General features: G+C 38.7%; 1 protein-coding gene across 20 annotated transcripts; it reads right to left on the bottom strand.

Annotated features, from left to right (window-relative positions):
- Positions 1-90,559: 90,559 nt before the first annotated feature.
- PARD3 (par-3 family cell polarity regulator) lies at positions 90,560-542,031 on the bottom strand. Of its 20 annotated transcripts, none has more exons than XM_032100006.1 (26): positions 541,830-542,029; positions 492,967-493,068; positions 390,329-390,509; positions 379,678-379,767; positions 361,528-361,706; positions 346,473-346,604; positions 310,409-310,500; positions 307,417-307,500; positions 298,408-298,533; positions 296,666-297,048; positions 286,369-286,508; positions 284,747-284,875; positions 280,856-280,894; positions 267,910-268,098; positions 267,267-267,437; positions 257,107-257,257; positions 249,695-249,884; positions 244,721-244,872; positions 243,633-243,677; positions 237,097-237,324; positions 229,579-229,795; positions 207,567-207,677; positions 189,819-190,073; positions 105,492-105,612; positions 96,094-96,221; positions 90,560-92,657 (listed from the first exon to the last, which is right to left on the bottom strand). In XM_032100006.1, exons 1-26 carry the CDS (start codon positions 541,947-541,949, stop codon positions 92,264-92,266), a joined length of 4,149 nt encoding a protein of 1,382 aa, XP_031955897.1. In that variant the 5' UTR covers positions 541,950-542,029; the 3' UTR covers positions 90,560-92,263. The 20 variants fall into 20 exon arrangements, with proteins under 20 accessions (XP_031955897.1, XP_031955970.1, XP_031956049.1 ...); XM_032100015.1 differs by having other exon boundaries at positions 92,264-92,657; positions 244,724-244,872; positions 541,830-542,030; XM_032100079.1 differs by lacking the exon at positions 207,567-207,677 and having other exon boundaries at positions 541,830-542,030.
- Between the last annotated feature and the right edge of the window lie 34,685 nt (positions 542,032-576,716).

Raw genomic sequence — 576,716 nt, 5'->3', positions numbered from 1 at the left:
TATTTCCTATTGTGTTTTTCTTCTTTGTAGATCATCCTTGATGATATCGTTGTTACAACAGTTTTTAATGCCAAGAATAAGCCAAGAAAAGACAGAGAAATATGAACTGTGATTTAAAAAGGTTAGGTTGCTCTTCTCAGGAATGTAGTTTGCTAAGGGAGCATGCATCTTTTGAATAGTTCATACTGACCATAGGGTAGATCATCTAATTCCAAATATCAAAAAGTTAGCCATCAAGATCAGTGCCATTGACCTTGTGACATATTTACAGTACTGGACTAAAACAGCCACCATCAGACAACAATACATTGGACTTGGCTTTGGTGTCTAGGCTCTGAGATCTTTGGGGATCCATGAATTATAGGCATCTCCTTCTTGAGGTGCTTTGAAAGTCACCTATGATTAATGTAGCCATTTTTTATGCTTACATTAGGGAAAATAACCTAAAATCCCACCGGTAGCTACAGAGAAGAGCTCCATGAGTGCCTAGAGCTTCAAAGGTCATGGGGTTGCCCCCAAGGCCAGGGGTCTCTGACGCCACTGGAAGGTTACTGTGGAACTGGTTTCCAAGCCGGGCCTGAGAGCCCCGTGGAGAAATTCATGCTAGCTAAAAATCCCACCAACTTCATCTTGCAGTGAGGAACAACTTGTGTTCTAACTGATGCATTCAAATGAACAGATAAATTACTGGCAGTGCTTTTGAAGTAGTATCATCCTCACCAATCTTAAAAATTCTGTTACTGACAGAACAGGTTATATTTTTCATTAAATGCTGACAAATATATTTTCTAACTGAGATCAAAATGGCATTATTTTCCCTTGAGTGCTCTAATGTTTTATTTATATATATTTATTTTTTAAAAATCTCTCTGATATTTACGGAGTTTATGAGTTTTGCTTTGGGTTTGTTTTTTTCTTAGTAAAGGCTTCTTTTAATCAAATGTGAGTATTAACTATTCATTAGCTATGGTCAAAAATAAACTTTCAGATCTGGAGGGCAAACACATTGTAAAGCTCTCACAGTTTAATCCTGGATTATGCAAAAACTCCAATACTGGGAAGCTCATTTAAGCAAGAGGAGCAGTTGGCCTGGGAGGGCTTGGGGCAGTGTTCTCTCAGCTCCATTCCCAGGCACCTGCAAAGCTGGATCTGTGCTTAGGCGATCAGTGCCCAACCCTTTGCAGACCAAGAGCCAAGAAATAAAACACAGAAAGAGCCTTGGTTCCATCACTGGCACAAGTGCTGGGTTTTTGTGCCAGAACGAGAAAGCTCTGCCCCAAGTGTTTCCAGTGTTGTCCATCTTTGTCTTCCATTAGATGCATTCACTCCCCCAGCTCAGATTCCACCTCCTCCTCCCTCGGCACCCCACTGCCTTCTGCCTCACTCCATGCTGTGTATTTGCCAGCTAGAATGGCAGGTTTTGACACCATGCTCTTACCAAGTAGCCACAAAGATATCTGGGGACCCAAATTACTGCACTTCCAGATATAAGTGGTAGATTCCTGTGTTGAAAAACTTGCTGTGCTTCAGAAAAGGAGGTTTCATTAACCAGTCACACCTTCAGTCTTCACATCTTTAAAAACAACTGTAAAAAGGTATGATTATTCATGGCTATGGGGACCTTATATCGAATTAGATGTGTCACCAGCTTATTTTTAAAACAAGTTAGATCTTTTTCTTGCCATAACTTTTGAAGAATCTTAGAGGAACTGGTGGTAAAATGTTTACTTTCAAATGGACACAACTTTTGAAGAGTATGTTGTTTATAGTTGCCCAAAATAATACAGAAAAAGAAAGCACAGTGACATTCTCCTTAAATGCATGCTGAAGTGAAAAATAAACTTGCAGTGATCCAGACTGTAGAAATGCAAGACAAGAAACTGCCATTGAAAAAAGTGTTCTATTAAATTAAGATGCTACTAGATGTCATTTTGACTCTGTGGGTAGCATGTCTGTCTCACAGCCAACTACTTGTGGGTTCAAGTCCCATACTGGGACTTTGGCTCCCATCCAGTGTACTGCAGTAATAAGCAGCGTGTGGCACTTTTAGAGGTGTCATCCTTCAGAGGAAATGTTAAACCTACTGTCCTTCTGCCAGCTCTCCAGTTGGAAATTAAAGATCCCAAGTACCCTTTGAATACAGTGAGTAATAACCTTGGGGCCTTGGCCAAGATTCCCTCTCTCAATAAAAGAATTTGTAATTCACAGGGCATATTTCACAAAATTGCAGAAGTCATAGAAACCAATGGAAAAGCCTCATTAAAATTGTCATGGTTCCTTTATGTATTTTTTAACATAGCAAGTCGCCTAATTGATTAAGCTTCAGTGGCTTTTTTAAGCAGCTGCCATAAATTGCCCATACAAGGACATTCAAAAGAACAAAGAACAACTTCCACTACACATCTTTGAGAAACAGCTAACTCCCATAGACACCTTTGAAAAACTCAGCCCAGGTTCAGGAAAGGTCCTTGAAAAATGTTTAACAAGACTCCATTTCAGAACAAACCGTGCAGAGCACCACAGCAACATTCATGGCCTGTTAAGTGGGAAGATTCAGAGGAGTCTCTCAGCAGCTTGTGTGCCATACCACTCTGTAAGTGCCAAGAGCTGATACCCTCATGTTTCCAAAGGTATTCTTGCACTGGACACATAACCTGGCCAGCTGGTATTTGCATTCCATTAAATATGTTTTTGAGACATTTTCCACGTGGCAGGAATCATAACAAAGTTATTTAATGGCAATGGGCAAAGATCCTGCCAGTGACATATGTTTATAATTGTGGAAGAGATTTCTAGCTTCCCTTGTGTGGGTTGGGTGAATCAGGACACACATGCTCTGAGCTAAATCCTCTATCTCCCACTGGCCCTGGGCAGGTAATCTGAAATACTGCAGTTTACATGTCATGAAACTGTAAAATATTTGGGAAGAGCTGGAATTGCATCTCATATGCTGCCCATGCCTTTTGTGTCCAACCTGATTGCCCTCAGCAGCTCCACTTTGGGTACTTCTTCACTCTTGTGGTGTGTCACTTGCGTGAGCAGAGCAGCTAAGGGATGGAGGACACCATGAGTTCTTGTCACGAATCCTTAGAGTAGCCATGAGCTGATCACATTGAAGGGTAAGAGCTTTTATGTGCTTCCCTCTCCCCTATTTACTAAATGCAGTAGGCTCCAGGTCCACATAACAGCTTGGTGATGTCACTTCTGGTGAGTCATGTGCCCTGGCAAACTAAAATTTAGCAGTCTGTTTTTCAGGCACCCTAAGCTCACTGGCAGTGAACAGGGAGAAAGTACATCTAGATAACATTTCATCTCCTGGAGATCTCTCACGTAAGAGAGATCAGAGGAATTTTTTTCTCTTGACAGCTGAGGAAACAGGAGTGCCTTCTGCAGATGTGGACTTCAGACAAAGGAATTCAACCCTTCCGTACCTAAATCCTCCTTATTTCAGGCAAGGGTATCCTGTGTATGCCGCACAAGGAAGGCTGAGGCTGCCAGAACACAGCAGCCTGCAATGTTGCATAGAATCTCCTTTCTGGACTTCATCATTTATATTTTTTACTACTTTATAAACACAGAATGTACCATGAATCTCCAAAAATTTAGGTATGTTATAGAGAAATCTCTGTAGTGGCAGAATCCTCTGATTTTGTTTTAGTTTTTGTGGCACATATCCCTCATGCAGACAACAAAATGAGCTCCCCTGACAGTGTCCAGGTGCAGTAGCAGTCCCACAAGTACCGCTTAGACGTGTGCCAAAGATTTCCCATCACTGCCCACTCACTTCCATGACTACATTTTTAATGCAGCTTTATAGGATGGGTTGTTGTGGTTTCTTGCTCCTCAAAAAGTTTCCCCTCTCTCTGCCCACTAGCCTCTGAAGAAAATAAATGGTAAGAAAAGAAAATGGCTTCTGTCTCTCTTATCCCTTTCTCATTTCAGTTCTGCTGTTCATTTCTCATAGTTCCAATCTCAAGTGCTCTTCAGAACTCCTCACTTCAGTGACCGCCTTTCTTAATTTAATCTGGACAAAGCACTGAGTTCATTTCAAGTCATAAAGCTTGATTTGCTGTGTGCTCTTGGCAAATGTGAATAAGCTCCCTGGCTCCTTTTAATCAGCTATCATAATAATTTCTTTTTTTTTAAGGCTGTAGCAATTAGGTCACCAAAGCAAGTAGTCTCTTGTGTTCTATTGAGAAAAAATCCATCCTTCTCTGACTTGATGCATAATTTAATTATTAAAGCTTGATATCATTTTGGTTTCCATGTAAGGCAGCCCCATAAGAACAATTATATCCTTTCGAAGGCAAGGTTACTACTCCTAGAACCAGTGCTCAGAGGGCCTGGTACTGTGCTGTATATGGTAACATTACTACTTCCTACCACTCACATTGCAACATTTGTCTACCTACCCAGCCAACAATAGCACTCTGCTGGCTTCCTCCCTGTGAATCTGCTCTGAGCTAGCATGTGCAGGATCTGGTATCAATTAGTTAACAATTTAGCAATGGCTTGAAGATGTAAAACAGCTGCTAAAAGCTAAGCCTTATTATTATGCTAACTAATTTTTTTTTTCACCTTTTCATTTTTTTCTCCTTCAGAAAATATTATTGTATTATTAACTGTGTTTAGCACCTCCTAGTTCTGACATTTAAATATCTAAAATTTTTGGTGTAATTACATTGCTTCATATCACAACACCTAAGATGTTCATTTCTGCAGGAAAATTTGCATAGCTAAATTTTGTTTTAAGAATGTTAACTGTTTCTGTTCACTGCTTTCCAACAGACAAGAAAATAGTGTGGTATAACATTTTACTTGTCTGACTGGAGAAGCTTTCTGCATTAAAGTATTTATGAAGTTTGGAAAAAAGTTTTGGCCACTGGGTTGATTTTAATTTTCAAACTCTGTTTTTCCTGGTTCCCTCTCAGTTCCTTTCACCAGGAGTATCAGATACTTCTAGTGCATTTGGGAAAAATATCTCCTCAGTCACATGTTTTGAGGATCTGATTGGCACTCTAAGGAGGCTGCTGGGCACAATTAGAAATCCTGTATTTCAAGAAAGACTTGTAGTACCCACATGTAGCTGGAAATCTAAGAGACACAATAGCAGAGTCCAGTAAATGGTGCCAAGTGTTGTCGGTCAGAAGAACAAAGGATCTTCACACTCACCTTAATACACTGCAAATTGCTCAAACACAAACACATTTTTTCTTGCTCACGCAGATGGAACAAGATCCAACTGCAGCGTGCTGAGAATGGGGCCTTGCCACTGAGTAAGCTTGTGTGGGTGTTACACTGCACATGATAATCAACAGCAATTATTCTAAAATATTAATTAGAACAACTGTGCCATCATATTAAAGGTGTTGATTTCCACTTTTTTTGCAGGACTGAACGATACAACCAAAACAATTTGAACTTGGAGATACTGTCCTACTCCAACTATAAGAACTTGCTTAAAGGCTAAAAGGACATGCAACATGGCTTTCTCTTGAATTTATTTTAAATTCCAATAAACCTCACTAATGAAACTTAAAATTATCTGTCTCATAAACTTCACAGCCTTTCTAGACTGAATATATCACAATTCTTCTAGTGCTATAAATCATTAAATACCTTCAAGCTTGTCAGAAACACACCATTTATGTAACAACACTTCAGTTCCTTATGGAACAACTAATTAAATGTCCCTTTTACATACTTGCCTTGTCCTGCCTGCAGCTATTGGGACACATTATACATTTTCAGTCAGTGTGAGGGCACTGGAGTTAGCTTCCTGGAATTCCATCAGGATAAAAATAAAGTTGTTCTTAATATGTGACACATCATTCAGTATGGCTTGTTCCAGACACTCTGGGAGAGGAAAATAATGCATGCTTTGTCACTTGGGGCTGTGTTGTGCCATGTGGAACTATTTTAGTGCTCTGTGCTTTTGATGGGGACAGCAGCTAACCTCTTTCTCAGGTACCAACACTGAAGGAGCATGACTAATGTGCAAATCATACACAAAACCTGTGAGCTAGCTTGTGCAGAAAATGAGGATCTTCACAAGCCTTCCTGCCATAAACAGGTGAAACTGTTCTGCTCTGCCATACCTGGGGGCAGCTGAGCAGGCAGCGCACAGCTGAGCTCTCTGCCTTTGTTCACAATCCAGGAGGTCCAAACTGTTCCATTGGGAAGCACAGACTCAGCCTTGAGCTCAGATCCTGGCAAAGGCAGCACTTTCTGCCATGCCTGTCAGTGTGGCAGAGCTGGGCATGCTCTCCAGAAACACCTGGGGAACTTTCTGGGGAATAAAGCTTCTCCTGAGCAAGCAGGCAGCAGTGTTCTGGCTGGTGGCCAGTAAGAAGTCAGTGGTGAAATGGGTCTTTAGCACAATCCCCAACAAGACAGCAATGTGCTCTTGCAGCAAAGAAGGCTAATGGTATCCTGGGCTGCATTGGGAAGGTGATCCTTCCTATTTTTTCAATACAGGTGAGGTCACAGCTGGAGTATTGTGTCCAGTTCTGGGCTCCCCAGTATAAGAGAGACATAGGCATAATGGAGAGAAAGAAGAGTGACTCAGGAAGGAAAACGAAGCTGAGCTGCCTGCATTCCTTAAATTGCTAATATGAAACTGAGTAAAATCAACTAAGTTTGTGCATACCAGGGATGTTAATGAACAGATAGATAAAGCTGAATCACAGTGAGACTTATCTAGCACTATATAATATCCTGCATCCTTTATTGTCTTGTTTGTGTCTGTCTTGGTATTCCCTTTAGGACTTCTTCCTTTCCCCAGGGTTTCTTCAGGCTGCCAGGGGCTCTGCACAGCCTCCTCAGACTCTTTGCAGTCAGTGCCACCACATCCTGCCCTGAACCTGCCACTTTCCTTCAGTGTCAGCAGCAAGAGCTGCAGCCAGCAGGATTCAAGGATATTTGACCTCTCATCCAGTCCATGTATCAATTCAGCTTCAAGCTCATTCTCCAGCCTGTGCTGGGACTTCAAAGACACAGTCTGATGCACTGCATTGATTTTGCCTCCAGAGACTTTGAGAATATTTGCTTTCTCTGGGAATACTTTTTTTACTGTGGCAGAAAATCAGACATAGACATACATAAACAAAGAGCTTTGAAAGAACATCTGGGACAGCAAGCGTCCAACAGAGACATATCCTGGCCTATTTCCACTCTTTTGCCACTTGAGACTCATCCCTAAAGCCATAAACAAAGTAAAGAACAAGAGCATCAACGTTTTTCAAGGAACTCTCATCCTGCATCTCAAAGTAATTGCTACATGCCTTTGCCTGCAACCTTATTTTGTGCAGAACCTTCATTTGCCCTTAGACATCAAACACTCCCCAACTTTGAAGAAGTTTGAATACAGATCTGGTCTTTGCAGTCGAAGCACACCTCTAGCATAATGATGAAAAAAGAGGAATGTATTGAAGCAGAACACAGACAAACTTCTTCCAGAAGTCACTCTAATCAAGCAGCTGCTTCCAGCATGAGGTCATGTCAAAATGTTCCTCGACATGGTGAATACAGTTCTGACGTGATTTTTTGAAAAGACTAACAATATTAAGCTCATAACACTACTAGATCCCTACACTGGCCTCTTAAGGCAAGCACAAGTGTGTTAAGACACTGGTTTATTCCATAGACACAGTCAGAGGACAATACTCTTATTCAGTTACTTGTGCATCACCATGGGAAAGCAAATTGTAATGAGTTATATATAGAAGAGGCAGATCCAATTTTTTTCCTAGTACAGTAAATCAACTATACCCTTTGCATTCCAGCAGTTGCCCAAACCAGTTTTAATATACTGTATGGTAGATTTTAAAGGAATATATCTGGCATTTGAATTTCAAACATGTTGTAAAAATGGTATTCTGATGGCCTTAATCACAGATGAGAAATCCAGTGGTTTAGTAAATGCTATAAATATATAACAAAGATGATGGCACGACATAAACATTAATAGTATTTTACATGAAAATACATGATACAGAGGTGCATGATACACCAATATTCTTCTCCATTGTGATCTATCTGTTATAATCTACCTTAGCTGCTAAGGCTGAAACATTTGACTATATAAAAGGTCAGGGGTGTCCTTGAGGTATGGATCCGTAATACATGGGAGTAAAGCTCAGGAAGGAAAAAGGGGACCCTTCTGAGGTTGATTTGCATGAGTTCTCTTCTTACAACAGGAATCCTTAAAGAGCATCTGATTTTTATCGTGTCTGGGGCACAAGAGCAGAAGCAATGGGACTAATTATAATGGCAACAACTATGATAACAGTAAGATGAGAACAATGCAAGACGAAGATAAGCAATTTTTGTTCAGTAAATGGGTTCACTTTCATAGAAGCTTGTTTAAATTCTTGGGCAATGAGAGATGATTACTAGTGTACTTCAAATGTTTTCTGTCATCATATTTTTTCAACAATGCAAAGTTTCTAGCATTATAGGTGAAGAATTATTTAGTGACAAAATAAATTTTCTTTCATCTAATCTAAGCCTTTACACTTGTCAGGTCTTCTCTCAAGTTCTTGTTCCCCTTCAGCTGGAGAACCGGTTATGGGTATCCATCAAAGCTTGGAGTATTTTCCTCCGTGTGTCTGGTGTTGCTCAGATGTAATTTAACTAGTGGTCACTGAGAATTAGTCATGAATCTGTCTGAGCAGAGTATACAATTTTGTCCTTCCACCAGTCCCAAAGATATCTTTCTCCATAGCCAGGCGAGGCAGGTAGGTGCTGTAATTATGCTTTCAGAGGACAACACTATCATATTTACTCTCATCTTTTACTCACCCTTTGATAGCTTTTTATGATTGCTCTCTGGCTTTTGGCTTGCAGCCATTTCCCATCCCAAAGGCAATGACAATCAAAAATAGAAAGAAAAAAGGAAAAGATGACAGGAAGAAAACAGTCAAGTAAAACAGAAAGGAATTCTGGAGGGTAAGAGTGAAGGTTTAAAAGAAAAATTTAACACACAGAAGAACAAAATAAAATGCCTAAGACACATTGGTTTGAAGATAAATGCAAAACCTTTCCTTTAGACACTTAACAAGTACAGTGAGACAGTAACAGAGAAAGAAGAAAGGGGAAGGACAGCAGTGGAGAAATTGTGTTACATTATCACAGGCTTTTCTCACAGCACATTCTGAATCCACACTTTAAGGGTGGCTGGTTGCGATTCATAAAATAAATATCAAAAACCATACCAATTTCTGAGTGGAGAGAGTAAGAAAATCTCTCAGCCCAAAGTCTCTTAGGAGACATATCTCAACCACAGTCTGTTTGCTGAAAATATAAAGGGGTGTTTGACAGAAATTCTGAAACACATTTTTTTAATCAACGAAAACAAGTTAATTTAAAACATTTTTTTTTCCTTAAAATGCTTATACTAGTTATAAATTATGGAGTTTCTGTTGAAAATCAGAAAGTACCACATGCTCTAAGCCAAGCATCTCATAACCTGAAAGAGAACCTGGCCCTTCGCTTATGCCAAGCTGGGATGGGTGAGGAGCTTCTTTCATATCGCTTTTTAGTAGCCTCTACGTTCACCTGATTTCAAACAGGAACAGCTTTGAAATCATGAAAGCTTTTACAAGACATGAAAAATGTCTTCTGTCCAGCTCTAGCATGAAGATTCTTATATCACCAAATAAAATGATCTATAATGGCTAAAATAGCTTCGTTAGTTCAGTTTATTATTGTGTAAATTGCAGAAAAGGCATGGAATTCAAATATGCAAAGGTGGCAGTTCCATTACCTACTTTCCAGCACAACATATGTTTTCAATTTAAGCAAATTTTACCGTTTCCCAACTGCAAATTGGATGACATACAACAAAAACTGTGTTTTAACAGCTTTAGCATTTTATAGACATTACAGCCCAGCACCAAGCCTTTACCTCAGGAAAAATTAAGAATTACAAAGAGCTTGCTATAAAAACACCTAATCACCAGCACCCAGCTGGAAGCTGTATGTCCTACTGCATAGTAAGGTCTACTAAGACACAGAACACATGAACTCCTGGCCTTAAAAAAGATGCTTTTCCCTCTTTGTTTCCATGTCTATAAAATAGAGCAATACTACTTATCTGCTGTGTAATTGAGTACTTTAGAGACAAGAGCTTGGTGTTTTTAGCAAAGCAGAGCTCACTTGATATTGCTAACAGCATGATTAATAATAATGAAACATGGCAAATGCAGTAGAAAATATTTAAGCAAGCTTCAATGAATCAACTCAAAACTTCTAGTTTTGGGCATCTATTTCTATTAGATTTTTAGTTCAAATAAAGCATGACAATAGTCTTTGTTCATAGCAAAAAATTTCCATTTGATTGAGACTTTAGTTATAGAACCAGCTACATCTTCCTTAGCCAGAGTATGTTTTCCAAGCTCTGTTAACATAAGGCCTGACATTTTTATGTACCTTTGGAGCTCATCTCTAGAAAACTGTCAGAATACTAAGTATAATCACAGAATCACAGAATCACCCAGAATAGGCGAGGTTGGAAGGGACCACAGTGGGTCTTCTGGTCCAGCCTCCCTGCTCAAGGAGGGCTGTCCATCCCAGGGAACAGGACTGTGTCCAGATGGTTCTTGAACATATTCAGTGAGGCAGACTCCACAACTTCTCGGTCACTTGCACAGTAAAGAAATTCTTCCTCATATTCAGGGGTCTCATTTCCTGTTGTCTCCTGTCCTCTTGCTTGGCACTACCAAGAAGAGCCTGCCTCCATCTTCTGACACCCTTCCTCCAGATACTAATAGACAGTGAGGAGGTCCCCTCTCAGTCGTCTCTTCTTGAGGCTGAACAGACCCAACTCTTTCAGTCTGTCCTTGTAAGAGAGATGCTTCTCTTTAATAATTTTCATTGCCCTCCACTAGACATTGGCAAAATGCTACCAATAAAAGAACTCCAAGATCTTTAACTTTTTTGTAGTAGTACATAAATAAGCTTCATATTAAAATACTTATTGTGAAAGCCTGAAAAATCACTCCTTTATTCCAGATCATCTATAAAAACTGGGCTCCACTTCAGTCTGTTGGAGTTTTGCCATTGATTTGGCAGGGTACAGATTTCAGAATGGACTTTGAAAGAATTGGATTAGAAACAGCTACTTTCCTGATTTCCCATATTTCACAGTGGAAGCTGAGAAAGGACATTTTGAATATTGAAGTAATTTAAGCCAGCCAAGAAGGATGCAGTCGGTAAACTTGTTACTTTGCTAAAAGATTGACTGTCTGGAAAATGTTACAAAGCTGGACTTATTATTTTTGCATTAGTTCTCAGAGATCTGAGGCGCAATCTGTGAAATGAATCAAAGGTGTGTATGTGCACGACATAGTCAGTGTGGTACCAGATTTCTGTTTATCACATGCTCATGAACTCTTATAGCCACATGCTCCTATAAACTTTGATACAGCAGAGTTTCATAGAGCTTAAACTGATTGTAAGCTGACAACTGCACAGAAAAGAAAGAAACTCAAAAAATATATGGGAGTGGTTTCTATACACTGACTGGACAATATTTTTCAACATGAATATTCTTTCATTCATGCATCTATCATATATTTTCCTTAGTACTTTAGACCTCAGTAGCATTTTTGTTTTGGTAGCACCGATGAAACAAATCAACATTTTCACTTTTGTATAGTCTGCTTTTATGCTTTTATTTTTCCCAAGACCAATATAAATACTCTCTTGTCCAAAAGTTCAAATCTGGGTACTGCCAATTATGTGTCCAAAGGACCTTGTTTCTCTTTCTGCCTTCTCTCAAGACCACAGGACCAGTATCTTCCTCGTTTTGTTAGGCTGTTTACTGTTCATCTTCTCCTCCTGTACTCATATAATCGAAGCAATGTTTATTTCCCATTCAGGAAATCTCCTCTTCTTCTCCTTTAGTCAAGGCCTGCCCAAGGACAGTGATTTGGACAGTAGCATCTATTGTTTCAGCTGTCTTTTTCCAGGGAGGAGCTTAATTGCTTCTCCCACCTGCATGGCAGAGTTTGTGTATCCATCACTATGGCCCATGACTGTCCAGGGACCAAAACCACTGCTACACTTAACCATATTTTGCTACCCTCTACCATATTACTGTTTGACTCTGTGGGCTGAAGTCAGCCTCTATGCATGTATTCTTTTCTGACAATAGTCAGAAGCTATACTGTCCTATCAAGAGATTATTTTTGAGAGGCCAGCAACTGAAATATAGAATTGGTACTACTTGAATAAGCTCTATCCTGTCAATTGGAAAGACCTCAAAAGACCTATAAAATTTTATTTCACACACAGGCACATGTATACACGCTTGTATTCAAGAAAAAAAGATAATGAAAAATATTATAATGATCTTTGCAATCAATACTCTTACATAACTTCTCTACAACATCAGCCACTGTTATATAAGGACCCTGTTGCCTTAAACTTTTTTTTCCAAGTGCCCAAAACTATTTAGAATAATGGTCCACCTGTTCACCCAGTTGTCTTCTTCAGAAGGGCTGATTGGGATAATTGATTGTGGGGGCTGATGAAGGGGGCGGGAAGATGAGGTCAGTTAATTGCTGCCTGGGGAAGGGGATGTAGGAGGTCTCTTTTGTTCCAGGCTGAGGGCCCACTTGTAATAAATGACATACAGCAGAGATGCTCAGAAGACACTCTTTTAAGATCCTTCCCACAAGGGAATAACAGATGTTCTTTGTGATTTATGGGTCTGGGTTTTGGGGTCTAATACTGTAAAATGTCTGTGCAATCTGGATTAGGCATCACAAACAAGTGCAAACAAATATATCATGATATTTTATCTCCCTGTGCATTAACAGAATAAAATGGCAAGCACCAGAACTGGGTAAAATACCTTTCAGGTCTCCTTTTACACATCTGAAATGTGTGCAGACCTCACACACTTTGAGAATTTCAACAGCCAATGCTTTCTGGAAGGAAACAGCCCTCATCCTGAGCACTGCTGTCCCATGGGTTCCCTGCCTTTAGATTATGGGAGATCTCACATCTGTTCTCAGACTTGCCAACTCTAATAAAATGTATTTATTTCAAGCTTCGCTGATGGTTAGAGAAAAACCTTAATAACTATTGAAATGGAAATCAACAACTGTTCCAGGTCACAGTAAATGGATTTGAGGACTTAGTAACCTGGCACCCCTGAAAATGTCTTCTACATAATGCCAGACAAAATGAGCGTATTTGTGAGCATTTGGTCAGCTCTCATGGATGCAGACTCCATTGCTGAACAAACACAATGTATCTTTCTTACTTCTTCCTTTTTCTTGTCCTCTCTAGAGTAATAAAAATACAGGAGCCCTAATACAATCTTTTCTGTCTTCCCTTTTCCTCTTCCTCTATCAAGTGTCTTTGATGCAGCTGTGATTTATAGTGTTGAGGATGGCAAATCATCCATACTCCACACACTGTTGTTTCAAGTGAGGACAAGGAGTTTTAGAACAGCATAGTCCTAAAGCAAACAGTCCTGCTCGACAAAGCCATGAACAAAATAACCTGCTATACCTTCGGTATTGGAACATATGCGTTTTCTTCTCCAGCCCTTAATGAATGTTTGAAGAAAAAGAAAATCAAGACTGATTTGCTTTGAAATTTGGCTGGGAGAATATTTAACATGCTTTCACTTATGTTCAGATGCCAAGGCTAGAAAATGGTATTTGTGTTGGTATTCAGATGCCATACCTCTCACTTCCCTGCCAAATGTCTTTTATTGTAAAGGGGTTTATATGGGAAATATCTCAGTTTATCTAAAACACCAAGAAAAAAAATATTTTTAGATCTATTTTCCTCCCTCCCCCATCTCCATTCTCACATGCATAATTAGCCAGCAATCAGGTATAATAGCTAGACATGTAAATGCCTTTAGTTTCATGCAGGTGCAAAAACCCAAGGTTACACACAAAATCAAGCCCTAAGGATTAGTCTTTCAGTATAGGATACAAAGGCTGCCTTCCCCCTCTCCTCTCAACTGATTCCTCAAATACATATACTTTTTTCATGTATAAAATCTAATAATGTAATCACATCCTGACCCCTATAATGTATAATGCAAAAACAATGTTGAGTGAGCATCTATTATGAGTCAGTTTTGGCATCAGTTTTGGCAATCTGAAGATAGCAATACAGTGAAGAGAAAATTAACTCTGAAAGATGAAGCAATTACCAGGAGATCAGCTGAAAAATGGAGATTTACTTCAAGAAAAACTTGGGGAACACATTCTTTTCTGACTTAGAGGCACTAAGCTGTTTTTTCAGTTACAAGAAAAGGAAAAGATAGGGCCTTGGGAATAATGTCTGTGTATATGAGAACATACATAAAATGTGAATTGGGGAACAATCTGTAGGGATTTCTTGTTTTCCCGTAGTTAGTGTACAGGATACTTACCTTTATCTTCCACTAAAGCTGGATTAGCATTTTGAATTTTAGAGATTAAAAACTTCTCCTGGGCCTATATGGTTTTCTAAAAGTGGCAAATAATGGTTCAGAAACATCTTCCCTCCTAGATAATTTGTCAATATCCAAAACCAAAATCTTGAGTGAAATAAATGGTTCAAGGTACAAAATCAGACCTTCCCCAAGGGGTAATAATATGGCATTTGTGTAAACCCACCTAACTCTGCAGCTGACAGTGTGTAGGGCTGTGGTTTATGAAGAAGAAAAGAGGTTTTTGAGGTAGCTGAATAGCTGGGTTAAAAGGTTTGTCAGCATGAAAAACCAACACAAAATCATCCTTATTGCGGCCATAAAATAGATACAAAATACAGGCACTGTGAGTAGGTCTGGGTATATGGTCAGAGAGGTCACTGTATTTTTCTTCATAGTCACAGGTCATTAATTAGAACTAACTTTTCTGAGGAGCTGTGGAGTGTCCCCATAATCAAGGAGAAGGTCAGTTTTACAGAGGCAAGAAACAAATTAGTATCACACAACAAATAATCTTTTCTGTCAGTTTTCATACTCAAGCAGCTGGAAGTCTCCCCTCTGTGCAGATGCTTTTCTGTGGAGTGGAAGCAAGCTCTAACTTGTTCATCACTAAGTCAAACAAGTGCAGGAAGGCCAGATCCCCGTAAGATCTGGCATGCCCATATTTAATAATGTGTTTAGATAGCAGCCACTGCAGCCTGTCCTGTTGCTCTTTACTCCAGCCACAGAACCAGAGCAGCTCCAGAAGCAAAAGGGAGCACTGACTACCCGACAAGAAAGTAAACACTGAAAACATGCCTTTGCCTCCAGTCTAATCTAACCTGGCTGGTATTGAAACAGATGAAAAGCGTTTACACAATGTGTTCATCTGGTACTGCTGGGCTCCCCTTCACAGCAGCAGGGCAGGGCCCCACTCCCAGCCCAGGGAGGGGCCTTCAGTTCTCTGGGCATTGGAGAATTTGCATTGCAATCTTTAAACTCTCAGGCTGACTTCTTTTTGTCTACAAGAAAAGTCAAACTGTCTCAACATACAAGATTTAGCTCAGCATTAAGCCACAAATCCTAAGCCTAGAAGGGCTATTCTGTGGCAACCTGAAATTTCTGCCCTGCCATCCCATATTATGTCACCTTTTCATGTTGCAGCCCTTTCCCTCAGCATTCTTCTAACTTAATTTGTATTCTGCTTCTGGAGCAAAGTGCCCTAATGTCACATGCCAGAGATTACAACCCTCATATGGAGACCTAGGCACATCCTGAAAGATGTGCTTGTGAACTAAAAAGCTGTGCAAGAAGCCCCAGAAACCATACCCATGAAATGACAACACATACTGTCGCAGACATTTGGTGCCTCTCAGACTATTCTGTGCTCTAAATTGAAATACAGTGTTTGTCCTCCTAAGACTGGCAGCTTGGAGGCAGTGCCAGGCTCTTTGGAAGACCAGTCTGCAAACACCTCCGTAAGTTGCCTCTGCTCCCCCGTGCTCCTTGCCCTGCCTGGCTTGTGTACTTTCCTCTCTGCCACTGATGAGGCTCTCCCCTTTTGAGAGCCAAAAAGCCACCCACTGTGGCTTTCTCCATTAGGCCATAAATGCTCTTGAGCTGCTGGAATCTGTTTTGTAAATAGACAATTAAAATGAAGAAGGAAAAAAAATCTCTGCTCACTTTGCATAGTCAGAGCCCAAAGACAGCTGTCTTGAGGGGCTCAATCCTGCACATCATGAGAAGGTTCTGAAAAGTGTTGAGTACCCTTATCTCTAAAGAGCTTAATTGGAGACAGGGGTAGCAAAGTACCTTCAGCACCCCACTGGATGAAGCCACATGTTATTGGGACTCCCACTGATTTCTGTCATCAGAGCAATTGGTTTTAAGAATAAGCAAGGAAAAAATCTCCCACTGACACCAGTGGGAATCCTTGGCACATATGGGGAACAAAATGCTATGGTTGAGATCTCTGGATATGGGAGCAGCCTTTTATTCTGCTTATGCAAATTATTTATACAAATTATGCAAATAATTACTGAGTCATTCTAGTGACTGTATAATAATAACAATAATAATTATTGTAATTACTAATGTTGACGTTGTTTGTCACTATTGTTGTTATTCACATTTATTGTGATCATGTCTTGGGGCCAGCCAAGAACAGTGTCCATTAGGGCTCTACGCAAATGAGCAGTCACTGCCCCAAAGAGTTTACAAACTGAAGAAACCCCATGGGTGCAGAAGGGGAGGGAGGGACAGTGAGAGGGGATGATGCAGTCAGTAGACTTAGGAATAGGGACTGGGAAGGAGCAGAGCAGAGAGTCACAGCAGGACCAGTATGGGCAGACTGTGAGGAAGGGAGCCAGGGGCAGCATTTGTGGCTTTCCTTTGTGTTTTTCTCCCAAGGCCATACAGGTGTTAGCACTACTCCAGTGTATGAGACAGATACATCCACTCCTCAGATCTGAGTGTGTAAGAGGTCTGTGGGAAGTGTCTGACCCATAAAGTTACATTTTACCTACTCTTAAACAGTACAGAAATCCCTCAGCTGCCATCCTCCTTCTTGTACAGACTGGGATTTTGAGTGCTGTTTCTCTGCTCTGAGGTGCAGAATGTCTGTTTTAGCCTTCCAACCCATCCCCAAGGAAACTGCACTGATGGTGGGTTTTCTCTTAGTCTACTGTGTTCACACCTGAAAAGGTGGAGAAAAAACCCCAAACCAACAATTAATGAACATGAGACCTGGCCTAACCTAACCTTCTTCATCCCTCATCAGATGTTTTCCAGGTGCTTATTGACATGGAGAAAGAGTTTTTGTCAACCACTGCTCCCTTTCCGAAGTGGCTGTGCTTCATTCCTCTCCAACGACCTTGAGTTATTTCACAAACCACTCCTATATAAAACAAGTTGGGGCTGGTTCTTCAAGCTTTGTGCCAGGTGGCAGGAAGAAACTAAACCCTCACAGCTAAAACCCAGTCAAGCAGGGTGACCTTCACCCAGCTGTGTGCCAGGACCTGGACCTCACCCACGCCGTGCCTGGCAGAGCAGTGGGAAGGGGCAGTGCTGTCTCCAGCCAATGCCTGTGCCTATGCTCTGGCCTTGATCAGTTTATTAATAGAGCCACTTAATGTGTTGTTTTTGCCAGCTCCCTGCTGATGTTTCTCCTTCCTGCCATTTTCAGAGTGTTTGTTCATTGTTACTCGAAATAAATGAAAGAAAAACTCATACAAATTACTTGTTCCCTGAAAAATGCAAGGAGTAGTCTCATTACTCGGATTGTAGAGATAACCCATCAGCCCTCTTGCATTTTGGAACTAGTGTATGTAACATCTCATGGCTCTTCACCAACAAGACTTTCAATTACAAGAACATAAATCCAGTCAAATTTCACTGAAGTCAAGTCTTTTATTCTTGATTTACACCCTTATAATTTAAAGGACTGTAGCTGTATTGTGCTGGAAAAAATAGAGGAACTTTTCAAATCTCAGAAGTCTGAATTTCTCAAAATGATATATGTGGCTATGATTTCCTGTGTGAAGTACAAATTATCAGGAATGTTTCTGCAGAGCTGAGAGATGCCAGAAACCATTTTTTTTGGTCTACATTTCAACAGTTATTCTTATCCTGTTTTAACTTTTGTGTAAGTAATAAGGATGAATGAATGTCCTTCCCTTCATTTTTCAGTCTCTGTATTTTCACTCTTCATTAGGTTTTGTCTTCTCTGTTCTCTCCCCCTTTCCCACAATCTCTTATTAGTGGAATATGAGATCATTTATTATCATCCTGAATCAAACTTTCAAAACTACAATGTTCAAGTGGGTCCTAAATTAGGCATGAGCTAGGCCTATTCAAAATGTGTAACACGTCATCATTTTGGTGCCTAATAGTATCTTGCATGACAGAAATGTGTAACAGCATTCTTCTGACAAGGCTTCTTATAATCAGAGAACATCTAATCTATTTGTTTGCATTGGGTGCGATGTGGGGAGTTCACAGTTGCACACAGTAACCTGTCATTCGCAAAAGTCTCAGACTTCTTTTGGAGGACTCTCTGTCGTGGGAGGGATAAGACAGATGAATGTGAGGAAATAGTTGAAAGGCTCAGCTTCCACTAGAATAAATATGAATAGCCTTGAGCTGACAGATGTAAAAGGACAATTGTTTAACAACTTCCTTTCTACCAGGAGACAATATTCCAAGCCCCTGTAAAATACAATACTCTATACAATATAAACACAATGCAAGTGTGCTTAGCAAATTAAATAGTTGGGGTAAGAATATTTGGATAGCTGGACTTATTTTCTTGATTTCTAATTTTCCAAAAATGTTGGCTAGATCTCAGTTTGCAAATGTCTTAGTTAATTTAAATTTCCATTCCTATTACCCCTTTCTGAGCCTCCTGCTAAGCTATGTTTCATAGTTCCACAGAATAGTTTTGCTTAATGGAATGGTATTTATTTTGGCCATTATAAAATTCTCTGTGTCAAGCAGAACTTCTCAGATTAAAAAAATTCAAACTGTGAAAGAAAGACTGCAAAAAACCTTCCCTTGAATAAAATCAGCAGAAGCATTTCTGGATTATCAGATCCCCACAAAACAGGGAAACACCCACATTCTGTAAATGGGTAAAAGGAAATGCCCACATTCTGTAAATTTCAATGGCTAAAAGGTACCTTCTACCCATTGTCCCAGGTTTCCTCAATACCTGTTTGTACTCAGTGATAAGGGAAAGAGGCAGAGAAGGTCAATGGTGCTCAATAGTTGCATGATAAAGTTGATCCATCTCCAGCTCTCACTCTGATCAGGGAATGTCTTGGCTGCATGGCTTGGTGCCATTTTCATCTCCTTTACTACTCCCGGTAGTATTGTTGGGTTGAAACAAAATTATTTTTGGGACAGGATAGGAAGGAGCATCAGTGCAGGAAATCCATCATGATGTTACTTCTATTCTAGTCACACATGCAGAAGGCCAGAGGTAGAGGTCCAGCCCTTTCCTTTAGCCATTCCTTTAGATCCATGTTGCCTGAGTTTCTGCAGAGGATAATGTTATGACCATGCACATGAACAAGTGCCCCGGGTAAATCAGAGCAGTCAGTCTGCTACCACTCCCCAGACATTCACATCCGGTGCTGGCTGTCTCAGGCACTGTCTCTGCTATCACCCCACAGCCTATGGCAACAAATTTCTCTATCCTTGTCCCTTTTTGCACCTCACCAGAACCTGATGAGCCGGTGAAACAGTTATGTTTACTTCTGCCTCACTAACATCAAACAGTCTGTACAACAGAAATCAAAGAAGTCCCATTTGCCCCCTCGAACGGCTCTATTTCTATAAAACACAAAAAGGAACTTTTTCTATTTATTAAGGCATTGCTCTACCATTAGATGAGGAATGTCACAAGCTCCATGTAATTATTAGCCTGGAATAGAGCTAATTCTGAAATACAAAAGAAAAACTCAAAATACTGATGACTAAATTCTTTATTAGTGAAACTTTTGTGATGAGATGCTTTATTGATTTTACAGTCAGGCAGAAAAACTGAGAGTAGTACTCACAGGAACTGTGGCATGTAGATGGTAAGTTTTAAGGTCAATTACAAATCTCAGTGTATACATATGCATATTGTATAGTGGCTGAAAATGAATGTGCTATTATGAGCATCTATTCAAGATGCCCATGCTCCAACTGGTTCTGCCTGCTCCATTTCAGTATAGTGTCTGGTAACAGAATTATACTGTGAACAATATACATGCTGAAGAGTAATAGGTCGAAATTAATTCCCCCAGTGGTGTTTTCACTGCACCTTCACCTTCTTGGCAACTGTGAATATCTGTAGCTTATCTCAGACACTACACCAGGAGCAGACATTTAAATTAATTTTAAGCAGCTTGAATTTTTTTAAAAAAAGTCCTCTATTCTTTTTAAAGTTACCTCTATTCTACTGCTCTCAGCTGTTCTACTTTTTTCAAAAGTGCTCACATATACTTGAAACAATAATTCTTTACCCTAAAGCATTTTCTCAAGATTAATATCATAACCAAACATCATACCATTTTTCTTGGCAACGATCAGGACCTCATTTCATCCCTGAAGTTTATCAGGTCAGTTCAATTCAGCAGGACTTTATTTTTTACATTAAAAAATGTACAAAGATTCTCAAACTGTAAAAGAGACAGACACCCTCAGGTACCTGTCATACATAATCAGAAATCATACTCAGAATGTGTATTTCCCTTGTACGTCCATTTGTCAGGAAGTCCAGTCTTGGACACTGATCACTGCTTTGTAAATGGATGATCTATTGTCTAAAATACTGAAGTGGAAATAAATCTTATGACATATCCTGAGCCTTTCTTCTGTTGATTTTTTTTCCTAGACTGGAATAAACTGAGGGATTATATCTTGTATTTCATAGCTAGAGAGCTTAAAGAAAGGGACTTAGATATGTAATGAATAAAGATGTCTCCTGGGAAAGAAACAAAGAAAATAAAGAGTCAATGAAATATTTGCATAGATAAACAGCAAGATCTGCCTGAACCTACAAAGGGATGACAAAGAAATGAAACAAAGCTCACCAGTGGAAATAGTAGCAAAAAATTACCAGATTTTGCTAGATCAAATGCACTTCTGTTCAAACTGGATGAGGTCTAAAATAAATAACAGTAAGGAATAGCCATGATCCATTGATTTTTTGTTCCAGACAAACATTCTCTCAGCAAGCAACACGTTTTATCATAGCAGAGGTAAGCTTCAGTAGCCACTGTCATTATCTTCAGTAGTCTTCCTTCCATAGCCGATACACCTCAAATGCACATTTGAGTTCAGGTTTATGTACTGACTTTAGCAACACTTTCAGTTTTAAGTGTCTTCTATTCTTGTATTTTTCTGAGGGAGAAGAAATATTTTGTGTGGTCCCACTATGCAGCAAAAAATAAAATGTGACATTGACATGAAACACTAGAAAAGCCTGAATTTTAAGCATCACATAAACACCAGCTTAGTTCTTATCTTTCAGGACAGAGAACATCTTTCTAGACAGGTACATTTGACAACTCCTATTCACTAACCCTCCCATCCCCACTATGGGGAGGTTCAGTTAATGGTCCTGATAACTGCATGGGTGCAATGCCAGCTGCTTTATCAACATCTGAGTGTCTGTGATGAGGATACAACTGACCTTAATTCCACTTTCAGACTCTTACAGTGACTTGCTGTATGACCTTCAGCAAGGAACTTCTCTGCACACTGTTATTCCCAACGGGATAAAGAGATAATGATGTCTATCCACCTGGTAATGAGATTTGAGGGCTGCTGATAAAGTGCAGACCAAATTCTTGGTATTAACAGCACTTATGTGACTTCAGCAGCATCAGTCAGCCTTTGCAGGGAGCAGGAGCTGGGTTGGGAAGCAGTAATTGGAAGCAAAAGCAATTGATACAGAGGGCTGCTTAATGTGGCATTCTGGGCATTGACTGGTATCATGGTGGAGTTTATATGCACCTTGTGTACCTTATCTCTCAGAACAACAGAGAAAGCAAGCAGCTTACTGCAGAAAAAATGCCTTTTCTTCAAATTTTTGCTTTGCAAGTGAACTTCAGTCCCTGCTTTGATCGGGATGGTGGACCAGACAACTTCCAGAGCTCACTTTCAACCCCAAATCTTCTGTCATCCTAACTGGGTGGTGTTGTCTTAATTTCCTTCACCCCTTTATTGCTGTCTTTCATACAACACATTATTTTCCTTCAAAATCCATAGCTCTCTCTCTGATCTATTTCCTCAATACTTTCTACGTGACCCACCTAGGGGACAAGAGAAAGTTATAAGCATAGTTACTTTTACTACTAGGTCATCCTTGTCAGCAAAATGTACCCTATGCATAGCACCTAGGCAAAGGTGCTGGGTGTATCAGTTAAAGGTCAAAATAGTTCTGAAAGTGCAAATGCCAAGAAAGGAAAGTTCTTTTTCAAGTTTTTTTTTATTAATCCATTGCATATTATCAGTGGAAACTCAAGAGTATCCCACCTGCTTCCTCATTATTATCCATAATCACACCAACTGTTTTCTCTTCAAGCACAGATTTCTATCCAAGTCCATAAATTACTTTTTACAAGCTTTGACTTGCTCAGTATAAAAATGCAGAAACACTTTCATGCCAGAAAATGGGAAGCTCCACCCCACTGCATCTGATCCCAGCATTCAGCCGTCTTTGCAAAGATTTTGAAAGCTGGAACTAGATCAGAGTGGTGAAATACTGTTTTATTTTAAAAGGGTGTAAACAAGTGATTATAACAGGTGCAATCTTTACTTTTACATAAATATTGTGGTCATTCCAGCAGGAGAGGAGATCTTTCTCTAGAAGTTAGCCTCTCTTTTATTGCAAAAGTGAGTTGAAATGGTGTAATTTTTTTAAAATAAAATATCAGAGAGTTTGCCTATAGGTAAAATAATTCCAAGGAAAATTGATAGGGTGTTGCTACAGCAGTTTACATGGCAGGACTTGTACAGTTCCCAACTCTAAGGAAGTCTGTGAAATTTTGCATTTTATTCGGTTTTTGTCATTTGCAGAGTTCTCATGAATACAGATGTTCTCCTTTCAGATGGGAAAATGCATACGTTGATATGGATAAAAACCCAAAAGGTTTTGATACACTTTTATCTATCATTTTTATTGCATGTGATACAATTATTGAAATGTGAAACAGAAGCAGAAAGGAAGGTGTTTCCCAATAAAGAAATTAGCCATGCATTCAGGGAACACACTGAGATTTTTTCCCCCACCTCCTTTTTTCTAGCACACTTTTAATCCTGCCTAGGCAGAAAGAAGGAAAAGCGAAAAATGGGGACACAAACTTATACAAAGACAAGTTTTCCTGGCAATATCCCTCGTGTCCATGGGAGTATAAAGGATTTTGTGCACTGGTGTCTGGTTGTCACTGTGACAGCGTGGAGGGACAGGCTGCAGCTCATCGTGACGCAGGCAGAGCAGCTCCAGCCATACCCACTCCCCAGCAGGGATTCCATAAATGCAACTGGCATTTCAAAAGCAAACACATCCAACAATTGGAAAGGACATTTTTAATCTTTTTAGAACTTTAGTTAGACTCGAGTCAAATAAAGTCACTATACACCTAGAGATTTGGAAGCACAACCACCATACCTCTTGTAACTGTTTTAATGACTCAAAACTCTTTAGTAGGAGTGCAGTGGTCCATCAGACAGTGGACAACATACACATTTTATCAACTATAACTGGTAGCAATGCGCTCATTCCCAGGACATTTTGGCAACAGATACAAAAGGTAATGGCTTTACACTCTGTCTCAGCTCTAGCATTAAGACATGACTCGTTAGGCTTTTTGTTAAATATTGTCCAAGTCGAATGCTAACACGGGAAAGCACCAATGTAAAGCATTAATCACATTCTTCCTGTCAGAATCAGTGACAGCTTTGTGAGCATTTTATCTGAAGAAGGATTTAGCCAAGCTGGGAAGGAAAACTATGTTGAAGTTTTGCTAAATTTTGTCTTATTTTCTGTTTGAATTCTCAGATAGCCTAACACACAGAGCAAATTTTCTTTCCTGCAAACTGGTCTGAGTGCATGAGGCCCCACTCAACATCTAAAAAGGAAAGCCATGAAGCATAAAAGTGATCAGTGTCAGAGCAGTGGTGAGGGAAGCACTAGGGGCTAGTTATGCAGTGCAGAGTGCTGTGATACATGGGGAAGAGAGACAGACTAGTGGAAATCAGCTGGTGTTCTCATCCGAGCATTATGTTAGATGCATTGACAGGAGCAGACATGATGATTTATCTGGGAGAAAATAGCCTGGTAGTAGATACAGAACTCAACTTCATTAAGATAGAGATGCATATGATATCCTTGAGGCAGGCAGTGCAGAGTATAAAATGGATCTGGAAGAAGCACTGTCAAGTCATGTTTAAAGGCAGTAAAAAAAAAGATGCAATTGAAAATACTTTGATAGAGCAGAGATTTGATAATGTGACCCTTCAGGCTTAAGGGTATTAAAATATGGTCTAAGATGTATTAGTTCTTGTGTTAGCAAACCCAAAAGGCTTACACTTGTTCATTAGATATTCCAGCAGATATAGTGAATGCAAACTTACTGGGCCCTTTGAAGAAGTATCTGACATGATGGGTTTTCTTGCTTCCTAAGAAAATCACCCAGAGACAGAAAAACCAACACTGATGTCTTATCAACCATCAGATAACAGTGCCATTGTCCCTAAAGTGGTATCACAAAGGTGAGGCTAGGCAGGGAAGAAGGGAAGAGGAATGCAGTTGGATAAAAATTAACCCATTATGGAATGTATGGTGAGAGTCACGAGGTATTTTAGACCATGATCTATGCACACCAAGGGTTAACTTCTTTCTGCAGCTACTGATTGAAATGAGGAGAATAAAGTTGCTTCTAAAAAGACTGCGACTGATGAGCATTGACCTTTGGTGTTTGACTGATTTGATTGTTTCCTGATACTTATTATTTAGAATTTATTGACCAGAAGAGGAAAGAAAAAATGCCTGGTTGCTATCTCAAATTAGTGAACACTGCCAACTACAGAAGATATAAAAATTTTGTGGAAAATGATCAGGCTTTGGACAATATTAGTAGATTTTCATGACAAACTTTTTTTTTTTTTTTTTTTTAAAGAAACAGATTAATATGGAGCAGGCTTTATGCAGTTTAAAAATAAATTTCCTGTTATTAGAGTAGATCACCATTACAGGATGTTTGCTATGTAGAATAAACCTTTGGGGATAGCAATCATATTGGACAGAGAGCAGATTGTGACAGCAATAATAAAGTGAACAGCACAACAGTGTGGGAAAGGCAGAAGAAAGAAAAAACTACTGCACTGCATACTCTTAACAGAGATTCACATTGAGATACAGGCTTAAGTAATAATAAGAACTGAAAGTGTTTTCTCTTCTTTTCCATATATTTCCCTGGTCTGCTAGAATACAGAAAACACACTTTTATGGATTCAATTCATTGTACTTTATTTTTTTCGTGAGCTGTACAAGACTCAGAATCCATGTGCAGTAGTGACAAACACTACATGTCATGCTATTGATCAGTGCTAGCATATAAACCCACCAAGTCAACAAACTAAATGCCAAGCCCCTTCTGAGAAAGCCTGAGAGGAAAGCTGAATTGGATGCCAGACCCTGAAAACATCTTGTTTGCTCTTGTTGAACACAGAAGACAAGACCATGAGCGCGCCACACAGCCTGGCTGCCCCCAGCAACAAAATATGAGCACATATCTCAGCTGGCTTTTAATATCACTGCAAAATTTTTAGGCTGAGGCAGTCACAGCAGAGCAGGACTCCATCCATGCAGGACTTTAGAGAGCTATCTCAGCAGCTTGACTTGAAGCCAGATGCAAACAGGAAACCAGTACAGCTGTTTGTTTCTGCTGGTGTACTTATTTTCTTTATCTGGGCTTTTATTTTACATTCATCACCCCAGCATCAGGGCACTTCTATTCACAGCATCTAAAACAATCACGTGCACCAACTCAGGTTTCCAAAGGGCTCTCAGAGGTATCTTAGGAAAAGCACCATGCAGTAGTCAGGTCTGGGCTCTTGAAAAATCAAGACAAAGATTGCCCAGTGTCACAGTTTTTATGTGACAGTTGTAAATGAAAAGAGTCCAGCTGCAGTGTCAAAGCCATCTTCAACACACAACCCTTGGACCTGCCGTGGAATATCCAATACTCTTCCATAATTCAGTGACACACCCGTAAAGTTTAATCACCCACCACCTTCTAATACAGTATTGATACCATAAACACTTTGGGAAAGTAAATTTGGCCTTTTTTCATGAAGATGCAGGGGTTACTGCAGTGCAGGATACTCTGTCTGGATGAAAGTTTTGGGGTTCAGTAATAAAACTTAACCAGGAAGGATTGTGTTTGTATTCTCTGGTATGAGTTTCTGTCACCTCAGGCAATGCCTTAAGCAAATGGAGGAGGAAGGCATTGGTCATCACATAGGTTCAATAAAAAAATCATGCAGCTCTGCATCTCCTGATTGAGGACCACTTAATAATTCTACTGTCTCACTTGACATCTTCATTATGAAGTAGCACTGCTTAGGCAATTGGAACTCTACTTACCTAAGACTGGATTGTGACTGGTCCATGGACAGGTGTTTAAAGTGAACGAAGACATTTTAGACCAAACCTGAGCTCCCTGTCTTTGTCCAGCTATTCAGCTGCGTGGATACTGCTCAGTCCAGGGAGGAGACGGAGCAGCCATATCCTTCAGATGTTCCAGTGTCATGATTCCAGAGACTCTGAGCTGAGCAAGACAGCCTTAATGACACAGCCCCTCCAACATATTCCATGACAGTACATTGGTATTCCAAACCAAGAAAGAACCTTTGCACACACTTACTCTGTCATCCTAGGGTTGTCTTCTGTTATTGCCAAACACTTCATTGTGTTCTCTTGACACAGTTTAGTGTTTGCACTAATGAAACATAATCTCCCCTTTTCCCAGAAACATTCTCATAGCAGCAGAGCGAAACCAGTGTCACCAATTTTATACCAGGCCAGAAATACCGGTTTAAGAGATGAATCCCTTGCTGACTGTGACACATCGAAGTGCTGATGCAAGGGCAGGGGTCAGTGGGGTCAATTCTCCAGTCCATCCACGATACTCAGTTATTTTCTGGCGCTGCATAAAAGCTGTAATTTGTTACTTGGCTTTAGTTTCCTCTGTAGGGTCCAGATGCCAACTCCCTGGGGCAGGTTGTCCCTGGGGCATCACCAGGAGTGGGAGGGGTGGTCATGAACTCCATGTCTACCTTCTTCCCAGTTGCCTAAGCCAGCTGTGCTAGTAATTTCTCATCACTATAAAACAGTTTGAAGCGTCTTTTGCTTTATGCCATGGACTGGTGTAGGCAGTGCCCAGCTCAGACAAAAACAGAATAAAGCACTGACCTTTGCCATTCTGTTCTCATAACTTGCAAATGAGCACAGCTTAGCTGGTCCAGGAGCCTGGCCAGCATGTGACAAAAGAGAATGAGGAGTTAAGTGTTCCCTTCCTCTCCCAGCTATCTGAAATTCATTCGGCCACTCCATGGCTGGAAGCCACTGCACCTGTGAGTGTATCCCAGGGGGTCACTGTGGCCTGTCTGCCTCTAAATGTCAGAAAAATTCAGCAGATCCTACAGTGGGAAAACGAGGAATAACAGAGTCTGCACCACTGGATTTTCATTTTGGATAGTAAAACACTATTTATTTTCCTTTAATTATAGAGCAATCATACTTCTCTGAAATAGGGCTTGCAGATTTCACTGTAACTTCTCTCTTAATTGGATGTTTGTGAACGTAAAGGTTTCTACCATGACTTGTGAAATGAAACAAAAACATCATTTCTACATTAATTTAATTCTATTTCCAACCATTCTCTCACAATCAGGTTTCCTTGATATGCTTAATCTTTTGCAATGGTTTCCATGGCAACTTCTCTTCATTGTGGTGACACCAAGGACTCCAGTGATCATGAAGCCAAACTTTGCCAAGGGATTGGCTTTTGCCTTTTTCCCGCTGGCTCTGCCACGGCAGTCCCTGCCTGCTTCCTCCTGTGTGTCCCACCTTCCCCACAGGCACACTGAAAGGCAGGAGCAGGAAGCACACAATGGGATGTTATTAAATGTTTTATGATTAGTGCTACAGACAAGGCTCCCTTTTCAATTCCCATTATACATTGCTGTTTACTGTTGCATTCCCAGTAAATCCCAGTCAGAAAATGAGGTTCTCATAGCTGTTCATCCTCAGAAACACAAAATGTTATGCTATAGAGTCCAGCCCTACATAGCAGCACAGCCTTTCTCCAGAGCACAGCACTGCCTGCCTGGTGTTCAGTTACACAAAGCAGCCTGCTCTGTTCAGCACAGTGCCTCAGCCGTGGGGCACAGTGTGTGAGTTACCCTGTGCTGTACTGCACACATCCATCCCAGTGTTATACAGACACAGAGTTAACTCCTGCTGTACAGCACAAACCCATGGCTGCAGTTTACAGCTGTATGAAAATTGCTGACACCAGACTGAGGTGGCTCCCACAGAGTTTGGTTATACACTGCAAGAACTGTACTTTGCTGCTCTAATTTCCTTCCTACAGTTTACCTCCCCCTCCTCCAAACCAACCAGCTCTGAGGAATGGACTATGTGACTGGCAAATCAAACATTATTATTAATCACTGTGATTACTTTTCTTAGCCCAATTGCAGAGCCTGGGAAGCTAACCACAGTCTCTAGAGTGCAACCTTAACTACAACATGTTTCTGAGCCACCATTACCTCATTGTTAGTCATGTTTAACCAGAAAGAATTGTGAAACTTTTTTTCCCTGAAACCTCTCAAATCACGTATGCTGCACAGATCAGCGTGAGAATCTCTACATATATATCTCTGTGCTTCCATCAAACCACTGGCTTTGCCAAAACCTCAAGTGTCTGTTTCAGGCTGAGGGATAGAGAAATATTCTTTCTTCCCCTAGTCACAAGCAGTGTGAATGGTTTAACAACAGCAAGGATAATTTTCTATCTTTGAATGCACACATAAGGAAAAATGTCCTCTTCTGAAAAGCATTGGTTACAGGGTAATTAATTGATGACTGCGAGGTCACTGACCAGAAAATGTATTGAAAAATACTGTGCCTCTCAGTACAGTCCCAGCTCCTCATACTCAGCATGAGAGGCCAGGGCATGGTCCCAGCACTTGTTCCTTGTCCCAAGCATTCCTGCTTGACCCATGCATCATTCTGAACAAGCATATAACTATCCCAAAACCTAGTATTTTTGAAAATTGTCTCGACTCAGTGATTTGATCTCACCTACCACCATACACGTGCTAGTATCAGCAAGAGGTGAAGAGCAGGAGTAAATCCAGGTGAGAGTGAGGTGGAGGAGATGTTTTGTTTCAGGCCTCATTTGTGCATTGATTTGCTTACGTATTTACTACACTGTGTATTACTTAAAAGTAAACACACAGTAAAAAAGAAAACTTTTGTGACTGTACCTTTTACCCCTAGAACATCAGAATCTTTTCTTAGATCAGTCTCATTTCCTTTCTGCAGGGACTCACAAAACTGCTTTACAGGTAGAAATGCATCTACATTTTTCTACTGCACTGAGACAGATGAAGAAACACTCAAACCTGCCTTTGGCTTAAGCTACAATTGTACCTGAGGTTGTCCACATTATAACAGAAAAATTACAGACATGTGGTAACATCACAGCCTTTCTCAGCCACCCAATGAATGTGTTTGCCACATGGTTATGAAAGTGACTGGCACTTTTCAACCTCTGCTCTTCAGCAAAGTGCTACTTCACAGTCTGAGTGGAAAGGGCCAATGATTATAGAGCCAGCTGGGTGAGGGAGAGGGAGGGAATAGCTCAGACACATTTTAGCCAGCCTTTCTTAGCAATCATCATCAGCAAGCAGAAGGAATTGTATTTCTCATTGGCTTTGTACAGGCAGGGGTAGGCAGGTTAGTGGTAATTGCCAGCTACCTGTGAACACTCAAATCAAAACTCAGCAGCCACTTCAGGGTTTTTCAGGACTTGAGTGAAATGGCAGGAGAACGCTGCAGAGGCAGAGGACTGCTCACTGTCCATGGGTAAAACCATCTGACAGGAGGGCAGAAAAACATCTTGGCCAAAGCAGCAGGGCAAGAACAGCTTAGTCCTTCCTGTGGCACTGCCTTGCACCCATGGCCAGACACCCTGAGAGAGAAGCCTTGGGCTTTGCAATTGTTTGAATGGCAGAAGAGCTACACCTTCAGCTTTAGGGCTAACATGTAGGAGAAATACAGCCACCATCACCAAAGAGTTACGAGCAGAGAAAAGGCACACGGTTCTGTGCTTAGTATAGTGAACTCATTCATGCACTTGCTAAAGGTGCCTCTGTTGGGGACTCTCAACTCAGTGCAAAAGGTTGTTACTGTTTCCCCAGCTACAGAGAGCTCTGCTGAGCAATCAGCTATTCAAAACAGTTCTCACTGCCATGCTTGTGTACTGTGCTGCCAGGCACAACTGATGCCATGGTGGCATGGGATGTATGTAAAAGTGGTGGACAATCATCCCTCCATAAGAAAGATGTATCCATAGAGGAGACAGAGCAGTAGTTGTTCCTGTGTGCATAAGGGACTCTGAAAAGACTTGGATTAATCATTGCCAAAGAGCAGGTAAGTGACAATAGAATTTTCATGACTACTTAAATAGGACAAGAAAATGTGCTAGTTTGACCTTTTGGAAAAAAACAATGTAGAGCTGAAAGTCTGGTAATGGTCCTTCTGGCCTTGACCTTTGTTTCACAGCTGTAAATATTACTATTTAGTTTCTAAAACTTGAATTAAAACACTATGATTGCTTACAGGAAAAATGTGTTTGTAATTATTTACAGGCAGGAAATTTTATATGCAAGAAGAGAACTTAATGCTGAAAATCTGGCCCTAGAAAAATTCGTAATGAATGCTCCAGTCAATATTTCCCAAACATTCTCTGCTGCAATGTTGGCCAAGCTTTTCTGTTTTAACAGTTGCATTTTGGTGAGGCACCTGTAGAACTACATTTTGCACTAAAATGGAACTTTTGCTATAGCACAGCAGAAGAAACCAGCTCTGACATTTTTATGATCCCCAAACACAGACAGCCATTCAGACTACATATACAGGAGTTGTCATTCATATAGCCCTAGGTGCTGTTTTGGTTTGGTTTTCTGCCATGACTGTAAGGGGATCTTGCCTTTATCAAGTTCCCTGTCTAACAAGATTCCCAGCCAGGCCTTGACCATGGCTGGAAGAGCATTTTGTGTTCAGGCACCTCTGATTTGAAGAACCCTGTTGTAAATGCACAGCATCCAATTCTTGACTATTTTTTTTTGCTCTTCCCAATCCTGACAGATCCTCAGTGAGAGGCTATGTGCATACACCTGGTGCACGCCTTAAGGAAGATTTCTCTCAATTTCTCTTCCCATTTTCCTTGAAATTCCTACTAGGATAAGTCAGTGGGAAGACTAACATAAGAGCACACCACCAGAAAAGAGTATTCTTTGTTCTTCCCTCAGCCAGTCATGTTGGCTGCCCTCGGTGTCTCCAGTGAAAGCACAAGGGAAGCTGCAGGCACCTTATGCTGCAACTTCTCCTCTCCTCTAAGGACTGTCACTTTCAGCAGCCCTATGCAGGGAAGGAATCCAGCCCATTAACTAATTTATCAACATTTACATTGCAAATATTATCTAATTAAATAATACCACTTCTTTAGCCTTTACTGCATATCTCTAGCAAGAGTTTACTAGCTGGATAAAGTATCTCAAAGGAGCTTAGGAGTTCAGCTTTCCAGTCACTCATTCCATTTGGTGTTATCTGTGTTTATTTTTTCTCCTCCACCAACAGATACACAAAGCAATGAAAACAAGCTGTAAATCCACGTACTTGCCTTTGGAGTCTCTGATCCTTAAGACAAATGTACAGTTATTAAAACAGTTAACAGTGATGAGTTATCAGACACTTACAATATAAGTGTTGATAATGGATTTTTTTTCTCCTTCTCCTTTTCACTCTTAATAATTTATGTAAATTTGTTCACAGAAGTGCAGCTCTGGCTGATGCAGCAGCATAAAGAAACTGACTTACCTGAAGCAAAACAATAATGGATCTTTGGGGAAATCCCACCATGAAAGGAGCCAAGAGTAAGGAAAGCAGAAGTTTAGAAAACTGGGCTGAAATGAATCCAAGCAAAACATGCACACACCAGCTACTTCGTTTCAAAGGAGGCAGGTGGCAGGCTTACGTCCTGTTCTTCAGCTACCCATTTCCTTTTGTGGTCATTTTTCATATGAGTCTCTTCCTTTTCTTGCAAGGCAAAATCTGAATATATTCTTTCTGTACTGTGCTTGCAGTTTCCAACTCAGCTTACACATAAAATAATTCAACCGCAGCTTCCTACATTCCAAGTTTATCTTGCTTCTGCAATCTCTTTCCTCTCCTCTCTTTTGGATACTTCGGCATCAGGAGGATGTGGGCAAATCAAAGGGAACTGAGACAAAACAAGCTGAAGGAATTAAGAGACTGAATTGAAGGCACATTAAAATCTGGGTAATTTATGACACAGTGAAATGCAGTATCTGTCCTACATTCATTTACTTGGCATGAAACAATAATTGAAAGATTCTATCCTAGACTCTCTGTGTCTTAGCATGCTGTTACCAGTACAACTCAATCACAGATGCATTGAACAATCAGTTCAGGAGAGTTCAGTCAGTCAAGCACATACGAACACCTTCTTCTGCTTTTCCAGTGCTAGGAAATACATGCTTATCTCTATTTTTTTTTTTTTTAATTCTATCAAACTCTTCTTCTATGTGGCCAGAGGTGACCAAATTCCAATTATTTGAGACCACAGGAAAATGAAATGTACTGGCATTTAAATATTGCAAGAATTCAGGAGAGAGAACAAATACTGATGGTAGTAAGTGAAGGTATAGCTGGGGCTGGACTAAAGGAAAAGAGTGTCACATAAGAGTAACAGAAACTCAAATCTTAATGATGAGATAATCATCAAGAAAAGATGTGATTTGTCATGAAAATATTTTAAGCTTGAAAATTTTGAACTGGAAAAACTGAAATTCTAAATACAATGCAGGATTTGCTTTTACTTTACAATTATTTCTATTGTTTATAGCAGCACAAAGAAAGGTCAGGGTGGACAAACACTTAGGTCAGCATGATCATTCAAATGGCTGCTCCATATGCAATAAAAAATACGGTCCATAATTTGCCGAAGGATAAATTCAATGCCTTAAAAGTTGTTCTTAGTTCTAGGTCATTGGCTTTCCTATGACTGCATAATAGCAGGGGCAGAAATAGATGAGGCTCATGTCTTCAGACAGAGCACATATATTTTGGATATACATGTTCAGCTCCAAGGACAAGGAAGCTATAATGTTATTGTAATTATGGGTTGTGTAAGCCTTGTTCAGCTTTATGGTACAAAATATGCACTTTTGTAGTTGGATAATAAAAAGTTGTGTCCTATTTGTGAAAAACACCTTTTGCTTTAGCCTAGAGAGAGATACACAAGAACATCTTCTCAGGTGTTCTTGCAAGTAATCATGCTGCATCTCAGTGATAGCTCCTGCTGCATTATATCTTAAGGCAGTGCCACTGCAGCACAGAAATCTCAAGGAAGAAATGAGTCATATCTAAAAAAAGCAAACCGAACCCGACTGTTCCATGTGTTGCACATCTAGTGAAGGCTTGTTGCCATTGAATTTGTATCCTGTATTCTCCAGTATAACCAGTAACTCTACATTTCTTCTTAATCTCACATTGTCACATCCCTAAATCTTCCCCACAAGTGCAAGCCCAGACCATTAGTGTGTGGCATCACCCAGTACTTCTGTGCCATGTTCCTGCATTAGCTGCAGCTGCTTTCCATGTCCCTGCACCTACTGAGATCCCTGGTGCTTCCAGAAGCTTTCCTCATCCTCTCCCCTTGATGCTGCTCTGTCTCTCCACCCTTGCCTCACAAAGTGGGGCTTGCCCACTACAACAGCCTGAGATCACTAAGGAGCCTTTATCAGACCTTGTAAGTAGGCAGGGGATGGAGGAATTGATTGTGCAGGGCTTCATTCTCATTCACTGTCAGCACCTCTGTGGCCAAGAGCCCAGACAGGCAGGATGGCTCTCTCACTGCCACAGCACAGGTGGGAGCATGGTGGTCTGGACTGAACTCTCTCTTCTGAAGAGGATCTTTCTACACTGGCAAACATTAAATTTGAATACATTTGATATGTCTGAGACATTTAATCCTTTGTCAAATTTGCTAAACTTTCATCACAACTTCCAAAATTCCTGGGTGAAGACGAGTAGACAGACAGATGGACACAGACAAACTGCACTATTTGCACATCTCATCACATTTCATTAGACAACCAGGGTAAGAAACCAAGAAGTTGGAAAAGTAGCACTGCCTCTATCTCACCAAACCAGCTACTGAAACAATATAGGATTTGTCACCCCTGTTTCTCAGAAAAAAGGCTTACTTCCATAATTAGGTCTATGCTTGCTAGACCAAAGCATGAAATCATATTTTTCTGATCCAACTTATCTGAAAATCATTGTCTCCTAATTTTCTTTTTCTAATTTTCTCTACTGAGGGAACTCAGATACACACACACACACACCTAAAATGCCTATGTCTCGCTTGGTCAGTAATTTAGCATAGTTATTTAAGAACTAATTGGAGATTATTTTTTTTCCTCAGGAAAGCAAAACTATTTTCAACATCATAAAAATTTTAAATAATCCAGGTTGGCAATTTAAAGTTATTACTGGATTCATTAGAGCTTCAATATCCTACCTACTGCTGAGCTGCTGACAGGACGAGATTTAGCTGAAATCAGTGGATTCAATTAGAGCCAGGGGTTCACACATTGAGCACTTCCAGAGTACAAATTATTGGTGACATTTCTAAACAGTGATTGACACTGAAGCCAGCACAGGTTTCCTGTACTGCTATGGAATGACATTATGAAAAGGAGTGAACTTTGTAACCTTTCCATAGTACTGGCAAAAAAAAGCAACTTCCACTTATTTGTTATGCTTCATTTTTCAGCATGGACTTTATTTTTTTTTTTCCAGAACAATTGGACAGTCCCAACATAAATTAGGATTCTAAGTTGTATTAAAATTCATGAAGGCTGTGGTTGCAAAAGGGCCACCTTCAGACATGTGGATTGTTAGATTTACCTTTGTGCAAAAAAAATCAGCCTACTACACAGATACTAATAGTTGCTTAAGTCTCCATTATCAACCCACTATTGTGAAAAAGAATAGTTGAGATGGTGTGTGTTTATTCATTTTCATCTCTTATACGATGATTTCTTTGGAATGTTTTTCTAATCTAATTAAAATTCATTTTGGTATGTCATTTATTAGCCCAACTGATTCCGAATTACATCTCCCTACAAACGTTGTCTCTGTTAGAATATTATAAGCTCATTTCAAATATAAATAATTAATAAGACAAGCATGCCTTTCTTATCGTGGGTTGTGTGTTATCAACAGACTCACCATTCACGTTTGGTGCTGCAATCACTTTGCTTCCAGCAGCCACTCAAGTATCAGTCCTCCTGGTTGCTATTCCAAGGGAACAGATTTAACCATCTTGGATGTTCTACATGGTAAGATAAGAAGGCATGCATGTGTGAGAAACCAAGGTCAATTATCTCAGTGTGGTTTTTCTGTTATTGGTATAACAAATTGTTAAAAATTTAGGCCCTGATCTTGTAATTATTTTGTGTGCAAAAATCATACTGACATCAAAGTGAATTAGTTCAGCACAGAGAGGGAGTGCAAGATCAGGCATCCAGCAAAATGTTTAATATTTCAAGTGTATCATTCTTCACAATACTGCTCTGTCAAAGTAAATGAAGCAGAGTAATGTACATTGGGAAAAAAAAATCAACCAATTCCATTTCTGCCTTCCCCATATAAATAAATACTAAAGAGTCCAAGACATGAAAGAAAGCCCTGAGGAATAAGACCTGATTGGTAAAATTTTGCCTAAGGTCGTGTAATAGACACCACAAAATACATGCTCGGTCACTGAGTTTCCACTACATTCCTCATTATAGCTGCAACTGGCTGAATTATTCATTAGAGATAACACATCCCGTGAATTTATCATAATATTATTTATACAGTAGAAATGATCACCTAAGGCTGATGGCATTTGTTTATGTTTTCCACTATATGGCCAAAACTTTATATAGTAGAGACATATTTCTCATTTGCAAACTGGCCAACAACAACAATATTAATAACAATAATAATAATAATAATACTTTCTGCTTTTATCTGCAAATGAAGTCTCATTCTGTCTGAGTCCATGAAAATATCACTCTTTGTGAGTATAAGCAAAGCAAAAAGTGGTTCTAAGTTGCATCAATGGCTGGTGTATTGCAACAGAAACTCAAGGTAAGATGCCACTACCAAAGACATAATTGAAAACTGTGCAGAAAGGCTCAATAAACCTGAACATGCAATGCTGCTGTCAGTTGTTTACCCCAAGGGAAGTTGTGTCCTCCACCAACAACAGAGCTGAGGAACGTCTGTCAGTCACGCATAGGAGTCCCCATCTTCCCTGTCACTCACCTTCCCTATGTAGTCTGTAGTAATACACAAAAGGTTTCAGAAAACTCTGTTGGTCTGCTCCTAAAATACTTTGCTGTGTTAGTCCTAAAGTGTTTGCAGTGTGTCATCACAGTCTTTCTGGATCAGCCAGACCAATGATCCTGTCAGTGGAACAGCAATACTGATCAGGGTTCTAAGATGAGGTGGTTGGGTTCATACTTAGCTAAAGCCCAGGTTCAACAAATTCTTCCCCATTTTTGTAGCTCAGAGGCTTGGTCTCTCTGGCCTAGTGAGTCTCACAGAATTGTGTGTTCAATATCCCCTCCATAATGTTTTCTATTACAGCTTTCAAATATATCAGAGAAAATACCTTTGGTTTTGTCTTCAAGCTTTTTGCAAATTTGACTGATTTCCAGTTCTCTCCTTCAACACTGATGTATTTCCTTCCTTATTCCCTTAAAGACTCTTATGTCCACACATTCCTAGCTTACAGATCCTGGCTACAAAGATCTCTCACATGACAGTTGACTGTAATCTTCTACATACAAATATCCTGAGAGGAAACAGAGGGAGGGCCACCAGGATCCTATTGCTCAATATCCACCATTCCATCTGGGATGCATAAAATTCCTAAACACTGTGTTTTGTTGCCTAAAGATGCTTCCAGTCCTCCTAGCTGTAGCTGCATTACTGAACAAACAAGTCCTTTACTGCCAAAAAGCCCAGCCAAAAGTAACTGTCCCACAGCCTCTTGCTTGAACTTGGACCAAACAGTGGCCTGAGAACTTTAACAGAACTCTGCAACATCTGACCACTGCTGCAACTTTCAGAGGTTGTGTCTGTTAGATTATGTTTTCCTTCTCAGATCCCAGTAAGATGTGTATGTTTAAAAGATCTGTTGTTGTTACAAACTACCCTTAAGCTAGGTTATGTTACTCTACCACCTATTGCTGCTAAACAATTACTAACCCTAGAAGAAATACCCGCCAAGCTGCCAACAGGAAAAGAATATTTTTCTTAACCAGCTCTTTTCTCATATTCTGTCACATTAGAGTGGCTACACAACACAGTCTCACTGAAGAGCTGTGATGGAGGCAATTGGATTCCTGAAGTGACCATCAAAATTGGCTTCAGCAAACTCCTGAAATGTCTGCCCTTTCTTCTCCCAGGAACCACCTGTGTTCAGTTGGACAGGCAGAGGTTTCTCAGGTTTGCTCAGGCGTGCACCCAGAAGACAATAAGGAAAGGGAGAAAATACCCTTTGCTGGCTCACTTCCTTCCCCTAACACATTCCAGACCCCACCATTTTCATTTTACCACCACCTCCCTTCTCCTGATCCAGGCAACGGAAATAGATGCTGGACATTTCACATTCCTCTGGAGGCCTCTGCACCAAGGCTTCATGCACAGAAAGAAAATTCCACTCCAGGATAGAAGTAAAGTCCACAGGGCCAAAGAGATGTTCTGTTTGTCCAGTTTCTCTAAATTCTCAAAACACTTGGCCAATCTTCATCTCCTAGATTCTCTTTCTCCTTCCAACATGAGAGCTCATCTTTCCAGGTCACATACAGGAAAGCTCTGCTTACACCACAGAGACACTGTTACTGCTCCCATGGCAATGTTCTGCAGTCTTCTGAGAACAGATAGGCGCTCGCAGTGTACTCCAAGACAGCAGCTGCTTTTTTTATAGCAGAATGTATTTGCTTGGCTTTGGCACGGGACTAGCCACATCCTCAAAGCTCACAATCATTTTGGAGCAAAAGCAGAGTTTGTTCCCACAGACCTGCAGCAGATATTCTGGAAATATCCTTCTGATCTACTCATTCTCCCATGCTGTGTTTTCCTCAGTCTGTGTTTTTTCTCTGACAGTTTCATAATTCTTCTGTGGGAAACCTCCCAAGTCCTGAGACCTTGATTCCAGTTCCAGTATTTTTCCCAGATATAGTACAAACTAATGCCACAGTAAATAGGTTTGTGAAAGTCCAAAGACTTTCCTGCACTTCTTTGTTCTAGGCAATATATAACAAATAAAATCCATTTCTCCCTGGAGCTGCATCAGTCTTTAATGTTTTAGAGCATTTCAGTGACCAGAGCTTCAGTGTTGCACTTCTCTCCCTTTAAAGGAAAGCAGACAATTGACCTGAAAAAACTGTATTCCTTACTTAGAAGTCTGTCACATCCATAATTCCTACCCATCCCAAGAATCAGATATTACTACACCTTTAATTGTGTTTCTGGATAGCCCTCTCCTTTCCAGATCTGTTTCCCTTAGCTGTTAATCCAATAGCATCACACTCTGGTGTGCTTGATCCTCTCTCATCCTTATCCCCCCAGGCCACTTTCTGGACCTATGAAGGACAACATTCCCATGGCCCAGAGATTAGAAGATCCTTGCAGGGTACTTAGAGTCCTCTGGTTCAGGAAGAAAGAATTAAGGAATTAATTAGGAATTAAGTGTTTCTTCCTTGTACTCTCATTACAAGTACAGACACTTTTCCCTATGAATATTATTTCTAATCATACAATCATAGAATATCCTGAGTTGGAAGAGACCCACAAGGATCATCAAAGTCCAACTCCTATGCTTTCCTTCTCAGAAGTTACCACTTACATGGACAATCTTTCATTCAGTGATCTTCCTTGCTAGGTGTGTGATGGAAGAGTCTCTCTAGTCATTGCACACAAAAAAAAGTTCACTAGTCAGACCAGTATGTTAAGAGAACTTCCATATCCAGGAGCTCTGGCACTCAGCAGATTCTTCTAAGCACTGACATAGCTCAGTAATTAGGCAGAATATTGAGGTAGCCAAAGAAAACCAGCAGTTTTGTGGGGGCTTTGTGAGTTAAACAGTCTCAGTGAAGAGCCCAGGGGTGCCAAAGTTTCCAAACTGGGGAAGAAGAAGGGAAGGATGTGCAAGGCACATGAGCCAGAAGCAGGGACAGGGGAGAATGCAGGGAAGTAGCATGTCCCTCTTGTAGCAGCAGGAGACAAGTCAGCCAGCTCTGTTGTCCTCTTATCTTCCTCTCTAGATGCATTTTCAGTGTGTTCACTACCAAGCCTCACTGGCTGAGGCACTGGGAACGGGTAGCTGAGGAAGACTGTATTAGTCAAGACAAAAGAAGTGTGCTTATAACCTAGCCCTGAGGTGGTCATTCAGCTGCCAAGAAATACCACCTCAGATGTTGTGATTTCACTGTTCATTAAAGCACTTGAAGGAACGGCCTACTTCTGAAGTTGTGAGTTAAGTTTCCTCTTGGACAAAAGGTCTGACTTCACTTAATTTGGACATGTTGAGGTAGGTAACTTGGGAAATGCATTTACACCCCTGTTCAGTGAGCTGTATTTAGGCAGTAACTGTGCCTTGCGCTGCGGAGGTGACTGGCCCTGTATCACACAGAGTAGACAGATTGCACAGCAGGATATTTCATTATATTGGAAAAGACTTCTGAATAACAAATACATTAATGGGATCCAGAATCAGATCTTAACTTGCAAACAAGGCAAAAAAGCTACATTTGCTAGGTAGTTTATTTCCAATAAATAATTTAACCTCTTCCAATAAAAAATTCTGCATTCTGAAACAGAGAATTGGCTTTGCAGAAATTATTCCTGGTGCAGCATTTGTTCAAAGTCATCTCCACCAGATTCCGTAGGGCAGCATAAGTTTCAATAAAATAGTTTGGATGTCCTGTGAAATGTTAGCTGCAAAATCTCAGCTGCAAAATCTCCTCTGCTCTTTGAGCTCAAGCTGGTACATACAGTAATGAGAGCTTCATGCATCTCCTTCTCTCAAAGCTGTAATTTATGTCAATAGATAGGAGGGAATTAGCGCAAAGCATAAATTATCCCTTCACTACAATACTGCTTTCCAAAATTTGTATTTCAACAATCCCAGTACAATATGAAAGCAATATGAAAGACTTTTAAATTATATTGATCAACAAGTGATAAAAGAATCCTTAAAAAATAACAACATAAACCCAATGTTAAAAATATCCACAGGAAAGCACAAGACTTCTTGAATATATGCTTATCCTTTCCAACATTTATTTTTCTTTTGTCCTTAAAGAAATTCAAATTAATTATAAAAATGAGGACATTCCTAATGGGATTTTTACTGAAATGTTACAAGGCTTAATTTGTGTGAAAATACCAACAAGTTTATTCATTTTGTAGGAGTGTGGAATTTGCTTCACGTAATACTCAGGACTTAGCTACAGCTTTGATAGAAATGTTATTTGGTAATTATCTGCTCTTCCCTCGGGGACAAAGTAATTAATTCTGTTCTGCAGTTCACAGCATATTCTGGTTTTACACACATATGAAGGATGAATTTTGGAAGATTATGATCAATAGTTACTTTATTGACAACCAATAACTCATCATCCTGACAGCTCCATGACTTTTAAAGAAAATTCAGGAACACAGAAGTCAAACTCCACTTCTTAACCTTTTTATTTGTATATTGGGAGGGGGAGAGAATAAATCTAAAAGAAAATAAAAATTTAGAATTAGCTTTCATGAAAGAATTAGATGGCATTTTGTACATAAACAAAGAAAATACCCCCCAAAAATTTATCTTTTTAATAACTCACAGCCAAAGTAAAGCCCACATATTTTCCCCTATTTGTTGATTCTCTATTCCTTTCCTGTAGAGTAGAGAATAATTTAAAGTTCAGGTTAAATACAAGTTTGAACAATAAATTTTAGGCACAGGTGAGGAGCTGAACTTCCCCTAAGGTATAGTTAAAGGCACGTGACTTTTTGTCCATCACAGAGCAGCTCTCTGTGTTTGGAGTTAAGGTATTCATCTCAGCCTACCCTTAATCAGTGTGATGTGTTTCATACTTTGAAAGAATATGCACAGAAGAAGCACACACTAGCTGCTAAAAACCCAAATACAGAGATCCTGGAGATGCTGTCTTTGTGAAGAGCAAGACAAAAATGTTCCTATTGGTATTTTGGGCCCAAATATTACTTAGTGGAAGGCACTGCTTTCAAGAAAAAATGCTTTTAGTAATTGCTTTTGCAGATATTTTTTGCCTGAAATGAGGGAAGTCCCAGTTCAGCAGGGCTATGGGGGAAAGGGGTCACCTCTAGGGATTCTCAGATAAGATCTGACTCATTCTCCATCCCGGACACCACAGCCTGTGCAAGCCATTTTGGCTAGAGAGTTATGATTTCCTCCATGGATTTTCTATGAACAAAATCTTCTGGTAAAGATGCAAAAATACAACATGGAATTCCCCTTTTTCAGTCCAGCCTATCACTTGACAGATCCAATGAAAAGTTCATCACAAAAAGCACTCCTGTATAAACAACCGTCCCCTTCAGGAAAGGTCGCTTCTTCTCCTGCATGTATGTATTCTGTAATATAAACATGACTATAGTTTCTTGGGGTTCTGTTTTCCCAATTGAAAAATATTGATAAATGATTATGATAACAGCATTTCCTCCCCAACAGGAAAGTTGTGTCAACAAAAGTATTAAAATTGTCAAAGAATGGAGCTATAGGAACACAAATACCGATACTGTAGCAAGGAACTAGGAACTTAATGTTCTTAAGTTTTCATTGTCCAAAACCAGAGTCATCTCTGAAACAACTGAAATTCTCATTTATTCCATCAGCAACTAAGAGACTTGGCACCAGACATGTAATTGGTGCTGGCCTTAGTCAGTTTTTAAAAAGCTCGTGGATGCAATTTGCCAATAAGCCAACAATTAGATGTTTTACAGGAAACTATTCCATTGACAAAAATTAAGTTCAGGAAGAAGGAGCTGGAGGACTGAAACTGGATGCATTTCACAACAGCGCCGGTAGTAAATCTTGACAATAAAAGGGAATGAAATACTTAAGCCAGAAAAGTGAAATCACTAAAAATAAAACTAGAGACAAATTACATTCATCTCCCAGATCTCATTCGAATATCTGACTGGAAAACTTTCCTACCACAATAGCTGCAGTATCCGAAGAGATCCTCATCTGCCCTCACCCATGCAACTCTGCCAATCCAGAAGACAAATAATGAGTGATGTTCTTTTCCTCATTATGCGTGCTTCAGCTTGTGGCCAAGATAAAACACTCAATGTGGATAAGTAAACAGTAGTTATGTCCAACAAAGATGCCCCTCGAGGATGGTGTTCAGACTCAGAGCGACATTTGTGAAAGAAATAAAACCAACAATCAACAAATAAACCAGAACTACCATCAAGTATCTGAAAAAACCCTTCCAAGCCCAGACCACAGAACGCCTCCGTTTTTCCACACAAGGCACAGCCCAGCTCTGGCAGTGCAAACATCTACTCTTGCTTCAGACAGCCAGGGACTAGTCACAGGATGTGAGTACTCCTTGTACTCATCACAAGAGTATTAGCATCTTCTGGTAAAACAGGCCTGGTTCTTTCATCACAACCAGAAAATAAACATTGTGCCAATCAGCAGGAGAAACAGAGCATCAACCAGCCTCTATTTCTTTGCCCCTGTCTTCTGCCTGTCTTATCACATACCTCACCCAAGGCCAAAGCACATAACTTGCATTAAGATTGCAGCGTGAAGGTGGCCATGGTCTTCCTCTTCCTACTTTATCACTCCTTCTCCTGAACATGAGGTACCATGAAGTTTCTTCAAGCACAGCCCCTCCTGCAGCAGCCTGGCATGTACATTGCCCAGGATACACGTCCTGCTGTGTGCTGGACCTCACTGTGCTGAACACACCCAGTTAACACCCCAGGATCTGATCCTCACAGAGCAGCCCAGCACAAAGCCAGTGTCTTACTTAGCTCACAGAGTAGCTTCCTCAGGATTAGTTATTACTGCACTCAGCCTCATTAACATGCCACTGAGAAGCAGGGCTAATTACTGTGGGTGCAACACTGGCTGATAAAGTCATAGTGTCTTGCTGTTCTGGTGCAATTTTAGTTGATACCAGTCTGAGATTATCCACAGCACCCTATGCTGAGTACAGTGAATGAAATGAGGAATAATGAGGTGAAAAAACTTTCTTTGCCTTTTTTCATACTTCAGCAAAGGTTTGGGTCATACTCGATTTCAATACAGGTTGAAGGTTGGGGTCAAGTTTCACTGGGGACAACTCAGCTCTTCCTATCCTAATTACTCAAGCCTACTTTTCATGATTAATTCTCTCATCAGTGCTTCAAGGTCTTTAGGGATTTTGGCAAAGATGACTGTGTTATCAGCTGATCTTATGTGGCTTAGGTGTTCCCATTTATCATGATGCCCTTTCTCTCTCTATTCAAGGTTTTTATAAACTTTTCCAAGCACGAAGTGAAGTGTTCCGGTGTGACAGTATCTTCTTGTCTATTCTATTCTTTCATTTGATCTCTTCACTTTTCTTGTCAATGTTTAAATGTCACTGCAACACACTGTTCACATGCCCTGGGATTCTGCAAAATCCTTCTTCTTATTCTGTGTTTCTCATGCTGACTGTGTCCAGGTTTTTTGTGTGTACACCGCTTCCATTACACACCTCATTAGGGGCGTGCACCTGCTCCCATCAAAGCCAATGGCAAAATTCCCACTTACTTCAGTAAAAGCAGGTTTGGACCCAGTGGTATGCCAACTGATAAATTAACTTTCAGGCAAAACCCAAAGAGGTAGGAAATTTTCCAGGATTTTGATTTGCCATTCGAACAAAGGGAGATTTTTGTAATTGAAGCTGCCGATAATTTTCTGTATATAATAAATAGCTCTTTTGTCTAGCCACTGCTGAAGACCTGAATGAAAATACACTCTCTGACATTGTTAATAAACAAAATAGAGTCCAGTAGCTTTTTCATAAAGTGAACTACATTAATGTAGACACCATTAACACTGTACACTGCAACTGCTTAAGATGGAAAGGGATGCTTGCTTTTTGAAATGGATGGAAGCCCATTGGCAAATGACCAATATTCTCCAAGTAATGTTGTTGCAGTAAATTGCAACTAAATACAATAGAAAAACATAAGGAAAAACATAAAATATTACTTTGGTCTCTGTGACAAAGAAAGCATGGGGTTTTTATTTGGTTTTTTTTAAGAGTTTAGGGACATGGAATGAAAAATTGGGGTTGATATATCTTTAACATTATTCTACCATGATTACTATTCTGACATTGTGGAGATGCTTCTTCTATGAGAGATAGAGTGAGATTTTAGCATGCACTAGTTTAAAATAGAAGATAAGCTTAATATTCCTTTACAGTCAACATCAGTCTCTCATTTCTGTAGCTCAGCACTCAAGCACTCAAACAAATCAGGACATATTTGAAGTTGGTGTACAAAATTAAACATAAGACGATCTACAGTTCTTCTAAATCCAAGTTATTATATGAAGTCAGAATTTTCAGTAAATCAGTATCTGGTCAGAATTTTCTGAAAGTCAAAAAAATTTTGTACTAGTTCTTGTTTAACTCCTGACTGGCTATATCGTCAGGTTTTGATCCCAAACATGAGCTTCTACTTTCACTGGCTGCAGAACTGTAATATAGATTAATGTCCACTGAGCTATAGTTTGAGATGAAATTAATCTCTCTCATGATGTAAACCAAATTTAAGTCCTAGCCTCCAGAAATTGTTCCATTAATGAATTTCTTCACTAGTACTTCATCAGAAATAACGAACCCAGTCTGAAAATCTTTAATCAAATTCCCATGGAGCTCATTAAAGAAACTGGAAGTTTCTCTGAGTGAGCTATAGGATCAAATATATTCTCTGTATCACTGCTACTGCAGTGAGTTTTATCCATCAGCTTGCAGCTCCTTTGTGTTGATGATACCTGTGTTTTGCCCAGAGCATACCATGCACAGGCAAAAAAGGCAGCAGAGGTAGAACTGAAGGAAACTCTGCTTGGTGTTCAGAAAGTATCAGACAAAGCAGCATAATCTTATTCCTTGTCAGCATTGTACAAGCCCCAGGCTTCCCTCCACCAAGGAACTTTTCCCTCCAGACTGGCAGGTCAGTTGCCATGACTGCACACCATAGACCTTTTCTACTTGGTATCATGCTTCATAGTGTTTACTATGGAGTGATTCAGATATCAATTGCACCAGGTAAAAAAGTCTGAATCTTAGTCTTAATGATTTGAGATGAAACAAATCTTCAATCTCTGCTAGTCATACCTTTCATTAATGACATGATCAGTGCTCTGGGAGAGCAAAGGCTTTCAAAAGACTACAGCCCAGGTTCCTTAATTTGGTTTTCATAACAAAAGTCACTGAAGTCCCCTTCTCTTTACTAATAAATACTTGTGGGACATTAAAAAAATGGAAGTCCCATGAATCCCCTCTGTAACGTTCTCCACTGTAAGGTTATGTTCCATATGAGGTTATTCACTTTGGCTATCAGCTGCGCTGATCTTCCTGAGTAGCGCAGTCAATTTTACCATGCACTCGACACACAATACACTGATTCCTTGGCTCCTGAGAACAGACTAATTGAGAGGGTGTGCTGTATTACAGAACACGATTTGCTTAAAAAGATTACCATCTAGCTCATTAATTTTACATTACCGTACCATGCTTCTATTGACGTTATCACAATGCTTTCTACGACTACTAATAGTGATCAGAAAAATGCACAGAGATCTCATAGCCATTAAGGCAACGGAAAGATTTTTAGAGCTGTTATTATTTATTTATGTTATAGCAATGCCTCCTGGTCTTGGTCAAGATTGGGGCTCACTGTGCCAAGCCAGAAAATGTGTTCCCTTTCCTGAAAAACTTGGGAGTCTAATTACTCCTGGAAGCAACAAATATGACACTAACAAATTGAAAGCAGGAAAAAAAAGCAGTACTTACAACTTGCATTTAAACAAACCAAGTATTTACACATCTGGAGACCTTATGTGCAATTTATAAATATACAATATAGAGCAACAACACAGTGGAAGTGATTGGCAAGGGGACAACAAAGAGAAGACCGGGCTGGTGAGAGTTTTCATCTGGAAGAGACAGCCTGGGATGGTATTTGAAGGAAAAGAATTCAAATGGATCAGACAGAATCCGATCTCATCAGCGAAGCCAGTGCTGCAGTGTTAGCATAATTAGATATAATATTTCTGACTAGTAATTGCAATATTACAATAATTTGTGACGTCTCTTAGACAAGGAACGAGATTAAATGAGTATGAAACAGTGCACGCGTGTGGAGGTTTGCACCCAGTGTGCCAACAGAAAGGAGCCCGGAGGTCTAGGCTGCAACCTCTCTGGAAGGCAGCACACACAAAAAGGAAGGGAAGAGCTCCTCACCCGAGGGAGCAATCTTCTCTGAGGCAGCTGTGAGGGCACTCAGGCAGAAGCAAAAAAAAAGAAGAAGAGAGGGGACTCTCTGTTACACTGCAGATACTGTAACACGCATATATCAAACCAGGAGTCCCATGGAAAAGAAATATATACGGACCGATTCTTGCTAGCTGTTTCAGAGATGTTTATTTCTCCAGCCGCATGGCCGGGGCTGTGCCGAGGAACTGTTCCAGTCACGGGCCCAAGGGTCCTTCTGCCCGCGCAGGGAACACAAACCAACCAATGGGAACGAGGCTGAGCAGGGACAGGGAAGCCCCGTGTCTGTGCCCTCAGGGCCCCTCTCCCAGGGCTACACGGCTGGGGGGGGACCCCAACAACTCTCCATATGGATTCCATGCCGAGACCTAGCCAGGTGAAGGGACAGCAACAAAGAGCCAAATTTTTGGTAGGGTTCAGGGATTTTTATGGTGGGGATGGGAAAGGCGGTGAAAGGGATTACAGCCAATGAGATAAGGGCAAGTAGGCAGGGTTAGCAGTGAGGGAACCAATGGGAATAACACACAGGAGGGACTGGGGGAAGGAACCAGTGGGGTGTCAAGTACCACAGAACTTTCTAGAACTAATACATATTAACTAAGGGAAATGAATATACATGAACTTATACATAAAACTGGGTGGGGAAATCATGAACCAATCATAGGGAAACATGTAAATCATAGAACTGGGGGATTGTGGGTTCTCACCCTCACCGCAGTGAGCTCCTTTAGACCTTGGTGCCTGACCAGCGCAACTTGGTGTTGGTGGGCTCTTCAGTGGTCAGAGTGGGTGGCGTGACTTGCACCACCACATATGTGAGTGTCAGTATTCTAAGGGTTTTTTTGAGAGAAGCCAGGGAAATTCTATCAGCAGAGAATTGAAAGAGCCAGAAGAGTTCCAGGTCTCTTCTCTTCAAATGCCAATGCTTACCTCGTCTAAATTAACTCTTTCCATTTTACAAAGTATTCTGAAATTCCAAACAATACAGCCTTTCATTTCAGAATGAAATGTTAAGTAGAAGTTGCTGTTGAAAATTAATTGTGTTAAGATTCTTCTTGAAAGAATTAAAACATTCCATTGAAAGAAAATGACAGGAAATTCTGCAGCATAACCATATATGCCCGGTACCATCTGAGACACCCACAACAACATTTGGAAGAAGCACAAGCTGTGAGGTACCTGGCATGGCTCTTTTGACTGCAGGAAGTTATAGAAGTGCTGCAATTTACGGCTGAGTTTGGAAAACTGCTGCCTGCTCTTCCACAGCAATGGGTTTGAAGCCATGAGATCGCTGGTTCGGAGAGGAACCTACAAGGCTGCCAAACACAGTGTTGCAGGAGTGAATAACAGAGCTGAAGTCCTCAGGGTTTCCAGGCTGTGTACTGCAGAGGCAGGAGACTACAGCAGCAAGGTTTGCCTTTCCCCAGTTCATCACAGTAATCCTTCACAGGATTCTGTGCTAGAATCTCCTTGTTCTTCCCAGTTCATCTTTTCCCACTGGTTGTAACAATATCAAAAGGTCTGATGGGCAACACAATAGCTTTGAGCTTGGTTGTTGGCTGTCAGGGTAGCATGGGAGAGCAGCACTGATGCAGAGGCGGTGCTGCTGGGATCCCCAGTTCGTGTTAGGAACTACTGCATGCTTCATGAAGAGTCTCAGCTGAAAAAGAAAATGAGCCCAGACTTCAGATCTCACCTGGAAAGCTGATCTGTAGCTCCTGTGGTTCATGCATGTATGGCAGGGAGTCTGCAGACTCACAGGAAATCAAGCCCCAGGGCACCAGCATGACAGAGTTTGTCAAAATGGCAGATTCTGCACAACACGGTTGCTTTGAAGCCTCTGGAAGCCCATAAGATGAGCTGGCAAGAACTCAAGCATGTTCCTATCAGAAACCCACCTGTGTTTCTCTTGTAGTTCATCAGAAACTACTTATTTCCAGAACACAATCTGGATTTCATAATAGAAACTTAGTTGGAAATACCCAATACACCAAAACAGGAAGGTCAAGCAGTGAAGATAGGAGATAAGGAAAAATTAGACCACTTAATCAGCTTTCCCCTGTGGCTAGACATAAGCAATAAAAATACAGTGAAATAACCTGTAAAGGACCAACAGAAAGGAAATACATATATTTAAAACTACTATTCATCCTTACAGCTTTTTATACTTACAAAAAAACCCAATAGCTTTATAGTTCTACCATAAATTCTTCTTGCAGTACAATCTGGGGCATTACACAACACTAGCTTACCCACAGTACCTTATATTGGGTTTTATTTTCCCCTTGTTAATGTGGTTTCTATTCAGAAGTGATGCAGCTGTAGTGATGCTCCTAAAGACATCTGTGCCTCTGTCTCACAGACATGGTTTCAATTAAGTTTAATTACAGCCACTGCAGTTTCAGACCAAAGTCTACTTCACACCATGGGTAGCTTCTGTTGCAGGACAGCTCAAATCTGAAAGCTCTTCAAGAACAGAAAAACTGCTGCCACTCCAACAGTATTATTTGCAGTCACAATGGGTGAGTTTCCAAGTCTTTTTTTTTTTTAGTACTATTTGAGGCTTATTCGGGGCTTCACTGCTGCAACCTGTAAGCAAGAAAAAAGATGGAGAGAGTAAAAGATGAAAGCAGATCTCCTGAGGCAGACTTTTATCATGAATCTCACCATCTCTGATGCTTTTTTGGAAATCCCAGCTCCTGCTGTCAGTTGATTACAAATACCAGATTCCTTTTCTGTTTAAAAAAAAAAAAAAAGTTATTATCACTGACAATTACAGAGAAAAGTCATGAAAAACATGACTGAAGTGTTCCTGCAGGGCTCCAAGGAGGAGGCAAAGAGTTGAGAAGTTATTTCTCTGAAACCTTATTCTAAGCAAAACTCAGGGTTTTGGAAGAACTTTGGACGGTAAACAGGCATGTACAAAGAGTGAAGCAGAGTGTAAACCTCATGCCTAGAGGTTTAAGAGTAGGGAAAGTCAATCCTTTAGCACTGAAAACAGAGGGTTTGGCACAGATGCTGGTACAATCCTGGTTGATTTGTACATCTCTTAGTCTGCTCCAAGCTTAACTTCTGCGCAGTAACCAGCTTAAGGCAAGGCTTGGTACTCTGGGTACTACTAGGTTTTATTCTCACACCAGATCTTTTTGTTCAGAACCCAGAATCTTCTAGGATGGGTTATGTGGATGTTGTGCTCTAACTCTGTGCTCAAACACAGAAAATGGCGTGCAAAAATCTGTGAAGGGAATGCAAATCCACCTTCTGAATAGGCCAGACACATGGCACCCTATTAGGAGCTCTATTTCTCAGGCATCAGACAAGTAATTTTTTTAATTTGTTGATGCCATGCACAGGATCCATATAAAGCCAGGCAGAGAATCCAAGACCAAACTGAAAAGGAAAAACAAGCAGCATTTTCTCCCAGCAGCGATTGCAGCCACATGGCAATCTTGGCTATTATGCAGAAACCATTCATTAGCCTATTTAACCAAAATTAGCTATGAAAATGTACTCTTCATTTTCTTCCCTCATGTTGGTAAGGTGTCTTTTAACATAAGTGTTTTCTAACCAATTTAAAGCAATTTTTTCCTTGTAAATGGTATCATTATTATCATTATGTTGGAAAAGGTTAGGTCATGATTTTTTTGAGTTCTCGAATCATATTTTACTTGCTAAAATGCCAGAAAAAAACCTCATACTTTAGATTCGCTAAGGTGCAGTAAATTAACATCAAGAAATAAAGCAGAGAGCATCCTAATGGACAAAACAGAAGCAATAAACTGTAGTTAGAGATAAAAACTCCCACAAATGCCTTTCTTCTCAGTGAAATCAAATCAATATCCCTGATTCAAGAGCAAATATTTCCAATGATCTGACCTGACCATGTCTCACACCATGGCCCTGGCTTTCTCAAAAATAGAAACAAAGGTGTTGTAAGTTGCAATCCTGAGTTAAAGTCACTGACTCAAAGTCCCTTTATGCCAGTGTTTGCACGCTTCCTCTCCATCTCTAAAATGTGATCAATCAATTCATCTCTCTTTGGGAGACTTAAAATCTGTATGTAAAACTGTATGTACCACCCTATGTACACTTCAGTTGCAAATACATATATACTTGAACAATGCCTTTTTATAAAAAGAGCCTTTGAATGATGTTTGTTTCACAACCCTGCCAAAGAGAGCTGAGATTTCTTGTTTCAACAGAGTTGGGGCTTCATCCTTTCCACTTTGACAACCCCACCTATGTCACAAAAGAACATTAAAACAGTTGTGCTGGACCAGACTGATGGTCTATATAGCTCAGCATCTTTTATCTAGCAGTCTAACAAGGCAAGCACCAAGTGACACTTGCCCAAAATACAATCCAGCAATTTGGAACACACAGCTTCCTTAGCTGCTGATGTCTTTGAACTTACTAGCCCTCTCACTATATATTTTTGTAGTTGCTTTTTGAACTCCATAAACTTTTATCATCTGCAATATCCTGTGGCAAGAAATTCCATAGCTTACGTACATGCCATGGGGACCTTCTCCTCTTTTATGGTGAACTTTTCAACTACTAACTTGTAGGTATAGCTGTTCTCCTCTCCTAGTGCTTGTGCTGCAGGAGATCCATGCCCACTTTTTCTATGCCTCTCATGATTTTATAGATGTTTGTCATAGTCGATCTGAGGTGGCTTTATTGCCATTCAAAGTGTTACATGGATTGGATACTTAGTTTAAATTTGAATGGGGGAGCTGAGATTGTACATATTACTCAAAGAGCAGATAAAAAATGAATTTATACAGTAATCTTTTCTGGGTTTTTAAAAATCTTTTTCCTAGCATTTCTTAACACTTGATTTATTTTTGCTACTAATGAACACTAAGCTGATACCCCACAATTTCATTCCTGAAGTCCTCAGAGCTCATCGTTTTACAGGTGAAGTTAGATTTTTTTTCTTTTGTACATCACTTTACATTAACTATATTGAATTCTTGTGCCATTTTATTGTCTAATCAGTCAGTATCATAAGGTCCTCTATGACACTTCATCCATGTGAGCTGTCATTTCTACTACCCTGAATAACAGCCCCATCAACAAGCTTTATCACCCCACTCTACTTCCTCAGAAACTGCTTATTGTTTAATCTCTGCTGCTTGCAGTTTCAAGTGGTAAGTGGCATGGCTTGTGTATAATTACAGCACAGTACATCAGAAAGGAAAGATTTAGAAAAATTACTGCACAATATTTCTACTTCTTTTACCACCTTTTCCTCTTCCCCATCTGTCCTATATTCTCCCTGTTTGCAACACTGCAGAGAAAAAAATATGTGTTGTTCAAGGAAATTTCACTGGTAGCTGTTGTCTGAAAAGAACATTTGGATAATTAAAAGGCAAATTCTTTTTTCCTCAGCCTTTTCTAACTGAGCTAGAAGCAGGGGTAACTCTGAAAAAGAAGTTTGAATGTACATGTAGGGAGAATCATCACTTTCTTCATTTAGTGTGATGTTCTGACAGAATCAACTGCAGTTTTCTTCTTACTGTCTGGTGGGCTGACAAGAAGTCTCTCCAAGGCCAGAACAAAGAATGCTCCAGGGATCTGACAGCACACAGGATTTATGTAGCAGCAGACCATCATCCTATTCAGAAGCATTTAGCCAGAGTAGTTTGCCTTGCCTCTACATCCAATTTCCATCAGTCAGAAATGTCTAGGGACCAGAAGGATTTAAGAGCAGAGGGATAACCTTTGTTTGTGGGTTGGTTTATTCATTCACAACATGCAGGAAGTATGAGTATGTACTTAAGAAAGCAGAAGAAAATATAAAAAGTAGTGTTCAAATCTGACTGACAGCAGATTGTTGAAAGAACTCTCTTAATTAAAATCCTAAGAAATATGATCTTCAGGACTCCTGTGTTCCCTAGGACCAATGGCAATTAAAATGTTCCTCTTACATTTTGTCCTCCAGAGTCCTTTTTTTAAGTATGGGATTTTGACGAAACTTTAACCAGACAGAAAATCTGAGGATGCCACAACTAAGACAATTCATAGGACTCATTTTAGCACTCATCAGAATTTGAAGAAAATGGTGTCTGTCCTTATTTAACATGCAAAGATTTAGTTTCCTTTGGGTTTGGGGGGTTTTTTGCAAAGTCTTTGCTATCTCTTTAAGCTGTTTTCCTTCCAGTGAATCACATGTATTGAATGACTCCAAAGTTTTCTGAAGAAGAAACAATCATCCAATTATCCTACATGAATCAAGCCAGGATAAGGTCATTCCCTTCTTGTATAAGGGTTGTATAAGCTTCATGTAAATAAGGCTGTATATGTACATATTATAAAGCCAGTTTATATTTGGAATAGTTCAATGTTGATTTATGATCTACTTAATTACTTACATTTTCTAAGAACAAGCATCTTCATCTCAGTCACACTCACACATTCACCTAACTGGATAATGAATTTTTATATTATCAAAATTGAGAGAGACATCCCAGGAATTTCACTTGGCTGTGCAGTTTTGTCAGCAGTTACTCACAGATACTGAGAACCTTGTGCTTTCCTTGAGCATCCCTATGAGTACTTACTGTAGCCTACATATCTTCACTGGAAACTAAGGCTGCGGGTATTAGAATTGAAAGCCTGAATTTTTTATTCATAAGAAGTTTTTGCAGTCAATGTTGAGCCTGAAAATGATACTGTTTGCCTTGAGAGCAGAAAATAGCAATTTAAGCAAAATCACTGACTGTCATGCACAAAAAAAACAAGTCAGAAATATATTTGCATGAATAGTCAATGAACTGAAATGAAGATTTCTCTTTTCATGCAGTAGACTTCTCAAAGATTGCCTAATGAAGATTATAGTGATTCCTTTTTAAAATTATGAGTAGACACACTTCAAAAAATAGTTTTGCCATGTTTCTTTGCCAATAATGTTTGTTGACCACAGGATTCAGCAGCTACTTCTTTACCGTTTCAGCAGTCATCACATTTTAAATTTGTTTTCCATCCAAGAAAAGTCACTTGAGGAATGACTCTGTCAAAAATATTATTACATTCACAAAAAGATGTCTCAAAATATGCATATAGGACTATGTAGAATAAACCCTTAAACTCACCTTTATGTTACGAAATCTCAGTGTTTTTTGCAGGTGGACAGACTAGACTTTTCCTTCTCTCCTTTGAGGACAAAGAGAAAAAAAATGGCATCTGTACCTAGCACAAGGCATTGCCATCTGTATGCATTAGAGTAAGCCAATTTAATTCTTAGGATGATGGGACTTTCAAGCTTCCAAAGCTACAGGCAAAAAAGAATATATTCCACTTTGTTTTCTCAGATCCTAAACATGATTTTTGCCCAAACTGAAAGGATTGCCTTAATGGTAAGTATTGATATTTGCATATTTGTTTTGTGAGCACAAGTTTTGAAACAATATTTGAATAAAAAATTCTGTAAAGGAAATAATGAAAGACAGGTAAGGTCATGTGTCACTTTTGAGCTCTAGAAAAGCATACACTTCTCAGAAAGTCAGCTTCTGTATTAAAAATGGGCACAAGAAAATGAATGACAGAGGAAGAGAGAAAAATCGGGGAAGAGCTACTTTGTGCTTCATTTTGATAGGAAAAAAACTGTATCAACCAAATAAGGTTTTTTGCTGTAACATAATTCAGATGAGTCATAATGTTGATTCTTAAACCAAATGCATCAGAGTCTGTGAGATAGCAAGCTCAGACCCATAATTGAAAGAATTATTTATCAGTCTGAGTTGAATAAGACATCATTCATTTAACAGAAATTAGAAGTAGCTGCCATGGCAGAGTTTGCCTGTGAAATTACAAGAGGATGGGCAAGAATTCTTATAAAGCTGAAGAAGTCTGTTTACTGACTTGAGCAGACTTTGAAGGGAGTCTCTTTGCATTCTGCATGCAGTGCTCTGTGCACAGAGTTATCCTTATCTTTAAATGAACAAATGCTTAAAATCTTCTACCCTACTAGTCTGTCTCAGCAGAGCAGGATAAACGTGCTCAGCTGAATGCACAGTTAACTCTCTGCACTAGAGCTTTACATGTGGACCATTATTTTCATCTTTATTTTTAATGATTTGTTTCAGTTTAAAATTCTGGTTGCCTTTATAGGGAACTTAACTTTTTGTACTCTCCCTTTATCTTTTTTTAATCCAGATTAAACAACACATCCTTATTAAAAAGATAAATATGCTTTATTCTGTCCATTCCCATTTTAAATGGCTGCAATCATAAGTCACTTTTTAAAAATGTAAGACTGAATTTGCATTATGACTGTTGCTACTTTTATTCCCCATGAAAATGTTATTCAGAAAAAAGCTCTATATTCTGGGCAGATAAGCACATTGTTTCATTTTATGGTGTTCATGGCAGCAGAAATTATACTTAACACTTCAGTGAGGCCTCTAATACAGTTCATTGTTTTCCCTCATTCATATTTTTTTGGAAAAAGACCCTGAGGACTTGATAATCTTAGTGCCTCCATTAAAACTTTTCCTAAGAAACATCCTTTCTTCCATTTTAAACTATGCGTTTGCTGTTTTAACATAGCTTTAGCTGCTATTGGATAAGCAATAAAGTGATAACCACTGTACTAAACACTTCTAAATTTGACATATTAACAGTCATGAGAAGATTAGCTCTTTAAGTCCAAATTGCAGAAAAACATTTGAAGATAACGATGAATTTAAAAAATCAGATCTTGCATGAAGAGTGTCAGATAAGGATCAGCATGAAGACTGTTATCAATAACATTAGTTCTAGTACTTACAACACCTATTCATTCTACCAACATGCTTTGCACTCGGGTCAGGAGATGAGACAAGATCTTAGTGAGGATGCTTCACATCCATTAGGTGCTGGAGTCCATGTGTTTTTGCTGCTGTTGCAGTTAATCAGTATCTTTATTAAATTTTGCTGCATTTCAAGCCACTGATATGCCAACAATGGCAAAACCAATCCCATAGCCCACAATTTTATTGTTCCTCATTTGCCTTCTTCCTCTGGTGGCTCACTGTGCAAGTGAAAGAGATGTAAATTACCCATAAACACAGCTGTAGCTCCAAACAAACATCCCTCCTCTCCCTCTGTTGCCCCTTGGCCCCCCAGGACGGCTGGCAGTGCTGCCAGCAATGCCCACAGCCATGGGACAGAGAGGGGACCCCAGGGGCAGAAAATGACTTGGAGGTCAGCAAAGACAGAGGTGACAAGAGGTAGAAAAGTGAGGAAGTGAGAACAAAACAGAGTGGTAATTGCTCAGGACATAGAATGTCCTGCTAAAACGGAAGGGGGAATAAAGGAGATGCTGGGTTAACAGGAGTGGGCATGAGAGTTTCATCCTAATACGTACCGAGAGGAGTGGCTTTGTCAAAGCTCTTTATACTCTGCAAGGTATCCTCTCTTTAAGGGTGCTGAAACTCTGCTCAAGGCTCTGATTTTGAGTTTTAAAAAGTAATGTAGTAGGGAGAGAAGTGCAAGAGGACTAAGAGCAGAAGGAAATACCCATATTGTGTCAGTCCCAGCCATAATATTCCACTGTGCTGTTTTAATAGGGCTTGAGCTCAGCTTGCAATCTGCTACCACTTATTCAAACAAGGCAGCTATTTCATCAGTGAAGTCAGTAAAGAAGCAGCAAGCCAAAACCAAAAATGTCAGACTAAAAATCCTCTTCTCTCTCAGTCACTCAACGTTCCCTTCCCTGGTCCTGACAAGGTCAAAATTTCCCTAAGGTAGCTCCTGGACAGGCAAGCCAACAAAAAGATCACATTTTAGGCATTAAATGTAATTGTGAGGGGGAAAAAAATACCTCCATGAAGGCAGAACATGGTCCTTGGATTTATTTTAACATCAGACATCATCTCTTTGTATCTACCAGCCACCTCTTTACTTGTTAAAGAGATCTGATCTTAAGAACTTATCCCACTCTTATATCATCGCTCTATAATTTTCATTAATTTATTTTGACTAAATAATGGATAACCACATATTATGTTTTGTATGCAGTAACTTTCTCACCTGATTAATTTTGACTAAAATTGTGGGAACTAATGGAACATATGATTCTGAAATATTAAAATTACTTTCATATCCTTAAACCAGTTGAATTCTTGACTTCTTGCAAGGGGTCATCCAGTGTGATTCAAGGTAAATATGACATTTCTTTTTCTCTTTAATGTTTGCTGTATCCAGCACAAAAGAAAAATGTTACTTGGCTATAAGCATCTTTCAGAACAGCCTAAGAAAGAAGACAACTTAGATCTTTGTTTCCCATAGCTGAATTTTGGTGCAAAATTGCATATGTTACTAAATTTTTCCAATGACAGATTGCTGATATTCAGACTGTTCAGCATAATATGTAGAGACTTTAAATAAGTTAATGAACTTTCCTATCAAAAGCAACTTCATTTTTGCAGGCTAATCAAAAGGACATTGTCAAGGTTGTTGATTATTAAAAATTCCATAAATTGGTAGTTGTTCCATTTGAAAGTACTTACCTTAAAGAGATATTGTCAGCCCAAAAAGAGTCACATTTAAATTTGATCTAAATGCAGTGTGCTTTTAATCAGTGAGTTTAAAGAGCTTAGGGATAATGTTTTATTTTCCTTTAATTTTTGGGAGGAACTGGAAGGCTTGTTTTCTCTCCTGGCTTTTGTGATATATCATCCTGTAAAGTTTTCAAAAGTCTAACTGGCAAGAGTGTAATCCTTTCTAAAGCAACTTCAGACATGTTTTCTAAGGTAATTTTTCCCTTAAAGATGCAGATTTCTGTGTCAGTGGAATGGATGCTTTTTGAAATGGCAGGATTTGCTTATCCAAATTTTAGATTTCTAAATACTTCTGCAAATTGGGCCATTGAGTGTTTAAGAACCTGTGCCGCTGACAGACAGTGGGATTTGCATTCCTGAATTCTTTCACTGTCTTTGTAGTTTTGTTCTCCTGAAAAATTCTTTTCCTCGTCATACTGTTGCAGCAGTGACTAAGACTTGACTGTGTCTCTGAGCAGTTGCATGCCTTCACATCCTGAGTGGAGTCAGTGAGTTACAGTATCCCTCTCTTTCACTTACGCTGTTTTTTAAGACCTAGACCTTAGCTATTCAATTTTAACAAAGGACACACGCTAGGCACTGCTACAAACTAGCTCTATCATACACCAACATATGTCAAAATAAAAATTGCCCAAATAAAATATGCAAAAAATATGCCAAACTAAAATATAAGTCATGTTCCCAAATCCTTTTCCCATGAAAATTGTGGCAAATTGCATACTGGTTTAAAGGTAAAGTACACGCTACTCTAAGATAAATGGTCTACTCAAATGATTACTTGTGCCTCTATTACACCCCACTGTATAGGTTCTCAGAGAGGAATTTTAGTTTGTGTTGACATTATTTTAAAGGAAGCTGATGCACACTGATGACCATTGATGCCGGGCTTCTTTTATGCCAGGTCAACAATATGGCTGGATCTGTGACAATTTTTGACACCTATTAAAAAGCAAGAGATTCCAGTAGGTAATTTAGGAGCTGAATGCATCCACCAGCTATTCTTTGCTGTTAGGAGTGGCTGACGGTTGTCTGCCTCTGCCCTTTACCGAGTGATGTTGTAGTTCTGGGAGACATTCTGTGAAAGCCCTAAATTACTTAAGAGGGAGTTACTGCAGAGGAGATGAAATTCATGCAATATGAACTCCAGCTCTATGTTCATTTTTGATGCCAGCTCTCCCAACAACCATTTACAGTTTCCCTTTTAGTCCCTTTTGGTATATTCTGTTCCTTCATGCAACTTTGCATTGTTATCAGTGCCATTCCATTGCCTTTAGTGCCTGTGAACTGCTGTTGGTCAGCAAAGTCACTGAGCCTGTCCAGAGACGGCTGCCAGGCAAGCAGCTCTATTTTGCGATAGATCAAGTCTCCTGTTTGACATGAATACTAGACTCAGGCTAACTATCGTCAATTTTTTGGATATCTCCAGCTTACTTTGGAAAGAATCTGTGGTTTAGATGGCTACCAGCTCAGGACCTACTATGCTATTCCTAGTAGTACTGCTGAATTTAACCAGTTGGGCTGTTTATTATCCCATACATGTCTTGCAATGCTTAACATGACAACAAACACTGGGGAAACTGAATTAAAAATCACAGACTATCAGCTCATTGTGTTTCATAAAATTTCTGCTGTTTCTGACATTGGTTTTGATATTTTACTGAGCAGAGTCAGGCACCTGGTGTTTATCTACCCACTGCAGGAGAAATGTGGGCATATTTGACTATCTCATTTTCAGGGTAAATCTTTCTCAAATGACTGTCTAGTAACAATACATCAGGTTTTTAAGCTAGGCAGTTTTTCTGTCTCACATTCATGCTTTAAAATATGTTTTTCACATCAACAGTGTTACCACACTGTCCTTATTCCTGGTGATGTATTATCTCCACTTCTCTCAGAATGAGGGGCCTTATAAATGATCAGCATCATCTCATATCTTCTAATAGTAATGTATGTTTCATTTGCCACACTGGAACAGAATTACCTCAACCCACTTCATCAAATCTCTTTGGAGAATCTGATTTTAACCTGACATGTTGGGTCCATTAGAGACTGTAATTATTTAGGGTTAATTGTACAGGTGTGGAAGTAGGAAGGATATTTTGACTTGTGACAGATAGTATCAGGTCAGACTCGAGGTTAAGAGAAGGAGGGTGTGCGGCATTTCTTTTCCCCTTTAATAGAACAATTAACACTTAGCCCAATCAATCTTCCATTTTTGAATGTTCTGCTGATAGGTCATGCACCATTACATCAGCATGTGAGAGATGGCCAATGCAAATAGGTCACTGGGTATCATCTCAATGGCAGCTTGCTGTAAATCTAATATGGTTTAAATGCAACAGAAGAGCACCAAAATGAACAACAGAGGAAGAATCACAGATTCAGAAAACTTTATTAGATAAAAGGAATGTTTTCTTAAGCAGGATAAGCAGAACAGCACTGACCCTACCACTGATGTCTGGGTACTGATATAGCTGGAGGTCTCTAAATCTGATAATAACTGTAGAAATATCTTTAGACACCAAATCTCATTTTGCAGTTTGCTGTGCATGGGTTAACAGAGGTTTTTCCCCTTTATTAAAGAACAAAGAGGCAGCAAGCCCAGCTTTATTTGTTCAAGCATTACTGGGTGGTGAATTTAAATGATGAACTTTTTGCACAGACACAGGCTCTTTGCCTCTCCATTCTTTCTTATGAAACAATATGAAAAAAGGCCACCCTTGTGGTTAAGGTGTGACTGCAAAGAAAGTGATCTGTTCCCAGTCAGGGCACAGGCATCCTGGCACATGGCTGAAGCACTGCCATGTAAGGAAGGCTGTGGGTCTGCTCAGGACCTAAGAGAAACCCCCTGAGTGCACGATCTTATTTCACAGTGACTTGCTGTGAATGCAAAACCCTTTCTCATGTCCCTATCCCACTGTGAGTCCCTCAAGGGTGTCCCTGATACTGGTTTTAGTGTTGAGCCTCAATAAGTGTGTGCTTCCAGTCCCCAGCACCTGCAAGATTTTTTATCATATGAGTTTGAATGTGTTCACCATGTGCTTCTTCTATGATTAAATGGCTAATTGATGCATGCAATCAGTGGTTAAATTTTGCTGCAAAGTGGGGTTTCTCCACTGTTTCACTCTGCCTCAGGGCATGCTATTCCACAGTGGTCCCTCCTGTCGCCACCCATACAGTGCTCACCACGGCCCCCACTGCTCATGTCCCACCTCATGTGGCTGAGCAACTCAAGTGGTCTCAGCTGAAAAGCAGCGAGATCACACCTTACCCACTCTGCTGTTAGGTCCTCAACTAAGATCAAGAGGTACACCCTTATAATGGGTGTAGGGAAATAACAAATTCCCAAAAGCTGATAAACAGCATAATCAACTTAATTTGAAGTGTGCATTATTCTCAACTCTAGAGTTCAGCTTCAGAACGAGAACGCTCAGAACTGCATCTTGTGCTGTAATTTTAGTTTCCTTCACTGCCATCACATGGAGGGACACGTTTGTCAGCTGCATCATTCACAGGAGTATTGCAAAATGTTTTATAGCTGAAATGTTCAAAGCTTAAAATTCCCATTCCATATGATTTTTTTTTTTTTGTTAGCTAAAGCCAAATCCCCACATTTCATCCAGAATGAAATAACAATCTTTAAAATTTTCCAGGGGAATTAAAACCTTGTCTCCTGACTCTCACATCTCCTCAGCATGTTCCAGAAACCATGCAGGAGCATCAAACACTCAGGCTGCCTGGCTCTGAGATTGCTTGGAGGCTTCCAGCTCAGACTGTCTGTTCAGACAGGTCTCTTAAGTCTTGAGACTTTCACCTCTCCTCTGCTGAGGGAACATCAAGGTGTCTGATGCAAGGGCAGGCTGCAATGCAGGACCCAGGCCTCTGGATTGGGTTTGGGAAATCAGGGGTTCAAACAGCATCCCAGGAGTCTGACAGAGACTTCCATGTCATTCTGTTGTCAGGATTTTTCACAAAACTTTTTTGGTATTTCAGGTTATCCCTGTTCTTAAGCATTGGAAACTTTTTAGGGAAATATATTTTTTCCATCTGTGTCTGAAAAATAAAGGATGAGTTGCATGTGCAGCTTCCCTTCCTTTGATGTGTCAATCTTGAACTCCACTCAGAGGATGAATTGGTTCCTCTCTTTTCATTTATTATCATCTTCTGAAGAACACTTTTAATAACAACAGGCTATTTGCAGTGTCTCTGATTTAAGTAGCAACTATTGATTGACTAGTTAGAACTTCCGTGCTTTATGAATTGTTCTCTAGAGGTGACGAAATGGGGAAATCAATGCTTCAATTTGCTTTTATATTCCAACCCCTAGTGCAAGTTAAATTTTTTCTAAGCAAGCTTCAGAAGGTGAAGGAATATTTCAAAGTACAAGCAGATTTTGTGGGTGCAGAAGGGGCAAACGTATCATCAGACATTCAGTTTATCAAACATGGTAATTGCAACAAAAAAAAATTACAACTTAAGCCAGTGATAGGAAACTTACTCCAACTAGAGTTCCTTATTTAAGAAGTATACCATTTTATTGTATCTAAAATAACTTCTAAATCATTTTAGAAAGGCTCAAAACCAAATAGTTTGAATGGGTGGAGAAATACTCTCACTACTGTGACTGGCCTAAAGTACCAAGGCAAAATTTTCACTCCCTGATTGCTATTATTGCCATGGCAATAGTGGTTTACTCTATCAGCCCAAATTCATACAGGGGGAAAATAGTATAGATTTACGCAGATTTTCAGTAAAAATACAATGGAAAGTCATGATGTACAGGCAGAGAAGCTGCTATTATTTGAGTCACTATTACATTTTCTGGGAGCCAGAGTAGTACCACATGATAATTCACCTACATTATCACTGCAGAAAACCTCTTTACACCAAGAGTCAAGTCCAGGACAGGTTAATCTTAATGGCTTATATTGATAGATTAAGTGCACGTTTTGCCCATGCATCAGTTCTGAATTCAAAGAAATAGCTATATGCTATTAATTTTGTACATTTTGTTATAGAGTAGGTACTACATATGTTCACTACATTAAAAAAAAATATGTCATGCATAGTTTTGTCAGAAATGCAAACAATGCACTTTGAGGTTTCTACATATTGCCAAGAATGTTTGGAATAAATGGACCTTCAACCTTATGAAATACAGCTTTTGCTAAAATAAGAGGCATGCGTGAATAATAGCCATACCAGGTAGAAGAAAATTACTATTCTGGTTTCAGAATAGCCGTAAAGTAATGATAATTTCCATATTTCTGAAAACAAAATGTTGAGAACACAGGTAATATGTACATGGCCATTATTTCAGCAGATGGGGCATATTATATTCATGGGTCAGATCTTACACTAATGAAAAAACAGTGTCTCCATCAGCTTTAAATGCTTAGTTCCACAACTTTTTAAGGCATTGTTTATCCTGAAAGATCAATAATTTAATCAGCTGTTCATTATTGTAATGATTAATATGAAAACATTTCCAGGTCTTGCTTAAATGAACACACCTTCTATTTATATCTGTGCTTATTCCAAGGAGTGTAAATGTTTGATACACTAATGAAGTAATAGGACTCTAAAAATCTTCATCATAAATCAAAAACTTAATAAGCTACCAAAACAAGAATTAAAAATATAAAATTTAAATGGTACAAGCAAAGAGGGCGTTTTAAAAAGCAAAATGAAAAAAATGCTCACCATGAATTACCTGAGAAGCAATCATGGACAATAAATATTGTGGGTAATAAAAAACCCCAGCATTTCCTTCTCCCCTGCCCAGTTCAGTTCAGAACTAATAATTACAATTTCAGCTGCCATCATAAAAAAGCTGGAAAAAAAAAATGGAATGTTGTATTCATAGCCAAAGTTAAACAGCAAATCTGTGGGTTGCTGGATCCATAGGCCAGGACTCAAGCTCACCAGATGTAGCTTCAGTTCCTGCCATGTACTTCTGATACAACCTTGAGAGGATTAGGGCCATATGCATAACTCCCTCTCCAAGCACTGAATCCCATGACAGGTAGGGTAGTGAAATGGTCCTGTTTCACAAGGAATATAAAAATGGTGAGATAAATTCCACAAGTTAGAATAAGCCTAATTTTCTCCTGTGACCTCTCCAGAAATCAGATGGATATTCGAGTATTCAAAGAACCATCTGTCCCCACAAGCAACCAGGGAGACTTGTCCTGGCTGTAGGAGGGTGTCAAGTAGGAAACCTAAAGCCAAAAAGGGTTCCCAGCCATATCTATATCCTTGAGATTAAAAACACTGTGTTTGTATTGTGCTCAGATATTTTTTCAAGCTGCAGGAAGGCAAGGTATCAGCTTCTCTTCTTCTATGTGCCAAGAGTGTCTGGCCTATGGCTCACGGCTTGATTTTATTTTGCGTCATGGACATTGTGGAAACAAACTGTCCTCATGCTCAGGAGAGCAAACCACTCACATCATTCTGAGAAACAACATAATTATTCAAAAGAGTGCAATACAAGCTCAGCATGACTGTTTTTTAAGGTCATTCTTATCATATTGCATGGTTGCTTAGGCACAGTGCCTCACCTCTCCTGCCAAGGCTTCTGACCAGGTGCAGAAGCCTCTGCCATGGTGCCTGAGGAATCTTTTCTAGCTCTAAAGTGTGTAGCTTTAGTAGGCCAGGCACTTTCAGGCTTTATGCAGAATGTTAGACTGTAGTTTAAATTTTCCCTTGGTATTTCAGTGAAACTGCTCCCACAGATCTGTCTAGCACCTTTGGTGGGTGCCCACTCTCAGATGCTGCTCCAAAAGGTTATCAGATCTCTCACAGGTGCTGCATCTATAGCACTGTCTGATAACATACTGGATGCCTCTGCTTAGGCACTGAGCCAATGAAGTGTGATTAAATCTCAATTTAATTGGAATTTAGGCATGTGAATGAGAATAATAATTCCCAAACTGTAAGGAGGATTTGAGAATAAGCTTGCTAAGGTTTAGTTCATCCTCCAAAACTAGAGAGAGACAGTAACAGAAAACAGTTCTCTATTACTTTCACACATTATCTAACGAATCTTCACAGGGTCCTGGTGAAACCAGAATTATGATTAATCTATTTTTGTCCTCTTATGGTAACTAAGGCAGAAAAGATTAGCCAAACATATATAAATTGGCTGCCAAAAATGTCATCCATTTATTTATTCTTGCAAACACATGTTTTGCATGCATCTAATGATAACATTTTAGATATCTTTGTTAGAAAAGTTTGGAGTAAGAAACCTGTTTACACTCACATGGCTGACTGAAATGCTGGAATATGCTGACCATGTAGGCTGGGCTGATTACCAACCTGTGCACTTCTACACTGGTCATCATGATGGTATGTGGGGCAAATGCATAAGAATATCTTGCATCAGCTCCTGAAGCTAAGACAGTAGAAAGATAAAAAGCTAAACAACACAAAAATAGGGGGGCAAAAGATGCTGAAATTACACTAACTTTTCTTCTGTGATGTAGGAACATGCTCTTTCTCCTAGGAGCTTATTACCTATGTTTTGATCCCAGTGCTGTTATTACTGAGCCTGGGGAAAAAGGGGATTTGAGAGACTCGGGTAACTATCTCCATTAGAACTAAACATGTTCTAGGGTGCTTGTTTCTATTACAGAAACAAAAAGAGGGATTGTTTTGTCACATGGGAAGTGTTGAAAAGCAGGTCTGGTCTAACATGCCAAGTTGTGTTTATGCCTACAGCTGGTCTGATGCTCTGCTGAGGAAGGCACAGAGAGCTGCAGCAGAGGCGGTGGAGCTCAGCTGTCTGTACAGCTGAGAAAGGCTCCTGAGCGTGTCTCCTGCTTTATTATGATCCAAGCAAACAAGGAATTTTTTTAACCTCTCATAGAAGTACCAGTCAAGTGGGGCACTTTTTTTTTTCCCCTCATAGGCAGAGGCATGTATTAATGGAACAAGATTAATTTTCAGGCTGAAGTGTTGCAGAAGCATGAAGCCAGGCACCCCTTACGTTTGGTCCTACAAGGCTGACCCCCTCATCAAGGCCAGTCATGCCACTCTCAGGGTAGGTACGTCTCAGGGCTGGGGGGCCCACAGGTTTCTCTTGCTGAGGATCGCAGGTGAGGAGTCCAACATCTCGCAGAGTAAAATCAACTGTAGAGGGCTTTACAGCTCAGTTTTAGTGCTCCCTTTTTTCTGTGACCTCTGTTACCGTCAGTAGTTTAGTGGTTATGTTCAGTGATGCTCTAACAGCAAGAGATTAATTGCCCACTAAGATAGCTGAACAAGGAGCCACAGCCTTCAGTACAAGAATAACACCAGCAGTGAAAAGCAGATCCTCCCCATCTCTGTTCTCCCAGTCTCTTCCCTCCTTCCCACTCTCTGTTACTGTAAGATTTTTCACAGCCAGGTAATCTGCACAGCTACCTCAGCTTTAAAGTACTGAGGGTGGTATAGCAGAAGGAGGGCAGGCTATCTTTTAGCACATGACTATAGTCCAGCAGTGATAATAATTTCAAACTACCTATGAAAAAATAAGCAATATAATAATGTTAGTCAGGTAGCTTTTTCTACCTTATCAACACCTGCAGACACAAACCTGCACTGACAAATGCTACACCAGAGGGTAGGATAAGTGGAATTAGAAAATATTACCTTCAGGAGCTATTGGGCTCCCAAATGCGATATGCAACAGTAATGTAGATAGCATGGAAAAACAGACAATAAGTACAGCTTTGAATTCAAACATGACCTTCAAAGAGCTTTTTCTTAGAACACAGAGTAAAAGCCCTAAACCTTTGAAAGCACATGACCAAACAATAAGCCCCCAACTTCATGTACACCTCTGAGAATTCATTCTCAATAATGGACTCTCAGAAGTCCTTTATCACTATTTTAAAGACTTTATTTATCAAATTTGAAAGATATCTTCTCTTTGCCCCATTTTTATCACACTTTCAAGGTATCTTATCAATATTCACTCGGCAAGCACAAGCATATTTCTAAGTGACAGTGCAGAACAGTATGTGATAAACTGGAACATTTTTGCAGCTCAGACCAATGTGCAAGATAAAAGCATATAGGCTCCTGCAAGAGCAGCAGGGCTTTGGCTGGAATGTCAGAAGCAACTATTTTGTGGGGAATGATTCATTAAGCTGGCACTTCAAAAACTGGAGAAGCTGTTCTAGTGCTACAATCTAAGTTTGAAAAACCTAGACTCCCTTGAACTATAGGTTCAAAACTGGCAAGAGACTACTAACCCTACTCTTATTCTTCCAAGTAAGAAAAATTGTGCTCTAGGAAGCCTAGTACATGATGCTTCATAGGCAAGATCTTCTGTAAAATGGAATTGTGTGGACAACAAAGGCCATGATACTTTCTATTAGAGAAACAGATGTTTCCAGAAATTCTTGGTCAAAGCTGAACATTATTATTCTCTTTCAACACTGAATTTTGAGAGTGGGCAAAAAAATTTCCTTTCTTAATGTATGTGAGAATTCCTTAACATGAAATGTGCTTAGGAGAAAAGAACTAGTTGTCATCATTAAATGCATCCTTCATTAAGCAGATAATTCAAGTAAACATATGAAGCTTTTAAAATGAAATAAACTACTCAAAAGATTTTGCAAATATAACTTGAGCATAGAAATTGTATAGTTGGTTCACAAATTATTACATTTCTAGTGAATCTTCATTGCCTTGGGCACCTACTGTGTAAACGTATATGAGCCATATAAAACATTTGTAGACTACATGAGACAAATGAAAAAAAAACTTGGAAGATGACCAAAATAAAAAAAAAACCCCAAACCAACCTGTGAATAAGCTATCAAATAACCATGTTGAAAAGACGAATTAAACTATGTAAGGCCTTGTTAGTGACCAAATATTAAAATCAGCCTGATAATTAATCCCACAGCAAATAAGGTATAGAGGAATAATGCTCTGTTCCCTCTAACTTGCTTTACAATAATATTCCACAATGGCTAGACAAGCAGCCAATCCAAGAAATGCAATACCAACAGTGAATTCTACAAAGTGGATGAAGTTTTACCTTGTCTTAAAGCAGCAGACAGTTCTTTGATTTAAATATTCCTTTTGTTTATCTGTTACATAATAAAGGCAGACTATTACAAAATTGATCTAAGGCACATCATTATTAAGTAATATGATTATTTTTGAATGCACTGTTTATTACTCTTGCTAAATTACTGTGTGCTTCAAATGATAGAAATCATATGTGTACTGACCAAAAGAAAACAAGAATTATCCAAAGGCATATTATAGAACCAAAACTTGACTCTGAAATGCATTTAGTCTTTTACAATCAAGTGTTAGACAGCGTGCTTAAGTGTTTTGTCTATCATTAATGTGGTGGAAGTAGCAGTAGTGTAACTCCTCTTGGCCTCATCAAAGTTAAGGATTAGTCCTAGATCCAATTACATAGTGCTAAACAGCTCAAAGTCCCCTGCTGAGAGGATATACAATATTTTTTCCCTGGTAGCGTGTCTTTTCTAAAGATAATATAAACCATACAGTATTGATAGATCACAGAACTTGTAGGGCTTTCTTATTCTGAGAAAAAACTCCAGCAATCACCTGTGAGCAGAATAACTGGTTTACTGCAAGCCTGTTAAATGCATGGGTTAACTCCTGTTCTTGGGAAAACTGGGGGTGGGGAGGAGGTGGCTTGCTGGCTGACCAATCTCTAAAAATCAATTGGTGTCATCAGCTTTAGAAAGGTAATCAAGTGTTACATCTACATTCCCCTAACCAGTTCTAATCTACTGAAGGTTTAACTACAGTTGATTTAATGAGGCTGCTCTGAGAACTGGAAGGAAGTTTGGGGATTTTACTTAAGAAACAGTAGATGCAGGAGCAGACACTTGGGATTTGATAACTGAGGATGAGAAGCCCTTGTTAATCATGTCTTCCTAGAAGTCAATAATTAAAATCTCATTTTTTCCTAAAGGAATTCTTACTTCACTGTGTCTACAAACACAGTCCCTGGCAATTGTCATATGACTTTCAAGTTAAATGTTTTAGTCTCTAGGACAATTATTCAATAGGTCTTTTATTCTTTTCAAGTCTACCAAATTAATTGAGTTACGTGAAAAGGGGCATTTACTGCAGAATAAATCTGCTATAAACAGCTAGGACCTGTTACGTTGAATTTAACTCTCTGAGAGTGAAAAAGTGTTCTGTTCTTGCACACCAACATTTAGAAAGGGGCAGGAAGAACATCAGAATAGCCAGCAAGTTTTAGTTTGGGGAATACATTGACTTATGGGTTTTGGTGACTGTGTAAATGCCTCTTTCAGAGAGCAAAACCCAAAACACACAAGAAACAGTGGTATCATGTATAACTTGAGTTTAGTGAGAACAGTTCCTGTAGAAATGTTTCCCATGTAAATTTCATTGTTAACCTGTTAAATATGTAAACAAATTTGTCAGGGTTGAGAGAAAGGAATAAAGGTGACTGAACCATCCAAGCACAGCACATACGCGACAATGCTTCACACTGCTTACCAAGATATAACAAATAGTTTAAAGACATTTTTTCTTCTTGCTCTTATCTTAAAATATGTCAGCTGTAGGAAGAAACAATAGGGGATTGTTGAATCATCAGTTTACCCAGCACTCTCTTGAAACTGTCCTGGGTTCTCACTGTAATACAGCTCACTTCTGAGCTGATGTCCAGGAACCAGTATAATTACAACATAAAAAATAAAACAAATAAAATAATAAAACAAATAACAAATCAGTTTACCATGGGGAGCAATAAGCAAATATCTTTGTGCTATTTGAGATTCACTCATCATATCAGTCTGTGATATTGAAGACTACTTTTGAAAAGTTGCTAGTAATAAAGACAAGTCAAGCCATTTCTCATAAAGTCTGCTTTAAACTTCTTTTGGTTATCTGTGCAGGAAATAAAAATGCAATTTAAAAAAAAAAAAAGAAAAAAGGAAGGCCAGCCAAAGCAAACACATGCATTTTATCATTTTATTTTCCACTTCTCACTTGTCATTTATTTCCCTTTATGAAGGCCACCAAGGTTTTTAATTTATTTGAATCTCATACTCAGAGTCCTCCAAGGTCATTAACCATTGAGGATTCATCTACTTCTATTCTCATATTGAATATGATAATGCACATGTAGATTTCTGGTACTGTCATTTCAGCCAACTTTGCTTTCAGACACACACTTGAAAACTAACACATAAAACACCTATCACCCCCATTAGGACAAATACACTGATCCAATAAGTTTACTTCCCACCTGGAGAAACTCTGGAGCTGTCAGAGACTGAAAATAGTTCATGCCTCAAACATTGGTATAAAGTTTTGCTCATTATAAAGAAGCTACAACCGAAGAAGCCTCCCTGAAGAGTGGGACTTTGAACTGAAAGTCAAATTGTTGATTAGATAAAGGGAAATGCATTGTTCAATCATCTCAGGCTGAGGGGAAGGTTTGCATCCACAAAAGGCCAAAGCCACCAGCTACAACTATTCCCAGCTGAGTTTTGGGTGGGGGGGAGAGCACAGCTCACAGAAGCCAGGTTTACACAGACTCCCCCCAACTGAGGGGGAAGGAGGAGGTTTTGGGTGCATGGTGCAACCTCTGGTGAGAGGCAATAAACACCCATCCTCCGATTACACAAACCGGCCCAGCTGTGGAACCCCCAACCCCACAGGGCACATCCACAGGACATTTATGTGAGAGGCTTGGCCCCACAGGACTGCACGTGGTGCAACAGACCCAGAGTCTGCTGTGAGAGACTGACCCCCACCCCAGGGGACATGGCCAGACATGCCTACCTAGCCTGAGCAGATATATCCATCGGACTCTGTGCCTTCTGGGGGGGATCTTCACCACCAAGAGACCAGCTGGAGAGGATCAACAAACATCGTTGGGATCCACGGAGTGGTGATAGTTTCCTTATTCTGTTCCTGTCACTCTTTCTGCTCCCCCCAACTATCTTCTACTTCTTTCTCTCTCTCTCTCTTTCTCTCTCTCTCTTTCTCTCTCTCTCTTTCTCATATTTACCATCAAATAAAACCCTTACTATTGTCACTGGCATATGGTCTTGTTTGCACCTTAATTTGGGCAGAGGCATTTCTAAGAACCTTAAAACTGGATCATAACAGGAACACACTGCATTAGATTCTTAGACTCTCCACTTCCCAAACGCTTTCTTTTTATATACTTTTTTTTTTAAATATTTTTTTGTACCTCTGACTTGGTTTTAGCTGGGATAGAGTTAACTTGCTGGTACAGTGCTGCATTTTTTGGATTTAATATGAGAATTATGTTGATAACCACTGATGGTTTAGTTCTTGTTGAGGAGTGCTTGTGCTAAGTCAAGGACTTTTTAGTGTCTCATGCTCTGCTAGCAAAGAGGTGCACAAGAAGCTGGAAGCCCACGGCCAGGAAAGCTAACCCAGACTATCCAAAGGGATATTCCATATCCCAGAAGGTGAGGTACATAAACTGTGGGAAGTTGGTCAGGAGATGCCAATTGCTGCTCAGAAGCCATCTGGGCATCAATCAGCAAGCAGTGAAAAACTGTGCCTCAATTGTCTTCCTTGGATTTTATCTCTCTCTCCCTCTCTCCTTCTTCACCCCCCTCCCCTTCATTGAATCCCTTTTCATTACACTATGATTTTATCATCATTAATATTACATTTCAATTATTAAACTGTTCTTATCTCAACCCATGGCTTTTACCTTTTTTTCCAATTCTCCTCCCCATCCCTTGGGGGCAGGGGAACAGGGTACTTAGTTGCTGGCTGTGATTAAACCATGACAACTTCCATCAAGAAAATAGCTTATATTGTAAGGATTAATGTCTCCCAATAGTAGTTAATTTCCCAAAAGGATATTTAGTGTATTCACATCAGCACATACCAGTGGGAAGTGTGTGGCCAATAAACACATAGGGTTAATACACACTGGTTTAAATCTCAAAGCCAGATATTCAGCTCATGTTTGTTGGAATGCATCTCCATTCTATGAAGCAATACCAATCTGTATCAATGGAGAATTTGGCCTTTCATGTTCTTTCTTTTACAAAGCTAGAGCAGAAATATCTAGAATCAATTCTTGATAAAGTTTTAATCTCAATGATATTAAATTTGATCCCTTATTCACAGATGCTTTTTGAATTCCAGATACTTAATCTTTGCTAAATACTTTTTCATCACTAAATTCTAATGGCTTTCTGAAGCAAGTAAGAAGATGAAAAAAAATATGCTCTTGCAAGGAAAAAGATGTGTTTGAAACACCAAATAAAAGAATTCTATCTTTTAAAATTATTCCTAACTTTTGATTTAACAATTAAGACAGTTACACGTCTTCTGCTCAGTGTGGAGGGAGAGAAATGCCTTCTACTACACCTCAGAGCTATTCAAAGTGATAGCCAGAAAAGAGGTTTTTAAGTTAAGGTTTACTTTACAAAAATGGCATTTTGGGCTCTGTGAGTCACTCACAGCACACTTCAGTTTACTTCTGGAATATTTAGAGATTTTTTTTCTTCGGGCTTAGGGAATTTGATGTGTGTAAGGCAGAGTGAAAATTAGTCTTGACTATGAGGTCCTACTTAATTCTGTGGAACTTCAAGAATGCTACTGGAAGCAGCTGTTGCAGGCTCCAGTGCTTCACAATGTTGAAATACTTGCAGTCACGAGAAATGGAAACTGTGGTATATGGAAATGTGAAAGACAAAGTAAAAGTGTTATTGTGCTATTTTGTTAAAGCCCTGGCAGTTTTGAAGAGGATCTCATAGTTGTTGCTACAGCTCTGGAAAAAAAAAGCATGGGAAATGATGAAAGGAATAAATAGTGAGCAGTAACTGCTGGTCCGTGTTAGATACCACATAAGTACAGATGACATGGCAAGAGCCATGGGAGCCAATAAGAAAGTGGGAAGCCAACTAACCGTGCCATAAAGCTCAGGAATGACAAACTGAAAATAAACTCTCAGAGCAGAACCTCATGTCACTCTAAAAGATTGTTGAGAAAAAGGTGATTATGACCTTGGTCTGAATTCCCACAAAGAAAATATTATCCCATCAATTCTGTGTTAACCTGAATTCAAGGAACCAACTTGAATTCAACCAAGGTATGAGTTAGAAACCATTAGTTTGCTCTTGGATAGTGAGCTTGAAAGTAAAATATTTGCTTTTAATGTTGCAGTTGGAGGCAGGCTACAAACATAATGAGGGAAAGCAAAGAGAGAAGATCAAGATTTTCAAGAGAGATCTTGTTCAGATTAAAAGATTTCAGAAATACAAGCAGATTCTGTGTGAATAAGCACAGAAGCAGCACAGTGTTTGCAGCCACATCATAAAGGAGCTGGGTACTGTACACCAAATTGGAGTCTTCAACCCAAAAAATGTCTTCACCTCTGAAGTGCTCACTATTTACAAAGACTTAACTCATGGGCAAGGGTGTGTCGTTTACTCCTGCAGATAACTTGACTCATCAGCTACAAAACTGCCCTTTGGCTGTGTTTAGTCATCACTGTTGAAAGTACAGACATGGCAGGTGTCATGCATCTCAAGCAAGTACATTTAAGTAACAAGAAAGCAAACGAGTACTGAATATTGCTACTGAGTTATGCTGTAGAAGGAAAAACAATGATTCAAAAGATGAAAGAAATCAGAGAAGATAGTTGGGTGGGTGGATGGATGGATATAGTACACCAATAATTCCATCCTGCTACAGTAAAAAGATGGGAGTGACTAATAGAAGATGTAGATAGAAATTCAATTTCGTCTTCAAGGTGACAAAGGCCTTGGAGACCTTACATTTAGCCCCTTCACAGTATAAACATGTTAAAGATAATTTTCTTTAAACATGTTGAATGTTTAACATGTTCTATAAACATGCTGAAAAGATAATGCATCTTCTCTTTTCCTGAAGTTTTAATTCTTGAGGTGAATGTTCTCATTCTTGATATTTCAACTTGGAGAGAGAATGAGGTACCAGATATTATCCTTCTAAAGACAAAGACAGATGCAAATGAGAGAACATAAAACTATTTATTACTAATGTCTGATCAGTTTCCACAAGTATCATTTGGCTTTTGAGTATCTGTTTGATATGGCAGTTTTTCTATTTATTTGCATGAATAATAGTGTAAGCACGACAGTCTCCAACATCCAGAGATGGCAATAAACACATAGACATCCTGTTTTGAGCCGGATTACTTTTCAAAAGGTTGTTTCCTTGTGAAAAAAAAAAAAACAATTGCTTTTATGAAGTGCTCAAATGACTGATGAAATTCATTTAAAATAATGTTACAAAGGTTCAGGAGAATTTGCAAGATTAAATGTGCCTTTTGTTAAGTACTGAAAGCAGAGTAAAGCATGTAAAGATGGGAGAAGCTTATGCAGATCAGCTTTAAGGTATCTTAATAAAGCTTGAATTGCTGCAAATGATTAAGCTAAATTCATGCCAACGTACTAATGGTTCTGCATATTAGCAGTGTTACCTACGCACAAGATTGAGGAGGGATTATTACCTGACATTTTCATGTCCTTCCTGAACTCCGGAGTACGGCAGTTTGGCTTAAAATAAAGTTATCTCTGTCAGGAGAAGATGGAATTGAAGTGACAAATACTTAATCAAGCCAGAACCTGGGATGCTGAATTGGGGCTGAAGGTGATTATAGTCACTGGTGATGGAACATTATCCACCTATGTGCTATATCAGTGAAAAATAATAAGTTATTAGTTTGAAATTTGTGAAGTGATTCTTTCAAGAATTTTGCATTATGTTGACAGAGGAGACATTTACCGTATTTCTATTAGAAAAAGGCTGAACATCTCTGCTTGGACTCAGGAAAGCATCTTAACAAGAGATAAGAAAAGATAATGAGTTGAGAGGACATTCAAAAGCAGACCCTGGAGTTCAGGTTCAAGTAGAATCAGGACAAACACACAGATTGCAAAATTTTTGCAAGCTCTTTCAAACTGCCTTGGCGATAATCCTATCAGATGAACTGATTGTATGCTTTCTACATCTCTTAATTACCAGCAATCATCATATGAAACCAAGGAGTTTTGTGTTTTTATTAAAAAAAAAAAAAATCTCAAGAGAATGGCTATTCCATTATGTCTGAGCTAGAAAGTAGGTAACTCATGTTTCTGGATCCAGTTCTGAACATAAAAAAAAAAAAAAATCTGTGTTTTTTTCTGAAGTGCTGGATATTTGAAATAAACAAATGAGTACCTGTGTGGATGTCCTTTTTCCCCCCATATATTAGTAATTTCCTATTAATCTGCAGAATAAAAAATATCTGAGGCATCCTTCCCATGTATTAAAATTCTGTATCTCTATGCTTGGGTGATAAAGACTAGCTAATGGACGCTGAGGCTGGCACTAACAGCATTTGTTTCATGTCTTTTTTCCTCTTCAAATATGCCCATCAGGATTTTCTAACCTGACTTTTTTCTCTAATCCTGCCAAAAAATGCAACTCCTGTGGCTCACAGGAAATCCTGAGTGGTATATTCTGTTACAAAACTTCAGTCTTCGGCAGAGAGCTGTAGAAAGTGAGTGACCTCTCCCATGTAGCTGGAGTGCTGCTGACCAGATGACTCATGGAGGAAACACAGTGTTGACACAGACATGCAATGCTGTCGAAAAGATTTTGTTTAGCAATTGTTTATTTACTCAGGAACTTGGTACCACATTAGCACCTTTGTTCTGACTTGGGATTCACTGATTATTACCAGAAACCCTGACTGCTACCAGAGTAACAGCCGTAGCAATGCCTTAAAAACAAACATGCATTACAAAGTCCCATATACTGAGTACCCACATACAACCGGCTTGGCTGCTGGATAACTCTGCCATGCTGAGAATTTAGAGAGAATGAAGCTGGGAAAACGTCCTGGAGTTCAAAACATTTCAGCCACGAGTTTTTTATTGTCCTATCCACCAGTAAACACCTTCATCTAAACTTATCTACTGTGTCACTGTCAACTGGAATTTGGCACAACAGTGTAGGTGCAATAAAGTCCCTATTCACCAAGTGGTAATTTGTGAGTCAGTCATTGAAAGACTTTGTGTTTTAAGGCATTCAGTTTGTCTTTCTAGTGAGGTGTAGGTGTTCCATGTGTTCTCACAGCATTTGGTAATAAGCCATAAGACACAGATGAAGGAACCTAGTAAGCTAAAGAGGGAGTCTAGTAGGATATTGTAAATACTGTTCCTCCCACTCAAGGATGGTTGTATGTGTCACTATGGGAAGAAATATTTCATTGGTATTCTGCCAGCATTGCAGGAAAATGCTGCTATTACAAAAGCCTGGATCATAAATATGAAGGGGGAGGGAGAAAAGTGTTTAGATCTCATTCTAAGTCTAAAGGATGTTTCTAAACAAAACTAGGAAATAAGGAAATACTGGTCTGATTAAAGCCTATTGATGTGAACTGAAAGATTTTCATTTGTGTCAAACGATGTTGGCCCTGTTCTTTTGTGATTCTGTTCTGCTGTTTGTAACTTTTTTTCTGGAACACAGCAACAATATCATATTTCCATTTGAAAAGCATTTCTCTGTATCATATTTTAGAAAACATGGAGTTCAAGCCACAGGGGCACAGTATTTTGCTTTACGTAGAAGGTGCCCAGGGAAAAATGAAGGCAGAGTTGTCAAGACAAGCAGTAATACCCTCCTGTCATTGAAGTTTGACTTTCTAGCAAAGCATGAAAACTCAATTTTATTTATTAATATGAAGTTTTAACAAGAAAAAAAAGCCAGACGGAGCCTTTCTCAGGGGTTTGAAATTAACCTATGGAATGATCACATGGCCATTTATGTGCTTGTACAACTAAAATTAATGTGGCACAACATACTTTTTTCCCCTTCTGCTTGGCTGAACTTTATTTTCACAGCAAACATCAATTAAATATGAAAGATCAAGCTAATAAACTGTATCCGGCACACTCTGTGATTATTTGTAGAATTCAGTAATTTCCCTATAGCAAACTGTCACTTACTAAAAGACACAGCAGAACTCAAGGTTTCTCAAAATAAGAAAGTTGCCTACAGAAAAAAATTCTGTAATGTCATTACTTCTTTTTGTATATGTAACTTACCTAAGGGAAAGACCTCACATTTCATGCTACGTGGGCAAAATTTAAAGTAGTGATACTTACATTTTCTCAGATAGTCCAAGTAAAGAAGGTAACACTCCCTGGTTTTTTTCCCTCCCATCACTTTTTCAATGGCTACATTCTCTTGAGGCTGGGAATGCTATTCTCAGCTGGGGCTCTTTTTTTCTGCCAAGCCTGCAAGTTAGAGCAAAACTGCCTTGTGTCAGTGGCATACTCCAAGGTAAATAACTTGGAAGAGTCAGGTTGATAGCTTTTAAACACATTATGCTAATTATACCACTGAAAAGGAAAAGTATCAGGCAAAGTTAGACTTGTGTGCACTAAACTCATTGCCATTAGTGAGTGCATTCAAATCAAGGAATAAATCATCACTGAAGTAGAATAAAATGAGGATAAAACAGGTAGGAAATGTCCATGGATCATCTGGTTTCCTTGAGCATTTCTGCTGAGATAAGATTAAATACCAGTTCCCCAAGCATCTTGACAAACCCTGTTCAATTTGTCTACTGAAATCTAGAGATATAGGTTAAAAGACTACTAAATATCATAATTACCACTTAAAACTTAAGAGATTATTACAAATGTCTTCAAATGAGACTTGATGTTGTTATGTTGAATTGGATCTGTGTGTGCCAGAAGAAGCCACAGCATGGGCCATCTACTTATGTCAGTTTAAGATGTGCCTGTAAAGCCAAAAGCTCATGATAAATTGATTTGCTGAATGTTAAATATAAGCCCATCTAGAAGCTGCCCCCCTCTAACTGAATTGAATTAAGACGAATTAGTCTGACTTGTGTCTAGTCACAGGCTCTGAACACAAAGGCAAATGTGTATGCAGTGGAGGAATAGCCACCAGTGACCTGGCAGATTTCTTGGTCTGCTCCGATGTGGCAGCCAGGCTGTTGATTAACCTAGGTAGCCAAAGTTTTATTAGTGAGGGCTGGGGGAAGAGTCTAAAGACAATCAGTGTCTTGATCTGCGGTTATTTATTGGAATTTTGGGCTGGACCTTCCTTGAATTATTTTAACTGGTGAATGTCTTTTGTGAAGACTGGAAATGTCTGCAGGACACACTGCGATCTTCCTTAATAGCCCAGCCCATTGAATACTTTTTTTTTTAAATTATACACCTAAAATTAAACAGACAAGAGAAATAGATGCATTTTGTTTGTTTGTTTTTAAAAACAAGAATGAGCCTACACAATGCAGAATTAAAATGTTTCCCTGTCTTTAGTGATTGCCATGGTCCTATCTATAATTGCAAAGGAGATCAATACAGGCTCCCTCCGGCAGTACTCCTGAAGGAAGATATCCCTTGCCAAAGCATCTGGATCTAGTATATAGCTATAGAAATTACACAACTTGCCAATAGATATGAGATTTCTATTGGCATGCCTTGTTCTATTAGATGCAAATAGGTTTTCCATTTACAGGGCACAATGGGATGAGTCAAGGAGAGATTTTCAGATGCTAAATTTCCTCACTGTTTGGAGGTTAAAGCAGATGGTGGCATTTCAATATAACTTTTTGGAACAAAAGACTTTATTTAATATTTTTTAATTTTTCTTTTTTTAAGATGGCTTCCTGCTGGAATTGTGCAATTTCTGTGATTGGGGCTGCATGGTTTGTCAGGCTGGTAATGATTTATGTTGGTTTTCTATCTCCTCCATAATACAGCAGTAGCAAGTATGATTAGGAGTAAGCTTTCAATGCTCACTTTTTAGGTGTTTGTTGTTAACAAACAGGGAGTTTTTCATACCTTCCACATAGGAAGCATTTAATAAATATTAATTACATTTCCAAAGTACCAGAGTTGTGAGGTAGATAAAGATCAGGAACAAATGTACCAAAAAGCAAGGTGACTTGCTTTTTCTCCCATTTAACACTAACCAGTGCAGCCCTTGCTAGTGTAACATGGGACATGGTTACAGGGACACGGGGAAGGTATTCCTCTGGATCTAGGGTCTCAGGGACTTTAGTGTGCCTTCCTCTTGAAATATGAGAAAGAAATGCTCTTAAAGAGACATGTAAAGGACACACCCTCATCCCACTGAAATACAAAGGAATCTTGGTTTAAATTTAAATAGGACAAGATTTTGAGATTAAAAGGGTGAAATTCATCACACCTATCTTCAATACTCTAAAATTTAGCTGCCAATCCTGTTTTCCTTAAGGCTGGCCCAGTCTTAGCACCCAGTTTTGAACCCTTATTTAGGGCAGGCAGGAGTACTTTGTGTAGGCATTTCTCCCTCAGCTGATTTAGGATTACATTTATATGAGTAACTTATCCTACACACTTTTGACTAACTCAAGTTAGAGAATGTAAATCCCACCCTGAATGGAGTGCACATGACAGACACACCTCCTAGCGAGCAGCATGGCTGGGATAGGAATTTATGATTTCCTTTCTCTCAGTCGTACATTCAGTAAAATGTGTTATGAGGCACTAAATTCTTATACTAAAGATAATAGAAAAACTGCATTATTTTATTGCTTTCCATTCACTATGAAAAAAATCATACTGAACCACCAGAAATGTAAAAGAAAAAAAAAAAATCAATGTAATATAAGACTGCAGATTCAATGTTGTTTCTGTTGATGTGTTCTTGGTAGCAGCCACAGCTCTGGGAGACCCTGTCCCCCCCCGGCCTCTCTGACCCCGCTCTGTTTACCCCATTTGAGGCCAGCTGAGCTCACAGCAGAGCCAGCGCTGAGGGGCAGCAGCCTGTGGGAAGGGGCTGGAGGGAGGGAGGAGGGCAGGAAGGAACGGGCTCCGTCAGCTCCTTGCTGCAAAGCTCCTGTGTCGTAAAGCCATATCCAAGTGCTGCTGGTATTTCCTCAGCCACCAGCTGCTTTTACCTCATAAAGGGGCTTGATTGCTTTGTTCGTGTAGCCTGGCCGATTGCTTGGCACACCCATTATTTTTAACAAGGATTGTTATTTTCGTTGGAGCCAGAACATCCCTGTTGGCAGCCACTAACACCTTTCAGCCTGACTGTATCCTGCTAACGTGTAGCTTTAAGCACACTGTACATGTAACAGGCGCGCACAGTCCCTTCCTCAAAATGTCTGCGCCCTCACCCATAAAGGGTACGAAAATCTGCGTGCGGCTCACACCCCGACTCGTGACGGTGGGAATGAGCACAGAAAGTGTGAGCATATGCCCAGCTCCTCCAGTCTCACGGGTGCTACAGAAAGGCTGGAATTCATGTGTGCTCTGGGCCTCTCGTATAATGAACATTCAAAGAGACTTGCAGAGGTCAAGCTTCAGGGCAGGCGAGTTCACAAAGATCTCAGAGCTTACATGTGCTGTGTTAGAGAGTGCTTTCTTAACATTCAAACCTTTCTCACCCCTATACCAGGGCCAAACCAAAACCAGCCAGAGAGACTGAGGGACTGAATTTGCAGCCCAGAAGTTGGGTGTTTGTTGCAATACAATTTAAATGGAGGCCAGAGGAGAGAGCGCCTGGCCCAGTCTTGGCCAGCCAGCAGCTCCAGGGTTTGGGCATTTCTCCAGCTGGGAGCAGGGACTTGCGCTACCATGCTCTTGGGAGTGCTGTAAGTCCTGGGCTATTGATTATTCTGTAGGCTTTGTCCTCACTGCAAAGTTTTTCTTTTGACAGATGGGTTTTTTTCATGAAGATGAAAACCTCTCTGTCAAAAAACTTCCAACCAGTTCTTTCACTAAGACAATCAGTGACTCAAATCAAAAGAACTGCGATAACCCCAAACCTTAGGACTGAATTGCCTTAATTATATATTACACTTGATAGAGCAATCAGCGTTGCTTTGATTTGGGATATGAATAGATAAGATCTGTGTGAAAGATTTAAAAAGTCACTCTGTGCCTCTTTTTTCCCCTTTCTCTCTCTCTTTTTTTTTTTTTTTTAATTGACATTACCTTGACAAGTTCATGTAAAGTATCATATTCTCTTCCTAGCGTGACTGAACTCTGCTGCTCACAGTTTTATCACTGCAATGGCAAATATTCCTCTTAGTTTAGAGAAAAAATACTTGGCAGCAAAGAAAAGGGAAAAATGGTTTTGGAGTACTGGCTTTGGTTTAGGCATTTATCTTGACTTTAATCTTCAAGCTGAAGTTCCTGTTCTCCTTTTTGTCCTCAGTACAAAAAAATAAAAATTTATTAGAATACAAAATATTTATATTAGGTTTTCAAATCAAATTTAAATTTTCAGTTACCAGATATGTTTCTTTCTTTGAAAACAGCTTCAGTCAGATCCTACGATTTGACTACAAAGGGATATGAGAATGTTCAACAGGAAAAATAAGATTAAAGCCCTTTATGAGAGGATGGTAGGTTCAAGGTGACAACGCATTGTGATTTTATACCAAACAGAAATATCATTAAGAATTATCTCTAGGTCACAGTACTGACTAGAAGCCTGCAAACCATCTCTTTGTTACACAAGCCTGGTTTTAGTTACAGAAACATCAAAAAAACATTAAAAAGAAGATATTGAAGCATCAAGAGAATGCTAACCTGACAGCAGCCAATATCTTGAAAGTGTATTTCTTAGCTGTGGTATTTACAGGCCAGATTTTCAAAATTGGTCTCTATTTTTGACTGCGTCCAGTTTGCAGATGGAAGTTTAGCATGTAACATCATACTGGGCTTTGCTCTTCCTGTCTTCCTCCCTCCTCTTATACCACCTGGGTGCTCAGGTTTTCCATGTTCAGAACTTCTGAGACTCAAGGCTAATGTTTCTCATTTGGAACCGAGGTCTTATTGAGTCATATTTGGTGTGTAAAATTATGTCTATGTAATTTTGCCTTTAACTGAGCAAACAAAAAGGCACAGCAAGATCATTAAAGATGAAGTTAGCAGACTCCAGACTGACGATAATATAAATTTTTATCAGTACAAGCAATTAAAAACTAAGGACATTGCCAAGGGATGTGGTGAATTCTCTGCCCCTTACCATCTTAAATATAAACTGGATGTCTTTCTGAAAGATTTTCTTGATTTCAGCCACAAACTGATTTGATGTAGGAAGTATTGAACGAAATTCTACAGTCGCTGTTAAAAAGGAAGTTAGGTAATAAACTAGATTATTATAGCAGTCTCTTCTGACCTCAGAATCTCCCCAGAATCTATCTCTACCTTCAGGACTAATTTATTAAAAGCCTGGCTGGCAGTTGCGGGCAATGAAGTATTGCAATACTTCAAGGGTTCTGTGAAAAAGGACTGTTGCCAACATTGCTGACTGCAGTCAGCATTTTCTGAAGATCATAGGAAGTGAAAATACAAAATAAGCATCCTTCTGATTCATGTACATTTTCCCCAAAATGCTTGCTTCCAAGAATTTTTCATTATCCAGCAACTGCACACCTTAAAATTTGAAATAAAATATTAAAAATTAATAACTTCCACTAGCTTATGATGCTTCTTCTCTGTCACACAAAATAGATGTCTAGGAAATATTACTTCTGCACACTAAGTAGGGATGCAACTCTGGCTGTGAAGAACTTGTCTATAAAAGTCTACTTGCCAAGAAGCACAGCCTAATCTGAAAATAATAAAAGAATCAGCCAATTAGAAAGCTATCAGTACTAAAAATTTGGATAGTCATTCATTTCAAAAATAAAAAAAAAGTAACTAAAGTCTCCAGGCCATGATGCCAATACACAGTTGGTTAAGTTATTAGATCTAGGTCTAGTGCTAACACCATATATGGGACAGTCTGCTGCTTGCTGCTGTTTGGTACCATGCTCATAGGCTGACTTCTGTAATTCTCACATTTTGCTAATAAATGGGACAAATGGCATTTCTCAATTTTGGAGCCTCAGAATGTGTGTTTCTTAAGGTATCATTTTTTATACTCCTTGGGCAAAATGGTTGGGTAGGTAACCATCTTCACACCTTTATGAAAGAAGAGAAAAGGAAAAAAAAATATAAAAGGAATCCGAGATTTTTTTGTTGAGATGCTCTCTCTAAAAGAGCAGAAAATCTATAGTTAAAATAAGTCAGCTCAGTACTTACTACTTAGTATTAAAACCCAGAAATCTGGAATGACTGTGGAGGAGCTCTATACTGTAACCTTCTGAGAAAACCTTGAGGGGACTCCTCATAGAAATTTTTCTGCTTTCTATGCCCAGAGACAAATAACCATAGAGATATGTGGGGCTTGCCAGGGCACCTGCTCTGGGACCCCTTTTGGTAGCGCAGTTTTCCTGGAGGTGTGAAACTAGCCCTTCTGTTTTCCCTTTCCAATCCACCAAAAGAGCATTATGTCTGTGTTGAGCTATGCTACTTTTTTGACTCAGTTAAGAGGGGAAAAAGGGAAACATACTGTATGGAAAAACATTTTGTCCCAGCTTGAGACAAATCATACAGTATCATCCAGTCACCCCAGAACGTATTTAAAAATAATCACTCCCTCATTTTTTACAAAATCTAGAGTTGGCTCTAAGAAGCAGAGTTTAGGTTTAGCCTTAGCAACAGGAGAATGTGCCCTTTTGGCACCTCATATGACTTTCTCTGAACTTTGCCAAGCATTAATCCACTAAGTAATGTATTTGGAGGGGGAGAAGAAAAAAATTAAAGTTTTTTTCAATGGTGACAACATGGGACTATTTTTAAAGAAAATTCAGTGGTTCTTTCCATATATTGAATGACATTCAAGATCCAAATGAGCATTCATTTTTACCTTAGACATTCATCAGGAATGTGCTGGCAAATATCACAGGCAGAAAAATTTCTGCAAAAACTGGGCAGAAATTTCTATTATTCAAAATGCTTTCACTCTGCTGATGCTCTTTAAATTAAAGGCTATTTCTTTGGCATCAGGGTGCTTCAATTTTACTAGAAATCATGACACTAAATATACCATATATACTATAAGGGCACAATCTAAAACATATTAGCTCAACGGTTGTATTCTTAAATGTCTACAAGTTACAATGTGTCAGGAAATCTGGGTTAAAAGGGTGCCAGAACTGAAGCCTAGTCAAAGGGAAACAGCAAAAGAGTTTAATTTTACTGCCTGCTCTGACAGGTCACTGGATTTTGATTATGCAGTCAGATATGGTATTCATCCCCTTGATAATGAAAGTTGGGTGGCTGGCTGGAAAGAAAAGGCACGGAAAGATGGCTTTTGGTCATTGTCTGAGCTATTTCTGGTAATCCTCCTTACTGTCTAACTCATGTGTTCAGGAAGGATCTGGGCCCGTGGGGTAAATGGAATTGAAATCTCTCAAGAGGAAAAAATGATAAGGAAACAATGTGTACTTGCCAGCATTTTTAGGGGGAGATGTTTAACAAAAGAAGAAGCCTGTGTTCTGTATTAGGTTACTGCATTACCAGCTCTACTGCTTTCATTGCTGCCTCACAACATCAGCTCAAGACAATAGAAGGACTGTTGCTGTTCTGTCAGCTCTTTGCTGAAACTGTATCAGCTGGATGCAAATATCACCTATCACATGTCATAATATTGAAAATTATTTACCACTTAAGAAATATACATAGTATTTAGAGGGCGATTAACCCTTAACCACACTTCACTTATGGTTTAGTGTGGACTGGAAGAACATGCATGGTGACACTAGGTCACACTAGCTGCTCTGTAACTTTCTTTTTTCATTTTTTCAATTGTTTTAATATCTTCAGAGCTTTAAGTCAGGTTTCCATGTGCTCCTTCTCAGCCTGAGTCCTGCATCTTAAACTCTGTGCAGCAGAGGACACTACTGTGAAATTCACAGCACACCAGTTGATTCAAGAGAAATGTAAGAGCTAAGTAAATTAACATTACTGCAATGGTTTCTTCTGCAATAATGGCTCCCTCACGCACAGAGAGGGCAAGGTAGTTAGTTCTCTGCCCTGCTTTCCTCCATCCTGTTTGAAGGAAAGGTGTCCTGGCTACTATACACAGTGAGCTGCCAGCTTTTGAGTCAAAGCTTCTAAGAAGCAACTATGATGGTGCTGTTGGCACAGTGTGGTGGGGCAGAATTTTGTAGCCACCTGCACCAAATTAAGAAAAAACACACCCCAATTGCCCACCTCTGGACAAACAAACCTGGCTTGGGAAATAAAGTGGGCCAGCCAAGGTACAAATGGCTCCCTTGTACTCAGAAGGAGCAAATGTGTTTCAGGCTCATGCTTACCTTGGTCCTGTACCCTCCACTTTCTCTCACCACCTTTCCAAGGGTGTGGCACCAGGTTCACAAGGTTGCACTCGTTCTGCAATGCCAGAGGTGTAACATCAGGATATTCTTCCACCATGGCAGTGTGTGGAGTGCTGTGTGCCATTTGCATTTATCTGCCCAAACCTTCTCAATCAATTTTACAGTTTAGCTCCAATCACTGTAGACTGTGACATTTAATATCAAATACTCTTCCAATATTCCCACATTAATAAACACAAACAGTGAATCCTCTCTCTGTTGTAAGCATGATTTCTGGCAGCATTTAAAAGTGCATATTATTATGACAGTATTAAGAATTGGTACAGCTTCATGCAATGCTGGAATATATATCCAAAAACTAATTTACTTGAGTTGGAATGTTAGGATTATCCTTCTGTCTTTCATGACTGGTGCTTCATCTGGAGAATGCTTAATGTTTTCTTGTCAATGAGTGTTAACTCGAATTATTCCAATCTGTTTACTTTGTCCCTTTCTAACAAATGCAAATTATAATTAAAAAGGAAAAAAAAGGAAAATGCAAACAGCATTGAAAACCTGGCATGACAACACTGCGTAGATTTTTCTACTCTTAAGTCCACATCAATAAGCAATTTAACAATAGAACTCTTAATGGGAGACCAACAAATGAAATTGTTGTAGAGCAGATCCTTGGATGAAATTTTTTCTTTGCCCACGTAATTGCATGTAGCCATCCTTGTGTGAAATCCCCCATCAGATCACAGGGTTTGTTGTATGTAAATTGAAGACTAAATGCTTGGTAGCACCTTTCAGCGCTGCAATGCTGGAAATGAGTTTTTTAATAAGAAATTAGATTAGTAATATTCTAGTCAACAAAAATGCAGAAAATTTCTGCATAAAGATGAGAAAATTATTCATGCAAACTGACTTTAAAAAACAAGAATGAACAATTGTTAAATTCTGTATACTACTATTCATTAAAAAATCTGTGCATTATTTTGTAAACAAAGAATGAGATGTGCAAAGAAAAATTATTTCTACTTTGCTGGCTATAGTATTGACTTAGCTTTTGGCTAGCAACAGGTTGCATCATTTAGTGGTTTCAATTTTTAATATGATTTTACTCAGTTCTCAAAGTGAGGAAAAATATGTGGAAAATTACAATTAACTCAGTCAGATGATAAAATAGACTTTTGCAAACCATCAACCAGGCACCAAAACAAGACATAGCCATTTTCAGTCTTTGTTATGCTGCAATGGATTATATTAACCTTCAGTGAGTTACAGAAGCAAAAGTGAGAAAAGATTTCTCAGCCTTAAACTTCCTCTGCAAATGCAAAAGTGGTTCCTCTGGTGTAAATTTGCCTTTCTTTGTAGCTGATAGGCCAGAAAACTACAACTGATCATGTAGTAATAAATTATCATAAATATTATTTATAAACACTTATTAAAATAGTTCTTGCAGTTTAGGCTGGACCACAGAGCAGAGCCTGAATGTACCACACACTGAGAAAGCTGAGGAAGACGTGTGTCACCAGCAGGAAACAACAGATGGTTGGTAGAATGAAGCAAAACGTAAATCACCACCATTAGATGAAAAGTTTTAGGCAAAGACATTCCTGTTCCTAAGAACCTACTGGCTTTTAATAGCCTGGCTACAGCTGAACTATTACAAAGCTTTGGCCTTGTCCTAAAGAAGATATAAAATGTGATGGGTACCCAGAAGGGGGTCTCAGACTTCAGCATATTCTAAGTGGGAATAAGAATTACATTGGTGGAGCAGTGAAAAGTAATGTCTTCTCCAGCTTTCTGAACACAGGTGATAACTGCTCTGGGCTCCTGGCAGAAGGCTGCAGCTCCTGCAAATCTCTTAAAATTCCTCTTGATGGCTTGTAATCTTCAAACAGTGAGCATGGGAATGTGTATTTCCACAAGAAAGAGGTCTTTCACTCTCTCTAAAAGCTTTAAAGAAGTAGTGCCTTAGATAAATGAAGAGACCCGAGAAACTCATTTTAACTGTAGCAAAGACCCCAGCAGTATGGTCTGTACTTATAAATGAGAATATTACCAGGACTAGGAATATATCATACACCTGCTGCAAAAGTCCAAATAACCAAATTTTAAAAACTCCTTTCATATCAGCTCCCCCTCCACCCCCAAATATTCACCAGCTTTTATTGCCAACAATACTATTCTGTTCTATAGGCGATAAAAAATAAACACAGCTCCTCGTCCCAAGGACTGACAATCTAAACACACCCCAGGGAAATCCATAGAGGAAATAACAGAGGGACAGTAAAGTTGTTTCCTTTGTTGCCTTGTTAACTCACATCTTATGTGCTACACAATAGAGTGAATCTCTAGGAGAGTCATGAGTTTTGTGCTGAGGGTACTGCTACCTAGTTTATTCCTTTTATGCCTTTGGGGCATAAAGGAGAAGAAAAGGCAACCAAATCCCAGTGGCTGTAATAGTGACAAGACTGTAAGGGGAGAACCTTTTTACTCACATTTTACACTTCTCCCTCACTCTTCATGTCTTTCCTTATTTTTCTAAGACAAGGATTATTCCAACAAAGAAGCAGATTAAAATTGGATACCTGAAGCTATTATCACCCGTGGCTGTCATCTCTCCCTCCCTGACAGATGTCAGTGCAGCCACTGCACTGAGAGCCCAATTTATGAATGTAAGCCCATCCCATCCATTAAGATGCCATCTGAAAACAGAATTTTGGGAAGCTGTTTGCAGGGAAAGTGGGTCCTGGCATCATCTGGAAGGGTGCAAACAGATTCCTCTTCCATCCATCTGCCTTTAAACCAGTCTTCCAAACTTCTCTCAATTTTTTTTCTTCCAAAGCTCCTGGGCTTGATGTTTTTCTTCATCTCATTCAGAGAGTATTCTGTCCAGCCCTCAGAAGTGCCTAGAAAGTGTGCACTGCACACAGAACAGAAATTAAAGCAATGTCTTTAGTCTGATTTTGTGTAATCCCAACTCAAGCTTCCAGTCTCAATTTTTAAAATTGATTAAAGTGTAAATTACGAAAGATAATACTACACCCAAGGTCAGAAAAATATTAAAATTAGGTTTACAAATCTAAGAGAGAAAAATCAATCACTGGCAAGAAGCAGCCTAGGATATGAATGAATTGAATGCCATTTAGAGAAACAAATAAATGCAACAGAATTAATCAGCAGATGTAAAAGAGAAAGTGTGACGTTGATACAAAATAGAAGAGATTACAAGAAGGCATGAAAAAATGACTGTGCACCAAATGATAGCTGCTTTCTGCACACATAGAAAAAACACTTAAATGATGCAAGTTACTTTTTGAAAAGGGGCATGAATTAAAGGCAAATAAACCCAGTCTGTGCCTCTCTCATGTACCCGCACACACACAAACCCTACTTTCACAAAGTCAGTCCCATTGTGGATTTCTGACCCTCACCCTTCCTCTGCCAAGCTAAAGCTGAATTTTAAATTGTGTCTGGAAGGCCAGGGTGTGCTGGTACAACAGCAGCATAAGAAATAGATGAGGTTTTTTCTGTGTCTGCATTCCTCACAGATTCCTCACAACTCTTATTAACTAGACTGAGGACTTGGGAGAGAAAGATGTAGAAACAGTCAGGCACAGTAAATAGAATTAGGAAATATTTTGAAAACATTCCTGCAAGCCAGGACATGCAATAGCCAAATTCACTTTAAGTCTCAACAACCCAAGTTCAGAGGTTTGAATCACTCAAGAATATCCTATGTTTAGCAAACACTGCTAATCTGGCACATCTCTTCCTTGTCTGGCCAAACCCTTCCCTTCTCAAAATACCCAGAACAGATAAATGCAGTGTTACAGATACTCATTAGAGAGAACGTGACCAAAACATCAGTGCAGCTTTGAAAGGCAGGCCATATATCTACAGTCATGGCCACATATCTACAGTCATGATGGGCTTAAATTTTGTTTTGTTGTACTTCCAGCTGTTTGCCAGCAATAAATGGCAACTGTACTTTCCAGCTGTGTTCAGCTGGGCTCTACGCCATTTTTCGCTGTTTTTGATGGCAGAGTTCTCAAAGACATGCATTAAACTATCTGGCCCATGCAATAACTCACTAGGGTTGCACTCATGCTTCCAAGGAGGCTCAAAAGAAGAGGGAAAGTAGTCTTTTTTGAGAAAGGCAGCGGTCTTCTGCATTAGTAATATTAAACTTTCCCAAGGAATTTCAATAGCATTAACAAATTATTTTGATGAAATACAGGAGACTTTGCAGATAGTTTTCTCAGGGTTTCAACAGAGCAAAATGTGCAAGCTGTACACCCACTCCTTGATGTTGTAAGCTCCCTTACAGTCTGTCCTGTAACCATTCTCAAATATACTAATGTTACAGAGTTAATCTCATAATGGTAATGCGTTCACAAACAAATTACTGCGGTAATGCAGTTAGCTCAATTAACTTTTGAATCTATTCACTAGGCAGAAATAAAGGTCATTTCCTATTAAAATATCTCCCTCCCACTTCCTTATCACCCTTTGCAACTTATGGGAGTTAATATTAGAAATCCTGTCTACGCTATGTCAGGAAGAAGACAGGATGACGAAGCCAGAAAAAGACCTTATTCTTTACTAACATAACACAGACATGGCCCAAAGAGAACATCTGCCTTCTTTCATGAACACATCTAATTATGGCAAATTGTTAACACCTTGAAGAGGAGTTTCATAGAAGGGTAAACTTTAACATATGCCATTCTCACACATAAAGCATCCTGTACTTCATACTCTTCCAAACACATGCCCTTTTTCCTACAACAGTTTATCAAAGGCCTTGTTTTGAAAAGGACTTCAACCTGTTTTCCATTCCCGTGGATGCATTTTTTTAGTGCTTGAAATTATTTGCCAGTGCAAATAAATCCATAGAAATGTCAAACTATGTAATCTGGGAATGCAGTCAGGAGATGAGACAGCAAGGCCTGCAAAACTGCAAATGAAATTATTTCCCCATGCACAAATGTGAGACACTACAATTTAAATCTTTTGGAAAATTCTGTCTTTATTTGAGCACTGAAAACTGCCTGTCCACCCTACAGCGCTTGCTACTCTTCCCCTTGAAATCCCACACTCAAGTCACAGTGAATAATTTGACACTGTTATTGCCATGGCAACACCTTGATGTCATGCATACACAGAATCATGATTGACATTCCTGCAGTAACCAACAAAAGGAGAAATGAGGGGAAGAAGGAGAAAACCAGACTTGGCTCCAATACTAATGGGGGAAACAGAGTATCATTGGCACTGTAAATATTGCTTTATTCATAAATCTGCTTTCTCCCATTTTTCACCATGCCAATGTTCCTGTGAAGAGCTCCCATCAGACCCCAAAACACACACAAAGTGCAGGGGGGGATTCCTAACATACACCTGGATTTGGCCAGATTGCAGTGGGTGTCCTTCTGACAGTGCTCTCCTTGGGCTGAGGACTCCATGCTACAGCATGGAAGATTTTTGCCTCAGAGGTTAGTCTTAAAAATGTGCCTCTTAAATGTCATAGGTATGGCCTAAAATAACACAACACATTAAACAATGTGGGTTTTGCCTCTGAGGATAGTCTTCAGGTGTTCAGCTGGACTGTATATCTTTCTCCTTTTCTTTTATTTTTTCTTCCACTCTCCTCTCCTCTCCTCTCCTCTCCTCTCCTCTCCTCTCCTCTCCTCTCCTCTCCTCTCCTCTCCTCTCCTCTCCTCTCCTCTCCTCTCCTCTCCTCTCCTCTCCTCTCCTCTCCTCTCCTCTCCTCTCCTCTCCGATGTTTGTAAGTGTTCACAGGAAGACACACACAGACCACAAGGAATAGTATAAAATAACATGGTAAGTATTTTTTAAACAGTGTCTGCAGCAGTTCTCATACGGGTCTACAGGCAATACCAAGACAAGGATGGAAACAGCCTTTTATTCTAAATTTCATATGTACAAGGAAAGCCATTTTACACAGTTTTGTAAATTCTGCGTAAAAAAAGCTATTGTCATACAATGTCACTGTGCTTACACTAATAAGAACTTTTAAACACGGAGTACATTATTAACAACAAAAACTGTTAACAAACAGGCATAAAAGACACAGATATGTGTGCTGATATTTCACATATATTCTAGAAACGAGTTGGCGCAAAAATAAAATGTGCCAGTAAAAAAAAATAGGCTTTTTTTTTTTTTTTAAATCATGCAATACATGATTTTCTTTCTTGCTTTCTCTCCTTTTTGTACACAATATGCTGAGATCCATTCTCAAGCCTTTTCACATCAGGATTTGCAGGCACTTCAGAAACCAGCTATTTTTACAATACATGAAGTTCAGACCAACAAACACAAAAACAGCTGCTTGCAAAAGAAATTCTCATATCCCATATGCACATTCAAATATTACTCTCTGCTACAGCAATCTTTTTTGCTTTAGTAATTTTTGGATACTGACATGTTTTCAGGAAGATGTATAACAGTTTGTCTCTATTCATGTACTTAAAGGTTTCTTTTTAATGTAGCATCACGATGAAACAATATGGAAGCACAAAGGAAATTGTCCATAAAGCTCCACAATTTCTAAAAAGAAGGAGTTGTTCTCTTTACAGCTATTTGATCCAAAGAAAAATTTTGATTTCCTCTGCTCTTGCTTTGAGCTATTTCCAAAATTTGCCCAAAGTCTACTGTGTATCAGATGACCATGAGCTGACACCCTCCCTAGTTCTCTTCCTAGATACAAGTGTCATATGACCAATTTAATTTAGAAGCAAAGCAAAGCAGAACTGAATTGTATGTTTGTTCATAATTTCCCATCTTTAATAAATATACTTATCAAAGGTTTGGCTGTGTCTTTATAAATAATCTCTCTCCAGTTATTTCATTTGTAATGGACTGTGCATTAAGATTATAAGGCAATTGCAACAGAATTCTCAGGATAACTGAAAGCTTAATATTGTTTTCCTCGTGAGTCAGGATAAAGGCTTTTTTAATAAGCTCAGAGTGGGGAGAGAGAGAAAAAAAAGAGTGCACATGTGCATAATAGAAGAAGGATAGTTTTTCAGCATATAGACATTAAAATATTGATCAACAAAGACTGGTAATGACTCCACCATAAAACATAGCACAACTCCAACTGCAATCCAGAGCAGACCTCAGCCTTATCCACTCAGGAGTGATATCTACACCTCCATCTGACCCAAGAGAAATAATAATAAAGGACATGTCAATGCTTCCTTCAAACTCAAATTAATTAATTTTGTGCCACAAAGCTGCATGTTGGTGTAATAAGTCACTGCAAAGTAAAACACGTTACAACAAATCCTAGTGAAAAGCCATTGACAACTAGTGGGCTGGGCTACGGAACTTGGAATGCAGAGGCGGCGCTGCTCACTTCCACTATGATTGTCAAATGGTGGAACGCCCTTCCATGGACTCAACACTTGGGACACAATAGCAAAGACATAAGGCCCACCAATGCTTTGCCCATATTTTCAAAGGCACTGAAATAGAAAACAGGTATGCTCCTTAGTACCATCAGTTTAAAATGTTTTCAAAATATAAGTCTTTATATGAAAATGTTCCTTATTGCATGGTAAGTTGATCCTCATTTTCTTCACCTCAAGAATAAAATGGTCTTCCCTTTTCTGGTGTTTGCAATCTGTTTAGCCTCGCTACCTGAGATGGTGAAGGCGGTACATCTTGTCTGAAAGGACCTTTAGGAGGGGTATAGTTAGGGTCCTGAATTTTCTTATATGAGTCATAGTTGCTAGGTCCTTCAGAAGAAGTTTTTTTTTTCAGTTGTTGTTCTTTCCGCCTCTGCTCTTGACGGAGCAGTTCTTGTGTTTCTAGCATTACCCTGGCATTAAAGCCATGTCCCCCCATATAGCCATTCCTTGATCCCTGGTAGCTGGAATATCTGGGATTTTCCTTCGCAGTCTGGAACCCTTCTCCAGGGGAATAACTCTGCTCCCAGGAGTCTTGAGATACAGAACTGGCATTTTTCCGGCTTTGCCTGAAAAGAAAAGCGAAAGAGGTTTATAAGACAAATGTTCTGGTTTCCCTTCAATTGTTACTGACAATAATCACTGGAAAGAAGGAGGCTTCTGCCATACCATCAGCTTTTCCCCAGCTATGGCATTCTCCAGAAGTCACTTTCTAGAGTTAAAGCCCTCCTCTGCCCCAAAGTGATGTCTTGTCTCTTTTGTTAGGAGAACATTTCCTAGAGAGTTGAACTACATTTCTAGGCCTCTGCAAGAGGAATATTCCACGAAAACCCATTCAGTGCTACAATTACCCTCATGTTCTCAAGAAAAAAGTGTTACAATTCAGTTGCAGACTTTGAAAGACCATACATGTTGCTGTGCTTCCTACGAATGAAGGTAATAGCCAGCAATTGTAAAGTCACTCATGAAAGATTTGAATCTAGACTGACACTTGATTAAAAATGTAACAGGCAGATCCTTAAAACACTTGCCCTAACACTGCACAAGTCAGAAGATAAAGCTCGTTACTGATAGGTAGTTCCAGTTTCTTCCTCCCATTTCCTGAACTAAGAATTTCATGCTATAAGGACTATTTCCCAATCTGCTATAGCTTTCATAAAAGAAAAGGCAGAGATAACCTTTTTTGCTCATTTTTTGGCTCCAGGGAGTAGATAAATAGGCCAAATACATATAGGAATTACAAATTCTTATCTCTTTTCACAATAAATCACCACATTATTTTGAAGACAGATTATGGTTTTGAAATAACTTTAATTTACTATCAAACTGCTAGATGCTTGTATGAATTTAAAATAAGATCCGTGGTGATAAAGTAAAACAATTTTGTGCTGCAGCAAAAGAGATACCTACTTTAAGATTAAAATTAGAGTATGAGAATCAAGCAATAAAATAAAATATATTGTGGCATAAATCAATAAGAAAATAATTTAGTTGTTTATATATGGCTTGGTTTTTCATATCATCACATATGACAATGTGGCTCATCCAATGAATATACAGTGGAGATACAGGAGACCTGGAAAATTTTCCTACCATTACTAAAAGTAAAAAGTCACCTAATGTTTTTGCAATCTTCCTTCCACATGAATAATTTGAAAATTACCATATCCACCTTATTTCATAACTGATTCCGAGACCTCTGGATGAAAAATTTTACGCAGGATGAATGTAAATTATTGCAGCAAAAATTACAACATAATGTAAATTCTTACAAAAAATTTTATAGCTGTTATTGGTATTCTCATATCCAACTCTGCCAAAGGAACAATGCTTCTGAGTCATGTTTTATCACTCCCTGGAACAAGAGCAAATTGAACGAACCTCTGTAGGCTACGAAACTGTCAAGTTTCTGATCTAGAGCAAGATAAATTTTAAGTAGTAGAAAATTAACGTGGAGTTAAACCTTGCTCTTACAGTTTCACTTGGGACAAGAGGATGACTAGTTGAACCAATTTAATTTACTGACTGTTTTCTGGTACTTGTTCAAAATTACTTGGCACATTTTCCCTGTTTTTCTGGGAAGATCCTTTAAAATTGACTCAAGAGTTTATTTGCCTTCAGTACTAAAGATTTGAATATGCAAAGGAAAAAAAAAAGGAGGCTCGTAAAGAATACACAAGATGAAAGGCAGCAAAGCTCAAGAATGAAGCCAGGGCACAAACTTCAATCATTACAAAGTCATGGTTGCAACATTAAGCTTGGGACCTAGGTTTCAGACTAACAGAAAGATTTCTTTAAAGATCAGTCACAGCATTAGGAACAGTTTGTAAAGGTGGAGAACTGGATGCCCCAGGTTGTTGTAGGAATATTGTGGTATTTACAGCGCTGAACTTTAGCCCTGCAGTTCTGTCTGCTCTCAGCACAGCTGAAATACTCAGAGTGCTCAAACTAAGCCATTAAATTATCATTAATTACTCAGTAACATGCATTGCTAGATTGCTAGCAATTGCTAGATTTTTATTTCTCATGTTGAAAACCACCTTGAGTAAAGTTCTCAGTAACTCTTTTCAAAAAAAGCATTTCTATGAGCTGTTCTGTGATCTATTTTTCATATTTCTTGTAGATTAATTTTCTTGTAGATTAATTTTCACTTTAGAGTTATTAATTTCTGCCACTGGAACAGCCTTGCAACTGATTCCAACTTTTAAATGCTACCAGAGATTGTGAAGAGGGGAAGTGAGTTTTAAGAATCATAGTTTTAAAATATAAATAAGCGTGGTTGAGTGGGGCTAGCAGAAATGAAAGAGAATTTCTCAGGAGAAACAATATGACATTAATAGGTGTGGTCAATTACAAAGGAAGGCAGAGATAAAAAGAAGAGAGGATATAAAGATTTGCAAGATGAGAAACTAACGATCTCAGAAAACACAGGAACTTTACATTTCTCTTTCCCACCTTCCAAACTTAACAGAAAAATTCTACACTGAAAGGTGTAAAAGCATTTGAAAATCTGAAGCTGTTTTATTTTCAAAGATGTTGCTAAGATAAGAGTTCATGGTTAGATAACTTTGCTATGAGGCTTATATTTGTTTCCAAAAAAAGAGTTATAATATTCCCAGTAAAACATATCTTGTCACAACAAATTTTTTTTCCACACCATTTCCACACAAGTCATAAAAAGTAATACAGCCTTATTGGAAAGCAATTTGACACCAAGCTCCAGTGTAAATTATTCTCCATTCAACCATTGCTGCTGATATTTCAAAATGCAAAGACTATTTGCATAATGCTTAACTATGAGAGTTAATTTGAAACACGTTGGCAAAACTTCTATTAATTCTTAAAACTAAATATCATGTAAAAGACATTTTGCCCAAACAACTAATCTTTAAAAAACCTACCACTTAAAAAAATAGGTTTGTTTACACAAAAAAATGTATTAATTTTCAGTATTTTATATATATATATATATATTAAAAAAGGTATATATGTAAACTTGAAGAGCCCTTGAAGATTTCTTGGATAATTTTCTCAGTTCCATATTTTTCTGCTGGAGGTCTTGAAACTTTTTTCCCTTTTAATTTTTCTCCTGTATTAACATCGCAAAGATAGAATTTCTACCCAGTAAAGAATTAGGCAATAGAAAAAAAATCATCTGACATGTCAAAAAGGGACAACTCATGTCATGCTCAGGAGACTTTCATAATTGCAGAAAATTAAACTGGGTGTGTCCCACAAAGAATAGATTTGTTTTAATATTTCAATTCTGCTGGGTGCTGAATGTCATCAAATTCCCCTGAAATCAGCTCTGAAGCAATTCTCTGAAGCAATTCTCAGCTACCACATGCTCTCACTTAAGAAATTCTATGCTTCTTCCACAGTGAATACATTCTGCCTTATATCAATGCTGAACAAAAGTGTCTGCACTAAGTAGGACATTTTCCTCCACAAATGGAATTAGCTCCGGGCTCCTATGCATGGAACAGCTTCAGACAGTTCCCGTACCTGGGCAAGGAGCTGTACTGGCGCTGAGCTTGCTGGAAACTCTCTCGCTCTTCTTGCCGCTGCCGCTGCATTTGGACCTCTACTGAAACAGAGTGCCTGCCACTCTGTGAGTATGTCTTGGTGTTTGGCTACAAAACAAAATTGAAAATGTCTTAAACAAAGCAGAAAAATACCCACAAAAGAGCCATCATTTAAGTTGCTCTTGTACAAATACAGCAATATTTGTTTCAACATGCAGTTCAAGTAGCTCTTTCACAATAATTAGGTTAAATTCTGACCTGTAACAGTGGCTTGTGTGACAAATTCTGTTTATGACCCACCATTTCTGAGATGTATCAGGCAAACAATCATCCAGAATGGGTTATGCTTTTCTGGCAATGCTGTAATTTAAATTAAGTCAGTGGAACAGATTTTCAGACTCTCTAAGTTAGCCAAGCCATGGTAATGCTAAGTTCTACACTCCACTGAGGATTTGAGGGGGGAACGAGCACAGCAGCTCCTTTGAACATCACCAATACACTCAAGTGATGCTCTCCCTTAGTGGAACCATCCTATTTTGCTGTAGGCCCAGAGACAGGGAAAACATCTTCTGGTTCAATATGATCAAGTAGATAAATTCAGCAAGTCTCTTGTGGACAATGAGGACTCCTGTATCTCTGAGAAGGATCTTAACGAGGTGACAATTTGAAACGTTGAAGCCAATACTAAGAGCAAGTGAAAATGGATGGTCTTTCTGGGAATAGAGAGTATTACTAGTCAAGATCTGACAGAATGGATGGATCCAAACTTCGGAACAAGGAAAAGTTCACTTTTGTAGAGATACCACTTTTCATTTCACCGTACTACTTTCTTCAGATTTTGTGATTTCATTTTGCAAAATAGAGTGTCACAAAAATCAAAGAATGCTATGGGCTTTTCTTGTTGTTTTACTAATAAGGTTTTGCCTACAAAGAAACCGAGCATTATTTTTTTTCCTTCTTAAAATTACCAGTACTATTCAAAACATGTAAGTTTAATCATGGGGAAGTTAGGGAGCATAACCACTTGTCTGAGCTTGGAACTGAAAGAGCTTGTCTCAGACTTGCTTTTAAAAGCATGTTTTGCCTTTTTATCTCTGCTTTTCCTCAAAACAAACATCTCTTGTTTTTTTCCATTATAATTTCTGCAGCAGAAAGAGATCCTAATGGCTCACAAATATATGCAAGATAAAAGGCTTTTCAAAACCTTTGCACATTGAAGACAAGTTTTAGAAACTAGAAAGTTGTCATTTGTGACATAAATGTCTTACTGTAGTCATGTACCTGCAGGTAGCCAGAAACAAGTTTTAAACAGGTGTACAACTTTTAGAAACTTTGTTGTCAATGAGAATACACTTCAGACAGAGCATCAGCCTCAGCTCAGAATTTAACAGATCAATTTTCCCATTAGAAGATTACTGGGTGAAAGAATCAGAATGTGAAAGCACAGACTAGGAGTAACAGCGAACTTATTTAAGAGAATCCTGAATGCAACAGTAATGTCTATTTCAGAATAGGTTTACTCTGTAGAAACCGCAGTAAAACAGCATTTCTAATGAAAAATGCTTTAGGAATGGTGAGATGAAGCAACAAATTGAGAAAACAGAATCATGTGTCAGCCTTGTGGGAAATTTTCTTAGAGATGAGTAAGCTGTACATATGTATGTCCAAACCAACAACCCCCACAGAGATTTCCTACTATATTGAATAAGGGCAACACATACAGAGCAGCATTTCAGTTATTGCATATGTCAACATTTCTAACTTTCTTGACTTTATTGAGAGTCTTCTGACATTTGGTATTTTACTGAAGGGCTCAGCTTATGGAAGGGAGTGATTATCTGAAAATCACAAGGTTTATTTGTGAATTCTCTCCTGTGTGGTTATAAGCAGCTTATAGCAAACCAGAGGGAAACTCAAAAGTTCCCATATCAACTTCCCCATAAAGAATAAAAACATTTAAACTAAGATCTTACAGCCAATCTCCTCATTTCATGGGTTTCACTTCAACAACATTGGAAAGCTTGCAGCTACATTATGTCAGATGTGAGAAAGTAGTTATCACAGATAAGACATGAAATCAGAATTGCTTCTCTTTATTTGAAAACAGTTTCACTTTTTTCAGTTGGCTGTAAATATTAAGGAATGTGACAGTACAGAGAATGGTTAAATCACCAAACAGGTGGAGATAGGATTGAGCTGCTGCTCAGTTTAGGTTTATACAAGACAATAAAATGCATCATCTAGAAAGCACACACACATGTGGAGAGATGAAGTTACCACAAAAACCTGTAGTAAAGTGCCAGAGGCTCTGAAAGTCCTAATGGAGTATGAATGGACTAAGATCAAAATGTAACTTGAGAGATATTTCTTTTTAATGCACAGAGGAACCAATGGTTCAATAGAGGGAGGAGCTGTCACTCCTGTCTGCCTGCTGTAGTGCATGCCCAGAATGACAGGTTCTGAGGAGTCAGGTCTGGATTCTCTGGCAGTTCACAAAGAATTTCATCTAATGGACGGCATTTATAATTTGATGGGTCTAAAGGCAAACATCTCAAATCCACTATCTGATTTACTGAAGGTATGAGTACCTGTATGCCCTGTTAAACTAAGAGGATTTGCAATACTTAATTAATCTGGAAAGGACACATATTTAGTCTGAATGTTGTTCACATCTACCATAAGCTGTTCATATAATTGAATCTATTATCTTATTTCAAGTATCCAAAAATACATCAATGAGACATAAAAATACTCTCTTTGTATGTAATCACATATTCCATAACATAACATATATACACACAGACAGGTACATTCAACCATCTTATTAATGACAAGGCTGTTCTTTCCAACTTTTGCATTCAAAACCTCAGTGATACCATTGTGAATGCCCTTGATATATGGTTACAATGATAAAAAGACTTAATGTAGTCCATTTTGGACCCTTAACTTGCTCAGTAAAATGCAAATCTCCATACAGTGATGTAACTTTTCAATGTGCTGTTGACTGAAGTAACTAAGCAAAAAATATTTATATAATAAGTAATTTTAGTCTTCAAAAACTAATAGGTAATTTTGTCTCAGTTCTCATAGTATGCTTTTATACACATATATTTTTATAAAATATATTCCTAAACACACATCTATATAAATGCCTAGCCCATTTATGTTAGCATAAAATGGAGAAAATTAAGAAAAAAAATGTTGCATTATTTTCAGGTCTTTCAATGGCAACAAAAATACGTGTACAAGGAACACACGTAACACAGTAATTTTAATACTGATATCAACACAAGGCTAAGTACAATTATAACAACCTGAAATCATCCAACAAAGCTGGCAACAGCTCAGTCCTCACTGAACAGATTGATAAGAACTCTGGCCTCGCTTGCAATGAGATGTATGACAAGCACTGACCTTTTAAATTAGGATGTGGTCAAGGCCACAACAACAACCAAGTCTGAGTTATACAAATAAATGTATGTTCAAGTCTTCCACAATACATTTAAGTGGCAATGACAGTGCATTCAGCATTGTTAAACAATATTCAGCATGTAAAATTGTGCTTTAAGATAGATGAAATTACATGGCTCTCTACTCAAAGAGGCATTAATTTAAAACCAGGGCTGCAAAGTTAAAAGTTTCTACGTTCTCACTTTATGCGAACAACATTTTTTCATGTTACAGAGAATGTACCCCCATGGCTCACATTGCAGTGACTACTATCAGCAGTCCAGGCCAACATATTTTAGGGATAAAGGTCCATCCTCTCTTTTCCTACCTATCCCAGGGGCTGCCCACACAGCTTCTGTCCCCACAGAGTGGCATAGCTACCCACACAGGGTAGTTTTGTGTGGTGGCAGCATGGATGCCTCAGGAATGGCACAGACCAAAGCTGCTGCTGACTTACAGAGAGGAGATCATGGGGGCTATCCAGGGCACTGGTTTTTCAGGGAGATCCAACCAGTTCAGGTGATAGGAGATCTACCAACGTCAGTAACATACCTATCTGACAGCCTACAGCCACAGGGACAAGCTGGGAGAAGTGCTTACTCAGACTCAGAACATTTTGGGTTAATAAAGAAATAGTTAACAGGGAAATTACTAAAGGAGCAATTCCCTTAGTATTTTCCCAGTTATTAAAAAAGGCCATTATTTAATAATAAAATAAATGTGCTAATTTTTTTTTTCCAGATTAAGCTCTGTGTTTGACCAAGAAGTTTCAAGTTCACCTGGGAAGTTGGCAGGAACAAGGCCCCCCCAAAAGTCCATGGTTCTCATAGTGCAGCACTAATTAGAAATAGATAAGATTAAATGACCTTGCCTGCTTTATGTGTAAATGTACTTGGCACAGATGACAGACAATCCAGTAACTGTGTATATCAAAATTCAGAATGATAAAAAACGTTCAGTGTTTCTGGGAGATGTCCTTGAAAACTATTTTTACTTCCATCTTTGTGTTTATGTTGCTATGGTGAACAGAACATATAGCAATAAGTCTTTTAAAAATTGCCAACAGGTGTAGGTATTAACTCAAACAACATATAATAGGAAAAAACCCATCCCTTTCTGTACCTTTCTCTGGTGTAGGAACACTGAGCAGTATGGAACAAAGAGTTCTGTTTTGTCTTAGGAGCAGCAGAAAGAAAATCTTCAGTATGTCAGAAACAAACCACTAAGCCCTGAAATTCTGCTTGAGGTATTTATGTTCACCGTATGCCCGTGAACTATAAATATGTTTGTTTGCTAACTAAAATAACTTAATTTCTTTTTAAAATCTTATATCTTCATTTTTTAACTTCAAATATATTAGTAGATTAAAGCTAGTGGGTAAGAAAAGGTTAAAAATACAAAATATTAAAGTTTGAGCCTATATCTTCGCAAAAAATGCTGGTATTTTATTAAATCCTTTGCAAATTTGATAAAAGGGATATTAACTACACGGTTAAAGAGAAACTACCTGTGAAGACACTGCCCTGCATAACTTTGGTTTCCTCTCTGAAACAGATTGTGGGATAGGAGAAACTGCAATTTAGCTTCTAGGGTTTTTGTCTACTGCGATACTCCATTAGATATTGCCTAATATATTGTATAAAGTATCCTAAAATAGACGCTTGAAATGGATTAATAATAGAAAGAATTACTCCACTACTTCTCTTTCTCATTAATGTGTTGAGTAATTCTACATACTTTACAGCCTGATATAAACTTTACAATGTTTGTATTGAATAAAGTCTGTTACTGATTTTTTCAGGTAATATTAATATGCTATGGTTGAAGTTACACCAAACAAAATTAGACTTTTGTTTTTCCTAAAGAATTTTAGATTATTTAAAATTTAGTATGGCTTTGAGAAGGTCAAGGACTTGAGTACAGGGATAAGAAACAAGTATTTTAAACGGACAAAAAAGATTTTTTTTTTTCCTATAGAGACAAGACCTACACACCAACAAAAAGCAGAAAAAACTTAAGCATAGTCCCCAAATTTTCTGAGCCTTTATTTATCAGGCCATGTATAAATATATTATTAGGACTCCTAAAGTCTTTCCTTTATGAAAATCATGTAATTATTTACTTTTCACAAATCTGTGCACGTAACTAAAGCTACACTCAGACAAGTCAGGTAATGTATATATTATGACCCAGTTAGCTGTTATCTTTAGAAAATAAACGATCTTTTTATTTGACTCCTAAATATTTAAAGTACAGTTTGCTCAGCTGCTCTCTCAATGCCAGTTTTTTCCCCATCATTCAAATAGATCCAGGATGACTGGAGAGGAATGTATTTGTGAATGGAATTTGCCACTTCCCATTTTCAGCACCAACTATTGTATTGAATACGATGAAATAAAGCACCAACTTTTGTCCCTCAAGAATCTTTGTGGGCTTTTCTGGATCACTGGTGTGCTTCTACAAGCAGGACTGGCAAGCAGCTGTAATGTTTTCCATGGATTTAAAATGCTCTTTTTTTAAATTGGATTGTTCACTTCCATGGCATTTAGGGCTATAGAGCTGTGATTTTGTTGTTGAAGCAGAGGGGTGTGTCTGTTACTCAAGATGTGACTAGGCAAAAATACAAGATATGGAACAAATTACAGCGAAAGTCGCCCAAAGCCTGGGACTGGTACAAGGTAAACCTCAGCAGACCTAACACAACCCAGAAAAGCACAGAAAACAGAGGCTCAAGTTTGATACCAAACAGAAAAATCAGCCCCAGAAGAATCCTCATTGGTATAAAAATGTCATAGCAACAGCAAGGGCCTTAAATATTAGCAGACATACCATGCAATTCTACATGCCCAGATACATATTTCTGCAAACTTTGACTGGAATTAACACCAGCAGGATTAAAATGGATTAATCAAATTTTATGTTATTTTTATCTTTTTTTTCCATGCAACATCAGGCCTATAGTACTGCTCCTGAAAGCCTCTTGTACCTTGCTTTTTGAAATACGTACAATAAAAAGTGCTATATGAAAGAAAAAAAAAACCTGCTATGAAGCCTGAGAAAGTCATCTTAAAATAAACAAATGCAAAAATCTCTTCCATTAAGCTTCGAATCAGCTGCAGAACTAGTGAATTTTAGAGTGGGCTTGATGTTGCAACACTTAGGCAGTTATTTAAACCCTAACAGTATGTCATTGAAATGGCCTTGAGCAGAAATGTTATGCTGCTTAATAGACAGTGTCATCTCATTCCAGCGCTATCACATTTTGTGTCTGTTAAGCTGCTTGATGCTGTGTGAACACTCACAGGCACTCAAGTACTTTGTTTACTGGTAGGACAAATATAGTGGGTCAAAAAGTCCAGCGCTGTTGCATTGCTCATGGACAGAGAAACGACCTTCACCTGATGAGCACCAGCAGAAAGGGATGGACCAGGCACCCACGAGTACCCACAGAGCCAGCATGATGTAGTGCTCCATAGAATGAGATCTGCCCCCAACTCAGGGAGGAGACTGAATGTATCTGTCACAGGTAACCGGACTCCTGTGTCACAGGCCATTAATAATAGGGGAGGAATTGGAGTTGGTGAGGTTTACAGGACCATTTTGATAATATATTAGTGGGTTTCTGAGGCATTGAGCTCCTCTGGATATCCTCAGAGCTGCCAGATTTCCACCAGCATCCATACTTACACTGCAAACTTCATGTTCATTTATACTTCCTTAAAGTAACTGAGAGTCCCACATCACATCAGCACTTTGTTCCCTATCCTCAACCATCCCGTCAGCTTGTTAATGAGAAATGCAAACTACTTATCACCTCGTAGTACACACTTCTCTAAGGACGGGTTTTTCCTTTCTTTCTATTCAAACCAGGTCAGAGCTGGCTGCTGTCTTGTGGCTCAGAGGCTTCTCTGTATGCAAAGCTTTTTGTTTATATAGGCTGCACAACCCATCTCCCTCAGATGAAAACACTCTTTTCAACAATGGCCCACGTACAGGTGCACTTTGCACTGCTGTGGTTTGGAACCAACAGCTCACAGATGGAGAAGACTGAAAAGACACTGATGAATGTATCTAAGTATTTTCCTACATGTGTATTATAAACCAATTTTGCAAATTTTTTTTGTGACATTGGTATTTAATAATACATCTGGATCTGTTTTGAGAGGTTGTCTTAAGAAAGTCCATCATTTTAGACTAACATGTTAAAGTAGTACAACACACTCCTGAAGAGAGAGGGTTATGGCTCTTTAATACTGAAATGACTGTAAACTGCTGAAATGGATGAGATCATTGCTTTATCTTTTCCAAGCATTGTGATCTTGAAAGGTTGGAGTACACCATGGAAAAATAAAATTTTAAGTCAAATAGACTCTGGGTAACTTTTTTTTTAAAGTGCTTATCTAAAATAAAACATTTGGTCACCTATGTATTTAGCAACAGAGCAGCTCTCACAAAAGCAACAATAAGCTTCAGAATTAATATTAATACATTAAGCTGAATTAGTCACTTTGAGCTCATTTGCATGATCTGTAGAAGGGGAGTAAACAGAGAGATACCATTTGTTTGAATAAGAGAAAATAGGAAGGTCAGTGTTCTGACCTACAATTTAGGAAATTATTCCATTCCTAAGGTAATCAGTCTGTCATCCAAATAATTCCCTTCTCACACATTACAAGAAACTATAATAAAAGCCAAGCTGACTGTCTAAAGTTGCTATGGCATTTAGATATACAACAATTTGGCCCATGACCTTCAGTAGTTAAGTTCCCAAGTCTTCAAGAGTGAAAGCTCTTCCCATACACAGTTTTCCCAAGAATGTTGCTCAAATCTCTCATTTGGAAACTTAACAGTAGCTGATATGGATAACAGAAGGTATCAACTACACCCAGCCCCAAGCTACCCCAAATGGGTAAACTATCCCTGTGACGAGCTATCACATTATCTTCCGCACCTCAAATTGAAAGAGTCTGGTAATAAAATTATGTTTATATTACTTATTCAATTTCAGAGAAAGTTAGATGTTTTCTAGTACAGGAAAAGAGAAGCCTATATCCTGATACTGTTTTTCTCAGTAACTTCATACATAGACATGTGGCTCTTTGGCTATTCTCACCTTAGTCTCATGTGCATGGCAAGGCTGAGTAACAATAACTGATCACCCTCACCCACTTCAGAGGAAGCTGTGAGAGATTCTACTGTTGTCATCATACAGTTCCCACTTTTTTGGGAACACAAGCAAGTTGTTCAATGTCTTTATCATGGAATTTTCAACAAAGTTACAGGTTTTGTCCCGTATTTAAAGGATCCTAATTTAGGATATATAATTGATTAAAAAGCAGCACTAATTCATTCAATTATGTTAATCAAGATAAGCATAGGAATTTAAATAATTGTATCACATCGCTAGATCAGTTTGAACAGGATTTAAAAGATCAATTATGACATATATCTCAACACAGAACTGTCTCAGCTAATGTGTCAGAGTGATACTATTGTAAAGCAGGCTCTCTTTTACTGTGAAAAGACCTACCTCTACCTTTTAAGAAAATAACTAAACACAGTGATGCTTCAGAAAATACCATTTACAAGGTTGTATCTTCTATTATTTATTGCTAGTATGTATTTTATTCTGGTTTTCCTTGAAAATTTCAGATCAATAGATACTGCCTTTGAGACAAAAAATCCAACCAGTAACTCAAAAAGTCAAGGGTCTAAACAAAGAGCAAATAATGCTATCTGCACACATGACAGATGGCTGAAGAAATTTAGCTATGAAAGCAAACATCAATGAACCAAAAACGGGGATCACAGCAAGGGCAGAAGCGTGGAGGCAGAGGACCCTGCCTCTTTTTTGGTCTGCTCCCAACCGGCCCAGGAACAGCAGGAGTCAGCCAAGCTTCCCAGATTTGACAGGCCCTGCACACTTACCCACGGCTGCTCAAAACTGTACGTGCGTCTCCTGTCTTCCACGTCCTCGTCTTGCTTTGCTTGCTGGAACTCCTGTCTCAGGCGCTGTATCCGGTCGTGATTGTTGGGGGTTGATCTGTTGCTAAAAGAGGAAGGATGAAAATGATCAATATACTTGGGAACTGCCACCTTTGACTGGGACTGCAACTGCAGTGTGGGACTACAGACCCAAAAATAATTTACAAGCATTTAGTACAAAGAGCTTTTGGTTTCTTAAGATTATTAATGCTGTTTGTCTTATAAAGAAACTTCAGATGTTGCACGGACAAGACAAATAAGGGTATTTCTAATAAGTTATTGGCACCTTTTCAGTATACGTCACTCCTAGAGAATGAAGAGGAATAGATATACTAGTGTCAGACCTAACATAAAGGGGAATTAAAAGTCCTAATGATCTCTGCTACTAAATAAACAAGAAAGATACTTTCCCCCAATCAATAAACCGTAGTACTGTCCGATCTTTATTCACATCAAATTAATTACAATGTCTGAAGGCTCTACCTATATAAAATTTGGTTTTCCCCAATCAATAAGAACCTGTCATCCCTTACTTCTGTTTTTAACAAGTCTTTTAAATTGATCAGTCTGAAAGCATTAAAAGGCTTGGGGGCCAATAAAAAGCCATCCATTTGACAGGGCCATAGGCAGAATGGATCCAGGCAGCAGACAAGAGCTGGCTTCACTCGGCCCCACAGACACTGGTGGGCTGGGGAGGGCTCAGTCCCAGAGGCACTGATACAAACCAGCATACCCAAAACCTTCAATCCTTCAAACCCATCAATTTTTCCACAATGCCTGGTAATCCATGCTCCATGGTGCAGGTGTATATGAAACCATAATGAAATATGTGCAGGAATGGCTTTTTTCATGGGGCAGAGGGAAAGTGGGTATTTATCAATCTTGTTGACATTTTTCCAGCTGTGCAGCTCCTACCTGACCCTACAACCCCACTCTTTCAAAGATGTTAATGTGGGAATCACAGAAAGCCTGACAAACAAATACGTTATATCAAGACTAACCAGAAGCATTTTAATCTCTTCTTGTGGATTTCTTGTGCCCTGCATTTTGTTGCTTATTTCAAAAGAGCTGATGAGGAATGGCCAGCTATTACTTTGTTTCAAAAGAGAAATCTGCAGAGAGACAATGGAAAGCAATTCCACAGATTTCTTTTCTTGGACACAGGGTACAATAAAACACAGTGAATTTATATCCTGTATCTTTTCTTGTATGAAAAGAGACAATTCTACAGTCCATTTGTGACTGTTTTCCATGTCTTTAGGGACTGGTAGGTGCAGGGGATTGGATGTTGTAGATGTTTGAGACAGTACCTCCCACACTTTTCAGTGCCAATAAATAATGTTTATCAGTGCTTGGTTGGCCAGACAGAAAAATTAGTATGGTTCTGGCAAAGACTAATTTTTGAAGTGGTTTGGGTCGATTTTTTTAAAATTTATTTGAAACCAAAGGCAAAGAAAAGGAAGGCATTTAGAGAAGTGTTTTCTTTCATGTTTTTTTTTAACCCAAATGGGAGCTTTAGGAAATGCTTTATTTGTAGGGTAAGTCAACTTCTATGTGCAAATTACCCTTTTGAAAAGTACAATTAAAAGAAAGCTTAATTTAGAACAGGTGGAAACACTGGTATTTTCAAAATTTCCACTTCATTGTAGGTGTGTTGCTAATTTTATTTCCTTAAGTCGACTTCATTTTGTGAAACAGCTTATCTCCATTTGCAGTTTTATTTTATGTAAATTTATTCCTTATTGTCAAATTCTGCCCAGCTTTACTATATAACCACTTGTTTTTTTCCCATGCATTGCTATACACTTCACATTTTAAAGGGATTCATCACAATCCAATACAAGACATACAAAATATTTTTAAATGGTCTGTTGATTTTTTAAACTGGTATTGTTACTCCAACAAACAAGTAGTCCACTGCTTTCTACACAGACAAGTGTTTTCTGCATGATAAATTGCAAAAGTATAGTAAATATTAGTATTTCAGGTATAAGAATATACGTTGGAAAGACAAAAGTCATTTAACTTCTGTGCAAAAATTGCTAGAAAAGTGCCACCCATAGATACCTTGCAGTACTCAAGATGATGGGCAAATAATCAGTGTTCCATAATCAAGGTTGTTTCACGCTCTAAGGCATCACAGTGCAAAAGTGACACTGAAGCAGTTTATCCAATGGCAATCAGAAGGTAAACCACGAAAGTACTGCACTAAACCTTGTGCATTATACAGGATACACTATACCAGCCCCAAAAATGGGCTGCTGGAAGGGTTATTACAGATCTGAGGGCTTCTGCACATTTTGTGATAGTTATTCATTAAAACAATTACATTATCAGAGGAATACCAAGAAAATGCATAGTGCCCATGCCATAAAGCCAAAATGTGTCTTTTCCCAAATAGCAAATGCATGAACTTGACACTCTTTACACTGCAGAGAGGAATAACAAAGGACAAGGAGGATCCTGGGATTTATGGTCAACTTGTTTCCAGACCTAATTTTAATGCCAAAGAAAATCCCAAGAAAAAACACACACCAAAAAAAAAAAAAAAAAAAAAAAAAGAAGTCAAGCTGATTTAAGAAAAGTTATTCAAACTTACTAAAGGTTTGATAATGGCAGAGAAGATAAATCTTTTAACAATATTTCTATTTTGTCTGAAAAGCAAAGGACATGACCCAAATTTAGAAAACTGCAAAAGAAGTGAATTATAAAAAGGACTATTTCACAGAAAAGAAAGAGCAAAATTAGAGAAAGGCATTTCTGTATCTACTCAAATTTCTTTTGTGCTCAAAAAGTCTCTAAGAAACAGAAAGCAAGATCAAGACAGTGGGTTTATAATAATAACAAAAATTAAATATTTTTATTTAGAAGAGGAAAAGACAGACAGCAAAGGAGGCACTAAGACACATTTCTTAAAAGATCATTTGAGGGCTTAGACTATATCTTAGATTGGCCTCCTTTGGCTTCCATTTTCATTTCAACCTTGTTCTGATTCTCTAGGTTAAATTATAGCTGCCTTAACCTTCTCACCTGAGGGCTTGCACATCTCTGTCCTGTCCTGCCATGCTGTCACCTCTTTCTTTTCATGCCTCTCTTCATCCAGTTAATCTTATCATTGGTGCTTTTTTTGGTGGTTTTTATGTCTCCCACTGCACTCCCTCTGCACTCAGGGAACACTTGGTACACCCACTTAGTATCTCATTCAACTCCCAATTAGTACTTCCAGAAGGAGGGAAATGCAAAAATCATAATCACAAGAGAAAACTGTCACCAATAAAATTTTGGAGTCAACAGTGCAAACCTAATTTTATTCATATTTAGGTCCCAAGATGTTCTGTTTTATCTACAAATCTTTATGTAAGTCACATCTGTCCCTTGGGACAGAGCTAAACAGCTTATATCCAGTGTGAAGTGTCCTCAGCCAGTCTAAAGCAAAATGAATTTTGACTTATCCGATGAATTGACCCAAGAGAGGCAGGGTCATATCAACACACTACTAGGATGCAGGCTGCAGATGTTCTTGCTGCTTAAATTCCCATTTGTGGGTGTATGGTGCAAGTCCTCAAAAGTTCAATTAAATGTGCCGTGTTTTGTTTGAGTCCTTCATTCAAATGCACTGAAAACCTGAAGGCAGATCCACCTCAAAGAATTTAGGCCTATTAGCAGGAAGGAAGGAGTTTAACTTGAAATCCATTCAAAGTCTGTTGAAGATTTGACCTATGCTAGCTTTAAAATTTTTAGCAAAACTGGAATTACAACTCTCTACAGTAACCACAGCTTGCCCAGACAGCCTTCCCTTATGCCTAGTTAACAGGATGGCTGTGAATTTACAGAAGACAATTAGCACCTCCTAGCATCAGAAACCAGTGATGTTCTTTCTATCAAAGTGCTCTCAATATCAAATGTTCTTAAAATAAATAAAATTCAAGGAAAAGCTTTTAGGGCCAAAGTTTACTTGGGTTGCAAAGCATCTGTGCTTTCCTGTATCACAGCTCTACTTGGCACCCCATTGCCTTCCATCTGCAGATGGCACATTTCACAATCAGTTATTTTGTGAGTATTGCTTCAAAACACACCACCACCAGCACAGACTAAAAATGCAACGGTAAGCAAGGCTTAGATAGGCCAGGGCTGTCACATATTTCTAGAAACAAGCAGTTGCAGCAATGGCCATCTGAGTCTCAGATCATTAAACAATGTCTCAGCGTGATGTCATGCACTGATGTGCAGAGCTGTATTCCTTTCAAAAGTCAGATTTTCAGTGTGATAAAGTAGATACAATGTGCCACTGAACAGGGATGACTAAAGCTTTGAGAAAAAAATTTATTGGCCTGAAAAAGCATGGAAAAGGGTCTTAACACCACCACCAGGCAGTTGCAACTTGACTAGAGTAACCAAAAGGTTGGTAAACAAACAGTGTTCTTTACACCTTGAAATCTTCTATCACACAATTGAGCTGCTGGGGCCTCGCTGGCCTGACCGGCTGCTTAGATCTCTGGATAGCAGTAATAAAACACAGATGGGCTCTTATCTGCTTCAAGCTGGCAAGTAACTATCACCCACTTGTATGATATAAATTCCTTTTCATTTGAACAGATTATTTGTGTCATATTAAAAACCAAGGTCTGAATTTGTATCTATGTCTGTTTACACACAGAGAAGAGCAGGCAACGAGTTTATTTCCATCACACTGAGGATTGACAATGTCCGTGCTCTGGTGGCCATGCCATGGTTGGTGGCACACATCCTCACCAGAGTACAGGACTAATGGAACATCTACAAAATTGGCCCCTTTCTTCATCACTTGAGCAGGATCAAACAGCCCAACAGAAAGCAGAGTGATGATAATCTAATATAAAAGCTTCTGCTACATTTACTGGAACTTGGGCACCCTCTCACCACAGCGCCTAACCTCAAGCAGATGGATTTGTCTGTTTCGGATGGCCCTTGAGGGTGAATAAGAGGAAACTGTCAAGTTATTTCAAAAAGCCATGGACATAAAATAAAATGAAAGTGTGCCCTTTACCAGCCTTAAAGTTACCACCACATCCCAATGCACAGTCTGCTGGTTTGTTCACTTTAAGCAGATTTGCTAATCATCAGTGGCACAGATGACTGTGCCCACACAGCGCAGGGCGATGGGGGCTGAGGAGCAGCACAGTTTGTACAGTCTCCCTCCTGCCACCAGCTTGCCAGAGCAGGTTGGTCTTTTCCTCTCATTTTGTTCTGTGGTTTACTTTTTGACATCTAAATGCCACTCCTCAGGCTTAAGTTAGTGTAATCAATTTGGCTGCTCCTCTCCTTCCATTGTGCCCTACACATGGTCCTTTTCTGAGACACCAGGGAATAGGTTTTTCATGAACACAATGGATATTTACACATAGAGACATGGTACACAAACAGGAGCAACCATGGACGGTACCGTATCAAAGAGCTATTTACAGAATTGCTACAGTCTGGGAAAAAAATTAGCTGAGCAAGAGATCAAATTTGTTAGACTACAAATGTACTTATAGTGTGGTTGTAACATGGAAAGAGGTATAAAAAGCCTTATTCCACACTACTTTTGTTTTTCTCAAGTGTCAAAGAATTTATTGCAAATAAGGCATAAAAAGGTAGGGAAGAGGTGTTAAAAACCAAAAAATGTATGAATTACAAAACTGTAAATAAAAATAGTTTCTCTGCACAAGCTTCATTAAGTTTTATCAGCTAGTATCTTGGGTTTTTGCACTCAAACCACAGGTCATAAATTCACAGTAAATCCCCCATATGTTCACCAAACACCTGAATTCAATTTCTCTTCTAGTTGTAAGAAATGAAATGTGCAGCTCAAATTAATTATGCATGCAAAGTTAGTTTCTAACAAGGGCAGCTTCTTGCATGCTGAAGGGTATACATTCTATCCAAATATTTTTTCCCCCAGATCTCTTCCAATTTTGGCTTATTCTACTGTTCACAAGGTTATAAAAATCATCCTCTCTTGCCATTTCGTATTTGCTAAATGAACACAGAGTATTATATATCCTTTAAAGTCTGCAGATTTTGAAGGCAGTTAAATTCAGGGATTGGCTTAATGTGACAAGCAAGATATCTCATGTTACCTGTACACATACCTACACTGTGCTGTACACTTCAGCATAGTAATTCCATCAAAACAGGATTTAAACTTTAGGATTTATGTCAATATGTATGCATGTGAAATCAGCTCATTGGGAATTTTAATGTCATTCCAGTTTACCTTCACAGTGGAAGTTCATCAAGTGCAATACCATGTAGAAGTACATAAGTCTCCAAATGCACTCGTTTTCTTCAGTGAATAAAACTAATTTCCAAATTTTGACACTGTGTTTAGATGATAATTTTACAGAATTTCAACAGAGTAAATAACTAAAAATTAGTAATGTACACCTCTCTTCTCTGGATTAAAAAGGTAACCTCAAATGCTCTAAATTCAGCACTCGCTTCTGATGTGATGGCCATAAACAGTGTGGTGTAGCTCATGGGGAGGTCACTTCACCACAACAGCCTCTTCAAACTTTCCAGACTAGATTTCACTTTGAGTCCTTCTGTGGCCCTTCTGTAGCAGGGCCATCATTTTACAACCAGTGAAATACGAAGAATGCACCCAAGACCCTTTTTATTGCCACCATCACTCTTGCTTATTAGCCTGTCAGAGCCTGCACACCGGAGACTGAAATCCAGTCTTACTTTTCAGTGGAATTCTTCTACTAAAAGGAAAAGCAGAAATTTTAGGAGCTTGCTATAAACATCTGAAAACAGATACTCAGCTACCGGGTTATCACACAGTCTAAGCCTTACTTTAAAGCTGTTGGATTTTGCAGATATAAGCCAAGCCAATTTTCAGCCACACACAACTTGTTACAGCCGTTGTCATAGGGTAATGCATTTTCCGAGTTAGAAAAGGAAAAAAAGGAAAAGAAAAAAGAGAATACCACAAAACCTAAAAGAAAATACTAGGCATCTCACTGTGAATTTCTAATGAGAATGTTAGAGAAATAGCAGAAATACACAGGGAAAGATTTAATAGATCATTAAAAAAAGCAAATTAAAAAAATACTAGTGATCAAGCAAGGGAGAAATTTGCAGTTTTGATTCTAGATGAAATACAAAATTACTTCAGAGTCAGGTGGGGAGAAATAGGCTCTGACCTAAGAATATTCCTATCCTAACTGGAACAGACAGTGATGGCTCCAGTGCTGTTAGGTCTGATGAACATCCACAAGTAGGCATCTCAAGCTATTCTATGTCAATGTGAGATTTGCCTGGCACAGTAATACAAAAACATTTAACAAAGACCACAGAGAAGAAATCCCCTCCAACACCTAGCTGGCCATTCCTGTGCCAGCAGAAGGGATCATCCAGAAGATCCCTAGTAGGCTTCAGGCCATGTCAGCCGTTGTTTCCATTTCAGCAAATCCAGCTGCTTTGCTAGAAGCTGTTTAGGAAGAGCTCCCTCTGAGCTCTCTGAATGAGATGTGGGGGCAGAAACCTTCAGTAGAGGGGCAGCAGCAAGAAGCTAGGGACCAGTCATTTCTTAAAGCACAGCAGGATTTGCAAAAAGGAACATCTGTCTGTGGCCAGCACCACCTGTGAGGTGCGAATATTGTGACGTAGGTACAGAGCAGCTCCCTCCAGCACATCTTACACAACTCAGCTTCTGCTCTGTGCGGACACTGGGCTTTACACTATAAAATCTGACTCAGAGCCCAACTCTAGCCAACACTGGAGTGCAGAAAAAGCATGCGTCTTTTCATGGGAGGAGTCTAGCAGCATTAAAAAACAGAAAAAAAATCCTGATTGTAGCATTTGATTTAAAGGATGCACCAAGAGTGATATTCAAATTATTCAAATTATTCAAATTTTTCAAATTTACAAATTTGAAAAAAAGTTTGGAAAAAAAGAGATTATTTAAATAATGCACCACTTACAAATGTCGTGTAAATGGTGAAATTTAGCTGTTTCAATGCAGAACCTCACTTTAGAACTATTTAGATCTTGCTTAATGCATTGACATAAGTTATACTGCAAACCCAAAAAATATTTTATGTTGTTTATTTCCCTTTAATCACAGAAAACACTTAGTAAATAGGTACCAGGGTGTTGCAACTAACAAAACAAAACAGAATGGTTTTGACTGTTGTAAACACTTGCCCTTACTGAAAAAGACATCTTGTTTTAAAGTATTCATTAAACTACAGTATCAAGCAATGCATTGCTAGACAAACACTGATCTATGGACTAAGACATCTCTTTAAAATGCCTGAACATTAAAAAAGGTAATACATTACACCAAGTCCATGTGTCTTCCCCTGTCCTTACCAGCCTCTAACATAGTTATAGTATAATTATCTGTCTGTACTTTGACAGAGGAGCTATTACATTATAAATCTCCAAATAATATTTTGATTGATTTTACATTATATCTTACTCTAACTATAGGCTAATTTCAAACTGCAGAATGAGACATTTTCCATTGAAAACAAACAAACAAACGAAAATGACTTGGCCTAAGGATATCAAATCCAGGTGAAAGTTTGACACAGGCTCCAAAATCTGAAACTTGAGGAGACTCCCTTTGACAGGAGCAGATCATTATATAGAGAAATTCTATATAAAACACAGAAAAATGTGGGATGATTGTTTTATTTTTCAAATTAGATAACTTGCAATCTCGAAATTAAACTTCAAATCTGAACTTACTGTTAAGCATTTCATCATTCAGTGCCTGTGCACACATGATGACTCAACCAAGAAAAAAATAAAATCAAAGCTAGATTCATTACTTGAATTGATGCCTAAATTCACCCGACTGTTGCCTTCTTATGAAGTTTATCACTAAGATTTACACTGATTAGCATAAAAACTAATTAAGATTTTTAAATTAAATATTATATGCATATGGAGAGTAGAAACAAATCTCAGTATTATATTTTGCAAAATAAATTATTTCTGGATAAGTCCTTTCAGCATTGTACTTTAAAGATGAAGATTTTAGTAAATAGATGTTTTAATCATGGTTTGCCACCACACTGTCTTGATTAACTCTAAAACTAGAAATTGCTGTAAAATTGCAATTGTATTTAAAAAAAAAATCAATTTCAGATAAGGACAGACAAAAACAGCAGTTACCTATTATCCAGAAATTCACTTGGTTATTCAGTGAGTTAGGTGCAACTCAACTTTTACTACTTATGATATTTTCAAGTTATTTCACTTACTTTTCCTCTTGGAAATGCTAAAAAAGTCTTTTCCTCAGGAATTCTTTTTCAGGTGTATTGTGTAGGATGCCCAGTAATTGCTGAGGGTCTTGCTAGCTTTGAAACACTGGATTCGAAATCCTGAATTCTAATATTTCCTGCCATTGGGCTGTTTAGTCTCAATCCAAGTGCAGATCTCAGAAACCCCAAAGTGTGTATTTGCCTTACTGCAGAAAAAACATGACATTTACTTGTAACACCACTTCAATATTTTGCCAAGACAATTAGCCTGATAAAGGCTATAGAAAAGCGAATTAATTTACCAAAAGGCAAGGTGCGATTTTTTGCAACCAACTGTAATCATTTAAAAGGCAAGTATGTAGTTCAAACTACTTACCTAGACTAAGTGAAATACAGAGAAATAAGTTATTCCAGAGTGCAATCGCAGTATTTGTCTTTGGATGCAGTTATTACTCTCAAGAGCTCATAACTTTTTTTCATTGACAAGAGTAGAGGGGTGAGCTCAGGATAGTTTTAGACAGCTATATTATGGCAGATGAATCCACTCTAGATGGCTAAGCTGTGCTCAAGGTAGGTGGAAAACAAATCATCCTAAGAAATCTAGTACTAGGAATGCTTGGTAGAGGTGATGGTCAACTGGCATAGCAGTATAACCCAACATTTTAATCTTTTGGCAGAAAAACTCATTAGAATAAACTAAGTCGCTCAGCCTCTCTGTGTTTGTATTCATATAACCACCAATGGGCAAGAGCCTTTTTTAAAGCCCTATATAAAGTTCATACAATAAACAGATCTCATTTACTTCAGTATAATTTTAAGGGCTCTTTACAGAGTACACTATGCTACTGTTTGCAATTCTCTTTTATGAAAAAGAAAGCCCTAAATTTTAAGTTTGTTAAGCATATAGTGTATTGTCATGCCTGAGATACGCCAAGGACTGCAACACAACAGTTTTTGTGATCAAGGTCTCATCAGTATGGCTAATTTGTATCTCAACTTTTACACTACTTCAGCAAATGCTACGCAAATGCTGTAAGGTTTTCTTGGGCAACATAATTGCCATATGGTTTTCAGTTAACAGGAAGAAATGAAACATATATAATAAGTAATTCCACTTAGTACATCAAATTTATTTTGTGTGATATTGGCAGTACATTACAAAGCTACAGTAATATTATTTCTCCTTGTTATTCTTGTAGTCTTAGGTTGATAACGTTTCATTTTGACACCATAATGGTGTCTCTGGGGATTTTGATGACAATGTGTTTTGACATCATGTTAAAAAATACATCCAAACTGATATCACTTTATTTTGTCATCATTACCTAGTTGGATTTCTAAGATACTGCTTTTTCCTGACATCTTTAATCAGAAAGATTTCAGTCCAAGTGGCAAGTGCTAAAAAAAAAAGTTTTGCAAATGTTAAACATGACTGTGTAGCACACATTACTGCTGCTCAAACTTGCACTGGCCAGATATCCCAAAATATAACAGATTAGTCACACTGTACAGGGCCTCAGATCATAAAACATGAAAATGCCTTTTCTTCTACAGCATGATAATAAATGTAATAAATTGCACTGTAATTCTATTTCAGACACTTGAGGCAGGAGGCCCAGCAGCGAAAACACTGCTGTAAACCAGAACCTTCTGCTGCCGTTGGAGCGTCTGACGTGCACTCGCTTCATGGGTCCCTGTATAGAAACCAGAAAATATTTCCTGAACGCTATTAAAAAAGTGAGATTTCTAATTCGCAAGCTTCACTGAAATGGAAATTGCCACATATGTGATTCTAACTGAAGAACAGCAATGCCAGTTCCTGTACAGAGCTCTAAAACGCATATCTGGGCTTGAGCTTTAACTAGTGCAAATCTGTCTAAACCCATTGAATCCAACAGAGCTTTGAGAATTTATGGACATGTGAAGAGCTCACCAAGGTTTAGGGGGGAAGAAATAATGAATAATTTTCAGCTCTAAGCTTCTTGTTACCAGTATGAAATTCAGGGGTTGATTCTGAAACAATTTGCTATAGAAATGATCTGGTAAACTATCCCTGGCTGCCAGAAAGATACACATCATACCAATTGGAACATGTCCACTTACAGCTATATCACTCAGTTTCTTCTTTTTGTTATTTACTATTTCTTCATTCTTTCTCTACAATGAATTACAGAGCAACTCCAGGGAAATCAACCCATTACATGTACTAAGAAGTATATTTATTCAGTACAGCAGCTCAAGTTCTACTTACTAAAATGATTGCTGATAAAATCTCTAATTTTAAGCATTAATGCATAGATTTTTCTGCCATTCAAATCTGATCAAAGAGATTAAAGAATATTTTCTTTTCCTCGCACTCTCCTAAACCATAATGCTTAACAGAAATTGCCTGTATTATCTTATTTCAGAGAGCAGGCTAGAACTGAGACAATCCCTTGATCCCAGTTCATGAATAAAGCATTTAATGGACTGCACTTGTCAAAGGACACACTAAGCATTTGATCTATACAGTAAACAAATATCTATGAAGAACAAACCCCCAAAACAAAAAAAATTGCCATTGCAACTCATTATTTAAGATATTTTCCTTCCTTCCTCTCTTATTTCAGGATTAAGACTCTGAAGGCATTGATGGGATGCCAGACTCACATTGAGATAAAAACAGAATTTTTCAAATAACTGATTGCAACAATTAATATTACAGGGAAATGGCTAATCAGGCCACCTGTAGTTCATACACAGTCACTCTCCAATAGAAGGAATTAATTGTTACAACACCAGAAAATGTATAATTATTAAAGAAGTGACAGAAGGCTAAGTTGTACCCTGACATTCCAATGCTCTCTGCATCTTTTTTAGGAGTTTCCTTTGGGTATTTCCAGCAAAGGAGAACTTCTGCCAGCAGAAGAAAATTAAGCTACAGAAATGTGAGCCTACATAACTATGAACCCAGCTGACCTGAAGAATTTGATACATACCTACAAAACACTCTTTCATGCTCTCAGAAGACAAGATGAAATATTACAAGCAAGTAACTGCAGCTATTACCATAAGCAGTACTGCACAGCCAGTTCCATTTAATGCAAATAATAGACTTGTTTCTACTGGCATTGACCATTCTTCACTAGCCAAAATCCTAGCAGGCTGAAACGTCTGAGAGGCGCATATATAAGACTATGTTAATTTTAACAAATATATTTATTTTTTGAAGTTATTAAACTATTTTTTCTACCACATTTTTTCTACCTCGATTTTAAAGCTCAGTGCAACTTCTTATCTTAAAAATAAGAATTGCAATTAATTTTTAAAAAATATTTTTCAATACAATGAGCCTTATTAATGCAATGAGCTGTTAAGTGACAGACTAACGAAACATCAGCACAAAATTGCACTGGTATTTAAGATTAATCTCTGAAATAAGTTCATAGTGTAGTACTGACTTTGTAATTCAAGGGTTATATTGTAACAAGTCGCACTATTTTTTTTTGTCATGTGTGACTGCCATGATCCTGTAGAGGGAAGCAGTACCAGACATTGCACATCACTTGTGAGCACCAGCCTCCTTTACAAATTACTTCTACCATACAAATGATAGGAGAAACTCCATGATTATCTGTTGGAATTTTCAAAAAGAACTAAGGCAAGACATGGCTTCCAGAGAGCAGTTTACATTTCTATGCTGCTCAGATTAAGTTCAGTTCCCATGAATTTTGCCATTTGAGCTACACAGTAATTTGCTTTCCAGGGAAACCAAAACCAGGAATTAGAGGCTATGTAAGGAAAGAATGATAAATATCCTTAGTAAGTAGGACCCACAAAGATCTGATTTTGCTGCACTTTTGCTATTTACTTTTTTACTATTATTTTTGCCAGATTTCTGCATCATTAAGCACTACTCAAATAGCAGGACCCTATCTGCAGCAGACACCACACAGACTGCCTACAACCACTCCTTAGCCAAAGATTTTACAGTTTAAGAACAGATTTGGTCTTGCACAATGGAGGCACACACACATTTGTGAAATGTTCCTTTTCCCCAGAAAAAAGGCATGTGGTGAGGGCTCAGGTCAGTGACTGACTGACTGCAAAAGGAGCCAAGCTATACAGGACTACCCTGGAGACACGTAAAACCAGATGAATTAGATATTAGAGCAAGCTGCTAAAGTCAGAGTACCTGAATGAGAAGAATCACCTTAGTAATGATGCTTGAAAAAATTCTGTGGGATTTAGATATCATCCAAACGAATGGAGAGGGTCACATCGAAATTGCTCACTAGGTCAGGAGCTGCTAAGCACACAAGCTGGTGATGGTATCACCGTGACTATGAAAAGAGCTGGCAGAAAAAATTGTGAGTGAGGTAACTACAAACTCACTTTTCCTATATTGAGGCTGAGTAGATGCTTTTTACAATCCATCATGATCGTTAAAAAGGAGAATCCTTCATGAGACAGTTCAACCCCTCCCTCTATTCACAGTAGGCAATACTTACTCCAGCCACCCCTACACACGTGGGAAAGGAGGTCATGGAAGTCACAGCACCTGGGGAATTGACTTCATTTGCATCATTTTTACTGCCACTCTGATTAAGAGAAAATGTAGAAGTATAAGCAACTCCCAGAAACCATTCTGGGCATTTTTTTAATCAAATGATATTTCCCTTTGTTGAGTACAGCTAAATGCTTCTTTTGCAGGGCTGTAAAAGCTGGTATTGAGAGAACAATGCAACTCTTTAGCTCATGGTACTTATTTAAAACAAACCAAATGGCATGTTATATTGCAGTTATGCCTCTATTACTAGTGACCAGTTCAGGTTGCATTTTTCCAGTTTCATCACTCCTAGTAAATTACTTGTACTTGATGTAGACCAGGCATAAAATGAGCAGAAAACAAAACTTTGGCCATTTTAATTTAAATTCTCATAACGGCAGGTCAAATTTATGTGAACTCTTTGGTGAATTGGTTCCTTTATTAGTACCCAGTTTAATTCAAATCAGAGTCTTCTACAGAAGATTAATTAAATATTAATCAAAAGTCCAGGGCAGTCTAAGCTTCTGTTCCATTAACCTAAATGTGACTCCACACAGAGCCACAATGCCTTTTTTTCCCCCCTGCCCTATCTTAAAAAAGACTTTTCGTTTTTTTCCATTATGGTGCAACTCCTTGTAAATGCAGACATGCTATTTGCAGTGTATGTTTAAAGGTCATGATTCTTTTTCCTTTTCCAATTAAAGCTGCTCTTAGTCACAATTAAGCTTTCAAGAAACAATTAACAGAAGTCAAAACTTTTTTCCATCAATATGTTTAAAAGATGTACAGTGTATACCCTCTATTACCACTGGTGTCACTGAACTAATTATGTGATGTTAAGGTTCACCTTCTCGGGTGTAAATTTTGGTTTGAGTTGACACTAAAAAGAAACATCAATTTATTAGGAGATAAAACTTGTTCCACAGTAATGGAACAGCTGTGTATATAAATTTATTGCAGCTTAATGTTCTCACACATAAAGCAATTAGAGCTTTCTGACAGACAGACTTGCTAAGTATAGTGTGGAGCATATAGTAATATGCAGTTACAGGCACAACATACTTAAGAGTGATCATATATATTCTGTACAGTAATATCAATTTCTCAAGCCTTCCAACCCTAGAAGTGTCCTTAATTAACATAAATGTATGCTTATAATCATGTGAAATTTTCCTTTTCTGAGGAGGAACTTTTTCATGCCACGTCATTTTATTCATAGACACCTCTTGTGCTTAATGTGGCTTCTCCTGCAGGAATAGATACAGCCTAGGCCTGGTTCCTTTAGGTGGGCTTAATTTTTTTCCACACAAAGGATAAAGGAGGCAATAATGTTGCCATGAGATTGCTTAAAAAAAGATCCAAAAGTAAAACCATATACATGATGTTTGGGATAAGTATATTTATTTCTGGAACCATAAAGTATGAACTCATGGAACAAGCTGTGTTCATCTAGCATCATTTCCCCTCATCATCTGCTCCCAGCTAGCTGTAGCTGCCTTCCAAGAGCTTCCAGGATACTTTTCCTTCCTTTCTATCTTTCCTATAGGACAATTATATTTAACTTAAGCTAAGGATTGTGGTTTTAAGGATATTGATCAGCAATACTAGCAATGGGAACTGAGCATTATGGAGCAGTGTTCCCAACTAATGGTATTTGATACATTTTTGTAGTATATTGGAAGCTTGAGAAATATTAGATCTTGGACAAGGATACATGAGTAATTGAGATGATAATCTTCCAGCTGATGGACTAAGTGGTTAGACTAAATGGAGTTTTTCAAAAGACAGTCCTGAAGAAAAATCAGAGTTTCATTATGTGTGGGGGTACAGACATGTTGGTTTATTTTAAATTAAGGATTAAATTGACAGGGAGATTATTGCTATAAAATAACCATCACTTTTTTAGGCTAAGATTCTCAAAACTGTCTAAGACAACTGCAGTGTGTTTCACACTTTCTTTGAACTGATGCTGAAGTTCTGCTCTCCGAGCAGAGTATTTCTGTCCCAACCTTTGAGCCACAAAGAACTTGTGAAATTACAGTTATCCAAACCAAGGAGCTGAATGAAAAATCATTTTATTTCTTCTTTCTTTTCTATTCTTTTCTTAAACGGGATTTGCTTTCAGGAAGATCAGTGTCCAGATCCTTCTGTGAGCTCTACTACAGTCAGGGACACACGACGTGGGGCAGAGGAAAAGGCAGGAGTCTGTCTTTTTCAATGGAAATTGGTCCCTAGGGTCTCCTGCACTCGCTGTGTATCAACACAAGAAGCATTTAGATCCTCAGGCAGCCTTAAGGAAACCAAGGTAAGCTAGAAGACAAATCTAAAACAGTATCTGTATTGGTTTGGCACGGCCTGGTTTTAGGTAACGGGGGCCACAAAGACGGCTCCTGTGAGGAAGCTGCTGGAAGCTTCCCGCCATGTCCAGCAGAGCCAATGCTGATGGCTCTGAAGATGGGCATGCTGCTGGCCAAAACCAGGCCAATGAGAGAGGTTGGTAACGCCTCTGTGATGACATATTTAGGAAGAAAATCGAAACAAAGTCACAAGATTTTGGATTCTGGTCAGAGAAGAGGAGGAGGTGAGAACATGTGAGGGAAACAACATGGCAACAGCAATGTCAGTGAAGAAGAAGGGGGAGGAAGTGCTCCAGGTGCCAGAGCCAAGACTCCTCTGCAGGCCGTGGTGCAGACCATGGTGCAGCAGCTGTGCCCCTGCAGCCCATAGGGATCCACGAGGGATGCAGAGATCCACCCACAGCCTGTGGGGAAGGTGCCCATGCCAGAGTGAGTGGATGCCTGGAGGAGGCTGTGATCCAGTGGGACACCCGGTGGAGAGAGAGGGCCCTGCTTCCAGGCTGGAGCAGCCTGTCCTTGGAGCACTGCACCCCGTGGAAAGAGAGAGCCCCGGTGCAGCAGTTTGGGAGGGCTGTGTGCCCGTGGGAGGGGCTCAGGCTGCAGCAGGGGCGGTGGGGCTGCTGCTCCTGAGAGGGGACCCACGCCAGGGAAGTTCAGGAGAACTGTCTCCCATGGGAGGGACCCCACGGCCTCACAGGGGAAGAGTCCTCTCCCAGAGCAGCAGAAGGAAATCTCGGTGATGAGCTGACCACAAACGCCCATGCCCATGTCCCTGCACTGTCAGTGGGAAGAAGGGAGGGGCTGGGTAGGGGAAGGTGTTCTAAGGGCTTATTTTACTTCTCATTATCCTCCTCTGTTAGTAATAAATTCACTTCACAACTTAAGTTGAGCCTGTTTCACCCTTGAAGTGTTTCTCCCAGTCCTTATCTCAGTCATGAAGCCTTTGTTAACTTTTTTTTCCTTTTCCCTCCTCTGCCCAGCTGTGGCAGGGGAGGGTGAGCGAGTTGCTCTCGTGGGTGCCTGGTGCTGGGCACTCTGAAATATGAGTCTGGAAATCCACTTGGTCACATGAGGTAGACAAATCAGTGGTGAGATGTTTAGAGTCCTTCTCATATTGAAACATTAACAAATAAAGCAAAAATTTATCAACAAAGGAGATAGACAGGCACATGCTTTTTATCTGTTTTATAGTTTAAAGAGATGTGGTTATCATCTGCCAAACAGCAGCATGAAACCCCCTCTAAAAAGAGGGAAACTGCACAACAATACAGGTAACAACTTGAGCTTTGATGGTGCTGTTATCATTAGGCCATCAGAAATGCATAAGTGGTGCCAAGACACCCAGCATCTTCATTTCACTGTCTTTTCTGCTTTTGTCGTTGAGCTGTGACATGGGTCAGTGACACTGAGCACAGAGCAGAAGCCAGGAATTCTTAACTCTCACAACTTTGGAAAAGCTATTCTTAACCTGTCTCTGCTGCAGGTGCAGGAAACACTGAAGAATTCAACAATATTTAACTTCAGTGGAGGACTGATCTAAAGACTAGTGCTTCTGGAAGAACCCTGAAGATAAAAAATGTCAATAACTTAACCAAATAGTCTCCATTATGGTATCTTTGCAGCACACTAATTGAAAATAACTCTCAAATAAAGAAATGTTACTTTTAGTATTTTTGTTACAAACAAAATTTGAGCTACTACTGAAATTTAAATCCCTTATAAAAACACTCTTTCCAGTAATTAAACATTTCTGCAGTTCCAGACTATTCAGTTCAGGGAATAATTTATTCTTAACAAACTTAAAAAGAACACCCTATCTCCTATTTCTTTCATGATACACTTAAAAACCTAAATTATGGAGCAGTGGAGGGGCTTTTTGCTGTTTTTCTTTTTTTTGAAAACCGTCACCTATCCACCAGACTAAATAGATTCCTTTCCACTGTGCTGACAGCTGTTTCCCAGGTAACCAACCTAGCTAGAAGTTGACTTCAAGCAGTGTAGGGGAACCAGTACTCACATCCCTGCATTTGCATGTTTTGAGGAGCCCTTTTTAACACCTGCAGCGTCCCCAGTGCCCCCAGCAGTCAACAAGAGGTGGAAGTATCCAGAAAGTAATTGAATAAAGCTCATCAGCAGTCAAAAAATACCAGCTAAGGGCAATTTTATGTGCAGAATAATAAATGTCATTGGCAGTTGGAAATTAAAATTATCCTCAGTGGTAAACCAGCAGGATTAGACTTCACATGAGCTGTCACTTTTCACAGGTTCTGCCTGATTCTTCCATTTTCCATAAGGGAACTGGGAGAAAAGCGGCAGGCGTTTTGTTGCTTCTTTCTATAATCAGGAATCATTGTCCCCCCAACTTCTGAAAGCAACTGTTTAATACACCTTACTTCATAAATCAGATTTCATCTGCTGTGTCTGGATTTCATGGTGATTGAAGTACATGCAATTCTAGTCATTTTTTGTCCGTCTGTGCTTTACTGCTATGTATTAATTGAAGACTGAATTACTCTATAAGGCGTTGGCTACATTTGAAAGTATCTGTTACACTTCTCTGTTATTCTCGTTCAGGCACTTACTTTTTAGATCCATAGCATCCAATGCTGCAGTGTAGAGTGCTAACAGAAAAGATTATATATTGAACAATTGAACAGTGCACTAAAGGAGCAGGATTTACCCTATAAGCATACAGGGTTGGTTTTTCTTTCTCCCTAAGATAATGAAAAAGCTATATCTTTGGGAAATTCAATGCCAGATGTAAGTGGGTAGTACTGCTGATCAGTCAGTTCCTAATAATGCTTGTTAAGGAAACCCTACTGAGCTTAGGTAGGTTTATTTTTATGAAGAGAGGAATAAACTTCTTTCAGTTCCCCCACCCCCCTGAGACTCCCCTTTTATTATGCTGGAGTATGGGGTTACAGATCCAACAAATGGTATGATCTCAACAATTATGTAGGAAATGTACAATGCCATACATGAATGAGCATATGCACACCTGGCCTGTCACATGAAGACAGCTGAGTCTTGAACAATCATTGCACTCTGTTTTAAAATAAAATCAGGCTTTGGCTTGTGGAACACAAAGCTATTTGCTCACATTGTGCTCAACTGTTCAGATATTCAGTCATCCAAGAATTTCCTATTCACAATTTCATTTCAGACACTGTTTTTTTTCCAGTGTTAACAGAATGGTCCCCTACAGTTAGCTGCAATTTAATTTTCTTGTTCTCCTAGTAGTTTGGATCTGACTGCTGTCCAAATAGACCTGCTTTGAAAACTGACATTGTCTTCTCCCTTTAATATTCCATGAAAGACAGACTGACCACTTTGCACAGTGAAACAAATGTCATCACAACTATTCTAGTTTCATCTAGAAAGACTCAATGGTGCCTCTTATCTAAATAAGCATATCTAGCAAATAATCTACCACGCTCTGAAATTCCTGCTTTGCCACAAGCTCTGAGGTCAGACCTCCTCAGCCAGGGTCCAAGAAGCAAACAGTGATGAATGGAATCAGCCTGCTTTGTGGTTTCTTAGTGCCTGTGGTGGAAGATACACCAGGACATCCCAAATCTGGCCCATTTGCCTGTGGAACACAGTGAGTCTCTGTGAGACGGTCACTGCCACCCTAGAGCCGTAAAACAGGAGCAGCATGTGGAAGAGAGTAAGAGAAATTCTTTTTTCTTTATGTCCTCATATGGGCATGGAAGAGGGCAGAATACTATGTATTTCAGTACTGTACCACAGTTTCTTCATCCAACATCTATTATGTTGGTTTTAATAATTTACGGGAACTTCTTTTGCATAATCTAATCAAGTTTCTTAAAATGACATTGTATTAACAATAGATCATATTGAGGGCTACACATACCATTTTCCTAAAGATAGTGCTTTCAGTATATTTCCTGCCTCTGAAATATGCACTGGAGGTTACTGATTTCTAAGACCAGTTAAGAATTGGAATTTCCATGAAGTACAAAATTCAGACTCGGGTGAAAAGTCAGATACTAAATTCTTCCATGAAAGGAGCAGCTATGGAAAAAGCTAGGATGCAGAAATGGTGGAAAATATTGCTCTAAAATTATCTACCAAAATGAAATACTTCATTATTCCTTAAATCATAGCATTCTTTTTAATTCACCTGAACTGTACATGTTCCATTTGGGACCATGTCAAGAAACACCTGTGCTGTTCCCAAATTGCTACAGACTCTCATGGACTGCAATTAAAGTGGTTTATGCAGCTATTATCCAATACAGGATTTTTCAGCAAAACAAGGTATTTCATGAAGTACACCACAAAAATTCAAGCAGAAGTAAGAATATATTGCTTTATGAGAGACAACATTCAGTAATAAGTTGCCACAGAAGACCATACCCATGCTACGTGGTGATATTGACAAGAAAAAAAAATTGTTTAACACATTAAAATATTTTATTGTGGATTGAATTGCATGATCTGCAATTATAATATGTTACAATCACACCTTCATAACGAAATATTTTTAATGCAGAAAAATTAAAATCTATATTTTAGGAGGTTCCAATGGTTTACTAAACTTTTCTTATCAACAAATTTTATCATAAAATAATTAAGTTTAAAATTTAAAAAAAGTGAGAAATAGAAATATTTTATTTCTTATTTGTACAACTCTGTGGAAGCCATATAAAAATCTATTGGAAAAGCATCCACTTTCAGTACCACTGGTGAAAAAAACCCCAATCCTCTTCAGGAATAATGGGCAATTTATGCTTTCTGAAATTAGCTACAACAGCATAATTGCTGGGTGAGGCATACAACATTTTACAGGCTGAGTTTTTCCTCAGAATGAGATCCTGAGGCTGGTTTTTATGGTGTCATCTTCTGTAATCACTTCTGGTGCTCAAAGTAATTACTTTTCAATGGGAAAAGCAAGCAAGAGAACAATAGTATACAAGAACAGAGTTCAGTAGTTTGTAAACCTTGACCCTTCATATCATTCGTTTATTGACCAAATTGAAAGAAGAAGTGTGTTACAATTAAAGGACCACAGCCCTCATCTCAGATGGCACATAGAGCACCATGAAGCTGGTGAATTTAGAAAAGAAACTTGTTTCAGATCTGATGCCTTCACAAGGACCTTTCCTTCCTCTGTTCAATGTGAGAGTTTTGTACAAGTAAAATGCATGTAAGGGAGATGAGAAACGAGAAAGAAACACTTCACCTCCTGCTTCATTCTCCATTAGCAAGCAAAGGGTGTCTGAGACGGAGGGTGGATGAGGCAGAGAGATTAAGAGTGTTCATGGGAAGTCTGGGAGAGGCAGGTGCTGCTGCTGCAACAACGGCGTTTAAAGTCAGGAAAAGGAGCTGCCAAGTAAAAACATATGGTAATAGACCAAACTTGCTCAATGGAATGTATATTTTTCCCCTGCTTACTCCCTCCCAAAGAAAGACTTTGGTTTTATGTGTCAGAGACTTCAAACAATAATAGGCCATTGCAGGAAGCAAATGTTAATGACCAGAGTGTGAAAGAGCTGTTTCTGAATAAAGGGAAAGGATTTCTAGAGGTTTTAGGCTATTACTGCAGGTCAATACACACATCTGCTCTTCAAGACTTTAGCTCCATGGTTTTTCCTTTCAAGGCATCCAACCACCTGGCTTCTGCAGGAAGAAAGTCAATGGAACTGGGTCGTGAGGATGCTGGGGAGGGGAAAAAACAAGGGGAGCACAGCAGTGAAAATAGGCTGAGTACTCCTTGATCCTGTTTTAGCTGGCACAAAAGCAAGAAAGAAGACATCATCCAAGACACCTCTGCTTCTCAGCTCTTATTTTCTTCTGCAGATTAGCTAGTAAAGAAATGAAGTGAAAAGGATTGTGGAGAACTCATATGGGAGAAAACAATTTTTTGAGAAGCAAATTTAAAATAGAGGAGAGCTAAGGGAACTTCAAGGAGGGAGGAAGGGGAACAAACATATGTTTATGGAGATACCAGGAGATTTAAAGGTTGATGAAGTACTTATGCATAAATCTGAAGGGGAGAGAGAGAATAGCACAATAAAATGTGACAATATTACTGGAGAAGGTACTGGAAAAAGATGGAAAAAAGAACAGGGTTTAGAGACTCTATAAAGAAGCTATAAATAATAATGTGAGGATCATCTCACTTAAATTTCAGATGTCTAAAGATAAATGTCTGAGTGAAAGCTTGTCAGTTTTTACTCTAGGGAGAAAAATCAGTACACAGAGACTATGAATGATGGGTGTAAAACTTACCTTAGACACCTAAGGATCCCAGAGGACTTGAGCCCTAGAGGCTTACTTCTACTTGATATAAGAGGACTTTGGTAGAAGCCAAACTTTAGAAAAGACTCCCAACTCTATGAGAATGAGACTAAGAAGGTGAAGACAAATGGTTTAACTGACTGAGAACCAGACTCAGGCAAGTGAAGGCAGTAGAGAGAAGACAAATCACTGGACAAATCACACAAGTGCGCAGAGACGGAAAAGTTAATGGAGGAAAGAAACACTTGAGAAGCAGAAAGCTAACAGAAAGTTGCTTTCATTCAACCTTTGGGTATGCAGTGAAATAAAGAAAGTTTGACCTCTGAGATCACAGCCTTTATACTTGGAAGTACAGTGTTCCTTTGGTTTTAGTCTGAAAACAGTATGGGCATAAAAGTAATTTTCCTTTTCAGAAGATGAACATCTAACAGCATAGGACTGGAAGGTCAGCAAAATCCACCAATCCCTGCACCCTGTAGGCTCAGGCTTAGCAAGACTGTACTCCAGAAAAGTCTTTCTTTTCCACCTCCTAGCCAGGAACAGTGCAAAGCTACAAAATACTCTGAGAAAAAAATTAAAACTCCACATACAATAGACAATAAAGCATATGAAACTCATTGTGTCAGACAGAGAAAGACTAGAGGCAGACCTAGGCTACATAAAATGCCTACGTGGGTCCTTTGAGAACTACATTTCACCTTATAAAGTAAACAAACCTGTCCGTTTCATATAAAGGTTTCCAATAACAAGACATTAGGAAAACGTGTCCTGACTTCAAAAGGGGTGTCCAGCCCATCCTTGAGTTTTAGTGGAAGTACCCAAGCAGTGTTTGTCAGTGCAACAAGGAGCATCATCATTTCCCAAGACGTGATTAAGCTCTGAAATTTCAGACAAAAGCCCTGTCCCCCAGCCACCTGCCTTGCAAAATCATTCTGGCCTTTTCAGGTGACTAATGGATAACATGAGGCATGGGATTAATTAAATACAACATAAATTCAGAACAACAGATACAAACAACAAACTGTGATCTTGTCTGCTTTCAACTTCCTCTTGGCAATACCAACAAATCAAATATCCAAAGGTTAATATCACATACTTTATTTTCAAGACAACAGCATGGAAACAGCATGACTGGGCAGTCACAGGAAAGGTAAACTAGATATGATTAAAGAAATGTTACGACCTTTGTGAGACTTTGAGGACTGCTGAGCAGCCTGCGAGTTACTGTGACAGATGAGAGAGATTGGTGTTTGTTTACAGCATGTCTAAAGGCAATAAAAGAAACTACAGAGGAAGAAAGTAACAAAGAACAATTCTGCCCAGCTGAGTGCCCCTTCCCCGAGTCTGCTTCCCTGTTTTCAAGAGAGGAAATGCAATGCATCCATGCTCTGAGCCCCTGAGTCATGTATTTATAATTTTTTAAGAGGTCAAAAATGGCATTTGTGTTCAAAACTCCATGAATTGCTCTAAGAACCGAGACTCTGTGTTTAAATTCAATAACCAGAGTTTACTGAACACATCCATTATGACAGGAAGTTCACCTGCAGCAAAACTACAAATTCCTACCCAGTCTGTGCTGCACCTTGTTCAAGACCCAGGATCAGATTCTCTACAAGAAGCTTCAGCATTAGGTATTTCCTGTCAGTCATACCAGGAGACATGAGCTCAGAGAATGCCCTTTGATCCAGTTTTCTCTTTTTCCCTCCTTCCTTTTATCCATGTACAGTATTCTAAACAGGCTTTGCCAAAATATGAAGTACTTTGCATGTCTTTTGTGTTTGACTGGTCTTCTTAGATTAAAATAAAAGCTTAATGAAAGTCGACAAAGAACAGCCTGTAACATTTTAAAAGATATGTTCAAACATTAAGTGATTCATCCTCACTGGCTCATTAAGAAGAGGAAATTGCGGCAGAATTCAGTGTTAAAACCACTCAGAGAGTAGATGACAGATCCAAGATCAGTTCTTATAAATTACTGTCTCTCACCCTCACTCTCAGGCCCAGCCCTGCAATAAACCTCTGTGGGAAAGTTTCCTGGGCCAGCTCAGAGCCATCATGTACTCAGACTAGGCTGTCACAAGTTGAGAAATGTGCTCAATCCTTTCTTCTTAGCATTTCACCAAAGTCTCAGCCCTTTCAAACACCAGGCTTATGATTTCAATAATCCACCACAGTAAAAGTAATTTGTGGAATTAGATATATTGCTAGCTACTGAAGTATTTTCTATTATCTATTAGTGCACTGTGGAGCACATCAATACAGAGCCCAGATAATACAGCAAGGGACACTCTGGAAATGCCTAAGCAGACTGATCAATTTAATCTCTGTTGCAATACAGTGCATTAGCGGGATGGCTAATTTTTTATTCTTTTTCTTGGCACAGCTTAGGGAGCTCAGAATTAGGACAAATATTCTCTTTCCTCCTCAACAAATGCTTAACAAATGACAAAAGTGACAGCTTTGAAAGATTGATTTTTTAAAAGTGAGGTTCTGTATGGTAGCTTATGAAAGGACTTCAATTTAGAATGATTATTAATCAGCCATCCGTTCAGATAATTTTCTAATTTAGGGGAAAAAAAAAATCTATATTCTGTCTCTTACATCCCCATCAGGTACTAAAGTATGAATGTCTGCACTTATAAATAAATACAAATAAGAGAGCATTATCTGATGCAGAGAGACAGAGTTAATGCTGAGATGTAATACTTCTACCTGACAGAAGATGTTCTGAATTTTAGTACAGAAGAGTTACAATCTGAACTTTAAATATTTTATTATATTGCAGTCATAAATACCATACATATATAAAATGGCAAACCTATTCTGACAAACTGGAAAATAACTGCTTGTTCTGGATGCTCTCTCTGGTTAATTCTACACAGAACAGAGACTTAATTTCCTATTAAAAAACCATGAGATAATAAAACAGCAAGTGCAACTAAGGACAAAAAGATAAGAGTACAATACAAACAGCAGAATTGGCAAATAAAATTTCAAACCTGAAGAATTAAAAGATATTTTGACTGACACATTTATAAGCCTGTCCTTACACTGATTTATTGTTGTGTGGTCTATCTACTTTGTTTGCCCAGCATGAATACTATGAAAATTGGAAATATAATGTGAATATTTATCACCACAACATTATTCTGAAACAACCCAAAGCACTCAAGTAGCATGCAAATACCATAAATTAGTTTTCTAAACAAAGTGCATTTAAAACTCAATCCAGAGGAGTTATGTGCCTAAATCGGATGAGGACAGAAAAGTATCTACAAAGTAGGTATTCTGTTTCCTGGCCAACTTTTCTTACTGACTGACTGCCAAATCAAAGAGGAATGCTACCCTTTCTGCAGCCATGCTTAACAGAATAAAACCTGACTTGGAAACAATAGTTGCACGTCTGGGGTACTGTTCTCCCTTGAATTCCATAGGAAGTTTCAGAAGGAAAACCAAAATAAATGTATGACTCCAACAAAATATTCTTGGAGGCAGACACTATTGACTTGGAGGCTACATCACCTTTAGGTGTGACTCATAATCCTTTCTAAATGGACCTTGGAATCGTGTCTGGTTGAAAAATCCAAGTTTATTGTGACATATATATACATAGGCATAATTTATGAAGGAAGACATGGAAACACAATTGTAACACAAAATATGTGGCAAGGGAGTCATTTACTAGGCTTTCATACAAAATACAAATTTATTACTAAATGTCTATGCCTAAAACTCAGTATGTAGTACATCATATTTTAAATTATTAACATCTCTGCTGGAGAAGCTTCCTTCATAAAATATTTACACAGCACGTCTCAGGACTCTGTATTTTGCCAGCAGTTACTCAAAGTGTAAGATAAATATAGTTAGCAGGTCATTCTTTCCCTTGATAAGCTATTCTTTTCACTAAAAAAACCACCCAAATGTTTAAACTATGCTACTGCTATGGCCTTTGTTATGAAATACTGCACTCCAATATAATGATATATTTTGACCCCTGAGAGCAGTCAGGGTCAGAGGGCATCACTTTTGCTAATGACAGGGCATGGCTGTAAAACACAAGAGGCAGGCATGTTCCAATTACTTTTCCAATTAGTAGCAACAATCAATGCAGCTGCAAAAAGCCTTAAGGAAACTGGCAAAATGTTGCAAAGTATGGATATGATTCTCCTTTAAGGAACAAGCTCAAGAACAATAAAAGTATTAGTAGTCCCTTGATTATTTTTTCAATACTACAAGAGCTTTATTACCCTTTCTTTCAAACCAAGCAGTCTGGAAGTGTTGCCTTTTCAAAATCCAGCTCTTCAAAACAAACAAGAATTACACAACTTACGCTTTTCTAACCTAGGCAAGAAGAAAGCTTCATGGTCATTTTGCTAGAGAAAGAAAACAGAATTTATGATGCAAACTTCAAATGTGTTGGATTTTTATTTAAAACTAAACAATAATTATGCTCTAATTTTTCAGAGTGTGAAAATGTCTTGTTCGATGGAAAAAAAGAGTCTCCAGCACTTCAAACTCTTGGCAAACAGTTGCCTGGGCTACTAAAAATCTTCTCAACACAGTATGAGAATTCTCTTGGCATTTGTATATTCAGTTTGTCAATGTCAAAACAAAATTTTTAAGAAGATGTAAGAAACCAGAAAAGCAGAACTATAGACTCAAATGGATTTTACAGTAAAACAGACCCAACCATACCCAAGACACATACGTTTTGAAATACGTAAGATGCTACTGTTACCAAACATTCAGCAACATAATTTAAAGATGCATTTGAACCACTTTCTTCATGTTCACAGTTTTCTTTAGATATGAATTTACAACTATTTGGATCAATTTTGTATTAAGGTTAATTGAAATACAGAAAAATCATGCTGAAGTGGCATTAATTTTAAATTTCACAGTATACACACATCACTTTCTACTGTGGGCTAAGTATTCCACAGCAATAGCCTTCACATTCCAAACTAATGGAAGCACAGAAAAGAGAACTCTGTCATCCTTCCATTTCATTTTTATTTCAAATGATGTAAAAGGGACATCTTTTGAATGAAAAAAAATTACAGACCACATAAGAAATGAAAAATATCTTCATGTCCCTTACTACACAGAAATTATTAGCAATAATGCAAAGGAATTATTTTTTTATATTAGGGAGAAAGAATGCTGTCAACTGAATAGCAAATAAGGAGATTACTGAAGAGAAAACATCTGTGTGATTTTTTTGAAATTTGCAAGAGGAGATTATTTGTGGTTTATAATTTCTAACACACGGTCTGAGGGTTTTCTCTGGACAAGTATTTTGAATTGTAATATCTACTGTAATACAGTAGAAATTCTGAAATCTATAAAAAACACAATGTGTCAACATTTCAAAGAAATAAATGGGATCATCTCAACAGGACTTCATTGTAAGGAAAAATTGTGAAAATAGTGTTAAAGGAGGCAATCAGTTGGATTGAGTGGTAGCGTGATTAATACCAATCAACACTGTTTAATAGAAAACAGGTCTTCTTGGGAAATTTCATATCATTTTGTGATGATATTACAAATTCAGTAGATAAAGATAACTTTTGAAAATACTTGCTTTAATTTCTGTATAAACATCTCTCCCTATTATCTCTCTGATGAAAAAGTAGTATGGCACAAAATCAACATGGCTCATATATTAAACATGTTAAAGAACACTGAGAATCTGAAAAACAATTTGTAAATAAGAAAGCAACAGATGATGGGAATATCTTTGGTGACATTGCAAAGACATGCATTATGAAGAGACAACAGGACTGAACAGCAAACTCAACATCCATATGAAAACCTGCCTACTTCAGAACAAAATTCTGGGCACAAGTGATAACTAAAAATATCTTAGCAGTCCTAATAAACAACCAATAGAAAATGGATTCTTACACAGTGACTCTGAGAGCTTGTGTATTCAGTGGATTCCTGCACCTGGATGTGAAATGTAGGAACAGAAAAGTCACATACATCTGCATGTGACATCGATAACATTAAAAGAAAGTAATTTGCAGTTTCTGTCACCACACTTTCAACTGAATGTCTATTAGAAGAACAGAATATACTGTAAGAGTGACAAACCTTTGGAATAATTTACAATATATGCAGTTATTTTTTCTCTCACCTGAAACCCTAAATTAAAATTAGATGGATTAGAAATACCACACTGAACAAGAAGAGGAACTGATTAAGAAAATTCAGACCAGCAAACCTTTCTTTGCACAGGGAATATATTTTTGCACAGAGAAAAATATCCCTTCAGCATGGATAACGCTTTCATAGTTCACAGAGGAGGTGTGGAGCTAAAATAAATTTTATTGCTTTTTGTAAAATTATTTTGATGCAAAAAATAAAAGAATAAGCACATGTTCTTTCATGTTTTCTGATTCTATCTCCTGCATTTCAATATTATTCATAGTCCTATTGTGTTTTAAATGAGACTATGTTCAAACCATAGCTGACATTACCAGGGACCAACTCAGCCTGTAGCCTCAATGAGAGACTGAAACCTAAATTGCAAACAAGATTGTAACAATAGGTACCAGCCTGGATCAGCTCTGTGTAACAGTCAGTAAAGCAATGTGTACTCTGCACTTTTACCTTCAGAAAATCACCTGGTTTGGACCAGTCCCAGAGTTCCCAGCTACAATAGATAAAGGCCACCACAGAATTTCTGGAGCCAAAGAGACACTTGACTGTGCAAGTACCCAGTTTATTTACTTCACCTATGAATCAACCAAGAGCAGTAGTAAGGTAAGAGTTAATTCTTTTTGCTGAACGATTTGCTAATAGTTGTGGAATTTGCATGATAATACACACTCATTACAAAAAGAAATATATGGATTATTTGCGATGAACAAATGATACAGAAAGGAAGACTTAAAAAAAAATAAATGAAAATGTTTTGTTCACTATGCCTTGTAATTGCCTTCCTCAGCGTGTATGTGTTTGGCTGCGTATTTGTACACACACAATTAGGTCTGTGCAACTGCAGCAGCACTGCAGAGCTCCCTTTAGAATCAGAACTCTTCAGCTGACATGAGGCAGATCTCTAGCTCTATTCCATTTTGTAGTGGACATCAGTAAATTGAGATTATGTCTAGTGTGGCAGACTCCTCGGCAAGGCAAACTGCTTAGGCTGTCACTCCCCTTGAACCTCCCTCTTCAAGTGAGTATGCTGGGGAGAGGAAAGGAGGGAGGAAAGCATCCCATGGTCTTGGCTATCTCAGGGACACAGGATTACAGCTGGCCCCAAGCAAGTCTTATCTGTTTTTTACTGTCTGCAATCTTAGAAAAATTAAAAGGTGACCCACAGATAGATAGAAACAACTTCTTGAACTTCACCACACAACCTTCTCCATGACTTTGTTAAAAATTGTGTCTTGCACATGAAGGTGGCATCGTAATTGAAGAACACAACGAATGTGAAAAGGGTCCCTCAGATACTAAGCAAAGATACTTCAGCACATACAGCAGAGTATCCTTTCTTAAAATGATGCACTATACATTTCCACCTTTTGTGATATCAGTGATATGGTAGTCATATTATTTCCCCCTTTCCACCCACCTCTTTCTGCTCTCATTTGTCATATACAGACCATAACAGACCATGCTGGCAAAAGCAGAAAGGATGAAAGGTAAACTGAAATATGTTTCCATATGGCAACACACTGACCTCTGAGACACCACTCTGGATTCACACTTGCAAATAGGTCTAAAGAATTTCCTCTTTGAAGAGCAGATAGACCAGCCCCTCTCTGCAACTTACTGAGCTGGAAAGTCAAGCATTCAAGCACTGCAGTATTTCATGCTATATGATAGAGGAATTTCTCAAATTTTAAGACATTACTAACAAATATCAGTTTCACAATAGCAGAAAATTAAAGTTTAAATATTGCAAAAGAAAAACCCTAAACATTTTAAAAAATCATTTTCATGTGATGACTCAGAATCTTAAAGAGAAATTATATTCGTCACACATGCCCTAGGTCTGCATTGTGCTTGTGCTTTCCAAAGCTCTTAAATTACTAAACAGAAAACAGGTGTTTAAATTCTTATGGTACATCTGTCAAATTCATGCCACATTGTTTTTTCCCACTGAATTTAAGCACTAATGTAAATGTCATCTCTGTTAGTTCCGTGATAAAGAACACCCTTCATAAGATACTGGTACAGGTGCTTGCAATGGGTTAAGTAGTCAGTGTTTCTGGCTAACACTCAGTATATTATAAATAATTCATTACTGTAACAGATCCCTCTCTTTGTACCTTTTTTTAATAACTTCTCTTCACCAAAAGTTGAACCTTCCATGACATAAACTAAACATTATGATAAATAAGGAGACTTATACCATGTCATTTCACCTACTGCAGGAACAGCAAGTAATGAATGATGCTGTCTCATGGCTCTTGGATTGAGTGAAAGAAGGTGCAGTAGAGGCTGCTTTTAAAGTTTTTCATGGTTTTATACACTGATCTAGCTTTATTTTATTTTTAAGGTCAAGGGACGCTATTAAATCACTTGACAAATGGCATAACATATGTTCAGAGGAAAGAAGCAGAAAACCTAGGAAGATATTACAAAGTTGCACATTACTGTAGAATATACACCAAACAGTAGAAATACTATAAAGTTACCACACAATATACTTCAGTAAACCTATTAATTAGAACACTGCGGACATGATGATGAAGGGATAAAAAGATAAATTATGTTCTTGTTAGAAGAGCCCCCATGTTTATCCACTAGCATGTACAATTAGCATTTAAAATTGCTGATGCAGAAAGTGGTTCCATTTTTCATTGCTGCCAGTTCTGGGAAAGGGGCAGTTACGTATTTTCAGGCAAAATAATAGGCACAGAGGTGATGTGCTTTCTCTCGGGGCAAAGCTTGCCACCTGCACAACTGTTAAGCGCACCAGGCTTGCCAATCAACTGCAGCAGCACCAACGATGAGCTCAGAGGAGACTTTCACTTTGAACTCATCAAGAGGATAAAGGTGTTGTGCATGGCCTGGCCAAGTGGGAAGGAATTAAATTTTCTTTAAACCACCTGCAAAGGCTAATTCAGAGCAAAGCTTTGTTTCCTGACTGACTGGTGCCCCTGATCACGAATTTTAGACTTGGTAAAAGAAATAAAAGGTAACTTCCAGCAATTAAATTCACAGAGGTTTCTGTGGTTATAAAATCACCAATACAAAGTGAATAGCAATGCTGGGGGAGAGCAGAGGCTGTTACTCTCCTAATGAAAGTCTTCTGTCTGGGGTTTCCACCTCAACTTCGATTTAGTTGCTGCAGCTTTATCATGCCTATGTAATAGGCAGTTTTGCTTCCTCCTGCCAATAGTCTGCCATGGTAAATAGGAAAAATGTTCTCAAAACTGCACAGCCTGATCACACATTTTATATCTGAGAAATTAGATCAGTTTATGAGCAGAATATAACAGTTCTGTTATCCAAGTCTCACAATTTAATCCCTACTCTTATGACATTTATGTATTTTCCTAAAGCGCCAAGTGATGGAAGATACACATCCCTTGCATTTTTAATCTAGTTGCCTAAGAAAAGGAAGCTTTTATGATCATGCTGGTCTGTATTTCAAACCATGACTATCTTTCCAACTATAGCCTGATTTAAGTTACAATTAGGGACAAAAGTATCAAAAATAGTTAAGTTCCTAAGAATTTCCTACAAATCACTGTCTGGGTCAAGGACAGAAACTGAAATTGCTGGCCCCTCCATGGCCTGTGGTCATAACTCAGCCCTAAGACAGTGCTGTGGAGCTGCCAGTTGGTTCACATTCTTATCCTCAGCACACATGTAGCTTTAGACTTGCTGAACTTTGTACAACCGGTGCCTTTTTTTCAGGTGGGAGTATAATAGGAAGGTAGCTGGTATCTTTCTGGAAACAAAGATTTTGGAAAATACAGGACAAAAATCTGTCGGACAAAAGACTTTTGGTTCTGCTACTCAAAAAAATAATTTTTTCCTCCTTTAAATTAAGACCTACTCAAATGAGTGGTGCAGAAAAGCCTGCAAACACAAGCCACTAAATCTCTAAAGGCTCAATAATCAATAGCATGCATCTAAAGAACAGAAAAATTTTAATCTCAAGACTTCTTTAAGCATCCTAATGATCTTGAGATGGCAAGCATCCATAATACGATGTAAGAAGTTACATAGAAAAGATGACAGCACCAAATCCTTGTTTAAAAGTGGAACACATCTGAGATGCAATGCTCAGAGGAATACAGAAGGGGAATTTCCCCACAGAGAATATAAACAAGGAATTGAGAATGGGGTCTGAATTGCCCCCATTTACTATGCCTAGATTTACTGTGAAACACACTGGGAATCAGAAAGATACCTGCTTTACTGCTCAGAAAAGATGGGACATGGACTTGCATTGCTTACAGTCAACCTTTTGATGGAATTATTTTGTAATTTTCATGCATCTGTACCTGAGAACGTTACAGGACATCTACAGAAAGAATGAGCCTCCATAAACTCATATTCAACTGTTCCTTAAACAAGCCCACATCTGCGCAGAAGACCTGAAGCTAATGAGGATTAATAGAAAGAAGAGACTAAAACATTACTTTAAAATGTTTCATTCCACCTTGTTTTAAAGTTTGCATGCTGATATAATACTGCCATTACCATATTAGATCTAAAACCTCCACAGCTACTAATACATCATTATAAATAATTGAATACAAGCCTATTGGTCGCTGTAGCACAAAAATAAATCCATGATAGAAACTGACTCTTTTTTTGTCTAATGTATTTTAAAAAAATAAAAATACCAGATGGTTTTTAATTCAGGCAAATAATTAAAAGCTCCCAAAGTCACTTCTTCTCCTCCACTAATTCTGATCTTTCCTCTCCTGTTCATCCATTTTCTGCAAGCTTTAATCCGATGGGCAACTAAACTGACTGCTGCATTAACCTGCAATCCAGCTATTACCTACTTAATAGCATGCCATGAACAACAAGATCCCTCTAAAATTGCACGAAGTCAGTCTGCTCAATGGAACACCAGAGGTACTTTGGCTGTGTCACTGTGAGGCCAGAGAGTACCAGAGTATTTACACTACCATCCTGAGCTACACTAACCCTTTTTTTACTGCCTCAGGATAAGCAGAGCATGATGCAGATGCACAAACATGGCCATTCCGGTTCCTTGGCAGGCTGGTCTCAATGGAGGAGAAAGCAGGCTTTTAGGGAAGTAAAATTCTTTCTCTACTGAGTAAATAGCTGAGGAAAACTAACTCTGTGTCAGTATTCAATACTGAAAGTTAAGGATAAAAGAACTGCCTCAGATATTACAATGAAGCTCTGGTTACCTTTCTATTCTGCATGGTAAACACACACTTCTAGTCATAGCTCACATTTCTGCTGCATAAAAGCTCTCCTTTCAAAAATATAAAATGTCCTGTTTTGTAGCCTGGTTTGACTCCGTCAGAAACACAAGGTGTAAAAGTATAGATATGGGCGGCTTCAACCTTTGCAGTTTCTTATATCTTCTTTCACAGGAGCATCATTCAAGGCTTGAATAAGGTAACATGCAAAGCTCTAGTGAAGTGATTTGGGTTTTGTTACTTCCTCTTAAAACCGAGATATAACTGTGTCACTACATTAAAATTAGCAGCTGTGCTCTTTTACAAAATATTACCACTGAAACAGTCACAGGAAAACATTACTCAGTAATTTCAACTATGGACCAGGAAGATCTTCATACACACAAATCAAGTGAACAAAAGATAGGCATGGGAGAAGGACAAAAAGATAAATAACTCGAAATGCAAATATCTGGGGCTCTTAGGTAGCTGGTGGATAAACTTCAAAACAATAAAATGCACTGGTTTTCTTGGAAATCCATTATTAAGAGCTTACTATTAAGAACATGGCTAGGAAATGGTGAGGCTGTTTTCTGATACTGATTGTTGTCATTAAACATCTTAAAACATCCTTTGCTCAACAGAGACAGTTCCTAAATAGAACTTTGTCTTTGTTTTTAGCATGGCTTGGACTTGGACAAACCCCAGACTATACAAAGTTCCTGTTTTATTTGAAAAGAGTAAATATAATTAATTTCCTAAATCAGGTGTCAATTGTCAAGTGTCAACAAAACACTTGTCTAGCTCATCATTTTCAGAACAGGAGCCATTAAATGTAAAGAAATGGGTAGTTAAAGATACCATAAATCTTCTACTGTTCATATAGCTACCACATGATTTTGGCACAGTTTTCTATTCTGTTACTCTAGTTTTACAACAGTGTAAAACTGTCAACAGTACATAGAGTACATCAGTCTTTCTCTGTGCAGAAAGATCAGACCTATAAAGTCAACTGGCATCTGCAAGAACAGAGTTGTGCCCAAATTTATCAACAACATTGTTAATAACTCTGCTTAATTACAACCTGTTCCATCCAACACAGAATTTACATGAGTTTTCAAGGAGATTTAATTATTTAGAAAGTTGAAAGATGTAATAAGCTATTTTTGAGACAAAAAAAAAAAAAGCGACAAAAGTCAACATTTCAAACTGGTAATTTTTTAATGATCTGTACTCAAAAGCTGTCAGAAAATATTCTCTCTAATACAATGAAGTAAATCCATCCTTCAAGTCAAGGTGATAGTGGGAAAAATAGGCTTGGTAACAAAAGGAATTGTTTTACTGACAGCAAAGAGCTACCAGTCCATGGAACCATGGCCTAAGCAATAAGAACAAATAAATAATACTTTGGACACTGACCAGTACAGAAAAAGAAGATCTTAAATCAGAAACAAAAGTTAACTTTGAAAACAGGCTCTACAAAAAATAGGTTTGCAATGACCACAGACATGGAGCAGAGTTATTAAATTTTTCAAATAAATTATTAGTGCAAAGAAGCTTATGGTCTTCTTGAAAAAGGGACTTAATATCCTTGTAGAATATTATATTTAGAAATGTATTCATAGTTTCTCATGTGATTTTCACCCACATATCAGTATTTATATGGGAACATATACATACAACATATATAGAGAGTTTCAGATATGCCGCAGTGACACATTTTTACACCCCCATCTTTGTGCTTAGTCAAATGTCTTGAGAGTCCATCAAAACCTTTAGCTAAAATTTCATTTATTTTATCAGAAAGGAAGAGATTTTCTCAGCTTTTCCAAGGCTCACTGGATTCCTTTCCTTCCAAACAAACTGTGTTTCATGTTCTCAGTCCCAGAATACAGCAGAAATATGCCAGCTGGCTTAAATGCCACTTTTACAGGGGCTATGCTCAGCCAAGCTGACTAGTGTCTGTATGCTGTACAACCCTGGGAGAGACAAGCAAACTTTGGTTAACGAAGAATTTTGGTTAAGTGATGTTCTGTAAAACAGGGATAGAATGTGTACTGCATGTCTTGCTCAAACAGATGTTGTCTAAGCTGCTTGGATGCTGACATTTCAGCTGAATATTGCTTATTATTAACATATGCTAATTACATGTTATTATGAATAGCATACCATGCTAATCAGTTATGAAAGTTGTTCATCCTACATCCAGTTAATGAGGGACTTCTGAAACAAGCCATGAGCTCTGGTCCTGTCCTCCCAAACACAACATGAAGGAGTCATCTCTAGCTGCCCTTATACCATATGATCACCAGACATAGTGGGCTCTTTCCTCCTTTTTCAACACCAGCAGACATCTGAGATCTAAACAAAGATCTCAGCATGATCTACTTGAAGATGTCACGGCTCACTGCAAGGGGGGTGGGTTAGATAACCTTTAAAAGGTCTCTCCCAACACAAACAAATCTATGATTCTATGATTACAAAAATGGCTGTAAACAATAGAAACCTCCAAACTGTAGCAGAACAATACACTGCGAGTAAGCAGAAAATGAAAATAAAAATAAAATCCTCAAATGCTAAATAAGGCGCAAAAGGCAAAAAATGTTCCTGAGAATATATGCAATGATTGAGGATAATAACCATGCCTACAACTAAAGCTGTCAAATAAAACTGCTCTGTTTCTCCCAAAAAACCTATACTTTCTATATAAATTATATTCAACACCATCAACTCAGACAGATTTGTATTAAGTACAGATTTATCTTCTAGCTAGTTATCCAACACTAACAGACATAGCTCATAAATTAAGACAGTTCTATGTGAGTTCAAACTTGAAAGCTTAAGCCTGTGGTGAGTACCTATAAAGACATTATAGTTGTATTTGCATCATATAACCTGCAAACGTAAACTTTATAATTTTTCTCGAGACCTGGTTTTAATGGCCACTTTTTCATACGATGTTAAATGTATTTGCATTTTTAGTTCAGACTTATTTGTACCCAATGAGCCAAATTAATCAAATTGTTTGCAATATGAAAATTCCAGTGTTTTACATTAAGTCCATTATCCATGATTTAAAATTAATAAAATGTAGCTATTTCTAAATTTGTTTTAAAATAACACTATGGACTCTTTCCTTACAACAATACCAAGCCTGCCATTGTTTTCATGCATCTCAAAACCAGAATTCATACACATAAGAAAACACTCAATTGAGCGATACAAAATAATTTAGGTTCCTAATCCTGACTTAATTAAATAGATCTGAATTCCGTAACAATGGCTACAAATACTCTTTTAAAAAATAACAATAGGATCATTATATAGAAAACACTAGAAAATACCTGCCTAGCCTGTAGCCTTAAGAAGGATAAAAATTTGTAAAAACAAAGGCAGCCTAACATGCAGCTAAATTTTTAAAAACTAAATGGAGAGCTATCCTTCCATAGTACACTGGAGATGGAAAGACAGATGTTTTAAATCTGCAGAGTCTCAGTATCACTGTGCTCTGAAGACAGCAGGCAACAGAATGGAAGGAAGAAAGTATCTTGATAGAAAAAATCCCAGGAGTTAACCTGCTTGATCTTTCACACACAGCAACTTGATTTTACAGTGCTTCGACAGTTCCTCCACAGTCAGAGGTGCTCGCTATTGTACTTCTGCATGTGGCAGCCCTACCAGCACACTATCATGATCTCCTGTCCTTTGTTCTAGCCTTAGAACTCTTGAAAAATAGACTTTTCTAAATACACTTCCTGAATAGTTCACTTCTGTTGGAAATTGAACTAAATAACCTAAAAGAGATCACCTTTACTATACCCATTAGACAGACTATCTGGTGTTGGAGCTAATCACCTCCAAAAAAAAATATAGTTAAAACAGCCAAGTTAAAAAACTATTGATTGGCTACATGAACACATCTTCTTCATCTGTTCTCTCATAAGCCAGACAATATAGCACTGCTTCCAATCCCAGGTTTTTAAAAGCTGTTCTTCAAAAAGGCTATTGAGCAAGATATAGAAAGGCCATTAACTGAACTGAAAGGGAAAAAATCTTGTTGATTTGAACCAGGTCAGAATTCTCATTAATAAGTTTAGCCAGATATACTAATGCAAAAGTTCAGATTACAGCATTGTTACAGAGGAAAACAACAGAGCTGCTATTTCTGCAGAAGGGGACATAGCACACAGACTCTCAGACAGCAAACAGCAGCAAATACGTCTGAAGTCTGACCCCTCTCTTACTCCTACAGAAATCTTGATCTCAAATCAAGCCACTGACAACATGAATTATCCACTTGAAATGAGCGAAGATTTATTCTAATATTCACATTGTTATTGCTTCTGTCTCATCCAAAACAGAATTTAAAGTATGATCATCTGTCACAGGCTCTTAGCAGGAAAATACACACCACCGCAGAATTCCTTCTAGGACATCCTCTGGGAGGTCATTCAGAGCCAGTCATGTCATCAGCTGTAGGAATTAACATCAAGTAAAATATATTTTTACATCCTAAAGCAAACTCACTCCTTCCTTCTGATTGCCTGGATAACAGAGTTACCTGCTACAAGCTATCGAGCAGGCAGATCTCCCACTATATCAGACAGTAAATAAGGCACTCAGCACCTAACAGGATAAAATTCAAAGACCCTGCTTCTACAACACTTACATTTGAAGATCAAGGCTCAGAAATGAAGGACATGATGTTTTCCATATGCACAGTACTTAATGACTTAAAAGTAAACATATGTACAAGTGTTTCAGTAATTGGGTCCTCAGACTGTAGTGCTGTCTCTTTATTACTGGATTCTTAAAAAATCTTATATTACTAACATCCTCCAAGGAGTCTTCTTAAGGAATGTTTCCAGCAAAATACAACCCTAAGATCTAAACTTTCCTACTTTGAAGATATATAGCTTTTTTGGTATACCAAGAAAAAAAAAAATCCTGTACTATTCCAAAGGAACAAACAATTCATCTCTTGCAGCATTATGGAAAGCCATGAGAACTGAGAAACAATGACTATAATCACATTAAATAGCAAACTGGATGTCTATGATTATATGTTTATTGTCCAATTTGGGAGAAATACAAGAAATGCAATAAGGAATGGATATATAACCAAACACTAACTTCAGGCCATTTCAAGAACATCAACTCCTTTTATTAGACACAGAAACTCTTCCCCAGGAACTTTCAAGGGCAACTCCTGTCAGATCCCAAAGAGCCACCACAAGACTATATGCAGGCTGAAATCTTTGGTGTGAATCCACTGGTATTTGATCTATTAGTTCACAAGACTCTTTTCAAGTTTCCCTGTTAGGCCTATGAAGGGCATTTGAGAGAAGTGTTTGTAATGGTGTTGTTGAAATGCAACGTTATCATGAACATGAGTGGAATTGTACCACACTCTTTATTCTAATGATTTTTCATGATGACAGATGGCTCCATAACCTTATGCCTCAGCCCAAGTGCAAATTACTTTGAAAGGCTGTATTGACATGCTCATGGACATGGCACAAATGCTCCTTCAGACTCACAATAATATTTACAGGCATTTTTAAACACATAAATATAAATATAATGAGAGAGTTATGCATATTTCAGGAATTTAATATTCATTGCAAATGAATTAATGATTTCACCTTTTGTCCTATAATGTTTCAAACCTCTGTCTAAGTTCTGGCATCATGCTATCATTTCAAATTAACTGTAATTTTCCACTGCTATGCTTGCTATGAATGAGAAAACATCTAAAGAAATTACAAATGTGCTGACACATTCACAAAAACACCCAACCAAACCAACAAACCCAACCAACTGTTTTCTCCTGTGGAAAATGCTATATTTTTATTCCATTTTGCATATCATTTAATTTCCAATGTTAGTGTTTCATACTAGTGTGTTTGCTGTATTGAACTGAAAATTTCTAAGCAAAATAATCTGAAATAGAGAATTAGTGAATTTCTGAGGATAGTAAAGTACAGCCCAGCAGAAGGACTATATCAGAATGGGACAATGTATTAAAAAAAAAAAAAAAGAAAAAAAGAAAAAATAGGCCTAAACCGGAATACAGCTCTTCAGATAATTAAAGTGCTTTAGACCACTAGCCAATTGATTTTCTCCTTGTAAAGGTAGTTCAATTGAAATGTTCAGAATAAATCATGTGTTAAAATTATCTTCTAAAGTAAGAGCTGAGTGCATATTGATTAATAATTATTTGCACTAACGGACTGAACTAAAGAAATACCATCAATTACTTCAAAAAACTCTAAGATCAATCAGGATGGAATCAACCATTGAAAGATTCACTACACTTTTCCCAATATTTCGGAAGTGTTCATCGAATGACTTCCCAGAGATACCCTGGTTTCCTGTTTCTAGAGCTACGGAAATATGTTTTAAATGCCAATTATCACTAGGTGTTTCAGCTGCATAATACAGCCCTCACCCTTCAATTACAGGGGAGTTCTGCAAGAAGAGCAAGCATTTTCCACATCAAGTATGAGGCATGAGGGGGCACTTTCACCGGGAAGTTTAGTTAATATTTCATACTTATGCTCCCATAGCAAAGGAAATGCAAACAGCCTAAATTAATGACCAGAAAAGATGATTTACATAGAGCTCCCATCCAAAGATGGGGGATACTCAGTATAAATTAACTCTGTTTTACACACTGATGAGTCCTACTCACTGAATTTGGCTGGGCAGCACAATAAAACTACAATAATTCTCTAAAAATTGCAGTTTAGTTTGCCTGGTTATAAATAGCACAGAGATCGTTAATCCCTTACGGCACCACAGGCATTTCTCAAGCCTGGTATCTTATTGAAAATCAAGGAGAATTTTCCTTTCTCATGATGCATAGCACCATTAGAGTTGGGTGGGGAGTCTGCTGGCTGTAGTGCCAGGTTTTAAGCAGGTTTGAATGAAAAAGGAAATTTCTGTAGTTCTGGTTTTCAAGGTTTCTTTTCCACTAGGTTTCAGGTTTATCCATTGCAGAAGTGTTAACTAAAAAGACAGACAAAAACAGGTTATGAAAACTGGTAGAACTTAGTCCACACACTTGGGTGGAAAATGTTCAAAATTGCAGTGCTGACCTTTTAGTTCTTTCCTAGTTTCTTGTTTGATTGTTTTTTTGTTAGGTTGGCTGACAAAGGACTAATTCCCATATACACTAAGAGGTCTTCAGAAGATAATAGAGTTTTTGTGCACTTTCTCTGTAATGCACAAAAAAACATTTTATGACCTGAACAATAACACTTTTGCTGAAATATTTAAGTTTAAACATTCTTTACATAAATGAGATGCACAGCTCTGTCTGAACATCTTAATTTTCTGCACTTTTATGCTTCTAAGCAACTTAGTAGTGAGGACTGCTTATTTGCATTCATTTACATACAATTTGCACAAGAAGCTGAAAAAGGGTAGTAAGGAAATCCATCATTTTGACTTTAAATGAAAATATTATTTCTGTAAAAAACATGTTGACTGTTTACTTTATTTTACTTAAGAAATGACTTCTAATATCTTCATAAATATCAAATAGCATGTCTCAGAAATGGTGATTTTTTTTTTCACTTAGTAGGTTTAAAAAAATAATCCAGCAACATTTTTATGTATAGAGATGCAAAATGCAATTTTTTTTCCCCTAAGAGAATATAATTTCCTAGCAAGGTGAATCACCATTCTGATATGTTCTGGGTGCTCTTTGAATTTTTATTTTACTAATTTTCTAAGCCCCAATCTTTGCCAGGTTTGGCAAGGGAGCAGTACAGAGTCCCTAATGAAAAAATAGTGTAACATGCATGTACAAATTTAAGTGTTTTTAAGTCCTGTACTCTCTGCGGATTATCTCTTAGATGATGTTAAAATGTGTTCAAATAAATTCTCAGTAATTTCACACCTACATTCAGCATATTTTCTTAGTCTTGTAAAGATACAATTTTCATATGCAGTCACAGTCCTTTTGGCTGCCAGCTGTACTCCTAACGAGCTGGTAGTAAATCATACCTGCTCTCAGAATTAACATGGCCAATGGCTTCTTATTCCTTAGAGATTGCACACAGTTTAACTCTTTTAGTTTATTTCCTCATCACATTCAACCTGTGTCCCATTACAGCCTCATGCCTCTGCAACACACAAGTAAAATCAGGAAATGCAGAAAAGGCAAAGACAGATAAAACCATGGGGCAGATGCTATGCTACAGCTGAGCTTTCTAAGGCAGCACATTAGGAAATTCCGCAGTGTGAAAGTGGTCTCTGGAAACAATCATGGGTCGGTTTTGCTAAACATCCTCCTGTCTGCCACAGTGACACTTTTATCGGCTTTCACCATATCCCTGGTGTCAGTAACTCACAGCGCAGTATCACAGAGAACTCACCCCTGAAGGGCTTCAACTCAACTCAAGTGAAGGCAGCAGAAATGTGTGCTTGGCACATCCTCCAGTGACCCCATTCCTAGGGCAGCCAGGCGAGGGTGAGACCCCTGAGACAGCGCTCAAACCTCTGCAGAGGGCTCGGGGCACTCTGTCTCTACAGGGCATAGGCAATGCAGGCAAAACCCCAGGGCTACTGTGGACACGGCCCAGTGTCCTAGAAGCAGGGCTGCCTCAAGCTAACAGTAAAAGGGAAGACACGATACCTTCTGCTTCAGCTAAACCCAAACACATGAGTGCTAGGAAACAAAATGTGTGTTTTGAGGCTCTCATGATCATTATTCAGGCTTCCTCCCACTCTTTTTTTCTTAGATGAAAAGCATGTATGCTTTTCTATATTTCATCCAAATTATTTCAACTGCTAAATATTTTTTAAAATAATTTTGTCCTGATTTCCATCAGGTCAGTAACATATTGTTTCTTATTATATTGCCTCTATAACACAATGCACTGGAAGATTTAGACTTTGAAACTTACAAGTCTCTACTATATACTTCTAATCTGGTTGAAATTTTAAACAAAGGAGATTTTACTCGTACAAATTAAAAGATGATACAAGTACATTAATTTTCATGATCAGATTAAAGTGTTGTAATAAAACTTTCAGTGACTCAAGGGAAAAATTGCTTTAGACAGCAAAGAGTAATTAAGCAAAACTAGTGTATCTGTATCATTAAAGAAAATGTTAAAGGTAATTTGAGTCTAGGGATCAGTACTTCGAACCTTCCCTAACCCTATCCTTAACCCACAACCTAACTTTGTGGTGTAAGCACTTTTTGTCAACAGCAGCCCAGAGGCCTCATGAAATTAATTAAGTAACCTATCTCTTTACAATGGAAACAAACCCGTCCACATGCTGTTTGCATTTCTGGCATGATCGGCATTTGTTACCGAAGTCACCCGCATCAGCAGCTGGGAAGCACAAGACTGAGCTCTCTTTCACTTCTTTTGTCTTCTCTTACCACTTTTAGATTCACACATTAATTATGGCAGTCCACAGGTGTCGGTCTTATAAAGCAGGTATGTCCCCTACTGCAAAATGTATTATTCTGATGGTTTTTATCACAAGAAAGAAAAAGCCTCCCAAAGTGCTGAAAGAAATCCTTTGTCCTTAAAGTCTTTATATTCTCCCTTAAAAAAAACCATGTGAGTCTCAAGTGGGAGGACTGAAAGGAGGCAAGGATACATTTGCTTTGCCATCATGTAGCAGCTGTCAACTCTTCCATGCCAATGACAGACGTGAAACTGCATGAGAATTTGGAAATCCGATATGGCACAAAAAAAAGAAATGCCAGGAAAAGGTTGGTTCGTGCTTCCATGCTGATGCAGCCTCCACAAGCAACTGAGTGGACCCATGCGCTCAGTCACTATGTGGAAACTAATGGCAAGATGGCAAATAGGTCTGTGGCATTGCCAGAGCTGGGGTTCTCAGTTTCAGGGCAGATGCTCCAGGCAACCTCCCAGAGATCTGTGGTGGTTGTGCCAATTATCCCATGCATCCTCTAGCTCTACACATTTGTCAAACCACATCAGCAGCCCAACACAAAGAAAAGACACCAAGACCCCCACAGAAGCTTTATTATTCACCCAGCAGTCATACAAGCACTGGCCCTTATGGCCATCTATATAATCATCATTCTCACTCTAGAGAATGTGGTCCTGAGGCCCTAGTTTGGTTAATTTCCCCCTGCTTGACCATGAGACGTACATTTTAAAAGCAGCAGAAGACTCTAAAAGCCCCAGAAGAAAGTTATTCAGCATAGCTCAACCATTCACTGTCACGTTGTTTTACTCTCCTGTAAATAAACTGCATGTGTTCTTATGTTCCCTAAGTTAATATGAAATATATTACCAAAAGGTTGCAATGGTCTCTGATTTTACAAGGTTCACTCTTTTCTTAAGAAAAGTTGTTCAGCAGTTTTAAAGTGAGACTTGACAGTGGAATAACCAATGGCATTTAGCGTATGGATAAATTATTTTTGACAACTTGTTTACACTCCTGCAGAACCATAACAGAATCCCAGATCTCTGTAATCATCAATATGTTATTTATGTAGGACAATCGCATGATTGACAGTGCACACATCAGTGAGAATAGCTGCAGTGCCAAAACACACACATGTAAGGTTATTTCCTCTTAACAGACATGACCATCACACTGGTAAAAAAAATGCTGGCCAGAAGCCATCAACCTACACCTCTGAAATGCTGCTCTTGGATCTTTTCTTCAATCTGAGTATACTCTAGCCAAAACAGGAGGAGTTTCAATTTAGTATTTTACGTCCAGTGGTGAAGCAAGTACTCCAAATGTCATGCCAGCAATTAAAATGTGTCTAGATTTTTTGGCTACTTTGGTAGTTGAACTTAGGACCTTTGCAGTGAGTCACCACAGTCACACCATTACTGAGATAGTATATTCTGCAAGTACAAAGATGGGAAATTTTCCAGATTGTCTGCCAAGATTCACTGCACCTAGGATACAGCAAGTGTCATAAATAGAAATTTTTGCCACAGCCACAGCAAGCCTTGCAATAACTGCCAGAGAAACGCAACAGACCTCCTGTGGTCTGATTTAACATAAACAAGCCAAGACATGGAAAAAGTAAAAACACTGCCCTGCAGTCACTGGTTAATAGCTTTTCCAATTGAGCACGGAGAAGTCTGACGTATTGACAACGTCTGTCTATCCAGCGTACGACTGCTCCTCGTGCGCCGCAGCTTCTGCCACATCACAGGGAACCTTCCATTCCTACTTGGAAGATCGCAAATTTATGTTCAGAAAGAGCTGAATTTAGAGTCTGCTGTGCACGTATATGAGACTATTTGCTTTTACTGCTTTTCCGCCCTGAAACAGCAAAACAAACCCCATGCATGTTAAAACATATGGCTTGGGAGCAGAATCAGTAAATGCAAAGCGCCTTTATTTCCTCATTGAGTCTCACTTTATAGCTGCTTGTGCAATCCAGATCACACATCTTCCTGAGAATACTTTACAAAAATAAGTTTTCTTCATGAAAACATAAGAACCCCAAAGTTTTCTTATAGCCTATTACATTTTTATTCATAGAATGTTATTTAAATTTTATTCCTAAAATGAATTACTTAAAAATAAAAGATTTTTCCATTCTTTCATAATACATGGCTCAAAAAACTACTCCTCCTCCCATAAGATATCCTTTAAAGATTAAAATGTTAAAACACACTTAAGAGAACAAATTAGTAAACAATTACTTCAATTGTTATCACCATACTGTAACAAACATTAACAAGGGTATTACTTGCAAGCATAGTGACTGAATAATAGACTGAATATAACTCTACTTGTAATTTCTATATAATGAGCTTTAGACTGCAGTTATGGTATGTTCCAGAGTATTGGGGGAGTCAATAGAACAAAGGAATAAAGAAATTATATCTTTAACAACTGCATTAAAAAGGTAACACTACCTTTAAAAACAAAACATTGGTCAATTAGTTGGAAAGGGCAAACTCTTATTTTTCTTCCTCTTCATCTTGCTACAAAGAAACACCATCCTGGGAAAGGTCACGGTGCATTACGGAGAAATTAGGGAAATAGATTGCTGTGAACTTAGTGCTACTCTTCTGTGGCAAAGTGCAAAACCCTGCAGTTATAAAAACAGTCTACAGATAATGGCTTATCAATGAAGAAGTAAAATTGTAAATGACTCCATCATGAGAGCTTCAGGCACAAAGCTAGCATGAACAGCACTGTCATACGTGCAATTCTTCCATGTCCTTAGAACAGGACAAACTCTCCTCTTGAGAAATAATTCCATTTCAAATGGAAGAAAATTCACTAAAAATTATTTTGATAGAACTTAAAAGTTGTAGGATGTCCTGAATAAGGTTTAAAACCAAACTCATTAAATAAAATAATTTTTTATACTGTGAAAATGGCATTGGATTTGAAGTCTTACATATAATGAAGCAGAGATCTGAGGAGAAATAAAAGGGTTTTGTTTCAGTTTAAAGCTGTGGTCACATGAAACCAATAAGAAGAAAATGTAAATAATTTCAGAAGTGTTTCTTTTCATTATTTAGGGAACTATAACTTCATTTTTGAATGAATTTCATAAAATCCAGTGATTTACTAAAACACTGTTTATCTTTTTACTATACATTCCTTTGAATGCTGAGAGCCCTAATACCATTTGGCAGTTTGTCATCTGTAAAACCTCAGAAAGATTTAATTCCCTTCACACTTAGCTACGAAAACAATGTTAAATATTGGAAAGTAATAATTTCTTGTGCTTTTTTCCTTACTATTATATTGGAATTGATACCAGTGTATCACTAGTATGACAAAAAGAGAAAGTGCATCCACCCTGTGGCATATGTGAGGCATTTATCACACTATTACAGGTACCTCACATATAGCTGAAAACATCGTGGCTTCTGGATCTTACACTGACACAGGAGAACTTAAAGACTATGAAAAATATGTGACATAAAAACGTGGCCTGTAAGGCTGAGCTGGAAATGTTCTGCTGATATGCTATTGGGTGACAGCTCATCTGACAGCATCTGCAGAACCATTTCTATCCTTTTCTGATTTGTCTGAGTTTAACACTGCTTTTTGCTGGCTTCTAATGGCCTGATACGTCTTTACTCTGGAAGAGTTCATTTGGTAATATCAACACCATCAAAAAGACACAACTGCAGAACTATAGCAAGGTCTGTAGTCATCTAAGCATCTGCAAGTCAACAATCAAAATATTTATTTTGTCCAAATCTCCTTATTCTTAGCTTGCTTTTCAATCAAAGCAAGAAATGAACACAACTGTTCTTCATGTAACATCAGTTCACTTTCAGTGGGAATCCAGCATTTGTTTTTCTAAACTACAATCAATGGCCGTCTGTGATAAAGCTGTGTTGGACCTTAAAAAAACCATGGGTTTTTGATGTCTTCAGACACTGATTTGTGTCATTCCACATCACTTTCCTATAGCTCCTTGTTACAATACAGCTGTGCTAGACAATGTACAGATGTGCTAGAGAGTGCTCATAGTTAAATATATATGTGCTACAACCAATTCACTTTCAATACAATTTCAGCAGCCCAGAACAGTAGCTGCACTGGGTATTATTCATTTGTTCTTTATTTTAATTCCCAGGGTATGAGCTTATCTAGTTTTAATCTATTGCTTTCATGTCTTTCTAGGCTAAAAATGTTAGAACTCCTTCTTTACAACTAGAAGCAACTCTGGGGCAAGTCATCATGTTGTACACAGTAACTGCAAGCTGAGCCTCTCAAGCAATCAGCAGCACTGGCCGCCTGCACCAGGTGCTGATTTCCCCTGTAACAATAGGCACAATTAAGTCAAAGCCAACCCGATTAACTCTGCTCCAGGCTAACCCCTGCATGCTCACTGGCTCCCTTGATTAACTGTACAGGACTGAGGGACAAGAAGGTGTCAGGAAAACCCCTGAAGAATTAGCAAGCCTGCAAGGAGACTCTGCAGGAGGGAGAAGGTGCAAGAAAGAAAGAGCAGAAAGGTGGCAGTTTAAAACACTTATTAAAGGAGTTAACAAAATAAAAGGATGTAATTTAAATCACTAAATGACAGAAACCTATTGTGATGAGGCAGTGCAGTGTCTGAAAGTGGATACTCCCCATAAAGATCACACATGTACCTGCACAATAGCATTAGATGAGGACGGAATTATAAACCTCAGTGATGTTGGACTTTTTGGGTTCAGCCTCCTTGCAATAATTGGAATAGGTTTTGTATTGATAGTTCTAATCTTCAGCAATATAAAGTATTTATTAGTGCCCACATGCTGGTGGTACTTCAGTGCCCCTTATGCATTGCCAACAATAACATCAATCAGCAACTCATTAAAATAAAACTCAAAAATACGCCAGTGAAATGCTAAAAACATACTTGAAATACGTTCTGTTAGCTTTCCCATATTCCTATATTCATTTATAGCATCAAGGTATGAGCCAATATACAGAAGCTCAGATGTTGTTGTAATTTTAGCATAGGGCAATGTTAATTATAGCATGTCAAGATATTTAAAAATTAATAAAAGGAGACAATTCCATTTTTTGTCACATACCAGTTAGAACTACTTCAGTTCATCACAGCTGACTGCTGTAATGTTTTGGGCTTTTATAGCATTGTGCTCTGTGTGGAAGGAGTGCCCTCCCCCCTTTAATGGCAGTAGACTGCTGGGAGATTGTTCAAAGATAAAAATATGTACCACCAAGTCCCTAAAATGTCATGATAAATGAACTCAAATGTCACTATTAAAATATTTCCTTTCATCAGTTTCACAGCACAGATCTCCCATCACAATGCCAGAACTGACACAACTTTGCTCATACTTCTATGGGAATACTGAATTTCTTTTTGAAGGTTGATTTTAAGACAATGGAAATGCATGTTGCATAAAACTGAGATAGCCACCTGTAAAGTGGCTTAAAAGGTGCCCCCTGGAGAAAAATCTTCTGCATGACCCTCTTCCAGAGGAAAAAAAACCTAGGTTGAGTTAATCACAAGCAGACCCCTGAAACAATTCTCTACAGGCTTCTTTAAATGTGAAAAGCATCACTTTGCTTTTAACTGATTCTGTTAACAGTCTCTGAGAAAGAGAAAAAAGTCACACGGCATAAAAGAGAACTGCTTATGAAGAAAACAGAAGACTAAATGAGAAATTCAAGGGTACCAGATTTCTTTCCTTTTTGCCACTGTTATTCAATGCTGTGTTCCCAGATAGCAAGGAAAAAAAAAAAAAAAAGAAAGAATACCTTTAATGCAGTACCAGAATCAATATGACCATGAAAATTTTGTTAGTTTATTATGGGTATTTTTTATAATATTGCATGCTTTTCTCCCTCCTGTCTAACTATTTTCTATTCAAATATCCAGGTGATGCTTTGGAACTTTTAACAAAGGGCTGATAGGAAGTGAAGGCTAACGAACAATGTGTGTTTATAATGAGAACCAAACTGCTACCTGCAGAGAATAATACGGGATGATCTCTCTTTGGAGAGGGGGAAAAAAATCAACAACATAAATGGAACTCTGTCAAATTTATAAGCAGCAATTTAGACAGCAAATATGTTGCTTGGGTTTCAGCAGTCTTAAACACTGTGAGCGGCTTAACCTTATCTCCCAGTGCCACTGCCTTCCTGGAGTAATTGATGCTCGGAGTCCCCCAGTTTCACATAAACCAGGCCACTGTGTTATTGTATACAGCAATCTAACTGCTAGCAGAGACAGGAAACGGCACTGAACCCAGATCAATAGACATGTCAACAGTAAGCTGCTTAATCTAATTCTGCCTATCTCATCTTGGAGCACAGAGTTTGCAATTTTACTGCTAGGTCCCTCTGGCAGGAAATGGCTTGGAAAGTTTAGTCTTAAGAAGTTTAAGCAATATGCTTATCCTTCAGGCTCTTGAATGTTTATTCAGCAGAATAGCTGCTTTAAATGTTTGATAAATGGTAGCAATGTAAACAAGGCACTCCTGAATTCCTTCCCATATGAAAGCCATAACGGTGATTTCCTCACAGTGGACAGGGAGCTTAACACGACAGCCTGTTACACTTAAAGGTAAATTGCCTTTGTACAGATGTACCAAACTCAAATAAACTTTGATGATCAGAATAATTTTCCTAACAACCCCTCCTTCACTCTGATGATGTTCCCACATGGAAACACTTCTTTTTTAGCAACTATGTCGCTCCCTCCTCCTTCACAGCGTTATCAGTGATTTCCCTGCAAAAATATAGACATACATATAGATATAATTCACAGTTCACTGGTGCCTGTTCTGCGTCCCAAACACTCAGAGTTTTCAATTTCAGCTGAACTATGACAAAGTCATGGTGCATCCCCAGGGGTTTTGTGGTGCCCGCAATTCAAGGGGCCATGGCCATTGCCAGGAGAGGGGAAATTTAAGCTCCTGGTTAACTTTGGAATCATAGTTGCTGTTTTCAAGCCATGACAGATCTCTAAACTACTTTGACAGTCTATTTGTCATTGCAAAACAAGTGCAAACTTGTTTAGAGAGGAAAGATGGTATTTTGCTCAAGGTGCTGGAGAGGGAATTAGACAATACAGGTTCTTTCCTCAAGAACCTTTTCTCTTTCCTTTTCTGCTACGAAGTGCCAGTGTGCTTGTGCCGGCTAGTTTTTAAGTGCTTCAACTCCCCATCCATAAAATAAAACTTTCCCAACTGTACTGGAGTGCTGAGATGCTCAATGCATTAGTGTCCGTGAGGTGTTCAGACACCACACAGCTGAGCATTACAGAAAAGTCAATAAATGAACTCCATAAATAAAATGTTACAAAAGCCCACTTGAGTCTTTCAGCTTGAAATCATGGGTCTGCTCCCATGAGTTAGTGCCTTGGCAATAAATTTAGCAAAGACTCCAGGAACAATACAGCTGAGGCTAAGATTAAGAAATAGCAAAGAAACTATTATTATTTAGATACTTGTACATGACTTAACAAACAAGATATTTACTGCTGGAAGTCTTACAACACACTGCATACCTCAGATGAGGAAATGAAGGTCTCTTGAGTAAAATTTTTAAAAATCAACTCGATATCTGTGGGCTTGTTTGTGAACAAAATCTCTTGAACAAAGGCTTAAATGGAAAGAGTTTGTATAGCTGGCCTAAAATCTCTTCAAACCTGCCTTCTTTCTGTTTATAAAAGTTTTGCTCTTGTGCTCTAAAAGCTTAAACTACAGAATATTATTCCAAAGATCAACAGCATACCATGAATAATCAAAGGCAAAGTTGAAGAGAATCTTTTGTCAACAATTCATGGACTCAACTACAGCCATTTCTAATAAGGAGCAATTTAGTAAAAATAATAAAAGTCAGGAGACAGACTACCTATGAACACAAAACCCAGTAATTTAGTTCAATTAGTTCACTTCAAATTGAAACTTATGGCGTGCTAGTCTATTTTGGTTTCAGACTTATCCCACCCCCAGTCCACATTTTCAAAGCTATACTATTAGTCCAAATGCTAATTAACTACCATTCCTTTTAAACTCATGAATATCCCTACAAATCTGACAGTGTGGAAGTTTTACATGGAGGTAAGAATAAGAAATTACATTCTCATTAAAATGCAAACAAATCAGAAAGACCTTACTTTAATCCCTAATACACCATTACCTGCCTCAGCAGAGACCATCATACTCAGAGCAGCTAAGAACTGGAACACATTTCTTATCCTAATGACCCATTCATGAAGCTCTTCATTTGTGGATTTCTCAGTGCTTGTAATTTCAACTTTGTTCTAAGGACATCTTCTCTTTCTCTAGATTAACCTGTGGATTTTCATCCCCCACTTTTCATTCAACTTCTCATAAAAACAATGCCACTACAGTGGTAAACAGTAATTAGCCAATTAACAATGCCACAAGATGGAAATAATCCATTTTACCAGCTCATATATTTAAAAAAAGTAACCTGATTCTTTACAACCATCAGTTTAGGCAACAGTGAAAATGATACAATCATCACTGTTTTTTCCACATTTACACGATGCTTCTCAGTATAAATGAAGATGTAGTGTCTGAGGAGAGGGGACTCTGTTTTCACATGCATTTGTTTTATACCTACAAGTGAAGTCACTTATCATTTCTACAATGCAAATAAATGATTATTCCCTCTGATCTGTAAGAAAAAAGTATACAGGGAGCTCTAAACCTTTCCAACTCTAGCGTAAAGTTGCATAACAAAAGCATGTGCAGAATCTTGCTATCAAATGGCAACAAGTCTACTTGAAAAAAAAGAGCACATCTTGCAGTTTTGAGTGGAATAAATAATGCTAAAGGGTGTTAAAGGCTTGGCATTATGAAGAGAGAAAAATGGGTATTTAAGGCTTTCTGTATAAAAGTTATGGAGAACCTTGTAACTAAATAATAATTAAAATATTATTATTGTGGTGCCATATTTGGCACATGTGTACAAGAAATACTCTATAAGTCATTATATAGCCCAGGTATCTGGACATTTAAGTGTTGGACCATTCTTGTCAAAATTAGACTAGATCATAGAAGGTCCCAAAGTTTAGGTTCCCAAACTCAAATCTCAAGAATTTAAATTTTTTACTTAGAAACATTTTCAACAGTGTTGTACAAACTGCCTAATACCATGAAGACAGAGAGTTACAAAGATGGCTTCAAAGTATTGTGCCAAAAACTGAAATACATGTAGCACATTTGTGGCAAAATTTGAAATGTACATGTTCGAAAGATGGAAGCACAACTGTTCAGCTGAGAAGTTATGTATACAAACGCCACATGAATTTTTATGATGTCCTGATCCTTCGTAACAAAAACCAAAACTACACTTCTTTTTTAAAACTCCCACACAACCAGCATGAAGATGTCACTTTTATGTTACCATGGCTTTTATGAGACCAGACAGAGATTCAAACCCTGAAGGTCGGTAGGCAAAAACCTGAACATGGGTGCTTACCAGATTTTTGAAAGTATGTGAGGCTCTGAATTGGTATCTAATTCCCTCTGAGATCAGTAACGTTTAGGTGCCTAACCTGCCTAAGCACTTCTGAAAACCCTACTGCCTGCTTAAAATCTTGCTTTGCCTCATCTGAAATACTCGTAAGACTGCTACATTTCCACAGCCACAATCACCATTAGTTCATGACTTTACTGACCCTGGTGAAATGGCAGTCAGTCCTTCCAAAAGCACTAGGTCAAATTGATGGGTAGTTGTCTCGCTGGCCCTCTTGTTTAACAAATGTATTGGTTGCTTTCTATCCAGACTTAGATAAATGAGTAACAAATTAAAAGAAACGTTTTTATGATTCATTGCAGTAGCTTGCTTTTTGTGCTCTTCTCTTTTCTGATTCACTGCAGTAGCTTGCTTTTTGTGCACTTCTCTTTTCTGATACAAGGTTAAAAGTGACTGGTAAACCTTTTAAGGTTATTGAAACTAAATTATTAACGTTGTGTTTCACCTTCCTTTTGTCCTCTTCATGGCATTCTCCCTGATTGCTTACTGCTACTCCACTCCTACAAGTTGTAAATCAAATGAAAAACCTTTAAAGTACAAAACCATCTGATTAAAATTTTCATCCACAAGGGAACCACAGATATGACAGGAAGCCACATTATGCAGTTTTTACATTTAAAACATCTGACAGACTTTTTTTTTTCATGTGTGTGAAAATTGAGCCCTTTCATCTTTGTAAGCAACAAAAAGGATGATTCTCACTCGTAAAACCCATTTGCAACCTTCAAAACGTCTTTGATAATCTTCTCCATTGCATAACTGCATTTGGTGCAGTACATGCAGGCATTAAGTGCCGTGACACATGGCTAGTCTGGTCACATTTGAACTTCTCCCAGCTCTAATCTGTACACCTCACAGGACTGCTGAGATTACCCATCAAACTCAGCACCAGATCACTCACAGAGAGCCCACACTCCATGGGCAGTTGGAAACAGAATGGAAGACATGGTAAACTATGATCAAGGGTCTAATAAAAACCTATGGTGAATACTTCTGAGGGAAAAGACATACCTTTAAGGAATGAACTCTCTCTAGAAGGAAGTAAAATCTAATTTACATTTTAGTGAGGTTTTTAATGCAATTCCTATCTTAGATTAGATATGGGTTTATTTGACAACACACTTCTGAAAAGTTGGCAAACAACAACTTTCTTAATGCTGCTTCTCAGCAGCAGAGTATAGGATGATCCATCACCAAGTTTTCAAGATCTGAGCTCCTGATACTCCAAAAGAGAATAAACCAAGCAAATTTCTGCATTTCAGTTTTCATTGGATTTCATAGCTGCTGCACATTCATGGTCTGCTAGGCTGGCACACAGTTACTGCACATATGCCACAGCAGTAAGAGGTTTGTTTGTCCAGCAGTGGAATCCCTGCACTGGAGTTAAAACATTGTCCTGAACCATGAACAGACCTTGAAGAAAGCCTGTGGTGCTAACACTACACTATTTAATGTCTGAAAACATATCAATGTCTGATAACACATTCATTACAGAGATATGAAGTTTCAGGGAAGCACTGAGCTCTCATTAAATAGCAGCACCGTCTGCTGGGCCAGCTCCTCATTTATTTCATTGACACACTATTTAAATGCTACTGCATGAACAAGTTGTAAGCCAATTGTTACAGGTCCAACCGGAGTATTTAGTACACTGTATTGAGTCAAAAGCACAGAAATGCTCCTTCCTAATCCCACAGCATGTGATGTGTGAATTGCTTTTCTAGGCAACAAGGTCAGTGACAGGCCATTGAGAGCTCTGTCAGGAAATGATGCTGAGCAGGAAAACCTTCAGGAAAGTATCCCAAGAGCTGCAGGAGAATCACTGAAATGACTACCTGACCCGTATTTGGGTCAGTAATGCTAATCAAGAGAGATTTCTTCAGGAGGAGAGGGTCTCAAAGATGTTTGTTTTCCTTTGTTTAGGATGTAAGGTATGAGTTCTATTTAGTGTTTCATACAGAAGGAAAGCATCATCTCAGCAGGAATGGAAAGCACTGATGGCAAACCTTGCATGGGAAAGCATGAGGTGCTGAGATGGGCAGAGGGGACTAACCTGGGAGCAGTGGCTGAAGACAGTGACTGGGTCTCTGAGCCAGAAGACAGCAACATGTCGGCATTTGTGCTGTATTTGATCTGGCACTATTGCTTTTCCCTACAGAGTAAAATCTGTAGTGCCATTTCCTACTGGCAAGATTTTCTCATGGAAACCTGAGCAAGCTGCATACAGAATGAAGGAGCTCTTATGGCTTGTATTTATCAAACAATTTGTTTTCTCAGATGTCAGTTTTTCTTCCTTTCCCCCACCTTTTTCTTCCTGCCTTTGTTTTGGTGTTCAGACACCTAGACTCTCGCAATCAATCACAGCAAACTAGCTCCCATAAACCTGCTTAGACGAAAACAATTTCTTCCTCAGGCCTCCAACCCACTCCCTAGAAACCAGCTGTTTCTCTAAATATACAAAGCAACACACCTGAAAAACTGATATTACATGACAGGAGAAACCGTTTCAGCTCTGCCATCCCATTGCTTTGTAGAATTGGGACTCATGTGATAAAAGATATAGTTTAAACAATTTGGAGATCCATTTATACAATATACATTAAAAGAGTCACCAGCCAGAATAAAAAATAGGCAAGGGCATAAACAGCTGGGAATCCTCAGCAAGACCCCATACACTTCACGGAAAGATTTATAGTCTCTTCTTCTGTCCCAGGGAATTTTTTTGTTCTACAATGGCACAGTTGTGACAAAGGAAGAAATGAAACACAAAAAGGTGAAAAACAAATTCCCATCTTTCATTTGCTAAATGCTGCTGTACCCACTCTGGTGTCAGATGATGAGCTTGGCTCCCCTTTGTTTCAGCAGCCACCGCAACACATTGTGCAAGGCCTCCAGCTGAGTCAGTGCTCGCTCGCTGTGCTCCGCGCACACAGATGGGAGTAGGCAGAGAAATGTCAGGATACTTGGATTAGCTCGGCTTTGGTCACGCACAGAAGCGGAGCTCAGGACACCAAACAATCCCAAATTAAACATGAAGCTTCCTCCCCAGACCAGGCACCTCGTTTCTCAGGCATTAGTCACTAAGGAACTTCCAAGCTGGTAGGCCTTGCTGTGGGTTTAAGTGCTTGCTTTCATGGCTCTACATCCCAGCAGTAAGGGTACCTTCCCCTGGCAATAAAATAAAGCCATCACATAAAAAATGTGCTATGACGTTTTAAGTTTTTAAATCACTTGGAATGCATGCATGTAGTTAACTTTTACTGTTATTGTTGCCAACCCCCTTGAGGGAAAAGCAATCTTCCTATTCCCCTCATTCTATGTATGGCATCTTTTTTGTCTGACATATTTCAGTAATTGGGCATGTTTATTCCTCAGCTAGTTCTAACACAACCAGTAGAGGCTGCATTTTGAATCTATGAGAGCAAGCTGGCAAGTGCCATGGAAAAAAATTAACATTTCCAACAGTATGCAACACATGGATGAATGTTACTCAGCCTGATGGGATGCGCAATTTTTAAATCTCATGCAAATGTCTGTGTATTATTCCACCACTTCTCCCCATGAACACTCTAGTTTTGGTTGAAGGCTATTTCCCATTCAGACTCTTTTTCTTCAGCACTTTCTCCTGTCTTTTCTACCGGCTGTAACACCCATTACTGGCTCTCACTCTCTTCAGGGACTTGTTTCACTGCCTTCCTTTCCATTTTGTTTGTACTAATTCTGTCCCCTGGTCTTCTCTCTGACTTAAGGCAAAAAGCAGGTCCAGTTCTTCCTCTATACACAATCTAAAGGAATATGAAATTCAAATGGGTGAGAATTTGCCAATTTCACCTTTCAAACAGAGATAAAACAACACTCTTTTGCACTATACTTCTGTTTGTCAGTGCCAAACCACAGATAAACTACAAAAGCAGGCCTTCTCAACCAGGTATTAAAAAAGCACTTCCACCCCAAATTCTCCTTTTGCAAATTTCCAACTGATTATGAGGGTTGCATCATAGATTAAAGTGCTCCACTCATGCTTGGACTGCTCAAACATGAAAAATTGCAGAAAGGGCAGTACTACCACGGTGTCAGCATACTTTTTCTTCTTACCACTTTTAGTCCAAACCTTCAGGATCCTCCTTGCTCCCCACCCAACTGTCACAGGCAAAGGATACATAGGAAACTCCCAAATGTAGAACAAAATAACTTAAGAGAGCTGCAACCATATTGCTGAACAGCAGTTCATTGTTCCCTTGCCTTGGATAGTTTTAGGTCTTTATTTTACTCAAAGATCTCTTACTTACCAATGCCCTGACCTTGGCATCTGTGCTACTCTCTTAAAGCTAATGTGATCTGCTCACACAAAGCAGACTATTGCCAAGGAGCATAAGCAGTCCTAGTGATGTCACTGAACTCATTAAAGATATAGCTGACTTCTTGCCCCTAGAAAACCTAATTATTAAATGTAACCTTAGCTGAAAACAGTAGTGCTTGTTGATAAGCAAAGTAAAACAAAAGGTGTTTTGTTCAAACATAAATATAGTACTTGAGCAATAAATAGGAGTTCCTGCTTTATAACTGTGGCAAACTGTAGTTAACCATGAAATTCCTGAGATAATTGATATAAAAAAAGAATGGAGTACTCTGAAATACAATCATGTGCATAGTTTGAAAATCTAATTCCTAATGCAATTCATAACATTAACACCAGTTCTAGAAAACTTAGTGGTTCATTTTAATAAACAGCAAATGCTGCACATTCTCACTGAGGACCCATTAGGAAGCTAACCCTGATGTAAAACTGCTATAATCTATCTTCTGAGAATTATTTAAAAATACACCTTTTATAGCAAATGTAAAACATAATAACTGTGTTGTAAATGTGACTACTATATTTATTTGTTGCTATAGCTATGGATTGCAAATTTAGAAAGGAAAAATACACTTCAAATACTATCACAGACAATAAGAGCCTTATGCTTCTATACAATATTAAACATGCCACCACCCACTGGTGATATATAAACCACAGCACTGTTAAATCAGCTTCTTTCTTAGAGAAAACTTACTTCTTGAAGTTTCTTAGATTTTTCGTAAGATTTTATGTTCTTATTTTATCTATTTTTTTATTTATCAAAGCACCAAAAACTACTATGTGTCACTGCAATCCATCCATAAAATTTACACAAACAGCTAAATCAGAGAAACCAATATCCTTGAAACTCAAGTGACAAAAGGAACAGTTTAAAAATTGAGATTTTAAGTGAATATTCTCAGGGGTCAAGACACTGTCTTAAGACTGGCATATGCCTAGAATATTTACAGACATCTTCCCCTCTCCTCTGCCTTTATAAAATGACTGCAAAACAGTGCTCCCTAAACCGTAACAGGCTACACTGAACAGAATGTACAGGTCTATCCACTGAAGCCACAGTGCAGCTTTGCAGGTATTGTGCTGTCTTACAAAATAAGCCCGATACAGTTATCCTCAAAAAAAATCACGTGGTTCACATGCATCTTAGTATGGAAAAATTTTCCCAGGATGAGAATGGATATTCCATTATTTGAGGCATTCAATTTTAAGTTGGTTAAAGTTACCCTGGTAATAATGCTATGGAGAACAATGCTGCAGAGACAACATTCATCATCACAGAAACTAATAGAAGCCCCTCAAATTTCCTTGTATAGGTATTGCAGCCTAGTTTTGTACATTTTTCTCTCCTCCTTGCTGCACACTTCAGGATTTCATGAGAAATTTTTGCATGAGCTCTGTTCAACCTCCATGTAGAATCTACCAGTTAAAGCATCACTCTAGGTTTGAAGACTATCTGCTAAAGGCATTGAGGAATCAGCGTGAAAATACTACTTCTCAGACCAAAATTATTCAAAAAGAAAAGAATATTCATATACATCATATGTAAAATTTTAGCACACAGGAAAAAAAACACTAAAATATACGTAGATGGCTTTAAAAAACAGCAGTGAAAATACAAAGTAACCAGGGGGAGGTAGTTTTAAGGGAAGTGAAATCATATATGTGAGCTCCAAAATGCCCCTTCCCTCTTTTTTTTTCCTTTATTTTGTGGGGGTGTGTGTGAGAGAGGATATCTGACAGATGTCAAGGTCAAATCACACAGCCTTTAGAGCTAATACAAACTATTACAGCACTCTACATGTATGTGTCACAAAAAATGCATGTGATTTTAAACTCGTAATTACAGATTATAGGCTGGCTTCCTGGGGCTTTTTAAACATATGGTCAGAAGCGAGGATGGAAGAAAGCATTTTTGTGTGATCTGTCATTGATCTGAGAATGTAATCTTTGTTTTATTTAAGTGTCATGGCTTGCTACAGTAATGAGCTGAATAGAATATTTTAAAGGGTTAAGCTTTTGAAATGAGCAGATTCAGGGAAGGGCACAGTAACATCTTCATGCCTAGCAAGTCAGTAAACACTGCACATACCTGAAGGCCTTACTGTTTAAGGTCTTTCTTTAAAAAAAAAAAAAGGTATAAATCTCAAAGCACTAATTTTAATGTCAGATTTGGCATCATTGCTGTATAATTATCTAATGCCTAATATGTCCTTGAACGAACAAAATGCACCACATAATCACACCCCATAATTACAAAATACATATAATCCCTATTTATATACTCACATACTTGAGTATAAAATATGCTATTATAATCTTCTACTAAGAACTTTGCTAAAAATTGTAACTATCTGATATTTTTTCTTCTCTCTCATTCTGGCTTTACTCTTGCTTCTGTTTGTCTCACCCTAACTATAAGCAGCAAGGGGTGAAGATTAGTTATTTGCTATAGAGTTACACCCAACACATTGGGGCTTGAACTACATGAAGCTTCTTCATAACCATGTTAAATCAAACAGTAGCAAGGTCTAGGCAAAGGTATTTAAAAAACCACATTCAGGTCTCCCTGAGCATTCCATGAACACAGGGAATTTTGTGTACCAGGATGTGAGGACCCAATGTGGCAAATTTAATGCTCAATTTCTCCACATCTTTTCCTCTTAAAAAGCTCTTCTTACCTGGAGCCAGGTACCCTCACAGATGTAGCTGATTCACTATGTCTGACCTTCAAAATACACTGACATTGCATTCATTGCTGGGTTGCAGCATCCCACGTAACACTCTGTTCACTGCCATACAAGAAATGTATTTTATGTGTGCTTTTGCCAATGATACTGCAAGGCAGAGTGCAAATTAATTGAAATAGAAATACAATTTTATAAGAAAGTATTACAATTCTTGAAAAAACTGTGTTTTTATAAAGTGGATCATAACATCCTCACTACAAAACCAAAGGGTGCCATGAAAGAGACTAAGAGTTACTCAAACACTCTCTATAGGCAATGGTTTTTATGTTAATGCAAGGAATGTGCTTAATTTTTTCAACTACTAGAGATGAAAAAGAAATCTGTCTAATCCTGTAAAATAAATGATTTTAAATGTCAAGACTCTGACCACTGTATTCTTGCCAGGTAACTTAATCCCACTGCTTTCAAATTAAACATGGAATTTGAACTACTGCTGCTCTGCTCTAAACAATGTTGCTTCAAACAGAGGATTCAAGGAAATCAAGTAATTACAATAAAAGAATAAAAACATGTCAGCTACATTCACTTAGTATTGTTTTTGTGCATCTACACCATGGACACTGCCACTCCTGAGCAGAAGCCAGGTGTGGAATTAAAAACATCTGCTCTGCCTGAGCAACCGAGGTTCAGGCATCCAAAATCTTCCTCTTATATCTCCTGCCATTGGGGTCACTGACATTGCTCGGGCTGCCCTTCTTTGTCTGGAGTATCAATAACCTCTTTATCCTTCTCACAGCTTTCTTCTAGTCATTCTGTCAAAGCTGAGCCCCATATTTTCATTTTACTGCTATTGTGCTGTATCAGTTACTTCAAATATTGGAAGATTCATGATTAGTTACTACAGTATTTCTTCCCATGTCATTTCATTTTTTCTTTTCATGTCATCCACTTTCACAAATGCTAAAAACACCTTACGTTCACCTTGGATAAACACATGTCCATATGTATTAATCTTGGTCAAGCAATATTTGCCCACTATGCAGTCAACATTTTCCAAAGATGAGACCTCCTCTTAGGCACCAAAATCAAAATGCAGAAAACCCCAGATACGTGTTTCAAAATCACAGATAATCATTGAAAATAAGACAGTGGATTACAGAAAATGGATGTCAGTCCAAATTTAAGTACCTAATCTGGAAAATGCCTTAAACATGCATTTCTTAAACTGAAATGTTGAAACAAGCCTTAGAAGACGGCTATTTTTTTCAATTATAGTAATGACAGAGACTAAATCACAGACTCGCTGAATATTCTGAGTTGGAAAGGACCCACAAGGATCACTGAATCCAGCTTTTAAGTGAATGGCCTGTACAGGGATCAAACCCACAACCTTGGTGCTATTGGCATCCTGCTCTAACCAACTGAGCTAATCACCCCTATCAAAATCCTATCAAAAACCTGAAAACCTCTACAGATTTGAAGCAGCATTGCTCTGTATTTTACTTAAGGGTCAGATATTAACATAACAAAATAAGTACAGATATCATGGAACTATGACAGAAAGAAGCCAGGTCTGACTCCTGACTGTGAAGCTCTTTATATCATTCTAAGTTTGAAGTGGGAAAGGCACAGCATGACATGCAACCACCTTAAGCTGCCACTTCACAAAAAGGTGATGCCATCCAAGTGCACAGAATCAGCTGTTCATGCCCCTTCCATGGACACTTCTTCCCTCTCCCACATCCCTGCTCATAAACTAACACCATTTTCACCTAACTCCAGCTCTGGTAATCACCAGGCACTTCATGAGACCAATGACACCTCAGACTCAGCAGAAAATTATCCTGGGTAGAAAAGAGTTTTCTGTGCAGCCTGTGAGTGGATCTGGCTCAGCAAACAGTTCGGTGATTCCCAAACTGGCACTGGGAGGAGGTCAGACCATCAGAAATTGAAGCAACTAGAAAGGCAACAAAACATTCTTCTTTTTGCTGGCTGTGAGACACCACAGTAGCCCAGTTGTGTGCAGAAGCAGAGCACCAGGGCTCTGGGAAATGGAACTGGCTCTGTATGAAATGCCAAAATTGGTAATGACCTTCTCAGGTTCACTTTGTCAACAACACAATATTTCTGTATACAAAATCCTTTAGCAACTTGGAAAAGCTGCAAAATCACGAAAACCCCCAAAATTGCTGCAGTCAAGAAGTTTCATAGGTTAACAAGCTTTTCCAGCAAAGTATCTAAGATTCTGCATTAAAATTCTTGAAACTTTGTGTTGAGAAGAGAAAATCACCAGATAAATGGAATGATATTGACAAAACTACTCAGAAATGTAGCAACTAACCATGTATCTCTAAGCCAGTACAGAATTCCCCCTTTCCTTCTGTTAGGAAGACTTTAAACTAGCAAACTTGTGATCACTCAGCTAAACCCAAATGAATTCATGGGCACATTTTGCAAAATATGATATACTCAAAGTCTGCACATATGGATGCAACACAAATAATTAAAATTAAAGAAAAAAGCACCCTTGGGTCATAAAAGAGTCTTCAGAGAGAAAGACAGAGTGACACTAACAACAACAACAACCATGGCAAGCTAGAATATCTACATCCATAGCCATCTACATACTAAAAAGAATGCATATTCATATTCCCTAAGCGATGTCCCTCTGCTCTTCCAAAGTCAAAGGAACTCTTCTCTAAGCAGATAAAATCTTTCTCACTATGTTTTTCAGCAGCTGTCTTTGCTGGTTTCTAATCAAAGCTCAAGATAACTGGCTTTGGCAACAGACTGTAGTTTCCCAGATGAGTAAGCAAACAAAGAGTTTATTTTTCCCCCTCTTCCACAGAACTTTAGATGCATTTTCTGTCTCAAGAGGGAATTGATGACTTCCATAATCTGGTCAACACCTCAAATACATTTAATGAAGGAACGTCAGGGGTCTATGGTATTTGTATACTTCAAAATGTGGACAGCTACAAGACAAAGATAAATGCCAGCCTGGAAAACAAAAATCTGGACTGTAGCAATTTATAAGAGTAGAAAATGAGAAACCTTTAGACAATAATTGATTCATATTTGACTGAGAGACATAAGGAGAGCAAGTAAATTGACATATCATAAAAAATCTTCACTTGGGTTATTCTTAAGTATTCTTTAAATGGGGGAGGGGAGCTCATCACAACAACATTCACTGGAAGACGATATTGATTTAGAAGGCAGAGCCCGAAGGATGTCAAACCAGAAAATCACTATAATCAACGACAAAGGAAATTCATCACGACAAAAAAGGAAGTGGGTGGATAAGCAAAGCCTATGGAAGAAAAAGAAAAATAACATTGCCGACTGTTAGATACATCATTTAAAAAAAAAAAAGTGTATGTTAAAATGATTCCTATTCAGTTAATATGAGAAATCTAATAGATAGATACCAAGACATTAGGGTACAGGATATATTGTCTTGAAGAGACACTGAAGAGTTCCATAAGCAAATGTGTCTTGCCACTGTGTTGAAAGACAAATTTTAGGTTGAAGATTAAAAATCTGAATACCTAAAAACATAAAACTTATATTTCTTAGAAAGACTGCATAAAAAACCCCCATATTCTAAAGCTGCAATTCTAATTTACTTTTCTATAATGAAACAGAAGAGTATTGAATAAAGTCCAGCAGAAGTCAGCATGTTGATAATTGACAAAGCAGACAACTTCAAACATCCTAGGGCAAGAAAGATTAAGTTTAATATGTCTCAAATGTGTGGGTTTAAAATAATTTCATTCAACATTTGTTCTCAGTCTTGCATAGGAGAAGAGGAAGAGGGGAGATTAAATGGCAGGTGAATTGAATGTTTCTTTTGATGATAATAAAATCTAGAGCACTGATGGAATGTAATTTATTCTAAACCAGCGCAAACCACAAATGTGTGTGACATGGGCCTGATCCTTCAGTGCAATCTGGAAGCAGGAACAGCAACACATCCAGCTCAAAGCTACACTTTGCACGTGGGGTGTGTACAGCACCAGATTTCCAAAGCAGCCTTCACACAACAATCTGACAGCCAATTCAGGGAAGAAGATTCAGATGCGGTTTATGTTTTGGAATGCCCTGCTTTTCTCATGTTTGACTTGAGAATATTTCTCTTGACACAGACAAGTGGTGCAAGCAGTTGAAAATGAGGCTAGGCAAGTTTAATATGAAGCAGTCAGAAAACTGTAGTGAACAATATTTGGCCAGAAAAATTTTGTATACAAGTTGCATAATTCACATTCCCCTCCATAGCTCTAAACTGTGCTACGCTAAGCAGTAAGTCGGGTCCTAAAAAATAGTAGACATCTTGCAAGGGGTGGTAACTTTTACCACAGCTGCTGAAATTGGTAGCCCTCATAGTCAACCCTGAAGTCCACCTTCATCTTCTACCACCTATCTTCATTAGTGATTTAATAAAAACACCCCACCCACCATCCCCAAGAATAAAATTTGTGTACTTGGTACACAAATTGTGTACAAGGCAACTACATGCAGTTTTTGGGCACTGTTTTTTCACCACTGTCAGTCAAAAGCATATTGTGTCAGATTTAAATGGCAACTTCATGAATATCTGGACTCAGACAGAGAGTGGGATTCATCTAATAAAATGAAGACATCTATATCTGTGTCAGTCAATTAAGATACATAAGACTTTTAGGTTAACAGCTGGACTTGATAATTCATATTTGCTTCACTAAGTGCTTGCAAGTGAATTCAAGAAGTCAGTGAACTGCATATGCAAATAAGTTTACAAAACTATCGATTTCTTATTTATGCACTTTTTTCTTTTTTTTTAACCTAATTTTTTCTACCTAAAGAAACAAAAACAGTTGGACTGGATCACAGAAAAGGTCTATCTGCTCCATGTCTTGTAACTGCAAATATCTAGGGAAGAGTACAAATGTATATAGAAACCTCTCTGATACACACCTCCCATCAATGCAATTTGCATTACTGACCGCTTTAGCTGGGTTGATATTTTTTCTTGAGGCAGTGATAACAACACACAGGGATCCGATAGCATTTTTCTGTGCAATGCTTCAGAGCAGCAAAGCACTTTACAAGTTCTAAATATGACTATTCAATGTGTTCACTTTTATTAGAGATTTGATGATGAAATGCTCAGATTTAATATGCCTATTACTTGTATGAGCACAAAATAATTCATCCAAAGCTTGAAACCTATTAGCTGCCAACTAGTCTACCAATTTACATGATTTTCTGATTAAAAGCACCCTGAAGATCACTGCAGTAATAATGAGGTGTTTCTTAAAGAAGCCAAAGCAATATACTTATTTAAAAATATTTATTTTAACAGCAGTTTAAACATAGTAGTTATAGTTTTCTTTTTTAGACATGCAAAAAGTAAACATTTGCCTCTCTGGCAAAGCTACTTTTGTACAAATTTTCAAAGCATTAGCTGTGAACTTCCAACTTCCCATAACATATTGAGCTTATGTTAAGACAAAGTAATTTTCTATGATTTGAACTATTTAGCACAAAGTATCATGCTATCACCTCTAACAGCTCTCCTTTTCTTTTCCGCTCCTCTTAGTCCTAGCAAAACATTCTTCCAAACTTCTTATGTAAAAACTACTACTAAATAGCAATAATATTAATTTTATCAATAATAAAACTTAACACCATGACACAAAACTTATTTTACCAGGACAAATATTTCTAAAAAATCACATAATCTCACATGACTAGCAGAAAATTAATAATGACCTTACCAAAAAAAAGTCAATTCAATAAGTTTACACTGGGGCCTCTATACGGTGCCGTATAATAGACAACACAAAACTGCACAGTGAATTCAAATGCTTTTCCCTGGCTGAAAGGGACCTGAAAGTCCTGCTCTCATGAAAATGAGCTATAACTGGTTATGCCAATCTCTCGTGGCCATAAAAGATTTCTGATGCTGGAGAAATCCATAGCCTTGACTAGTAATCTACTTCCTGTGCTTCATCCTCTTTATCACTAGACAAAAATATCTTCTTAACTCCCCCTGTAAATCCAGTATTTTTGCCCCATGCACTGCTAGTAGAGAGAATAAACTATTCCCTTCTTTTGAGAAACTTATTACATCAGATCAGGGTGGTTCCCAGAGTTCGATAGCAGTAAAGACCAGCTCTTGAAAAGATGTGTATCCTTTTGAAAATCATTTATAAAACATCTTTCCATTAATAATTATTGCTATGAAGTTAAACAACGTCTATTTGCACACTCTCATGTTAAGTCCTTTGTTATGCTGGCACTGCCAACATAAAATTCATAAATGTGTTACTTATTGAGCCAATTATAATAATCAAGTGAGAAAAATTCCATTACAAATATTAAAATAATCTATTATTGCATTTTAAGGCATTGACTACATAATGCCATGACTTCTTAAGCAATATTACAGTTGCTGAGATATCAAAATTGCTATATGGTTTTTCAAATTATTCTTTGAACAATGTCTCCCCCAATCTATCATATAGTATATTATCTACATAAAGCAAAATATCTTATAGTCTTACAGATTCTTTTACGTTATAAAACTGGTTCTTGCCTTGCTTGAGTAAATGGTATTAATGGAACATGTAAAAGTAGATGACTGTATACAACTGCTGTTTTGTCCCTGAAAGGCAAATTCTTCTCTAGTAGCCATTCAAATTAGAGCTATCACATGCAACTGAAATTGCTGAGGAAATGTCTGTAAACAACATTTAGTTTTTAAATTCAACTTCAAGTATATAGAGATTGCACAGGAGAGTTTACTCAAAAGCCACAAATAGACATTATTTAACAATTCAGGCATTATTTTCACTGAAGCATATAATATTTTATAGTACAATATAGAAACAATACCTTTCTTAAAAACAAAAGAAACCCCACGTATTTATCAATTTGATAATCATATCTGTGGCTCTGTGATATTTAAATACCCATCAAAAAGAGACAGCTAGTTAGATATAACAAACATGTATGTATTTAAGTCACCTTACAAGAAAAAATAAGCTTTGAATTCAGTGAAATGGGCAGTGTTTAGTTAACAATATTTGAGTCTCCAGAAGAATACAAGCCCAGAAAAACCCTAAAACTGGCCAGATTCAGGGAGCTGAATCTACTTTTTTTTTTTTGTCTTGCATATATTCTTGCCCCAGAAAACATTTTATGATGAAAGGAGAGAAAGGCAAATGAAAGGTCCAAGAACTTGATTATTATAATCCTATAAATTAATTCCTTTACGTAGTATTTGTTCTACATACAGATGTTTATAATTTACATGTATTTAAATCCTGTAACATTTAAGCACATTGGAGTGCTTGAAAGGACACAGTAGTTGTCCAGACACTGTCAAATTCGACATAATACTTTGCCTTTTCATGCACAGGAATGAGGACAGAGACTGATCTAACCAAGAGGAAAGGGCAGGAAGGTGCAAAGGTTTCAAGCTTGATCTTGCATGTATATGAATCAGGTTTAGTTTTCCCCCCAACTACTGTAATTGTAGCCAAAAGTCACTTGGTGAGTTATCATCAATGCAGATGCCTGAACATGGAAATCTAAGTGTCATTTTAGCGACCCAAAGACCTATTTCCATTGAAATGGCAAATATGAAATGGACCTACAGCAGCTGCAGACCCTTCTTGACTGGAGCTATTAGGCCAGATTTGTGACCTTTAGGACATCCAAAGTTGCTCCAAACATTTACATTTAGGTATTACATTTGCCTTTTACAGGATATTCACATGCCTAATTCTCATTATGAAAATCAGATGTCCCAGACATTAGAGAAAGGCATGTTCCTAGAGTGCTTTGATTTTCCCTGTGGAGGTATCTCTATCTATGCACTACATATAGATTTCTCTCTCTTAATACCCATACTGTGTGTGAACATCCTCCTCAGTGCCTCCATTTAATGCGAATGTCAACCTTGCAAAGGCAGATGTGAAAGTGATGTTGATTCACCACAGCATCAGGATTACAGAACATCATCAGAGCAAACCAGACAATGCCCTGGAGAGCTACGGACGGCCAAGCCTTCATTGAATGGACTTCCATTTGAACCATGCCCAGAGAGAAAGCTTGGTTGACTTTGGACTTAAAGAGTTCATATCAACTTGGTAACTAAATGACCTCAGGGCAGGATTAATATGTATGGGTAGGGAGCATTTGCAGCTCTGCCTAAAGCTATCTCACTTGGATGCTCTGAATTGCCCTCCTGAGGATACTAGCTTTCTCCTTTGGCTATATAGATAGCTTGGCTTTCTAATTTAGGCATGAATAAGCTCCTTTTGAAAGCTTTGAATTATTTTCTGTGGAGCCTCTGTGGCTTTGGCTAGAACACATCCCAACAGATTTAGGCCCAATGGAACCACATTATATCAGAGTATTTCAGAGATATCAATTCATCCTCCAGGAGCCAAGACCAGAATTTAGAATGAAAAATTTTGGATCTAAACATAGTGGTATTTCTTTAGGTTCTCTACATTTCACAAACATTTTCTCTTTAACTCTGTGAAATTTTCTAATTTGACAGCTAGATCCATAAACCACCATGACTATCTAATCCTATCAACACTCTTAAGTGCAGTATGAAAGTTCAGTTCATTTAATCATCAAATAATATCACGTAAGACCTAGTCCTGTTAATCATCATATATATATATATATATATATATCCAGAGAGAGAAGCATATGTAATCGATAGTACATTCAGCCTGTCAAAATGTTTTAATTATTCAGTCAGAACAGTATGACTGCATTAATCATTTCGGTGTTCACCACAGACCAAGCTGGAAAAAGGTCTTGATTAAATAACTGCATAGGAATTTTTAAAACTATTACTCTCAAATAAAATTTGAGGTAAAAGTAAGGAAGGCATAAGCAGGTATAAGCAGGTATAAGTCAGGTCTAGGACTGCCCCCTCTGCTAAGCCCTTTCCAGTTCAGATAATGTTTCTATTCTGCTGCAGGCTTCTCTCAGGAAATAAATTCTTAGCTTGATGTCACCTGAGGACATCCAAATGAACTACCTCCCATCTCTGTAGCCTCCTTTCTTTCTAATGTTGTGTTACATCTTAACATTTCATGTAACAACTGTAAGACAGACAACCTGATCTTATTAAACTCCACAAAGTACTGCACCACACTCTACGGTATTGTAGAATTAAAAGTAAGATTATGTCACTCTTGAGGATTTTTTTGTGCTCTAAATGTACTCTTTCATAGGGCAATGCACTGAGCAAAACTGAAGGTTTTGGCCAACAGAAGACAAGACTGGAAGAAGACTGATCTCCTCTCCTTTTCATTCTTTTACAGGATATTCTTGATTTCATTCCCTTTGTACTATTTTTACCCCTAATGTTGCAGGAGGAAAGGGGACGGATGTTGTCTAGAGGGGATAATTGCAGGAAGTATTTTGCATAACAGGGTAAGATACTAAACTATGAGACAGGACTTTTTCTTATCTGGTGTGTTTGCAGAGGAATGTATTAAGCAGAAAACCTTTAAGGTACATTAAGCTTGACAGTCATCTTTCCTCCGTGGTAAGTTTGGCACATGTGACAAGGATCAGGGCTGCCACTCACTCTCATTTTAATGCCAGCTCAATCCGGACATTCTCCAACATCTAGTGAACTTGTAGTGAGATATTCTGAAGAAGTTTTCCTTTTCCCTCAGTTTTTTAAATGAACTTAATATAGTGTAACATGAGAGTTTATGATCCCAGAGAGAGATATACCATACAGACTAGCATAGCATAAAAAATATCAGGATAGGCTTTCCAGCATCCCCCAGTGTCTCAACTCCAAGCCAAAGGGACTATTTCCTAATCAAAAGCCCTCATATTTTTCATTCTTCACTCCTCTTTTGATAACAGAAGGCCCAGACAAACAGAAGCAAATAGAAACTATTCTGCTGTTCATGCAAGCCTGTTCACAAAATGCCTCCCATAGGCTGCTTTCCACCAGCCCTGCTCTTTCATTTAATCCATTCAGTCCTGAAGGATCAACTTAGGCAATTAGACAAGGGATGTGGACTCTGAGGGATAATTGGATGACTTGCAAGCAATAAACTTCTTGCACGGTTTCTTCACTTTTTTCTCTTGGTCTCTTTGCTCATCCCTTTGTTTCTCACCATTAATTTTTTTAATCAAGTTTGCAACACCCTTGCAGTTACAGCAAGATAGTAATGTGACCAAGCAGCAAGAACTTGAACACCTACATTGCAGCTCCTGCTGTTTTATTCCTCTTTAAATTGTTCTGATGTGATATCAAATGGGATGCAGCAGTCAAGGCTTCATTTTTGTATCTGCAGCACTGCTGAAGTTGCAGGGTGGGAATAAATGAGCTCAGATGTGTTTGCGTAATCTCAGGTGAATCCTGGAAGAGAGCTCGTATGGGGAAAAAAAGCAGAATTTAATTGGTCTTACTCTGGTGAATTGTGTGTGAATTATATCACAGCCAAGGATCTTACTGACATACATTAAGGATTGCTGAAATGTAGTTATTACCTTTCTTTACCCCCTGTAACCTTCATCCCACCTTCTTGTCATCTCAAAGTCCAAAGTCTGAGAGATCTTTTGCCTTGGGCACACAACCTCATTCTCATCCTTAGTCCTCAGTCTGATGCTTCTAACGTTCATTTCTTCCTATTTTGACATATTCCTCTCATATCAACCGCTGCCCTCATGTAATCCTTCTTAATATTGTATTTATTTACTGTATAAAATTGCTTTCCTCTGTTCACATGAGTTTAAACTTCTCTTAGTTCCTTTTATTTCCTATACACTAGCACAATTTGTCAGACTAGATACACAGCGTTTAAAATCACATACAAGTTTCAACATTTCCCTCTAACATTACAATATAATTCTCTTTTATAATAAATGTCAGTGAAATATTAATGATCACTACACTATCAACCATAAAAACCAATAACAACAAAAAATAAAAATCAAATCTTACACTGCCTAGCTTGAGTGCTAGAGACTGTGTACCCAGCTGCTGAATGTGCAGAAGTCCTTTTCAGCGCTCGTCTGTAAGGAATAAAATATTGCAGCCACAGCTACCGAGACTTGGCTCAATCGGTAGGAATGAGAGTTTTCCTTCCGGATGCGCACATCCAGCCCAGCCTCACATGACAAATAGACACAATGTCCTGTAAACCTCCTCTGAAGAGATGCTCAGGTAACACTGGCAGGCATAATACGAAATTAGGACAGACTGCGCAGAACCTTGTGAAATGTTGTAAGTTTCTTACAAATGAAAAACACCCATCAAAAACAAGGTCAGGAGCAGAACAAAACTTATTTCTTCTCCTACTAGAGAGATATGTATTCAAGAGATAGCTACCTTCAGATGAAAGTATGGAGGATTTTAAGATGGGATAAATACTTGACTGAGAAAGAAATGGAAAACCACTTTTCAGAGTTCTTGAATGACTTGAGGCAGTTCTGCTCTCAGTATGGCCTCAGTGAAGAGCAGGTTTGAGTAGCTCAGGCAGAATGATGAAGAATGTGACTGTTGAGTTGCTTGAAATGGCATTCCTGTGCTCTACCCAGGGAATATAAATTGACTGAAGATGGAGTAATGAAATAAGAGGATGAAATATGAAAAATACGATTAAACTAAGCTCACAAAATAAGTGATGTTGCATTTGTCAACAAACAAAGAAGGAAAGGAGATGGTAATGCTTTGTGTCTTTTCTGGTGAGATGTGGTGATAACTGAGCTGGTTCTGTCTTTGTAGCAGTCTAAAGACCACAATAGTTCTCACCAGCAGCTAATTTGCCCAATTTTGTGACTGAGAAACACACATCAAAATAATTTTTTCCTCGTTACTTAGGATCTCAAGGGACACTCTCAGACAGGTACCATGAATGCCAGATGGCTTATGTTTTTTTGTTGTAGACCCTAGTACATTCAAGAGAACATGGAGGCAATAAAACAAAAAGTTTAGATTAAATACCAGGCAGTTGTCTTCTCAAACAAGAGCTATAAGAGAAAGAGCCCACATAATGCTGTTGAACACACCCCATTTCAACATGCATTACGCAAGTGATAGAATACACCACAGTAAGAACCAATTTTGTGTACAGAGGGAATCAGACCAAATGACTAACAAGGTCTTCTCTGTAACTGTAGAAAATGGTTTCTGGAAGAGTATCAACAGGCACTTCTCACAAGCATACAGGTGTTAACCTTGGTGCCCTGGCCATGTTCCAGCCCAGGTAATTACCTTTTACACTTCTCCTTCCATACTGTCCTGGCTTGTCTCCACTCTCTGGCCCAGATTTATGTGCAACTGAAGAGCAGCAGCGTGTCACTGCACAGGTGTCAGTGCAGGGAGTGGTAGGGGATCAGCTGCAGGGTGAAGTGGTAGTTATATTCACTAAAGGTTATGTAGTCCTTCAGGCTCCTTGCAAATACACTGTCTAGATGAAAGATAGCCCTGCACAGACCAACTTATTCCTCACCGGTGCTTACCAGAAGGGCAGCTGATTTTTCTATTGCTTTTTTTCCTGCAGGTGAGAGGATAGCTGGCTCCCCTTTGTCACAGCAAGCTCAGCAGGTAGCTTCCTCTCCCTGATCTCCATCCTGCAGCGCTCCTGATCTCCACAGGAGAGTTGCTTCATTTCCCCCTCTTTCCTCTGGTGTGACCCTTCAGTTCCACAGGAGATCCCATGTCTTCTGAGCCTCCCTTCTGGCAATGCACTCAACATCTGCAAATTCTAGCTCAGAATGAACATAGCAAGCACAACTTTGAGAAATGCTCTGAAGCCTTGGTTTCATAATTCATTGCCAACACAGTATCACTTCTCTGGGAGTTATGATCTCTTTTCGTCCAGGAAATTGTGCAGATGAGCTGCAGAACCTCAGCATTAAAAGAGAAACACAGAAAATCCTTTAGCAGAAGAAAGGCTGTCAGAGTCACACATCCCACACAGCAGCAATCCTGCCCTAGCAGCACAGCAACACAACTCCCCACCAGAACGAGACTGACTGAAAAGCAAGAACTAAATATGTATAAGGAGCAATCCAACAATGCACACAGCTCTGAGTCATTTTTAAGGGTACTTTAAGATGCATCATTTTTGGTGGAACTGAATGTTGTAAGCACAATACAAAACCTGTGAATTAAAGGAGAAAAGGTAGCTTCCTACGCAGCTTCCTTTATTTAAAGAAGAATCAAGACTTATACTTTGTTTTCAGACTTATTATTCAAGTTTTGAGAGTATTGTAGAGAAAGAGACAATACATGTTTTCAAAATAATTTGGGAGAAACAAGCCATGTACTTAAGTGTATTCTGAAATATGAAAATACAATAGGTGAAAAAGCCAGGGTTGGCAATCATTCAAGTTAAAGTTCAATGATAAAAACTTTTTGTAAGGTAATCCTTATTATTTTAAAATTCTTTTTGATGCCTGAAAAATTTGAATCCTTTGTTTCATATTCCAAATATTACATGAAGTGATTCACTAATTTTGGTTGGGTATTTTTATTTTTTACACATACACGAGACTCCTCTCTGAGTTGCACAGCATTAGAATGAGAGAAAATGGACACAAACAGGAGCACAGGAAATTCTGATATAAAAAGCTTTTTCTTTTTGCCTTTGTTTTTCCAGCTAGCATGAAGCTGGTCAAACACTGGAACAGGCACCCAGGGAGCTGAATGAAATCTCCATTCTCAGAGATTTTCAGGACACAACTGCAGCCCTGAGCAACCTGACCTGATCAAACCCACTCTAAGCAGGGAGTTGGACTAGATGACTTCTGGAAGTCACTTCCTCTGGAGCAGAGGAATTTCTAGAGATTTTCTAAATACAAAAACATATAGACAGACATAAACATACACATAAAAATTCTGTCACAGCTAAACACATTCTTGTATCTGCATTTCATTCTGCACATGGGCGTGTGCTCTATTGAATGTGAACACACATCACAGAGTCACAGAATCACAGAATGAACTAGGCTGGAAAAGACCTTTAACATAATCTAGTCCAATCTATGACATGCTACATAAAAGATGGAGGCATCTGAGCCATAAGAAGGGATAATAAAAAACACAAGTGTGAGCTCCAATAAAGTAGGATTATTCCTGACACTGAATGTATGTTGGTTTTACCTATTTTCCTGCTAAATTCTGACATCCTGAGCTGCAGCACTTTTAACTACATCAGAACAGCGCAACTAATGAAAGCTAATGAAATTCAGTCTGCATGAACAGTTCAGTGTGGCTTCACAGGACAAACAACTTAGCTCTGACCATCTAAGCAAGACATAGAGGACGTTTCTGAAATTCTAATTAGACTGAATTGAGGAAAATGGCTATGTGGAAGAAAATAAAAAGATAGCCCTGCTCCAACTCCCTGTGCCTTCACAGAATGGACACCAGGTGCACCCACCCAGTGTGACACGTTTCACAAGTGAGAGATGAGCAAAGGAAAATGAAGATTGTGACAGTTTTCCAACCACCCACAGAAAAGGATCAGGGTACAGCCCACGACACTTGGGCTGCTCCAATCCACTATGCTGAGTAGCCAACCAGTTGTTTTAACAAGGTACCCAAATGGAAAGTTTTCTGGATATGACTCTACAGGGAAATCTTCCAAGAAGAAACAGGTTATGAAGCTCAACTTAAAATAGTAACAGAAATGCATTTGGGAACTAGAAATTACCAGAGTATGATAATGTAGACAAAACTTAGATGAACAGCCCTACTGAAGTGAAAGGAGCAATATCTTTTAATTGTACATCCTTTCACAAAATGCATTTGCATAAATTCTCAAAATTGCTCTTCTCCATGATCCCCCAAAGAGTTAGACAAAAACCCACTACTTACAGCACTGTTTAAAAACCAGGTTAGTTCCAGATGAACTATAAAGGCCTAATGTAGCAACTGCAGAATCTTAATAACTCTACCAAATCTTAATTTCCCTCTATCGTGTCTCTAATATTTTTGCTCACTTGCCATATATAAAACACCACATGTCCTCCATTTTCGATGTCTGTTTGAGAACTTATACCTTATCAGGTACAGATTGAAGAAAACATTAATAAAAGCAAATTCATGGAAAATTGCTTCCACAGAAAAGAAGCCTCTGTCTTAAGTACAGTTTTAAAAAAAGTTGGATCAATTAGCAATCTGTGAATGTTAGAAACATCTTAACAATGTCTCAAAGATGAAAGAGCATATCACAGAATGAGGAAAGGGGAAAAAATTAAATTATGTCTGCAGTCATAATGAATCAAAGCCCAGAAGGTGGTCTCCAAATCAGCAGGTTTTGATGAAATATAAAGAAAAATTATTATTGATGAAAAATGAATAAGCTCTTTTTGATTTTAGCAACCTTTAAATCACACTTTGCTAATTAAAATAGCTTCAGCACAACCCTCCATTCCTTGATGGGCATTTAGCAATCCTAAAAATGAGTGGGTTAATTTGACATTTTAGCCAATATGCATAGAGTTTATCTTAAGCTGGCAGACACAGCACAGTGTAAGATGATGTACAAAACAACACACAGCTAAACCTTCTTTTTCTCCTCTTTTCTTGTTTTTTCCACACTATATCTACTAACACAATTACAAAGTAATGACAGGCAACTTCTGCTTGTTTTCTCTGCAGCATATAATACCCAGTAACATATACCACAACTATTAATGAGCCATGAACTATGTCTTGGGAAATAAAGACCAATGCTAATATTTTCTGCCTTCTTTGTTTGCCAGGTCAGAGCTCTTTGCATCCCAAAGATAAGTGGAAATGAAAAGTCTGAGGGACATTAGTTCTCACATCCCTTGAAGTCTAATTGCTTTTTTTAAATGTTGGTAGTAGAAATTATGTGTTCTCTTTTCATCCCAGTTTGTACTGTGCTTCCTTTTAAATGGAAACCTAGGAATGAGGGAAGGCTGTAATCAACAATGAATTGTTGCACACAGAAGACATTTCATTACAGAAAGCAATGCAACTCAGGCATGCCATGCATTATTGTTACAAAACTATATACACAAATTAAAATGAAGCAAGATCTGCTGCTCTGCTTTGTCTTTCATAAATTAAGTCTTATATGTTATATCACTGTCTAAACTCCGGGTAGATGAAATTACCTATCCATTACAAATATGTCATCTATTTACCATAATAACATTTGATATATCCATCATGTAAGAAAGACTGCTATGAACACATCAAATTGAAAAGCTATTTAAATGCCACTAGTATTTTAAAGAATGAAAAAATTTCATGGCAAGTAAGTAAATCTGATTTTAGAAATAAGTCTGACGTTTTTCAGAAATACCTAATAATATAAAATAGGTCATGCAAGAAACCTTTCAATGTTTCACATCACAGTGTTTGAGCCTTAAGGAACAAGATTTCAAACACCTTATAAACCAATTCTTTAACAATATCATGAAGCACAAGGCTGTGGGAATACACACTGTTTTCTGAGTGATGAGTGGAAAAGCACTGTTTTTCAGCTTTCCAACCAAGAACAAACTGAAATGAGATCTTTCAGCAATTTCTCACTTTCCAGGACTGCCAGTGTGGTATGTTTCATACACATTCATTCAATGAGTTCACAATATGTTAAAAGGAATTAACCACTTCCCCCTGCAACCTATATGAAGTGATGCTATTTTCCTTCCTGCAGTTCACTGCAGAGGATTCCTCCCCACAATTAGACTCCACCACTTCCGCCAGTGACAAAATGCTTTGACCACAAGCAGGATGATTTGTAAGTCACATAAACAAACAAGACTGGCCATAAGGATAAACAGTGTAGTTAAATATAGTTTGTCTCATCTGTGAGGGAGATATCATTCATAAAAATAGAAAAGAAGGAAAGACCCTTCAAACCCTTCAACATTAGAAGAACATTTTACTGTTCATCCATTAAACTACACTAAAGATCTAACTTCAAACTGCATATTTAATTTCAGAAAGTAAAAAGCCCAGATTTGGTGAAAACACAGCACTCTCTCCAAGCTCCTCCTGTGCACCCCTCTCCCATAACCAGATAAATCTAAAATGAAAAACCCCTAGCTCTTCAAATGCTTGGAAAGGAGAAGCCTGAATCCTCCACCAAAGAGGAACAGATGGGTTGACTGGAGGGACATAAAAGACAGAAAAATCATAAATTTGTATTCTATTTAGGAAAGGCCACAGTCAACAGCAACAACAAATTAAACTGATTAAATTATGGTGTTCAAGTGAGGCACAACATCAGCTTGCAATCCAAAATTTGGTTAGTATGACTTGCAAAGAACAGATTTTAGCTCTTTACACCGGTAGGATCAAAGCACTTGATTTAATGAATGGGAAAGCCTTTGCTTTTTCAGCTTTGTGTACTCAAATATTCCCCATAATTTTCTCAGGAAGAAGAACTTCAAGTTGCATTGATGGCATTAGTGGGAAAGAAAGATGTGCACATTACACACACAGCTGGGTTTTTGGACTGCAATCTCAAGCCACACAATAACCATTTGATGCCCAAGACATTGCCTCTTCTAGCTTTTGCATCATGTTTTGTTTCATACTAGGATATATTATTATAGTTTTCCTTTTTCTTTTTTTATTTAATTAAATATTAACTTCTACCATCTGAAAAAAAAAGTAAAGGTTTTTCTCTTTTTTAATCTGAGCAACAAAACATTGATCTATATCTGTGTGCAAATGGCACTAATATACCAACAAAAAATACTATGCATAATTCAGTTACAATGTATTCAAATAATATAAAATAGGTCACGAACATATTAGTATTCAAAATACTAATATACTGTATTGAAGTGACAGGTTTTGATCCCCCTTTTATACATAGTATCTCATCTGGACTTAAAGGAATTGAAAATCACCCAGCTATGCAGATACTCCCAATTTCCAGCACAGGGAGCCCATCCACAGTCTCCAGAACAGGGGCACTAAGGGCACGTTTGGGTAGGCCTCTCTTCACCTCCTGGTCTCGTAACCCAGAGCGGGAAGTTCATCTCTCTTATCTCTCTGTGCATTTTCCCACTGCAACCATTTGTAGAGGTACTAAGTCCAGCTGCTTTTGTAAAAACAAACAAATAGCTGTCACACTTCAGATTGCACTGCAAGCCGGCTGGAGCAGAGGGGAAGAGAAACCACCGGGGTTTCAGGGAGGCTGTGGCTGTGGTAAATGGAGAAAGATGTGGTTCTCACAACAGTATCAGTGCTTGGTATCTATTCAGAGAGAGACCAGGACTTTCAAGTAATTAAAATGGGAGACCTGAATAGAGTTCACTGTAAGTCTGCCATTTATTCCACCAAAGTGGTAACCCAAACAGGGGAGTGCAATCGCATACTTTCACAATAGGGAGCCTACATAAATCCTCATGAATTTATATTAAAACTTGTCTTATATTCTATCAAGATGGAAGAACAAAAGAAAACAACCAACCTAAGATAATAAAATGCCAATGCTAATAGTGTCTATTGGGTTCTAAATATACGGGTCTATGAGAGACCAAGCTAATTTTTAGGCAGTCCTGGGGGCAAGGATTACTGGCTTATAGGATGAAGGGTAGAGAAACAAAAAAACCCAATGTGTTCGCGCTAAAGTGAGCTTAAACCCCATGAAGAGTCTCACAGAGGCTCTAACTAATCCTTCTCTGGGTTACAACAGACAGAGGAGGAAAAATACCACAATGACTTCCAAGTATTATTTTCAGTTTTACACATTAGAGAACTGCAAATAGTTCATTAACCCACTGCTCTCCGGGCAGGTTGCTTTGGAGAGTCTGATTATTCCATAATGGCATATGTGCCATTTCCTAGGCCAGAAAAGTCTTTCCAGAAGTCAGATCCTCACAGGAATGAACCTTCGTAATGCTACAAAAGAGTGACACTGACTGGAAGGTAAGGATTTAAAACCTGTAACTATTAATTTCTGAAACATTACAGATTATTTAGGCAGTTTGGAAAACAAGAAGGTCCCTGCTCTGAAATGCCTGCAATCTGAGTATTCACAACATACTTACCTGCATAAGTGGTACCCTCCCCTGTAGCATGGTATCTGCAAGGCTCTGATGGCAGAGGATGGCTGATTAACAGGCAGAAACAAGGGATCCAGGAGGTAGGAAAACACTTCCAGATCAGCAAAGAGAAGTAAACAGAGGTAGGAGGGAAGAGCTTACTCATAATCTTATTCAATATAGATTGTTAGCCTTCTGCACAGCTCTGCAAGTTTTAAATGTCACTGGATAGATGGTTTGCAGTGCCGTGGCCTTTCCCTTCATGAAAGTGCTCTTCAAGTCAACTTCCAGAACCATCAAAAAATCTCTTCATCTAAGAAACATCCTAGCATTTACAGGATGCATAACCCTGAGTAATAACTCCTCTCTCTATCTGTGGTGGGCCTGGCAGTAAGCTCAGATTCGTACGCATAAATGATCCCACAGACTTAAGAACACTCCTGTGACTGACACTACTAATAAAGAAGTTTAATATAGCTGCACAAATTCCCACTTTTTTAACAAATATTTATCCAAGCACCGCAATATAGTATTTCATAGCTTTCATGACCCATTCTGCTATTGCTAAGAGTTATTTTATACACACTAGGAAGACAGGGTCTGCTTATTTCACTTTTTACATATTTTATTATATTAGAGTGTTTCTATGCAGTTTCCAGGTTTCATTACTCTCATGCCAATTTAAGCACAAAGATATTACTGAGAAAATCAAAGTTAACAGCTTAATAAAATGTTCTCTCTTTCTTTTTGGAAAAGCAGCAAGCAAAGTATGTGACCCGACCTAAAAAACAGCATCTTGCCCCTTTGCACTGAGCAGATGACAGTTAAAGGAAGTGGGGTTATTTTCAGTTCCCAGATATTCCTTTGACATAACTTGATTCCATTTCTGATAGAAAATAAGCCAGTTCATAAAGGTCTCCCTTCTAAAATGAAGATTTTTTCTTTTAATGGCAAAATGCACGCAAAAAGCATATGATTATGGTATTTATGTTTCCATTAAAATGTCCTCAGCAAGCTGGAGGAGTCTAACCTACTATTTTCAAGCTATTTAGATTTACAGCAGCACAGTGCCTATTTTATTTCAATTTTATTTCAATTTTATTTCAGGACAATGCACTCTTGGTGGGAAATGATTACAGAGTGACAGCCATTAGGAGTTGTCCTTCTACATCCTGCTCAGCTATGGATGTCAGGTGATTGCCATAAAGCTCCACTGTATGGCATCATTGTCATCTACATGAAAAATGGTATTGATCAGTTGTGCAGCTTATCTCCTCTGTGATGCAAAACATACTAGAGACATTTTTCAGCTAAGCTGAAAGCCTTATTCTCAAGAACTATGTTCTTGAGACACCTCTTTCCTGAATGGTAAAATAAACATAGATTATACATTCCACCTCTACTTCACTCATTAATGCCTAACATAGAAGTGAAAAGCTTCTTAGCAGCCTGTCTCTGTTTACTATCGCTGCATTGGATGGAGCTGATGTCACAAGGGCAGCTCATGTATATGGAGCTATGCTCATCATCAATCTCTTCCAACATATTAGTTTGTTTATTTATTTATTGCTAGAGCTTCATTTCTTCTGAGCAATAAACTCCTCTGTTAAGAAAGACAATCTGCTTTGATTCTTTAGGGTAAACAACAGAAAACAACTTTTTTAGTGCTACATCTTTAACTGATACTATCACTGAAAAACCAAACCAACCAACAAAGAAATGCTTTCCTCTCTAAACCCCACCAGTATCCATCAATGATTGAACTCTGATACATTAAAGTAATTCTAAACCAGTTTCAAGTCCTGTATTTGAGTAATGTTTACTATTTACAGGCTGGGTTTTTTTAATAGCTATCATTGGTAAAATTCAGTAAAGCATTGTCCCTTACACATATCTAGCTGTGCATGTCTCCAATGAGTGAGTTAACACCTTTTTCTCCTCTGCTGTATTTTGACATTATACAATCTACTTTCTATTTAGAGAAATGGACAGACAAAGTTTAAGGAATAACCATGTTCTTCTTACCATTTTGTACTACCTGTCTACACTGATGAGCAGTTTACATTCTTGTCCTCCACTTTGCTATTCACTCTTTGTCATGATACAGTTAAACTTACAACAGTTGGTGGCATGTGTTGATGAAAGTAATAGAGAAGTTGAAGGAATATTAAAGAAAAACAAACCCTGACAAGGCCTCACACACAGACACAGTGATTCTCTTGCAAGTTACAGAAAAATTTGTCATAAGTGTTCAGCATTGGTATGCAAACTATTATAGGACATTTTGTTATAGGCTCCTTAGTAACAGACTTTTAAATAACCTTTTGGACATACTTAAATGTCAAATTTTGTTTGGCACTAAGCACCAAACTTTAATAGAAATAACATTTCCCATATAAACAATGCTGCTCTTAATATGAACGTGCTAAAGATTTGAGACAGCCTGGCCATTACCAGCTCCTGGCAGTTCAGCACAAGGGTAACACACTGTGATTTCCCTTCCCACCCACAAAAGCTGGAAGCAACTGTTTCTATTTGGGTAACCTCCGAAACATCCAGAGGAAAGGAAAGGATGGGAGGGCAAAGGAATAAAACACACTGAAAATAACACCCCCCATAAGTGAACACTCATGTACACAATATTTTAAAGATGCAGAACTGCAACCAACTATTTTTCATCAAATTTATTGTAGCATTATCAGAATAAATCAGTCTGCAGAGAAGAGAGCTCCATGGAGAAGAACCTTGAGCAGAGGCACTTGGATGCTTGGTGACAAAAGGGGCATCATAGGAGATGCCAAGTGAAAGAGGAAGATCTCACTGCTGGAAAGGGATAGCAAGAAACAAGTTGCAATGCACATGGGGTGAGGAGCCAGGTATCCGACAGACAAGGAGACAAAACAGTTAACAAGAACCTCAGGTCTACATGGTAACAACTGATTCTTAGAACAATGCTCAGATGATGCTTTCTTAGTATATCTAAGACAAAGCCTGTAAAAGACAGAGCAGCCTTTGGGAAGGTACCTCAGCCACAATCCAGGCTCTCCTGCTGAACATCACAAAGGTCAAGCTCCTAGATATCCTTCACATGCCTCAAGGAAGACTGAAAGCTGCTCCCTCACAGCTGTTACACCTCCTCCATGCCCAACCTCATGATCTTTAAGGTCCCTTGCAATCCAAACTATTTATTATATGATTCTATGACACCCTCTCAGCACTTCTTACTGCCTGAAGTAGAGACCCAGCTCCTGGGAGAGGTAACTTTGAGCCTGAGATTGTGCACATCACTGCAACATTCCCCAGAAGGTCTCCTGGAACCAGGTGGGATTCACCATCCCCACAGCTTGGTTGTTAACAAAAGTGTGAGGGGAGAGAGGAAAGAAAACCCCATACACCAGACCTTCATGCCTCAGACCCCTGAACATGTATTTCAGAGTACATTTATAGCAAATAATAATTATTTTTACATCTGAATTAAATTTTTCTTTCTGGGTGTTCCTTGTCAAATATGTCCCCCTATATCACAGGACTAGGGGTGGTTTTTCATGGCCCATTTCTAGTACTCTGCTTGCATTTTATCCCTCTGCTCAGGCCCGTTGTGTGTGCTGGGTCTTTCCTTTTGTCACAGCATGATCCAGCTGTGAGCGATGGGACCCTCCATGCTCCAGGAGCAGCCTGAATGTACAAAACTACTGCACTTCTCTTCAGTCCTACCCATCTGATTAACATCACACTCCGCCGGTACTCCGTTATCTTCCACTTTACTCACTCTCTCCTGGCTCTTTTATCAGCCACCACACAGAGTTAGCTGGGTCACGCAGGTCTCCTATTTTGCCGTGCCAGGTTTGTATCAAAGAACTTTTTTTTTGTTGATGTGACATTGATGCCATTCAGCTCCAGCATGAAACACTGCCTTTGGTCTAACAAAAACAGCCATGAGAGTCACCACGCGGCAGACATATCCAACCAAGCTATCTCGATTTCCAAAGGCACAAAAGTGCTGAAATGCCAGGCACCTGGGTATACCAGTGCCAGCCAATATAGGGCTAAAGAATATAAAATTTCAAGGACACAGATGAAGCTGTAATCTTTTAACATCATTTTGCTTCCTTCACTGAAATAATGTACATACATCCACAATATATAAATTATTTTCATTTACTATGAAAAGTACACCTTTTACACAGTGCAAGAGAACAGTGCAATTGAGACAATAAAAAGGCAGCTGTGCTACTGATTTTTAGCAAAAATTTATGCATTCCACAATGCAGCTGAGATTTTCTTATTTGTCATATTAGAGGATGTAATTTTATCAAATTACATAAAGAAACTTTGCAAAATAGATCTAGTGGAGGGTTAAATACAATACTCTCAGTCCTCAAAATTTTAGACATTTAGCTGAAACACAAATTACTCCATTACCACCTAGAACAGAATATGCAAGATGAATGCCACTGCTCATGTAGAAGTTATACAAATCTCAAATACTGCAGGCAAAGACACGGCTTTGCTGATTTAACTGAAAGTCCAGTCTTTTTCTGCTGGAAAGAGTGAGGTAGAAAAAAAATGAATGGCTTTACTATGAACTAAATAAATAACTTCCAAATGAGTGAACAATATGTCTTGCACTAGGATTTTAGTGTTATTGTAATGCTGAGAAAATGCAGAACTACAAGTTCATAATAGTAAGCCAAGAAAACAGATGTATTTTCATTGTTAAAGCACAAAAAACCCTGTGAATTTTGCCTTTAACTGTTTTTACTCTGTTAATTTACATGTCTGTTTTAGCTTCAGGTTTTCAAATGAACTCAGAACTCCATCAACAGAAACTGGAATTTTGCCTAGTTTCAGCACAAAAACAAGTAAGACACAGTTGAGATAATGTACCTGCAGGAAGAGTAAAATCATAAGCTACAAACCAAGAAGTAACTCATGAGTTAAGCTTCGAATTTGCTCACTTGGTCTATATCTAATCATAATTTAAGCTAAAATTATAAGCATAATTTGAGCTAAAAAGCTCAACCTGTTAGATTGAAGTTCAGGACTACAGGTAGGACTTACAGCTTACAATCCATGTAAGCTTTAACCCATTTTTGCTGTAAACACATTAACCTTTTAGAGATGTTTGTAATGGCTGTAAATAGATTGTAAATGTTGTATTCCACAAGCATATCTGCTGGAGCTTTGATAAATAAACCTGATTACATTAAAAATTTGAATTTAATTCCAATGATACCCAACAGCAATTCCAAAAATTCCAAACCATCTGAAGAAAGGGAAGAAATGTAGTTGCTCTGCAGAAAACAACTTTCCCATCCCATTCTGTAACAGGTTGATTTGAGTGAGTTCAATACTGTTCTACATAAAGGCTTTAAAAAGCCATTAAAAATATGCAGCTCTGTCTTTCCAATTGATGTACAACCATCTCCCATGACAAAAGCAGCACAAAGGCAGATTTTGAGAGGGTGTATTGATTGATGTGTGGTGCCTACCTGTCTACAGGTGAAGACTTTGAATTCCGTGGTTTCTTCACTTGGGCGTACAAGGCTTCCACTGTTTGCCCTTCCCTCGGGCTCTGCGGTCGGGCATTCAGCGTTATTGTGCCGCTGTTTGGAGAGTCATAGGCAGCGATCCCAGCATACATCGGATCCGCATCACAGCCAAACGTCCGGTTAAAATCCTGGATCTCTGCATAGTCACGTTCCCGAGCCTGTCTCTCTCGAAATTCTCGAGTTTTCGCTTGGATTCTGAAAAATTAAAAGAAGGCTGAAACTGATGGGTGGTCCCCCCTGAGGCATTTGAATGCAGCAGTCAGCAGAGACTTTAGGTAGCCTGTCTTAAATGGAAATCAGTGGAAGTTTCCAGTTCCAGTTTGCCATGAGGTCTCAAGTTTACCTCAGACATTGAAGTCTACATTGAAACAATGCTACGATCAACAGTGGTCTTTCAGAAGTACACCTGATTATCTTTTGTGTCTTTTGTTTCATTGTTAGCTAAATAATGACTAGCCATAGCTGCTGGTAAACAGAGTTAATCTATTGCTTCATGCATCTTAGGGTGCCTGTGCTACTATCTGACCTGTCTGAGAATGGCCTGACACCATTCATACTGTATTGTACTCCATCAAAACTTACCAGATTTACTGGTTCTAATGCATGTATTTAGAGAGGAATTTTAATGTACTTTCTTAGCTTAATACTACAAAAATCATACTTTTTTCAGAATTTAAAAGCTGTGTAGGGATAGGATACATGTATATATGTTTGCATGCATGCAGTAAACAGCAGAAGCAGATTCTTGTACGTTTCCTTTGAAATGTGCATGCTTTTTAAAAAATATAAACAAACTGAATCTGGCATCTCTCAAAAGCAAGCTGCATCTTCCCAGAAAGTAAAAACATGTGCCTTGTGTTAAAGTTACAAATGAAAGGTGATGCTGGACAGGGTTTATATCTATGTGCACTAATTTGGCTGTATGATAAAAAGTGAGAGATAGATGACATTTAGGAATCTGACAAGCACGAACCGAGCACAGATCATATTTCCAAAAGCACATAAAGCTATTGCAAAAATTTGATCTGGGCTTCAAAGTTTCTTTGATATTTTATAAAATTGGATGTATTGCACACACATATGCACAGCAAACTGACCACACCCCCCCTTTACACTGTCTCCCCAGACCAATTTAATGCTCTGTCATCATCACAAAATGAAGCACTCAGCTGTCTCTTCCCTTCCATTAGCAAAATGTGCCCCTTTTTCATCTAATACAGCCATGGCTACAGTGTGACAGCATCCATCCATGAGACTACAGCTCTGTGAATCTCTGCGTGCCATTTCCAAAGACACCTTGTTCACCAACTTTTAACAAGATCAGCCTATCCAAAGCCTCTGTCTCTTTTGAAAGCAAGCCTTGACTCTTCTGAAAATAGAAAAGCCTTAAAGGTAGGTAACTGACATTCTTGGAAATTTCAAAATGGCCTCTTCAAGATTAGTTTTGCAAAAACAAAAGGGGATACACAAAGGGTAGGATTCAGACTGCAGATAAAGACATGAGACCTTAGTGCCAGCAGCAGGTGACCTCAGAGCAGCCATGTGTGCAGGCTTGTTCCCCTTATGGTGGCCAGGAGCTGTCGGCAGCAGACTCCAGAGTTAGGAACCAGTCCATGTGCCAGAGAATGAAAGGAGTCACTCCAGAGACACTTTTGAGGCTCTTGCTTAGGTGTTCCTCAGGAGCTCGGATACTCAGCCTCGATTCAGCTGCTCAAACATAAGCAGCTCTGGCCACCTGACATGCCCAGGTAATCCTGATGGACTTGCAGCTGCTGGGCAAGGTCTCCCACAGTTCATGCTGAAGTCTCAGAGATTGTGGTTACCCAAATGACACAAGTCATCTGTGTTCAAGCATGAGAATCCAGCCCCGAGCTGCTATGTGAATATCATAAATGTGTCTTCCTCAGACTGAGTCCCAAGCAAATTGTTCCTCTACACTAACAAAGATCACCAAAAGGAAGGGAATACAAGGATGGCATGGATACACAGACATGTTTTTCCCCACAAATCCTGAAAGTATTGACCATGCATAGTGATTCTGGATACAACTGATTCACTGAATTACCTCCAACAGCCAGAGCCATCTACATTGATGGTTCACTGATTCATTTACATGCCCAAGTTATGTTCAGTCACAGTGAAAAGAAAAGAATTATTTTTAAAAGTTAATTTAAACTAACATAACTTTTTGATTTTTGCAAACACAAAATTATTTTCTTTACTGTTTGCTTTTTATTTTAATAAGGAAAAATGGAAGTGAAAACTGTAACACTAGTCAACTGAGAGAATTTTCCTCTACAATTTCAGCAACATCAGGCTGGAATTGTTTTTTGTTTAATTTAGAGTGGAGAAGGTCTCAAGTTTAAATCCAAAACTCATTTCAAACTTAAACAGGGTTTCAGCAGGCCTATTTTAAAATAAAAATAAAGATTTTGCATTCTCCTATACCCCGAAGCTGTAATTCAGAAGTGTTATAGCCTTAATCACTTGCAAGGTGTCTATGTAGGAGGAAAAACAGGTCTGAAAATCACCTCTGTATGTTGATTCTTCTCACTGTAGTTTAACTTCCAATTTGTAATCCTGTATTAATTACCCTGTGAAAAGATGTATTTATCTACTGATACTTGTCCTCTGAATGGGAGAAGCAAAGGAAATCAGAAATTTCCTAGACATCGGTAGCTTTAATTTTCCTTTAAATGAACGATTTATCATCACATACTGGAACACTGTCTGACACCAATTTGAAAGAAAAAATATCCATGTATTTTAGATAACCAAAATTTCAGTGCATGAAATCAGACAGTATAACAATAATGTGGCATAGAGTAATTCAATCAGAAGGAAACATTGTTACCTGAAGCGCTTACAAAACAGAATTACCTGGTGGTTACTGGTGATATCTGCCTTTGTCACACAAACTGCCACGGGAGAGGGCAGTGAACTTACATAACTTTTGACCACGGGGATCACATCGCTCCCCACAGGAGCAGACAGAAGTGTTCCCTGTTTCATGTGAACCACCTTTTCTCATGCATCTGCTTATTGGCTCTTTAATAGTTTGGATGCTGAGCCATTTGCAGCCAGAGCATTCAGGTTTTCCCATGCATGGCTCCATGAGGGACACCTATTCCCATCCAAGTGGGAAAGAACTGATTGTTGAAGTGTTATGCAAGTAATTATGTTCACATCCACCAGGAAAATTTTTAGAATATTTTCTTCAGTTGCTAATACTATGTATTAGTACATGTACATAGTACTAAAAATCAGAGTCTAAACACATTATTAATCTTCCTGTCAATTATAAACAAAGTACCCAGGAACCATTTGCAATAGCATTTAACAAAGGAAACACTAAAATTAAAGGTGTAACTGACTATACTGAAACCCAAAATGTTCAGAATTTTTTCCCTTGTTGTTTTTTTTTATGCTTTACATTTAAGCCAGTGTGAAAATGCTACCATTTTCACATGACAAAAGTATAGGTATTTCGATTGCTTAACATATTTTTGAATATTATTTAAAATATGTTTGGTTTTGCCTTTTCAAGGACGCACCACATTTAAACATTATGTCTCTCGATGGAACAAAACCACTAGAGAAAAATATGTAGGCATATTCTTGAAAAGAGTAAGAGCTCTCAGCTGAATACTGCACCATCCCTTTTGAATTATAATAGCTTTTAACTCTGAATATATTTTTATATAAGGACCTGATTTAATGTGATGCTATATTTTATGTTGGCCCCTCTGTGTGCTTGTGTGTGTATATGCACGATACGCCCTAAATCATTTGTTAGCACAGACCACATCAAATATCTATACAGGAAATGCCAGTGCAGACTTTGGTGGGGAAGATTAAAATGGTTATGTAAACACAGTGTGCAGCACAGATGAGAACCCAGAATGCACTCTGTACTTCAGCCCTAATCAGCAACACCCCTGCTATTGAAATCCAGTATCTGGAGAAGTGTTTGACCACAGTGCTTTGGTTTCATAATGTGGATAAGTGTATTAAGCTGTCTTCACTGAATCATATTCCTTCATGACATGGCAAAAATGCATATGTCTGAGATTTCAGATCAGCTAATTTTGAGGATTTATGGCCTTCCTAAGGATTTTGTGGGGGTTTGATAATAATAATAATGCTTAATATTCACATAACTCTTTTCATCGTCAAAGAATTTTTGCAAAAACTGCTGATCAATTTTTCAGCGTTTAAATGAAACTGAACTTTTAAAAATACAAAAGCTATCCCAAGAAGTTTCTAAACCCTTCCTGCTGAAGTGTTAATACTGAAAATGTCAACAACACACTGTCATGCTTTTGAGACTCAAATTATAACGTTCAGTAAAGTATAAACTATCCTCATGCATTTGTGTGCCATTCAATTCAAAAGCTAATGATAACTGCTTCAAATGACAATATTGTTAGCTGCAGAACTTCCTATAATTGTTAGAAGAGCTTTTCATTGCAAGCTAATCCAGTAATGATAGACATACCCATTGTACAGCAATTCCTACGCACGTGAAATGGTGGTCACAAAAGGAAGGCAAAAGCTTAAGTGCAGCTGTCCCCAGCAAACAGCAGCTCCCTCGTTCCCTTCTTCAAAACTGTGAGTGATATTCAGCTTTCAGATAAAGGTAACTCCCATTTTAGACACCTGAGTTTAGGAGTCAAGGTATGTTTTGAACTCCCAGGAAAGCTGGTCAAGATTCAGCCACATCAGGCAGCTGCTGTATGGTCCAGCACACAGTTCACTCAAACATCTGTAATGTGGCCATTTTAAGGTGAAATCAAACCCTTCTCCAGGCTCCACCAACTGTGTTGAGTAGCCCTTTCTCAACCACAAAGGGCATTTAGCCATGTAACCCATATGTGGGTATTAAATAATCGTATCAATTTGAGATTCAATTCCACCCTGAGCTAAATGTTTACAGCAGTTCTCTGAACTAAACTTTAACTGTTTTCAGCAACAAAAAAGTCAGATCTGTAGAGCTGGCTGAGCTGTTGTTGGTAAAAGTGAAAAAGCAAAGCTGTCAAAAGAAATCAATGCTAATTTCATCTAAAGTTAGTAGTAAACTATAAACATATCACAAATCCCTTGGGACCTTCAATCTCCTTTGTTTGGATTTTTTCATACTGGTGATTTAGGTCCTTGCAAAAAAATCACTACTTATCTTAATTGATGAACACAGCATGGGAAGGATATTCATGGCTAGTACATTACATTTGCCTTTGCAATGGCAGCAACATCCTCCCCTAAGAGCAGAAACAAAGTTGGCTGCTGTTTCTGGTGTGCAATTGCTTGGTCAATTCAATTAATCCTCCGGCTGCTGCCAGGATTCAGCTATTGCCCAAGTGATAATCCACACCCTCGTCCTTTCCACCGAGGCTCACTCATTTACAAAATCAGTATTGAATGCTTGCAGTTCCACATATGTGAGATGGCTGACAATGTTTATTAAGGATAGAAACAGCATTGTGTAAGGACAGAAGCTAAGTGACAAGCCATTCATGGCTGCCAGTTCTCAGTTCTTCTACCATCAGACTGCCATGCGCTGGGATGATGGATTGGAAACTGAGGAAAACAACGACACCTTTATAAAGCCAGGCAGCTTGTTCAAGTTAGTCCAGCGGGATGAACACATTCAGTCCAATTTTTGCCAGATATCGCTTCTAATAAAGAGGTCAAAAAGTGCATTGGCCAGCAGCCAGATTTTGTCAAATTTGTCCCCTCCTTCTTTGCTAGTGAAAAATACCTTGCAGGCACAGCACACCAGGTCTCGCTGTTCCTCCCCCAACCTCCTCAACTGCCTTCAGGGTTTTAATGGCCCTTTTTCTAATTTTTGGCAATCAAATCAATATGGGAGTTTGTCCTCTCCTTTATTTTTCTTTGACCTTTGTCCAGAGCCAAGCAGAATTTTTCTGACAACTACCCTTCTAACAAGGGTACCTTGATTATAGGCATTACTGTGATTTCACTCTGAACCGCATATGACACTTAGCTTTTCTTACCATGATTAGAGCTAGTCAGTTATCACAGTTATAACCACCTCTCAGCAAAGCCATCTGCTTTCCTGGGAAAATCATCCCGGAGGACCACTGTGCACTACGGATAATCATGGCCACCAACAGCAGTAGCTTGTAAATAAGAAAAACACCTCCCCTTCCTCATTTCCCCCCATTTCATTCAAAACTTAAACATATTAAAAAAAAGTCAGAAAATACTGCTATGTAAATATAAATTTTAAATTGAAAGGCTAGAGACCAATCTTTTTCAAGTCATTAAAAGAAAAATATTAACAGTTCTACCTTATCTGCTATAGACACACATGTGTGGCCAGTTGACTGAAATATGACCATCCTCTGACCTCAGACACATGAGGAAATACATGCAAAACGTGGTCAGTTTGCACAAGCAAACAGGGACAAAATCAGAAAGGCCAAGGCATAATGTAAAATAAAAGTAGCAGGGAGCTTTAAAGATGACAATAAATCATTGCATAATTGCATTAGCAGTAAAAGAAAGAGCAAAGAAAAGGTTGCTCCCCTGCGTGGCAGTGAGGGAAGGATATTGACAGATGATGCTGAGGAGATCTGAGGCTTAATGGTTTTTTTCTTTGCATCTGTCTTCACTGAAATGGTTGACTGCAAGCAGATGACCAGCATAATTGACTACTACCAATAACAAAAATATCTTCAATATACCAGCAAAAAAAGTAGCTAGAAACTGGTTAAGGTAGTTGAACTCCATCTGACACACACACAATTGTCTAAAGTAGCCTCACACTTTTTCAGCAACCAGAAGAACTTTTTGAGGACAGCTAAAACACTAAAGAAAACTAGGAAAAGTCAAATATACCTCAGAGTAGGAGGAGAATGAAATACTTGTGAGTTTAACTTCAATCCCTTCTTAAGTAAACTACTGGTACACACAGAGGAGATAATGGGACAAGCAGTAGCCACCAGAGAGTTATCAAGAACAGATGTGGTCAAGTCAGTCAGATTCCCCTCTAAAACATGGCAAACGGCCTTGTGAACAGAGCAGAAACAGTGTCAGGCTAAGAAAAACAGCTATGGGATGGTTGCAGTTGAACCAGGCTGCTTCTACAGAGTATCTAGAGAATAGGACTCAGCAATTCACAGTCACCAGAATGGACAGATTGAGATATTTTCTATGTGGATCATTCTCTGAATTTACTCAGGGTTTTTCATTATTAATTAGGCCACTATTGAATCTGCAGAAAACCCAAATGAAGGAACTTTGGAGCAAAGGATTAACATTTCAAATGTACTTGAAATACAGAGTAGACTTCAAAAATAGAATTAACTTAAGTAACAGCAACTAGAAGGTAATTTACATAGTTCAAATAACCAATCAATCAATTAAAAGTAGAGAAAAAATCTGTGAGTTGCTTTTTCAGGAATGGATCTGGAAGTTCTACTGGGTAACAGATATGAGTCAGTAACATCAAGCTGTTTGGGAAAGAAAGTAATAGAGTGGGGACATAACAGTAGTCTACAGACACCGGAGGAAAAGAATAATGTGTTAGGTATTTAACTAAAGCAAGACTAACTGAGATTAGATACTGTGAGCAGGGCAACTTCCTAAACAAAAGGTAGTGGAAAAGACGGCCATAGGAAGCTGTAGAGTTTATGTCATTGTAAACTAAAAAAAAAAAAAAAAAACCCAGGATGAAACCAACATCTTGCAGGCATGGCATACCCTGCAGATCCTACCTTGAAAAAGTGACATGATCTCTCTCAAAGATCTGTAATTCTCACCTACATAGAAATTTTACATACATATATTTCCTACATATTGGTTCTACAACAGCTGAGAAATACAACAGGGACTACATTTTTTTTTTAAAAAAGGCTGCCCATCATCTCTAAATTAAAGAAATGTATCTACATAATCAGACAGTCTTAATTTTCTTTCTCCTTCAACAATCACAGCCTATCTGCCAATTAGAATATGTGATAGTACTTACTGTCTCTCTGAAGATCCCCCCTCCTCAAATCAGAAGAGATGCATGAGAATTTCAAAAACGTTTAATGAGCTACAACCCAGGAGGGCTGCAGTTATAAAAAAAAAAAAAAAAGGTGAAGGATAAAGGTGATAAGGTGATTACTTTAAGTGCCTTAATATATTAAGACTAGAACATTATGCTCATTTTTATAAGCAGTTATATTAAAGAAGGCTATTAAAGAAGGCTGCAAAATACAAATGAAGACGTAAAGAAAAGAAAAAATGCAGGAGAGAAAGTAAATATTATGCATATGAGCAGGTGAAGTGCAAACACCAATTTGAAATCAAGTGACATTGATGAAACTAAAGGAGACATTAAAATTATTTCCTCTAACCTTGTGGAATCTCTCATATATTTCACCCCCACCCTTCCTTATCTCCTGACCTTCTTGATTCACCCTTTGTCTTCCCAAAGTGAAGACATGTCCCCCCAGCAGAGTATGTCAAACCTGCTTTCTTGGGCGCTGCAGTGAACAACAGAAAAATCCTTGCTTATTTTGAGTTTAAAAATCTGCAAATTATCTTACTTACACTTCAGTGGAGCTTTCAGCCTACTTTGCAGTTAATAGTCTGCCACATTTCAGGGTGGAGAGTTTGTCTGCTGTGCTTTTTTAAAATATGTTTCAACCAAAGGAGAATGTTTCAGGTACACAGGCACAGGCACTATAGGTGCTTCTGTCTCCAAACAAACACTACCATGGCTGAAATTTTCTGTCCTTATTTTCATGTCTGATCCAAGGATCAGTGACCTCAGCAGTGGAGGATCACGCAAATGAGCAACTGGAGTTACCCTGCTGGGAACCATGTTGCATCAAAGAACATTGCTGTCTGAAAGTAAAATGGAAATTAGTTTTCCTTTTGCGTAAGAAAATTGGCCAGAAAGGCTGATATTTACACCTACAACAACAGGTCCCTGATCATTAGATTACCTTAGCTCTATTCTCTTCTTTAGCTCTTCTGCTAGACTGAAGTAGAAAGGAAGAAGATCATTATATTCAACTACTGCTGAAACATGACTTATTGCTGAAATGCAAGCTCCTGCTTCCATTCCTCCTCACTTTAAGAGCTCTGGTTTCCTCCTCCATGCAGACTTGCTTGGACCATTTCTTCCTGTACATTTCTTTTTTTCACCAACTGGAGAACAATTTCAGAAAGCAGCACTGGTGGGTACTATCTGAATTCTGAAGTTAGATGTGTAAGGAGCAGCTGTTCCCATGTGTGCAAGAAACAAATGACACAGGCATACCACATATCAAATGGTACCATACATCATATGATGAATCAAATCAGTCATTCCCAGATGCTGCAAGCAGCAACTGGAGGTCGAGCTACAACACTGTTATCAGTTGTTTGAGCTGAGCCTATCTACCAGCCATGCTCCTCTAGCTGAAGTCTAGTAAAGTGAGTACAAAATTCTGCTGCTAGCTCTATTTCGGGTCCATTGTTCTGTGTTTCTAGAGTATTATGTATAAAATATCCTAATCCTGAAGTTGGAAAATGAAACAGTATGAAGTATGAAACAGTATGAAGAACAGTATGACAAAAAAATGCAATGAAAAACCTCACAACAAAGCAAGGATTATGTGAATCTCAAACACTGAAGATGAAAGAAAAGGAAAAGAAAAAAAAAAAAACAAAACAAAAAAAACCAAACCAATAAAGAATATAGCTTATAAGCAAATATCTTAGTGCAGGACCCACAAATTCACACCCACAACACCTCTGAGGATTCACTTCTTAAATCTTACTGGGTCACAGTACTGAAAGCACAAATCTATAGCACGGCCAGAAACAGAGCTGGGTGTCTCAAAACTCGTAAATGGCTTGTTCTAGTAACTGGTTACAAAACAAAGGTTGCAGACGGGGTGTGGAGGGAGAATCCATCTGCCCGGTACGAATCTATCATTAGGTGTCTTTCTGGCTAGTCAAATGCTGCTGTATTTAAGGATTAGATAAAGGAGCAGGATTAGTGCCTTGTTTTACTGTCAAACAGACTCCTGTAGTGCAGCCTGGAAAACCTGAGAGGTTTTGAGTTCAGTTCAATTCAGCAACAGTAAGTTCAGTCAGGTAGTAACTATGGTAATTCTCAAATAAGTCTTTGCTACAGTAACTCTGCCACTAAAGGAGAGTTCATATGACATCAGAGGACATGCTGCTGCCTTAGCCCAAAGTTCTTGGCACTCTAAAGTCAAACATTTTAGTCCAAAGTAAGAGCTGATATGTGTAAGAGAGCACTGAATTTATATGATCTGCAAGAGACCTTAAACTAATTTGTAACACAGAATATTATAAAGACCACCTAAATTATCTTTTTTCAATATATTGCAAGGGACTTGGCCAGACCTTGCCCAGTGCAATGTGTTAAATCACTAGAGAGAAATAATAGAGAAAATAAACTTTTAGCATGATGTCTTAAAATCTCTATACTTACAGTATGTAGCTAGAGAATATGTGGTGTTTTGTTTAAAAAACTACTCCAGTTATTATTATTCTACAAAGGCTTCAATTTACATATCTCCTGAAGTCAGTATTTTTATGAAGTGGAACTGGCCTGAAACGCTTTTCCAAAGTTCAGTATGCACATGCTTCATTTCTGTGTTCTCTTCCAAAAATTATTGCCATTGATTTTTTTTTCATATCCTGTACCCTCATCCATTATGTAAAAAACCATTGCCAAAAACAATGCTACAAATCTCAATGAAACTGAGACAAGCAGACCCCATCACAAAATAAGTCAGAATGAGAAACATATTGCTCTGATTTTCTGATCACCGAGAAATTTTTCCTCTCCTCTGTTACAGGATGGGAAGAAGGTGAAAGTTTTAACAGAAAAACTTTACAAATTACTTATATTCTGAATGCTTGCAGTAATAATCATTTTAGAGGTAACAGTTCTTCTGAAAGCTGTTAAGTGGCATCAAAATACAGCAGCAGCAAAAGTAAAGTTGAACCTTTGAGTTTCTTCAAAAACACAGATAACTCTTAGGCAACATAAGAAACAAAAATCCTTTCCTTATCACAATATGTTGTCTTTTTTCCTTAAAGTAAGATGAAACTGCTTGATAAGAATATTTTGCTTAAGGGGGAAAAAAGTTGGGGTTTTCCAATAAAAATATTATGGTCTCTCTGGGAAATCTGGAAAGACACCAAGAGTGTCCTGCTGTTCAGCCCCCTACTCCATCTGATACTTTAACAGTTCCAGATGGCCTTTACTACAGGATGACCTCCCCTCTATTCTTTTATTATGACCTTTGGGTCACAAATTATCTATAGGATGCTGCTGTCATTCTGTAAGACACTGCTGTACTCTTTCATCTAAAGAATAAAGATGCTTAACATTAAAACTCATCTTTGTTAGGCTGACCTTCCAATGATGATCAAACCAGACAGTTATTCCAATCAATGTCATTGCTGCAGAAAATATGTTTCATTTTTTGCAACACTGACATTAAGAAACTAAGACATGGTTTTAAATCAAATCACTTTTGCAATCCTGCTCGGCTAGAGAGCATAGCCTGTTATACTAATTTAAAATATCAAAAATATTGCTGCAAGAGTTTTGATGAGTTACATTGATTAGAAGGATCTGGTGGGTTTGTTTTTTGTAAATTATTGATGTGGTTTTCATCCAAATGTCATTGATAGGAGGTAATAAAACTTTATGTAGGTTTTATTAATTGTCTTTCTCTATCATCACTAACAGAACACATTGAACTTACATAGGAAAATATAATAAATAGTCCCAATGAACTAAATAAAGTAATAAGGTTAATTTCTTTCCTGCTGTCAGTAAATTCATGTTAGCAGTCTCTCGTCAGCTTGACATCAATTAATGATTTTAATTCCAGACTCTTGTCACAGTACTCACCACCCTTTCGTCTAATTAAAATGGATGATGCATGATGAAGGGAAAACACAAGACTTCTGTTCTTGTTGTAACATTTCTATTCATTAGTATACTTTTACAACAAAGGGCTTGTGGCTTTAATGGTACTAGAGAAGGATGAAGAGAAGTTTATTACATGTTAGAGATAAAGACCCACATACCCTTAGGAAAATATAATACAGGAAGCATTTTATGGAATAACCGAATCCTTCAGGGGGAAAAAAACCCCAAAACACCGTTATTTTAACTACTAATGAACAGGCAGAATGTTTCCCTCTAAATTTAGAGGGGAAAAAAAATGCGACGCCCACTCTACTCGCAGCCTTGTTTACATCCACACAAAAAAGTGCTGTCAGCGTATTTGATTGAGCTCCAAGAGTAACAGCAAACCCGCCGGTGCAGGACAGACGCTGCCCCGCCCTCCCCGCCGTGCGCCGGCAGCACCGGCTCCCCCGGCCGCCCCGCAAGGCTGTCCCCGGCTGACACCCGGCGCCGGGCGCGGCCGCACCGAGCGATCCCGGCCGAGCCGAGCCCGCAGCTCCCCCTCCCGGCCCCGCCGCTCCCCAGGCACCTCCCGGCCCGGGCGACTGGCGGCACCCGGGGGACAGCGACGGCGGAATTATGTAAATGTTGCTCCTTTTGTAACCCAGAGGAACAAAAGGTCATGTTTGCCGAAATAGAAAGGGGGGAAACCAGCACAGCAGGAGTTTTCTAGTCCAGACGGGAACTATGCACATGCACGTACGCAGGGCGGTATCGCTCTGCCTTGTTATCTGTCCTCCAGCAAGCACAACAGAGGCTGGGATTGTGCAGCTGCTATTACGGAGCAGAGAGAGCCCCCGGCTCCACAGGCCCCCATCTGACCGCTCTATCGCCCTCCCAGCACCTCCGGAGCCTCTGTCACAGCGCTTCCACCAGCACAACACTTTAATTCTCTCCCAAAAGGTTTCTCCTTATCTCTTCAAGACCGATCCTCCCAACACAGGTGTTTAAGCACTTGATTTCGCATCCATTTCAGTGGAAGTTGAAGAAGAATACAATACTAAGATTAAAACACTTTTATGGTAACACAGAGATTTATAGAACATTAGTAAAGCTCTTAAATCTGTGTATTAACCAAACAGAGAAAATATCCTCTAGACTTTGCTTCCAAGAGGAGGAAGTGCCTCTAGAGGTGGATTACAGCATAAACACTGTTTGCCAACAGATGGATCACGAACTCTGAATCATGAGATTACATGAGAATTGCAGCTTTCATCTTTTAAGCATTATCCAGCAGTGAACCATGATGGATGCAGATGAATTTCTTAAAAACTTCACAAAGAGGTACGTTTAGTTCAGTCCTCTGTTATCTACTACCCAGGTAAAAGAGTAAAGTTGTTCAGGTCAGGGAGAACTTTCTTTGCTAGAAGAAGTCGGTCCAAGGCTGAAGATGGCCAGCACACATGGCCTTGCCGTGTGCCAGGAACTGCATATGCCTGTGCTAGAGAAGGGAAGACCACAGGCAAAGGTTTTGGATTTGCTGATGGTTTATATTTGTAATGAACACAAAGTTGAAATGGAAAGAAAAAGAAAGGGGGGGGGGGGGGGGGAACAAGCCCAAAACAGAGCAGCAAAAAATGAAATTGAAGGAAAAATGCAAGGATGGAAGAGGGAGAAAGAAAGGTATCAGAACCTGCTGTTGGAGGGACATCTCTCTCCAGCAAGGGCCACCAGTAACAACCAGAAGACAAAAGCAGTAGGTTTTCTAAACAGTTCCATCTTCACATCTCCTAAGAGACTACACTAAAGGGCCTTGAAGAACTCAGAAAACATTTCTGCAATCAGGTTGCAGGGTATCAATGGGCACGCTGGCTAAATATTGAGCAAAGCTACTCTGGGAGGCCCTCAAAGACCAGATGTAGAGGGTTTCTAGATTAGAAAGGTCTGTGGGCTTCCAGAGGTTTTGATGCAGCAGCATAGCACAAGGTGACCACCCATATGAACTGATTCTCCTTGGTCACTGACAAAAGTTTCAAAATCTGCTTTTAAGTCTATCCAACACTGCAATGCTTGTGTAAAACTGTAAGCAGTTGGAAGCATCTCTGAAAGCTCAAGATATTCCACGCATCTTCAGTCTGTATAATCCAAGAGGTTTTAGGAAGATATATGCAAACCACAGGTGCATCAGGAGAGTCTGGATTTGATAAAAAACCTTCTACAACAAAACCACAAAGGACCCAGGGCTGCTTTCTCAGTTTGAGTGAATGTAGCATCTCAGTGGTACCCAGTTTGAGCAGTCCAGTGATAGATAGACAAGATGACCACACAGCAAAGAGAGGCCCCAAATTAACATATATGTAAAACAGCTGTGATCTGGCACAGGAGCAGAGCTAACTGAATTTGGTTCTTATTTAGCTTCCTGAAGACTGCAGTATAGACTCTTTCTTAGGAGACTGAAGGCCACATTCAGAAAACCTATTGCCTAATCTTGCCTCGAGTTTTTGACTGGTGCAACTGCTGGAGAGAACCCTTTCTAACAGCACAGCAGAGCCTAGCCAGATTTTCAGATCAGTGCTTGGCAGATACTCAAGGATAATGCAAGCAGACTTGTTTCTGTGCAGTAAACCAGTGTTAAAGCATAGTGACATGAGGCAATGTTCTATGGTCTTGGGTGAACTGTTACTCCAACATTTGGAGCATTTACAAATAGCAAGTATTTACAGAATTTTTCATAAGACTAGTAGGTGGTCTCATCAGGTGACACCCTTAATTGTTCCAGTATTCCTTGTCATTGAAAGCTAGCTGTATTTTCAACTAGATAACTTCATTTTGGGTTCAAATTTACTTTAAGATTGTCAGTAAACATGCACCATATACACATATATATCCAACATATATAGGATGTAGCTTAAGACAGACACAGCTTAAAAGATACACTCCTTAATCAAAGAATCACAGAATCAAGAAATTATTATTAATAATATATTTATAAAAGGCCATTTTATTAATTTAATCATGGTAAATTGAAGAGCATTAATTTTCTTATTTGTCTCATAATCCATATGAACGCTAGGTTTTAAAGAAAATACTACTGTAAGCACAATACTATTAAAATTATAAAGTAAAGGCATAATAATTCCATAAAATTGTGGGCATGATTGATTCTTTAATGGGCTGTTCACTTGTTCTCTGACCCCTCTAAGGATTTTTGCTCCTAGCCTCTCATACATAGTAAATTCATTAAATCCTACCTATTTCCCCAAAGCATTGCATCATTTTAGAGGTATATAGTATCAAATACCAAGTAAAATAGACCAAGTGAATTGCACTATTAAAAAAATTGAGGAGAAAAAAACCACAGAAAACAAAGTTAAAATAGCAGCCATTATGAGCCAACACTGACAGTAATATTTTACTCTGTCTCCTAGTAAGCATTTTGAGGGATTATTCAGTTAATTTGCAAGAGTACTCTTCATTAACAGCATGTATCTAACATCATTATTTTACAGGATCAAAAGGAAACTCTGCAATCTAACTGCAAAAATATTTCATCTCTGTGGACCAAATCAACATCTGAATTTTTCAGAAACATAAGGAAGCACCTCACACATTTGGTTGCTATTTTATTATCTTTTATTAGTTGTACATGCGACTACCCCAAAGAAGTTGCATTCTCTTATAACACAAAGGAAAGCAAATACACAGGGAAAGAGAGTAATGGGAGGAGAAGAACCCATGTTACTATAACATCAAGCTGTTATGAAGTTCTGGCACATGCATTTTCTGCAGCTTCAGTGAACACATAAAATTGTTTTTATGACACACAAGGAATGAGATTCCAGGAAAGATTCAAATTGGTTAGCATAACTTGATGGACAAGGATTAGGAATTTGCTCCATGCACTGGGGACTATACAAATAATTTCATAATTCTACCTTGGTACCCAGCGTGACTATTGCAACCTCTCTTACATCATCACATGGACAGTCTATACTCTCACCATTCTTACTGAGAGAGACAGAGAGACACAGAGAGACAGAGAGAGAGAGAGTGAAGAGAGAGAAAACGTTACTAACTCAGGCATCAAGTCTTTCTTCCTTTTATAAATGTATATGGCTGATTTTCTGGGGACCTAATGTTACTAAGAAACCCTAAGGGCCAGCTGAGGCCCAGCAGCAGCATGTGAAGCCAGGGCACAGCCCTGCCCTGAGCTGGCCAGAGCAACCGAAGCAGCTTTCCATGGCTCTGCACCCCTGGCATGAGCTCTGTGGCTGCTCCATCCATGTGAAGGGAAGTTGGCTGCACAAACACCCTCATCAGTTATTTCCTTCAATTCCAGTCTTCCTCTTTACCATTTAATCTGCAAACATTTTACTTTTAAAAACGGGAATAAATTCAATGACCCTGCCTCACTTTTGTTAAAAAAGAGAAAACAAAAACCAATCAGACTAGTAAAAAACCATCCAGGCACTGTAATCCAGCCACCTTCTGCAATCAGAACGGATGGACAAAGAAAAGAGTAAATTTTTACATCAGTTTATGATAGTATATCTGCTAAAGAGTAAAATATTCCCATGATGTAATCTAAACAGATGGTCACAAATGATAAAGTTTCTGGAGTTTAACAAGTTAAACTAATAAACACACACTCCCAGCCTGCCTTAACTGTACCATAAATCATTCAACGCTAAAAGAACTGAAAGCAAACCATTTTTAGGTTTAACTGAGGAGGCTACACAAGAGTTACTGTGGCTCTCTATTCCATTGAGCTGTTAATGATGAAGCCACCATTCACCAATTTTTGTTCTTATCTGCAGAAGACCAAGGTGCATAGAGATGATGGTTAAAGAGATCATTATGACTAATTAGTGATATCTCCTGTACAAGGACAAGAAAATTTCCCTGCAGAGTTCCTGCATCAATCCTAAATTTATGGCTGAGCATGATTTTTAGATAAATAATTCTAATGTATAGTTCACTTTCACTGCTAAATGTGTTAATCTATTTACTCTTCATAAAACTTTATAAAGTTTGTCTCTTTACTGAAGTGATGTCTACTCAAAGAGGTTGTTTCTCCACTCACATTCCCCAGTATTAGTTAATTGATAACCTAAGCTTCTCAAGATTTTGACTAAATTGATCTGAGAGACACCAGAGCCTAGGCCCCAGACATCTAGGACTACAAGAGACAGGATGAAAAGTAGACTGGAAATATTGAGAAGAGCATATGACATATATATTACATAGTGGTTTTTTTATGTTAAGGGAAGCTGACAAGGAAAAATAGAGGTACTCACCACTCATTTTTACAATTAGCAGTTTAATATACATATCATTCCATAAACAGACTGCATGGCACATAAATAGACTGAACTCCAGTGACAAATATACTGGTAAGTATAATTTTTAGGTTTCTCCTAAATTTATCATTGAAAAATCTAGATATGCAAAACTTTGAAGAAAAATACAAAACATATTTCATTCTATATAAATACTTGTTTTCTGAAAATGTCAATAAAATCAGTTATAGAATATATAGAGAAAGCATTTCATTTTATTACTTCAGTCTCCTCAATAAGAAAGGGAACTCTGGGTCTATAAAAGATGCTTAACACAGCCAAAGGAGCTGTTCATACTAATGTCAAAAATAAATCCAGCTTTGTCTTGTTATTTAAAGTATATAAACATACCAACATGTGGGAAAATTCATCAGAGAAAATTGAACTTCAGTTATTTAATTTAAAAAACAGACTCTCTCTATCAAGGTTTAAGCAAATACTGAAGTCTACCTCTCCTGTTCTTGCTTCATTCGTATTCTCTCCTCTTCTGAAGTAAGAGCTTCCTGCACTTTTATTTTACCCGTTTTCTCACTCTTGTCATCTTTGCGATGTTTGCCAAACCTGTTAATAACACACAAAAAAAGAATCTAACTTGTGAAATGAACAAAACTGTATTTTCCTTTTCCTATGACAAAGAGAGTTCTCCAAGAAGGGCTGCTGGGAAACCAGGAAGGGAAAGTGCAAAGACCTCAGAATCTCAATTTTCAGTATTTTCAGGCTGCTTCCAGGTTGGGTTTTTTACATGAGGTTTTTTTTTTTTTTATTTCACTCCCCTTAAAAGTTTATAGAATTCCTCACTGAAGAACAGAACAAACAAAAAACCAGTAATTGTACCACATTCCTCTTTTATGCCAGGATTTTGGGGTCACTATTCTTAAACAGACAGTCAAACAATGTTTTAGAACACCATCTCTGCCCAAGGACACAGCTCATGTTTGCATTAAGCGAAGGCTTCCCCACATGAACATGAGGGGAGAGGGACCTGCAGGTCTGACAGCTCCCGGGACAGCACTGCACCCCACCCCCTGCAAGGGCCGTTTCACCACACACAGAACGTCATTCAAAACTCAATTTATTCTTTTTCAGCACCAGGGGTTTTTTTTAACTCTCTTACTCATGGCTCTTTCCCCAAGGGTGTTCCAGTGTGGGAGGATGAGTGGAGGGATGGAGCTGTCTGGGCTGCCAACCCAGAGTTTGCCCTCTTCACATCTCCTCTTCCCCTCTAAAGGCTACATTTCAAATATATTAGGTTTCTTCCATATTTGCACTGTTTTCTTGAAACTTTCAGGGAGTGAAGAATTTGGCATTTGAGATATTCAGTTATTATTAGGACAAAATTATTCATATTTCTTAAGACATTTCTGACCTATTCTGGAAGTAATGACTTTCGAGTGGAGCGAACCAAACAAACACTTTAATATAACCTTTAAATAGACCTAAACTTCAGACGAAAATTTTCTATTTAAGGCAGAAGGGCTCACATGTATCTGTTAAACAGTATATATACCAATTAAATGTGGCATCATTTATCACACCAAAAGCAGCAAGAATTTTACTCTTTTTATACCAAGCACTCATCTGAGAGCCGACTGACACTGTGGCCCTTCACACTCAGGTTCACATCAAAAGTGAAATTAAAGCAGTGAGACTTGTAATCAAACATGTCTAGCAACAGTGCTGACAGGACACCACAAATGCTCACAAACAGTGAAATAAACCACAGACTTCTTAAAGCTTCCTTCTCACCTGTTAATGTAACATCTTTAAAATATTTACAGTTCACCAGGCATTTATAATACTTTCCCATTTGTTCCTTTTGATTCTAGGACAAAGTCATTGTGTGGGATGATAACATACCACACAGAAGCCCTGCAGAATGATTAATTTCTGGTGATTCAGTCAAGAAATATTATTTATATTGTGTAATCATGTTTATGGCTCTTAAGGCAGCTCTTTAAAACCAAAACGCAAAAATACAGCATAGGAGCACGTACATAAACTTTAAAGTGTGTGCCTGTTCTCCACACAGATTGCTCATTTCCACAGTAATTCAGGCATCTGAAAACTAAAACTGTTTATTATTACCCACCTGAAAAGGGCAGAGGACATGATAGTGTTAAGAAATGCAAAATAGGGTGTAAAGTTAAAGTTTCTGATTTTATAATGTTATACGTAAAACTGACATACTTCAATTCAGTCATTCAAAACACCAACATGTATCTCTTAAAACATCCACCTATTTATTACAGAGTAGTCAAAACCATTATACAAAGCATTTACATATATGACACAAGAGATTCAAATCAAGTTCTGGATGTTGCACACCAGACAAAAGAGATTGGTTAATTTAAAAGAGCCCTAAAACCTCTAGCCCAGAGAGTTTTGGCAGAAAAACAGTGGAATGGAGCCATTCTACCCTGATACACAGAGAGTGCCTGAGGTGGCAGCATGGGTCTGACTGATGGAACATGCAGAGCTGTAAGGAGACAAGCAACATATGTGGCACTCTACCACAGCCTCTCTGGGATGCTCACATTTGCTTCTGTCTCCTGTCCTTCCTCAACCCATTTAAAATGTCAGGCAAAGCAAAGGAGTTAAATTCTGGAGTGCCAGTTTATTTTTGAAAAGAAATTGTGGTTTTAAAAAAAATGGGGGGAAAAAAAGAAAAAAATTGAATTAGTTATTGCCCATTACATTTTGGCAGCAAAACAGAATTTCTGCCACCATAAATCAATTCATTGCAAGTATGAACAGATATATAGTGAAATCAATACCTTATTAAAAAAATAAAGTACACAGGAAATTTCTAATAATCCTTGTAAGCAATCTAGTAAATGTCTGGTCAGGCTGCATGATTGTGAGGAGAGCATTTCTAATGTTAACATGTAATGCAAACCTAGCAAAATTCAATGGTTTGAATTTCCAGATCCAACCACACAAGTCCAGAGCACATGGGGCTCATGTGCATTCCCACAGAGGCAGAGGTAGGCACCACACAGGGAGCACTTGGAGCAGCATCAGGGCTTAGTTTGCTTTGAGTCATGAGCAAGTTGTGGCAACAACTCTTCTTCTTTTTCAGGGTTTTCTTCCAATCATCTGGGAATTAACGTTCCTTCTGCCCCTGAGGACCATCCTGATAAAAGTCTCTGGAAGACAGCTCTGGTTCTTTCCCAGGCATTTCAGAGGGTGGCCATATTGTTCCCACTCTGATCGGAGACTTTCCAGTGCCCATCTCTGAAAAGCTCAGTGGTCATCCCAGCAGTGGACAGCCTGGCAGAGTATGAACCATGGTGGTCTTGCACAGGTGCCTTCTCTGGACTTTGTCACCCGCAGAATTGATATATCTGCCATAATCACCACTGCCTGTAACAAGTTCAGCAACATTAACTGCACTGTCCCTACCCTGGAACCCAGAATAACAAACACCATCCTCCCCCCTCCCTGATTGTGGCTTCATGTTTTTAGCACAATGCACAATTGTCTTAATTGTGGTTTAACAATCACAAAGTTTTGAGAAGATGCTAAGATAGCATCTCAAGATGCTGAGAGAGCCACCTAGCACTTGAGAAAGGTGCTGAAAAGAACTGACAGAGATACCTTTGTACACCCCCATACACCTCCTTTATTTCTGTAGGAGCAGTCAACACTCCCCACTCCAAACATCATTCAGAGTGCTTGGTAAGATTACTCTTGCTAGCAATAAATGTGTTTGTTATTTACTTCTATTAAAAGTGTTTGCTTCATGAAGTATGATTTATAGTCATAATGAAACCCACAGGCCAAATCAGCATCCTCTCCACCAAATTTATAACAGACATTTATAAGTTATTTATTTAACAGTCATATTCAAGCTAAATTTAACTACAGAAATGCAACATCCAGCAATGCTAGGGCACACCATTAAAGCCAGCTGTTAAAACTCTGTCAGCTGTACTGTGGTATGACTACACTGGTGTAAAGCTATTGAAAATCACCTGTCCTAATTTCTTCAGGTAGATGTTTCCTATTCATATCCATGATGTTTCCTATTCATGAATATTAACTGAAGCAGGACACTTAGAAATAGGACTATTCAGACTCGTGAAATTCAAGCAGTCTATGCAATATCCCTTCAAAACATCCCCCAGTTACTGTGCATTGTCTCCACAGCCAGAGGTAAAGCCCTGTCTGCTGCTCTTTGGTGGCCTTTGTTTAATGGTGTGAGTCAAAAGTCTGAGTCAGGTGCCCAGAATTACTCCCAGTATTTACAACAGCCTGAATTGAATGCATTGGCTCAAAGCAAAGATCTGGCGTACCTATGTCAAAGTTTCACCTCCTTACAAGTGCAACTGGTCTAGTCCCCAACTTGCCCCATGAACATTCATGTGTGTGACACCTTCCCTGCAAGCCACCAGGCTTTGCATCGTGAATCTTACCTCTTTACTGCTCAGGTACTCAAAAGGAAGGAGAGATGGAATTAGGATGTATGTCCCATGCATGACTCATGGCAAATTTGGAACCTTACTGCTTCCAATTCTATTTTTTTCATAATCCATATATTGAATGGCCTGACACACCCACATAATAAGTTCTCTGACTGAAGTGACTGCTCATTTACTGAGAACAGCCTAAGACTGAAACTCACGAAGTGCAATCAAAGATATCTCCCTTGTAAAACAGAAATCACCATCCATTTCTCCTGTGTCAGAGAGACTCTAGACTTTTGCAAGGCCTTGAGGATACAGCCAAGCACTGTGATCCTGGCCCTGGCTGCCCCCTCCCCAGACACAGGAGCAGTTCTCTGCTGCATGCAGCTGGTTAGAGTGCCTCAAGCCTAGAGTGCCTTGGTGATTTTCAGGTGCTTGTCTGAACCTGAGATGGTCTCATTCTCACTCCTGGGGGGCTGGCTGCTGGGATACTCATTGGAGTTCTTAAAAATGCAAATGAAATGACAACCTTCTGATACGTACATGAAAACTCCATCGCTCAGCATCTGTGCCAACAATGTTCCCTGCACTAGTGAAAAGGAGGACAGTGCTTAAAAACAAAGGTAGAAACTACTAATTTTGGAACTAAAAACCAAAACCATGCAGAAAAGGAGCATCTGTGGCACTGATGTTCAGACAGTCTGGAGAATCTAATTCCAAGCTCTTTTCTTTTGCTATGCTCAGTGCCAACAATTTGACTGCAAGCTATAAAAGCCCAGCCTAAATCACTGCACAAGATACCAATGCACAGACATGAGCTACTACATGATGTGCAACCAAATTATGCACACTACTGTCTCAACAAGTTACCATATTCATGAGGAAAACAGTTCTGTTGCTAAAGCTTGAGTTACACCAGCTCCCCTGAAGCACCTGCAGCCACCAAAGCACAACACTGACCTGTGGCCACCACTTCCCTCAATCTCAGTTCTTAGAAGCAGAGTACAGAATATTACTCAGGGTAGAAAATAAAGAGCAGAAAAGAAGTGCACATTTTCCTCCAAACCCCAATTAATAAAAAAATTACCATTCTGTTCATAAACATATCCTTTCATAGATATAGCTTAGTACTTCTTTGAGGACACAAACTGTATGGTTATAGAATAATCTCTTCATAATACTAACAATGTTTACTTCGTGTAACAGCTTGTTTATTCAGTAGGTCTCTCATTTAAACCCTTTTATAAAAAGTATAGCTAAAATGTAGTTTAATTTTATTCTGTAGCTGCACAAGCAAAGAAAAAACTTCTAAGACTAATTGAAATACAGGTTGTAAATTAAAAATACCCTGTCTGTCCAAGAGTGTGAGAAATTGATGAAAGAGAGCAGCTGAAATCTTGTTCACTCTAATTGCCAAGATACTCCAGAGTTCTACTTAATTTATATCTTCTTAATTCTCTTTTTACACTAAGGGTTGGAGAAAGTTTCAAGATAAGTGTAAATGCTCAAAGCCACATTCACAGATCCACAGACTTAATCCTCAAATTCAGCCAACAACAGGAATCACAGTAAGTGCAGAAACTAAAAACCGTAAGAGGACCATCTTTTAAATCTATGATCTCTAGTACATAACAGACAAGTCACATCAGAGGAAAGGACCACCCTCAGGCCTCATGATACTGGTTTGTCACATTGTTATTAATAAAAAGATGAGAACACAGACCTGTATGCCATAAGCTTGACCCTCAAATAGGAAATCTCATGAACTCTGGATAATCTAATCAAACTAAAATGAATACCCAAACCTCTCTGACAGTCCCTAGCTGGCTCACTTTCAAGCTTACTTGCTTGAATGACTGTCACCAACTAGGAGGTGACCTAATCCGAAGTCTATCACACTGAACAGAGAGGCATTGATAACAAGTGCCTTCAGTGGCTTTGGGCCAGTGCATCAAAGCAAATGAACAGTATGAGGCTCAACAGAGAAGACAGCATAGCAGAACATTTAAAGAACAAGCTCAAGCTACAGCGTGATACCATATATAAAAAAAAAGTGAAATGTACATAAAATACACATGTGACATAAAGAACATGTAAGTGATTTTGCATAAATAGACAAATACAGATAGAACAAGTGAAGCAAGAAGGACGCATGAGTGGTAACAACAGAAATTCCACATTTACAAGTTGTCTCAAAAAAATTCAGTTTAAAAGAACATGTATCAGCATTCTTGATATAACAAAAATAATATACACGTAATCTGCTAAATGGATTTTACTCTGATGCGTTACTGATGAGATCACTGTCGTCTGCCGAATCATCCACATATTTCATTAGAATAAAGAGCTACAGAAGAAACATGCATTAGTTGATTAATGAAAAAAAACAAAAATTGATTGAGACAGAAGTTCAGTCGCATTATGTTCCTTAATAGAAAAAAGCCCATCATTAAAAATTAACAATTGGTAGGTGTCTTGAGCTATTTTGTCAGTGTTTTCTATCTTCAAGGCATGCTCTTTTACCCATAGTAGCAAACAGTATTCACACACACACAGACACACATAATGTAAACATTTGAATGATTTTGCAATGATTTCTGTAATCTTTCTCACCCTACTGTATCAACAAAACCATAAGATTTATATTGCAACATAGTATTGTGACACACAAAACCATTCTGTTGCTAAAAAAACCCCCAAAAAACAAAAAACAAGGATTTAGCATAGCACACAAACAAAAGCCACCCTCTTTAGTGATGACTTGAAGGTTTAGAAGCCTTCCATTCCAAGCAAAATTGTGCATGTGTTATTTTTAAAAACATGTTAAGTGTAAACATTTGCATATTTGCAACGGATTTCTAGAAATAGCCTGTTATCACATGCTACTCATCAAATAGTAGATCGAATTCTAATTGTTGGAAGGGAGTCCAGTGAGTGCTGGAGTGACTCAGCAGCAGCACTGTCCTGAGATGACACAGAAGCACTGATGTGCAGGCACTTTGATGCCGGAGCTTGTGGCATAATTAAAACAGACATTGATAGCTTCGTTTTCCATGGATTTCCTTGCCTACGTTAAAATTGATAAAGCAGCAATCCTTCTGGTGCAACATTCAGCAGAAGACCCCTGCCAGGGGGGTTCCTGGAGAACTCTGCTGTCACAAACCAAGAAAAGTGCATTACAAAAGGTCATAGGTAACTCATGAAAATGAAGAATACCCTGTATCTCTTCAGGCCAGTGACGTTTGCCTTCAAGCAATAAAGAAACTCACATGCTGAGCCACAAACACAGAAATTTAAAGCATGAGAACCAAAGTGGCTGTTACTGCAAAATAGCAGCCCTCTGAAGTACCCACCTTGGGCCTGAATACTGTAAAGCATGTGAAGGTCTTCTGTGTTCTATTCACACTCAGCAGCCTCTGGATCACTTTTTTTGGAAACATTAAAAAAACATTTTTAAGCCCCATTCAAGGGGGTATGCTAGTACATCTCACCAAACTAAGTTTGCTCAAAGAGAACAGACAGGACGGCGCACATATCGCAACACTTCATGTACAACAGCACCGGTGATTCCCACAACAACTTCCTGGAAAGAAGTGGAAACAACATATGTGATCCATTACTGTTTCCAGCCAGTGAAATGTAATCTGCCTGTCTTTTGAGTCAGTATCCCAACTTCATTGAAAACGGGTATGATGCCAAACCAAGAGACATGTCATGAGGTTTCATTCAATTATTTTCATAAACAGTTTTGATAACATTTCCTGAAAGGCATGACACAACAGGCAGAATATTATTCACACCAAGGCGCTCTCTTTTCACAACTTGAGCATTTTTAATATTTACTTCCAGAATAAAATGGTGGAACTTTTAAAAACAGATTTCTTTTATGGAAAGACCATCTGTTTGCAAGTTTCTAAACAGAAGATAATCTTCTTGCATTGCTACTCATGATTGCCTGAAGCTAGCTGGAGCCATGGACAGCACTAATAAATAAATTTAAAAAGCACAAGAAATCAGAAAAAAACTCTAACAACTACTTCAAACTACTGTAGTTGAAAAGCAGTCTGAGAAGGTCAAAGGAAGTATGAAAAATTTTACAACGGTAGTACTGGAAAGACAACAGCAAGACAGCAAACAGAGATGTCCAAATCTACTCAGTAAGCAATACCACAGTGCAGTAAAAGTTCCCATAAATAATTCATATTCATGGTGGTCAGCCAAAACCTGTTAAACTGGGGATTGTGGCATCCCTGAAGAAGTCAGGAATATCAAAAAAAGCTTCTGCTTAGGTACAATTTGTTAACAGTCATCAATGATGGGAGCAACCACAGAAGTAGTAGATGACATTTTAATGGACATTTCATAACAGTCTAAGCATTTTAAAGTTTGTGACCTGAGCTCTTTAATGCTATGTATGTATTCAAAAAAGGGAGCATTTATTGACCACAGTTACTTGCCCCAAGCTTAGATTTGATACATTGTGTGCTACTTGTCATTGAAGAAAGTAGCTCTACCTCATACATGTGACCCAGCCAAGCTAATTCAGTCTTTTTACAATTTATATATATATATTCTCATACTTTTGTACTGTGATTTTTGTATTGTGTACTGTGATTTAATGTGCTTAAAAATTCTCCTGTCACCCCTCTCACACAGAACGTGCCCATCAAGACTGCAGTGCCCTGTTCTAAAGTGCAGTACTGGGCAGTAAGGGACTACACAGTAATTGAAAGACTGTAAATACAAACTCCAAAAAAAAAAACAAAGCCTCACTTATAGAGTAAAGAGCAGGCTCCTGAAAAAGCTTGAGTGACGGCCTGCAGTATGCTAACTCACAGACTGCACACATAAAAGCACACATACAACTCTCTACTTTGCAATACATAATGCCATACATAGGGATAACAAAAAATTCCCAAATTCTCAGCATCAACCGCAGCCACCATGAACAAGTTCCTGACAATCTGAAGCAGTCGTTCTTCTACAGCATAGGCAATTTTTCTGGGATGAAGTAAAATCCTACATCCCAGTGCCAGGTTCAGCCCTCCATCTCTGGCTCACACTGGGCCAAACAGGTGACACCACCTTACCCCGGTGCCCCCATCTGCCCACTGCTGCTCTGCAGCCACGCAGCAAGGTGGGCAACCTCTGCTGTTGCATTTGTCTCACTCAACAGAGTTTAAAAATCGTGGACCCATTTAGGTACAAACAATACTGCACTGTATGCCTCTAATTGCCAGTGTCCACTAAGGATCCTCAGAGACAGGTTTAAACCATGGCTACTCGTCAGCGTCTTCTCTCCACAAATACACTTCTAATTCCTGCTCTGTTCATTTTAATGCATTATTGTTTCCAAATACAATGCTTCAAATTGCAAATTATGTCTGGCTCAAGGGCTGATTATGAGAAACACCAGCACTTCTGCCTCTGTGTGAGTAACTCTGATAATAATGAGTGATTGATTGAGCTCCAAGAAGTCCAAATGATGAGAAGGGTCAATTTGAACATTTTTATTAGCTTCTTTTGTTAAATCTAACACTTTGCCAGGCCAGAGACAAATACTGCATCTGGTTACCGTGATTTTTTGCAACCCTAAAGAAGTACAATTTAGAAAATGGGTACTGCTCTAAAGGCAGACCTTATAAGAAATGCTAATGAAACATAAAAACCCACCCATTTTACTGGCACTCAAGAGATGGCCAAAGAAAAAGAGAATAAAAAGTTGCAAGAGAAATTTGCTTCAACACTTTCCTGCCAGAAAAGGAAAAAAATCCCTCAGTAATACTAAGAGTCATCATAGCTCCATTTTACAACCAAAACGCTTTGCTTGATAGGCCTGCCTTAGGTAAACATGAGCTACAACACGAAAATCACAAAAAATGCTCACTAAGCACATGCAACAGCAGAGAAATTAGGACAGAAATGTAAGACACAAGCTAGGACCAGGAAATTGCAGTAACATTATTCCAAGAACTTAAGTCTTGCAGTCATGAAATTACACTCTATAAAATCAGCAAAAGTTAATACAGACACACAAAAAGTTAATCAAACTAGTTGCAGTTCATCCAGAACCTTCCAAAGATTATATTTTCCCTACAGATCTCATTACCTAGAAATGCTAACACATCAGTCAGCACTTTTTCTGCCAGATACCAGAAAACTTTGTTGATACACACCTCCTAGAAAATAACCACTGTAGGATAAATTAAGCAATAGGTGATGTCTCCATATCTTTAGGCTCATTCACACATTTACACTTATAGGAGGTAGAGAAGCCACAGTCAATTTCCAGCAGAAGACCACAGTCAACACTGTGGATCTGTGGGCCAAGTCTAAACAAAATATTCCTAAAACCAGACAAGTGTGAAGCTGTCATTGTCTTCTCAGAGGATGCCTACAACACCAAAAAGCAATTCCCCTCACTGAGCTACAGCACCCTAGTGCTGATGGCTGTAGGTTACAGTTTAGGGTTTCACAGTGCCACTCAAGTCTCCTTGTGGCTAAAAAAGAAGGTTTAATTCTGTAATCAAATAAATAATGCCAACAGGACACCTTCACAACGTACCCTAAAACACAATTCATTTAAGTGCCCCAGGCTGGATGGAATTTTGAGCAACCTGGTCTAGTGGAAGATGTCCTTGCTCATGACAGAGGGGTTAGAGCTAGATGATCTTTAAATTTCACTAACCATTCTGTGATTCTATGAATCTATACTATCATAAAAAGCAGAGAGCGAAAAATAACAGGCACATTATTTTGGAAGTTTGCTACAAAGATAGGGCTGTGGCAAAGGGACTTAGCCTGAACCAAAGCTCTGGGTAGTAAATATTAATACGTCACTGCTGGCTTCACACACCTCTGTCTCTTCTATCAGCTGATATTCTGCCCTGCAGCACGAAAATTTAGTTTACACAGGCAGTTATCTTCTGGGTGGAAAATGAAGAGCGAGACTTTGCACTGCAGCAGCACCACTGGAACAAACCATCTCTGGAGTAGATGCAGTAAGACTCAGGTGGATCATTGCTGGGACAGCAGGCTGACAGCAAGTCTCTGTAGCAGCTGCTTGCAGGGCTTGCCCAGAGCTGCCTGGAGCCCTGGAGATGCCTGGTATCCTGTAGCTGCCAGCAGTCAGAGCTTGAGCTGTCTTCATGGTGACAGAAGTTGAAATAACTATATCAATTGTGATTTACACTGCTGATTATTTTAGAGCCAAGCTGGGAGCTGAGATTTTTTTCAGATTGAAGAGATGTACAAAGCAGGACTTGCTCAGGACTAATTACAGACAAGAGATGTAGGGTGGTGAGTTTTTTTTTTTTTTCCAGCCACCATAGAAATAAGCTCCTAGCACAGAATATCTCAGACCTGGACCAGTCCCATACACACTGACATTTTTGTTCTTATTTCTACATGCTCAGGCACTATAGAAAGCAAATGACTAGGCCTGTATTTATTTAGAAACCCAGACAGATGATGTTTAAAATAAACCCAGACTTGACTTCAAAGATATCTGGCTCTTGAGATGTTCTTCTTCAAATGATAACAGCTCTCCTCACGCTCAGTGCCGCACACGGTATACAACAATTAGCACTGCCATTTTACTACTTATTCTGAATATACAGCCTAAAATAAATCTTGAAAAAAAACCAACAATGAAAATGGCACTGATTCTTCATATTTCATTTATCTTACACAAGCAGTTTTCCTCCTTTGGGGTTATAAAAGGCAAACCAAACTAGCGAAGTATTTGGAGCTCTACAGATGACACCAGGACTCCGAGCAGTTACAGATTATAATATTGTTGGTATCATTACCTGCTCAGCAACATCAGAAAAAAGAAATACTTTAATTGTCACACTACATCTGAAACTCCTGCTTGTGCCAGCATGTTGTGCTCTGAATTTCAGGATTTTAGCACTATGTGTTAAAGACAACGATAGCATCTATAACAACATTGTGAAATATTTGAGATTTATTTGTGGTATACTGCTGTTGAAATGTGTAACAGCAGTTCAGCTTGCATACTAAACACACCCGGTGTTGAATATGCTAGAGGCACTTGCAACCGGTATAAAAATATGCTACTTTCATTATTGTGGTACTCAAAATTGCTGATAAAGATACAATTCTAGATACATTTTTGTTATCTAATCTTTTTCAGATCTTTTAGAGCTAATCCATAAACTTTGTTACTGATTAGACATTTATTTACAACTTATAACAGCATAGCATGAAAAAGGAAATTACATACATTTTCAGTGATTCATCTATCCAGCATCCATCCAGCATCCATCCACCTTCAAACTAAACTCAACACCAGTATCTGGAAGCTCTAGCATATGATTTTATCATACATATATTTCATATTTATACAATATGGGGAACACTACAGGACATCAAAACCCCTGGAGACATTAGCATGGACCAGGTACTATCCTATTTTTAAAATGAGAAAATAGTTCCTCTTGAAATTTTAACCAGCTTGCCAAACTCCAGGAGTTTTTTGAATTGCAAGCAGAAAAAAACATAAGGACTAATTACATAGACTTCATTGACAAAGCTAAGTCTATGAAGTAAATAGTCAGTTAACACAAGTTAACACTGACTGAACTAGTTATTTATAAGAGAATTTCTCTACCAATACAGCATTTCTAAAATACTTTCAACATAAAATACAAACTCTTTAAAACAACCATATCAGTAGTATGCTATTATATTTATTGAAATAAGTCAAGCTCACCAAGTAGTTTCATGAAACTATACTATGTTCTTTTTTCTTTTTGGACTAGGACCTACAAGACTGATAGCAACGAAGTCCTGAAAAAAGTGTTAACATTTGTAGAAACTAAGAATTTATCTTCTGCAAAAGCAAACATTTCAAAATTTACCATTAACCACATCATCAGCTAGACCAAACATACACTGTAAAACTAGTTCTTGAATTCAATCCAGCAGGATCTATTTTACAAACATCTACAGCCTTTTCTTGCACTTCTGCTTATTGTAAGTTTGCACAGAAGTGGTAAAATTTAATATGTGGTGGAACACCACATTATCTACTGAAATGTTATTGCACATCAAAAACATTTACTGCTGCTTTCTAAACACGCTTACCTGAGTGCCATAAAATGCTGACATAATGAGTCAGATCTACTGCGGCGCAGCGCAATCAGGTCTGGGCACTTGAAATGCAAAAGCAGCTCCTTGATACAAAAGTCATTCACACAATCACTAAAAGACATTTTTGTATATGGCACACTTCAAATTTTGTAGTATTGTAGAATTAGGTACATACACCTCAAATTATCAGTAACAGTACGAACTGCCCAGAACAGAATATGCACACACACTGTATTTTGTACTTGAGCACAAAGGCACTGTCTCAAGAAATCCCTGAGCTACAGATCACTGAAAGTCTGGAAGACAGACCTGGGAAGAGCTGTATACAGTCACCCAGTTCTGGTATTCCACCCCTGGGAGCTACTACTGATCACTGTCAGAGGCAAAGTACTGGGGTACAGGAATTTCCTGGGTATCATTTAACTCATGTGTGACCAAATTCTTATGCTCTTACATTAAATCCTAAGGAATCAACCAAACATGAGCAGAACTAAAAAGCAAAATTAACTTTCTTCTTTTACAACTGGCTGAACTACAAATGCCTAAGGTTTTACTTGATATATGTACTTTAGGATGAAAAGTATCAGCATTAATACCACACTAATTTTAGATATTTAATAAAAAATAGGTGACATTTGCTGGTGTAGCATGAAATAGCAGAAAGGAAGATTTCTGTCAACTGTTTCTTCCTCAGTTCCACAGAAAATAATCCTCCCGTCTAGTTCAGCGGATCATATAAGACAAGACATTATTACCATATCAGCCAATCATGCTCAGTATCCTAATGGTTGCCAGTCCAAGACAATTTAGAATAAGATGCTTGGAAGCACAACGAAAAGAAACCTCTTTATAGATAAGCTCTTCCTTAACACTTAGCATGTCATGAATGTCATGAGTGGCTCACAGCCTCAAATACAGGCTCAGGTGTGCTAGTTCCTATACTCTTGAGTCCTGTGAGGGCAGCAGTCCCCAAGAGTAATAGCTTATCACAAAGGTCCTTTAAAATTTAAATTTTTTGCATGAAAAACTTATTGTACATCTGCATGTTCTTGATTCATGAGAAGGATAAATACAGTTGATAGATTCACATTTTTTGTACCAGGGATTATTCAGTGTCTCTCATTCCTATCTTACCAAGGACTTTTCACCAGGAGAGTGGTTAAGCATTGGAAGAGGCTGCTGAGAGAGGCTGCTGACTCTCCATCCTTGGAGATACTTGAAACTAAACTGGGCATGACACTCAGCTCATGAAAAGTTGAAGCTGGGCTGCTGTAAGTAGGAGCTGAACCAAGCAGAAAACCTTTCTTGCCCAAATCACTCTAAGAGTGCAGTATTTTCAGTATCTCTTCAGTTCCTTCTATCTTTTTTTTTCTGTCCAGAAGTCATCAACAGATTCAAAATGGGGGAAATACTACTTCTATACCCCACTGTCACCATGTTTCTAATATTTCCTTCTCTCTTACTCTTTCTACAAAACCTGTGTTCCTCTTAGTTTTTCCAGAAATAACAATTTAAAAGCCTAAATAAGGCCTCTGAAAGCTTTATACCTACTGTTTTCCTACTGAATTCAGGGAAACACAGGTGCTTACCAACTATTTCTATGCCGGTGTATTCTATTCCAGAAATCATACACTGGTATATTCCCATTTTGCCATTTTCACTGAAGTGTTGCATAATTATGCCTTTAATAAGTACTTCTTTGCACAACAGTAGGACATGTTAACATCTTAACAGGAGGCATCAGCCTGCCAACACACCACAAATACAGATCATTGCTCCTGGGAAGTGAAATGCAGTAGTAAGTTCGAGCTTTGCCTTTTAGAAAAGGATCAGCTGTCCTCCAGCTGCCAACTTAAGTACCTTACAAAAATATGACTTAACCACCTATGTCATCCCAGATACAAAAATATATTAAGTTACATTCATTTTCTTCTAAGTCAACATTCCTATTCCTGTTTTTAAAAAGGATTTTCAAAGACGGCTCTGCTTTAAAAACATAATCTACAGCATCCACAATGTATACCAATGTACAGGTGCTATCAGTAGTGAATTAAGCCTCCAAAGAACATTTCCAAAAGATAACAAAACAAATGTCATTAACAGAGCTTTTCACCTAACAAATGCTTCATGTCTCAAGACAGTATTTATGATACTTCGTTATGGACTAGCGCATTGCCTGGTTAGTCTTCAATTATTACATGAGGTGGAGGAAAAAATCCTATTTCTATATGAGCTTAAACTGAAATTGACTTTGAATCTCTGAACTGTCAACAAATTCTTCCCTGAAAAGGCTGGCTTTGCAGAGATTACAAAGAAGGTGTCATCCTTGACACTTGCGTTCTATATTCATCCAGCAGGCCTGGAAGAGAAGTGCACAGAACGCCGGGCAGGATGGCGGAGGGCTCAGCTGTCACCCCGCCTGCCTTCCTCACTTGCTTTGCAGGCAAAGACAGTGCTGAAGGTGTCAAAGGTTCTCTATTTAAAGTCGCTGACAAGCAAAGGAAGAACACTGGGAGAATATGTTAGCAGCCACTATGAACTCGTCTCTAGTAACAAGTCATCCTGACACTTACTTCAGGATGTTGGAAACAAGAGCCCTGATTCTATTCAAATTTAAAAAAAAAACCAAAACAACCAAACCCCCATACATTATACCACCATCAGATTTACAAGTTCAAGATTTACTCTGGGAAAATCCAGTGTTAAGAACACATAGAGCAAAGCCCTGCTTTCTGTCAGAGTGACAAACCAGAAAGCCACATACAATTATGTTAATCTCCCACTTCAAATCTCCCTTGCACAATTGCATACCACTGCTTTCTGTGTTTCGTTTAAAAGTCATAGAGTTTACTAACCACTTAATGAAGCTGCATTCCTTAAATCCCTGACAGATTATGTGAACTTGTTTGGTTTAGAGATATAAATTTGCCATTCCACTACCCCCTGCCCCAAATGACATCTTAGTCAAAAGCCGGTGTGCTTGGGGCTGCAGGCAATGAAACACACCTCTCCTCAAAGCTACTGCCTCCATCGAGCAGCAGGAAACAAGAAGGCAAAAAAGTGAACAGAGAAAGGAAGGAGCATGGCTTTCCTTTCCGAAAAAGAAAAGCTATTTCCAGCCAAGCTTATCTCTTTCAGTCCCGTATTTAGTTTTAATTGGAAAAAAAGGAAGTGAAGAATATGAAAATGCTTTGAAAGACACTTGTAAGAGTCCTGGGTAATTGTCTGCATCAAAGATGAAAATTTGCTGCATGGCTGATTTCATTTGAAAGGCTTTTCTGATGCTGTGTGTCCCAGTGGCTGGCTGAAACTTTGAAAATGGATCAGGACAAAGTAGCCCAGAAGAGCACAGAAAAGGTGCATCAACAGTATCCAACTTGCAGGCAGGATGAGGACGGTGTTCCTCCTCTGAAGTGTGAAAGGATATCCTGCCTAGACCCTGCATCTAGGATTATAATTATAGCAGATCATGCATTTTCTAGCCGGTGGCAGAAGGGGAAAAGCAGATGTGGACTTAATGACAGTTGTGCCAGCTGGCTTATAATAGCAGCAGGCAAAAACCAGAGCACAAACGGCCCCAGATTCCATTTACCTGACCAACGACCCAGCTCAGCGTTTCTGATGAAAGTCTCAGCACAAGCACTGCAAGCTGTCGGCAAGCTTCTCATATGAGCATTAGCAAACCCAGGCACAATCCAGTGTGCACACAATGACCTTCCAAATTTGAAATGATGCAGCTGACGGGTGTTTAAGCACTAACCTCCTCCTCCTTTGTGTTCCAAGACTCAAGATTTATGGTGTTTTGTTCCATGAGCACTAAAGAAAAAAAAAATTCTAACTTTCGGAATTCATTCCCGTGTTTTCCTTTAAGTCCATATATCAGTAAATGTCATTCACCAATACAAAGCCCTATTAGTCATGCTTCCACAGAAAATGGCATTATTGCTGCTTCTTAAGCTACTGAATGATAGAAATCAGACCACAGATTTAGTTTTATCAAGTTTGAGGTATTTTCCAGTCCTGCTGATTAGGATATAATTCAACAGTATTTTGCACAACTCTGGCATGTTTTAGTTATTGTGCCTAGTTAAAAGTCTGAAGATTGCTATTAAATGAAAGAGAAAGAAGGCTATTACTAAATCAGTGGTGTAGCCTTTGTGAGTTGCTTTTCATCTCCTCACAGACATTACAATGAGAAAACTTAAATGAAAACCAGAATAGGCAATACAAGGAAGTCATGTAACAAGCAACAGTAATCCATGTAGGTTATTCTCCCAAATGCGTAGTCAGTGGTCTCAGATGGCTAATGTGGTTAAAATGTATAATTCAGAGCTACAAATAGTATGTTTATGAATCTGGACATGTCCAGTGCACCTTGGAAACAGCTGTGTGGGAGAAAAAAATAGCCAGCAGTATATCTGATTTCAGCTAAACAAGGTTGCAAACAGAATTATCTACTTCCTCTCACAGAACTGGAAGATACAACACCGCAAGGCTGCCAGTAATCATTTTAAACGTAATTAAATCTAATTAGGATTAGATTTTAATGGTAATCTGGGGATATTACATTTGCATTGGTTATTCAGTGCATTGATTTGCCCACCTATATGCTACAACACTTAAAATGGGAATTAAGGATCACCTACCATATGTTATGACTTTACATCTCCATCAACATTACAGGCCACATCTTAACATACACAATCTCCAATACAAAAGACATCTATGCACATGATTAATTTTGAGCATACTTTCTTGTTCTGTGAAGTTCAATACCCAATGCTTCTCCATTGAGAAGTCATGTTTATGTGGGACTCAGGTATTAATTCCTAGAGCAGAAAATGTATTTATTTCATATAACATGAAATCCACAGATGCTTCAAATTACATTACATCTACTCCATAAATAACCTCCAAAACCAAAGCAGATATTTCTTGCTTAAGCTCCAGGTTAAGATACAAGTCATATTCCCCATCTTTTGTTCTCATCAGCTGTTTCCTACATAAATCTAAACATACCATAAGAATTTTCAAAGCCATTTTTCTCTGATCATATCAAGGGTCACTTGTTTCAGTAGGCTTGGGTATTTTTATCAGGCAGTGAATGACTGTCCCTAGATATTTTCAACAAGACATGACTAGCTATCTTGGCCTCCCTACTATTCCCTTTCCTGCCCTTGGAAACCCAGAGCTGCTTCTTTCTCCTCATTATTCTCAGCATCTTGGAGGTTCATTTTCTCCTAAAGATGTTATTCCTCAGCATATCCTTTGCTGAGACTGACCACTTGCTGAACATATTTTACTTCACCAGTCCAGTCCCCCATCTAACAATTATATCCAAGCTTGTACACTGGGAAGAAGCATGAATTAAGTGCAGGGACTGTAAGTGATCAGCAGCACCAGAGCAGATGTGTCATTTCATCATCTTCCAAAACCTTCAAATATAACATCTCAAATCTTCCTCTCTCATATCCTGAGGGCATCCACTTTCATAAAAATACTCTGTACATGACAGGGGCAAAAGGAAGGGGAAAAAAGACACCATACACCATTTTTCTCTCTCAGGAGAGGAATGTCAAAGAATCGCACAACACCGAAAACCATTAAATTAATGTACATCTACCAGCACTAATTACAGGCACACTCTTTGAAACTGTGAAGACTCTTCCTTAAGGCAGCACTACAACGGCTTCTTCAACTACTGATTGTTTTTGTCAGGCTAATTTTTATGAAGAAACAAAATCTCTACTTACAAATAAACAAACTCAGACTCAAAATGAGTAAACATATTTCATATTGCATTTGGAGAAGCATACAGATTTTTATCAACTTCTGATGTCAAAACATATATGCACTGAAGGCTTCTCAGCAGTGAAACAAAAAGCTAGCAGAACTTCCTATCAGCTTCCCAAAACCTATTTGGTCAGGTGGCAGTGGCCATCCAGGCACCCTCTAACTGGAGAAGGAGGAACTGCATAGCATCTCACAGGCCACAGGATTTGGTACATGATCCTCTTGAAAGGCTAAAATGAGAATGATCCAACTACTCAGATAAAACAAACACATTCAGGTGTAAGCAAAGCACTGCAGCACCTGCCTCTCCTCCAACAGACCAATATTTCTGCTCAACACTTTTCTAGGCTAACTGCTGTCCTATTTTCATCTGTGAAGAGACTTCTCAGCCAAATTACATAATTAAATAATCTGTTGTGCCCTGAAATGTCAATTTGAAAAAAGAAATACACACATGCTCACACAGGTTTATTTCAGTTAGAAGGGTGAACTTCCAACCTGTCCACAGCCCAATGTCGGCAGAGGTCCTCAGGAAATAATGGGAGCTGTGTGGGTCAGAGTCACACAGTTTTGTAGTTTTCAGTTTGCAGTTCTCCTCCAAGGTTATGTCAATCCTCTTTACTATGCTTGATACAAGCAGTAAAACAATGGAGATGTTTAGAAGATTTACTTATGATTTTAACTTCTTTTCTGAATCATCCAGGGATTTCTTGGAAATGATGACTAGATACTGAAGGATAAAGGTAACACAGGGTTCTCTAGTGAGACTTTCCATCTCACAGCAGAGTTTAATGAAGATTCCAGTGACAAATCCTAAGATTTCAACTGAATGCAAGGAGACTTATTTTCATACATCACACAGACTCTACTTTATGAGCTGCCAGTTTGCATATAGGCAACTAAAAGCCCTTTGGCTAAATACAGACATTGGAATAAAGTGTCAGTTAATAGCAATTTCATCCCACAAGTGTTTTTGCCCATACAGCCTAATGAAGAAAGATTGTTTTAAGATTAAAGCACTGAAAAGGAAGAAAAAAGTGAAAAAGGGGAAAAGAAAAAGAATGACAAAGAAATCACAATGTTGCACGGAACTAAAACATCCAATTACGCTTTGATCCTGGTTTGAATTTTAAATGTTACTGTCATCATTATTTTCTATCACACAACTTCTTTCAGTGATTACTTGATATCTATGATATATGTCAAATGTACAGAAAAACAAAGTGTGTTATAGGTAGAAGTAGTAGCTTATCTTGCAGACATTACAAAGCCCATCTCTCAAACATTATTGAGAAGCCTGTCAACAAAGCAAATCAAGCACCAAATGGAAATGAGGCATAATGCTTAATTCTCTCAATCAGCATTTTCTTGCTTGCCAGGAACACCTCTCTTGTGTGGGCTGACAAGGTGCAAGCTTATTTACAGATTCAGGAGGAGTCAGCTATATCCAGATAGCACTGCTCTCACATTAATTAAGTGGAGACTGAAAAGTAAAGTTCACCCAGAAATGGTAGTGAGGGAAAAAAACCTCAAGAAAATGTTGACTGTTATGAAGAGCAAACAACAAAGCCTTGGATCACCCTATTAGTCAAATTAGTTTTGTTTCCAGATTAGAGATTTCAGAAGTGCTATATCAAGAATACAGAAAAGGTTACATTGTCTGGACAACGGAGCTGCCTAAGATTTCTAGATGCTGTAAACACTTTTTGACTGAACTCACAAGACAACACTCAAGGTATCCAATACACTACCACTTAGAGCCCATAGAATTTATCACGAATATTGTGCCTCAATTTTACCTGCCATTTCTGCTGTATAAAAAGGATGGAGTGTAGAAAAGAATCAGTCAGCATTTCACACCTCCTGCCTTCCACACTCTCCCAGAGTGGGGTGCAATGCTCTGCTCCAGGCTTGAATTGAGGCAGGCAAATGTCCAGAAGATGAGGGCATCCCCATGGGTCTCACAGGGTCCAGGCTGAAGGACTCTCTTCCTACCTGACATGTGGGACCATTTCCTATGACCCTCTGGTGTTCTATGGCACACACTGTCTAACAGGCTGGTATTATTTAATGTTTTCTTAAAGCAGCTTTCAAACTTTCAAAACAGTATTTTCTAACTAACTACTTTTTTTTTCCTTAATTAACCAGTTTTTCTACTTACTACTCTTGTAATATGATTCTTAGTCACAGAACAATTCTCAAGAACGTGTGCAGTTACAACACAAGTTCAACTAATATTTGATAGGATAAAGAAAGTAATGGGATGAAAGTTAAATGAAGCTCTCCTTACACGCTTTCAGAGCAGAATCATTAATAAATATTTAAAATAATACTGGTACCTCACTTTAAATAACAAAACAAACACTGCCTTAATATTGATTTTTCTTTGAAATATATTTATTTACTCTAGCTAGCTAAAAGAAGGACTGATTTTCTTGCTCTCTCACCTCTTCCCACAAGTGATCAAAGATGTTTGTCATGTTTCAACATTTACCCACAACAGCAGGGTGTACCTCAGCAGTCTGCTCCTTTCAGATCACTTATGTCTGCTGGAGAGATGACTGCTTTAAAAAGAACTCAGAGTTTGGTAAAAATCAAGTCTTTCACTGACCCATTCTCTATGGGTTCTCAGAGCACACAACCTTACTTAGATCCAGTTTTCCTTGAGAAAAGCATGCTGTTTTTCAATCTCAAACTGATTAATCTCTTTCACATCATGCCTCCATGATACCAATAGTCTTAATAGCAAAGCAAAGAAAACCATTCATTTACCAACACATAAGCTTTGGGTACAGTAATAAAGAAGAAAAATAAAACAAAATCCCAATTGTTTTGACTTGTCAAAGGATATGTGCATGACTTAGACATCACAAAAAACTGTTTCCAAAACCAAGCAGTCCGTGTCTTAAAACTACTTTCTCCTTTGCCTTTCCTTTCCTTTGGCCTGCCAGCCATCTCCTCGTCTTCCATTCTGAGCTGCTTCCCTTCCATGACACCACCCATGGGCTCAAAAATTGAGAGATCAGCCTATATACATCAGGTATGGATTTGCATAGTAAAATATAGCTTCAGCAAGAATTCACAATATAATGAATAATTAGAAAAAGTTCTTTTTATAATTCTACATTTGATTGCAAAGTACCTACCTGAACATGTCTCCTAAGCCTTTCAGCATTCCTTTCTTTGCCTTAATTTTATCCTTCTCTTTATCTCGATCTTTCTTCTTTTCCTTTCCAGTTTTTTTTCTGTCACCTTTATCTTGGCTTCCATTCATGTGTCTCTCTAATGAGTGGGATGGCTGGTCACTTGCTGTGGACACAGATTCTCTACCAGATCTTGAGCTCTCCTCTGTGTCTTCCTCCACTGAAAGCACATATTAAGAAACATCACTTACATAAGAACAAAGAACAAGGGCAGACTTTTTGGTATATTTCACAATGTATTTTGAAGCAGGATATATGCAAAACCACAAAAAACTCTTTTTCTTTTTTTTTTTTTTAATCAGTATCTGCTCACATAGGGTTTTCCAAGAGTGTTCATTAGAACTATTAAACTCATAAAAGCAAGGAATTCACCTTTGCAGACCATTCTGCAAAACACAATTCATACTTTATGGGTACTCTGGATAATGTATGGATTAATAAAGAGGATTAGCAAAGTGATGTTAATTGGCCCATTTTGTTTCAGTATCTAAATCAGTTGAGGAGAGATTTAGAAATAACTGCAAGAAGAAACAACAGCAGTGCAGCATGCCTTGTCCATAAATTCTTAGTAATATTCTCATAAAAACATGAAAGTCATTAGGGAGTGTTAACCCTCAACACAAGCCATAATAGACTTTTTCTTCTTCTGCAAGTAATGTAATAGTTTTGTTATGCTTCTTCATTTCCTGGAGCCATTTGGAATACATCATGCATTATGATTGTTATTTTTGGGGTTATTCTTGGTTGATATGGGGCAGCCTGGGAGGTTCAGGTGGGGAGATTTCATCCAGTGAAACAAGTAAAATCCTTTAAGGGCAGATAACATGTTCCTTCTCTGTTTCTAATCCAAGATCAGGAGTCCTAAAGTACACCCAAGGTTAGATTTAACAGACGACACGTATTTCAGAAAGTTTGAAAGAAAAACGACTAAAAGAAAAAAATCCACTGAAAACCTGAAAACTGCTTCAGTAGTTTAGTAAGAAAGAAATAAAACACTTCAAGCTGGTAGGTCAGAATCCTGCACTGCATGGCTAGTGAAGCTGTGACTTTTTATGAGCTCTAACATTTTATATCAACACATTTAAGTAAGGGCTCCAACCATCTCCCAGCTTTCCAACAGACTGCTCAAAGCAGCAATTAGGATCACAGATGCATACTTAGTATTGCCTCCTGTAGTTCCAATGAATACAAAGGCTCCAAACAACTTTTGGCAGTAGAATTTGAAAAATACAGTCTTGCTTTATATATACAGAGTCTATAGAAAAGAAAAAAAAAGCTTTTGTACTCAAGAAGATTTGGAAATCATCATGGCTTTTAGAAGGAAAAACAATGGGTTTTTAGTTTTACCTATGTTTACTACTTCTTAGTATTCTGCTAATATTGCTCAAGACCTCAGCAGCTCTTCTACAGCCAATAGAAGAGTATAATTCTTTAGAAATTTCTCATAGACTACTGTAGAATATAAACTTGCTTCTCTTAGTCATCATTCATCTTCACCTTACAAGTAAATCATTGAACCTGAAAAGTCTACAAATCACTGACTGAAAGCCATTCAATATCATCTCTTCTCTCTCTCAGACACTTGCTTGCAAAATACTCTTTATTCATTAACATTACAATCCATAAACCTGTCCAATAGACTTTGTACCTATTCACCAAGCATCAAGTTTTCTATAAATATTCTCCAGCCCTGGATGATGACATAAACATATTTCAAGAAAAATATATCATGTCAGATACATCTCAGTATTAATAACTATTTTTGAATCTTAACTAGTACTCTGAACTACAAACCACCAAGAAAATACTAAAAAAAAAAAAGAAAAAAAGAAGGAAAACAGAGGCCAGGCCTTGGCATTTAATTCACGACTGCTTTGAGTAAAGCAGATGATACACCTTCTCAACTGCAGACACAGTTTTAATATTCATGTAGTTGTATTTTAGGAAACTAATAGGTCCTACACGTGCCTCTGTACTAGCTGTTCTTGTATTTTTTTTGGTCACAGCATTTCTTAATCAGTGTCTGCAATGATATTTAGTTATTATTAAAAGAATTGTGGAAAAACACTTTGGAATAGAGATGTTAATTTTTTACATGTTAATTTATAGCTACAATCTGTTCCAACTAGACATTTAAAAGATTGTACTTGCAAACGAATATAATTAGTAAAAAAAAAAAGTGTATGAAATTTCTGACAAATTTTGAAGTCAACTACTGCTAGAATTTGGAAGATGAATCAGTTTTGACCTATGTTTGTTCATACTCATGCAACAATACATTAAATAAATCATAAGTATGTATTGTTTCCTGTGCTATGCTGCGTTGCAGAACAACTTGTCATAACAGTGCTGTGCTTCAGGAAGGGTACTCCCCAATTTGGTGCTCCTGCTGAGACTCTCCAAAACACATGCTGCTCGATCACTCCCCCTCCCTCCCCCTTCCCCCTGCAGCAGGATGGAGAGGACAGCTGGAGGCACAAAAGGTAAGGATCATGGGTTGAGATGAGAACAATTTACTGGAAACAGCAATGAGGTAAGCAAACCAACTCCCGTGGTGCCATCCAACTAGCACGCTGTCCCACACCGGGCAATCTTCTGCCTGCTCCGAACCGATCGCGGCGCAGGAGGGCAGGGAAGCACCCGCTGGGGTTTGCCTTGCCCACCGATGGCACAGGTGGGTGAAGGAGGTAGGAAAGAAGCGGAGGGACTTCTTCATGAGGGGAGGGGGTTCATTGGAGAGAAAAACCCACAGAGAAAGCCAAAGAAACGTGGCTTGCAGGGGGTCTTGTACCCCCACAATATGGGTGTGGAAAACATAGGGTAACCAATGGAACATCAGCCAGGGGGTGTTACCAAGGCGGGGAGAAGGAATCAGAGCAAATGGGAGAAGGGGTAGGCGAGGAGGAATAACGAGGACCAATTAACTACTGAGGAACATAGAACTCTCTGGAAAGACAACCCAATATGAGAAATGAGGGGAGGGGAGGGCTGCAGCCAATGGTAAGGCACGGATTTATATATTTTTCACAGCCTGTTGAATGCTCGAGGCCTTTGGGCTGTGAAAGCATCAAACCAATGGACCTTTTGGTCCACTTGATTTGGCTGATCATGGCTCACTGCAACAACCAACAGTAACAGCAACACTACTAATAAAAGAGCACACAAGGAAAGAATGATTGGCACGCAAGTTCTCACCCCCAACAACACCCAACCGCTACCTCCACCACCCTACAGGACCTGGCAGGGACCCCTGGAAAATGATGTGAAGTGGTATGGAATAGCCTCTGGGTCCTGGCCATGCCGCCTCCTGGCTACTGCAAAAGTCCAGAACCAGGACACAAAGCTTTCACTTATTACTTATTTTGCACATTCTATGAAGAACGTTGTCTCCTTTCTTCATTTGTGCTGCAATTAATATTGTCTATCGTACACAGTTTGCTTGCAATTAACTCAGTAGCTTAGACTGAGGCCTGTGAACTGGGATGCCTGTTCTCCTGCAGTCAACACTGAACTCTCTACTGGACTCAATAGATTTCCAGTTTTCTTAAAAGCACCCAACATGAAGAAGCTTGTTTCACTTTTATGCAGCACAGTCATCCTGCAATTAACATACACATAATTACTAGTGTTTAGAACAAATGCAAATGCTGCTCAATTAAAATTCAAACCCAGGCTACAAATGAAACTTCTAATTTTTGTTATGTTGCAGTAATGACATTAGGTTACTGCGAAACACAGGATGTATTTGTTTTGGTGCTGTTATTTCCTTTTTTTCCTGCAACCTCCTGCCTCCCCATTCAGGATGTTGAAGCCAAAAAATTAAATTGGAGTATACTTTAAACATCAATTAAACTGAACACTAGTGTCATTTCATGAACCACACTGTGCTACGGAGAACTACACAAACAGGTATTATGAAGCTATTCTCCTAATTAGCCTATAAAATGGAAAAGATGCACATGAGGAATCAAAGCTACTTAATGTGAAACTATTTTGCCACTAAGCTTCTAGGCCTCTTATTGTGATATTTAATACAGTCCTAGATTCCTGCAATTAAGATTCAGCAAAAGATTAGAAAGCTTTGTCGATCTCTCCCAATCAAAATGCCTTGTTCTTCTTCATGACACTAAAGATAAACATTTTGCTTCTAGTCAGCTATTTCGAGTATTAATGAAAAAACAAAAACAAAAAACAAACAAACAAAACAAACAAAAAAAAAAAAAAGAAAAAAAAAAAGAAATAAAAAGAAAAAATAAACCAGGAAAAATTATCTGTAAAAGCTGAACACCCACACCTCTTTCCACAAATGTTCCTTCTTTACAGCCATTAAAACTCACACACATCTTCTCAAATACTTAAAATGTTACCTCAGAACCAGTCAGTGCCATCTGAGTTTAATCCAACATTTAGTAATTTAATAGCACGTTGTTCCAAGGACATTTAGAAGAGTCAGCCCCTTTATCACATATGCTACCTATATTTTTTATGGCTTTTGTATATGGAATGATGACATGTTAGGAATTCCTCTATACAATATTTTGCAGTGCTATTATTTGTCTGGAAGACAAACACTTCTAGCACTGAAAAACTTGGAGAAAGGCAAAAAATTTCAAGGAAGACAAATGGATCCAACCTCAAGGGCATCAGCAAACTGACCACCAGCATGTTTGCCTGGGTTTTATAATGAGAGAAAGCCACATTCTAATTTCAAACAATTATGGAATAATTAAATACAATTTTTAAAACCTTAGGCAATGTCGTTATGGCAGCAGTGAGGCATTAGTTATGTTAGGACCAGATTGTTAAACTCCTACATATTCGTATGTGCCCAAACTTTGTCCAGCTGAAGACACCATTTGGTAAGTTCTCTGGAACCTAAGGCCATATAGAATTTACACAAAGTGGAGCAGACTGCAGTGCTTTGAGTTTTAATGTAGATTCAGACAGGTTTTCAGCAAGACAGGCAACACAGGGCTGGGACAGCTCTTAAGCTCCCACAGTCACCATGAGAAGCAAAAGTCCTCAAGGACTGAATTCTGTCCAATCAACTTATATTTGCTTTGCTACTCATCTGCTTCTGTGAACCTGGCACTTCAAATTTCTGGAATACTTGTTAGATGTTTCATCACTATGTGTGGAAGCTATTAGAACACAACTCAACAGAATGCATAGTTCTACACGTATAGCTTGGTCACACTTTGTTCAGCCCTTCTTTACCATGTGGGAACTGACAATAGCCTTGCTCTTGTTCTCTCATGGCATGAGATGGATCTTGGTTTACTGGTGCAAGACAACTTCATCCAAACAGAGATGAGGTCAAAGACTCACCCCATGACATTCTGATTTCAGCCAGAAGGCTTTGTCTGGTTCCTGCTTGTGCTGGTTTTGGCTGGCGTAGGGTTATTTTTCTTCACAGTGGCTGGCATGGGGCTGTGTTTTGGATTTGTGCTGAACACTGGGTTGACAACATAGAAATGGTTTTTGTTATTGCTGAGCAAGGCTTACACACAGACAAGGGATTTTCTGCCTTTTTTTGTACCAGCCACGGTGGTGAGGAAGTTGAGGATGTATGGGAGGTTGGGAGGAGACACAGCCAGGACAGGTGATCCCAACTGATCAAAGGGATATTCCAGACCACAGGCATCATGCTCAATATATTAAGTTGGGGGTGGAAGGAGGAAGTGGGGGACATTTGGAGTGATGGTGTTTGTCTTCCCAAGTAACAGTTACACATGATGGGCCCAGTTCTCCTGGGGATGGCTGAACACCTGCCCACCCATGGGTAGCAGTGAATTAATTCTTTGTTTTGCTTTGCTTGTGTGTATGCCTCTTGCTTTCCCTATGAAGCTGCCTATATCTCAATCCATGAGTTTTCCAGCAAAATTTTACCCTTCCAATTCTTTCCCCAGTCCCACTGGTGGGGGAGTGAGCAAGTGGCTGCCTGCTGCAGGGGTTAAGTCGCAACACCACTGCTCCAACATGAAGGATTCCGAAGGGCTCCAAATACTTCCTTGCTACTCTCTATGCATTGCATCAACAAGCTCAAAACCCCTTATCAGAATCTCATAAACCTATACTCACCTTGAAAGTGCTTCATGACAACAGTTTTGCTATATTTTTGATCAATTGAAGTTAAACCATCTGTAACTTCTGGATAAACCTTGGATATCTGAAGTCTCAAAACAGGATATTACTATCAGTGGGCTCACACCAAACAAGGCCTTCTGTAAAACCATGGTCTTATGTCCCAAAAAGACCACAGGCCTGCAGTTGGTAAGAATGAGCAGGATCATTACACATATTCTCATACCTATTTTTCTACTGGCCAGAAATAGATTGACAGACAGCAGCACCACACCAGAATTTAGCCTCACTGCTGTGTGAAATTGTTAGATGCTGGAAAAACAAAGCAGAAAAGTGAATGGCAAAATGACCTCCCTTTCAGCCTCAGAACACTTTTAGAAAGAGGCAGGTAATTTAAAAAAAAAAAAAAAGACAGGAGTTTTTAAAAAAAAAATAAAAGAGTGACTACAGAAGTAACTTATAAAAGAGTATTAGGGAATGATGTTTATGAAACAGAATTTCTGAAACTAAAAAACTTTAAGAAGAGAAGAGAGTGAAAAATTCCTTTTCAAGCCTTCATTATGCATTCAGGCTAAATACTTTACTACTTCAACCTTCCCATCATCTTCATTCATAAACTTCTAACTAGCTGCAGGTTGATTAAAAAAAAATTCTGCTGGTGTGTGACAAGTTGAAAGTAGTACAACATGAAGGTTAAAAATTCAATGATTTTAATACAACCCCTGACTGAGGTAATTTACCATTCATACTATTTTCATTCAATATGAGTTGTCATTTTACCAGCCCATTCTTACATAGTTCAATAATGATAAGGTTAGCTTTGAAGTGATTCTTTTATGTTAATGACATTCTCCACATGTTGGGTCATACTTCGGGTTAAAGAACTGAAAATGTAAATGAATGCCCATTAGGGTGGGTAATAGCCGATCATTAACTTTACATTTTATTAGATCTGCCAGCCTCACTCACTCTAATTAAAGGATAGTGATTTCTTTTTGTCCCCCCAACATTACAAATGTATTTTTTCAAAGTTAGATGCATATATTTTTGTAACATAAATTTAGTGGGTTTGTCTTTCTGCCTAAATTTTTTTCTCTAGTTTACATTAGTACATTAATTAGCCATCTTACAGAAAATTTTCACAGTAATTTAAGTAAACACATTCCCAATAATCTTATTCTCTTATTTTAGAAAGGAAAAAAGCTGCAGAGTGTGGCAATCTGTTAAAGCAAATGAAGTGAAAAAGCCTAAAAAATATTGAATAAGTTAGTTCTATTCTTTTAAAATTCTAAAATTACGTTCTACTACTTTAATCACTTTCTAATAGAATTAACCTATGCTATTAACATTCATTATGTAAAACAATAGTTTACTTACAAGTTTCCATGCCTTCATCATCATCATCTGCTACAGGTTTATCATATGATTTGTCTATGGCAGCTCTGAAGCTTTCGTTGCAGCCTCGTCCTCGGATAATTCGTGGGCGTGGGCGGTGGAAAGGAATGTCACCATTCAGAGTCACCTCAGCAACGGCTGTCTGCAGGCTTTCCAACGAGCTGGATTTCTTCAGACCTAATGAAGGCCCCACATCTCTGGTTGGGGAACCTTAGTGATTTAAGGGGGGGAAAAAAGTAATTAGAATTAGTATTGAGAACAGCATGCTTGATTATGCATATCCATCCTGAAAGTCTTTGGGGACACACTTAACATTATTCACATCATCTCTCAATAATCTGTAGGGAATTCTCCACAGATTTGTTGGTCTCAGAAGCAAATGAGTATGTCAAGTCACAGTCAACGAAACCGACAATGTTAGCAATGTCTGGCTTTTCAAATCAGTGAAGAGAGACCAACATCCATTACTATTATTTTACACTATTTAAATGATAAAGAAATCATGGGGCTTTAAAAACTTAGCTCATAAAACCAGCACAGATCCACATCTAATGGCATCTAACAAAACTATTAACTATTATTGGTTTGAGCAGAAAATTTCATCTGTACTAGCAACTGATGAACAGAGAGCAGATTTACAGGCATGAGTCCTACTGTGTTTAGAGTAACAGTCTTGCAAAGTAGTCTGACCTCTGGCTTCAAGGAACATGCTGTTTGTTTGAGTTTTAAAGACTTGCATCAAATTGCTAACAATTTCATAATTAAATGCTTCTGAGAAGTATCGGCTGACTTGCTCAGATTTTGTGAAATTGCTTAACAATAATCCGTGCAAAGGACCCAATAAAATGGGCAATACCAGTTACCCAGTTGGAAAATAAACACACTCCTGGCAGTCATGAGGAGTGACTGTTTGGGCACTACTACAGCTGGGGCTGAGGGCAGCTCTTGTCACTGCAGCATGTCCAGAGGTGTGCCAAGGAAGCCCCAGGCAGTGTTTCGCAAAAGCCTTTCTCCAACTGGACTTTCCTTCACAGGTTTGTGGACTAAATGTAGAGCCTTTGATCTTAGATACACATTCACATTGCAAGTCACCTCACAATTGCACAATTAGGTCTCATACTAAAGTTAAAACTGGGAAGAATCTTTCAGGGGGAAAAAAAATCACTACATTTATTTGAAGTGATCTTATTCAAAAGTGCAAGTACAGTCTTAGCTAGATTTTCCATGGGACTGGAAAGCAAGATGAGGTGGGACAATATCATCACGGCTACATTTCCTGAAATTATGAGACTAGAGCCCTCACCTATAATATGAAATTCTCACTTTTTCTCTACCCAAAGCGAACACAAAACAGAATTTTTGTGGCACCACAGCAGTCCCAGGTGGTGGGCCGTTACCCACTTTACATCAGTATCCTTATCTGACAAATAAATTTCACAGCCAGCTACCACTGAGAGCTAGAGCCAAGGCCTGAATCCCCAGGAATACCAAACCTATGAACAGTGCATTAGTAAGCACAGGTGTGAATAAAGGTGTAATAAAGGAAAATTACCTCTTTTAAGTGTTTATCTCAGAATAATATGAAGTTCTGAAGATAATCCCTATTCTGGTAGATATTAGGTTAGAGAGGAGAGACAGCATCTGTCACTGCTCTTTATGTGAGGTATGTAAAGTTACCTTAAACTGGGGAAATCTGCTACTACTGCACTACTAAAACTATTTAGTATGAGTTGGGGAGGAAAGGGCGTTGTGTGTCCCACAGAAGAGATGCTGAATAGCAGCATGGCAAGTTTTCTCCATGTCATTTGTTACCTTGGTATGAGATGGAGCAATGCAGTGAATGCTTTCACTTTCTATTCAGCTATTGAAAGTCTGAGCAATTACATTAAACTGAAATCCCTCAGATCAAATAAATTCAAACAGCAGCTATCAAAGCATTCCCCTTCAGCTGCCCTACTGATAAGACTAATTTGTGAACAGAAACAAACCAAAAATCTTCCCTCACAGGTCTACACAACTCCTACAGTTTGGTTCCCCCAGCAGTCCACAGTCCTGTTGCTTGGACCCTTGGTCAGAAATTAATGCACCTCTACAAATGAGAAATTTTATCTTCATGAACTCCCTCCTCCTAGAAGAAGCCACCCTCTCACACACAGTGTGTACTTGTTGGAGGGCTGAGGCTCATGAGCATGGTGGGGGCAGAGCACAGGGCCAGCTGGGACCAGGGAGGGTTGGTGGCTTCCCAGCTGTGCAAACAAGCTGCAGTCTGGAATCACCAAACTTCTGAACATGGGCCGAAGTCTAAAGCGAAGGTTTTACATGACATTCTCTCTGCCAAGTAAAAGCACTCCAATGAAGACAGTGCCCTTTAAAACTGTCCACTTTCTAGTCCATGTTAAAATCTGCTATTCCTCCACTAATGCCTGCAGTACAAAAGAAATGAGACTTCATTTTGCTTTTTACTTTTCAAGATTGTATTTTTTTTTAATTGTCTATGAAACAGAAAAAAAATGAATGCAACATTTTGGAGGAAAAAAAAAGAGGAAATGGGACAATCATATATAAACCAGCTGTTTGACAGCTCCAATTTCATATACAAAAGGAACGGGTGTCCTCTTACATGGCAACTTACTGTAAACTTCCTTATTCCACATTCTGCTTTGCAACCTTCCAAATGAAATGCTCATATATCTTTTCATAATTTTGTAATGAATGGCTCTTTCTGTAAACAGTAATTATAAAGACGGCATTTATGTGCCCATTTGTGTTCATAAAGAACATTAAAAAAAGTTCCATTTCCTGACACCCAATACAGACCATTGTGAGAACTGTATTTATGTAAGTTGTGTTTTCCCAAAGGATATCCCATCTGGGATATGACCTAATGTTGAGTATTGTAAAACTAATAATGGATTACAGAAATGATAAGAATATTTATTGAACTTGGGTGGCCATGAACACAAATGTGAACAGGTTGCAGAATCTGAAATGGGGCAATCTCCTTTCACAAGCAATTTAAGCAGTGTGATCATAAAGCTATGCATATTTTAATACCTTCACTATCTTCTATGGCTACTTCATAGCAAGTCTACTATTCTCAAAATATACAGTTAGGTGTCCCTGTAAACTGAGTGTGTTAAGAATTTATTAATAGAATTCACCAGCCAGAAAGTGAGTTGTTTACTTATAGCCTGGTAAAAAACAGCAAACTTTCTTTAAAATGGATTCTGTTTAAAATTTATGAGTCACATCAAAACGCTGTTTTCTAAATACAAAAATGTCAGCATTTTCTTCCAGCCTTTACAGCACTGGCGGTAATCATCAGAAGCGTTATCTCCTCAGAATGAGTTCTACTTCTATTTTGACACCAGAATTTAAAGTAGAAAAAAAAAGGAGAGGAAAAGACACATCTACCTAAAGCATATTTATATGACTAAGGATGAAAGGGATTCTTCTATCATTTTTAAAATTTGAAGTTTATCAAAATCTCCCTTTCCAATGATTTTCTTAACAAATATCCTTTGAGGTAGATTCATCCCTCTGTACCCCAGCAGTCCTCCTGCCGTGACCCCCACCATCCTCCTCACATGCTCAGCACGCCATCCATCTCCCAAGGGCTTTGTGACAAACCAAGCACAGCCCCTGCCCACCACACATGCACCTCCACTCCCTGTGTGCCCAGCTGGCCAGCCCTCGGGGACAAGGGCCAAGCCTTGCCCACCCAGCCATGCAGCCACCTCCTGCTCGTGCATGAGCGCGTGGGCAGCATGCAGCGGCTCTCCCACGCACAGACACATAACCTCGCAGCACAGAGGATCCAACGAGACATTGAATACATGGACATCACTTGAAGCCTGTGTGCTGCTCCCTATCCCATGTCCTTTGTTCCTCCCTTGTGCTGACACTGTTTAACAACTCATTGTGCCTCCACTTACCTCACTCTATGTGAATTATTTATACAGTGACAAAAATCCACTTGGGCAATTTGCAAAGGCAAAAGCACATGGTGTCAAAGGATCTATGATGCTTCATCCAGTGACTAATCTTAGTTTATAAAGCAAATTTTTCATAAGCACATTCTTTTAAATCATTTAAAATGACAATTTTTTTTTCTTTCTGAAACATTATTTTATGAGCTGTCAAGTCAAATGCTACCTGCAACTGATGCCAAAAACTGCTCTGTATTTCATTAAACCAGTTTTGCAAAGGCATAAAGTCTACTTTTTAAACACTTTCTTGAAGGACATTATCAGTGAGTCTATTTACTTAGTAACATCTGCTCCATTACATTTGATACATTTTTCCATTTCTAGTTCAGTTCAGACACTAAGAGATTGACACATCATCTGGGTAAGGCAGGGGAGGAATAAAGCAAGAAAGTGCATCAAAACCAGTTTCATTTTCATTCCATTTAATAAAAGTTTAATTAAAGAGCATTGTGTAAAAATAAATCAATAAATAATTTAAATAAAGGTTATTTGATTTTTTTCTTTTTCATGACATGCACATGGAAAAATAACCACCTAGAGCTATAGTATGCCTGAGACTCTATAAATGAGCCATGCTCAATTGCTACTGAATATACTTCTAACCTCTAGGATGAACTGTAAACACTATAAGGATTAGGTACTTCAAGTGAACTACAGAAAGAAAAATAATTTAAAAACCATTACTGTAACTAGGTCTGGAGAGTTCTGTGCTCTCCTTTTCAGCCAATACTATTAAATCCAACTGTGACAGTAACAGAGTTTGTTTTTATCTTTTCTAAAGTAAATATATGTTGAAGTTTTCTGGCTTCTAGAGTTCATTAAAGCATAGTTCACCACACATTTGAAGCTTTTTTTTTTCTTAGAACCAGACAATTTTTAAGCCAAACTACAGTAAGTGGTTTGTTTAACAGTCACATCCCTCTTCAGTAATGGGAGATATCCAGTGCTTATATACAAAACCTGGTTAAAAGCACGCAAGGTAAATAAAATAAAAGTACAGCAAAAAGTGTTTTCCTTTTTTCCAGCCATTGAAAAAATTTTCCAGCACATTTGCTGTGCACAAAATATGTAACTGCCTAGTCCAGATGGCATGGTCATGCTCTTTCACCCAAGTTGTCCAATTTGTCTCTTTTTTTGGAATTTAATCCAGGTGTTACACATAGAGAAAAACTGTACTCAATTCATACCACCCTCTACTGATACCACCAAAACCACTATGCACTTTTAAAACCTAAGCACTTTTAAAACCTAAACCTTAGAACACAAAGGTTTTACACCATTCTAATCACATCTCATTCAACTAGGCAGGTTAATAAGAAAATGAAAAGTAATTTACAATCATTTTGAGTTTGGTCTTTAACTTGTTTTTATGTGAATAATGCTCAGGAGTGAAGGCAGTTCCTAAGCACCAATTATTACCACAACCATTAACACAATTCATACATTCATACATTCACACTCCGATGGCTTTAATCCTTCAAAACATTCATACATTTTGATTTTGTTTACTCAGTCTTAATTTGCAAAGCTGCAAGTCTGTAGCCATATACTGCAACATTTTAAAATCTAGAAGACTTATCTGTTCAAATAAAAATTATAATTTTATCACTTGATTACTTACAGCTTTTCAGTATTCCTACTCATACTATAAAGTCCAGTTAAAAAGAGATGCAGTAGTGAATCAGTAAATGTAAATTCTGTATGGAATGCACTACTCCTCAAATCATGCTAAAATAAATAATATTTTCAGGTTAAAAAGGTGAATTGTTCCTAATTAGAGCTAAGTAATGTTATGGTGTCCTCTGGATCTAGCCTAATTAAAATAGCATTCCATAGGTCAAAAGCTAACTTTTATTAATAAATCATAAAGGTTCATAATTGCAGTCGGTGCATTATTTTAATTACTAATAAAAAAATATGCCTTGAAAGCTATTTCTCATTATCATTTTGTGAAACATTACAATGAATGGTATGTGGAAAAGATTCTATTTACATATTCTTTTGTTCTGTTACAATGCTCACGTTTCAGCTCCAAAGGCAAATCAACTTGCACAAATAATCTTCAACTCAATGCGCAACATGTATCTGATGACCACCTAAGGCAAAGGCAGCGGTTTTCTAATTAAAATAATTATTTTCAAGCACCATGTTAGCACTGTAATAGCCAAACACTCGACTCTTCTAAATCACCTCTCTGTGCACTACAGTTTGAAGCTAGGAGGAGATTTTCCAAGATTTTTTTTGAAAGGACAAAAAACCCCAAACAACTCTGAATATTTATGAGTTTAAAGTGTAGAAACAGGTGTGTGCCTACAATCACATGCATGACCTGGCTGAATATACCACCCCAGATACCTAACTCTATAGAAGATTTTATTTTTCTGTGTAACTTGATTATTCACAATAGAAAGCAGCCATGCAAGTACTGGAATATTCATGTTTTCATGCAATTTGACTGGCAGTTCTGTAATTGTGGTAAGCTGCTTTGACCAAGGTTTCTATAGCAACAGCCTTACTGTCAATTCTTACCTGTTTTCTGGTCATCCATTGTACTGAGCTTAGTCTCGTCAGCTACTGTTAAAAGGTAAATGCATAACGGTTAGCCCAGTTAGTGCCCATGCCCCACATGCACTCAACATTCCTTCTGGTTTGCGTATTTTCTTTTCAAGTTAGGGGACCTTAGAAATGTCCTACTTCATGCAAATAAACTGCAAGAATAAGCAAACATTCTGGGTAGAAATGGCAGCAAACTAGTAACCTTCATGCAGTGTCAGTCATGTTCACATCACAGGCAGGTACAATATGTTATTGACACGTTAGCACACGGCAACTAGTCAAGGCAAGTCAATACCTCCAACCTGACTGTACCCTGAGGAAGTTTGTGAATTAGGGATTGTAGGCAAGACATTCACAACTATTGTAAAGGAGGGAATTGAATTGCACTATATTTTATTATTCTGAGTAGGGAATTCTGTGTGTTTAAACCATCAAAACTCACTGTTTGAGGTTACTAGAGTGCACTTCAGAATCTAAATTCAATGGCAGAAAAATTGACAGGCTTGTTAGCAATTACTTAGTCTCAATTGGTTTATGAGTTAGAATGATCATAGTTGATTGCCTGTCTTAGCCGCTGCTACTTTATACGGCTTCTGATATAAATATTAAAACTTGGGTCTCAAACAGATGTCAGACTAGTCCCATTTTCTAATTCTGAATTCATCTACAAAATGAGAGACTACGAAGACCTTTAAGGCTAACTGCATTATAATCATGGACTGAAAATAAACCCGGCTACCCAGAACCACAGCGTGGTACAGTTTTACACAGTTCTTCTATATGGATTGGCATTTTTCACCTCCATTTTAATAAATACTGTTTACTATATTTAGGTAAAACCATATATTCAGAGGGCTATGATATTTGAATGTATGGACATTTACAAATAACAAACAACATCCAGGCCACTTGGCCATTCAAGTTAGTACTTTACTACCCACAAGTAGACATTACGTGCAGTAGTACTGCATATACACAATGTGTTTGGAATTACAAAATCTATATACTTACAACATGAAAATCAGGTTCAAATAAAAAACAATTGAAAAAACATCACTCACTACCTAGATCCATGCTTTTGGATTTTCGTGTTTTAACAAACTCCAACTGACTGGCATCTGAAAATTGCTTTGTACGCTTTTCTGACATGCTCTGGCGTCCAAAACCCTCTCGCTGGAAGGCAAGCACTGGATCAACATCTGGACTAAGAGTGCTGTAGGAAGGGAAAAAAATCATGCGAACATTTATCAAGATCACGCAACCTTTCACTCTTCAGAGAAAATCATTTATTTAGCACGTGACTTCTACCAACGATAAAGTGCACAGTTTTAAATACACCACTGCAAGTATTCAGTTACACACACAATGGATTTGTTTTACTGCATTAACCAATTCTAGTTAAAAGGTATCAAGAATTTCACTTATAGCTTTAATGAAAGATATACATATGTGGTGCACTATACATATTCTATCAGAACATAAAATCCAACACAGGAATAATTTGAGGGAGAATAAAACAGATCTTTTTTCTTCCTGAGAAACAAATTTATTCTATTGATAAAAAGTTATCTGTTTTTTTTTTATTAGAAAATATTTTTAGTAAAGCATAAGTAGAAACTGTCCTTGCCTGAAGCCCACAGACTTTCAAACTTCTTCATTTAAAAACTTTGCATTAAAATTTCTCTCCATATGTGAAATTTCTTGTAGACTTTTCACAGCTTCTCTTGCTTTTAACCTGGCTATGACAAACAACCATATTTTTACTCATTGCTTCCCCACAGAACAAGTATTTGCCACAATGGATTCACCACTGATTCAGAAATGGGGGGAACTGTACTGGGTTTTTGTTTCTTCACTTTAGTTTTCCAAAGTGACCCCAGCTGAGTGAGTCAGGTTTTTAGTGAGCTGCCTCAGAAACATGCTGAAGATAATTTATTAATGATGCTCAAACACTGGCAGAATCATGAGTGCAAGAATGCAGGCAAAATTTGGTGCAAGCTAAAAACTTTTTTAAAAAAAGGCAAGATTGCTTACTGCTAATAAACAGTATGAAAGGAAATTCACAAAAAGATCTTCCAGCTCCTAGAAAAGGGGATAGTATGTAGACCTCTAGTTCAGCTGGCACAAAAAGAAATCAAAAGCAAAAAGTACTGAAAAAATCAGTGTTTTCCACCATTGTTATCTATCCTATAGAAAAACTATCCCTCAAAATCCCCTCTTTAATTGTTGCTGTACTTCAAGATAAAAAAAGCTGAATACTTCATCACTGAGATCTCTAAATAGATCTCTAAATGCCATTCAAAATACTGTGTTCATACATCTTACTGTTTAGTACCATGTTTCAAAAGAATTATTTTTACTGTAAGGGGTGAGAAAAAGGCAAATAGCGAATTCCCAGTGAGAAAAAGGCAAATAGCGAATTTCTGCAACAAACAACTTATATTTTTAAATTCTGTAACATTCATGTGTTTATGTATGCCATGTACTATAATTTACAGGAGTACCTTTGATCACGAAACACCTGGGTATTAGGTAAAACAGTGAAAAGAGGTAAGGCAAAGTGTCCAAAGGTATGAAGTACTATAAAGGACGAAAATCACTATCCTCATTACCAGGCAGCCAAGAAGAAATTCAGTCTAGTAATGGCAGATTTACAAATAATAAGATATGTGCTTGTGACAAGCATATAATACTTCAGTGTGAGCAGGATCAGAGCTTATGTGAATAAAGCCAATGTCAAGTGCCTTTTGACTTTAATATTTCTGGCTCAGGCTCATAATGTTTTACATTTAATTACTGCAACTATTTCAGAGATGCCTGTGCAATTTAGCAATGTTCTGAAGCATATGCTTAAAAGCTCTGATGAATCAGAGACCAAACTCAAAAATAACTGTTTAGTCCTAACATTCGCTCCCACAAAACAGTGAAAAAATTATGTCCACATGATAGAAAGATAAAACATACAAGGCCAATATACACTTCTAGCATTTATAGCAGTGCAACACTGCAGTAGATGAATAAGAACCACCTAAATCTGAAAACGTCCTCCAAAGTGACTCAAACTGAACTTACAGGGTTTCAACACCTTTCATAATCAGATCATAACTGACTTTCCCAAGGCCACACAGAAGTTTTTGGCTCCCTACTAGTCAGCCCTGTCTCTGAAGGCCAGAAAAATGTAGTTTTACTAAGTGAGAATTTTTTTTCCAGCAACATCTGTTAGCACAGGCTCATGTTTGTTAAAATGATTGGCTTCATCTTGCCGAACAAAATGTATCCTGTGACACTTTCTTCAAAAAAGGTAAACTTATAAAATTATTTGTTTTGGCTGTATGCTTCTTTTTTCATATGAGCTTGCTTTGATCTACCTACATAAAACTTTTAGTAGAGCAGAATATCATTTCCATGTAAACATAGCACACACTTATATATTGAACTTGAAGTCTTAAGAGCAGACTAAAACTCCAATATCAAATATAACTTGAAAAGGACACCACAGGTCCCAGAGAGAGCAGTCGGGTCTGGACATGGCATTAGCAACAGGGAATTTGGAAGGCTGGAACCCAGTGTTTCCACTGACACCCTTTCAAAGACTTTCTTTCTGCATCCCTGCTCTGCCCTTGTCACACCTCCCTTCCACACATACTTATTAAGGGAACTGTTATTCCATGTTTGCATAGTATCCTACACACTAAAGGTGCTACTTAGCACCTTTATATGAGCCTTCTGTAGAGTTCTCAATTTTCATGTCCTGTTTTACTTCTATTATTAATGACCCATAAGCATGTTTTAGTAATTAAGGGAGGAGTGGATCACAGGAGTCTGAATGCATGTACATTGTCTATGAGTATTCAAAAGTCCCTGTGAAGAGCCACAACTGCAAAAGCCAATGATCACAGAGGAGGAACTAATGCCCCTAAAAATGCCTCATTTTAATATTTTTCAGCTACATCAATAAAAGACAGAAGGTGAATTTAGTGCAAGTCATTAAGCAATGCCAAATGCAATTTACTATATTCTAGAATACTTAACAAATAAGATTTCTGGAATGACAGCTGATCCTTAAAAGAATGTAACCGTCTTATGACCCTCAATGTTATTAAAATTCCATTTATTAATCCTGTCTTATTGCCCCGTTGTTTTCATAACATTTTCATCAAGGATTAGGGAGATATTGTGAGGCTGAAAAAGCTTACATTTTCTTCTGTGATTCAGAACAGCTGCCATTCTTGTTTGGATAACCCTTCATCTATATTCTTAGTTTTACCCTTTGTGCCTTCCAGCAAAATCATACAACGCACCTTCGTTTTACAAGTCTTCCTTCATCCATTAGCAACAGGAAATTAATGCAACAATCTAATTCTACTGCTATTTACTTCTTTTTACCAATAGAATACATTAGATAGTAAAGCACGACACTGATCTAACTCTTTTAAGTGCCATTGTATCTGAAGACCTTTACAGTGTCTCACACAAACATTTACAAGTTTTTTGAGTGTGATCAGTTCCACAATATCTAATCCCTATTTTTGTTACTGTTACTTCATTTACAAAGTGTATGAATAGCAAGACACACTGCAGAAGTCACTGTAAAAGCATCTGCAGATTTCAAATGGACTTTTACTTTCTTTTATAGGATTTTGCTCATATTCAGCTAAAAATACTCCCTCAGAAATAAGCTATTATGTGCAGGCCTGAGGACTATTCTATTTAAATGTCTCAGATTCTCATCTCTAAAAGCTTTTACAGAAGACAAATGGACTTTTCACAGGCCCAGATTACAGGTATGACTTGTCCCTAAGAAGAACTGTAACATCAAAAAAAAAGTAAAGGAGGATGAAAAAATTACGTTTTTATACAATCATTAAAACAGTGCTTAAAATACAGAACTCAGTTCCTGGATATAAGATGAATAAACTAGTTTAAAGCAAAGAAGCTGACAGGTGCATATCAGCTGGCAGGTGCTATTGCTGTTTTATTAAGATATTGCTGATACATTCATAACAGGCTCAAGAGACAAGAAAAATAAGAAAATTCATGTACTTCACACCATTTGTGGTAATTATCTAGCTTCAAGAAGTGGCAGCGTACAGAGGTGGGCTTTTATTTTGCTATTACTATAGATAATTACAGGACTTGTAAATGAAATCTTAGATCTGTATTAATTGTACTAACTAAGCAATAAACAGTATTTCTTTGCCAGGAACTTAAGCAAGTCAATAATGGAGCTCAATGCATTTCTCATTAAGACTCTTATGTTAAAATGTGTTAAAGTGATCAGAGAGTCAACCTAAGACTCACAAAAATTATTTTTACTATGGATTAAACATATAAAGTTACTTTCCATAGTTTTAAATGTGGAACTGTTACTTTCCATATATTTAAATGGAGAGCTATTACAGTACATTGTCTTTGCAAATCATCTGACAATATGAACAGTATTTCTTCACACACATGAAAAAATCTTAACTAGTTCTTTTTGCACAAGCCTTAACACTGAGGGAAAACAAAGAGCTGCTTTGACCTCTAAGTAGATTTAAAAGATCTGTACATTATTCGGAAAAGTAAGGACGTGTACAGAAGTATTGAGATGCTCCTAGATGTACAATGGAATATAAAAATAAAATCTTTGTTTTATAGACTTTGAAATATTTACAGTGAGGTTTATAGATTACAATTTCCAAGCAGTCTTTCATCTTTCATAAATTCAAGTGTTTAAATTTAGCAAAATTTTTTTTGCAAAAGCTAGGTCAGTTGGCAATTAAAATTAAATCATCAAAATAACATATCTATATATTGTCTAAGTAATAGTTCCACAAATATACCTTAAATATTTCCACAAATATGCACAAAACTGCAACCAGAAGTATTTGTACAGACTTCCTCCCTGAAACAGGGACAATTACCAGTCTGAAAATAGTAAAATCCAAATGTGACAAAAAAGAATTAATATTAGCAGTAGCCAAAAAACTAACTAAAGGAAAAGATGCAACTACAGCTCTCTCTTTTTCCCTTCCACTAAACCATGCTCTTACCAGTCTGTTGACTCATTAATTGCAGCTTTAGCCCATCCGCCAGTATCAACAGTGCCAAACCCAACATCGTCATGGGAACTGGATGATGACTGGTCAGAGAGATGAGGAGGAAGGACCGACATCCTGTCATCTTCAATAATGACAGTGTCATCCTGGGGCATGTTCACTGTTGGAGACAGCTGATATTTACCTGAACAAAAGGGAGAAAAAAACCCAAACTAAGTAACGGCAGGCAGAGTGCAAAGAGTGCCTTGAAAAATATATAATCACAGCTGATAAAAGGTTATGTTAAACTGCAGTGCTACTGATAAGAGTGACACAATGCAGATAATAAAATTAACTATGTCTCACTTTGTACACATCTTCCTGTGCAGAGTCTGAAAAGTGATGCATACCAGTTGTTTCTGTGGCCTACTGAGAGACCTTAGGGTCACAGAAGGGTTGAGGTTTGGAAGGGACCTCTCTTCTGGTCCAACCCTTTCCACTCAAGTAGAGACACCTACAGCTATGTAGGCCCAGGACCCCAAATTGCTTTGGAGTATTTCTTCTGCACCACCTCCCTGGGCACTCTGTGCCAGTGCATGGTCACCTTCACACTGAAAAAGTGTTTCCTGATGTTCAGAGGGAACCTCCCATCTTTCTATCAGTGCCCATAGTCTAAAGTCCTGGCTGAGGAACTGCTGAAAAGCACCTCTCCCAGAAGATAGTATCTCCTCTTGTATCACATTATTTGGTAGAAACAAAGAATGAGTTCCACAAGGACTAACAGAGACCATCACTCTTCCTGATCAGTCTGGCCCTCATGAAATGAGAAATTGTTTAAGTGATGCTGGAAAGTGGACACATGCAAAATATGGGGAAAAGAATACCGAATTCTATTATCAACAAATTCAAATACGTTTTAACACTTCTGTTAAAACACTTAAACCAGAACCATCACATACATGATACGGACATAATAAAGATTCAACATTAGTCTGTTCAGTGGCAGACTTCGTCAAGTAAATTTGTGAGAGTATAAGTTAAAAGATGATACGGTCTTACTAAAACAATTAGTAAAATTGCCACATCTCATGAGAAGAAACACACTAGCTTAATCAGCCATTAATGTGACAAGGAACTGCAAATTATTCTAAAACTATGATGCGCCAGACAGAGGAATGGAAATAGAAGTTTTGTGATACATGACTTAAACTGCTTTCATGGACACATCAATTATTTCCACACTTTACTTTCACTACAGATATGTAAAAAATGTGAAGAATTAGGGGAAAATAATTTTTTCCTCTTTTCTGGAAAGGTTTCAGTCACCATCACTACCTTTGTATGCAATTATTAAAAAACAAACAAACAAACCCCTATGTGTAAAGAGCTAGATAAAATTCTCACTGCACCAGATAGTACACACTGTACATCTTTCCAAAGAGGGGAGAACTGGCTTCAAAAGGGATCATTAAAGAAGGCTGAAAAAGTGGCTGGAAGAAAAAGGTACTGCAGAGTGAACATCTCATCACTGTCAAACTGAAATGAATGTATGCAGTTTGCATAACAGCTGATTCTGCCCAGCAATAGTTCCTTTGATGGACAGGTTAATGTTTAGCCTGGTAATGTACTTCTTTCCAAACATAATGCCTACAAGACTGTTAACTCTGTACTTAATAACGTCTCCAAAGAATTGATTGTGAAAAGGTATAACCTTATGGCATTCGGCAGATTGAACTTCCCATTTGAGAGGCTACAGTAATTCAGTAACACTTTTAACTTTTCACTACCCTTCTTTATATCTGACAAGGGTGAAGACTGACATTTTAATAGTTGCTTTGGAATTTAGGAGAAAACCCATCTGACGTGCCTATGCTTTTCATTGCAGACGAAGCTAAAAACAGGTGAAAGGCTTCACCTCCAGCAGATGGTTGGACAAACCTCAGTGCTGGACTCAATACATCCTTTGTCAAGAACTCGGCTGAAGTGGACAGAAAATACCCCTGGAGAATTAAGTCAGCAAGTGTTGTGAGAAACCTTACAAAGAAACATCAAAGAAACTTCAAACCTAGTCATCTTCAGTATATTTGACTGATCTACAAATCTAAGGCATTGCTCGACCTGTCTACAAACCTCTTCAAGAAAATAATTTGCCCTCAGGCTAGAAAAGTGCTATTTAGACTCTGTGAAATTTAGACTCTGACTACACTTCAAGTCCAGTTTTGCATATATTAATTCAACTTCAGTGAGGTAATCTGTAATAACATAAATTATTTTGGACACTGTACTAAGCAAGGTAAAATATTCTCCATTTTAAGTGTTTCTCATCTCAGGACAATGATGCTCGAATTTCCTGGACAAGTTACCAATCTAAAGAAGCACAGCCTGAGGACCACACCAAACTATTGGGTAAGGAGGGTATTAATTTTCCCATTTTTTGGTTTTCTCTTTTTGCTGTTCTGTGAGTTCTTTTATTCAGAGTTTGAATTAAAATGCAGAAGACTGAGAATTCTTGTTTGGACTAAGCTGTTTATTATATCTTATCTATAATACAGCTGCACGGGATGTGCCTCTTAGGTGACAAGGTGGAAAATGGCCATGAGTTCTAACTTCCAAGGCTTTTTAAAGTCTAAATTAACCAATTTTGAAATATCAATATGAAATGTTTTTACTTACAACCCAATTACTAACTTTTCATGTCCTGCAGTGCAGGACTTTTAACCCAATGGCAGAAATCCTAGATTTGTGAAGAAGAAGGAGAAAAGAGAACAGAAGAAGAAGAAGATCCACATCCAAATTCCTCCATATTGTAACCTATTATTACCTATATCCCCTAAACCTATTTTTCTACATCTCTACATATTCCACCCAGTGATACAAGTTTTAATTACACAGCAACAACCTCAGTGTTATAACACAATTTATGGAGCCTTTCCCAGGGTTTTGGATCAAATACAGTGTACTTCTGAGGATCACTGCCTCTCAGCACTGACAGGCTGAAATTCTCAGAACCCTGGGTTCCAACATGAGGGTTCCCATCTGTCTGTGCAGAAAAAGAAGTCTCAGAGCTCCAGTACCAAATGTCTGGTCTCCAGGTCTATGAGCATTTTCATGCTACAAGGAAAAATATGCCAAGCAGCATGACTTCAAACCTTTTATACACCTATAATACACCAGAAAATAGTTTGGATCTGAATTAAACCACCAACATAAAGCACTCCAAAAAACCCTAAGCATATACAGTACAGAATAATAGGCTTACTCATGAGGAACTAAACTGCTCCAGGTCCTTTTAAATCATGAAATTCTCTGAAGTTCGGTTAATATGTTTGCTGGGATAACTTGGCTCCCATATTGACACTGCATTGTCATGGAACTCTCTCTGGCTTGGTCCTTGTGCTTTTGCTATTGCTTTCTCTTTAAAGGACGGTCTACAAAATCTGTTGAACACTCTCACCATATGTTCAAAACCCAGTATTTCTTTATGAGTGACTCATGAGCATGTTGATACTGTGGGATTCAGACCAATAGTACAACGAATGCCTGGAGAATGACTAACAACAAAAATTTCTCCACTGTATCCAGGCCTTGGATTTCAAGAAAGTGCTCAGATCTGTCAACTCTTGCAGAAGAGCACCACATTCTGATGAGATTCCTGGCCCAGGAACCACATTCAGATTGTAAAGGGTTATTTTCATTTCACTGACACACACACTCTACATCTCTAGCTAAATTTTTGTCAGTAGTGCTTCCTCCTGATTCCATCCTTAAGATAGCAATTATTTATGTAGAGAATAAAGTATTTCCTGTTGTGTAGGAAGCGTCAAATTTTACAAAGTTCTGGGGGATCCTTCAGGATGAAAAGCAGATTCAGGACAAGAGATTGTTATTCTGTGTACACACAGATAAATAACTTCTGTTTAGTTACCATTAGCAACAAAACCCATCACATTCATAAAAAAAATATCAGCAACTAGAAGAAAGAGATGAAAGAGGACTCTGTACTAAACTGTTTGTTGAATAAGAATAATTTATATAGACAGCAGCTATGTATTTGTGTATTGCAAAACTCAGGAGCACAATGCATGATATTCAAGAATGGTATGTCAGAAGAAGACTTGAATTTTTAATTATAGAGCCAAGCAAACCAGTGTAACACAGCTGTTATTCTGAATGTGCTAACAACACACAACTGGAAATATTAGAATAAACATAAGGGGTTATTACAGCCATTTAATCCTTAAAAGAGATGACTTAATTTGTATAAATAAAAAATCCCACCTCCTCCAAATCAAAAATATTCCCTGAATACAGAAAGTTGTATCTTTTCTCCATCAGAATTTTTCAGTGAAATATTATCAAATGAAAAAGCATAAGAAAATCTATAATAGCAATAACCACCTAGAAAAGTAGATCAAAATGAGAATCATCAGAAACATGAAAAGATTCATGTAGCCTTATTGCAGTAAGCAATCATTATTTTACATAATTTAAATCACATCCTAAAATTGGTACTTTATTCCCACTCTCACAGCAAGGATCTGACAGCCAGTTCTTGCTTGTCAGTTATGAAAGAGTAAGGAAATTGTCTTAAATACCTTTCCTGAAATTACATTAATGGTATTTAAAAGAAACAAAACACTCTTAAAATCTTTGTTCCAACTTTAAGCAATTACTAGAACAAGCAGGCATTTTTCAGACTTTGACATTGCTACTTTTGAATAGGCTAACTTAGGAAGGAAAAAAACTCAAATCCATCCAAGAGCAAAAGCAGCAGAAAGACCTGCTCCTTCAACCATGAAAACAAAGAGTCATCTCCTCACTAAAAAGTACTGAGTACTGAAAGTTTACATAGTTAAATCCACTGAGGGATAAATCAAAAGACATCAGATGATTCAGAGAGCCCATAGAGGGCTTCTTGATATGGGGAGAGCACTCAAGGGAACCAGCATTGCATGAAGCCCTCCTTTGGGCTTGTTTTCATGGGCAGGACCAGTGTGGGAAGGTACAGACCTCCAGTGTTCTTCAGCCAGATTGTTCTTAGGACTAATCCTCACTTTTAGGCCAATTTTCAAGAGGGGAAGAGTCATGTAACACCACATAAACATTCTCAGGAAAATAAAAAAAATCCTGCTTTTTTTCTCATTATCCATGCCAAAAAGGACAGGGATTCAACTGCATAATGAATGACTGTTTTAAAAACGTTAGCTATTCTGAAACAAACAACTGTACCTATCTCTCCCAACAGGCAATACCTCTCTGTTGTATGGCACTGCAAGAAAACTTGCATGCCAAAGGTTATGAACACTAAAGTTTTAATTTAGTGATACTGATTAATTCAGAAAAATCGTCTATTAGAAAACTGACCACTCCCTCAAAACTGGGTTTAAATATCACAGGTCTGTGAAGCTGCTGTGATTGTAGATGGGAACAGTCCAATCCAGGAAAGACCAGTTTTTAGTTACATGCCACTAGATCACATTTACTATGAGGTTCGGGCACAATTTGATTTTCCACTAAAGTGCTTCCACTAAAGATTCAATGGATTTAGGTCACAACCAACCAATTTTCTACATAGCTCCTGGTCCCTGAAAACAATTCAGAAAAAATGATGATTCACAGAAAATCAAAACATTAACTTCAGGTTATAAGAAACTTAGAAAATGAAGGATGGATTTTTTTTCTGCCTACGTATACAAGGCAAAGGTATCTAAAAGCATTACCTGTCAACAGCTTTGGAAAGATGGCTTTTTTGTAGTAGTTTAAACATCAGTTACTGGCTACTGCTAAAGGGATGATACTAGACTGATGAACAACTAGTTCAGTTTGCCATGGCAAGTCTTGTGCTCCTCTGATATCAGAGTAAACTGCATTGCTGGCACATGTGCACCAAGACTCTCTCAGGGTTCCTTCTCCTATCAATGGACAAGGTGTTTAAGTGATAATTTGTTAACACTTACATGAGCTCTATGTGTAAATCCTCTGCAGCACTAATGGAAAGAGCAGAAGGCAGTGCTTTGCAAATGTTTTATCTAAAGCCTTGACACCACAAGAATTTGTTCTTTCCTTGGGAGAGCAGTGCTAAAGACTTCAAATTATTTCATCACTCCTTAAATTTGTTGACAAAGAAATACACTTTTTTCTCAATTGTTCTCTTTAAGAGCATATGGCTTTGGGTGACAAGGTTTCACACTGCCTTGATTTTCATGTGCACATTTTTTCTTCCAAACTGCACAAAATGAAATGCAATAGAACAAGAATATGATTTGTTTCTAATTACTACTGCCCAAATGCACAAAAAAGGACAAAAGACTTAATGGAAGAAATACCCTAAAGAGCAAACTTGTGGATTTTCAGAGAGTTTAACAACAGTCCTAATCTGCTACCACAAAGAAAATGCAAACCCCAAAATATAAAAAATTATTTTAAAAAGAAAACAGGGAAAAAAAAACCCCACCAACCCAAAACAGGGTGAAAAATATACACAAACTGTTGACTGAAAAAGCCTAAGTGGTAGACTAATTTTCTAAGGCTGAAAACTAATCTAAAGCAATTGAAAACTAAGTTAAGCCTTGCTTCATATCAAGTTTATAGCAGCATCTTCTAATACATTCTGTGTATGCGATACACTAAAAAAAAATCCTATATTTAATAGCCATGTTGTCTCTTTAAAACTTGCAACTCAAGCGAGCAATTGTCACATCTTCTGTCAGGTGTTATTTTCATCATGCTGCTTTTTGTGTTTAAACTTGAAAATCCTTTCAAACTAATCCCATCCTAGTCAGTAAATCCAACCACTCCTGTGGCAAGGCAAGTCTTCATTAACTAGCTCTGTACATCAGAAGTTGAATTGCTGCAGAGCAACTGCTAATAACCTCATTATCCACTGGGACCATGCAGATGGTAGGGCACAGAATCTACACAAGGGATGCTTAAAATTAGTTATGAGGCTTTTAAACTGGTGTCCTGCAAAGCAAAAATTCAAATAAATTTAAAAGTCCCCTAATAAGCATAAATGGATGCAAGATTGCCTTATTTATTTTTGTATTTTAGTAGGACTGAAACAGAGGAGAAGAAATGCTAAAAAAAATTATGAATTTGCATGTGCCACTGCCTTTGATGCAACATGGAGGCTAGACCAACCAATAATTAATTGTCCCAAATCAGACATTGAAAGACCATGTTAAATGCTACTATTATTCATTCTGTGACCTGTCACAGGATACAAAATTCAATTCAGAATCCCACTTTACTTTCTTCCTCACATTAACTATCCAGAAGGCTTACATGGAACAATTTTAAGGCACATTTTAAGTTGGTCAATGCAACCTCCATGTTCCCCAATTCCCATGTAACACATTAATCACCCTTCAGTGAATCACAGAGAGAAATAAAAACATGCCCTGCTTAGCAGAGCTGCTTTGACTCACCCATTATCCTGCTCAACGCCACGTTCTTTGTGGGCGACTCGCTGAGACCCTCGATCCCGCCGTAGAGGGAGTGGGAAATCCTCCGCTCCCGGTCATCCAGCAGAGTCTCTATGGGCAGCTCTGGCCCAGAGGGGCTCCCAGGTGATTCCAACTGCAAAGAGAGGGGAAAATTAGCGCCTGGGGTCCCCTTAACCACATGGGGGAACTGTAACAAATTGCCTAAGGCCTAGAGCTGTCTAAGCACCAAATAAGCTAGAACTTCTCATCCTGGACAGAGAAAATTTGCAATGACAGCTCTGCCTAATGACCAACTTTCTAACCCCTTTACACTGCACCCCCCATGGTGCCCTGTCAAATTTCAAATCCTTCAGCAGAAAATTGGTGAAAAAACCCCATTCCATTTTGGTGTCTCTTTGTTGGATAATTTCTTCAACAGACAGTTGGGCTGTTTTCAATACCATCAGCAGACAGCTGGGCCATCTTCCCCACACTGACAGCTAAGCACAACAGGACCCTTATCAGGAGCACGGAACAGGAACTCTCATTTGGAATTGGCTGCTGCTGCCACAGTGGTGCAACTTGCTTTCAAATGCAATCATCATACTCCAAAGTTTTGTAGTTAGGAACAAAAGAAAAAAACACAAAAGTTGTCAGACTTCATCGTAATTATATTTTTCATTTGAGTTCTTTGCTCTGCCTTTCCTGACTGCAGAGTAAAGAGTTCTTGCATGCTTCATTCAGCCTGAACGATTGCTGCAGCATCCAGGCAGACACAAAAACCAGAACTGGCAAGATTTGGGGTGACCTCCACTCCAGCCCTCAAACTCCTGCAGCTGCCAGGTCTCTGCCCACCACAGCTGCAGCCAGAGTCTCCAGGGCATCACAAGACAGATGAAGTATGTGGTAGAAGTGATGGAGACAGGCTGCTTGGCCACCTGCACAGGAGAGCAAACTGCATATACAGCCACCTGCCCACCCCACCCCAACTCTTCTTCAGCAGACTGCCCTGAGTGTCTTCCCGGCCCAGCCTTTGCTTGCAGAAGATAGTCATCCCTTGTTTTCCTACACTTGCCTCTCAGATTTTTCAAAAAGACAGGAAAAAGTCAAGCTCTCCTTGGCAAGCCCCAGAGAATCAGAGCTCCGGGGAAAGCAGCACCCATGAGAGGTGAAGAAAATAATTTGGTACCATCTAGCTGGATTTACCCACCCCATCAGCCACAGGCAGCTCTGCTGTCAGCACAGCCCCCCGGGAATGAGGAGAATGAGTACCTGTTCACTCACAGGTCACTGTGGATGCCAAATTTAGCAGGGTCCAGTTGCTCCCTGCAGAGAGGTGTGCTCCTCACACCATCCAGCCTTCCTGCTGCCCTTAAAGCTCTTGGTTCACCTGGGCTCCAGCACAGTGCTGGTCTCTCAGTAATGCTATCAAGGTGCTTTGCCAAGACCATTAAACCAATTCACCTGAACATCATGAGCTGAATTCAGCTCTATTAAAAAGTAAACAACTATTAAAAAATAGATACATTTTGTAGAAAAGTAGTATGAACTCAGATATCAAAGCATTAGCTCTTACCAACACGCCTCTTCATATTGAAGCATATAGTAAATCCTAAAAACAATGTCCTTACACAGATGCCACAGCATTTATTTCATACGTATCGAAATAAAGTGGGGACCAGACACTGAAAGACACTGAGCATGTTGCAAACTATTTGAAGCCACTGGGAATGCTTATTCCAAGTATTGCTCTCCAGACGAGCACAAGGGGAGTAGTTCATACTTTCAGGAATTACAATAACAAGCAACATGTTTGTTATTTGTTTTTTCTTTTTGAAACAGCTGCCCATTATTAATCACTTCACCCACAGTCCCCAGACGGCTAAGAAATGTATGCTATGAAAGAGATTAAAGAATCTGCTTCAAGGGCTATGAAGCACTCTGCCCCACTCTCCCCAGCAGAGGCTTTGAAGTGAGCCCATGGACTGACGACTCCTGACACGCGGGCACTGGCGCGACGCCCGGGCCATGGGGGTGGAGGGTTGCGAAACGCCGCCGTACAGTCGGGGAAACCGCGACTGGGAGGTCGCAGACTCTGCAAAAACTATTATTTCTGTTCAAAGCCATCATCTGTTTAATATAAATGAGATATTTAATGAAGTTCCAAATTGTAGACTTATCTCTCCCAGTTTGATAAGCACCGGGGAGATTTACTGCATCGGAGGGTCAACACAATTACAATTGGAGGCACATCAAGCTGCAGGAGAATAATAAACTTGCAGTGCAAGTGAATTAGACTCAATAAGGTTTAAATTGTGAAATGAGGATTTGTTTTATTAGTTTTTTTAAACTGCAGATTACAACTGACAGCTTTACTGAAAAGTAAATTAAACAATATTTGTAGACTCTGTTATAAAGGAATCTGAGGCAAATTTGAAAAGAAATGTTAACTTCTGAAACACTTTATAGAAAAAAAGAGCATAGCAACATTAGACTGCTTGAGAGCTTAAACTTGCATGATAAAGGTACTAAATTATGAACTACCCTTCATTTCACTGCCTTTAAATAAGGTGTGAAAATATCAAATTGCTTTGGGATTTATTCTCCCAGTGCTATATTGAGGACTTTATGTAACAAGTGTCCAGCTTTTAGTGAGCCATATCACACAGTCCTTCTTCATGTGACAAGCCATCAACTTTCAGACTCATTTGTAGAAAGATCTCAAGAGATTTTCAGAAAGACACTGACAAGAAGATTGTTCTGAATCTCAGAAATATACAGAAATTCACTCCTGGTAATACAGTAAAGTACAGGGTAAATAAAAGAAATAGCAGGAGTGTTGCATTTATATGGCTGTGTTTTGTAAAGTGAATCATATATTCTGTAATTTCCATGAGCAAAACTTTTTCCATTTCTAATTAGCATCTCAAAAAGATGGGTTTAAACAAAGGCATTGACAGCCAGCTACAAAAATACTTTACAGAAGATACAATGCCTTTTATAAAATGCCAAAAATTAGACAACTGGCTTTCACAAAAAACCAAAAGGCCTTTTCCTTACATTGTTAGCAGAAAGTTTGTTCAAGAAAAAAAATAGAATTTGGAAACTGTTGTGGGCAAGACAAACAGTCCAACAGTCCAAAGGAAGATTGCAGTTCAAATAGACTTGTTCTTCCTGATTCATTTCTAATAAAGAGCTTGAATTACACATTCTAGTTCCTTCTCTTAACCAGTCTCTGTGCTATCTGGTATAACTTGATTTGATAACTGATAAAGAGTGGGTAATATAAACAAAGTTGTAGGAATTCCTAACTTCATTAAAGGCCTGGCAAGCAAAGAAATCTGCACAGCAACTGTCCTCCTATCAATAGCTGCTGGAGCACTCCTTGGAGTGCCAGTTCAGAGTCACAGACCTACTGAGGGTGGATGAAACCACTGGAGATTGTCTAACCCAACCTCTTGCCAAAAGCAAGGTCAGCAAGAGCGGGTTTCACAGTGCCCTGCCCAGCTGGGTTTTGAATACCCCCAAGATCACAGTCTCCTCAACTTCCCAGGGAAGTTGTGCCACTGTTCACCTCTAAGAAGAATTTTTCTTTCTTATGTGTAAAAAATTTCTCGTATTTTGGTTTGTGCCTGTTGCTCTTGTCCTGGCACTGGGCAGCCCTAAGAAGAGTCTAGATTAGTCTTTTTTATTACTTCTTTATTACTCCCATCAGGTATTTGTAGACACTGACTGCTAAGATCCTCCTGATCCTTCTCTCTAGACTGAAAAGAGAGAGTTTGCTCTCTGAATCCTAGCACTGATGTATACTAAATGATCATATTCGTAAAAATGCAATAAAACCTCCCATGCTACAGACTGCCTGTAGTTCCTTTTTTCCTCCATTCTCTTAAAATAAAAAGAGAAACAAGATTAATTTTTTTTTAAATAAAAAAGGTCTCTACCCTGACCCTTTGTCATTCAGATAAAAACCAGCTGTTTGCTAAAGCACTGTCTGTACTAACTAGCCCAGCTGCTGCTTATCTAGATGATAAAAGGACAAATAATGTGGTTCTTTTTACTTAAACACCACCATCCATCCTATCTGAAGTTATCCACATAAATATGAAAACGTTTATGCACAAGAAGAGTGCCAAAATATTCAAAGCATAAACACACTTTTTTTTTTTTAAAGAAACAAGAATCAGACTTCCCTTTTCCTTCAGAAGTAAATTATCCAAATATAGGCATGCAAGCATTGTGGATGTTAAAGAAGTCAGTATACAAATTTGCTGTATATTACACTGCATCAAGAATACTGAAGCTCTTTGTGTCACACAGAATTATTCTGCAGGCTTTCCTTTTTCCTTTCTTATGTGTGTACTGTGGTTAAGATGTCCAAAATACTCCAGCTTCCTTTTTCAACATAGATTTAAAATAGTACTAGTCTATATCAAAGCATCAATATCAAAGGCAGTAAAGAAACTAAGTTTTCATGGGACTGGACTAAATTTTCATTTTCTGGGTTGAAAACTGGCTAAAGAATTGGACACAAAGACTGATCTTCAGGATGGAGAAGAGTTATAGATTGCCCCAGGAATCAGAGTTGGGAACAGCTTAAGCTGATAAACAGCTTTATCAATGAGTTGGAGATGGGAGTGAACAGGGAAATCACAGTGTTTGGAGAAGACGCTAAAGACTTTTTGACAGTTAAATTCCAAAGGTCATAACAAGACTAATCTAGTGAGAAAGAAAAAAACAAACCTGTCTTATAAATTTCAAAGTAGGTAACTAGGTAATGCATGCAGGGGAAAATGATGCTGAATATTTTATACTTGCACATATACTGTAAAAGAAAAGATGCTTGCTTGTTTCTCTTATAATGAAACCACTCATTTGCAAAGTCTCTCTCACTGACCTATCAGTCAATTTATTTAATGAATGATGAGGTCCTTATATGGTCTGGCATCATGACATACACTCTCTCTGTTTCATAGTTTGCCCATTTTCAAATGGAGAAAAAGATGAACAGACATTCATTTGGGGATCTGCAAATCATTTGCAAACCGTCATTTCAGGCAGATTTGGCAAAATATTCATTCTGTCAAAAAGAAAAAAAAGGGGGGGAGGGGCTAGACAACAAAAACCCTTGAAATTTTTCATTTTGAGGAAAATGGTGACGCTCTCTCACTTAATGGCAGACAAGTGCAGCCTGCCTGTGACATGAACAGACAAGCAATCTGTGTCTAAGCTGTCCAGGTTGCAGGACTGAAAAGCGCAGGATTCCAAAAGTAACAAATACCTTTATTTTTTTGAATCAGCACATGGAGCTGCCAGCTGCAGGGATGTGCCTGGCAGTTGTGCCTGAGCGCTGAGCACGTTCTGGTGATGCAGCCACCAGCTGTCTGCCCGTACAGGCTAATCATAACAGCATCACTAATTAACAGAACACGGCACAAGGAGCTCCACTGTTTCTCCTTAAATCTGAGCAATTTAAAAAATTTCCACCCTGAGTTAAGGATCTAAAAAGCTGATGGCAACCTCTTCTGAAAAATGAGGTGTTAAAAACTGGCCATATATGAATATCAAGTCAATATTATTGTTATTCTCTCCATTTTTCTCACTGTTTTCACAGCTTTGGAAATGTATCTTAAAGAGCCTCTCCGTGCTTATGTAGGAAAGTTGACAAGTTAACATGCAAGGCTTGAAGCTGAAAACATAGAACAGAACAGAATGTTTAACTTTTTGAAACAGGGGGTACGGGAACCTCAGATACAGCCAAATCCCAAATTAAATGTTTTTGTTACAGTAATCTAACAACATCCATCAAATATTCAGTGTGTGATTTTGTCTAAAGTGGATGTGTTATCAAATACAGATTTGCAAGGTTTGTAGTACTGCAGCTTGCAGAATTCTATATTGCTGTACTCTGTATAGACATGATGCAAACAGGAGAAAAACTCAGATGCACAGCTTTGGCTTGGAGTTCATTCATAACTAACACACACTTCATGCTTATATCAATATTTACTACAGGACAATTCACTTGAAAACCTGGGTGGATTACACACTATCTCCTGGTGAGTCAATGAAAATTCTTTCTACAGGCAAATCTTCAGTTCAGCAAAACCACAACAGCACAAAATCACTTTTTACCTTCTGGGAAGTTTGTGGTCTCTTTTGAGTCTACAGTTACGGAAGGGCTGATGATACAAATTATCTGCTCCCTGCCTCTCTGAAGTCAAGATAACACTCTTATGGTGTTTATGGACATTTTTATTGTTACTATAACTGCTCTGAAGGCTTAGTTTACAACATGAGAACTTGTGAAGCTGTTTGAGAATAATGATGGCATGGGAAATGAATATCTGAGGTCACTTCACAAAGTTTGAAACAGTTTCATGTTCAAGAAGCCAAAGAAAGCTCTCTGACAAAGACAGTGCCTCTGCAGTAGATCAGAAGCAACTGTGCCTGCCTCTCTCAACCCAGGAAAACAGAGGTTGAGCTGTCCCTCACTTCTAGACAGCAACAGTCCTTGTCTAAATTGAAACATGCAGAAACAACAATCTACAGAACCGTGCTGCAAAATTAATTCTCCCTTCTAAGCAACTCCTAGGGCTGATTATGAAAATTGACATTAAAACCAGAAGAACTGTATTCATACCACTAACTTCCTTAAAATCCAATTAAAACTCAGTGTTACTGAAGAAAGAAGCAGACTGTGTAGTCTATCTCAAAAGAAGTCAGTTTGACTTTGCAATTGCAAAACAATTACTGGACTTGAAGGCAGGGAACAAAAAGGCTTCGGGTTCTTTTTTGTTCTTTTTTGCTGTTATTTTGTTGTGGGGTTTTTTATCATCCAGACAGGAACTGCTTTTATCATCCAGATGTTTAGCACAATTCTTTTTTACATTGGCATTATCATCCCTTGTACGGATTTCCCTTTTGAGACACTTGTGGGTACTCCTTGGCGTGGCAGGGAATCAGCCAAGCCCTGACCTCACAGGACTGACCGTACATTGGAACAGAGCAGAGTGAACACTGTTCTTGGTGATGCACAAAAGGGAACATAACCAAGCCAGTTCCACTTAACTGTAGTTCAGACAAACAAGAAACAAAGCTATGTTTTTGTCCATAAAGTGGGCACATACAATGCTGAACCAAGAAAGAAAAGGAATCAGTTGAACAGGATTTATTTTTCTTTATCTGCTGTTTTTTTATGGCAACTCCGTTGTAGAGCAAAAAGAAGAGCATAAAAAACACCACGGAAATATTTTCTGAAAAGTTAAACATTTCTTTTTGTATTTAATAAAACCAGTAGACCCCCATTACTGAGGAGCTGGGGGTGTTTAGCCCAGAGTAAAGAGAAGGCTGAGGAGAGACCTTTTTGCTCTCTACAACTGCCTAAAAGAAGGATTTAGAGAGGTGGGGGTTGGTCTCTTCTCCCAAGAAACAAGTAATAGAACAAGAGGAAACAGTCTCCAGTTGTGTCAGGGAAGGTTTAGACTGGATATTAGGTAAAATATTTTAAGAAAAGTGTAGTCAAGCATTGGAACAGGATGCCCAGGGAATTGGCTGAGTCACCATCCCTGCAGGTCTTTAAAACATGTGTAGATATGGCACTTTGGGACATGGTTTAAGGGTGGACTTGGCAGTGCTGGGTTAACAGTTGGAGTCAATGATCTTCAATCTAAATGATTCTGTGCTTCTATGGTGATAAAAGGTGGGAGTTATTAAGATAGGGTCTGCTCTTTTCATGCTTTTGCTTCTAATCTGCAAGCTCCTGAATTTGTCGCCAAATTTCTTTTGTGTTCTAGTACTAAAAATCTTTCCTGGTGGCCGTTACTGGAATGTTCCAAGGGAACAACTTGTATACAAGCATGCCTAAGTGATCTGTGTTGCTGAATTAAGCATAATATAGCCAAGGCTGCAAGACATGGCCGGCCACTGAGGCAGTGCTGCCTCCAGCTGGGTCTCAGGCCACACGGCCATTACTGAGGGACTGAACTGACTGAATACCATACTCATATATGGTATTCCTGCAACATTCAGAAATAACATTATCACAGCTTATCAGTATTATATCAGCTCAATAAAATCTAAAGTTTAAATTAAAACTTAATAAAGCTTTAGATATTTAAATAATATCTAAAGTTTAACAGTCTTTAAGAAGGAACTTGGGTTTAATTGCAAAGTACCAAGAAAAAAAGCTCTCTTTGCTTTTCATTTCATTGAAGTCTGGGCACTGCAAGACTTCCAGAAAAGTCTGGCTTCTTGCGAACTGCCAGCTCAGCAGGTAAACAGCTTTATGTCCATGCAAGTAGTCCTTTCATCATATTAAAATATGCAAACAGTATTGACCTCCTATTTCCTTCGGATGAGTGTGATAAAAGCAATAATTCCTAGGAAAAATTACTTTAAAAAGTTACTTTGTAAAGATGATTACTACAGCAATAGTGACATATCAACGCTTTCCTAATCATTATGGCTCATCTTGCCAGTTTCTTTAGGAGTTGGGAAAATGCACAAAAACTGTAAAGGAGGCCCAGACAGACAAGGCCTATCCTGCCCTTGTGCAGGTACATTTCAGTGTATCTAAATCTGTTTCCACAATCAGTTCTTTCATCTTGGAGCACATATACTGCAGCTGTGCTGGTTTTGGCACATGATTTCTGCTAAATAAATCATGCTAAATGTCAGGCAGATATAGGGGACCAAGCTGTTCTTGAATGAGTAAAAATTGTGTTGGATTTAAGGAGACATGTCTTTGGTTCATCACTGCCAGTTTATCTCTGTCATGTTTACAAACACTGGATAAATTCAATCGAGAAGACTTTCACTAGGAGAAAAGTGATCATCTTTTACAACCCTTTAGAAAAGAAGAAAACTAAACAGAGAAACAGTGTAAAATATTTCACCCTTTTTATGTAGTAATGCATAGTAGCACCTGAAATTGGGTAAAAATAAGGAACAGTCGCCAAAAGACAGTCTGAATTAGGGCTAGAAAAGGACATCACCACATACAAAAAGGTCGTAATTCCTTCAACGCTAAGCAAGAAACCCTGTGTATCCGCCTGGCTTTCTAGCAGTGTGCACATATAAACCTGTATGTGTATAAAAGCTTTGTATAAGCAGTTAATCAAGAGGAGCTTAACACTGTTAGAGAGCCTAGTGTCTTTTTCAGACATGATTTTATAATACACTATGGACTGATTTTTTCTGAAGATCAGATTTATGCATTAAAAAGTAAACAATTCTTTTTTCCCCTGTGCAGAAGCAGCAATACTAAACCAATTTATGCACATCATTTCTGAAGCATGATGATCAAGAAATAAAGTTCCTGATTAAACCTACTCGTACTAGCCAGAATGAAAGAATTGACTTTTAGATTTCTAAAGAAAAGATGCTTTTCTGACCGGCCATTCAACTGTATCCTATTCAACTCAGTCCTTTCTCCAATTTGTTCTGAATTGTCCTCCACAGCATCTACAATCCTTCTCAGTATCGTATGTCCAGATATTCCTAGTATATAGTATTATTTACATGAAATAGAAGATAAGCCATTAGAAATCATGAATAAATTTCAAAACATCAACACATTAACATTGTACAAGAGAAGACAAGTTGCAAATCATCAGAAGAATCACCACTTCACCCTGAATTCAGTATTTTATCCTCCCCTGCAATTAAGGCCAAGACACAACATAGTTAAAATCCAAAATGACTAAATTATTGGTATAAAGTTTTGCAGAATCTTTACATGAAACTTTTGTTTAGATAAAATATAATAATGAAATATAAGAGCTCTACTCTTAATTAAAAAACTGGAAGTGACAAAGAAACAAGTCAGTTAACACAAAGTCTATAAATGAAAGATCTAACAGACCTACATAAAAAATTCCACTGAACAAAAATCACGTAAACAGTGAGATCCAATTACAAAATCAATATAGTTTTATTCAGTGTTTCCCATTTTTCATTGACAAAAATACTCAAAAGAATAACTTTATTGATCAGTAATAACGTTAGCATGTCTAACACTGAAATTCAGATCATTTTGTAATTCTCTCTTTCTTTAGCTTCTCAAATATTATTTTTCAAGTCTCAGAGGAAACATGAGATCTCCTGTAAACACAAATACCTCAGAAGAGAAATTCCTAATCCCGATATGAAAAGCTTTTTACCTCATTGCATTTACTTATTCGCCTTGCCACAATAAGCTGAATCATTCCTCGTTTGTTTCCTTCAGTGGACATAGACCTCCTTAAGGTTTCCATAGCATCTTGATTTGTTTTGCCCAATAATGATTCTCCATTAACTGCTATTAGTTGATCATTCACTCGAAGCCTGCCATCCTGGAAAAGGAAAAATAATAGATAGTTACATAAAACACACACAAAAGAAGCTTTGTCTACTGGAGAGAGAAAAATAAAAAACAACAGCAAATCAAAAGAAAAATATTCAACCAACTATGCTTAGTCCTGAGAGTTTATGGCCAAATGAACACTGGAATAATAGCTTCCATTGCAGCCACGGTAGGAAATGTCTATCCCAATTCTAGTTTTGCACTCAAGCTATTATCATAATCTGTTTGCTCAAACAGCACACTAATGGAACTGTACCTGAGATGGCTCGTCCCTTCCCGAGAATCTGTTAGGGCTGCTTAAATCCTGGGACATGCAAACACGTGAGTAGAAATCTAAATGTTACCTCTGATGGTATAATTGGAGAACACTAGAGATCTCATTCTTCTTCAATCTATGGTTATTTTCAAAATAACTTACGGAAAAGTGAGGAAGACCAAAGTACACAGATATTCCCTCTTACCTTGGATGCTGCTCCACCGTTAATAATGGACTTGACGAAGATTCCTAAATCGGCATGGTTTTCTTTTGACCGGTTACCTTTGACACTCACGCCAAGTCCAGCTGACCCAGAGTCATTCAGTGGAACTTCAAAAGTCAGGAATTCCCTGGTGCCATCAGGTGTGAGGACAAGCTCCTCCTCTTCTGCTTTCTGTTGGGGAGATTAGCATGGGCTTATAGAATAGCATTTCTCTGGGAATTCTCTTCCCTCTACAGCTATTAGCATTCAAAAGTCTCTGTTTTTAACTACAATGCCACAATATTTTCCACAGTAATTATGTGAAGAAATGTGCACAAATCGTGTATTTTCAATCACCTCCAGCTGATGCCTAGGTTCAGAAATATCTTACATTTGTGTCTAAGTGCTTCTCTCTCTAGTAAAGTAATTGAATCACATGTCATTACTGAATCTGCCATCAATACTAACTCACATGTAAGCTGCTATTTCATTAGCCAAAAGAGAGCTTTATCAGAAATATTTTCCTACTTGCAAACCTACAGCATTTTTAAAATCTATTGAGCTTTGCAGTCTAAGGGAGAAACTAAGTGCAAGAAAATCAAATTCAAAAATTACTCAGTCACCTCATTTTATTTAAAACTAGTTGTGTTAGGAAAAACCAGAAAACTACATAGCTGAGATCTGCAACAGCACATCTTTCTGCTATTGCCAGGCTTATCATCAAATCCAGCTCTGAGTGCCAATTTTCCTGTTTTTACCAGCTCTGCCCGTCACCTCTGTCCTCTTACGCACTTCTTTGGATCTTTGTTGTCCTCAACACCCAGTTTTAGCCTGGCTGGGACAATCCCAGCTTTTGAGCATCTGGAATTGTAGTCACAGGCCTGCCACAGCCACCAGCAAGGAGCTGCTCAGTGACACCTTTCCATGCATCCAAAAGCTATACAAGCACAGGTGCCTGGCCTCTCACTTCACCTCCTGCCCAATTCAGGGTGGCAATGGGCTGGGAGCAGGGACCTTGCAGTGACCCCACAGTGCAGTGATATTCATGGGGCAGCATCATGGGCACAACACCCAGGAATGAAAGTGGCCTTGCCCTGAGGAGCACTGTTCATGCACAAGAGACTTCTGCCAAAGGGAGGAACAGGAGGGACAGGCTGTTCACAAGCCCCATCCCTTACAGTGGACGCTCTTCACTTGTTTCTGATCCTCTTTCGAATCTAACAAAGTGGTTATAACCACTTTTGGTTATAACTTTATCACTAAAGAAAAAAGTCATGCCCTTAGAGGCAATTCTCTGCAAAAAGATGCTTGTGAACTTGACTATGCTGGGTTTTTTTCACCCACATGAAGGAGAAAGAGTAAGAGAACATACAGCAGAAGGTGCACATTAATGTCCAGCATTGGCAGTTCTTCTCTGGAAGAATTAATCTGGCCAAATTTTCATAATCTTAGCAACATGTCACCTCTGTTTCTGACACTGATTTTACACCAACTTTTCCCACATCACTGATTTATTTGCAAGTTCACTCATATGAGTGAGAAGGCATATGAGAAGTTAATGTGCGCCTGCTGAGCTGTCCCTGTTTCTTAAGACTTGAGGAAATGCAAACACAGCCTATGGCAAAGATAGATGTGAAGGCCATGTGGAGTACAGCAGACTGAGATGATCAATTTGGGCACAAGCATGCTAGTTGTGTCACCACTGACCTAGAAATGCAGTGTGAAATGTCACAAGGGAAGGCAGTCAGACTGCCGAGAGAGCCACAATAGCCGAGGGAAGAAAAACAGGAGCTCTATCTGTTCCCACTTGGTTAAAAGCATGAACCTTACTGTGTTCACCAGCCCTTCCCTTTGCACTAAACTCCTTTTGCTTACAACAAAGCACAATGTTCATCAATTAAAAAAAAAAATAAAAACAAAAACAACCAAAAAATTTACACCCCTTATCCAAGTGCCATAGCTAGGCTGGCTTGCTTATGAATCCCACTATTCAAACACATCTCTTGGCCACACAAAACAGCATAATCAGTGCTAGCTGTGAGGAATGGAAAGGTGTATTGTGTCCATTGAAAAATACTCTATCTAAAAGATGTTTCCCAAATTATGGGAAAATTACAACCCTAATTTTCCTGCTTGGCTCACAGAAGCACTAGCTCCAGCATATGTTTGGATCCACATTTTGTCAAGTGGCTGCAGAATAAAACAATCTGAGACAGATGCACATTACCTTATAGTTTCTGTAACACTGATCATTTTCATATTCCTTAATAAATAGTAGTAGGAATAAAAGCTTGAGAGCCAAAAGAGAGATAAAGCCAAGGTAGGATGTGTGGCTTAGCCAAGAAAGCAGATATGCTTATGAATTTTTTTTTTTTACTACTGTTAACATAAATTTAGAATCAATTGCCCTCTTCCACCAGTATTTTCTAATCTTCAAAAAAATCTGCCAAAACTTCAGGCAAAGCAATCTCCCTTCCAGGGCACAGAACTCAACTGCTTCCTTGTACAGCCTGTCAGGTGTATTTCTATATGACAAAGGGTCAATTGGAGTGAACATCTCACATGCATCCCCAAGGACTTAGCTAATGGCCTCTACCCTGCCTCTCTTCAGTGAGACCAAAGAGCTGCATTATCAGCTCAGCACTGGTTTTAACATGAGGCTTATGCTTGCTTGTTTCCTGAAATCTTGAATAAGGAAATAAGCCAGTATCAGGCTACAGACACCTCACAGTGAAATGTGAGGCCAAAACTTGGAACAAACTACACCTTAGCAGCTGTACATGAGCAAGCAGATCATGCTCATGAAAAAATGAGAAACAGCAGCCTCAGCACTGGATCAGAAGTACTGAAGGCATGAGAAAATTGCTCAACTCACGCAAGGAAGAAAATTACCATTACTGGGCTATGGCTAAATTTCTTTAGGGACTTCATAAGGTCTCCACAGTTTTTCCCACCTAAGGACACTTGTTTTACCACGATACCTATGTCTAGAATTTTAGGGACATAAGAAGCCTTTTGCCTTTTAGAATCTTCCAGTATCATATGCTTGAAGGTAGAGTTAAAAAAAAAATAAAAAATTCAACAAACATTAAAAATGTGGCTTTCAATATAAACTGAACCATTAATTTTCAAGGGCTATGGATATGAAAGTACCAACTTTAACATTTTTGTCACACCATGGTATCAAAGGAGGTCTTAATATGTATGATATATTGAACCTAACTTCCCCCACAAAAACCTTGGAACAGGACCATATAGTGATAAGGAACCTCTAAGCATGTCATAAAGGAGCAATTCACAGAGAATTGAGCAGGAAGATTTTTAGCCTGCTATCATAATACTTTGAACCAAAGTTGTAAAGACAAAAACAAAACAAAACAAAAACCAACAAAAATTTCATAATGACTGAATCCTTTGTTTTCCAAAGCCCTTTAGAGTACAGAAACATTACATGTGCAGCAACTCTCTCCAATCGATATAAAAACACCTATTACAAAAAAGTAACATTTGCACTGATATGGTGTTGAACATTAAGTATTTAAATGTAACAAATCACAGAAATTCCCTAATATGTCCATGAGACAGCATAAAAATGCACAAAAATCTAAAATGCAGCATTAAAAAATTTCAGCTGAGAACACAGTCACTTCCTAATTGCAGTAGCTTCCATTTGATCTTGATACTCTCTAAATTAACAGCCTCACTATGTCAATCAAACACCTCAACATTATTTTCATGATTAGTTGATCTGTAGGAGAAATTTACTCCTTCATGTATTTTGACAGGCCAGAAGTAAACATGCAAGCAAAATTATGTACTGTGAACCCTGAACAATAAAATTCAACTCCCTTAAGATTTTTCACACACTATGTCCAAAACAATTAACAGCAGAACAATATTCTGTTCAGACAGAGGCTGCTGAGGAAAAGGTCATCTGAAATGACTTCAGCTGGATGAATGAAGCTGCTCAAGTATGTAATTTGTAATAAAAATTCAATTGGTGATAAAATATGTAGGTGACTTTTTTGGCTTCAAAATCATATTTAGCATCAATTTATGCTAAACGACGTTTGAGATAAGTTTTTCACTTTTTAAATACAACATAAATACATTGTAAATTTAAACTTCCTGACTAGAGCAAACTTAGAGCAGTGATTTGATATATAGAGAGATTTTTAAAAAGCCGTAAGATAAATGGGGGAAATTGTTTTTCTCTTCCGCATAAGTTAATCTTCTATGTAACATTTCTGATCTGATCATAAAATCAGATTTAATTTTATAAACAATATTAAAATAGACTTTGACAGTAAGAGTGCCATTAGTTTTCTCATCATACTAGTAACAGCATCTCCTCTTTATCCTTTTATCACAGAATTATAGAATACATTGAGTTGGAAGGGACCCTCAAAGATCATCAAGTCCAACTCCTGGTCCTGTACAGGACACCCCAAGAGTCACAACATGTGCCTGAGAGCATTGTTCAAACACTTCTTGAACTCTGTCAGGTTTGGTGCTGTGACCATTTCCTTGGGGAACCTATTCCAGTGCCCAACCACCCTCTGGGGGAAGAATCTTTTCCTAATATCCAACCTAAACCTCCGCTAGCACAACTTAAGGCCTTGGGTCCTGTCACAGATCACCATAGAGAAAAGATCAGTGCCTGCCCTTCCTCTTGCCCTCGTGAGGATGTTGAAGACCACAACGAGGTCTCCCCGCAGTCTCCTCTTCCCCAGGCTGAACAGACCAAGTGACCTCAGCTGCTCCTCACATGGCTTCCCCTCAAGGCCTTTCACCATCCTTGTTGCTCTCTTTTGGACACTCTCTAATAGCTTCATAGCTTCCTTATCCTGTGGTGCCCAAAACTGCACACAATTTCCAAGGTGAGGCCGCAGCAGTGGAGAGCAGAGCGGGACAATTGCATCTCTCGACCGGCTGGTGGCTCATGTTTTACACGCTACTGCTCGGGACTTCTTCCCTTTGCAGGACCTCATCAGGGTTCAGCTGGTGAGTTAAGCAGCATGAGATGGGTGAAAACAGAAACTGAACAGCAAAGAAAACCCTCCGCCCACCTAACAGGGGAAGCAATTTTCAGTCAAGTTAGGACAGGTTTCCTCAGTGACTCACTGCAGCTACAAATCTGGCAGCATTCTCTCCAGTGAAGTTCATTCTCTTGCAAGCTTAGACCTGCTGCCTGCTCAGCAGTTATTCAGCCACTGAAACTTGTCTGCACATTACTCTGTGACTATGTACACAGAAATGCGCTCCTGTTCCCTTTCACAGAGCAATCTGTAAAGCTCTGCATCTCCACTCTTGAAGGGTAACCTGTATTTCCAAGTTATAGATACGAAAACTTTTACAGAGGTCTTGTATGCACTCGTATATGCATGTACACGTACAACACACCCTTATATGTGTATATATATATACAGATATCACAGTGATGACATTCACATTATTAATTAACTATAGCACAGCTACCTAATGACTTGAATGATCCCATTGACTGTTCAATTCATGTTCAGTTCACCTGCTTCAAGTTCTGTTGTGTCCAGCCTTCTAACATTACAGCCCCTTAGCCTCTGTTTAACTACTATTTTGTTAATCTATCAACCTTTTGCCTCACAAATGTATCTTCTCTCTTTACAATTTAACCAAATGGAAAACCTGAAATTCTCAAAAGATGAGTTTGGTAGATGTAAGAGCTCTCTAGCAAGTGTTGGCTGTAAAACTACTGGAAATTGCAAAATCCCAGGTTTAGTAATTGGGCTCCAGTAGTGGGGAATTCCAACCTAACACAACACCCTTTTCCAAGATATTTTTAGTCTTTACAAGATTTTAATACAGCATCCATTATGTAATTCTTTCTCATAAGGTATCCATAATACTAAGAAATCGTAAGTCCCATACACTGGGAAACCAATACAATTTGTCTTTATTATTTTAAAAAATAGAATGAGGCAGGATATACGCAAGAGAGGAGATTTCACTTAGCTGTTGTGCAAAGACGTTCTTAACATCAGAGATGACTCAAACTGTTTTGTCCCTCAGGTTAGGTGGGTGACACTCCTGTCCTATCAGGCCACCCTCTAAAGTGAGATACACAAACGGAGGATGACTCACTCTCACCCTATGCCATTGCATATACAAAAGTAGAGCATGTGAAACAAACAGCTCTAAGGAAACAAAGCAGCTTCTTTGGCCAACAACTGCTTGGGGGGGTGGGGGGGGATGTTTAGTAGTTATAAAAATGTAATGTATTGCTGCTGGAGGTACTGAAAACAGATCAATGTAGGTGGCCTGAAACACACCTCACACCTCTCAGTCAGTTGAGACCCCTCCTTGGGAGCAATAACTGAGAGCTGGTGCATCCCACCACAGGTAGGCATTAAAGATAAAAATAATTAGAGCAACCCAATCAGATTTTAAACTGGGCCTCCAGCAGAGAAAAGCCTGACCACTGATCCAATAGTGGCATGCACACTCCAACCCAGTTTTCTCCCGAAATACAAGGCCTTTTACCTTTTTTTTTTTTAAATCACATGGTTGTCTTGCATTGTAGGTTTTGAGGACCTAAAGTATCTATTACCTGGTTATAAAATGATACAGGTTTTAAGCCAACTAAACAACAAGAATTCTTATGCTTGCTTTCTTGTTCTAGCTCTTCCTAGATTAAGAATTTCGATATCTGTCATATGTTAGATAAACACTAATGAATCATATTTGCATGTATATACAGAGACTCATTATTCATATTAGCAAAGTTAATATGTCACATCTGGCAAAGATTGCATTCATCCAAATCAAACAACAGCTGCTAAATATCAAAAAGTAGATCTGAATTCTGAGATTTTATGGGAAATGTGGTCTGCTTTAGTCTTAATCCTATCAAGGAAAAGTTTTTTGTGTATGATATATAGATTAACTTTGGTTAGTATTTATAGGCAGCAATGCTAGTTCATTAAAGTACTGTAAAACAGCCCCTTTGCATTTCCTGTTGTGTCCATTTTAAGGATTTAATTTAATATCAGAAAAGATGTTCCACATTCAAAAATATCTTCAGTTTAAAGGTTTTGAAGGATTAAGATATGATTTAGGAAAAAATTAAATGCTTTTCCAAAGCACAAAAATTCTAGCATGTGAGTTTCATTTAGTATGGAAATCAAAGCTCTGCAAAAGCCCATGTTTAAGTACATCCATATGTTTGTTATTTCTCTCTATAAGAAATCCATTGCTTGTCTGTACTAACATTACTCTCCCTAATGCCAACAGTCTGATCTGGGCTGTCACAGAAACTGGTTTAAGCAGATGAGATTCTACATTTGAAAAAATTGATCAGACCATTAAAATTACATTCTGTTGGTTCTTAATCTCACATCTTCTCACAATGTCTGTTGCAGGTACCATAATGACTGTCCTTTATTCAGGCCAACATACTCTGTTCAAAACTGTTGTTCCTACTCAAACTGTATTCCTACTGTATGTCCTGAAACAAAAACATGTGATTGTAATGCTAACCCTGTTTCTTTACACTTTGCTTATCCTAGAGAAGTGAAAACCAAGGGATTAGGTACACAGCAGGTGTCTGCTCTGCCAAAGAAGCCTATAAAACTACAGCTCTCTGCACTATCCCTTCTTCAAGAAAAACTTCAATGCCCAACACACTAATGACAGAGCTCCCTAAAAATCCTCACTTCTCTCACTGGCCTATAGGATTTACAAGACCTGAAAGACCAAAGAAAGAGGTAGTGTCTGGAAAAGACAGACAGGAAAAACAAGTTGAAAGAGAAATTATTCCTTTGTAGAAATCCATGGCAAGAAACACATTCCCCATGAAGTAATGCCAGTATGGGGCACTCAGACTGATCTGTGTCTCACTCCTACTTTTGCTGCTGACTTTCAGACAACCACAGCAAACCATTTCATCTCACTATTTTCCCTACATTTAATATCAAGGGAGAATCAACACCATGAGTCTAAAGGCAATGATGCAGTAAAACAAGGTTTACACCAAATCAACAAGTTTGTACACATGGGCGTGGCTTCTGGATGACTCTGCAATGGTGGCACTAACACAAGCCTGTCACAGTGGAGGGACACATGTTCTCTTCCATGAAACTGGGAATTGCTCAGCAAGTGTTACCAATTCCAGTGTTGAGAAAGCGACCAAAGCTGCCCTATGGTGGTGCACAAAGCCAGTTTAAATGTGTCACACCACATCCCAGGTAAATCACCAGCTGGTAACAGTCAAAACTGAGCCTGAGGGTCAGTTCCAAGCACCACATTATGCAGAAGTTTATGTGGCTTATCACTGAGCATTACAGGAAATTCAGACTGGTCAAAAAGCATTCATGAACACAGTCACTTAACTGTTGTATTAATTATTCACTAGGAATTAATGTCTTATCTCCAGTCATTAATGTGCCAGAACATGCTATTCAATACTAGAGTATCTGCTATGGTAAAAGACTGTAACGACAACAGTACCTTGCAGAAATCACACATTCACTACCTATTTCTTTCATATGGACAGCAATCTGTTTCTTATGTCACAACTTTATTAAAAATATTAGCTGAAATCACTCAAAAATAGCACTAAAAATGCCTTTAAAACATTGCAATCACCCCTGTGCCTCACACCATTAGAAAAAAAAGGTACAAAAATACATCTAAGCACATGGAGGAAATAACAGCATCAGCTTAATCATCAGTCAGACATATCCTCTTTCAATAAAATCATTCTGTACCTACTGACAACACCACTGCTGGTGGTATAGTCTGACATTAGTCCATCTATGATCTTGGCTCAATGTTTAGACACTTGGATCACCAAGCTGAAGTTCTATAGAAGTGCTAAATAGGAAATGGTGGGAACTTATTACAGCTTTTAAAAAACATCTATGGATACATCCCCAGTGACTAGGTATCTTGAAGTAATACAAACTTTTGAGCAAAAGACAAACACATATGCACTCAGCATACCATCCTCTTAAAACTCAACACCGACTGTGCTTTTTTCCACAAGAATTTTCTATCCATTAATCAATACAAATTATGTATTTCTAGGCATTTGCTAGTATTGCCTCTCACATTCACAATATGAAAAGTTACATACAAAAAGTATACAAAAATTACTATGCATTAGTTCTTGCAAAATGCCTCTGACTGGTGTCACCCCTTTCCTATAGGCAATGAATTCTTGCATAAAAACGGTAGCTGGTAATTTACTCAGAATCACACACAGAAGAATTTGGCAAGAACAGCAATTGCATCTGAAAAAACACAGTGATCAAAATTAAATTCAGATAATAACAGGAGTATCAAACAGTTGAGTTCAGAAGAAAATAAAAAGCAATTTCATTTTCAATTTCTATCAGTGCTGCTAAACATTTATATATTGTTCCAACACACCAACCACTCGTGTTGTGTCACTGTTACGAATCCTGCACTCACTTAAATTCATAACATTCTGCTCACTTACAGCAATTTGACAGAAAAACAAACGAGAACAGAAAACTGAAGCTTTTCCATGCTGCTGAGTGCAACAATCATGAAATGAAATCCTGAATACTAACTTTAAATCTCTTCTCACCAACAGACAACACTCCTTAGAAAATACTTACTCATATGATAATTATTATTTTTCTAGCATTATGCTTACGGGAAAGTTAACTTGCTGGTTCTGAATTCAGAAAACAAACAGTGAATGACAATTGTAAATGCAAAATATTACTGAAACACTATCAACTTTCAAAGAGTATGAGGAAAAATTAATTGGCAGATGTTTTACATAGCATAATTAACAGTTCATTTCAATGCACTGTAACAGCATTAAGATAATTATGCTTAGAAACAGAAATGTAATAATGATAAATTACTAGTTTTCATATTATGGCCAATCTCCTACATGCCAAATTCCCTGTTTAGAAATAGGTGCCTCTGTTCCATGCTGTCATCAGCTATACAAATGGCACAAACTTGTGGCTGGGTGAAACAACCTTTCAACCAAGATACGGGAGATTTCTTTGCTTCATGAGGAAACAGAGCACCACCTCTGTTCATAAGCAAAGCAAAAGGTAAAAACACCAGTCTTGTTTTCACCAGGGCACAGTTACTGGGTAGAAGCTGAAGCTGCATCAGCAATTTGCATTTCTTACGTAAAACAGGAGAGCAAAGCTTAAATTGTGTGAGCCTATCAAATTACAAAATCTTCTCATATGGAAGTTTAAGATTGAGAATCTTTGTTCTGTGATGGTGTATAACAAAACTGAATTCATATGCTTTTATATGGGTTGTACGGAATAACTCTGTCAAGGATTTCAGGCCACAAGTTAAGAAAAAAATTACTTTCAATGTTTTCTTTTTTACCTCTATGAGGAGTAACTGCTGCATCCAAGTGCCACAATATTAGTGTAAACCATTTCAAAGTAACAGTTACATAAAGGTAACCCCTGAGTGAAGAATGTGTTGATAAGTTAGGCTTGATATTTTGTGATTTTATTTCAGGCCTTCTACTTTCAAGGGAGTTTTTCTTCATTTCTTTTTTTTTTTTTTTTTTTTAATTTCAAAGGTGCATTTTTCTTCTATTTCTCCATAAATACATAACAACAACAACAACAAAAACCCCTACAACCATTTGCCTTCAAATGAAAAACAGACTTGCATTCCACCTCTATCATTTCTGTAGCTTCACTGCCTTCATCATACTCTTTTGTTGGGTTTTTTTTTTTTTGCTTTGCTTTCTACTATCAAGTCCTTGACACTTGAAGACTAAAACCTCACAACTAACAGCACAAAGATCAGAGCAGGCACAGAAATAGAAATTGCGAGATTAGAAATCTCAAAGACCTGAAAAGTAGACAGAGGAAAAATAAGCAGGTATTGAGGCAGAACCAAGGAGAATAAAGGAAAGCAATGAAAAATACTTTCAAAAATAATAATAAAGAATGTGTGACTGTACTATTAACGTGCAGCTCAGGAAAATTAGTTCTGTAAAACTGGAGTATCACACTTATCCAGAGCTAAGTAGATTGGAACAAGGAAGATAAGTGCAAAAGCATTGTGCATTATAAATATCCACTGACACCTTTCACATTTAGTCCATTTTTTAATTCACATACTGGAGTTGGCAAATATAAAGAGACCTAGTGTTCCTACTAGATAGATTCCTAACAATCACTGTTGTTCTCAGCTTTCAAATAAATAACAAAAAATCCCAATGCATGATGAATGAAAAACCCAAGACATTAGGCAATTTCTTTTTGTATTGATCAGGTTTCTAGCTTCATTCCCTCACTAACCATATGTTACTCAGTCTTCATATGTTTTCCAATTCACTTCCATATTTTCAAGGCTTGCAAGGGCTTTCTAGCTGGTTTTTTCGGAAATCCCTAGCTACTCATACACTCCCTGTCCCTCCTGCATAATCTGCTGATTAACAAGCATTTTTTTACCCCATGTCTAAAGAGAACAAATGGGACATACCTATTTTATTCTGATCTTTCCTTAGATGAACTCTGGGTATTGGTTCCAAGAACGCCAAAGAAAAAGTTTTCACCATGGAATTTGCTACAGAACATTAACTTTGCAACAGATAAGCAACTGATTTCTATAAACACCTTATAGGCAATCTGCCTTATCTTAATGAGCTTTTGGGGTGGAATTTCAACTCCTAAAACCAGGACACTTTTATAAGGCTGCACCCACAAATTATTCTCAATGGTATTCGGTTACAAGTAGAAATACTATCCTGGGCTTTGATCTTTGATCTCCTTACATATCAGCAGTATGTGGTAAGAAACTATCAAGATAAAAACATACATACTCTAATGAGATGCACGAAAGAGATACTGCAAGGCATGTCTGAAACAATGATACACCCACAGTTTTGCAGAGCCCTTAAGGAGAGGACTTTCAATAGAAGGACACTAAAAGCTGGAAGGATAGAAGCGAATACCGCTAACATTCAACCCAAATTCCCATTTTTACACTTACGTTCCATTGGCCTGAAAAATTAATAGCATCAACCAACGTACCCTTGATTACCTCTCTGAGATGGCTCTTACATATCTTCACCTAGTCCTGACTCTTTTTATTCCAGGCAACATCTTGCTATTGCTGGTAACACATTCCGAATTATCTAGACAAGCTCTTTCTGTTTTTCAGGAACCTAACTTATTTCAAATCCCAACAAGAATCTTCTCAATTTCTCCATAATATAATTTATTAATTCATTTTTAAATAGGTACCTAACTGAATGGAGCTTCTTGAAATATGTTTTTAAGTAAGATACAGTATATCTTTAAGGTACTATATTGTTGTTATATTCTCTGTCAGTATTTCATAAAATACACCTTTTATTTTAGAAAAAGTTTTTAGATGTATTAGTATATTGTATATTGGACTAATCATATTCCAGTGACTAAAATGAGGTATATTAGCAGTACACAACCTCAATCTAGAACCTCACTGGCACATCATATACAGACCTGCTGCAGCCCTCAAAAGGTTAAACTTTATACTACTTCCATATAGTTTCTTAAAAAAAAATTACCAATGGTTTGCTATGAGAATCCAATTAAGACTTAAATCCCAGTTGCCTAATTTCTGTGTTTGTATCTCAGGTTTCCATCATATAACCATGATTTAAACAATTAGCCTCAATATGTAACCTAAGATAAAGTTTACTCTTATCATCTAACTTTAGGCCTTTGGCTGTACATAAAAGATGTAATTTCAAATAGCACTTGAACATACATAGTAAGAGAATTTTATATAATTTTCAAACAGTATTTGAAATTACATTAAAAAATGCATTTAAAATGTAAAGCTACAGAGAGCCATCTACAGTATATAAGGTGAAAGAAGGATCGGTAAAACTTCGATGGATAAGTGCCATATCAATTTAAAAACATTTGGGAGTCTTCCAGTATGGAAAAGACAAAGCTCTTACCGTTTCCTTTGGAATTTGTGACTGGCTTTGTTCTGCACTCTAAAGGAAGTAAAAAAAATAAATAAGAACACAACTACATATGACATATACTATCTAACAGCAAGGGGATAAACAAAAAGCTCTAATTCTGACGTGAAGTGGTAATAAAAAATGAAGGGTGTTCGTCACACCCCTGACTGAAATTTGTCTAAACACCCACTACATGAGAAGTGACCAGAAATAACTCCAGTGCCCTTATGGTACATGCACCTGACTCTACCTGGCTATGAGGGTGGTGACTGTCTGGCCAAGGAAGAACCACGACTGCTTGCACCATTTTCTGGCTGGTGGAACATTTTCATTCAGGGAAGTTCTCCCCTGGCTTTTCCCTTCCACTTTGAAGTTTTCAAAGAATGACCTCAGCAGTACAGATGAACCCTTCCAAATATTTTAAATGAGTACCTATTTTTTAAAACATCCACTCTCATTTTAGAAAGGGATTCCCGTTTTGAGCATGTGTAGATGAGCCACAACTGCATCACTGCTTATCCCAGGACAGGAGGGTGCATTCAGTTCACCAGAGATGGGACCCTCCTGTACTTTGCATTCCTCACCTGTGTCTCGGGGCACGCAAGGCAAACACACATCATTGGAAAATGCATCCCACATACAGTTCTGGAAACACACATAAGGAACTATGGCTCTTCCAAGCCCACATCCACTTATATTAAAATCCATTTGAGAACTCAGGAGACACCTTGGTGCTGGCTGGCTGACCGCTTTTGGGCTAACCAGCTATTTCTTTCCACTCAGCTGGGCCATAGTGAAATGCTAAGGTTTACTAGACATTTTTGGTTTAGGCTGTTTTGTAGGACATTCAAATGGTAAAGCACAAAAATGTAGTGGCAAAGCAGTAATGCAAACATCCAGTAAGCTTCAACTTGAAGCTAACAACCAGAAAGGAAAAAATAATGAAGACAACTACCAGGAACATGTACCAATGAGCATATTAATTTTTGGGGTACTGGAGACTAATGCTGCCAGCCAGTATCTGCTGATACTGAGAATATAGCTCAAAAGCTAAATAACCTAAGTCAATCCTTCAGAGGATTCACATAGTCAGTAGCAGCTCTAAGCAAATGCTTCACAAGTTATGTGAGGTAACCACAGTGCTACAGGAGCTCTACTTAACCAGAGTAATCTTGGCCCTTTTGCAAAAAGTGAAGGGTTTTAAGAGATAATATGTCTGTACCTCACATCAGTGTGGACAAGCCCTAATACATTACCTATCTGGCATTAGGTAACTGTAGAAGAAATAAAATGCCTGATATTCTGGAGAAAAATAATCATCCTTCCAGATCTCACTAATTAGAAAAGTTGACTTCTGCCAACTTGATTTGATTCCCTGCTTCCACATTTCACTCGCTTTTATCATGATCTGCTGCACTGGATCATCACAAACACATACCTGACCTCATCCACATAAGCTTCAGAGATCCCATACCAACCTAAACAGGCTCAGCTTAACAATCCCCTGAGCTTTAGCTACAATTACACATTTTCATAAGTCCCTTCCAGATAATAACAGCAACATTAAAACCCTTAACTTTTCTGAAGTTTATAATCTTCATTTTACTTGAAACCCAATGAGGTTTAATTTTTTTCACAAGTCATTCAATAAGCCATAACCCAAAATAGAAAACATAAAATCTAAACACCTGTTTTATTGGGATTACTATGTGTACAAATGTTGGCAAACATAAAATGGTTTTCATATTGAGTGTTCTCAGTAAGCAACAGCAAGTCCTACCCTAAATAAGATAGATAACATAAAATAACATGATTTTATATATATGGTTTCTGAGACACATCTCATTCAGTTAATATTTAAAGCACAAACATGTAGAAAATATGAGAGAAATAGGGAAAGGATGCAAAGACAAATTGTTCCTAAGTGGTCGATGAAAGTCTGCATGTGAAAAAGATGAAATGACATCATTTCAGGTCATTCCCCTCTCTATGTCAATATTAATTTTCTTTCTTTTCTTTTTTTCTTGGCTTTTTTGTTTGTTTGACTGTTTTTCTAATTTGTTTTGTTTTTTTCAAAATACCAGTAAAAATCAATGAGAAGAGCGGGTTGAAAAGACTTGCTTTACTTTTTTTTTTGAGGATTATTTCTTACCAGAGAAGAAAGAACAGCCTTTATGATGACTTTTAGTTCAACAACTTCCCCAGCAATTCTGCTCCTGCTCATTGAGAGCAGTCAGCAGTGCATACCTAAGAGCTCTTCATGTCAGAATGCAAACAAACAAATCCTTATTCAACAGAGGATCATCACACACATGTACTGTCAGATCCTCACAATACCATTTGTTCAACTGGAGCTGCAGAAAAACACACCAGTTCAGATCTGATCTCATTAGACAGTGCAAAGCCCACCTGCTACCTGACACAGCCATGGCAAGGTCTGGCTTCCCTTTGCTGGACTTTGCCAAAGTAGTTGAGAGTATTGCCTGAGCCACAGCAAGGAGGCTGCTGAGATTGAACTCCTTCAAGGGGGCTGACTTGCTGTTATTTTAAAACTAGATAATGTATTGCTAAGAAATCTCTGCATTACTTACACCATTATCTTTGTTACAATTATTTAAACAAAATCTCATGTCAAATTATGCATTAAAACTTCCTCATTTTACCATAGAAATAATATACACAAAATTAAGACATTTTCTTACTTCTAAGTTTATTTAGAAATCTCAAAAAGCATTTTCATTCATCTTTACGAAAGATAGCAGTACCATGAAAATTATACCACAGGATCTTATAAACAGATTGCTTTCACTGTTACAGTGATAAGGTAGGCTGTAATAGGATTTCAAATTTTTATTTCTCTTCACTTTATGACAGCTTTCACTTCAGTCACTTGAAGGCATGTTCCAAGAATGTTAAGGTAAAAGTTGGCTCATTTGCAACCTTCCCTGTCACTTTGACTTCCTATGTTTAATGGTAGTTTTGAAAAGTAAAAGCTAATGATTAATATCTTGAAATGGCCAAACAAAAATTCATTTTCTTTCCATTCAAAATAACACAAATCCAATAGAAAAATGAAGGTATTAATTCATCATACTTATATTTGTCTATCTTCTCACAATAATGCAGCCAAATAAGTTATTTTAGAGTTGTATACAGCTACAATAATACAAATAATAAATAACTTCAGCAGTTTGAGTACAGAACAAAGTAAGACTGCTACCATTCAGAGTCTACCTTTTCATAACAGAAATTATCTTGAATAATTATCAGAGAAATATCAATATACACTATGCAAGTGGAGCAGGTACAGTATGAAACATCATTTTATTCCTATTTAATGTAAATTCCTTAGAAACATCTTCTGAATTGCCCTGCTAAATTAATAACTGCAGGGTTTCCATTCCACAGAGATTGCATTTATATTCAAAAAAGGCTACTACTTCTTATATCTTCCACTTTTTTGATAGAAAGGTATTTACATATCCTATTCTGGCATAATATTATATGTTCGAGAACATATTAGTGAGCAGGTAGTGGGACAAATGGCAGGCTTTCAAACATAGATTTGACCTTAGAAAGATATGAAATAATCTACTTATCTGCATGCATCCAAATAAAGTCTATGCAATAGCTTCTTCTATAATAAACATTTTCACTCAAAATAAAGCTCTCACTTCTACATTATCAACAAATATTTAATTTCAATAGCAGATCGTGAAGAAAATAGAAAACATGCATGTAAAATGTTCTAAATAAAGCAAAATAGCTTTTTTCCTTTTTCTTATATTCAGTGCTGGCCATGCATGTTTACTAGCAGGTGACAAGATCAAATCATTTGCTCATACTCATCTAAATCTCTTAGCTGCTCTCTATTTTACGCACCAGTTCCCTTGGATGGAATGTTTCTTCCTGTCGAAAAATCAAAAGGGCAACGGTCCCTCCCATCTTGGTACTTCGCAGCAAGGACACAACTTCTTCTTGAGTTTTCCCCGTTAGATCAACTCCATTTACCTGTAACAAAGGAAATGGTAGAAATCAGTAAGACTCCAAAACAGGGAAACCAGCAGACACTTATAGCGAAAAGTCACGTGAATCACATAGGACAGTATCAGAAAACCCTCACTGGAGCAATCTGCTTATTAGCTCACATTACAGCTTTCACTTAATAGAACTAATTAAATGGTCATCCTTCCCATACAAATACAAATAACAAGCCAGAGAGTCTACTTCCCTCCTTTTCAGCAGCAACAGTATAGTCCAGTATACTCTAAAGACATCCAATCCCATTTACCAGAACTTCTGCATAAATATCTTTTGGCAAAATCAAAGTATGATCCCAAACTGGTCCTGTTTCCATGTGTCTTGGTGTTGTACATACCTTCCAAATATATCTAGCACAATAAATTGTGACAAAAGTAGAAAGTGATTTTTTCCCCATATAACTTTGGGGTTGCTACTCTTTATCTTGCCTCTGTTCAGCGGTCCAACCCCTTGGCCTCCATATGCCACTGATCAGGAAAGGCAGGAATGGAATAAATGCAGGATTTCCCACTGTATGAGCTAACTTCAGTAAGGGAGAAGCCAGAGAAAGATCAAATAATCTCAGTCTTGCCTGCTCAGAAACATTTTGGAAATGAAGGCAAATCAACTACAGTGTTAAGCAAGGGAGCATGGTCCTCAGAAGTCAGCAAACCATCTTTTTCCTTCCCCTCATGAGAGAGCACAGCTCACACAGCTGAGATGCCAAAGCTGTCGTCTTAAATGCTTTTGAGTCCTCTTCTACCCGAGTCATCGGGGTTACCTTGAATTACAGTAATTATAGGGGGCTATCCTCCAGCAGCAATTCAAGCTGACTTGGCCAATTTTGCAGTAAAGTGAAGTTAGAGCAGTGAGAGGCAGTTACAGACTCAGCTGTACCTCCGGTGTCATTTGGCTTAGGGACAGTAATGAAGAGCTGTGGGTGGTAACATCTTATATCACTCAGCTAGATTTGCAGAAAGATCTCTGCAGTGCACCTATCTAAGAGAAATTTAGTTCCCTTGAGGACATCCTTCCTTCAGGAGGGAAGTGGCCTTGATTCTCTGTACAACTTCCTCCTCTTATGTCCCTTTCAGTTAATTCACTAAACCTTTTCAGGATATTGTCTTCCATCCTTGGCAACATCCTCAATAATTTCTGATCTGTCACTCCATGCTGATTTAATTCTACTTACTAGAATCACTTTGCTTCAATTTATTAATAAACAGCAATGCTAGACTATGACACTATATTCACATAAGGACAAGTAAACTTATGTTTTATAGTATGTCTGGGTCCAGCTTTTCAAAGTTATGTACTGAAAATGCCCAGCAACAAGATCTCTTACCTAACAAAAAAAAAAAGCCAAAAAAGGCAAAAAGAGGGAAAAATTCTCCTATAATATTAAATACTATAAGCCTCTGGAAGTGAAAAAGTATGTGGGCTCATGCCAAAACACAGACAAGAAACATGTAACATTTCCTCACCTCAATTAATCGGTCTCCAGCTTTTAATCTCCCATCTTGAATAGCTGCACCTCTCGGAAGGATGTTTTTCACATAAATTGGAGCAGAGCCACCAATTGGGACATCTCTTGAAGTAATGCTAAATCCCAAGCCTTCTGTACCTGCATAAAGAATGTACATTACTAGTTAAAATGCACATTTTATATCACGTATTATTTTTACCAAGCAGAATGTATGTATACCTCTCTGATACAATCCATGAAAATACATATAAGATGCAATTACTTCATCACAAAAAAAGAAAACAAAAGATCTACAAGAAAGCTGTAGCTGAAGCACTGAGTCTGAGCACAGGTGGCTCAGCAGGCCCTCCCTGCAACTTGCTGTTCTGATGATTTCCAAGTCATTGCCATATTTCTGACTTTCTATTTCAGATGAGCTGAGTGACAAGGAATCAGAACAAAGCATATCTGATATCCTATCACTGTCTTCCCCCTTGTCAATCTGGATCTCATCAATGATCCTTTCTTTCTCTTTTGCAGCTCTTTCAACAGCAACAGTCAGCCGATGCTGCTGGCCACGGGGCTTTGTCAGCTCACTTGTGGACACTGGCAGGTGATGGTACAGGAGCTCAGTGGTCTCATTTCTTCTGCTCTCAATGAACTTTTCAATCAACAGCTCCTCTGCCCCAGGGCTTCACCCCAGCTCTTGCTGGGTTCCACCCCACTGTCTGTCATGCAGGCAGGGAGCAAAACCCAGGCTGCCACTTCTGAGGTCCTGCTGTACATCCAGGTGACTGACTGCACTTGGCTAAGACAGACTGAAGAAAAACAGAGGTATTTAAAATGATCTGGAGAAATCCAGAGAGAGAGAGTCCAGTCTAGGCAGCAAATGAAACCCGTTTGTATTTCAGAGAAATTAAGTATAACACCAGTTCCAGGATTCACAAGCTGAGGACAAACAGAAGCCTTCCCTATTACACAGAAAGCTCATTTGTGATCTTCTCTTCAATGCAATCTATCCAATTTTACCAACAACCCCTGAAATTCTACATTGAAACCTGCCACTCCTTCCCTCAACATTACACATCAAGTCCATTCAGGACACTTAATGCAGCATGAAAACAGCTGGCCATCCAGTGAAGAGCACCCCAACAGTGTCAGAACCTACAACTTGCATTTGAAACATCTCAGAGGTTGTCAAGGCAAGTCTTCAGTTCAAGTTCCCTTACTAGGCATACACAGGCCCAACCTACATTTAAGCTGACCTACAATGGTAACCTGCAGTTAGGACTCAGCAATATCAGGCAGGTCCCCAAAAGCTGCACAACACGCCCATTTCTGAAATGTCATGGGGATAGAAACCAAACTTCTATGAAACAGTCCCCAGTTATGAGCCCTGGGAAGGTTAACACAAACCGTGTGAAAGACACACAACTACTGAACCATTTGAGGTGTTAATGTATTTAAGAAGGGAAAAAAACCAACTGTGCAACAGCAGCCAGAGAGACGAGTGAGAAAGAGAGCTCTGCAGATCCCAAGGACAACGCAGAAGAAGGGGGAGGAGGTGCTCCAGGTGCTAGAGCAGAGATTTCCCTGCAGCCCATAGAGAAGATGATGGAGAGGCAGCTGTCTCCCTGCAGTCCATGTAGATCCACGGCGGAGCAGAGATCCACCTGCTGCCTGTGGAGAATCCCACACCAGAGCAGGGAGATGCCCAAAGGAGGCTGTGCCCTGTGGGAAGCCTGAAGTGGAGAAGGCTCCTGGCAGGGAGCTGTGGCCCCATGAAGAGGAGCCCACACTGGAGCAGGTTTGCTGACAGGATCTGTGACCCTGTGGGGGGCCTGACGCTGGAGCAGCCCATTCCTGAAGGACTGACCCCATGGAACAAATCCACACTGGAACAGTTCTTGAAGACCTGGAGCCTGTGAGTAGGATCCATGTTGGAGATGCCAGTGAAAGACTGTCTCCCATAGGGAGGACCCCACTCTGGAGCAGCACGAGACTGTGAGGAGTCCTCCCCCTGAGGAGAAGGGAGTAGCAGAGACAACGTGATGAACTGACTGCAGCTCCCATTCCCCATCCCCATGCACTGCTGGGAGGAGGAGGAGGTAGAGAATTCATTGAGTAAAGATGAGTCCAGGAGGAAGAGAGGGGTGAGGGGAACATGTTTTAAGATTTGGTTTTATTTCTCATTACCCTACTCTGGTTAGATTGGCAATAAATTAAATTAATTTCCCCAAGTCAAGTTGGTTTTTCCCATGACAGTAATTGGTGAGTGATCTCTCCCTGGCCTTATCTGAACCCACAAGCTTTTAGTTGTGTTTCCCCTTCCTTGTCCAGCTGAGGATGGTGAGTGATACAGCTGCTTGGTGGGCACCTCGTGTCCATCCAAGGTCAACTCACTACAATGTTAATTAATTTCAATTAATTAATTAATTTGTTCCCTATGTTTAATTGCTAATGAGCAGATTAATATTCACACATGAAAAGAAAGCAGGAGTCCAATATAGTCACCAGTAGCCTACATACAGATTTCTGAAATCTGCGCAATTGCTTTTGAATAAAATTTAGTGCAATATATTTTATTATCAAGACAGAAATCATGTTGAGAAGTAAACTGACACAGGTGACAGGACTGGGTGTGACACAAGCTTTTAAAATCTTCATCTTGAACATAACTAAGTACTCCTGTATACACCGTAAGGGCATGTAGATCTTATTGTTCAGGAAATTTGGATCAATTCCTCTAGGCTAATTATTTGAGACAACTTCCCTTCATTCTGCAGCGTTCAAGATAGTTGACATGTGAATTTGAAAGTCTTCATCCACTTTCAGGCAAATATAAAATTTATCTGTGCTGTTACATAGAGATAAAAAAAAAATACTAGATCTCGTAACATCCATATTTTACTTAGGAGACCTCCCAATTTTAATGATGCTTCAAACACTCATAGAGCTCTTTAATTCCCTGCAATACGTGAAGATTATCTGAATAAGGTTTTTTAAGTCACATCTCAGCTTTTTATGGAATTTATCTTTTTCTTATTATAAGGATCTGTGTTAAATACTGCTCTTTGAGTACAGGTTTTGTCTGCTAAAATTTCTAAAGTAATATCAGAACATAAGTGCACTCCCAGGACAATATTTCATTATTAATAAGCTTAATCCCCCATTGCCTGATTACAGCATCATTACAGATGGCTGGTTCACACACAGCACTTCAAACCCCCATGGAAAAAACAGAAGTTGAAATGTTCACATTACAAATGCACACAGGATATAAATTTGGACTGTGGCATTTTCTGCTGTCAAATCTCCAGAAAGTCTTTACCCAAGCCTGCAGAATGCCACAAATCCACACTGAGCCCAGACATTAGCAGAAGAAAATTCTAATTACTTGTTTCTGTGGTAAGAAGGGGACTCGACTGGGCTGTGTTCTACTGTGCTGCTCTGTGCAGCTTTGCATGAGGCAGCTTTTGGGTATAATTTTCCTTTTACAGTTTCTCTGCTTCAGTGTGCTCTTCATGCCCCATAGCTGCTCTTAGCTGGATGATACAGCTTCATGAACTACTGTGCTTATTATATAGAAATTAGATGTTCACAGGACTGGGAAATAAATGAATACATCCAACCGAGGAACAAAAATAAATATGACTTCTGTGACTGAATTGATTTAAATTTTTTTTCTTTTTTATACACATAACTGATTTAGTTCACTCCATTCATTTCCATTCTCCTGTTGATAGAAATACATATAAGATCTTAATATCTTCCTGCTGATAAAATGTTTTCAGTTCTCAGGGTGTAAAACAGCATTATAATAATGAGTGAACTGTGCAAACATATTGTAGGCTCCTCTGATTTATGCCAGTAATACAGGAGAGACTGGACACACATACAGGCAGAACCACAATTAATAGAAAACAGAAGAAATGTCCATGTTTTTGAAAACATGGGAGTCATCCTGCACAAATCTAGGAGCCTTACTTGGCAATGTTTAGGTTTTTTAAGCTACGTTCACCTTAATCTCTTTTAGATTTTCAAAAGGGCAAATTTTTGAAAGGGTAGAAAACATTTTTTTCCTTCTATAGCTGTCATCTCTCTGACAATGATCAAATTATACCAAGTGATAATAACATTTTAAAATTACCCATTAACTTCTCTAATTCAAGTTCTTAGGCTGCTTTGATAAATCAGCAGCTCTCTCGACAAGTTAGAATTCCCTTTTTTTCTTGAATGTGATGCTGAACACTCCTTCTAAGGTCTCCTTACCCTCAAGAGCTCAGCCAGTTCTGACCTGAAGACAAAGTAGTTTTAAATGAATAAAAAGGGAAGTTACAATGGTAAAATATCTATTTTTTACAAACAGAAAAGAGGCAGATTTGATGTCTCAGTTGCTGTTTTGGAAGAAAAAGTTCTGCTAGCTTTAAGGCAAGGGGGCAACGAAATCCATTCCTATAATCTAATTAAACGTGTTTTCAAAATGAACACTGTAATTTCATCTGGAAGCAGTCTGATCATAAACTGGCAGAATGTTAAAAAATTTATTAAATTTTACTACAGGTGACTAGACTCTTATCTCCCAGAGAAGAAGTGTTTAATATCTCACTAATGCTGGGATTACCTTCTTGATTGTGGAAAGGATATGTCTGGCATAACATTTCTGTCTTTCTAAGGCTATTCTGTACAAAAAGTTGTGCGCTCCTCACTCAGCACCAACTGCAGGTCTGAATTCTCAGCAGCAAAATGTGCTCCTGGGTAGAAATAACTGCCAGGATAGGATACAAAAAGCCAGGATCACCTCTGCAGTGTTTTCATCCCTCTCAAAAGGACACTGGTTCATAGACCAGTAAAGAACAACTGAAGGACCTACACTGTGAACATGCTGTAATATTTCTCTTACAGTTGTCTTCCCTTTCAGCACTGTAAGCAGTGCTAGAAGTAAATCATGCTCTTCCTTCCTATCTAATTTCAGAAAATGCAGATGCGTTCTCAGGTAGTTCAATACAGAGCTCCCTAAATTTAAAAAAACAACAAACAAATAAATAAACAACAACAACAAAAAAACACACAAAACTTCACTTCTAAAACAATAGAAAACATCTAAAAACTGACAACTGGGCACCACATTTTTTAGTACTTATGCGAAAAAGCAGAGAACATTTCAGAGCAACCTAAACAAAGAAAACTCACGTGGGTGAACAGTCCTCAGATAGAATAAAGGACTGTTAAGGGAAAGTATAGATTCTTCATGAAAGACAAAGAACTTACTCTCCCCTTCCTAAGACAATAAGCAAGGTTGGTTGCAGATAGAAACAGTGTGTGACACAAGATCACAAAAATTACAAAATAAGGCATAGTCACTTAATGAAAGTAGTAGATTATACTTGGATGGAGAATAAGGAGAGAGGTAACATTACATTAAAAGTAAGCAGAAGGGCCAAGTGTTCTCTAACAATAGTCAGAGCAGACACTGTTCATAAAAGCACTTCAGCTTCCTGGTTTTTTCACAGGAGACTCTTTCTGGAGATCCAGGTACAGATGGATGACTGTTGAACTAATTATCCTAGTGTTCCACATTGGAAAGCAGTTTATTTATTAAGGACTGAACCTCATGTAAGATTTGAACAGCAAATATGTTCTTATTGTAAGTAGCATCACTAAACTAACCAAGACCATTTTACTGCTCCTAGTTTAAGCCCCATATTTTCACAATTTGTACACATGGAGTCAGGCTTACTGTACATGCAAATAACTGCTTAGAAGGCTGACTGCTCAGCTGTCTACAAAATTTCTGCAGCCACGTGCACAATCAAGACTAATTGCATGCCCATTTTTATGTAGTTGAGTGATTTGGAGCAAGTGTGGGTTTTTTTCTCCAAGCAAAGCTCAGACCTTTCAAGAAGATCTTTGATCAACCTAATAGAAACATTCTTTTCCCCTTATGCTACAGCCTGCTAATGGTGATCAGAAGTAGTTTTAAAAAATGGAAAGATGAAACTTGATGCAGTTTATGCTTCTTCAGTGACTAATAATGCCCAAAATTATTTGCCTCACTTTTGAATCTCATTTCTCAAAGTCACTGAAGTAATTTAGGCATCTACATGCTTCATTTCAAAAGTGACAAACACTCTTTCTGCATCTGAACAGGAATTTTAAGAAAACATATCACTTCAAAAGAAATTTTAAACAAAAATTTAAAATGTCAGTTCAAAGTCTGGCTCAAGAAACTGTGTGGGGAAAACAGGAGAGTATAATGAAAAATGCATATAAATCTGTACACTTCAGATACATGATGCAGGATATCTTACAGACAAGTTCAGGGTCCTGTCTTGTGCACTCTGCTATATGAACCCAAGCAAAGCAAGGAATTGTCCATAGATGTGCTCTACTCCAGAGCAAATATGATGCCATTTTAAATTAGCATACTCCCAAACTATCAACAGCAACTTATTTGTGTCTGTAATGACTTCTTGCAGAAAGGAACTTGGGTGCAGTAGGGCTGAGTGTCACCATGCCATAGCATGGAATGCCCAGTCCCCTCGTGGGACTTGCAACATTTCAGATCAGCTCTGTATGCAAGATGTAGCATTATTAACCTCAGCAAGGCCAGCAAGCCAAACAGGAATACAGGAGACTCTGAAGAGCAAAGTCTCATAATCCTGCTCACATCTACAATTTAAACATTTTTCTCTCCTGCACTGTGCAGAGGTGCTTCCTTTGTTCCAGGATTCACCATCTTCTAGAACAGAGCTGCTATGTCCTGTCTGTGATGGACTTGGTAACTGCTACAGCTTTCCTGCTGTAAGGTATCATACAGTTCTGTCACTCATTTCTTTCCCTTTCTTTTCCTTGTTTGGCAAGAGAGAGGCCAAAAAGGAAGAGATGATCACAACTCCCATGGTCAGTACCTAAATCGCCCTCTGGAAGTGGGGAGATGGGGACTGAAGTCCTGATGCACTGAATACTTCAGACAAAAAATTACCAAAATATTTGGTGGAACTCAGACCAACTTAAGAAATGTGAGCTCAGTGCTGTCATTTTACTTCAAGAATTTTATATTTAATTTAGCCATACAAATATGTAGTTATAGATAGAATGATATGTAGTTATAGATCGAATGATGCAATGAGCATTATACTTAAGGGCAGTCAAGTAAGATGAAGCTAATTTACAGACTGAGTACTTCAGGCTCGTCTTAGTAAAGCAGTATCAAAAGCAGCAGATATGAAATCTAAGTAGCATAATGCCCAATGGAAAAGCAGTCTTTTGAATGCTTTAGTGAGTATCAGGCTAAATGCTGTGAGTTACTAAGTGCTCAAAGACTGAGCCTTAGAGTCACTTGCAGTATAATTGGTTAGTTATAAGTGTTGGACTAAATTTCTCTCAATTGCATTGGCTCAAACACTTGCAGCCAAAGAAGGAACACTCTGGGAGTATCCTGGTGTATACGAGGTCAAATTTGTCCTAACACTCTGGGTGTTATATCAGTGTCTTATTTTCTTTATTCATAAGCTGAAAAGAACTATTTTTTATTTATTTACACTTACTGTGCATCAGTTTACACCAAAATGTATATAAACATAGGTTCACTGTCATGTCTTGCACTATCTTAATTTGTGTGAGCTATTAAGCTAGACTGCTATACAGCCTTAATGGCATTAGAATATCAGCAATAACCCCTACATCTATATGCTAGAAGTTCAGGCCTTGACCTTTAAGGCAAGATAAACAGATATCCATTTTCATTTAGAAAAGCCAACAAACATTCCACATTGACTGAAACATATGACTGACCTTCTCTTCTGACTTTATTAAACAGCTAAATCCTATGAAAGTTCAGGTTATTTTAAAATGCCAAATCAGCAATAAATATTAAGAAATCATAATTACAGAAGCACATACTATAGGGTTATTCTATAATGTCATCCTATATAATAGAGCTTATGGAATATATAGAAACAGCTGTAATAAAGAAGGTCTGTCTGTATTGAAAAAGAGTCAATTGTCATATACTACATCTATAATAAGAATGCACAGTTAAATCAAAACTGAATTTCAAGGACACCTTGCATGCTTGTATGCCTTAATGCACCCCACAATGAGTTTTTAAAGTAATGATGCTAATTGGTGAAATAACTGCTGCCTGTCAACTACAGATAAGAACATGTGTTTCACATCTATAAATCCTGTATTATTACAACATCAAAAACAATTGACATCCCTATTGAACTCATATTTACAACAAAATACTCAGGGCATCCTTAAGTGTATTGCTGCATTTGTTGCTCCATACGTATGTTCTCAGAGTGATCAAATGAGAGCCAAAATGGGAGGGGCATGCCTCGTTCCACAGTGGGTATTAACAATTAAAAGACAGGAATGATTAAAAGGTATCTTTTCTTATGCACATTTTTCTTTAATTTTACCATGCATAAAACACAGTTTCTATTTCTACTATGTCTAATCTGAGCTAGGTGCCATTTCACCATAAGTAGTATTCTCAAATAAGCCAACTGTTAGGAACAAGTATCCCCTTTAAACTTCTGAAACATATTCTAAATATATTTCAAAGCTTTTACTATTGTAAGAGCCATCAAACTTCTCTGGTATTAACTAGATGTTAAAGTATCTTAGACATCACTTTTCATCAACAGGTTGCATGCATCTCCTTTACTCCAAACACACCTAAGGTATTGGTGCCAGCAAGGATAAATTACATTATAGCCTTGGGGGGAGTATTTCTAAAACAGTATCCAGTGCAAGATGACCAAAATACAACATCATATCACAGTCAAAAACCCATAGTACACCAAAATTATATTCTGGCATCTTATGAGGGGCTATAACACCACACTTGTTTCACACAAAAATATTATGATCCCATATTATATATTCATTTGTTGGTGCTTTTAAATGGTATGAAATATTTATTTCCACTTCTGGCTGAGAATTCTTTTATGCACTGTCCAAGTAGTATTTCTAAAGACTTCCACAGACACAAAAAACCCCAGGTAAAATCACCATAGTGACTGAGAGCATATTTATAAGCACACTGATTCCTTACTCAACCAATAACTACAAGTTTTTCCAAGCAGGCTGATTTAAGCTGATGGCCTAGAGAAATTCTTGAAGGAGCATCAACAACAGAAGCAAACTGTCAACTCAACCTTATGTCATCCAAGTTTGTAGAGCTTAAAATTCAGCAACCAGAAAGAAGCAATCTGGTGGTTCATGTGAAGTTCATAAAAAGGAAGGCATAATGATAATGTGACAAGTAGCCTGGTACCTGTGAAACTGTAAAATCTCTACCATTCAATGCACTGTTTCAATGCCTTTCAATAATGATTGATTAATTAATAAATACTATTAATGTTAAGCACATAGTATCTTAACAGGAATGTACTCCGAGTTCATGGAGAATACTCTCATATGGGTAAACTTTTTGCTGTGTAATGTAAATACTATTCTTGCTGCTAGAGACCAAATTATATCTAACCTTGAACTTGCTCACTTGAATACCATAAAGCTTACAGCATGTATAACCCTTGAAAAAAAAACATTTCCCAAGAGCTAATAATACTGGCATCTAAATGTCAATTTATTATACTTCAAACTACCTTAAAAGCATCTACACATTAACTACACAAAAATACCAAATTTTCTCACATCATAAAAATTTCATGGATGTACCAATGCATCTGCATGTGCACATATAACACAGATGTTGAGATAAGCACACACTACTTTAAATAGTGTCTCTTGCCCCCATTCGAATTATATTAGCATAAGGACCAAGACAGGAAATACCACATTACATCTCAACCAAAGGTTTTAACATCTCAGTGGAAAAAAATGAAAGCTTTAGCTGGAAATTAGAATATCCAATTTACCAACTGGATCCAAAACACTCCTAAAACCTAAAGGCAAAATTCAATTTGAAAAGTCATAACTGTAAAGTGCAGAACATGGGCCATTTTAGCTTAGTTGTTTATACTAAATAGTTCACCACTCCCTGGGTCTTAGCCAACAGAATTTGAGGCATTTACTGCACACTACTTTATTAGCTGAGAAACAGAAAACAATGTTAAAGCACTCCTCAAAATAGCCTTTTGCAAGCATGCTGCCCACACTGAATACAGGGTGGGTCTCCTGGGCCTGCTGTCAGGGACGGCTCAGTGCCCTGGCTTCAAAAATCAACCCACTGCATTCCCCATGCCCCTGCCAGCCATCCTGCCCAGGACAGTGGCACTGGGCACACATACATACCCTACACACACACCTCATGCTGTATGAGGAGCTCACTAGTGCCTTACCTTTTCTTAGCTGTATACTGAGCCTCTTCCCTATCTTTTTGGTGTTATAGCCACTGTTTGCAGTGGAGGTGAGAACTTTCTGAGGTGATGGTACCAGGCCAGAGGGTGGTTTCCCTGATGAATTCACACTATGAGGTAGCTGCGAGTAGGAGTCTGTCTGATCGGACTGGTTACCCGCTCTAGACATTCTTTGTAATGTGTGAAGTCCAGAATTGTTAATACTTTTCCCATCAGCATACTGGGAATCAGGGCTGAACCGGCTGGAGTAGTACATGTTCTTCTCGCTCTGGGACAACTGCTCGTACTGCTCTTTATTCGCCGCGGGGACCACGTGGAACCAAATGAACGGCGTACGCATGGCTTGGCGAAACATATGCTGTGCTCTAGGTTTTAAAATGAACAGAAAATTAGCAAATTAGGACTGGCAGACTATGAGACATTATAAGCATAATTACTAATGTTAATTAAGCAACACGAGCTGACAGACACATTGCACTCAAGCATAAACCATAAAACTTGAATCTGTTCACTAGCCCATTTGGTCTGCTTTTCGCTAAGGTTTACTGCTTTAGGGCAACACTATGGTTAAATATGCTTAACAACTAATGTAGCAAATACTGAACTCAGAAAAGCAAAAATTTTAATCACAGTCTTGAAATGAAGACAGTTCTATAGCAGGACTGCAGTGTCCTTTTGTTTTGAAACTTGCTAATTGCAATAATTGTGATAACTGTTACCGCAGTGACAACAGAATTATTAGAAGGAAAATTACTATTTATAAAAATTCTATGTATTCCACAATTTTCTGATTATATGCAGTTTTGCAACTAGTCTAGCTTACACATCAATTTTTGTAAGTCGCTAGTCTATCCGAATACAACATTGAGAAATAGGGAAAAATTGCTTAATCCTGTACAGACAGACACTGGGCTCAAGGTCATGATCCAAAGTATACAAAGTCAACAAGTCTCTTCACAGACCTTACAAATTGTGATTCAGAACCTTAGAACAAGCAGAGACAAGCTGCTTTCAACGATACGGTATAGGGTTATGTTTCAATTCAGGTTAGAGTCAAATAAAACCACATTCCAAATATATATTAAGTATAAGATGATCAGAACAAATGATATTTGGCCCTCAGCATGTTACAGAGTTCAGAACAATATTATCATCCATGAAATCACTCATTATCTGCATACCTCTTTTCTATTCTTTTATTTCCCTTGTGTGTGAACTACAATCTAATTTCCCTCTTAAAAGTCTCTGATTCACCATTTAGAGATTCTACCAAGTCCAGACAACCACTAAGCAAATATTTATCTCTCAAACTTCTCCACGAAGTTTCTGCACATACAGTATCTTTAGTTCTAACACAAACAAAAAACCACATCTTTTTACAATGTTAAAAATACAGTCTTCAAGTTGTCCATTTATATTGAACATGGTGAATTGCAAGTATGCAAAAGTCATAGGGGAATTTCAAAAAAAACCAGCTTACCAATATAAGAAGCAAAAAATCTATCATGTACAAAACAAACAAGTATTGCATATACTCTAATGACAATAATTATCCTGATTTTTTTTTTTAGTTTGGCTATATAAAAATACTGATGTCTCTTAGTGCACCTTTTCTGTATTAGAAAGGCAAGCTTAGAGGTTTTTTTTTTACCTTCCTCAAATTATTCCAAGGTGCAGTGTTAAAGATCAAATAATGCAATGTAATGTGTGGTAAGAACACTTACTGTTCAAATCTCCTGTTCCGGAGGTCTCCATCATTAATCCTGACAATACAATCATTCTCACGGAAAAGGTTTTCTTGTTCAGCTTTTCCACCCTTCTCCAATCGCTTCACCAGCAGCCCCAGGGTTCTGGAACATTAAGATTACAAATTATTACAATCTGACTAATTTGCAACATAGAAAATCTTATTGATTTAATATTTTATCATAATCACTACAGAAACTGTATTTTAAACCATCTTTACCTTGAAGTAGGATACCACCATTTCAAATAGCCTCAAGAATTACCTGATTTATTATCCCTTTTCCATAAAACAGAAAGCCTAGGTGAGTCAAACAAGTCAAAATAAGAATGAACAGGCTTGTGTGTGTAATGATAGCACATCCATTCTTGCAAAAGGCCAAGATTTCTGAGCAGCAAAGTCTCCAAGAACCACCACACATCAGAGAAAAGACATCTTTTCTGTTAGTTAACTGAAGCTGAATAGGTTCAACTTAAAACTCGAATTCCTGAATTAGCAGAGAATGCCACAGCCTTCACTACTCCTTCTGTACAAGTGAAACAAGATGGGGTCATCTCATGTAATAAGCAGCCTGTAATGAGGGGATGGATAGAGAATTCAAGAATTGCATGCAAACCAAATGCTTTTGGTTTTAAATCTTCACATTTCTTATTAAAAGAGAAAAGAGGAAATAAAAAATTTAAATGCTATTTTTTAATTCAGAATCTTAATTTAATTAGCTGAAGACAATTTCCATTTGATAGCCTCTGTGCAATGAACTAGTCCCCTCTGCCTCATGCTTACTCACAGTGTCATCTTAAGGACATTTTTAGATAGAAAAGGTGAACAAATATTCAATCTGAAATTATGAAAAGGATCCTGAAGAATGGACTTCTGAGGTACTGGCAGGATGGTATGCAAAGTCAGTGATGTTTCTATACCTGAACTCTATACCTGAAGGAGGACTCAATCTTCAGGATTAATCTTGCATCGACACTGCACTTGATTTTTTTTTTTTTAAAAAAAGATGAGCTTTACACTGAAATCCCTCAGAATGTATCAGTGGGTCAAATTCACATCATCCAAGCCAACAGCATTACTTATTTCAGAATTCATTTCAAGGCATGGCATGGAAAATACTTGGTCATGTAGCAGGAATTGCAAGACCACACGTGTCTTTTAAGCAAAAAACTCTCAGTGATCACAGCACTTCCATTCACACATAATACCTCAAAGTAAATGAGCAGTCAGTGGTGCTTAAGAGGACTCCCCATGTGCTCAAAAGTTATATACGCACTTGAGCACTTCATCAAAGGGGTCAGAAAAGCAAAATTAACTTATTTCTTCCACTTTAAATTCTTCATTTACCAATTTATTGCCAGCATATGAAAAAAATACATTTTTTTTTACAGAACAGTCATACATTTTCTTCTACAAGGCAGGTGAAGGAGTAGGAGAAACGATCCTTGTGGTATTTCCATTTTGGAACCACCTAGAGATATTAAGATATGATGTTGAAAGGAGCTAAACATGTAAGCAAACTGTGAGGAGAAAAACAACATCAAGCATTCTGACAACACAAATCACCAACTGAAGCTTGAGTCAGACATTTGCATGACAAAAACTCTACAAGTCCACAACAGCGGCACACTAACCTAATGACCATGTTGTGCTCCATTTAGTGTTCCACAATTTTCTGATCATTATTAGGGTATGTAGTCACAGGAAGTAAAACAAAACAAACTTTAAAATATTGATCGAGTCCCTTTTTTCCTTCTGTTCACTAAAAAAGTTTTGAAGGCAATCTCAGATTTTTAAAACTGATAAATAAAGAAATTATAGAGGGTTTGATAGTTGCAACAAATAACCAAACTAACAGTTATATTATTAGTAAAAAGGAAAAATACTTGTATGCCTTCACTACATTATTTTTATCAGAATTATGGTTTTGAGACACAGAAAACTGATGTGTTAGGAAACAAGTCTGTGATTTTTTCACTTGTGAGTTGATGAATTTCTTTTGGGGAGACTGTCTTTGAGCCACAAAGTGAAGCTACTGAAGAGGACAACTCCAAATGGGGAAGAGATAGGCAAAGCAAATTTAAATAGGGAATGCTACATTTAAGAGAAAACCAACAAAATATTTGAGGGGGAGAGGAAGGAATTTTATCTACTCTTCCTTGTCTTTCACTTGATGCCCAACAGCTCCTTGATGCAGGTGTACTCCTCTGCAATGTCCAAAGACAATTCAGAATTTGGATATGCATGCAATGATTGCACAAGGGCATACACAGTCACAACAACAGGTGTTTGGTTTATATGGTTAAATATCAAAAATATCGAAATATCAAAACAGTATCTACACAAAGTACAACAATCTAAGTTAATACAATGACAATGCCTACACAAAATAATGTGGTTATTTCATCCCAATGTCTCCATGTACTTATGATAACAAAGTAATTGGTCTATCAATAGTTTCGACATTTTTCTTGAAATGTTGCTTTCTACTGCCTCACATTCTGAATTTATATTAAATTATTAATGTAAGATGCACCTTTATGCATGATTTGACATTTCTTAAATTTATTCCGCTTAGGCTCTCAAATCTAGTAAAAATATTACTAATCCTAACCAATAAGAAAATAATGTAACAGATAAACAAACTACCAGTCAAAATTGTAAATAATCTCATTAAACAAAGGCTACAAGTTCTGCTAATGCAAGACTGCTCATCTCTAACACAGCATATGGCGCTCGTGAGGATTTTGCTTTTTAACAAATGTTAGAGCTAGGTTAACCAAGCCATATAAAGCTAAAGTCACTGAGAGCAAATTCCAGGCTGGATGAACAGACTGAGTCAAACCTGAAACCAGGATCCTCACAGTTCCTTTTAATTAATTTAATTTTTTGTATAAACACATGGCACAAAGAATCCCTTTAGACACAATTCCAGAAACAACTTCCAGAATGGGGGTTTGCATAGCAGAGAAAACTAGAATTCCAGAAAATGTATGTTCTTCAAAAATTAACAAAAGCCTACCAATTTCCTACAGCATTTCTTCAGCGTATTATGGTTAGATGTAAGAATGTGACTCTGAAAAAGACTTTATGTGAATTCATGTTTGTTGTTGCATCAGCTGGAGATAAACAGTAGACCTGATATTGCAAATATGCAGTAACCTAAAAACAAATTGGATTTTTTTTCCCTGCCATATGCCACCATCATTAATCATGCTAAGCAGAACTCTACTACAGCTTCAATATTATGTTTCCTACATTAGGAAGACATAAATTTTGAAAGCATCTAAACTCATCTAGTATAAAGTACTAAAGTTAGTATATACCTTTTTTTTGAGCACAACCATGTAGCAAACAAATGTATGGGTGCATTTGAATTTGCTTAATTTTGTCCAGTTAAAGTAAGTCAACACAGTTTCTAACATAAATTTTTCCATTATAAATCTTTTAAACTCTAACTTTTTCAAAAATGTGATTAAATACCATGTGAACTTTTGCAAAACACACTGCAAGTCTACAATCCTGTTGAAACAATAATTAGAACTAGAAATTTGGTACCTGTGCTGTTTTAGACTAACATTAGCTGACACGGGAACAGAACGGAAACTGCCAAAGCACAGAGCTCAATCTTTGTATTTGTTTTAAATACCTAATTGAGAATGTAAGCAGCTGAGATTATATTAGCATTCGCACCACTGTATTTCCACAAGGTTCATTACTCTAATTATACTATTAAAATAAACTCAGCTACATGTGTTAACATTTCAGTTCTCAGTATAAATTACAACCAATGATAAAATTGGAAATAAGCAGTGAATTTTTTATTGACATCTAAATCACCTGACTTAGTTGGGGTAGTTTGTGAAATGTGAACTCTCCACATGCCATCCAGATGTATGGAAATGATGATAACTTGTCTTAATAAAAACTGACAGTGTAAGTAAAAATAAAAACTGACATTGAGCATCTAGAATATGATTCGGCCATCATGGCCCATTGTACGTACACATTGAAGTTATTTATCTATTTACCTACAAGCTAACTGTAATGTAATCAAATCAGACAGAACAGAAAATATTCAATTTAGATGTTTACGTAAAGTCACTAACATGAAAAGGCAAAAACTAGATTAAGGTACAAAAATAAGGATTGATTGAAAAGCTGATGTGCAGCAGTTTCATGCAATGAAAGATCTCTGAGAAGTTCTGCAAGAACATAAACACAGTATAAAATTCTTAGATTCAGAGGTCAGAGTAGGCAAATCAGCTTGTTTGTTCAAGTTAAATTATTGTGGCTACTCAATACTAAATTGCACATAAACTTCTTTACCCAATATTGATATCACAGCACTGCTGTGGAGGCATTTAAATTTCATGCACGAAGCCCAGACCAGTTCCCAATCTTTGGTAACCACTCCTCAGCTTTTCAGCTTGAGTAATACTTCAAATTATGCTTATAAAACTTTTTAAAGGCTGCGATCAGACAGTTTGAGTTCAGATACAAGAGTGAGTGAATGGTACATTCACTCCACAGAGAATTTTTTCCCCATACATATGTTTTTGAAAGCCACGGCTACCTTTGAGACTTAAAAGGCTGGAAATGCAGGAGCAGAATAAATGGAGAGGCAGACAGCACATACCTCCTACCTGATCAAACAGAATATGATCTGAGAGGCACCTTGAAGGCAATATTATGGACTCTCAGTATAGACAATGGCCATTAGATATTACTTAAGTTTTCTTTGTACCTTGAGTAAAAGACTAAAATTTTTACAGTGACACGAGATGATTTATAAACTCTAAAAAATGAAGGATATTTCCAATAAAAGGAAAAAAAAAAAAAAAGAATAGAAAGAGTATAAAAAAATTTCAAACTTCTAGATGTCTAGTAAGGGTAATTAGGGTCTGTGTATGTTTTAATGCCCACCTTCATTTGAGGTTTTTCTTTCTTTTTAACAAAATCTGTTAGATTTGTCATTTAAACTGACAAAAATTCAGTCTCTTTTTTTCTTCCATTCTTCTGAGACTTCCTAATATTTTATGACATTTAGGATATATAACAAAAAACACAGATTAAATATTTTTAGCTGCAGGTTTTAGATGTACAGTTAATCATGGATTTTGTGGCATACTTCAATAGGAAGAAAAGCTGGCAGAGCTGTGCATACCTGTTTGTATCAAAGTAACATGTCTGATACTTATTAGTGGATGTTAATTGCGGTGTTTTCAGATGAATATCCAAATCCTTTTCGGTTCTGCTTTACTAAGTAGACCTCAGAGTAGTCTTGGGACTATGGGACTCTAACTTCCATATCATTATTCACAGAGATTTCTGATGTTCTCTCATATATTCCTTGTGTCAATTGAATCTCTTTCCAAAGACAGACATGGCAGGATTTTAGGAGAGCAGCTGGGGTATAGAGCTTGAGAAGATTTCAAAGGCTCTTAAAAGTAGAAGAGGCAATATAATGGTAAATTATGCTATAATTACTGTTGAGCTTGCAGAGAACTCAGTGCATCCCCAGTTAAACATCAACATAACATCCTGCATCAGCCAGGCTGCTCAAATCCAGTTCTTAAGGGACTGTTTGCTCCTGTCTCTGAGCACCTAATAAGAAGGAAGGATTGCTGCTAAGGCAATTTTGCACAGATTTAGAATTTTCTTTCCTTTCACATTTTCCCCTCATTCATTTCCTCTTTGTTCTACTCTTACTTAAACACTTTGCTACTCGCATTCTCTTCTGTCCTTCATTCTACTTTCATTTTCATGCCTCCTATTCTGCTCAGTACTGCATCTACGCCATTTCAAAAATGTGCCAGCAGGTTTGCAAACAAAACTTTTATCCTTAAAAATGCAAAACCATAAGGTGATGAATATGTATACCCTCCTCTCTTTTGATAAGGTGAACAATGTCTGTTAACAAAAGCATAGGATCAAATAGGCTAATAAAGGAATGATAACATTTCTAGAGGCAAAACCAGAAGGATGATAAGGAAACATATACATAGAATAAAGTTTCACCATGTCTTTACAAATCAATAGTACTTTTCCCAGAGAAATACAGATTTATGTTTTTTTCTTCATTAAAAAAAATAGTCTCAGTTTTACTGGGAACAGAAATAATTGGTAGCATCTATACAGATATGCCAGAGACCTTTACAGATTTTGTTCCAGATCAAAAGCCAGTACTCAAGAGATACTTATTCCAAACCCTCAAAACACCATGAAAAAGTCAAGTATTTTCTCAATAGAAATAAAGAACATAGTTATGGCTCATAATTTTTAGAGGTTTGAAATGTTTCCTTGGGGAGGGATTTTTTGGTTTAGATTTTTTGGTGGGAGAATACTCCTGCTTATTGCATAGGGGAAAAAAGGTAAATTGCATAATGAGCTTTTACATTCTTTCAAGTATTGATTTAATAACCATTGCCTATTGAGTAACATTTTCAAAAGCAAAAGAAAGGAACTTACAAAAAAAGCGTAACTGGAACTGAACAGCAAGCAAATATAAAACAACTATGGGACAATGGACTAATCTACATGACACAGTAGATCTTTTCTTTTTGGACATCCCTCAAAGTCTTTACCCGGTCCTGTGTTTGGTTTCGTATACTTAGGTTCCTACTGAGCAGATTCCCTGCTCAGGTAAGTTAGTTGATTGTAGCAGGGGGAATTATTTTTTGCAGCCAGAGGAGGAACAAAGAGCAGCCCTGAGCTACAGTGAGAAAAAGGAGGAAGCAGAAGATCCCTGCCATGCATCTGCTCTCCCTCTCAATCTAGCAAAAGGAGAAACAAGCGTGTCTTATCTGCTCAAAAGTAGTGGGAAACCAGGAGGGGGAAAAAAAACTAACCAAACCCCCACCAACTGCTTCCAACCTGAAGCTGGGTGTGTTCCTTTCTTTGCCCACACTGGAGGCAGCTGGAGATAATGTGCTTGTCCTCACTGAAAGCATGCAGAGGTGGGCATACAGACAGGAAAGCAGCAGCACAAGTGCTTAGAATCCATCCCAACCAATGAACTCTGCTTTTCTTTCACACCATGGGAGAAATGTTTTGGAAATATTCTAGATCCTCCCCAACTCTGCTCCTCTGCACCTTCAAAACATGGAACCAAGTGTCTCCCCTCTTCAGCAGATTATTTTGTGGATGGTCAAAAAAACTCAGCAATTACACATATCCTCCATTCTTCAATGAAGTGAGTTGAGTATTATGAAGAAAAAGATGATACATTTTAATATAAAAATTATTTCCCTTTTAATAGAATTTGCTTTTCTGGTATGTCCTGATTTGAAACATTTATATTTAAAACTGGCTTTCCTATAGTAAAACTTTATCATATAATTCTGTACGACAGTTAGAATTCTTTTTTAAAAAATTATGTATTTATTCCTGTGTTTATGGCTTTTTCATTGAAAATGGTCTCATTGTGTATAAACAGTTTAAGCTTTGCCTCAGACTTGACAACCACAATAACAGTTTGGAAGCAAATTTTACTTGAGTTAAAATTCTTATTCAAAATGTCAAAATATATATTTTAACATCAGTTTTATTAAACAAGTACTTAGTAGGCAGCCAACATTCTTAAACTGATCTTTTCCTTGGCCTTCACACTGTCTAAATCCCAGATAACAGTGTGAACATTTCAACCATTTCTAACTCTATGGGATTTACTTCTGAGTTCTGTTTGAAGTACTGTTCACTCATGCTCACACTGAATTTACTGAATTTCAGATTATGAAGAGAAGAATTCATCACTTAACAGAAGCTTGCTCTTAATACTTGTAGTCTCCAGAAAAAGTAGCCTTAAAGTAAAAAAAAAAATTACATTTTCTCATAATACTTGTCAATATGACCTTGAAAGAACTGGGTTTTAATAACAACTGCAAATAAAGCTCTTATACTGTGTTTAAAATCCCATTAAGATATTAGGTATAGAAGGAAAAATACCTAAAATACTCCTGTATTTCTGAAAATATCATAGTAATATTTGAGAGATACACTTGTATAGCAAGTTAGTTTTGTTATTTTGTCAGTTTTTAATTACAAAAATGAATTTGATACTGGGACAACAGACATGAGAACATAACACCCCTTTCCATGTGCAAAACTACTTTTAAGATATATATTTGTTCCCTTTTTCCTTAAAGAGAAAAAATACAGTGTATACTTAGAATATGCAACACCAAAATGAAATCTGCATATATTGCCGAAGAATTATCATTTTTCAAGGTACTCAAAATTTTCAAATCCACCAGTAATTAATACAAAAGTTTAGCTTTTTTTTCTGAGATTATCTTAATGACCCTAAACACTAAAAGTCTACATTAGCAAAGGAAGCATTAGAGATCATGTATTCTGTTTATTAATAACATCCCCCACATTGTATTTTCTAATGTAAACTACGTTCTCTACGCATTTGGGGTTTTTTTTCCTGTACAATCAAACTTCAGGAGTTTCATCCTGTAAAATAGGTTCATTTTCCCCCAAACCAGAATGTTTCAACTGGTTTTGCTACTTCATTTTAACCCCAACAGATGGGACAACATGAAATTTTGAATGTGTGGTGATTGTTTTCCCCCCCTCTCTAAACAAGCACAAGCGTAGGATGCCTCTGGTTTAGACCTCCCTGTTATTTGGAAACTTGTGGCTTTAAAAGTCAGCAAGGAAATGTTGCACAAATATGCACCTGAACTAAGGCAGAAGTTTATAAATTTCAGGAGTCCAAAAGGAAATATCTTTATTCTTCAATTTTCCCTGCGATTACAACACACATTTCTAACTTCTTTTTAGCAGAGCCTTTGAACTATAGAGTCCATTCCAAGCACAGAGTCAGTAAACTTGCATTTCTTCCTTTCTTAATCAGTGAGACTGCCTCTTGAAAAATAGACAATATTCTACAGAGGGCAAAGGCACACAATACAAAAATTAACACAACCAAGTTAAAGCACAGCAAATTACAATGCTAATAAAATCCTACACAATACGTTACCTTCCGCCTCGGGCACTGAAAGGCACTACATGGATTCCCAAAGGCCCGCCGTCATTGGAGACTTCGACGAGCTTTACCATATCACTGTGAGACAATGACGAATGAGGGAATATGAACATGTACCGTGAAGGAACCGAAAAACCCCACACAAACATACACAGAAAAACAAAACCATTCCAGAAACCAAGCCATGGTGATGAAAGCATTGTTGAATACTACGTACCTGAAGATTAATCTGATGGCATGAAAGGAGATCAATCATCAAAAATAGTTCAATTAATAGAACCAACAGAAATCAAAGAATTTTTTTTAAAACTTAGCTGGATACATAAAAATAGGTCTCACCATCATCACTGTATGCATACTGCTTTATTTCTTTCTTATTCTAAAGTTAAACTGACCATTGAGCAGAAATACCTTAAATGCCACACACAGTTTTTTCTCAGAAGCCTAAAAGCTCGTCATAGCACTAGCATGCTTTACTTTTTTATCTTAGAGCCAATGCTAAATTTTAACATTAGCTTTCTCATAATCAAATGAGAATTATTAAATTTTTAATTGGCTGAATCCTTCTAGTTTTAAAACACATTAATCTGTTTTATTGTAATTCCATTTCTTTTACTGGAAGATTCCTGCTTCTCCTTACTAAGCAAAGTTTCCAAAGTAAGATTTAACTGTAACATTCAAAACCAACCAGACGTCCCCTGAAGCAACCATGCATCTAGTTTTCAATTATAATTTTTGCTGTAGTGAGGAAAAAAGCAGAAGAAGAAAATACAGGTTCAGAAAGAGACATGCAAAAATTGTAGAAATAGATTTAGACCAAATCTATTAATGCATTTGAAACATGCCCATATCTGGAAAGGTGGAATACAGCCCATGAACCATAAAGAGCTATAAATACACAAATGAGGAAATAATATACGAAGGCCGAACTTCTCAGTAAAACTGGAAGTGAGAAATCTGAACAGAAGCCACAATCTAAATTTGTGGCTTATGTCTCTCTCTAGTATTACATACTTTTTCCATATTTCCTGGCACTACATATATACACACACAGACCTTTGAAAAGCTTATTCCTCACAAGCGTACAAATAAAATTTAATCTCGAAATGGAGCAAAGAGCAAGACAAATGCCCTGTGATAGCAGTAAAATATTTTCTACTTCCTTCAATAAGCTCTTGATCATATGGTGGCCCATCATGAAAGCTTGCAGCTCTTTATCTGGAGTTTGAGAATACCCAGACCACATATGGCTGGGAAGTCAACACAAATTCTGCGTTACACTTTGTTTTACATTTCTTCTACATTAAAGTTTTTTAATATATTTTTAAGGTAGCCTTTACATTCGCTGTAATCGGTGCCTGGATTTTTACCTTGATTTTTAAACAACACAAAACACCAAAAATATGTTATTCTTCAGACCTGGACCAATGTTTAAAGACTGAGATCAGTACAGCATTTCATACTGTTCCCTGTGCAGTTTCTGTATAGGCTGACTTCATTTCCTTCTCACTGTATGTTAAGGCTAAGTTTCCATTAACTAGTGTGAAAGCAGCTCACAGGATTTGAGGTGATCAAATGATCCTCTGATCTCCAAAGGGAACTCTAAAAGACATTGTTTGCTATTGGTAGGCCTGTGATTCTCTATGATTAACTTTTTTCTGACTCTGCTATTAGCTTAGAAGAAAATTAAGGGCTAAGAAAGAGAACAAATGAAAATCTTTGTGATTCACCTGGAACTGCGTAAGTGGAAACACAGCTTAAATTTTAAAAAAACCCAACCACTCAGTTTTCATATCCAGTGTACACCATTTAGCTTGTTCCAGTGCTTGAGTCGGTCATTTTTCATTTGTTCAAAATGCACATTTAACATCTTTGCACTCATTTTTCTTATACTTTTTCTTTAAAAAAAAAAAAGTCATCTCTTCCAAATTCAAATGTTAAATTCTGTAAAACAGTAAACAAGAGGAAATGATTGCTTCCTAAGAGAGATTCTTTCAATCTGGCTTCCTGATTTTCTCAGAAGTTTGGGCCAACTGCTTGAAACAAACATGCAAAGAAGTATGAGATCAAAACAAAACATAAATGAAGTAGCATATGATGAGAAGTCAATAAGTTACTTTAAAGCAACACCAGGAAGCATTAAATTTGACAGAAGTTCTGCAAATTCTATTTAGGAAACAGCATTTGGAATTTACGATGTAACAGATTTGTAAATGGAACCAAGTAAAACGCACGTTCTATTGCCTAATAGATGTCACCATGATCTTTAGCTAACATTTAAACCCTCTGTACCTAATGCATAATTTAATTCAAAAATAACAGGAGCAGAAGATTTAACTTTATTTAAAATTTACGTTCAGCAATTTAAAAGATTTAATTTAAGGCTAGAAGGAATATTTTCTCATTAATTCCATAGCAAGGTATGGATCAGTTCTTTTCAATGAAATGCAAAAGGTCAAGTTTGCTGTATCTTTTGATGACATAAAATATCATTTAGTGATTGTCTTTTTAAATTAGGTGGAGCTAACAAAACACCAGTTTTGATCCATTCACAAAGTATGAGGCTTTTGACCACACAACTTGTGACCCCCACACATCTTCCAAGAGACTGTGAACCAGTGATTGGAATTAAGATTTTCCCCTTTGAAATTCCTGCCTGTTGATCTATTTGTACTAGCACTGGCCCTATTCCTTCTGTCAAGTTTTCAAAGTTCCATCAAATAAGCATCTTCCTTGAGGCAGAAAATCTACTGTAGCATCAGCACTTATAAATGTCAAGTTTTCAATGTTCATCTTTAACACAGGCATTTTAAACTGTTTAAAATCTATTTTTAAAAGGTCCATTGTTTAAAACCAAAATGATATGACCTAAAAAAGATTACCCCACTTTCTTAAGAGCAGAATCACTCATATTGCTCTGAGTACTGTGCCAGTCTGTGTTCAATCTTAAGACTTGTTAAAACAATATATTCTGCTAGTAACTTACTCCAGGGAAAAATTGGTAGCGTTCTCCAAACCAGTGTCCGCATGTCCAACAGGCTCAACTCTGCTGTTGTCCTCCTCTGTTTGATCTTCATCCTAGATATTAAAAGAAAAGAAATTATTTAAACCTGCATTTAATTTTATTAACTCATTTTAGTAACGAGATTTTACCACCCTCAGATTATTGGGGTTACCACATATGCAGTGAAAATGTTATGCTTCCACAAGTACAAAAATCTTTCCTCTTCTGTCTGAAACTGTTCTAAATTGGTTTTCGTCACTTTATGCATTTTTGCAATGGTATTTATAGTTTCACCGGTGTTATATCATAATTTTACTACAGTTATAAAAGCAATGCTACAGAAACTATCACAGTCAGCATTTTTTTAAAAGGTTGACAAGCAAAAGCACAAAATCAGCTGATGGTCAGCAGTGTTTGGGGAAACTCCTCCCACGTTCTCCCTGGGCAGGTTACTGAGGGCTTGACTGAACACACAAGGCTGATCGCTGAGGCTCATCTGCAAAGACTTAAAAACAGCAAAAGAAAATGCAGCTTCTGTAATTCCATAAAGTACCAAGAGCTCTTTAAACATTTTATCGAAACCTTTATTAATAGTGTGCCAGAAAAGGCTGACATCAAAGAGTTACGCAAGGCTCTAATGCTAACCAATTGATTTTATTTTTAATTTCACTTTCCAAAAAGTACATCCATTATTCACCAAACGTATAACTTCAATGTCAAAGTTGTGAATGCTGTATTTTCAAATTTAGATCAGGGACTTCCAGTAAGAAGATTTAAACCCATTCTTATATGTATGTTAATTATTAGAAGCTTATACTTTTAAATACCCATGTAATCAAACAGAAAATATTACAAAGTGTGAGCAGTAGGTTTCAAACACAGACAGACTCTAGAGTCAGAGCCATCAGGTCAGCAAAATAATACGTGATAGCTTATGAGTTTAGCACACAGAGTCAGACAACTTATTAAAGTATTGAAGAGATGTTAAAGGCAGGCAGAGACAGCTGGTAATGTCCAACTGACATTTCCACAGGGAATCTGCAAAAGCAGGAGGCTGGATGCATCAGGCTTCCATGGGCTGTGGATATGCCTTGTGCACCCAGGAAAGCAGCACACTGTGTGAGGCCAAGCTACTGGGAAGATTGATGATCCTGTGTCTCGAGAGGTGTTAATATGCACTTCCTCGTCATTTTCCCTGTTAAGCACAAGGTAAGTAATAACCAGCATCTTGAACCTGCCTAGAACTGGGTATTTACTGATTTCAGTTGAAGTTCTATATGTACCACTACAACAAATTTTAAAATTAAATAAATACTCAAATCTCCATGACTCCATGAATTCAAAAGTCACATGCAAAAAGGTTTATAAAGGAAAATCAGAACATTTGGAGTTGTTTCATACTGGAAAGAGGCATTCCACCTTGTTTCATAAAGCAGCTTGCAAATCACTGTTGCCATGGGTTTCCTGTTTGAAGTTAGGGACACTGGTGGTTGTAGAAACTTTGTATTTTTATCGCACTGAAGCTATTACTAGTCTAAACAGAACTCTTCATCAGAGTTGCTGATGAAATCTAATTTTGAATCTCACTTATGGCAAAAGGTCATCACAGATGAACATGACTTTGTTAATACAATGTTTTTTTGGAAATTTTTCATGTGTGGTTTTTCCAAGCAAACATACAAGAAGTATATATACATGGAAGAAGAGACTGAAATAACATCCTATCTATTTGTAGATATGCCTCTGCTAAAAAATAAATGTCTGGCTTTATGCTGTGTCATTTTAGCAGACATCTATGTATGTGCAACGTAAGCATCATTCATTTAGTAACACTTGGGTCCTACACTTCACCAATTTTTAGCCCCACAAGCTTTTCTCTTCACAGACTACTTTAAGTCTGTAAACAAAACTCCCCTTGCCCCAGTCAGTGTTTGCAGCAGTCCTTTGGGCTTGCTCTTGATAGAACTGCCTTCAGTGCCCTCCTGGGACACAGCCCCCTGTGCAATACTTGAGATAAATCCTTGTACAAAACCTTCTTTCCACCCTTCCCAGCCCTGAGGGTATCTTTGATCTTGTTCCCACCACCTCCTGTCTGGTCAGACCTAGGCCTCTCAACTTATTGGACATTCTGTTTCCTTTCTGTCATGGGTTAGCAAGCATAGTCCCGGAAGGGATGTTCTTGCAAAGGGGTGCTCACAGCTTCCTCTGTGACCTGACAGAACCTATCAGCTGGCCAGTTTGAATAGGGACAATTCTTTAAGCCACTTAAAGTTGTGACCGCCTCTGTAATCCACACTTAAGAATAGGAAACTCAGAGGCAGATTCTCTCTGTCTCATTTCCGCTGCTGGGACAGGTGGCTGCGGGTCCCATGCGGGGGCCAGCGGGCCCAGCCCAGGCCCCGCTCGGGCCAGGCTGGGCCAGGCCGGGCCAGGCCACGGCCATCCTGGAGCCTTGTTCCACCTACAGAACCCCTCACCCCACCCCAGCAGGGCTGTGGGCAGCCGGAGGGGCCTGGCTCCCCCTCTCCAGTGCGGCCAAGATTCAGCTGAAACTGCACCGGTGTCCGGCAGAGATCATGTGACCAACAGTACGCGAAATTCCAGCTGCAAGGCCTAGGTGAGATTAACCCTTTTAGTGCTGTGAAGAGCTGAAAACCTGAGGGAAGAGAGAGAGGAGATGCTTAAAGCTGAAATTCTGTTGTGAAGCTATGATATATCAGAGTATCCTGTTGTAATTTCATGAAGATATGGGGGCTGGAGTGTTCAACTCATAAGCAAAAGCACCTGCGCTGAGATAGGCAGATGCTGACACAGCTGTAATTTCATGAGAAGTTTGGACAGGGAGAGATGAACCAGATGAGGACTTTTGCTCCAAATGGGAAAGGAGAAAACCTCAGTTCCTAGAGATGCTCCCAGAGATAGTCCTAGAGATGAAGATGAGGAGGACCCTTTGCTCCCAGGGAAGGAGGAGGGCCTCTGTTCTTAGAGATGAAATGCTCCCAGAGATGGGTGAAGAGAACTTTTGTTTCTGAATGGCTCAACCTTAAAATTTTACCTCAGTAATTTCAAGAGTGGACCCTCGAAAGCAGTTGTGGGAAAAGCTGCAAGTCGGGGGAAGGGACTCACATGTGAGCAGAGAACCAACCCGGGTGGCTGGCTCGTTGTGATAATGTTTTCATAGCATGGGCAAGAGAGACTCCTCTTCCTAAATGGACTGAAAAAGGTTATTATGGAAGTGGTAAACAGACTGAACATCTGAAGGGCTGTCTTTTTACATTGTCACTGGGAGAAGGGAGAAAGGTGGGGGGAGGAGAAGAGTTCTGAAGGTGTGGTATGATTTCTTTTTTCCTCTTTTAGGTCTGTTAATAAACTTCTTTATATTCTTTCAAGTTTGGTGCCTGCTGTGCGTTTCTCCTAACTCTTATCTCACAGAAGGTAAACAGTAATGAGTATTTTGGACCAAACCACTACACTTTCTTTCTGTCCCACCTGGTGGTCCAGAGGTTTTTTCTGCCAAGGAGAGGAGCATCCCTATGCCTGACCTCAAGTGCAAGTGCAGCCAGGTCAAAGCAAACAGCCAACTTAGCTGCCTCCTGCCTATATGCACCTTTCAATATTGGGGTATAACAAATCAGAAACTGCAAATCAAAAGCTATGTAAAACAGATGCTCTCTGGCACCATCACATCTACATTTTGTGGCTTTTGTATCGAGAATCATAAACACAGCAAGTTTTGGAACCACACTGACTGTCAGTTATCCAAGCAATTAATAACCAGCAGCTCCTACACGCCTCTGTCTGGCTTTTCCTGGACAGCAGACAGATCTATATCAGAAACATGCATGTGCCCATAAATAGGTGCTTAGAGGAGGAATCATAATCCCAATGAAAGGGCTACTGCCATAATCAACAGATGTATGATGTTCCATTTTAAAAAACTTTAATATTACAGTAATCAGACTCTCTTTTCTTCTCAAAATAACACAGATTTTGATTTACACTGAAGTGAACGGAGAGAAAAATTGGACACCTGCAGAGGGATTTGACTTAAAATTCTGATTTACTATGAAAAGTAACTAACTAGCTGCGCAAATCTTTGCATCAAGCAATTATTTCTTTATTTGGAAAGCAGTTTTCTTCTGAAAGGCAAATTTGACCTGGATGAGGTAAACAAGGAAAAGGACATTTAACAGAACAAGCAAGAAAGTTTCTGTAAACCCACATGGCTATTACTGCAGATATTTCTCAGAAATAACTGATTTGAGCAAGCTCCCAAAATTGTAAGGTTTCTTTTCTCTATATAAAAGCACTGATATCTGCTATATCAAAAGATACAGTTTTTAATGTACAGCTACTAAAGACACAGTATGGTTTTTTCCAAAATTGAAAAAAGAATAATTTAAAAATAATTTCCTCTTTACAGCACTAAGGAAAATTTAAAGCACCTCTTCCAATGTACTTCTCTATATCTTGATGTGCTCGGTGTAAAATTTCCCACTGTTCTAAAAATAAATAAAAAGAAATTTCTAAGTTCTGTAATAAAATTAGTGACTCAAAACCTGAAAAATTATTTTAACTGCTCAAAATGGACTATTTGTGCTAACAGTTCTACATATAAAGGTCCATTTCACAGCTCACCTGCACAGTGTTAATGAAATACATATGAAAAGTTGCCAATTGGGTTTTTATTTTTGAAGACAATCTCTCTATCACCACCTAGGATTAAAAAATCTGCAGAGTTAAGAAATGTCAGCAGTACTCTTGCCAACTGAACCTTATCCAATATATATGAACTCAAACAGATCTTTTAATTACATTTTCTCAGAAAATTCCAGAGTGAAATATGCCTAGTGTTATTTCCAAAGCTCAAAACCAGCCACACTTTCCCTGTCTTACTGGAAATTTTAACTTCCATTACCAAAATATTAGCTCCTGCCTCTGATTAATCCACAACGTCATCTTCAAAGAAGCTCTCTGCCACTCATCACTGCTGTTCAATAAACTTTTCATGAAACAAAACAGAAATAGAAATTCACATCCCCTTGTATTTTGACAATTTTCTACCGAAAGCTCAGTTGCAGCCAGGGAGTCTGAGTATGAAATTCCTACATCTTTCATTTGTGCAGCCTTTGTTTCTAGGTGCCTGATCTGAGAGAGTGAGGATCATGGTCTGCTTCAGGCAGACACAACGGGAAGTGGGCTCTGAAGGCCTGTAAGGGTTATGTATAAATCTATCTTCTCTGAACACTTAATCCCATCTCTTAATTCAACAGCAATATCTCCATTCTACCAATAACTGGGAAAATAAAAACGGAAGTAAAGATGGTTTGGGTGGTTTGGTTGGTTTTTTTCAGTTCAGGGAGGCATAATAATTGTTTCATTATTGTTCAGAAAGTGATATTTTAGTGATAATGACTGTAAAAAGACAGTAAACTCTGCTTTCAAATCACTTGAGAACTCTTTGGCAAGGTGTGCTCCACTGACCACCAGTACACCTATAATGTAAACAGCAACTCTCTTGTGCATTGAATTTCAGCTGGAAGAGTCCTCTAAGATCATGTCTAACCATTAACCCAGAACTGCCAGTCTGCAGTATATGTGCTCCAAGATGAAAGAACTGATTGTGGAAACAGATTTAGATACACTGAAATGTACCTGCACAAGGGCAGGATAGGCCTTGTCTGTCTGGGCCTCCTTTACAGTTTTTGTGCATTTTCCCAACTCCTAAAGAAACTGGCAAGATGAGCCATAATGATTAGGAAAGCGTTGATATGTCACTATTGCTGTAGTAATCATCTTTACAAAGTAACTTTTTAAAGTAATTTTTCCTAGGAATTATTGCTTTTATCACACTCATCCGAAGGAAATAAGAGGTCAATACTGTTTGCATATTTTAATATGATGAAAGGACTACTTGCATGGACATAAAGCTGTTTACCTGCTGAGCTGGCAGTTTGCAAGAAGCCAAACTTTTCTGGAAGTCTTGCAGTGCCCAGACTTCAATGAAATGAAAAGCAAAGAGAGAAGTTTATTTCTTGGCATTTTGCAATTTCTCCTAGTTCCTCCTTCAAGAATGTGACTAATTTAAATTTTAGATATTATTGAGCTGATATAACACTGATGCAATGTGATAACATTATTTCTGTATCTTTTATTAATACCATATATGAGTATGGTATTCAGTCAGCTCAGTCCCTCAGTAATGGCTGTGTGGCCTGAGACCCAGCTGGAGACAGCACTGCCTCAATGAGCATCACAAGTGAGAGTCACTTTCCCATGGAGCATCACACACCAGGCTGTTTGCTTTCTAGCATTTAATTTTTTTAAATTTTAGCACAGTGAGTGTAAATAAGTCCTGTAAATAGCAAACTGAAAGGCTCAGTATCTAACACCCAACAGGTGCTTTAGCGTTTACTGTAGAAAAGGACAGATTATCAATAATGACAAGCTCCAGAAAATATTTTTTTCCTCAGCCAAGACACAAATAAAATAAAGCTTACGCTATTAAAATATGCCCCTCCCTTCATGCTTCCCCCTTTAGTCTCTTGTACTTCTCTGTAATGATTATGGAAGGAGAGACATATTCACTATTAGTCTCCTGGCAGCTGTGCTTCATAAATGTTTGTTTGGTCTTGCAACATAAAGTAGGTTCTCTCTCTCTCTGTATGATCAGACTTGATAGGAAACAGCTCCTAAGAGACCTATCTTCTTGTGTCTTAACTAGCACAAATACACCAGCATCAGGCTTTTGTGCTAATGTTCTCACTTCGTGATTAACCGGCCAAATCTCCAGAGAATGGCAATTTTCAATCAAATCTGAAGAGCAGTTACAAAGACAACATGGGGAAAACCCAAAAAATATTGAATACAAAAAATAAGCTATGTTCCCTCTTGAACATACATATATATGCACAAATAATTAGGTGAGAGCTTTGTGTAATTCACAATAGCCCTATACTTGGTGCACTGCCATTATCAGTAATCCAATGAGAGAGAAAATGTTCATGAAGTCATCATCCACTTAAAAAAAAAAGCAAAACAATTATTTAATCTTATATATATATATATATATATACACACATATACAAGTTAACATTCTCTTTACATTTCAATAATCTCTATGTTATTCACATCCTTCTGCAGGATGGTCACCCTGCAATTGGAAATAACAATATTCACATAATTTTTATATGCCTCACTACTCTAAAATGAAATTTGCCTTGCTCAGTCAAATCAGTGAATAGATATCATATAGGCACAGAGAAGTACAGAATGGAAGGGATTTCTCACGTCTCTGATGAATATCAAATTCATTCCCTGCTATCACAGGCAATCATCTCTTATTTTCCATTTATTAAACTGATCAAGCTGAGCCTTAAACCTGGTTGGCTTCATGATGGCACTATTTCTGTTGTGAAGTGCCTTAAAAGGAAATGTTTTAACAGATTTAAAGAGAGATTAATTTTATTTTCCTATTGTCCAAAAGGCAGAACACCAGAGAGCCAATGAATATCATTTGATACAACCTTCCTTTGGCAAACCCATATGACAATTCATTCAATTTTGAATAACTAGCATTTTTTCCTTCATAATGACTCTTCTTAAAACATGCATTAAAAACTTCGCAAAACTAATAACAGCTAAACAAGTCCTGTGGTATCCCAGTTATTTTGTAGTGTGTATCAGTTTAGAGCTTCACTGAAGTCAGTGGTCTTTAGGGGCTCAACAGCTTGTGATGTATCACTGAAATGACACACATGTTCTGTAATGATTTGGTGGCACACACCTCTACCACACAGCAAGCCAGGCTGGTGGCAGGAGCACAACAAAAATACTGCTTGGCCATGTAGCAGAGCTTCCCCTAAAAAGATTTTTACTAGATTATGCTACAGTTAATTGTTTTTACAGTAGGCACTGCAGACTGCACCAAAAAGCCTTTTAAGAGCTTTAGTAGGTTAGGCAAAAGGTTTTCTTGCTAGTGAATTTAACTTGAGACATTTTGCTGCTTCTGCTTCTTCACAGTAAAGAAAATCTTGTGCATGTCCTTACAGTAGCAGCTTATCAACGAACAGCAAGAAATTCATTAAATTCAAGGGGGTTTTTTGTTGTTGATAGAACGTGCTTCCTAATTAATGCATCTGAATACTCTATGCCTACCAGCAGAGAAAAGAATATTGAGGAAAAGGGAAAAAAATTATTAGCCAAAAATTGCAAACACTCATGCAACTTGGCAACCCCATACAAGGAAAACAGCACAAAATGGGATCTGACAGAGAAAAAGCCTACAGTAACGTCTAAAGCACCACTGATTCTCAAGCATTTCACAGTGTGTATCGTAATTGTATTTCACAGATTGTATTTGCTGTTTGATTGAAAACTACAGCATTTGTTTTCCTCAGACTAAGGTGATGCCACTCTGGATTGTTTCCATGACTTCTCCAGGACCACTGACAGTCCAGGGTGGGAGGCAGAGGGAGATGTGCTGCAAAGCAATAGCTACCAGAACAAATCCATCTAGGTTCCTACACAGATGGCAAGTATCAAATGAATAACAAAAATATGTAGCTGTTCCCACCAGATCATATTTAAGAGACATTTCAAAGAAGACTCAAGTATTACTGGAGCAAAAAACTATTTTTGCGGTCATTTTGCAACAGGTCTAAGTCCACATATAATATGCACCACTGTAACACTCATAGCACACTACAAAATAATATAAAGGTGACAGAAGAGTGCCCTAAGTTTCTGTTCACTGACAAATGGGTAAAGTGCTGCCAAATTGAACCTTAAAAAATACCTTGATGATATATTTATTATGTTAGAGACTTAAGATGAAGACAATATTGGGTCCTTTCTAATTTCCTACACTGACATGTTATATGATAGTGGCAAAAATCACTCAAAAGTGCATTTCCCTATGAACATGTTGGGGACAATACTACATGTTTGCAAAGGCAAATGTAAGACTCTTGGATCTGACACTTTGAAAAGCGGAAATATTAAAATGGATCTGAAATGTCTCAGCAGTGGCTTAGGATGCTAAGCCACAAAATGCTTCTTGCTCAAAGATACCAGATGAGCTTCATCTCTTCCTTTTCTTAGCACCTAGTAACACCTGCAGTGCATAACCTGATTTTTAAACATTTTATGAGATGCTGAGTATATGAAGAACTACAAAACTCAAGGCATTTCATCACATAATGAATTTGTCAGACAGTTCATTTACAGAGCAACCGATAAGTAAAACCAACCACAGCTAACAGGAATAGCCAGAAAAGATTTGGCAGGACCAGACAAGGCTTCCTAGCATTTATAGTGCTGCCTGTTGGGGAGCCCAATAAAATTAATCCTTAAAACCAAATGTAATGATAAAATCAACCAAAAGATTAGATGCAACAATAAAGCACTAACCTCTCACGTGCTACATATTTGAAATATATAAAGCATGGATGTCACGCTTTTAGTATTAAGTGAAGCATCTAAAGAGCTTTCTGAAGATCTGATCAATAACAAATTATAGATGTGTCCATCATATTACAAAAAGAAGTAACTCTCTCATAGACCCACGTACAACTACACCAAATTATCTCAAATTGATTCTTGCCTTAAAAATGGGTTTATTTTGTGTAACTGCCTAGTTACAGTCTTTATCCTGCTTTCTGTTTTTCCTCAGGATTCAAAATATATCTTTTTCACAGGTGTAAGTCTGCTCTTTGTTTGTTTTACGTAAGGCTTATCTACAGAATATTTTCATGTTCAAATCTCTGAAATTTTATACTCTTCTCATATGATTCACAGACTGACATACAGATCACCAAGATCTGCCAGTGTAAAACAAATATTAGGGTTCATATTAAATACAGATTCAAAGTCTTACTTTGATGTCAGAATCACGGGAAGTATCTTTAAAGGAAATAGTTATCAGCTTTACTTGAAACAAGGCTACAATTATAGGTCAATGTATAATCAAATTCCCCTGCAAAGTTTAGCCCAAAGGCCAGGCCTGGTTATCATCTACCTTGCATAATGCAGGAATTGCCTCAATTACAGAGACATCCCCACATGGTGAACCAATATAAGTGTAGCACTTATATTGGAACAAACACGCTCTGGTTGATATCTTCGTATACTGTTTATTTTCCCTTTCATTGTGGTAACTGATACATACACTGCTCCTATACACCACCCCTTGCTAACTCATGTAATACCTGCACACAGAAAGAAAACTGCCCCTGCTTTGGTAAGAGGTGCTTCACTTGAATTTTTTCACAACAGGAGTGATTTTTACAAAATGAAGTCTAATTTTCTTTTAGCATTTGAGTTCTTCCGACTCCACAATGCTAGGGAATACAGTTCTGGGATTTCAGGACCAGCAGCATTCACTTGATATGAAGTTGATGTTTATGGAACTAAAAAAACCCCACAATATACTCCTAACTTGGATTCTTACTATGGCATCCAGGAAATAAATACATACACAGATAGAGAGAGAGAGAGAGAGAGAAAGAGAGAGAGATGATATAGATAGATATAGATATGCTTCTAAATAGACATATGTATTTAGAAGGCCACAACAACAAATACATTATTTTTTTCTTAAAGTAGGAAAAAAACAGATTACATGGCAGTGGTACACCTACATTGTGTTTGTTCTTTTCTGTTGAGTAGTCTAAAGTAGGTCAAGTTAGGCACATCCATTAGTTCTCCTATAAATAGATCCACACTGAATTCACCTGCTTGTAACTAATGTAGAGCAACAGAATTTCAAATACTTTTCCCTTTAATCTGACAAGTTATTTTATTCTGTATACCGACACCAGGAAAAAAAAAAGTCATTAAGTCCTGCATGATTTTTAAAAGCCAAAAAAACCCTGGAAAACTATGGAAACATGAAATTGGGACACACTTTCCCTGCAGAAAACCAAGTGTACATGCCTCCACCTCTAAGTTTAGGGATCTGAAAGACTTCTGCAGAGATGTATTATAGATAAGTCACATACTTTCCCCTTGATATAAAGACAAAGGAAGGAGACAATTCTGTATTAATCACTTCATATTTTCCCTGTAACATTCCTGAATATATTATTATTCACCTCGCCTTTTCAAAGACCGTGATTTTCATCCTTCTGAGGATTTGTTTTCTTAAGATACAGAAAGCATTTCTTATTTAGCAACTTGAATTTGTCATTAGGCAATTTTCAAACAGGTCTCATAGCTCTTTTATCCTTATTCATTTCTTTTTTTTCTTTTTTAATCTGAAATGGTCCCTTGTTGCTTGATATGCAGATCTGTATCAGCATACAAGGATTTCACCAGCTTCAGCCAAGTACAGAACAGTTCAATCCCCTGGAGGACTGAACGTAAGAGTCAATTTAGAAGCAAGGTAAAAGTATAGCACTCTGCTCCCCGCCACACAAAACATCATTTTACTCACACAGGCATCTTAATAACAAAATTCAGTTCTGGATATTTTTCTCAGCATGGCTCAGGAGTGTTCAGAAATTACATCAGAAAGATCACTGAAGACTTGGCTTTTTAAAAATTTGATTAAAATACCTGTTTTCCAATAGGGTAAAGTCTGTACAATGGTGGGAGTTTAAACTTAGGACATATTTTTGAGTTCTGTCTCATTTAGAAAATGTAACTTTTGTTTTCATATTACTGACAATCCCCCTGTTAATTTCACCCAAAGAACCATAAAAATCATGGAATGGTTCTGTTTGAAATGGTCCTTAAAGTTCATCTAATTAAAATCTCCTGTCATGGGCAGGAACACCTTCCACTAGATCAGGCTGCTCAGAATCTACTGTCCCCTGAAGACTTGCCCTGACTTTGAGGTGACATGCCTTGAGCTCTTCCAGGGATGGGGCATCCACAGCTTCTCTGGGCAAACTGTTCCAGTGCCTCACCACTCTGACAAAAAAGAATTTCTTCCTAACATGTAATCTAACTTCTTTCAGGTTAAAGCCATTTATAGGCCTTGTCCTACCACTAAAAACCCTTGTAAAAAGTTTCTCTCCAGCTTTCCTGTAAGCCTCCTTTAAGTACTGGAAGGTGCTGTAAAGTTTCACCAGAGCCTTCTCTTCTCCAGGCTCAATACCCCCAACTCTCTCGGCCTGTCGTCACAGCAGAGGTGCTTCAGCTCTCTGGTCATCTTCATGGTGTCCTCTGGACTCACTCCATCAGGTCTGTATCTTTCTTATGATGGGGGGCCCCAGAGCTGATGCAGCACTCCAGGTGAGATCTCACCAGAGCAGAGCAGAGGGGTGGAATCACTTCCCTCTCACTGCTGCCCACGCTGCTGTGGATGCAGCCCAGGACACGTTTGGCTTTCTGGGCTGCAAATGCACATTTTCAGGTCACGTCCAGCTCCTCCTCAACCAACAACCCCAAGTCCTTCTCCTCAGGGCTGCTCTCAAACCATTCTTCACTGTTGGGGTTTTAGGAGCTCTCCTGGTTTTTTTTCTATTAAAGGAATTTTCCCCATATGTGTTGCTAGGGGGACAAATTGCTGGCTACTTCAGAAAAACAAAAGAGATGGCTACGGGGGTGGGGTGCACCTGGCTACTCTTTTGTTTCACCTGGGTGTGCGGAGGCTGCTTTCTTCGGCTGCTTTTCTTTCTGCCAGAGAAACCTGGGATCCCAAGCCCGCCGCTGCTTCAAGCCTTCACTCACCCTGCCTGCCCAGGCCTCCGGGGGGTTCCCCATTTGGACACATCTCCTCTGCCATCTGGGATTTGTGCTTGTCCCTGCCGTTCCAGCCTGCTGTTCCGGCCTGCCGTTCCAGCCTGCTGTTCCCGAGGGTCCGGCCGGACACCGGGATCGGCTGCCCAGGGGTTTGTGAAGCCTTTGTCCCATCCCTTCCCGGGATCCCAGGGCACCGGTGCCGCGTGCTCCCCGAGCTCGCTCCGGAGCGCCCCCTGCAGCCGCGGGGGAACCATCGCACCTGCCCTGCTCACCGGGAGCCGCCAGCGCCCCTGCCGGCTGCGAGCGGAACTGCACCCGAGGGGAAAGGGCCCGACAGCCGAGAAGGCTGGCACTGGGTTTGTGATTGCTGTTACTGCCAGAGTTATTGCTGTTTGTTTGACTGGTTATACATGTATAGATATATAATAGTAAAGAACTGTTATTCCTATTTTCCACATCTTTGCCTAAAAGCCCCTTGATTTCAAATTATAATAACTTGGAGGGAGAGGGGGTTGCATCTGCCATTCCAAGGGAGGCTCCTGCCTTCCTTAGCAGACACCTGTCTTTCAAACCAAGACATTCACCCAGCCTGTATTTTGTGCTTGGGATTGTCCCAGTCCAGGTTCAGGATCCTGCATTTGCCCTGTTTGAACTTCATGAGGTTTGCATGTGCCCAGCTCTCCAGCCTGTCCAGGTCCCTCTGGATGGCATCCCTTCCCTCCAGCGTGTCAACCACGCCACGCAGCTTGGTGTTGTCAGCAAACCTAACAAGGATGCCCTCAATTCCACTGATACTTTAACATCTTATCATCTTGATTAAAGCAAAATCCATGGGTTTCCTCTCATTTAGACAGTGATTTATCTCCACTTCTCATTTGCGAGGATTTGATAACATACAGCTTTAGTTTATGACTTTTTAAATTTATATTCATACTGATTAAAAGTAAAAACACCTAGAGATCAGTTTCAAAAGGTCTTTTGTGGTACACACCACACAGATGGACAAACACACCTGAGCTAAAGCAGCCTTAACTTGCATATATCTTAACATTAAGTCTTACTTTTTCAGGCCATCCTTCCCTAAAAGAACAAAACCAGGCAAGGTTCTGCCCCAGATCTCAGAGGAGAAAGACGCGGAAGGGAGCCCCAGCACTGTGATGCTGGTGCAGAACATCTGGCCTTGATGCAGAAGGACAAGGCACCCAAGCCTGCTCTCCTCTCAGCTTCTGTGAAATTTTGAGTGATGACATTTCACCATTTTGCAGTTTTATCTTTTACATCTCTTTTGCTGAATTGCACAGTTGCATTCCACTTTTTTTTCCACCTCATTCCACTGAGAAACTCCACTAAAATTGCTTCAATTGAGTTTCCCTGTTATGCTGTAGAATTTTCTTTTTTGGTCTTTTGCACAACATGGCTTTTACCTTAGGCACCAAACAAATTCACCATTTTAATAACAGAAAATGCTATAGCATTTTTCATTGTTCTTTGCTCAATTCGTTTTGTTGAAACCAACATGAAAAACAATTTCAAACTTCTCAGTAAATGCTTCATTTACAAATGCTCCATTCCAAGTGCCTACAGGGTTACAATCTGGTCTATGACAATTTTATTCATTTTTTAATCAAAAGCATTAAATCAAATTTTAAATAAATACTACTCAGTACTTCTGTAGTGCCCTCCAGCACAGTATGGCAAAAGCAATTCATGGACAATAATGACTTTAGCTTCACTGCACCCTTAGGAAGAAGATTAGAGGTTATTCTTCAAACTATTTATTTGAGGAAACTGAGGCATGAAAGATTTCTTTCCCTGTTTTTGAGGTTCATCTCCAGCCTTAGATGCTTTCAGTTTTGGGTGATGTCTCTGAGATAGACAGAGCCTTACTTTGAGAAAAATGTAAAATATTCACATGTACTCCAGAATTTAATGAAAAAGGCAACAGACAGCACCACAGGACCCATCACCTCTTGGAGGATGGTGGCTGGAGAAAGGCTGGGAAAAGCACCAACTCCCTTGGAGCAGTTTGGTCATGGGCCTGCACCAGCACGCGTGCAATGCTCACTGCCATGCAAAGCTCTTACACAGCACGTGACGAAACAAGATCAACAGCCAAATTTCATCATCACCACCACACTAAGCTATCCAGGGACCACCAAAGACAACCTCTTTGCCTAAAATGTACCAAGGAACAAAGTGTAGGACATCACACAACTGCTACAACCACAGCTCCAGAGGGACTCTGCAAACTGTTACAAAAGGGAGGGCATTTCAAGAAATAACTAATTTAGTGCCATTTGTTGCAGCAGAAGAGATCCCATCTCCTCAATAAAATTAATTCTTTTTAAACATCTTGTCAGAGACCTTATTTCCATTTGTGATTCTTTCCCTTTTCCACACTAAGTCAGAGCAGTTTGGACTGAATTCAGCATGTGTGATGGTGGTACAGTATTTCCAAGCAATTGTATTTCCATCCTGCAGCCCATAATAACACCTCAGCCCGGCATTTCATTATCCTGCAAGACCAGCACAAACCAGAGATGTGGGTTGTTGAAAGCAGCAGTCTCCTCTTTTCCCCTCCCCAGATGGTCATGTCTGGCACTGGATTCCTCTGTCCACCTTCTCCTTTCAGTTTATTCAAGCATTTGTATCATTGTACAAAAGATCTAAATTAAAATTAATGTTTAATAAAAACAATTTTAATTGGTTGCATTTCCCAGGCTGGTCCAGTTCAGTCTAATTAACAGCCTCATAAAAGCTTAGGGACGCACAAGGGAGGAAGCAAAGCATGGCCAAGACTGCTTCTTTCAGCAGCAGAGATGACTGAAAATGTCTCTACTGCTGTGGCCTCAGATCATTGAAAGGATACTGCTCATCTGCAGTCTCAGAAACAGCTCAAGACACTAATTTAAGCATTCAGTAACTTGCACTCTGTCCATCTCTCTTTTAATATCATCCCTCTTTTATTACCTCCTTCAAAATCCTACCTATTTTCAACTAATCTAAATAATTGTGTCTTGTTCACTGAAGTTGCTGTATCAGCAACTCCCCCTCTTTCAATATGAACAGGCTTTCCAGGAATAAATCCCTCTTGCCCTTGCACACTGCTGACCTATTTTCCGTAATTTGTTTTTTTCCCTGCCAGTTTCTAATCTACAGCAGAACTTCATTTGTCACCACGAAACAACTTCATACGAATTACTCAAATTCCGCCTTCTTTCTTAGAGGAGACCAAATTAAGACAGAGGCACAACTATGCTTTTAAATGATATTTCTTGAATGTATTAGAAGTTAAAATGCATAAACAGAAGGGGAAAAAAACATGTCTTGTGGTTGAATTCCTCTTCATCCATCCCACCCCAAAACAGGTGAAAACAAAGAAGTCATAACACATTAGAGAAGTATGTGCTCGAGTGCTTCTCACCAGAGTCGTAGCACTTTATGCACAGATGTCTGCATAAGCACTCTTTTAAGGTAAACAATAGCACTCGGGGAGCAAAATTCAGTAAGAAACCAGAAAAACTTTTGTTGATTAGGATTTAAAAAGCATAGACACTGTTAAACCACACATTTAAACATTCTGATTTTGACACAAGGTTTTCTTAGTTGTCACTTAATCAGTTACAAACTAGCTAAAGTCAAGTTGAAGTTTTCAAAATGTCAAGGAACTTGCTGTCAATTTCCCATAAATCACATTTGAATCCCAGATGAGCCAATCAGTGAAGCTAGTCCAGTCTAAGACCTCCTTGAAGAAATTTTTATTATGCTTTAACTCTTCACACCTATTTTCTGAACCTGGAAAACAAAATACTTTTAGGAAACCAGATGGAAGCAAGCCCCATTACCTTCCCATTCTGAAGCTTCTTCCTCAAACTATGAAAGGGAAGCTTGGAGAAACTGAAGAATAAGCAAATGCTGGGATGTCGGTAAGAAGTGACTTTAGAAATCAAGCTGTACTGAGAGCTTCTTTCTCTACATACCTGGGCAAGATCTTTGGCCACTTCCACTTCCCAGTGTCGCAGAATACATCAAGTTTCAGACCATCTAGATGGGCTTGTCTAGCATCCTGCTATGGCCAGCTCTGGCTCTTGCAGAGGGCAGTGCAAGGACAATACTGACCCACCAACACTGACTAGATGGGAAATAGAAGATATCTGCTTTATCATTACAGAACTAAAAGAGTGAACCAGAGAATGAACCTTTGAAACAAGGTAAAGGCTGCTATATCTTTTATTAAAACTGATTTACTATAAAGGCAAAATCAATCTAGAAAAAAAATCAGAAAATTCTGTGACAAAGGCTCAAAGGCTCCTCACTGAAATTAATAAAGCTCATGGTGTTCTCATGAGATTATATGATTTGAAGAAAAAAATGGGGAGAAACGAAACAGATTAGTTCAAAACCTATGAATTTTCATTTAATATAATCAGCAGATTACTCACTCTTTTCTTTTTTGTGGTCTATCCTCAGCTATTTACAGGCTCAGAATGACTCCTTAGTATTAATACTTAGAATCTTTTTGCAGTTTGATTAAAATAAAAACAAACAACAAAACTTAAATATCTTGCATGCATGTATTCTAAACAGTGGAAGAGTAAGTTAAAAACAAGGCGATTAAATTTGCCAGTGAAATACAACTTAGGTTTAAAACAATCTTTTAAAACATGATCAATGAGTTTTGTGAGACTTCACTATATGACACTGGTGGACTGAGAATCCTGGTGACTGAGGAAATTGAAACAAGAATAAATGCAAGATAAAGAATTCTGAAAAATGCAATCTAGCCAAGTTTCAAAGGGAAGAATCTTGGAAAAAGTAGCACCTCCCAAAAACCAAAACCAACAAACCACCAAAAAAACCAGCAAAAATAACCGTACTTTAAATAATTAGTCTGTGATAATACTGAGGTGTCTGGTTTTAACTGCAGCATGAAATAATTTTGCAGCAAACTTAGCTCTAAAAGTAATTTCAAATAGCAATTCCCAGTCTTTTGCCCTCTTGGGGTAATATGGATGAATATTAATGTAATAAGTACTTATTTATACTGTAGATGAATAAAACAAAAGAAAATGGGCAATGGTATAACATCAAATATTAATGAAGAAAAGTAGTCAAAAAGCGTAAGTAGCAGTGAGAACAACAGATTACTGGAAAGATGACATTACTCCTCTGTCTTGTTTACCAGCTCCACGACAACACTGGAGAGAGCAGACATGGAGTGGGCCAATGGTATGATCTACAGGCAGCTAACCCACAGTCCCACTGTATAACAAAGTATTATGTTTTATTTGTTTCAAACTCATTTCTGGTCTACCTAATCTACGCATAGCAGTAGAGTTTGAAATGCCTGAAGTGGAGCAGATAACTGCATTTCCACTTGCATGTTTCTTTGGACATGGCTGGAAAATATTTCTCTTTATGGTGGAAAAACAGTGTAGGAAGAAATGATTTAGAAACCCAGTACATTTCCAGAGAGTAAAGTGTGCAACCTGTGGAGTGGAGCAGAGACACCAACACTCATCCACAGTTAGCCTGGCCATACAAGAAGGACAGACAGAGAGATGACTTCTACTGACTTTGTAGCAAGGATGAAGGAACATCACTCCAGCTTTATGAGAAAAAAACTACATTTTCCCACTCACCACAGACCACTATTGTTGGGGTCTCCTCTCCCCACTGTGTAGCCCTGGGAGAGGGGCCCTGAGGGCACAGACACGGGGTTTCCCTGTCCCTGCTCAGCCTCGTTCCCATGGGTTGGTTTGTGTTCCCTGCGTGGGCAGAAGGACCCTTGGTCCCGTGACTGGAACAGTTCCTGGGCAGAGCCCCGGCCATGCGGCTGGAGAAATAAACATCTCTGAAACAGCTAGCAAGAATCTGTCTGTCCGTATATATTTCCTTTCCACGGGACTCCTGGTTTGATATATGTGTGTTGCAGGATCCCCACTGCAACACACTATGAACATCAGACAGAGCGAGGCACAGATGCACACACAAGAACCATCCATCCAGTGGTGTATATGCTGAAGCATAGTTAAACACTGGAAAGCTGAAGCTTTTTGTCTATGCATTTCAGGTAATCTAAATAGTAGCTGAGTACTAGGGGAGTTTCCTGTCAAAATGAGGTAGTAAAGAAGAAGACAGGATGTATTTATAAACCTGCTTTATAAAGAACATCCTGTAAGAAATACACCAATACTGACCTGTATTCTGATACAGGTAAATAAGAAGGGTTAAATGCTGGATAGGGAAGAAGATAAGAACAGAACTCCCATGTGGTACAAATCCATGTAGCTGGAAGAAAGAAGGTAAAATGAGGCTAAATATCAGGGAAAAAATCCTTAATGGGGTGATACATCAGATTTCAAAAGTCTCCCAAGGGAAGAAGCAGAATCCCCACTGCTCAACACATATAAAAGCAGCATGGACAAAGAACTACAAGATAGGCTACAGGGAATAACTCAATACATAGCAAGATGATGGCTCAGATGACCTAATAATATAATAGGATTTAAAGTGAGTAGATAATTCTATTATCATTAACCACATTCACAGTAGTACAAGCTAAAACACTGTTGCTATGGCAATCAATCCTTATGCATCGTTGCAGAAAAAGACTGAGATACAAGGGATGGAAATGAATTGAACCAGCCCTTCCTATCCTCAATTAATTCAACGTACCAGTCAGCTGGGAAACTACCTAAGACAAAAGTTTACACCAAGCTTCCCACAAGCCTTTTAAAATATACAGTAGAGTACAGCTGAGTGTCTGGCATTCAAATATAGGTTATACTTAGATTTACAGAGTTAGTTAAAATTCAAGGTAAGGGCAAGGCTCCAGTTCAGAGGGGATGCTGCTGGAAAGAGATGGATTGCTCTCATCATTGCATTTGGAATACTTAATACTACTTGAATTCTCTCAGCCCAAAGTAAACAGACACTATGAAAGACCAATACATGCATGGTTTTGCTCTCATGGTATTGCAGCTCCATCTCATGAGAATATGAGACAACTTGCTCTCCATGTAAAAGGCAAGAAAAAAAGACAGCAGAGGTGACTGGAACTTTCTAACAAACCATAGCATCCGAATTCTTAGTCTTAATTTATACTCACAACTGAAAACATACAAATTTTTAAGAGTCAAGCCCCAGGATAACAAATGATCAGCAGTCTCTTGATTACATATTATCAGCTCTAAATCAACTCCACGTTATTACAGAGTAGTAAAAACATGCACATCTCTCAGTACACCGGAAAATGGATACCAGTTTGCTCCCTCAGCTTTTCTCTTTATTTACAGTAACAGAATATTTGTCAGGAAATCGTGAATTTAAACTTGGCAGTAATAAAATCCTTAGAATGGGAACATTTTGGAATTTAAATTTTGAAAAACATAATTTAAATCATTCCCAGTACCACTCAAATACAGTTTGAATCTCTACTGATAAATGTGGAAAATATCACTACATTTTTAATGACAACTGATAACTTAAAATAAGCACTAACAGTCCTCTTCCTCTGAAACAAAAAAAAGTTTACAGCAAGACACAGCAAGAATTGAGTGGGATTGAAAGCTCAGATACCTAGAGGAAAAACCACCATGCCCTTCCAGTTTTGTAACACAGCAAAAGGTGGTTACAGTGTTTTTAGGAAAAACTAGAAGCATATGCAGACATCTAATTCTGCTCCTTGGAAATTCACAGCAAGGCTTCCTTTCAAAAAAGGTTTCTCAAGTGAACAAAGTATTACATTTTTGGTCTTTTGATAATCTACAGTATTGTTAATAATGCAAAGCAGCCCACACAGAGAGGGCACTACAGGTTATAGGAGCTATATTCAAAAAGGAACATGTTTTTACCTGCTAGTGCTGGCATTTTAATGTAATCCTTACTTAGTGTTTTTTGCAGCACTACACAAAATATTCATTAGAAACCAAGGGGGGGAAAAAGATCAGAAGGGAAGCAAGTCCATATTCTGGTTTGAAAATCAACTATGAGCAAGCAAGTATACCAAAAGGTAAATACAAACTCCAAAATCCTCAGTTACAAATATTTGAAAGAGGCTAAAAAGAAACCAGCATGCTTTTAAAAGGCCACTAAATTTGATCTTAAGGAATGTATTATATTTTAAGTGAGAAGCAAAATACGTAAGTCAAGAAAAAGATCAGAGCAGCAGTGGAGTTTTCAATACTCACAAATGCATACAGAAGCAAAACATTTGATAGATGTGCTATACAGTTACCCTTGTACATTAAAAATTTATTTACACAATGTAATTTTTTGTAAAAAACTTATCAGGGATAAGCAGAAAAAATGTACTATCAAGTACTATCAGAACATTCTTGAAATGCTAGAACATGCCTGAATTCGTGAGACATTTATTCAATTGATGAAGATACATCATTTTTATTGAAAACAGCCCATAACACACTGCATGTATATTTTGTTTCTATTTTAACATATTTCATTAGTATTTTTCTTGGAATTTAAACAAAAACCTTCCCGCTTGTGTGAGCTTCAAGTCATTAGTGCCAAAACTTCAGCCAATGTTTCATGAGAAAATTACTGAATTATGTCTGTTTATGATTATAACACAGATTTCTCAAGAAAATTATTCCCTCCTGGGCATTAAAAACTAAATGAGTATGAAAGACTAGAATGTGTTGAATGTGATCAAGCTAGCCTTTCCCGCCAAAATGCTTCAATTTAATCCAAAACTAATTTTTTAAAACTTAAACAAAGTCTAATAAGTTATTTCACTTCCAAAAATGACGTGCATTTACTAGGAGACTCAATATAAAGAGATCATTAAAAAAAATCAATATGTGAAGGCCAAGAATTTTATTATGCAACTGCTGTAAATAATTTCTTTTTTTTTAAAATATATGTAAGTTCATGGATGACTCAAAAAGAGCATGTGTGAGAAAGAGAAAGCAATCCCAGTGCAACTGAGAAATTAAACTGAAAAATTAAAGCAAGGAGCCAAAAAACAGACACACAGATGGTGAAAACTGGCAAAAATTAAACGTAAAAATCATGCTCTTAAGTACCAACAGATGCAGTGACTTTAAAATATTACTCCTTGAGGATACACAAAGACAATAATCCCAGATTGTGATTCCTGGGCGAGTCTACTGCTGTGCTAGAGCCCCAAAGTACACTGTACTGTATGTAGAAAAAATGATGTGTCAGAGACGGTGATATCTGCTCTGCCAGTCTACTAAAACAGAAGGGAAGCAAGTTAAACTATCCCACACTGTGAAATTAATGTCTTCAGGGGGAAAAAAAAATTAACTTTGTCACTGAGATTAGAGAGGTGACTTGCAGAATCCATTTACAGATTTATAATACTACAGGACTGAGCATGAGCTGGTTATTTGAGCATTTCTGAAACATTCCTTCTTGAAACGATATTCAAGCTTCCTGCTCCACATGCAAGGAGGACTGTGCTTCCCAGATTCCCTGTTGTTAAACACTGCCACAACTAATAGCTTTTGCTGACCCCAATCTCAGTTAGGGTCTCCTAGATTTTAATCACCACAATTACCTAGAAGCTATCCCAGTTTAGACTACTGGTATTAAAACAGGGAAAGAAAAATAATCCAGGATTTGAAAATCGAGAAACTGAGGTGTAATACCTATATGCTTGAAGTTCAGCCTTTCCTAAAAGATCTTCTTAGAATCTAAACTTGAATAATTATTAGTATTACTATAAAACACATGACGTAAGACCAATTTTCCAGATTGTTAAATTAATTCACTTGATGCTGGTCTCTGTGACTGAACAAACCAAGCATCCTATGCCATCACTGTCATTTCAGGCTAGCTGCAGACATAACTATAAAGACCACAGCTTTTTGCAGGGCTAAAAAACAGTCAATAAAAAAAAAAATTATATTTATTTACTACCTCTTCCAGTATGCAGAAGTTTACACTGGGCACTTCCTTATCTAAAACAATTACTGATGCCATCAAGATAATCACAACATAAGGAAAATGACTGAAAACTCAGCAACAAGAATGTATTTTCTAAACAAAATTTTTCAAGAAAAAGCTTTGTATGAAAGTTTTAAAGTTATATACAGACACATTTAAACATACAGATGCTCATACACATGTATATATATGCATGTAATCAGTGGCAACACTTTAAGAGTGTTCCTAAAAATGAGCAGTTAATGAATTGCTCTGTATTTCTAGTATACAAACAAGTATGGACGTGTGCTTCATTTAATTCTAATGTTTATATTGATGAGCAGTAAAAAAGCTGAGCTATAAAAATGAATGTGAAGGTTTGCTGTGTTCAAACTGGCAAACAAGGGTAGCGTCATGAATCAAATGAACTTTATCTTTTGTAGAGTCTCCTGGCTGAGATGACCCCGAGAGGTACAACTTCTCACCAGCACACCCAGCCAGAGTGAGCCCCAGCAGCTGCTGTTTGCTCTGCTGAAACAGCCCCAGGGGCGGTTTCGAAGTGACTCCCACCACCCAAAACAGTCTCAGCTGCACTCAGCAGATGCAAGCACTGCTCTGGTTTCACCCAAGGTTTCTGAGGTTTGGCTTTGGAATTAGACAAGTCAAAGCGTGTCTGACACCAACATGCTCAAACCCCCAGGGGTCACCATGGGAGGGCACAACTCTTCAACTGTGCCTCCTTTTATTCTACATTCACAAAGTGTCTCAAACACCAGAAGCCATAAAATTAAACAATCATTAGTGAGCTGTGTTGCAATGGTGTAGGTAGATATGTGGGTTCAGACTGATTCTGATATATTAACTTTTTTTTCCTACGTATTTCCCAGCCTACATCTCAGAATTTTCTGCTGTCCTCTGACACACCAGTATGAAGCTGGAGTACCTCCCACCCAATCTTCAGTTTCTCAGTAAGACTGACATTTGGAAATTTAGAGAAAAAAATTGTCAGAGTCCTTGAGCTACATTAATTTCACCTACCCATAATGCTACACTACACACTATACTACTGAAATATAATATTATGTCTTTTGCACAGAGAACAACTTTAAAGACCTTCAAGTCACCAGCAAAATCATCAGTTCTGATAAGACGATGAGTTAAAAGAGTTTTCATGAAGAGAAAGCTATTTATAGCGGTGAAGTGTAACTACAAGAACAACTGATGGGCCTGCTTTATGAAATCTGTGCTTTGTTGTAAGAATTATGGCTGAGAAAACCAAGATAAATAAAAATGGCATGATGGAATACTCAATGCAACTTTCAATAATTTTAAACAGAGATACTCACAGATATGCCCACTTTCTTTTGGGACATTTAATTTAGTCTGTGCTTTGGATAAATGAGTTGAAATTATAAGCAACCATTAATTCCTACACATTAGGAAAGTAAAGATTTTTGAAGACAAATGAGGGTATCCAAAAGGAAGAGGAAATTAAGCTTTGATACAAAGTGACTGAAACTGGCTTCCTGCCTAGTATTTTGAAGAAATAGTAAGAGAACCAGAGGTTTTGATCATAATGGGTACCTCACTCCTCATGTGTTTATTCCATGGTCTGTAAAAATGACTGCAGTATACAAACCAAAGGGTAATTTTTTTCCCTCTCCCATTTTAGAAATACTTTTATATGTATACTGCCCTTAACATTGATTTTTAAACTGTGAAAACAAGCAATATTTTCAATGGCAAATGTGCTAAAATAATAATAGCCAACTGATTTTTTTTCAAATTCATAAAGGGTCATCTCTTGGCTGGAAAAAGAAGCATAAAAAATTTCAATCCAAATGAAGTTATAGTAATCACATGCAGATGGCATGAAAATAATACCTTAATATTGAATCTGGGCAATGATTCTTATTCTTAAAATATCACATTCAAGAGATCAACATGAAAAGTAGTATTTGTTTGAAAAGTAAAATATTTACAGCAGTTTATTACAGAAACTCTTTAGTTCATCCAGTTGATTGCTTCTTCATGGAAACACTAGTTGTGCTGTTATTTGCTTTAATGCTGTGTATCCTGAGTATGGAACCTCCCTCACCCAGGGTAACTGCATCAGTTACACACTTGTGTTCTTTCTTTGGCACAGGGATTCAGCAAAATGCCTCACCAGTGCCACAAGGCAGCTGGCCATTAGTTCTTGGGTCTTTTGAAAAGATTTTTAATTATTTATTAAATCAGATCAAATAAAGGTATTAAAAAAAGAAAGAGAGGTATTATTGTTTTTCTGTTTTGTATGTGACATATATAGAAGTAAATAACTTCTTCATACATCCCAATTTCCTAACCAGCTGAGATCCTCTTGTCCCTGCTCGCCCCTTCCCTGGCCCTGGATACAAAGTTGACCATTTCATATGCAACTCCAAGGAGTTTCAAGATCAATTTAGAATGGACTTATTTTCAAATCAGCCATTGAATGAACTGGCAGGCCTGGCCTATTATCTTATTTTCTCACCCAGTTATACTGAGGAAATAAATTAAAATCTTATGGTATCTCCCATCAACTAAGTCATATTACGTAATTCCATTCACTCAGTTGCTGCACTCTCTAAATCTTGCTGTGTCGCTTCATGAGAATCATGACATTTCTCAAAGTATCCTATAAATTAAAGTAACCACTTAATACAGCCAGAGTACTACATTCAATAATGAAATGCTCATACTTAAGCAATAAAATCAAGATTAAATTTAAAACCCAAAATAAAACAAAAACCCAGACAAATTACTTCCACATAACTCAATTATTAACTCTAAGTTACATAGTATCATTCCCATTTACAGCAAAGTTCAATCATGTCATTAAAATGACCTGTCCACACAGGATTTTAAAGAATAAGCACCTTTCCTATTTCCATCAATGGAAGATAAATTAACTATCACTTCCACAACAGAAAGGATAAACTTGGCCCTTTTCTGAAAGCACCTTCCTCCCCAGTTAGTAATCCATAGAAAGGAAAAATATGAAAATCATCCTGCTATTATTCAATAAATTAGATAAAGATAGGTTTCCCATTCAGGTAAAATCTGCATTTTTCCCTTACCCAAAACAACCAATTTGTCTTAATTTCTGTTCTGCTTGGAGTTAACTGACTTGCAGGTCTCAGCAGTGATTTACCTGAACCTCCCCTAAAAACTATAACAAGAAGCCAAAAGCTCTCATATCCATGTTCAAGTCCAGATAAGTTTATTTTAGTGTAGGAAGTGCTTTTATTTTCGTGTAGGAAAGCCTAAAATTTCCACTTCAAACTAATAATACAAATATTACTTTAAAATAAGTAACATAAGCCATTTAGAAGAAAAATTGTATCAGGAAGAAAACCACAGTATTAAAAAAAACCAAAAAAGGCACTTATTTTTCCATTTAAGGTCAAGAAAACTCTACAATGTGAATTAGGTGAACTGAAAATTAAGTTAATGTGAAGCTTAAGCTAAGACCAGTCTGACTTCTAATGCAGACTTACAAAAGCTTGGTTTGACAACAAAGCCAAGTAAATTATCAATCTTGGAGTTTCTTATAATTTCAAAGGAACAAGAAAATAATTCTTTACTTTGAGGGTGACAGAGCACTGGAAAAGGCTGCCCAAGAGGGTTTGTGGAGTCTCCTTCCCTGGAGATATTCAAAACCTGCCTGGATACGATCATGTGCAGCCTGCTCTAGGTGAACCTGCTTTAGCAGGTGGTTGAACTACATGATCTGCAGAGGTCCCGTCCAAGCCCAATCTTTCTGTGATTCTGTGAAAAAAAAACCAAACCCACAGCATCTGGGATAGCCTTCTAATTTTGCATGGTGTCTTCCTGATAGAACATAGAAAAGAATTGCATCAAGACTCTACAAAATAAAACACAAAAGGGATTTAGGGAATGGAGTGTAGAGATGGCACCTCTTTCCTTCCAAGGAATTGGCTCCTGCCCCACAGCAACTTGTATTACAAACCATTAAGCAGGTACATAGGAAGAAGAGACAGGTACAGCAGAGAAAGTAAGAATACAAAATAAAAGGGGAAAAAAGGTAAAATATCAATACCATGTACTACCAGTACCACCTTCTGAAACAAAATGCATAATTTCTTTTTTAGCCTTGAAGATCCAAGTAGTCACATATTTACACTTTGGTTAAAAGACTAGAATGCAGAATGAGCATAATGTGAATTTTAAATTAGGAATACTTCACCAAGAAGGGCAAGGGAGAATCCTCTATAGACACAATTAACAGAATTGCTTTAATACACTTAAAAGTTTTAACCTTTGTGGTCTTTGAAGTGAACAGTGGAACTGCATCTATTTCAGGTTTGTACCAAAGGGCCGTACTGCCCTGAAAGTTTTACAGTGCTGTAGAACTAATGAAATAAATTATCTTAATTTGGTTAGATCTATTTCATTAACTGTATTACCCACCAAGGGAATGAGGACGAATTTTAATTTTACTAATGTATTTCAGTTCTGCATTACTTTGGCACTCCATAATTGCAAGCTCCTGCTCAGTGCTGCTCACTCTGCCATCCCAGGGGCCACCTCTCCCCCTCTCTCCCAGGCAGGCAGGGCTGTGCAGGGGGGAAGCTGTGGCACCACTGACCGCCACCACCCCAAGCTGAACATGGCTAACTCCTGCCACATTCCCATCGGGACTACTGAGGACACAGCACAGTAGCAACAACAAGCACAATTATGAAAACAGAGACCATTTTTTGTTATAAGCAAGTAGTGTGGAGACATTATACACACCTCGACTAGAAAGTAAACACATGAGAAGATAAACCTTTTTCACACCATGAAGAAAGAAAACAAAGAAGAAAAAAATCACTGGACACATCCTTTTGACAAAATGTTTTCCCAGGGCCATTAATGGATTTTCAGATGTCCTTATCTGACCTGCTGCCATGGACAGACAGAAGTCTACAAAGAACGAGATAATATTGTTCCACAAAGTATTTAGAAAACAGTCAAAAAACTAACAGAAATAATTAATTTAAAGCTTCCTACAGCATCTCTCTGCAGTTTTAGAGAGTATTATTTATCTTGCTGGTATGGTAAATTCATTACCATAAATTTCCACAACAACAGGATTATTTAAATAGTTTGGTCCAAAAGGGAAGACAAATAGCAGTGTATGGTTACTAGCAAGTCAGAAAATGCCTTTCATGTGTGACAACACTTTTCAAAAAGTTTTTGCAAAACAGAGTGGGTCTTATAGCAGGTAGTAGCAGAGACAGAGCTGTGATATCTCGCTCCATGCAGCTCTTGTCAGGCTGCACCTGCAGAACTGTGTCGAGTTCTGGCTGCCACAGTGCATGAAAGACAAGGATACACTGGAGAGGGTTCAGAGGAGGCCCATGAAGGTGATTAAAGGGTTGGAAACCCTGCACTGTGAAGAAGGACTGAGGAAGTTAAGTCTTTTCTCCCTGGAGAAAAGAAGACTCAGGGGGACCTCATCACATTATTCTAGTACTTAAAGGGTAGCTACAGAGAGGACAGAGGCCCTCTCTTCACAGCGACACACATGGAGAAGACAAGGGGCTACAGGTACAAGCTGCATCCGAAAGATTTCATCTTAATACAAGAAAGATTTGGTGGTGGTGGTTTTTTGTTTTGGTTTAGTTTTGGGTTTTGGGGGTTTTGTTATAATCAGAACAATCAATCACTGGAAGAATCTCCCTAAGAACTGATAGACTCTCCATCACTGGAGGTAGTCAAGACAGGATTGGACAGGGTGCCAGATAGTCTCACCTAGGCTCTCTTTCCCACAAAAGGTTGGACCAGGTGTCTTCCCATATGGGCTGTTGATTCTTTAAATTTCAGACTAGTCCATCATCTGCCTCCTTATACTTAAACATCTTTGAGAGTGAGAGTGTTTGAGTGTGAGGATATACACACCTGAACATGATGCATGTCTTTTCCTATAATAATTAAAAGCCATGAGTATTTTTGTAAAATTGCCTTTTCTGGCATTGGTTTGGCTTTTTTTTTTTTTTTTTTTTTAAATGTGGACACATATGGAGTTACATTCTGCCACTGAATTCGTATCTGCACAGCAGCATATAACTGAAAGTAGACTGTAGCCCCCCAACTGTCTCACCTATTTAATACACAGTATGAAATGACATATTATTTTTGAAAGGAGAACAAGATAGATGCCAGCATGAAACAGTGTTTATAAAAGCATCACCACTACAGCTGTCCCCAAGCAATAAAGCTGTTTATTCCAACCTCCTACCTCATATAAACTGAAATCCTCAGCACTGAAAAACAACTTCAAATCTGTTCATGACTCCAAGACAAATAAGAAGAGTCTTCTCTCTTCAAAATATACAATTACAGTCATGTCCATAAATGTCCATTTTCTACACAAGTGGACAGATGTCTAAATTCCACATAAATATTTTCTTAACACTAATACATACTGCATTGGTTGTATCTTGAAATTTGATTCTATCTCTGTATATACTGATACATTCAGCATAAAAATAAGTCTTTCTCTTTAAGGCTTCTTTGTTTCTGTGGTTATACACAAACATTCAGAGAATATTTAACATATATCTGTATTAACATATTCACATGTAAGGCTTATACAGGAAAACATGGATATTCTTTTGAATTCAGGAGACATGAAAACTCTTCTATGGGTGTAGGAATATATAAAAAAAAAAGAAAAACATCAGGATAGGCCTTCATAATCAAATGGCTTTTAAATATCAAAATTATTATTAGATTTAGAAATCTGGATCTGAATCAAATTAGATCCAAAGTCAGATTTATACCTAGAACAGACCTGTGATTCTGATTCTCACCACAGAAAAACATGGTAAAAATTTTTACCTTAAAAGCAGAAACCATAAATACAGAAACAGAGAACTAGCATGCCCATCATAAGCACTTGCTGTCCCTTTCCCTGCCCCTTTTTAAGCATTCTGACATGTAACACAGAACCCAGCAATCCCCCAGATCGAGACGTGTCTGTGGGACCTTGCCCAGCACCGCAGCCTCAGCTGCTGGAAGCAGCTCAGCAGGGTCCAGCCTGGAAGCGACCAGCTGAGCTCATGCACGCCTCAGCTTGATGCAGATCTATACTCCAGTGGTAAACAGGAGGAGTTTGGACAGTTTTTTGTAGATACTCACATCATAATCACTGAAATACAGGTTTCTCATTTTGGAGCTCACTATGCATAGCATATTTCCTATCTAATAAATGCAGCAGAGGGAGAACACTGAAACAAATCTAGAGAATAATTACTTAATTGTGGTCTCGTATCAGTGATACCCCAACACCACAACAGTCTTACGGCAAGTCAAATACTATTAGAAATTGTGTATGAATTTTGACATTACATATACAAAATATTCCGCAGAGGTGATTAGTGAAAGAAAAAAGGAGAAAAAATAAGGAAATCATTATTACACATGTAGTTAGTAACAGCTCCAAGATGTCAGGGTGCTCTTCTGGCAGCCAAACAGGGCATTTGGCTGCCTCAGACCACTGCCCTTGCTGAGCTGTAACTGTCCCTCTTCATGCTGAGTGGAGGCTGAGAAGCCAGCATTTGACAGCTTACATTTCATCTTAGCATTTGAGCTCCTATGCTGAAATAGTTCACATCTTGCCAATCTAAAGAAATTAAGGGAGAAGTCAATACCTAATTACCTGTAGAAGCACCAGCTAAGAGAAAATATTCTTGGGCCAAAACAAGCTTTTCACCATCTTCATATAACAAAATCCAGAAGAAACAACTGCTGTAGCACTCAGGGTGTTGACAGCCCTATCAGAGTGAAGCCAGTGCAATCACAGGGCCAAGAACCCATCTCAAGCAGTAAAAAACATTTATTTACAAGTGGATATGGCATTGGGGAGACTTTGAACTCTTGCAGGGGCACCTTGAGGTCTTCCAGCCAACTCTTTGATTAACATAAACCTTAAGTGAATCCTCCACTGGTTACTTCTACCTGCCCCTGGTTACAACTGTGTCAAATTACTCATGTGCCAAGCCAGAAACAAGCAAACACATGACATTTGGTGACATTTACTTGTCCCGTGATCAGCCTCAGAGTGTTCTTGCCTAGTTTCACAAACCCTGGGCAGCCTCATGGTTACACACACACATCCCCCCACCTTTCACATGGGACCTCCACCAATGACCCCCCAAAAAGACAGCTCTCTGCAATATGCCTAGAGCTCTGAACACGTGCATTTCTGTATCTTTGTGACAGAAATCCTTTATAGGGAGTATGATTAGCTTTAAAACCATTTTTGTATTTTATAATGTATATACTGCCATGGTTCTATCTTCATTAAGGTTGTTACCACAAGAGACAAACTATGAAGTGCACGGTTCTCGGAGAGAGAGGAAAGCAATAGACTCTACCCTGACATATTATGGAGTAATGGATGACCAATTAAAAATTATTCCTCCAACTTAAGCCTAGGTATTCCTTTTTCCAAATCTTAAAGCCCAGCTCCTTATAACAACGATAATTTTTACTGCAGTTTAAATCTCTACATGAGAGGAGTTTGAGATAAGAGCTTCCACCCTTTAGCTTCCCCATCTTCAGGCCATGAAACAGAATTCACAGACCCTTCCACTGCAGTTACAGTCATATTAGAAAAGTAAAACCTAGGGAAAAAAGCTGAAATACACCTGTCAGACAAGGAGAAGCACAAAAGAGGTACATTAGAGAAAATAAAAATATGCACTTTAGCTATAACACTATGAAACATTTAGAAACAAACAAAATAAATGAGCTGCATTGCTGCCTTTTTCTTAAGGCATGAAATAGAACCAGGTTTTTTGTTGTTAAATGAAAATTTGACAAATCCACATGAAATTAGTGGTTTAAATTCACCAACCAACCTCTGAAGCTTCCATTATTTTTTTTTCAACTGACAGTGCTGAAACGCAATAATTTATAGTATCCAAATGTTTGAAGAAAGCATATTCAACCATATTAAAAGCAGGCCTTATTTTGCTGAAAATACAAGCTGAAGGCAGGTACTCTACAGCTGGAGATACAAGACCCTTATGCTACTTCCATGTCTGATCTTGCTGCAACAGGAACCAGAGAAACTGTACCAGATTACTCTGGACAGATGTCCTGAACAAAGGTAACTAAGGGAAGTGTTCCATACAGCACATTTCTGCACAAGAAGACAGCAGTAGTAACCAGCTTCTCTTGCCATTTCAGAATGCATTTGAGTTGCTCTACTCTCTGGCTTTTACTGCATACCAGAAAGCTACAGGGCACTTAGGAATCAGACATGTTCTTCAGTAACAACTATGAAATTTTACCCCATCTCCTACCTTGTTTTCATGCACTGATAAATACAGATATACACTAAATACATAAATGTATTTAAATATATATATGTTATAGATTTACATATAGTTTTAATGGAACCAAACTCATCATATTTGCAAATCTGATCAACTGCTTCATACTTAACTGGGGCTGTTTTATGATTTCCACTCCTGCTGTCCTCACACCCAATTCCCAACCAGCTGAGCAAGGAATATACTGTTTCATTTCAATGTGTCTTGTTTGCTGTCAGTTCCAACAGTTAACTAATAAAACTGAAATGACCACCTGAGAGAAAGTTTCTGTGTACCTAAATTTAAGGAACTGGTAAAAACTTGAACTCTTTCACGCATTCCCTTTCATGCCTCCCTGGTATGAAACAGCATGAGGCCAGAATTGATCAGGGCCCAAGCAAGTCTTGAGGTGAACTGAGGGAAAAAAGAACTCTCAAAGAAAAGTGGCATTATCATATATATGAATAAATTTCAGAGAAAATAAGATTTTTCAACTATTCTTTAAAGTTTGGTTGCTGTGGGGAAAAGGAAGGTGTTCTGGAGGGCAAGGCCAAGAATAAAAACCAACTTTTTCTCTTTTTAAGATATTTCAGAATCAAATTAAAGATTGCACTTTTCTTCCCTAGAACCTGACAATCTGTAAGAAAAAATTAATTGAGTGAAAGCGTAAAAAATACAATCACAGAATCACACAGTGGTTCACCTATAGTTCCAACCCCTCTGCCATGGACAGGGGTACCTTTCACTAGACCAGGTTGCTCAAAGCCCCATCCATCCTGGCCTTGATGGGATAGGGCATCCACAACTTCTCGAAGCAGCTTGTTTCAGTGCCTCACTGCCCTCCTAGTGAAAAATTTCATCCTTATCTAAACCTATTCTCTGTCAGTTTAAAGCCATTCCCCCTTATCCTATCACTACATGCTCTTATAAAAAGTCCCTTTAAAATCCTTACCTTTCTAAATGTATTCTGAAACTGAATTTGCATTTTCGGCTTCACAGTGGTGAAATGATTCTTTGGTACAGCGTTTCACATAACTTATTTCATGGGCTCGAGAAATACCAAGTTACTGAGAAACACATGGATCGTTTGCCCTGTGGACAACCAGGGGGCTCTGGAACTAACTGGGAACAATTGCTAGGCAGATATATCTAACCAGCACATACAACCAGAAGACCTTAAAAGACTCGTAAAGCAGACAATCTTTTCCATTTATTTGATGTATCACTCTAATTTACCAGAGCCCAAGTAAAACTCAACAGATATGAGCAAAAGCAATTACTGCCAGGAATTTTAACGGGCTTCATGCATTTCTCCATTTTTAGGCGCTAAACCCCAGACAAGATTACAGAAGTACTTCTCTAACACCTACTTGAACATATCTAATTCTGTTCCCTTATTAATCCCTGCTACAGTAGTTTATAATGGTTTCCTAGAAACAATGTCTCTTGTAGTTTCATCTTCAGAATGAGCTGTGATGCTATAGAATTACAGTTTGCTTCCTAGTGCTGTTTATAGGAAATGAGGTGTTGTCCGCACAAAAATAATTGTATTTCTTGGGCACATCACACCTTCAAAATGTAATTCCAGTGAATGTTCATTTATGCTAGAAGGTGACAAAAATCACCCTGGAATCCCTTTTTGCCTTATATTCAAAAGGAAGAGATGAGGCAAGCTTTGAGAGAAGTAATTTGAGCCCAGCCAGAAGAGCCTTCATCGAACAAGAAGTCTCTGGAGTCTGCAAGATGAACCCAATGATTTCTACCACCTTCTCTCAAGAGCCATAAAGGCAGGTTAGATCAGGACTATTAGTACCCCTGGTACCTGTAATGGGTTCTGCCCTACAGGTTTCTTGGCACTGTTGGCTGCCTTATCCTTGGTGCCAGACCTGCTGTCTGCTACTCCTTATGCACAGCCTGGCAGGGTGCACAGAGCACTTCAGCCCCTCCCACAGCTCTGCCGAGCACACGGGAACACAACTGCAAGTTGCTAAATTAATTGATTATGCCAGATTGAAATCTTATTGCTTGAGCTTCCCCTTCTAGAAGTCAAGGTTTAACCACAGAGGATACTGAAGAAGATATTAAAAATGCCAAAAGGTGTGGAAGAATATCTCTGCCTGCAGCTACTCCATCCCCTACCAGGCCCTTCCTCTCTTCCCTATAGTGCATCCCACTCTCCCAACAGACTTTCTTGTCCTGTATGTATCCTGCTAAACAGACTTCAGTCTAATTAATTACCTTGCTGATATGAAATTGCAAAAGGATCCTAGTCTTCCAGGTACATGCAGAATCATCAACATATTCAAAGAATAAACTCTCTCTCTCAAAACAAACAAACAAAAACAAACAAACAAACAAAAAAAACCAAAAAAAAAACCACCACCACTACAAACAATCAAAAACAAAAAGCAGAAAACTTGCTCTAAAGAAACAGCGAACAGCGTATTTACAATTTCAAACTGCAAACAGTTGACAATATGCTGGCAACAAATATGCTTCCAGTCTACCCCTACTGGCAAATTATTTACCTGATTGGTCAACAAATTGAACTAGTTAAGCTGTTCAGAGACTAAAATCAATACAAAGCTTAATATGAAACATATATTAAAATTTCATGTACCTAACATTTTACAAGAGGATCACTATTAAGATTTCTAATCCAACTTCTTTTGCTGAGACAACAGTTTCATTAACTGCCACAGTACAAATCTAATGATGCATGGAAATATGCCTCAAAAACATCAAACAAGCAGAACTGACACAGGAGGTGCCTTCAAATCTGGGCACCGACTTTCTCTTTCAACACAGGCTGATACAGAGACAGCAGCTCACTTCACCAACCTAACACTGCATCTTCTTGGAGGAAGGAACATTGGCATTAAAAGTGTAGAGGAAAGAATAGAAAGACCAAAGACAGAATTTTTCTCATAGAACATGTAATTAATTTGCAGATAATTACAAGACAAAAATAGTTAATAGCTCACATTTGGGAGGGTGTTTAGGGTTTTTTTAATACTCTGTGATATTGTTTTAGCTCTTCTTAAATTAAGAATGGGGTTGAATAAAGAATGTTTGGAGTATGATATGATTTGGCAATGTTGGACTCCAAATATCAGTAAGGGATTTGTGGGTGAAGGAGAGCAGTCCCAGGACAGCAGCCCAGTGTTGGATTATAAACTTTCCCCTCCATTCACACACTACACTGTAACAAACACTGGGCTGTGTCAAATAGCAAATTTCATTTTGAAGCTCTTCTGTACAAAGCAAATTCTGGTTTATGCCCTATTGCTGTAAAATAGAAAATTTGTACATTTTTGTTCAATGCAGAAATTCAATATTTTCATGTCACATTGCATAAAGAAGAAAAATGAGGTAATAATCCTACATATGCACTACCTTACATATGAGCTTGCTGTTGTATTTCCAATTTCCATATTAAAGATGCATTTTCTGTATACACTTGAAGACACTTCTTTGAAAATTTCAAGCACATGCAAAGACATGAAGTGACTGCTAGGTAATTTGAATTTCAGACCTTTAAACCTCTGTGACTACCAGCTTATAAATAAATTAATAAATAAACAACAACCACACATTGGAACTACTGAGTGTCTCAAAAAAGCCTAAGATAAAAAGCAATATAAATATACACTAAATAAATACAACACTGTGTTTAAAGTTATAATTAATATGCTTTATGGTGTTAAAAATAACAAGCATTTAAAAGTGCAGTGTCAAAACTGACCCACATTTGGCTATTATGTATTATTATTATTAGAATTCAATGGCAGTGTTTATCAAAATAATACTAATTAAAATAACTGTTGGTATCAGTTGTGAAGAACAGCAGCACTCCATATACTATATTTATGTGTTTATGAACTCAAAAATTAAATCATTTTCAGGAGTCCATTTCAGTCTTAGTGCAGGTTTTTTGGAAGCAGAAGGAATCCCATACAAATTTAGTCAGCATACTGCTGATGCTTCTATTACAGTTCGAGAGCCTATGTCAGGTATAAATACACTTCCTTGTAATAGCTTGGAGTAGCATAAAGATTAGATTGATAAAGTAATATATATATACACATATATATTACCTGTTCTTGCCTCTCCAGCCACTTGTCCACCATGGGATGACTGGCACTTAACGATGAACGAGCATTGTCTCTCTGAAACTGGTTAGACCAGCTACTAGTATCTCGTGGTAGGCTTCTGTAGTTTTCATCTTTCTAGTTTAAAAGAAACAAAAAAGTGTCTTATAAAAAACAACCAGTCCTTGCACATTAACAATGCAGCTGGTTATTAAACGAATACAAAAGGAAGACTGGACCCAAGGGCTGGACTCACGGACAGCGTGATTGCTCGGCCACTCAAGGGCCAGAGCTCCCTTTCCTTAATGCCAGGGACGCCCAACTAAAGCCTTGGTGGAGTTGTAGATCTTGCACCCACTCATGCTTCCCTTCCTCTTTTTCCAACCTCAAACCTCCAGTGCACAGATTCCAAGTACATACTCAGCAAGGATTTCAGAGCATCATGCTCCTCAGATTTGTTCTCACTGAGAGCAAATGTACCAAATGAGCCCATTCAGTGACAGCTACAGCCACCATATAATTTTCCCAAGTCTCTGAATGTAATCAATTTTACAATGAAAGCAGTCTCACTGCTCCAGGTACTGTCCTTTAGACCAGAATAGCATGCTGTAGAGTTCAAAACTTGAATGTATTATTCCACATAATAATGCTTTGGCTGGTTTGCCTGAAGGTATACAAATACAGTCACATTTGTAGAACAGCAGCAGATGGAGATTGTGCTGACAGAGATACATTGATCCTACTGAGACTGATAATTTTTCTCTTTAATTGATGAATTTGTCTGCACATCTTTCCTACAAGCTGTACAAATTCTTCAACTTCTAAAGGTTATTAGTCCTTACCCAGTCTGATCACTAAAAGCCAACAAAAGCACAGAGGCAGATTTTTAATGATGGGAGTTACCTTTAGCCTAAAGTCAGTGTTACTGATAGATTACATAGCTTAGTTCCTTCCAACTGAAATAATACATGGAGCTGAAATTCTGCTTAGCTTTTCAAAAGAGGATTATAAATATACCACGATATATGTAAGTATCCTTCCTTCAGAAGCAGAGTATTTTTTCCAGTCAATGTGTGTCTATCCTCATGCCAAATTAGATAATCTAGAGAGAGTATCTATTTTTAAAACAGGATTGTAGTCCTACATATTTTGCAATACTACCACTTTTAGGAATCTCAAAAACCTCTAAAATAATAAACCAACACCAGTGCACACTTGCAGTTATTATTTTCTTTAAGTTATTGTTTTCTTTATTTATAGCACACAGATTTTTGACCCTTTTTAAAATCAGTATTTCATTCCATCATAAGTATTTCCTTTCCCTTTTTGCCATACTTATATTTCTTTGGCCTGGAACGATATTAGTCCAATATTCTAGATGAAGCATCAACTCCCTTACAATTGTCCTTCACAACTTTGTTTCTGGTAAATATATGACAGGCTTTGCTAAGAAATGCAGGTCTTAGTCTAAATGTGAGATACAGCAGTTTTCAAAAGCTTCCTGTGCAAGACCAATCTTTTCCCAGACATATCAAACCTCTTCTTTCTTAACTGATGACAACTTCTTTCCTTGAAAGACTTTGTAGTATAAAATAAGTCTTCCATTTCAAGACATTAAAGCTTAAATTCAACCAGCACAAGGTAACTTTGTAAAAATATGTTTGCACAAGTAACCAGCCTAACAAATAACCATCTTAAATTACTTTACCCTACCACAAAGGAGTTAAAACTTTGTGTCTTTCAGCAACTAAAAACAATCCCGTTTTCCAGTTCTGGTTAAACACACAGCAAACTAGAAACTTGCTCAGTGTCTTGCTTAGAAAGGGGAAGTAGAAGTCAGCTTTGTACAACAGTCCCTCAGCAAAGCCATAAAAACCAGGGAATGGTGTGTACAAATTGATTTTTTACTGTTGCTTCTCTTATTCAATTCTTCTCTTCAGGTGACAGGGGTGGCACAGTTCATGTAAGCCAAAACAACAATTTCTCTTGTTCAAAGTGGTGGGCAGGTATAACAACAAAATCATAATCTGACAAAGAAATAACGAAAAATCATTTTATGCACAAAATCACCCATACAGTTGGTGCATGTGTTATTGTCACCTAACAATAACCCACTGTTTGACAGACCATCACCTAGTCTGAATGAACTGCAATTTCTTCCTATGTAACAAGATGTTTTCTGTATTTCTGTACTTTATAGATAATTCCATTTTTTATTGATTCACATTTACAATGTTCAACAGAAACTTTTTAGAAAGACTTTTTTATTTATAAAACACAAAGACCACTCTCCACACAGCATCCATTATGCCTGCACGGGAGTGTGTGGCAAGAGCAAGAGAGAAGCAAAGATGTTCATCTAGGGATGTGTTGTTCTTCAGTCATTCAATCACCAGGTCTCAGAATCACATTGGACAGTCACATTGCACAAAGTTTATACTGGAAATTTGTGCTGTAAAAAGTCTCAAGTGTCACAGCACACAATGTAAGTGGAATTATCTAAGCTAAGAGAGTTAAATTAGGCCTCTGTTTGGTGTATCTATACTAATGTCAAGAATTTTGCAGAGTCTACGCCTAATATTATCTGTGCTGACAGGAAGAGTACATTCATCCCACCTACCAAAGTATTTCTGCTTGTAGCCCATTTCTGTAGATGATTGCCTTTCTCCTGCTAAGACTTAAATCAGCTCATTTTATACAGAAGGCATCCAAGTCACTCAGCAATTTTTTCTGACAGCAGAAATAAATGCTGGAATGGTAGAGAGATGTGGTTTCTGTAACTTTTTTTGTTTCTCAGCACTCTCACCTTTCTCCAGAGGCTCAAAATAGTGCTATCATCAGATTGGAATAAAATACCAGTGCTGCAATCACACACACAGTCACGTTGGTGTTAGCCAAACAGTGAAACATCAGAAGATCAACCAGCCGCAGACAAGTCCTCCACTCCTTTCTTTGTCATTGCTTTTTGGCAGACAGCTCTCCCTGTAGCCCACGAGTGACAGCACTGGGACAAGCACCAAGCTGGAGGAGGAGCAGAGGGATCAGCACTCTCAGCACTGCCACACACCATGCATCTCACAGACACCTACGCCACACAGCCTTAAGGTGCTCCTGGCCACCTGTAACCCCATCCACGCAGGGGTTTCCATTACTGCTACTGCCAGAGCTAATTCAAAGATAGCTGTGCTGAAAAACTGTAGAGGTGCAGGTGGAAAACATCGCTGCAGCTTAGACATTGGGAATTACTGAGCCAGCTGGGGTGCTGTCTGTTATTTAATATATATATATTGTTTTGGGGCTTTTTGTGTAAAATATTCAGTTGCTAATCCAGAAAGCTGTACTTGCCTTCAGCATGATCTAGATTTAGCACACATGCTCCCAACATCCAGCTGAAAAAGGCGTGTGTGACTTTTAGTTACAGTACCATAAAGGAGAAGATTTCATGGTACAGAAGCCATCAGGGTCACACAGGGAATTCTCATTTCTTCTGGAAATGCAGCTGTAAGCCCTCCTGGGATCAGGGCTGACATGCACCATCAGCTGCAACTAAATGCCCTAATTTTTTAAAAAGAAGTTTCTTTCCCAAACATCTTTGGGGACCATGGGCCATGTCAGCTTTATCACGTTTGAAATGGAAATTGATCAATATAATACTAAAACTGCCAAGTCATAATACCACCACTACACTTAACTGCAGCATTTTGGAGTCATTTTAATGAGGACACATAATCTAACACTTTACAATTCAGTTCAGCATGGTGTCCCTGAGGGCTTTGCTGGAGGATTGGGTGAAAGGGGACAGGAAAAATGAAGCAATTTTGCTGTACTTTTAATTTCAGATGATTTGCAATATATAACAAGAGCCTCATCAAAGACTCTGCAGCTTGTAGACTAAATGATGCATTAGAATGACCTGTGTACTTCAATTACTGGCTGTCAGTGCACTTGTGATTTTAACCTGCAGCTGTACCCCTGCACCACAACCCAACCAGAACATTCTCCACACAGTATGGTGACAGTTCCACATCTGCTAACTCATTTGCCACTTTCCAAATAGTGAAGAAATTGGGTTTTCCCTTTTTTTCACCTTCTGAATGGCTAAAGTGTGGCAAATTTTGGTTGCTTATTTAAAAAAAAAACCTACACTAGACAGCATTACAACAGGGGTAAAATAGATTGAAGACCTCTGAAAGATGATTCAAAAATGCAAACCAAGTTTTCACTTTAATTGTTTCTAGCAAATAGCGCATGTCTCCTTTAGGATAGTCACTAAGAGAGATCATTTTGGGCACTGATCATTTTTTGCTATCCAGTCTTTTTCCTTGTATCCTATGTACTTAGGAAAAGACTGCTTGTTTGTAGGGTTTAGTTCCTTGTTATGGCCGCAGACTGGGGATAGGATTTGTGATAAGAGATGAGACTTTGTTTAGTCTTTTGAGGTTATAATTTCACTTGAAAGACTTCAGGCAAATTCATGTCTACAAGGGCAAATATTATTGTTGAATCACTGTAAAGGCAATAAAGGCTGTTCTTCTCTCTTTTAATGCTCCACTATGACCATGTCAGACCCCGAACCATTTGGTGTCACTCTCAGACAGGATGCTAAAAGTTGTAATTACCAAAACATTCACATAGTTTATGTAAGTAACTCTGTGTGATGAAAACATCTGTTTATAAATGCAATAATATACACATAGACCCATTTTCCATGCTGTCTGATGATCTAGCAAACAGCTTCCTGCAGTTTTTTATTTGGTTGAGGTTTTGTGGTTGCTCTTTAACTGGATTTTAGACAAATAAATATGGGATAAGACTAAGTGGATCCCCATTTGTAAAAAAAAACCAAAAAAACCAAAAAACCAAAAAAAAAAAACCACCAAAAAAACAAAAAAACAAAAAAACCAAACCAAAAAACAAAGAAGACTGCATAAATAATGTCTATTTTATGTGAAAAATATATTACATATGGAAAATTAATTCAACCAAAAGATGCACTGCATGAACAGAAATTCCATTAAAAAACCCAAACCCTACTTACACAGATGTCAGACTTGGAACTATTCTCTCTATTAACATAGTATCTTTTAACAACAATTTCTCCCAAGCATCAGTAGTTTACCTCCAAACTAATTGTACCAGTCGCTTCCTACAGCTATCCATGTATCTCAAGAAACTGCTTGGGTGAGCTGCCTTTTGCTCCCAGTAGATCCAGCTTTCCAAGGTTGCTCTTTTTCTGATGTGTACTGAAGAACATGACCTCAGAAGCTGCAATAACCCAGATACAGCCCAGCCATTTAGTGTATAGAAGAAGGAAAGAGTTACAGTCACTCAGTATCAGGAATCTTTGCTCTCAGGCCATTCTCCAAGGAGTATAGTAAAAGACGACTCCCACATTAAAGAATTACCACAGCTTCATGCCTCCTATCAGCTCTGACCCAGAACATGGGTCATTTCCAACTGGTAAAAAATTATTTGCAGAAGACACAAATATAATAGTCTAATAAAGAACTTGCATGTCCTATTTATGGTGAAAAGAGATGAGAAGAATGACCACTCTACATTTATTTGGATATTTTCAGAAAGACTTGTCTCAGAAATGACCCTCTGTATAGCTCCATGAAAGGAATTAATGTATTATGCTTCTAGAAAAGCTCATTAGATGTCAACAAGGAAAAAAGCAATTGAAAAGCCAGTGTTCTGCTCAAGTTCTATCACCCTACACTCAGAAATTTCCAGAGTTGTTCTATTCCAATTTATATATTCCATGTTATCCTTTGACTGACAAGCAAGGCCTGACCATAAAAAAAGCCGTAACTACAGGCCATGATGAATAGACAGTTTTCTGCGCAAGTGGTGTTATATGTAAACATATAGTGTCAAAGAACATGGGCTAAATTAAGAGTTAACTAAAAAACATGATACTGCCTATCCAAAACATTCTGTTCATCTCTCTTGTTTACAACACAAAAATGAAAAATGTCATGATCTCTGCACATACACACACAAAGCCAGAAGTTTCCAAACAGTGTGCACTGTTATTTCTCAGACAGAAGGACAGGAAAGAAACTGCTTCTTCCATTCACTCTTTACTTATTAATCTCCTAATAAACCCCCACAAGGGATAATGCAAAACAACTTAAATAACATACAGCAGTTTATATTCAGTAATTGTAATTCAAAAACTGGATTTTATTTCTGTAAGCTGAACTAAAAAGACATGGCTTTCCACGGCTCCATTTTAGAGAAAAATAAATGAACCAGTTCAAGTGTCATGAAGCTACAGTTCTGATTCCTCTACATATTATACTTTTTATTATTTTATAAACCACTTTTCCTTCTACTATTTTTCATTCAAGTGAATATTCTCCTTTGCTGTGCCACTATAAAGGTATCTAAAGAGATTTTTATGTATATCCACCTATATATGAATATATCTGGGTATCTGTTAAAATGCAACAATATAATTATGCACAGTCCTGCCATATTCACCAGGTATTTGCTTTTGTACCCAAATTTATACAATGTTTTATGCCAATTTGGATTTAGAGAAAACATAATTTGTATTTTAAGTATTGACACGATTCACCTGATTCCTTGGGAGATCCAAGAAATCAAAGAAGGAAAAAAAAGCTGCTAATGAATTTATTTCAAAGTAGGCTCTGAAAATAGGATTTAACAAATAGAATGCCAATATTACATATATTTGAGAAGCTAAGAGAAACAGGAAACAAGGGGGTACAGGAGACTTCTCACAGAGCTTATATTTAGATCTTGAAATGAAGAATATCTTATAAACCACCAGCAGCAGCCTTTTAAATGTCGAGTAGATGCTTTTAGTTGGCCATACCACTAAAATGCTGCAACTGGCTGTTTGTATGTTTAGAAACTTGCATCTGATGTTCTGAAATGAAGAAAGGAGGCTGGGATATGAGGTAACCAGTCTGTCTTCTCCGACTAATGGAACTGGTTTTCCCCTCCTTCTTCATTACATTGGCCAGCATGGAGAAGAGCAGTGTTTAAGACCAGAAGCACAAAGGCAATGCCCCAAACCCACGGTACCTTCGCACACACTGAACCAGTCACTCTTCCCCACTGTCACCCACACCACTGCCTGCCTCTATATCAAATGATATGGACCAGAACTCCACAGGGCTCTCAGCAAAGCATGCATCACCTCATCCAACTTCCCAATTCATTTCAGACCTCAGCCAGAATTCCTCCTGTGGAAGTCAGTGGGGAAAGGCCCAGAGAGGAACCAGCCAGGGGCTTGTACCAGTGTTTCTCTTTTATCTGAGTTTACAGCAGCACACACACCCTCGGATCCTTGCAGTCTCATTGGTCTTCCTCACACTGAACAGCTTCCCATCTTTGTTCATCTTATGGTTTTAGCTTTTGTCCACATTACATTTACTTCACATGCTCAGCAGGCAAGCTCTTAAGTTGGACATCTGTATACAAGAGCTGAAGAGCTCATTTATAAAGAGACAATAAAACTGGAAGGTAGCACACAATGTCTCCTGTCACGCTGTGAAACAAAGCCAGGTTAAGGGACCTCTGTTTCAGCCTTAAAATCAACTGTAACAGAAGTAAGCCCAGAAGGTGACTAGGAATTCCTGTATTTACTGGAGCTTATTTTCCCCACTAACTAAAGCTTAACATCTCCTCCCCAGCCTTACTACTCCTAGTTTCACACATGAGTGAATTTTATTCTGACACTGCTTGGTTGTCTTGGCTTTATTCACTGCAAGATGAGATAAGTGAATTTAAAAATGCAACAAATTTAGCAAAAAATGCTGAAATATTCACTGTTTAAAACGTGCAAGTTCATGTCTGAACACTGTTGGGAAGCACAGCCTGCAATCTGAATTGTACTTTAAACTTATTTTTCTTGCTAGCTACACATTCAGCCAAAATCCAAACACGCTTTGCATCAATACACAACCTTGATAATCAGGAAACAAGACAAACAAATATTTTAATCTGCAAAAGCTCTTGAACCACAAGTGTATATGGTTGCATGGTTGTAGGTTACAACTAAACAGATGAAAGCAGATCAAAATCCAGATCCAAATATTACCAAGAAATACATATGTGCTTCTAACTTTTGGAAATAAAAAAATCCATTAAACCTGAACATCTAACCTTTTTTTTTTTTTTAAACTTACTTAATCTTTTATCAACCTACTCTTTCAGGCCCAGTCTTTTACCCTCAAACCCAGGGAGAGCTGCAAAAACATAAAAAATTAAAACCAATAGAGATGAACACCTAAACATGGGAATTTACAAAGTACACAGTCACTTAGAAGAATGGCAGAGGAGAAGTCTCCAATTATCCTATACCGTGTACTTGAGAGCTTTCTGTTTTCAGTATAGCTTTCACTGGCTTTCAGAGAGGTGCTCTACACTGCATTTCCTGAAGTGAAAAGACAAACAACCTGTGCACATTCCACCACTCCTTTGTCACGGGTAAGAGACTCGCTCAGCCAGACCCTCCTTGGCACTCCCACCTCGTGATGCAGCACCGTGTCCCGTCACATATGGAGCAGACATTGCTCACCAGACATTGCTCTCCCATAACTCAGAGCGAGACATGGGATTGCACAGCGCTGGGACACAAATACACATTCTTCCTACCTTACTGATGAAGAACAAAGGCAGTGTGTTTAACAGACCCGCTCAGCCTGAGAGCAGAAATGGGAAAAACTCACCAGCTCTCAGATCTTGCACTGATAATCTGTCTCTTCAGGGGGACAGAGAGGAGATCTGACAGATGGGCATCCACAAACGGATGACTTGGAGCAAAAAGAGGTAGAACAACCAAGGAGATGGAGAAAATTACACCTTCACTTCAGATTTATTGGTTTTGGCTTTTTCCCTGCTTAATGCATGGTCATGGCTGACTTTTGGCTGTCAGCAGCTGAATCCTGTCCATGTACACAGTCCTCAGCAAACAGAACAGCACAGCATCAAAAGATGCACACTGGCTATTACCTCTGTGCACTAGGCAAGGACTTTTCACTTTGTGTCTCTTATTCCCAGCCTGCTGGTGACGATAAGAAACATTGTATGTTTTTTCACATTTTGAAAGTCAGGAATTTTGAGCTCTTGCATAGAGTTTTTATTGCATTAAAATATCACCAGCCTCTCTGCTGAAGTCAGACAATTCTTCATGGTATTCAAGAAAGCACCTGAGGCAAAGGGCACATAAAGAAATAGGAGTTATTCCATCAAAACATAAGAAAACAATTTTCTTATTCTGAGAATGACCGAACACTGGAAGAGATTGCCCAGAAAGTTGGCGCAGGCTCCATCCCTGGAGATGTATATACTCAAAACCTGACTGGACACAGACCTGAGTAACCTGCTCTAGTTGCCCCTGCTTTGACCAAGCAGGCTGGACTAGACAACCTCCAGAGGTACCTTCCAACTTCAGCTGTTCTGTGATTCTGGGAAAGTCATGAATTTTACATGCTACCCAGGACAAGAACAACACATACTATGTTGATTTTATATTGCACTCTCTTGGGGTACAATTCCTCTAAACTATTTAATCATCATATAACGAGCTGCCATCAACAAGCTACTATCACAAAGGAAGAAAACTGATGCACATAACTTTCATTTTCTTGAATTTCCATTAATCTCTCTCCTATAATATTTTACGTATTAAAACACTTTATTTCATTACCTGTGGATAACCCACACTCATTTTCCTTTCCTCTCAGTCTATGCAAAATCACATCTGAAATGACAAAAAATGTGACCATCTCACTGAAAAGAAAACAAACCCTGCTCAAATATAGCTGGATGAAGATATATTCATGGCTCTTGAATCCCTCAGAACTTTTGTCTAAAACACTGCATTTTTATGTCAAAAGCAGGAAGCTGTATTCACCATGTGGGGGTTTAAAACCTATCATGACAGACATACCAGGCTCTTTGCGGATATCTTGAACTTCTCCTGAGCAGATTCAGCTGTATTACAGCACTTCACCAATACTGTTCACCTGGTACACAGTACCTCCCATCCAAAGGAGTCAAAAACACAGACTAAGGTTCCCAAGAAGCATCAGCAACACTTTGGTCTCTTGCTCCCAGCCTTTTAGTCCGCAGTCTTCCCTAGTCAATTTAACAGATTTACACTCTGCTATTCGGACTTCCTGTCTATAAAATGACACCAACACACAATTCCAATACAGGGCTCTTCAATTCTCCGAATTACACTTAAATTCTATAGAAATAGCATGTCTTTGGTGAGAGTGACAAAGCAAACTTCACTAAGCTGTGTTTAAAAGGACTCCAAGATAAATGAAACTAATTTTCACTTTAAATTTGATTTTGAAACTGAAATACCATTATTGCTGAAGCTTTTCAAAAAATGCATGCATGCTTTTCTCCTATCTAAACACATTTCATTAGAGAACTATTTCTTCATTCTGTTTACAAAGAGGATTAGAAAGCATTGCATCTTTCACATAAATATAAAACCCTGCAACCTAGCAATTTGAAAATTTGTATTCATCAATTTGTATGTCTCAACCCATGGGAACAGCAAAAATACCTGCAAGACGAGATGTGGGAAACACAATGCTTTGCAGGTAAGGTAATTGACACTAGATGAGACTTAGATCACTCACATGAAGTTTCAAATTCTTTCTCTGCAGTTTATAGAAGCCAAAACAATTAGGTTTCCAAGTTAGAAGAAAGCATATCCTAGGAAAAATTATTATTATTCCTACAAGGCACAGTGATATTCCTCCTCAAAATACATATATGGACAAACCCATTTAACAACAAATAAGCAAAAAATCTGGCTGCTGACTAAACAGCAAAGACAAAAAGCAAAGGAAAAAAGCAATTACAAAATGATGTGCCAAGCACCAAGTTATGTGCTTGCTGTTGCCGATCCACCCCACAGAGCACATTGTGTGCCATTTGCTTTGCTGCAGGTGGGTGAACCCAAGAGCCAGAGGCACAGAAGCCCATGCACAAACATTTTTCTCTCTCTTGAGTTCTCCTTTTTAACCTATATTTTCAATTCTTTCTGCTGTACCAATGCTGTTATCTCTAACAGGGCAATACATGAATCAAAATCAGAAAAGTCACAGTGGGAAGTTTGTCGTAAGCCAGTTATCCACAGCGTATCCCTGCATTAAGCAAGGCAGGTTAACTAGATAAGCCTTCAGTCTTTCAGAAAAGCAGGATCAAAGCAGGTAACTAATTTGTAATGATAAGCCATTCCTCACCACAAATGGAGATGTAAATTTAAAAAAACACACTTAAAATATATGGGATAATTAATTCACAGTCATTATAAGATGCAACATAAGTGGTTGTTGCATTTACACTCTTCCAGTACTGTAACACAAACATCTAAGGGGAAAGAAACATGATTTTCATTAATGCAGCTCACATCTATTAAGGACAGTTAGTTAAGCCAATAGGCCTTGGTACTGAATTATTAAGAATGTGATTCAAATCAACAGTTATTCAGAAAACAACAATATCAAAAAAGATTTTACTGCAGTGGAAAAAAGCACATGATATGCTTCAGCTGTGTACAATCTGTTCACCTGTACAGTTCAATACCATTCAAACAAAATTACAGCTTGCAAATCAGGTATTACTCCAGGCCTCTGAGATTTCTACTAGAAGATTTCTTCTTTTTTCATTAGAATGGCTCAAGGAAGCAAGAGACAGGATTAAGTCAAGCTATGAGTCACTAGGTAATACAGGTATGTGTCTTGCACACAAAAAAAAGTATCTGAAAATAATTTTATATTCAATTAAAAAAAAAAAATCCCAAGAAGAAAATTTACCTACTAGAGGTGATCATGAGCCAAATTTTGTGAATACTTTCACAGATGGGAAGACCTATTCATTTGGTTGAAAACACGCATGGGAAGGATAAAGTCAGAAATTACCTAGCTAAGTACAGTTAATAACACTAAAATAACTTGTAAATAATCAATAATTCTGCAAATAAATGAGTACATTGGGACTAAAACCACTTGGTTTCCAGTCGCTCTTACAGGTAAAAAACACAGAAAGTAATTTATGTGAGATTGTAATTCTAGGGATACAGAGTGCATTATGATATCCTGATAATAAATAAGATGTTTCTTTACAATGAGATGATTTGAAAAATGGATGAGAATGCATGCCCAGTTTAGGGCAAGAATTTCATATCACAACATCCTACTTATTGTAGCAGAAATGCATCTCAAGTTCAACATACATCCAAGTCTTTGCAGGACCAGCTCAGGTCCCTCCAAAGTAAACTCTGTCTCTGATCATTCTCTTCTTTCCTGAGGGACACAGAAGATCCTGATGTCTCACTTCATTTTTCCCGGTAACTACAGGCAGCACTACAGTTTCATCAGTAGGATCCTTCAAACAGCCCTTAACAAACCCCTCAACAGAGTATTTTTGCTCTTCCCCAGCACCCTTTTCCCTTTCTGTTTGCCCAGAACTACTGGCATATGTCCTGGCTCCTCACAGCTTTCTTTGCATGGCAGTACTCTCACCCCTTCATTCCATCTCAACTTGGGCATCTGCCCGTTTTCCTGCCATTCCAAATTCTTCATACCCAAAATGAAACAAATACCAATAAGAAGTCCTCTCTCACTTGTCCCTGAGAAATAAATCCCTTCTGCCAGATACATGCAACTTCCCCTGTGCTAATTCCTCCAAAACTTGGACAGGGTTTCTACCTGTCAATTATTTCTCTTCAGAGGTGACGGGCTGAAAGTAATGTCACTTCTTAGAGTCAGTAGGTGGATGAAGCTTTTGGCAACTCTCCCAGAAACCCTTTTCATGTTTCTGCAAGATACTGCTGGGGCAAAGTTGCTAATCTACAACTGTGCTGCAAATCTCAGCCCAAGAACATATGTTCTTGTGCTGTCAAGAGAGAGAACTGCAGTGAAAACATTACATAGTGCCAACCACTCACAAAAGATATATGGGTGCTCAAGTCCAATGCACTGAGAAGAAAATTATTGTTCTCATTGCTTTTCTCAAAATGTCTGTGTCATCTATAATCAATGAAACAGTCTGAAACAAAGCACAGCCATCTCTTTGTTATCCGAGTAGCTGAAGAAAACAACCTAACATAAGAAAAGTACTGAGGATTTGTTATAGCTTGAATAACACAAATACACTTGTAAAAATTCATTGTTAGTACTTTGGTAAGAGATTGGAGACAGGGACTTCAAAAATGCACCATTTAGAATAATAATACAAATGAAATTGTAGCTAATACTGGGAAAGGAAATTCTTAATACCCATTCCTAAGAGAAATAGATTGGCTACAAAATCTTGACTCACACGAAGAAATCAAGACACTGAAAACAGAAAAAAATCAGTCTAGCATAAATGAACTCAGGATTAGTTCATAAGACACACTGCATAAGCAATTACTTAATTCCAGATGTTTACTGTATCTTATCTATTTAAAATAGTGAACTGCTCTATTCAAATGATCAATATATAGAGTGTGCAAAAAAGATAAAAAATTATCAGATCTATTGTACTAACTAATGTAACTTTAGTTCTTTCCAATCTTCTTGATTTAATGTTCTCTGGTGGCTTGCTTCCCATCACTACATGAGATCATATGCATTCCTTTCCAGTTTGGTCACCGTGCTCCAATAGACATGAAATATTTTCACAAAAATCAAGAGTAAGTACATGCTGAACAACTAATGGTGCAAGAAGACTGGTGTGAAAGATAGCTGCTGTTCAGTTCTCTCCAATTTCTGCTAACTTCAGACATTCAAAGAAATCTGATTATGCTATGCATAGCCCCTCATATCTATGCTTGTGTAGTAATGAAGTGTCATCTCATTACAATTTCACAGAAATTAACTGAAAATGTTAATACTTCAAATGGATTAGATTATCATTTTTCCTCTCTGAATCAGATTAGTATAAAGCACATTTTTACAAAACAGCACACACTTCTGTGCCACACCAGTACAAGTGACAGAAAACATACTATTACCTGCCTGAAATCCTGATTAAGCAGAAACCTAACGATACCAGCTTAAACTGACACCTCTGCATGAACAGTCACCTCAACACCTATGAGCACTGAGCTTTTACAGATGCTTTTGAAATGACCAAAGGCCCACTGAAAATAGTTTGGTTCATTAGCAGTGTATAAAGACTTCTTTATTTGGGGTGTGTGAATCCCGACCGCTGAGACTTAGTTTGCATTTATACTACACAGAATTAATAGGAATGAAGGGAAAAAAAAGAAAAGCTATAATAAGCTGCATATTTTCCAAGAGGACTTTGTGCTGTGTAGTCAGAATGGCAAGCAAAAGTGCAACATTATTTTAAAATTAATCATTTCTATTAGAAAATATACTTTTTTCCTTTTGAGTTTGTCTGCAAGTTACCTTCACAATTATGGGCAATGTTGGGATCTGTACAAAAGGGCATGGTTCTTCCAATTTTTTCAATATTGCACTGAGAAGAGAGCTTCTTGCTGACTTCTCTAGCAAATAATGCAATTCATGGAGTGATACTGGAATCATATTGAAAAAAGGAAAAAATACTCATTCTACATTTCACTGTTTCATTTTTAAGACTATTATCAAGGAGAGAAATCATTTGCAATTTGTGTTTTGTATTACTTGACTAGAGCCTCAGAAAGTACAAATTAGCCATGCTGTGTTAGCAAGACAAACCAGACCAGCTGTGGGCATGCAGATTATTCATTGACATTACAGGGATCAGTAAAACTTATTATATACATGGCCTATTAGCATTAAGAAAAAGTTGAAAAATAAAAACTTTGCAGAATAATGAGTAATCAGAGGTTCAACTACAGCTAATGGCAAAAATCAAGTTTTTAGAGTCCCTGCTGTGGGCATCACAGAGACTCTGTGAAGGGCAGGACACATGTGACTCAAACACTTCTCTGCTGCTGATGGGGTTTGGTGAACAAGGTCAGAAAACACAAGTTTAAACCAGGAGCAGATGAGAGAAAGAGAAAACAATTCAAATTTCATGCACATTTGTCATTTATTTAATAAAGAGGGAGAAAGAAATATACCTTTCTTTCATGAGCACTGGGCACACCAGGGGTGTTCTGCTTGAGGAAGCCTGCAGTTGTGGACCACCTGGTAGGGTTTTTCCGTGAAGGCTCTTCTGAAGAAAAATTTGTGTCACTCACAGAGGTTGAGAGGCCAATCAGTGCAGGGTCACTACTACGTCGGACATGGAGAGGCATATCTGAAGAATAAAACAGACAGTAAATAAACATTGACTAGATTTAAAATGTTTTTGACAAAGGAAAAATATTTTTTTAAGCTCTGGAAGGGTGGCTGCAACTGAATGTGGTTTCACAGAGTAAGGAGTTATTGACCTTAGCATAGTTCCTCAAGGACAAGGTCTGTTCCCTCCAAACCACAGCCTTGCTGCTTGGCCGCACAAGGAGAAAATGAAGGGAAAACCAAACTCTTTGAACCTAGCACAGCTCAGTGGCTTTCCAAGTACAAACACAGCATCCTTCCTATCTGTTGGATGTCATGCAAAATAAAAAGATGCAACATAAACTTGAACAACCAGGTGACATACAGGTATTTTAAAGAGCAAGTAGCCAAAGCCCAGTGACACAGTAAGGGGTGGAAGTAGGACGATGTGTCCCCCACCCCACTGCCTGGGCTGCAGCCTGGGCACTGCTAGCACAACTGCTGCCAAGAAGCTGCAGGCCAGCCAAGGCAGCCTCCTCGCCTTCTGAAATATACTCTGCATCTCTTTCTCACAACTTATGGAAGAGACTGTGTTCTACTCTGCATTCTTCCTTTGCCTCTTCCTGACAGCTCAAACAAGACCTGTGCTGATTTACCCTGATTCCCTTAGCCTTCCAGCTGGCATGACTGACAGGAGAAAAGTATTTCATTAGTAAAAAATGATGCAGCAGGCAGGTAGACTGATTGGAAAGGTTTTCTTAATATATGTAGAGGTCACACCCATTCTGGAAACTTTGATGGCACATTAAAGTTAGTTTCTTTTGAAATACAACTTAATTTTTTCCAATTTCATTTATTATCCTGCAACAAATACCCACACATCTATCCTCTCCTTGCCCAAACAGAAGTTTCACTGCCTGAATTTGTGACCTCTCAGTACTCTCCCACTCAGCATCAGAACAGAAAGGGCTGTGATTTATCAGTTTTATTTCTCTTTACTGCTGCACTGGGAACTCTGAATGCAAAGTGCAAAGGAAAAAGGTGAAAGCAATGGCACATAAGCAGTTGAGTCAGTGTGAAAGGCACACTGGGCCACAGCTGAGAATAAAAACCAGGACTAGGTTTTAATGCTTTAATGAAACAGTTCCCAAGGAAACTGAGGGTGCACGTCTGGCAATACTAACAGGAATACACAGTGACAGGAGTTGTTTGTTAAATGACTTGTCTCAATCTTGACAATTGCTTCATGTTAATGTTACATTTAATAATATTAAAGAATCTTATTTTGCAGGGCATTATGAACACACTGAGAAATACAGTAAGTCATGCCACACAATGAAAATATGGGAGTTTTTTTAATCCACTAGGGCTCCTGCTGCTGAGATATAAATAAGTGTTACATGACCAAACACCAAAACAGTCAATCTATTTCATGTTCATTTTGGTAAACAAGAATAACAAAGAATTAATATTTTCTTCCCCACAACTGTTATACTATTTCTCTTTCCTTTCAATTTCTTTTTTTAAAATTTTCATAACAAAAGGTAATTTCCAACAAGTAAAATGCTTTCTTTTATAAATATGTATAAACATATTTATACACATACACATAACTGTATAATGGAACTAGAATTAATTAAAGGAGTATTTCATGAAAGATCACTAATTATGCAGGAAAGTCTTAATGGTCAGAGTTAAGTCTCCTAAACATTTGATTTCTCAGTATATACTCATAGACTGTAATAGAGGGTTTTTCTTTGACTGTCTTGTTTTCAACTGCTTCAGGTTTCATGAAGCAGCTGAAGGCAAAGCATCTCCTTTCCCCCTTGACAGCAAACACACGAACAGTGCCCTATGAAACCACAGGAGATCTCTGAACAAAGGTGGCTCAGCTGCAGCCCCAGCCAGCGCCCCAGCACGCAGGATGAAGTGACCCCTTCCCAGCAGTGCCTGTGCTGCTGGCACAGCCCCGAACGCACACTCTCCATTATTAGATCAGCCTGAGCCAAAAAGGGGCTCTGTAGTATGTAGTGCCACTTAAGAAAAATACCAATCTATATTTGCTCCAAGCAGCAGCCCGTGCATATTATCATGTTTGCCTCCGCTACCCACCCCACAACAGAGAATTACAATTTTCAAACATGAGTTCATTTGCTCCTTATGCTTGTATGTCTATATATAAGCAAGGTGATAGCAAAATGTTCTTGTATTTTTACACTTCTTCAAATTGCTTGACAAAACAAAAGTTCAGATGGGTGAACTTCTGTAAGAAGAGAAGCCAAATTGCCAACAAAGAAAGAAAGGATGAAACTGGAAATCTAGCCAGCATTTCTGGAGGGGAGCAAGACATTATCTCTGCCTTGGCTTTTGCTTTGTAGTGAAAACCTGACAGTTTGCACAATGGTGAGCAGAGACTCTTCAAAATTCAGGTAGTCAAGTGTGCAATGGAACTCCCAAATACTAATATGCTCCAGAGAAAACACTAACAGGAAAAACTTTTTTACAAAATCTACTCACAGATGAGCCACCTTTAATATGATCAGTTTCATTTTAGTAAGGTTAGCTATTGAGGTATTTTTAGATGTTACTGAACATTTCATCAGATCTTAAAAAAAAGGGTATTCTGTCAATACTGTCAATATAAAGATACAAATGATCTACTCTAGTCTCTTCCTATGAAAAGGTTCCATACATAAAGAAAAGTGATTTGTTTTACTAAGCAAATTTCACAATAAAGTGAATTATAGAAAACAAAAATTTGTGTGTGTTGCATCTGCGTATTTCCCAATTTAACAAGAAATTTAAACATATGGCATTATTTTTTTTATTACTGGGATGGGACAGGCACACAGAGTTGGCTCTGATGCATGCTGCTTGGCAATGGTCAACAGGTCTTAATCCAAGAACTAAATCTTGTTCACACTATGTTAACCACAAGATTTAAACATAATGTCCTGCATTCTCTTCAATTCTGTTCTGAGAGACCATTCTAACTTGGGTTTGATACTCTCTATTAAAACAACAACATAAAGAAATATATTGAACAGATTTTTTTTTTTAACCAATATATTGTTGGTTACAATCCTCTAGTTTACAGAATTTGAATAGAATTTATAGATTTGAAGAGGATATACTTTGAAATATTAAAAGGAAAATCAAAGGAAAGGAACTTAATAATTAAACCACAAGATGAAGTACGCATGGGACCGATGCAATGTCACTGATTCCAGGATGATGGCTGATACTGTTTGAAGTCTGTGGTTTCTTTGAAGAGTGGATAAAACAGCAATGAAGTCTAATCACAAGGCTTCAAATTCTCTGTGGCACTAATGCACTGTAAATATTGATTTGCTTCTGCAGCGAAGGTGCCTTTTAAATAAGCACTTGAAACGGTAAATCTAATAATGAATTACAGGAAGTTTTAAAAGTCTAAGGAATAAAGAAAAATTAAATTAAAAATCCTGAAAGTTACCACTAACTCAGTTCTTGAGCCACATTCAAGGACTTGAAGCATTCAACCCAGAGTCAACTTCAGAAAGAATTATGTGGACAGAGAATCCCATTAAGTTATGTATACAGCCAGAATTCTGCTAGAAAATGGTTATTTGTAGGATATATCCAAGCTGTATAACAAAATGCTTGCATTCATAATCATGAAATTCTGACTGGAAGTCTCATTTTATTAAAAGCAACAGCGGTTTCACTATAAATTATAAAAACAGCCAATACACATTTTATAACCATCTTTAAAAGTTAAGAGAACAGAGTTGTACCTTCCCTTCCTGCCAGCAATTCCATTTTTATTTTAAAAGGGTCATCATCTTCTCTGATTTTCAAATATGCTCACGAGCAAAAGCATTTGAGGATCTGGCAAATTTCATCCATAAAGCTGAGTATGTTGTCCTGTGTGCAGGCACTCAGCACAGTGGATGGTGGTCCCCCAGAACAGAGCTAATATATACCTTCCCAAACCAATTTCCTTTTGGATGCCAGCTTGGAGGGCATGACTAGAAAAATACATACTTATATTTATATAGCATGCCCAAGATAATTTTACTCTGTGAAGGTTTCAACTGATGCTTCAGCTCCCCAGTGCCACTGCACTTTGTGCAATTTGGTGTGCAGTGGATTTAAGGCACAGAAATGAAAAAAATGATCTTAGAGTCATTTCTGGCCATCTCACACAGACCATCAGGCTCATGACAGGTGAGTAGACCAGAAGAGGACTTTTTTTTTCTCTCCACTCTAGAGATGTCTCTGGGAAAATGATGAATCAGTAAAATCAAACTCTCTGTGGGAAAGAGTAGCTTTTAACAAAAGAGCTGCTCAGGTTAGACAGAGCTCCTGAAAGTGATCCCATAGATATGTATGTACATCAGGGTGCACGGTATACACAAGACACACATAGGTCCTGTGTCAGCATCAAAAAACCAGTCTGGGGATAGGAGATAGAAACTGAACAGCTTTGCTGTCTCCAGGGCCCATCCAGCTCATCATTCTGCTCAAATCCTCATCTGGAGCCCAAGAGAAAGGATGAATCAGGGTCATCTTCAGGCTGAGGAAAGCAGGACTGCTTCTTTCAGCTTGAAGTACTTGAAATCACAAGTTAAGGCTTTGTCTATATTTAACTGAAATATCTCTTAAAAAAAATTTAGATTAGCCTTGAGTTTCACACTCCAGCACAGCTCCTGGAGTTCTGGTTCCAATTTCAGTAGGTTCAGTTCATCTCCTTGTTCCACTCAGCTGGGCATAGCAAGAGCCAAACATCCCTTATGACATTCAAAAGCTCAAATCCCCATACCAGTTCAACTTTCATATTTGCAAACCTCTGAGAGGTGATGATAACTTCCAAAGACCACCGAGGCTGTTGTAGAATTCACTATGGATAGAAGAAAAACACTTGGAGACAAAAACCAGCTGATTATGAACTAATCTACAAACTGCTCTAAACCCTAGCAGCAGCTAACATAATGCAGAACTTCTCTACAAGATTAACAAAACACTGCAAATCAAATGTAGACATCTTGAATTAGAAATGGAAAGACAAAAAAAAAAAAAAAAAAGCCCTTAAGCCATTCCAAGAGGTGAAGAACCACTGCTGGGACAAAGGCACTACCCGTCCTGAAGAAGAAAACAGGCACACTGTAGGGAGAGGACAGCTGGGAAGGACACAAAACAGGAGCACCACAAAGCTACCACCAGTTGCAGATCTTTTTAGAAACATACTTTTGAATGCCACATTAAAGCAGGAGGAAATACATATATATTATATATGTATATATTTATACACACACACCACCAACTCTCTCCTCATGGCTCAGAGCAGTATTTTTCTCTCTCCTAGAATCCATTCCACTTTTAAGTAATGATTATTTTAAAATAATTTGCAGCATTTCCAAATGGCAAAATCTCCACAATTTGTTTATTTGTGTTATTCTCTCCAAGTTTATCCTTCTGTCACTAGTTACCTCCCCGTCCCTAAAAAAACTCTCTTTTCATATGTCACATACATCTCAATTCTCCCCTAAACAATGCTACACAGCACATAGCCTTTGCCTCTTTCATTTCTCTATTACTGTTCATTTCTGTAAGTATTATTCCAGTCTTAACTTGTTCAGAAGGCACCCAGAATAGTGAATTTCTTTTATGAAATACCCTCAGTGCTGTTTAAATCCTCCCTGTCATTTTTTGAACTTTGATGCTAATATATAGTCAACAGTAATCACATTTGGGTACTTCATTGTCATGGTATCAACCCAGAACATCCACAGAAATCCTAAAACTTTTTCTGTAGTCTCACTCCAGCATCTGTCTTGATAATTGAAGTATAAGTTCAGTTTAGATCAATGTTCTCATACATTATCTTCTATTTATTAAGGCTGAATCAAACTGTATACAGTTGTGTAGTACATCTCTGTTGGGGTATATATCTTTCCTTTGTTCATGCTATTCTATTTTCCCAGTCTATCAACATCTGGAAATTTAATTAACATACTCTTAACAGTACTGACTCTCTCGGATTTAAAGATGTTAAATAAACCAAAAGTGACAGGAGGCCTCATGAAACCCTATTGGACAACAATTTCTAGACTAAGATTCCCTTCAGTTTTTAAGATTTCTGTGCTGACTTTTAATCCATACCGAAGTGTTTACGGTCACATTTCAAGTCACTTAAATTTCTATCAAATGCTTCTACATTTGCAAATATTACATGAATTACACAGAATTTACCTGCAAATGCCAAGTATTTTGTATTCATGGCTTCCCCTTTCAGAATTACAAGAAAGGTGACATAGTTTAGATAATTAGCATTTCTCTACTTGAAAATATGTTTGTGCTTAAAAACATCAACTTCTGAAATTAATTTTTCTACATTCAGAACTCTTGGTTAAATAAAAAGACTTCCACTGCTCATACAGAGAAAAAAATCATTGTTTTACACAATTCCAGATATTTATAACTACTTCATGTACAAACCAACTGTTTTCAGTTGTTGTTCTAGCAATTCACTGTCAAACAACAGCTTATGTACTTCTCACAGACAGATTTTCAATGTTATCAAATATTCTGTTTTCTTGTATCTTTAGTTTTAAAATGGCACATTTATAAGCATTTGCACATGAAATCATGATAAGTCACCATTGGCCTGTTTTCTTCCCACCACTGCCCCATGCAGTTGGAGCTCTGGCAGGCAGCCACACCAGGAGCAGGGCAGAGGCTGGGCCACAGCACTAAAAATGCACAGCGTGGTCTGGAAGATGGCAGATTAAAGCAGCAGGTTGTGTCCCCAACCATCACATAAACGTAGAGAAAAGACACTTGGCTGTGTAAAACACATGAACAGAAGCCCAATGCATGCTAGCACACCTTTAAGAAACATAGGACATTATGTTAGCATGCCTATCATCAAAAATTACTCATAGAACAGTAAGATGATTTCTGGAAGAATGGACAGCAGAGAAAAGAATGCAAGCAAGCCACCAAACAAAACTGTATTACAAAGCAGAAGAAAGAAGAAAAGTCTTTACTTTCCTAGTAAAATTTTCAGTTTCTTTTAATAGAACCTAAGTTTTCCCTGCCATGACTGCTCAATGACTTTGAAATGCAGAAATAAAAAACAACCTGCTACAGCCACATTTTAATAATGATGTAATGTTAAATCCTTATCTTGAAAGGCCTCTAAAATAACAATCTTCCTTCTCTTTCTCTAATATTCTTTCTTCTTACTTTTGAATACTAAGATCCAGGAAGAAAACGATGATTGCACCCTGAAACTCAATTTACTCAGACACTGACTTTTAAAGCTAATTAGAGAAAGATCTTTAAAACTGAAATTAAAATTTAATTACCTACACCCTCTCTGTCTCTTTTCTCTGGGCTCTTTTCTAAAATGCAAATATCTTTGCATGCCAAAAGAAAAGACAAAAATGTCAGATTTTACAAATGTTCTACTCGGATCTGTCAAAAAATTGTGTTTCAGTATATTTTAATGAGCTAGTCTCAGAGTTTCGGGTACATTCTTCATGGATTTTCTTAAAATATGCTGGATTACCTCTTTACCTGTTTTCATGCTACTGCTCTAAATGTAAGAAAAATGCACTTCTAGTCCCCAGATGCCGAAAACTTTTGCAAAAATTTGTGCCTTACTTCTTTAAACAGTTGTGTGACAGTAGAAACATCATCAACATTGCTGCTGCTGAAGTTATTTTGCTTTCATTAAAGATCATGCCTTGCTAATAATACTATGATTGATATTTAGTTATATTATAATGAAGACACTTATTACACATCTTCATTCTGCAGTGCAAGCAAGAGTTTACAGTGACAAGAACAAACTCCTGGCTGCTTTGAGATGGTAAAACTTCACCACCCCGAGACACAGGAAGGAAGTTGGCAGATATTTTTCTTACCACAACTTTGAAAAATCCCCTGAAACTTAACAGAAAAATTCCTCCTGTTAGTGCAGTGCTATGAAAACTGTTGATTGTTTATGGTCTAAATGCTTTGGGTAGGCTCAGAAAGGAAGCAAGACATTTGCAACGTTTTCCTGGATAGAAGAGAAAACATAGATGAAACAATAGGATTTAGATTGTAACTTGAAGAGCTCAGTTGGAAAGAACAAGGAATGATAGAATGTGTATAATACACAGCACAGTTCTTTCACCAGTGAGTTTCAGTCAGAGAAAACCCGCTGTGGTTGCCACTGTCGTCACCCCCTTCTGGTCCCCAGGCCACCACTGTGCTTTTATGTGAGGAGGAAAAGGGGTGGGGACAAGTGCAGTACCCTGCAGTACCAGATATGAGGGATTCAGTACTACTTGTTAGACTATATATATTTCTGACTTATCAGAAAATAAAGTTTTTTTCAACATCTGTTGCCAACACAGTCTCGTACATTACTACATGACCTCATATGTGAACTGAGAATTCCTTTGTGGATCATATGCAGATGCCAAAGAGTTAAACATGCTTAATTGAAATTCAGCAGGTACATGTGTAATTAGCAAGAGATTTGTCACTACACAAGTCCTTACAAAGCTGGTACCACTGAGCGGACACTTGGCAACCGTCCTTTTCTGGCTGGGGTGAGCATGGCTGGCTCCAGCCTTGCTCCACTGCAGAGAAGTTCAGAAGCCATAGAAAACTGAGCTGGGTTTTTTTTAAGATATAAAAGTGATCCTGTATATCATGGGCCTCTGTCAAGCTGAGGAAGGCAGCAATTTGGGGATATCAGAGCCTGGAAGTGGATCTGAACCTGAGTTACGCAAAATCCAAATAGCTTCCTTACAGAAATTATTTAGAGAGATTTTTAACTGAAGCATAATAATTATGACAATCAAAGAAACTTGACCACAATCATTTAAAGGGTTGGGGTTTTCTGGACAGAAATTATATGTGCATAGCTACTGCACAAAATAAAAAAAAAAAATAGAAAATGTGGGAAGGAATAGCCTCTATGCACACTACTGAGTTTCCAACACAGCGCAAACAAAATTTACAATTAACATCTATAATAAGACAGAGCAAACATAGTCCTGAAGTTCTATTAAAAATTACCAACAGCTTCTGCAATTTTAATGGTACTTGCTCTTGTTTCCATGACAGAAACATTTACAAGGATTATTAGAAGCATGTTGGTACATTCATGAAACATGCTCTCATTATCAAATGCTCTCTCGTTTCAAATCTCTGTGAGTTAACGATCCACTGAACTCCTATCTGCTGCTGATGACCAAGAAGAGCAAAAGATCTCACGCAGAACTAGGAAAAGGCCACGTCATGCCACCCCATGTGCTCAGATAAACAATATCTAGCAGAAGGCTCTTCTGCACGCAGGGACTAATACAGCTCAAAGGCAAAGCACAGAGCATAAAGATCTCAAGAATATTATTTTCTGTCATTCAGCTGCAAGCATCAAGCTGAATCCCCACAGACAAATCAAGCATTTGTGTGTTTCAGTAATGAGACGAAATGCCACCAACCCTCCTCATCCACAGGGGATGCACGGGAGTGGAGCTGCCATGACCATGCCATGGGAGGGCAGACTGTGGTGCTCTCTGCAAGCAGATGTGACATTGTGCCTGACCTTTCATTAGGGGTAGGTCAGAGAACAGTCTGGGAAGCTGCAAAGTTTGGTGACTACATAAAACTAATTGTGACCAAACAAGGTCTTTCCAACTACAGAGTGGGGAATAAGAAGCTCCAGCTTCAACACAACATGCGAAAATCTTCTCATTAACTCTTAACATTAAAGATCACCTTCTGCAGAAAACTCCAGTGCTCCCAGTAGCCAAATAGTAAGACAATTTAGACTACACTGGAAGCTGTTAAATTGTTCAGATAATGCCCACAATGGGACAATAACATGTAACACCTGCTGTTCTCCAAGGGTGACAGACCAACAGACATCCTTCATTCTTCTTCTTTTCTACAAACAGATATCCACTTACTGCTTAAAACCATGCCTAGCAAGCAGTAGGACACTAGTGCTGCTTGAAGTATGTGCACAGTTGAGCATCTTTACATGTACTTTTCAAAGTCTCCAACAACAACAGGGAGCATAAATAGTTCTCTTCTGGAAATGAAGAACATTTTCTACATGTAGAAAAACTTTGCCAATGTCTTTTTTTTTTTTTTTTTTTTTTTTTTGATTTTTATTCTCCCCTCCTCCCCCCCACCGTCTTTTTTTTCCCCCCATTCCTCTCCTGCTACAGGCCTGGAAACATGCAGTTATGCTGCATGCTTAATTATGTGCCTCTCACTCCATTTTTTTTATTTCACATTGCCAAATTTGGAGAGTAAAAAATTATTCCTAAAAGTTCAAAACCAAGAATAAGCCAATAGAAAGAGCTTCAACTGAGGTTCAAAAGGTTTGCTGCATGAAAGACAGTTCGTGAATTTTTGGATCAATGACTTTTCATGCTTGCAGTTGCCAAATTTCATTAGAATTTGTGATTGGTTCTAGCCCAGAGATGAAGATCATCTTTCTTAGTGGGGAAACAGCTTTAGCCAGAACTAACAGAAGATATTTACTGAAATACTATGGTATATACTTCATGCCAGAATTTGTCAGATTCCCAGCAGCTAACTTTTCCAAGCTGTCTCCGCACCACAAGGCTCCCTCCTTGTCTCATCCTAGAATGTGCTACAATAATTTCAAGTATCTGCACACAGAGAGGGAACATGAGGTGGACAAACTTTATTTTACAAAATCTATGCCTTATTATTATTATTATTATTATTCATTTAATGCTATTAGAAATTCTCATTTTGTTTCATTCTTCAAAGGAGATTAATAAGTTAGTTATTTTTCTGCAGCCCAAAATGTACTGATACATTGAAATGAGAAAAAGAGCGGAATGCCAGCATATATTATTTGGTCTTCTTCCATTAACATGGGTAATTGGAGGTTGTTGCCTGAACATGAAGAGTGTCAACAGATTCAAAGGAAAATCAGTAGCCCAGGACAGGTTATCCTGGAAATGCCCTGCAAGTAGTCAGCTGGACAAGAGGACTCTGCAAAACCCCTCACACTCTGCACTGTACACTAAGCAGAAAAGAACATGCTGTTCCAGCTGTTCTCACAACTGAATGGCTCCTTCTGCACCTGTGCACTTGTGCACCTTGCTCTCTTCCAAGACCTCCTTGAAGAAAGACTGTAAGTTAACAAAATCTCTGCTGAGGATGGACAGAAGGAAAACCAGGAAAACAAAGGAACTATAATTGTTCTAGTTCCTGTGAGCCCCTGGCCAGGGCTGCTTTTCACGTGTGCTGATGGACAGAGCTCTCACTTCCCTGAATGCCACACACCCAGACACAGCCCCACAGTGCTAATGACCTCGGTCCTTGGGAAAATGTATCCAGGAGTAAAGCAGGAACATGGAAAGGTCACTCTCCATCCAACTGCCAACATGGAGATGCAAAGAAAGAGCTGCTTTTCCAGTAAGCGCCCCAGCTGCACTGGGATGCCAGTCAGGATGTAAAGGACAGCTGCAAGAGCACAATGGCATCCAGTCCTCAGCATCCACAGGCTTCCCCTACTCACCTTGTACCTGCATATCCATAAGATGCTCCTGATGTAACCAAAAAAAAAAAAATTCAGTGTAATAATACTTTTAGCTTAAGTTAATTCTCCACAAAGGTTCTGTGGAATGCAATTCCTCAAAATTTTCCACTCCTCAAAAGACAGTTATCTTGCACAACCACTAAAAGAAAGCCACAGGAGAAGACAGCCATCTCCTGTACAGATGGAGATATTTCTTTAACCTATCTGAGAGCAAATTATTTTAGGGAACAAGTCCTATTATCATCACTTTTATATTATATTAGAATTTAGAACACTTCCTCGTAATAAGACCTCCCTACCATACTGATTTTCAATCCATGCATCCTTACATGGCTTGTACAAAACACCTGGCCATTCACAGAATAAACACAAGGAAGATGTACAAACTGTGAGTAGAACATCCATAGGCTCTCACAGATCATCAACTTCTCTGCAGCATGCATCACACAGTCAATGTGCTTCCAGCAGGAACCACCTCTGGTTTTTTAAGTGCTTAGTTAAAAATCTAAAAATTAACTCTAATTGTTCTCATTCTACACCATTTTTACATTAAATATGGTGCTTCTGACTAAAAAGCACTTTACTGGTTAATAAAAGTAGCTATCTTGAGTTTTATGCAAAATAAAAAAGCAGAAAAATAGGTTATTGTTTAACTACCTATGTTTATGCAATCTCTGAAGACAGAGTATTTTAATAACTATATGAGTGCTAGCGTAGTTAATATTTCATATGAGATGTCAAAAATCTACGGCATTAAATAACATCTAAGATACTTACTCATCACTACAAATACAAAGGCTACCTAAAACAGAGAATGCTCATGCAGATGTTTTTTAAAGTCACTCCAGAACAAAAGTGTATTTGTATTCATGCAAATACACATTAGCTTTAATTGGGATTTTGCCTGTAGAGAAACTGAAACATTATCTTTTACATCATTCACATAAACACTAAAAATACTTCTTAAATCTTTCTAGAACTAAATAGCTTTCTGAGGCTAAGTTCATTACTTTGTGTTCTTCTCTGGAATTTTTAGAACTATTTTAAAAGTTATTAATTCATGACAGAGTTCTTTTTTTTTGTCAGAGGAGATTTTGATTTATGTATTTTTCAAGCTTTTGAGAATACTTCCAAAGGATGTTTAACATTTTTAGTCTCAAGTTCAAACTTAGGAGAGAAAACTTACCCATTGGTCATGCAACATACAAAGCAAACCTCCTGAACAATTTTAAAAAGGAAGCCAAGACTTTGCATATGTGGGAAATGAAGTCTGAATCTCAAAAATTTGAGTGTTCCATCCCCTCCACAACAGAACATTTACAATAAAGGGGCTCTTTTTTATCATGCAAAAGCCAACGAGAGGGAAGACCACTCATGGAGGAACAACTCCTGGCTGCAGGTATTACAAATCACACAAGAGGGGGGCAGATTGGGCTGCATCTTGTTCTGTGCCCAGTATCAATCAGCCCTCACTAACCTCCCCCAGTTTTTATCAGCTCTTGGAATACAACCATCATCGTACCTTTTTGTGTGATTAGTATGGCAATTCTAATTTAGGGAAGATTAAAATAAACCAAACAGATGTATTTGCTTTTTCTGAGATGACCAAAACCATTTGTGCAAAGCAAGGCTGCTCTCATGTTCCTCAGAAGCAGCTGGGTTATCTCAAATACGAGTACTGGACTAAAACCACCTATCAAATGTAAGAGTTTTTTGCTGTTTCCACATAGCCGAGGAGAAAAGCAGTTAAACATCTCAGAGAGCTCTGCTGCTCCTCTTCAGCAGCAGCACCTCAGCAGGACTGGAAATGGGAGCCAAAACTAACCAATCCCACATGCATTCAGATGTCCACATTCCTCACTCCTGGTTGGCACAGGAACAGTGCTGGGATGTTGGCCCTTGGCCTGCTAACTCCAGGAGAAAGGAAGAGACTGAGATCATGAGACTGAGAGATGATTATGCTCAGCACATCTAAAACCTAAAAGCAGGTATGTAATATCCCCATTGGGTCACTGGATCATGCTGTCACAGATCACCATCAAACAGTCCCTTTCTGACCACAGACATTCTGCAGCTCTTGTCCCTGTGCACACTTTGTGCTTCAGGAAGTCCTGTGACACAGACACACATTTACCTTTTCAGTAAATGGCACTTCACAATCCCCCTCCTGAGGAGTTTTAACTATTTTGTTTCCCTTTTCACATTAAAGCAGAGGAAAAGGACAGAACTGGACATCACATACTTTGAATTGCATTCCAGTGGGATTCACGTAGAGATGACTGAAAAATAACAAGCTTAATCCACAAAAATGTAATACTAAGTTCTTTAACAAAATACACTTTAGCAGATTAGCTATCAAAGAAGACCAATCTCTCTGGTCCCAAACTGGAGGATAAAAGTCTTTGCATGAACAAAACAAACACAAAAATTCTTGGATCAAAATTCACTCAGCAGCATGAGGCTGAAAAAATTTTCCTGCTGATTTACTGCATGGCAGTTTGCTTGTCTAGCCTTTCCAAACAGTGATCTAACATCAGTGTTGAGGACAGCAAGAGGGAAAATTGCTGCCTAAGTGGCAGGTTTGTTATTGTATGACAATTCTAAAGAGTTCACTAGAAACTTCTAAAAAGAGCGTCTTTAATTCCCTGAAATTACTGATAATCGGCCAAGTGAATGGAGAACAATTATGAGCAAAATTGAATGCTTCCAAATGCCAATTTGCTTTATATCCTGAATTAATATTGCATAAGCATTTCTAGTCTCTTGCTGTAAAAGCACAGGACTAAAAACCTAGGCCCACAGGCAGTCTTGCACGGCTCTCCCTCAGAATTCTGTATCATCATTTTTGCATTTTATAATCATACTTAGCATTTATGTGGTGACTTACATATTTAACCTATTTTTCTTTCAAAAACAAAACCCCACATCTGTAAGGTAAACTGTTTTCTGCATTAAATGTTCAACAATAAGCAGTCACACAATAGCATGAAGCCCCTAGTACAGCCAGAGATATAAGCTGGATTTTGCTACTAATTAAGTCAGAGCACACTTGAAACCATTGCTGCAAAATACAGTCTTAGGAATTTTTTGTAATACAGCTATGCCAGCAGCTGGCCATGAAGTACAGCAAAGAGAATAAGTACTCTGGGAAGAAAAGGGCTCAAAACATCCTTTTTTTTTTTGCTGAGCCTTCTGTTAAAGGGCAAAGAAAGTGTAAAAAGTTAATGCAGAATTTTTGTCAGCCTCAGTTTCCTGAGTAGTAGATGACTTTCCAGCCAGTCCCACAGAAGAAAAAGACCAGCCCAAGCCACGGTGACTCAACCAGATGCTGTCCATCCTCCTTCGTCTGCGCTTCCTCTGCACCAAGGAGGAGCTGAATCAAAAAACAAATGCAAAAAAACCTTTAAAATTAATTTTCTCCTTTTATCCTAAAAAACACCAAAACACACAACGAAGTGAGACAAAACAAACCTAACCAAGTAAGCACATTCCACCTACAAACAAAATGTAGGGTATGGATGAATGGGAAACCTGGCTGCTGGGGGCTTTGCAGGAGTAAAGGGTACTGAAGCAGTATGGCTACAGATTTCTGTGGCAGACAGGATGGAAAGATTACAGAACTGGATGGAATGGACAATGAAAACAACAAGAGAGGGTGCACCACAAAAAAAAAAAAGTTAAGAAAGTAAATACAGAATAATCTTGAATGAGAAAAGCATAGGTCCAAGTATGGGAAGAATCATTTGCTACACACATTGCAGCACTACTGTGAGACTCCAAACAAGACTCATAACTCAAATCCGGAAGACACCCTGTGATCATCCTGTCAAACACCTATATAAGCCCAGGTACACCATGCAATAATGTCTGCATTTAGTCTTTTAACTTCTGTTGGAAATACAGAAAAATATTGACTTTAATTTCAAGACTTCAGGAGACAGAGAATCCATCAAAGCCCCAGGACTGTCATTTTTAAAGCTCTGCAATTCAGTGAATGTCTCCTATGTCAGAAAATCCACAGTTTGTGTTTCAGGAAAGGTAATTCAAAATGTCATCATGAACTTATACAAATCTAACATTACACACTACCATTTTTCATTTTGTGATTAACACTTGAGAAATAACAAAAGTGTAATCATGTGGGATTATCCTTCCTTTTCATGTCTTTAACTTTTTTTTTTTGTTTCTTTCTTCAGTTTCTGGCATGGACCAGGTCTCAGATTCTACAGAGAGTTTTGCGAAGAGAAAGGGTGAGCGGGAGGGCAGCAGCAACTTACTCACTTTCAGAGTCATACATCATTTACATGGGTCCTAGGGTAATTGTTTATACAGCAAAGTAGCATCAAGGAAACAGTTATGTATTTTTATTTGTCCCCAGGGAGGTAAGCATTCCCTGCCACTAGCTCCTCTTCCTGCCCTCCCCCCTCCCCTTTTCTGATCCATGCATCTTTGTTCTTTTACTCTTCATGCCTTCTCTTTTCCATTCTCCTTCTGTTTCTGATCACAGGCTGATACGAAGTGGTTGTCTCCTTTCTAAAATTTCCATGAGGCATCAAGTTAACCCAGATGCACCGGGTTGTCAATCTGGAAGTCAGCAAATGGAAACAGAAGGAAGGAGCATCAAGTCACCAGCTAACCTTCTTTTGGGTTAAAGCCTCATCCCCATCACACGTGCTGAGCGTCTCACATTCTGCAGCTTGATAACTACAGACAGAAAGCACAGAGCACACAAAGAGCCTTCATCAGCAGCCCTACCTTTGACATTTCCTCACTTTTCATTGTTAAAAATGATCCTTCAGGTATCTTACAAGCAAACAACAGAAAAAATAGTGAGGGAAAAAATCAAGGAAGCAAACACAGAGCAAACAGTTTACACTGCAGTGCAAGTAATAAAATAGTTATGACTAAAATGAAACAAATGTATTTAATTTGGCTGGTCAAAAGGAAAATAAAACTGAATTAACCACATGTATCTATGGGTGAAAATTACTATCCCTCTAGCTAAAATTATGACTTTAAGAACTTTTTCCAAGGAAAGATAAATGAAACACTGTATTTGGTTTAAATGTTACACGTACAAGGACTTAAAAAAAAAAAAAGAGAGAGGAAATGTGAAAAAAGCCCCATAAATACAGCTTTCCTTAGAAAAGCCATCCCTTTTGATACAGCATAAGATGAATTATTAGATTTAATTACTTACTAAACTTACTAAATGCTGTAAAAATGTGGTCAATGAAATGGCTTCCTCCCACAGAGGTCTGAAATTCTGTTTCTTTCTGAGGAAATTCTAGCTATGTACCAATCTTATCTGCTTTCATACTGAAAACACTGAAAACCTGCTGTCCTAGAACTCAAGACATCTGTCAGATCTGGGAGGCATAAAGTAGAGAAAAATACAACAATGATTCACAAGGACTCAGTGCCTGTTAAACACAATTGGATTTGCAGAAAACCTTGAAAGGATACGTACAGAGAAGATATTTAAAACATCTGGCAAAACCTGGATGAGGGGAAGGTGGAATACAAGCCCATAACATAAGAGCAAATTAAAATACTTCATTAAAAATATTTTTCACCCTAAGTAAAACATTCCAAGTTTGAAAAAGAAAAATGGAAACAAATGGAGCAAAATCCCAGCCCTGGGAGAACTGAGAAACTGAAACTGGTATATGGTACATACAGCATGGCACAAATTGCTCAGTATGAGTGAAGCTGATGTACTGCCTTCAGGGTTTTAGAAGTAATTTAATATTCAATTCATCCCATAATAGGAATCCCATGCAAAGAATTCACATGCACAAAATCATTCTGGTAAAACACAGAATGAAGACTCCTAGAAGCTGGCTTGTACACCAGCGGCCACACCAGGCAAACAGCACATAAATAGCTGCATTACAGTCTACCCTGAACTGACAGCCATTGGGAACTGTATGGAACTTCCATACAGCAGTGAAATCATACACACAAGCACAACTCTCCTCCTGGAGCTCGTTCTGCAGGGCATGTACCCATGAGCGTGAGCTGCACAGGGAATGTGGGGTCTGAGCCCAGCAAAGCGCACACTGCCCCGAGCACTGCTTCCCTGCCTGGGGCCTGTGGCACGCTCTGGGCACAGATGATCCACACAAACCCAGAGCCTGCACCCTCAGAGGGCAGCTGCTTGCTCCCAGCACCACTGAGGACATGGCTCAAGCAGGCACTGCTTTGGTACCCCCATGTTCTATGGGCTCTCTGGATTTGCTGCCACCACAACACACTATTGCACAGCCGCTACCAAGACACAGAGTTTGGGATAAACTCTTCAGCTAACACAAAAGCTGCAGTAAACAAAAATCTTTGAGTATTCCCAGCTGCGGTTTCACTGAAGCTTTTTCACCCTTCACTTTTTGGGCGATATTTTTTTAAACAGTTCAGTTTTCTCTTCCTTCCCTCCATTGCTGCTTACACACGGCTTCTCCTCCTCGAGCTCCTGGAGCAGCACCCTGGCAGTGACCTCTCCTCAAGCCTTCAGCTGCATGTCCTGCTCCCACGGTCACTGCCAAAAGCACAAACCAGAAGTAATATCTCAGTACCAGCACTAACTGCAAACAGATTTTCCCCCTACCCTTTATGGGTGGAAGAACTGAAAATACTTATTACACTGTAATGTTATGTTTTAAGCAACATAACAAAGAGCTATGGGAAAGCAGGATTACGGGAAGACTTTGCCCACTTGTGTTTTATTACTTTAAAGGTGAACTTAAAACAGAGGTAGAGGTAAATCATCTACATGTACAATACTCACAGAAATATTGCCTACTATGTCAAACTAGAGCAGTAACTTTATTCACTCACTTAATGGATATTTCCCATGGATAAATGTCATGCAGTTCATTTGACAGAGCAGTTCCATGTTTTTTTACTGCAGTAAGACCTTCATTTTCATTTATTTTTCCATGAGTGAAGAGCCCAACTAAAATTTTAAATAAAACATGAAGACACTATACTATGTAAGACCCTTCAGATGGAAATCATTGTGAAAGTCGGGCAGTGTTTGACCTAAAATTCTCTGTCATCTAATGAAAGTCTTAAACATCAGAGCTCAAAATGGGTTGGAACAGAAGAAGTGAACAACATTTTTATATTTGATGGAGAAAGCTTTCACATGCAGAAAACCTCCAAAACACCCAAAAGCAGAGAGATCAAGTCAGGACTTACCAAAAAACACTGAAAGACTTATTTGTGTATTATATAGGGCTGGTTTACAAGGCACATGTGTCCATTCTCCAACTTGTTAGAAACTGGTGAACATAATTTTATTCTTTTATAATCTAAAAAAACGAACTGCTAGCATTGCTTCAAATGTTATTTTCATTGAAACAGTTTCAGCAGTTGCTGCCCATCATTATTCTGTCTGTAAACTTGCAAATCCATTTACTTTAACAGCCTATATTTGAGGGATACTCCTTTACCCAGCCACCCATTCAGAGGCTGAGCATGTTTACAGAGAACTTTCCCAAGTCCTCAGGGAGCCAGGATACCTGGAAGATCAGGAAAGGCAGGATGGCTGTACCACCCTGCACAGTGTGTAAGGGAATGGGGTACAGAGACACTCAACTGCACAGAGCAGTGAAGACAACTCATGTGCTTCAGACCTGATTAACCCTGCATCATGCTTATTCCTCCAGATTTGGGCTGGCTTTCAGTGCCACCTGGCACCTCTGATGCTCCAACATCTGAGAACACATGGCAAGAAACAGCAAGGCTGCCCCTTTGCAGAGGTTTACCCACTTGGGAGCAGCACCACAAAGTGACCAGATACCGGTGTCAGACCCAAGGGAGATGGCACTGTTGGTTTAACCATAAAACTCCATCCAAGTGTCTCAAACTCAATTTCACTCCAAAAAAAATCCAACATGGGATTTTCTGCACTCATACATACTGTCCACAACCCAAATATACTTCCCAAGCTTAATTAGGGATGTGTAGGAACTTCCTGGGGCCATGCAAAATTAGCCTTTCTCTTCCAAATTTGCAAATTACCTTTTTTAAGGCAACAAAGGCAATGTTCTACTTCACGATAGTCTTGGGGTTTTTTTACTCTTTCCTGTAAGAATTTATTTTTATGGTGTGAGTTAAATCACATGCAGAATGGGATTCACAGACATGTATTTTGGAACTGGTCAACTCCATTTCTCTCCGATCAGAAGAGATTAGCTAGTGCACCTTGTCTAGGCAATGGCCTATTTCACCCTGAAATAAGCTGTAAAACAGGTCAGATGAACACACCCAAAAGGTGTCCAAGAATGAGAAACTGGGCTGCCTTGAGCATTTAGCTCACATGCAGAACCTAAAGTCTGTTGGTATTAACCTCATCCGTCACATCTTCTTTTAATCAGCTGTTGCCCAGCAATTACCAAAAGAGTCCAATTTTACTTTCAGTTGTGAATATGAACAGTGCTGTACAGAGAACTGAATCAAATCCAACCCCTCAGGATAAGGTTTTAATGGTTGATCAAAGTTTGCTTTGAGAAGCCTAGTTTCTGACTCATATGCACAGTTTTTGGAAGCTAATGCAAGCTTGCTCTTGCGGTCTTTGTACAGCCCTTTACCATATACATGCAAGCAGTAGCAATATTTTAACTTAACCTAAGCACCACTTTTTGCTTTTGTTTGTAAACCCACATGGTCCTCAATTCCCTTCTACATATAGAGTCATTTCTACTTTCTGTAAATCCAAAACTATTGATAGAATTAGTTACCTAAATCTGTAACAGAAGCTAGAAACACAGACCCGGAACACAGCCCGAGTTCACATTCACTCCAACCCCAAAGAGCCCAGCTCTACCATCAGCCCAGGCAGTAAAAGCCCCCACCACCAAGGTGGCAACTGTGTCATGAAGGGAGACCCTGTCTGTGCCTGCAGTGTCACAAAAGGGGAGCTGAGCTGAGGGGCCCTGCCTGCAGAGTAGTTGTGGACACCGAGCCGAGCCAAGCTGTGACAGCAGGAGAGCAGGGGCTGGGCTCGGGCCTCACCTCGGCTCAGACCTCGTCAGGTGCATCGGCTGGAGCCGAACTTGTCACCTCCACGGCATCCAGTGCCAAGGGTCAAAAAGAGAAAAGTTCTTCTGAATACATACACTTTATTCTCACCCTGAATGCTTCATCTGCCCCTAACACGAACCCACAGCATTCTGAAGCTGGCACTCATCTTAACTACATAATTCATTTAAGGTTTACAGCAAGAGATGGGTAGGAAAAAGAACAAATTTTATCTTTTTTTCAAGTAGGAAATAAGGCAATAAACTAATGGAAAGTTATTTCTCATCCACTCCTTTATTTCAATATCATGTTTCAGTCCTTTTCAGTGCATGAGAGAGTAAATAAAAAACAACTGAAAAACAAGCCTATTCAACTAGTAGCCATCTGTCTCTCTCTCTCATCCTCCTCAAAGGAACATGTCAAAAGACACAGAATTTAAAGCAACTTTTTCCCAGTAATCACCCAAAGAGATGGACTATCTCCAAAACACATCCCCATCTAAAAAAAAAAGAGAGAGAGTTAATGTGCTGTAAATGTAATAAGGAAAGGAGCAAGAAGATCCTTTGTGAATCATGAACAAAAGCAAGCAACAATTCTCACACTGAAGTACAAGTTTAGCCTAATAAAGGATGTACTTTAAGTGTAATATCTTACAATATCGGGCTTGTGATCAAAAATACCCACATGCTTTTCTGGGGGGGCAGCCATACACTAGCTGATGCACTGAACTAAGGGTAACCTCACAGACAGCGCGGCACAGAGCCCCCAGCACACACCACTCTTTGTTAGCCCTAAAACACCAATCCCACAAAATCAGCCTGCTTAGGACCAAGTGAGTAATTAAGTACCTTTGATAAACTGTGCTTCCTCTCCTATTGGAAAATTTTTTTGTGAGTAATTAATGTAAGTTGCCCAGCCCCCCATACCCCTTCAAAGACCATTCCCATTGCCTCAAAGCAAAGCAAAACACGACTGGGATGCCAGTTAATGTTGCAGACTAGTGGCTCTGAATGTTAAGGATACTGTTTTATCACATTTCAGAACAACTATCTATAAATACTGCATAAGGTTTTTAGAAACTGTTGGGCAAAAAAATGTAATATGTACATATGCCGTCATAAAGTAAAAAAATTCACAGGGTGGTTGTCTGTATTGTGAGAAAGCATTCTCTACTCATTTCAGATTCATGTTCCTTTGCCTTCACTGTGCTCCTCCTTGTTTGCTTATAATGAAATTACAAGAAACAGAGGAGCAATCAAGAAAGTATCTATTTTAAGAGTTATTACACTTACTTGTATAATACATACTGATATGTGGGATGACAAACTCTTTAAATAAACATATAGCTTTATCTCAATGGTATTAAACCCATGATACCACAATATGACAGACTTGAGCAGCTACACTGCAATGTTTGAGTGGGTAAAATGGCATAATATTTTTGCATACACAAATATAGAGTTCCATTACAGAAAAAGTTGTCTTTCATTTAAAGAAATGGAAAATAAAACCCAGAAACACCATCACCACCACATATGAGTGTTGAAATATTCTGAGAGTACAGCTCTGATTTCCACAATAGCTTATTGTTCAACTGAACATTAAATCTATTTAAGATGTCAAACTTAGACTAATATCCAAACCTGACTTCTTAAACTATTCAAATTCAATACTTACATCTTTATAACCTTTCCTTATTATCCCTCTTGTACTATATTCTCTAGCTGCGGTACAACCAGGTATCAGATACAATACTGTATTTTTATTACTCCCCATTATTAGTACTTGCAGATAGAAGTCTTCACCATATGGAATAACATCTTGAAATGCACCACAATTGCTCAGGTTTCCTCTAGAGAATCAGTAAGTTCTAAAATTTTTTACTTTATTGGTTTCAGGGATTTTTTTAATCCTACTAGAAGCAACAGTATTTTGCTTGCTGGTATACTGAGAAGATTGAAGATATTAAAGGTTAATTTAGAAACTTAAGCAGTTTAAAATCCATTTGTTTTTACAAACGTGTCACAGTCTCATCAAAAACACATGGTTTTTAAACTGCTCAACAATCCCAAATTAACAGCAGAGCACTACGCTTGGAGAAAACACCAACTGGAGACCACTCAAGTCAGAACTGTGCCATACAAAGATCAAATTTAGCCTCGTGGAAGAAAGTGGCACCTGGTACTGATTTTTTGATTCAATAACTCTGGCTTTTAAATAATCATATCCCTCACAGAGCTATAGAGATAAAATGTGATAAGAATTCCTGAACGGCGAGAGCACCAGAAGGTGAGGAAACAGACTTTGCTAAATCTTGTCCTCAAACTCCAATGCATGAGAAACCTTCCTTATTCAGATGCCATCAGCTGAGGTGCAAGCCTCAGTTCAATGTTCTTTTTGTATTACACAGTAAAAGAAACATAAGAGAACCTGGCAAGGGAGTAACAGTGGGAATGATGGTTTGGAAATCCTTTGTATTTCATTCCTGGAACTTCACTGGAACTTCACTGGAATTACAGGCATCTGAACACCAATGAAGGTGACCAAGGAGACACATCGTGGAAAGCTAAGCTGATCTGAGACTCAGTGTAGAGAGGGGAAAACCTCCCAACTGCCTTCAGCAAGCACTGCCTGTAAAGTCCTAATCTTTCATTATAAATGTGGATGGCTTTCTATATATCTGTAATCAGCTATTTAATCCTAGAGATAACTCGATCTGATAAAGCTCCAAACATCTGGGGTTTGATGAACTCATCTTTCCCTTCCTCCCTTTCTAATCTCTCGATTCCTTAGTTCTTCAACATTTGAAAATACCTTTTTTCCATACATAAAGATGACTCAGAGCTGAATTAGGAGTCAAAGAGATACAAACAAGAATGAAAAAGTTTCTAGTGGCCATATGTGGGAAAGAGTGCTGAAACAATCATCGGTTTTGAAACCGGAACAAGTATGAACTCACCTCTGCACTTCTTTGCCAACACACTAACATGGAGTGCTCCAAACCATGAAACCAAGGCCTCTACCTTATAAATATTTACAGCTCAGCCAGGAACAGGACAGACTGCCCCCACCAGCCCTCCTGCATTAGAGCACAGCACAGAGAGTGCTTAGCAGCACACAGAACCTGACTCTTAACCACTCCCACAAATACTGCATTGCTACATGATGTGTAAACATGTTTTCTAGCCCTATGAGTTACTAAAATTGGATTTTTCCCAGGAAATGCCAATTCTCCTTATCAGACATGAAGAATGAGAAGAATACCAACACATTTGAAGACTTGGAGCCTACCACTTTTATCTTTCCTTAACTAATAAACCAGTCCTACCAATTCATCACAGTCCCCAAAGCAACTTATTCTTGTTGCTCTCTTTTGACTCTCTCCAACTTGTTTAGAATTTCTCCACAGCTGGCACCACAACTGCTCACTCCAGCTTAAGCCTTCCAGCTCACAACAGTGAGCCCACAATAGCATTTGCTTTTGATCTTTTGATGGAATAGTGTAATGCCCGATTGCACTGTAGTAATGCACTATATTGCCAGGATCCTTCTCACACTATTGTGGACTTTGCTGTTCATTAATACTGCCTTGCAAATTACCTTTTTCTTCCTAGATGCAGTGGCTGTGCCCATCTCACTGATTTCTGAACAGTTTATAAATGTATCAAAAGTCAATGCTGAACTGAAACACTGCGCCTGAAACTCCATCTTAAGTTTTTTTTTTTTAAGCAATATTTTATATTCCAGTTCAGACTTATTAAAATACTGAAACAGTCCTTAAACTAGGAAAGCCCTCAGGGGCTATACTTGATATGTCCTACTAACTTGTCAGTGAACAACTAATAACTACTCAGAAAGCTGAGAAAGAGACAGAAATTCAAAGGCAAGCAAGGTCAGGAACTTTATTATAACAATGAATTCCCAGTCAAAGTCTGCATGTATGCTCTTACCTGTGAGGAATAAACTTGTGCTGATTGCAGGGTGAGAGCACACTTGCACACAGGGAACGTTAAAGCAACAGCCATGCTGCTGGGTAAACAACGATGTGAAGCTGAAGCAATTTCTTTGCTTCTCTGCACTTCTAGTACATCTTCACAGCCAGCTGTGCACTCATTTCAGAAGATTCTCATCTAGACCTTTTTTTTTTTCATAGTCTGCTTCTGTGACCAGAATATGAAATGGATGCTGAGAGTCCTACTAAAATATATGATACAGATCACCTGAGCAAATATATCACTGGAGTGCACCAATTCCAGCTAGCTCTTCGTAATTTCTTAGGCTCTCTGGCCAGTGTTCTGGGAGATGCTGACCCTCCAGCCTTTAGGAGAAGCTTACAATTGCCTCATATCTCATTTTTAAGCAACTGAAGCACCTATAAGACATCCTGGAAACAAAAGCAGCAGTCTTGTAAAATGCACAGGCAGCTGATTTGTGTCACACGGGCAAAAACCAGTACAATATAAACCAGGGTGGGAAGCAGTACACGCACAACATGCTCGTACACCTGTCTGCTAAATATGACACCATTCACTTTTACAAGCAATAGCTTTGAGAAGCAAATTGTTTCATTTTATTAATTATACTTGTAATCACAGAATTACAAAGGTTGCATGAGATCTCTGGAGGTCATTTGGTTTATTCAGTCACACAGAAAAAGGACCAGCTGGATCAGGCTGTTCAGGGCCATGTTCAGTCAACTTCTGTCCATCTCCAAGCACATGGAAATGCCACAATTTCTCTGAGCAACTTGTTTTGCTCTCCAGGTGAGAATAGTTTTCCTTATTTCTAACTGGCATTTTCCATGTTGAAAATGTTTCCATGTTTGTTGTCTCCAGCAATAATGTGCCTATGTGAGAAGAATCTGGCTTCATTTTCTCAATACCCTTCCATTAAGCGGCTGAAGATAAAAGATCTCCACAACATCTTATTCCCTCTAAGGGAAAAAACATCAGCTCTCCAAGCCTCTCTACCTCTCTTATAATGTTTTCAAAATAATGTTATGTATTAAAAATGTTTTTTCACTGTAACTGCTGAAATATTCAGAGAGACTTGTTACATATAATCACACCAAGACAAATAACCAAGGGTGGTCTTAGTTCTTGAACAAGCTAAATAATTTAAAAGGAAAACAAGACAAAGAGGATGACCCTTTCCACAATATCTCATGTAGCTGGAAAAGGATTTTATTTACAATATTTAAATGCAGTACTGTGAAACAAACAACGTGGTTCACAGGCAGTGCACCCGCTGCTGAACTGTCACTGCCTGACATCCTGTCTTATCTGCCAAATTGCTCATTAGGTTTGGCAATTTTCACCTGCGTCTCCAGTTTATATTTCAGCAGGGAATAAACATCAGTCTGCTTTAACAATCTTCTGCAGTGAGCTTCCAACTTCTTCCCAGAAAGCACGCAGGCACAACACAAAAAACGCCTTGTGTACTGTAGGCTTAGAAAAAAGATGCAGCTGAAGTGATGAAATACAACAAGAAGTTTAACTTGGGTAACAGAAAAGCAGTAAAAAAGAAACAGCTAGATAAGAAACATAAATAAATCAACTGCTTGTATTGATGAATTGTGTTTTCACAGTGCAAAACAACGCACGGGGTATGAGCCAGCCTCATTTTTGTTTCCACGTTTATATGGGAAGACTGAATTTGACACACACACACCCCCACGACATGCAAAGTACAGGCTGTGTTTGTGCATGGGAAAAGAGGGACTCCAGATGAATATCACTTTTCCAGCTGGACCTGATGTAGCTACCCTTTCCCTTGCTAGGAGAGGAACGATGGTGTGATCTATAAACAAACAAAAAGGGGTAGCATGGCAACCAGAACAAAGAGAGGAGGATCTCAGCAGGCCCTTGAGCCTCAGCCTAATGCACTGAGATGCTGCCTGGGAGCAGAGGGTGCAGGTGAGCAGCAGCACAGGGGCGCAAAGCTGCGCGGCCGCACGGGAACCACTCCGAAACAGAGCCCACCTTGCCCGCAAAAAGCACCAGAGATGTAAAACAAAGCGTCTCAAATGCTATAAACCAATTTCAGATGGAATACTGTTTTTCATTTGTTAGCAGTAAAATATTCACCGCCAACCCTGCAATTAGCTAGAAAATTACAATAATTACAGCAATTTTGTATCCCATCTCCAATCCAATTAATAGATATATGACCTTGTCAACATGTAATAATCAGGATCTGCATCTACCGCAAAACTGGATGGGTTTTATTTGCTGAATAGAACTTACACAGTAAGAAGATAATTATTTGAAATACTGAGAATACCATTTGTATGCTATGCTTCACTTCACAAGTTATAAAGGAAACACAATAAGGATAGTATTTCCATTTTCAATGTATATTTAAATGAAATTCCTGAAATAGGTATGTTTAATATGGGATAATATTACTGCACTGGGATTCTAAGCCTGTAGTTTGGAACATTTAAAACCAAAATATATCTGTCAACATTTAAAAAAAGGAATTAGATAGATAGGAGAACATCTCTGATTTCTGATAGCAATTACAAATTGTTTCACACACTTTATTTGTTCGTGCTTTTATAAAAAGTGTCAAAGAGTTATAATCCTTACCAACAGTTTTAAAAGTCTTCTGTATTTCTAAAGATGTTTGTATTGAAGGGTCTCAAACTCCTTTTTGGCCATTTTTGCAATCAGTGAACTAGCCAAGTAATCCATGTATTTTCCAGAATGATATCAAAGATAAGTGAGCTGTCCAATATATTACTGAATTTTTTCTGTACTATATGATTTTGATGCACTAACGTTCATGTATTGTATAATACACCAGATAATCACACTAAGGAGAAAATGGGTATGCATTTGCCTGCCCTAACCCCCGCTAAGTTGAGAACCGAGGAGGACAGGTTTTTGGCTTATGCATGGAAATTAGATGTGCATTTAGCAGTGACATACTCTAGTGACAGCAAAATGGAAGGGTCCTGAAATTCCAGGATACTTCTTTATTCTGCCATTAATCCTTCCCTAATTTAATTCTGTGTTTCAGTGAAGCATAGTTACAGCTTGAAAAGATACACATTCAGCTCTACGTAAGCTAATTGTTAAATGTTATTCCCCTTAATTTTACAGGAAATATTCTGGTACGAAACCCCTCAAACTTAACAGAGTGGTAACTTTTCCATTTGCATTTTACCTGATGCTTAAACACAGATTTTAACCATTAAAAGAACACCTACACAAAAGCAGTCTCTTGGAAATTACACAGGGCTGTTTAAAACAGTGTATCTGTAGAACATCAAAGGACTGATAATACTGACTTCTGCTAAGAATTTTCTGGAGTGGAGTCACTATTTCAAAAGTTCAGTGAGCAAAATGATAAGACACTACAGATAAAAGGACACAATGCTTTATCCACATATCCATCCTTGTCTGCATAGTACTTTCAACAGCAATGAAAATTACATAGTAAATTTCATTCCATAATTTTTCTTCTTAATAAGCTGAAATATTCAAAGAACCTGTCTGAGCAAGAAATGCGATAAGTAATTCACTGTTTTCCAACAAATGTTCACCACATTGAAATAAACAAAATAAAGAGATGTTTCTGGCTATAGTTTCTGCTTTTTAAAGAAGTGTATTTTTGCAACACAGTAAATGCACGTTTTAGCAGGTGTTTTTATGGAAAGGTGACAGGCATAACCTAGCAACATTGACAGGTTAAGTAGAAAGTGCTCCTACCTTTAGTTTCTTTCTACTATTTTGTTCATTAAATGGAATATAACTGGTAAACTGAAAATTACACCTTGCAGCAACTACATTTGGAAATTTTGCTGTGATTTTCAGTGTGATGACATTTTTAAACTGGCAGCATAGAAGGAGCTTATGGCTCCTAAAAGCAAGCTTATAAATAATTTATTAAAACAGAACAGGTTTGTTTACTTGCATGCAAGAAGCATTTAGGCAGTTTCTCAGTTCTGATCAGTTTTCGATAAGGACAGATAATGAATCATTTTTCCCAGCAGCATCAATGGATAACAGCACTTGGCATCTTTGTAAATTTAGATGAAACGCATTGAGATACCGAGAACATTTACTCACTTGCACGAAGGACTGACGGGGTGACCTCAATTTCACTTGTTGCTTGGTAAGGCTGAAAGGCCGATGCCGTGTTGGAGCCAAGCTCACTGCCAAAAATCTCTGGGCTTTGTGTGCCTGTCGAGCTGGCACTGGTGCCATCACCCCCATGGTGTGGATCTTGCTCATCAAACACAGCCACGAGCTGCAAATAACAATTAAATCTACTGTTAAAAAAAAAAAACCTCAACACCATCAAAGTGCCAATGCAGATCAGCATTTCACCATTTTTTCCCACCAAAGAGCAAGAAGTGTCTATCAGCAGAGACTCCAATCAATGCCTAGATCACAACATCATCAGCCCAAGGAAAGGCAGCCATTAACTGGATACTACAAAGGGTCAATAGCTCTGATGGGACATGAAACTCATCACTGTGAGCCACAGAAAGAACGGCACCAAGTCAGGAAAGCAAGGGTTGCACCTTCCCCAGCAAACCACTTCATCTTACCCAGAAATGCAGAAAACTATCTGAGTGTGGATTGATGCCTGTGCACTGGAATTTAATATCTCTGTTTAAATACCTCTATATGCATCATTACTACAGAGTCAAATCATGAGTAAAAGCCACAGTTTTACAGAATAAGAACATACAAGAAGAAGTTATGTTAATACACACTGAAAGCTACAGACAAAATGCAAAGCCAAGCATTATAATCACAACCAGTTATCATCTATTACTCTGCCATCTATTGATCTATTATCTATTATTATGACCTAACTTGTGGGCTTCTCTTGCAAAAGTCCTTTAGTCAGATCTATGGCGATACTCTGTATTTGCTTGCAATCAACTTCTCCAAGACAAGTCTGAAATCTCAAGTCCAATTTAGAACTTTGCCGAGTCACTAATTTAATAAAGATTTAGTAAATCTGTGTTCATCACTGCAAGAAAAATAGGGAAACATCATGGTGATTTTTGATAAACCTGAGATACTTTTTCCCCTGTAAATGATTTTATGCATTTATTTTAAACAAATAATTTATCCCAATTTATCATTGGTAATGTACTGAAAGAAATAATGCCAGCTCTTATACACATTTCATTTTAGAACTTAATTTCAAGATGGAGAAAAAAGTTTTATGGATAGCAGCATTCTGCAGCCTGCAAATTAATCTATAATATAATATCTGAAAGACATTTCCAAGAAAGCATTACATTCTTTTGTCCAAATTGGTAGGGTAAATGGAGCAAATCAACTTAAACCTATGCTGGTCTCTGCAAATTGTTTATTCTGTTAGAACAACAGCAAAAACTTTATGTAACCTAAAGGCATCAGAGGTCATTTTCTCTCTCTTTTTTTTTTTTTTTAAGCAATTTCAACATCATCTTAGCCAAAAGATTTTAATAATAGTCCCTCTACTCAAATTTAACTTACATAAGCACCAATAACAAAATTTAAAACTGCAACTCTATGCCCAAGTGGAAACCATTTGGGAATTCAGCTTTTGAAAGTATTCTCAGGCATTTACTCTTTTTAACCAGTCATTTTGAAATTACAGAGAGTAGCAAACTTCTGCCAATAATTTCACATCTAATGCAAATTTAGGCTCAGGCATGCAAAAAACAGAAAGAAAAAACTGGTAATGGGTAAAACATCCATGCTCTCTCCAGTGCTGGCTGAAAGGTAGGTAGCAGCAGGAAAACCAGACTGCAGCTGCAGACAGCTGGAACATGTTTTTACCATAAAAGTCATTATTTTATGCTTGAGAAATCTACACACAAAAGAGATGTGACAACACCAAAATGTCAGTAGCTCAAGAGTATTGGAAATTTAATTTTCTAACACATTGTGAAATATCAATGCTTACAAAAACATGCTTCTAAAACTTTACTCATAACTCTCTTACTGTTTTACAGTAAGCTAATTACCAATCCCCAGCAACTGGAAATAAATTAATCCACATCTGAAGATCTGTAATGTATTACAACAAAAGACAAACAAAGCGTTTAAGAATCCTAGGCATGAAACATCAAATCTTTTTGTCCTTCGCATGTCATGCATCAAGATAAATCCCTCAATTACATTCTGCTCCTTTGAGGTTGATTGAAAAATATTATTTGATGTATGCAGCTGCAAGTATTTTATAGGTATTATATATACGCAAAAAGGTATGTGCATATAAATCTCTATATATGTTATCTCCTACTCTAAGTTGCCTCCAGCTTTTTGCCTATTCCAGATAGTCTACAACCTATAACTTCAGAACATCTACAAATGAATGTTTCTTATTTCAAGCTTAGCTTTTGATCTTATCATTTTTTGCAGGTATTCGCTATTTTGACAGCACCAAACCTTCAAAAGGCTTCAGTTCCATTAAAAGGCATACCAAGTTGTAACATTTTTTCAGCATGAAGAAACACAAGCCATGTCAGCCTTCTCCAAATCTAATTAGCATTAGGAACACAGGTTAGGAAGTTCGTTGTAAAACAGCACACACAATACCATGGTACACTCAGTCCTCTTAATGAGCTAGAAAGTCTTTGGGACTGGAAGACTTTATGCAAATAAACACTGCTGAATCTTGATTTCCAGACCCTGGTATGCCATTCTGCAATATGAGGACCTCGCAGGAAACAAGGACAGCCAAACATGTTTGCACTGTATTATGATACCAAGCATTTATCTCTGATTTTTCCAACACCCTTTATTTTAATCAAAGAAGATTATTTGAGGAGAGGAATTGTACTGCTGCAAGCCCAGAGATCACACCTCAACTACCATCCTTGCAGGAACAAGAAACAAAACAAAAATCTTTAAGAGACACCTTACGGACATGTAGAAGGAACCACAGGAGTAGCTCGCTGGAGCTAGGAAGAATCTTTTGCTGCAGGAACCCACAGAGATAAACACTGCTCCATGCCAGGGAAAAGGCCTCTCAGTGAGTCATGTTTGAAGGCCACAGAGATGTCTTTAATTTGGCAAAGAATGGAGCACACATTACTAGACCAGTTTTTATCAGCCTTAAAGTCAATGGTAAGCCTATGGTATTTTGCTGGGCTTTAGATGTCAGATTTAAAGAGAGTAGAAAACAAAGGTGACTACCTTTTCTGGAAACATCTTTATTGTCAGGAGACTGCTTCCATGTTGATTATTTTCTTCTTTAATAAGAAATAAATAACTGAAGTTATCCTAGCCTTTCAAGAATCACTCTATTATTTCAAATACCTGAAATGAGCTGTGCCTCCTGTTCTCTGTTATTTAGTTTTAGATCTCATCACTTCTCAGTGACCTGAGAAACTCATCATAACATCCAATCTTATGCAGAAATGAACAGCAGAAGGACTGAACAAACCATAGTAATGCTTTAATAAAGTAAATAGCTTAGCTGTTCAATATTAGACCACTATCAGTTCTTTAAAAGAACTTCCACCAAAATTTAATGAGTATTGGAGCCATTTGGATTGGTTTAATTTTATTTTTCTTTGTGAAAGACAAACTCACACCAAAGACAAGTATCATCTTAACAATAGTTAATAAATAATAATAATCATTATTATTATATATTTTATCCACCTCCTACTCCATGGGACCTCAACTTGAATGCACCAAAGATATGAGAGCATGGTTTAATTGATTACAGTAGTTTTCATCACCTGGGGTAACAGGACTACCTGTATTTTTCAATCACTGAACTAAAAATCTGCAAATAGGAAATAAAATCAAATAAAAACAAACCCCTTTGTCATCCCAAAACAACTGTAATAAATTACAGGCTTAATTTAGATTGGCATGCTTATTATAATATGGCAAAAACAACAGAAAGGTGAGAGGTTTCAATATCATCATTTATCACAGTAAGATGGCATAGGAAGAGTTATCAGTTTGAATAATGCAAGATTTTGGTCCCCAATGTATATGTATACAACTTTTTCAAGAAAAAAATCCCTTTCAAATATTCATTAACATATTCAGATATAAAGACAGCAGCTTTGTTCAGATCATAACTTATGGAAATGTTAATCCCATTTCAGCAATGGAATTAGAGTAAATCTTCAAATGGTCAACTGCATAAACTAAAATACTTTCTAAACTCCACAGCAAGAAATACAAGCAATCATGTGTGAATTATCAACAAAAGAAATGATTATTTTAAAAAGCAACAACATTCAGTGTTTAACCAACCAGTTTTTCTTTTTTTAGAAATACAAAACCGCAGTATAATTCAACAATTATCCCAGCTGTAAAAAGCTTACTTGTCATCATTAGTGTATCTCAAGAGGTGTGGGGTTTTTTTATGGCTATCCAACTGAAGACAAAAAAATGTAGAAATATGGTTTAAAAATCAGCAAATTAATGCTCTTCTCTTTTGACTGATAGAGTCTTTCCATAGCAAACAGACAATGAAGGGAGAGTAACATAATTTTTTTTGCTTAATATATTAGCTTCATCAAGCAAATGGCTTACAAAGAAATTATTTCACAGCCTGAGATATCAAAACAAAGTTTTACTGAGGCGCCTTTGGCTCCGGGATAGGAGGAAGGCATTCCAGCCTCTAACTGCATTCAGCCCTCTATAACACCAGCTTGTACTGAATTAATTACAATCTTACTCTTTTTAAAAGAGAGGATGAGCTTCTCTATTGCTCTGTCTGGGACTCAACACATGACACTAACCAGGTTATATTTACTTAAATAAATAAAAGGCAAGAAGATTGATTTATTTTAATATTGACACAGCAGCAGCAGTCTGCATTCCAACATTAATTATTACAATTTCCGTCTATTCTAAAGTAATTAAAAATTAGTAAACACATATGCAGTCTTAATTAATAGACTAGATTAAGTACTTGAATGTTAATTAACTGGATTAAAAAACTATTTCCACCAGCAATGGCTGTTTACATTTTCATTAAGTACTACCATCATATAAACCAATTCATCACCATCAAATGGTCTGATCAGGTCATCTCTCTCCAGCACAAAACCACAAAACCAGAAATCCTCCACTCTGCAGAAATTCATAAAGCGAGAAACTTCTGTATTTTTCCACCACTATGACAAGATGGTCAAAAAGATCACTTGAATTTTTCATATTCCTAAGTATTTGTCCAAAACTTGCTAATCCTTTCATGATATTTATTGATTAATCTGATACTGGCTCATATGTAGGCACCAGCAATGATTTCAGACTTACTTTAAAATCAGTTAGCATTACAGCTCCATTCTCCTGCTAGAAAGACAGCAACTGATCCTCTGGCTTTCATATCCTCCGGGTTTCATAGAGGCTCTGCACTTCTTATCCACTTTATAACACTGAGTGAAACTGAAATCACTTACCTTTTTAGATTATTAGGACCCATTTTAAATATCTGGTTTCTTCTCACCAGAAGGACACTTAGGAGATAATTTCATACAAGTGCACTCCTAATTTGTTCTGGCTGTTCAGTGGCCAATTGTTCAGTAGTTAATCTGCTGAGCAACCATAAGTGTCTGGATTCCCCTGGCTGAAACCTGCACTTTCCCTCCTAGTCTATACAACTTCCAGATGTGGTCCTCCCTTTCACAGCTGCTATGGTCTTCTGGCATTTATGCTGAACAGCTCCTCCTGCAGGATGCCCATCCACGGACAAAACTGCCTTTCACACAAGCTGTCATTTTTCTGGCTCCAGGAGAACAGAGAGCACAGATCTTGTGAGGCAGCTCCAAGTGATGGAGCAGCCCAACCACACACCTCTGGTGAGGCACCAATGCTGTCAACGATTCTGATTCTCAGTTTATGCTTAATAACTGAACTTTTTCACAGGGGATTTATGGTCCTTGAATATAGATTGTGATGGTCCAAATGAGATTCTAAAATCTAAATTAGCCTTGTGAAAATATGTTCACCTAAAGTAGCTACTTCAAGCATTTCCTTTAACCCCTAATGCCAGAGGGTTAAGCCCAGCCCTGTCCTGCAGTCCCACTGTATAGGTGTCTGTCTGCACTCACTGTGACAGCCACCTGGACTGCTGATCTGGGAGATTTCAACCCCTCTCATAGCATGGCCATACACATTCAGATATGTGCAGCAAGTAGCTGGGAAGAGGACATGGAGGAGGTTGGCAAAAGATTTAAACGTGAACATCACTGGCATCCTTTCCTCCGCAAAAAGCATTTCCAGTCTCAAGCCAGCCTGTACAGCGAACTAGCAAGGCACCAACAGAACTGGCTACACACATCCCTCTGCAACCAGCACAAATGAGGGAGATTGCAAGAGAATATAAGCAGAGCTCTCTAGCAGCTCTTTAGGCTTGGCAAAAACCACCTATATCCAAAGCAGTCTGTGTATTACTCAGTCCATGTTACAATACAGACCTAAGGAGTACTTGTTTAATAAGGCCCACCAGTAAATCAAATTTCAGCTAATGGCACCTCAGACTCCATAACATCCCAAAACACAAGTTGCTTGTGAATGAACAAATGAGTGTAAGAGAAAAAACCCCATAAATTCGGGAAAATCTCTAGCAAGGGAGTAGCCAATTATTATTTAGAAATGAAAGAAATTAAATGCAAAATCAATTCGTAGGTTATCTGATGACTGAACTGACTTTAATAGCCCCATAGCAGACCCAAATTCTTATTATTCCTTGAGCTTCACTTTTCTACATGGCTCATTAAAAACCCATTTAAATATAACTACTGTTTCAATGAGCTGGTAAGAAAAAATACAGAAAAAAATAGGTATTTTTACAAATAATACACTACTGCCCACAGATATTAAAAACCAAAAAAAATCAATTAGCAAAATAGCAGCATTTAAGAGTCATTCTGTGCTGGATGTGCAACCTGAGCATGCCCGCTACAGACTTAGACGTCACCTGCATTTTAAAAGGAGAAAAAGGGCAAGCACAGTTTCAATTTAGGATAAGCTGTAGCACAAACAACAAACCTCTGTAATTTCAAGAAAATCACTACCTGTCCTAATTAATCACTTCAGCCATGAAACCAGAACTAGCTTGTCATAAAACTTTTCAAAGTAAAGTAGCTGGAAGGGAGCCAAACAAAGAACTTTTCACAGTAACTTTACTGTATTACAGGAAAAATAAGGATATTTAAAGGGTTACATTCCACTATCATATTAATACTTTGTATTAGATTTTCAGTGGATTATACAGAAGTGTAAGCTCATTCAGAATCATAGAATAACCTGAACTGGAAGAGATATCTGGAGATCAACTAGTCCAAGCCCTTGTTCAAACCAGAGTAAGTGAGAGGAGGTTGATCAGAGCCACGTCCAGTTGCATTTTTTTAATAACCCAAAGTACAGACAGTCCACAACCTCTCTAGGCTCTCTCCCAGCACTTGGCCTTCTCAGTTTTAAGAAATTCTTTTCCCTGTATCAAGTTGAAACTTCCCTTGCTACAATGTGTCTGTAGTCCCTCACATTACTCCTGTGCACCTCAGAGAAAAGTCCAGTTCCATCTTCACGGTCCCTGAGGGAGAGCAGTTACATCAAGAGTGTTGTGCCTTGGGGAGCCACATGGACATAGAGCACTCCCAAAGGTCCCCCTTTCCCTGTGATGGCTTCCAGCCTGCTAATTCACCCTGACAGCCTCTGGCGGGCCAGCACTGTAATGTCTTGCTTGTATTGAGAAGGCCAAAATATTCCAGAAGCAGATAGAAATAATCACAGAATCACAGAATGATTTGCGTTGAAAGGAAGCTTAAAAGATCATCCCGTTCCAACCACCCTGCCATGGACAAGGGCACTGTTCACTAGACCAGGTTGCTCAGAGCTCCATCCAATCTAGCCTTTAACACTTCCAGGGATGGAACATCCACAACCTCTCTGGGCAACCTGTTCCAGTGCCTCACCACTCTCACAGTAAAGAATTTTTTCCTAATATGCAATCTAAACCTACTCTCAGTTTGAATCCATTCCCCCTTGCCCTGTCACTGCATGCCCTTAGAAAAAATCCTCCCTCTTTCTCATGCCTTCCCTTCAGGTACTGGAAGGCTGCAACTAGGTCACCCCAAAGCCTTCTCTTTTTCCAGGCTGATCAATCCCAATTCACTCAGCCTTTGCTCGCAGTAGAGGTGCTCCATCCCTCTGATCATCTTGGTGACCTCTGGACTCACTCCAACAGGTCCATGTCCTTCCAGTGCTGGGACCCCAGAGCTGGATGCAGTGCTCCAGGTGGGTCTCACCAGAGCAGAGCAGAGGAACAGAATCCCCTCCCTCCCCTGCTGCCCACCCTGCTTTGGATGCAGCCCAGGCTGCATTCTGGGCTGTGAGTGCACAATGCCAGCTCATGTACAGCCTAATCACTTCCCTGAATCTGCTGGCTACAGACTTGCTCAAACAGCCCAGGGTGGAGCTGGGCATTTCTACCACAAGGGCAGCACTGACCCACATTCATCAGATTCTCCACCAGCTCTGTCCCTACCCAGGAAGCAGCTTCCCAGCCCATACTGCTGAGTGGGGTTATTCCAGCCCACATGCAGGACTCTGCATTTACCTTTGCTGAACATAATCCACCCCTTCAGAACCCCACAAGATAAAATAACCACTGCAGGAAAATACATCATAGGTCTCAATGTAAGTCATTCCCAAATCTGCTAAGTAAGCACCCCTCACTTTCAAAGCTCAACATAACATACCAAGTTAAATCATATTTGCAAGATCAAAACCCATCTATTGATTTGAAGGGTACTTTAATTCTACAGGTAGTTTTAAAATCTTCTGCTTTCATGATTCTTTAAATCTAAAAGATGATTCTGAAGTAAATATACAAGCTTTTTATTAAAACATCGCTTTAGATTATTCATTTCCCATGGCACTTTGATCTGAGAAATTCCAGAATCAATATTAAATTGCAATCTAATCTTCTCCCAGTAGGAATTAAATGCAGTTTTAGGTACTATCCTGTAATTTCATAAGCTATTAAAAATATTTTAGATATATTTAAAATGTTAAAATATTTAAAGTATTCATTTAATATTACGTATATTTAAAAGATTTTTTCCCTTCTCCCCCTTATTGCTGAGCAACAGTCTAAAAGCAAGCATGACTATGGCACCCTGCAAAAGTCATCTGTATATATTCTGTCTGAATTACTCTTGACTTGACCTCCGTTGTATAAATTAGGCTAATGCTTAGACAAAGAAATAAGACAATAACTGAACAGAGTTAAAATTATTACAAGGACTATTAGTGGTAGCTAACACTGAGCTGCCTGCTTGGTTGGCTGGATTTGGTTCTCCATGACCTTACACCTTGACTCTACCAGACACCACTTCTGCACACAATGCACTGCCCAAGAGCTGAACCACCAGCCCACACGTACAGACCAATAGACAGACACAGGGACACACAGAGCACACACAGATCATCCTGCAAAGCCCTTCTGATGTGCTTACCTGGCTAAACCTACTGCACAGACACAGCAAGTCCAACACCAGGGCTGGGTCTTGGCCTTCACGGCCAGCTAACTCCCATAGCCATCCACATCTGTCAGCTCTTACAGACAGACAACCCAGAAATGCAGGAACCCACATTTAATGAAGCTGACAGAATGGGCAGAAGGACACTGGTGCCAGGAGGTGTGTTTCTCTTCAGCAGGGCAACTCACCTGGCCAGGAAAAGGTCTAGAAGCTGCAGTTTGTTACTTTAACTCATGCTTCTGAATGCTGTATTTCTGCTGTTAATTGTAACCATGCTAAGGAATGCTACCCAAGCTCTTGCAATCAGCTACTGATCCCAGCCTTCCCAGTGAATGCATTCATCAGCACTGGTAGCCACGGTGGTTAAGCTGAACCCTGCTGAAAGACTGGGCAGTGCCATCGCTGCACCCTGGGTCTCACAGAGGATGGAGTCAGCCATGGGAACCCAAAAAGGACAAAAGCTGCAGACACATCTCACTGCAGAACTGGTTGGTTAAGATTATGGGGTAAAGACATTTCTGAGCTTACAACTAAAAACAGAACTACAGTTAGGAGTTCAAGAAGAAAGAATATCATCCTAATTTCTTTTAAACAATCATGTTTTTCTTTTATGCTTCTCAGTAAAAATGAAGATATTACGCTTAGAGAGAAGTTTTCTTCTCATAATTGTCACAAGCCCTCCATATGACAGGTACAAAAATGCTTAAATCCATGCTTGTTTGGGCTGTGAGAACAGCTGAAGAAAATATCTCTGTCCTAAATATGGAAGTTTTTCAATCACAAGGTTTTTATAATGGAATTTTTTTATTAGTTGTTTCTCCACCAACTCTTCCTTTTAAAGCATATATAATAGTTTTCTGTATACGCTGCCCGATTATTTTCTTAAATCCTCAATTTATATAGAAAAGATTTCTTCTGAAATCCCTTTGTACAAACAATCCTCTTGTTCATGGCTAAGGACGTACTCTGCAAAATTACCACAATATGTGATTTGCCATGGTATCTCCTTAGCTCATTTTGAAAAGAAATAGGAAAAAATTATATCTATCTTGGCTTTAAAGTGGTGCATGAAAAAAACAGGGTATCAGAAGAGAGAGTGCTGTGCTTGGGAAGTAGTTGGGGAACATCTGAGCATGTGAGCAAGCCAATTTCATCTCCTCCATTTTTGATTCCTCAGCACAAACAAGGACATACGAACCACACTGAGGACAATTATATTAATATTACTTTCAAAGCAATTTTACACTTTTAGAGTACACCATGAAAGTCTGCCTTCTTTTCAAACAAGCCAAGGCTCAAAAGGATGTACTCCATGCAGCTGAGCCTGTGGGTATGGGATGACTCTGCAGGTCTGCAGATTTCCAAGTCAAAAGCATGGACGGTACAGGAGTTCAGTATTTTATTTCTGCCACAGAGGTCAGCAGTTAAGCAGTGACGCTATGCAGTAAGTAATCCAGACACTGGGTTATTAGAGGGGCTGGTGTGACATAGCAAGATATATTGCTGAAATAAAAATGTATTAAATCTTAACGGTTGTCTCATCTGTCATTGGGAGCTGCAGTCATTGAGTACCAAGAAAGAAATGGTTTCAGAAACCTCCAAAAAAAGACCAGGCTTTCCATTCCTCTGCTACAGGATCAAAACAGCAGCATTAAATTCTAAGATTTTAATTTCAGCTGAGGTACAAAAAGGTAACTAGTTAGTTAAAGCACAGGACAATCTTTGCAAGCTTATTAAACTTCAAGAAAATAGATTTTGTAAAATACAGCTCTTCATTTTATATAGTGTGTGCTGTTCAGTGTAATTTGCATGAAAAAGCCAGGAGAATGTGATTAAAAATACCCATCTAGAGACACAGATGAAAAACTTCAAACATTTTCTGATTCCCTTCTGTTCCACTCATTATTTCAATACCTCACTACAACAAAGGAATAGATAACACTTGTCCTTGACACTAGCCTAAATTATCTTCAGTGTGCAATACAATACCGATTAAATTAGGCTTATTTTAAATAAACGTCAAGGTCTGTTCAAAAGGTAAAACTGTGTGCCTTTTGCCTTTTGTGTAACATATCCCCTCCCCCCCCCAAACTTTTCAGAGGTCTGAAAAACAATGAGATTGTGCTTTTTTAAACTAACTTCATTATCTAGATTTAAAAAAAAAATCGGAGAGAATCATTTAACTCTGACATTTAAGACAACAATAACAGTATTCTTCATTTTGTGTATAATGACAAAAGTAACCAGCACATTAGACAATAATTCTTGCCTCCCTTCTTTAAATAAGGTTCTAAAATACCCTAAATGCAACTGACTGCTTGTTCCCTCATGACTAACAGTTTTTATCACTTGAGCACATAACAATGGTGAAAACACTGCAACTTAACTTACATTAGGACTATCCTTACAAAATTAAGAATAAAAGGTAGCTGTCCAACAGCACTGGGCTGATTTACATGACACGTACCAGGAGATCCATGGAGGTTATCCCATCTTGTGGCAATCCCCAGACACAGGATCTTGATTCACCACAGTTTTTATGTGAACCTATGCCAAATACGGAGCTCTTAAGCAAAACACACTCCTTAGACAATAGTTGATAGTCCAGGAAAGGAGAGGATCTTCCTAAACACCTTTAGGTTTTCTACAGCTAAGAAGATTACAGTGATCTCTGTATGAATTTCAAAGAGCTTGGTTCATCCATATCCAGGTAGATTTCCATCTACCACACACTGTAACCTGCTAGGAGGAGATAGTGCCTCTGTTTATTTCCCACAAAATATCAAGTTTAATAACTTAGTAGCAGAGCCCTAGGGACATTCACTAAAACCTGGGCTCCCAATGCCAAAACCATTTTCAAAATGATCTGGAGCCACTTTTTCAACAGTAATTTGGCAGATAAGGATGCCTTGTGGAAAGGCATCCCATGTACTTCCTCCCCACAGAGTTGCTAGAAATCAGGTGCTCAGGTATATTTTAAACTTTGCTTTTAAAAGTCACCTGGCAACTTTTCAAATCTGACCTCTTATGTCCTCATGAACGCAAACAGGAAAACAAAAAGCAGCAGGAAGAAATAAGAGAGTAAGAAGGGAGAACCTCAGAAAGACACTAGCAGGTTAATATCATCACATCCATCTTGAACACATATTCACTGGTCGTCATGTGCTTGTCTTTCTATGAAATGCAGGAATGACCAGTAAAGCATATCTCTGATAGTGCTCTAACAATAATTTTGCATCAGTCCGTGATTCTTGACTACTTGTTGCAGAAGCCTCCACCACCTTGCAGTGCTCTTTCTTTACACAGGGATGAAGAATTAAAGCATTATAACCAAAGAAACAGGAGCATAAATAGAGACTTCTGACAGAATTATACTCCTAAATCATTTTGTGTGAAAGACTCCAGAAAGAATCCAGACAGAGGATTAATTTTGAAAATAAATTCCCTAAATCACTGTGGAACTGGGACCAATGCAACCACATCACCTGGATAAATAAAAAAAACATGTTTAAAAAAAAAAAATAATTACAGTTGTATGCACAATCATTTCAAGCTACCAAACTTGAGACCAGACTATCATTCTTACATTTTACCTTGACTCACCCCATATCCATAAAATGTATTTTTCAACACATAATATAAGCATCATGCAGCCTAGGGAAGGAGACACAAGCATTGCCAAAACCCATCAGCTTCAACTTGTGGACAAGAACTGCACTGAAAATCTCAAAACAGATCCCTGCTATCCTGTAGGTCCCCTAATGCTTCCCCATCTCCTCAGGGCTCATCTAGCCTGTATATCTCCTCTTTGCTCACCTAGAAAAATTAAGGTTATAAAAGTAGCTGACACTTCATACCAGGCCAGCAGGCCTGTCCCTGGTTGAAGTGTCTCTATCTCATACTGACTTCAAATATTGTTGTAAGGTTATTGAAATCATTCATGATTTTATCTGTGCCAAATGGATCATTACACTGTCAACACTCATCTTTATTATGCAAAAATATGCAGAACTTAACATCTTTTGTTGAGCTGGCAAAACAGTATATTCAGTAGTAACTCTGTTTTTCATTAAATTTTGCACAAGGTTAAAGAGTGTGTGGAATCTGATTACCAAAGCCTCCATTCAAAAACATCACACAAAACAAGCTGTTTGACTCACATAGCGAAAGATTATTTATTTATAACCTACAGACAAATAAATTCTTCTGATTAATTTATAGTTCCCTTTAATTTTTACTACTATAAGTCAAGGGTTGAAATTTGGGGGGAGGGAAATGGGTGCAAGATCATTTTTTCTTTTCTCCCTTTTTTTTACATGTTCTTCTGTGCACCTAACAATCCTGCTTGATGGAAATTGTCCTCAAACTCCAAGGCTACCTCCAGTCTTGCCTCCTGCCTTCCACTGCTCTCTAAATGTCTTTCAGCAGAAACAGAAGTGAATTCAATCTGGTTACCTCTCACGAAAGAATCATTTCTTGGGAAGCTCCAGCCATCTTGAAATAGCTTTTCTGACTGTCTCATTAAATCCTCATTTAATTCTTCTTTCTTTGTATTTCTCCTGCCACATTTAATCTTCGCAACTGTATGAATTTTTAGAAAGCCTTTTTGGGGTGCAGTTTGTATTTTGGTGCCACACAAAGCAGATACATTGCATAAGGCTAACACAGGTAGCTGGGTAAATTATGCTGTCAAAAGTGATTAACATTTAAAAGGACTAAACAGAGGAAGCAGATAATACCTCCCAGATCTGCTTTTAATTAAAACATCTTAGCAATTATTATTAAAAGGCAAAGACTGAAAATGAGAGACAGCATAGCTTCTAAAGAGGATAGTTTTTTATATTTTTCATTAGGGGTCACCTTTTCTCATGTGCATGACCACTTTTAAATTACCTGCCTCACTGGAGACCATTCATTTATTAAAAGAACTTTGTCCACACTAAAACAAAAAAATACGTATTTAATCAGAAACATTTATGCATTCATTACTGTTTCAAATGTCCTTGCTTCAAGATAACGATGCCCCTCACCGAAAGCAAACCGTATTTCAGTCTCTGTGCCTAATTGTTGTATCCCAAATGATTTCTCTACTTTCCAAAATAATTACCAAACATTTTATCACCTGTGCTAAAACAGTAGAAGGGCATCACCACTGAACCCCACAGTAGGTAAAATGAATAGCACATACCAGGAAAGTCTAACGCTTGTAGCCTTTGCACATAAATCAAACCGCGTTACGCATTCTGACAGCTCCATCTAGCCACAGCTACACAAAAGTAACCTTATCCCAGGCACAATGAATTAATTTACATTCAGCACATACCAGCAATTGCAAGAACTCTTGTGGTCAAAAGTGTCCTTTCCAGAACGACTATATTGTTTAACAATTAGATTAACACTTTCATGATCGTATCTGTGCCTCAGATTACTTGGGTTTCAGAGAAAAACAGGATCAGAAAAGTCATGTTTTTAAAGGCCCCAAAATTAGAGCATCTGGATAATGTCAAGAACAGATGCTGAGATCAGAACTTGGCAGGAATTCCTGAGATGGGAACCTCAAATGTCTTGGGGAGAATGCAGAGCAAAATGGGATATAACACAAAAATGCAAAGCATACAGAGTGTGAGAGGCAGCATGCAGGCCATGCACATCTGATGGAGCAGATGAGCAAGAAAAACAGCAGAATAGTCGGCTTCCAGAAGTGAGGGGAAGAGGAGGGAAGCCTCCTCGTCGTGAAGCTCCAGTACCACCAGCGTACAAACCAGCAGCTCATGGACCAGCCTCTGGAAAAGGAGCTAACTACCTTACGTATCCTGCTCTGTGTGCCCATGTGTGTATATATAAGTTCAACATATTGAAATAATTTGAGGAAATGAACTGTCATTTCCTTATATGTTCTTATTTTCTACAATGCCAACCACTGTTGACCTGACTGGTGTAAAGATCAGGCCCTTAAAAGTCATCCAACTTTCAGACACAAAGAATGGCTATAACATCTTCCTCAGAAACCACCACGGGGTACTGAAATGCACTTTGATTAGACCTAACTTTAGGCACACATTTTAAAGCATTGGCCTGAGACTGTACGATGAACAGAGGCAATGTATCTCCTTATCATATCCATAATCATTATCAAATTCCTTATGAGAAGCGGCAAATGGCTGGAAAAGAATTTTTTTAGCATTCTGAGTTGTAGCCAATACAATTTACAGATCACTGATAAAGCATTTTGTCCTTAAGCTGATCTAAATTAAAATTTTAAATTATGTTAGTTTACCAAGAGTACTTGAGCTGTGCTAAGTCTCTTAAAACTCCAAGTGATAAATCCTCAAGTTTCAAATATGTAATATTTCCATGTCACACTTAATTCCAAAATAACTAAAGCAGAAGAAAAGGAGATTAGTCCTCAGAGGTGAACTAGTGCAGCTGCCTAAAAATGCAAACAAGTGTAAATCTGTCAGACCACTGTGCTGGTACCAGGACACGCAGATGCATTTGCCCCAGCTAACAGGAGAAAAGCTCAATCCAAACTGAAATTTTAAATTCCCTTAGAAATCACACAGAAAAAAAAATGCAGTTCCCACTACATGCCAGTTCCCACAAATGCTCCCTCAGCTTGGCAGTGAGCAGAGAAAAATCAAAAGGCAGAGAGCAGACAGCCTGCACATCCCCCAGCCCAGTCCACTCGCATGCGCTGCCAGCCACTACTGTCTTTCAAAACTAACCTCAATAGGAACTACAACAAAAAAAAACACCTTAGGATGCCATTATTACACTGAGCTCCAAAGATGGAGTCACTTCTTCTTCCCAACTAAGCACCTCCTTTGGATGTTCTGGTACAGATATTTCTGAGATGGGAAAGGCAAACACCACCTGGACTGTCTCCACCATCTTTTCACATTCAGACATTATGGAGCGATAGGAGGAAAAGAGAAGGAAAAAAACCCAAGCAACAAACTATAGAGGAAAGAGAAGTTACACTGTACTGGAATATGTCATTTCTATTTTGGCACTGGTAGCTTAGCATTGTCCAATACAGTTATTTTATGATCTCAGATGCTTTCACAATGCTCAAAGGTGAGTGGAGAATAAACACATGTGCATTTACATAAGGGAAGAGTAGTGTAAGCATTTGTATAAAACACAGTTCTGTCCTGGCTCCCTGCACCAGCCAGTGGACAGGTACTGCACTTTTTTTTTTTTGGAAGCATGTCTATTGGCAGCATCAAAAGGTAACAAGGGCCTTCAGGGTGGGAGCAGGAGGCAGCAGCACAAGCAGCGATGCCAAGGCAAAGGGAAGACTCACAGCGTGGGATGCAGGAATGGAGACCTCAGGACAAGCTCAAGTGGAATGCACAGTGAATGCAGTGCTGGAATTAAAGCACCCGACTCACATTCACACATGCTACCAGAACAGGATAGGTAACACTGACGTATCCCAGAGCCAGCACATACAAAGCAGCCTCCCCCACCCCTTTACTGTGGGATTGAGCAGTTATTAATCTGCAGCTGAAATTTGGGGAGTAAATTGTGCTGAGAAGCAGACACAACCAACGCTTCATCTCAGGCCACTTAATTCTGCCCCCAGTAGCATTACTGTGCCTAATCTCCCCTTACTCCCCCATCACTGCCAGAAAGCTGCAATCTTTATATATATTTCTGTTCATTCTTTATCTGTTGCCTTGCATGAATAAAGTTTCGTTTATGAGTTTATTTTGGGTCTGTTACCAGCTATATTCCTTCAGTTCTAATTTAGCAAACTGTAGGTTGAAAATGCCAGGAGGATCCAATCAAAGCTTTGGTATGTGAACTATCCTTTGAGAAAACAACTGAGCTTGGTTTTCCAACAATCCCTCCCACAAGTAAACTTTAGTTCCACTTGGAGCTATTTACATGCTCGTTTCACTCTACTCCCATCCCTAAAACTCATGAGTGAAGGAACTTTCTCGAGTATCCAAATACCTACAAATACCAGGACCAGCAGGTGAACCTACTCGTAACTTGGAGAAGAAACTGTGGCCCTGGTGTGAATCACTGCACAGCTGAAGCACCAGGTGTTCCAAGAGGACAAGTGTTTCTAAGAACTCAATTCAGTGTTTTGCATTGCTCTTTCAAGCAAGAATACAGTGCACGTCCTGTATTCTGGATTCACACAATGCGCCTCGACACTCCATGCTTCCCAAAACAGAGACCATGGTACGTGCCCAGCCCAGAAGAGCATGTATAAGGTACAAGGTTTGTATAAGGAGGAGGTTGCTCCCCCTCAGCTGATTGCATAGAAGCGGAAAACTACAGGGAACGGTGGGTGAAGAAATGCAAAGCACGCTCAGTTTTCAAAAGTATAGAACAGCTTGGATCACTCACCAATCCCCTCCAAAAAAACCCAGAAAACTTTTGAGACTTGTGAGCAAAAGCAATGAACAGCTCAATATAGGCTACTGTGAATATTGCATTGGAAGTACATTGGAATCTAATTTACACTTTGCTGATCTAATGTACTTTTCCATTCACCTTCCAGCAAACACTTCCTATGAGAAAGCCCTGAATTTGAACTTTTAGAACAGTTTCTGAATCCTGTAAAATAAAACTATACTGATTTAACAGCATGCTTGCCTTTTCACCATGTTCACTTTGATCCTAGAAATCTAGTAATACAGAAGAATGAAAAAGAGAAAAAAAACCGACAAAAAACCCCATGCCTACATAACTTAAAAAAATCATTCAGCCAAGGCACTAAACATGTGATTAATTCTCATCAGAAACACACATTCAACACAATTTTTTTACTTTATAACATCAAACTAGGAAAGGGGTTTGGTTTTTTTAAGAGGTTCACTCAAAGTCCAGTATATCTTGCATGCAAGTCTGTCAGGTAGAAACTGTTCCAGCTGAGCTGACAGAGACCAGTTTCCTAAATTCCTCCTGCGAGGTTTCTCTGCAGAGCAGAGTCAGACAAGGAAACAACACAAGTTTTAGTGTTGGCAAAAGGCATTTGGTGGTGAAACCTGAAGGGATGCTTCTACTTCCTCCTTCCTCTAATCCCTAAATAACTCTTTGGAAAGCTTGGATGATCTGTCATTTTCTGCCCCCTTTGGTAAAAAATTGAAGACCACTGACCAACTTTGGAATGAAAAATTTCAGATCACTGTATCATCTGTCTGCTGTGCTCCCCAAAACCTGGTAATTGGTTGGTTAAGAATCCAGAATTGCAACTCCGTCCACCATAATCCCTGAAGCTGAGGATGGGGCAACTCTGCTGGAGAAGGGCCATGCACCATGGAGCCAGTGGGCAGTACAGAGCCTACCAGGTAACTTTTGGTCTGAGAAAATGTGCAGGCAAATAGGTCACAGCTGTTGGCTTGTTTCTTAGCCACACAGGAGCCTCCTGACTGCCCAGGGAAGAGCAGGACACTCACACAATTCCACTGTGCAGCGATTTGTGTGCTGATTCCAGAGGCATGTGCACCCTCCAAAACGAGTGTATGGAGAGCTGGCCAACATCAGCACCCACAGAGGCACCACAGCTGGAGAAAGAGGAGGGCTACCTGCACCACGTACAACTACTGGCTACTGTTTGTATGCTCCTCCTCATACCGCTTTGTCAAGGTCTAATTCATCAAATAAGAAAATGGAGATTATGCATAAAATTTTATATTCTGTGTTCAGTAATTGGCCTGCAGTAGGCGCCAATACTGGTAGTTACAAACTAGAAGATGCTTTAAAGTTAGAGGTTGTGACTATATTCAGGCTATACTGTTTCACTGAGGCATCTCAGTCACTCCTGCCAGAACCCAGTTACCAATGCCAGCTAAACCCATAGTACTAACTCTGCACATATATTCTGGAAGATAGTTTTCTGATACCCCAAAGTCTGGGGTTTTGCATGGCTGTTAGCAGAACAGCTACCACAAGGAGCACCAAGTACTACATTGCTTGGCACCTATTCAGCAGCCAGACACACTTCCTACAACCTGTGCACCAAACAGTCTCCTACACACTCAGCTCATTCCATTTAGATCCCGTCATGTAGCAGACTTAATTTTGCAACTTGACCTTAGCATTAAACCATAAAAAAATTTACTTTGGTAATATTTTTTCCTGGAGAAGCGTTGCATAATTTCAGACATCAACCTTAGATTCTTGCTTTTAGACCAGTTTCTGCATATTAGCAGGGAATTCAGCATATCTGATATTGAATGGCTCTCTGGAGGGTGTAGCTGTCTTCCACTAGCAGTATAGACATGAGGATACCAGCTTAACTTCAGCACAATCCCAATGCCTAAAATTAAGAAACATAAGTACCCATCTGTGTTACTCAATTGCAAAGATATTTGAGAAGTGGAGAGAAGAAAATAATTAAAAATAGCATTGTATAATTCCACTTAAGAGATGTACTTCCAATTATTACAGTATTGGATATTAACAAATATGAGAACTGCCACCAAATATCATTTACAACATTTAAGGAACCTATGTTCAAAGAGGAGCAACTATAGTAGCATTACATGCTGTGCATCATCTTAACTATGTGGCTTAAATCAAGGAACAATTGACTAAAAGGCTACAAAAATGTGATTTATGACACTAACATGGCTGTTAATACAATGTCCACCAGTTGCTTTCCAGACCAAGGCTAATGTTCTAAGCCTAATCTGAAAGCAATAAACAAAGGTCTACGAAGTGTCTGTAACACCACCCATTCCATGATCTGATTTTTATTTTGAAAGAGTAATTCAAACTGCATCAAAATGACATGATAGGTCATTTTCACATCTTTGACTCAGCAAACTAATAAGAGTTGACTGTGCTCAAGTAAAAAACTGAATCAGAGACAAAAATTTGGATGGTCAGACGTCTTTACTCTTGCATATATGAAAAGATCTTACATTATTTTGACAAGTGTCCAGCTGAATTAGTCAGACAGGCAGTCAAGTGTTTATTGCTGTCACACAGACAACTGTGGAAAGCTACAGCATCATTTTAATTAAAACACTGAATGTAAGTTAGAAAAAATTCTTGTTAAAGGTACTCATAATCCCCAAAACCATCTACATGACATATGTAACCATAATCACTGACAGCCTGCAGGTCCTAGTGTGACCCACAGCAGTGCTAACCCTCACAAATGACATGCAGTCTAGACGAAAGCTGAAAATAATAAGGGGCTGCCTGCCCCCGGTTTCCCTGAAGTTGTCCCCAAGCAGAAAAGAAAGCGATGATTTGATTTTTAGCCATTGATCTCCGTGCAACTCTTGGCTGAAACTGCCCCTCACAGGCATTTACAAGGAACACAGCCCAATTTTTGTTTGCAGGTCATTGTATATACAACCCAGTAATGCAACCAAGTGTGACTCTGCCTTCCTCAGTGAACAGCCCCACTCAGTTACACTCTGACAATCAAACAGGAAAGGATTTCTCATTTTATCTAGGGCAGAGCTGCCACCACAGCAGCTTTGGGAGAAATAAGGACTGCAAAAGCAGGTGTCTCTTTAGATTTAGGATTCCAGATCTGCCTGCCCATTATTAATGATCCACCTACTGTGTTCTTGTGAAATATGAATCTTTTCAAGCACTTTAAAATCCCATGCACAGGCTATTTTCCATTAAAGACTTACAGTCTACAGTGTTAGACTAATTAGGTGACTGAGGTGGGGAACAGATTCAGGCAGCTGGGAGTGACAAAGAAGAAAAGCAATACATGTATGGGCAGCAGTTCCTTTCCTCACACCACTGCCACCAGGCAGGAAATCAGGACCATATTCTGACTTTCAGCAACTGGACAAAAAACAAATAAAATTAAAATTAGAGTAAACAAACAGACTGGATTCTCCGTGTGCCACAACCCAACAAGTCCTGGAAGGACACACCTGCCTTACTGCTACAGTGCTGCGACCATGATGGAGGTGTAGCCGCATCCCTTGGAACAGAACTCCTCGAGTCAGTTTTGCTACACCAGATGTCCCAGGAAGTGTATTTCCCTATTAAAGGCTGCAGGCTTTTCAATAGTTTGAATCTTCTATGACATGGATAAGAAAAGGTTCAGACCTCTCAAAGTACAGGAAACGGGGAAGCATCTCAAGTGATGGTGCCTCCCAAACAAGTGGGTGTCTGTGTTCACACAGAGATGTGGCTGTGTTTGTTTTGGTTTGTTTTATAGAATCCCCAAGAAATTACCCATGTCCACCTAACCAACAGCTTGCAATGTACCACTGAAAATATATATATTGCTTTTATTTTCCCCAAAATCAACTTAACTAGCTCTCACTCTTCTCATATTATTTTAGACAGTCAATGTATTTTCTTCCCACTGGACAGAGAATGAACACATTATCTTTCCATCTTACAGGGCCCCTGACAGCCAAATAAAACATGGTTATTACTGTCAGAATTCAAATGAAATATTCTGAACATGGCAAGAAGTTATTGGCCTGATGTTCAGAAGAAAAGCTAGAAATGGAAAAGGGAAGGAAAAATATTGCCCCTACTTCTACAGGCTTTTGTGGGAAAACTAGGTTAAGTTCTTGTTGAAATAGGTTTGAGTTGGATTTTTTTTTTGCTGTGTTGAAATATCTTAATTATTCCATTATGAACATGCAGGACATTAATTTTTATTTATCAAAATACTGATAAATGAGAGAGCAATTATTGAAAAACATTAATATTACTTTAATACCTTAAATTATACACACTAAATCAACCAGGTAATGTCACTTCAGTGCACAGTAAATTCACAGCAAGTAAGATTTGTGATACGACAGATAAACCCAGAAGCACTAAATAAAAGCATTCACCTTTCAAACTTCTTTCCTACTGCACTTTAAAAACAAGCCAACAACAAAACCATGGCTGAAATGTTCCCTATACAAAGACTGCCTACTTTAACTAGGTTCATCTATAATTAGACAGCACAATCTACTCCGCATAATAATTGAGAAATATAGAACAATGGAGCAATAGTGAAGAAAGAAGATACTGTTTTTCCTGCACACTCAAGTGGTGGTAAAAACTGGAAAGTGAAAATCAGTGAGACGTCAGTCTGTAGTGTTCTCTCCCAGAACACTAGTGAGAGAAAAACTGTGCTGAAAATTGTACTTACTACAATTTTAAAGACACATGCAGTCTAGTTTGAGGCCAATCTCAGCATAACTGGCTCCCAGGGAGGAGCCAGGCAGCCCCCACACCTGTACTGCAGTCAGCAGCTGCCAAAGGGACACTTGTCTCCAACGGGTTCCTCTGAGCAGCCTTACTTCCTAGAGCCATCCAGAGGGATCCATACTGTTTGACCATGAAATCGCATCCCTTGATAGCATGCACATAAAAATGACATTAAAACAAATTAACTGTGTAATAGCATTCAGCAGCAGGCCATTTTGACACTTGAGCAGATAAGTCCACTGTTATTTTCTATGTATATTAAAGATAGGTCCACATGGAAAAGCAATTCTTAAATGCTTCTAGAAAATCAGGCATTTACTAAATAAATTTTAAAACCCCCCCACAACACACACACACACAAAAACCCAAACACCCATCAAACACACAGATGTCCTGGATTCACCCACCCCAGTATTCTGCTTCTAACAACCTTCAACAGCAGATGCCAAAATAACAGGGCAAAAATATTTCCTGTCTCTGCTCTCTCGTGACCGTGCAGTTCAAGGACATCCTAAGCCACACACAGAGTCTTTCTGTTTAGGCTCTTTAAGCCAAAATTAAATATACATTTATAATACAAATATTTTATACAAATATTTTGAAAATTACCTAAATCCAGGCTCTTGGATTTAGTGCCATTTATGCCACTTGTTCAGACCTGATCAAATTTCTTCTTTTCAAGCAGTGTATTTCAACTCCAAACTTCCAAATTATAAACCTGAGAAGTTTTTTCTATTTTTTCTGCACCAATTTGTATCAAGTTGATCCACACAAACGTCAAAATATGTTTCAAATGAGCCTGAATATCCAGCATGTGTGATATCCTTGGGAATAACCCTATGAGCCCTACTTAATTCTAAAGCCTTGACTGTATTTTCAAATTTAAAGACTATTTACTTATACCAACAAAGTAAGTTTTTGCACTCCTTCCTTTTCTGAGTTACAGAAACTCTGAGAGAACCCTGGGTAACAGCATCTGACAGTCTGTGTCATCCAGCAGCCAGGAGCAACTGTCACTTGAAGGATCAGCTTGAAAGTTCCCAATATTCACATTTTAATAGTCGGCTCTGGTTTTGTAAGAGTGCAAGAGAATCAATATTCACCCCCAAGCTCTCACATTGCAGACCAGCCACAGAGGTTTCCTTCAGAGCTCTGGTTACCTCCAGCACAGAGATCTCTGCAATGTGTTCATCTCGCTCCTCCTGGACAACTCTCTTGGCCTTTCTGCAAAGTCCCAGTGCACAACACAAACACTGACAAAAGGAATAAAGAGCTGCTCTGAACTTTGATGGGTTTCTCTGCACTCAGAGGCATGCTCAGGGGAAGGGACGCACCTCCTTCTGTGAAAATAAGTTTTGCAGTCACAAAATGGTAGGATCATCAAGTATTTTCTCCTCATCTTCAAAGTGATTGTTTTCTACCCCTGAACTGTTTAGAGTAAAAATAAAACAGGAGCACAACACTATTATGTTCTGCTTTCTAAGAAATTCTGGTTTTCATTATTTTAAATCACATTGTATTGTATTTCAAGTCCCTTTCTGGAAAAAAAAAAAAGATAACTAAATGAGATTTTAAAACCCTTTAAATATATCAAAGTACTTTGCAAATAAGGTTTACGTGTTCGCTTTCTACAACATGATTAGGAATCTTTCTATAAAAGCCAGAAGTTCTGGAACTGTAATTGCAACATGCCTTTCAGACCAGGTACTTCATCTTAAATATTAGAATTCATATTTTTATACGTCTACATTGCCACAAAAACAATGGGGGAGGATAGGAATCAAATAAGAATCCCAAACTTCAAACTTATAGCTTTATGGTGATTTGAAGTGAAAAATGAACAAGGAACATGCTCTAAAAGTAACCAAAGGGGTGGAGGAGGAACAAAAGGGAAAAAAAAAAAAAATCAGGTATGGAACTGGAATTAGATTTCATGGAGTTTTTTCATAGTGAGGCAAAATACCACTATTGGTTCCATTACTTTTGTTTTCTTTTCACAAAAATCAACACTTTCCACAGAAGCCTACTTGTGTATATATTTTTATTACAGTACCTACATTTTTTTTTTATTTCCAGTACTCTGCAACTAAATTTTAAGAAAAAAAACACAAACTATAAAATACATGTGCAGTAGTAATTTCTGTGGTCCTTGTCAGAGGTCATTACTTTGTTAAAGCCATCTTGAATGAGAATCCACAGGGTTTATATCGTCTCATTTTATGAAACGTAAGCACACTATTTAACCAGGATCTTACAAACCTATTCAAAACTGAGTTCTCTGAGCTACTTAAGCAATTCAACCATTAATATAATTAATTTTGATGTAAATCTCTCTCAGGGGCTTTAATGAACCAAGTCAGGAAAACCCAAATTAAATTAAAGAAACATACACTAGACCTCAGAAGCTCATAAGCAATGATGTTAACAATATTCCCCCAATACTACCTAGAAATAGCATATTAATAATCCTGTTAAAAATGCAATTAGTTCTTTAAGAAACACAGATGCTACTCAAGAAGTCCTAGAAATATTTTTGAAATATTTAGTTCAAGTCAAGATTCTAGGACAATTAGAATGCTTTTGCTTCTACATTATGCACCTACCTCTCCTACTGTTCAGAAATCAGCAGACAACAGTTTTGTGTCCTAAAGTTCTAGAGGGGAAATGAGGACACTTATTTCCAGACCTGCTTGACTCCCCAGATGAAGTCATACATTTCTTGCACAGGGCCGGCATGCTCAAAGCTACGCCAGCCTCCTGCAGGAGGCTGCGAGGTTCTTGGAACAGGAAACAGGGACAGCTTAAGAACCCAGAGATCCAACATCCCGCCCAAAAAAAAAACAAGTGGCCATTACAAACAGTGCCACTGCACGAAAGCAAACTGAAGGAAGGCAGATTAAAAGGTAAACTGAGTACAAAGACACCATAATCAGTTTTCACAACCAGTTATAATTCCTGTTTTTTCCCCCAAACCTTACACATGATAAACAAAAAAGCAAGATGAGCAAGGCATCACTGGTCCAGTCTATAATCAGGGTGACCTCACATATACAAATGTACAATTAAGAAACTGAATTGTTTTAAATATATGTTATATTTCTAAAGAATGCCCATTCCACCCAAACAGTCTCCACATGACCAAGAACAGGGTCTATAAAACTATACCACATTTCAGAAGACAGGCCAGACACAGGAACATTAAAAATTTGATAATTCTGTTTTAGCAGAGCAGCATGATAGATGGCACTTTTACGCTGTAACCTAATAAAATACCCTCTTTTGTCTCTCCCACTAGAAGAATATTATACTTTAAACTATATCTAATTAAAAATAGCAGGGGATGAGGTTTGTATCAAAGACTAGCCTCTGTGCAGATGGTGATCCCCACACAACACCAGGCTGCACCTACAGCTGAGAAGAGGTCCCCATGCCTGGCAGCTTCCCACTCATGCCCTCAGGACAGAGAGGTGATTAATGGACTCTGTCTGATGGTAAAGTAAATGAATCAGCACCACTAAGTTCCTCATCGGAAACACTAGAAGGAGTTTAGTTTCAAAGAGGCGTTCAGGCTTCAGAAAGCTCTGCAAGGAACAACGTCATCAGCATCTCTCAAAAGCCCTCAGCCCTTTGGCAGGCCAGCAGGAAGAGCACCCTGTGTGTCCTTCCAGGCTCTATTTGCAAGACCAGTGTGAAGACCCTGGCAGGAGCGGGTCTGGAATGCCAGCCTGCATCTACGGGAGCACGCGCTATGCCAACCTACACAGCTCCCATGGGTGCAGGAAGGCTGCAGGAGCAGTGAGAGCTGTGGTCACCCAGCAGAGAACCCCACAAGAGATTTCAACTGCTTCAGAACAAGAACAGCACTGACAATGAGAAACAAGATTTGCAAGGAAGGAACTGACAGCACTGTACACTCCCTGAAGCAACAACTCCCTTCTGCAGCTCCCAGGATGAGGGGCTTCAAAAGGCACCTGGCACAGGAGACTCTGGGGCAAGGGTGTCCTTCACCAGTCATCCAGAGGACACAAATATGTATGGCTTCCCTATGAGGAAGCAAAGGCTGCCTGAGCTGAGAGTTTGATTTTCTGAGTAACATGCCTCTTACATAGTCTTTCATTTCTGAAACACTAAGGAAAATTTTCCTCAAAAAGACTGAGAGAAATAAAAGCCAGAGAGCTAAATACTATGTACTTATCCTTCTCTACACCTAACTGGTGTGGAGAGTTAAATAGATGGAAAACTAGACTATGAAACTCCACATATTAAGCAGTTTTGAAAACTTGAACTGAAAAGGACCCTTAAAATCTTCAAAAATGAAGGTTCGGTAGTACAATAATCCTGCTAGCTTTGCTGTAAAATAGTCTCTATAAAAATAATAGTCACACTGCAAGCCATGTAGCAAGTGGAAATCTATGTCTGTTTAGGGCAAACACTACAACAGGTCTGAACAGAAAGGCCAAAATAAATTTCTTACATTTACAGGATGGGATTTTCAATACAGGTAAGTAAAGCAAGGGTAAATCTTAACAGTAATCTATTTCTGCCCTGCAATTCCCCAAAATAATTTCCTACCCATTAAGGTAGGAGCCTGGAAAAAAGCATGGTATTCTTTTTCTTTGGTTCCTGTCTCTCTGTATTTGCACAAGAGACACGGAGGTGGCAGATAGGTACCTTCAAGGGTTTCAATACTCTCCTTGTCACTGCTCATCTTAAAGGTATGGGGAATAAGCACAGGTCTTCAACTTGACCATCTCCCATATCTTCCTCGATATTTTTCCCTCCAAGTTGAGATCCAGGTAGTCTTAGTCTCTGCAACCCTGCAAGTAGCAACATGTACCTTGCTGCAGATTTTGCCAATGCTAGTAGAAGCTGTGACACTGAGCAGGAGTGACAACCAAAGCAAAAAAACATTCATTCTAATTTTTTTCACATTTCTGTGACACTGAATACTTCCTGCATATATCATTATATCATTAAAGTGTATTTCCATCACATGCATAAGCCAGTATGTGAGGTTGCTTCTTTATTAGAGGAAACACTTTCAAATGAGAGAGAAAGGATAGAAAAGGGAAAAATAGAAATAATACAACATAAAATAGTTATAAATTACAATAAAGTCTGCTCAATTTGTAGCAAATAATCCTTCAGATAAGCAAAAAAATATCCTGAGAACAAACCCATCGTGTATTTCATATCCTAGAATCTCCTAATTTGGAGCATGCAATTTCTGCCCTTCCTCTCCCTAACAGAACTATTTGTTATTTCAGTCCTAAAGTAATAATACATACAAAAAGCTTCATTTACTTGGAGAAAACTGATGAACCTTCATCTATAGTCAAGCTCTTTATTGCTCAGATTTGACACAGGAGTCCACTTAAAGCTCAACAGGAGTTTGTGAATGGCTCTTTGTGTGGCACACTGGCTCTAGAAAAATCATTTGCTTTTGGTTTTATTCTACTGTTTCCACTTCACAGATGAGGTTTGCAAGAATCTAAGCAGCCGTCCAGCTCCAGAACAAACAGGTTTAAAGGTAAGAAATAACCAGGAATACCTGCATGCATAGAAAAGTCCCTGCACTTTTTAGAAAGGAAATATCAAAAAAAAATGCAGCTATTTCTAAATTTCTAAAAGAGTATGGGTTTTCTTCAGTTGTTACATCATCTTTCACTGAATTGGGCTTTTTAACACAGTCCACTTTTTTTCTCAGAATTTTTTTTTGTCTTTAAAAGTATAAGATTAGTCAAAAAACACAGAACGTATTCAAATCTCCTAATTGTTCTAGGCATACTATCCTCTTGTCACAGATAAGCAGAGTCAGGAATCTGAAGAAAAATATTGAAAAAGCTTTCAGTATTGCACTTCAAGCAAGCCAAATGGAAATCCCATTGATGCAGAGTAGTCAAATAGACCATCTGTACATATCCACCCTTCCTAGATGAATGATTTCAACTGTCAGATAAAATGGCATGAATAAAAAGTATGAAAACAGAAATCTGATGTATCAATTGTGATACACAAAGATAGCAATGTTTCTATGAGAGACAACTTTCATATCTTATTAATACAATTTGCCTCCGCTTTTTATTACTCCCTCTCCCTGGAAATAATACATCCAGTCATTTGTTAAAAAGAAAGTATTTCATTTCACAATTCACAGGTACTCCTGTATCTGCTGAAATGTTATTTGCCAATTACTAATACCACTACCCATCACCGACTCTGGTATTACCAGGCATTTTTACTATAGGAAACAGCACCTATTTTCTCATCTTAAAATATGGGCTGCATTAAAATACAAAACAAGTATCACCTAAATACATCTTTTAGTTAATAGATTTTAATCTCAGTGTAGTGATTTAATAACAGAAAATTGCCGAGAAATCCAGCGTAAAAGCAGCATGTCATACAAAACACAAATGAAAAGTGGATGAATGTAAGATAACCATGAAATGTTTGAAAGTCTACGGGAAAAAATACTTTTTATTCAAGGACTGTTGCCCTAAATTTAGATATAATTTGACACATTGAACTCTGTGTGTCTCTAAAAGAACAAAACAGGAAACAACCACATCCCACTCGATACACTTGAATGAGTCTTATTAAGTTGAATGATGTTTCCTTCAGGCCATAAACAGCAATACAATATTCATCAAAGCTCACCAAATTAAACTTTTCTCCCACTTGCTTACCTCTGGCCCAGCTGATTTACCCCCTAAAAGTAAATCGATTTTGCACTGACAAACGTAGGAGTTGATACAAAGGCTTGCTGACAAACCAAAGAAACCAGGAAAAGCCACTCCATAGTGTAAGAGTATTCAATTCATGTAAATTTACAGAAACAAAGTTTATAGAGAAAGGCAAACTACTTAATAAGCTAATGCATGTATTCTTAGAAAAGACAGGCTTCTGGACACATCAATCATTCCCTCATCATTCCTCCACTAACATAGATGTGTATTTTATTTTTAATGAGTTGCATAAATACTAGACCTCTGGAAGTGATGCATTAGCACAGGGTCTTATCAATCTGTTCACTGTCCTCAACAAAGGAATTACGATGTCTCTTGCAGCTACTGGATTAGCCAGTGCTCCCTCATCTCATGGTCCTACAGGGATGACACCTGAAGCAGCACACAGGCTGTACATCCACAAAACTGTCAGGATCACAAACAAGTCCATGTGCTGCAAAGTACAACAGGGAGAAACAAGTCAGAGAAGTCCAGCTGTCTTCAAACTCACCACATAACAGCAGGGACAGGCTGCAAACCGTAGGCAGGTGGCTTCAGCACGCCACGACGGGACGGTCAGTGGTCCAGACACCTTGCAATGTTGGCACAAAATCATGGCCTCCAGAAGTCAGTAATGCCTGAAGGCCTTACGTGAGCAATAGTTTCAGCCACCCACAGAGAAGGTTTTTCTCTCAAGTTTATAAGTCTGTTGGTCTATGCTTATGGAAAACATGTAACTATGGCAATTTCAAAGCAATATTTTAAATGCTCAAATCCTTGGCAGAAGCCAACTGTCTTTGCATGTACCATTGCCTGGTTATTGTTTGACCGCTTCTAATGGAGTGAGATGTAACAGGAATAATGCAGCAATAAAAACCCCACAGGTTCATGTTGTGTTTCGGGTTAGCATGAGAGGGAGAAGAACAAGATTGCTGCTCATTATGTGGTACCAACACAGCGTTGCCGTGAAAGAAAAGGGCTCAATGATACAGTCTCCCAGAATACTTAACAAGTACTTTTTACCGTAAGGATGTGCTTCCTACCGCAGCTAACAAAAGAACTGCATTATAATTTAAACTGTTATTCTATACTTTAATAGATTTTCTTACCCATCCACCAAAACATGCAGATAAACAATTTTTTTAAAAATTGCCCCCAGAACAGCAATATAATTTGACCTTGCTCACTTACTGAAACTAGAACTACACACATGAACAACAAAAAAGCACTTCCGAAGTAAGTATTGCCAGCAGAAAAACACAACAGATACAGACACCATTTAGATATGTTCCATATGATCCACAATGTGATTTTCTATATTAAAGTACAGTTTTATACCAATTCTGCAGAGAAGTATGATTTGTAATAAGAGACATTTTTTCAGTGTGCTCGTATTTCAAAATGTTGTGCTAAAAATCACAGCTCCTCAGTTTATCTTTATGGTTGACTGAGGCTGACAAATTCAGTGGGGGTTATGTATCATTAATACCGCAATAAAAGGAAAAGCATTAGTGTGTATAATTATTTGAAAATGTTTTTATTAAACCAGTGGTTTTTTGGTTTCTCTACAGAGAGATAGAATATGCTGAGAGCTGTAAAACAAAGGTTGAAATCCACAATTACTAAACAACAAATATACCATCAGGTGCAAGGGTGATGGAAAGCATCCAGAACCTTCACACCCATAGAAAAGCAGCAAGCAATTATCCTTAGTCTATGCAAGATGATAGAATGTAATTCACATTATGCTTCCCAAGACACAGGGTGTATCAATCCACTGTTCAAGAGACCTTCAGAAAACCTGTAGAGATAAGTTTAAGTTAAAACTGAAGCCAACAAGGAGAACCAAACATGAAGAGGTCCACAGAGCTTGCTAACCACTCAGAGGGTTTGCCTACTATCCAGTTAAAGCTGGCAAACATTGACTTGAGAGGCATTCAAGAAAATAAATCATTTAGAATATGTTACATGTAAAGCATTAAATATAATGTCTTGACTTGCTCTTCCATTATAATTCTCCCTACTGGCTATTTATTAGACCCTGATTGTTTTCCTGAAATAAATGTTGAAATAAAAAGCCTTTAATTACTCCATTTCTGATATCACTTTTATGTAAAACATGCACCTTTTTAAGGTGCCAAAAATAAAAGAATAGGATGATACTTCCAACATCTTACTAGGTAAATTCAATCCTAATGCCAGACGTACTCCTTTTTAGTCAAAATATGAAGGAAAACAGGCATCAAACACTGGTATAGCTTCATGAAAAATGCTATAGTGAATTTTTGAAAGACATTTTTAGTTTTTCCATCAATAATTCCATTCTGTGTTCTCTGTCAATAATGTACAAAATAAAAGTCAAAAGAATATAACATCTTTGAGAACAGGGCTTCATGTGTGTGGCATAAGACTAGCTTCCTCCTGTACTTCTGAAAGTCCTCATGTATTTGGCTTCCTCCCGTAAGGCATCTTTCAGAGTTCATTTTAAGTCCACCTTCTCTAATAATAAATCCAGTACTTGGAAATCTGCAGCAATACGTTTTGGCATGAGTACATGATTAGCTACATGTTTGCACACTGCTGTATTATGACCTTTTCAATACTATGGTGATCAGACACTTTTTCAAATCCTTGGACTTGACATACATATGTATGCTGATTACCTCATGAAAACATACTAAGATGGCACCTTATTTTCTCCCTTCATATACTCCAGTCTCCCTATAGCAAAATTTCAGACATTTTTGGCTTTAGCAAAACCATAAAACCAAAAAAACTCAAGAAAAAATGTTAAAACAACAGGCTTTTACTGCCAGCCCTGGAACATCTGGTGGTCTGCGAGCTACTCCTAAGCATGCCCACATAAAGGAATTATGAAAATTAAAAAGTGTTAATGTGCTAGGAGTGGTCACTGCCAGGAAGCCTTTATTTTCACTAGAGCACCCAAAGGTCTCTGCAAACCAAAGAAAGTGAAAAAAAGTTCTAGAAGACCATGACAAAATGCTTGTATAGAAAGGCCTTGCAACTTTGTGTTTGCATCACCATGTCTAAAAAAAAAAAGAAAATTGTCTAGTTTTCTACTTTCCAACTAATAACCTAACCTGGCAAATCCTGGCAGAACCCCTTGCAGCTCAGTTTAGAAACCCAGATCCCACAAACACAGTTATATTTGTTCCTCAATAACTGGAACTGCTGTCACACCAGTGTAACTCCGCAACTTCACCCCAGTACTAATGGGATACAGAGATGAATTGCTATGGACAGAACCCTAGGGCAGAGACTGCGAAGCAACCAAGGTACGTATCTGTTTCATCTACCTACTGTCTTGGACAGGTAAGCTTTAATATAAAATTATTTTATAGTATGTTTGCATCTCCACACAAATGTCCAAATTATTATTACTTAGCATTCCCAGGCAAGCCAATGTTTCCTACATTGTGCTTGTAACAGGTTATTAAGAGACTAAATGCCCATGCAAGTGACTTCAGAAATCTGTAAAACACAGAACAGAAACCTGCATTCCTCAATTCCAGTCCTGCATTTTATTCAGCAGGGACATCACCTTTCATATTCCCAAAAACCACAATCTGAAAAAGAAAAACACAAACACCACCTGCCCGAATATGTCAGAAATTTGGTCCTCGCATCTCTTATCTGTGCAACCCATTTCTATCTTCAAGCTGCTTGCAATGCTTGCAGAATTCAAATTTGATACCTACAAAATGCATCCCAAAAAAAGTACAGAAGAGCTTGAGTCATCATCTCCAAATCAATATATTTTATTCACTGCTGATTTCAAGCAGTGGACCCTTTAAGAAGGTTAACAAAAAGGTATTTAACAACAAATTTATAAGGCCTCTTTTAAGATCTGTGAGGAAAATTTAGGACATCTTAACCAGAAGAAAGCAAAACATGTCTCCAAGACAGTTTTTCAGAGTCCACATCCAGCAGAGGGATTGTATAAAGAGATGAAAAAGTGCCTAACATCATCATCACAATATGAACATCATCTGAACAGGGGAAACAAAAACCCAAGATTTTTTTCAGAAATTGCAGTAATATAGTTGAAGAAAGTATTTCCCACCAGTGCTAATGCATATAAAATTAAATTTAACTGATGAGAAACTTTAAAGAAGAGTCCGCTGAAAATGAATACAGAATGTTTTTTACTTAGAACATTATAATTAGCTGTTCAAAAATAATTCTTCACAAGATGCTGTTTCATACTTGGCATTATAGCAAAGCCCACAGTCTGCATAAATGATGTCATAGTCACAAACAAGCTCAAAGAAACTCTAATTTCGGCCTCGAGAAGTCTTCCTACGTCAGAATCAGCAAGAAGCATTAACAGCTAAGCTGTTGTTCAGAAATAAACTGTTCTGTTGGCCATATGTATGCAAAGATGTTTTTATGCATAAAATACAGTTAATATGTGTTCTAGATAACGAAGAGCCATCAGCACCAGCACCAGTCTGCACACATCGCACTCCTGGGACACTGTCAGTACAAGTCTGCACAGCACTTTGGAAACAGACTGGGGGTAGTTTTTGTGAGTTGGAATGTATTGTACAACTTTTCAGAGTAGTAAGACACAAGTAAGTCAGACATTTGTCTGGACAAGAACAGTACCACAGAGATGAAAACTGACTGTGGGACACAGTTATCCCAAATTCTAGCACTCTGCCTGAAAAATAAAAACCTTTTTTTCTAGCAATATGCACTCATGTAACTACAAAGTGAATACCAAACAAAAAGCAAGGGTACAAGTTTACCAAAGAGTGGCATCTCCTAAGGACCATAAATGATTTGGAAACACTATACATCATTTTTCAGCAAAGTCACCAGTGAATGGCAGCTGAAACAACTGCCTTCCTGTTGCCGTCAGACGCAAGACTTGGCTCGTTTCTAGTTTGCCTTAACAAGCATCCCACATTTTACTTGAACTGGCTTGTTTCCACATTTGAATGCCAACAAAACAATGACCAAACATCTCCCAGTTAAATCTCATGTAAAGCTGAGACAAGAATATTTATAGATAGGAGCTAATACCAACATCAGGGCATATGGCCCAACAGCTCATGGACTGAGAACATTTTTATATTTCAATTCATAGAATTATTAAGGTTGGAAAAGATTTCCAAGATCATTGAGTCCAAACTTTGACTGAACACCATCTTGTCAACTAAACTAGCACTAAATGCCACACTCAGTTGTTTCTTGAAAACTTCCAGGGACGGTGACTCCACCCCCTCCCTGGGCAGCCCATTCCAATCCTTAACCACTTTTTCAGTGAAAAAATTCACCCTGGTGTCCAACCTGAACATTTCCTATCACAGCCATTTCCTCTTGTCCTGTCCCTGGTTGCCTGGGAGAAGAGGCTGACCCCCACCTGGCTACAACCTCCTTTCAGGGAGTTACAGACGGTAATAAGGTCACCACTGAGCTTCCTTTTCTCCAGGCTAAACACCCCCAGCTCCCTCAGCTGTTCCTCATATGACTCACTCTCCAGACCCTTCACCAGCTTGGTTGCCCTTCTCTGGACTTGCTCCAGCACCTCAATGTCCTTCTTGTGGTGAGGGGCCCAAAGCTGGACACAGGACTTGAGGTGTGGCCTCACCAGTGCCAAGTACGGAGGGACAGTCACTGCCCTGCTCCTGCTGATCACACCATTTTTTATACAAACCAGAATGCCATTGGCCTTTTTGGCCACCTGGGCACACTGATGGCTCATGTTCAGCCAACTGCTGATGAGCACCCCCAGGTCCTTTTCCACCAGGCAGCTTTCCAGACACTCTTCCCCAAGCCTGGAGTGATGCATGGGGGAGGGCTCTTGTGACCCCACTGCAGAACTCAGCACTTACACTGCCACGGTCTATACAGAACACAGAAGGGCTGAACACTCTTTCCACCTTAAGTCTGAATTTTTCTCAACAGCTAAGTCTGAATCATGTCCCTCAAGCTCCTTATAACAGATTATGGTCTTAAAATTTTTGAGACAGGACATTAACCCCCACATATCAACAGATGTGTGAGTTTCAGCATTGCTAGTTTTTTATTCTCAGAATCTCTCTAGAGAGCAAATGTCATTAAGACTAGAAGTAAACTACTGTAATTTAAAGATGCAACAAACAATGTAATATTTCAAGAAATATAAACCCAGTATTCTCAGTAATGTTTAGGAGAAATAAAAACTGCAGATGAGGAAAAAAAAATCCAAGAAAAACATACCAAGCAACATTCTCTGCTGTTTCTCCTGACTCCTTCCAGCTCCGTATTGGCAGCCCAAAACCTCTCCCACACCAACAAACATGAACCCACACGCTTCACAGGCTGTCCCTGCCTTGCTCCCTGTAACCTTGCAGACCAAGCATCACCCTTCTCCCCCAGAGTTGGGAATTGCTAGATTCCTTATGACAGTAACTTGTCAGATATCGATAAGAAGGGTCTACAAAGGTAACTACAAAAACCCAGAAAGGTTTTTTGGGAAAAATGCAGCAATACTATTTCTTGCCTTCAGTTATCAAGGCTAAGTGTTGAAAGAGCTTCTAGGTAACAAAGCCCACCACTGCTGCAAGCAGCAACAAGCTACACAAGACATGTCTTTCATATTTCAATTTTGGTGGGAATACTAGCTCTTCAGAACCCAAGGTTCAGCTCAAAATCTGTAATTACTCTCTCTTGAGAAGACTCAGCCATACAGACTGTGACTCATGCAAGAGAGTAAGCACAAGTTTTCCACATACGTGGGCACATAGACTTATATCCGCATAGAAAATTCACCTAAGTTCAGTAGGATACCTGGCACAGGTAGCTCCTGTCATGCAAAAAGGTCAACAGAGCTCGGGCCTGTGCTTCATACAGGATAGCAACACATCAATCAGATTAAAAGGTTACTTTTCGTACACGTCTTTCATGTAACATCTGTGTGGAAATATTTCCTCCACAGAGCTACATCATCAGTGCAAAGTGCATGTGGAGGAGCAAGACATCAATGGGAATCTTGCTCAGGAGGTGATGTTCTGTTAACTAGAAGACAACAAAAGCAGATTACAAATCACAAAGATGTCAGAGCATAAGCAAACGCATTCACAGTGGCTCATGTAGCTATATGGGATGCACAGGCTCTTATAATGTCAATACAGATGGCACTGGTCTAAAGATACTGATGGTCAAAAGAAAAAAACTGTCTTGATTATAAATTAAATTTGCTTATTTCTTCCCTTCTTTTTAGTGAATATGGGAACTGTAAGGCTTATAGGACAGTCAGTTACATTTATTATGCATAATACTTAAAATAGATCTTAAACCCATTTTTAAGACAGAAAGGACATATTTTCAAAACCTAGGTTAAGCAAGCAGCAAAAATTTAGGTGCATTTTTTTAGAAGAATGATCATACAACAGCAACAATTTTCTGGAATTATATTGCTTTCTGCATTAATTTTTAGGACCCTTAAGTGTTGGGGTCCCTCCCCCGCTGTGTAGCCCTGGGAGAGGGGCCCTGAGGGCACAGACACGGGGTTTCCCTGCCCCTGCTCAGCCTCGTTCCCATTGGTTGGTTTGTGTTCCCTGCGCGGGCAGAAGGACCCTTGGTCCCGTGACTGGGACAGTTCTTGGGCAGAGCTCCGGCCATGCGGCTGGAGAAATAAACATCTCTCTGAAACAGCTAGCAAGAATCTGTCTGTCCATATATATTTCCTTTCCACGGGACTCCTGGTTTGATATATGCGTGTTGCAGGATCCCCACTGCAACAAATGGTGGAGAATTGAGAGCAGAACGATCCCCGATCCCTAAGCGACTGATTTGTGTGAGTAAACCCTGGAAACTTTGGATTCCTCTTCTTGGTTTTGCTTTGCTATTCCGTATCTAAACTATGGAGGAACCGTGGGAAGACTCTTGGCTCTCAGAGCCGCATATGGACATTTATCTTAAACTTAAAATGATTCTTGAACAACGATTTGTAAATTTTAGCTTGATTCAAGCTCAAAAAGAACTGAAACACTTCCTGGCATGGTTGTTTAAGAACTTTTTCTATGTTTCTTGGGATTTAATTCTTACCAAGGGCTTTTGGAAAACCATTTGGACACAGTTAATACTGGAGTCAAAATATATGCCGATGGAAGAATATTTTCGTGAATATTATTTAATTACTGAGACTGTTGAGCAATGTCAGCTGTGTCCTGGCGAAGGGAAGCCTGGCGAAGGGACCGTGCGGCCCAGGCCACGTGCACCGAGCGCTCTGCGAGCAGCAGCGAGGCAGTTCCCGCGTGCGGGCGGAGCCACGCGAGCCGCAGTGTCGGTGGCGGAGCGAGGCGCGGCGGGAGCGGCAGGACTCGGCAGTGCCCGCCTGGCCTCGCACAGCGCATGGTGGAGCGAGCCCCGTGAACGCCCGACCGAGAGGGGCGGCGCGCGGGCGGCGGCTGGTGGCAGTGGAACGGAGCCGTGCCGAACCGAAACACGCGCTGGAGCAGGGCGCGGGGGGGTCATCGCTCGGGGGCCCGGCCGAGACGTGGGTGCAGCGCCCGGCAGCGGCAGCGAAGCTGCGACCAGAGGAGGCGACGCACGGAGAACTGAGCGGCGCGGCCCGGCCCGCGCAGCCCCGAACGCGACCCCGGGAAGAGCGCGCAGGCACCAGCAGCCCCGACAATTCCAACACGGGAGCGACCGAAGGAGAGAGCAAAGACGCAGCGAGACAAAAAACAGCAGCCACTCGGAAAAAGATCATAGGAACTAAGACCTTAGGGATAGTAAAATGGTATAATGTTAAGCAAAATTATGGTTTTATAACAAGGTGTGACAACCAGCAAGACATATTCGTTCATAGAACTGCTATTAAAAAGAATAACCCTGAAAAATGCATCCCAAGCTTGGGAGATGGAGAGGTAGTGGAATTCAAAATTATACGAGGTAGAAAAGGGTTACAAGCATCGCAGGTCACTGGGCCTGATGGTGTTCCTGTAAAAGGCAGTATATATGCTAAAAATCGTAGTCATGTTAGACAATATCTCCCTTGTAAACGCCCCCTACAGTCTCCCTTTCCTAATCCCACCTTTCCCTTTTACCCTATGTCCTATTACCCCCAGTGTATTTCTAATCCGTTTTTTCACCCATGGTTTCCCTCACAAAACCATGCTTTTGCCAATTGTTTCCCCAAAAATCCCTTTCCAATGCCGAGTGGGGAATGAAAAGGGGGAGGGAAGAAGTTAAACCCTCTCCTGCCTCAGTTTCCCCACAAAGCTTGCTCAGAGAGTCCTGTCTCCCTTCTGTCAGCCCTAAGATGTTCCACAGAATCTGACTGGACATTTAAAGACTCAGGAGGGTGGCTTGTTTTGTCTTGAAACTGTTCTTGTTATGTTTATCCAGTTGTTTTCATTCTCCTTTTATTAAAATAAAACGGGTGAGGTGTTGGGGTCCCTCCTCCCCCTGCCGTGTAGCCCTGGGAGAGGGGCCCTGAGGGCACAGACACGGGGCTTCCCTGTCCCTGCTCAGCCTCGTTCCCATGGGTTGGTTTGTGTTCCCTGCGCGGGCAGAAGGACCCTTGGTCCGTGACTGGAACAGTTCCTGGGCAGAGCTCCGGCCATGCGGCTGGAGAAATAAACATCTCTCTAACATCTAGCAAGAATCTGTCTGTCCATATATATTTCCTTTCCACGGGACTCCTGGTTTGATATATGCGTGTTGCAGGATCCCCACTGCAACACTTAAGTTGGAAAAAAAAAAGAAAATGCAAGAAATATTACAATATGTTCAAAAATTCCAGGGCCCTAGTTAATCCTTCTGATAGTCCTGCTGGTTCCTCTTTTTAACCTGCTTGGAAATGTTAATTTGTCTCCACATAGAATATAACATAACTTCTTGAAAGATCTCAAATAACTTCATTAAGTAAGGCGTGGTGGCTTTTGTTTGGTTTTTAATCTTTTTCCAAAACAAAAGGTTTACACTCAGACTGCCTGATCACTCAACAAGCTTGCTCAGCCAGCAGTTTTCACCAATCCAGATGAACAAAAACCTTCCAAGTCCGAATTGTGTCAAATCTGCACCAAAGCCAAAAGAGAAATGCATCAGCATTTGGCAGCCATGGCATGCACACGTATGCTATCAATCAAGTACTGCTAGCAAGAAGGTAAATACCACCAAATTTTACAAGGAGAAGCCTTTGGTTTTTGTTCTTCTCCCCAGTCTCTCTGAATTATTTTAAGAAAGAAACAGGGCTACAGATACCCTTAACTGTGTGCTCACTGAACTGAAAGGTCACATCCTGCAAAACAACCCAGAAGCTCTGGGATAACAGGACAGCCACTTACTTATCCCTCAAACATAGACTGTCATATTTTTAACTTGATTGCTCATCTATAGATGAGAAGTCACTTTCTTCTGCTAACTTCAAAGAGATTTAATTTTTTCATATTCTATATTTAAGTATCATTCAGAGAATCTACATTAAGGTAGGAAAAACCAAGTGGAATACAAAACTGTGCTAGAGTATAAGATGCAGGCTATTTATTTCTGTCATACTGGCACACTATACTGGGATAGCATCAGTATATTTACATGTGTATCACCACCACACCAGTCTAATCTGAAAACACTTCTGAAAGTAGTTGTAAATTGTCCCTACAGTACTTTTAGCATGAATTGCTGTCCTGATCAGTTTCTAAAACTCAGAACTGTCCTTGTTATTTAATAGAAGCAGAAACATGCAACCCAAAAATACATTATTCTTCCTGAATTATTAAAATATTCCCAGCTATAGAGCTGATTTCACTGATACAGTTCACTGTACATGGCACTGGTAGCACGGATGCCTACTTGGGGATGAGGGAAGGGAGAAAGAGCTGGAAGCTAAAGACCTTGCAGACAGCATTTTAGAGCTTTTAACGTGTATAAATCAACAAGGTTAATGAGATCCTATTACCAGTAATTTCATTTTTATTTGCAATGGTTTTAGATCAATATAGAAACTGCAACCCCCCTAACTAAATCTATACAGTGCTTCCCAAACAGGCCATGAATGTATCACTACTCACTGAAACTGTGATTCCCTACACACACACACTCATATGCCCACACAGCACAAAGTCAGGATACCTCAAAATACAAAGTGTATATATAGAACATAAACCATGCCTGCACTACACACTGCCAGCTTCTCACCTACTTTAAAGAGTGCATTTATTTCCTTTAAGTGACTAAGCTGTCTTTGTCATTCAAAACACTTCTTCTCTTTCAGCATTTTCCTCTACCATTAAGTAGAATTTTCTGACAAGGCTGCTGGGAGAGGCCTGCAGACTGACCTCCCATGGAGCACCTACTCCATCTCAGTAATTAAAAATTTAAATAACATGTTCTTATATCCATTTCCAACTTACTCTAATTTACACTTTCTGGTAGTTATCAAATGGACAAACGTCATAAGCCAATTACACAGCAACAGAAAAAGAAAAGGCTGAACAATTGTTATTATTCCCAGCAGCCTCATCTGGGCAGTAACCTCACAGTATTTAACAGATAAGCCTTGGTACAATATACCTGACATTTACATTTTCAAATGTATGTTCTATCCAGCTGCCCTCAAAATATTGGTTTAATTAAGATATAGGATATTACTGTTCAAAATCACTTCACTAAAAAGGCATATGTTAAATAGTCCAATAACCAATATAATATAATTGAGCTCTGTCACCTGGAAAACCACTGCTTAACTAGAAGAAAAATCAATATACCCTTTTCTCACAATGTTTTCCATTTCACTCTGAAATCAAAGCTGTACCAGAAATGCATACTGAATACAGTCAGCAGTTCCAGAGGAACATAAAGAATACACTCAGATTTGAGCATGATTTTAGAGCAGTGGGTTTATCAATAATAATTCAAAATCTAACATGGCATTTAATCAAAGTTTAAACCATTTATCTCTCCCAGTGAACAAAGACAGAAGTTACTGAAAGCTATTATCAATATGAAGAAAAAGCAACACTGATACCCATTAAGCACAAAGAAAGGCAAACATGACAAAAATGAAGAGAAACTAAAGGTCAACATTATAGGATGGAAATCAAAATGCAAAACATGCATTCCAATAATTCCTGGTGCTCTAGGTGCTGAAACAATGCTCTGCAGAAAGTGGCTCAATTCACAGGGTCATACTACCAATAATAAATCTTTCTCATAATGAAAAATGCATACAGGGGAAAAGTGTGCAAGTTACTATTCCTTTTTGTATGTCAAGGAAATTTTCAGCCGATTTTATAGGTTTAGCCCTGTCCTAAACAAGTAAGGTAAGAAAAAAACATTTACTCTAACTTTGAAAAAAAATAGCAACGACGCATTGTTTTAGAAAAACAATTGGTTTTCCTCAAAAAAAGAAAAAAAAAAAAGAAAAAAAAAGTCACAAAACACAAAGTGAATTAAATAACTTTTTGGTAATAAAGGATGTATGTGTTCTACACAGACGCATAGACCCGTGCCTTTATTATAATAAAAGCTCCCAAATATCAGCAAAACACAAGCCACTTTCAGTTGATACACTGAATAATAATGACACCAAATTAACTCATTTAAACGAGCTTCTTTTGTGAACTAGCTTGTGCATTAGAAAAAATGAAAAAAAAAGACAGTCTTACTGTGCATGTGATAATGGGAGGTCCTCTAGCACAAATACAACATTTGGGGGCTCAAGACAACGAGTATTTCTGCCTAATAAAGTCACTTCGATTTAACCATTATAATGCTGCCTTCTAGTTTTAAAATTTACTTAAGACCTCAAAATCTTTCCACCTTAGATATGGATTCCCTTGATTTCTACCCTGCAGTGAGAGAAACAGTTTCTGTACACCCATGTCCTACTGCAGTGTGTTTGAGCTCTCACCAATGGATCCTGCTCTTCATTCCTGAAACACTGACACAGAACTCTCCCCCATGTACCACATACTACTCACCTTCCAGAAGAACTCACAGAAATTATGAATCTAAAAATTCCTACCCTCTGATTTTAGTAGAAGGAAAAGCCCCCAAATTATCTTTACTAAACCTGTTGAGAAGGCAGCATCAGAATTAAATTTTGCCTTTGCTATATGTGAGCATTCTAGTCATGAGAAGCTACAAGCATACATCCACAACTAAGTATTAACTTTTTGAAACTAAGACCAAGAAGAAGCAAATGAGTAACAAAATCTTGTTCAAGCATATTAAAAATACTCCTGCAACTTATTTATCACCCATTGTCATACCAAAAACTGAATTCTGTGCCTGGTGTTCAGTATCTTAAAGTGGTTGGTTGGTTGGTTGGTTGGTTTTGCTTAGGGTTTTTTTTGTTGTTCTTGCTTTTTTGTTGGTGTGGTTGGAGGGGGGGTGATTTGAGGGTCAGCAGTAAGGGAGGTCAGAAGAGGTGAAAAAAATACCTACCCTAGAGCTATGAAATATGAATTCAAATAGTCATTAGGGTGAGTAAAGGGAGGTGAGAACAGCAGTCATCATTCCTTCTGCAGCTTTACCTAACAAATCTTAGCTAACAAATATACAAGAAGGGTCTGTAGGAATAGCCAACTCCATTTTCATCAATACAGAATGTCATCCTTTTCCTAACACCCAAACAATCAACCTGCAATACTAGACCTCATAATCTGGTGTCAAATGCTCTAAAATGATGCTAGCAGCTCATAGCAAACACTGCAAAAAGACACACTCTGCACTGCAGCCTGAAGGCAGAGGGCAGAGGCTTGCGCACACTCGCTCTTACAAACTACTGGTGGCTCCTGCAGTAAGGAAATGGCAGGACTCATCACAGAGCCAGGAGAAAGAAACAGAGACAAACTCAGAAGAAAATGAGAGAATATTCAACTTGCTTCCCTCTCAATTTTACTCTTGAGAATATTTTTGGCTCTGCTTCCTCATGCATTTGCCTTACCCAACCTACAGACTCTCCCCTGAGAATTCCTCTTGTATTAATACATGTAGGAGGTTTTGCATTTTCTGCTGGGATCTCATTCAGAGCACAACTTTGTAGTGAAGTTGCACTAGCAACTACTGACATGGATGGTTTTAATCCTGGATTGTTTTCATACACAGTCTGAACAGCCTGAAAAGCATAATGAAGAATGCACATTTTACTTAGTCACAGTAATAGTTCATCCATTCTTAACACACGAGTACACTTTACCTGCCCTCCTCAAAGCTCATCTCCATGGTAGTATTTCTTTCAGGAAAGGTACCTGGTTGACTTGATAGTGTTTTGACTTTTTAGCATTATAAGCATGTATTTTCAAAATATTACTTCCTAATAAGAAACTAGGGGACTGAAAATTGCCCAGATATCTGCACACCTGGTTCATAGCTGTGTTCAAACATACAGCCACCTGCTACATCAAGAGCCAGAAAGGAAGGAAACCAACTGCACAGACTAGGAAATCAATGCAGAGTCAAATTAAAATGAATATAACAACATTATACAATGCGAAGTAGTGTTCAACACAAAAACGTAAAAGGGATTGTGACAGTACAATGTGAGGAAAAAACAGAAGTGTGGTAAGACAAAGACCATAGCTCTGGGATCTTATTTTCTTGTGACCCACACCTGATCTAAAGAGAAGCTACAGGAGACAATGGTGGCACCATAAAGTTAAAGTACTAGAGATAATATTTCCTCCTTAACGTTATACTGTATTATAATACATTTTAAAAAGAAATGTTTTCCTGTAACAACTCCAAAGGATGTATGTCATAATAAATTTCTGCTTTGTTTTGGGGGTTGGTGTGGGTTTATTACTAGAGCCTATCTTTTATAGGAAAAGTCAGACTCAATTACTTAAAAAGCATGCAACAAATTCACACAAGGATGCAGTTTAAAGATATCTAAGTCTATGGACATCAGAATAATTCAATTATTATCAACACATAACATGCTTTAACGAATTATATTACTTGGTTCTGATTTTTATTAAAATCTTAGTGAAAACTAAACTGAGAATTAAATTATTTCCTGCTTATTCACACCTGTCATTTTATTGGTCTGTTACTACACTGGCATCACTATAATTATAAGAATTATATTCTCTTGTTTTACTGTATGAACTACCTATAAGAATTTTATAGCTTTATAAAAGCACTGTTGTGCAACTTTTAACCTGGCTTCTTGCTCTTTGGGATGCAAAGAGGATGAGTTCAGCACAAAGTAAGGAAAATAAAGCAGGGTCCCAAGTCAACAGCCCCCCCATACAACAGCTTGTGTGTTAAAGAGAGTTAGGAGCTCAGTGATAGGAAAATTTTAAGTCCCTTAAAAATATACTAAAGTCTATTCCAGATTCACAGGAGGAAATATATGCATTTTCAGCATATTTAATAAGTGTAATAATTGAATTGCTTAGAAGTTAGAGTGATTAAAAGCTACATTTATCTTTTCCAGCACATTAGTGTACAATTACAGCTGGTCTAAAAATAGGCAAAGTTACTCATAGCTGAAAAGATCAAAAATCGTATAACTTGAGTGACTTGGTTTATTTTTAGGCCAGTTTTAAAAAGATCAAGAGTTCCAGTAGATTAGAGAAAAATGTAATTGCTGTTGCTAGTCAAGCAGACATATTTTCTTGAACTGAAGACTAAAGCTGGGAACTCATAAAAATTGTTTCAGATAGATCATGAAATAATCTCCAATTTCTGCAACTTGTCAATAAAAGACAAGTTGATTAACTCAGCCAAGAATAGTAACACTTTCTTTTTGGAAGCCCTGCAAGCAAATTAGAACTCTCATACTTTGAAATGACTGTTTTAAAAAGTCTGTAGTTTACAGTTTCCCACTATATCTAATGAAACAAAATGTCTGTTTATCTGTATTTAAGCGTACTACAGATAAAACAAACTTGCAATGAATTAACATAATCTGCAGAAAAACTCAATTTTCTGCCCTGCATGTGCAGGTGAATACACAAAACAGATTGATATCTCCCATTGCGAGTGTGGCTCAGTGTTTCTAAGCAACCTTGCTCTATCATCTTTTGTGACAAAAACAAGTGAAGAGTTTGAACTGCAGTCTGATAGAGCTGTGAATACTAATGACTAACCAAAAAAAGAAAAATCTCATCTCTCATTGAATTCTGAATGGAACAAAAAGAAGCCATAATTACAAAAATACTTATTAAACTGAAAATTCAAACACTTAAATATAATTGTGTCTTCAGTAATTATCTAAGAAATGGGAATTCAGATTTCAAACAACCAAATCAGGTAATTATTTCTTTCATATGCAGCACATAATATCCATGAACGTATACATTCCCAAAATCTGCAAGCACACAACTAGAGATGGCAACATTTCCTGGCCACAGAATTTTAATCCTGTTACCATTTCTGAAAAGCCAGCCCACATCAGCAGGAAATTAGTTGCTCTGACCTCACCAGCCAGGTTCATCATGCACCATCACACAATAATATTGAAAATGCAAATGCTGAAAGCAGCATACCACTGCTCTGCCCCAAAAAGTAGCTTGAAGTTATGTAATTGTTACTCGTTTTCAGAAATTGCATTCTGACAGACCTGCAGGAACAACAAGATAGAGAAACAGGTCAGAAATTTGCCTGTTGTTCCTTGTTCACCCACTCTGAATTCTGTCTAATACATAAGAAATACGTAAGGGGGGAGAAAAACCCCATGTGTCTTTTTACAATCATTGGGGGGATGGCAGGAAAATGCACATACCAATTCTCAGTAAAACTACGCCATTAGCAATTCAACAAAACAAAACCCTATTCTTTAGAAGAGCAGTAATTATACTGCTTAGGCACTAAAAATGTCTCACAAGAAAGTGAACATTTTTCCAGAAAATAAAGCAAGCTGTGACAGTTTCCTGCTAACTAGAAATCAGAAGAAAAATCTGACTACTGTCATAGCCCCTCGGCCTAAACAAGATGCATCAATTATTAATATTTTCTCTTTTAAGGACAAAATCTCTGTGTTTGACTTTACCTAAGTTACAGCCAACTGCACACCATCAGTAGTTTCAGCACTTTCTGAAAAGGAATTTGAAACTTACTGCCAAGTATAGAAAGCAAGAAGAGCACAACAAAAATATGAAAATTAAGGACACAGAGGTTAATTAGCAGGTGCTGTTGCAATTCGATTATTGAGAGATGCCTCTGTCCGAATTAAGGTGCAAACAAGACCAAGTGCCAAACTCAATAGGTACAGATTCTATTTAACAGTAAATGTGAGGTAGAGAGAGAGAAAGGAATAAGAAACGGAGGAGGGGGGCAAAGGGGGTGCCAGACGGGGGGGAAAAAAGAGAGAGTGAGCCAGATTAAGTAGAAAGATACCACCCCCCCATGGATCCAGCAGCATCCAGCTGGTCCTTCTTTCACCCTGGGCTTTTTGGTGGTGGTCCCAGAGCTGTTCTTCTGGGGGTACCACCTTTATACAGTCCAAGTTCCAGGTATCCATGGACTGTCGATGCCACTCCCATTACTTGGAGTGATATGTGTATTAGCAGTTGCTTCCTTTCCCACAGTTTGCCACAGTAGGGAATTTTTGTCCAGATGCATTAACCCAGATGCACAAACCAAACCTCACCTCTTGTCAGGCTTGGAACTGGCACCTTTCTGTTGCAAATTCGTCTCTTCTGCGCTTATCTCACACTCCTGATGTGGTGGCTTATCTTACAGTAAGTTCCTTCTTGTGGCCTTTACAGTGTTGGAGGCAACTGTGATCTTTAATTCTCTTACAGGTGTCCACGGGGTTGACCAGAGCCGACAAGGTGCAAGCACTACTCAGAGAACCTCAGCACTGTCAGTGCTCACGGTGCTGTACCTTCCCCTACAATGACTGGACATTTGCTTGCAGTTCTTAAGAGTTTTTCACTGAACACTCTGAGTTGGAAGGGACACACAAGGAATGTCCAGCATGTCATACACTTAACTGTATATACTGGCTGTTCTCAAGATGAGGGGAGATGGGGAGATCTATATGAAGTTACTTAGTTACAAAGTGCTAAGAACAATTATTAATAAATTAAATACTTTTTTTCCCCACAAACTCTCTTAAGTGTTTTCTGTTCAACATATTCTTGATGATATGAATGTCTCCGTGTTAACCTTGCAGACTGAGCCTTTGAGCCTAGCTGCATCCCAGGCAGTCTTAGGCAATGCACCAAACACAAGAAGCAGGAGATTCACAGATGTTGTGCTACAGCTTTTTTAGAGGCTTTGCTTCTGATCAACTGACATTTTAAGAGACGGGATTTAAGGACAGTCACAAAGTAGCTAAAAATGGATTTTGCATACACAAGATTTGCCCATGGTCTGAAAATTCAGTCTACTCTATCATACAAACATACAAGATACAGTCCTAATACTGTAAAGATGCTTTTTTGGAACAACTAATAGATTTTTACCAGGTAGAAGAGATTTTCAGCATATTTTCTACAGCAATATGTAAGACAACAAAGCATTCTGCTGATGTAAGAATATGAAAACATCATTTCAAATGTATGGTAAATTGAAAATGGGATGCTCTGGAAGAAAGAGATATATATATATTTGCACTAACAAAATTACATATCAAAGACTTATTCACATAAGAAAAATCTTCCTTCCACCACATTATCACTAAAGCATGTATCAAAATACTGTAAAAAATGCTTTAAAAGAGCACAAGGCATAAATATCAGCAATTTATGAAAAAGTTCCTTTACAGTTATTAGTTTTATGCAACATTACCTAGAGATTGATATGTAAGTTATCATATTGATCTGCTCTCCAAAATTGAAAGCAATACAGACTAGAGAGAGAGGATGCACAATGAATTCATAAACTACGAAATTGCAATCTCATTACCATTTTGCTTTTCCCATACTACACAGGATTGTTCTGATAGCAATAGGGACTCTAGCCAAGGAGCCAAGAAACTGGCACTAAGGGTGCAGTCAGGTTTTCTGGGATATAAATGTGAAAGAACAAACTAGAGGCTGGACTTCTAAAACACTTCTTTTCCCATAAAACATCTAATGAAGCTGTCTGGAGGAGAAAACTTTGCTAATAAAATTATAAATCACTCTCTTGGCTCCAACAGGGGTCACTTGAAAGGTTCTCCACATCTCCCAGAAGAGACTTGCTTCTACAGAAACTGTGTTATCTTTGACAAAGTGATGTTAAGATGCATCAATAAAACAAGCTAGTCAGGATTTTAAGTGATAGATAACTTTTATTAGACCACCCCGTTGTTAATAATAACAACAATAATAATAATGATGCTTTAGTGCACATAAATCCTTCCTCAAGTGTGAAGCAAAACCCAGGCTTTTAATAGAATGTAGAACATTGCATAAGCATAAATAATCCTCAGTTCTCATTTTTAATTTCTATGTAAAATAAAGAAGAGATTTTTTCCATTAGGTAAATTTCATTTCTTAACACTTCATTAGTCCAAATAATGAACAGATTATGCTAGAGTACACAAGAAAGCTTAAAAAATTACAAAAACTTTTCCATGCAGGTTTTTACTTTTCCACACAGAGTTCAAGAAGCATTTGGACAATACTCTCGGGCACATGGTGTGACTCCTGGGGATGGTGCTGTGCAGCACCAGGAGCTGGACTCTGTGATCCTTGTGGGTCCCTTCCAGCTCAGCATCTTCTGTGATTCTGTGAACACAACCTGGGATCCCTCTTGCAAGACACAGAACCTTACACTGAGGCAGGAAGTCATTCTCCACCCCACCCATTTCACATGTCTTTGGCGAGGTCCAATTGTCCTTTTCTCCACAATTTGCAGAGCTCTTGGACATAATTATACCTCATAGGAAAAATGAAATCACATGGCACTCCTCTCTTTTCCTTGCCCTGCTGTGACTCACTATAGATGGCAACCAAGATAGGATTAACCAAAGAGGCTCAACTATGTCTTGCAGTTAGGAGATAATCACCAATTACTGCTTCAGACAAATCTGATTTAGCTTTACTGCAGAAGAAGAATTGTATGATGGGGAGAGAAAGGATGAAAGAGACCTTAGGATTTTGATAAAACAAACTGATTTTCCCCTAAGAAAATCGAATTTTATACTTGAAGTGTTCTCTCCTGATTAATACCACTGTATTTTCTAAAGAAATTCTCAATTAAATTGAGTTATTGATCAATTGGGGGTTTTATTTAATTCACTGCTGGCACCCATTCCTCTTTATCTAAGTATTTATATAATAAAAATAATAATAAATGGTCATCACCATGAAAGCGGAGTGCTTTATAAATTCTAAGAGGAATGTAATACGTTACTTCCTGTTTCATTGAAAGTCTTGTCTAAAGCAAGTTTCTCTATAATTAGATGTATAGACAATAAACAAATAAGAAATACACATGGATTTGCACTGTTTGATAAGAAATACCTTTTTTAAAAATATAATTTATTTCTATAAAAAAATCACTACACCAGTAATTTTACTTAAATTTGACATTAACTTTTACTGCGTATCTTCACATTATAAAGAACAAAAGGAAAACCAATAAATATTTGGTGTATTCTAACATCTGTTCCTCATAAGATTTAAATTAAAGCAAATTAATGCATGTTTAAGGGAAGAATTTACAAATCACTATTATAAGCCAGTTGTTCCAGATAACTTCCTATAGGTATCACACTTACTTTCAGACAAGTTATGGATACCTCAGCTTTGGGGCAACAGAGAAGGTGTGGATGCTCCATCCCTGCAATGTTCTATGTCAGGTTTAATGGGGCCTTGAGCAACCTGATCTAGTGAAAGATGTCCCTGTCCATGGCAGAGAGCTGGATTAGATGATCTTTGAAAGTTCTTTCTAGCCCAAACCATTCTATAATTCTATGATTTTGTTTTATCACAACATATTTTCAATTTCTACGACAGCAAGAGCCTTTCAAAACCACTGTTTGTTGGCAATGACTGTAGAGCCCACCAATCCTGTGATGAGAGAAAGAGCAGCCCAATACCGGCCATCTGCACTGCAAGATGGAAATTTGGGTCAGCAAAGAAAAATAACAGCACATGTTAAAGCTTTAATAAAAGAATATAAAATTTCCATGGTCCACAAAGATGTTCCCTTCATCTTCTCCATGTTTACTAAGATCATCCAATGGTGGACTTGGCTATGCAAAAATAATCCTCCCAGATATAACCAGTAAATACATTCATCACCAATCAAGCACTAGGCTAAAATTTCCTCAAGAATCATAAACAGTATTACAGTCTTAATTGTCTCCTCAAAAACAAGCAAAAAATAAGAAGAATGTTTTAAAGAAGAGCATATCATAGAAAACAAGATTCCACAGGTGCACCTTTCATTTTATGATGCTCTGATGCAATACATATTTATCAAATTAGAGGAGGACCAGTAAACAGCAGCAGATTCACTGACTGAATGAGCTGGGAAGATCTATATGGGGGCAAAATCATCTTCCAATTCTAAAAACGGCGTTAATATACTACTGAACGTACTAATATACATACAAGGTACAAAAACCCATTATCGTTTTCACCAGACACATAATTCCTATTTATGATACACAGTGTTGTGTATCATCTGTAATCACCAATTTAGATTACAAAAACCCTCAAGCAGTGGAACCAATAAATCATAGAATACCTTAGAGCTATTAGAAAACATTAATTCTATTCTGAAAGCTAAATTACATTTTGCAATTTCTATCAATGGGTTTGAATGGAACCCTGAAATGATTAATGTTTTATCAGAGATAGCCCGGGCAGTGTACACAGAGGCTGCCATTCAGAATTTAATGCTGGTGATGTGTTAGTGACCAAGTAAAAACTGATAGACTTATCACCAGTCCCAGCACTGTTGAGCACAACAGATTGCAAAAGTAAACCACGGATTTGTAATTAAGTCTGCAAGCTAGAAGGCTCAGTATTTGGTGGCTGACATGAGGCATTGCCAGCCACAACTCCGTAACAGTCCCAATACGCTTGTGCCAGGGAAAAATTTCCTTGTAATTGGTATCAGCATAATTGAAATGTATGCATGTAATTCAGGTGAGTGAACCAAGGCTCCCTCTGCTGTCAGATGAACTTTCGGGAACAGAGACTCGGAGCCCACCTCGGCAGTGCTCTGTTTCCTGTGTACTCATGTCCTCACACTCCCAGTGGAAGAATAAAAACTGTTAAAGTTACATTGTGCAACTATTCCTGTTAGAGCTCCCCACCCAAGAGGAAGGTTGCACAAAAGAAAACGTCAGACCTTTCTGTCCAAGCACCTACCACAAGAAGGTAAAAAAGCAGCATTTTAGTACAGAAGAAGTGAGGTATCAGTAGCCCAGGCTTGGGGACAACTACATTTATGGTAAGTGACTTAAAAATGCAGTAAAACAAAGATCATAACACTATCTACCTCTTCTGATCTCGAGTATCTACAAACAACCTTTCCTAGAAGTTGTATTTAAATGAAGCGCCCAAGCTGCACAGTGGATGGCAATATGACCAACACAAAGAGAGAATGAAAAACAGTCAGATGTCACAAGCAGTGGAGTGTATTTGCAAGGTAGGGGCAAAACTTAAACATGGAAAAATAAGATGATAAGTGATCCTGTATCACAGGATTAAAAATAAATTGAAGTCTACAAACTCTGAAGTAAGCCACCTGAAGAGGAACAAGACATCTCCAAAGAGCTAAGCAACATTTACTACAAGCCTCAATAAAGCATCCAATAATGACACAAGTGGTGGCTGTTTGGCAACCTTTAGAATATGCTGTGAAGGATTCATTACTAGTAATTGGTGGCCTGCTTAGCTCATTTAAGTCCAATACAGACAAATGTTCATGCATAGTGTACGTAAAGAGAGAAAACATCATATTCTGGTAAGGCCAGTGATGGATAAGATTATTGTTAAGAATAAAAAAGTGTATTTTGTAGGACTGATAGCAAGTTACAGAGAATCTCTGAGGGGAGCAGCAAAAAAATCAAATCACAAGTGAAATAGAGACCCTCTGTCAGATCACAGATGAATTTTCCTAAGTAATCAGTAAGCATCTCCAAAGACCAGAATATCTCTTTTGTTCATAAAAATCAAAGCCTAACCAAAAGACCACACAGACTTTTGGTGGTTTCAGCAGCATGATTACTTTTGTAAAATGCCTTGTTGCCATTTGCTCCAGTACATTTCATCAAAGTATTAAATAGCTGCACTATACTTGGCATACTAAGCCTATCTGATTTACACTAGTCACATTAATTTAAAAGTAATAAACCCAAGCACAGAAAGTCACATTTCTTTTGTTCAGGAAATAAAGGTGCCTTCAGCAATAGTCAATCCATATAGATTACTTAGTGGAAATCTAACCCTAATCTCATTTTACTGTATCTCCTAGAAAGGCTTCAACTGTAAAAGAAAATCAGCTTGCAGGGAGCAAGTCAACCGACAGTTCATGAAAGAATTTAAGAGACAATAGCCTAAGTTAGAACATACATGCCAGTGTATGTATATATAGCTGTACAAATTATATTTGTACATGTTGTATAGACACTATTATCACTTACTTAAAGATCATGGGGAAACTGTGGAACACAATTACACAAATGAGGTTTCTTTGTACACATTTGTTTATCCCAGTTAAAGCTGTTCTTGAAACTGTAAGGAAATCCTTGTTATTACAAAAACCAAGAAAGGAAACAGTTCAAATACAAGGCAAAATTAACAATTAAAAAAATTCATAAAGCATATATAAGGATAAGGAGTAAGGAAATTATAATTTCTTTTCCATCACTTTTATTAAAAGGAAGCGGAATTGAGACATTTGCAATGCCAAAAAGTTAAACAGATGTATGAAAAACATCAGTAACTCAAAAGTCAAAACAGGATGATGGAAAATAATGAGGTCTTTCCTTTCTTTACCTCCACAATTAGAATTTAGCAACAATATATAATGAGTGCTTGGTCAAACTATTATTTTGACTGGTAATACCACAACTTCCTGGCAATCCGAAGTTTAGATAAGGTAGAGCTAAGAAGACTCGGAGACTTTACTATCTGGTCTTCCTCAGTGAGGAGAAAATGCAAAAAAAAAGAAGGATTTTATCTTGTGATTTTATTCCCTTGTTTTTCAAAATCCTCAACAACTAACCGCACACAACATTAGCAGCACCTCCACAAGCCTGGAAGCCTGGGGAAGTGCCAAGAAGGATCCGTTTCCTATTGCAATCATCTCATCCCATTCAAACCCAGACTCAGCAAAGCATTAATATTCAAGGTTAAATTTCAGTTTAAATAGCTGCAACAAAATGAGTGTAGCTGTTCCTTGTCCAAGTTCAGTAAAGAACTGTGTCTACAGGGAGGAAATCACGTATTTTACATACACAGAAAAGTACGGAAGTCTTCATTAAAAAAAAAAGACGACAGCAGGAGCAGGCACAAGTACAGAAACTGCCCATGATTTCGGGGTACCCTCCAAAAGCATCCACCATTACATAAGAAATGAAGGCATAGAAGCACCTAGGTGTCATCAGTGTGTCTATACTCAATTATGGTTATAAAGTTCACCATCTCATGAATCTGGGCAAAACTGAGACTGCTGAGGATTAATAACATGTTTTAATTCTATTCAGTAGGGAAATTAACAGTTACTTAACAATCATTTACTATGATTGGATAAATAATATTCATTGCACATTTGCTTAGAAAAGACAAATTTCTGATAGTGTGTGGTTATATAGGTTGACCAAATGATGGTTTTAATCACAGAGATGATTTCTTGTTTCCCTCTTGTAGAGCAGCCTCTCTCAGTTGTGCAACCGACACCTCTGACCCACTCAGCAGCTCAGGAATGGGGGGGAGAAATCACCCCTCATTAGAGCCCTGCTACTGACATTGCAGTGTTTGAGGCACAAGCAATTTAGAGCGACTCATCTTCAAAGTCAGCCACAAAATAAGACAGGTTTGATCATTTTCAGAGGTCACATAAAGCTACTCACTCCCAAGGAGAAGAGCTGGGACATATGGCAGGTTCAGTACTGTCTGACACACAGCATGATATTTATACTTTCATAAAATAAAGGTGACCCATTTTAGAAGTGTCTCTGTTATGTTTCCAGCGCCGAGAAAGGAAAAATATACTGTCATTCCTGACATGATTCTTTAAAAAAAAAAAAAAAATCCACATGCTTTGTGGTTTTTAATTATGATCATGCTTTTCTAAAAAAGTAATTTTTTCTGAGATAGTTTATTTACAAAATATATTTTCATTGCCTAGACTCAAATGAGAGAGTAACAGGGATGTCCTGTAGCCTGTCTGAGGCTGCAAACAGAGGGTGTTCTCAGAGGGCCCTGGGAGTCACCCTGTATCCACAGCTGCATGTTACCCGCTGAGGTGGCTACACCACAAGGGACTGTTGGGAATGGGGCTCAAAAATGTTTCCTCCAAGCAGAACAGGACCCCCACACAAGTGTTCGCTTATGGGTCACTCCATTAAAGCCTCCCCAGTGAGTAATACAGGCCTGGAGACCACAGAGCAGGACCTGATCCTGGAGACCACACATAAGGCAGCACACCTACGACAACCCAGCCAGCCTGTGAGGGACGGGGAAAGATCCCTGACATTGCAAGAGCTTGCCTGCTTTTATTCATTTATTTGCTTGACTCAATAATATCTGAGAGCACATTTGAATTTAATTTCCTTTGCTTTTAACACAAACATCTTCTAAAAGAAAATCACATTTAGAAAAAGCCCACTATAACTGGTGCTCACAGATAAAATCTCAGCTAAGCACACAAGACGGCTCGATTCACGACACCATGGCTTCCCCCCCAGCAAGCATCAGTACAACCTCCCTGCACGTGTTTGATACACTCCCAGCCCCAGCTCGGCTCTCACTGAACCCCTGCAAGGTCAGTAAACAACCTTCTCTAAGTAATATCCTGCCTGGGCAGGAAGCCATGGGGAGGCAGAGCCTTGGATAGCAGAGAACACACCCAGCCAGCATATTTAGAGGTCTTCAGAGGTCTATGTACTCCATTATCGCTGAGTGGCACGAGGATGGAAGCACAGACACCCAACAAAGCAGTATCTAATAAAAGCAATGGTCAAGAGTCGGAAACAGCAGCAGCAGAGGGAAAAGTCACCCAAAAGAACATTCTGTACATGGGCAGAAATCCACTTGCATGCTAAAAATTTTTGTATGCTGTTGTATGGTTGTCTAGGAGGCACTCCTTTTTCCTTATAGAAAGGAGAAATATTTAAGCTTATTATATTTCTAGTTGTCAGAATACGCAACAGAATGTTCAGAAATACAGATTTAGGCCCTTACACAAAACAACCTGAGTATACATACCCCAAAGCGTTTTGGTTCATTAAGCCTCAAAGAAAAGCATTTGTACAATCCATTCTAGATAAAAATTGAAAGATACCATGTGAAAGAAGTCAAGTTGAGACCTGTCAGCTCATGCTGAGAAAGCTGAAACAGAGGCGATTTTCTTATTATACACAGTATTAAATATTTTCTTCCTCTGAGTTGTCAAGACCTGTCAAAGCATTTTTTTCTTAGCAATATCCCATTATAAATTACCTACCACATATTTAAAATATATATGTATGTGTATATATATACACACAAGTGAGGCTTTCCATAAATCTCTACCATTCCAGATTTTTTTAATGTCTCACACAATAGACAGATGTACAAACCATTTTTCTTTTGCTGTACAACCTCAAATATAATAAGTCTTTATGGCCTGAAATATGAGCTTTTAACAACATCTGTGCAGTTAGAAAATATAACTCAGCTTCCTAATCACTGTATGGAGAAAGAGTCTTTTCAAAAGTACTACCTATTGTAAATACATATTAGTGGCACAATGTTAAAATGATTATATTTTTATTTAATTACAATCCACTCTACATGACAGTTCACGTAGCCTAGATCACAATTAATCTTGATTAGCGAAACCTGCAGCATAGTACTGCTCAGAGTAATCAGGATGATTACACAACATATGATCTTTATGTTTCTGTTTTGTCTCCACAGTGGTTATCAGATACTTATCAATTTTCTAGCCCGGAAGAAAGTTTAGACAGGATGGCAACGCAGGAACCAGCTAACCTGAATGCATTTCACTTGGGCTGCAGAAAAGCCATAAAACCTAACAGATAGAACATGCAGGGCTTTTGATGTTTATGTTTTTGAAAACTGACAGAACCTATAGAAACTGGTTCTTGAGAAATAACAGCAAGTTTTATTTCACTGTTTAGTTTAGATCATCATTTCCCATAATTATCATCAGTTGCTGGGGCACATTGATTTTATTTGCCTCTTACGCCAAGTACAGCAGAAACTTTTACTAGTAACGGTTCAAACTGATGCTTACACCAGGAAAGCAGATTAAAAAAAAATCTTTTCAAAGAAGGGAAAAGGAGGGAAAACCTAGGACCAGATAATAAAAGGTCCTGAGTAAGAACGAGGAACTGGAGCTACAGAGATAAAGGAGCTGAGACAAAAGCAAGGCAAGATGGAAGAGGCTGGAAGGGAGCAAGTGGAACAGTAAAGGGGCAGAAACATCTTCAGCAGCCAACACTTGAGCTCTCCCATAGTCAATAACTGAAAATATTCTTCTTACATACAGCGCTGTTAAACATGAGGATTATTTCCTGCTTGCCTGCATGCAAAGTGAGATTGAGGGAAATACTCAGCTCCTACGTGTCACAGCATTAGCAGAGCTCTGGGCAGCAGAACTAAGCTCTCCACAGTCAGCTGAAGCCAAATGTGGTTTCCAGTTTGCATTTCACAGCCACAAGAAATTATACTCAAAGATGAAAAATCCTATAAACTATTGTGTGGAAACTTAAAATGTACATAAAAAGCTTTAATTCTAGCACTGCATCATGGAAGTGCTTCATTTGGTTACATAATTATTTTAATCATGTTTTGTAATTATTATCATTCTAGCTATTATTAGTACCTATGGATTATTTACACATACAGGTAGAGACTTTTAAGTTGGTGTGTAAGAGGCAAACAAACAACAAAATCAATAGTGAAAGACTAATTTTGCCATAGTATGAAGTTTTCAGGTGTGTATATACATCTATACATATGTCATGTATTATGAAAGAGAAACACAAATACCTATTCTTGAAATCAGAGAATAAATATTGAATGTCTATATTCTTTTGTGCCTTTATTCCAAATTAGCTTTGTGAGCAATATTTCCCCCAAGATCAATTTATATCATAGATGTGAAATGCATCAATAAAATTCTGTATTATTTTTGAACACTGCATTAAAAGCATCTTCTTTCCTGCCCTTAGCTGAACCTCAGAATTTCCAGTAGGACATTTCTGCATTTATGATCTAATCAGCAAGGTCAACAAGAGCCACCGACCATGAAATGGAAAGAAACATTTCAGTGGTTATATAATGACACCTTAACGTGCTTCTCGTTAATCAATTACTGCCATTAGCAAGCCTCTGAAGAAGGAAGATTTGCAATAACTCTGCAATTAGGCAGCTAACTACAACTGTCACTGTGAAAAAAAAGCCAAAAACACAAAACCAAAAAACCAACCAAACAAACGAAAAACCAGCCATCTAAGGAAATAGGGAAAGAATTAAAAATCACAGAGAAACAATTACTCCACAGATGTTCAAGTCCCAAGCAGCCTGGTAACTTAAAGCTATGTAACTGTGTTAGCAATTTTAAGTTCCTGGAGAAAATGCTGTAGTGGTGTCACTGCAAGTAATATAAAACAGATGTTAAATATTTTACCAATATATGCATTATACATTATGTACATGCCCTGAAATTTCATTTTTTAAATCTATCCAATCATAGTATGTCATTTAACTTTGCTTTATTTTTAGAACTTTTTTTGACTTCCATCCTATCAGGGACAACATTTTAATCCATACAGGAAATTCAGCGTGTAAATCTTGAAGAAAAGAATTGTTCAATGAGATAGTATAGTCCAGGTCTGTGCATACAAAAAAAAAAAAAAAAAAGAAAGCACAATATAGAGGAGTTTAGTAGGGTTTTTTCACTTTTTATCATTTTGCTAATCCTCATTCATCTGCAATTTAATAAATTAATTCATGTTAATTACATAATTAGAATGAAAACTCCTCTGACCAGGAACTTCATTTCTGTAAAGTGCTGATCTCATTGACTGTGCCCTATAAATGATAATGACAAAGCTTGACTATGAACAGTGACTTTAGAACATCAGAATACTGTGCTCTTCTGGGAATATAGATATCACAGTTAGTATATCACATCTTAAATATTGCAATAAATACACCCTCCACAAAGCAGCCAATTCATACATTTCTACAAACCTCAGTGACCTCTGTAATAATACAGAAGGTTTCTTTATCCCATCAGTCAAGGCACTATTTCTCAACCTCTGCTGCACTTACCAGGATTTCCCACTAGCAACAGCCTACACAATCTCCAATCAATAAACTAGAAACCAATGTAAAAATTACAGTTAAGTGTGTGTTATTGTCAGAGACAGCATGACAGGAGTTCTCCCCACTATGTCTAAGTAGCTACACAGAAACACACACACTCAGGCACTTACTACTACCATTACCACAGTTCCCAGCACAATGGATGTTTTGAAACAAGAAGTTTTCTTCATGTCAACCTTGAATTCAAAATCTGCAAACACCCGCAGACAAGGCTTGTCTTATGAGCTTTGTAAAAGAGTGCAGCCAAACAGAAACTTTGCAGCAGAAGCACTAACTCTAGTATTAATTTGACCCAAAAAGCCATACTGCTCCAGAACACAGCATGAAAGACTGCTGCTCATCTTCCTCTTATGCTGCTCTCCTTGTCACTCTCCTGCTGCTGCCTGTTTCATTGCAAGCTACATTTTAGCTCCTACTGAGCACAGCAGATTATCCCTTGGGACCCTCCATCTGCCACAGTAGATCTGTGACAAATGCAAGTATTTTAATTGGTTAATGGCATAAATCAGTGCACCCTCTGATCAAGACTAAAACTCTCTGATCCTTCGTAATTGAATTATCTATTGTATTTGGTTTATTCATAAAATACGAAAATAGGAAGCTATTCCCATACATGTTGTTATTACACCTCCTCACTGATGAATGATTTTTCAATTTAAACTATATCAGATTGAAGTAATTTTTCGTAGTGATGTCAGTGCTTCTGAACAAGGGTACTAAAGATGAAAAGTGAATTTTAGAAAAGCAGAAACATCATTCAGTACCAGATACAAAACTAAATACATATAAGGAATATCCAAAATGCCTCAAATCCTGAGTAAGGAAAAGCTGATATTCTCTATAACTAGTAGCACTTTTCTGTATGTCTTCCCATGTGTTGTCTTTGTTCTTCCATGTGTTAATGAAAGATCCCATACAAAGATACCAATTTTCACCCCGGTACCTTAAGGCAAAACCTGCTGCTTTTCTCACATTCTTAAAAGAACACCTAACCTTCTCCCCAAGGGTGGAATTTTGCTGCTCCGTTATTTTTGCCAACTTCTGAATTGAAAGATGTTCCCTCTTGTTTGTGTGGCTGGGTGGGAAAGGCACACAGCCAAGAGAAATGAAAATATATCCACACCCTGCTCAAAATAAAAAGCCATGACATGGATAAAAAGAAGAAGGGAAAAAAACACATCCAGAAAACTAGTATTCTTTTCTATTAAATTAAGATTCTGTTAAATTCAATTCACTGTTTTCTAATAATGGAAGCAATAAATATAAAGCAAAAAGTTTTTAATAAATCTTACAGTTGAAAAACAAGGTGGCCCAACACTTAGGAAGCTAAACTGACACTTCAAAGAGCATTAAGGTCAGAAGTTTTGGGGTGTGATTTGCAGACCTGATCCTTGGCACCCAGGTTAGTTCAAACACCCTTGCTCAGCACTGAGATCAGCTGGCTTCGCACTGAAGCAGGTAAGTCCTTACATGATTTCTTCTGCTAGCCAGGGAATGAACAGAGACAGTAATTTCCCAAAGAGCAGCGATAACACAAATAAAAAGGACTTTCTACAGTGATCAGCTGACCTTTCATAGCGCTCCAGCTGCAAACTTATAACAAAAATATTTCATTACCCAATTGGGCTTTTATAAAAATACATGTCACAAAAGGCCAGATGACACCAAAGTAAGGGTACTAGAGGAATTGAAAGTATACAGATCCCTAAGAATAGGAAGAAATATGCATGTGTTTAATGTTCAGTATCTCAGGTGACTCACAAATCTTAGTATTAAGCAATCTGCTCAGCTCTCATCTCCACTAATTCAGTCCTTATGTCGAATTATGCTCCTTAGTTTTATTTATAAACAAGGCAGCAAAATTTTGTCCAAAATGTTGTAGCACTCCTGTAGTATGTGCTCCTCAGCCTGGAGGAAATGCCATTGGACATGTGGCTACTGCTGTGGCTCAGAGGAGGACCATGAATCTCCACTTTCTGGTGAAGGTTCACAGACGTGTCCCACCAAGGCTGGGGCAGACTCTCTATTGCATTAACATAACAGCTTCAAGACCTTGCAAGCTACAGGAAATTCAGCAGTCAACTCATTCTTGTCAAAAAGTTTATGATGCTGAACAGTCACACTTATGATGCTTGATTGCAGGAGCCAGCAGGAGGACAAATAAATTTCGCTGCAAATATGCTAGCTCGCTTAAAAGCAAATCCATTTAGTACCGACAAATACACCAAGAGTATGTACATCTTGTAGAGTGGCAGACACTTTTAGAAATGTTTGGCCTTCTCAGAGAAAGTGATTCTTTGTCAAAGGGTATTTTGTTGGGTTTATTAGAGATTGCTGCCATAGTATACTACCACAGCCCAGGTCAGCCTTAATGCTGAGCTATTTATCATCTTAATTTGCACATTAATCACTAATACCAGCCAGTTTTCCTTACAGAGCTTTTTGGTTTTCCTTTGGAGGTTTTCAGAAGAATCTCCAATTTTCTGAATGTTTTGAAAGATTAAGAATCCATGTAGTAAGGCAACAAAGCTCAAAAGAGAAAATGAAAGAAAGAAAGCCTTTACCTTCTCCACTGAGAAAATTAATTTCAGCAGATCAAGACTGTATTCCACACACAAAGACATTCCTCCTTTTCCCAGTTTAGCTGATTCCAGATTTTCCCAATGACCTTGCCTAAGTTAAATTTACAGTCAAGCAATCTTATCTTTTAAATCAACAAACTGGATTAGTGATACTCTGAGCTGGGAAGCAGTTTTCACATGCTTACCAAATCTGGACCAAAAAATTTCCAAATTCTATTCAATTTAGGTAACTACTTGCAACATCCTAAACTTCTTTCAGATGACTCTTTCAGAAAAGATCGTAATTAGCTACAAAACCCAAGCTGAGACATTGCTTGAAAACCGCTACAAAATCCTTATATATACACAGATAAATAAACAAAGACACTTCCAAAACAGCAGCAGTGAAAGTGATGCTTGGTTGCAAAACGAGAATATGTAATTGCTTGGAAGGTTAACTTCACTCCCAGTTCAGTATCTGCATTTGAAAAGGTGTAGAAAGCACTCAGTGCTTTCACCAAGTGGAACTTAACCTATAAAGAACTAAAACCAACCCAAGCTCACAGGGGCTGCCCTTTTACTTCTCCTTATAACCGGTCCATATTTCTTCTTATGCAAGGTTGTTGCTGGGAAGAATATGGAAGGTTTGCATAGATTTTGAATTTCCTTGCCTTTTGCACATTAAATATTAATATGTGGAGGATCACAAAGAGACAAAATGTCAATAGCTAATCAAAGTAGGGATAAAATGAAAGATTTATTTCACTGTTCATCACCATTTCAATACTTTGTATATCAAAGGCCACTAAATATATTGTTTTGAAAGATACGTACAGTTTTGTAGAGGGAGGAATTTAAGGAAGCAAGCATGAGGATTAAGTCTCCTTTCTTTGGAAGTTGCTTCATCACTTTTCTCAACTGCCCTTCAGCTGAATCCTGGGCAGCAGCTGGTCCCCAAATAATGGGATGGTGAGGTTCTTATTTTTATCTTTCATAATTTATTTGTAAACTAAGTAAGAACAAATAAGTAACAATAATAATGAATTATGCTCTAAATGGATATGGAGAGGAGGAGAATGGTATTAGGAACAATATTCCATGTTCCAGTGCAAACAGCAGCAGCTGGAAGTCACTGCAATGCCATGTCTCTGTAAAGGCTGCCCATGATGTGAGACTTTGAAGATGCTCTCTGCCTTACCTGTGTTAAAGGATTTTGTAACAACATGGCTGAGGTCAGGAAGAGGATTCACCTGTTTGGATAATCAATCATATTAGGACTGTGGTTTGAAGCACACAACTACTGCTGAATTTTGAAGTTTTTTCTTCACTGTTACTTATGTATTTGTCTTAGAACTACGAATATTCGCTGAAAAGACTGCAGAATCACACCATAGCACTAATAGTTATAAAAATACATTTTAATAAGATAGTAACAAGCTGTTTTTCTATAAAACTTATTCATATCTTGGATGTGTCACACACAATAGGTACTAGTTCTAACAAGCAGAATGCTATTTACCACTAGTGTCATGTATGAAATATTTTCAATTTCTTTTTAACAGAAGTGTTAAATTTTATTCCTGTCACAATGTTCTTCTCCATACCTTAGCACAAATAAGCTAAACTATGATTTTTCATCCATCTTATTCAGAAAAGCCCAACATCACGGCCATTTTCCATAATTACAGCACAAGTGAAGGGGTTCTATTTTGTTTACCAGATTTGGGAATTGGACCAGAAAACTGATACACATTATATCACAAAGTTGAAGATGAGTTGGCAATTTCTGTGTTAATATTTGAAAATGTTCTGATGACTTACAAAAGCTGAATGGAAATGACTGAAAGGATCATCTTCTCTGAGTCCCTGGTGCCATGCAGGCAAGCATTGCTCAGACGTATAATGAGTTGCTGCCTATTTCCAATCCATATGTCCTCTCACTTTAAGTTTTGAAAAAAAAAAAATCATAAAAATTTAAAAACAGCAAACTCGCCAGACCAAAATCTTTCCATTCTGAAGACACCAAGACTCCAATAGGCATTAAATTCTTTAACAGAAAAAAATCCATAAACTCTGTAAATTGCGTCAGGTCACTAGGAGGAAGATCAGCTGTTTGCACCTGCTCAGCCACAGTTATTTACTTCAGAAATACCTGTGCCAGGAATCCCAGCTGTACCTGCACAGCAACATCTGAACCATTACAAGCTGAGCAATACTTCAGCACAGGCTTGCCACAGAATGATGCTCTGTGGATGCACTAACCTGTTATGGACAGCAAACCCTTGTCTTTTACCAATGATTTGCATAAAGCCTTCCTGTATCCATGCAGACATCTCCAAAAATGCCTTACTTCCATCCCCTCATCTTTACAGAAGCAATCATAAATATTTCAAGACAACAAATTTAAAAGGATATTTTGTATCCTAGTCAAAGGAAGATTTGTGATAAGGTGTACTCTAACAGTAAACTCTTGATCTTACTGAGTTACAGCTAGTTACTACCTTAATGTTATCCTAACCAGTACAGTTCATCTTCAGAAGACCCAACAGGAAGGCAGCAAGCAATATTTAGATGGGACATAACAGTTTATAGATATAGTTGCAGAGAAGAAACACTGTGGGGAAGGAGGGGGGAACTGACAGTTTTATGCACATTTTTTAAATTCTGGCCACAAATTTGACATACATGTTTCCAGTACTCCTATTGCACTTTGTGCTATTTGACTTTGCCTCATTACCCTGCAGAGAAAGGAACAAAGAGAACATCAGCTTCACACCAGCAGTGCTGTTTTCAAACCCCGTTTTGACTACTCAAAACTTCTGCTCTGACCATAGCTGTACACCTGCCTTGTGGTACCTGCTTCCCTCAACAGGGATGGGAGCTTCCTACTCCATCTCCAACTTTGCTGGCTACAAACTCCTATCTGGCCACAGGGGCTCTGTCCAAGGAGGCTACTTGTAACTGCAGATGGAATCTGAATTTCTGAGTCCTTGCCAAAGCTGGAGCCACAATTCTTTGTCCTGTGGGGGACAGATCAACCCCTTTGCCACCCATCTTTGCCCCAGGTGCTTTTTTGAGAATGAGGCATACTCAGAAAACTTCACTACGGTATGGAGGAGGAACACACAAATGCCATTCACCACTACATGTCCTTCCACCCTCAGGACACTCTTTGAGGTCTTTTGGTATTCAAAATACGGTACTATGACTAAACTGGAATAGAACTGAAAAGCCACAGAACCATATAGAGGCTTGTAACTAATGATACAGTTCCCATTTCTGGCAACCACCAAAACTGGTTGTTTCCGAAGTCACAAAAACATGACTTACTGCAAGGCTCACCATGCTGGGTTTTCCACTTACTTCGCCTCAGTACAACTACAAAAAATAAAACTGATAAAGGGTGAACATAAAATGAGAATATATGTTCAGACAAGGCTCTATTTGCCGATCTAACAAAAGACTCCTAGTGTAAATTTCACAAACATCATTTCCACCCTACAATGTCCATGCTTAAATGAACTCTTTCTTCCCTATATTTTCTTGAATGGAACTGGAGTTCCCTGCTCCATCCAAATGTGTAGCAACAATCTAACTCCACCTGTTTTTCTCTGCTAATCAACTTCTGGAGTCTCCCATGCCCTCACAGTGATAGAGCTGCAGTGCATGCAAAATTGCAAACATCTGTTGGCACTATTTCCATAATAAGATTATACAAGCCCTTGAAGAAGTAAGATCAAGTGAAAAATCCAAAAGACTTGAAAGACTCATTAGCTTCTGGTTAATCAGAATCGGAAGTTGTCTTTAGAAGAAGGGGGACTCAAGATTTCTCCAAGGACTAGTTTTCACAGCTGTAATTAGCAATTGGTAGCAGGAAAACAAAAAGCTTTAAACCGGAATTTTTCAGAAGCTCTAAGAGTGGTTTAGTTTGTTTGTAACTGGAAAACATTCTCTGACAGCAGATGAGAACTACTACTGACCCTCCCATGACAATAGCAGCGTAGAGGTACACAGTCGAAGGGGAAAACAGCAGCAAAAGGTTATTTTCTGCCATATAGCTTTAAAAGCTTACTGTGATGATGAAGGGAACAAGACAAAACATATGGAGTTGGGAAAATAGATGGAACTCACAGCTGATTTTAATGTTGCCTTTAGTAAGTCAACAAAGAAACAGGAAAACCACACTCCTTTCAATCTTCATCTTGGGGCCTTTAAGAGCAGGGAAATTGAGCTTCAGGAAGGTGTAAAACATTTGTGCAAGGGACTGACACACCTGGCTCTTGGGGGATGGGAGAAGCAACACATTTTAGAAGGAGAAGGAGGAGGAGGGAGAGGCACTTCTACAGAAGTCATCATTTGGATAAATCTTGGAAAGTAATACTAAAGATGACTAAATTCTGGACACATGCCACATTTCTTAAGGCTATTCAGGCTTCTTTGAAATCTTGCAATCACCTCCACTTTCTACTTTCACAAAAAAGATCTTTCTTAAAATTCAGTGTTTCATTTCAAAGCTAATGCAGGCACAAGAATTTCCTAGCCGTAATATTAATATTTTCAGTACTACATTTTGCTAAGTTGTATTAAAATGTCTCAAGCACAAACTCACAGTGACCTCTGCTGAACAGTTAGCGCATCTTCCATGCAGAAAATGGAGCTGCTACACTGCCAATCCCAGCACTTGCAAATCCGTCACACAAGCAGCATTTTGAAAGGAATGTCACTGCCTAAGCTACAAACTCACAGCTCTGTTCGATATGGAACAGATAAAGTTTTATGCAGAATATCAGGAGGAGGAATCTTTTGATAAGCCAAAACAAAAAGATTAGCTTTCACCAAAGCTCTATATGTCACTCTGTGAAGTATCTAATGCTATTGACTACATCCAGTAATTTCAATTATTCACTAAGGGATTACACTTACTTCAGTAAATCAAACAACAGGCTGCTTCTGCTTCCAGGGCATAAATAATGACTGCAGTGAGAGCAGCACTGGCTACAAAGAATGCTTTGATTTTATAAATGAGAAAATTCAAAAATCTCTGTCTGACATGGTTTTAAGACTATTGCAAATATTTCTATTTCTCAAAATCCTCTTCCTGGGCTAGGTGTAGTTGTCCATACCAGCCTTGCCAACACTGGACAGCTGCTCCTCTCCAGCCGTGACTCCCAGCAGAGCAGGGCAAGCAGAGAGCTGTCCTGGGCATGCGGAATCAGCCTGGGCTCCACAGCACACAGGACAGGTCATGGGATGGGGATTACCTCTCCCACCTTTTCCCTGGGAAGTCTCCCACGCTGCCTGGTGGGTGGGTGAAGCCCAGCTGCTGCTCCACACCACAGCTGTGTCTATCCAGGAGCAAGGGATAACAAAAAAACAAGTTCAACAAAAATTAAGAACTCCTTCTGGTCTCTGTTTCTGAGGTTGGTAGGAGTAATACCACTTCAGCTCCATTTCCCTCCATAGCTCCCATTTTCTTCCTGTCTTGAGGCACAGCAGCCGTGTTCTGCTGGTCGACTTCTTTCTTCTATTCAGATTTAAGTCCATCTTTTTTTTTAATCTTTTTTTTCCTGTTAGAAAGTAAATAGTCTAGACTAGTAAATAGTCTCTCTGGCCAAATCAACAATATCCCACAGCATTTACTCCAGTTCCCAGAAATAATAGGAGAGGGGTTTCAGTGCACTCATCCCACAGAGGAGTACAGAAGAAGTGGTTCCTCTTGGTATGCATTAAATATATTAATATATATTTTGTATATGTACATACATATATATGTATGTACATATGTATGCATTTGTATCTCCTGTGAAGATATTGGGGCTCCCTCCTACTGAGAGGGATCATTAAAAACCTTTTGGTTTCAATAAACAGTGGCTTTGTTACTGCACCTCTTTTTTTATGAAATACAGAGAAAAACCTGTAGACAGAGACATTATACATTTTATTCAAGGCCAGCCAAACTAAATGCATTAAAAATATTCTTCTGGCTTAAATAAATCTTGCTGGCTAGGAGAAGACATCCCACACCTCCCTACTTTCATACTTCATAGCAGGTGACTGCACTTCTGACTACAGAATGGGAAGAAAGAGCTCATTTACTTGTTTCCGACATCAGAAAACCACATACATTTCAGACTTACCAGTGTTTACCAAAAACACATTATTATCACTATTTACAAGAGCCATTTAATCCACTTGTACACCTTCATATGCAAATTTGCTTTTATTTAAACAATATCCAGTCTAATAAACCATATTAGACTGTGAGACCGACATAAATAGTTTAATATTTAAGTCTCTATATTGCTTTAAAGTTATTATGCATAAAACTGGACTAGTTAAAACTCCATCTCAAATTGCATTACACACCATGTTGCCAAGCAAGTAATTTGCATACTATGCCACCAAACACTAGTCCTTCCCTGAGAGCCTTTCAAATTACTCTGTTCATTTAGACACAACGGCTCCCAAGGCCATGCTTCAGTATCAAAGCTACCAGACAGCACCTCTGCAGTGCCCTACAGCTCTAAACCATGAAGACTTGTGGGACTCCAGATTTTACTATCTGACATGGCTTAACCAAGCTTCTGATTATGACTAGGACAAGACTTTTTATTTTATTCTTAAATACCAAAATGATTGTGAGATAAGAAATAGAGCAACAGCTGGAGTAGTCACAAGTTAAGAGCCACAAACTGACCATTTCAAAACAGTATGGCAAAAAAAGATACACATCAAATCCAACCTGAACGAGGACTCATTCAAGTCCTAACTAAAATTTCAGGATTTTCAGTCCTTAATATTTAATCAGACTCTTGTGATTCTAATCCAGAGTTTCAAAACACAGATTTTAGCTTAAACCCTGAATGCTTCTTCATTTTATGAAGACACATTGTCATCACAAGAATGATACTCTCATGATGAACTTCAAAGAAATTCCAAGGATTTCTAAAAGGTAACCTCTTGAATTTTCACCACTCAAATCATGATCTTTGTACATTAAGGGAGAACAGACTGAAGCTCCATGATCTAGCACAGAATTAAGGACAGATTTAACTTTCATATCTCTAAGCAGAACTAAAGCTCCAAGTCAACAGACAGCAAGTTCTTCACTTTATTTCTGTACAGATCCATGTCAAGCTTTGTGATTCTGACACTTCCAGATCTGACATTAAATACAAGATCATGGCTGCAAACCAATCCTTAATGTATCCTATGGAGCCCATTTAACTATATTCGTATAGTATAAAATGATATTGTATACAATTAGAATGTGAATCATATGCAACTCTTCAGTTGCTGACTCAACAGAAGATGGTAACTTAGAAATATTTTATGGTATTTTACAGTAGCTATAAACCCACAATATGATTTCCTTATTTTTACGACTCTAAATAAAACTCAAATTTGTTTTAAGCAAATGAAAGTGATGCTCCCACAGGAAAATACATCTTTAGTTTTTACAACATTCCATAACACACAAGATGTACAGAGGGTTTATTTAGCTTCAGAGACATATTTTGACATCATAAAAATTCCCATCTTTGGCAGTTCTGAGTGACTGGAATTAACTTATTTACTTGGAATTAACATAATAACTTAACCAGATGGTATGAGAGTTACAGTTGATTAGATCAATGACAATAATGTCACCAAGTCTGAGCATCTGACCTTGGCAAAACAAGTATTGCAATATTTACAGTTAAAGAGGCAGACAAATCTGTAAAGAATGGCTGTTGGTAAATTGTATGAACACAGAGCTCCTCATTAAGAGAATATGCTACCAAAGAAACTGAATGTTATCTTGTCACCTATTCTATGAAGCTTCCTCTGTTATGAAAAATATTTTTAATATGCATTCCAAGCAGCATTCATTTACATATATGTACTAATTCTCTCTTTTATTGGTTCATTTCTAGATTTAACAGACATGTAGATAATTGAAATTTTATATAGCACACTAAAGAGAATGTAAGCCCAGCACTGATTTTAACATTTTTATAAACCAAAATTACAATCAGGCAATATACATGCATCTTTTATTTATTGCAAATAGTTAAAAAACATACTTCATTTATATATTTTTACACTAAAGCTTTTTGAATGTCCAAATAATTTCCCAATTGCATCTCAAAATTAAACTCTTTAGTTTTCATCTCTATACCCCAGGGCTTTACTGCACAACACAACATATTTTGATATGGTTAAATGCTACTGATGTTGCAAAATGTTATTTCTTATTGAAAACGGTCATTAATATTACTTCATACCTCAGAGAGTATGGTAGTAATTTGGCAATAAAACACACTATTACCATCATCTTCTAATAACCTGAAAGTGTTGTAATCCTAGGGCCCTAAATGTGTTATGGAATATTATTAGTACAAGCACATTCTGGTCATTATTTAGATGGGAACATTTCCCATGTCTCTCATACCTCATTCAGTAATTGCACACTCCTGCTATAATTAAATCTGCCCATTTTAAATTGTCCATAATATTCTAAGGTTCATTTTCTGGTCCTGTGGGACACATCATTGACTCCATTTTGGGAACAACATACTTTTTAATGATGTATTTTAAATTGTTTATTTTTATTTAAGTGACTGTCTAGAATAATAACTTGAAACACCCTGAATTAGATAAAACAGTTTAAAGTGGGGGAAATGAAAAAAGCAGCAGCAGCTTCCTAAGTATATAAAACAAGAGTGAAACACTTCTTCCCCCTTGAAGTGACTTTACCTACTTGTCTGGCACTAAATGTACTGTCTTCCAGGGGAAAATAGTGCTTTGAGATGAGCAGCATTTACTGAAGACAGTCAGATTCTTAGGGACATAAATGCTATCTCCAAGGCTTGGCCAGAGCCCCCCTACCAGAGCCACGTGCACCCAGCAGTCACACATCCCATTCCCTTCAATTCAGACTGAGATATCTAATATAGCAAAAAAAAACTTGAGTGAAGGGCTTAAATTAAGAAAAGCCCAAGGCTGCAATGCAGTGTATTTAAACAAACAAGTAACCACACCCAAGTGTAAACTGTTCACTGTGAATAAATTTTGAAAATGTACATGTTTGAAAATGTGTATATTTGAAACTGGGTATGTTACAAAATTGGTGTCATTTAACAGTATTAATAGCAGCAGCTGCATGATCTGGTCAGTCTGTGAGGCATCTCCATCCTGCCCTGCCAGAGCTTCGACAGGAGCATGGAAGGAAAGCTCGCTGCTTCCACAGCTCAGCTGAAAGCAAGCATTAAGCCATTTTCCTCTCATCTAAATAAACCTTCACACACAAGTCTCACAAGGGATCTCCACTGGATTTTGTGCACAAATAAACTGCAAAACTTGTACACACCAGGCAAATTGTGGGAAACCCATAAGCAAACTGTATCCAGACAAAACTAACAAGTGAGCCAGCTCATCCACTCAGCACCGTGAGCTGAACTGTGCTACATGAGCCAGGGATACCCCATACCAGAAAATCAAAACTCCTGAAGAGTGGCACCTGGGTTCACTATCTGTTGTGACAACATAAAGAAGAAAAGGTTTTAGAAAAATAAAAACACTTAGAGCATATTCCAAGGCCATGTAAAACATAGACAAGCCTGCATGGTGGTATAAATCCATGTCACATACAAAATGTTGTAAGAAATAAAGAACTAGAAAGTAGAACCCATAATCAAGAAATACTGTGCTTAATGGAACCGTTTACTGAAATGGGAAACAAACTAATCCTTATGCCTCTCTACAAGCAACTCAGGTGTTTTAAAATGCACAGAAAGAGAAGAAAAAGCAGAAATATTTTGCACTAAATTCCTGCTACACTGTGGATAACAAAAACATTTCGGGGCTCAACTAAACTACTAAGAGAATGAAAATCTTCTTCGGCTACCTGTCAATAACAAGAAATCAAAAGCATGCAAGAGCAAAAATTTAAGGATAAATGGGGGATCAAATTATTCATAAGGACAGCTTTAAACATCTGAGAAGTTAACCTCACATACAAACAGGAACTGCTGTGTTTAAACCATATTAAATCATCATGGAGGAGACTGCCATCAAGCATTCAAAAGTCCCTATACTTGTGATCTTTTCCATACATTATTAATATTTTGTGTTCTCATTTACAGCTGGTACTAGATATCCACTGAAAAAACCTCAGTTACTGAGTCACAGAGAGTCTATCTTCACGTTTACACACATGAGGATGTACAAAAGCTGGATACAAGTCCCCAAATCCAACATTTACACAAACAGCAGAATGTTTCACTTTTTCCCTTATGTGCTACTCTGCAGTTGCAGGAGGAAGTTCTGTGTCACACCACCGTGCTCTCAGATATTTATTTAGACAGTTTTACAAACCTGCAGCTTTATTGCTTTGGACCAAGTATGGTGTTGGAATTCAAGCACTAAATTTCCACTTGACACCGGTCATACTCCTGTACCTTGCTGTTCTGCTGACAACTAATTTAGAAATAAAGCAGCATAAGATAAATATCTTATGAAATTACTTGGGCAATTACACTGTTATCACACCAAATCAGAATTAGTCGTCTTTGTCCTCCAAAAATTATTATAAAAATTCTTATTATTTCTTCCTTAATTTCAAATTGAAAATAGATTTATGTATCTGATATGTCTCCAATACTTGGAATAAGTGAAGAAATAGAAAGAAGCAATTCAGAAATTAACAAAGGAAAATGTCTAGAAGTCCACAAATTAAGAAGGCCAAAGAGCTGTATCCTGTAACATCTTCCTAAAGACAACAGAGAACTCTGACTTTTCAAGCAATGATATGATTTTGATAGCTTAGATAATACCATAATATGTTATAAAAGCTTGTAGCATCATGTGTTCCTTTTAAAGAAGATAATCATATTTGAATCCTTTAAGACAAAACAGATACATTAGTATTACAAATTAGCTGGCCAAGTTCTCCCAAAACAGTTTTTAAATATAACAACGACTTCCCAAACACCTAGGAAAAAAAAATGATCCAACAGTCACAGTCATTTGTTGGCACTTTCAATACGCTTTTGGTTGTCTGTTGAACAAACACTAAAAAATGTATGCCATAAAAATGCATCTATGGTTATTTTATCCATCTTCAGTTGTAGTGGCATACATGTCTCTGAAGAAGTTACAGATTTTGCATCATTTTAAGAGAAATCTAAAAAATATAGCTTAGTAAATTCATATCTTTTATATCTTTAACATTTACTAATTTTCATCTATGCAAAATGAAGACCAGCTCTTCCATAACAAGATCTTCAAAAAAATACATATCTCACTAAAAGACATACAGGTAGAAGTAGTGCCTCATCTACCAGTCTGCATAATAGCAAAAAACTATAACTGTTTTTAATTTTTCAGAAAATTATCTGAAATCTGAATAAAAACAAGTAATTGGCCAGCCTCTCTAGGGAAGGAGAAAAAAAAAAAAAAAAAAAAAACAGAAAAAGCCCCTGAGTGTAATTAAACAGACTGAACACAAGAGGTAGCTCGTGTCTCCGTGTTCTTCATTCGACTAAGAAACGGGAAAGCGAACAGAATGGCAAATACAGCCGCCACAATGAAAGATGTGTTTTCAAAAGCAAGATGGACAAAGGGAGTTTTCTGGGCTCAGAGCATTCATCGAGAGCGATGAGTGGGTCATTCTGGGTGTACCTCTATGGAAAGCACCTTGTTCACTCTGAGTCATTTCATAGCAAAGCCCTGAGTCCACACAGAAAAGCTCGTTTTCATCCAGGCTGCTTCTTTTTTCCCAGTGAAAAGGAATGCCATCTGCTTCACATATAACCCCAGCATTTTCTTGAGGATCATTGTAACTTACTCTAATTCTAGACCTTTTTTGTATGGTAAATACACCTTCTTGAAAACACAATGATACTGAAGATGTAATTATAAATGCAGAAGTTTTCATACCTGCTTTCAAATACGTTAATTAAAATATGGCACAGTTGCAGGGAAAAAATCAGCTAAAAGGAGTGCGATGTGTATAATATTATCAAGTAGATTATAATTATTACCTCGTCTTGATAAATATGTTTAGAAAATTAATGCTTCAGCACTACACATCTAATCATTTTAATGATCTTTTAATACAGTGGACAAATCCATCAAAATCTACAGAGATTCTCTCACTGTTATGTTTCTAAAACTGCACCCAAGGAACTTCCAAATGCTTCCTAATTACAATAATTAAGCAGCTGGTCACAATGACCTGTACCTGTCTGTGGCTCACTCTCAAATAGTTTCTCCCAATAATTACACACATGCTGAGAACCAAAAGAGAATATTCATTGTGGACAACTCCGGGACACAGAAGTCTGAACCGGGTGGAGCAGCTCCCTGCCCCAGCTGCTGCACCTCCCTGGCAGTGGCACACTCAGGTGTCAAACCAGGCGCTGCAGAGCAGTTGTGAGAGCACCAAGCTTACGCTCACCTCCCCACAGTAAATATGCTGAAAAAAAGAGGCTTTTAGAAATATCTTTTAGCTTGCCTAAAAATACAGAACATCTTCATTTTCATACCATTTGTACACATTACCTGTTACTTAAATCCCAAAGGATCAGAAAATAATGCCCAGGACCTTTCTAAAGTCACATTTTGTCTTTTGCAACAGAACAAAAAAAGCCTGTATGTAAATGCCACAGGTAGAGGTCCTCATTCAACCAAGATACAGTTGCAGGTGAATTTTAAATAAGCAACCCCTCAGGAACACTAGCAGGATTGAAGCTGTCTCTACTCAAGTAAGAAGCAACGTTCTCCCGTGTGTGTACACAGACATGGACAAGCGAACATAAATAAATTTCAGATTAGGATCTGTTCTTCAGAGTTGCATCCTTAGGGCAGATATGCTCCTGCAATGGCATGATCCCAGTTTTAGCCAGCATTCTTCAAATATATGAATGCACTCAACATGAAAGATCAAATTAAGACCTACCAGTTAACCTTTATCACAAAAACAATGCAAAGAACCCTGTAAAACTCTTTACTTTGAATAAAAGCTTTCTTATCAACAAGAGATTTTCTATGGGATAAATTGAGTGAGATTTTGCCAATTACTACAGTAATGTGTAACATTCAGTGCCATAACAAATCACATCTTACTGTCATCTCAGTACCCAGTTTCCACTCAGAATCTTTAAGTAACAGATCTCAAAGCACTTAATGTTTTATGCTGAAAAGCAAACTATCTATACAAAAACATTTAATGCATGGTATGCAGTGAACTGCACATACAATCTCTACAGTATAAAATTTACCAAAGCGTAAGAAACCACAGATATATAGATATAGATATATTCCCTTAAATTGGCAAATACTAAAACACAGAAGGGAAAAAATACGCTCTAAGTGTATATTTGAGACAAAATCCCCATAACCACTTCACTTTGCACCATGTTCTTGAGAAACATACAAATGCAGCTAAAAACTATACCAGTTCCCAATGTTTACTGAAAACAAAAATAAGGATACTATGACCTTAAGTTTCAATCCTGATTTACTTTCAGGGCTCATTAACTTCAAATAAAAATATGCCATTATTAAAATTTTAAAGGTCAAAGAATATTATAAACTAGTATCCATTTCATAATTTGTATATCTATTATAGTCTACATTTCTTTTTTCACATACCCATTTCAGGTGCTGTTGAAAACATCTGAAGCAATTATTCATTCCAAAAAAAAATTTTTTAAATAACGTTAGTAGACTTAGTGAAATATTTAACCTAAGCAGCTCAACACACTCAAGTTTCAACATAGCTGTAGTCTCGCAATGGAAAATACCATTTTCCCAGTTTAATTGAGTGTATGGCACCTGTGACAGCGTTGGCACTACCTGTGTGAACTGCCAGACTGCTAACAGGGAGAAGCAAGTAATTCACCTAATGCTCTTACCCACCTAACATCCTTAAATGCTGATGTTTATTTGACAAGACAGACCAGAGGAATCCAATCCTGGAACATGTAGAGGCTGAAGCACCAAAGGAGATTAAATATCAACTAGGGCAGCTGGATGCCATTTCATTTTGGCCTGAACTCAAGTAAAACAAAACACAGGCAACCTGACTGGAAAGCCAACAGAGAAGGCCCAGAGCAACAGGAGCCCTTAGCCAGGACCTGCATCACCCCCCACTTAACTGCATGTTGTGAATGAAAACTGCTTTATTCCAGCCCCCAGTTTTGCATGGGCTCCTTGGGCTCCTTTGCCAACAGGGACAAAGGGGAGCAAGAGGAGCCCCCAGGATAGTCGAGGCCAGGCTCGCTACCAGGGAGGGGTATGAGAGAGAACCAGACACAGATAACAAGCACACTCCTACAATTTAATCATTTCTGATAAACAACTTCACAGCACTGGGTAAGATGTCTGGAGTGTGTCAAAGTTAAGAGATTTAGGCATTTAGGCACCCAAGACACTTCTTTAAATTGGAGCTTTGACAGCATCTGGACACAAAGCTTTTGCAGAAGCTGACTTTAGTTCCACTCGCTAATCTGCTTACGCTCCCTCGCTGGCCGATAACCAGAGAGTGGCTCCACCAAAGCACAGCTCTGGGGGGCACAACTATGGCTGCTTCTCCAGCAGGATTCAGAGACAAAACCTGTCACTCAAAACAAGGAGAGGAGCCTCACACTAGTTGCAGTCAATCTTCAGGGAGGGGCATCACACAGTAACGTGTTACCATCACATTTTTGAGTATCTGAACAAGGCAAGCAGAAATCTGAAAAGGTTTTAATAGAAATTGTTTAATTATTAATTAAGAATTAATTGCTTTGAATACTACATATTAGGCACATTACAAATCATGAATTCACAGAACATTAAGGGGTTTGAATAGACCTTCAGATCACCTAGTCCCAACTCACCTTGTGACATACAGGGACACTTCTCACTAGACCAGATTGCTCAAGGCATTACCCAACCTGGCTTTAAAACCTGCCAGGGTTGGGGCACATATACTGGGTTTTAAATGGACAGTGAGGACAGGGAGGTACTTACTTCTCATTAGGTCACGAATCCACTTATTCCAATATAATTGCCTAGACTATTTCAGATCTTTCTCAGTTTTAAAAAAAGAAAACTGAATTACTGTAGTCCTCCCTTATTATTCACTTAGACCTCATTATAAATACCCTAGATGAAGAAGTACTCTATCTACATTATGGACAGAATACAAGCATGTGCTCATATTTACACTCAGTGAATCCATTTCCATGCTGCTACATCACTAGATGGTAGAAACATCTCTCCATCTTATCAATAACAATTACAATGCAGTACAAGTAGGAAAAAAACCATTAAAATAGCTATGAAAAAATCCACACCACTGTAAATACAAATACAAATTTTAAAGTACTGTATCAACTAGTCACTTAATCAAAGTGTGACTGTAAATCCACAGACAACATCTCTAGCATGCAAAACATCCAGCTATAACCAATTCAGCACTACATTCTTAGAATAGTAGAAAGTAAGATTTACGTTTTTAAAAGATAAACTTATAATTTACAGATTCATCTATTGATGCCAATACAGAAAGGTAAATATATCTAAAGTACCATTTACAAATAAATTTTTTTATACAGAAAACCTATACAAAGAAGTTGCCATTACAAATCATTACATTCTGTGATGTAAAAAGAAAAAAAAATCACACCATCCTGTGCTATGGAGCACAGAGGTATTTTTGTTAAGTTATAAACTGCAAGCACAAGATCTGTGTCCTCAGTTCCAACAGCTATCTCAAAGCTCATTACTTTGGACACAAATGTGAAAAGGGGAGAAATAACCCTTTACAAACCCACAAAATTTAACTGAACTATTTTCATCTATCATTGTTATGCCCATCACACAGACTTCTGACCACCAGACACGAAAGACTGTGTGTCATAGGTTAGCAAGCATAGTCCCGGAAGGGACGTCCTTGCTAAGGGGTGCTTACAGTTTCCTCTGGGAACTGAAAGAACCTATCAGCTGGCCAGTTTGAATATGGACAATTCTCTAAGCCACTTAAAGTTGTGACCGCCTCTGTGATCCACATTTAAGAGTAGACAAACTCCCCCTCCAAGCTCTCTCTCGTTTCCGGCGCTGGGACAGGTGGCTGCGGGGCCCGTGTGGGGGCCAGCGGGCCCAGCCAGGCCCTGCTTGGGCCAGGCCGGGCCGGGCCACGGCCATCCTGGAGCCGATGGACCTGTTCAAGCCATGGAACCCCCCCCACTGCCTTGCCGTGGGCAGCTGGAGCGGCTCGGCTCTCCCCCCTCTCCACTGCGATAAGAAACATTCAACATTCCAGCTGCAAAGCTGCAAGGCCGAGGTGAGATTAACCCTTTTTATTGCTGTGAAGAGCTGAAAACCTGAGGGAAGAGAGAGAGGAGATGCTTAAAGCTGAAATTCTGTTGTGAAGCTATGATATATCAGAGTATCCTGTTGTAATTTCATGAAGATATGGGGGCTGGAGTGTTCAACTCGTAAGCAAAAGCACCTGCGCTGAGATAGGCAGATGCTGATGCAGCTGTAATTTCATGAGAAGTTTGGACAGGGAGAGATGAACCAGATGAGGACTTTTGCTCCAAATGGGAAAGGAGAAAACCTCAGTTCCTAGAGATGCTCCCAGAGATAGTCCTAAAGATGAAGATGATGAAGACCCTTTGCTCCCAGGGAAGGAGAAGGGCCTCTGTTTTTGTTTCTGAACGGCTCGACCTTAAAATTGTACCCCAAAAAACTTCAAGGGTGGACCCTCGAAGGCAGTTGCGGGAAAAGCTGCAAGTCGAGGGAAAGGACTCACACGCAGGCAGAGAGACTCCTCTTCCTAAATGGACTGAACAATATTTGGAAGTGGGCGGTTGTCTCGTTGTGATAATGTTTTCATAGCATGAGCAAGAAGAGACTTCTCTTTCTAAATGGACTAAACAAGGTTATTATGGAAGTGGTAAACAGACTGAACATCTTAAGGGTTGTCTTTTTACATTGTCAGTGGGAGAAGGGAGAAAGGTGGGGGGAGGAGGAGAGTTCTGAAGGTGGTATAATTTTTTTTTTTCTTCTTTTAGGTCTGTTAATAAACTTCTTTATATTCTTTCAAGTTTGGTGCCTGCTTTGCATTTCTCCTAATTCTTATCTCACAGCAGATAAACAGTAATGAGTATTTTGGACCAAACCACTACACTAAATTGGTGTTTCCGCCCGGGACAAACTGAACCCGCGACACTGTGACAGACCCAGTCTCTACCACTCCCAACAATTTAGGATTATCTCTCAGTTTTGCAATCTCTTGCTTCCTTCTACAGCTCATTTATAGTTCTGTTTAAGAGCACAAGTCTCAGTCACCTCTGAAAAAAAATCCTGGTGACCTTCTACTGTTGACAATAAAACCCTGGTATTTAGCCTCCCACTCTATTTCCCAGTTTTACTTTTTTTTCCTTAGTTATAGACAAACTTCTCCCTTATACTGTGGCAGTTAAGTCTTCTTTAGAGGTTTTGGGGACAGACCTTGTCAAACATCTTTCAGAGATCCAAGTGAGAGATATCATATGGATCATCCTAACTCCACCAGAGTAACCGCAACTTTATTAAATATGACTTATACTAACAAACATATGAGTTAGAAAACATGTCAACCCTCCCCAGAAGATCAGATTCATAAAAGCATCAGGATGTAAGAAGAGCAACCAGTTGCAAAGTCTTCCTTCCTGTTTGTTCCTTTGTCAACTCAGACTCCGCTCCTGCTTACAAGCAGTTGTATTGTATAACAAAATCCGAGCTGGCTGTGCCACATTCCTTCTCCTCAATACCAAGGTGTACCACAACAACAATTTCTCCAAAACAGACTTGCCCAAAGTCACACAGGATGTTTGTGACAGAGTTAAAACACAGCCAGCCACAGCAGGAGTGGAAGATCAGTTTTACCTAGAGGCCCTCCAGTTCTTCCACTGACTTCCAGAAGAGAAATCTGTCTGTCCTCTCTCCTTCCACAGTTAGATTACTGGGATTTTCGTGTATTTTGCTTATATTCTGTACTGGAATTCTCTTTTTTACAATCTGGAGACTTCCTCCTTCTTTTCACCATCTATCACCTTAAAAGTTTTCATTTAAAAAAAAATTATATATGGGTCCTGTCTTAATTCCATCTACACTGAAGTTCATTGCCATGTCACTGATTTACTCCTTCCAAACTGTTTCTATTAAATTTATTCACTGTGTTACGGGTGTTGCTATTGATTTATCTACTGAACTAAACACATAATGAAGCAGAAAGTAAAACCAACAAAAAAAAATTATTGCTTTTTTTCTCTTATTAATTTTGTCATGGCTCCAAGAATAATTCCCTCAACAGCAACAAAAAGCCATATGCTTTTTCACTTCAGTCTCTCTGTAAAACCAGCTTTCTAGCAGCAGAATTAAGAAAATAAGTAGTGATGAAAATATAAATTTGAAAACAAACAGAAAGAAGTTGCTTAAAAATTCAGGCTGCGTTTAAGAAATTAATATAACTAGCATTTTTTAAAGGGACTATTTTCTTCAGATTATGATTCCTATAGTATAATTTTAGGATTATAACAGAGAAACTTAAATCAAAATCAGTAAGCCTAAAGGTATTTTTTTGTTTGATCAAAGCATGAGATACAGCTGCTAGACTTTATGAGTCCAACCCAAATGCTGATCTAAACAGTATGAGCGAAGACCAGCTAGGTTCAAATTTGCAACAGGTTTTCAATTTTGGGGTATGAGAATCATGAAGTGTTTACTAAAATGCAGCAGACAATTAATGTGTTAATCTCTGCAAGCTACCAAAACATAAATTCACTGAGTACATCAATAGGTACCTATCGGCTTCTGGAGTGATTTAAAAGTAGCCTCTCTGAGCTCCATCTCACCACACTGTTACATTTGGAAATGATTAAAAACAGTTAAGAGCAGTTTCAAGTATTCGTTTGACCTGGATTCAATATCCATACAGTATCTTGGAGCTCCTGTGGAAATCTGAAGGTAACACTGCCCTTTCTGTAAGATGGATGCAATACAGCGAGGGGCTAATCAAGCACTTTCCAATAAAAGTAAAGTGAGCGTACCCATAATAGCCTTTTTTTATTTTGGCAGGTGAAAATACAATTGCTTTTTGGAAGCCATAAAAAGGAAGGGAGCGGGGAAGGGAATGAATGGGTACATCGAGATGGTTCTCCTCATCTTTGCACCAGTAAGCATCATACACCAGCTCCGTAACACCTTTACAGAACAATCCTTCACATTATTAGCAAATACCCTCACTCTTTTGCATTTTATGGCCACTCGAAAGACTGAGCATGGGAATGAAGAGAACAGAGCCAAGAGGCAGAGCACTAGACAGAAATGCCCTGAAGACTTAACCTGCTCAGGTTGGACCCTGCTGCCTACAGTCACAAACCTTTAACTTTGCAAGCTAGTTAAGCAAGGATGGCTCCATATCCAAAGACTTAAACAGTTTACTACAGTTTATTTGCTTACTAAACCACCACTTTATCATTTGGAAGGACTTAAGTCTTGCAATTTACTAATTAGTAGATGTCAGCTACTCTTCTTTTAAGATGTATAACAGGGGGGGAAAAAAGTTTAATTCCCTGTTCTGTAATCCACATGTAGCTGTTCAAGTGCCTAAATACTGACTCCAAGACATTAAGCCAAAGGCAATGCTCAAGTTACTTAGTTCATTTGCATCTGAGTTAAGTGTCTGTATTCAGCCCACCTAACTTCTGATGGAGCATGGAAGGAGAAAAAAAAAATGAAATCATTATATTTCAGTAACTGAACGTATTTTTACATGTACAGAACTGAAGTTCAGTGAATTTTTTTATAGCAGCAAGCATCAACATTTGTAATAATTCAGGAAAACTCTGTCATTCTAAGAAGACAAACTATTACACCACTGCTCTGCATCTGTTTCCCCCAATGCAAATCTGTCTGTGTCCATGAGCAAGTGCTGGTGCCAATGCTCCATACCTTGTCTGTGGAGCAAACAGGTGCAGGAGCTGATAGAGAAGATTTGGGAGTCTCAGTCTGCATCTACAACACTGCTATTGTGCCTGAACAATGTCATAAAGTGAAAAAACCACTGCCCCGTGTCATTCATCAAAGCAGCATGACGGTGTCAAGAAAAGAAATATGTTCTCTGCTGTCAACTTCTTTTAATGAAAATGCATTGCAATATTTAAAAAGTTTTCAAAGCTGACTTCTATTTCTGACAGCTGACAGATTTATGAGAGCTATTTTTGATGAAAAATGTGCAACAAGATTAACAATATTCAAAACAAAGAAATCAATGTAGTCTGCCTGAACATGCCAAAGCACTAATAGAGGAAGAGAAGGTAACTCAGGAAAGCAAGGACTGTAGCAGAGAACCTAAGGCAGTTTAATAGCAACGTTTAAAGTCTACAATATTTTAAACATTGCAACAGCCCTTAATGAACAAATTACTTCAAGTGTGACAGACTGTGGAACATTGTGGTTCTCTCAAGCACGAACACTTCATGTTTGATCTTGCTCTCAATAAAACCAGAATGAGATCAATGAAAGACAAATGGTAGAGTTATTGCCACCTCAATTTTTTGGGGTTTTCTTTTCAGGAAATAATTCTGTGGAACTTCTTTGTGAGGTTTTTCTTTTGTGGCTTTTTTTTTTTTTTTTAAGGAATTAGCAAAAGTAGAAAACTACATTATGAAAACTTTCCATAATTCATCTTAAACAGGATCAACACAGAAACAACTAAAGCATTTTTAAGTTTATAGTAACCTTTCTAACCATGTTTTTAATATATATAGCATACAGCAGATCTACGTTCAAGAAGCTGCGTAAATTCTTTTTCTGACCAGTGGGAATAACCATAACCACCATCCTGTTCTGCACTACTTCATTCCAACTTTTGGTCACTAATTCTATATTATGCTTTGGAAACCACTCGAGGAAAGATTTTTGAAACCATCACATTCCTATAAAAGTTCTGGCTCTACATGAATATAAAAACAAGAGGAGATAAAAGCCATTGTGCAGGAGGAAAGCTGCCATACTTGTCATCATGGGAACATAACTCACACAACTCGATTGCTGCAAGGGATAGCTATAAACTCTTCAGAAGGGACAGGCAAGGAAGGAGAAGTGGGGTAGCCCTGTATATGTTAGGAACAGTTTTGATTGCTCAGAGCTAAATGATGGTGATGCTAGAGCTGAGTGTTTATGGGTAAGAATCAGGGAGAAGGCCAACAGGGCAGATGTCCTGGTGGATCTCTCTTACAGACCACCTAACCAGGATGAAGATGCAGAGGAAATATTTTGTAAGCAGCTGACAGAAGACTCACAATTGCTGACCCTTGTTCTCATGGAAGACTTCAACTTACCAGATGTCTTCTGGAAATACAACAGAGAGAAACAGTCCAGGAGCTTCCTGCAGTTTATGGAAGGTGACCTTCCTGACACAGCTAGTGAGGAAGTCACCTAGGGAAGGTGCCTGTTGGTCCTGTTGTCTGTAAACAGAGACGGACTGATGGGTGATGTGATGGTTGGAGGCCATCTTGGGCACTGAGACCACAAAATGATAGTTTTCAATTCCTGAAGAAGTATGAAAGAGGCAGAACTGCCAGAGGCAGCAGAACTGTCACCTTGGACTTCCAGAGGGGAGACTTTGGCATGTTTAGGAGCCTGGGTGACAGAATCCCTTGGGAGGCAGTCCTGAAGGACAAAGGAGTCCAGGAAGGCTGAACATTCTTCAAGAAGGAAACCATAAAGGCACAGGAGTAGCATGACCCCGGCATGCTGAAAGACAAGTCATTGGGGAAAAAGATGGGCCTGACTGAACAGAGAGCTTTGGCTGGAGCTCAGGGGGGAAAAAGGGAGAGTTTATGACCTTTGGAAGAAGAGGCAGGTCACTCAGGGGGACTACAAGGATATCGTGAGGTTATGCAGCAAAAAGATTTGAAGGACCAAAGCCCCACCAGAACTTAAATCTGGCTATTGCCATACAAGACAATAAAAATGTTTCTATAAACACATTAGCAACAAAATGAAGGCTAAGGAGAATCTCCATTCCTTACAGTATGCAGAGGGAAGCATAGTGACAAAGGATGATGAAAAGGCCAATGTACTTAATGCCTTCTTTGCCCCAATCTTATATTAAAGACCAGTTCCACAGGTACCCAGCTGCTGAGCTGGAAGACAGGGATGAGGAGGAGAATGAAGCCACCATAATCCAAAGGGAAGCAACCTGCTACACCACTTGGACACACACAAGTTTATGGAGCCAGATGGGATCCACCCAAGGGTACTGGGGGAGCTGGGGGAGGTGCTCAGCGAGCCCTTTTCCATCATTCATTAGCAGGCCTGGCTAACCAGGGAGATCACAGGTGACTGGAAGCTGGCAAATACGATCCCCATTTACAAAAAAAGAGGAAGGAAGATTCAGGAAACTACAGGCCTGTCAGCCTGACCTCAGAGCTGGGACAGGTCATGGAGTAGGTGATCTTGAGTGCCACTACACAGCACATAGATGACAACCAGGGAATCAGGCCTAGCCAGCACTGCTTTATGAAAAGCAGGTCCTACTTGACCAACCTGATCTCATTCTGTGACAAGGTCACCGCTTACTGGATATGGGAAAGGCTTTACTAAAGCCATTTAGTAAAGCACTTTGACACCATTTCCCACAGCATTCTCCTGGAGAAACTGGCTTTTCATTACTTAGATAGGCGTGCTTTTTGTTGGGTGAAAAACTGGCTGAATGGCAAGGCCCAGATCCAGTGGTGGTGAATGGAGTTACATCCAGCTGGCAGCCACTCACCAGTGGTGCTCCCCAGGGCTCAGTTTTATCTCTGTTATCTGTTTAATATTGTTATCAATGATCTGGATGAGGAGATTGAGGGCACCTTCAGTGAGTTTGCAGAGAACACCAAGCTGGGAAAGAGTGTTGATCTGCTGGAGGGCAGGAGGGCTCTGCAGAGGGATCTGGACAGGCTGGATCAGTGAACTAAGGCCAGTGGTAAGAGGTTCAACGAGGCAAAGTGCAGGACCCTGAACGTGGGTCACAACAACCCCCGCAGCACTACAGACTTGGAGAAGAGTGGCTGGAAAGCTGCCTGGTGGAAAGGGACCTGGGGGTGCTGAATATGAGCTAGCCTGTGCCCAGGTGGCCAAGAAGGCCAGTGACATCTTGACTTGGATCAGCAATAGTGTGGCCAGCAGGACCAGGGCAGTGGTTGGCTCCCTGTACTCAGCATTGGTGAATCTTGAGTCCTGTTTCTAGTTCTGGGCCCCTCACCACAAGGACATCGAGGTGCTGGAGCATGTCCAGAGAAGGGAAACAGAGATAGTGAAGGGTCTGGAGCACAAGTCTTAGGAGGAGCACCTGAGGGAGCTGGGGGTGTTTAACCTGGAGAAAAGGAGGCTCAGGGGAGACCTTATCACTCTCTGCAACCACATGAAAGGAGGCTGTAGCAAAGTGGGGGTCTGTCTCTTCCCCCAGCTAACAAGTGCTAGGACAAGAGGAAATGGCTTCCAGTTGTGCCAGAGGAGCTTTAGACTGGATCTTAGGAAAGATTTCTTTACAGAAAGAGTTACCAACCATGAAAACAGACTGCCCAGAGGAGTGATTGTGTCACCATCCCTGGAGGTATTTAAAAGTGTGTATGTGGCACTTAGGGACGTGGTTTTGTAGTGGCTTTGGCAGTGCTGGGTTAACTGTTGAACTGATGATCTTGGAGGCTTTTTCCAGCCCAAAGGACTCTTTGATTCTATGATTTTAAATCTGTAATACACTATTATTGCTATTTTCTTAACTTTATTTTTCATTTCTTGACTACATCTAATTCATCTGAAAGGTAATTTTCCTAAGATTGACACAGAAACTAAGATCTTGATTTTTCAGTTTTAAACTTAGACCACATGAGACATCTCACTATTTCTGACCATACTGAGAACTAGAGTAATAAAACCTGTGGGAGAAAAAAGAAAATTAAAACAACATCGATTTTCCACAAAGAAAGTACCTTGGAAGAAAAGCTGTCAGTCACAGATGACAAGAAGCCAGTTACAGCAGAAGCGTGAAATGTGAGCATCACTCTCTCACTACTTTCTATTTATTTTAAATAGCAGATGAACAGTCATTAATATTTACTGTATTTCAAATTAGTCAGATAACACAATATTCAGCCTGAAGTCAGATTAAGCAGCAGCTGGTTAGATGGATGTCATCTGTCAGGGGCTGTTCTAAAAGCCACTAATACTGTCAGTGAAAATTACAGTCTACAAATCAAAAGAATGTAAGTGTTTGAACTGAAACACATATGAAATCAGACAGTTCCCACTGGATTTTCCCCATGTGCTATTACCTCCATGATCAATTCACACTTCAAGTGACAGAAATTGCTGAGAAAGAAAAACATTGCTTGCTTTCTATCCAAGAAGTATACTTTGAGCCAGGGGACATATTTTAGATAATTAAAATTAATTTTCCTTCCTTTTTGTCAAGAAATATTGAAGTCAACCTGCTGTAAAGCAAAATGATCACTCACTCTTGTACAGGACAACAGGAAGCAAAACTTTGTTGCTATTACAGAAGTGACAACATTTTAGTTGGAAATGAGATGTAATCCTTTTCCATTAGTAAGTTCTGTAATATTAAAACACAACTTCTTCTAATAGTATTAAAATGAAAACAAAGACCATTCACTCAGAACTTCAGTGACTGTTCAAAATACATGTCAAAATATTGCTTATATAGCACAAAAAAACTCCCACAAGTTTTACACCATGCAAGGATCATCATTCCACAAAAACAGTGGCATAGGACTTAAAACGTGCTTTTAAGTACTGAAAGGAACTAAAACACTAATTTTCTCTTTCTGCTAAAATGCTCAGAATATGAGCATTTTGAAATGGAGTGTTATGGTAGGTATGTCCAGAAATCATTCTTCTTATTTTTGTCCCATCTAGTTTGTATTTGGCAGGCTTTTCCCCCCTTAATTGGAATAGAATGGCTAAACCTAGAAATTTATTATTGCAGCTGACAACAGTGTCTTTTGAAATGCATCATCCTCATTTTGAGGATATAATGCCACCCAGTAAGCAGCAAGAAAAATGCATGGATGCTGCTCCCTTGCTAATCGGGGAATGCCACCAAGAATTTTAAGTTAATTATCAGTGTGCAGCAGTACTGGCTGGGTGCCAGCTGGATGCTGAGTGGGTTTGTACAGAAGAGTGGGCAGATCCCTCCTGGGCAGCACTTGGAAGGCAAGGAAGGAGTGTACCCTCGTGGTGAAGGCAGCTCCTGCAGACCAGGCTGTGACAGCATGAGTGTAGCTGGAACATCCTGTGACGGTCACCAGCACGGTGGAGGCTGGACCACAGGATCTGCAAGGAGATGCCAAGAAAGCTGGGCTTGTTCAGTTTCAAGAGGAGGCTAAAAGAGAAGCTTGTTGTTGTCATCTGTGACTTAATGGAAGGGCAGAAAGAAGACAGAGCTGGGATTTTCTGGGAGGTGACCCACAAGTGGGAGGAGATGAAACAGTCACATTTAATTGCAACACCAGGAAGTCAGATTAGGCTTTGGAAACACTTTTTCACCTTGTCAGCAAACACTGAAACAGGTGCACAGAGAGGCTGTGCAATCTGCAGCCTTGGAGGTGCTCAGATCCAGACCACAAAGGACATGTTTGCAGCAAGCAGCTGGAGTTGATGCCTCCAGAGGTCCTTTCCAGCCTCAACCATTCTGTAGCTCTAGTGTTTTGTTTCTCACTCTCCTTGGTGCCTACGTTTCAACAGCAGATCAAAAGCATTCAATCGAGGCAGGGTCGGTACTTCCAGCTGTGAGAAGTTTGGTGAACACACACAGAACCTATCAGCTCAGCACACTACGTTTGGCCAAGTTTAACCCGGTCTTCGGTGGGTCACCACCAGCACAAGCTTTATGGGCACAAGCAAGAACAAGGACCTGCCTTCCCCTGCACCTCCCTCTCAGCACTGGGTAACGTCATGCACTGCCAAATGGAATGCCCAGCTGGCCGTTTTGCTCCCTTGGCTAGCAGGGCTGGACCCCTGAATGCCTTTTTCATCCAGCTTTGCTAAGAGAGACTCATCCTCTCCGGTAATATCCACAGCTCTGCTGACTGCAGGGCTGCTCCCAGCATCCAGATTGCTCCTTGCAGCAGAGGCCTTTGTATTACCCCTTCTCCTATGACCTGTCCTTTTTTTCTGTCAGGGTTACCAGGACACTGACCCCATCTGTCACAACCAACAGTTCCCAGTGCTGAAGCCAGGGAGAGGTGGGAAGCACAGCCATGGCCAGGGAAGGTGGGAGGTCACAGTCCTCTGCCGCACCACCACAGTCTTAGATCAGCTATAATCTGTCACAAAGCACACTTCTAGGAACCAAAAGTGTGGTTAATCATGTTAGCTCTTACATGAGCTATTAACAATAATTACTCAAACAGAATTAAAAATAATAGCTCAATATAGATCAGATGAACCTCTAAATTGTCAAAATAAAGCCTAATATTTTGCTTGCATTAAAGAAATCACCAGTTAAATTTGAAAACCTCCTGGTAACATGCTGTTATTTTAACAACACAACAAAATATTTCTCAAGATGGTATGACTGTATGTAATACCATAACAACTTCGACAACAAGGCACCAAGAGAAGGAATCCACAAATCTGGGAGAGGGCAGCTTCTCTCTTAGTGCACCGGAAAAATCAGCAGCAAGGAGGGCACTAACCAACACCACCACAGCAAATACTGCCAAAGCACAATGATTTACACTGCTGTAGGGAGCACCCCAACACACATCTACCACAATCTCCATGAACAAACCTCAGTAAGAAAAGAAAAACATGCATTCAAGGATCACAATGGCCAAACCCCTCAATATCATTCACTCTGCTTTGATTTTACTGTGTTTAACTGAAGGTGAGCCTACTTCACCAGCTACAACCCACCTCACCCTGCTGTGAACACTGTTTTAATATTAATAGCTAACCACTATGGTTAACAGCTTCCCAGGCTCCACAGGGAATAAGCTTTGCTAGGCCAACTTTCTACTACAACCCAGCTGCCAGAGGAACCTACACACTCTTATCTCCCAGTGTTACACACATCACATGCTTTTCCTCTTTACTTGCTTGTCTGGTTTTATTTTAAAAGAAACAGGATCAGATTTTTCACAACAAATCCTCAGGCTCACACTTAAAGCTGATTTCCTTTCCCCCAGAGAGGGCATTTGAGATTCCCCAGACATCAAAACAAACTCTTGCAAAAGGTAGGAAGAAATCACTAGATGAAAAGTTATTACAAACCATGGTTTTCAAAAATAATATTTGAAAATTAATTGAGATTAATTAATTTTACTGCTTAGTTTTCTCAAGTGATTACAAATCATTTGCTTTGGTGGTAGCTGGTGCTATGGGTTTTGCTCACCAGACCTGTCCCACATCAGTAGTCCTGACCCTGGCAAATCTACTATGCATGTTCTTTATCACAAAGTTTGATGTGGAAAACCACTACCCTTTCTGGGCAACCCCCTTCCCTCACATCCCCAACCTTCCCAGCGTCCTTTTTCCACTCAGTGTTTCTTTCTAACAAGGCAGCAGAAAGTGTAACTCATAGGCCTTTGCCTGCTTTCAGATGTTCATAACAAGGGATCTGGAACACTCCTACTACTGAGTCATATTTAAACACAGGGATTGGAAGATTTTCTAACAACACCCTCTTTGTGTGTATTGTTCTGCATCTGGGATAGCGGGCAGTGAACCCCACATGGTTCCGGAATTACAGAGTTCAAAAGAAAAGGGAAAAAAAGTTTGTCGCCTCAATTCTATAGCACTCCATGGAAGAAAAATAGGAATATTAGTGAGCAAACCACAAATCTGCAGTGTGTGCAAGCCTTGTATGAGCATGGAACTTTGCCAAGTTCCAAAATGTTGTATGCAACACATAAGTCGTTATCAGGAAAACAGTTTCAGATCTTAATTAATCCACTGAGGCTTCAGCCCATGTCCCAGTAATCAGTCAGCTGGCAATGACGAAGAGAAATAGGACTTGAGAGGCTCTCACAAAACAGCTAAAAATAAAACTGGATCTGTTTTTTATGTTCCCCCGCACATAAGGATCTTGCTCTCAAATTTTTATTTATTTATAGTTTTTACTTCATGCAACTGATTTTGTTCTTCACTCAAAACATAAAAAGAGGCAACCACTTCTCCTAAAACTATCAAATATTTTATACATTACATTGCATAATACTTGTACACCTGAGAAGACCAGCCTACATATTTCTGGAATGTGGATTTCTATCCAGATCAACCAATATGACAATATCAGCAGCCAGTGAATGTAATTACCATCAGATTTTCTACCTCAAAACAGATAAGCCTAAGGAAAACAACAGAATAGAAAAGTGAGCTAGGCTAATAAATAATTTGATGGGAAGATTATCTTGAAAGAAGTTCATTGCTATATCAGATAGGATATCATGATTTTCCATTTCTAGTAAGTTAGCTAAGCTAACAAAAACCCCACAGAACAGCAAGAGAAGTTCACCAGTTTGCCTTAACATTTTCTTATATCACTGTAATTCAGAAAATGTAAAAAAATGTTTTTTAAAAATGTTCTCAGATTCTTATTGCTGTTTTACCAGTGATTTAATAATTTTCATTGGGGGGGGAGGTCAAAATGAAAATTTTACCACAAAAAGGAAAAAAAAGAAATTAAACTGCAAAAGGGGGAGGTCAGCAATACTAAGGCCAAGGAAGCAGAAAAGGATTTTGCAACACATTGTGATTTTGAGAGACTTTGATTGATATCAATCTACCAAAACATTTAAAAAATAATTTTGGCTTGCCTGCCTGTATAAGCAGAAGCAGAGTCTTGTTCCTCCAGGGAACCACCCAAGTAAAACCACATATATTGTGAGCAGCAAAGTCTACTATTGTCTCCTAAAACAGCAAAGACCAAAGCACAGTTTTAAATATTCTCAGATGTCAAACATCTATTAGAAAATTGTTTTTAAAAAATGAGAAAGGAACTTAATCAAGAAAGAAAAGCATTTTTAAGTAACATTTCTCCTCATGCTGTAACTGAACTAGTGCTCACTCAGTAACTCAGGCCTGGAACAAGTCTCCATAACCACCAGTTACACTGTACTGAGCAGAGTTAGGTCTGGCTGCTTGAAAACTAATCAGATTTTGGTAACTTCAAACCCGTAATTTTTAAAGTTCAACAGTAACAAATGCAGTTGTGTTTTGTGTTCAACAGCATTTCCAATCCACGTAGAATTAGCTGCCCTTGTGGGAAGAGGGGGAGGGCAGGGACGAGGTACAAATGTTTTTGTCTCAATTATAATGATCTGAAGATTGAAATAAGACCAAGCTTGTAGGAAAAATTAACTTTTCTTACAGTAAACTGGAGCATTTAGAAGGGAAGAAAATACATTCTTGGGTCAGAAAAGCCCTTCTTCAAATCTTTCCAATACACAAAAGTTGATCAAAATGGACCTTTGTCTAGAGTGCTTCATTTCAGATGTATCACCCACTAACATACTGTAACCAAGCCAACATAGTAAAAGTCTCTTAAAACTACTCCCATAATTCTGCATCCATGAGTACTGCAGTTCAGATACACATCCCATGAATAAGAATTTTTAGCAAAACAGTTTTTCTGGAAGTGACAGCATAAAAGACTTAGGCAAAGCAGATGATGCTTTTTTCTTTTCAATAAAAATAGAATTTAGAAGATTAAATAATTAAGCCAACAAGAATACACATTCGGGACTTGTGCAAGCAACAGCATGAATTCAGTAATTGAGCATATTGTTCATTAACCACTAGAGGTCACACAGTAACCATGGCAGATATCCAAAAGATGAGAGGGCTCAAGCACCTTACGGTCTGGTAAAATCAAAAGACAGGGGTACTCACTGATTCGCACCTACAAATGAAATTCTGAAATTAATTTGAGTAGCTTAGTTCCCCAAGAGATCCAATGAACATGAATGTTCACAGTTGTCATTTGATATTTTACATCTTCATAAAATTGAGATTTATTATTTTTACTTCTGAAAAATACATCAAATAATGGGTGGGGGTGCAGTGGGATTGTCAGAGCTTGCAGACCTTTTGAAGGTTTTCCTGATTTCTTCAACTATGTCCTCATTTAAACTCCTGGAACTTAAATTCAAGCAACACTGCTTCAGCTATGCCTATAATTAACACTGAAGAATCACAATAAGCTGGAATATTCTAATATTTTACTTGTGATCTTCTTGCTATGTAAATAGAAATTTTAATATTCCAAGAACAAGAGAAATAGTAATAAAACCAAATAGGATCTCACACACATAAAATACATTGTGTTTTTAATCTCATACCAAAGTTTACACTGGACACAATAACTTACATTCTCTTAAATGTGAATGGATATATGCCCTCAAAATTTAGGCGCAGTTGCGACGGTCAGGGTCTGAAAACTACTTGCTTGCGAGAAATTCACTTTAGTACTATGGAAAATCTAGTCTATTTCAAAGCATTTGCAGAAACACTATTTGCAAAGTGTTAAAATGCTTTATGTTGTACACAGCCAATTAAAAATTCCCTGTAAAGTTCCTTTAAACCCTTCAAGAAGGTATGCTGTACACACAGGTGCAGAGTGAGAGATGGGTCACAGTCAGTGATCCTGTACTCCTGTATTAGATTAAACTTGGGATCAGTATACAAAGATATTTCATTAACTGACTCACTTTTTATTCCATTTACTACAGCATACACTACATTTTCTCTTTGGAGAAATTTCATTTAATTAGATCCCAGCAACAAAATATAAAGACAGACTTGTGTATGAAAGTTTTTTACTATGGCAGAGCAGCACTGCCAAGGTATTAAACTTCCCTCTAACTCAAGAACTGGTCCCACCAGAACAGGTGCCTCTGTTGACTTGCATTACCTGTTCTGGAATAAGTAAAATATTTCACTCCCTAAAGCTCTCAGTCTGGTACACTTCAACATTAAAAAAAAAAATAATAACAACAGAGAGCAGTGGAACAGCTGTAATCTGAATAATAATTTCAAAACTTTCAGCACCCATCATGTTTTTCAGCATAACAGACAACACTACCGAAAGCTCACAGGACACATATCGCACTAAAGGAGCAATTCCTTGAGGCAAAGTAGAAATCATAAATCACATCTTAAAAGCAGAAAAGATGCAGACCTTTCTCAGCATAAAATTAACACCACAAATCTATCTAGATCTCAGGAAATATTACAGAAAAAATAATCCAGCTTTACTTGCACACAAGCTTGTATGTATACACATACCTACACACACAGATTGCAAATCAGCAGAGATTGCTTTCCACTTCCCACTAACACAGCAAGATTTACAAACTCCATAGAAATTTACAAGGCAAGAATATTTTTTTTGAGGAATATCCAAATACAAACCTGCTTTTTCTGTGCTTGCCTCTTCTGAGCACCCAATGTAGCAGACTTAAAGCTAAGAGACTTGGACTGTCTCCTAACTTTCACTGAATCTCTCCGGCGATCATATGAAAAAGACGACGACTTCTTTGTAATTTTCCTCTTAGGTGTGTCTGCCATTTCATCCAAAGTATGGTTACCTTCAAGGAAACAGCATCCCAAGAAAATAAAAACTCACTATCATCAAGCTCCCACCAAGCTTGTATGAAACAGTCTTCAATCCTACAGGAAATCTAGGAGCCTGCAAGGAATGGAGCCCACTGAAGAACAATTTCAGTTCTTCCAACAGGTTGAAAAAATGAAAAGCCGATGGTCCTGCAATGCTGTATGTCACTGAAGAGCAGGCAGAACTCCTTCTTGCTGTATAAACTCAAACAGGCTTCAGCAGTGATGCTAATCTGGAAACGTAGTGACTATCCTGCTGAGCACGCTAAAGGTGAACGGGAGGTAGTTCCCTGCACACCAACAGGGTGTGGAAGTACACTAACAGGGTGTGGGGATGAAGCAGAAGACTTCGGCTTCAAAGCATCTTCTTAACTCCTTCCTTTCTGGGCTACTGCTAGGAAGTCAACTGAAAAGTCAGACTGGTGAAAGCTCCCCAAAAAAAGACAGCATTATTTTCTTCTCTTTGGATCCAAGGCACTTCCTGAAAAACCTTTAGCATGAGGTAACCACCCCATTAAATGCATTTGGGGCCCTGTTGTAATCTAATTTAAATATTCCCTTCTCTCTCTTTGTCAGTAAGACTATTCACGCTACAAACCTAGGAGAAACTTCAACTTCTAAATCACCTAGAAAATAAAGTACCTAACTCTGAACCTTACCGTCCTTCCTTGGGAAATAACTATGGAGTTACAGCAGTCTCTTAGGACCTGTTGGTATCAATGGATAAGAGGGTAACACTAATGAATTCTCATCCTAGTGACAGTGTGGGAATCTTATCAGACAGCTGAGATGGCAACTTTTGTACCAGGACCGTGTTGAGGTAGGAATGTTTCTCTTGCATAAGGTATTAGTCAAGGAACTCTACAAGGGTGTAGAGCCCCAAGAGTTGGAGAGCTGCTACTGATTTCCATTAAGCAAAACATATCCAAAGGGCCAAGATCTACAAACCTAACACTGAGATTTAATCCACATTGAAAGACAAGGAGGAAAACTACCTTTTCACAAACTTAGGCATTGCCCAGGGTCTTTTCCAGAAACTTTTCCTTATTTTATTCATGACGCTACTTCACATACAAAACAACTGTGAATAATTTATAGTTGCAGGATTATCCATTACTATAATTAAGCTCTAATATGGGTCAGTCCTCTAGTGTATGAGTCTCACCACCTCTGTTAGGAAATATCTGTGAAGTTGGAACAGCATTTCTTTTAAGACCTGCTGATATCAAGGAGTAAGAGTGTAGTGTTAATGAATTCCCATAACTAATGCTTCCTGCAACTTCTTCCTTTCTTGTAGGATGAGTAGTATACCTCTAGGACATAGTGATATTGGTAAAATTAACCAAAAGCTATCAGAATGTTTAGCATTTATTAGCCATAATGGCCTAATTCTAGATTCATTCCACATTTTTGTGGGGATTTACACTGTGAAGAATTAGAAAGCACAGCTTTATATTATCTACAACTATATCTAACCAGTGAATCTGTAATTATTACAAGATATAGAAAATATCCATTATTAAATATTTTCAGTACAAAGTCTCTCTTAATTGTGATATGTTTACAATACTGTAAAGTCATTATCCATAGCCACATATTGATCTTCAGTTTTACTAATATTAAGACACCGAGCCCATCATCATTTCAACACACTCTGAGGTTTTCACCAAAGTTTAGATTAAAGAAACTTTTTCTCACAAACTGAAATCCTACTTAATTACCAGTTTCCCTGATTTACAAGCATCACCTTTTTTAAGTTAAAATAAGCAGAGAATTCAGTATTATGTGCTTGCAAACCATGACACCTCAAGAAAAAACATATCCTCCAAAACTTTGTGAAGCATCTACAGCATTTGATCAACATCACAGACATTCTGATTAAGCATGAAAATTAAGGCCAAGGAAAGTTTGGAAACCTTTTGCAGACAGTTACTCTTATGAGAGTTTCACTTGATCTTGCACTGTAAAAAACAAAGAACCACTCCTAAATATCACCTTTGATTCTACAGCTATCTATGGTTTGCTTCTTACAATGTCTTCTCAAGGCTGAGATCCTGGTCCATTTAGACACTGTTGGTGGAGGACTTTAATCTGTACCTGGAGTCAGTGTTGCCATTTGCTCTGTGCTTTTTGCTATTTCTGCAAAATCTTTTTCAGTTGCCTAGTTTGTGGCTGGAGGAAGCAGAGGGCTCACCACCAGCACACACAGCAGAGAGATCCCACCACCCTTTCTCTTCTCCACCCCTTGCTGCACCACAGAGACCACTCCGGCAGCTCCACAGCCACTGGCAGCTTTGCTGCACTGAAAAGGAAGGTCTCAGCCCACTCATGTTCCCATTTTTCCCCTTCTTCCTTCATACCTCAACCACTCCCAGCAGGAAAGTCCTCTCCCTTTCCTCCTCAGCTTGCCAGGTCCTTTGGTGAACTTACAGTATCAATGAAATAGCAGAAAAGTACTCAGTTTTGCAAGGAAGAGTCTTCTGCCATTTGAGTGAATAACTCTGCTATGAGATGGGGTCCAAAGAGTGCCAGAGCCCTCATGACCCAAGCAGCAGGACTGGGATGAAAATATGGGGGAGAGGCAGAGACAGGGCAAACTGCTGGAAGCCTTCTTAGACCTGGTTATGTACCTTGCACGTAAGCCACTGCATCCAGATGTCTACTGCAAAATCAGAAACATTCCCCCTAACGTAAGAGCTAGCTCAGAACTCATTCGTTTGTGTATTCAGTTAAAGCAGCCTCTCTACAAAAGCACATCACTTTTGCCAAAATGATATTATATCCACCATGATATTGTCTACTCCCTGGATGCTTCTGCAACCCTTCATGACCAGCGTTCACCATCAGTGTTCAGTTCCCACGAAATACTGGAATTTGTCACTCCGGTATTCAAATCTCCCTTCTCTTCTTTCAGAACAATTGCAAATATATTGAACAATACATGCTCTATTTTCTATCTTTCAACCAGTTACATATCCATAAAACCCTTCCTCTTATTCCATGCCAAGTCTGTGAGGTTTTTTGACTGCACTAACCCAGTCACTGTTGCTCAGGTCTGTCTGTCTGCTGAGAATACAGGCACATTTGTGAGATATGACTTTCTTGACAACACTGTCATGATCATCCCCAGTATATCATATTCATGCCTGGGCCTACTATTCCTCAGAGAACAGTTTTCACCAAAATATTCAATTTTCAGAAGTCAGATTTACCTGCAGCTCTTCAGATCTCCATGGAAACTGATTTATGAATTTACAAATGTCAGTCCTCTCCTACCCGGGAGTTCTTAGTGCATCGCTACAACTGTTTCAGCATTACAGGAAAGGAATTGGGATATTGCAATTTATCCCAAAAATAAACAGCAAATCATGAATTAAAAGGCTGTCACCACATAGCTAGAAAAAATAAAGTGATGATGTGATTAACAATTTGAAGAACAGTGCTGAAAGAGGTGAAAAACTAAGAATTACAGTTGGGAGACAACATTTAGTTACATCTAATATCTATTAGGGATTGAAAAATGCATGTTCCAATATTCATATATTATGACCTGTATTTACTCACTTCCATGGATTTTAGTCTCACAATCATAAACATTGTTAAATTAAAATTTAGTTTACTATTAGAAACACTACAAGCATTTAAATTCCATTCTTTGACAGAAGATAATATTTATATTTTGAGTATGTTGTTTTCAAATATGTCTTCATTAAATACCAGCTGGGAATAAAGGCTGTGTAAATACTCTGATTTTCTATTTTAGATCCATCAGCAAGACAGACCTAAAAATCATCATGCGGCCATCCCAGTAATGAGTCAATAGTGTTAATGCAAAAAAACCTGGTCTAAATGGACACATTCTGTTTTTACCAATTTTTCAGAATTTCAGTAATAAAATCTCTAAAAGCATAATTAAAATAAAAAAACCACTACCAAACAATAAATGACATCAAGCGCCCATTGTTCAAGAACTGAAATTTTTGAATTTTTTAACAGAAAATAATCATGGGTTGTTACATGATGGGTTTTTTTCCCAGTATCAATACTTTCCCAAGCTTGGTGGCTCAAGTAGTTATTTTAAGCTGTTAAAAGAAAAGAATGCCTTATGCTCAAAATGTGTTTTGCCAAGTCACTTATGAGTAACAACAAATTGTTTCAAGGTCATCCTGTTTTCCTGGGATACTGGGAATGAAGACATGGAACACAAAGAAAGAAGCTGCACACTGTGGCAGAGAAAATCATGGCAATAGTTGAAAATTAACTTGATAGAAAGGTTTTGGGGGGGAAAAGGGCATACCAATCATGGTATTGTAAATACTAAGAATCAGATTTCTGAGTCATTTTTTTGCCATTCTTAGGTTTTGCTGTCAGATTTGCTGCATGGGACCTGGAGAAGATGTTTCTTCATTAACTCCAGGGTGTTAATCTGTTAATGGCAGAAACAAGAAGCACAAAAAGTTGTTATTCTCTACTCATGATTCTAGGGTTAAATTCTTAACTTGCAGAATCAAAGAGAAATCACATGTAAATTCAGCCGCAATTTTGCTTAAACAAGGCAGAGACACTCAAAATTTAGAATAAACAACACTACTTGGAGTATTCTGATTATGTACTGATGGAAATCTAAAGATAACACAACTTTATCTGCGCAGCTTTCATTGACTTCAAAAGCTCTTTAACATTTTTGAGTGAATGAACAGGCACAGGGTTAGCAGAATCTCCTTCTTTATAATAGCATCCTGCTGTCACTGGCCTACCCTGAATTTACTACAGAAATGGGGTCTTGCATAACTGGCCCGAAAAATAAGAGTGAGAGAGCAAGATCAGTAGCAGCAGGATACTGTAATCACAGCCCTCCAGTCCCTAGCTAACCTTAACATTATAATGCATTTGCTCAAAATAGCCTTATTTCTGTGTAGGCTTCCAGTTAACATTTATTACAAACAAAACAGTCATCCTTTCCAAACCCACATTTTGTGTATCACATGTCTCTCTAACTCAACAGAGCTTTCCAAGAGGAAGTAAACAAAACAACAGTATTACTTAGAATTGACCATCTGTTTTAACACAAAACCCAAAAGTTCATTTCCTTTCCACTACACTGGGAAAAGGTCCTAATATGCCTTCATATTATGTAAAGAAGCTGCTCAAAGACTTTTTCCCACTGGAAGTCTTCACATTTCTTCCCACTTGAAGTGAGCAGGCATTAACTTCATAATAACATTAATAGAGTCTCTGAAGGTTTCTTAATAGCAGATGCAAATGAAGCACAATTGATTTCACTGAATTTCAGCTGCAGTTTGCTTACTTAACACAGTTAACTCTAGCTCATGAATGTTTACAAATTCCATTTCACCATAGATCTATGAAATTAATCTCCATCCCATTCTCACCAGCAGTATTCCACTCAAACCACCAACTTCTTGTGTGTCTTTCTGGGAGGTTTGAAGTTTGTCTAAGCAGCACTAAGCACCAACATCACCTTGAACTTCCAGTGACCTGGGCCAGATAGAGCACCACACACACAAACACTGTGGGAAGCATGAGACTTCACTCCAGACAAGACCACACCATATTCCTCTGGTTTTTATCTCTGCACTCAGTGGGTGTAAGTATGAATTATGCAGGGTAAAGAGCTGACTGAATATTTGAAAATGTTAAGTCAAGCAAAGAGAGCCCATGCCTGACTTAGTTTAGAGAAATAAAGCCAGGCTGTAAATCTAAGCATATACCAAATTACTGTGGGTTTTGAGAACCAGTGTTGAATTTCTTAGGACAGTGATAAAGGAAATTATAAGAGGCCAAGGCTTTTAACATTTACACATTGTTAATCCCAAACTAATTTGGCAAAAAATTTATATATTGGAGCAATTGAATTTATGAATAATTGACATTAGGTTCATACCTACATTGTTTCAAAGCAGCTCTATTTGCCCAGCTGCTCACCACAACCAGTGGCTGTTAATGGCAGATCTTTGTTGTTCTCTTGGGAAGAAAAAACTCTGATTTTTCAGGAATATAGCTACACCAAGCACAGACATTTTGATCTCTAAATTTTCCCACGGAGCAACAGTCTGAGCATTTCTATGCACGTAAAAATTACATATAATTGCACACAAAACATTTTTTTTTAAGTTGTTCAAAATACAAATTACTATTTCAGTGAGAATTCAAATGGGAGCAAGTTACATTCAAACACATACTTTGGGTTTGTTGGTTGCTTTGGGTGTTTTTTAAATGTGATTACACCACAATTTCCTCAATATTTTTTTCATGGTTAGTAAGAGTCTATGAGATCTCAGAATAAGCACTTCCCTATTATACCCAAAGTGTGAGAATTACTAAAGTGTCTACGTACCTCTGTCTACCAAAAGAAAACACAATTAAGGATGACTGGGTTCTGGGTTTTTTTCTGCAGTTGGGTTTTTATTTTTGCTGCTGCTGAGAACGTCTGCCTACTAAAAACTGAACTGAGGTCATCAAGTATGCTATCATCAAGTTGGAAACTTATCAAGATGACATATGTTTTTTGAAAGTCTTCATAGAGAGGGATACTTTTGCAAATTACAGAAATCCAAACAAAAAAGGTTATTAACCTATCTTTAAAATATTGGTCTAATCACTAAATGCACAAGAAACCTGTATTTTTAAAATAATGGAAGTAGGTTATGCAGTTGACTAAATGCTAGCTGAAAATAGAATCTTGCTTCTTGTATCCAAATATTTTTCAAAAACAATAAGAACAAGTCAGCCCATTTGCATTCATGTATACACAGAAATATAGAAATATAAAAAACACTGATGTGTTTCAACTGAAAACTATACATATTTCCATAGTAAAACCTGGAAAAAAATTACATTCCAATAAATTTTAAAAGGTTTTTTATGAAAAAAATATTCAAATGAGCATTTATTCATTTCTTAGTTATACGGTTATTACCATTAACTGCATTAACCAAGCAACTTCACATGTAGTGATATTGTGTGATAGAAATGTCCAAATCTCATGCTGGCTAAGTTAGAATGCTTTACGCACGTTCTCAATGAACTCTGTTAAAGGGCTTAAGGAAAGCTGTTTCAGAAAGGAACAAAGGAACAGAGAGCTTAGCAAAATCAATTTTTCCATGTAGTTTGTTTCATGTTATACTCCTTTTTTTTTAAGGAGGAACAACACTGAACATCACAAATTATTCCAGAAAGCAACTGGCTAACCCTTACTCATCCATTCTGTTTTAGTAAGTGACACGAAAATACCAAAATATAGGGATAGAAGAAGCTAAATAAAGTCACCCTACCATGGTGCATTTTAATGTAAAGGATGCCATCAAAGATACTTCACTCATTCCATTTAGAACAGCTGCTCTAAGGGTCTTTGTTATAGGACAGAACATTTTCTCCATGGAGACAGTGGAATCAGAGTAAATATATTCACATCACTTAAGTGTTTTATTTTACTAAAGCAGTTGACTATAGAGAGCAATAAATCCATCAAGAGGACAAGTGGCCCTTAGCTGCTCTGCATTCTGTATTGTGCTGATACAACACTGCACAATTATAGCATAAAAGCAACATCAAAAAGACAAAAATTACATTTCTCACTGTGGGACTAATCCGTAAATCTAAAGAACCATGGTAAGAGCAAACTGATTTTCAAAAATACAGATGTCAGAAAGTAAATAACACAACGAACTTCTTTTCAAGAACGTAAGGAAGTTCCTTGTGAAAATGAACACTAAAACATTAAGTGTTCAGTTTTCCAATATCCTAGACATTTTTGTCCCAATTTTAAAAGAGAGAGATATAGGCAAATGTTTTATTTTAAGCACAGCTAATCCTACAGACCTCAGTAATCATTTAATTACATGTTTAGACACCATCTGTTTAAATGCTTTTTTACAAGGTATGTTTAAGTGTACAGATACAAAATATCCCTAACTGGAAATATATTACAAACCTGGCATTAACAAGGCCTATATTAGTTTAGCAACACTAAACCAGTTGATACACTTGCTATGGAGGCAAAGCTAACAACCCAAAATTAAAGGAAGCCACTAAGGTCAGCTGTAAAACACACTACAGGAAGCTAAAATACAATGACTAATCACCAAAATACTTAAAAAGACCCAAACATGAAAGTCAAGCGAGAATGACTAATTCAAGGATATAAACCAGTATAGCACAGTGCATGTTTATATTGCACCTTCCTAATCAATGTTGCTTGCATGGTCCTTTAAAAAAAAGGAAATTTAACTCATAGGTGCCATCAGTAGAGATGAGCTTGGCAAATGCAGAGATAAATACTACTAATTGCTAGGTATCTTGTCCATCTATACAGAAAAACAATATTGTAATAATGACTTTGCCTGCTTCAGTTGCAGTCAGAGTTTTTCAACTATTAGTCACACACATAAAAACACCCACAGAGTTTCACTGTGAGGAATTACCCCACTTAAAGGCAGCAAGACAAGGTAACATCCAAAGAATAAGGTCTTGAAGTCACCAGAATTCAAACTTCTGAAGGGAAATGCACATGAGGAGCTAAGAAGTGCATTATTCAAATAAGTCTGTGTGTGTGTATATATATATATATATATATATAAAAAAAATATTTATATTTAGTGACAACTTGCACCAGCCTCCCTGAGGCCTGTAAGCAAAAGCTAAACTAATCACACAGCTGAGCACTTCAATATGAGATAACCAACTACAGGTTTTAATTAGCTTTTCATGAAATCTTATCTGGGCACTATTTTTATGGAAGAAATTCCTGAAAACTCAGCACTGTTACCCTACACAGCTTGAGTAATCCCAACATTTCAGACAGTGAGGAGTCTTCATGTCCCAAGACTCCCCATATCATTTTTCTTTATAAAGTCCTGGTTGAAATAACCATGTCAATTAAGTTTTGTCACAATAAATAACTGCAGGCAAAGTATCTATTTCTGAAAAATTAGCCTAAGAGTCATCATTTGGCCAGTTTTCAAGGAGCCTTGACAGTGCCTGTTGCTTCCAACAGAGGCAATTAAGGATACTGTCTGTAAAGGAGCATGGTCCTGAAACTGAAGTCTATATCAGGCTCAGATTCCTTCAAGAGCTTCAGCAAACATGTGTGGATTTCCAGAGAAAAGTGGCATATTTACATAGCTATACAGTTTGCCACAGTGTTTCTTACCCACCCATTTTTGAATGGGTAATACGAGGATACTTGTATCTATAGCCTCAAACAAAAAGCCTCTTAGCTACTGCAATCTAAATCTCGACTTAAAAAAAAATAAAAGCACTCAAGACCCAGCACTGTATAATTACTGTCTCAAGTTCTGCATAACTAGCAGCTCCTCCAAAAATGATTTTTGAAAAAAACCCCAACACTCAACAGTTTAAAACCAGCACTGGTTTTGCACATATTCAACTGGTAACACATAGCTGCAACATCAATTTACAGGGGTTTTTTTTCTTGCATCATTGTTCCACTGTATGAGATTTTTTGTCCTTGCAGTCTCCTTTTCCTATTTGAATTGTTAAAGAACTAGAAAGGATGGAAAACCCATTATTTCAATTTAAAAAAACCCATGACAGTAACAGATTTCTCACATCTGTAAGGCAACTACATAAAAAATGTCTAAAATCTCTGTGTTGACTCCCACTTTGGGACACATGCAGGGAACAGACAACACTGATAGGCTGATGTGCAGTTTGTGCCATGCTGCCCTCGTAGCCATTTGTACTTACACGGTCTTTGTCATCAGCTACATCACAAAGAACGTCATCGAGGTCTAGGATCCCACCATCCCCGTGCTCCAGTCGATGGACTTGTATCCAATAGTTTGGATCCTGCATAAAAGCAGAAGAAAATAGTATCAGATATCATATACCAACAGGAAAATGTTATTCCACCACAGTTAGCATCGCAGTCCTACAAATGCCTGACATCAAACATTTATTTAGGTCATACTTCTGTAAATAAATGTAAATTGAGGTGTAAAGCCAAAGTTCTTTCTTAAATTGCCTCATACTGTATACATAGTCTTCCCTCTTCTGTTAGATCTGCATGAGCCACAATCCCATTATTGACATCTAGGACTGTGACACATTCCCAATATTACTGCACATTACATTCCCAATATTCCCTCAATAAAAGGAAAATATATTGTCCTCGAAATGAAGTCTCTCAGACAGTGGTCAACAGGCAAAAAAGGTTACATGCAGCTGTAAAACGTGTGACCTTTTTACCGAACAGCTATAAAAGGCACAAACCAATATTTAAACACCATCAAAAGACTTTCTACCTGTCCTTTGGTAGAGCTGGTAAATGGAATATCTAAATTTTATACTAAGAACACTTCCCACGTTTAAAATAAAAAATGATACATACACGCACGTTTACACACACATATATGCATATAAATGTGTGTGTGGGGCTTTGTGTTCATACATGTGTCTACCAGTAATTGGGAACACTGGCTTTATAGTCTTTATTATTACTTTTGACAGCAAAGGAAGCCATAGGGAATAAGGTTGTGTCCACAAAGTGTCTCCAGTGTATGACTACATGACTCAAGTGCTGGTTAATCCTCGATGTGCTATTCTTAAAGGATATGTTTCCTAATGGGGGAAAGTTGCTCTGTAAATACACAACCTGACTATGATACATAATCCTGCTTCTCAAATACACCCCTCAAGGCCCCGGGCTGTTGTTCAATGTCTTACAGTAAAAGAGCTTCCTTGCTTTTCTCTGAGAAGGCATGGCTGCACAAAGTTTCTACTCAGAGGACCATCAAACTTGCACCAACTTGCAGAGTTCCTGACTTCCTAAGAATAGCAATTAGCATCAGCCTTTTCAGGTATGGTGTCTAGAAGTGACAAAGCAAACAAACAAAAATAATAAAAATAAAGCCAAACCTGAACCTAACAAAAACCCACCCACACTTAAAATAGAAGTTATAAATAAATAAATAACCTCCACCCTAAAAGGCTTGAAAATATTTTGATTTCTTAAAGATGGAAGAGGACAGGAAAGAAGACTATGAGAATTCCTCTAAATCCATATATGTGTGTTTAAATCCTGACAGAACATGTTGCACAAAAGAATATCAAGAAATACTAATCTTGGTTTTAATATCCTAGAACTCTATGTATTTGCACATGATATATATGCATAGGTTAAATAATTTGGAGAAATCTGATAACTATGAAATTTACTTCATTGTTTGTGTAAGTACATCCTCTTGAAATCCTGCCACAAGTCGTCATCGTCAGATGATCAAATTTCAGAATTACATTTTACAGTCATTAGGCCAGTCATTTCAAAAATTAAATTACAGACTTTTTTCTCTGATTTCTGTAAGTACTAAATATCATTACTTTCAGTTTCTTCTAAGCAAGCACTTACTATACGATTAACTGGATTTCTAGTATGTGGGTTTTCCTTAAACAGACTTACTGTTGTTAGCATATTACTGGAGATAACTCAGCATCCATTTTTTAAAAGTAAAGATTCGGGAATAATTTAAAATGGTATTACATTATTCACATTGTCATGCATACAGAGGTGCCTATGTAGCTATCTAATACATAAACCTGCTCTGTAAAAAAGGTACATAATACAAATACTAGGATAAACTTGTAAGTTTGAATACTCCAATAAGACAGAAAGGGCTGGACAAAGTCACCTGTGTACACCAGAAATCTTTCAACATTCCTTAACAAACATCTTCAAAGGGCAGTCCACTGAAGGGATGCCTTTGTAAACTCCGCTCTCAAATTAAAGGAAAGAAAATCCTTCCTCATCCTCCAGCCCATTAAAAAAATCTCTGCCTCTCATATCTACACAAAAGACTGAAATACATTTGCAAAAACCAAGACTTAGAAGACACAACAAAACAGACTGTGAAGCACCTTGCACTCCTAAAGGACTTGATTCAGGTTTCCTCTGCTGAGATTCTCCATCTCAAAGCCAAGCTACAATTGAACCATAAGCTAGCTTTCACTGCAAAATCATAGCTGGAAAACCTAGTTTGGGCTTTAAGAGCCTGATCCCTCATACATCACCCAATTCACCGTTTTTGTTTGCAACACTTAATCTTCTTACTGAAGAATGGAAACATTAAAAACAGATAACTGCAATACTGGCTCAGTGACCTGACTACATCCATCAAAACAAACAGCACCCAAACTGAAACTACAACTTCAATATCCATGTATCCTTGTTTTTTGCTTCCTACCACAAATATTTCTTACCTCCAAGGCAAATGTAAAAAATCATTCAGGACTACAGAATCAATAGCAGAAACACCCATTTCTAAATCACTATTGTGCTATTTCAGCATGCACAATCTACTTAAAAATAGCTTTGATATATAAGCTGCATCACTTCTGCTAATTACTTCCTTTAAAGGTTTCTCAATATTGCATAAGAAGTTTTAGATAGACTTCATTTTTACTGCATCACCTATTAGTACTGCCATAGCCTGAACTGCTCTGGTCGTTTTTCCTGTCAGACAAGGTCCTGATACAAAACAATACGTGAGCAAGACCAGACAAGAAATATATAAAACTAGTTTGGCAAGAATTTACTCTGGCGGGATTTGGTAAGTAAATATGAAATAACAATGCAACTTTTCATTAAAGCCCTCTCCAAACATCAGAACAGTCTTCTCTTGAGGCCCTTTTACTCTATTAAAGGTTTTGCATAAATCAAGGATTTGGTGGGGCAGGATTGGGAGGGAAGTGAGGTCTAGGAGGGAAGGGAGTACTTGCATTGTATAGAGATTAGTTACACCATACTGGGAGGGAAAAAAAGAGAGAAAGAAAATAAAGAAAACAACATTGAAGCTAGTGAGTTTACCAAGTTATGAAAATCCACAGTGATTTATGGTTTCAAGTTTTAGCAATTATTCTATATAATAGTCAACCAAACAACATGAAAAAACCAAACTGCATAAATGTTCACATTTAAATTCCTACTCAGTGATCTGTCTAAAGTGAACATAATGTTGTACTAAAGTAAGCTCATATGCACTGTTTGCTAAATACGAAATAAACCGAACCAGACTTGATTGTAATTCAGGTACTCCTACATGGATGTTACAAGTACATCTGTATTCACAGCTTGGTCAAATTGTGTTTCTCAATCTCAGCCAGTAAACAGATATTCACAATTCCCTACACAATATCAGTAATACAGTCTTCAAACATTTTCTGAAGCAGTCAAACATACTGTTTTGGCTTAGACCAGTTCCTAAAGTGGAAACTGGCTATTTCCAGAATTTACTGGAGTTGACTCAACCTTGTCTGTGGGGCAAAGTGGTCCAATCACTCCTTCACGACACCTGAACACCTTTGGGATCATCCTGTCTGGGTGGCAGTACAGGGCTCTCAAGTGAGATGTCAAAAATAAGGGACTGCCACCAACACCTACCCACAGAGATCTGCTCAGGGCATGTGCAACAGGGTGCTTATAGAAGCTAAAAAGAAAATGTCTTCTAGTTATTAAACAGAAAAAAATGCTAAGTATATAAAATCTACAAAAGTCAGTTTCTGTAAAAAAAAAAAAAAATTAAGCAAAACTTTAAAAATCTCTCACAAGTTTTTCAAGAAACCTGCTTCAAAGTTATGGTTTAGTCAGGCATGATGCTGTTGTTTCAAAATTTGAATTTGCATATTAGAATCAGATTTTCATATTTTGTCAATAAAACAAAGCTACATTTATATTCTCTCACTGTTATGATTGTGTAAAAGGGTACTGCACTCTCCAAATCTGCAATGCATTTAGACAGAAAAACAAGTGGTGATAGAGAACTCATTAGCTACACTGCTCCACCAGTGTATTAAGTTAGCAAAGTGCAATTATTTTGAAAAAGCTGTATAGATGCCTTTGCCACTAGTTCATGCAGAAGAACCAGCAAGTTCACTTCATTGACAAGGATAGAAGTAACACTAAGCCTAATTTATAATATCTCCATTTAAATATTGCATCACTCAGCTCAAGTCTAAGCAAGTCAGATCTCCTGTTTCCTGTCTACACCCATTTAACTATTCAGCTTGATGATGATTATAAAGGTACTCATAATTTAAGCTCATGAGCACCACATTTTCTGCTCCAAAGTCCTCAGCAATGAGAGATAAATATTTGCTAAGTGAACACCAGCACTGAGACTGGAAGCAAGAGCACATTAAAAGGGCAGCAAGACTGCAGCCATTCACATTCTGTTTATTACATAAAATGACTTCTAAAAAGCACAAAGGAAAAACTGAGAAAACCATTAGTTTAAGTAATATCATTCAGTGTTCTGTAGCTAACAATTTCATGTTCCCACATAATGGAAACAAGGACCATATGTGGAAAACAATATCTAGAAATCAGAATGGAAACAGCAATGTGTTCTTATTAATGGCATAGGAAGATTTCTTATTCCTTTACATCTAAATAGGTGTTTTGGTTTTCACAAATGTACCCTTTCCTAAAATATATTGCAATATTTAACATTAAAAATTACATTAAATAAGACTATTCTTTGAAATACTTTTTCCCTGTCTCACAAGAAGAGAGCACCACAAACCTCTGAGAAGTAGCAATCTATTTAACAGAAAGCAGAAAATCAGGCTCCTATAAGCCTGATGAACAACGTTCAGTGTTAACTAATTGTGCCCACTACTGCGATTTAATCTCACCTGTCACCAGCAGGATGTCCTGAAGCATCAGAAAAATTACAATTATCTGCATGGCTACAATTAAGTAGCTGGAGCTGGGATGGCAGAGGAACGTGTGTGTGTGTGTGTGTGTGTGTAATTTCTTGTGTGCTGTTTGGAGCCCATGCAGAGAACACTACTGGGAGAGGACACCAAGCTCTCTCCAAGAGGCCTTTGTACTTCTTCACTTTGCCCACATTTCCCAACTGTGTTTCCCTTCAGCTGGGTGCAAACCAGTTGCCGCTACAGTTTGTCACACATCTGGAAATCAAGTAAAACAGGTATTTTTCCCCCACACTCCTTTATTTTCTAATCTGTTCTGGCTTGAATAGGAAATGTATTTTTTACCACACAGCATTCTTGGGAAATGGATTGGCTTTGCCAAGCTGAGCTCCCAGAGCCTCTCCATGCCTATCAAGACCCTGTTTCTAGAACTAGAATTATTTAAATTTAGATATAATTTACAGCTTTTTGCTTTAACACAGATGCTGACGTGATTTTTAAAAACCACTATCAGCTGGACAGTTGTGCACAGGTATATCAGTGTAACTCTCACAGGAAAACAAACTCGCCACCAGGACAAAGGACAGAGCAGAGGCATATCCAAGCATGTCAATATAACTTCTCACGTACAAATGAAGAGATAAATAAATATATATTATTAGTCTTTGCTTAAAACCATCTGGAATTCAAGACTGCAAGGCCATGTGTGTGGCTGTCTTCACTGGATTGAGTTTTTTGAGAATAGATAAAGCCTTTGTGGCAAGAATACAGGCAGATAAAAACCAACTAAATCACCAGACTGGGGTGTGTACTGGACTTGTCTGTTCAGCAGCATATGGCACTTGGGCGTGTCAACACAGTCTGAAAGGAAAATATGGTTAATAAAAAACTAATATATCTGAAAATTTGCCAGTGAATTCATTCATTTCCCTGTCTAGCTCTGTGCTGCTGGTAGGAACCATCCAAACAAGCAGTTCAGGTGCCAAAAGACAGCCATGAATGCTTGCAACGTCAGCTGGATTCCAGTTACATTCCACAGCCTGAGAAGCCAGCAAGAACAAGTCCCTAGGTTTAAATTGCATCTCCATCCCATCATCTGTCTCCTTGAACTTCAGGCACAAAGATCTGCTGCATAACACACAAGAGCACCAATGGGAAAATCAGCTTCAAAGCCGACTGCTCTCTAAAGTACGTTGATGCTGCAGCACAGACAGTTGGCACTAATGGTACAACGTAAGTGCATTCACTGTCTCGGCAAGGGCACAAGCCAGAAGAATACTTAACATTAATGAAAGTGCCCCAGTAAGGCTCAGAAAGCAACTGATACCTGTAGCAACTCTTAAGTTACCAGGTGATGAGTTGAAGGGACAGTTACCTTTTTCATTTCTACTTCACTGCACCTGCAATCACTCCCCTCATGTGAATTTTAGAGCACATTCACATACACCTGCACTGTATCCAATGAAGTCAAGAAAACCAGGGCTACAGACTACAACAGAAAATAGTTGAGCACTGTACAGCAGAAAATAAGCCTTATCCCTTTCATCTTTTTGATCCTTAACCTGTAAAACTGCTCTTCGTTCTGAAGATGCACCACGCTAAAGCTAATTTCTTGCTATTCTGTACTACTGAGAAAGACGAATACACACCCAGGAAGGTTACACATCATACCATAAAGGAGGGCTTGGTCTAGGATTCAATTTTTTCAAACATTCAAGAGTATACATAATGTCTTCAACTTCATCTGATATGAACCAGTTATGAAAAAAAGAAAAACATACAAGCGTAATCACTGAAGCATCTTGTTCTACTTTTACACTCATCAATGCTTTCCCAGCCTTGCTAAGAGGGCTTTAGCTTATCAGAAATCCATCCAAGACAAAATCTGAACATATGGCAAATATCACTCTTCCTGACACACTGAAATGTTGGAAAGGGTGTTTATGAAGGAAAAAAAAAAGTATTGTTGGGCTTTGCATGCATCCTGTATGTCCAGTTTCAACAAAGATTCACTTAAAAATTGATCACATTACACTATCAGTGTCAGTCCTCAGCGTAGAAGTCTGATAGCCACAAACATGACCCAAACAGTCATCTACTTCAGCAATTAAATGCTTCCTAAAACCCACTAAATCGAAATGATATGGTCAGTAAACTGCTGGAACACTACTACATATTGAGTTGTGTTGCATTACTACTGGAGTACAAAAAGAAGCATCAAGGAACTACTGAATCTTGCTTTAAGTGGCAAAAGGTTGCCATTAAAAATGGTAAATTTGGCTGTTAGACACTTCGCAGTTTGTATAAACTTTCGAATATATAGATGAAATCCTTGCTTTTCTGAAAAAAAAAGGTAATTTCCTTAATCTGCAAGAAAAGTAGTCTGAGATCTACAGTAGTGCTAAACTTCCTGTTTTCCTACCCCACAAGGATATGTTAAGTGCTTTCTATTAATGCATTACCCCCACGCATCATAAAAGCCTGGAATTTTTATTTCTTTTTTTAACTCATCCACTTTACCTAGAAACAATCTACACAAATCCATGCGAAATCGTATCACTAATTACTTTAAATCAATTTTCCTATGTACTGCATAATTTCATTAATATTAAATAGAATAGAATCTCTGTATGCCCCAATAACTTAATGTCAAGGAATAATTCTGATTAGAAGGGACCTCAGGACATCCCAGAATTGGACATGGACCATGCTGAGCAGTGGTGGATGATCCCTTCCTTTGTCTCCTGGATATGCCCTGCTGACACTGTCTGGTACCAGTGTACAGGGCTGGCTCCTGCCCACTCACTGTCCCCAGCCCCAGCCTGTGGCACTGCATGGGACTCCTCTAGGGCAGGGCTAGGCATAGAATCATAGAATTGCTTAGGTGGGAAAAAACCTCTGAGATCATCAGGCCCAACTGTTAACCCAGCACTGCCAAGTTCGACACAAAACCATGTCCCTAAGTGATACATCTACACATCTTTTAAATGCCTCCAGGGATGGTGACTCAATCACTCCTCTGGGCAGCCTGTTTTCATGCTTGATAACCCCTTCTGTGAAGAAACCTTTCCTAAGATCCAATTTAAAGCTCCCCTAGTGCAATTTGAGGACATTTCTTCTCATCCCATCACTTGTTACCCAGGAGAAAAGACAGGCCCACACTTTGCTACAACCTCCTTTAGGTAGTTGTAGAGAGCAATAAGGGCTCCTCTGAGCCTCCTTTTCTGCAGGCTAAACAATCCCAGCTCCCTCAGCTACTCCTCCTAAGACTTGTGCTCCAGACCCTTCATCTTTTCTGTTTCCCTTCTCTGGACACGCTCCAGCACCTCAGTGTCTTTCTTGTAGTTAGGGGCCCAAAGCTGGACACAGGACTCAAGGTGTGGCCTCCCCAGTGCCGAGTACAGGGGAACAACCACTGCCCTGGCCACACTATTGCTGATACAGGCCAGGATGTCACTGGCCTTCTTGGCCACCTGGGCACACACTGGCTCATGGTCAGCCCAGCTGCTGATCAACACCCCCAGGTCCTGGGGTTCTGGCTACATTTCACGTCTCCTGACAGCCTATTCCAAAAATATTGCACTGAGAACATTGCTTGTTGTCATAACTAATGACTTTATGACATTTCGTCACAGCACACAGCTCTCTAACCACTAGGAGGTGCCACCACCAAAGGGCAGGTCCAGGCCAGCACCTGGACTCTGATACTAGCACCAGGTCAGGCACCCACAAAAAAGGAAAAGTTACTTTATGCTGCCACTAGAATGCATGTGGCAACCAAATTTGAGAATTATTAAATGAAGAATAAAGCTTTACATTTGGCTATGAAAGATTAACATGCTTTTCACCACGACTACTGATAGTTTACGCTGTGAACAACTATGTTCTCTTTGCTAAGGGGAAGAAGTTAAATATTTGAGAAAAACATACTGAGTGGAATGACACTGCATCTCTAAACTCTATTACATCCATGCTGTGAGCACCAAATAACACTGTCCTGCCCAAACTGCAAAATAAAGCTTTTACATGGGATTTATTTCAATCCTATGTAAAGAAAACCCAAGACATCTACTGAAGCACTGCCACAAACTCCAACTATGGTAAATCCACAAGTGAGTCAAGACAAATGTGCCCTTTTCAGATTATTTTGCTGTAACACAGATCTAACATCATAATCTGCATCTAAATACAACAAATAATGCAACAGAATTGTTTCTTGATTACAATTTGTAATTATTAGTATTAACTCTAGATGACAGATATGAATTACAGTAATCAAATCCATAACTCATGAATATGCAGTGAAATGTACTGGTTATAATGGTGCACAATCTTGCATGCGGGGATCTAGAATTTGGGCAGCAATGCCAAAGAAATGCAGAACATCTTAGGATTGCAGCTTGACAACTGAACCATACGTGAAGTGCTTTCTGTTTCTTCCAAGAGTTTATTTACCTCCACCCATCATTGCAGCATTGCTTGGATTTCAGCAGTTCATTGTTTTTTTCAGTCACCACAATAGCTCTTCAAATACATTACTAGACTTAGACCAGAATGATGGCTTTTACTGGAATAACCATCACATATATATGTCTGTACATACAGAACTGTATGTAGTAGACCAACACATGTACCCCTGACAGATGCTGATTAAACAAAACCTGCTGATTAAAAAAAAGTGAGTCTGGTAAAATGTTTCAAGGGGAGATTTAAGAGAGTAGAGTTGTCTACTCAAGTGACATCCAGCTTAAGAGGAAAAGCCTAATTTATTTCAGAAATGTACTTGAAATAAGATTTTCATTTGGGGGCCATCAATCTCAAGTACCATGAAAGATAGAAACAACCAGTTCTGATTATGTTCCCAAATGGGCACAGCCAATTAATTGTGTAGTATGTGAACTCTAAACAATGATTAATACACAGAGAGTTGGAAAATCATGATTACATACACTGCCTCACAATTCTAACACACCGTAACTATAAAGTTAAGACTAAATATGAAATACCACTCTCTGTCCTCATGGCTATGTTATTCTTCAGGGAACTACAAATTCAAGGCTTGGTAAGTAAGACTTTGCAATATAAACAGCTTTGCTGAACCATGTGGAAGGAATGCACAAGTTACACGAATCACAGAAAAATTTATCACAATTTAGGTCAGCTATGATATCGTATGTTTTTGATAGGATTTACAATTTTAGAATGTCAGGTGCTTTAGTCTCCCCTGCCACCCTGTCAGCCATGCACAGCGGTACCTGTAAGATCTCCCTGCCCCCTCTGCAGTTGCTGTAAGCGGGGTGTATGTGGGAGGAGATCCCCCACACTCCCTGCACCACAGCACACACAGGCAGCAAGGTGCTTGGCCTCTGCCTGCTGCCTACACAGCAACTCCCTGTCTGCTTTAGAGGAGGAGCACCTATGGCTGTTGGACCAAGCTGGCAAATGGAACAAATAAAGTGGCAAACTAACATATGCTGAAAAACACCAACAGATCAACACCAGAATAGATATATGGAGCATTTCTACTGATTTGCATGTAGGAAAACCCTGCTAATAGTGAATGGGGGACTGAAGGGTTCAGGAGTTTCCACTGTGCTCTATAAAACTGTTCCCAAGACTTTAACTATATTCCCCTTCTTTGCCTTCCTCTCCTCTGTGCACATTGTAGCTCATGATCAAAGCTTTCTACATTTCCTAAGTAGGCTGACACGAAGCCAGAACTTCCACACACCACCACTCCACCACCTCCCCTCTAAAGGACACCCATGGAACAGTATCTGTGTTTAACAAACTCCGGGACACACAAGCAGGTACCTCCAGGTCAAACCCACCAAGGAAAACTTGTTTCCAGTAAGCATCTGCAAAAGCAATGTGGAAATAATCATGGTATCATGTTAATTTATCTCTTAAATACTTTTCAAGATACTTCAACCAAAGCAGGCCTTATTTTCATCTCCAGGGAACAATTTGTAGCAATAATATTTAGCTATTACTTTTCCAAATTGCTCAATCTTTTCTGAAGGAGTGTAATTTCAATTCCTTCTAGTGGCACTGATTTAAGTATGTAGTCACTCTTTTCTAAACATGCCTAACGCTTTTCTGAAACTTCAAGAACAATCACTATATAAATTCAACTACTATAATCATGCTTATTTTATAAGGTTAAATAAAACAGATCTGCCATTCTCTTTGAATTCAAGGTTCTGACTGCTCCTAACCCAGGGCAGAAACTGCAATGCAGCATTTCATGCTAGCGTAAAGGAGAGGAAGTACCTTAAAACTAAACTGCTATAACAGGAGTCTCAAGGATTAGTTTTGTTTTCAACTGTGTTCATTACTTCTAAAGATAAATACTTTTTCTTTTAATTGACCCTAAGGTTTACCATGGCTGTAGTACTACTGACTGACCATGCTGTAGGGTATTACCATGTTTAAGATGAAAAGCAATGAGCACCATATATGGCTGGAGACCTCACCAGGCAGGGCTAATGCTAACTGCTACCAACTCCACACTTTATCCTTCCTGCCATTTTCATTTACATCCATGTTTTGTTCAGAGATCACCAGTAACAATTCCTCCTCACAAATCTGCAGTAATCCTCTTTTCCAAATAAATACCTAAGATCAGGTCTAAGCATAAGGCTAGCCCCAGTATCATCAGAATCCTGCTGCCACACTACTGAGTAGTCAACAGAGCCCATAACAGGAAAAGCCTAATGAAGGAAAACTTCTTGCCCTGAACCCTCACCTTACTCATGACTTAATGAGGACTCTTTTCATTTTCAAACTCCTCCCTCAGTCTCATTTCCAGTTCCAGAATTTGGTATAAATACAAAAAATCACCTGCCAGCTACAGCTGCCAGGTGCACCACAACCTCCCCTCTTCCTCTGGCTTCTCAAAACCCACTCTTCTCCTCCATCATCTACATTTGCTTATGACTCACCCCCACTTCCATACCTGGCCAGCAGAAGAAAATAGAGAGCATTCCAAGAGGTTAAACACAGATGACAGCTATTGGAAAAAACTTATCTAAGAGCGTGCCCCTTCTATTTACCACAGCAGTACTCCTTCCAACCAGATACTGCAACCCTGTCACAGACCTAACTGCATTAGCACCTATCAACATAAGCAAAGCTTGCCACATTAAGCCCTGAGAATGAATCCACTAATGCAGGAAGATGGCGATCAGCACTAAAAACCTCCTTTTACTTCCTTAGTTATCTTCTCCCTTGTCACCTCCAGCGATAGGGAGCAGCTAACAGCAGTGCATTGAACTCTAACCCATTACACATCTTTCAAAATCGTTTAAATCTCTTAACAGCATGTCTGCACTCGTCAAAATTCAAGCAGAAGACTTTATTAAGAGAGAAGCAAAACCAGCTAGTCTTCTTGACCAGAAAAGAAAGCAATAAAAAATAACTATTAAAATCAGTGAAGCAATGCCAAGCCCTATTTCGAACAAGAGGTAAACCTTCAAGTCTCTTCAGCTGAGTTATGAGTATATCACATATAAAATTGCAAAACCCATTTAATTTTTTGAGCTCAGAGCACTTCAATTTGCATCTCCAGAAGTTTTGATTAATATAAGAATGATATGACAGTGGTGTTTTTAGTCATAAGTTTTACTGTGGTCTAAATTAGAAAATCCCATCTTTGTAACAAAGACAATTTTGGCAGAAGGTACAGAGAAATTACTACAATTACATGCACAGGAACAATGTTAGAAATATACTCAAGCACACCATAATATTCCCCCTAGAATTATACCTTCAAGCCTGGTAAAACCCAAGTAATTATCTTTCTTCTCTTCTGCTAGACAAATTAGAGAGTATCCTTTACTTAGTCAAACCTGAGTTTGAAACCTCCAGTTTCTAGTTCTTTACATGCTTTCAGAGCCTTATTGAAAATGTTTTCAATGTAACAGCTTAATTATATTGTACACATACACAGAATCTAAGAATTATTCATAACTAATGGCAAGAATAAGTTTCACACAGGATTGATTAGAAAATAAAAAAAAATAGAAAAAACATATGATTCATTTAGGTGCAGCTCATCTGTTCACAGTAAAGTAGAATTTTCAAAAATACTGCAACTTCTATTTTCTGTAATTAACTCCTGTAAAACACATACAGTATGCTTGAGACTAAGAAGAAGAAGCAACAAACCCTGTCTAATGAGATAGAGAGAAAAAAACCAAAAACACACAGGTTCTTAGAAATTGCATGACTTTTCTTTCAGAAAACCTGTTTATATTATGCACCTGGGATCTCTCCAATGGATTTCCCACCAAAATGCAGATAGAAGAAGGCTCTAGTAGCTCGTTAGCTTTGAATGATCAGGGCAAAACCAAGGCTGTAGGTAGGTACATGGAGACAGTGTCTTAAACTTCACTACAGAGAAAAATCTGCATGTTGTTCTGTAACGCAGTAGAGCAAAAAGAAAAGACCTTGGTGAATAGAAAGAGACTAAAATATGGCATCTTTTTTTGACTGGTTTAGCATATGGATCAGATAGCGAACACTGACATCTCCCCAGCCAGGACTGCATCAAGCCAACCAAAGTTTTCAGCCATTTCATCTAGCCACAAGGCTCCATCCATGTATTTTTGCAAAACACTTCAAATAAATTAATTAAACTTTGCAAGTTTTCCCCTAGCAACCAACAGGACTTTGTTTGATCTCTTCTCTTCTATATTAATAGCAACTGCACTGTTAAAAATACAACAAAAGTTTCAATAACTGAAAGAAAAATATTTTTTATAAATCCCTCATACTTTTTTAAAATATCGAGATGTCTGGACTGATAGAATCTTGCAAGCATCCAAGTAACAACACTGTGTGTATACATATATATATATATACACATCCACTCTTGTATATGAAACCTGCACTCCAGTTCTTAAAGCCAAGAATACTGTTCTTGAAGAAGTCTACCTAAAAGTCTTTGCATATGGGTTCTCAGATTGCTCTTGTATTCTGTGTACTCTATTTTGATTCAGAAGAATAATTATGCATGCTTACACAATTGAAAATATTCCATTAAACAAAATTATTTTCAGTTTCCAGGAACAGGGGGCCTTGCTTTCTAAAGGACAATTCCTCAGCTTGGCAGAGAGTCTTACAGCTGCTTTTACAGGCTTTTTCCTAGAGAAATGTAACTCATGGTCATGTACAGATTAAAGCCCCAGCACACAACAGTGGGACAAACAACTGCACACACTAATTGGTTACACACAGTACCTACACCTGGGCACAGAGCTGCTCCACAGCTGCACCAGACAGGCTGCTAGGAGAATTCCCAGGGAAGATCCTGGTCTATATATAGTGAGCTGATCAGATACAGAGAGGTCATGAACTTTCATTGGTTAAGACACAGAGCAAGATCCACCAGCTGAAACACACCAGTAAAGGCAGCCAGGGCCTTTGCTGTCCTCCAAACAGGCAGCATGTGCAATACACAGACCCCAACTCCTTCAAAACTAAAGGGGGGAAATCAAAGTTTTGCTGTATTTTCATGCATTAGTGATGAAGAAAAGGGAGATGCAAGAAACCTATTCATGTAGGCTTCAATTTAAGAACCAGACTGTTTATATGAGTAGATGTAATAAATCCCATTACTATAAGGTAGGTGGGGAGACACAAACACAGCGCACACAGAGAGGGATTGCACTCTTCCAGCTGTTGGAAATCAGACACTGACTCACAGCAACACCCTCAGCTAGGCCAAACTTCTGTTCCAAATGCACATGCGTGGACTTCATCAGGAGGTTTGCATCATACAGTAAAACTTAGCCCTAATAACATTTTATTTCGTTGGATGACTCACACACCTACTACTCTTCTGATTTTGTAAAAGGTTGATGTCATTTCACTCTGTTCTTCTACACAGGTTGCAGGTTTTTACACTAGGAATGCAGTTCCCTTTCATCAAGAAAGACAAAGTAAAATGCAAAATTTAGCAATAAAGTTACATTTTGCCATTTGAAAAAAGAGAAATATCTTAGCCAGCTTAGAGATACTGGGAATCATCCTCACCCTTAGGAGAAAGCTTTCTTAAATGCCAGCGTTGTGCAAACCAAACTTGAAGTAAAAATGTCAGTTTACTCAAAGTTTTTCTTTGATCCAAAGCTTTTCTAGAAGAGGCTTCAGTGTCAGTGATTAAGACATCCAACATCTGTGTTGAAAAAGCTGCAGGTTTATGGAAAGCTCTGCAGAGTATGACCTTGCTGCCAGACCTCCCTCCTCCCTCTCCTCCCAGCTGAGCATCCCTGCTCCATGGAGACTTCCTCTCTCTGAAATAGCTCCCACAGGCATTTTAGGAAGTATTTTTCACAAAAGCTATTCTTTTCATTAAAATGTTGGGGGGGGAGGGAGCCTTACTTATTTTCACACAACAAAAATGTGTTCCCTAGCTAGTTCTATTACTTGAAACCATGGTTGTTTCAAAGTTTATTTAGCTTTAGGAAAAAAAAAAAAAGCCTATTTAAACTGCCTTGGACTCAGAAACTTTTAGAACTCTAAAGCTTGTATAAAACATTCTTTTTGGACTATCTGCATCAGATGAGATCAAACATAATACTGTAATAGCCAAACAATTTCCTAAAATATAACAACAAGGAAAACAAAACACACATTCTCTGGAACTCTGGAGTTTTTCATGCTTCCTATGAGAAGTATAATCTTCTTACAAACCTCTAGAACATACTCAAGCTGTTCTCTGCACTGGTCTGTAAAGTAAAAGCAGACACATTTATGCTGATAATTCAGAACAAGCCATATCTTCTAAATTAAATCAATTTGAATTTAGCACACTGATGTTTTAAAGTGATAATTTATAACCTCATTTCATAAATCTAACAAAATTTCTTAAAATTAAAATTTTACATCAGTCTTTTCTGGATAACTGATTAAAAAAAAAAATAAAAATAAAACTTCCTTGAAATTTTTAGTAGTTAAGCACTTGTCCTTTGATAAGCTACAAGCCACCTTCAAGATTCACAGGAAAAAGGTCATGTTTTCAAAACACCTATTCTTCCAAACACCAAACAAACAAAAAAATTTGTACTTAAGCTTTCATTCTCACATGTTCAGAAGACAAATGTTCCACTGAAACAATTAAGTCATTATACAAATGATAGATACCAGAAATAGTTCCATGAATAATTACAACTGCATATATCACTCTGCACAGAGATATCCAGGATGCGTAATGTGGACCTTGGTCACAACTGAAAAGGTGTCTGCATTTTTATTCACACCACCATGACCATCCAATAGTGTTAAAAAAAAAAAAAAAGAAAAGTTACATTTCCTTTAGGATTTTCAGACCTCAAATATTAGACATGTAGATGCAAAGCTTTATTTTGAGCTCACCTTTTCTGTGAGCATCAAAAACCACGTGAGGCTATAGGTACTTCCTGAAAAATGTGAAGAGAAGCAGAGCTGGGTGGGGTGTGCAGAGCACGCCCAGCTCAGCTCCAGCACTGCTGGCAGAACTGCAGGTGAGCAGCACATGGATGATGCGGTGATGCAGAGCGGAAGCTCCCTGCGATCTCTGCCTCCACCCCACCTTATTACTGACATTACCACAGAAGCCAGAGATTTCAGCAGGAACTAGAGTCCTGCTTTGCCAGAGATGGACCATCTGCTTCAGAAAACTTACAGGTCGTAGTTGATCCAGTTGAAATTTTACTGATGTACCTAGTGAATTTCCTAAAATTCATTTTATTATTTCCAGAGAAAAGTGTGTACAGAGGCGTGCCACAAGTAGGAGGTAACCAAAAGCTGTCAATGCTAGTTTTGCTACTTTTAATTCTGGAACACCCAGCCTATTTTGGTGCAAGTTCAATTAAAGGAGAAACACTTTTCACTTCTCTGATAGGTGTGAAGTACAGACTTCATGCCTGTTACACTGCTTGCATTACATGGCAGAAGGGCTCTTCCCCTTTCCCTCTCTCTGCCTAGCTGCTTCTGAAGCCAAAAAAAGAAAATAAAAGCGGGCTTCAGACCAGAAATAAACCTTAGTATACTCTAACCAGCAAAAGCAAAAGAATTTTTTGGAAAATTACACAAATCCCTTAGAGACTCTGGGGCTTTGTCCCGCACCAAGAAGGCTTAAGAGTCTAAATTATATGGATGAAGCATGAGTTAGCTAAGGCAACCATGAGGGAGGGCATAGAATCAGTTCAGTGGGTGATGCTCATCCACCTTTTGAAGATGTGCAGAAGCAGCTCTAAGAACAACACCGAAATGGCAAAGGAAAAAGAGATTAAAAAAGGGGGGCATGGGGAGAACTCAGAATTTGTCGTTTTTAACAGATCTCCATTCTCTAAAAGAAAAACTCATTACCATTTCAGCCAAACTCTGGAAAATACAGTTTGTCTTTGGACTACAACTTGCAGTTCAAACTTTCACAGGGCAGCCCAGAAACAGTGGAATAATAAGCATTTTGTGCAATTACCTTGTATTTAGCTTTAGATTATTTCTGCCTACATAAGTCTCTCGTTTCAGTCTTACAGGCAAAAGGAGAAGGTTATTTGAGACTTCTGTTTCTGACATTCTCTTTTGATTACAGACTAAATCCAAAAGAGACTATCCTGAAAGGCCAAGACAAACGTGCAACCACATAATTGGTCTGGCTCAAATGGCACTGAAGTCAGGCGAAAGTGTCCCCAACTCCAGAGAGATTCAGTCTGTGCTGAAAGCCACATTAAACTCTGTTTACTGTTTGCCTGAAAAGCCATACACATATGCTACAGGAATGTTTTGCCAAGCTCGAGCTATGATGGCAGATATACTATAAAAAACCCTATTCTTCTGCCAAGACCTGTATAGCGCATCTGCATTGTTTTTCTTGCTCACCCTCAGAATCCAACATTTTCACTTGGCATAGAGCATCATGTTTTATTCTAGTGAAATTCTTGCAAGAAGCACTTGGGAAGCAAAGCAACTACATGAAGTTCAGAAATACATTTGATTCCTAACCCATGAAATGTGCAAAGAGGAAAATTGTCATTTTGCTATAAAGCAGGGACTGTGCTATGATACAGGGCAGTTGGCACAGATGCATAAATAGTGAAAGTGTGTCATAATACGAAATATGTCTATACAACAGCTAGCTTATTAGTTTATATGATCCCCTCCTTTAGCAGATCAGAGTAGATTTGGTTTATATCAGAGAACAACTAAAAGAAAATTCTCAAACATATTGCACATGACTACAAGGAAAGAAGGGATAAATTAGAGAATTTCAGTGTAATATTATTACTAGAAGTTTTGCTCAGCTACAAGATGCAGGACAGAATCAATTAGAGGTCATATATTTTATTCCCCAGCACAACAGTATTTCCTGCCCCTGAAAAGAAACCACTGCCAAGATCTGAGCCACCCATCCATTGAGGTTTCTTTATATACATTTTTGTCGCTTATTCTGTTGCTGTTTGTGTTGATAAAAGTGTATTATTTACTGTAGTTAAATTATTATTGGAAAATGTTTCATTTTCAAAAAAATAAAATCTAGGCTAAAATTATTTTATAACTCATAATACTGATTTTTTTTCCAGCTGCTTTTGGAAAGAAGGGAGAACCAAGGCACACTTAAGAATGCAGTATTTACCTATTCAGTCTTCAAAACAAAATTCTAATGCTGACTTACTTGGGGCAATCTCTTCACGCCCCACCACCTCCTGAAGTCCAGCCTTCAGCAGCATGGATAGCTGTAGGAATGGGGTAGAGGAACAGGGCTGCCCCAAGCCAGAGGAGACAGAGGGGAGGCAGAGGTGCCTGACAGGCCAGACTAGGAATCACACTCCCCTCAGAACAGCATAGCATCAGCAAGGCACAAAACACAACCCGAGCTTGATGGGACACAGCTCTCCACCCACCTGATGCTGACCCACAGCCTGTGTGACTTACCCCAGGGATGCTGTGACCAGTGACCCCTGGCAATAGAAGCACATTAAGCAAGCTCATGTCCCCAGGCCTCCCCAAGCTCTCTCCTGCATCCCTCAGTACAGCCTGGGTCTTTCTTTTTGCTATTTCTTCTCTCCTTAGTCAGCTTTCACATGCTCAGCAAGTAAGCAGCTCCCACCTGCTGCCTCTGCAGCAATGCAAAGCACAGCAGGGAAAACAAGGTGGGGAAAGCAATGCCAGCAGTAGCACTGGCTCAACGTTGGCTTCAGCAGCTATAAAATAACCTCAAATTCAACCCATGGGCACTTTGGCCAACAGTAGCAACAGCCCTCGGTCTGCTGGATGGCAACTGCTGCTCTTCTCCCCAGAGCCAGCACCCGGCACCTCAGGTAAACAAAACCGAAGAGGCACGGAGGCCTCCTCCATTTCACCAAGGACTATCACTGAACATACAGGGGAGGATGGGAGGCTCAATAGACACATTCACTGTAGGCTGGCAAAGGATAAAAAGATCCTTCCCAGATTCCTCACCTTTCCTACTGGGGGGAGAAGAAAAAAGTCTAAGTTATGTAGGTTTTCCAAGCCCTCCACCAAGCAAGGTTTACAACCACACAGACCAAGGAAAAGATACCATTGCAGAAATCATGGATGCATACTATCTATCTCTGGGGGAGGAAAATGCCCATATGCCACAGCCACCATAAACCAGGAAACCACAGATAACCAGGCCACAAATGGTCTTCAATATCTTCACAAATATACTGCCCAAATACTAAGCTGCTGCTGAGCAGCCATTTCTGTGCAGTAAATCCCCACTGTTTCTACTAGAGAACAAGAGGAGTTATTCCCAGCATAATGCACTGTAGAGGCTTGTAACATGAACCAGCTCCTTACATATCATTACTGGAAGGCAAGAAATGCAGAGGGGAAGGCAGTTCTTCTGTGGCTTAAGGAAGTTCACTCTGCAGTCATGTGCACCCAGTTATTTCAATGATCCTTAAGACAAAGCATCCCCCAACCACCCAAGCTCCAAAATTCCCTCTCCTGCCAACACCACTGCCCAAACCATTCACACCTGCAACAGTCTCTTGGCATTCACCACATACATACCAAAGAGCTCCAGCATCAGTGTCACTTCACACCAAGCCTTTCAAACACTCTGACTGGCTCCTATGAAGCCTTGACCATCTGGTATTACGCCAAAAAAAAAATTATACATTTTGCAAGATTTCTTGCAGAAGAACACTAAGCTTCTCTGGTAACTTACTTGTTTTGTTGGTATTGAACCTTCTTAAATACTAAGGAAAATCAAAATGCACAAAATCATAAATAGCAGCCACTTCTACAAAATGATGCATCTGTCCTCCAAAAAACACAGGAACTTTTTGTTGGTTTTGTTTTGGGGTTTTTTCGTCATTATTTTTGGTTGGTTGGTTGTGGTTTTTTGGTAAAAGTGCTAGAAAGCAAGAAAATCAAGGGTCAAATGACAATGATGGGAAGTGAATCTGTGGACAAAACAAAATATTTTGTCTGCTTTGCTCCGGCTCTTTGGAGTATTATTAATGTGGCTTTCTCAATATACGGAAGTTATAAAGCTAATTACATACACAAAATGCTTAGCAAAAAAATATCTGATTTATTGGAGTCTTTAAAATAAGAAAGGCTAGCTGGGGAAATAGCTATTGGTGCATTAAAATGTAGATACTGCTGCACAGCGTAGAAAGCTGCTCCATACCCAAGAATTTAGCTGCTACATCATGTTGTACAGAAACCACGACGAAAATGACAAAAACCAAAACAAATGTAAACTAACTTCCTCCATTATCTGAGCTCACTGCTAAAAAAATCATATTCTATTCAAAATTATTTTGCATTCAGCTGTATTTCATATTGCACCCCTGTCCAGTCACTCAAAACCAACAAGAAACCCAGCAGGGCCAAGGCACTGCTCCCCTCCATGCAAAGCATTCATGAGCATCCAATCTGCACTTTGGCTCTTGGCACTATGAATGTCTGCTCTTAAAATCCTCTGCAGACTACTCTTTTTTTAAACAACCATCCTGGGCATCTCATTTGTTTGTAACACCCAGAGTTGCTAGACTGGGAACACAAACACACCTCACTGCAAATGCAGTTTGAAGTATGGCAGCAAGGATGGGTAAAGGAAATATTAACGTGGGTGACAGCAAGGTGTTCTGTTCTTCCAATTTCCTTCTGTTCCCCCAGGTGCTTTCTTTAGGATAAAATTATTCCTTTGATTAAAAATCTGGTGCATCCATACATCATAGTTACATTTATAAGCCTTGCACTACATCCTGACTCAGGTTTGCTTTCACTAGCAAACTTTTAAACAAGCTCAGCTGTTTTGTTTTTTTAAAGCTTATGATTAAGCAATTCTTCTTGCAGGAATCAATGCTGTGCATTACACTTAAGTGGGCTCAGGCTTCCCCTCCTGGTGTCCCTCAGTGTACATTTATACTTTCCAGAGTATTATTTCCAGTGCAGAGCTTTAGGAAAGGAAGCTCACTCTGAAACGCAGATAGTGTTCAGAACTGGTGCCAGAAACCTTCCACAATGCACTGCAGAAAGGACTCTGCAACAGCCACATACATTCTGCACTCTCTCCCATTTTCTGCATATTCCTGCCTCCATTAAAAAATACATCATTAGCTTCCTAGCAAACTAAAGTACATGGAAACAACTTGCTTTCTCAGTATTTTTTTTTTCATTTATTTAGACTGAAAGAAGTTCATACCTCTAAAAGAAAAATTTAGGGCAAGCCTCACCCATCTTGTCTGGAAAGACTATGTTTCCTTTCCTTAAGAGGGAAAATAAAATTTGAATACAGTGGGAACAGAGGGAGAGGAAGAGGGTATGGGTAATACATGTGTGGTGGGGTTGGGTTTTCTTTTGGGTGTTGTTTTTTTGTTTGTGCTTTACTTTAACCTCCTGTTGTTGTTCTGTTGGAAAGATTTTTTAACTTCACAGCTATCCTGAAGTATCAGAAGATTTAGGAGCAAAACAGATTTTCTCTGCAAGAACAGTACTTGAACAGTAGACTTGGGAATACCTGCTTTTCATTTCAAAGTACATTTAGCATAATGCTGTATATATATATAGTAAGAATTGCCTCTCAAGAACTCTAGAGAGCTCTGTTCTAACAAAATGGGCAGGATGCTTAGTGCCTTCTGTTGTTACAGGGTGTGTTGGGAATACTGCTACTGGAAAATTTGGAGCAATACTCTCACTTTTATGACCTCAAGTGAGAATTTTGCAGTATAAGCAAAATATCACAAAACAATTTTTCATGAAATCCTGTGCCTTCAATAAGCTTACAAAAGCTTCCATTCTTATAAATCCTGTTTATCGTCTCTGTTAATGACATGGACGTGGTTACTAAATGGATACAGTACCAGCGCAGACAACACATTACAGACTTTACAACACATTACAGACTTTAAAAGGACCAATGCCACCTGCCACAAATACTCTTCAGGGTTGTGGTGACTCCCAGAAGCACAGCCCAGCCAGCAGCTGCTCTGGGCACCAAACATCAAACACGTCTGCAAATGCAGGTCAGGTGGCAACACTCGGAATAGTTCCAACACTCAGCTCAGGATGCTGGAGCAGGGAGATGAGGTACAGTCCAGTTCAGGGTGAAAGATAAGGGAGCACTGCTGGGGCTATGACTGCCCAACACACTGCACCCAGGGAAGCTGGAGGGGCCACAGCCACAATTACAACCTACTGCACAGGACCCCAGAGAAGATAAGGCACCACTTACCAAGCCTTCCTAGTGAACCTGAGCCTCTGCAAGCATCTATTTTGCAATGCAGTTCTTTGTCAGCCACTGGGTGGTAAACAGAAACCCGTGGTGCAGTGGGATCACTCGAACAGGACTCTCCATCAAGGTGTCCATAACAAAGCAGTGAAGCCCACACAAGGGTAACCTTCACGCTGTCATTATGTGCCCCCATGGGATTCAAATGAGCTTCTGTAATTACCTGTAAATCTTGACATACAGTAAAACTTCAGGTAAAACAAACCATACTACTCCATGGAAAGGATTTATCAATTTTTGTTTTTTCCTGAATAAAAAAAAAATTAAAATATATAAAAGTGTCTCAATGTTTTTCAGTGGTTGAAATAATCTCCTCCCAACCTAAGGTAACTACAGAATTCACAATTCCACTGGAAAATAAAAAAGTCATATCAGAAAAATCTTTTAACAACAGTTGGTTTTATACTAAAATATTTTAGCAGCAAGATCTTGAAATTTTGCATCAACAGCAGAAACCCCTGCAGGTAACTAGGCAAATAGAGTGCTTCCAAGAAATTAACAGTGAAACTGAATGTAATTGCTTACACTTAAATGCCTCTGTCAATAAATAAACAAAAGAATAAATAAAGTTAATAAACACCTGAGTATTTATTAATTGAGAGGAATGCAAAGCATGATAGTTCCAGGCAGGATGGGCAGAGGCCCCACCTTTCAGATGCTGGATATGCATTTCAGTGGGACCATGCAATGAAACCCCATTTCTTCCCTTTGAGAGGGGCAGTCACACTACCATGCAGTGCTGCAGAGATGGGCAACACCCACCTGGGAAACAGCAGATTTTTACATCATAGCAGACCTATTTACAGATACAGCAATGACATGTTTTGGTGTCATTCATAGAGTTTTACAGGCAGCAGCATCAATAGTGGAAGAAAGGTTTCTGCAGCCACATATCCTCTGCACTGTCCCTTCGAGTCCCAGAAGCAGTCAGTACTTCTCCTTCTGTTTTCAGCTGTATCATTTAGATAACATAATACCTGTAGCAAAACAAAACATTTTGTCTCTGCCCTTCATGATTTTATTTTTAAATCAACTTACAAAGCAAGAAGAAGGGAACATAGAAGCTAAGACAATGCACCAATGCAAAAGCAATGAGATATTCACCTCAGGGAAATTGCTTTCTACTGAAACAAGACGCAAGCTTCTTTTTGTTGTCATCAAAGAATTAAGTAGAGAACGTGCCAATAATTTATAAGGAAGTAGACATGAACATAAATGATGGGAGGAGTGGAAGATCAACTAGCTTCTGTGCTGCAGAAACGCAGAAGACAGTGATGGACAAAAAGCAGAAATTTTTACTCTAGGTTCAATGTTTCTCAAAAGAATTACAGATGGGTAACATAAAGCTCAGACTTGGAAAAACCTCTGTATATTCCTCCTGTTGATTTCACTGGAGTCTGTAGTTGCACAGTACTTGAAGTAAGAGTCCCAGCATTCTGCTGCCTCAGTTTTTCCTTTGTGCAGAAAGAGGAATGTGAACATCAAGCATTCTTATTAACTAGGGGAGGGGAAATAAGTGTGCAAGTGTTTAAATATAGAAAGATGTTGCCAGCATGCATTAGGTGTTATTAATGCCCTCACTACTAAAATGTGAACCAAATGAAACAAAGAAGTGCCTGCAGGGAAGGACAGTCTTTCTTAATGGGAGTTGGTTTCTGGGTCAGGAGTTTTTTTGAGTTACCCCCAGCAGCACCAGCATGGTAACCCCTTCAAAAGCTCAAGGAGGACTTAAATTGATGGCATGTTGCCTTCAACTACAAGTTCACCCTGGTGTATATATTCAAGCAATTTTTGCTTTCCCCTCCAGCTCTCCCATGACTACAAACAAACTTGCAGTTTTCAAACATTTCCCTTCCTGGTTCCTGTCTCTCTTTCCATACACAGCACAAATGCTTTTTCAGTCCCACTCCTTGAAGACAGACTGCTCTCCCTTCCCCCAGCCCTCTGCAATGAGTTCTTAAGCAAAAGCAAAAAGAAAAAAAATTCTTTCACAACCGTTTTTCTCACTAATTTTGTCCAAAGGCTACAGAAGTTTCTGGTCCACTTCAAAGTGTTGCTAGCAGGGCCATAACTGAACCTTCTTCTCTCTTCAGTACAGGCATTACCGGAAGGATGATTATCCTTCTTGGCCTTATTATTCCTTGCCTCTGGCTACCCTTCTCCATCTGGGAGCTAACCTACTTGCTCATCAGGTTCTTCCCCATTCTTGCCACTGCTGACATTTTCCAAAGCTTCTCCTAGAGCGACCACTTGCTTGCCTCACACAAAAAAAATTGTTTCTCTATTCTGGCTCTAACCCACTCTCAGCAGAAGGCTCTGCCCCCCTTGCAAGCAACAACCCCACCACCCTGGGGCACAGCCATGCACAAGCTCCCTCCCCATGTCCACTGTACCAAGGAGAGAACGGCTGCTGCTTCTATGGGAGTCAATATCTCGACTTGCAAGAGGCTCCAAGCACAGGTGAAAAGTCAACATGTGTCTTGTTTTAGGAGCAAAAAACACGTGTAAGATGACAAATGCATACAACCTTAAACTGCTATTGATTTCAATGTCAGTAATGGTCTCAAAAAAAAAAAAAACCCAACCCTGGAACTTTGAGAATCCCTCACACTCCAGCTACCTACTGGTTCTGCAAGTATACTCCATTTCCATTTTACAAAGCAATGGCAGTTTTTGTAAGTCTTCTTAAAGCACTATTCAAAACCCAGGCTAGAGGGCTGAGAAGGCACAAGATCATTCCAAATAAAGAGGCAATGGTAGGAATGAGAAAAACAAAGCTTATGGTCATTACAGGCAACTGTATGCTAACCTCCCTGATGAAGTATGCAATTACTCCCAACAGTTCTTCAGAGTTTCCACATGTTGTTTTTTCCCCAAAAATCTTTCAAGTTGCAGTAGAATAAGCAACACCTGAATGCAATGTAACTTAAAGAGATACAACTGAAAGAGAATACATTTTCCCTGAAAGAAAGAATTCCTTCTTCTGACCAGTGTTGATACTGGTATATATTTTTACAATGCTAAATAGCCCTATTCTTTCACTCAGATACCAGCACCTAATGAGCACAGATATTCTAAATATTTCACAGTAAAATTCTATGTTGAACATCCACCATGCAGAACATAAAAGATTTTAAAGCAGTCTGGTTTAAGGCTGGGAGTTGTTAATTTGAATACTTCATTTCAAACCACTACTAACGTCAAGACGTTCAAAGCCCACTTGTATCAGCCTGGCAATGTTGGCACAGCAAGACTTTCAAGAACCTCAAATTTGTGCAAATGTCTGAAGTGAATACTCTGACAAATTAAAAACTTCAAGGAAGTAAGTAATAAACTAGAAATTTTGGGATTTACCTGGTGTGAACTCTCATGCTAGCAAGGCCTGACCAGGCAAGCTTTGTGCACTGAAAAGGTGCTTGGTTTTCTGTCCTGAATACTCAATGCACCAACCCAACTGCTTCACAGATCACTGCAGATGGCAAAGCATCTTCGACCTTGCAACAGAATTTGGCTGAACCAATGGATTCTCTGATCACTAATTCACCACATACAGATTTACTGTCTCATTTACTGTCTCAAAGTATCATGCTATTCATGATACTTTGTATTTGTTCACACTACGCAGAGATAAAATGCTGAGAATTCCCACCTGGATTCACAGAAACAAGATCTCCCAGCTGTGAAGCATCTTTTTAAAGGACAAGAGCAGCTCTAAATCAAAAAACTAATGGTGTCATCACCACGTAAGCAGCTCCTCTGGCTTCACAACATGTTAATAGTACTACATCAGAATTTCAGGACACGCAAGTGTAAGTATCAATGTTCACCAGGAAAGGTTGGGAAAATGCCGCATGGAAACTGAGGAAGAACTGGCAAAGCTCACGGGGCTCTGCATTGAGGAGCAGATTTGCTTTAAAATACCCACTCTGCTCCTGAGTGCCCAGTGCCCGCCCACCAGCACACGCCCTTCATCTACCAACCCAACAAACACTCACTTAAATACTGCAGGGAAAAACACTGGGTAAGACCCACACTGGGAAAAACAGTAATAATAGCAATAATAAACAAGTGATACACAGCATGGAATTACTAAGGATTTCAGTGAGAAGCAGTGCAGAAACAAAAAGAAGGCTCCCTGGTAAGATATCAGTACCCAGTCTTGAGAAAGAAGATGGGTCTTGTGGAAGTTTCTTCTAATTAAAAAAAAAAAAGCCTTTCTAAACAGATTTTATGATCATTCGGCTAAGAAACACCAGTTTGCAGATGGATTTTTCATTGCTCACATAAACGAAGACATGGCTTGCAAAACAACCAAGAGAAATGTATTTTTATATTCCATATGAATATTCCAAATTCCTCTAACTTCAACACAAAACAGCTCTGGCAGTTAAAACTGTTTCAGTAGAAGAGCTAGATTTGCGGCCTTGAAACAATTTTTGGTATTTTGCTGAGCAATGGCAAGCAATATTATAACAATAGGATTACAAAAATCTCAGTCCAAGAGCACCACCAGAAGTGGTACAAAGTTCCTGATGCCTGCCCATCCTGAACTGGAAACATTACCCTTCAAGACTGCAAATGACCACTTCACCTCTTGGTACATCTGGATCCAACATACTGTGACAACCTGTTTGTGTGTGATAGTGTTCATGGTATGAAATGAACTGGTAAAAATTGTGCTGCCTAATTTACCAACACTAGCAAGCTGTTAACTTCAACTTTACTCCACAACAGTGCAAGTAACTGCCTGCAACTTTTTAGACCTGCTTATCTTTGTAACAGGCTGTCTGTAGATTAGGGTTACCTGACACTGACTACCTCCACAAGGGCATTCCACTAAAAACTTCATTTTTTAAATTACATTATATAAATTGCCAAACAATACACTTTGTTTGCCCCAACACACTATATAACAACTCCCTAGTTCCAGGAACAACTGTTTTCTTCTTATACTTTTTAATTAGAGTTACAAAATGTTTACAGTAGAAGGAACAATGGCCCTGATTTCTTTTCAAACAGCTTCTGAATGGGCTGCAACACGCCTATGTAGCTGATTGACACCACTTTTCACTACACAGAAGTGGTGTTACAACCCTGGTACTTCTCTTGCACTTTTTCCAGGGTTCCCAATATTAATACTTCACATCTCATATGCAAGGGTAAGGCACGTGCAAAACCTATTTGCCTCTACGTGATCACCACTTAGCTGTCTGGTTTCAAAGTTGCAGAAGGAGAGGGGATATGGATCTTGAAACACAGTTCAGTACCTTATTTGGTTGAAACAATCAATTTTAAATTATTTACTGTAACATGTAAAAAGTCAGTGTGAAGTTTTAGACAACTAGGAAGCAATACTGGGGAAAAAATTAGATTATAGATATGAACAGGGTCTTATGCTCCTTTTTTTAAACTGTGGGTTTGGAAAGTTTATCTGAGCTTATTTAGAAAAATATATGTAGGATTCTTCTAAATAATTTCAAGTTGATGACCTTAAAAAAAAATCATAAAATTATTGATGGAATAGGAGTAAATGCCTTAAGTGGGAGAAGCTGGAGTGTGCCAACCCCTCCTTGCAAGAACAGACATAAAGAAGCCTTTCTCAACATGGCTCAGCTCCATGGAGTTAAGTAGTCCCCAGAGCAGAGGGAAGTCTGTACTTCAGGAATGAGTTAATAAGCACAGTCTCACACAGACATTGCCTAGCCCTCACAACATCCTGCAAGGCATCAACATTTCTATCCCATGTAAAGACAGTGCAACCTACCTATGGCCACACAGTGAGCTAGCAGGTATTTTCAGGGAGGTAGCTGTGGTTTTTCCATGCATATGTTTACTTTTACGGACAGCAGCCACTTAGCAAGATCACACCCTAGTGTAATACAGGCCTGTGACAAAGGGACGCGTGTAATGATTGGGACCCACCTGAGCCACCTGGACAGTCTGCATTGGAAATGCGTGTGCCAAAGTAATTGCAGCATGCTGCAGCCAGCTCCTGAACTCTAAAAACTGAGCTATTTCACACGGCTACTTCAGGACAGGTGAAACACATCTTAAAGACATTTATTTCTCTGCACTGCCTCTAAACAGAGCTTATGTAGACTCCAACCTTGTAAATTAGCAGTCAGGCTACATAAACTCTGCCACACACATCAAACTTAACTGAGGTGAGGGAGCTGAAGATAACCTAAGTATGAGGATGTCAATTTGTAGTATCAATAAGAGCTGCAATTAGAGATTTGTGCATAGTCTCTGTGTAAAACAACAGCATTTAATACAAGAAATTGTGCTACAAAAGTGTCTTAAAGCATCCACAAGAAGCTGACAGTTACACAGACCAACTTGGGTAACTCTCCCAAACTGGGTTTTAATTCTCAGTACGGAATATGAAACAAAAAACAAGGGTAAGGGTTTTGGAGAGAGCAGCATACACATCTAGTGAGGTGCAACAGCTCTCACACACTCTGACATTAAATCTCATAGTGGCAAACACTCTCTGTGGCTAAACCCTGACAAGTACAAGCCTTTTCAATGAAAAATTCAACATCTTTATTCTCCTTGTTCATGCAAATGTGACCTTTGTATTCTTCCTCACAGACACCTTGGTACACACTCCCACCTCAGCGCGAGTATCTAAGTTCAACATATTCTCTCAATACACACCTGAAGCTTCAAGGCAGCCTTGGTGTGCTCAGAGTCCACACACACTCTCCATCACATGAGCAGGGTGGCTGCCTGACTCAGATGTCATCCCAGCTGATTCACTATTCCATTTACTGCTCCTTCCAATTGCAATGAGACACCTTTAACCAGCAGTGTGTAGTAAAGATCATGAGACATGACAGTAGCTGATTATAATAAATTATCTCGAAGCTTGTTCTATTTTTTAGCTTGTGAATGCTAAAAAAGCATCATTTCTTGTGTTAAAAATGATTGCCGAACAAAAAAACATGCTCAGGATTTCTGTTATTTCTTTTGCCCTTGAAAATAGGTATCTGAATCACTAATACCATTCACCAGTGAATGGGCTACTCTCAAAGAGTTTTAATATGTGTAAGCCCTAAGCCACAAAGGCAAAGACACTGCAGAAAGCACATGCATTGCTCAGGAGTATGTACAGGGTTCAGCAGAACTGTAGAAAACAAAACTCTGAAGATAAGTTACTGGTTTACATCATTGTGGCTTTCTTTTGCTAGAAAGGAATCCTGTGGATCCTTACACTCATGCAATTTATCAGCAACTGAAGAGCAGCCCCCTCACTTGGGAACCACATCCCCCAGACTGCCAGACAACTGAAATTTCAACCTTTGCCCATGAGGGGAAGCAGGCTACCTACAGCAACTGATGTCAGATCACCCCAAAATGAAACTTCATGCTCATCCCAAACTACAACAGTGGAGCAGAGGGACTTCTGAATCACTGAGTACTTCCACGTACCCTCACTGAAGAGAAATTCTACCCATGTAGAGGTGCTCTGTCACAGGAAAGCATTTCAGGAGGCCATTCCAAACACATTCTGGAAATTTTGGGAGTTTTTGAGGACAAAACCCAAATTCTTTCTTGATAAAACAGCAACTAAACTCTACTTCTCTACTACAGAACAATCTTTGTGTGTGCGAGTATGAAAGTGACAATAAAAGAAATACCAAAACAAATACAAACCCATAAAAGTTCCACCTCTGAACAAAAATGAAGCTAATTTAAGTAACTCCTCAAAATATCAGTAACCTGATACAAATACAAACCCATAAAAGTTCCACCTCTGAACAAAAATGAAGCTAACTTAAGTAACTCCTCAAAATATCAGTAACCTGACTCTCAGGATACTCACTTAACTCCTTAATTATGGACTCTGTTCCTGTAACTGAAATCAAATGAAATTCAATCCTGTGGTTATCCAGAAGATAAACCATTGCAAGATGAAATGTAGTCTCTTACTACTTTACCCGTTTTCTCTTCAGTTTTACATATCAATTATTTCTTAGTTCAAAATGTTTATCCAGAACAGGAAGGATAATTGTCATCACAAAGCCTGCAATTATCCATAGGTAAAGAAGACTTTGATACTTGGGGACCTCCCATGCCACCAGAAAAGTTCAAACATAATCTGCTTCTCAAAACCCAAGACCCACTACATCAGCTTCAACATACAAGGCCAAAAAGTCATTTTCTATATTCAGACTGAAACTACAGGGCACATTCTCAACAGCAAGAGAATCACTCAGCATTTACCTATAAATGCACTGGCTTCAACTTCACTAGAGGTCCTTCAAAGCCCATCTCAGCCAACTCTGGGAACCTCTCTGACAGGCAATCAGGAGGGGCTGTCACTCACTCAGGCACATCACCCCATGGCAGCTTAGGGAAGGGTAATGACACAGTCAGGATAACACAGAAGTTCCCTGTCCCTGGATGTCACAATCACCCATGGAGCAACTCTCTCCACGAGTACCGCTGCAGAGTGACCCAAGCAAGTGACACTGGTGACATTCACCACTTCCAAAGAGCAGGCTTACCAACATGAACTGCCCAGCACAAACACACCCTTTTGTCTTCTCTCCTTCCCACCCCCATTGCCTGCTGTAATCCCCAGTGATCCAGTCATACCCAAAGCACCGGCCTTGATCAGAGCTGGGAACTGTATAGGGTCACTCTTGGGAACAAGGCCACTCCTGTTCATGGTGGGGAGCTGCTCTGCACAGATTTCATGGCACAATATTAATCCAACTGCAGGGCTACTACCTGAAAAAACTGCAAGTCACAAGGGGCTAAATGGGTATCATTAAGATTCTAGCTCCAGAATTTTACAAGTAGCTGTACCAGCAGATCCCTTTGCCTGGACACAGTTCTGCTGATTTCAGGGTACTTCTACCCAGTTTCTAACCAAACCTGATCACATAACATGCCACAACAAAATAAGCCTTACCCTGAGGGGCCTGGTACCATACATGCTCATTCCAAGACTCAAAAGCATATTTACTAAGCATGGCATTCTCACAGAGTACAGCAAAAGAAGGGCTGAGACAAATTTCTTTTTCAGATGCTCTACCTTTCAGATTTCATAGGTAAATATCAAATTCCAGACACACAGCAGACTATTTTCTCCATTGATTGATACAGGACGAATTATAGGATGTTTGCAAAGCTTTTGTGCTTTGTAGAGGAGATACAGGGAAAAACGTGAATAAGCCTTTTAGAACAGAAAAGCAGATAAGGTATTTCAGTGGCCAGCAGAGCTGGGATGACTCCTATTTATTCATTTGTACAGAGTACAGCTGAATGTTAACAACCATGCCCATGCTCTGTGCAAGTGTAATAAAAAGGAGGTACTGTAAAATAATAGATTGAACAGTTTGCCCTGGACTGATAAAGCAGCAAGCAAATAGCACAATTGCATGGAAGCATGCTTGGTTTGTAAAAGCACAGTCTGTCCACAGCTAAAATCATTTCCAGATGAGGGGAAAAAAAAATAAGTAAAAAAGAAGGGACAGAGAAAATTGAGAACATTTCCCTTTCCACCTGGAAACATAAGATTCAAAAAAGAAGCGTCCCTCAGGGTTTCTGATCCTCAGGCTATGCTACTTTCTCCTAGGAAAGAAGTTCAGTTGACTCAGATCAGAGTCATGTTTGAGCAATGTGTAAATCAATGAACAAACCTGATTTTATAGGCTTTGTACTTCAGTGAAAAGTATATCGATATATAATACACACAGTTACCCATTTCCATTTTTAACTAAATTATTTACCCATTTCCATTTTTGACTAAATTATTTCCTCTCCTTCACATTGCTCAGTTTGGGGGTTTTTTTCTAATAATGATTTCTATCTCCAGCTTGCTTGGCAAGCAATAAGCTCATCCAACGCATTTTCTGTCTGTTATTGATGAAATGCTGACTATACACCCTCTTAAGATTAAGTAAAAGTGTTTACATGAAAAAACTATCACTAGTTGTTAAATAAATATTTTAAGGTTATTTAATGGAGTACAAATTCAATATAAATGCAACCTGGGAAGAACAGAAACAGAAATATCCTTTTAAGTCATTATCAGAACAATCTTCATTTGGAAACATATCCCATTTACAAAGTACAGGGCAAACAAAAAAAAGCAACATCTGAATTGGCAGAGCCCTACCACCATACATCCATTCATCACCACGCATTGAAATTCAATTGCTTTCAATAAAACTCAACTTTTTGTTAAAAAAGTCCTGACTCAGTAGCATTTGCAGAATTCCCGTGACAGTATTGCTGGTAGCTTAAAAATCTGTCCATCTGAATCCTCCTCACATGGCGAGCTCAGGCATACGAGGACAGAGCAGGAGAGAGGCCGGAGCAAAAGCGCGCTGCTGTCATCATTCCTGCACACCAGCCATCCCTTCTGTTTTGCTATTGCATGCCTTAAGGAACAACTCATCTCATCAACTAATCAGCAAGATTAATAGGACAATATGGAATTCTTTGATTACTGTTCTGGTATAGGGAAGAGCCTGAGCTTAAAACAGCAAAAAAAGAAGCTCAAAGACAGCCTAAAAGACAGCTAGGGGACAGCCTAAAAAAAAATAAATAAAATTACAGTACAAGTTTCCAAAGTATGATTATTTCCTTCCCTAGCATCATTATACAACTCAGAAATGCATGAGGACAAGGAAACCTTCTAAACCAGAATCTTTGATGTACATGCAGCACATTCAAGAGAAGGGAACATTGTTGTGCAAAAATCAATTGCAAGAATCAGAAACAACACCAGAAGAAAACAACAGAGGCTAGAATGTAGTAGAAAAAAATGAATTTTTCTGAAAAAGCCAAGAACAGAGATGCCATTGAACAGGTCAGGAATAGTTGTTTCCAAAGGCAGTAAAGGAAGCAAAGCGTCAGCACTGTTACTTCAGGACTGTTAAATCTAAATACAAGCAGCTTTTCTTTTCTCAGAGGCTTTCTATTGGAGAGAGTTGTCTAAAATAAGAGGGATATGCCAAAACAAGGAAGAAACACAAAATAAGTCATGTAAATTGTTAAGAGATACATTCTACAAGATTTCATTGAAATCTCTCAGGCTAACCATGCCTAATAAAAGCATGTTTACCAAAGCTGTACAGAATCACTTGAAAATACAGATTCTAGAGGAAAAAGATGAGCAACGGTTATAATGTAATCTAAAATTATTTCATAAATGCCCCCAATTGCATAGTCCACCAGCCACATTTTTGCAGAATGCTGGAGATAACACAATGACTATTACAGCTGTTAATAAAACTCAAAGGCTTCAACAAAAGCAGTTAACAATAAATGGCAGTTATGCTGTAGCACGTTTTTTAAAATACAAAATCTAAACCACTTGCTAAAGTCAAACCAATCATTCTAAAAGAACTGGTTTAGTGTGGAATTATAATTTGCAAAACCCCAATTTTCAGGCATTATTATTATTATTATTATTATTATTATTAAATTGGCAAGCACTCCTCTGTTTGCTGTCTCTGGCCCTACTGCAGTCCCGCACATTTCCTTGTTCCCAATACAGAGATCCTGAATATGACATTATAATCACGAACTCTTATAGCTAACAAGGGGAAAACATGCTTTCTTCAGCACTGTATGCAGAAGGGATTAAAAAGTTTTGGTAGATTGAGTTCCTTTTAAATCAGCATCTGTAGCACAGTAGTCTACAAGCTAAGTTGAGACCGAGGCAACTAACCCCACCAATCTAAACAAAATAACGCATAAGCATGAAGACAGTTCTGTCTTACCAGCATCAGCTGAACACTATTAGAGCACTTACCAACTACCTCAGATTTTTTGGCCGTGTCCACCTTATTTACAACACTTCTGTATTAGGAGAGTATTACAGAACTTTAACAAGGAAAAAAAGTTGAAAAACAGATTTAAACTCTACTATAATGGATTAATATTCTCCCTTCTCTAATTTTCTCATATTTAAACCAAACACATCACTGACAGACCTCCTCTGGCTTCAGTGTGCCACTTAAAAAAAAAAATCACTACTCATAAATCCCTTAAGATAACTATACTGAAGTCAAACACAAGCATTTCCTTTACTTTCATTCTAAGTTATAAACATTTAAACAATACTGGAATCAACCAACATCCTACACTGCCAAGGACAAGTTCTATATGTAAGTTTCAACCAAAGTTGAAAAAAATTACTTAAGAAACAGACATTAAGCAGTTTAACATCACAGATTCCACACTTTTCTAAAATGAACAGACTTTCTTTTCAACAGCCAATTAGCACAAGCTACTCTCTTTTCAGCTTGGCAAAGCTTGGTGAGTCTTTTCATACAGTGGCTGAGTTACAGGAGAGGAGAAGGACTAAATACAGCATTATTTTACCACATCCTTACTAGAGGGGAAAGATAGTCTTGCAATTAAGGAGTCAGCAGGTCAGCACTTCATTTCCAGTTTGGTTCCAAACTGCTTGTGTGGTCCTGGATGAGACAGTGACCTCCTGTGCCTTCTTTTTCTATGACCCTGTGGGGATAAATCCATACTTGCCAATCTCATGCTATGACATTCGTTTCCCGATTTTGTTTTTGAAGGGTGAAGGAGGCAGAGCAAAGAAGGAAATTGCCCTGTTAAGAGGAGTAGGTGCTGAAGAGTCATCTCCTTGCAAGTAGTTTGGGTGTTGCATGCTGTTACAACTGATGAGTGCACCACAGCTTTGCTGCACAGCACAGGCAACCAGTACAGCAAAGTACTTTTCTCTTTCCTAAGGTCAAAGAAAGATGCAGAGAAAAACCACTGAAGGACTTTATGCGAGTACTCACTTACTGCAATTAACATTGTGCTGTTGTGAAATGCAGTTAATGAGGTTCTTGCAGAGAATGAGCCACAGGAATACACAATGCTGCTCCCAGGTGAGCAATCCCATACTCCATCACCTGTGTTTGGAATAAACCTTCCAAGTTAATGCAGGCCAAGTTAGTGCCCCTGTTTCACACCTGAAGAAGCAGAGCATTGATACATACATTTTCCTTCTCAAATCACAGCAGCAGGGAAGCAAAACTAACCAGATATTTCCTGTATCTACACCACAAGATTCAGCCAATGCTTCTGAAAGGAACCAAAAGACACTGTAATTGTTTCTTAAATCTGAACTACAGCATTTTGAGTCTCTCCTGTTCTCTTCTATATATCTCCTTCTATAACTCAGGCTCCTGTGCACTAGGAAACTTGCTAAAATGGAGTAAGCAATAATTTTCACAAAAAAGTACCTCTCATTTTTTTACAATACATTACTGAAGCCACATTAAAGTTCTCTGAAGACACTCTGAACTTCTGAATTAGAGCTGAGTTAGTGAATCTTTTAACTGTTTAGGGACACAAAATGTTTGGTCTTTTCTAACAACTTGAACAACTTGTATGCACAACCTGTCTTACCTCCATGTTGAAAATTAAGGCAGTTTGAATAGTTCATGCTACAATGAAAGCAAGTTATAAAATCTATTCGTCTACTAGCAAGGAATATACCAAGGCAGCCCAGCTTGGTAGGACATCAGAGCCTCTGCTTGCCTTGCAGTAACAGAGGTGGTGCCCGCAATGGGACATAGCAAGTGCAACCCAGCACCAGTGAGTCTGGATACAGACATGGAAATTCAACACCATGGCAATAACCAGGGCAACAGTGTAAGTCATGACACAAAGGGGAAGCTTTATTAGTGGAGTTCTATACCAAGCATAATATGTATTAAAATCCATGCTTTAAAAAAAAAGAAAGAAGTGGCAAATTTTATTAATTCACTTTAGCCTTCTGCATATGTACTTTACTTTTTTTTTTTCAAAATTACTCTGTTATTTTGTTTCTCTCTTGTTCATTTAACAACATTCCCAAACCAGCAGAGCCTATCAAAGCTAAAAGCCTTGTCCTGCTGCTGGTGTATCACCAACATATGTTAGGAGCACTTAAATTGCAAGGCTGCAATCTGCTCTCTGAAGGAGGCTGGTAGCAGGTGTGACAGTCTGATCTGCAGAATGAACTATATATAAAGATGCAAGCAGTGGGGGAGAGGACTCCACAGCTTTGCTTTTATATATCATGCTGCATTTGTAGTCCTACTTATTTAGAGAGAGGGAGAGGGAAGCCACAAAGTTAAAATAGGTAGACCTTGGCATCTCTAAGCTCAGTGTTTGATTTTACAGCCCCTCCCTGTCAGCAAAGCAAGTGAGCAGCACCAGGCTGTCTGCAACTTGCTGTTCGTGCTGAGAAATGCACAATTTGCAATTGCAAGGAACCAACACTCTTATTTATTCCATCTAGGCACTGTGTACAAATCCAAAGCCATGTGGTCTTCCCCAAAGGCTGGCTTCCCAAGCAGCCCATCAGGTGAAAGGCAGGCTGCCAAGGGCTGTTGACTATAAACTGAGCTCAGATCTCTGCTTCCTATCTCAGCTTCTAGCTTACACTGAAGAGTAATACAAAACATAAAGCAAATTACTGCACTTCACATTTAAGTTCAGAAAGAACAGCGTACTTTTTGAAAAAATGACAGGAAAATTCTGGATGATAAACAGCATGTTTCTAAAACCCTAATTAATTACAGAAAGACTTTATTTCAGTATCACACACAACTTTAATCCCCTCAAGTGATCAAGAAAAAATGTGGGCTCATTGTGTCTTAATTCTCTCTTTTCACCATGTCTCTGGCATCCACCAACCTTTGGAAACAAAGTCTTTCAGAAAGCAACAAAACACTGGCTCACTGAATCAGAAGCAACTTGTGAAGGCTGCTAGAGTTAAAGCAGTCTTTACACACTGTCTAATCACAGACATAATACATTGTCTCATAAAGGGTAACAGAGACCACCCGTAAAACCCGTAAAATCTGCAACTTCTCTGCTGCCCAGAGAAGCTGCGGGTGCCCCACCCCTGGAATTATTCAATGCTAGGTTGGATCAGGCTTTGAGTAACCCGGTATAATGGAAGGTGTCCTTGGCCATGACAAGGGGATTGCAAGTGGGTGATCTTTAAGGTCCCTTCCAACCCAAACCACTCTATGATTCTGTGAAAACAAGACATACATTTTACAGAATTAGCTATTTCAATTTACAGATTCCAAATAGTTTAATAACTTTCACATAAAGCAGATTTTAAAAGCCTTCGTTTTATTTTGTTCTGAGACCAAGCAAGTGCTGAACTATGAAATGGAGGTAATTTAGAATAAAATAGACCATTTCATACAAATTGGACTCAAGTACAGTGGATGGCTATGGTAAATATTGAGACATTTTTTTTCATTGAGAAGAGTAGCATGCATGCATAAGCATTTACAGGTCCACCTTGACAGCATTTTTAGAAAGGGGACAACTATATGGATCCACCTGATCATCCTGAACAGCCCACTAGGCCATTGCCCAAACCTTTCCTCAACCATTTAGCTCAGCACTTCTCCCACAGGTCACTAGCCACTGGGAAAATACCACCACAAAAAGGAGATTTAGTCAAGTCTGAAATACATGATTGTAAAAAAAATATTCTGGAAGTAGATTTAGGATACAGTTCCCTTCAGCAGATTGTTCAGACTTTTCCAGATGCTAAAAGGTAAACAGCAGTACATTCAAGCTAATTACCTCATATTCAAATATCAAAAGAATATTTAACTCAGCACAAATTAGCTTTTCATACAAGCTAGCTCCCCTTCGCTGCTGCTTTCATTCCTCAGCTACGGAATTTCACCAGCAAAAGAAACTTCTTACCTCCACAGAGACAGGGTGAGGACCAGGAGCCTTTTCAGCTAAATATTTCACAAACACCAAAAGATACAATACAGGATATTCATTACCTGTGGCTTCCAATTTAGCAGGGGCTTCAAGCTAACAACGGCTATTTTATGGCAACGCCAAAGCAACAAAAGGGTCATCAGGAACTTACTTCAAACAGCTATACTAATAAAGGAGATATTTATAAGACACTTATTACAGTAACATTTTACACACACTAATATCTGGGTTTAGTTTACCACAGCATTGTGTTCCTGAGTGATCACTGGGAACAGGATGAGGAGACTACTCCATTGCCTAACACAACCACAAGCTAAAAATGCTGTTTTACATAAAGAGCAGAGCATTTTCTTTTAAGACCAGGTTAGGTAAGTTCAGAAGGTTTTTCTCTTCAAATGGAAGCTCTTAAACATACAAATATTTTGCATAGAGTTATAGTCATTTAAAATCACATTCATTGGCTTTTTTACAAAGAGAGCCTATGCTAACACAGTATTCTGGATTTAAAAGCTCTACTTTATTTCAGCCAGTCCACTTTTCTTGATATTTCTTAGTTCAGACGTCAAATTTTCCAGAATTATTACAGACTGCATTTATTTGTGCTATTTTTCATGTGAAGAAAAACTAGAAAGAGCAATTAAAGCTGCTGTTAAAAAAAAACTCAGTGAGAGCAAAACCCATCAAACCTATCTTCTCAAATTAGTATTCTTAATGACATTAAAAAAAGTGTTCAATACAGGATTTGGCAACAACGCTCTGAACTTGCACCATGCCCAGAAGACAGGACTCAGTTTGACTGAGAGAGGGTGGAGGAGTCTTTTGTGCCGGGTCTTTTCCTTTCCCCCATCCCCAGGCATCTTGTTCCTACAGTGCCACAAGAGAAGCAGTAGCTTTGTCAGCGTTTAAGCAATTGACCCAAGGCACACCCTCACCTTGATCTAAACCTGAGCTGCTGCCTCCCGCCGAGCCCCCTCACACTCACACGTCGCAGGAGCCCAGCAAAGCCGGCTTCCCCACTCCAGGAAAGCCACAGCCATTGCTGGGCTGCCTCCCCTCATCTCCCTCCAAAAGCAGCAGCATTACTTCTCTCACCCAGCACTCATCTCTGTAATAAAAACCAGAAACACCCAGCAGAGTAAGTGAAGTGTATAGAGATGACTACTCTCCTACTATTATAATACTCTCCAAATTATTATAATTGCACAATACTTTTTAACTTTTAGCAAAGCCTAACACTTCAGGCTAGCAGTCTTCCAGCAACCTGCTACTGCCAGAGACAAATTCAAGGTGAGTAAAATCCCTTCCCTCTTCAGGCTGCACACAGTGCTGAGGCCAGAGCTCATTCACCAGGAATGGACAGCCACCACAGCCTGGCCACCACAGCCCTGCTGCCTAAATTAGTCTTATTTTGGTACCTGGTAGCTGGCTGCTCTCCTGGTGCTTACAGCTGTAGGCACAGGGTCTTTACAGGAAGGCAGAGGGGAAAACTGACAGCACAAACAAATGCACACTTAAAACAACACAACTAACATTTGGTCCAACAGGTTCTTGGAGAGGTCAAATTAAATCAAGCTTTGTTATTTCACTTAGCAGCTTATTAAAGAAGCAAAAGGTTCTGAAGCTTCCATTTTATTGGGGTTTTTCAACTGTCATTTAAGTTGTTATAGCAACAAAACTTTCAGCTGTGTGGTCGCAGAGCCACTCCAGCATCCCCAGAAGTAATTTTTCCAATATTTATTGAATTCAGCTCCTTCCTGTTCAGGACTCAAAGAACTTGGAACAAAGTTGTTCTTCTCATTATATGTGCAAAGAGGTATATCACTGCAAGATCCTCCCAAGTAAGATATTGCTTCCAACATCTAACAGAGAAGGAAAAAAACTATGTAGCCTTTGCCTAGGGGGAAGATAGAGTAACTCAACAACTTTGAAAGCACATGCAAAAAAGATGGAGTAAGGTGAAACTACTTTTCCATTTAGTAAGTGTGGCTACGTTTCTTCAAACAAATGAAAACAACTAAGTGGGTGCACACACAAACATACAGGCACTCCCAGAAGTTCTATCTCCATTTAAAATACTTTATACCCACGTAACTTTTTTTTTCTAGTAATATAACATCAACACCACCAACATTTTAAATTGCTATTCTCAGTCTGTAAAGACATGCACACCCGGAAAAAAAAAATCCTATAAATGTTGCCACTTAAAAAGAAAACTGCTAATGATATACCAGCTTGCTCCTCCTGCAACAAATTCATAATTCCACTGCATCAGCAGCAGGCTAAGCATGAGAGAATGAGTAAAGTATGGCCAAAAATGTGACACTGCTTTTCCAAAACCGTGTCTATTTTCTCTATCAAATTAGGGATACACTACTTTCACTAAGCTTATTGCCCAGAAAGAAAACCTTCCTATAATAAACTCCACACGTTTATTTTAAAACGAAAGCCTTTGGGTGACATCTGTTGAGCCACTGAGGTCAATTTTTCATCCTCTTGCTAAATGGACCACTTGCCTCCAGGGCACCAAGTTAACCCATTTCTTCCCATCTTTGGTGCTTTCTGTTTGTCTGTACTTAATGTACTGCATTAGTGTCTCGCTTCCATGGAAACTCCCATTTCCAACTCATGTGAAAAAAAAAGGCACCTGTCTATCATTACCTCAAAAGCATTTCCTTCCACCAAACTCCAAAGACATCCCATCCTTTATTCCACCTCTACAGAAGACCATCCTTCTCCCCACAGTCACTTCCCTTCTGCCAGCCCTGTTTCTGTCACCACAGAAGTTTTGACAAGCTGGAGGCACAACGATCCAGGAAGCAACACCAGCCAACTTCTCCAGCACCAGAGCATGGTCTCTGACAGGAACACAGCAGCATCCCAGGGCCCATCTTCAGGGGATGCTGGCTTCTGCTCCTGGGCAGCAAGGATCATTCTCTTGTACAGAAACTTTTTTGGTCTTCATTCCTCTTCCCCCGCATGAGAGACCCCAGCCCTGAGATGCAGGGCACGGGATCCAGTCTAACAGTTCTAGTAAGAAAGTCGGAATGCATTTGTCCTTTTGTTTAGCACTAAATAGGTGATTAATGTGCATCACTTCACCCCAGGGAACTGAAGTAGAAAATAAGTTACCATCAAGTACCCACCACCTGATTAAAAAAAAAAAAAAAAAAGCAAGCAAATATCGCAACAAAATAGTTATTACAATTATTTCCAATTTAATAAATACCTGGGGCCAGTTTGAGAAAACAACTAAGGATACCCATAGGAAAAAAACCCCAACATTGCTGAGGTATTGTAACAAGTAAAACTAATGTGATTATCTCAAAACCAAAAAAAAAAAATGCTGTTAATTTAAAATTCTTTTTCCCCAATTTAAAATTTGACTCATTTCTCTTTCACTAGTAATATTAGTCATTTCAACAAGTATTATGACTGTGCTGCTGTTTTCTTTTCTACTTTCTCAGTTTTTTTAAACAGCCCCACTGAATTATGTAACTTAGCTCAAAGACAGTTTGGTTTTTGGTGGTTTTTTATCCATTTCCTAGTACCAGACTTGCTGAGCATCACATCAAAATGACCTCAAAGAAACAAAATATATAATGTATATTAAAAAGGAGGGGAAAAAAAATAAAGCACAGATGCCCTAAAGTATCTTGCAGAATTTTTTAATACTTTTTGCTTCACTTTTTATTTTCTTACTGCTCAGAAAATATTTCTGAGTGAGAACATCTGTGCTATATTCTGGATTGATGTTAGAAGAATTCCACTTTATTTTCAATATACATAAGCACTGGTTCAGCATTGTTGCATGTTTTATCCATTCAATTTATATTTGGATGAAAAGGTTTGTTTTCCTTTGAAGAACCAGGAAATTGTTTTAAAGTTACATGAACCGTATTCTGTATAACTAAGATCACCAGCATTTCTCCCCCATTTACTCCATCTTATTTTACCAGATTAAATGTGCCACGACTAAAAGATGTCATAGTCTGGTACAACTGAGAATGTGTTACTTCCAGTGGTGTTTTTGTAATAGAACTAAAACATCTGTGACTGTTATAACTGAAGTTAAAGTGTAAAAAGCTCCGAGAATCAGATGGCTTTCCACTGGTGGAAGGCTATTGCCCAGGAGAAGAAAGGCTGGCAACTCCCTAAACCCCAGACTGCCTCCAGAAACTATTCCCCAAATGCGCTGAGCGCTTTCACAGGCTCCTCCACAGTCCTCCCCCTCAGAGCTACAGGAATTGCTCAGCAGCTGAATGGTGCTTTGCTCAAAGGGAAATCACTCTCAAGCCACTCTTCCACAAACACACACTTCACTTTGATCACTGTTAAGTAACAGTGAAACACTGAGAAACCACATAATGCCAAACTGAAAGCCATGATGCTCCCCGTCCAGCCGGGGATAGGTGCTGCTCACAGCCAGGCTAAGCAGTACCACACACATCCTCTACTGAAAGCACCTTCCAAGTTGAAGGCTTACATGCAGTCCACTTCTCAAGCCCCGCTCTGTAAGCACTACAGAATTCAGCCTTCTTTATCAGCTTTGAATAATCCCGGGTGCCTGCTTGCTCAAATCACAGTGGTGAATCACAGCCCCAGCGTGGCTCTAAGGCCTTCCTAAGACAAGCCTCCTCTCTCATTTCACGGACGCCTGAACACAGGCAAGAGCTGGCAGAGAGGGCATGGCAGGGCTTGTGCAGCTCCCTGCCTTGCAAGCCACAGGTCCCTCGGGCACAGCACTGCCATACAGCAAAGTCCCCGTGCAGGGGACCTCCGTAGCCACCGCCATGCCATGCTCACTCCAAAGGTTCATTTCTTCACCCTGCAACTTCTCTTGCAATGTGCAAGAGTCACCTGTATTTACAGATGAGACAATGACAGGAAAACGTGGATTTGGCCAAAAACACAGAGAGAGTTGGAGAAAACAGGTTAAAAGAAAGTTTTCCATAATGAGCAGAGGGAATTTATCACTATAGCGGTGCATTTCCAGCACCAAACCTGCAGGATCACACAGCAGCTTTCTAAACATGAAGCAATCATGACTCATTTCAGTACTGATCTTCCTTAAATTAGCATCTCTCCACTGCTGTTCACCACGCCTCAGCAGAATGACGTTACCCATCAGCTGGGTTTCACTGCCGCTGTTGGGAGCCCAGCATCAGCGAAGAGGTCAAGAGCCAGCTTGAGAAAACTGCCAGGAGCCCCACGGAATCCTGGCTGACCTCAGGTAAATCACTGAAATACTACCCAGCCAATTCTGAATGCAGAGCCCAGAAACATCATCCTGGGGATGTCAGCTGGAACTAAACTGACAGCCAACTGAGCAGCAGGGGTGACAGGGACTTTTTTGGCATTTTGGTTCCTTTTTGGGCTTGAGAGGATTCCTGTGCATTCTGGAAATAACCTATAAGATTTTTTTCTACTTAAAAAAGGCTTGATATTTGCACATATATCAAAATGAAATCCAAACCAACAAAAAAAAAAAAACAAAACAAAACACACACACACTAAAAAAAACCCCAACTTTAAATCTTTTTTATGCTAAATTTAGTCACTACTGCCCTTGAGTATTGCCAAAGAGGTCTCTGAATGGGCATTGTGGCAGATCCGTTTAAGCCTGTGGCAAAAAACTAGTGGTCAGACTCGAGGAATGTACCAAGAACAATACAAAGTCCAAGTAAAATCAGCAGTTTTTCAACCAACCCACCCATGTACTAGGCTCTACAAATGATGCCCCAGTGACACAGTCATGAGGAACCATGCAACTGTTGCTCTACAGAACATAACTTGTATCAAAGCTGCCGTTTGTGTACCCGGCAGAGAACGGCTGTCTGAGAACCGACTTGTAAGCAAATAATCCCTGTTAGCTGGTACTGGGGGGAATAAAATCAAAAACAGTAAAAAAAGCAAGCTTCACACACACATGCACTCAAACTACAACCTTCCCCCCTCACAATTCCCTGTTGATGAATATCAGTCCTACCAGAGAGATGGAGCTTTAAGCTCTGGGTGGCCTAAGCCCCCAATGTACAAATTAAACGAGAATATGGTCATCTGACACCTGTTACCTTTGCTTACACTGCCAACTTTGCCGGAGTTCTGGTCTCTTATCAGCAACAGCCTCTACCACTATCAAAGAGCAGATTACAATTTCTTTTCACAAATATTAGTGCATTGCAGTTTTCAAATTAACAATTGAAGTATTGTTCCACGCAACATAAAACCCCCACAAAACTTCACCTCCCTACAGCATTTGGTAAGGGAGATGGGAAAGGTGTCTTGAGACTTCTATTAAAATCTTTTTGATTCAGCAGGAAAACTGTTAATTTACTTATTTTAACTAGAAAATGAGAGTTATCTGTAAGGTCTAGGAACACCACTACAAGCTCATGATATGCAGGGCATCAGACTGAACTATTATGGAGACCAAACAATCCCTCTAGGGACTGAATGCGACACTGAACAACTCCAGCATATCTATGATCTCCTATTTCATATTCTTGGTTACCATGATCATTTACATCACATTAGAATTAAAAAAAAAAAAAATTATACCTGCCTACCACTTTTGCACACCTATTTTTACTTGTAAGAAAAAGAAGATAAAGGTAAAATGCTTACAATATCCACCCCAAAAAACCAAAGGATGAAAGATTATGCTGACAGTCAAAAGTCAACAAAAAATGTCAGAAACATCTCTGGCTACATCTAAGTCAAACCAAAGTTACAAGATGCACAACTACGTCCTTTCGATAGTTGCTCAATACATCATTTTTATAATAATTTTCCACCTTTTAACACTAGTTCAATATTCGATAAGCATGTTTCATCTCAACTGCCTGTCTGCTTTCTCCCTTTTGGTGCAGTCCATCATCTCCTGCCATCAATCTTAAGCCACTCACGTGTGGCTGACCTCCCCTCTTAAATCACTCTTACCTTCTTGCAACTTTTTAACCATTAAATTAATCGCTAGGAAGCCATAAGCAGAACTACACCTGCTCCAAATCTGCACAACCCCTGCAGGGTTTGGAAAATGCACCTACCATTCCTCAAGCCAGCTGTCCCCTGCCCAAGCTGTACTCCTTTAAGACTCAGGCAGAGATTGTGCCAGAGGCTGCATCAGTCCATCCAGCCACACAAAAGTGCACCATTAGTGTGCCCCCATGAAAACTGGGTTTCATTAAACGTGATCGATTTTGCTGACTCCACTTGCCCTGAACAAGGTGGATTTCAAACATCTCTTATCATTTGCTGGTTCATTTCCCGCAAACACAGCCTGCAGAAAGAATGCAGCATGTTTCAGACACAAAGCTTCTCTTGGAATAAAAGCAAAAGTACAGAAAAATTTATACACACTACACAGGCCAGGCTTTAAACACAGCCTGTCATATTAATAACTAATTCCACACACAAAGATTTAGTACTGACAGGAGGGTTAATCCATAATTAATTTTTGGAGATTTATGAATCCTAATCAAAGACATAGCACCCAGAACTAACTGCAGTTATCTGCAGTTGTGTTATCTGTGAGTCATCTGTATGTTTTTAACTCCTAAAATCTTACAGAGAGGAGAACCATACTATTATGTGGATTATTCTCCGTAAGTATTTTTTCCATTCTCGACATGTCTCTTGAACCTAAATAAGACCAAGCCAGAACACTGAGGTCAAATTTTGAAGTTATTCACTCCTGGCACTCTGCAGTCATGGGTTTGGGCTGCCTCACTACAGCTGCACAGGGACATCATAAGTACACTATGCAGATCACTTATGGCTAATCACAACCGGGAAACCGTGACAAAGCGGGAGGTGATCTGGGAAGGGCTGACAACTCAGTTCTCATAGGCTTCGAGGAGTTCTCCTGAAAGAACTGCTGCATACAGTAGACACACATTCTTGCAGGATGAGAAATGCTGGTTTTCCTGTAAGTATGAAAACCATAAACTTCATTCAAATATTTTGAATAATCTTCCACCAGATATGCTTCTTTCCATAACAGCACAGTGGTGGTGAAGTAGATTTCAGTGTCAGCTTGATACCTGCTGGCAGACTGTAAGTTCATTCAGGCACATATACTTTGATCCCCTCCGTTTAGGAATTCTTTGTCCCCTTTCTTGTCTCTTTATGAAGTGGAGATTTGCTCATCTGCTACATTAGCACACAAAGGAGCCACCTAACTGCTACAAAAAGGCAGTCATCTGTGGAATTCTGGCATCCAAACCATAAAATTACTATGTTACTCTACTGCGAACACAGCAAACAGCACTATACGCCTACTTACAAAACTTAATTACTGTAAGATCCAGTTCCTTACTACCTAAACATCACCACAGAAAATCTTCAGTCAAAAGTGAAGTTTGACAGTGACCGTATAAAACACTCAGAGAAAGCCATGGACACTGCTACTGTTTTTAACCACAGAATTTCCATAGAATAAAAACAATCTCAGTAATTGCAGCTACCTCAAGTCCATACCAGTGGCATACAGCATAACCACCATATAAATACTAATAAATAAAACCACCGTGTCATTTTAACCCAGAATACAGAGCTTTTGGTACCAGGGACTAGTCAAAGTATGGCTGCCCCTCTGCAAACTGGCTTTTTAATAAGCACACGGCCATAGTCAACGAAGAGTTTTTTGGGGGTTTTTTTCCCTCGTGCTTCCACAGGCGGGCCACTTCTTTTCTGAAGTGCAATTTGCAATGATGTAACCTTTCCTGGTGACTGGCATGTGTCTCCCCAGTGCTTACCACTTCAATCCCTCCCAGGTTTAGCATTATGCTGCAGAATGCAACTGCCATCCCTTAATGCAACTTAATAGCTGGAAGCCAGGATGCAGTCCACTGCCACAGGAGTTACATGGAACACAGTTTTGGAACAAAACATAGCAAAATAATCACTTTTATTAATGTTGTAGCACTGATGAACAAATGTTGCAAACACTTCTCATCTGAATGGCCCAATGAGGCATTCAGTCCTCCACAGAGTCTCACTTTACTGTTCACTGCTTTACCTTAACCAGAGAGGTACTTTCAGCCTGTCTCCTATATGCAGGTAGACTGTCATGTGCATTAATTGCTGTATATGAATGACTGCTGGTATGCAGCCACAGCCATATCCTAGAGAATCATTTTTCTCTTTTTTCAGCCAGAATCAGAATATGTTTGCCCTCTTCAAAACCATGTTCTTCAGGAATCAGGTGGGGAGGTGACAGCAAACTCAGTTAACTTTCTCCTCCCAGCATCTGGAATTCTCTGTGAAAAAACTGATTTTAAAAATTTTCTTGGGAATCACTTCAATCGACGAACCGTTCACAATATTCCTTCCATTGCATGTTTCAGGACAGCCCGGCAGTCTGCATTTGCCAAAGCAAAACTTCCAGGGTCAGAAGTGTAAAATGTCTCAGAAGTGCTAAGGGGGGGAGAAGCACACAAACTTCTTGGATCGACAAGGCAGAGGAAAGGGGAAGGGCACTGCTCAAGTTCTCAGACAACGATAGTCATACTGTCCAACCAACCAGTTGATTAAAAAGAAGTTTGCAGCAACAAGAAAGTACGTTGGGGGAGAGCGGGGGAGGAGAATAGGAAAGAGAGAAAGAATTTTTTTTTTTTTTTTTTTTAAATAAGGGAAAAAAACCAAAATCCAACAAGTTGCCTATGGAGGGAAAGCCAAGTTTGCAACCGCCTGCACACACGCTCAGCCAGGAATTTCAACATGGGGCTGCGGGAGGCCGGCGCAGGCGGCTGTAGGGCTCAGCCCCGCCGCGGGCCGGGCCGGCGCTCCCCGCACCCCGGGGCACCGCGGACCGTCCCGCACACGCGCAGCCTCCCCCCGCGGCGCGGCGGGCGCGGAGCTGCCGGGGCGGCCGCGCTGCTGGGCCCCCTCGGAGCCTCGCCCGGCGCGGGGGGCGGCCTGCGGGGCGCCGCCGGACGCCCCTGCAGCGGGGTCCCCTCGCACCGCCCTCCCCGCGGGGCCTGGAGGGCCGGGAAGCCTGGAGCTGGATTTCCAGCCCTCCGCGGCGACTCCCGCCCGGCCCGCGGCGCCTCGGCCCCGCCACCCGCCCCGGGGCAGACCCGGCACCGCCGGGCCCCGCGCTGCTCTGCCGGCCGGGTTCGGGCGGCTCCCGCACGGACACCTCCGGGGGCCGCCAGGCACCGGCGAACAAAGGGCCGAGGCCCGCCAGGCTCCCGCGGGGAGCCGCGGAGGGGCCGCGCTGGCCGCTGCGGAGGGGCCGAGCCCACCCCGCCCCCCGCGGCGGCGCCGGGCACACGCTCCCCGCGGGCTCCGCCGCCGGCCGCCCCCGGCCCCGCTCCCCCCGGCGGGGCAGCCCGGACTTTCCCCCTCGCTTCCCTCCCCACTCCGGGAAAGCGCCATATTGATCGCGGGCGGCGCTCCCCGCGCCCCTCACCTTGGCGATCGCCTTCTTGTACCGGGTCACCGCTTGCTGGATCAAGCTGAAAACTTTCATGTTCCCGTCCCCGCAGGGCACGACCACCCGCGTCCTCCCGAAGCACACCGTGACTTTCATCCTGCGCGGCTGGGGGGCTCCCGCGTCCCTCCGGCCCCGCGCAGCCTTCCTCCTCCTCCTCCTCTTCCCCTCCGCCCTCCGCCACGGCCGCCCCCCGGCGGGGCGCGGCGCTCAGCCCCCGGCCGCCGCCGGGCTGCCGCTGCGGGCGCCCTGCCTTCGCCCCGGCTTCGCGGCCGGCCCGGCGAGGCGCGGGGAAGGGAGGGCAGCGCAGGACGGGGGCCGGTGCTGCCTTCCCGAGGGCCGGGGGCCGCTCACATGCCGCGGCGCTGCCCGCGGCCACCTGCTCGGCGCCTGCCCCGGCGCGCAGCGGCGGCGGGCGGGGCGGCGGCGCTGGCTCCCGCTCCGGAGGCGTGGGGCGGTGCGGCGGGGCGGGGGCAGCCGGCCGGCTCCGCGGGGCGCCGGCGGCGCGGACCGGGCGGGGGAGCCGGCGGGTCCCGCACGCGGCCGGAGCGAGTGTCCCGACCGAGCCCGAGGGCGTGCGGCTGCCCCCGCCCCGTCTGCCCCGCTGGGTGCCGGGGATGCGGAGCCGGGATCGCACCGTCACAAGGAGCCTAGCGAAATCCTGGTCCCTCGACCCCGGCTGGTGCTCTGGGGGGAACGGGCACCGCTGCTGCTCCTCGGGGCGCTGCCTGCTGCCGCCCTGCCTCAGGTACGCGGGTCCGAAGAGAGAGAGACATGGCATCGTCGAGAAGGTGCGTGGCAGGACACCGCAGCGGTCTGCTGTCCCTCCGGGTGTCCAGGGGGGAACAGCCACGGCGCACGGCCAAAGTCAGATGGTCTTTATGATCTTTCGGGTATCTGTTAACGCAACAGGACCAACACAGTGCGAAAACTAGTGCATCCTCATTAACACCAGTATCAATGGAACTGCTGAGCAATCTCCTCCGCAACGCCGCCAGAAGTCATAGGGGTTTATAGATATCGCTCACTTTTTTCACGGATTTCACTAAGGGCAATGGAATTGCACAGTTTATTGGACATTCAATGTGGCCTGACAATATATACCGTTTGTGTAGAAATGGTAAAACAATTCAAATTAACTAGAGTGGAGGCAGAGTTTGGAGGACAGGAGAGCAGTGGGAAACAGCTTTCTTCCTTTTTTTTTTTTTTTCTTTCGAACTTATACGCAGCACTAAAGATGTGAATTTCAAGGAAGCTTTGTAGCACATAACGTCAACATCCTTCTACAACACCAGGCAACTCAGCACGTGTCCTCTGGTGCTCCCTGCCCGGCAGCTGTCCCAGCTGGCAGTCTGCTCTTGTTCCCTTAGCAATAGTATTAGTAACTTTAAGAACTTCAAACCTGGTACAAATGGCAAAGCTGTCTGCGGTTTGGTAGGTACACAACTAAGGAGAAGAATTAATGATGTTTTTAAAACATCAAAGGTGAAATTATTGCCCAGTTAAGTCAAGGGTGAGAATGGCATCCCTAACCCTTTGCGTTCTAGTTAGGAGTTTCCAGTGTAGAAAACGGAGGAGTCAGTTTATATTAATTGGATTCCATGCATATTATCCAATTTCATTGAAATCCACTGAACCTTTTCTATCAATTGCAGTTTTAGAAAGCTTTGGGACACTCGAAAGATCAAACAATCCATTTGCTGACCTACAGATAATTTTTAGCTTAGATGCCAATTTTATGACCATTATCCACCTGAGTTATCTGGACTAATATATCTGAATTTTATATGAGAAATAGTCTGTCTGTTAAAGCACACCTGCCGTGTTATATTTTGTCATGTCCCCAGTGTTCACTTGTGTGGAATAAAGGCAGCATGCAGGAGTTCAGAAAGGCAGAAGTGAAATAAAACTGGTGTAAACAGTTTAAAGCTCATGACTGAGACAACTGAGTACACGCTGCAGTTTTATGGCCATAGCTCATCAAACTTATTATTGGAAAACGATGAAAATGTTCTTCAACCTGCTGCTTCTGTACTTTCTAGGTGATCATAAAGGCTGCTGGGAACCTACTGAAAGGATGAAAGAGGTATAAATCCTTGGTTTAATATACATCACCTAAGAAACTTGCAGAAAGGACTATGAAAATGTGAAGTTAGTAGAGGCTCTTCTCAGGCTGTTTTTAACAAGAACTTTACAGTGTCATAGACTTTGTAATGTTCCACATTATACTTCAGTTGTCATTTGCATATATCTGCTAAAACATGATGTTGCATATCAAACAGTTTACCACACTGCTATAAAAGTTAATATTGTTTTATTTATAATTCTTAATACTGTTTCACTGTTTATAATTCTTAATACTATTTCACTGTTCAGACACAGCTACAGGTTTTTCATGTTTTTTGTGATTTAATTCCTGTTCTTACTGTCTTTAGCAAGTTTCTTGGCAGTTTTCCCAGCTGTTCTAATAGTCTCCTGGAAAAAAAACCCAACAGTTTAGAAAGAAATATTGATAGTTTTTCCATTAAATGTGTGAAACAGGAAACTTCAGTAATGAAGTACAAGAAAACAAGTCTATCCTGGGATCTGGTTTAAGGCCAAAACTTAAAGACTTGCACATGAATAGTGATAGACCTAACAGGAATGAGAACCTCCAAGATTTGAGTTTCTTCCCCAGTAGGTACACATAAAAGTTATACATACATCATTCTGAAAACATTTTTAATAAAATTTACCACATAGGGTGTTTGTTTTGTTCTTCCTTAGAAGGAAGAATGAACTTTAAAAAACAAATGTAACAAGGTTGTGAGATTGTATGAGGTCTAATTATGTAAGATAAATGAAGTATAAAACATTATTATGAGAGATTATGAGAAAAGGATTATACTAATCGGGAGAAGAATTGGCAAGAGTTTCTAGTTACCAGTTTACAAAAATTACAACTACTATCCATGTTGCGATATGGGTGGCACATATATAGTTCTGGATGTTGACCTTTCCTGAGCTAACATAGCACAGAACCTGTCAATTCATTTATTAATGGTACATTGCTGGAAGATTTCCATGAAGAGGCAGTAATCTGTCTTGCAGGAAGAAGTGGGTGGTGGAGCATGGGCTGGAGGGGATCAGAGCTTACGACTACTAATGACCACTAGTCAAGTTCTGTTCCAAACAGCCAACCAGGTTGAAATCCCCTGTGTGGACACTGCAAACATGCAAGGAGTGAGACTCTTGCAATTAAATGCAGATTATCAAAAGCCATTTTGCTGCGAATGTTAAAATATTCAGACAGTGGAATGCTGCTGATTTCCAGAGCTATTTCATAGTTCATCCTGCCCTTATACTCTGCATCAAAGAATTTTTATGGAATAATTCTGGATGCGTTCAGGCTTAGTAGTCTGTTCATGGCATACAGATATTCCCTGATTTGACAAGAAAACACCAATTCCATGTACAGTATGTTTCAAGTTCACACTATTTTAAATATAGATATTTCCTTAAGCCAAGTAAAGTTCATTCAGTACTGTAAAAAGACCAGTGTCAAACTGAAGAGCAAGAGCATTCCTTGAAGAATTACAGGTTTTTTTAAAAGTGCCATTTGTGAAAGTGACTTAAGGATATACCAAACAGTACCAGGTTTTGATGATTTAGGATAGCTACCTGCTGTAACTCTTCTGCTCAGTTATTAGATAAAGCCTTAACTTCTTTTCAAAAATCTGACTTTCAAAGTTCTGAATCATTTACATTTTACTCTGAAGCAGAAATCTAATCAAAGTAAACATGTCTGTGGACTGAGATCTTTCTGTGGATAACCTTTCAGCTATAGAAGTGGGTTGATTTCTCAGCTGTTATATTTTGTGATTTTTTCCTGCCATACTGATGGTTCTTCCACAAAGGAGTAAGGCAGTGTTTCCCATCATTTTCTTTTATGAATGAGAAAATCATTAAAGCTTATTAAGTAATAGTGGTTAGCCCTGGTCTGAAAAAAAAAAAAAAAAAAAAAGAGAGAAACTGAATAAAAATGTATTTTCTACAGCTTCTCAAAAGACTCTGGGATTTGGGGACTGAAAAACCCCCAAATCAGTAAAAAGTAATTACAGAATCACACATATATTAATGTCAGACTTAGGGGATGAAGGCACACAAAGTTTGGGAAGACAAGAACTTTCCTTGTGGTATAATAGAAGAAGGAAATTGTAGCAAAGAACAATGTATGATTTTCAAGAAAAGCCACAAGACTGTTAACCTTTCCAGGGGCTCCAACCGGTGTCTCAAGCAACTTTGGGTAGTGGGAAGGTGTTTAAGGTTAAAGAATGAGTATAGGTAAATTCACTGCTTTGTTTTTCTGCATCTATACTGATCTTATACTGCTTTTAAAAGAATTACATTCAAAGATTTTGAATCGTTTCTTGAAAATGCTCTGGTGGTTTTCAGCCACCATGGAACTGTTTAAATGGAATTTCTTTCTCTGAGTTACATCAACTAATGTCTTATTGAGCTGAGATCTGGGAAGGCCTGAATTAGAATGTATTGAGTCACTTCTTGGTGTGAACCCTTAAAGGCAATCCATAGGTAAGGAAGCAGAATTATTAGAGGTCTAAAAAGTGAAAGAAAAGAGTGAAGTTACTGGGGGTGTCCAGAGCGCAGTAGGGGGCATTGCCAGGAGATACCCAAATAGTCTTTGTGTGTGCTAGAGCTATGGAATGTCATAAAGAAAACATTCACACAACTTGCTTTAGCCAGCTCTCATACCACATACTGTATTTATGCTATGGGCTGAACAGAATTATATTCACATAATGATACAGGTAAGGTTCTGAATGTCCCAGTACTGCAAAGCACGTATCTAAGTCACATGTTGGAGCTGGCCAACTCCTTTTATTTGCCCTTAGGGCTGTGAAGAGTTGGCAGGTCTGTGCCTGCCGTGAGGGACATCCACCACAGGGATTGTACTGGCAGGAGAATGATCTGTCACCTTCTCTCATGCCAAGGAGCTCTTCTGCAGCCACTGAGGCTGTTCTGCAGACTGCAGCCACACTAGGGTTTACTTTGGGGATATGAGGCTAGTTAAACCCAAAGTCCATCATCAGATATGGTTTCAGCAAGCTTTACAGAGGAAAGAAAAAGGGAGAATAGGAGCAGTGAGTGTCAGCAGCTGAGAGGAGAAAAGCCCTGCATAATTTCACAGGACAAAGAAAAAGCACTAATACAGATTTGGAATTTTATTCCTGACCAGTTTCAAAGGGGGCTCCAGATATTCAGTCACCAAAACTTCCCAACACCTAAAAAATGAAAAACTAAATACGATATTTTCCACCATGGAAAATAGTAGATAATCTAAGTAGAGGGGTCATTGCTGCCCTATAATATTTAACACAAACATATGAGCATATCATCAGTAAAATTAAATTTGTAGCAACTTTTCAATTACCAGCAACTATAATTAAAAATTGTAAAAATAATGCCGTTAAAAATAGCAGAATTTGAGAGATTTACAAGCAGCATCAGAAATTTAGGTGAACCTGTTTAATATACAGGAGACTGAACTAAAGGGTACTTGTGGAATATATGGTTTTTAAGACTCTAGGATATTCATTTCAGTTTCGTCTTAAAGCTTTTAGAAGCCTGGTATGTTCTTAAAAATATCAGAGGTTGCTTCACTTTTAAGCCTCACCTATAAAAGCTACTTGGAGACATTTTGTTTCTGATGAGAATTTATTGTTTCCTTCTCTTTTTTTTCTTTCTGCCAGTCCAGAAGTTTGCTCTTTGCTTTTCTTCCAGTCTTTCAGTTACTGATGAAGTTCTTGGCACAGATTTCCGAACTCTGAAACGTGGAATACAGAATTCTAGTGACTAAAGAAGACCTGTGGAGTGTTTTCACTGACTTCTCCGGGCTTTGGATCAGGCCCTCAGGCCTTTTCTGCTCTACCCAAATAATGAATAAACAATATCAACACAGAGCTACAGTACTGGGCTCATTTGTCAAGTACTTGCCAGAGCTGGAACAAATTCAGATGCTGCCAGAGGAACCCATTTGCTGAAGAGAAGCTATGCCAAATTATTTGCCACTATCAGGTTTTATCTATTGATGAGCATACCTGAAAAAATACCTTCCTGTGACATGAAGAGGAACACCCACAGGGTATGTTAGTCAAAAGGCCTATCAAAACATGATAGAACATATATTCCACCACACAAATTATTCATGTGGTTTATAAACATATTAAGAATATATTTCTCAGCTGTTGTTCCTCTTTAGGGATCTCTGTTTCACACCCTGTTCTCATCCTCGTTGGACAGAAAGTGAATGGGCTAGTGTCATGGCTTTCAATACCATGTTATCTTGGCATTTGCAGGAAAACATTGATAAAGCTTGAAGGGAAATATATCCTTTGCTCAGCTTCTCCTTTTGTTGATGGTAACAGGGAAGACTGCATGGGGTAAGGATATTACAGCAGAGACTTTCCGATTTGCACAGGAATCTAAGGGATATAACTGCAGACATGCACTTGGAACACGTTCATCCCTGTTAGACATGGAGTTAAACACACTCCTGCTGCAAACACATGCTATCACTCCTGCATAAATATTTGCTCCTGAGCAAAGTCCTGTAGTACCTGCAGAAAGCCTTTTCTAGGGCACAGGCCAGCAGTCAAGTGTCAAAGCATGAAGGACCAGCAGAGAGTGAGTTACACATTTCCTTGCAGGGAGTATGACCAGGATACACATGGTCACCTTCACTGCTGCTGCAGAACTACTCACTGACAACTTCCAAAAATTTCCAAATACGTGCTATGACCAGAACCAAGTACTTGGAAGAGGAATGAGGCAAAAGCAGACAACTGAAATTTGAACACTGCTTTTAAGATAATTCTTGACTTAGAGAAGACAAAATAAGAAAAAAAGAATCGAAAAAGGTGAGACATGATGTTGTTTCACTCTTTGATTTCTCTTATTTTCCTTTCATTAATCTCAGAATCTCCTTTCTTCCCCTCCTCTTTCTCTATTTTATTCTCTTTTCCATACCCAATCCCACTTATCCTTCCATCTCACATCCTTTTATTGCCTTCCCTTCTTCTTGTCTTGCTTAAAAATATTTGCAGCTGCTGAAATCAGTAAAAAGGAAGACTCACATGAAATAGGAGAATCCCCAAGAGCTAAAATATATCACAGATTGTGACATGCCACCAGTAATCTAATTTATTCAAGACTGAAAAAATGATGACAGTAAATGCGTAGGTTTTCCAAAATTCAGTGCAGTGTTGAACAGCATAAGGATGTTTTAATTCCTCACAGAAGAAGCCAAACAGCTTAAATTGATCTGCAAAGATTCTAGATCTGTAATCGAAGCCAGACTGTCTTCTCCAAAACAAAGTCAACTAACTAGCCCTGGCAGACGTAGGCTATCAGGCCCATCAAGGTGCAACAGGTGAGAAGAGCTGAAAGCAGTGACAACAAAATCACTTGATAAGATCATCTTTTGGGTTTTAATCTGTTGTTGACTATGCTAACACATGGAGTAGAGCATGCTGGAAGAGTGTCTCTGTGGAGAGCAGCAGCAGAACAGCTTGAGAGCCACTGCTCAGTGCCAAAAGAAGTCTTCACTCAGGTCTCATCTTGTTTCACCGGGCAAAAAGGCCCTTCAGCAACTGACATACCAGGGCTCAAGGAAACACTTAGGAGAGTCTTTAAAAACCAAGATTTCTCACACATTATAGTTACAGAATGGTCTTCAGGACCACACCTGAGCACAGGTCCTGCTACCGTCAGCAGGGGCTGTGTGTTCAGATTTGAGAGAAGAATTTAAAGCAGATTAATTCAGACATCCAAACCAAAACAGATAGATCAGATGGACAAGATTAGCTCTACCAATCTTCCTGCAGCCAGAATTAGCAACTCAGGAGCCTTCTAATTTGCCAGAAGTTCACACTGTGGCTCCACACTAATCCAGCTGACGCTGCACCTCCATCTATCATGTCATCTGTTCTAGGATTTCAGTTTATTCTAGGTTTAAAAGCTCTTCCTTCATATGGAATAAATGTGCATTGTATATACCTCAGTAAGTTGTCTAAAGTTTATTTTCTCTTTTGGAAAAAAAAATTATTACAAATAAGTTACAAAGAACTTAAATTATGTCTCAAATTGACGAGTTGAAGTACAGAGAGTCACTAGTATGGGATACTGCTTCATACAAAAAGACAGTGGAAATAAAACATGGATATTGGTATGCTAGGGCGTTATACCCAAAGAGGCTATAATTGCTCTCAAGGACTAAAAAATTGTCTTTCTCGCACCATGGAAATTACAAGCTTACCTGTTTCCAGCACAGATCCAAAACACAGAGCATGCTAGATACTGTGGAGAAAATTAACTCTATCCCAGCCAAAACCCAGCACACAGGGGAGCCAACAAGGAGTGGAATTATTTAGAGGTTGTTGCAAGAATTCAATCATTTAAAACTGCTGGGGTGAAACGACTATTTTCTATCACGGAAAACAATTTCTTCTTAAGCTGTTAAACTGGTAACATCGTAGTCGATTTGTTTGACGTAGGGTTTTGCAAATGTGTTTTCTTTCTCGCAAGATTTATCAATACATTGCTAAAGTTTTTTGACTTTTTTTCCTACAGAATCCAATACTTGCTCCAGCTCACATCTTGCCATAAGAATGCAATGAATGCTGCTTTCTCTATACCTTTTCCACCTGAATCAGATTTCAAAGTCTAAAGCTACTGAGCAGCGATGCGGAGGGAGCCCGTGTTTTTCAGTTCTTACTGTTGCAAAGTGCAGCTGCGATGGGCACGGGTACTTTAAAGCTGCAGAGGAACAGTTTCTCCTGCCTGAGGGTTTCTCCCCCTCTCTCCTGCAGGGTGCTGACCTCACAGGCAGATGACGTGCTCTGAATCACAGCAGAGTCACTCACGGTGTCCGAAGGCATCTGAAGTGGCCAGAACCCAGCAAAATCGTGGCTACTAAACCAGAGCAGCCCAAGAGCTTCTTTCTATGTTGATGACTTGTCCTTGCCCATAGCAGGACACAGAGCAGTCGCTACTTACAGCTTTGGGCTGCCTGTTTCGTGAGTCACCCTCCTTTCTGCGAGGGTGTCTGGTTTTGTCTTCCAAGATTAATAGCTCTGATATTTCGCCCTGCTTCTTTCAGCACTGTGGGGAGCCATTACAGACAAGGCACTCTGTCTTGGCCAGAGCCTTTCACACCCTTTGAATTGTGTGGTTCGGGCAAAAGAGAAGGTGTTAGCAATGCTTGAGAGTCATCTATTCAAGTCTATCGATCCAAATTTTCTGCAACACTAAATATTCACCGCTTACCATCTGTAGCTCTCAACCTGATTTAGATCTAGCAGGAATTTTTAGCATATTTTGCATGTACCTGACTTCTGCTTTCACCTGTTCTCTAAGGTTTGCTTTATTTTTCCCTGACTGCAAGCAAAGTATGTGAACTTTTTTTTTTCCTATTAGCAACGTTCTGTAAATGTCTTATGCTTTTTTTACAGGGTACTCATTCCAGAAGTGAACTGTCTCTGCATATTTTCATATATTTGGCTCTTTACCTGTGCTTGAAGCACCTAAGTTGTATCAAAAAATTGAAAAAAGTGTATTATACAAATTTACCTTGTACTTTGATGTTTTTTAGTTCAGTCACATAAGCTTTGAAATTCACAGTGAAATGGTTGATTTGAATGCCTGTACATGTGCAAGGGGAAATTGGTAAAGGTAAGGTAGTCAATGTGACTGCTCATACATTGCATGACTTAGGTCAGTACTTAAACCCTAATATTTGCTTAGAATTACACCTCTGCCACAAGGCCCACTGGTTAAATAACAGCCTCATCAGAAAGCTGTGTGCAGGGAGTGATTTTTTCTGATAAATGTTCGGTTTAATCTCATCCTCTCCATCTTCAGTCAGCTTCTTCTACTCACGCACCTGTTCAAGACTGGGTTTTTTTCAGACAAGAAACATCTGCTAGGTATAGATCTCTTCCTTCTTCCATGCTGCCAGGCACCCTGTTTTGCACAAAGCAATGACCTGAACTTGTTCTTCTCTTGTGATGACTGTGAATTTGGACTCCTGCTGTTCATCATGAAAATATTTTATACATTCTGCCCATTTTTACAGGACAGCTTTGTATTCACAGCATCTTCTTGCATTTTTAATTATTATGCAACGAATATACTTTCTTGTCTCTTTTAAGGTCTAGAGCTTTTAGGATATAATAACTTTTTCTAGCTTTTTCTAGTTGCATGTTTCTCTGTTTCATCAGATCTTAACTTCACCTGTTCCCTTTAACATTTTTTCAGCTTTTCTGTATTGCTTATGAAATATTGATATTCCTTTTTCTATTTTTGTGTTTCCTCTTTTTGTATACTGATCCATGATATATTCAATAATTCACAGCTGCTTACTAAAAAAATCTTTTCATCCCTAACGCAAACACAAACACACGCCCAGCTGAGGGACGTGAGAGCTGTGTACATAACACCCTTGCAGGAGCTTCTTTTTGCTAACATTGCAGCTCTGGTCTCCCATCACTACCATGATTTCTCTTTCTGTTCATCTTTTTAAATGCAGCTCTTTTCTGCTTTGGTAGTTTTCTCCTCTCTAAATATTTCTTGCAACCAATCAGCAGAGCTGAGAAATAGCCATCCCTGCAGCAAACCACAGTCCTCTGTGGCCTCAAATTTCTTCAGCTACTAAAGAAAAGGTAAAGCTCCCCTTTAATCATGGTGCCCACAGAAGGGACACAAAACCAAATATCCAAATGCATGGGCTGAGTGAGGCCTTTCCCTGAGGCTGCACAGGTGGAAGCAGGAAGGATCCAACCCTTGTCTCTGCAAATACAGAAGGATAAACTCAGCTGCAGCTGTTGGCATCGTTAGGAGACTCTTGTCACTGGCAGCAGTGGAAGTAATTGTAAAGCCCTGTTTTAGTGCGTGGGAGGCTGGAGATAATTTTAGTGATGGTGAAAAGTGCCAGACTTATCAGACATGGAAGATGTTGCTCTAGATTTCACTTGTGTAGTGCTTTATGTCTACTCTAACGCAGTGGAACATTACTGGTTTGACTGGGGGGGGTTGATTTAATAATTGTTAGCACACTTGTTTTGCAGCACTATTGACTAGGCAAAGTTTTGTCTTCACAGAACCAGTACTGTATAGGCAGAAGGATTAAGAGCATCATTTTGCTGGTGTCTGCCTATTCTGCTGTGGAGTCAGCACTTCCATGCACACAAAATTATTCAATATATCTTTGGTACCACAACTAAGCAAATTAATAATCTTTCTTACACATCAAACCAGGGAAGCTATTAATTTGTTATTGGAGGGCACAAACTCAGCTCTGAATAGTCTTGTGCTATACTTTCTTGGAGACAAATACAGTTTTTTAGTATTTACAAACTCTGGAAATGCTTGGGGAAAAGTGCATATTGTATTACCTGACTAACCAGAGACAGGGTAGTTGTTTGAAACAATTTATTTCTTGGCTTGGCCCACAGTATTTTGATAAATATAAAAGTGAAAACCTTAAACAAAGAGATGAAATGCGGTCTGTTTTTGTATCATTGAACTCTGGGGATTTTATTGAAGGGGAGAAGAAGAATATATTGTTTTTTTCACTGGAACTTCCACTGGTCCAAGAACACCACCCAGCCATTGGCTCTGTTTGGAATTGTTAGTCAAAGCTTTTCTTATGTGAAATATAAGACATATCAGAGCTTCCAGTTTCACCAGCCACAGAAGAGAGTGTTGGTGGTCATTTTAAGTAAAGGCGTGCCCAGGACATTGCTTTCAGTCCAACACCCTTCATTTATGAGACAGCTTGTACAGTACCACAGCGTTTTCAACTGACCTTTAGCATCCACAGTGGAGTGGAATGCATGTATCAGGAGCCTGGTTGCCTTCACACTGCACGAAAATTTGGCTCACTGTCCTGAGGCTCAGTCTCATATTCATATTTGAATATCTGCTCTGAGGATTACACTGCCTATCCAGGAGTAACTCACACATCCAGGTAGTCCTGCCCTCCCTGGGGCCAGATGTTCTCTGGACTCCAGAGCTTTGTTCCACGAGCTGCCTAATCCAGTTTACACTTCCAGCTTCCACCAGTAAAGATTTCTCAGCAGTCATTTTATAGAAGCATTTCACCTGATGATGAAAGGCACCTGGTAAGGCACCCCTGTCCTCGAGAAAATACAGTCGGACACCTCCCTGCCCAAAACCCCAATCTATTATCTCAAGCATCTGCTTTTTGTCCTGCAATCCAGAGAACAACAGTGATTCCTGAGGCTGATAGGATCGGTTTTCTTCTTCCTCTTGGCATCTCTCTCTGTGGCCAAAATCTTCTGTTGCCAAAAGCACCGTAGACACCGTTTTTGGACTGTCTACCCTACCTGCCTGCTCTCACCTCTCGCTAGCAATGCGATGATTTCCCATCTGACCATGTTAATATCTGTAATCAAGTGGGCTGAATAGGAAGAGGAGCTGCAACTCTGCTTTATGACACACAGCTTCCATTCCATGTATCACTACCTAAAATAGACACCCATGTAAAAGGATTTGTTTCTTTAGTATTATTTTGTAATGTTGGATGAAGAGGGATGGGAAGTTCATGAAGATGAGAAAGCAAGCAATAGAAGTATATAAGAATGTAAGGACCTGAAAAAAAGCCTCACCAATAGGCTTGAGTGAGCCTGAAATAGGATTTAGATCTGAAAAACTGTTGCTGCTTAAGACCTACCCTATACTAGTGGAAAACAAGGCTTTGATTATAAATAAACAGGACTGTGCCACAGACACACCTGATTTCATCACTAGTTTCTCATCAGACTGTGAAATAACCCACAGCACTGAACTTGACTGTTCATGTCAACCAGAAGAGTTCAGCATGTTTAAAAGACAGATAACTGCAAATAGTAAAAATCCTTAGTAGTAACTTGAATTCAGACAGTTTTAGTAACTACTTCACTCAGCCTGTTTTTGGATCCAAGCAGAGCTGGCAGAAGAGAAAAAAACCTCAGCTCTGGGAGCCAAGGGCAAAGAAACAATGTGGGGAACAAAATGAAAGTTACCTCATGAATGGCAAGTTTTGGCTTGCTTCTAACTGCAGTAATAAGAAAGCAAAGTGATTCACTCTGGCAAAGTTTTCCAGCTTGAGGAGCTTGAAATAATACGACCGCCCACCACAACTGCTGCCTGGGAGTGAGCTCAGGGAGGGGGGCCAAGGGCAGCCCGAGAGTATTGGGGTGATATGGGAAAGGGAGAAATGGAAAATTCATCTTCAGCAGAGTAGAGATAAATGTTGGCCTGCTGGGGAAGTGGGAAGAGAGGTAGTAGCAATGGCATTACATTCTTGTAAAAAGAAAATTGAGTAATGATGGCTTGTTCTGTGAAAGAAAAAACATTCTGCTCTTTCACAGAGGTCGGGACATGAATGTTTGTGTGTGCCACACAGCACTGCACCTTGGAGGAATTGCCAGGTCACCATATAAAGTCTTCATTTTGTTAGCTGCTGAGGGAAGGTTTATTTTAGAGGTAGGTAGGAAGGGTGGCATGACCTGCCTGTGGCAGGCTAGTCACAGAGTGAAAAAGAAATCAAAATAAAACCAATATTGATTTTCTGCCTGAAAGTGGTTAATATTTATCTAGATGTTCAAGCCGAATCAGGCTGAAGCTTATAAAAACTTGGCCAATCACAGCAAGATTTTCCAACAAACCTGTTAACATTTTTCAAGTACAGACACGCTGATACAACTTAAAAGAAAGGTACAGAATTGCAAGTCTCATTACTGTCACTTAAATAAAACCTCCAAGACAATTAATTACATGTGTATACTTTTAACTTTGTCAAAATGTATGCAATAGGCAATAAATTTTATTTTCTTAACCTATATTTAGGTGGGCACAGCAATTTTTTTTTTTGTATTATTACTTCCAAATCACTTATCACCAAAATCGTACTTTGGCCCCAGGCATTTTCCTCATGTCTTTCTATTCTGTAATTCAATGACCACAAAATTACACGAGGTTAACTACAGAAAGATTAATTTTAGGTTTTAACCGTTTCATCTTGCTTGGGCGTTTCTGTCTGTGGGCCATCTGTGCTTGATAGCTTGATACCCACAGTCCATTTACCTTTCTTAAGGGAACTTACATCTCGTGCTTTCAATCCTTTTCAGTGCGTAGACCCCAAACAACTATCAATGGGTCTTTTAATGCTTCCATAAAAATTTGAAGCCTACTGACAGTAAGTGGGGAGTTTTTTACCTGCTACTTCTTAGTGGTAGCACCTCAGAGGTCCACAGACCACAAACCTAACGCTACTGCAAGCCTCTGTAACTTTCACAGACTTACTCCACCTGTTCTGCAAAGGAGCCTGACTTTAACCTTGTATTAATGAACAACACTAAAGTTGTGGGCAATGTATGAACTGCATGGGACGTGAAGTACATCAGTAATTTGAAATATGAGCTTTAAAAATTGTATATAGGCTCTGGTTTAATAGAGGTATGAAGAAATGCCAAGGTCTATGGTTGTATCCAAAACTCATGTTTCTAGTTCCTTCCTTCCTGTTCTTCCTAGCTCTTCCTAGGAAGAAGTGCCCATATTTGGGCCTCAGAGTTCATTGAGAACCATTTTACAGCCTGGGTGTGTGAAACTTCACTGCAACATGGTAGGACAAGCTCATGGAAGAGAGTCCTCCTCCTCCTGCAGCCTGCCTAGTCCTCTGGCCCTGAATGAGGATTTTCCCCAAGGGTTACTTGAGCCCCAGCAAGAGCAAATGAGCTGAACCCATGGGTAATTGAATGAGCAGCCTCATCAAAAAAAAAGAAGGTTTGAAAAACTCATGCCTTGAAAGGTCCTGGTCACTGACGTGGAAGTTTTTCTCCTCTGGTGATGTTCCTCTCTGATTTGTTTTTATAAGTTTAGGCAGCTCTCTGGTGGTATAGCTGCTGCCAGAGTCCTGCCAGAGGAGCCATAATTTCTTAACAGCCTCCACCAATGAGCTGTCGTGTTAACAAAACAGAACAGAAAACGTAGTTGTAGAGCAGGCAGATGTAACCTGAGGCTAAGGAGGCAGCCACTCATAGCACCTTCTCTAACGTGGCCCCAGAGGAAACCTGGAACCGGTGCACCCAGGAGCAGGTGGGATGTGACCCTCCCTCCTGAAACCACCAAGTTTCTGTCCTCCTACTTAGACACGTAGAGACGAGGTTCATCTGTGCACCGAGGCCAGCCAAGGCAGGCAAACAAAGCCAGGAGATTTCACGTGTCCCATTCACTTCTGAAGAGGGGCCTGACAGTAACGCCTTGACAAGCCAGGCCATCAGCTATTCAAGACCATCAAGAGCAGTGACATTTCCACATTTTCAGAGCTCTCAATAAACATAGCTAATTAAGTCTTGCATCATCTCTGCAGTCAAACACAAGTAAGTATTCATCTCCCCTTTTGACAGAGGAGGAAGCTGAAGTCTGGGGGGTATTTAGGGCTATGGAGTGAGTCACTGGCAGAGCCAGAGATATTTTAAGAGCTGTAAGCTCCAAGATCACCGCCTTTTCATTTAAGTTATTAGACTCAAAAATGTCTCCTTCTCCATGTGAATGATAAGGAAGATATTCTCCCATAACCAGTAAGAACTGGATGACTTCTTCCTCAGTGTGACACCAATCCTGGAAGTATTGTGACTTATTTGCAGAATATTTCTTATTTGCATGTACTATTCAGGTAGGAAAAACAAGAAGAGGTGATAGGAGGGCCCTGGGTCTCCTGGGTCTCTCCTGGCTGGCATACAAGACAGGGAGGGTTCATAAAGTGCCCTGCTTTCCTGCCAGCCCCTTTTCTGGCTGCCTCCTGCCCTGCAGACAGTAGTGTCTGTGGCTCAAGATGAGCAGCTGCACTGGGTGCCTTTCAAAGTCTATAGAAATAATTCCTGCCACGTAAGTGCTACAAGAAGACACAACAGGTGGATGAAAGAGAGAACTGTAGAAGTTATCAGTGAAATCAGCCTCTCTCAGGCCTTTTTTTCAACTTTAAAAAAAGCAAGCCCATTTCCAAATATAACATGGACACACAATTTCATTCAAATTTACTAAATGTATGTCATAATTAGGGTTCAGAGCAATCTAATGTACATATAATTATTTACGGACAAAGCAGTAGGTGTGTGCATGGGCGTCTGAAGGCAATGACTTCTCAAAGTGAGTGTTGCCTAAACTAACCTGCCCCAACTTGTAACCACGCTTTTTCCAAAGCAGAGCAGTGGGCCAGCGTGCTGGGCGTAGCACAGCGGGAGAGTGCAAGTCAGAGATTGGAAAGGTGACATGAGGATCACTTTTCTATCACTCTAATCTTGAGGTTATTTTCTGAATCTCCTTTTTCCTTTGGCCCTGGGAACATCTCAGTGCTATAAACCCAAAAGGTGCTCAGGAGCAGCATCCTGGGAAGGCATCTCCCTGAACAGTTCCAAGTATCTCTGCTCCATCAGGAGCAGCGGGTAACAAAGGATCAACAGTAGCCAGGACTCAAATTCCTACAGGACATTATTCCCAAAGAAGAGCCTTTCCAGGAACAAATAAATCACCTTTGTGGAGAAATAGAACAGCTATATTGTATTAGATTAAATGGTTTAATGTAAGTTGAGTGATACGGCTTCAGACAAATTCTACCCTCCTTTATTTCCTGGGGAAATAAAAAGTACACAGGAAGTTCTGAAAAAATGGTCAGCACACTTACTAGCAAGCCGTAACATAAGTTGACCTTTTTACTTTAAAAAAGTACTATAAACTTTTGGAACTACTAAATATTACAGATAAATGCACGTGCTGACAGTTACTCATGTTTCTGTATCTAGAATACTTATCTAAGCTGGCCATTTTTCTCATCAGCTGAATTTCATCAATGGCTGTGATCTGGTATGTTATTAGTTCTAAGCTGGCCAATTCAAAAGTAGCTCTGGGTGCAATTCTGTTCCCAGCAGCACCATCTCTAAATCTGTATTGCAATCAGAATCCTTGTTTACCAGGTCAATAGCAGGAACCTGCAAGCAGAGTGTGGCCCAGGCTACAAGAACACATAATATATGATTCTATAAATACCACCTAGATTCAAATACAATAAACAGTAAAATAATATTTCTCAGTCAAAAGACACCTTTGACTATGCAGTTTTATTCATTAATGTGTTGCACGCATCCTCTCTGTTAACATTTAAATAGCAATTTTATGCTGGATCCTCATCCTCCAATCCCCATGTTTTGCTCACTCCTCCTTTGTTAATTCATAAGCACTTTGGAAATACACTGCTGCCACAAGCCAGACTAAGCCAGCACATATGCGTAAGAACATGAAACCTGCCATACTGTGTCAAGAACCATGATCTATCTAGCTCACCATTGTAACTCCAGAACTAGGAGCAGATGTTTTGGGGAAGACTACAGAAGACAGAGTATTTCTAGTGTGAATCTCCACATGGCATTTCTTCACAGCTTCCAGCACCACATTAAATATTTATATGACTGATGTAATATTACATTTTTTCATGTTTCCAGATCCTGCAGTGCTAGAGGATAAAAAGAACCTTCTAGTGCAGATTAAAACCTCCAGGCTAATCATAATTAGCCCATCTACTGTCATTCTCACCATCAAACTCTGCACTGTCACACTCGTTTTCTTTAGTCCATTAAAGCAATTTGATTAAGAGACTGGATTAGTGTCCATAAAACACTGGGAAAACCATAGTAAAGAGGGCATAGTCGCAGTTACTGCATTATTTATACATACAAACCTCCCAGCTAACACTGCACATAGACATCTCTTTCCAGGTATCAGCCCAGTGACCTTCTGCTCAAGGGCCCAGGAGGCGAAATCCTTGGCTGTTTTTTTATCCAGCCCTTTGACAAAGTTTGTGGTTCTGTCTCAGGGCACTGAAGTTTAGCCTGTGGGTCTAAGACTGTTTTGCATTCAAGAAAATATTGTCGATCCCATGGAGGAAAACAAAGGAGCTGGGCCAGTGTATAACCATGTATTTGTTTGCAATGGCACATTTTTACGAATGTGCTGGGTTACTGCAGTACATCCCAAACCCCAGCAAATAAAAGAGCTACAGTGAAGGGGGATTGCAAATCACATTTTCCAAGCCCCTTGGTTTTCTTTGTGGGAGCAACGCTTCCAGCTCCACCCAGCAGCAAAGTGCAAGCACATGACACAGTGACAACCTCGCTGCCACCAGATGCTGGGACAAAAGCTTGGTGCTACCAGAACAGCTCAGCTCCCTCAGAGCGAGGGGGACGCCCCATGCCTCCACCACCACCCCGCAGCTCCCACTGACACCGGGCTGCTCAACTCCTCCTGCTCCCCTCAGCCCTGCTCTCTCAAGAGTAGGACTCCATGATCCTTGGGGTTCCCCCAGCTCAGACTGTTCTGTGATTCTCTTGAGGGAGCCCAGCCTCCCTGGCTCTCCCTGATGCCACTGCCTACTCTGCTTTTCTCCGAAAGCCTTTGTGGCAGGCGATGCCACTGCGTGCTCTAGGCTGCCCACACAGAGCCGCTCTTACCTCTCCTGTCATCTTTCCTGTCACCTCTCCCGAAGAGGTTTCTCCCGGGACCCAGCGAGGTTCCCTCTGCAGGGTGGGGTTAAGGGACGTCCCTGACTCCTCTGCAGGGCTGAGGAAGCCCAGAGATAATCCTGGTGGAGCCAAAGCCTCGCTGGAGCTGATCCTGCCCATCTGCTTTCCCGAGCCATTTTAGACGATGATGACTCTAGAAAGAAGATATGCCCTAGAAAGAAGCTGAAGGGCTTAAAACCTCATGAACCTAACATACATGCATTTCAAGGATCATATCTTCTGCTAGGTCTCATTGTAAAATTAATCTTTCTTGTAATATTTTTGTTTGCATTTTTATCCTGTTATGCTTTGGAAAAAATCTGCCATCAATGAGCTCTAAACTTTGGAGATTTACTACAAACTTTACTTTTTCATATCATCTGGCTGTTTTGGAACATAAAACAGGAATTGGCTGTGATTGGATATGTTTGTGAGGAACTGCCTTCCTATTCCATAAAAACAAATGCTGAAATTATCTCCTAAAGAAATGAAAGTATGAAATGAAGCAGCTCCTGTCTTCTGAGCTGACTAAGATTTTCTAACATTGCCCGCATGTTATAAAATCTCTGACAGGCCCTTGTTGAACATCAGTAATTTGTTGTATATAAAAGTTTTAAAAGTTTTATAAGTTTTAAAATCAGACTGAAACAAATACTTTTCTGAAATGAATGGCAAGTCCTACCCTTCTGTGGGGATTTGTCTCTAAAAGAGGATGCCATGTGCACACTTTTCTTGGTACAGATGGTCAGGTGGTTTCTTTACCAGCTGGGTTTTCTTTCTTGCTGTTTCTCATGTATCACCATCCTCTCCACTGCCTGTCTTCCATTTCAGCAAATGGACTTTCTTTAAAAGGGTTTCTCCTTTGCAGGTTTTATTACTAGGAAAAGATTGCCATCATACTTCTAATATCCCATATCACCTTGAGATCTTCTAAAAGATAATTTTCCCCCTCTGTCTCATACAGCAAGATCTAATGTCTCCTCTGTCACTATTACTTGTCACACCTTATTGCACACTCTTTGCTGTAAATCATACTCTTATGAATTTAAAGAAACTCAAAAATATTCCTTCATCTCTAGATTTTCTGTGCTCCTCCTTTTTGTTATTTTTTTTCTTATTTTTCCTGTAAAGGTGCATGTTTTCCCTTGTTTTGCTATGCAGCCCTGCATTCCCAAGGCAAACCAGGACACTACACATCAATTTCACAGCCACACAGCAAAGAGCTTCTGCTGACACACGATCAAGCACACGGCAAGGGCCTCAGGGGTGATGAGTGACAACCTTTCACTGTTTTTCCACCAAACACCCCTTTAAATCAGACAGGATTGTGTCTTTAAAATATTCCCATATACTCAGAACCAGTAGCAGCCGTGAACACCAGGAAGAATCTGGAGTGCACTAACAGTGGGAATGTTCTGGGAAAAGCAAAAAAGTCAGCAGAAAAGCCAAAATGAAACAAGATCTATGCCCTTTGCTTAGAACATAAAAAAGACAACAAAAGTCCATATTGACCAGAGGGCTGGGAGGACAAGTACTGAGGCTGTGAACAGGAACCACCTCCTGTTGTTTCATTCTTAGTGTCTTCCAGATAACATAATTTTAGATATTATTTCCATAAACATAAAATAGTATCATAAATTTATGTAGTGTGTATTACTTTCCAATAAAAGTAATAAAACTAAGTAAATATAGAATATATATGTAATATATATAATATATGAAAACATAATATATATACGTAAGTTTATAAAAATACATAAAACTTGTAAATATAAAAATAAAACAAAAGTAATAAAACTAAGGACTTGGATATTGGCTATGTAATTCGTGGCCTGCTAAACAAATTAAGCTGAAATCCCACTCCTCCACGGGAAAGAAACCCCAAATTCCATATAGCAGTATAAATACCACCAATCGATACAATCTGAAACAAAATTCATGATTAGTTCATGTAATTTCAGGCAGGTTTGCAGCCAGACTGTGAGCACAGCAACATTAGTGTAAATCTGGAGAGCTCCACCAGAGCTGACAGATTTCTCAGTTTCACCTAACACCCTGGTGATTACTGTTTGTTGGATTTGGGGTTTTTTGCCCATAAAGCAGCAGCAGAGATAAATGAATCCCCTAACCCTTCTTCTTGGGTAAAAGCTAACTTTCAAAAAGCTTGCATTATTCTCAGAATGCTGCACTGTTCTTTTTCCATGCTCAGCTCCTGCAGTAGCCTGAGCCTGCCCATTCTCGGCTTTTGCTGAAGTCCTCTCCCCATCCACCCCCTCTATACATCACCAGCAGATGATATATTTACAAATATCACAAACTATAAGAAACAAAACTGTGACACAGACAAACATGCTGCTTCCAAGATTTGATGCTTTCACTTAGCTCAATTGAGCAATAATTTGTAGTCCTATAGTTTAATCTTTTATTTGTTTCTATTAATGTGAACTCCTTTCAACTCCAAACCAAAGTGTTTATATTTACTTCTCTAATATCTCTTTTCTGATGAAGAAGCATTAAGTCATTTTACAGTGTCTTGGGACAGCCCATTGAGTGTATATGCTACATTAGGTATAATTGGTAGCTCCAGAGTGATGAATTTGTAAATAGCAAGCCCAGGAACTTCACAAGTAGGAGATTTATTTTGTCTTTCCCAATTAATGAATCTGCTTGAAAAGTCCTAAAATATATAATTACAATTATGTGGTTTATATGAACTGCTTTAGGTTTTTCCTCCAGGTTACTTTACCAACACTTGCAGATTGGGATGGAAGCGCTGCACTGAGGCAGCAAGAATTACCCACGGCAAGAATCACAAGAGTCTGCTCTCAGAGCAATCTCTTGTGATTTGATACTGGAATCATATCAATCACAAACACAGAAAGCACAAATTTTGTCTCTTGGTTTGGGTTTTGGGGATTTTTTTTGTATCTGTGTAACCTCACAGTTTTGCACTGAGCTGCCCAGCTCTTGGCAAACGTTTGCTCTGAAAAATTTCCCCTGAAGGAAAGGCCTTCAAATGTGGTTGACAGCTTGCTATGGTTTACAAAAAAGCCTGCAGAGATGTGTCCAGAACCCACTTTTTAAAAAATAAAGTAATTCAATGCCAAGTAATTATTGTGCTGCATAATCACTTCTATGCTATGTCCTCACTACAAAGAACTCGTGTTTTCCTATCAAGGTGTCACTCCTGTTATAAAACACTAATGCAGACCCAGTGTGACCACTTCCAGTGACCACTTCCAGGTGACCCCAGCTACACTAAACATCTCTGGTGGCTTCTACCCTAAGTCTGATATCTCACTATGAAGACACACCTGGTCTGAAAGACACAGCTGAAGGGAGGGCAGAGGTTGATCTGGTGCTGCTGCTAAGTGAATTCCATGTTATCCTTTCACGGCAGGATATTCACTACTGATCCACATATATCTCAGATATTTTTATTGATCTCAGAGAACAATGCATGATTTGGTTTAAATAAACATGCAAAACCTATAGCATTTTGAAATTAAAACAATTTTCTATATGGACACAAATATTTTCCTAAATATTTCTTTCTAAAGAAAACACCACAGTCACCTAAGGAGACTTTGAAACAAAACTTCTGCATGAAACTTGCTCTTCACTGCTACTCCCTTGCCAATAAATTTTACAGGGACTTTGGCAAGCACCAGCTGCTCCCTTCAACCATGTTACAAATATACTCTCCAGTGGTGAATAAGCACCATCGTCATCCTGCATTCCAGAAACAGACCCCATGGAATGACTGTGGTGAACACAGCAACAGCAGGAAAACTGCTTGCAATGCCTCATCCGGCTGAGTTTTGCTGCTGCCTGGTGCTTTGATAGGCCAGCTGCTGCTAGGAGAGCAGCACAAGACCTCTCTCAGAGTTTAAAAACACAAGAAATAACTTCTAAATGCCCATGTAAACATTGGTGAGATGCTAAAGCAAACTGCTGGTTAGTTTGTTACATGATCCTCATGTCTTGATTAAATAAGAGTGGTTTTGATTTACCATTAAAATAAAAAAAGTAGATCTATCAAAAGAGCTTTCCTGCCTCTAGCAACTGTGATCCCAGAAGCTGTGTCCAAGGAACCTGGTGGAGCAAGGACAGCTACACCACTTGTCCATGTTGGGACAGGTGCTGCTGCTGCCTCCTCTGGGCTCCGGGCTCTGCTCGCTGGCTCCAGCCATCATTTTACAGTGAATTCAGCCAAGCACAGACAGGTGAAGTGAAGCATGATGGTTCACTGAGAAAGAGATCAATTATTTAGTGATTTTCTCCTGGAAGGCTCCACTCAGCCTAAAATACCACGTTGCATTGGCAGGAAGCCTGCCTCAATCTCTGTAAGGTTTGACTACATAGGCACTACGTGTCCATATCTTTAATAACCAACAAGTCAGAGAAAAGAAAATGACAATAATGTGGCGCAATATGGAAATACTGATTTTATATATGTATATTATCAAATACAAAATAGTGACACTGCCCAAAACACTAGACAACTATTAGAAAACTGAATACATACTTTTAATTATTAATAGTAACATCTTGTGCTACTATTAATGAGACTATTAAGTATAATTGTTATTAATGCTAACATCTTGTAACTACAGTACTAAAAGACAATTTTTAATCTTGAGATACTTACAGGATATGTCTAAATTCTTTAGGTTTTGCATTTTATTTTACTTAGCAATTAAAACTGGTTCGCTTTTAAATTTGGTCCACTCTTATCAAGCCAGTTTCATTATCTGAATTCAGAAGCAGAAACAGCAGTCATGTCTGAGATGAAAGTTTAAATTTAAAAACACTTTTGCTAAAGCTTCAAAAAAAAAAAGGTCAAGGAAATACTCTTACTGTGCAGTCAGTGAAATTCTTCCCCAACATAAATCCACCAGCATTATTAGCAAAATATATGGAAGGAAATACAGATTGTCAATGCTAGCTTACAAGAAGCAAACTAAGAAAACAGCATCACACACAACAGTGTGGAATCAGACTTTCTCCCTCTCAAGACTGTAATTCCTCATCTTGTATGTACTTAATATTCCCTCCTTCTAACTTGCTATTTTCTGAAAGTTGAAAACTAGAGAGAGAGAGAGAGAATCATAGCTATTTTTGCTACATGCTTTAAGAAGGCGTAAGGATTGAATCCAGTTAGGTAGGTTGCTTTAATATGTTTTTCATAACAATACATGTGTTTCTTACTGCTCTACTGTGCTTTAACAACTTGCTTGAGCTGCTAGGGCTTTCTTTTGTGCTGCAAGACACACTTTCACTTGCAATAGGCATCCCATATTAATAGATTCTACTTAATGAAGTTTAAAAACCCCTTTGAAAGGATACACATGCCACCTTTAATACAGTGGTCTTCTGTGCACTATGATTATTATTTCAAATTGTTTCCATTTGTCCTGGTTTTGCTCAGGTTGAGATGAGGGGGGTCCTTGTCCCAAAGCTGTCCCAGCACAGAGATATGGCCGTGGGGGACAGGGATGGGCAGCCACGGCTGGGCTGAAATTTTTAATGGAGTTCTTAATGCAGACCGGGTTGGAGCTCTGTAGATAAGTGCTGGGAGACAACATTTTAGAAAAACAAAATTATCTTCATAAAAATAAGGAAACCATGAAGGCAGAAAATTTTATAGACAAGGTGAGAGCTGGGGATGACATAAAGCTCAGGGGGGTGAAGAGGAATTAGGCACAATCCCACCACTAGGTACAATGGCTGAGAACCACTACAAGAACTTTCCTTTCTGTAGTGAACAAATTTTTTTCCTTCTAATCCTTCAGGCTCCAAGTCAGATGTGGTGACAGCTGCTCATGCTATGATGCAGGGTCAAAAGAATTTTAAATATGACTTTTTTTTAACTCTGAAAAAAGCCCCTGCTCTTGAAGGAGATTTCCTTTCTGGACACCTGAAATGTTTGGTTGCTGCAGTTTGCACAGCTGTGAAGGTCTCAATTTTAGACAGAGAGTTTTAGATAACTACTCACTCTGAGTGGGCAGAAATAGAGGAAGCAAAGAATTTTGAAGAAAAAAAATGATGATAAACTTCAGCTTCTACATCTTCTTACAGTATTTTGGTTTAAATACCACTAAAGCTGAAAGGCATAAATGCTACCTTCATGTCAGAGCATGAGAAATATAAGAAGTAATTAGGCTCATTCTCTAGCAAACAGCACATACAATAAGAAAACTCCTATTAACAAGACACTTCTGTTTGTCACATATTGCCTCAAATGGGCAGTAACATGGAAGAGAAATACAGCCTATTAGGGAAGAAAGACATCCTCGACAGATCTCTCTCCAGAATCCAATCTCAGAGCTTTCAAGAAAACACTCAATCTTTCAGACTTAAAAAAAAAGGAAAGGGAAAGGGAAAGGGAAAGGGAAAGGGAAAGGGAAAGGGAAAGGGAAAGGGAAAGGGAAAGGGAAAGGAGCAGAGGACTGAATACAACCACATCGTGCCAGAATCAGAAATTAAAAAGCTACCAGCCTGCCCCCAGAAGGTCTACAAGAAATACTCCTAATTCCTCAGCCATCAGACTTCACAGCCAGCATGTGATGCACATTGTGCAGCGTGCCAGAGGTCCCTGGAGAGCGTACCTCGGTGAAACCTGTCAACCTCTACATACTAGAACAAACTCATGAGAATTATAAATAAAAAAGCAGAGTCATCACTTACTATTGCAAAAAGCAATTCCTTCTCACATCTGAGTCCCAGCTCTGAAGGGAGACTTACAAAGCTTTTACGTTTAAGTATGACTATAATACGATTTATTATTAAATAGTACAGAATAAATAGAGACATCAAATTTATGTTCATTGCAATTCTCTCAGCATCTCATCTCCTGCTCCCTTGTTCCTGTTCTGCAAATTCTTTCTCTTCATTTCAATCTGTCAACTCTCTTGGTACTGAAACTCTCTGGTAACATCACTTCTCCCACGAATGGACTAATTCATTAACATAATTACAGATTACTTTTTCTTTTGTTTGTTACTTCAAAATGACTTGCAGAACTTCACTAGCATTACAGTATAGTCCCATTCTGAGGGAACAGTCACTGCAGGGATGGGGTGAGGAATGAGTAGCTCTGGAAGGGTGAAGGACTCCTAGATCTGTTTTGCTGCTCCGACAGATATATCAGCAGCCTGGGAATAATGATTGCCAGTGTTATCTGCATCAGACTTGCTGAAATGCACACAAACTGGAAAGCTTGACCACATTTTATATCAGCTGATTTAATCACAGATATTTCTTGCCCTTACAAACCTTTCTTCTTTTACAAGCCTGACTATCAGAGTTATAACACAAGCAGTATAAAATAGTGACAAATAAAAAGTACATTGCACAGGCACCAGAAAATAAACAGTGGGCTCCATCAGCGGGGTGTCAGAGAGAAGGGAACAGAAAGTCCCAGCTGGGCAGCTGCCTGCTGGCACTCTATTCCTACCTTGTTCAGTGAAAGAAGCTGATGGATATTCTGAAATATTTGACCCCACACACACTCAATTACCTAGTGGAAGTCATACAAAAGACCCTCGCCGCTAGATAGTGTGTACTAGAGTACACTGGGATATACAAAAGACAGCCATGGGATTTAGCCAGCCTATTAACCCAGTCCCTGCTCAGAAGCACTGACAGCCTGAGAGATGAGCACTATGAATGGAAGCTTCCATACTTCAACTTCTGCCCATATTTCTGCTGCTGTGCCCCTCACAAAGGCCAGATCAAATCTGAATTTACCTGAATGCTGCCCATCTTCTCTTTTGTACCTGTACTCCTTCTTTTCAAAATTCTTGACAAAATCATTTTCAAAATTATTATCAACCACCCATGCTTTGATCTGTGATACACACTGAAAAAATGTATTTTATATAACAAGTAATGAAACAATGCATCAGTGAGGGGTTTCTTTGACAACCACCACCTGTCCTGAAATGAGAAGCTAAAGGTACTCTCTGGAGCATCGCCAACAAAGGCCACATCGTGAGTAGGATGACAGCTGGAATTCCTGTGGCAGTTCTATTTTGAAAACTTGTCTGATGGGAACGCCTCCACTGCTGCCAGCACAGGCTGCTGCTGCCTAGGTTAGGCAAAAAAAAAAAGGTAATAAAATGCAAAATAATTTTTCAGAAAAGCCAAACTTCAAAAAACACTTTTGATGATTTTCTGTTTTCAAGCACTGAAGACGGATGTCATTTTATTTGACTTCCTTCACTTATATTTGATGTTATGAAATATTTCTGCTTGGGTACAAGCATCAGGGTCAGGTCCCTACTGTGTAATGGGCTCAAAAAATATGTGCAACACACAATCCCTGTTGCACAAAATTGACTCTTAGAGATAAAAGAGATCTGAGGAGAGTGATTGAGTATTTAAACTAAATAAGCATTACTCTCCTTACCCACCTAAACCATAAACAATAGCTTCTTTCATTTGTCCTACATTATTGTTATTAATTATTTTCATACAAAGATGCATATTTTGAGGAAAGAGTTTTTATCTTGCTGATGAACTGGGGAAGGGATCTTTGTGTATATAGGCAAATATGAAACAAATGTGTGCATATATAGACACATACACCTCCATAGCTAAAAAAAAGGCAAGTGGGTGGAAAATGAAAGTATCATTGGTAAAATGAAGGTTATGGGTTATGATAGGAGAAGATAACAGAGAGGAGCAGAACTCTGAAGGCATTTGAGGTGAAGACAAGAAGCTTAAATTTTGTGTGCTGAAATGAGAAAGAAACAATATGAAGAAATGTGCCCAAAGTGATAAGAAAGGAGACAAACTTAGAAACTACACACCATGAGGACTGTGGAAGGGCTCCATCAGTCAGTGAAGGTTGAAAGTAAAGTTCAACAGCAGAGTTCTAGCTGGCTATAATCCTCAGTCTGAAAACATTCTTCCAGTTTGCCCCAAACTCATTCCTTGCTGCTGCTCCTTGCTTTCCCTTGGCTCTGGTGCTTTTTGGACCCCATGATTAGAATATTCAACTCACTAAACAGGCAGAAGACTAGTACAGGAACAAGCAGTAGAGAGCTTTCTGTCAGGCTGAACCCAGGGTCTGGCAGGTGACAGAATGGGTCAAGGAAGGGGAAGGAATCAGGGTGGGAGCAGGCAGGACAAAAACCTCCCCATTTTGGTGCTGAAGTGATGTAAGACTAGCTTAGCAGTCAGACATAACTCCATCCTGAGGGGAGGAAGGTTACAGCATTTAAGACAGGGTGCTCAGATAAAGATTTTGGTAGTTCAGGCACAAAGAAAAGAAGGAAATTTGTACATATCCACCAAACTAATTGATACATGGTTCATGTATACCTTCAAGAGGGGCAAAAAGACAAAGATCATATCTAGTTTTAGACTCCTGAAACAAAGTTGACAGCAGAGATGCCAACAGAAACAGCTTAGTTTTCACTCTCAAATTTCAGTAAGAGATTACGAAAAGAAGCCAGAGGGAAAACTTGGAGTAACTGATAAAAAGTTGATTAGTGAAAGTAGTGATTAGCATAGGGAAAAGAAAGATGATCATGAGACAGTCAGGAACTGTTTTTTCTGACTGCTTTTACATTGTCTGTCATTTCAGTACCTCAGCTGGAAATCACAGGAGGACTGGGTCGTGAAACCACAACGGACAAGATTCCTACTATTCATCCATGGGTTGCAGCACCACACAGAAGTGGGTGGGTTTTAAAAATATGAACCTTTTCTGTATCAGTTGAAGGTATTCCTATGGTTGTAGATAATATGAACCTTTTATATATCAATTGAATGTATTCCTATAATTGTAGATAATCTGGAGCAAAGGAGGTGTGCACTGGATATTTACTACTCGTTCTGAAGTGTGAGTGCACCAGTGTACCAGCGTACACCCAAATCATTAATTGTGCTAGCATTCATCAATCAGAGCAGGTTGTGATGAACTCAAGCCCATAGCCAGCTGCCCTCTGCATCAACATCTTGCTGGCATTTTGTCTCTTACTGCCAGGCAGCACCAACTACCCAACACTGTGCGGCCCTTGGATTTAAACAGAAGAGTTCAGCTACCAAGCGTAGCTTCAAGACTCTCCCCCAGAGAAGTCCAGTTCCAAAAACGAGCTTCCCTTGACTTGTACCCTGCACACAGCAACTGGTGCACCACAGCTCTTAGTTACCCACATACAGCGTGTGGCAGACCTGGAAAAAATTACAGTTTAGAGATAGAATGATACAAATTACATGAAAATAAATGATCTGGCTGACAATGTGCTTACCTTCAAACTAATCACAAATCTTTACATTTGAATATTTTGAATAATTCTTTGCAGCATATCAAGATCATCAGATGAGCTGAACAGCAGTTTCAGGGTCTCTGCTGAGGAATTCCAGACTGTCTCGTGGAGCATGACTGCAGGGGCAGCAGGTGAATTACAGCACCCTCTGCTTTCCAATTGTATTTGATTTAAGATCTTTTCATGACTTCTGAGACTTCAGTGTTGCATAAGTAGAATGACACCAGGAGAGAGAATTCAAAAGCTAAATATTTTTGAGTAATCACTGAACCTGTACTGCCTAACTGCAGACAGGTTTTATGGTTTATTTGTTTGTTTGTGTGACTATATCCAAAAGGTCTCATCTCCCACAAGAGAGTTGCCCTACTACACCTTATCTGCTGTAAGTTTTTCTTGTTTGCTCACTGTAGTGCTTTCAGGGGTTGTTTTTGTGTTCTTTTGTTTTTAAAACACAGAGAACATCTTGGTTTGCCTTTGAATACAGCTGACTTTCCTTTGCACAAAGTCAGACAACATTCATCACCTTTCTCAAAGAATGGAATATCAGACTCTGCTAATCCCAATTGCCTCTGATGGGTCAGTCTCAGATGCTCCTGGTGCCAGACATGTGCCAGTGAGCAGTGTGTGCTTCCCTGTCAGTGAGCAGGATGCACTCCAGATAGAAATACATCTGACAGCAAGATATGGATCAGAAAGCCCAATGTCCCTCCACCAGATTGCATCACTTCAGCCTAGAGTAAAACCCAATAGCTCAGTGATAATCCTGCTGAGATTTTAGGATCCTGCTTAAGTAGGTTTGGGAGGTTTTTTAGGAATGCCCAACTCATGTTTTTTGGGTTTTTAAAAATTATTTGGACTAAGCATGAACCTCAGCCTGTGGCTGTGCAGCAAAACAAGAAAATAAGGCAAAAAATAGCAGGTGGGTGGTGAGGAGGAGTTAAAGCAATGGTTCAATGAACTGAGCAATCTCATTTCTTGGCCTTAAACCTGTTTTTGTTATGTCAACTTGTCTGATATCATTGTATGAAGAATAACAAAATCTGTGAGAAAGTAAGAGTTCTGCAGGATACACACAGGTCTCATGAGGTGATTGATCATAGCATCTGTTAAATCTCTGGGTGGCAAGTCCATGCTCTTTCCATGAGCCTCATAGTGGAGAAAAGAGTATGAAGTAGAGTCTATACTATACATGGCATCTACAACAGTTTCACTGATTGCTACTTCAAAATCAGGAAAAACATCAGTCCAAAAACTATGAAGATGAATAGAAACTTTTTATCATATTGATTCAAGCTGCTGTTGCTAGAGAATCAATTTGGAAAAAAAAGGGGTAATTTTCTCACTCATCTTCAAAAATTTGGAATAATTCTAATCCTTTCAGTAATCCATTCAGCTGACTTTAAAACTATGAATCATGTCTATTTTTGACAGCCAAGAAGACAAGCCAGATCTTCTCAAAAGCTATTTTCAGGAATTTATAGTTAATTGGCCCAGTACTCACAAACTAAATAATGTGCAAGAGCAAATAACACAAAAGGGAGCTTTACACATAGAGATCTGAAGTTCAATCTGCATAAATGTCTCACCATTCATCACCTGGAGGTTTGCATTCCTCAGGGAGGATACTGGACAAGGAGCAGTACTGGGAGCAGGCTCCTGCAACACACACCAGCACAGCACTGCAGGGACTAACCTCAGTTTTCATCCTGGCTTTCTGCTATCACACCAAAGGCATTTTACTCTGAGGATTAATCAGCTCACCCTACACATTTGCTGCTAGTTTTGGCATCTACTTCTGATCAGGCAGAAATTGTTCTCCACCAGGAAAAGGAAAAATAAACATTTGCTTTCCAGGACAGCAGGTTGGTCTTTAGTTTTCCTTGCCTGATTTCCAGACTGAGTAATGTAACACTGCCTGTGGGAGTGAGCACTGAGGAGTGCCAGCAGGTTGTGACAACAGCTCAGTGCACACGCTCTGCTGAAACCTTCCTTACGCAGGGAGTAATTTCTCCAGGTATCGGTCACCACTGATGTGTTATTACCTGCTGCCACCAAGGACAAAAGCTCATTGCATTCTTGAGGATAGCTTTTAACTCATGACAAGCATAGGTTTGGTTTGGCTTCTTGTGGTTTATTTCTTTCTGAGTTGGGTGTACTGACACTACTTATGCATTTATACAGCTCTCCTTACTGCTAAAATCAATATCTTTCCATTGCAACAGTATGAGCACCATCACTCCCATAAAAGAGGTATTTAAAATCCCTAAAGGCTTCACTGAGAAAAGCCCTCTGTGTATCCATGCCCACGAGAAGGATAGTGCTTTTCTCAAGGTGCCATTTTCAAATGCCTGTACAACCTTCATTCCCGAAAGGTGGCAGAGTGAATAAAATGTAACTGTACTGTCACAGACAAAAGACAAATGCAAGCAGAACTGAGATTGCACAACTACATGGTGATCTTGTCACAGCATTCCTGAGGCACCAAATGCTTATTACCTCACTGAACAGACATTTACTGCACAGTCCCAAGCCCTCCTTAGAGTGCCCTAGGTGTCTTTGCACCAGGTGCAGTATTAGACATTTATTGATAAAAACTTTGTGAATATTGGCTTTTCTTCTCAATAATCCTGAGCTGAGCAGATATCATTACCCATTTCTCAGTGAGTCTGTGAAGCAGAGGATAACTCTGCTAAAGACCAAAACTGCTGAGAACATGCTGATTTTTAGATTCCCAACCAGAAGTTCAAGCATCTCACTTGCCAGTAAATTTTGCACCTCGTAGAGGATTTGCCCATCCAAAACAGACATCCCACAGACTGCAGTGCTTTGTGTGAGTACCCAACATCTCTGTTACAAGGGTTCAAATCTGGACATTCAGAAACAGTTTCATTTTGAGACAATTGCCTGGGATTTTACAATTACAGTTGCATAACAACAATTACACACCATATTAGAAATATTAAAAACAGATCTTCCAACTCAGCTCTTCCCATTGTGAAAACAGACCAATCATACAGATTTGACAGATTTTTCCTTCATCCTGGGCAGTGTGCTGTAGCCATGCTATCAGCCCTCACTTTCCATGAATCTATGTCCACCTCTACACTCTACCACCCTGTTTTCCTCATGGAGACAGCAACAGGAGCCCCAGTAGGCAGGGCAGAAAGCTGAAGGCTGTTGATGCACACATTGCTTTGTAACAATAATGTAAGCAGCTCTTTGTAGCTTATTTTGGAAAACAAGATGAAAGTCTGACCTCAGCAAGTTAAATTTACTTTTGCATCTTCTAAAGTACAAAAACAGATCTCCCAGAAGTGCTTTGGCATGAATAAGGGGTTTTTTAATAAGTTTTGTTCCCCTGAGATGAATATCTCATTTTAAAAATAAATATAAGTAAAGCCAGCAAAACAAATCACTATTATAACATGACAGGAAAAGAAAACATGGTTCTATGCTATGAAGAACATGCAAAGTTGCTCTGGAAAAAAAGGTACCAACTTAAAGAAGATTAAATAATTTTCTGGAGGGGAGAGAACACTTAAGAGTGGTTGCACAAGTCAGCACTAAGGTGTCTCTAACCCAGTATCTTCACTCCTTAAGCACTAGCCCAGATCAGAGCGTAAGAACATGTTGTACTTCTGCCAATATTCTCCCTGTCTCCAGCCCTTTTCAGGGATTTCTTGGCTAGATGTGGCTTCTTTTATATTAGTAGCCCTTCACAGAGTTCCATGAACTTGTCTGGTCTCCTCCTGAGCCACAAGAACTTTCAGCAGTCACCACACCTTTTAGGCAAAGTGTCTAACCACTCAATTACCCATCCTATGAAAATCCACTTTACTATTCATTGCTTTTAGCCTGGCTCCTGCTAGCTTCATTTGGCATCCCGTAGTTTGTTTTTTTTTTTAAAGAGGCAGTGAACTTAATCCCTGCTCATCATTTCCACACCATTCACAGCTGTGACCTTTACAAAGTTGTCCTCTGCTCCCACCTCTTCCCTAATTCCTGTCTACAGATCTGTCCTTCCCACTCCAGAGCCATGGGCAGGTACAACATTGTGTCTCTCCAGCAGAACAAGGCTTGGTCAGGCAGGTTCTACACCTGGCATGGCAGGTGTCTCTTTTTCATTATCAACCAGCCCTTTAAAGGATAAGAGTTTATGAGCAGTGCCTTGTCCTAATTGCATTATTCCATTAGCTCAAAGAACAGAGCTTAATCTCACAGTAATTGAGGCAGCAGCAGCAGCCTGAGCTTCATGAAGGATTACTGCCTTGAGCCCTGGGAGGAGCAGGCTATGTCAGTCATCTCATGTCCTCTCCTACATGTCCACCCCACACAACCAAAGCCAATAACAATAACCCCCCTCTTCTTATAGAATCCTGATAATTGATTTCCCACAGCTGCTCCTGGGTCTTGTTCCAACCCTGAACATTCCCAAATGTTCAGAGAAATTGCAAGGCCTTTTCCAAGTTTTGAGCCCAGCCTTGTTTTTGCCCTCATAGCATCCCTCATGGCCAAGCTGCTGGTACAGCACTCATCTACATAAATGTAGGTGTTTATGTGTCACCTAATCATTCAACATTCCTCTCACAGTGGTAGACACCCGCTCAGTAGCATCTCTGGAGCATTTCTTCTCTGAAAGGAGCCAGAATAGCTCAGAGGAAACCACAAAGTACCTGCTTTTTCCTATTGACTATACAAGAACAGAAGATGAGTAACTCAGGTGCAAACCTTTGCATTCTAGACTTCTAAAGTTAGACATCTATTGACATCAAAAAAGGATTATGCATGCTGCTAAAATAATGGAAACTTTTTCTAGATAAAAGGATATATTAATTCAACAAACACAAATTTTAACAATTCCTACACATTGAGTTTCAAAGTTTGTTATTAAATGCAGAACTGTTTATGATTATAAACTGTCTACTCAATAAAACAAAACCTAAATAATTAAAGGAGAGGCTTTTGCTTTCAGTAGAGATTTAGAAAATAATTGAGTTCTCTAAAAAAACTGCAACTGTTCTGCAGCCCATTTAGAAAGGCACAAACAAGGGTAATATTATTTAAGACAATGAATCTAATTTCTTTTTGATCTTGCATTTAATATCTGCAAAGGACAAAGAATAAGGCTTCACAGAGCTCTGTGGATGTTCTCTTGCAGCATCTCAGTCAAAATGTATTAGAAATGGTAGAGGTCTAGCTCACTGAACGCTGCCAAATGCTTCTCTCGAGTTGCATTCTTACTGTTTGTTACATTCTAGTTTTAAGTATCAAAAATGCTGTTGCATAGTTAGAAATCAAGGTAAGAAAGGTTTTCCTCATGTTCAGCTTGAAATTTCTTTAGGTTCACCCAACCATCCCTTATTGTAGCTTTTTTATGCCCCCATATTGTTTATATGTTGTTTATGTGCCCCCCCCTTTTTTGTATTTATCCTTCAAATATTTTTAAATCAAAGCACGTCCCTCAAAACCCTAAGATGCTCAAAGAGACTCTCTACAGTCCTACAGCTCTTCTACCAAGTTTCTCAGGGCTCAGGTGGCAGCCTCTCACCTTCTTGTAGGTGCCAGTTATGGCAGCAGAGCCATGAGGATCTCCTCCTCGCCAGGCTGCACCAAAGGAGAAATCCTACTCCCAGCTAAGCCAGGGAGAGAGCTTTGGCTCACATTAATGGTGTTACCAGTGGTTCCACAACCAGGATGGGCTCAGGTACCACCACGGAGTCTTCACCCACAGTAAGACCTAACATACTCATTGCCTGGGGTTTTTGCATGCTGGCAGCAGATCCAAGAGGCCAAGCCTAATTAATTGCCACCTACTCCACCTGCTAGGAAGCCACCACTGCTTCCCTATGCTCATGGAAACATCCAGAGGAGTAAAGACACTCAGAGACTGCCATCATGCTCCAAGCCACCAGCAGGTATGTGGCAGATCAAGGTGATTCATTATTAGATTCATAGTACCTGATAGATGTTTC

The sequence above is a fragment of the Corvus moneduloides genome, chromosome 1 (genome assembly GCF_009650955.1).
Source record: "Corvus moneduloides isolate bCorMon1 chromosome 1, bCorMon1.pri, whole genome shotgun sequence".
Classification (NCBI taxonomy): Eukaryota; Metazoa; Chordata; class Aves; order Passeriformes; family Corvidae; genus Corvus; species Corvus moneduloides.
Note: the sequence above shows the minus strand (reverse complement) of the source record. Positions and strands in the feature narration are given on the sequence as shown.

Coding starts and splice junctions, on each gene's coding strand:
- PARD3 (XM_032100006.1), bottom strand. CDS start 541,949: ATGAAAGTCACGGTGTGCTTCGGGAGGACGCGGGTGGTCGTGCCCTGC. Junction 310,501..346,472: donor GGCTGGAGAGGCAAGAACAG/GTAATATATATG, acceptor TTTAATATCTAG/GATGAAGATCAAACAGAGGA. Junction 280,895..284,746: donor CATTCCATCCAAGGGAACTG/GTGCGTAAAATA, acceptor TACTTCCTTTAG/AGTGCAGAACAAAGCCAGTC.